The 568,223-nt window shown below is 41.6% G+C and overlaps 14 protein-coding genes and 5 long non-coding RNA genes across 37 annotated transcripts; 6 read left to right on the top strand and 13 right to left on the bottom strand.

Annotated features, from left to right (window-relative positions):
* Positions 1-21,739: 21,739 nt before the first annotated feature.
* Positions 21,740-267,147, bottom strand: LOC146498675 (uncharacterized). The gene is made up of 2 exons (XR_014870257.1): positions 267,028-267,147; positions 21,740-35,030 (listed from the first exon to the last, which is right to left on the bottom strand). It is a non-coding gene; the product is annotated as an uncharacterized LOC146498675 (long non-coding RNA).
* Positions 48,816-59,352, bottom strand: LOC146498676 (uncharacterized). The gene is made up of 2 exons (XR_014870258.1): positions 58,148-59,352; positions 48,816-58,098 (listed from the first exon to the last, which is right to left on the bottom strand). It is a non-coding gene; the product is annotated as an uncharacterized LOC146498676 (long non-coding RNA).
* On the bottom strand, positions 127,061-130,798 carry LOC146498677 (PAN2-PAN3 deadenylation complex catalytic subunit PAN2-like). Its single transcript, XM_085138245.1, has 2 exons — positions 130,490-130,798; positions 127,061-130,396 (listed from the first exon to the last, which is right to left on the bottom strand). Exons 1-2 carry the CDS (start codon positions 130,736-130,738, stop codon positions 127,322-127,324), a joined length of 3,324 nt encoding a protein of 1,107 aa, XP_084994371.1. The 5' UTR covers positions 130,739-130,798; the 3' UTR covers positions 127,061-127,321.
* Positions 210,799-214,852, bottom strand: LOC146498678 (serine/threonine-protein kinase pim-2-like). Its single transcript, XM_085136944.1, has 9 exons — positions 214,305-214,852; positions 214,024-214,203; positions 213,589-213,777; positions 213,229-213,323; positions 213,096-213,143; positions 212,242-212,463; positions 211,980-212,160; positions 211,714-211,890; positions 210,799-211,624 (listed from the first exon to the last, which is right to left on the bottom strand). The coding sequence occupies exons 1-9, from the start codon at positions 214,375-214,377 to the stop codon at positions 211,533-211,535; spliced, it is 1,257 nt and encodes a 418-aa protein (XP_084993070.1). The 5' UTR covers positions 214,378-214,852; the 3' UTR covers positions 210,799-211,532.
* On the bottom strand, positions 238,487-244,287 carry LOC146498679 (fish-egg lectin-like). Its single transcript, XM_085138241.1, has 5 exons — positions 244,155-244,287; positions 243,781-244,017; positions 243,477-243,694; positions 243,269-243,393; positions 238,487-238,841 (listed from the first exon to the last, which is right to left on the bottom strand). The coding sequence occupies exons 1-5, from the start codon at positions 244,207-244,209 to the stop codon at positions 238,700-238,702; spliced, it is 777 nt and encodes a 258-aa protein (XP_084994367.1). The 5' UTR covers positions 244,210-244,287; the 3' UTR covers positions 238,487-238,699.
* On the top strand, positions 239,305-369,050 carry LOC146498680 (uncharacterized). The gene is made up of 2 exons (XR_014870259.1): positions 239,305-240,508; positions 368,840-369,050. It is a non-coding gene; the product is annotated as an uncharacterized LOC146498680 (long non-coding RNA).
* LOC146498681 (uncharacterized) lies at positions 244,991-247,947 on the bottom strand. Its single transcript, XR_014870090.1, has 2 exons — positions 246,760-247,947; positions 244,991-245,665 (listed from the first exon to the last, which is right to left on the bottom strand). It is a non-coding gene; the product is annotated as an uncharacterized LOC146498681 (long non-coding RNA).
* Positions 253,631-256,003, bottom strand: LOC146498682 (fish-egg lectin-like). Its single transcript, XM_085138239.1, has 5 exons — positions 255,870-256,003; positions 255,496-255,732; positions 255,194-255,411; positions 254,986-255,110; positions 253,631-253,991 (listed from the first exon to the last, which is right to left on the bottom strand). The coding sequence occupies exons 1-5, from the start codon at positions 255,922-255,924 to the stop codon at positions 253,850-253,852; spliced, it is 777 nt and encodes a 258-aa protein (XP_084994365.1). The 5' UTR covers positions 255,925-256,003; the 3' UTR covers positions 253,631-253,849.
* On the bottom strand, positions 264,458-266,683 carry LOC146498683 (fish-egg lectin-like). Its single transcript, XM_085137305.1, has 4 exons — positions 266,497-266,683; positions 266,186-266,410; positions 266,037-266,103; positions 264,458-264,818 (listed from the first exon to the last, which is right to left on the bottom strand). The coding sequence occupies exons 1-4, from the start codon at positions 266,666-266,668 to the stop codon at positions 264,677-264,679; spliced, it is 606 nt and encodes a 201-aa protein (XP_084993431.1). The 5' UTR covers positions 266,669-266,683; the 3' UTR covers positions 264,458-264,676.
* On the top strand, positions 273,910-276,525 carry LOC146498684 (fish-egg lectin-like). The gene is made up of 5 exons (XM_085138240.1): positions 273,910-274,050; positions 274,185-274,421; positions 274,508-274,725; positions 274,809-274,933; positions 276,171-276,525. The coding sequence occupies exons 1-5, from the start codon at positions 273,996-273,998 to the stop codon at positions 276,310-276,312; spliced, it is 777 nt and encodes a 258-aa protein (XP_084994366.1). The 5' UTR covers positions 273,910-273,995; the 3' UTR covers positions 276,313-276,525.
* Positions 290,964-293,189, top strand: LOC146498685 (uncharacterized). Its single transcript, XM_085138244.1, has 4 exons — positions 290,964-291,484; positions 291,623-291,874; positions 292,469-292,558; positions 292,732-293,189. Exons 1-4 carry the CDS (start codon positions 291,355-291,357, stop codon positions 292,989-292,991), a joined length of 732 nt encoding a protein of 243 aa, XP_084994370.1. The 5' UTR covers positions 290,964-291,354; the 3' UTR covers positions 292,992-293,189.
* On the bottom strand, positions 311,240-313,827 carry LOC146498686 (fish-egg lectin-like). Its single transcript, XM_085138238.1, has 5 exons — positions 313,702-313,827; positions 313,322-313,558; positions 313,018-313,235; positions 312,810-312,934; positions 311,240-311,600 (listed from the first exon to the last, which is right to left on the bottom strand). The coding sequence occupies exons 1-5, from the start codon at positions 313,754-313,756 to the stop codon at positions 311,459-311,461; spliced, it is 777 nt and encodes a 258-aa protein (XP_084994364.1). The 5' UTR covers positions 313,757-313,827; the 3' UTR covers positions 311,240-311,458.
* A 2,631-nt stretch (positions 369,051-371,681) lies between the features above and the next one.
* Positions 371,682-381,040, top strand: e2f7 (E2F transcription factor 7). Its single transcript, XM_085138228.1, is given in 14 exon segments — positions 371,682-372,113; positions 372,592-372,690; positions 373,153-373,461; positions 373,650-373,809; positions 373,988-374,227; positions 374,844-374,999; positions 375,098-375,241; positions 375,354-375,530; positions 375,698-375,782; positions 378,263-378,596; positions 379,072-379,246; positions 379,523-379,749; positions 379,751-379,891; positions 380,468-381,040. Coding segments are annotated over 14 exon segments (2,595 nt in total). The 5' UTR covers positions 371,682-371,921; the 3' UTR covers positions 380,624-381,040.
* An 8,220-nt stretch (positions 381,041-389,260) lies between these two features.
* Positions 389,261-406,177, top strand: csrp2 (cysteine and glycine-rich protein 2). 2 transcript variants are annotated; one of them, XM_085138937.1, is made up of 6 exons: positions 389,261-389,409; positions 391,332-391,450; positions 394,070-394,238; positions 396,794-396,923; positions 398,457-398,550; positions 402,967-406,177. In XM_085138937.1, the coding sequence occupies exons 2-6, from the start codon at positions 391,339-391,341 to the stop codon at positions 403,041-403,043; spliced, it is 582 nt and encodes a 193-aa protein (XP_084995063.1). In that variant the 5' UTR covers positions 389,261-389,409; positions 391,332-391,338; the 3' UTR covers positions 403,044-406,177. The 2 variants fall into 2 exon arrangements, with proteins under 2 accessions (XP_084995063.1, XP_084995062.1); XM_085138936.1 differs by lacking the exon at positions 389,261-389,409 and adding an exon at positions 390,090-390,354.
* On the bottom strand, positions 403,157-447,497 carry zdhhc17 (zDHHC palmitoyltransferase 17). Its single transcript, XM_085138934.1, has 18 exons — positions 447,479-447,497; positions 445,692-445,771; positions 428,144-428,247; positions 427,518-427,640; positions 426,237-426,314; positions 425,185-425,329; positions 424,825-424,889; positions 423,443-423,605; positions 423,167-423,292; positions 420,905-421,047; positions 419,142-419,244; positions 410,766-410,888; positions 410,091-410,153; positions 409,898-409,991; positions 407,918-408,001; positions 407,659-407,816; positions 407,421-407,515; positions 403,157-406,022 (listed from the first exon to the last, which is right to left on the bottom strand). The coding sequence occupies exons 2-18, from the start codon at positions 445,752-445,754 to the stop codon at positions 405,884-405,886; spliced, it is 1,869 nt and encodes a 622-aa protein (XP_084995060.1). The 5' UTR covers positions 445,755-445,771; positions 447,479-447,497; the 3' UTR covers positions 403,157-405,883.
* LOC146498690 (uncharacterized) lies at positions 438,651-440,303 on the bottom strand. Its single transcript, XM_085138935.1, has one exon. It carries the CDS (start codon positions 440,181-440,183, stop codon positions 438,651-438,653), a length of 1,533 nt encoding a protein of 510 aa, XP_084995061.1. The 5' UTR covers positions 440,184-440,303.
* An 892-nt stretch (positions 447,498-448,389) lies between the features above and the next one.
* Positions 448,390-556,932, top strand: osbpl8 (oxysterol binding protein-like 8). Of its 18 annotated transcripts, none has more exons than XM_085138917.1 (24): positions 448,390-448,745; positions 480,689-480,786; positions 508,328-508,364; positions 509,519-509,719; positions 537,045-537,118; positions 539,296-539,376; positions 540,854-540,955; positions 541,164-541,367; positions 542,719-542,803; positions 544,604-544,769; positions 544,870-545,095; positions 546,242-546,426; positions 546,635-546,716; positions 546,809-546,907; positions 547,044-547,140; positions 548,154-548,252; positions 548,773-548,870; positions 549,521-549,610; positions 549,938-550,074; positions 550,347-550,532; positions 551,092-551,245; positions 553,214-553,316; positions 554,686-554,791; positions 554,878-556,932. In XM_085138917.1, the coding sequence occupies exons 2-24, from the start codon at positions 480,742-480,744 to the stop codon at positions 555,005-555,007; spliced, it is 2,787 nt and encodes a 928-aa protein (XP_084995043.1). In that variant the 5' UTR covers positions 448,390-448,745; positions 480,689-480,741; the 3' UTR covers positions 555,008-556,932. The 18 variants fall into 18 exon arrangements, with proteins under 18 accessions (XP_084995043.1, XP_084995045.1, XP_084995054.1 ...); XM_085138919.1 differs by having other exon boundaries at positions 508,331-508,364; XM_085138918.1 differs by lacking the exon at positions 448,390-448,745 and adding an exon at positions 469,939-470,394.
* On the bottom strand, positions 542,378-546,246 carry LOC146498692 (uncharacterized). Its single transcript, XR_014870402.1, has 2 exons — positions 546,003-546,246; positions 542,378-545,730 (listed from the first exon to the last, which is right to left on the bottom strand). It is a non-coding gene; the product is annotated as an uncharacterized LOC146498692 (long non-coding RNA).
* Positions 556,933-562,233: 5,301 nt separating the features above from the next.
* LOC146498693 (E3 ubiquitin-protein ligase TRIM39-like) lies at positions 562,234-567,230 on the bottom strand. The gene is made up of 2 exons (XM_085136936.1): positions 565,973-567,230; positions 562,234-564,550 (listed from the first exon to the last, which is right to left on the bottom strand). The coding sequence occupies exon 2, from the start codon at positions 564,539-564,541 to the stop codon at positions 562,910-562,912; it is 1,632 nt and encodes a 543-aa protein (XP_084993062.1). The 5' UTR covers positions 564,542-564,550; positions 565,973-567,230; the 3' UTR covers positions 562,234-562,909.
* Between the last annotated feature and the right edge of the window lie 993 nt (positions 567,231-568,223).

Genomic DNA, 568,223 nt, shown 5'->3' on the forward strand with positions numbered 1-568,223 from the left:
AACCTTGGAGGGCCTGAGATGTTCCCAGAGAGGTGGCGTCTGATACCCAACCTGACATATAGACACAGACAAACAGGCACACACAGATACAAACATCCATTCCCACCCTCATGCTCTCATATGCAATTACTCAACACTCACCCAACGTGGAGACAGACATAGAGAGACACTGTACACACAATCACACTCGCCAAGCGTACTCTAGGTACCCTTGCCCCTGCAGGGGGAAACTGCACCCAGACCCAGGTAGCGTGTCCCTTCGTCAGCATTTACAAAAGACGCAGAGGATACTGTCGGCTGTGTGCTCACATGTGGAGATGCAGAAACTCAGAAAGAATCAACAGAGAGCAATGACGTGCCAAACCTCAGACGTACAACACTACTACATTGTTTCGCTGCCAAATGGACCAGAGCCACGTGTCTGTTTACCACTCCTAATGCTTTGACAGTAAATCCCCACTGATTGTGAAGACAATATCTTGTCAAACAAGTCTGTCTTCTTGTTGTATTGCAGAAACTGCAACAGATGCATTGTGAATGAAACTCGTGTGGAATCTGACACTACGTAAAGATATGAAACTGCTTCCTCCGTGATAAGAGTGGGAAAGTTAAGGTTAAAAGTTCACATCACTTATCTGAAGATCAATGTTAGGTGCTAACATTGATCTTAGTGATATAAACTATTTTGCTGCTCCTGTAAATATGTTTCTGTTCCTCTGGTGTAATGGCTCAATCACATTAAAGACAAACAAGAGGGACAAGCTCTTACAACCTCAGCTTCACACACACAGCAGTAATTTATGAGAGAACAGGGCAATGACAGAGTCACCACGTTTGTTACTGTGTGTGCATGTGTGCACACATTTTTGTTTTTTAAAACAAAGATTTAATCAAGTCAGCGTTCCTAAATCTGTCGCTGACGCTTTCTGCTGTTGATATCACCACAACATCAGAGTTATATTATTCTTACTCAAAAACATCCTTTCTGTTTCCATTGCCGACATGAGGAACAAAATCCTTGCCACTTAATTAGAGGGGTGAGCCTACACTCACGCATCGTGTCTCTGAAACGTTCGGGCAGCTCGGAGCGCCGCGTGGCTGCCAATCAGTAATGAAGAACAAAAGCAGCACATCTGCTGTGGCTTTGGCAGGAGAGCACCGAGAAAGGCCTCAAAGCAAGCTCCAAACTTTTATAGTGACTGTAAAATGACTGAACTCGATGCTGGGATAAAAAAAACAAGACAAAAGAAAAATCATAATAATAATCTGGGTAAACAAAATCTGCTGGCTGTACAGAAACCGGTGGAAAGTCGAGGCAGCTTGAGGACAACTATCAATAGGACTAATTGACGCAACCTAGAGCTCTTAACTCTTCCCACTGGGGCAACTGGACGCTGTCATTATAGCTGCAGTTCTGGAGAGGAGGAAAACAGGCAAAGTAGACAAAAGTCTTGGCTTTTTTAAACCCCAACGTTTCAAGCAGATATCAAAAGATGAGCCAGTCCAAAGAATTACAAATACTAAAAACTTTACTCGAATATGGAATTCTCTTGAAGATAATCTCAAGAGTTGTACAAACATGCACCGTTTTAAAATGTGTTACACACTTAAAAGGATAAATCAGTATGAAGAACATGAAAGTAATTAGGGCTAAATGTGGAAGAAAAATTTTTTCATTGCCATTTAATGCTGTATATTGCTGATTATATTGATTTGTTGTTTAGTTTTGCATTGTTACATAAAGATACATGTTAGAGGGTTTTTTTTAGGGGGGGGGGGGGTATTGGTGCCCTCTTGTAAGAATATTTGGATTGCAGATAGGGGGCAGGTGCTAACAAGAATTTATTCTTCTTCCTGCTCCTTTTCACCCATGGGTGCAGTGTCATATTAATGGGAAGGAGGTTCTGTATGTAGGAAAAGAAACACTGTTGAACCATGTGTGAAATAAATAAAGAAATGAAATGAAATGAAATGAAATGTGGGTTTGGGAAGAAGAGTTGAAAACCCAACTATACCGTCATAGTGAAACTATAAACTTGAGCCATCAGGGTGCAATAACTGAGAGATCTGCAGTCATAAGCTCAACAGACATGAACAACATCTCTCAAAAACACTGTTGTAGTCTCTTTTCCAACATTTTACTTTTTCTAGTGACACAATGTCAAATTTTAATTGCAGAGCGCAGCATCGAAGTCAAACTCTGATTTCTGGTATCCTAGCACTGCTGGGGAAGCCTTCCAACTGTGGGCGGCAGGCGTCAACTCAACGCTGTAGTTTAGCTGCTGATTGGAACACGATTAAAGTACAATTTGCAGGGCCACGTCTGGGAAACAGAAAAGCTCCATCCATCACAACCCGATGAAGACATTCAGAGGAAACACGTGGCCAGTGTGCACTTTTCACATAATATGCAACACACGCCTTCAGCTGTCCATATTTTGCTCTATGATGTGGTGGCAAAGCTTAGAGCGTCATCCTTTGAAAATTAAAAAAGAAAAAAAGGAAATTTGCTCACGTGTTATGGGCTTATTTATGAGTATGATGTATCCTCAGTGTTATCAAGGCCACAAAGTATGCAGTGATTTCCTTTGTTATCGTGTATTGATTATAAATTACAAGAAAAACTAGAAAAGTATCAATTATTGCGTATTGTGGGATTTATCGTCACAGATGGAACTAATCTGTGACCGTTTGGTTCAGAATAACTAGTGTATAAAAAAGGTTAGTGCACGCCACAGCCAGTAGGTTTAAGCAGTTATGTGTGACCAAAGAATTTGTTGCATCATATTAAAGTTAGGTTTTAGTAATTTGCCAAACAACAATGTTTGGCAGTCGAAAGGCACACGCAGCCTCGCTGGGAAAGCTACCGCCACCCAAAAAGCTCTTCTTGCTAAGACGGGGCACGAGGTGAAGGGTTTTGGTTTGGCTATGGCAAAACAGAGAACTGCAAAGCAGAAATGAATCGCGACACACAGCTGCCTCCATGCTCATGCTGCATTAAGAGAACAACAGGCCTATCCTAGCCCTAAGCAGTGACATGTCTCCTCTCATCCCTCCTTAAAACAGCATAGTGAAGTCCATTCTTCCTCAGAATGACATGCTAATGCTGCATCCGGCTGAGCTGTTTATGTTATCAGGTGTCACTAACACCAGGTTATATGCTTCTGCAAGCTATGCACAAAGCTCCAAAACAGGATCTTGGGAATCTGAGAGGACTGTGGAGACTTTTAACCATGACCATTACCATGACAATAGTCAAGACGCAATTCCTAGAAAACAAAAGAAAGTGAAAAAGAAAATGCTTAGCACTGTTGTCTCACTGTAAGAAGGTCCCGAGTTTGAATCAGAGTTTGCACGTTCTTCCCACGTGTGGATGAGTTCTCTCTAAGTACTTTAGCTTCCTCCCACAGTGCAAAGACATGCATGAGGTTAGGTTTATTCTTGACTCTAAATAGGTGTGGCCATAGGTGTGAATATGAGTATCATGTCTCTATGTGTTAGCCCTGCAACAGATTGGTAACCTGTCCAAGGTGTCACTTGCTCCTCACCTAATGAAAGCTGGGATAGGCACTCCTGTTGAGTAAGTGGATGGGAGGCAAATTTAGGAATTATGAGACATTATTACAGTGAAAATGAAACAAAAACAGTCTTAAAGATGGTCAAAGGAGCTTGCAAAGAAAAGCGTCTGGACTTCTTTAAGTTACTTGAAGACGTTTCACCTTCATCCGAGAGGCTTCTTCAGTTCTAAGGTCAAATGGTGGAGAGTCCCAGATATAAACCCAGTGGGAGTATAGTATAGTATAGTGTGAGTGGGCGTTAAGGCGTCTGGGAAGGGATCTCAAAACTGGATTATAGATGGCAGAGAGTTGGTGTCGTAAACCACCGCCTCTGTTCAAAGATGGTCGCTCACAGTGGACATAGATGGCTTCTTTCACTCCTCTTTTCCAGTTTTGAGATCCCTTCCCAGACGCCTTAACGCCCACTCACATCCTGGGCCATCTGACCTCAGGAATTCGCATGATAAGGTGGAGCCAGGTTTCACAATGAACTCACCCGAAACTCTGGCTGATTGGGACCCACACCCAGTTTCACACCTTGGCTCAGGTGATTAGAGGATCATCAGGGGGTCCTTTTGTCCCTCTGTGGGGGGAAACTCCCACTAGGTTTATATCTGGGACTCTCCACCATTTGACCTTAGAACTGAAGAAGCTTCTCGGATGAGAGGTGAAACGTCTTCAAGTAACTTAAAGAAGTCCAGACGCTTTTCTTTGCAAGCTCCTTTGACTACAGTGACCTGGATGACTGAGAACCTTCACAGACATAAGTCTTAAAGATGTCTAACAACAAAGTGGAGAGAATGGATTGGGATTTAATTTCATTTTTGCAAACATATATTTCAGATGTATTTAAAGACGACATGGATGCTTGGAAGGTTTCTTCAAAGAACAGTGATATCGTTAGAAAAGGCAACTATTTGGCTTCTTGTGAATTTTCTGATGGCGCTATGATGCAATGACAACCAGTCATGTTTACCCAGTTTTGTGTTTTAAGTCAAATAATGAATGAATGAATCAATAAAAAAATTGCAAATTTTAGCAGAGTAAAAAGTGGTCTTAGATAGGACTAGGTACTTCATCCTGTCCTCCAGCCTTGACATCCAACCTTCAGCATATGATTCATAAATTAATAGATTCTCATATTCAGTCTCAAAAAAATCTACACAACAGCTTTTGTCTGTACCTGAGAGGCAGCTTACCTAATTAGGTAAGCTGCAACTTACTTTCCTCCAACTTTCCTCCTCTTAAACTCTTTCTAATAAGTACAGTAAACAAGTTTAATAATTAAGTAGTTATAGCTGCTATCCCAAGAAGAAAACATTCTCGCTGGGCTGTGGAGCAGGAAGAAGGAATAAGTCAATGAGTCATTGATGCTGTGATATTGGCAGGAATCACCTGAGCTGAGGAGATTTTCTAATATTCATCTCAGGATTTTCTTTTAAAAACACCTTCTTGTCTGAAAGGGCTGAAATAATTATCTATGTTTTATTTAGTATTTACATATAAATATGCAAACTGAGGATTGACAAATTGAATTGCCCTGAAAAATCCCTTGTTAATGCCAGAGATCAGATAGGCAGACTTGAGCCAGACTGCACTGTATTGCGAAGAGTTGTTTCTGAACGTGCAGCGCTTCAAACCTTGAAGTAGATGGCATACAGCAGCAGAAGACCGCACTGGGTGTCACACGTGTCAGATAAGAACATGAAAATGAGGTTCAAATTTTCAAGCTTGGACAACTGAAGAAAAAAGCTTGTCTCGTCTACATAATATAGAACAGGCTAATAAAAACACACCTAAGCACAGCCCTGGACGGCAGATAAGACACTGAACGGATCAGCTGGCCTTTTCTCTGGAATGTTCTACAGTGCCAAGAAATCGACAACCAATTTGCCAGATCCATCCAGTGTCATGGTTCTGGGTCATCTTGACCCAGCATTTTGAGTTTCTAGTATGTTGATTTCATTTTGTATTATGGTTTATTATTTAACGTTCATTTTGTCAGCCTGAGTCTGTTCTATGTTAGTTTCTTGTACATTGTGCATGTGTCTTTGTCCTCTGTGTGTCTGTTTATGTGTGTTTGTGTGAGTCCTTGTGTCGTGTTCTGTTCCCATGTTCCCCTCTGTTGATCACGTTTATCTACGTTTCCCCAAACTGTCATGTCTCTCGTCTCACTCTCTTGTGCTCTCTCAGTTCGTTGCTCTCTCGCTCTCTCCCCCTTGTTATCTCATCCTGTTATCTTCTGAATCCATCTCGTTTTCCTGAGTGTTCTTTCCTCTTCTGCTATGTTGTGAGTTAGTCTGTCTTAGTGTTTCCTGTTTTATTTTGACAGTCTTACGTTACATGTTCAACGTGTTTAGTTTCGCTTCTTTTGTCTCGTTGTGTCTAATTTGCCTCAGCTGTGTTCCCCATGTGTTTCCTGTTCCCTCGTCATTTCTGGTGTATTTAAGCCCTCTGTTTCCATCTGTCCATTGTTACCATCTTCCTCAATCCCTCATGGCTGTGTGTCTCCCTGTGTATTTAGTAATTTTAGTTTGTGTTATCTCTGGTCCAGCAATAAAGCTGATTTCCGAGTTAATTCTCGCCTCTGTGAGTCTGGATCCTATTCCTGCCTGCATCACATGGCTATTCATGATATTCAGTGTTTATAGCACAACCCAACTGCTGGAATAATGATCAAAGGCCACCTGATGGACAGATTCAGGTTGAGGTGCTTGCCAGGGTTCCTGCCTTACCCACTCCTTTTTCAATATTAATAGATAGTATGTATAGCAAGGGTATATATGTCCAATAGTTTTGACTAATGATTGTAAAAAGGACACAATGAGGACTGATCATCCAAAGACATTTCAGTGACTGGATTTAGCAGAAGAAATACACTCCATGGAAAAACTGACTGCTCCTTTAAAGACTGCTGGTGGCACTCATGGTAAACGGTAAATGGACTTCTCCAAAAGTTGATTCTGTTCATCTGGATGTAGCGTTTTGTGGGAGAAACGTTTCATCACTCAGCCAAGTGACTTCTTCAGTCTCAGCTGACTGCAGGTTTCGATGGAATTTGCATAATTAAGATTAAGGAACTGACCTCCCAGCCCATTGTTCCTTCAGTGGGCTGGTTTCAGTCATTATGCAAATGTACTGTTTATAAGACTGAAACCTGCAGTCAGCTGAGACTGAAGAAGTCACGAAATGTTTCTCCCACAAAACGCTACGTCCAGATGAACAGAATCAACTTTTGGAGATTTACCTTCCTGGATGATTGAGAATGCATCAAGACGGTAAATGGACTTCTTCTTGTATAGCCCTTTTGTATGGTGGCCCTGGAAGGTCAAATTTTTGTGCTTTAATGGGCACAAAATTCTTTGTGTTTTAATCGCCATCTGTTGTATTTTGTCTACTTTTGCAGCGTTTTTCTGGTGTTTTCTGAAGTTGAGGTGTGTTTAACCTTTTAAGGCCACTGTACTTCCTACCCAAAGTGCTTTATACACCATGCCTCGTTTACCCATTCACACCCATTAAAACACCTTTTCTATATAACGTTCACACTGGTGAGCACATCAGGAGCATCTTGAGTTCCAGTATCTTGCCCAAGGATACTTAGACATGCAGACTGGAGCACTCTGGGATTAAACCTAAAACCGACTGATTAGTAGATGACCTGCTCTACCTCCTGAACTACAGCTACTCCCAAAAACCGTGGAAAACAATGGGCCAAATACCAAAACATGACTGAAAGCATTATGTTACTACTGTGTTTGTTTACTGTGTTGTAAATGCTATTTTCTATTTTTGTTATTCTCTGCACTTCCTTCTTCTGCTGCCTGTTCTCTTGTCAAAGGAAAAATGTGTCTGTGTGTTTAGATGTGACTGAGTATAGCGAATTTGTCCTCACCACCCCTTGCAGCACTAACCCATCTGAGTGGGACTTAAGAATTTGCTACCGCTTGCTACTTACTGAGATTCAGTGTTTGCTTTTTGGTTTGTATTACCATCTGCTCAGTTTGTTTTACCCAGCTGCCCACATGTTTCAACATCCACACAGTTATTTATTAAGACACACACAAATACTTATCCTCCACACCCAAACAGTACCTCAGCAACACACAAACAAAGATGGAAAAGCCATCTGGGAGCCTAAATGTTTACAATTCTCTTTTGGCTGCTGGCTGTCTGACACAAGGCGAGAGGCCTCCGCTCCGTCCGGTGAAGAACAATTTACATCTGCCCGCTTCCCCTCTGGCTTCTGCCGCTTCTTTTGTCAGTGCCTTGCCTTGAGAAGCCTTGCAGTTTTTATCTGCGGTTTGTCACTAGCTCATTTTGCAGCTGCAGGTCAGTGGGCTGCTTTGCTAATCAGCTGTTTGGACGCAGCTGGCTACAGTCTTAATGAAGGGCTGTAAAAATGTCAACAAAACCCTGACCAGAGTGCTTCCTGTTGTAGGAAAAGGCTGACCTGAAAAAAAAAAAACAAGAATTGCCCTATGAGTAATGAACCCCAAAAAATTCTTTTCAGTTTTCCCTGAATTCAAGATTCAGGTTGCTTTCTTGGTGAAAAACAAAAAACAAAACACTTAACTGAACTACTAAATAGAACTACATAGAAGTCAAAGAGAGCTATTTCACTAAAAAGCAAACTGTGTGAGTTGCTCATTCTCTAAAACATGCCAGTGCATGTCTATGTTACGTAACAATATTTCCAAGTAATTATTTTTAAGTGTTGAATGGCGTATTGGGAGTGACAAGAAAAAGGATCCTACACCTTATCATTCAACCAATTATTAAAGTGTTTTTTTGGAAGAAAAATAAATCACAGTGAAAAGAAAAATAAAAGAAATTTGAGGGAGTGAGAACAGAAATTAGTGCAAAAACAATGGAACATAGTCATTTTTCATCAATAGCCTTTCTTTTGTTTTCTCTCGTTAACCAATCTGACTGCATATGTTCAATCAGAGTAAATTAGCTGCCAAGTGGAATAGCTTACAGAGTAGTTTACATGAAAAGCTGACTTCTATATGCCTTCAGCTATAGACTTTATATGTTTTGAACATAAAGGGTACAACAAGGAATGATAAAAACATGTACGTAAAGAGGCCTAACAACGATAAACTGCATCATGCTTGCAGAACTTGCAGGAATCTGTGTTTCTTTTCTGTTTTTTAATGGGCCCAGGTTGGGATCACAGAGAGTCCCAGCGAGGCAAAAATGCATAAATAAGCTAATCTCGTAAAACAAGCTGCCAAAAAGGCTTTGAGCAATTAAATGTGTTATGGTGGCAGGTAGGGTGATTTTACCGTTTAATTGATTCTGGTGTGGCTGGTTTTTAATAAGGGTTGATCAGAGTTTGCTGATGGCAGGTCACTGATGATGTCCAGCAGGTCTCTGACCATGTGAAGGGCTGTGAAGCCTGTGATCCTGAGCTCAGAGTCAAACTGTCACATGAATGGATAAGGGAGATGAAGGAGAACCAGGAGCTGGCGGCCTCAGCCAGAGCTCAGATTGGTTTAAAGAAGAGCTGACAGACAACTGGAGATGACCACTAACTAAAATAATTAAACAATGATGTTCAATTTCAATTCAATTCAATTGTATTTATACAAGACCAAATCACAACAAGGTGCTTTATATTATAAGGTAGACCCTACAATAATGCATACAGACAAAACCCAACAATCATATGACCCCTATGAGCAGCACTTTGGTGACAGTGGGAAGGAAAAACTCCCTTTTAACAGGAAGAAACCTCCGGAAGAACCAGGCAATGTCAATTCTTTTTTCTGGTACTCTGTACGTCTACACATTCAAGTGGTGAATTTTTGCTATTAAAAAACTCGATTGGCTTGTGAAGAACAAAATCAAGGCTTGGCTTCAGATTTTCCACAGAGTGGGTGTAAAGTTGATTTGACTGTGGTTTTAAACAGAGCTTAAGAGTATTTCTTTCTGTTTATTTAGGCTCAAATATACAAACAAATAAGGTGATTTACTTAGCCTGAAAACTTTGATCCACCCATTTTTCTCAGAGTATGAAGGTACACTCTACACAATTTCATTAAAGCGTTTGTAAAAACTCAAAAATGAAATAAAGTGAAAAAGAATAACAAAATCAGCTGAATCTGAGGGGGTCAGGTGGGAAACTGGAAATTATGTGACAGATTTTATATCTATATATGCATTATATATTTTCTGCTGATTATCTGGGTTCAGGTCAGCAGTCTGGGGGCAGCAGTCCAAGCAGAGAAGCCCAGACTTTCCTCACCTCTTCAGAGCCACTTCTTCCAGCTCATCTGGGGGGACACCAGGGGTTGCTCCCAAGCCATCCAAGAGATATAATCTCTCAAGCAGAGAGTCTCTGCATCTTTCAAGCTGGAGAGATGACATTATGTGAAAACCCTATTTTCATAACATCTGTTTTTTGTTTTTTTTTAAAGAGGATGCGTTTGCTTGCATCTGAAACAACACAGCTACCCATAAGCCTCCCCAAACTGAGGCTGAGATTCTTGACACAGAATCGCTTAAAGCTAAAGGCTGTTACCCAAGCTGCATCAGTCTTAAAGGAAAACAAATCAGACTTATAAGGCATTGGTTTTAGGGGCCACAAACACTTTGAATGCATATTAACAGATATCTGACTTACACAAAAAAAAACAAGTTTGATATATTCAAACAGGCCGATTACAGACATGTACAAAACCTGTAAAATAAACGTATCGTTTACTGTAGACAGGCAAACAAAGGTATGCAGCACTTCTTCTTCTTGTCCCTGACAAGAAGTGTTTTCCTTTGACAAACACGAGCATACACCACAGTGTTTAGCATTCAGGGATGAACCAGTTGTTTGCACTGAGCTTTGTGTAAGTGAACCAGAGCCAGGCTGCCACATGCTTGCAGTATAATAACGGCTGCCAGCCTGGGGGTCGTGGCGGGAGCCCCTTTACACCAGCCTGGAGCTGGCCTAAGGGCCTCTGTCATTATGTAATAAACCTGCATTAAGGTCCACATGTCCATTTATTGATAGCAAAGAGCCCTGAAGAACCTACATTGTGTCAGAAAAATTATTGAGAGAATAACATGCGTGGCACCGTGTCCTCGGGCATCATTACACGAAAGGAGAGCTTGTTCCATTATCATACTAACACGTTTGCAGTGGCTCTTAAACAATGCAGCGGCTATTCTCTGTATCTGAAGTCAGTAAGGGATGAGCATAAGCGTACTCGAGGAAGATTCATGGAAACAGCTCAGTTTCCTTTAAGTAAGGTCTCTAATTGTTTGGATGGTGAGAAAAAATGTTAACTTCAAAAATGCTTGGGTTGATTCCAAGGATATTTTAGGTTCTTTGTTTTCTGTAAAATCAACCTTGCTCCATCCAGCCCCTTCACTAACAACACTGGAAGGCTCTTTGCCCCTCAGAATATACCAGACTATTTCGTCTTGGATTTGAGCACCCACAACAGTCCTTATACTTTGTTTACAGCAACAGGTTCTAAATCTAAATACCATGTTCAGATTCACCTCCAGACCTTTTACCTGCTTAACACCTGAAGAAATAAAGCCCACCTGTCTATAAGTCACTCCTTAAAGATTTTTTTCCTAAACCCAGCAGTTATTATTACACTAATCAAAATGAGTTAGAGGAAAATTAGAAGATAGAACAGGAGATGTTTGATATTTTCATATCAAGAGTTAATAATTAGGGATGCAACGATACCAATTTTTTCAAACCGATACGATACCGATACTTGGATCTGAGTACTTGGCGATACTGAGTACAAAAACCGATACTTCTACCACACACACACACTGCCCGTGGATTTTCTCTTGACATTTTTCATCGCTTTTCCAAAACCTGAGTTAAAGTTGGCTGTTCCACACTGCTGACATTTTGTTTAGCCTAGCTACAGCAGCCTCCAGTTTCTCTTTTTTATCTGGAGCTGCCAGTCTCACTCGCCTAACCCTGTGCCTGTTTAGCGCGGGATGTCCCCCTAGTGGCCAATCTAAAAAACTACAACGGAAATGACAAGCCACCCTCTGATTAATGAAATAAGTTGGTATCGGTTAACTTTTACGAGTATGAGTACACACACATTTTACAGTATTGGCCCCGATACCCGATACCAGTATCGGTATCGGTGCATCCCTTTTAATAATAATAATGGGGAGAGGAATCAAACCCACCAACAACCCACTACTAAAGAATCCAAACCTTCTTTAAAATAAACAACAAAATAGACGCGTATGCTGTGAATTTGTAATAACATAAGAGTCAACTCATGCCAGTCATTGTTTTTGTTTGCTCAAGTAAAAGAGAAAAAAGCAAACCTCATTCAGTGTGCTGTTTATTTGATCCTTCTGATCTTACATGCTTACATACATAACAAGATTTTTATCAGCCACACATGACTAATCATAAGCACACACTCGTCTTGATCCAAATGAACACTTCCTGTTATTCTGGAATGACGTCCAGAAATGCAGCTGTGACTTGTGTCACATGTGGACCAAATGGAAGAAACCTGCAATGCATTTATTTCCACAACACTTTCATTCGTTTGCATATTTTTTTCCACTGATTGCATCAGAGGAAGAACTCTAAATGGGTATAAATAACATAAACAAGTATTTATACAGACAATTAAATGCATTCTGTCAAATATGTTATATTGTGAATGTTATAGTCAGGAGGGTTATGAGAGAATCTGAACCAACAGTACAGACAACCTTAGAATTAGAAGTTATTTTTAATGAAGTGATCTAAGAGCAGCTCACCTTTGACCTGCACACAGAAAACAACTCTTCATACTTAACAATGTACCTTTAATCGACTGTAGGCACTCAATTTGATTGCTTGATGCAAACGTTTAATTTGATTAAATTCACCAAGATAAAAAAAGAAAAAAAGTAAGGCAAGACTGACCATTGTGCCTCTCTACATCCCCCTCTTGTGGTTACATGATGCTTGAGGTCATGGTGTCAGTGTCGGCTGGTTAGTGATAACCCGCTTTCAGGGTTATACGTTTAATCCCCCACCCACCCCCCCTACCCCAACACACACTTGTCTTATATGGCAGATAATCCTTTTGCCTTTCATTTAAAATAGGGACAATGAAAATTAAGTTACTAAATTGAAAGAATTTTTAAGAATTATGAACATCATAATATTTGAACAGACAAAAAACCCAATAATTTTATTACAAGCAAAAGGAAAAAGCAAAGAGAGTAAAAATGAAACATATTATGTAAATGACACCATTCTAAATCATTTAAAGGCTCTAGTTAGCTCTGCCCCTGATGACATAACTTCTAGGTGGCTGTCTGATCCATCCCATCATCCTCATAACAAAAAGTTTGCACCCCAAATTGCAGGAGTCAAGACAGAGAGGAACAGTCAGATAAATTAACCCTTTAAAGCCGGTCGGAGCGGCACGCTTTGTTTTGCGTAACTATTTTTAAATCCCGGTAGCTCTGCAACCACTTAAGCTAGCGCAATAATTTTTTTTGCATATGAAACCAGAGGAGTTGTACTTACATCTTATGCCATCAGCTTGTCCTCGGTCACAGTTTCCTTCCACATATAGCTTTGCAAAAACTGCATAAAAAGCACTTGCAGCAACAGAAACATAATATTCCAGAAACACACTTTGCCGATCCGATCAGCTGTTCATAACACTTCCTACGTCCATCAGCACGAACTATCGCATGTCCGCCATGCCCGAAACCGGAAGTGACGTCATTTTCGCGGAAATGTAGTTTTTTTACCATCAAGGCCTCATGAGCCTATACTGGTGTTTTTAAAAGTTATCTTTGACTTTATGACTTTCTGTGTGGTTTCTGGGATGCTTAGGACTCATATTGCACTGCTGGAAATAGTTTATTTTGATGCACTATGCTGCTTTTTTGCAAATTTGCATCATAATATTTATTTTCGTTTTTCCTGCAGTGTATAAAAATTGGTGTATTTCAAAAATAAAACTATGAAGACACTCAAAATAAATTTCCTGTGGTGGGAAACTATTTTGTGCAACTTTTTTGTATTTACAGTTTTGAGGGATAAGCCTCTTAAATTTCTCTAACTAGAAATATATGTTAAAAAAACAAAAACAATTTTAAATTTTTTTGTAGTTTATTGCATTTTTTGCAATTTTGTGTAATTACTATGCACTTAATGCATACATATTATTAAAATTTGGGCTGTAATGGTTGTATTGATGTATAGCAACTTGAAATGCTCCCAAAAATGGCTCCACAGCATGTAAACATATAATATAAACTCTGGCGAACTTGGTTCTATTCTAGGTCTTAAAGGGTCAAGGATTAAGTGCCGTAGAAAATTAACGTTGCAGCTTAGAGCTTTAAGGAGAGCTGTCAGGAGTTACAAACCAGACTCAAAGTTTTTAAACTTTATACAGGTAAAAAAAAAAAAAAAAAAAAAACAAGAAGCTGAGGGACTGACGGAGAGTTAATTGACAGGTCAACAGGAAGTGAGTAGAGCTTTGTCAACAATTAAACTCCCCTTTCTTCATTTTCTCAATAGGCTAAATCCAGGATCATCTGGATTGGCCTTTAAAAATCTATTAAAAATCTGTTAAACACACTAGCAGTGTAAGCTGGGAGGAGATAATCCATTCTCCAAGGTCCCTGGCATGCCGACACCACCGAGGACACGGATCGCCAGTCACTGACATGACATGAGAGAGAGTTAATCTGATGGAGGGAGCACGGTGACCCATGCTAGGCTTACACACACACACACACACACACACACACACACATATAAAGTGTGTAAATAGTTGTTGAGGCTTTATCTCCTAGTGGCTTCAGTCTGCCACATATCACTGCATGAGCTTGCAATTCGAGGCTCATCCCATCCCGCTGGAGATAATGAACCCTGAATTTCAAATTTAATTTCCTATCTTTGATTTTTCTCCTGTTGTCTCGCTCTTTCCTGCTATCAATTCAATTAGCCATCTCAGAGTTCAAGCAGTAAATGCTGATGAATGGCACTAAAAGAAGGACTAATTGAATTTCGATCAAACACAAACAGGTTTCCGTTTGGAACAAGGAACAAGCTCACCGTTTTTCACCGTTCATTCCAAGCAGATCAGAGTTCAAAGTGGGGAAGAGGACTCAGAGGAATGTGTCCACGGCGTAGATCACGTTATCTCATCGGCTCAAACTGGATGAGCACAAACCAGCGTTTCATTTCAACACGACGCTGATAAAAATCAGCGCAGCGGTGGCATGCCACATTTCCCCAGTCTGACCGCCGACTCATTCCCAAGCGTTCGCTCATGAACCACGAGCACACATACACACCCTGAGGCGGCAGCATTTGACAGCAGGCACCTTCAACACAATGAGTCACTGTCAAAACAGAAAGACAAACAGCTCATAAATTACAATTATGCAAGTGTCAGTACAGTAGCACCTGCCCTCTAATTCTATGTTTCACTCCACTAATGCATGTGTTTAGCAGCACAACAGATTGACCTTAACTCAAAATTCCAAAAAGGTAGTAATTACGGAAGAAAAACAGAAGCAAAGGCCTCCCTTCCAAGTCGCTCTGATTAATAGCGTCCCTGTCTGGCGTAGTTCAGCGGTGATCGGATTTACAACGGCGTAATTGATGGGTGAACTCCTACTGTGACAAACATCAAGACAGGATTTCCTTCCAAGCTGCAAGCGTGAAGATTCCTAGTGTGTGAGGAAGGAGTCGAATGGAATGAGAGCCAAACCATCTGCTGGTAAAATGAGCAGAAGATTTGTGGAGATTTGTAAGAGGTGAAGCTCAGGTCCTGTTTCCTCAGAGAGTGGAATACAGACCGAAGACTGAGCAGAGTGAGAGAAGAGTGAAGTGAGCGCGTTTAATAGAGTACAATGACTCCACAGAGTGGGAACAAAGAGTCTTTCACACACCTGGATGTGTGTGTGGGGTTGAGATGAGATCATAAATTAGTAGATAGAGAACAGATAGGAACGTAGGTGAGGACTGAGGAGTGAGAGGAAGAGGGTCTTATAGGGGCAGAAGAAGTGAATGAAGGAAGGCTGTGTTTGCCTTCAGGGTTTTGTTTACGCCTACTGACAACAGCATGCTGGGTAACTTGCATGGACAGGAAACAGGGTCATGTGTTCCTGCTGAGACACGGCACACAGGTGGAACGACACGAGGAAAAAGAATGAAGATGCACAGATCTTATTGAATGCATTGGGTCATCGTTGGAAGGTGTTTGCCACATGCGAACTGTGTGCGGGTCTGAAATATAATTCCTGTGCTGCAGTTCTGACTTATAATGCTATTTTGATGTTTTGGGACTCACTTTTTCACCCTTTCAAGTCATCATTGCAGTCTCTTACTATGGAGTTTGAACTGTGGTCCCCACTAATGGGCACTAAGAGAGGTCAGTTCTTCCAAACACAAGCTTGCATGCAAATAATGGTTGATGTATACTGCAAAACAATCGATGTGTCACTTTTCTGTACCGACAACACCCACTGCATGTGTCCTAGCACGCTGAACAGTTGTTCTGAGGTTTCCTCCTTAAGACAGACAGCGTTTAGCTTCAGGCTCAAATGAACACGTAACCATGACCTAAGATCTCTTACCGCTATAGCTTCATTGTTGGCACGAGTGGGAACAAAGGCAGGTTAAGTGTCAGATTTAAACCACAGCTGATGACAGATAAACACTTGAATGACATTAAATGACAAAGTGAGGTATAAACAAGAGAAATTCCTGAAGGGGGACTTGTTAAACTGCTACAACTTTATGAATGCAGCTTCCTTGGACATATTCCCCATTCAGGGAATACCTGTCAGGATATGTTTCTAGGAGAGCTGTTTTTTATTTTGTTGCAAGCAGCAGACAGACTGTTTCCGACAGGTTCTGGTCCACTGGGACGTCTCTCTCCAACCAGCCAATTTAGGCCTAGCTACAGCTGTTTGTAGAAGGGTTACCAATGGTTACAAGTTTCCACTCGTTGAAAGGGTGACCAGAATTGGGCACTTTGATTCATTTTCTTCTTCCTTTTGTTCATGTGCCCGGATAGATTTTTCAAATTATGCTGTGGGAAAAGATCAAAAGTGTCTGTAGTATAACTAGGGGAGACCGGGGATAGTTGTAACATTTTTCACATTTCTGTCTGTAAATTGGAGCTCTTTTAAGGTAGTGGATTCAAAATGTAATGCAAAGTATTTACATGTCTCGGCTATTAAATAGTGCAGCTATTTTCTCTGCAGCACAATTACCCATTGCATGGTATGGCCTCAAACACAAAGAGTGAAATGTTACAATTAACCCCATAGTCTGGGTTAGTTGTAACATATCCTGGGGTGAAATGTAACACAATGAAAAAAGGGTACTAACAAAACATTAACATGTAATCTTTGTTTGTTCAACACATGAATGCACTTAGAGCCATTTATGAAGCTATGTGTGTGTGTGTGTGTGTGTGTGACAGAATGCAGAAATCTAGCTTTTGAACATATTCCAACCCCCCAAAAAAGACAAGTTATGGAATTTTCTGCAAATTAATATTTCATTAATTTTGGTTGGTCTTCCTTGAGTTTGGCCTCATTGGCTCAGTGGGCATTATAACCTACAACTCTTGCACCAATTTTGAACATAACAATGAAGCTGAAAAAATGTAGTTGTTCACCAGCATCGCAATTCCATTACTTTTTTATCATGGTTTACCTTGGTGTGGTTTGCAAAGTGCTTCAGAAAGATGAGGAAATCTGTTTCTTGCACCCATCCTGATTTATTTCCACTACCAGTACTTCCTACTGGTCCATCTCTGACACAGAGTATGTGTGGGAACACAAACAGTGGAGGAATTGTGTTGCCAATGGCATTAACCGCATATACCAAAGCGACCAGTGAACCTCTCTCTGCTGATGTCGTTGCCCCAACTTGTTTAATATAAGTTAAAGTAATAGTGTGGTAAGTTGTAACATCTGCATTATTGTTACAACTGACCCAGACTCCTATAGCTATGAACTAGCTAACATTACAGCCAACAGCTAAAACATTAGCACTAAAGACCTACACAGAATATATCCCCATAGACATACAAATAACATAATTTAAGTTTGATGAGTTTAACTGCAAAGCAGATAATGCTATTAGAAATTGAAAAAAAAAAAAACAACTTACTTTTTGGCATACAAATTACTTTTTTTCGTGTTAAATTGTCTGTGTTTGACAAAATGTGCTGATTTTTCACATGTGATAGCAGAACTGAATTGGGCATGCACAGGACGAGTCACATCATTTGAAACTTAGCCCTGATTGGAGAAATTGGAAGTGTTACAACTGACCCACGTTACAACTATCCCCGGTCTCCCCTACAGTTAAAACTCTGCACTTTCAATTAGGCATTTATCCCATATTTTATCAGATATCAATCCTAATCCTGACTCAGAAAGCTGTAATAATTGGGACAATGTGCTAATCCATAGAGTAGACCTATTCAGATCTGAAGAGTTAACACAGCAAGCAAAAAGCTCAACACAAAGCCACAGGAATATGAAGATGTTTCACACTTGAGCAAAAGTTTCTGGCTTAACTGGGCAGCTTTTGTTACATGTCGAGTTACTGACCTGCCATGCCATAAAAGCTCTCACACCAGTAACTCATAATAATAATAAATATGTCACAGGGGCCACTTTGGTCATAAGAAGTTTGTCCAATCTGAATTTGACCCTGTGCAGCCCAAAAGACTTCCAGCAGTTTTTTTCCAAGTCTGGTTTTCCTGAATGAAAAATGTAATGCTCTTTGTGAAATTACATAAAAGTAAGCTAGTAAAAGCCAGTGTGACTGAAATAAAAATATTTAAGGGGTGATGGAAAAATATGATGACAAAATAGGACGTTACCCGATCAGCCTACGACTGAGGGGTAAAAGGTCTAGGAAGGAGATTGAGTGGGAAGAGATTTCTAGATCATATGTGTCTTTTAAATCCAAGAAAAATTAAATCCAAAACTTCCTTACTACTGCTCAGAGAGCAAATATAAAGGTGAAAAAACAAACAAACAAACAGTCTTTTGATGCCTTTAGCTAACTGAAGTAGCCTAAAAAACTCTGACAGTATACTCTGGTGCAGTTCCTGCCTAATTGACTGAGGGAAACCTAAACCACACCGTACATATCAGGGGCAGCGTGGGGTCAACAGGGCAGAGTAAGAAGTAAGCCAGGGGAGACCAAAGAGGTTAAGAAAGAACTGACAGCCAGATCCAGCAAAAGTGAAGTGAACCAGTGCAGAACAAGTGTAGGTCACATCTATACAGGAAAGCAAATCCTGGAAATACAGCACTTTACACATTGAACTGCAGGCAGTTTGAGGGCTAAAATACACACAAACCCACAAGCGGGAGGTCAGGGCTATGAAATAAAAATACCAGAATCTATGCCACTGTTGGCACTGGGAGTAGAATAATAAAACTTGTGAGTTAAGCCGTCTAGAGCATAATTCCACTACTCATGGCATGAGAAACAGCCCGGGTGCTTCTGCTGCGGTGGAGGAACAGTGAAACTGGATCATGAGCTGAAGCAGCAGCTCAGCGGGGGGACGACGTGTGGGTTCAGAAGCCTGGGACTCTAACGAGGTGTGAAACTGATCGGCTCGGCACAGGCCAAACTGATACACCCACCCACCCGACAGTAGCGTGGCCCGAGCAGCATCCAGGACAAATCAGCAGAGACTTTCAAACAAAGAAAGCAACCGTGCCAAAGCTGATCGCGCTCCATTATCAGTACACTCATCCCCTGCCAAAGTTTTAATAGCAACAGCCCGCGTTTCATGTGAAACGATTTCGGTACGACGCTTATTCACAGCAAGACTGAGATTACTAATTAGTAAGAATTTAAATAGTCATGAGTCAACATCCCTAAAAACACATACAATACATTTGTATGTTTGTTTAGGGAAGAATTGTTGCAACTTTTATTTATTTACTGAGACTATAATAAATACTGCTCTGAACTGGTTGATTCATGACATTTCAGGAGAACTCTAAACCACCACCAAGATTATTTACATCTTGGAAAGTTACCAGAACTACAAGAGGCATAAAAAACTTAAATTGGATGTTTTTCAGAGATTCAACAGAAGAAGAAACAGAATCTGTGATACTGTTTGTCAATAAGAACATTATGAGCTCCGCCTCCCCCATTCTTATAGCTACTTCAGTTGGAATGGGAACATAACAGATCACAGGGGTGGGAGAAGATTCACAACTAATATTAGCAACTAGTAGTAACAGAAAAAATGTTGCTTTAAATTGGAGTAAAATGGCATTTCAGGCACAGTCCCAAGCTCTTTTATAAACGCATCTTTCTGCCTCATTCCTTCAGAAGAAATAAAACTTGGAGGTTTACCCGCAAAGAGCCCCTCACATGCAATCATCCCACCCATCAACAGATGGCAGTGTTCTGTCTGTGATGGTGAGGGGAAAGAGGCAGGAGGAGCAGAGCAGATGCGAGCACAGGGAAAGGCTTGTGTAATGATGGATCTAACCTTGGGAGACAATTGTTAGGCTGCAAATGAGCCGCTGTTGATGGCAGGAGGCAAAGACCGGGCGGAGCTGAGCTTCCTCCCTTCAGAACTAAAGATTAACATCATTTTACATTTATATTACAGGCATTTAGCTGTAAGCTTCAAGCTGCTAGTTAACTAAGTAAAAACAGCAATGCTATAGTTAACGTTTGGTTGATGAGTAGATGGTACCATGTACCTGTTTAATGATTTGTTAGTTTTTTATATTAAAATTTTTCATAATCAAAGGCATGAAACAAATTACCTGGTAAACATCGCTGCATGCTGCCAGGGGGGAGGAAACATAAAAGACAGAAGATGAGAAAATAAGTGGGAGGATAAAGAGGTAGGGGTCAGGGGGAAAAGAGGGCACAAGGAGGAAATGGGAACAGAAGGAGAGGACAGAAAAACGGGGCGAGAAGGAGGATGCTGCAGACAAGGAAAAGGTCAGCTGCCTCTTTAGCATTTCTTCTTGATAAACTGAGGAAAACAGTGGCCTGGAAAAATCTTTGTTTCTCTGAGATGTTGAACATGTCATCGCTATGTCTATAAATGGGCTCCTGTGGGGCAGAAACAGCCAACCTGAAATGTAGATGGCCAAGAAACGCAGCAGAGAGAACCGATGCACACAAGTGTGCAGGGAGCCGGCGCTTTTGGTTCTTAAAGAATAAGTGGTTATCCTTAGGCGGCACTAAACGAACTGACGACATTTAAAAAATGTTCTAAATGTCTCTCTGTGTTTTATTTTAACAGTCACTAAAAGCAATGACATAAAGTCTGTAAAATGTTGGCTACTTTGGAACTCTTTGATTTGTTGGAGAGACACAGGATGGCAGTGTGCCTCGGTATTCACTCTAAAATGTCCAACACAGATATATGAAGAATAGGAACACTGGAATAGAAGTGACATGGGAGGGAAATGGAGACCTTGTCCTGTGGAGGTGGTTACCTGTCGAATGTAACGCGCTAACACTTGCATGTGGCCCCACTCTTTTAGGCTCATGATAGCTTGTGAAAATATTACATCCCAGCAGTACTAGCTAGCTATAGTTTGCAGTAAGCTAATGTGGTATTCTCAAATAAAGCACTGTTAGATTTATATACAGTATTAAAGCAATAACTGCAAACTACAGCCTGCACAGTAGTAATTAAAATGACGCAGTCCCTTCAGTCCAGATGTTACCACGAACTTACTGATACTTAAAAGTTAAAAGAATTGAGACAGGGTGAGGATAGCTGTTAGTTCTGTCATTCATTGTATTACTGCAATCTGCTAAGCCAGGGGTGTCGAACTCCAAGCCTCGAGGGCCGGTGTCCTGCAGGTTTTAGATATCACCGTGGGTCAACACACCTGAATGAAATGATTAGTTCATTACCAGGCTTCTGGAGAACTTCAAGACATGTTGAGGAGGTCATTTAGTCATTTAAATCAGCTGTGTTGGATCAAGGACACATCTAAAACCTGCAGAATACCGGCCCTCGAGGCCTGGAGTTCAACACCTGTGTGCTAAGCCAAAGACTAGAGATGATCCAATAGATCAGCGGCCCCCAACCCCCGGGCCTCGGACCGGTACCAGTCCGTGAGTCGTTTGGTACCGGGCCGCGAGAGTTGAGGCTCAGGTGTGAAATGTATGGTTTTCAGGGTTTTTATCGGTTTTCAGCGTTATTTTGTTATCGTTTTTATCGTTAACTCGGTTTTCCTGGGTCTTTTCACGTGTGTTATGAATAAATCTTCTTTTTTTTGGTACCGGTACTAGTTTTATTTTGTTGTATTTATCCGCAACACCTTAAAGGCCGGTATGTGTAAATATTGTCGGGCATAAACTGGCCTGTAGCGCAAAAAAGGTTGGAGACCGCTGCAATAGATGATCCATAGATTTTTTTTTAAATGTTACAGATCTGCACCAATTTGTGTTCATTATACCTCTTCTTTTGTAGGACATTTCAATTACTGCAGAGATGTCAGTTCTTTATCTTCCTTTACAAGTCGCTAGCTCACCTCCTGCAGCTCAAGCTAACATTGCCTCCCACTCTGAACGGCACCCACTCACCACAGACCGAAAGCGGATAGTAAATATTCAGGTTATTCCAACAGTAACCACAGTCGAATCCCCTCCAGTAAGATAACATAATGTTGAAAAATGCTTATGATAGGGTCTCCCAGTGGTTCAACCAGCCTGTGCCAAAACCACATACTCTAATCTTGGCACAAAAAATAGCTTAAACTAAGTTTTTCAAGAGCTTTTCTGCTGACTTCAACTATCCACTGTTATAAAAGGTGAAAAGAGGGCTGAGAAGGAGACATGACAAATTGCTGTTGCATGTTACTAAGGACATGACTTAACTTAGTAAAAACACAGTAAAAACACTTTGCCTGAACTTCTTAACCTGTGTTTACTTCATCACAGAGTTACTGCTGCTTTGCAAGTTATTAAAAGTATAAGAGTACATATCGCAACTTTACACAAAAACATCATAACCAAATAAAAAGCTTCTTATAGGCACTCATAATTTCATTTAAGAAAAAAAAGGTTTTATTTTAACCCGAGTATAATAACTATTCATGCTCTCTCTCTTTCCTAGCGTGTTCCCAGCACAGGGTCCGCTGCGTGGCTCTGTCTTCTCCACATGGATCGGTTTTGGGTGTTTTCTGGGGCGAGATGCACTGCGCGCATGTCTTTGGTGATTGCGTCCACCGACCGCCTCTTTGGTCTTCCTCGCAGTTGGCCTTAAGGGTCGAGTCGGAGGGCTGTTCTTGACACCAAATTCTCCTCGCTGCGCATGTCCATACCACTGTAGGCACGCTTCCCACATCTTCTTTTCGATCGGGGCAACTCCGAGCCATTTTCGAACATCTTCGTTTATCACACGATCCCGGCGGGTTAAGCCCACCGTCCACCTGAGGATCTTCATCTCCATGGCGCTTAGGATCTGCTCGTGTTTCCTGGTGGTTGGCCAGCAGTCACATAGGGCCACCGGCCATATGACTCTCTTGTAGATCTATTCTTTCTCATCTAAAATAATTCCTCAAAACATTTGTAAGTTTCTGTTTTCAGACAAATAAGAGCAAGTGCTTCTCTTAGGTACTCATTAGTTCGGGACACTTAAGGCTAGGTAACTTGATTCAATTCCCACCTATTATGACAGTATGAGAAAGAAAAAACTTGATTACAGTTAGTCTTTTGGTTTTAGGTTTTATGCAAAAAGAGTAAAAACAAATAAATAGGTGAGAGAATGACTGGGACAACAAAATGTCTACTGTGCTGATAAAACCTCCTACTGCCAGTCTATATGAAGTGAAACTTGAGGGATAACTGCTTAAAATCTCCCCAAAGTTTCATTCCAGAATCTAGTAACAGTGTACACATGTGTGAAGACACAGAGAGCTACAAAAGGCATCATATATATACCAGCGGTCCCCAACCCCCGGGCCTCGGACTGGTACCGGTCCGTGAGAGTTGAGGCTCAGGTGTGAAATGTATGGTTTTCAGGGTTATTTTGTTATCGTTTTGATCGTTAACACAGTTTTCCTGGTCTTTTCACGTGTGTTATGAATAAATCTTCTTTTTTTCGGTACCAGTACTAGTTTTATTTTGTTGCATTTATCCGCGACACCTTAAAGGCCGGTCCGTGAAAATATTGTTGGGCATAAACCATCCATGGAGCAAAAAAAAAGGTTGGGGACCGCTGATCTATACAATACATACACACTGCAGATGAAACACCAAGGAAGGGATTAAAAGTGAAGCTTTTATGCAATTAACTGACTTCTTTATCAAAATTATGAGTGAATGCTTAAAACCTGCTGCCAGATACTCAGCCTTACAAATAGCAACAGCACACTTCCACTCCACTCCTGCGGGGGAAGTAACTCTCATCAGGAGTCAGGGGTCACAGGATATAAGAGCAAAGGAATTGATTCAGAAGTGATTGACTGCTGTATCCTGGCACTATACATACTTAAAGGTCTCAAAGAGCAGGAGAGAAAAAGGAAAGAACAGATAAACTTACAAGCAACGGAGTTTTCCAGTCCGGTCATATGTGAGCCTGTGGCTACACCACTGCTGTTCCTCCTCTGGCTACTGTGGTCAAACGCTATTAAGGACCCATAAGAGAGACGGATTGCTGCTGACAGGCTGAAGAAAGACCCAAGCATATTTATCTGGGCTTCTTTGACGTCTTGGTGTTTAGGAAGGTGGTGCTGTGTGTGTGTGTGTGTGTGTGGGTGGGTAGGTGGGGGGGTTCGTGGGTAGAATTTACGCCGGATTCCTAGTTCATGACCTCCCTCCCTTCTCAAAGCGGGTCCGTGTGTCATCTCTAATTTGACAGGCCTAGTTTTTCCCCCCACTGCTCTCTGGTTGAGCTCGGAGCTTTTCTTTTGCTTGTTATTTCAGTAGTACTATTACAACACAGAACCGACAAAACATATACTTAACTTGTCACAATTATGAGGCTTTCACAGCCACCATCAAGAAAAAAAAAGCCTGAAAATTGTGAAAAGTGGAGTTTGATTAAGTTTGCAGAGAGCTGCCTGGTAAAGACGAGGAGAAACTCAGTATGTATAATTTATAGCAGCTCCATGCCATTGGGGAAAAACTCAAATGGCATACCAATTAAGTCATTTTCTCTGGTTTTTGGAGGACTGGTGATTATTTGGGATAGAGGAGGTGCAGGGAGGCCTTTTTTGGTTTGGCTCACATCATGCCTGAGGTATGGGGATCCTCTCTTTTGGTCCTTGTGACCACTGACATCTAGGGTTACATTCAGTACAGCTGCCTCACTTCCTGCATTGCTCATTCGAGGACTAGCTTTACCTTCTGTTTGTTTGTGTTTCTGGGTGTGTGTGTGTGTAATATATACTTTGCTTGTGTGCTTTCCTTACACAATTTTCTGTCCAGAAGCAGATTTGCAACAAATGGCAGTTATTTGCAACTCCAGCTGACAGTGACAGACAGTTCCAGCCTTTGTACCCGACACATGTAGACGAGCCAGATGTTGTGAAATCCATACATACGGGACCCCAAGAAAATCAAAGGCTCATCAACACTGTTCAACAAAATCATCCTTCACATTTTAGTGATCTCTGCTTTAGATCAGTGTTATGAAGTCTTGGCTATTTGACCTAGAAATAGAATGTAAGAAAGCTGCACAAAGCCAAGGAGTGAAATGGTGACAGTGTAACAACTAGGCATAAATTCAACAGGAAGCATAGATTTTCTTTTCATCTCCTTTTGCCAACTCGCTTGCTTCCGTTTTCCTAGATGAAGACTGCCTCAGGGGAAAGCGACAGACTGCCGCCCCACGTGATGCACAGCAACATTTGGTGGCTGGCACTGCCAATCTGGGACCCGTCACAGGACCCACCTTGAGAAAGAAGTCACCCACAGTGTGCCACAGATGGGATGCCATCAAGTTGGCGGACTCCTTTAGTTCATTGATTCATGTTGACCTCACGATAATTTTACAGCATAAGGGGAGTTAAAGTACAATTCATTCATAAGGATTCTCTCATACTCACACTACAGACTGCTATGAATGTGCTGTATCATTTAGACACAGATATATCTAAAGAAGCTACTCTGCTGCAGTAAGGAGGACCAATTCCAGAACAGTGTTATATCCTCCACAGGATGGAGGTTGTTTATTCAACTCCAAAACAGTCATTTTTGGGACGTGGAAGTTTCTCGCATAAGGGGCCTGAGTTCATTTTGCACAAAGCTGCTGGGAGCAAAAACAGGATGAAGCTTCTTCTTTTGCTCAAAACAGATGCCAAAACAGAAACAGATGACAGGAGCAATATAGGGCATGCATTCTGACTGCTGCAGAGGTCAGCTCTATAAATCAGGCATGGACTTGGCCTGAAATTGAAAAAAACAAACTGGGACATGTGGAGGAGGAGGTGCAAATGAGCCTGTTCAATATCACAATGCCACGGCATTTAGACACAATATAGCATCAATACTGCTGTTATCATTACTACCAAAACCACCACCATCATCATTTCAACTACTATAACTGTAAAGAACTGCTACTATTACTACCCATCTATGAATGGAGTGGTAGCATTCAAAATACATTCAGATCCCCTATGCTTCCTGGCTCACCTCACTTAAGCTAAACAGGCACTAATTCAGTGACTACGATGGGAAGCAAGGTTGGTCTAATGCCATGCTCGTAGAGAAAATGTGCAGCATTCAGCTGCTCACCACTTCAGTATGTCTACTTTGACATATTTGCGAGACAGAGAGAGGAACAACTAATCATTTTCCACTGTGTTCCTGAGGGGGAAAGGGGGCAAACAGAGGTGGGAGGTTAGAATGAGCGAGCTGCAGGAATGGCCTATCTTACCTTATTTATCCACTCCTCTCCTTGCTGTTAGGGATAAGACACTATTTTCCATTTTGTTTTATTAAACACTATGTGGCCTTATTTATTAGTGTCACCCCAGACAACTATAGCAGCAGTGCAGCACCAGTTTGCACCCCTGACTGGACTGAAAAGGTCCATTGAAGCTCTGTACATAACTGTGTGAGTGTTAGGAGACATAATGCACAACTAGGAATCACATCTTTTTTGCATTAGTGCATTACTTATTCCACCACTATGATAACTATGATGTGTTAACTAAGATGTGGCTCATGCTCACGTGGCCCTAATGCGTCCATGTGTGTAAATTAACCGTGAAACTAGTCTGTGGTTTGATGCTCCCACCGGCAGCTTTGTTCAGATGGTTCCAACCACTGCAGAATTTACAGGGTGCCAATGGTTTCCTGCATGTCTGAGCATCAATCAGGCATGTCGGTTTGAATCTCGTGCTGCCTCTGGAGAATAACATAAATACACAAATTAGCATCCTAATATGCCATAAGTAAATCAGTCTCAACATATCTGCTAGCTGATGGGTATGCAACTTTCTGTGTCATGTTAAAGTTAATCTGACTGTGGAGGTTAAGGGGGAGCACAAACCGATTAAGAGATTCACTGATTGGCAAAGTATGCCCAATCAGAGCTGCTTGTCAGATGGTTGATTAGCATCAGAACATCACTCTTGCTACCCCTTTACATCATCTGACTGTGGATTTCAGTGACATTTAAATGTTGAGGTAACCAAATGATCACGCTAAAAGTTGTGTGAGGGTAAGAGGAAATCCTGGATTTGGATTCGGAGTCAGTACTGGCAGACACCTTAGTACTGAGAGGGGAAAGACCAATCAGTGTCTTCCTATTAACATAAGGGTGAAAAAACTGAACGAGAAACTGCGAATTATCCATCACTGAAGACAAACTAACATCAAAATCAAATCAAGAATGAAGTGATGGCAGTGTAGTAGAGATTGATTATATTCTATAATTATATTTTAAAGGGAAGAAAAGGCATAAAAATTCCTTTACAAAAGCGCCCTCATTTGGTGTTTAGATGATGGATGTGGGGAAACCTGTTAGGATCTGGGCTGGTTGGGAGTTTTTGGTTTCTTTTTGTAGTCCTTTTCTTTAGGAACAGCTGGGCGTGGCACACCTGAGGATTGTTTGGCTCCATCAAGCAGAGAATTTAAGGAGCAGTGTGGCAACTACTCTTCACCTGATCATTGGCTCTGCTTCAGTGTTCTCCACTCATCAGCTGTGTTGGGATCTTTGGGAGGACACCTGCCAAGACGTCACCACTCTTCCTCCAGCGTGCCTGCAATTTGCACTACTTCCCTGGACTCTTTCACGAATTTGGTGAAATGTTTGCACTCATTTCCCAGTTCAGTGTGTATCTGTTTCCCTCTCCTGAAATTGCCTGAGATCCTCCGCTAGATTTCCTCCTTTGAATGTTAATTTCTATAGTGGCTCAGGATATAATTATTTTCAGTGCTGTGTGAGACTGAGTTGATCTGCCTCTGTGACACATGACAAAACCCATCTAACACATAAAGAAGTATTCGTATGGCCTCTGTTCCTAAATCCTCACAAAAAGAAACTGAGTTTCTCTCATACTGACACAAAGACTGTTTTTTTGTTTTGTTTTTTTGGAACAAAATTACAACCCATAAACACGTGATATCGCATAGCAGTCATCTGGTTTGGAATCATATGTGAATGACTAATAATGAAAAAGTAAAGTCCTCCATTGCGGGTTGAAATACCACGAGGATGCACATTAGAAACATGTGTGGTCCCAGTGTGAGAAAACACCACTCGGTGGGTTTTATAGAGGAAAAGAAACAATTCCACCAGCTTTTAATACAACTTGCATGAGAGTGAAAGTGAATATCACGTGGTGAATATCACTGTGTGAAAAAACTTGTATCTGTCAGCAAGCTGAATAAACAGGCGTATTACAACACTGTTGTTCTGCTTGGAGTCAAGGGAGAGGTAGGAAAAAATGTGTGTCACAAGTAGCAGATCTACCAATCACAGCCGCAACGTGAGAGGCTTTAGAGAGCTCACATCAGATCAAAGAACAAAGAGTCACTAGAGATTGTTGATACTTACTTATTAAACAGTGAGAGAGGAGGAGATGAAAAGCGGGTGGGGGTGTGAATAGAGGAGGAGCCTAAAGGAGACAATACTGGACAGACCTGAAAATCTGCATGCATGTGTATGCATCTTATTGGAAAAAGCAATTCTCCCTAAATATAAGGATTTATATTAATTATTAGCTTTTCATCAACAGTGAAAGCATATATTTGCCCATACAGACCAAGATAAAACAATACATCTAAAGTGCTTCCACTACGCCTTGGCTGCACAGACATTAATGACAGTACACATCGCATGCACACAACTCTGCAACTACTTGTAAATCTTTAACATAAATGTCTTCTGTGACATTTTGTACAAGACATATTAGGTGTGATGTGACAGTAAAGGCTGGAGGGACAAAAAGGGTAAGAAACTAGGAAAAAGTGAAACGAGTTGAGTTGGAGAAGGAACTGGAAAGCTTGTCTCAGTTTGGCCTTGTCTCTACAGATCAAGGAATGCTGACAGGAGAGCAACCAGGGGAAGCAACAACCCTGTCAAAACCACTAACTGTCATCTCATCTAAGGGTGGTGAAAGAGGAAAAAATGTATTTGGGACAATAAAATCTGCTGTGACACCGTGTATCTTACTTTCAGAGCCTCGATGAAGCTGAAGGAATTAAGGCAAATTGAACAATCAAAAATATTTAACTCATTTTGGAAAAGAGCAGGTAGCTCAAGTTGTAAATGAAAGTTGAAAAGAGCAACAAGTAAAGTCCTGAAAGTTGTGAACATGTATATTAGGGGTGGGGGAAAAAATGGATACTGTGTAGCATGGTGATATTTTGTTTGCTAATAATGTATGGATACAGAGACAGCAGAAATCGATATTTTGTTACAAAAAGGTTTTTGTGCTCTGACTTCAGAGCATGTTGATCCTTTTTCTGAGCAAGAATCCTGACATTCCTTCACTGTCCAAATGTGTTTAACTTGTTTTATGGCAGCAATAAACATGACAGTTTACTTATTTTAATTTAAGACATGTTTTATTTTAATTAAGTTTAAAACTTTTTTATTTAATGTAAAATTATATTTTGTTTTAATTTACTTTCAAATTCTTCAGTTGCTGAAGGGGCTGCATAGTTTTCATAAACTGCATAGTTCAGAATAGCTATAATTGTACCAGATGGTTGATTCAGTTAAGTTGGACTAGACTGTAATACAAACCGTTCAGTTTGTCAACAATCAAACTGAAATGAGAGAAAGACTGAGTGTGAGACTTTGATATTAGAGAAAATGAATATTGATAAAGTTTACCTTTATGTACAGAATCTGAATATCGCAAAATATTTTAAAAAATTGCAATAATATCGTATCGTGCGTTAAGTATTGTGATAATATCGTATCGTGGGATGTATGGTGATTCCCACCTCTAATGTATATTAGAACATATGTTCTAAAAACAGGACACCATGCAGTCCTGTGGAAACCTGAACACACCCTCAGTGCTTCCATAGGAATTAAGAGAGCAAGTAGTAGTCAGGTTCTGCTCCTTAAACAGACTTCATTATCATTATCAAGAGCAGAAGCAGTACCTTAAGAAAGCGTTGCATTAACAAATGCCTGCAAACCTCTTCTGTAAAGAGAAGTTTGCCAAAATGATCATACAGAAATAATTATTTCTGCTAAATGTGGTTCTACAAGCTAATATGCTAAGTTTTCATTAGTTTTCATTCTTTCTCACACGACTGTATGTGCTGAGCGATGGAGTAAGGAATCTTATGGCTTTATGTAGATTCATTGCACTGAAAGGTTTTTAGGCTTGGTTGGCAGGTAGGAAAATAAGAACTGCTCCCACCTGCTCGCCTCTGTGTCCGATTCTACCCATCCATCTAACTTTTCTGTCTTCTCTTCATGTGCCTTTTCGACCACTTTAACACACATCATTTCCAGGCACACAACTACACATTCACAAAAATAAATGTCAAGGTGGCTCACCTTCGTGCAGCCCACAGGTGACGTGTACGGCATTTTGTAAAAAATGACAGTAGAAGAAAGTCATCAGGAACTCTTTCTGACAGAGGCAGCCACTATTCGATACACTAGGCTGAATCACATGGCAGCTTTTTATGCTCGTGTCAGTCAGGACCAGCGCTGCGCTGTGACTGCAGCAAAGAGTGAAAAGTGCTGGTTGTCAGTTGACATGTTACTTGCATTACTGGCAAATTATGCAGGTTTATGTACGGTATGGATGTTGTCTGGAAACGTGTCACTCACAAGGACGTGCAAGCATCATCACTCTCAGATTTGCAAGTTTAATTTTATTCTAATATGCTGAGGCAGCTCTTTTTTTGCCATTTCATTGGATTTAAAATTGCAATTCCTTTGCTTAGGGTATCAACCCACTGTAAGCACAAGCTAAAACCCAAATGGCTACAAATACATATTTACTTTACCTTGAGCGCAAACCCAACCATCTACTAAAAGTCTCACAGCACGGATTCCTTTTCATCCCAAATATGTAGCAAACAATTAGAGGTTTAATCTTTGGATGGTGAAGGGCTGAAAACAAAAAATTGTAAGGTGGTAATACCATAAGGACAGGAATCAAAAGAGTAGATGCAGTAGGACATTTGATGTTTTGTGACTTAATTTCATCATCAGGTTATCAATAGTCAGCGCACAACACTCACCTGGATGATTCCGACTCTTCAGCTCTGCTTTTATGATAGAAATTCAATTAGAATATATAAAGCCAGAGATGTTTGCTCCAAAAACAAAGTCACTGCTTCACTGTGTTTAATAAAAAAAACGGTTCAGTCACATCATTTCCCAAACTTCTTAATGACTGATAGTGATGACAAACAATCTAAATGAACTATGTTGGTGGTGTTGTAGTTGATGATGATTAAATTAGCCCTATGATTTATTATATTCCTTTAATTATTCTCATAGTAGTCATTCACTGGCTGTTTGACCTCCATAAAACATCTCTAATACAACAGATTTACTAATAGATGTTGGATAGTAATTAAGTACAGCAAGACAATTCATGTCACAGCCCACTGTAATCTCGACGAGCTCTGTTGGTGATGAATTTCACTGAGGAAAAGACTAATGACTTTTTACTGACAATATTAAAGTCAGTCCAAAAATTCACATTTAAACTTTCTAATTTGAGATTGTGGGGTTTTCACACACTTGGAAGTGAGGGTTAAAAAAGGAGAGGAATTCTTAACAGGGCCGGTTGTACCAAGGATCATCCCAGGAAATTAATGAGATTAAACTTGCATGAGATGATTTCAGGGCTTGTGAAGATGGGACAGATAGTCAAGCCAGCAGAGGGATTTATCTGTATTGATTGGGTGCGAGGTTCAGCTACAGGTTAGCTTTCAGCACCTAGGGAAAATCTGATAAAGGGAAGGCAGGATATAAGTACATGCCCCTCTGAGGCCCTGCACTTGAAACAGTGCACATGTAAACTGCAAAACCGCAGAGGTGTTTCATCATTGTAACTTTAGAATAAAGGTAGATGGAGAACAAATACATTCTCATAGCTGAGCTACAAAGTGAACATCACCGAGCGGTTTGACAGTCAAGCAAGTTCTTTGATGCTTCTATAAGAACCCTGACAAAAAATTACATTTGCTGCAACTCAGAGAAAGACACATCAGATAATTGGCTGATTATTCTAAAGCTATATAACCATGTGTGCTTGTGTAAAACAACCTAAAAGAAACATCTTTAGTTAAAATAAAATGGAAATTTCAGATTTTTGTTTCATTTAATATGGTAGTTAACTTAGTGGTGTCAGCACTTCTGCTAATCTTATATACGCAAAACTACATTAATGCACAAAATTCTAGGTTTGTTAATTGGTTTTGATTAAAAGCTTAAGAATTTTCCATTTGTAGGAAACTGAATTGAACTAATATCAAATTGCAAGTGAGCATTTAAATACAAGTGCAACAGATTAAATTTCATGTTTTCTAGAAACAGACCTGAAACAAACACAAGCAATTTAGTAAACCTGTGATTTCCTTTAGCTTTAAGATTTTTATTCTCTTTCCTAATGACAGTAAATAAATAAAAGAAATCCCAAATATTGAATAAAATAACCTTCACAAATCTGTTACACTTTATAATGCCAGGCTACTGTTCTGTTATTATTGTGCCAACCTCTGATACAAGTGAAATCAAACAGTCATTAAACTTGCCACAGGACTGAGTGCACATCAATAGGAACGTAATTTTCCTTTAAGAGCCGATGTAGGACTATTTTCCAGGTGAGCCCCCCTGAACAACATGAAAGATCTCCAGATTACACACATGGGTAACCTGCTACCTCCAGCATGCTACTGTGACCCTTTCACCTTTCATTCGGCATATTTCACAAGTCAACTCTGCTTATAGCCAGAAACCTCTCGTCTGCAGTAGAAGAAAGGAAATCAAAACAGATTGGCCAGACACATGTCTGACCCCCACATATCACTTTTTTCCATTCCCCCAACAACATGCCAACTCACAGATTTCATCTGTCTTTTCATCGTGAATTTTAATTACCTTGCTAGCGTGACATTAACCTTTTCATACAGCAACCAGCTGTCATATCCCCTCATGTGTGATCTGTTATCTGTCTCGCAAGTAGTTAATTTGGGTTGGCAGTGGGTGGTTCCCTGCTGAGAAGAGGGGAGGAATAAATAGGTTGGTCGTTTGGTGCATAACTGGAGATTAAACGCTGCATTAAAACAGAGATGAAAAAAACCCTGAATGTTAGGCCTGACATGTGTGCAATAACATGACTTGTGACCAGAGATGGGCAGTAATCGATTACTTTTTTCAAGTAACGAGTAAAGTAAGGGATTACTATTGCAAAAACGGTAATTAGATTACCGTTACTCTCCCGTAGGAACGCTGCGTTACTGCGTTACTAAAACCGTGATTTTTGCGAGAATGTCTCATGACAGTGACGTAAGCGAGTGCCACGTTTTGTGACAACAGCTGTGTGCAGATCAACAATGGATCATATATCGAGTGCAGAGAGAGTATGAGCGTGCAGCGTTTAAAGCGTGGAAGTACTGACCTTACTTTGAGTTTGATTCCATAAAAAGTGACAAAAACATTAGTGTCCGTTGTGCGTGGGAAGAAAACTTCTTTTTACAGCGAAAAAAACCCTAAACTTCCAAACAAGCACCGAGTAGCTACGACGTAATGGGAAACTCACAGAGAAACTCGCGGATTCTTCCACTGACCGCTGCACACCTGCACCAGGGTAACCCTCCGCCTACCCCACTCCTGCTTTACAGGTGAAAATAGAGCAACAGGACCGCTAGTCTTTGACTTTATTTATTTTCTGCTGTGTTTTACTTGCATCTATTTGAAAGACTGAGTGTAAACACACACACAAAAAATATATACACACATAAAAACTTTTTGGGGAAGTAATCAGTAATTAGTTACTGATTACTTTTTTCATGTAACTTAACCAACACTGCTTGTGACCCTCCTGATATCTCTGTGTAATGGACCGCATCACAGGTAGCATGCCTACAGCAAACACATTCACTCTGGCACAGTCACATGGATTGACTGAGCATGCGTAAGTTCCTTCACATTAAATAAATTTGTCAAAGAACCTTAATTTGAGCGAGGCGATTCCAACATTATAGTCGCAACGTGGAGCACAAAGGTTTAAATGTATGATACTGACATAGAGCAAAATCAGGTAAGGAAAACTGCATGTGAAGTAAACAGGACAGCAATCCAGCTAAGATCATATTAACAACTTCTTCAGAGTTTTTGATGAAAAGCTCAGAGTCAAGGTCACTTCCTTCAGAGTATAACCGATCAAATACCCAGAGAAATCAAAGCTGTGAAGCCGATTTATTGCCTCTGTAATATTCAAAACTTCTCTTCCTTCATGGTAGAGGTCAGAAATAACTCCTGCCCAGTAAGCCCACAAGATACAAATACTGACTGATCGGCAATGGGCCCCACTGAATGCAGATTATACTAATTGCACTGCAGTAGGGTGGATAAATAACTGAAAAATGAGTAAAAAGGTGAAAGATGAAGACTTTGCAGGTGATATTGAGCTCAGTGGGAAGTGCTTTGCCATTCTAGTTTATCTGAGTAATAATAACTGCATTTGACAGTGCTTGTAATAAATGAACAGGAGCTCGAATCAGTAACACTAATGCAACAGCGTGCATATGGAGCGAGACACAATAATAATAATAATGGATTGCATTTGTAAAGCGCTTTTCAAGGCACTCAAAGCGCTTTACAATGCCACTATTCATTCACTCTCACATTCATACACTGGTGGAGGCAGCTACAGATGTAGCTACAGCTGCCCTGGGGCAGACTGACAGAGGCGAGGCTGCCATATCGCGCCATCGGCCCCTCTGGCCAACACCAGTAGGCGGTAGGTGAAGTGTCTTGCCCAAGGACACAACGACCAGGACAGAGAGCCCGGGGATCGAACCGGCGACCTTCCGGTTACAGATAGCTGTGACCGTGAAGCGTTGGGTTGGGAAGTCATTAAACAATGACTGTTTTTGGTTTTTCAGATCACTTGAAATGAAAATTCTGAAAATTCTCATTTTTTCCCCCTTTTTTCTTTAATTCTGATTCTTAAGATACAAGATTCAATTGATTGAATGATGTGATTGAATGATGAAAGATGATTTCTTGCTTGGGAAAACCATCACTGAAACTTGGAATTCTGATGACGGACATCCATAAGTAGAATTCAGAGACAGGTAAATCTGCGTGGACTAAAGTGACCCCTCCTCAAATTCTAGCCTATTTTTTAGGCTGAAAAGCGAGAGCCAAGTTCTCTTCTGTAATTTACCCCTCTTACATCAATCTAATGCAACAGTTCAGACTGAAAAGAGAACGCCGAAAATCCAATTTGCCTGGGTATACTGGTAATGGTAATTGGACTAGATCTTATCTAGTGCTTTTCTACTTTACCTGAGCACACAAAGTGCTTTATGAAACAGGCTCCATTCATCCATTTACATTTTGTAAGCTTTTTCTAAGTGTTTTCTACCTAGCATTCACACACATTCATACTCCAATGAATGCATCACAGAGCAACTTGGTGTTAGTGTCTTGCCAAAGGATATTTGGCATGTTGACTGGATAAATTGCTGTACTTCCTGAGCTACAGCAAAGAAATTGATTTGCAGTTTATTATATTATGGACGCAAAGCTCCCAAGATATTGCCAAACAAATGAAGTACTTAAGCTTACTTACAGTACTTAAGTTCTGTGGTGCCAACTAAATTCCAGCCTCTCGCATGTTGCATGTGGTGGCGAAATGTATCTTTAGAGATAAAGGTGCATAAGCTACAGCCTAATGGAAAGTGTTTCTCGAATGGTTGCATCAAGATAAGATGATCATTTCCAAGGTTGATGCATGAACGTACTGCAATTATTTCTACAGACCTTGCAAGCATAATTCAGCGACTTGATAAAAGTGACAAAGTATTAAAGTCAGCAGAGACTAAAGGAAATGGCTGCAATATATCACTGGCTGTCATGCCTATGAAGCATTTTATGAGATACAAATGAGTCCTGTTACATCCTCAAGCAGAGAACATATCACTGTTTCCACTTTGTAAGGTCACTTACCTACAGGTAACGCAGCATGTGAATCATTCGTTGCAGTTGCCTGAAAATGCATAAGTAGGCACTATCATGCATTATTAAACCACAGACCCGATAATCTCCCTCGTCCGATATTTACTGTACAGTAAGATAGGAGGCTGAGGGTGGATTTTCCTCTCTTTTTATCTCAAGGATTGGCATGGCAACACTAGCTTCACAGAAACCACTGTGAGCATTATCAGGAGACAAGATGTGTGATCTAAACACATAACGCTTAGAAGCCTGAGTCACGTCCCAGAGTGACAAAAACCTGCCTGTTCAAACTGTGTTTGAAACGTGAAGTCAATTCATGATGAGCTTGAGCTTTCTCAAAAGATATCTAACGCATATGGAAACCATCCAAAGTGGTCCACTGTTCGTGTTTGGAGTGCACTGATGTAGTATAGCCACAGGTAAGGGGTTGTATTACGGAAGCAGAGTTTTGTCCTATAGACAAAACAGTTGGAGAGTATTAGCAGTGGAAGGCAGGTATATGTTTATCATAGTCTTATATGGTCTAATCTTAGCTACATGATGACTAACTATTTTTTTGCCAAGGCAAAAAAAATCCTGGCGGCTGCCAGCGGTACCCCTCAGCCTCCTAGTAGATATACTGGTATCTAGTATACTGGTATTAGTTTCAAGGTTTCAGAAAACTTGACCTGTGAACTCGAACTTGTGTGAGATTTTCAGTAGACACACCTATGTATCAATTTGAGACTCTTACACAAACGTCACAAACTTGACTGTCCATGTTGGCCGACCGCCCAGCAGCCTGATGACAATATCTCATCAGCCTTTTACAGCCGAGTGGGAAAAGGGGAAAGAGAAAACCTAAAACAAGCCAATATACAACTAAGTATTCTTCTGTATCCAATGAATTTTATTTTTAATACCATGAAAGACATTCACCTTCATTATACAGGGTGGGCCATTTATATGGATACACCGTAATAAAATGGGAATCTTTTATCTTTGGGGTCATCTGAAGGCAATTGTCTATGATGTGAAGATACAAGATGTGCAGCACCTGAAACTACGGATACTGGATGCCTGTGTTGGCATTTCTCCTGCGGTGTTGCTATCAGTGTGTGAAGAGTGGGAGAAGAGGGTTGCATTGACAATCCAACAAAATGGGCAGCACATTGAACACATTTTATGAGTGGTCGGAAACTTAAATAAATAACGTAAATAACTCATGACAGAATAAAGTTACGTTGAAACCAAACACACCATTATTTTTCTTGTGGCATTACCAATAAGTTTGATGTGTCACATGGCCCTCTTCCTATTGAAAAAACAAAAGTTGTATCCAAGATGGCCGACTTGTAAATGGTCACCATGGTCACCACCCATCTTGAGGAGTTTGCCCCCTCACATATACTAATGTGCCACAAACAGGACTTTAATATCACCAACCATTCCCATGTTGTTACGGTGTATCCATATAAATGGCCCACCCTGTAGTTTTGAGTAAGTGGATACAGATATGTGGTAAAACAGCTTTGGAAATGTCATTAGTTTACCTAATCTCTATGGGTCTACAGAGATTAGCTAAACTGGGAAAGGAGAGAAAAAACCATCAGCACCGTGGAAAATCACTTCCACTTTTGGAGTAAATGTGACATCAATGTTCATGGAACCAATGTCTTTTTTTCATTGGTGCCATGTTGTCATGATGATTGCAATTTGCAAATACAGCATATTCTTGGCAGTGAAGATTGCACACGTGTCACATTAAAATCCATTTCTATCAGATATGGAAAACAAAACTGTTACACTGAAAGGCAAACTGTGTGGACCTACTTCTTCTCCCATACAAAATGACACTGATAGTAAAGCCTCATCAATATACACGCCCAACTCAAACACTTTGGGGGGTTTGTTATTTCTCAAATTTGCGATCGAAAAGTGACCATTTCTGCTTTCCATCCCGCCATTAGTAACACAATGCCTTGCTGCATTAATGGAAAATAGATTTTGTCATATTCAATACAACATGGCATTCATTTTCTAAATTATAGTCCCCATTAGCGTCATAATGGAGGATAAAGCAGGGCCTAGATTATGATTCATGACTGACATCATGTAGTGTTCCTGAGGTCTGAGACAAATCCACCCCACACTTGACTTGTGCAATTTAAATAGTGAAGATGGCAAACGAACGTTTGAGTTTTCATGGCAGGACCTAAATAACCAATGGGTTATACTGTGATGCTCATTTCCATCTTTATATTAGGATTTTGGTAAAAATATTTCAAACTTAGGATACATGGGTACTCTATCCAACTGTGACACCGTATTGATCAATGGATTGCTACCTGGTATCTGGGATGATCTGGGACAGATCATACTACTCAAAGTTAATTAAAATACTTGAAATACAAACTAAGTTAACTAAAATTTTTGCATATTCTTCCTCATTTCCAATCTTCATACATGTCACAGGTGGTTTTACTACAAATCTTCTTAAAAAGCAAGACAATTTATTACTGCTTGAATTTGAGGATTCTGTGTCAGGAGACTAACTGCAAACAAAACTGAAAAGGTCATTGCCCAGTGACATTAGGAAACAGATTGCAAGAATCACCAAATGCCCTTTCTGTCATGTGTGAGTGTGTGGCTAGCAGTTAGCAGACCCAAATACAGACTCAGAGACAGATTCGGAAGTTACACAGCTTTGTGCAGTCTGACTGGAAACCAGAACTTACATGACTAAGCTAAGAGGGTGTGCGTGCACACACAAGGAGGGACCAATGAGGACATGACAAGGAACTGAGACAAACTGAAGACTGAAATACACAGGATAACGAGAGGACGGATGACAGGCAACAGAGCTGGAACAAAGTAGACATAATGAGACAAGGGAAGCAAAGCTGAACACAAGGCACAGAAACAAAGACTATCAAAATAAACAGGAAACAGACAGAGACCGCACAAGGAAGACAGAGAACGCGGGCAAAAGAGCAGAGAAACCAGATGGACACACAGAGACATGGTGCAAATAAACACAGAGACAAGACAGATTTCACAGGGAGACAGAAATAACTCAGGAAGCTAGACGTTAGAGGACAGGGAAGACTGAGACAGACTAGGCATGAAAGGGAACTAAAACTAAACAAGGAGCAGAGAACTCAGCAAACTCAGGAAATAAAAAACTCTCTTAGATCTCATTCCAGAAATACAGAACAATTCCAGGCCAACACAAACTACTGGGTCAGGAACCAAACAACACACAGCAGAAACAAGTGGACGGATATTAACTCAATCATATGAACAGGAAGAATAAGAATGGAGGGAGTGTATGTTTGTGGACAAAAAGCACAAATATAAGTGATGGTGGAAATGACAGCAGGGGCGGACAACATACTAGACTGTATAAACAGAAATTTGCATGGCAAAACAGAGAAATGTCATTGTGAGTTGTACAGAACACCCGTTTCAAATATGGAAACATTCTGGGACTTGGTGGATAAAACATTTACAAAATCAAACCAAAACATGTTTATTTGTGGAGATTTCACAATAGACTTATTAAATCCAAACACAGAATGACCAAAGAGTCGTCTAGATTTATGCCAGATTTCCGTGGCCCTCTGTTAAAGACCATTTCATGCCAGTCAGTTCAGCATTAGATATTTTCCCTGATTAATATGAAAGCCAGTTAGGCAGGTGTGTGTGTATAATGGAAGAAAAAAGGCTTGTTCTCATTTCCCCAACGCTAGAAAAGCAATGACTTACAAGGATTGACTATTTGCCTCTCTACAAATCAGCACTCATTATGCAAAGTGAGTGAGCCCTTCGGTGTGGCCAGAAGAATGTAGCGGAGAGCAAACTCAACAGGATGTTGATTCACAAGCGTAGGGGACACAGCGGTGCACCAGCTACCAGCACTGGATGGTAACTGGACTGAACAAGTGTCAAGTGTGATTTAAGGGCAAGACGAGGATAAGCACAGTGAAACCCTACTCCAGGGCCCCAGACTGTGGAAATAACCTGATTGACAACCTATCCACAAATTCATTTGCCTGGCTGACTGCCCATGAATTAGGCACAGTGCCACCTCAGCACCTCTGTGAGCCACACTGTCAGGGCTCATTCACTGATTTCCATGTTGGAGCCACCCTTACTATACACCCAACATCTAAGGGATGGAAAGGGAAATAAAACTTTTACTTCAAAGATCTGTTACTTTCAAAGAACTTCATATTTATTACTTTGATTCCCCAGTTATTGACTTACTGACCATCCCCAGTGCTTTGTCCAGTGCTCATTTCATTTTTCTATTCATACTCCATGTTTCCCTTTTATTTACCATACATGCTTGTAGAATGATTGTAGAACCAGCTTCCAGTTTGGATTCGGGAGACAGACACTATCTCTACTTTTAAGATTAGGCTTAAAACTTTCCTTTTTGCTAAAGCATATAGTTAGGGCTGGACCAGGTGACCCTGAATCCTCCCTTAGTTATGCTGCAATAGATGTAGGCTGCCGGGGGATTCCCATAATGCATTGAGTTTTTCCTTTCCAGTCACCTTTCTCACTCACTATGTGTTAACAGACCTCTCTGCATTGACTCATATCTGTTATTAACCTCAGTCTCTCTTCCACAGCATGTCTTTATCCTGTTTTCCTTCTCTCACCCCAACCAATCACAGCAGATGGCCCCGCCCCTCCCTGAGCCTGGTTCTGCTGGAGGTTTCTTCCTGTTAAAAGGGAGTTTTTCCTTCCCACTGTCGCCAAAGTGCTTGCTTATAGGGGGTCATATGATTGTTGGGTTTTTCTCTGTATCTATGAAGCGCCTTGAGGCGACTTTTGTTGTGATTTGGCGCTATATAAATAAAATTGAATTGAATTGAATTGAATAGAAGTAAGAATTATTTTGATCCAACACTGTTTTCCACACATGCCAAATACACAAATGGCAGAAACGTCTGTGAGAAACAACTTTACTTCCAAACTTTCATTCTTCTAAACAGATTATAGAGCTGTAGAGCTCAGCACTGCATACATCAGCGTCAGTCACCACCAACTTTGACAGTGACAATGGTAAACTTTGCGTTTTTTTGTTGTTTGCACTGCACATTTTAAAGTACAATTAATTACCTGTGTTAAGTGGGAAAGTACAAGCAGAGCGAAAACAGTTTCCCTCATTTATCAGTGAAATCATTCACGACAAAGCCTCACAGCCTCTCTCAAGTGTTTGTTCCCACTTGGAATCTTAAAGTGTCACCCAAATAATTAGGAGGAAAGTCACACTTAAAGCTCATTGTCCGCTGTTCATCTTGATGTTTCTTGTTTTGTTTTTTCATTAATCAGATTGACTAACAAGGCGACTAAAATATTTATTTAGGCTTTATAAAGTGTTTGCATTATTGATTTTGTTGTATTTTTAATGAAAAAAGGCCAAAGAGTCAAAGAAAGAGAACTTATTGCAATAAAAGAGTGTGATTATGAAGAAAATTCACATATTATCATGAAACAGACTTTTTCCCTTGCATTCACATTTTAGAGCCATTTTAAACATTTACTGTCACCTCTCTTGGTGCTAGCTGTTGCAACTGCTATGCAATTTTCTCCACTTGGGCTGCACAATATGGAAAAAACTCTTTCACAGTCATTTTTTTCATATCAGTTCAAATCAATATGTTTCACAATATAAATAAAGTCACTATTTTTTTAAAGCTTAAAGATTCCTTTTTACTCCAGAGTCTGATATACAGATATAAAGTTAATTTTGGTTAATTCTGTAATAATGTAAATATAATTTAATTTAATCTAATGTATCATAAACAGTTGCAAAATACTCGGCGCCTGTGATTAACCCGTTACATGCCGCTCAAACATAGACAGGTCTCAGACCGTGGTATCGGTCCCCGGTATCGGGGGACTTTTAACGAGTACAAGTACTTTAGAAAATGTGGTATCGAGGCCGATTCCCGATACCGGTATCGGTGCATCCCTACTTGGACATGAATTCAGCTGCGGTTTAGGGAAGGCCTCGAAGGGCACTGGCGACGGTTCCCGGGCTGGCAGATCCCGGTGTACTAAACAGGAGTGAAGAAGTTAAAGAATTGAGAACAAGGAGGGAGGGAGGGGCACGTAAACGAGAATGAACACCTTGCAGAACTGGGGGAACCTATATAGATGACAACCAGAAGGAGTGTGTTTGGAGGCGTGGTCCTGCTCTTGAAATTCCGATACATAATCTCCAATAATTTTTGTACAGTTCAAATAATAAATATTTGGGTCCTCCATGGACAACAGCCCTCCACGAGTATCATTTTAAAAGGACCCTTATTGAACTATATACTGCATTTTATGTGTGCACAGTGGTAGCACAGCTGAAGTTGTGTTGGGAAAGGTGGTTGTGCAATATAATAATTCTCAGCTCTTACAAATGTGTTAGCTACAGCTTTCCTCCCACTTCTCTGGCAAACGAGCACATTCACAGCAGCAAAGATCAGCCGATCAATAGAAGCATACGGCAGCTTCATCTTCGATGAACTTTCTTTTTCTGTCTTTGTTTGCACCGTAGCACATCTTCACGTGGGAGGCAGAGATTTTCAAACTTTCAGTTCCTCTATTAGTCACGGCGTAAAATTGATTATGAACGGAGAGGAATTAAGAGACGTTTAAATTACATAATTATGACACTTAACTGCGAGGCATTTCTAACGCTGAGGAATTTAAAGGGAACTGTTCATTTTGTGAGACTTCCAAGATTCAGAATTAGCAGCTACATCAGGACACGCAGAGGAAATGTGATTGTGAAGCACCGATGTGATTAGAAGGCTGTTTTTTTAGTGTTTTCTTTGATAAATTTTATATCTGGAAAGGACAGTTTTCCAAAATATTAACAATAATAACACATGTCCTCATCTTTGTGTATACATGCCTGCAGACTAGAAGAGGTAAGACAATCAGTTCTGTCTACCCATCTGTTTGCAACACAGACCTACACATCATTCTGTTCGTGTGCTTGTCCCATGCATGTCCATCTCACATTATTATAAAAGTAACTATATACACTAGAACCTGGGCAATTATATTTCTATTACTGCCATGCTTAAATGTGCTGAGGCTGAGTTCTGTTTTTCTTTCCTCCTTTTCCCCCTTTTCTCTGTTCTTCAACCTGTTTGGCACAAAGCAATCAATCAACTGTGGCGTGGTGCCACAGTTCAGACAGTTAGGGTTTGCCTCATCTCCACTCTGCAGTCTGCCTGGTTCCCTGACTGGAAACCTCTTTGTTCGAGTCGCTACTCACCTCTGGGCTGTGGACACTATCAGCACCGCTAAAGAAGGAACTCACCTTCTCACAGTCTGTCCGCTCTTCACCTGCGTGGCCGTGCAACCTCTGGATACCCACCTGGCACCCGTGTTGTCCTCCTGAGCTCTCACTCACCTCCACAAAAAGTCACACAACCCAGAATACTGAAAAGACTCAGCGCTGTTCCTACTGCCCTGGAATCAGCATTAACTCTCTAACTCTCCCCTTGCCTAAGACCACTTATTCACTCCGCACTGCAGTCATCAAATCCAACACTCTCACAACTCAACAAAACTTGCTAGCAGTCATCTGAGACTGTTCACTGAATCCGGCTTATATTTAACTATTAGCTATTCTCATCAGGATTAATGGCGTGTGAAATATTGGAAGGAATCTTACAAACAGGACAAAAATATGACCCTTTTGTTCCAGGTTATATAGAATTTGCTTTTTTGTAAGCTAAAAGAAAAGGTCAACTTTTCCAGATTAAAGATCTCAGAGTTAAGTTTACACCCACTACTGATCTGTGACTGCCTTCCCATTATTAAAATTCAATATGGACAATTTAAGAATACATGAATGAATGAAAATAATGTGTATCCACTCAGTCGCAGTATCTCAAAAAGGCTAAAGGTGTAATTTTTTATGTTTATGTACCTTTTTTTCCTTTGGGGTCTTGAAATGTCAGTCCACCAAATAGGGATGGGCCATCATGGCACCGGTTCTGACATAAACGGTAGTAACCAGACCGAAAAGCAGCGCACATTTCGGTGCTTTATTTCGGTGCTTTTTTTTCCTGAGCTGTGATACACTTTCTTCTTCCTTACATTTGTATTGGCGGTTGGCAAACAACTGAAAGGTGCATTACCGCCACCAACTGGTATGGAATGATACACTTTAGATTCTAGCCAATCATTTTACGTTTCCGAGGATAGTAGGCGGGTCCAGGTACGTACGTTCTTTTAGAGCAGAGCTACAGATTAAAAATGCCCAAGGCGAAGCGGTCAAAAGTCTGGCTGTACTTCACAGCAAAAGATGCAAACTCAGCAGCTGCAACAAGTGCTTTAAGCTGATACTGTGATACTGTCAAAGGAGGTAACACCTCAAATCTGATGAAACACCTGGCGACGCATAGCGTTTTTTTAAAAGCCGAGAAATGCACCGTATTTGATAGCTTGCTGCGAGACCTCACACCGAGCACATCTACTGCAGTGAGTTGCCTGTTATTGGACCCGGAGTTAGCAACATCCCCCAAAAACCCGAAGAGGAGAGTCCTGGCCCCTAGCCCTGCCAGTGTAGCAGAAATGATGAGGATGATGATGCAGCAGCAGCCGTTCTTCTCTGCGTGAGTAGCTTAATGTTGTTCGTGTGTAATTTACGTTGAGTAGGCTAACCACGTTATTACATTAATGCATGTAAGGTGAACTAGCAAACATCATCATAGCTACATGCGGCTGTCTTCTTGTTTGATGGCAGATACTCCCTTCACCCTGGACAAAAAGGCTAAAATGACCAAAGAAAAAGTGGAAAACAGTTAAACATGAGAGGTTTTTGGACAAAGTTTGTGTTTTTTCCATTGTTTAAGCACCGGCACCATTTCAATAGCACCGGTTTGGCACTGGTATTGGATAAAACCTAAACGATACCCATCCCTACCACCAAGTCAGTTAGGTGACTTAGAGTAATCATTCAAAAGCTCTTTCTTTTATATAGAGCACACTGAAATTATATCCTAGGTATCCAAGAAATACTCCTGTACATATTACACGTCAATCAAACCAAAAGCAGGAGGCCAGTACTGCTGGAAACACCACGTTACTTATCCCAGCATGAAAACTACTTTCTGTGACCTTTAAGCTTTACTTTAGCAGTTTATTGACTTTCTGTCTCAGCATACATCTCTGATAATACAAAGCAGCATTTTAGAGACATTTTTGTGGACAGAAGCTGCTTCACTGAAGCCTTCCAGTCATCCTATAAACAGCAGGAAACAAGAGTGGTGGGGGGGGATTTTTGCTGAATATATGAGAAAATAATAAAAAATAAAACTGCAAGATTACAGAAAAGGGATCAAGAATGACTTTTTAGATGGTGAAAAGTTAAAGTTAAAGATTAAAGATGCAGGAACAGTGGGGCACTCCTCATGACTTTTTGCTACGCCAACTTTCAGAGTCTCCACAATTTCATTGGTGATAAAATAGAAACCAACTACAGTGATTAAAAAAATAAGAACGACAGAAAGTTGTCGACAGTTTCTTTGACAGACGGTAACTCCAGAAAGTGATAAACTGGAACTCAACATACACATACTCATAACTCTCCACTATTTGTTTTGTTTAAATAAGTCTTATTTCACCTGTCGCTGGATGTTCTAGTCGAGGGCATCTAATCAGTCACCCTGATTCTGATTTTAATCATTTGAGAGCATCACCAAATTAGAGCAAACATTTGCTTCAGTAAATACCAAACAATTTACAATGTCTACTTCATTTTTTACATGACAGTTGCAGTTCTTCTCGTGGCTTTACATACGTGGTAGCTTGTACTGCAAACTGAGGAGAACTTTATATGAGTTAAAGTAAAGCTGGTAGCTATGAAAAGATTGTTGTCGAACTGCGTACAAAGAAGAGGAAGAAATGCTTGCTGAGGCTGCTGCACAAATAATACTGTGCTCTGCTGCCAAGGTGACACCGCATCTCTCACCAGCTCTTTGTCCGCAGACTCTAACCTGTTGACAGGATGCCACATCGCATAGTTGAGCTCACTCTTCACACTGATGGATGTTCGAGACAAGCACAACACATCAAATCCCCCATTTTTTGATCTGTTATTTCCTTGCCCTAACAGTCAGAGAGGCAGAGGCTGACAGAACGGTTTAATGCCAGCACTTGTCATCATTTTTCTTACCAACCAATCCCAAAAGCAAACAACGGCTGCAATTTGTTCTTGCAAAGAGAATCAAATCCAAATCAACACTTGTCATACTTGCCTAATGCAATAAAAACGTACCTGTAGGATGGGATACAGTTAACGATGAATCACAGGGTTGGTAATCTACGGGTGTCTGAAACTTCCTAACTCCTTGAAACAACTGAAATTTTCAGTATTTTTCTTCTACGATGATAAAGAATTCATATAGCGCAAAGAAAAAGCAAGGGAAAAGGGAAAAGGCTACATCCCCAGTTATTACAGCAGAACAAACCCGCGGAGAAAGATCGATGGTAATTCTTGGTGAAGCATTTGTTCTGACAAAGCCTCAGAAAAGTTTGAGATAAAACCATAAATGAGTGATAATAAAGTTTTACTTCCCACCACTTAGGTTTAGTACACCCCCCAAAATCAAAGTTTTTTTCCAATTCATATTTTCTAAAAAATTCATCAGCTGGCACAGTGTGAGTAGCTGGATGGGGTCAGGGTCCATGAAATAAAAAATGTTAAAAATACTTGCCAAGAGTTTCGTAATGCAATTGTTTGTTTCAACAAGCCCGTCTGTACACAAATGCCATTTGCAAACATTAGGATAGACGGCATGCCTGGAAATGTATCTGGTGCATGGGACAGACAACCCCAGGACTTAATTTATGAACACAGATGACAGCTTCTAACCTGGAATATATTAAGTGGTCACTATGAAAGTCTACACACTCACATTATGACATGAAAGTCAGGTGGAACATTCAATGAACTTGAGCATGACCGACTTGTATTAATAGTCTGAACACACAGTCCCTGTGCACCTTGGTGGCCTTTTTAAATGTAATTAAGCTCCAAATCTCATCACCGAGTTTAAGTATGGAGAAATGCAAAGGACACAGAAGGTTGAATGTGTAAAGTAAGAACAAGCGCAGAGGAGAGAGTCGGTAATTTTCAACAGGTTATGAGAGTGACCGAACGAGCTGAAACAGAGACATTGGTACGTGTGTGTGTCTGGGTGTGAGTGTGTCTCTCCACTAGAAGAGTGAGGAGTGCAGCCTCGGATTACACAGAGAGAGGATTAACATCTCTACAGTCGAGGGATCTGTGTGAAATTGCAAAGGTGTGCCACTGCAATTTTCACTGCTGTCAGGCTGCCTCCTCTAGGGTGTGAAATTTTCACCAGATACCAGACAAAGATTTCTGCTGTGGTTGGCCAGTTTGTCTACTTGGCTTTCTGGAAACTTCTGGTCTATATGGGACACTAACCTTACATTTAGATCTTAGTTCTGATTAAGGTTTCATGATTAAGGAAGGATGCAAAAGCCTCAAATCAATTAAATTAATCAGAGGTTGAATGAAACTGTCCAAGGATTATGAGGAGACAAGAAAGAAAGTGGAAAAAAAAAACAAGTCTACATGTATAAAGATGCAGTTAAGAACTGACAGAGAATAAAAAATGCAAGACCAGGATTCCTCTTCTTTTTCATTTCAGAACCACTTTAAATCAAAGCACTTCTTTGATTTCTTGCAGTCTGGGTTCTGTTAGTATTGTTGTTCTGCTTCTTCACTCGTGATCTGGTCTAGTCTACTTAGTGTTTCCTTGTTGTCTAGTCCCTGTTGCTGGGTTTAATGTGGTTTCCTGTTTTATTTTCTCATGTGCTTTGTATTTACTTTTACTTTCTTGCCTTATTGTTGTGATTCTTTTCAGCTGTCTTGCCAGCTTTATCTGTCCACTTTCATGATGATTTCATGTGGGAGTTTTTAAACCATCTTTCTTTCCATCTAGTTGTTGTCAGAATGTCTGTAAATCCTCTTTGTGTGTTTCTTATTGTTTATTCATTCAAATCACATCAAACATTTTGAAAATGTCCCAGGCCCCTTGAAAGCTAACACAAACTCCTTTGCTAAAATTAAACCAAATCTCTCAAGATTGGATCTGGAAATAGTCTATACTCTTGATCAACTGCTGTGCTCCTTCACTGAACTCTAGAGTAAAGTGTTACCAGCGAGAAATGTACCCAAAACAAAGACAGGAAATTATCCCCATAAACAAGATTCGTGTAGAGACAGATGTTGGAATAGCAGCTGCTACTCATGATCAACAAAAGCAAACAATGTGTCTAGATTCAGAATTGTTTGTTCCTAACGGCTACAGTATGAACACCAGAAAATCACAATAGGTTTTGGCAAAAGAACAAGTCCATCGCATGGACACACACATTCTTTAGTTCTCAGATGACAGTTTTTGTTTAGAGAAGGTGGTTTAATTCTAATTCGACAGACTTAGAAGGAAAAGGTTACACAATCAGCTTTTCTGTTCTCTGTTCTCAGGCAAATAACTATTTTCATCCCCTACATGTATTTACTAAACTTGAAAAATTAAAAACTGAGCAAATCAGATCGAATTTTGCGACTCAAGCTGCTGCTTTTCAAGGTTTGTTTACTTATCTAGTGTGTATTTTTTGTATTTTTTCCTTCACTTCCCTTTCTTTTCTCTTTTTCTCTTTGTGTTTGTCCTTGCAGAGAAGTCAAGTGTCTCTCTGTGTCTCTGCCAAAGCTCAGGTGACACGCCGGACACCTGGAGGAGAAGGCTAATGAGGTGCCCTGCCACTCCAAATCTTGGCTTCTCATCTGGACTTTTAGCTGGACTGCAGAGGGGAAAAAGATCACTGCAGCCGTGACCAACTACTGACATCTAAACACGCATCAGTGTGTGGAAACTTTTCAGGAAATCATTACAGTTGAACTCTAACTCGTGATAGTGTTATGATATGTTGTCTGCATCAATACATCAGTGTCTGTTTAGCTGAAGTGAAAAAATAAACTACCGAAAAAGTCAAAAAGCATGCGTTATAAACCAAGTCGTGATCAAAGAAAGAAGTCAAATATACCTTTGAAAACATGAACAGTCAAACATGCAACACTTCCTGCTTCTTTTAAACGAGCAAAAGATACTTGTTATTCATTAAGGAATAGTTCTTTGCATTCTCCTCTCTGGTGCTACAGAGTACACGATGCATGGTCACATTTTCACAGTTTAGACATGAACGAAAGAAGACAGAATATCTGAGGATTTAAAAATGCATCAGCTGTGAGTAATCGTCTGGTTATCAAAGGATAACCAGACGATTTGAAAAAGAAAACGTTGTCTGTATTACAAATAATCTTTGTATCTCCAGCAGTTACCAAACATGTTCTAAATGAATTCAATGAAACGCAATTGTTGCGTGATGTTAAACAGCAGTTCTGCCATTCCTAACCCAAAGAACCACCTTCAAGAAAAAGGGTGCTCAGTGCAGCATTTTACAGATTTACCTCGCTGATGTTGTTCCTCCAAAAGGAGCTCTTGGTTCTCCATGACTTCTGTAAATTGTACATGACTGTGCCCTACTGTATCATGAGATGATGGGAAAATTAACCTCATGCTCTGTCTTTTATATTGTACAAACTGTCAGGGTCCCTGTGCCTACCCGGTCGGCTCAGTATGGCTACATATGTTTTTATATTCTTTTTTTGTTCCTGCTCTCTCCCTTCCCCTCTTTCCCTCCTCCCTCTGCCTGGGCGGAGCTCACCTGTGGGCTCCTGCCCTTTACCCACGCACCTGGTCGCAATCACGCACCTGTGGCTCATCACGAGTGTTCCAGCTCCTTTATAGGATGGCAGCTCTGTGTTTCTCGTCGCCGTTGCCAACCCTCGTCAGTGTAACCCCAGCTCAGTTACTTCTAGAGTGTTTTCACAGCGATTTGCCTTATAATCCCTTCGTGTCTCTGTGTACAGATTCCCTGGACCAACCCCTGTGTTACCTGAGTGATTGGAGTGTGAAGAGGAACGTGAGGAGTGGACGGAGTGTGTGTGTGTGTGACTTTCGACGTCTTTCCCGTTCGTGTATGGACCCCCGGAGCCCGGCTTTCCCCTCACTTTTGTAAATAATCACCTGGTGTATCGTAATAAAGACTCTTGTGCTTTCAAGACCTAGAGCCTGTGCGTGAGTCCGTTTAGTCCTGCTGTGACACAAACTCTAAGACAAAAAGTCATATCAGATTTAAACCAGGCTTTGGCACAAACTGTAGGTGTTTTTTTTTTTACCTCCAGATCACTGAATAATGTAATGTGCATGTCCCCATAGGGAGATTAGCTCTCTGCATTTAACCCATTCACCCAGTGAAGCAGTGGGCAGCCACCAATGCAGCGTCCGGGGAGCAGTGTGCAGGGACGGTAGCTTGATCAGGGGTACCTCAGGGTAGCCGTTCTGTGGATTCAAAGCCCCGACCTTCCAATCATAGGGCAACAACTCTACCTACTGAGCTAGCCCTGACCCAATAGGTGCTGATAACTGAGAAAAAATACATTTGTACAGAAAAAGTTACACACACGTTTCTCTAAAATGCACCAAAACCATCTGTGCTAGCCTGGCAAGTGTCAGTCACCAGTCTCTCTGGCAACAGGTAAGCTCTATTCACTCTTCCAACTGACTGCAGGTCTGTTACTGACAACAGGAGAGCATGCCGGAAAGTGGGTCACTGTCAACACCGTCTGTCTCCCACCCATATGCTTCACCAGCACCTCAGCTAACCTCAGGATATGCATGACAAAGAACTAAAGAGACGGCGTCAAGTGTGTAACCTTACCTCAAAAATTTAATAAATAAAAATCACTGCAGTCAGACTTTTCTACTATCGACCGAAAACAATTTTCAGCGATGCAGAAGCTGGTGAGTGAAGCCACACGGAGGTTCGTGGAGGGGACACAAAACCCTGTGTGCTCTCTGCTAGGAGGACTGATTTACCTTCAGTGCTGCAGAGTAAAAGTGCTAGATTAAAAGTGACAGTGCGCTCTCTTTGAGCAAAGGGTCAGTAAATCAATGATAATCAGCAACCTGGTAACATTTCTGAGAACTTGTGTGCAAGATGCTGCTGGTTTTTGACCTCGTTCCTTCGGGTAATAACATGTACCTCCTGGGCACCTGGCTGACACTTTCACAAACCAACAAGGGGTTCAATATCCTGCTATAGGGTACGCAGCCTTTTGTGAAGACGTAACTTGTGTTCTTTCAGTGAACATCAGCTCTATGCAAGCATAAGGACACCCTGGAGTCTATCTCATTGTAGAAGTACGAGCTCTGCCTCTAACGGTGGTCATTTCATGGCCTATTTGCTCACTTTTGTTTCTTCTGGCAAACAGGAACACGAACTCTTTACATATCTAATATAACCCAACAACACACTGCAGTAATGATACAGCGAATGAAACTCATTTGTGCGCATCCTCGTTATCTGTGAGGCAGATTTTACATTTCCTCAGAGCCATTATCTTTACATTACTGTCAAAGACGCCTACACCGTAACAGATATTTGCCACTGGAAATTGGAAAGGCAAATTTTTCTGGAAAGACTACTTTGTACGTTTCTTAAACAGACTGGATAAATGAACTGTTGTGTTTAATGAAAGGCTGTCAAGTTTGGATTGTGGTGAATTTGACAATTCAGCTCACATTTAGCTCTGAAGCTGATGAATAATGCAGTGCTGTGGTTGTTGAGCAGAGATTATTTTGTTATTGTCACCACATGTGGTTGGTTTGTAACACTCCCAAGCATTGTGTTTTTCAGATGTTGCTGCTGAGAAAGCAGTTGAAATAGGTCACGAAGAACTTAACTGTTTCGTTAAGGGAAGCAAGAGAAGACTGACAACATTTTGTGTTATTGTGTAAGAGTTGTGACACAGTGCAGGCTTAATGCGTCTTGATTCATTAGAACTGGCCCTCCTTCAGTGCCGTGAAAGGTGTACATCTGTTAAATTAAAGCGGACAATCTCAATTCTGTTAAACTCATTCCCCGCTGTGCTCCCTCTGATGCGGTTAACAATCAGTGTTCCACCTTTATCGGAAAGGTAATCCATTAAATCCCATCAAACAAGGCTTCAAAAAATTGAAACCATTCCCACAATGATCCTCGCAGCAGGGCGCCCACAGTGTGGATCCACAGGACCTCAGAAGTCACTGTTGGAAAGCTCCAAAAATACGCTCTTCCTCCTGTGTTTCTCGTTTTACAGTCTGTGAAGCACTGCGGTCTGGTATCTGCATAGAAGTTACTGACCTGGGAACAGCACAAAGAAACCTGACAGAGGATCTGTTTCCCATATGGCAGCTGCCTGTTATCAGTTCAAAAACGGATCGTTTGGATGCCATAAAGCACATCTGTTGCGGAAACAATTTGATAATAAAGATAAAGCTGAGTTCAAACCTAACATCTCCCCATTTCTGATTTCATACATTTTCCCATCTCCGCTGTCTCCTACTTTATCACAAAGATTTGTTTCCAGTTTTCCCTCATTTCAAAAATACACTTCTAGAAGTGTCCGCCTTTAAGAAAGAGTGATAAGCAAGAAACCAGGGAAATGACATTTAATCATGCTCAGGTTTAAAATTCCACCCTACCTGTGCTGTCAGCATTATGTAGCAGCGGTTTCTTTTCGAGCTTCAACCCTCTTACTTCTTGTGAAATGCGTGAGCACTAAAATAAAGCCAGATGTTCTAATGTCTGAGGGACCATTCTCACTGGATTGAGGCACAACATCAAGCCAACTGGCACGCTGTGTTAGAGTGAAGTGGTTCAACTTAGGCTGAATAACTACGTGTAATCTCTGGGACTGAGCAGTTACCACACACACACCAAACTATTGCCGTTGGCTACCTGTCAGACTAGTGGAAGTGAGAACCAGCAGTCTTTGATTATGGTCTTCAGTGCACAGATCTGGGATTTACTCGTTTCCATTGTAGCAGATTCCCTTCATCATTTGCAGCTATAAATGACCTGCAGAAGGCTGTCATCATAACATCAGAAAAGGAAAACAGAGACTAGAAAAAAGAAACTTCAGTTTAGTCCAGTATCAGACCAAAATGCTCTGCAGTGTGAAACGAGGTATTTTAAACAAATTCTCTAAAACTGTAACATCCCAAAGGGTTTGGGTTTTTTCTCTGGTGATGAATCACCTTCGAACAGGCTTTGGTAGCATACAGGTAAACAGGCGTGAAGAGAGAAATTAGTGAAATGCAATGTTGAAACCACTGACCATAACTTTTAGTTTTTGAAAATGTGCCTGACTGAACAGCAAGTCTTGCCCTAGATATCCACTCGTTATGAAACATCTGTAATTGTCTCCAGTCACCAACTGAAAAATAACAGCTAATGGCTTCCAAACAGCAGCTGTATATGAATAACACAAAGAAAAAAATTGGTGCCGCACACTTGTTTAATCTCTACTGATAACTTTGTCTTAAATAGTTCTTAAATCTGTTACAATTAAAAAATATCAGCAAGTTGCCATTACAGAGAAAGTTACCCCTTAAATTGATAGGTTATCTGTATTCCAACAGCTCTGTTTTCAGTAAAAACAATGAAACTTGAAAGCATCATTCATATTTATTTAGATGTGTACTTTTCCATCAGAAAAATACTACAAAGGAGAGCTGTTTTCTTGTGCAATTTTGTCTAATCAAACATATCTTAAGTGGCACTTTTCTTGCCTTTGGGTAAGTTACACTGCATTCATTTGCAGTCAGTTTAAAACAGTTTAGCCATCAGCTTCTGAAGTTGCAACACACTGCTTTATCCGCACTTTGCATAACAGAGGAAATCCAAAAGCAGGTTTTGGCTCGTTAGTATGGGTATTCAAAGAAAATTTATTTTTAATGACAGTGCATAGTTGTGGCTTTCTTTGTCTGTTTTACTTTACCTGCTGGAGTTTGCACTGGATCACATTTCATTCATTCTTCTCAATGATTTCCACATAGAAATCATAACAGCTGTACTATTACTTGGTGTTGTGTTTTCACTTATTACAGTAGTATCTAATCTATGCTTTACCAGTGCAATGCACTGGGGTGGGTGTAGCTCAGGAGGTAGAGCAGGTCATCTACTGATTGGCAGGTTGGTGGTTCAATCCCTGACTCCCCGTAGGCATACCAAATATCCTTAGGCAAGAAACTACCCCCAAATTGCTCTAATAGTATATTAATAATAATAATAATAGTAATTGAAAACAGTGCTGGTGAATGTGAAAGCCCTTTGAGAACTCCAGGAGAGTAGAAAAGCTCTATATAGGAATCAGTCTGTTTACCATCCTGTCAGGAGACAGAAAAAGTGACTTAAACTATTTGACTTTTTTATATACTGTAAAGCAGGGGTGTCAAACTCACATACACAGTGGGCCAACATTCAAATCTGGAACAAAGTTGCAGGCTAATGTGAATATTTATTGAAAAAAAATCTTCCTCCAAATATGAGAATGAATCTTTTCTTATGGACTCAAACAAGTTTTGCTGAAAAACTGAATATGGAACAAGCAAAGTTTAATACTAAACAATTAATATATTAGCTGTATAATACCAGTAGGCCAGCTCTAATAGTAATTTAATATGGCTTCGCGGGCCAGAGTTTGACACCTATGCTGTAAAGAGTCCAAAACCTTTTACAACTTCAACATGGCAGAAAGTGAAGCACATAAAACAAGAATAACCACTTATTTTTAAAATTACAATTAATTGAAGTAAGCCTATTCAATTTAAATGATTGAAAATTTGGAGGAAGGACATGTGAGTGTGTAAGCAAAGGTACATCTCTAACATCACATCAGACATAGCAACTGTGTGGTGTAAACTAGTTTTAACTATTGTTTTAAATATTAAAAACAACAACTGCATACATTAAATAAAAAGATTTATTCTGTATAATATTTCAATAAGTAGTTTTCCATAATATAATATATAGGCTAAATCTACTTTGGAGTTACCACAGCCGCAAAATGTTGCAATGCTGTTGCAAGAGCCAAACATATTTCTCGCAAAACAGGCTTTCTGAAATTGTGTCCTAAATAAACATGTATAGAAATGCAGACGCGCAAATAAAATTGCAAACTGTAAAAAAGGTTTTTCACTACATTCATAGCAAGTTTTTTTTTTCCACTGCCGACTTTTTCTATCTCAATCCACACTGAAATTAAATCTAAATACCAGTATACACTATGTTCTTAAAGTCACCACTTTAGGTGGCCAATACACAAATGACATTTAAAATGCTTCACAATAGTTTTTTAAAAAAGTAAAAGAGTAATTTTAATTTTAAAAAATGCGTTAACGTTAGATAGCTAATAGGCAATCGATGACCAATATGATTTGAACCAGGGTTTTAATAGTTTTGAAATTTTCATTAGTTTTTATTTTTATTTAGTTTTGACTTCAGATTTTCAATTTTATATCAGTTTTAATTAGTTTTTACCAATTGTTTGCTAGTTTAGTTTAGTTTTTATTTTTTGAAAATCCTTAGTTTCAGTTTAGTTTTGATTAGTTTCAGTTATAGTTTTAGTTGTGTTTGCAATAATTAAGTGTAACAAAATCCCAGTTTCATCATATCAGTCATTCTGCTCATCCTTGGGTATGTTGCTATTCCAGCTACCATACTGCACCCTGGACAGGTCGCCTGTCTGTCGCAGGGCTAACACGCAGAGACAGACAACTCACATTCCCACCTATGGGTTCTTTAAATAAATAAATAAAGGCAGATGAACAACCATTGATACCAGGCAACTATAAAATGTATATCTTGGCCCCAATGAGACTATTAACTCTCGCAGCACCGGGTGTTCGTAATTTTGGTTCAAGTGAATTGATAAACTTTTTGAAGGTAATTGACTCACACAGTTGTGTAGATATCCCCGTCCTGTTGTCTCGGGATGCATCACGCTGCCTTGCCTGGGGTTAGCTTCTGTTTTCTGGGGATGAGGGTTGAGTGTGCTCCCTTACCTTCTCAAGCTAAGCTAGGTTAGCCTTCTTGTGTGAGCTTTTCAAGTGCACTTTAAGGTTTGTGGGATTTTTTCCCTTTAGAAATGTCCCTCATAATTTGTCTGTTTCCACTACAAGACACTTGCTTTATCCAAAACACAGTCATATTCAAAGTAATCCCAAATTGGACTCTGGCGCTTTCTCCCGACTTTTCCTGACATGATTCTGCGCGTGGACGGAGCAGCAACACAGACGACTCGACTAACGTGCTGCCACCTGCTGGCATAATGAGACACAGCAAGAAAAAAATCTGGAAACTAAACTTCATTTTCACCCTTGACTCTTGTATGACACGCACACATCAATGAAAACTAAACACATTTTTACTATAAATTCAGTTAATTTTAGTTAGTTTAGTGAACACTCATTATAGTTTTAGTTAGTTTTCCTTTTTTTGTTTTTATTTTTATTTCCGTTAACGAAAATGTTTTTTCACTTCTAGTTTTCGTTATTTCGTTAGTTTTCGTTAACGATAATAACCTTGATCTGAACCCAAAACACAGGAGCCCAAGGAAGCCTGAATAATGCTCAGTACAGGTCAAACAGAATAAATCAAATGCAATCCTTTACCAACGTATCCTGAACCACATGTTAAAAAAATGTAATCTAATATACAAATGTTAAAACTACTCTTGATCACATGTTTATCTCAATATCTCCTCCACCTAAAAATGTTTCACTGGACTCTTAAGCTTGCCATTTTTGAAATAGATCTTTTTATTTGATATTATTAACTCAAGTGTAATACTGGCACTGATACCTTTTAAAATCTGGATGGACCTCAGCTCGTTGTGTTTTATAGCCACAGAGAAACGGACAGATTTCTGTCAAACAATACAGACTCACTGTGGGCTGCATAGTCACCCACTGAATGCCCATTCTGGTCTGTATCTCTCAACCTTAACTAAAAATAAGAACAGAATCAGACAAATGAAACATTTGCTTTCTTTATTCAGCAAATCCCTCAGACTGTTCTCAGCTGACATTTCTTGGATTTTTATTTATTAATACACTTTTGTAGTACTTAATTCTCCTCTTTGGTGCTGTCCTGTGCAGAAACAATCCACAGAATCATCTTGTCAGATTGACTGGAACAAAACCACACTAGCCCTCAGCCAAGACGCCCATAAATAACGCCAGAATTAGAGATGAAAAACATCGCTTTCTTCCAGACACCATGTTTTTCTGAAGGGCCAAAGAGGGTGTTTTCATCCAAGGCCAAGTTCTGGTCTCTGTGATCAATCGGCCATGTTGTGGAGAAAATGCTTATTATGTGGTTGTATGCGGGCCTTGTTTGTTGTGACCTTGAGGCCTCATCCAATAACGCAATGGGGCCCTCCAAAATGAGAGGAGTGACCACAGGAACCGCCCTAGGGAAGAGAAAAAAGTGACCAAAAGCTGTCAAACTGAGAATTCGCTCCCATCTTTTGGTCTAGCCTGTACAAACACTTTTCCACTGTTGAAGGATTTTGACATATTACAATGTCTCAGTCTTTCTGGCTACATCTTAATCCTCCTTCCTTTTATCCCTTTGTGCACATCTCAATTCAGCTCTTCATCCTGGTAAAGCACAATATTCTCCTTTGCTTTTTTATGCAAGCATCGCAAAATCCTGCAAACTGTACTATCAACAGTTTACTCGCACATACTGCATGTATAATTACCTTTGCTATACATGAAACCAAGACAAAGCCATATATTTCCGTCTAGTAAACAAGCACTTAAGGTTTGAAATAGAGCAGAAACTAATGGTATACCACAAATACTCCATCGATATGTTGACACACAGCTCCCGCCACACGGATCCGATGCATTTCTTAATGTTTCCATCCATTTTTAACACGTTATATTTTTGTGTAGGGATTCAGCAACTTTCAGGAAGTCTCATACATGTAATCATTCCTCATTAGTTATGATGTCACCTTATTCTGGCTGATTTTATGAGTCACACTACCCACCTTCATCCCAGGAACGACCACTGAAAACATGTTTGTGCAAAGACCACTTCTTGTTGCATCTCACTTGCAACTGCAAAAAGCACTTCTATTAATAATAATAATGTATACTTTATGCCCAGGGGGAAATTCCTCTCTGCATTTAACCCATTCACTCAGTGAGGCAGTGGGCAGCCACTGGGCACTCGGGGAGCAGTGTGTAGGGACAGTATTTTGCTCAGGTGTACCTCAGAGTAACCGTTCAGTGGATTCGAACCCTTGACCTTCCGATCATGGGGCATCGATCATTTTAAAGTAACCCTTATCAGCACTTTCTGCTTAACCCAAGTTAATAATGAGTATGTGCCATGGATGTTAGAGTTAAATGTTTAGCTGGACACTTGGCAAACCAGACAAAATAAAGCAATACTACTGCTTTGGTGAGTAGGACTAAGAAATGCAAGTGATCATCCATGAGTACTACTGCTCATCTCTCAGTTCGGCCCTTATGAACACATCTCATTCCCACTTTAATGGAATTCTGTCAGGATGATCACATTTACAAGACAAGCTACTGCTTCAGTTAATTCACTTCGCTTCACAAGTTATTGTTGGATATCGTCAAATAACACATCACACAGACAAATGGTGTTTAATAAGAGGAGAGCTTGATGCAGACTACAAATCTGTTTGACAACTCCACGTTCCATGTGTAAATTAAATAAGCTGACCACAGTGGGAATAACTCTGTCTCTGTTTTTTTTTTCTCTTCTCATGAATTTTACCACTTACCAGCAGCACCCAGAGGATATAACTTGCACGATTTAACACACGAGGCTTAGACAGAATAAATGCAACACTGAGCTCATATTCCATCATGTGCTAGCACAAGCCTCCACCAGTCATGAGTGAGCACCCGTATCTGAAACCCCACCCGCGGCACCGTGGCCCCTCTTAGGAATCCAGCTGTTGTGCTAATCCTGTTATCTGCCATTAGATGTGCAGGAATCTGTCAATCAGCCTGAATGCACTGGGATAATACAGTCCACCTCACCTACAACAAGTGTCAGGTTAACCCTCACAGCTACAAACTAGATCTAAGTAAATCCCTTTGGATGCAGTCCCGACACAATGACACACAGGTGCACTCACGCAGTCATTGTTAATGCTGACAGCTTGCTTCTTCACAAGATCCGGCCCCGCACTCAGGGGATACCCTCATCACATGCCAACATACTGTGCATTGAGCATACATAATGCATGAAACAGCTATCAGCAACATACGCATGTTAAATTCACCCATGCGAGAACAAAATCAGTGCCACAGAAAATACTGTGAAACTGCTGAGACACATCCACTGTGATGTCAAGTGCTTCCCTCTGTAGTTCAAGCCCTGTCACTGTTAAGGATTCAGTGCCACAACTACTGAACACAAATATATCAAGGATTATTTTACAGTCTTTCTCCATTGGTTTGGCTCATTTCTTTAAACAGAAATTACATTCTCAAAACTTTAAGATCATTTGGCAAAACACTCTTACAGTTTAGCACAACACTATAGCTCACCTGCAAAAGCTCATATCTCTTCCAAAACTGTTCACTCAGGCTTCAATCTAAATCTCTTTCTCATTTAAACAGTCAGTGTCTCCAAAATAGCAAAGATCCTTCTCAATAGCTTTGGCTCATTTCTCGACACAGATCGGACATTCTCATCATTCTTGGTGCTTTTGTCAAAATAAACCTGGATGGTTGATCACAACAACATGGTCCACCTGCAAAAGCTCATATCTCCCCTAAAACAGTTCACTCATGTGTCAAAACTACATTTCTTTCTAATCTGAATAGTCAGTGCCCCCAAAATGCATCATCCCTTTGGCATTGTGTGAGTACTGCCATACAAAATGTTTAGATGTTTTGTCACTATGGCAGAGGACCAACAATATACCACAGAAAAGAGTAGCCTCCAAGGTTTGACATCACAGACTGCACTCACACTACCAAGGAAATGATAACCATTTTTTATTCACATGCAAAAGAAAGTTTCATACATATGTAAAAAGAAAATGTACATTACAGTAGTAAATTGTATGAACACAAAATCAAAAAACAAGGACTTATTCAGTGGTCGCTGTACTCATTCTCCCGCTGCACAGTGACTGGAATACTACTCTAAACTGTATAAATTATGTAATTCCATAGTTTACAGTAATTTGTACAATATACTTCTTGTCATATTTAGTATCAAAACATTCCACTAGTCCTCTCCACCTGCTAGTATAGACCTACCACTGTAGGAAGGTGCACACAAAATCTCTACAGTAAGTTATACATTTTTTGCCTCACGCACAGTGCCCTGTCCTATACAACATATAATTCCATCATAGATTACATAGAGTACATACCTGTTTTCCCTGCGAAAGGTTTGGATGATGGAGGAGACTGTAGAGCGAGGCACATTAGGCTGAACTCGACGACCTGCCTCTGCCATTGTGGGGCCATGGTTTATAACATGGTCTATAATCGTGGCCCGAATTTCATTCGGGACAGCACAGTGTCTTCGCGCTCCTCTTCCCCCTATTCCTCCACCACGCATTCTCAGTCCTCCTCTTCTTCTTCTTCTTCCTCCTCTTCCTTGAGGAAGAACTTCCCCTTGTCCGTTTGCTTGGCCTTGTCTATCCATGTTCAGAGATCGGACTGGCTCTGGTCAAGCTCTATATATCTGTGTTTGGCAGCACACAATCATGGAACACACCTGTGTGTGACACCTAGTTTCACCTGACTGTCAATGACTGTCATCAATTTATCAAATATTCAAAGAAATTCATATTTGGTATTCATGGTATTATGTTCTTGACCAATTTTGACAATTGAACAGACGGTTGTGCATGCGAGTACTTATACAATGAAATCATGCTGACATGTTTTGGAGAGAATGATCATTAGACTGAGAATCAACTAATCAGTTTAGATCTACAAGATCTATTCATTTGGAAAATGTGCTAAATGTGGGCTAACTGTGTAACTGTAGGCTACTTGTACTTAATCATTTGCAAAGATGCACTGAGACAATTGAGACATGTACTAAGGCATTTGCCATTTGATAAAATGAATGAGAAATGCCATTCTGTTGTGAACATTTGCCAAGAGGTTTGGAGGTTTGTCCATGTTATTTTGAGAATGTAATTTCTGTTTCAAGAAATGAGCCAAACCAATGGAGAAAAACTGTAAGTCATGTTTCAAATAACAACATGTTGTTACAGTTTCTTTTTAATTATTGAAACTTTTAAATGCTTGCACCTCCTGACTGCTCTATGACTTCTTTCTGTGCAGAGACCATCCTGAACTTGGTCCACAGTAAAAGATACAGCACAGACTCAGAGGCCTACAATAATCAACATTCATTATGTAGCTCACTTTGTCAGTTATAGAGCATATCCCTTACTGCTCATGCAGAGATAACAGGATTGCACCCCATTTCTGGTCTTGCTGCTTTTTATGATGACGTGAACTTTCTGCTGAAATCTGAATGACTTTACATCATTTACATATGTGCACATGTAGATATGTTGCACATTAGTGAAAACAATCCATTTGACAATTACTAAACACAAAAGAAATAAACAAATTATATTTCAGTTCTAAATCCAATTTGTGCTGCATTCAGTGGTTGATAATAATGCAATATTATGAGTTTGGAAGTCGTTTCAGGGCTCGCAAAATCGCTAGCCCCGGGACGTCGGGCTAGCGATCTTTCCAGTCGGGCTACCAAAATCTAACTCACCCCTGCCCGTCGGGCTATCATAGGAAGGAAAATATATGTCTATGCTTTTGTATTCTTTCGCCAATGTAGCTGAGTAATTATGTCATTGGCATCAGTGAGCCACTGTCAATATGTGACATATTGAAATCGCGTTTGAATTTGCGCTTGCTTTTTGCTTTCACTTTCATTTTGCGATCGCGCGAACGGTGTGTAGAGAGCAGCAGCACTGATTGGTGAGTGACGATTAATTGCGCACCAATTCCTCTGACATCGTCTTATCACTCATTAGCTTACTATTCAAACGTGACAAGTGAAATCTCTGGCAGCAAGCTTAAACATGTGAGAGGTTGAGTGCGCAAATAATCGCTGACCGTTATGTAAGTACGTGTGTAAAAGCAGCAGGATTTACGCTGGTATTTTAGTTCTGCTGAGCCAAATAAGACAGGTCAGGGTGAAGAAGGAGCAGCCAAAGAAAAGCCGATCACAAAACGGAAAAGATATGACAAATCGAGCCCGTTCTCACTCCCGAGGCGTAACATGGCGACGTTTTGTCACGTCCCGCGGCGTTCCTGAGGAACGCGAAAGGAGACTTTCGGCGTTCTTATGGTACGCGGCGGGTTATGGCTGAAATCCAGTGCAATGACGCTCCCACGGTAATCAACGTTCCAGCCCTGTATTCCAGCTCTAAACCTAACCTTATCCCTAGCCCTAACCATAACCTTTTTCCTCACCTTAAACAGGACTTAAATTATGTTAAATAGCGTGTTTCTAAGCTATTTGAAGGAAAAGAGCGAACATGTGTAGATTGAGTCCATACGGTTCTCATATTTCCTCATTTTTCCGAGGTCGTCATTTAGGAATGTGGTGGGTAGCCGAAAACGTAATATGTTGACGATTTGTCACCTAGCCTAAAGACTATGAGGCAAAAAGAAAGCGCAGCTTTTTTGGTTTCATGGACAAAAGAATTCCTGTGGCTGGAATATGATGAGCTAAATAACATGATGTTCTGCCAGGTGTGTTGTGAGTTTCATTTGATTTCTGAGTCCATAAGCGCCTTTGTTACTGGGACCAGTAATTTTAAGAAAGGCCCCCATTAGAACCCATGAGAAATGCAAGAAATGCATTATTGCCCAGTCTGCAGTATCTTTCCCAGAACAAACAGCAATTGCAAAAAACATACTAAAAATAAACCAAGCACAACAAGAACTCCTGAAAAAGCTGTTTAGAACAGCGTGCTATATTGCAAAGAGTGAACTACCACTGGCAAAATTTAGCAGTCTTTGCAAACTTCAAAAAGCAAATGGCCTAGATCTTGGTTCCACTTACTTCTTACCCGTGACTTCAGTGGAAATTTCAAATTCAGGATCTGACACAGACTGATTCATGTCCTACACAGTTCTTACAAATTCATAGAAATTTCTGTTCAATTTGAACCAAGTATTTGAGTTGATGTTTGTAATTTTTATACAGTTGTTGTGATTTGTATTTTAACAATTTTTTTTTATTAATTTTGGAGGTGAGAGATTAATTTTGTTTCTCTTGTAACAATATTAAAGTATAATATTGTAACGGAAACAAAACATAAAAAAAATGCTTGCTTTTTTTATTCGGGCTACTTAAATTTATTTTGGGCTACCAAAAATGGAAGAATGCCTGCCCGAAGGGCTACCAGAGATTTTGAAATTTTGCGAGCCCTGCGTTTCACTTTGATGGTCAACATTGTTCAACAAGTAGAGCTAAAGGAGATCAATTAAGTGGTTTTGGTCAGTATTTACATGCTACAGTGCTGCACCTCTCAGCTCTGTGTACCAAAAGAAAAGCATTAGAGGAGAAACTTGTCCCAGATGTGGAGCTTTGTGGAGACACAATGGCTGTGTCAAAGCATGGACAGACCCAGTGTATGTTAATATACTGTACAACAACAACAACACAAAAGCACAAGAAAACATGTATCAGTAATACAATTTCAATTATTAATTAGTAATTTGTGTATTACAAAAAAGGCAAATCAATTGACCCGAGTTTTCAGATTTGAGTCTGGATGTAGTTTCTCAGGAGTGATGGAAAATTGTACTACATGTCTGGCAGCTAACAGACTCTTTAATTATACCCCACAATGCCAGCCATATGATGGGAACTCTTTAAGAATGAACAACAGTTTGTTCATTTCTATAAATGAATCTTACATATGCAATTTAAAATGCATGTAAAATTATAACTGAATAACAGCTACGCCCTGCAAACTCAAAGTAAAGACTGTTCGTTTCTTTTCAGCTGTAACAATAATGAAAAACAACACATTAACATTTGCAGAAAAGTAACTGAACATACAGCTGCCATGCAAACTAAAAGCTAAAGAAATTATTTAATGTCTAAAATCCCTGCAGAAAAAACCATATGAGCCCAAAACTATACATTCTGTTATGAATAATATACATATGTCTCAATCATCCAGGGAAGTAAAACGTTTCTCACAGTGAAAATGGACGTCCAGATGAACAGGATCAACCTTTTGGGAATAATATGTATAATACTGATAATATGTTTTGAAACTCTATTTCCATATTTTCACGTTTTGTCGGTAGAAGGAATACGAGGAACTCTGTAACCTCCACAACGCTGTCAGACTTTTTTACAGCTGGCTGTAAGAGCAAATTAAGACAGGCGGTGACCCCGCCCAGTTTTGCTTCTGTGTGACGAGAGCATCACCCTGTGCACAGACTGCATAAATGTCAATGCAGGGTGCAGATGGAAGGCCCCATGACGCTTCCTAGCAGTGTCATGGGGTTCATTTCCCACTCAGACCCTTATCCTCCTCCCCGAGTCAGTTTTTCCACTCTTGCACATCCCTTTCATTTGGTGTCATTTTGTTCTCCTCTCCCTCAAACTCTCTCTGGCAACTCTTTCCCTCTTTATTGTTCTCTATCATTCTGTCTGACCTGGACATCACTGCTCTCATCACTCTCCCTCTGAGGCTTGTTTTTGTGAAAGCCACAGTTATGATGGCTGCTCTGTTTTGACATATTTTCACTCTGAACTTTTCAGTGGTCTAAACCCACTAATCCTTCATGAATGAACTACTGATATACCATGCCCAACAAAGTGGCTTTGTGTATATTTTAGGGTTAGGGTGGGTTCTCTTAGGATGTCACCACACTATTACATGCAGTAGAGTCTTAAAAATGTATCAAGTTTGAAACTCAGCCATTAGTCAGTAGTTTCATTGTTGCACTATTTCAATAAAAGGGAAAATATTCTTTGGTCGTCTGTAACGGGAACGAGGTCCTTACCTGTTCTGAGCAAGAATAGATACAATATAATAACGTGAAATGAACAAAGAAATCCACTCAACTTCACAATAACATTCTTGCCTAAAAGTGGCAAAAGGTGTTGAAACAGTTCACCTTTCATGTTAGATTTGAACTGCATTATTTCTACTGCAGCAGCAGTCAAGCAGTCAAATATACAAATACTTATACAAATATAAGTTTATAATAACATAAAGTAGCAGAGGGTTTTTTTTAGTCAGCTTCAGCTGCTTTGGTGTTAATGACATTAACAACAGGGGCACCAGAGGGTCAACAATGAGACAAACCCCAAAACACAGATGCTTTAAAGGTGGAGGACTCTGATATTTTTCCCTCCTCATTTTTTCTGATTATTTTTGCATTAGTTTTGATTCAGTTCAATTCAGCATGAGGCGATACCTGGGACCCTACAGAGGTTGTACAGGTAGTCCAACTCCTCCAGGACTGAACATCAATTTGTGCCATTCCCTGAAGGTTTGTTGTCTCCCCCACCACAGTCTCAAGACTGGGAGACAGGCAGTGAGTTCAGGAGAGCTGGACAGGGCTGTAGAAGGTCCTTAACATCTCAACAGGACCGGTGTCTGATCTTTTGTGCAAGGAGGAACATGATAAGCACTCCCACGGTTAGAAAATATCTCTGAATAACCAGAAAACAAAGAAACAGAAAAAGACTCCATGAGGGTGGCATGAGCGCCTGATGTCCTCTAGTGGGCCCTCTAGTTCCACTATCAGACCCTACACTGGCACAGTGGGTCTAGGGTTCCTCCTGTTACACAACAATGCCCAACCTCATGTGGCATGAGTCCCTAAAAGTTTCAGGGGGATGGAGGAACTGATGTCACTGACTTCCCCACATTCGCCTGACTTAAATCTAACTTGCTTATTTATATATTTAATTTGTGGTTCAAGTGCTCTGACTGACTTTATAATGTAAAAATGTTTCATTTTAAATCCAAGCAGTGCAACGTGAAGCTGAAGACCTCGATGGCTCAGGCCAGTAGGAGGAAGGAATTTCATTTGGATAGAAACTGAAAACATGAAATGTTGAATTTTCAGTCTCTTTAAGCAAAAGTCAAAAGTCTAAAACAAAAGTCACAGCAAACAAAACCACTTACAGTTCTGCACAGTATCCAGCACATCTCAGTATGAACATGCCAGGTTTAACCATCATAACCAATCTCCTATTACATGCTATGTTCAGATTAGACTTATGGCACACTGGCATGCATTAATTAGATTAGAAACTAAATATATACAAACTCAGTCAGGGTTAAGACCAGTCTGTCACACAGAGGACAAACCAGTTCATTCAGTGACAGCTCATTGCCACTATCATTGATTGAAAAAAGGTGCACATGCAAAACAGCTTTAATAGGATCTAACAGTAGATACGACTCTAACAGCGAATGGAAAAATCTCACAGGTAATTGGCTGATGACAACTTTCCCATGAGATGCCTCAGTGACATAGCTGCCGCCCCTGCCTGACCATTCACAACCAATTACTATGAGCTTATTTTCCCTAGTAAGCATTACGGTCGTAATTACTGCTTCAAGATGGATGAATGTGAAAATACCATCCATCTGGGAAAAAGACAGCGAGTAATGGAGGAGGAAAAGTGTAAAGTGTGGGAGGAAGGGAACAAACACTCCCAGGGTGATGAAATAAGAAGTGCTGGCAAAACACAGCTTTCTAGATTTCACACAAAGATCCTCAACATGTTTATCTGCTGGGTATTCACAGGAGTATATTACAAATAAAAACTCCATACACATCTTAATGCATGCAGAACTTATTTAAAGCTCATCAAGTAAGGTTGGACTCAACATCTTTGCAAATGAACTGTTATCAGCCCTGACAATGCAGTCGGCAGTGAGGCGAAAAGTCTGTCCTGCTAAAAGTGGACAACAAATCTAATCCTAATAGTCCACTTGAACAGCTTGAAAACTGTAGGCAGAGCCTTTAAAAGAATGCATCAAAATAAATGAGAAGATTGATAATACTTTGCATTCTTGTACAGTAAATGTGAACCAGAAGCTAGTTGCCTTAGCTGATAATAATATAAAATGTTCCATTTTACTACTAGCTTGGCTCTGGCTTTATTCCAGGTAACATAATCTGATTACCAGCACATTTAAAGCTCATTAGATAACAGATTATATCTTATTTGTCTAATATGTAAGTGTAAAAATGACAAATTGTAGTGTCATGTTAGGTTAAGCATTAGACTGGCTGGCTGGAAGCAATAACTTCCTAAAGTCATGATGCCAGTAGTGCTTTAGCTAAGCTAATGAGCTCAGTCGTACTGGTTTTCTTATCTAACGCTGAGCAAGAAAGAAAATGACTGAAAATCAATTCAATGCTTAAATTAAATGTAACATTTGTCCCTGACATTTTTCTGCACCTCAAGTTTAGCTTATTCCTCCCCACACAAAGTGAAAGAAAAACCTCGGGTCACATTATAGAAGATAAGGAAACTGAATGTATTTGCTCCATCTTTTCACACAGCATTTCTTTAAGTACAACATTTATTTTGTGCTGAGTTCAACTACCACAGATGACACATCCACGTGAGACTAACTTACTAGGAATATTTAAAACCTTATAAGAAGCTCTTTTGCTCTAAACCATTTGTTGCCTAGCTCAAGGCAACAATCACAACAAAGAGGGAGAGCTTATCTTTTTGCAGGACGCACATCTAACGGAAACGAGAGCCAAACGCTTTCAGTCAAATTCCCCTGATAGATGAATATTTGATGTCACACTCTGTTCATTCACTCTGCTCCAAACCGAGCTCAATGCTAAAACCCCTTTACCTACAATGCAGAGGTTGGAAAATAGAAAGACACTACATATGTTTAATACAGTACATGACCTTTAATGCAAAAGGAAGTGGAGACAGAGTGACCGGCATTATTGACATTATTAGAACAGCATCCGATTTCAATTCATGTCACGTGACAGGACATATGCAACATGGGCATGTTGTGCACAAATACAGGTTCTTGCTCACAACTTTTCTCTTAAAAATCAATGTGCTTGTGGAAAGCTACATCGATCCATTATTATCAATTATTAGTAGTTTGTCTGTCTTCTCTAACAGGGTATAAAAAATTGGCTAATAGCAGTAACAGCAAAACATCATTATATTCTGTTAAAGAGAAAAAAAACTACTATAGCACTCAGGTCTACTCAGAACAATCATCCTTTTTATTGAGACCCTAACAGTGCTGCAAAAGTCTAACTTGAACTCATATGTTCCCTGGACTTCACGTTGAAATTCATTATGCTTATCAAATGCACTTCATTAGAAGAATGAGGTCAGAGGAAGAGGGAGGAAGAGAAGTCTCTCGCTAACAGGCTTTGTTTGCATCTTAGTACGTGTACTCTTTAAGTCCATATAAAAGTGAACTTACGCTGCACAAACTCAGCTCTCCAGACAAAGGGGGAAAACAAAATACAAAGTATTTTATAAAATAATAATCTTCTAAAAGTGTAGAAAAATTCTCACTAGATCTTTAAACAAGTACAAAGTTAACAGGAGTAAAACCATACCAGAAATACATTTTGCTAGACTCACACTGCACATTACGGTCTGTACTAACAGAGGTTCCATAATCAGCCCAGTAATTCACTGAACTCAGTGTCACTCCTTCATATTCCTATATGAATATTCTTATTTTTAACAGGCTATTTCAATGAAAACGTGCAATTTTATTAACAAAAACAACACTGGCTTCCAGATGATTTAGATGATTATGTAATGGCAGTGTTACTTTTCAAAATGAGCTGTGCACAGCGCTTAGGCAAATGTCAAAGCCTACATATAGCCCAAAACTAACAAGATGAGCAGATAAAGTTAGTCTCACCGTGTCAGTGACATTAAACATTTGAAAATTCTGTGGCTCAGGTTAGTTGACCTCGCTGCGTTATTTTAATATTTTGCTCTTCCTCTGTATGTATGGCCAAAATAGCATCTAGTATATGTTTGTCATTGACACATTATACAGAAAAATGTAAGGCAGCACTTGAATTAGATCATGAGATCTAATGTTCACTGGAAGCATTTACAGCTAAATAAATACAAGCCACTGTTTTTTATTGATCAGACAGGCAAAGGCCAGTGCCACTGTCCTCGAATCCACGTTCTGCAGACAGCGTGAACTTGCCTGACGCCTGAGCTCTCGCCATCGATCCAGCCACCGCTGTTACAGATGAATCTGATCCAGCTGAGGTCCAATGTGCAGCATTTAGAGCGCGACTCAAAACCATCTTCTTCTAATCGCACCATTATGTAGAGACCATTGGAGCACATGATATAACTTCACCAAAACAACAAAAACAAAAAAGGAAAATCGTATTCATCTTTTTGTTAAAATTATAATTCGCTTTCCCATTCCCAGAGACGGGAACATAAAAAGCATCTCAAACAGAGAGTAAATATGTATTCTCAGAGGGAGGCTGGGATGCACCCTGCCCACTGTGACACCACATGAGCAGAGATAAAAGAGTGAAAGCAAAGAGGGGGAAGAAACTCCACCTTTCCCCTTATCTTCTTTATAAATAGCTATTAGCAGATATGGAGCAAAAAAGCTACTGGGAATTCACACAACAGCAGCAATTGGACCAACATGTTCTCCTTTTTGTAAAGAGAACAAGATTCCAGGTGATAAACAAACTTTTATCCCTTGGCTTCTGTATACAGCTGATTCTTTGAAAATGCGGCGCACCCACATGCACAGAGAGGCTAGGGAAAAGACAGGAGCAAAGTTAAAAGGACAGAAACCTGTCACCTACCTTTTTCTGGTCCTCCAGCTTTTGACTTGTCGACTTCTTGCCATGCTTGCTGGCTTCTGGTACATCCATCCCTGATCCAAATAAATAACTCCAGAAAATAATCACATGAAGTAAGTTGAACACAATCCACTTTGGTCCAGAATCCAGGCTACAGTTTGACAACAAAAGCCTGTGTCCGGCTAACGCCTTCGCCCGGACACAGGCGATCCATCCCAGAGGTTGGTATGTATGGTCAAAGTAAAATGAGAATGCTCTGTTAGCTGAGAAAAAAGCAAGGTTCAAGCAGAAGGCTACCAAGAGAGGCTCATTATGATAACTGCAACAAAGAGTAGATTGATGGCGACGTCCAGTCTGCAGGTTGTGTACTTTTACATGAAGACAACAGTTAGGCTCGTTTCTCCCTCAGTGCAGTCCCTGGTACAACACAATGTCTCGCATCCACATCTGTGAAAAAACAGACACACAATGAATTCTATGATTTACATGGAGAAAATACCCCCCCCCCTCCCCAAAACAAAACAAAACAACAAAAAAAACAACACAATTAATGCAAAAACTCTCTGCCTCACCAAAAAGTCAATATTCCCCTTGGTGCTGCACTGTACAAATGGCGGGGGTTTCTGCATATCAAAGTGAATGTTGCCATGGTGCTGAGAGCGAGAGCGAGGAGAATCTTCGTGCCATTTGTTCTACATTGAGCAATTGTTTTTGTTGTCTCAGTATCGAAACCCATTTTCGAGCAAAAAGAAGAATGGAAAGAGCTACGGCGTGCTGACATTGGGTGAACTGCAATGAGTCCATATGTATAGGGCTGAGGCTGCCTCTGTGCAAAAGGCATATACTTGGTTTACTGACATCCATTTACAAGGCCTTACGCTGCACAGTTATCGCATGGGTTATGAATGAAACCCCAGATTTAGCATACTAATTCTATAAATATGGATGTAGGATTGTATTTCACAATGTCATTATCTAAAGCCTTGAATAGGCTAGGAAACTGTTGACTCTTAAACAGGAGCATGAGCTATAATGCCCTTCCCACTGTCTTGAAAGCTCACAGACATCACAGAAATCAGTCTCCCCAGCCAAACACCGCTCGACCATTAGGGGGCCTGTATAGCTCCTGTTCACTTTCATCTCCTCTCTTAACACAGCAGGATCTTAACAGTTCTTACTTGCCACTAAACACTTACCCAGCTGCAGAGTGCACTGTAACACCGCAACCGTGTCAGTTACTTAAGGGCAATCATGTCAAGTGCTGCCAACTCAGAGCTGGTTCTTGGGGACACGATGACTTGAGCGCTGGAACCCAGCAAGCTGAAACTAGAGTGTTACCTGCAAGCAAAAAGCTGAAAAGCACTTCTTTTAAGTGCCACTGGGATCTTGTTACATTACATTATCTGATAGCCTCAAAAAATAAGCACAATAATATGCACAGGGGATATTTGCTGCAACAGCTTGTGGAAAAAAATTACACCAATGCTCTTCCACAACTAGAAACACACAGCAAACTATAAATGCTAAACCTGCTAAAAACACAGCTATATTGCTTCTGGACTTCCCCATTTCCCTCAGCAATAGAATTATATGAGGGGCTTTCTAAAGTCATGCATACTGCATGAGTGCTAATTTTTCTCCATTTTTCTCCTTGAATATTACAAAAGAAACAATGGGACCTCACGGGGAACAGCATGGCACACTTTTTATTTTGCGGCAAGGAAAAGGTTAGCCGGTACCACCAATCAGAATGACAGGAAGGCCTTGTATCTAGGCCACTGGGGTCAGAGGTCATTCTTCATCTGCTTTGTGTGACATGCAACAGAATGCACAAAGCACCTTTGCAAAAGAAGGAAGCAAGACTTAAATAGGAAAAAATAGTTTACCTGACAAGCTGTACATGTTGCTCCATATATTGCAAGATATAACCAGTGCTCAGAATAATGCTACAGTGTGTTATATATAACCAGCTACTGTGGTCATTACTTAGTCTACCAAAAATAAATAAATAAGTAAAAGTGTCATTTTCCACAGCACATATTTTGACTTGTGGTAGTAGTCACAGCACAAGTGTTCTTAATAACATTAATGATGGTTCACTTCCAGTTTCCAGAGCTTATGGAAGTGAGCCAGCCAGACCCCTGAAAACAAATCAGCTAACAGAATTCCATCCTTATTAATTTACTTATACTTTTCCTATGGTGACATTTTAAAATGTCTGCCATAAAAAAGATGCATTAGTTTCCACAAATTAATCTTCAGGCTTATTATTTTAATATATTTACACAGCACATGATTATAAGTTTTGTTACTCTGTGAACAGAACGTCAGAATGAAGTTGCTTCATTATACAACCCACTCAGTTAAGTTTTATTTTATTATTTTAATTTTGCAAAATCATATTTTACAATGTCCAGATTTAATTATAACAGTTAAATTTGTGTTTGATTTAATGCTATAAGGGTAATTTATGTTTAAAATGTTATCATGTCAAGCTTAGCTTAATGCTACTAACTGCAAACTGGTTAACTTTTTAGAGCACTGGAAGGCTTTGGACCCCAATAAAAGTGACAGACCAGATACTTATTACATAGTTTCTAATGAAATTCAGACAACTTTGCTCACAAACTGTCTTATGTTTGCTTGAAATCTAAACAATAACTCAACTGTCAGTTTGCTAACAAACAAAAGAAACTCTGTGCTCTCATGGTCATTTAGAAGAAAATGACTAAAAGACACAAACGATTATTTTGATAGTCGACTAGTCACCGATTATTTTTGCGATTAGTCAACTAATCAGATCATCATCCATTGGACGTAAAACATACAGCTTTTTGCACCAGCAGCATCTGCTCTTATATAACTAACATTAGCTTACAGCTTTAAGTGTTTAAGGTATGTGCTAACTAAAAATAAAGACAAGATGATAGTTTATTAAATTTTAATGACATTTGCAGATTGTTTCGGTGGAGTTTAATAAACTCCTTGCTATCTAAAATGTAACAGGACACCGGAGTATATTCTTGAGCATCTCACACTTCTGATAATCAGCTGTCTGCTTGACGTTTATTCAGCTGTGTAAAAACTATAACTTTAATCTCAGCCAAACCGATTTACTCAGGAACAAATAAAATACTGAAAAAAGCCAAACAATAACATTTTTAAGTTATCTAAGTGACTTATATATGTTTAACCTGAGTAGCGAAAGACCGTGGTAGGTTTGAAAACGATTTGCCGGGAGTCCGGTGTTCTCACGGGCTCTAGTGAGCCTAGCCCCCGGCTAGCTATCGAGCTAGTGGGTAACAGACGTCTCCGAAAACGTCGGAGCGCTTTTGAAAATATGTGTCTTGATAAACTGAGCAGATATTTGAAGTTTACACAGCTACATTCTCGCCTGAAAATATGTTAAACGTTTATTTTGTGACCCAGAAAAAATAAGTAATATTAAAACTAACTAGCTGCCGCCATTGTTGGAAACTGAGCAGGGCTGCGATGGGCTGCGCTATGAATTCTGGGACACAGCTTCTTCTTCTTCGGGGTTTAACGGCAGCTGGCATCCTTGTACATGCAGTGCTGCCATCTTCTGTTTCAGTCCGTTATTACACTCTTAAATCCTACTACTTATTCCTGCGTCTTTTGGGATCTTACAAAGCTTCAAACGACATGTCGACTATTAAATTAATCGTGACTAGTCGACTAATCGTGGCAGCCCTATTGTCAAGTGTCATTTAAAACTAAACACAGTTCTGTTTCTTCCTCACTGCATACTGCAAATACAAGTAGTTCAGGCAACAAAGTAAAGCCAGCAAGGATTTATTAGCATTAATAAGCAACAGCCAAATAAATGTGGAAGTGACACAGCTACTCTCAGTTAACACTGTTAACCTCAAAGTTAAATCTCACACAGCCTGTTCAAAAGTGCTTTTATTATTAGGCTATAGCTGAAATAAAACACAGAGAACTGAGAATAAAGGTTTCCATACAATGAAATTTACACCGTCAAATGACCATTTGTGCCTTTCCCCTGGCCCTTTCAATAGTTTGTATAAATATCAAGGGCAAATAGTGAGAAGAGTGAAATAAATTTTTTATATGTCAGTATGTTTTTACAGATGAACGCTTTTCTCTTTTAAGTAAATGTCATAAATTATGTTTGCATCTTTTGTATTAGCAAATAACAAACTGAAACTAGCATGTTTCACACCATGGCTTATCTAAAAAAAAAGATACATCACATAATGTACATGCAGACTTGACAAACTTGAAGGTTTTTTGTTTTTTAATTAAAAAGAGATTTGAAAAGAATCACAAGTAAAAGAAAAACTTGATATCGCGCGCTTTTATGTTAAACACATTAATTGTATGCTAAATCTCCTTCAGTTATAAGGAATCCTATTGGAAGTGAAATCTCCATATTTATGAGCAGGAGCCGCTGCAGTTTTATAACAGCCTGCCGTATACTGCTGGTAATCCCAGTTTCAGCTCCACAGCTGGTACGCATTTCTCTCACCCAGTGGCCTTTCACTAGCACTTGGTATTCAAAAGGTGTCTGTTACTCTCCAAGTGGTCAATAAAGTTTGATTCATAAGGCCTGGGGCATTAACTACACATTGCTGCTTCAATTCGAATAGATGTAAATGATAGCCATAGAGCCGGCCTGATTTCCTCGGGGAGAGCATGTGGGTTGAGGCAGCGTGTGTTATAAATTATCACCTCAGTAGGTCAGAGGTCAAACATAAAGAACACCTTGCCATCACATTAAAATGCTATAACATCCTAATGGCATTCCTTCAACATAAATGTCATTTGGGCAGCATGTGTACTGGACCAGCTACTATGGTCTCTTAAACAAGTGCATAATGCAAAATCTATTTTTAAATATTTGCACAGATCTTCATTTCACTTTATTTGGTTTAAATGTAGCCGGTAATATTATATGATTAGCATATTCTTTTAGTAGTACAAGATTTCATTTTGTCAGTTACTAATATAAAAGATATCCAGATACTCAGATACATTTAGTTCATTTTTGCAGTACTGAATGTGAGAAACAATATTCTTATACACTCTATGTCTGCTTATGAGCCAGTGTTAACTGGACAGAAAAAAGACTAATGGGAATATACTTAGCAATTAGGACATCTGTAATAGCCTTGCCATACTTCACTAGGCTCCACAGTGGGCCATTAATATTACTGATAAATCTAATAAATGCAGTAGGGATCTATTGCTGCACATTATAGCACTTAGGGGACCTCACTGACCATTGCGCAGCTCACTAGAAGATTCCTTAGCACAGTTACAGCAACATCGTTTTATATTCATAATGTGCTTATTATTGTTGACTGCGAACCATTTAACACTATGCAGTTGTATTATTATATCAAAACATATGCAAAAGAGCAATGAATGAGCAAAAAGCAGCAATACAAAGTCAATGTAATAATGTATATAGTGATGAATTTTTTGTAAAGTTTGTAAAATAATGCACAACAATGCAAAAAATAATGCAAATAATACACTGATAACTTGCATTGGCTTCCTGTTAAATCCAGAATTGAATTCAAAATCCTGCTCCTCACATACAAGGTCTTAAATAATCAGGCCCCATCTTATCTTAATGACCTTGTAGTACCATATCACCCTATTAGAGCACTTCGCTCTCGCTCTGCAGGCCTACTTGTTGTTCCTAGAGTATTTAAAAGTAGAATGGGAGGGAGAGCCTTCAGTTTTCAGACCCCTCTTCTGTGGAACCAGCTTCCAGTTTGGATTCGGGAGACAGACACTATCTCTACTTTTAAGATTAGGCTTTAAACTTTCCTTTTTGCTAAAGCATATAGTTAGGGCTGGACCAGGTGACCCTGAATCCTCCCTTAGTTATGCTGCAATAGATGTAGGCTGCCGGGGATTCCCATGATGCATTGAGTTTTTCCTTTCCAGTCACGTTTCTCGCTCACTATGTATTAACAGACCTCTCTGTATTGAATCGTATCTGTTATTAATCTCTGTCTCTCTTCCACAGCATGTCTTTATCCTGTCTTCCTTCTCTCACCCCAACCGGTCGCAGCAGATGGCCCCGCCCCTCCCTGAGCCTGGTTCTGCCGGAGGTTTCTTCCTGTTAAAAGGGAGTTTTTCCTTCCCACTGTCGCCAAAGTGCTTGCTCATAGGGGGTCATATGATTGTTGGGTTTTTCTCTGTATCTATGAAGCGCCTTGAGGCGACTTTTGTTGTGATTTGGCGCTATATAAATAAAATTGAATTGAATTGAAAATGTGCATTGTCATATTAGCATAAAGAAGTGTGTAGAGCCCATTGAAAAGTGTGTAGCTCTGTATGACAAATACAGACATTGTTGGGAAGGTTACTTTTAAAATGTATTCCACTACAGATTACAGATTACATGCCCCAAAATGTATTCTGTAACGTATTCCGTTACGTTACTCAATGAGAATAACGTATTCTGAATACTTTGGATTACTTAATATATTATCATGCTGTTTACAACTACATGAATGTACTATTGCTGTGATTTATTACTGTTACTGAAGGTCCGCGGCTCCGAACCGTAGTAAAGGGACCTCTGACTAATACGGTGGGTTCTGTGTCGGCTCGTAGCCGAAAACTAGCTTTACTTTGTTGTCTGGGTCAACTTTGCTAGCAGAGACAGAGAGAGGCGTTGAAAGGCTGCTCCAACGGAACTTATTGTTTTTGGAGGAAAACACGAACATGGTGTACAGTCGAGTCTTAATAGCTTACTTACAACTGGGCTCGTCAGGCTCTCTTCTTGGCTGCAGTGGTTATTATTATATTTACATGCTTCCAGCTCCCGTTTCTGCTCGATGACAGCTCGTACTTTTCCTTTTTCTCCCTCCCTCGCTCACAGACACATAACGTGTATGGCAGTCCATTCTCCCTGCAGCATGGACTACACTGCCCATGATGCTACATTCTTCAGAGCATGTAGCATTCTGCCTATTAGCTTAGCACAACAACAACAGGCGCTCTCTCACCCAGGAAACACGCAGAGAGAGAGCGTCACCCTGTAACCATGGCAACCGTAAAGCTGCCGCCTGGAACAACAGAACGTAGCTGTCAAACAAAACCCAAACAGTCCTGACCCGCCACAATATGAAACAGGGAAGTACCGCCGTGTAATCCATTTATTTCAACAAAGTAACTGTATTCTAAATACCACCTTTTTAAACGGTAACTGTAACGGAATACAGTTACTCATATTTTGTATTTTAAATACGTAACAGCGGTACATGTATTCCGTTACTCCCCAACACTGAATACAGATCACTGAATATGTGAATCTACTGACAGGCCCCACTTAATAGCATTTAGTTTACATACTTTGTTTTTAAGGCCAACAAAGTAAAGCATGTTATATCAGCGTTAAATCACAATAAGTGAGTTTTTAGCATATAAACATTTAAGTTCAAATCTTTTCCAGATGACTAAAAGAAATCTAATGTAGAAGAAGAAGTCTCAAAACTCCCTACGGAGCCAATTTGGCAAATAAGGTGCAAAAAGCCTGCAGCTAGAGTTCCAGAGGTTGACTTTGTCGTGGTTTTAGGCAAGGATTCAAGCGACACCTTGTAGAGCACACAAACTCCGACCTTTATTAATCACTTCCTGTTTCCGAACCCCTTTCACAATAAAACAGGTTATACACAGATTACACCACATCCTCCTTTCGCTGAAAACATCAAACTTACAAGAACATTCTGCATATATGAAAACTGTACTTTTCTTTTTCTTAGAACCTTTCATAGAAACTTTTCTTTCTCTTCAACCTTTTTTTCTTTACTTTTAAACCCATGTTTTTCTTTTTTTGTTTTGTTTATTTTCACAAGTCCAGTCTTTGTGGTTTTTTGACAATCCTGCCAGCCCTAGTTCTGACAGGACCTGGGTCTTCTGTCTTAGGAGTCAGAGTTGTAGCCGCCGATAGGTTTGAAGCAGGCAGGGCGTTCTCTGTTGGACTGACAGGCATAATTGGGGTTTGTAACTTTGGAGTGGCATCTGGCAATGGCTGGAGGTGATGCCTATTTCTCCTGATGGCTCCTGAAGGGGTCTCTACAATGTATGAGCGGGGTGTGGAGTGAGAGGAGATGACAGTCCCTTCACGCCTAGTGTCTGTAATCCACACAGGTTGTCCCGGTGAGAGTGGAGGAAGTTCTGTCACACGATGTCTCCTGTTGTACGCAACACTGTCCTTCATCACTCTCTCTCTCGCTTTTGTCAACACTGTAGCCTTGTTGGGCAGGCTGGGATTGAGCAAAGAAGGAAGTTGGGGAACTGATGTGCGCAGTCTTCGTCCCATTAGTAGTTGCGCAGGGCTATATCCATTAGCCAATGGGGTTGCTCTGTAAGCTAGAAGTGCAAGATATGGGTCTTTTGCTTTCTTTAGCAGACTTTTCACAGTTTGGACATGACGCTCAGCCTCACCATTGCTTTGTGCAAATCTTGGACTGCTTGTTACATGCCTGAACCCATAGGCTGCTGCAAAGTCTTTGAACTGTTGGCTTGAAAACTGAGGTCCATTGTCACTGTAGAGAAACTCTGGAATCCCATGTCTGGAAAAGATTGATTTTAGATGCACTATAACATCCTCCGATCTTGTGGGAGTAAGTTTGGCTATTTCCACAAATTTAGAGTAGTAGTCCACCAGAAGCACGTAGTTGCCGTTGTTAAACGTAAAAAGGTCTGCTCCAACTTTTTGCCATGGTCTCTCAGGGAGTTGGCTTGGCATTAAAGGTTGTACTGGGTTGGTACGCTCTTTGATGCATATGGTGCAGTTTTTCACAAGTTCATTTATTTGCCCACTCAGACCAGGCCACCATACTGTCTCCCTGGCTCTCTCTCTGCATCTAGACATTCCCTGATGTCCCTCGTGTAGGGCAATGAGGACAGAGTGGCGCATAGCAGTAGGGATCACTAGTCTGGTGCCTTTCAGTAGCAGATTGTCGTGTACTGTTAAGGTGTCTCTGTGTGGCCAATATGCTTTAATTGGGCCTGTGAGATGGCTGTATTCTGGCCAGCTGCTCTGACAAAAAGCCATGACATCTGAGCATATGCTGTCGGTTTTTAGCTGTTCCTTTAACTGTGTGATGTATGTCAAGGTAGCAGGCATGCATTTGACTATTTCATCCACATATATATTTGTGTCATCCAGAAGTTCAGCTGTAGCCTTAGAATCAGGGTCTTGGTTAACGGGTGCACGTGACAGTGCATCTGCTGTGAGGAGTGCTTTGCCTGGAGTGTGTGAGATGGTGTAACTGTACCTCATGAGCCTTAGGCGGAACCGTTGGATTCTGGGTGGAAGCTCGGTTAGAGCTTGCTGTCCTAGCAGGCTGACGAGTGGCTTGTGGTCAGTCTCTAAGGAGAAGTGTCTCCCGATGAGAAAATCTTTGAATCTTTCACAACCCCATGTTAGTCCAAGCGCCTCTTTCTCCACCTGTGCATACCTCTGTTCTGTTTCCGTTAAAGAACGAGACGCATATGCAACAGGTCTCCATTGCTCTCCCTCTTTTTGAAATAGGACTGCTCCCAGTCCATAGGAGGAAGCATCTGCAGACAGTTTTAACTCTTTGTTTGGGTCATAGAGTGCAAGAATGGGAGTTGACGTCAGATCGCCTTTCAGCTGATTGAATGCTTTTTGCTGTGCGCAGCTCCAAACCCACTGATTTTTCTTCGAGAGCAGGTCTCTTAGAGGCTTGTCTTTTTCGGCCAGTCCTGGGATGAATTTGCCTAATTGGTTAACCATCCCGAGAAAGCTGCGCACTTCACTGACGTTTGATGGCTCTTTCATTTCTGTGATCGCTCTAATTTTGTCTGGGTCTGGCTGTACTCCCTCCGCAGACAAAACGTGTCCGAGGAACTTCACTTCCAGTTTGCTCAGGTCACATTTCTCCAGGTTTAGTGTGACACCGGCCTCTTGCAGTTTATTGAGCACTGTGTGCAGCCTGGCATTGTGCTCCTGCTGATCCTGTCCCCAAATGAGGATGTCATCCATGTGACAAACCACACCTGGCAGCCCATTAAGGATCACTGACATTCTACGCTGAAAATGTTCTGGGGCTGACGCTATTCCAAAGGGAAGTCTGTTAAAGTGGAAGCGCCCAAAGGGTGTAATGAATGTTGTGTAGTGTGCTGACTCTGGTGACAATGGAACCTGCCAGAAGCCTCTGTTTGCGTCTAACTTACTGAAGACTTTTGCTCCCGCCAGGGATCCAAGTGTCTGTTCAACCGAAGGCAGGATGTACTTTTCTCTGCACACTGCTTCATTGAGGTGAGTGAGGTCAACACAAATACGCACAGAGTCGTTTTTTGTTGGCACTGGGACCATACCTGCACACCATTCTGTTGGTTCTTCAACTCTGCTGATTACTCCCATGGACTCCATTCTTTCCAGTTCCCGTTTCACCTTTCCTAACAAAGGGATGGGGACCCGTCTTGGTGTGGCCAGGGAAAAAGGCACAGCATTGGGTTTCAACCTAATCGTATAAGGTTGTTGCATTAAACCTAATCCCTGACACAGCTTTGGGTAGTTCTCATTCAACACATTCATGTCAATACTGTCAGCTCTACACACAAGGTTCAGCTTGACACTAGCTGGCCTGCTTAACAGTGCTATGTGCAAATCTTTGATAATGTACACATTTTCCTGTATTTCCTGTTCACCTTTGCAAATTGTTTCTCTGCTCATACCCAACACATCAAGTGGAGTACCACCTGGACCAAACAGTGGTCTATCTGGTTTACTTAACTCTGTCTCATTTTGGTTTATGCAGTAATACATCTGGGCTGGGATAACAGAGACGTCAGCTCCTGTGTCTATCTTAAATCTAACTTTGTGGTTTCTGATAGTAAGGTCTGCATACCAAGGATCTGAACCTGCGTCTACAGAACCAAGGAACACGGGTGTATCATCACTTTTGTCTGTTTCTATCACATGCACAGATTTAACAGATTTACACACTTTACTGAAGTGTCCTCTTTTACCACATGAGTGACATGTTGCATCTTTTGCTGGGCATTGTCCTTTACCATGCGCAGGGGTTTTCCCACACCTGTAGCATGATCTCCCATTTGGTGTTTTGTCCTTTGTTGTGCATTTACGTTCTCTTCGGGGTTTGAATGTTGAATGCTTTTGTTCCCTGTGCTTCGCTGTCACAGCATCTATTTCCATCTTATTTTCCCCTCTGATGTCTGTCTGTTGTTTTTTGACGACTTCAGACTGCCGGGCCTGATTAACCGCTTTCTCCAATGTCAAATCTTTGTCCATTTGAAGTCTCTCCGCTAAGCTGATGTCCTTCAGACCCACGACGAGGCGATCTCTTATTAACTCATCGTGCAGTGCACCATAACTGCAGTTTTCAGCTAAAGCATAAAGTGCGGTGACAAACGAGTCAACAGTCTCATTAGCTTGCTGTGTTCTTTGATTAAAGCGGGCTCTCTCATAGATAATGTTTTTCCTGGGAACAAAGTACGTATCCAGAGTGTCTCTTACTGCTTGGTACTGCTGCCTTTGTATGTCCGATAAAGCTTGCCCTCGGAGGATATCATCTGCTTCATCCCCCATGCAGTAGATGAGTGTGTTTACCTGGTTAGCCTCTGAGCTAAGGTGCAGGTTGCTTGCAAGTCGAAATCTTTCAAACCTCCTTATCCACTTTTCCCATTGCTGTGGCCTTGAGAAATCAAACAGCTCGGGAGGCTGGATGGTGAATGTGGCATTCGGGGGTAAGTTGGCGTTAGCATTATAGCCGCCGTTAGCTTGCTGGTGGGGCGGTGACGTGCGAGGCTGTGTAGCTGTTGCGCTAGCTCCCGCTTCTTCGTCCGACATCTTATCGTCTGGAGAAAAACTCTTTACCGCTCCCAAAGCCGCTTGCTGTCACTCCCCGATGACAAGGCTTTTACTGCAATCCCACTTCTGACACCATGTCGTGGTTTTAGGCAAGGATTCAAGCGACACCTTGTAGAGCACACAAACTCCGACCTTTATTAATCACTTCCTGTTTCCGAACCCCTTTCACAATAAAACAGGTTATACACAGATTACACCACAGACTTAATGTAAAAATACACCCACCCAGGTAAACATCCACACAACTCACTGCTTTGATCCCTCAGTCTTGATCCATCAGACTCGCAGCTCACTGTGCACAGCTACACTTAAGAGAAGATGCAACAAGAGGCAAAAAAGAGGACGGAGGAGACAGAGAAAGTAATGCAAGTGATAAAATGTGTAAGCCAGAGGAGCTCGCCTGCCAACCTGAATGAGAAGAGCACATGAGCATGTGCACAAACATCAGGAAACCTTGTTATAGATAAGGCACACTACAGATAAAATACTGACTAGTCCCGTGTAATTCTTCACCAAATTTACACCCCAAGCTTTACTTGGGTGATGAACCGCAGCTAAAGAGAAAACCCCCAAAAACTGCAACAATCTGCCAGATCTGTGGCATTTTTCCTGTTGTCACGGTAACTGTTGAGAGCAGACAGCATGCTTGGGCGTGTGTATATTTGTGCATTCATGTTTGTGTGGCTACAGGTATCCTGGCTTTCTTTAATGGGGTAATAATACCGTGAAGGTGAAGACTGACAGAAGAAGTGGCAGCTCATTAGCTGTGTTGTGGTGTCAATATTATCTCGGTTATTTTGTTTCACAAGCTTGCCCGAGTCTGACATTTTCCTGGCACCTTGCTGTTTATTGTTCTCAGAGACCACAGACTTTTTTGTAGTGACAAGGAAATCATTCACGAATGGCATCTGACCCTCACAGCTAAAGCACTACCTGCCAAAACATCCCTGTTAGCTTGGGATTTTAAATCTCATGCTGGCAAGATTACTCACATCGACCAAACTAAATACTAAGGAAAAAATGCACTGGCAGTAAAAATGCAAAGCTATTAGGATACTGGCACCTGCAGGGAAGCAGCTAATCATCTGGTGTATGAATAAAATTAATGAATAACGGAGGTAAGAGTGGAAAAGCCTTTTATGTCTTTTTTTAACCCATTTTGTTATTTTTTAGATTATAGTAACATCTAGAAAGAGAAAAATGTCCCCACAAAAACCAATAATACTATCAGCTGCGCAGAGTAAAATATAGCCTCACAAATCATTTGCATTAACTTTAAATTCAGTGCCCTGAATTTGCACAAATCACCAGATTTGTTTCTATTTTCTTTTACTTTTCTTTGCCTGCATATAAAACAACTGTTGCACTGCTATGGAATAAACTAATGACCATTCAAGCAGGTTGGTTTGCTCTAAGCCAGCTAGCTTATAGAACTAGAGCCATGACTGGAAGTCTGGCTGGCTAACTTAGGAATTAGCTTGCCAGCTGCAGAAGTGGCAAATGACTAGTTAGCCATCTGCGCCACCATTATCAGCAAGCTTAGCTGTTGTGCAATGGTTTCCCATTTTGTGGTGTGAGCAGGCCTTTGGTTAGTGTGGACATACACTGTTGTCAGTCTGCTGCATGTTATTCGTTGATAAGTGCTTCTGGTGAGTGCCTTTTACGTTGTCAATCTCCTGTCAAAGAGCTTTTTTCCCCCTCGAAGCCTTTATGGTATAGGTTAGATCCTCCTGATCTTTTAATGAGAAGGTCACTTGTGCTTTTAATACACCAACACTCAACAATTATAGTTATATGCTGGAATGGGCAAGTCACTAATATCCAGACTGCAGATGGTTCGAAACAGGGCTCGACTCCTGATTGGTACATGTAAACATCACCATATTTCCACGATTCTGGCACTATTACATTCACTACCTGCTCAGTAAAGAACCGAGTTTATTTATTATTATTTTCTTATAAGTGCTGGAGTAGACCTGTCTGAGGCTCCCTTACCTGGTATGCTTTTATACCCCTTGCCTTCAAACCTAGTTGAACAGCAGCATTTACCAGTCCCACACATCAGACTGGAAATCAAACTGAATACCTTGTGTGAATATTAATAACCTATGGAGCCGGGTCAAATCAGGTCAAATCAGGTCAAAAACTTAAGTTTTTGTTGCTTTCAATTAATGTGGTTTGTTTTGGGGTTTTTTTGTGTCTAATGTTGTCCATCATACTGGGCAACCTCTATAGTTGTTTATATATATTTATAAACTCCTGGCGAATCAAAATTAAATATGATGACTCAAAAATCTCAATATCTTTCAAAGTGTATCCCGCCTCCACCAGTGGTCCATTTATACATGTATGTGTCTCGTTTATCTCGTGCATGCATCTTGAGAATTTCATTTACTTGGAAGACTAAACTAAAGACAAGCAACGGGATAAGATGTTAGCAGGGCAAGCAGAACATTTTTGTGTCTACACCATTGCAAAATAAACACCCCTGTGGCCCTCTGTGTTTTCAACTTAAGAGGTCATAAAATACCTATGTTCTTTACAGAAGCCTCCCGACTACATTCAGAAGCTTGTTCATGATTTTATTTATAGCTCGCATTCCCTAATCACTGTGGTCTCTGAGGCTGTTTCCAGTTACTTTATATATAGTACATTGATTAGTCATATCATTTGAAAATACCAGTAAAACACAACATGTAAGATATCCAAGAGAACACTGCACCAAGCTTTTCACCAAGCAAGTCAAATTTATGATTCAAATGGCTGAGGCTTAAATATTAATGCAGGAAATACAGCACTTCAAAAAATACAGTTTAATTAAATCCATTTTAATGTCATATAAATTCACATGTAATCCAATGAAATCTAAAAAAACCCAGCTTTTTTTCTCTGTTAACTGTTAAAAAAATCCAAAATAAACTTTGCCCAGTTTCCCTTTATTGACTCACTGCATTCATTAACTCCATTCTCTGAAAAATCCACTCTCACCACAAGAATCTGACATCAGTTTATAGATAAATAATCTGTGTCACACCGTCTCCAGGCAGTCTTTGACCAGTCTTTCAACCCACAGCACCACTGGCATCATGTTGTTCCTGCTCTCCCTGCCTGGGCTCGTCTGACAGAGAGGATGACATGCAAGGAAAAAAATAGCGTTTCCACTCCTCCTTGCATCTACATACAAGCTGCATTACCACCCAATTACACTTAGATTACATTAATGTGCTTTCACCCAGCCAAGCTTCCTCTGCGTGCGCCAAACCCATTCTCCACCCTCTGCGATGCCTGCGCAGAGCATTGTGGTGGCGCGTAATCTTGTGCTATTGTGTCGGGATTAACGTCAAATCTCATTATGGCGGTGGTGGATCATGGAAGACAGAAGGAGCGAGGAGAGGAGGGGTCGTCTTTTTTCATTTTAAGTATAAAAGAAGAAGAGAGATTCTAGCAGGACTATTAACAATTAGGCACTGTGGTATTTTAGATGTTGATTCATAATAGACAAGAATTTGTCATCAAACACAAACACACACACAGAGTCAACTCAACAGATATCAAGAGGTCAAAATGAAGCACCGTGCCACAACACAACTAAATGCACCATAAATCAAACAACTGAAGCATCCTCGTTCAGCTTGCCACACCCTGCCCCCCGTCCCCTTCAGCTTTGCATGCTTGCAGTTCATAAACTTCTCTTTTATAACCAATAGATTTGTGAAGGTTGTAATTGTGTAAGTGATATACAACAGCTCAGTTTAAAAGACCACCTTCCAAAGTGATGTTGACTGGAGAGCCTGTCCCTATTAAATAAAACAGATTGTCAGGCTAATTTACATACGTGCGTATGCTTTCAAATTGCATTTCAATGCATACGCACCATTTTTAAGAGGGTAGAGTATTTCCTTGCAGATACACAATTTTAATTCCCTCGTGTCACATGCCAAACATTCTAAACACACACACAGAGTGTGAAAAGAATCCCATATTCTCATGCACACATGCTCACGCACATTCCCCCTCCCCCAGCAGTGCACCATGCTGGTTGTGAGCCTCAGGAGCCCCAATAAATCACACGGAGGCCCCAGAAGAAATGAGGGATAACAGCACAACAGTGTTACAAACATTGATTGCCAAATGCCTCATCTTTTTATATTCACAGCAAGGCAGGGGTGCTGGAGGGGAAGGACAGCTCAAGAAAGCTTGTGGGGCAGAGGGGTGTCAATACTCGCTATATGCGCCGACGGTCTGTAATGGCAACGAGATTCTGTTATCAACCTAGGGGGGGTTTTCAGAAAGAACAGTTAAAGATGGAAATTAATAAGTCAAATGAACATGCTGAGATACTCTGGGTCGTCATAGGGCAGCATCAATATTTCCAGGATCTCACATGAAAGAAGCCCCATCTTTGTGAATGTGTTGCACGAAAGATCAAAACCCTCCCACAGCTCAAGTGTCGCCATATAGATTTCAAAGTCACACATGAACGTCGCATAGAGTGGGGGCACGTTTGATCACTTACAAAGAAATGAACAGCCTCTAATCTTTATGGTAGTTTCTTTTTCATGAAGAGAGGAAACATGTCAACCAAAAATCCAGAAAAAAGTTCTATATTTGATTTGCATGTCGCTGAATGAACTAAGTATTTGATCCCCAAGCAAACCATCGCCGAGCACAAAAACCTTTCTTGTAGTTGGACACCAGGTTTGCACACATCTCAGGAGGGATTCTGGCCCACTCCTCTTTAAATCCTTTAGGTTTCTTGGCAGCTGCAGCTTTAGCTCCCTCCACTCAGTGGAGAGTCATTGATCTCTGAACAACAGAATAAAATTCTGGTCTGTTTAGATTCATTTCTGTCCCTAAAACATAAAAATGCAAAATGTTTCCGCATAAACAGGCTATCAGGAAAGACCTTCCTGGGGAAAGAGAAGGCATCAGACAACAGAATGAGATGTCAACACTCCAACTAGAGGACTTCTTGATCAAGCTTGCAAATAGTAATGAATAACAAGGTATGCAGAAAGGGCTAAAAAGAGCTGAGAGAAAAACTGCCAGGGATGAAAACATATTCCTGAATAACCAAGTGCAGGACGTGAAGATTCAATTTGAGGCTCAAATAGCTTAGGAGGAAAAACTTAGGTCTGCACAAAAAGAAAAACAAGACTTTATAAAAAACAATCAGATTCTTCAGGAAGATCTTGGGGCCTTAAATATGAAGCTTAAAGATGCAAAAGAACCTGAGGATGAATATATAAGAAAGTTAGAACAGACAAGAAAACCTTGAATCAGCAAAGCAGTGTGTTGCAACAGAAGTCTCCAAGCAAAATCAGCTGGCGGATAAATGTAAAACAAAACAGGAAGACAACCAAACCTTAAACCAATGCAGCATGAATCTCCAGAAGGAAGTCCAGCAGCTGACAGAAGAACCGCACGGACGATGAGGGTGTGGATCTAGTTCACAGAACTGAAAGCCGAAAACAGGCCAGGCTGGAGCAAAATGTGAAAGAACAATATAAAAATGCAAAACGGTGGCTCCTCAACACATTCTAGGAAATTAAAGATCAGGTGGAAAACGTTTACTGAGAATCTGAAGAGGTCCATGATGACCTTGGGCGACTCACAGATTTAGGCAGCAAATATGAAGAAATCAAATCAGTTAACGAGACCCTTAACCACAAGAGTTGTGCTCTTCATGAAAACATCGAGGGGCTCCAAAATGAGGACAGAGATACAAACAATCAAGAAAAACCCCCCACAAAGGTGGCATGTAGATTATTTTTTATTGTTATTCCTTTAATGTGCATTCAGTTCTTGTAGTAGAAATGTGTGTTTGAGTTACAGTGACTGGTACTGCTTAGCTAAAATGAATCCAAGATTTTGAGGGGGGGGTTTGTGCTTGGGTTTGCTGATTTTTCAGTCGTGGTTCAGCTGTCGTTAAGAGCTTCTTCACCTCAAACTACTTTACAAATTAGAAAGTGAGGAAAGCTACCAGAAAATAGACTACAGGTGAAAATAGATCGATTTACAACAGCAACGTGTTAGCAGTGTGTTACACTCTACGGGACTAAAATCATAAAGATGATAATTAGGCGATAGAAATATTTATCCAGGTAGCTCCTCAACCAGTTTCTTCCCTGACAAGGGTGGAGCACAGAAGTCTACACATAAGCCACGGCTTGTCGCTTGGTGTGTCACACTCTGCCCACAATCCTGTGTGGAGGGAGGGGTGAGGCGTGGTGATGGAGGGGAAATGGGAGAGGACCCTTCAAGTCTCCAGCATTCCATTAGCCATTCTGTGATGTACTGCTCCACTACCTAGATGCTTTCTCTCTCCCACACACACACACACACACGCGCACACACACACACGCGTGCACACACACACACACACACACACACACACACACACACACGCGCACACACACACACGCGCGCACACACACACACACACACACACACACACACACACACACACACACACACACACAAATGGGAGACAGGTTTCTCTGCCTCCTCTCTACACCCTCCCCCATCCTACTGCCTCTCCTCTTCATCCTCCTCCTTCACACACCTCACACCCTCCGTCAGTCACCATCCATCACACAAGACCTCCACAGATGTGCTTGCAAATAGCACGCACACACACACACACACACACACACACACACACACACACACACACAGAGCTCACACTCAGTCCTATGGCCACATACACACACAACAACAAGCACCCTACCAAAAGACTCACTCTTCCACTCCTCACAGGCTGGTCCAGACACACACTCCTGCAACAGCTCTCAGCGTAACACTCTCCCTCGTTTTCACTCAAACATAATCTCGACCCTACTCTCGCACATGTACGCACACGCCGAGCCACCATCTCTCTCGTCTGTGGCAGTAAGAGGCTCGCAAACCAAAAACCTCCACGGCCGGAGGGAAACAAACCCAATTAGGACACAATTAGCATCATCAGATCTACCTGTGAGACCGAGCCTCACGCTCACGCTGGCACAACAAAGCGGCATACGGGATGGGGCGGAGGAGGTGGGTGTGAGGGGTTTGTGGAGGAAGGAAAAAAACCCAATGCTCACTCACTCCCTGCTGCCTTTAAAGGCTGCTGCTAATTTCCCCTGCCTTTCTGATCGCTGCAGAAAAAGAGCAACACTAATGAGCCTCACTCCTTTCAATGAGTCAGTAGTGCAGCACACCAGATAACACTACTCCAAGAAAAAAAAAGGTGAAAATGCCAAAACTCTGAAAAGTTGTGTACATAGAAAAGGACATGACGTGTTGTCTAAGTCACGCTGATCAACAAGTTTGAAGCCAAAGACAGAATCAAATGAACGTCTCACCTTTAAATCTCCTGCCATGAACTACTTTAAAGGAGGACTCAACTCTATAAATATTCCCCTGCAGGATCTTGCTCCACGTGTTACATATCCAAACCTGCCTGCAGCAACAAGAATAAGAAAATCCTTTCTCTAGATTCCAAGTACACCTTGTTAACCCTTCTATCCAGGATGCTAACTCCTCTCCAGTGTGAGTGCGGGGCAGAGAGAGGACAGAGTGGTACTGTAATAGTAGTAGAATGAGGCAGGAGGACGAAGCGAGTGAGGCAGGAGGGATGCTGGTGGCTCACGTCATGATAGAAGTAGTAATCTGGCGTGCTCCCGATCAGCCAGGGAATCCAGCCACCGGAGGAGAAGAAGACGATGAAGAAGAAAAGGAGGAGGAGGAGAGGGGAATGAAGGCAGGCAGCAGTGAACGAGTGGAGGGTGCGAGCTCCCTCCCCTCACACTACTGAGTATCTCTCTCTCTCCTACACACACTCCTACCCCCCGCCCTGCTACAGATTGCATTGCACTGATGAAATTTTAATGGTTCTTTTAGGAAGAATAATGAACATGCTAGTCCCTGGAGTTGTGTGTATGTGTGTGTAAAGGGGGGGGCTTACTACACACACCTACAGAGGCATGCAACAAACGTGCACATGTGCAAAGACACAGTGTGCTTTTCCTCCTTCTTCTTCTTCTCTCTTTTTATGCACTCTTTTTCTCTGTCTCTCTCACACAGAGCAATCCTGCACAGATTCACTTACCCTCTTCATTCTTTTACACACCACATTCAGAAATACACACACACACACACACACACACACGCACATGCCATCCAGACTTATATTCAACAACATCAAATACTGCTACTGACAGGAAGACACACACACACTCACTTACATAGCAAAGAGAACATTGGGATGGGGGAGTAGACAGTGAGAGATCCAACCCATCCTTAAAATGCTCTCTTGGTATACACTGTCATCCACACACACACACACACACACACACATATTCACACACAGGCACACACCCCAATGAAGTGGAACAAAGAGCACAGAGGCAGCATGCGGAGGCACCGGGAACTCCACGTCGTGAAGAAAGTGAATCTTTAAAGTGTACTCAGTTTACTGCTGCTGGAGTGTATGTTAGAGCACAGTTAATAAGTCACTAATAAAAAAAAATACCTAAATTGTTAATCAAAAGATTAACAATTACCACAAGAAAATTACGCATGACACATCCATATAAAGGAAGTGCTTCATTTAATTGCTGAAAACTCTACTTTGAAAGCTCAATCGCTCTCTGGACTATATAAATCTTCACAAACTCATTAATTACGACGGCATTAATAGAATTATCAAAAATGCAGAGCTATGGTTAACTTTTTGACTCTCAGGCCAAAGGGACTGGATTAAAATAAGCCAGAATAAATGCTAAATGGCATGCTCTGATGGATGCATTGCGGGCCAATTGGATTTGAGTATGTTGCTCATGGATGCTTTTAATATAAACAAAGAAGTTACATACTGACCGGCCTTCTGAGACTTAAATGCCAAAAATGAAGCCACATGCTGATTTCAGACAGAAGCTGCGGTTTAATGGTAATGACTTACGTGTTAAACAGTTGGAAAAAAGGTTTCCCTAAAGAGTAAAGTTCAGGGGGAAATGCAGCTATTGTTGTCATCGTGACCGTATGGGAGTGGTGTGCTTGTCTCACAGTGGCAGCACAAAGCAGCCCGCTACTTGTCACAGTCAGCAGGTCTTTTTAAAACATTTTTTTCTTAAAATTTGGTTGGTGCCTGGAGGGATGTTTTTGAGCTGCATCCCATCTGGTTCAAACTAGAGATGGACCGATCCGATATTACGTATCGGTATCGGTCCGATACTGACCCAAATTACTGGATCGGATATCGGCGAGAAATAAAAAATGTAATCCGATCCATTAAATATCAAAAAAGCACCTCACAAAACTTGCTACGCGGGGTAACTCGGCTCATAACCGTAGCACGTAGCAGCAGTGTGCATCACGTGATAGAGCAGCTGTGTGTATTTGTAGCCTTGCTAGCAAACCAGCATTTCATCTATGAGGACGTTTTCCCAGAGAGAAGTAAAGCAAGTGTGTAAGTTCATCTCTGAATGTCTGTAAAGCGTTCCCACGTTAAGCTTAACAACCATACCTGGAGCGACTGCCTCTCTCTCTCTCTCTCTCTCTCTCCTGCTGCTTCAATCGTGAAACTGCTTAATGATCAGCTGATCGGCTTTTCTGTCGCGAGTCCGTCTCTCTTCTTAGTTTTTGGCCCACTTCTCACCAGAAAGAGGAAACCAGCGGCTGAACAACAGCAGCAGGTTTAAGCTTGATAATCTGTTGTTAGAATTTATTTAATATTACTTTCTACACCAGGATCTTTTTCTACGTAGCTGACGGCTGGTAATTGTGCAGGGGCGGATCTAGCAAAGTTTAGCCAGGGGGGCCGATAGGGCATGAACAGGGAAAAGGGGGCACAAAGACATACTTTTCTTTCTTATTCTCATTTAAAATGTCGAGCTTTTAATAAATAATTATCTGATTCTTACACCCAAAGTTTTAATCTTGTGTAAAATATATAGAAGCCCATTACTGTATATAGTAACTGTTAAGTCTAATATACCCTAGTAAGCTATACCACTTTTTCCTTTGGGAAGATACCATCTGTGCAGTCTGCAATTCTGTTGAAGAAAGATGTTGAATCTATTTAATTATTCTTGAAAAATAATTTATTTTTGTGCATTTTCCCCCTGCATCAAATTAAATTTGATTACATCGATTAAGCATCATGAGGTGGAGGGTGGTTCCCTATTTTTTATTTTTTTTGCTGGGAGTTTGCAACCCTATTAGTTAGGTTGCTTAAAATTTCTTCTAAGTACTCTTTAAAATACCAGAATAGGGAGGATGGAGCAGGTTTAACTTTATTAGATTGATCAGTGTTGCTGAACTATGACATATTTTGGACGCAGTGTATTTTTTACATACAGGTATAACAGAATAGCTTTAGTGTTGTTATTTATTTAAACTTGAGTATAAACTTATACAAAATGCAGCAAGATATTAAAAAAACGTTTTGTTGATTAAAAAACACACTATATCGGATTCATATCGGTATCGGCAGATATCCAAATTTATGATATCGGTATCGGTATCGGACATAAAAAAGTGGTATCGTGCCATCTCTAGTTCAAACCAACAGGACAAAAAGAAAGAAAGAACCCAAACCAACACACGTCTCTGTGATACGGTAATATTTGTTCTTCTGACGAGCACAAAGGCTGAAGACTGAGAAAAAAAATGAAACTGAATTTATTAGGTGTCATTTTCTCTCCCACACTCGTTCTCTGGAAACCACTTGTGCTGAATTAAACAGGATCAACTGGTGGACTTGCCATATAATCTGATCTGTACATCTACAGTCAAGATCACAGAGATACTCTGGCCAAAACGCTAATTACTTCTAGACCTCCGTGTCTATGCCATTCTTCGTCACCTGACTTCCAGAGTAAGATCACCATATCATTCAGAGCCTTCCTGCCACTGCTGTGTTCGTCAGGTCCGACCCATTTACTCCCTCCTGAATAAACGGGTCGGACCTCCTCTCTTCTTGAAGCAGAGAGAGAGAGAGCATGCAATGTGTAAAAAGAAAAGAAGAAGAAGAAATAAGTAATGCTGGGTGTTATTTAATGGATGTAATAATGTTTTCATTACTTTAGCATGAGCCTCGTAGACTCCTAGGGTAAAAGAAAGGGAGATAAAGCTTAACAGATGCTTGCTAGCACAGGCTTACTCAGTTTATTTGTCTTAAAGTTTGCTAACATCTTAATAGTTTAAGTGAAATTTTCCTCTTTTCTTTTCTAAGAATTTTTACTAAGATTAACTCGTATATACCATAAGAAGAAGCACTAATGCCGGGCTCACACTGTGTGATTTTTGGCCCATTTTGAGCCGATTTTTGAGTCGTGCGACCGTTTTGGCGATCGGCCCGATTTTGGCCTTCATCGTGCGTCGTGCATCGTGTAGTATACGTGGGGTAACGAGAAGCGATTAACACCTCACGACCAGCTCCCGATCATCAATCGCTTGGTCGGGAGGATTTCAAACCTGTTTGAGATCCTCGCGACCGTTGTGAAGGTGTCACCGCAGTTTCTCACACTGCGCACGCGCAAACACAAATGTCAGCGAAAAAGACGGCGCAGCACGGCAGTGCAGCGTGTGATCTGGACACAGTGTTGCCAACTTAGCGACTTTGTCGCTATATTTAGCGAGTTTTCAGACCCCCTAGCGACTTTTTTCTATAAAAAGTCGCTAAAAAAAGACGTGAAAGACATTACAAAAAACAATAATTGGTAAAAGAAATTTAATTTGTAGTTCTAAATAAATTCTAAATGCATTTACGACGTTTTTTGCTCACTTTATGTCTCGTCCACGATGTTATTTCTCTCTCCAGCAGCGTAGGTTACAATTACGTTAGCATGACCAATTATGCAAATTAGGTGATGACGTCATTTAGCGACTTCTAGCGACTTTTAGGACAACCAATAGCGATTTTCCTTACTGAGGAGTTGGCAACAGTGACTGGACACAAGCGATGGAGGCACAACTTGTAGAACTTTGGAAAGCTCACCCGAGCCTTTTTGATGTGGCCTCACAAAATGATCACGACCACAACAACCGTGAAAATAGTTGGATAGACATTGCTGCTCAATCACAGCTGCCTGATCAATGTTTTTCATTAGCAATTTAGCAAAGTTGATGGCGGTGGTGTGCGTGTCTGTGTGAGTGAAAGACAGAGAGGGAGAGCGAGCGACAGAATTTCTGTTATAACCTTCATGTTATGCACAGTGTGAGCACTCAGGTCGCATCAGAGCATCGGGTCGTATAGTGTGAGACCTGCATCGTGACCTATGAACTTCTAACCCCTGCGAGTCAATCGTACAGTTTGAGCAGGAGCTGAATCGCGCGACTGAAAAAATCGCACAGTGTGAGCCCGGCATAAGAGAGCAAAAACTTCTGCCAAGGCAGCACACTCTCGGGCCAGTATTAGCATTGCATTTTGGGGTTTTTTGCTCTTTTAAGATTTGCTTAAAGAAGTTTGTAGCGCAGTAAAAATAAAATACATTTTATGAAAGTTTGACTTTATTTGATCTTGAAGAGGTCAGAGGTCAGAGTAATGTGATATTTAGAATCCATATGTATCACATATGCCTACATGCTGTCAATAGAAACAATCACAACACAGTTTTCAAAATATCTCTATATAGCGTTATTGTCACTTTGACCATCAGATCAATCCATTGACTTTGAAAGAGAGGTCAGAGGTCAAATGTGACATGATGTTTTAAATCTTTACACCGTATATGTTGACAACACACACCACACTTTTAAGAATCACACTTTCTAGGTTATAAAGCTTTTTGTCTATTTTCAACCATCCACTCATTGAGCTGACCTCACTGACCTCAGTGGGTGTAAGCCACATTTGAATGGATTATTACCACGACCCCACTCTACACTCCTACAAAGCTTTATTAGAGTTCATTCAAAACATTATGAGCAACTGTGTTCACAGAATGAATCATACGCACGCACAGAAACAAAAACACAACTTCCTAGGCGGAGGTAATGAGCTGTTTAAAGAATACTACAGCTCAGCTTTATTCTCCTTGTAGTGCTCAACACAGCTGCTGTAGCACAAGAGTAAATCATTGGACATTTAAAAACATGATGTGTACATGAAAGAACATAAGAAATCCACACAATCCATAAAAAATAACAACCATGAGTCAGGTTGGTATATACACCAGTCTAAAATGCCAGTCCTAGATTTACACAACAGCCCTCCTGTGCTGTAATCCAACAGGTTACAAGAGCTCAGTTAAGACAGGAGACAGATTAGTGCAACACTACAAAGTGTTGGCCCTACTATGAATCCTGTGGCTCCTTCAGTTTTGCCCCTTTGCACCACAGATCACCATTCATCACAGGGAGCAGCAGTGCAATAAAAAGAGCTTAAAAATAACAAGAAACTAAATGGAATTTGTCACAATTTATCCATTGAGCTCAAAAACACATAAGCAATTACCATTTCAGCTTAAACACAGTTTTCTTTGCACATAGAATACAAGAATAAAAAGACTGGAAAGCTAGCAGTCTACCACAGTACCAATTCCTCATAATACATGATGTACTGCAGATCCCAGGTGTGGCTTTTTCAGCCATATCTACTTTCCTGCAGACTGCTACCTTTTGCACTTCCCTGCGCAAACCCCCTCCAAATCCCATCAGGATTGTAACGCGACTTGACCGCAAGTTTACCTGATGCAGCAAGACGTAAGACAATGCTGAGCACAAATAGATTTCAACAATGTTTCTGGAGAAAAACAAGCAATAAACTTTGAATCAACTCTCTTTAGCTGTGGAAACTGTCCTCAATCTACATATTCCTCATCAACCTGCTGCATCCTACCTCTGCACTCCATTCCTGGAAAAATCCAATTACCTTTGAGGATTATAACCATCTACGCCCCAAAAACAGAGCTGAAAAAGCAACCCTAATTTAAATGCCCAGCTCTGATGCCATTTTTGTTCCCCTCCAACGCGACAATCCCCCGGAGACCAAGTTTTCCCTCAGTGTCACCGAATGGAATGTGCTTCTCAGTCTCACAGACCCGCAAAGCCACTTGAAAGTATTTCTTTTGTTTTTTTCTGAAATGACACGATGCTTGAGAACCGGAGAGACAACAAGTCTGTTGAGTCTTAGAGGATGTTTGAGGTCTGTCAATAATGATGGGAATACCAGTGGGAGACAGCTTGAAAAGCACTTTAGCAGCCCAGCAGGGGGTTTGATGAGAACAGTCGTTATGTGTGACGTGTGAATTGTTCTCTATCCTGGGATACAAAAACAGCAGCTCACAAGGTTAAAGCAGTCTGGAGACTAGGTAGCTTCACTGCAGCTGAAAGATTTACAATAGTGACACCTGAGCAATAGGCCGACGTCATATGTTAACGTTTGGAGGAAAGCAAAGAATAGGGAGCACAGGGGTGTCAAACATAAGGCCTGTGGACCAAGAACCAGCCCACAATGTAAAGAAGAGCCTACATTTAGGACTTTAAGTGTATTTTCACAAGTTGTGGCTATTCATACTAAATCAAAGTCATTCAGTAATAGATCAACAATTAAACCACAGAAAAAAACTTCCTGTTTTTTTAATTACTAGTTCAAATCATTACTATATTTTGTGGGTTTTCTGTTTGTTTTTTATTTATTAATTTTTTAATTCAATTCAATTCAATTTTATTTATATAGCGCCAAATCACAACAAAAGTCGCCTCAAGGCGCTTCATAGATACAGAGAAAAACCCAACAATCATAAGACCCCCTATGAGCAGCACTTTGGCGACAGTGGGAAGGAAAAACTCCCTTTTAACAGGAAGAAACCTCCAGCAGAACCAGGCTCAGGGAGGGGCGGGGCCATCTGCTGTGATTGGTTGGGGTGAGAGAAGGAAGACAGGATAAAAGACATGCTGTGGAAGAGAGACAGAGATTAATAACAGATATGATTCAATACAGAGAGGTCTGTTAATACATAGTGAGTGAGAAAGGTGACTGGAAAGGAAAAACCCAATGCATCATGGGAATCCCCCGGCAGCCTACGTCTATTGCAGCATAACTAAGGGAGGATTCAGGGTCACCTGGTCCAGCCCTAACTATATGCTTTAGCAAAAAGGAAAGTTTTAAGCCTAATCTTAAAAGTAGAGATAGTGTCTGTCTCCCGAATCTAAACTGGAAGCTGGTTCCACAGAAGAGGGGCCTGAAAACTGAAGGCTCTCCCTCCCATTCTACTTTTAAATACTCTAGGAACAACAAGTAGGCCTGCAGAGCGGGAGCGAAGTGCTCTAATAGGGTGATATGGTAATGTGTCCACAATAATCACGATTTCAGAAAATAGACATTTACTTTGAAATAACCAAAGTTTTCTGTTCCATAATTGCATTTTCTGTAATTTTACACGTTTATTTCTTGCAGTTTATACCTGTAGAATCATGTTTTTTCATTTACTAGAGCAGCAATTTTCTGTAAGTGGAAGTGCTGTTGAATTTGCACTTCTTTTTCTAAAACAAAGATATTTAATTGATTAAATGTAGGTAAACGTCTTTACACTGATAGAAAAGGGAGTTTCACCGATCATACTGGGCATACAGGCTCCAGTGTTCCTTGTTGTTCCTGTTCCTCTAAGACTGAAAAAAAAAATAGACGTTTGTATGACGATCACAATAAATGTCCATTTTAAATTACAGAAGAACAAAGTCAAATATTTACTCGGAAAAATCCCCTCTCACTCACCTTCATAGCATATGAATGGATGCCTAGAAGGTGGGAAATAAGTATAAAAAGTTAATGGGATGCTTTAAAGAGTGATGTAAAGGTTAGGCAGGTTTTAAATGAACTTTAAAATTCAAAACCCCAGATACAGTTCAAAAATATAAATAAATAAATCTTCACTGCAGACCAGACGGACAGCATACCTGGTGAGCAGGGTATGATCGATGTGAAAAAAAAAAAAAGAAGAAGCCCAAATCCAATTAACAGGTTGTTACCGAAGTGACCTTTCCCTTCATTATCACTTTCAGGCATCCCCCGGCTTCCCAGTTTAGTGGCCATAATGGAAGACATTTAAAGAGTCGCCAAACTGAAATTGGTTATGGCTGAGCTGAGGTGTGTGTGTTCAAAGATAAGGGTTTCCATAACTAAGAGAAATATATGAGGGTTTTCCTGAAGGAAAATTAACGACATTAGCGTCACAGCACTTCCGCCTCCCTTTTGCTCCCTCTCCGGGTGCCCAGGTGCAGTTTGGTTTTATGCTATCTCATTTACGAGGGATCGTAATGGGTGGGCGAGGCTCAAAACAAACAGGAGGCCAATTAAATGTAAGGGCTTCCTGGGCGAGTCGCCAGTAACAGGGCCAACAACTCGTTTCACGTATTCTCAGAGGGGGAACGTTGGATCTGATGTCCTCAATGTTTAGTTAAAAAGATTTTCATATATTTTGAGTTGTGGTGGATAATATGGATATGACACTTTATTACGGTACACTCAGACATTTATATAAATCATATTATAATAAGTTTACTTGCAAATCAATTTAGAAGTTATTCATGACTATGGTTGTTAGTTTCAAACTGTACATGACCAGAGCATTCTCATTCCCAATGCATAACATGCCGACGATTTGTCACGGCCCGAGGCGCGTCATCCTAGCGCGAAAGGTACCCTTCCACGTCCTTATGAAACGCTCCGGATTCTTAAAGCGAATGGAAAGGCTTTCTATGCGCTTTCCTTTTTTGTTGCTTTGCAGCTTTCTATTGCAGCTCTAACATTAAACTTAACCATAACCTTACATTTATAGATTCATTCCAACCCGCTCTCGTGCCTCGCAATGCGTAACATACAGACGGGTTGGGCGCCCAAAAGCATAACATAGATTTGTCGCATAGCGTCGGTATGTTACGTTTGGGATAAAAACGTGTTGACATGACAGAAACAAATACTGAAAAAATCCAATGAATTGGTGTAAAGAAAACATTACATCTATTATCCTACAACTATACTGATATGAAATCTGCTTGAACCTGACAAGGTAGCTGCATTGGCTACCTTGTCAGGCTCGAGCAGATTTTAAGGTCCTGCTGCTCACCTACAAGGCTTTAAACGGACTGGCACCTTCATACCTCTCCGACCTTTTACATCTTTACGTTCCATCCCGTGCTCTCCGATCTCAGGACTCTGGCCTTCTAAAGGTTCCTAGAGCCAGAAAAAAGACTATTGGAGAGCGTGCTTTTTCTTTTCGTGCCCCGTTTCTGTATTGTGTCTTTTACCTGTATTGCTATGTATTGCTTTTATTTCTTTTTTATCTTTTTAATTTCAAATAGTTGTACAGCACTTTGTTTGAAAGCGCTTTATAAATAAAGTTATTATTATTATTATTATTATTATTATTATTATTATTATTATTATTATATTAAATTAATCATCCACAATCTCTAAAGCTTGAGCAAAATGGTCATAAATCGAAGACCTATTGTAATATATACTATCCACTCTGCAATTCTTCTCTACTATTTATTTGCTCAATTTATCACATTGTTTGGTTATGCCTGGTGCAAAATGCCTTCAGAAACTATTCAAAAACTTTGCACACATTAGCTCGTTCTAACTACTGTAGCTTAGCTACAAATACCTGCCTTTAAAGGGTTAGCTGAGACCACAATAATGCCAAAAGGAGAGCCAATATCAGGCTTAAAATAAAATCAGTGTGTAAAACTACAGTAAAAAAATAAGGGAACTTTGCATATGTATATATATATTTTTACCATTTTTTTAACCACACATTGAATTTTACCGTTTACTATTTATGGAAACCTTTGTTAAAATAATGTGCTGGCAGAAAATTATTGGAACATTTTCCATTTTATCACAGAACGTTTTCATAAAATACTAGGGTTGGGATTTTCTTTTCTAATTAATTTATTTCAGATTTCTCACTGTTTAAGGGGAACTGCTAATTCCCAGTGGGGTCCAAATGGTCGGCCCTCTCAAAACTTTGAGGTTAAAGGCTAGAAAAGCAATGTTGACCCCAATATCAGTCAAGGGATGCCAATTCAATGGCAATTAATTCTTATGGAAATCTGAAATAGATCGATATACACAAATAGGTTGTCTTTGTGAAATTTTAATTTGCCTTGGAAAAGGGTCAAACAACAATACAGAGCGCAGCAGCAGCAGGCTTTTGACAAAAAAGATAAGAATAATGAATAGAAACACATTATCTATCCACCATGGTCTAGTGATGTGTCGGTTGCGAACGAAATGGCTCTTAGAGCCGAATCTTTGACGTGAACGAGGCGAGCCGGCTCCTTATCGCGAGCCGTGGTTTTTTGTTTTTTTCTTTCTCTCACCCTCTCTCTCGCACTTTTTTTTGCTTCACTCCGCACGCGAGCCTTGTGCTTTGCGCTGGGAAGAGGGGGGAGGGGCGGTAGTTACACTCGCAGTAGCACAGGAACAGAGCGGGAGGGAGAGAGAGAGAAAGAGACAACAACGTCACATTAGAAAGGTATAGTAATCATCCACAACTATTTTCAGTTGCAGATGATAAAGGATTCAGAAAGTTTATTCATGCAGGTCCATATGACAGAGAATATGCATCTTTTTGTTTTCATATTTTAATTTATATTTAATTGTGTTGTGGTTTTCAGTGTTTTGTGTTGTTTCACTTTAAATTTGTAAAAGGAAAAAGCTGAAAATTTAAATAGTTAAAAGTTGAAATGTAAATAGTTGGTTTTTGTATTATATGATTTATTTATTATATTTTATGTGGAGTGAATAAATAATAGTATATTTACGGTGACCCCTACAGACAAAGCACATACAAACTTCAAAACACGTAAAAACTCAGAAACACATAAAAACTCAAAACACGTACAAGTCTTTTGTACGTGTTTTGAGTTTTTATGTGCTTCTGAGTTTTTCAAAAGTGCTCCAGGATGCTAGGGGGCAGTGTTGAGCTTTTGTTACCTAGTGGCTACACAAGCCAGCAAGTACCAACGACCGGATTTGGTGTGTGGTAATAACAGGTAAATGAACTTTTTTTTAAAATTATTTGAATATATATGAGTGCTTGTGTATAAATACACAAACAATACACATATGCTTTCAATTGTGTAATTTAAGTGATCTAGGTAGCTCTGTTTTGGAAGTTCAGTTAATGCTAGAAATGTGCTTTGAAGTTTATACGTGTTTTGTCTCTAGGGGCCACCGCACATATTTATATATAAACATATATAAATAAAACAATTTTTTTACATTAGTAATTCCTTTTGTGCATTATTTTATATTATTGTTAATAATAAATTAATTACAGCAACAAAACAACCTGAACAACCTGAAGAGCCGGTTCGGAGCCGAAAGAGCCGGCTCACTAAAAAGAGCCAGAAATCCCATCACCACCATGGTCGCAGAATACAGTCAGAACATTCTATGCTAAAGATAAGCTTAACACAGACAACAGCCGAATATTACAATTTTCCATCACAACATATAACTCCAAATGAACCAAAGTTGTTCGTGTTGACTAGATGACAGGTGTCCAGCTAAACTCATCAAGCAGCATTAGAAACATGGTTATCGCATTGCCTCCAAATCTCCTCCTTGGCTAAATGACAGTATTCGTTGTCTAAAACGTGATCGTCGTAAAGCGGAGCGCAGGTGGAGGAAAACTCATCTAAATGTTCACCTCCTCTATCTTAATGACCTTTTAGCTTCTTTTAATAATGCGATCAGAGATGCGAGGGCTGCCCATTTCTCACACTTGGTTACAAAGAGCAGAGACAATCCTAAGGTGCTCTTCAACACCATTAGTGACATTGTTACTCCTGCTTTGCCTGCGGCCCCTATTTTTTCTAACGAGGACTGTGAAAATTTTCTCTCTTTTCTGCTTGCAAAAATTCATAACGTGAGAATGAATTTTACACACTCAGCACCTGTTATCTCGATCTCTACCCCATCTCGGCCCATTATCTTGGATAATTTCTCTCCTGTTTCACTACCTGAGCTGGTGAAATTAGTGAATTCAGTAAAAGCATCCTCCTGTTCACTTGACATTGTACCTGCATCATTATTCAAAAATGTCTTCCAGTCTATTGGCCCATGTGTGCTCACTTTAATCAACTCTTCACTGGCATCTGGTATAGTTCCGGTTTATTTTAAAAACGCTGCTATTCTCCCACTTTTAAAAAAACCTCAGCTAGATCCCTCTCTTTGGAGCAGCTACAGACCAATCTCTAAGTTACCGTTAATTGCTAAGCTTCTAGAAAAGGTTGTGGCTCAGCAACTTATGGCAGCTCTAGATAAACATGGCATTTACGATAAGTTTCAGTCCGGTTTTTGTCGATTTCACTCCACGGAGACAGCTCTTCTTAGGGTCTCAAGTGATATCTTGATGAATAATGATGCAGGAAAATGCTCTGTTCTACTCATGTTGGACCTCACATCTGCTTTCGACACAGTTGACCATCACATCCTCATTGAAAGGCTGAAAAATTGGGTTGGTGCATCTGGAACTGCATTAGAGTGGTTCTCCTCTTATCTCCATCACCGATCCTTTTCTGTGGCAGTCTCCGATTTTAGGTCATCCTCTACCTCCCTTTTGTGCCTGAGGATTTATCTAAGCTTCAGCGTCTGAATGATTGCTTAGATTTGATCAAACGTTGGATGGCTGCAAATTTCCTCCAACTCAACGAGGGGAAAACCGAAGTCCTCGTATGCGCCCCTGATAGATTTTTATTGCAGATAGTGAAAGCCCTTGGTCCTCTCTCACTCTATGTTAAATCCTCTATCAGGAATTTAGGTGTCACCTTTGACTCGAGTCTCACATTGGATGGGCATGTGAAATCTCTGGTTCGGTCTTGTTTTTATCATTTAAGAAATGTGGCTAAGCTAAGCCCAATGTTATCTCGCTCTGAACTGGAGACTGCTATACATGCATTTATTTCGTCACGCTTGGATTATTGTAATTTGCTGTTTATGTGTCTAAGCAAAGGTTCTCTGGATCGTCTGCAGGTTGTGCAAAACGCTGCAGCAAGGCTTTTGACAAAATCCTCCAAGTACTCACATATGACACCGTTGTTATCTCAGTTACACTGGCTTCCTGTTAAATTTAGAGTCAATTTTAAGATCCTGGTCTTGACCTACAAAGCTGTGCACGGACTGGCACCAGCCTTTGCTTTTTTTAAAGCAAGGGCTTACTTGCTTTAAAAAATACTAAGAGGAGGACTAAGGGTGACAGAGCTTTTGCCACTGTGGCCCCGAGACTGTGGAACTCTCTCCCCCAAATATTAAGAACTGCGGACTCAGTCGCTGTTTTTTAAAAAACAACTCAAAACTCACCTTTTTAAAACTGCTTTTGGTTCATTTTTGGCCCATTTTATTTTCTCTTTTTAAATCTTTTTATGACTTGTAATCTTATGTGCAGCACTTTGTGATTCTGTCTCGAAAGGTGCTATATAAATAAATATATTTTTTTAAATGACTCACCTTGATTTACTCTTGTTCATTCCACCCTTTTTCTTTCTGACATACATGTATCTAACTCACCCCACAACATGCACCGAGTTACAGGCTTGCTTTACCATCAAGCTTCTTAGCCAGCCTTTCAGTGTGTATTCTTTCTGTTTCTAATTGGACTTTTCACCTGTTTTATGGCTCTTGCTTTGCCCTTCCCATTGTGGGCTGACTCTGTCTAACGAGGCCTGTCACACGCCCTGTACTATATAACACTATTTATGAAAGGAAGAGGAATTACAACTTTCCTTTGCTAAAATTTTGGAAAGGAGCTTTTCAACAAACAAAAGGCAACTAATTCACAGTGACTTTTTCTGTGATTATCAATGAAACTGCAAATGTGGAGGAGAGAAAAAAAGCATCTTTATTAGAAAAATAAAACCTTTACAACAAGCACAAAATGGCTTAATAGCTTGCTGGATATATTATTCAGGTCTCTGCACATTTTTGCTCGGGTGGAGTCAAGATGCCCCATATGGCTTTGGCATAAAACAGGTAGCATCATAACTCCGGGGCAATTTAGCACAGTACTGTAGATAAACAGAGAACGGTATACTGCCTGGAAAACGACAGGCACTGGCATCTTCATAGCCTTCCATTAAGACTCATCTGGGTGGAAAAGCCGCCGAGGACAGATTTCATCCTCCAACAGTCTCCAGGTTAACGTCGATATTAGATTTCATGGATGAAGCAGATGCCACGCAAACCCAAATGTGTGTGCCAGTGTGTGTGCACTCATGTCATTTGGTATTCAGAACGCAGTACACCCACCACAGGCTTGTCACGGAGATCCCTCTGGAATAGGCAACTGAAAGTAGAGCATCTTGAGACATCAAAATTCTTTGAAATTCCACTTTAATCTATCCAGTCTTGACATGAAATTACACCTGCAATTTTATGCACAGCATGGATTTCCTCCTTTAAAGGAGGCATGCTATGCTATGTTTCTTTAACCCCAACTATTGACAATAAGCAGTGTACAACAATGTACTCAGTAGTTTTGAAGCTCCTCCTTCTGATTAGCCTCATACTGTAGAGATGTGTCGGTCGTGAACGAAATGGCTCTTAGAGCCGGGTCTGCCGTGAGTTTTTTTTTCTTTCTCTCACCCTCTCTCTCGCACTTTTTTCCCGCTTCACTCCGCACGCGAGCCTTGTGCTTTGTGCTGGGTAGAGGGGGGAGGGGTGGTAGTTACACTCTCAGTAGCACAGAAACAGAGCGGGAGGGAGAGAAAGAGAGCCAGGGACAACAAGGTCACATTAGAAAGGTATAGTAATCATCCACAACTATTTTCAGTTGCAGATGATAAAGGATTCAGAAAGTTTATTCATGCAGGTCCATATGACAGAGAACGTGCATCTTCTTTTTGTTTTCATATTTTAATTTATATTTAATTGTGTTGTGGTTTGCAGTGTTTTGTGTTGTTTCACTTTAAATTTGTTTAAAAGGAAAAAGCTGAAAATTTAAATAGTTAAAAGTTGAAATGTGAATAGTTGGTTTTTGTATTATATGATTTATTTATTACATTTTATGTGGAGTGAATAAATAAAAGTATATTTAAGGTGGCCCCTAGAGACAAAGCACGTACAAAACACAACAGAAGTGCTCCAGGATGCTAGGGGCAGTGTTGAACTTTTGTTACCTAGTGGCTACGACCAATTTTGGTGTGTGGTAGTAACAGGTAAATGAACTTTTTTTTAAAATTATTTGAATATATATGAGTGCTTGTGTATAAATACACAAACCATACACATGTGCTTTCAATTGTGTCATTTAAATCAGCGGTGCCCAACCCCCGGGCCTCGGACCGGTACCGGTCCGTGAGTCGTTTGGTACCGGGCCGTGAGAGTTGAGGCTCAGGTGTGAAATGTATAGTTTTCAGGGTTTTTATCGGTTTTCAGCATTATTTTGTTATCGTTTTTATCGTTAACTCGGTTTTCCTGGGTCTTTTCACGTGTGTTATGAATAAATTTTCTTTTTTCAGTACCGGTACTAGTTTTATTTTGTTGTATTTATCCTCACCTAAAGGCCGGTCCGTGAAAATATTGTTGGGCATAAACCGGCCCGTGGCGCAAAAAAGGTTGGAGACCGCTGCTTTAAGTGATCTAGGTAGCTCTGTTTTGGAAGTTCAGTTAACGCTAGAAATGTGTTTTGGAGTTTGTACGTGTTTTGTCTCTAGGGGCCACCGTAAATATTTATATATAAACATATATAAATAAAATCACTTTTTTTTACATTAGTAATTCCTTTTGTGCATAATTTTATATTATTGTTAATAAAAAATTAATTAAAGCAACAAAACAACCTGAAGAGCCGGTTCGGAGCCGAAAGAGCCGGTTCTCTAAAAAGAGCCGGAAATCCCATCACTGTCATACTGACAGTACAAAATGCTGTCCTGGGAATGATTTTTGCAGACTGTGCAACCAGAGAGCGCCATCGCCCCCCTGAAGCTGTCCATCCTTGAGAACATGGCAGGGATATGACTAACCTCTAGTGTTAACCACCATTAACATGCTTTGCCAAGGCCCCAGCTGTTTTCTGGGCAAGCATGAACATCCAGAAGGGCTCTCTGGGGGCACTAAGGCTGAGAGTGACATCCTGTCTGAACATCCTGTCTGGTCGAGTGGATGTTCCCTGTATCACGTGGGGAATTCAGGACACTTTTTAATTTACTGCTGAACAAAATTTGTAAATATAATTAGTGTTTTATTTAATTTAATAAGAGAACAGCTTAACTTTGTAGAGCAACATTGTCTCCAACTGCAAACTTTAAAAAACATTTTTTATTCATTACTATATCCTGATGTTCCCAGACCTGTGCAGGGTTCGGAGCCACTTTGCTACTGTGATGAAGACAGGCCACAGATGGGCAGGAGAGAGCGCTAACCAAGCACATTAATAACTGCATCATGGCTCACACGATGAAGGTCAGTCATCCTGAGCAGAGCTAGGCGGGCAAGACTGACAGATGTGCTCAAAGCTGCCCATCACTCCCACCTAATTCTCAGCCCTGCCTCCCAGTTGTGCTGTTACATTTCATCTTCTCCCTGTCCTTGGTGACACTTGTGAGCACACACTGAGGTCGAGACCAGGGGTGTGTGATGAAATTAGCCTCTTGAGGACGATGGATTACTCCTTTTACTGTCACCAGTGTGGGGCTAAGGGTTGGCAGCAGGTTAGGGAATTACATAAAGGTGAATCCTATTACGTAAATCAAGTAAATCAAAATTTCCAGCTCAAAGAGGCACGCCGTCATAAAGTGGTGCAAGAAAAAGTTTAACGTCAAAATTAATATGAAAAAACTAACAGACCAGAAACAAATAACCAAGCAAGTGGAGGACAAGGATCACCTGATCCCCCTCCCCCCCCAACAGGAAAAACTCAATTTACTTTCCTCACTTCAGTTATTACAATAACATTCATATCATCCCACATTCGTGAGATAGTGCAAAGAAATTCACCAAGCAAGGAAGTCATTTTAATGAATGATAAATTCCATTCAGCTAATATAAGATTCACTTTATTCATCCTCAGGGACTGGCAAATTCTTGAATGTGCAAACATCTAAAAATGTTGTGTGTATTTGTGCAGGCTCAAGGACAGATTCATCTCTAATGCCTCACATGTTTCGAAGGCAACAGGAACAAGATTATTGTTCTCGTTGGCTGCTGGACAAAGTGGCAACGTTTTTGTGCCGACACATATTTGACACCAAAGGCGTTGTTCCGAAATCAAGCCTCTTCACTGAGATTGTTCATCCTATGCTTTTTCACATCTCTTTTGGCATCAGATGTGTTCTTCCACGGCATCAGCAAGTACATCATCTGAAGAGGAGACAGCTTGGCAAGACAAGCGTTAATGATGTGAGAAGTTGATCTTGTAAGTTCTGCTATGTATAGGTTTTGCGTTTCTTAACCCCTTAAGCCCCTTTTCCTTATTCGCTAATTATTATTATTGTTATTATTAGTAGTATTTTTAAAAATGGAGACGGACTGAGACTTTAACTGTTAAGTGAGAAGTTTAAAAGTCGTAAATATAGTTTATTTTTTCAGACTTTTGTCACATTAGCGATATGTGGTGTCATGGTTTTACTGTATGCAATGAGTCTGTCACGGTCCTCCAATCCTCACTGGTCAAGCTGCCATTTTGTGTTGTTTTGGTCCTGTTGTCCGCTTCCTGTTCCTCCCGTGTGCGTGTGTATCCCATAGTGATGTGTCAGTCGCAAACGAAATGGCTCTTAGAGCCGGGTCTTTGATGTGAACGACGCGAGCCGGATCCTTGTTTTTCTTTCTCTCACCCTCTCTCTCGCACTTTTTTTCCGCTTCACTCCGCATGCGAGCCTTGTGCTTTGCGCTGGGAAGAGGGGGGAGGGGCATGGCGTTATTTTTGTGCCACTATTCTGAGCACACGTAAAAAAAGTTTGCAGGTGCAAGTGTTGTATTTTGAGGAGAAATTTATTTTGAGTGAAGAAAAGCTAAATTTGAGTGAACAAAATTCATTGCTGCGTGCAGAAAATGTATTTCAGTGTTTGCTATTATCCACACACACACACACACACACAGCAGCCCCTCTCGCTCAGTTTTTGCATTTGCGCTCGCTCGCAATGTGTTGCTCGCGCTCTCAACATTTCTGCCCGTGCGCGCTCAACTCTTTCTCTACACCGTTATATTTGTGCCACAAAACCAGCCAATCACAGACTTGGATGCAAAAAATCTGATTGGCTGTTCTGGTCTCCAATCAGCTCGAAATGACGAAATGCAATATCTCAGAATCCATTTGGTCCAAAACTCAAACGAGGCAGTGGCGGAGGAACACAGAGTGGTGGAGTTTGAAATATTACTCTTTCTGGGTCACAAAATAAACTTTTAAGATATTTTCATGCGAGAACGGTGCTGTGTAAACTTCAAATACCTGCTTGATTTATCAAGACATCACATAAGTGCTCTACCGTTTTCGGAGTGCACACACTTGCACCTGCAAACCTTTTTTACGTGTGCTCAAACAGTGTTGAGCTTTTGTTACCTAGTGGCTACACAAGCCATGAAATACCAACGACCGGATTTGGTGTGTGGTAGTAACAGGTAAATGAACACTTTTAAAAATCATTTGAATATATATGAGTGCTTGTGTATAAATACACAAACAATACACATATGCTTTCAATTGTGTAATTTAAGTGATCTAGGTAGCTCTGTTTTGAAGTTCAGTTAATGCTAGAAATGTGCTTTGAAGTTTATACGTGTTTTGTCTCTAGGGGCCACCGCACATATTTATATATAAACATATATAAATAAAACCACTTTTTTTACATTAGTAATTCCTTTTGTGCATAATTTTATATTATTGTTAATAATAAATTAATTAAAGCAACAAAACAACCTGAACAACCTGAAGAGCCGGTTTGAAGCCGAAAGAGCCCTAGATTGATTCCAAACGGTCCTCATGTTTCTGAACACGTAACATACCGACAATTTGTCACATGGCGTCATATGTTACACTTTGGGATGATGAGCACCATGGATGAAGGGAGAAAGTCACTGCACGGGGGTTGGGAAATCATCACGGAGGAGATCACATTAATTGGAACTGTTTGCACATCGAAGATTGTTTCACTCGCTGGGCCCACGTCCTCATTTGAGGTTTGACAGCGTTTTAGTAGATAACGGTGAATGGCTTAAACATGACTTGAGCTGCGGTTTGGGGAAGGCCTCGAAGGGGACTGGCGGCGGCTCCCAGGCCTGGCAGATCCCCGTGTACTATATAGGAGTGAAGAAGTGAAGGAACTGAAAAGGGGAGGGAAGGTGGGGCAAGTAACAGCTTGTAGAACTGGGGGATCATATATAAATAAGAGCCGGAAGGAGCGTTTTTGAAGGCGCTCCTGAAATTCAGATATGTTATCTCCAACTTTCCTCACTGTCGCTTCTCAGGAAATCCTGCATTTGGATCCTGTTATTCTCTCAAACTTGACAGAACTAGTTTAACAGGCGATCAATGCTACCGTTTGTTGTAGAAGAGAAAGAAAGAAAAAGAGAAAAGGAGAGTAAAAAATTGTCCAAAGATAAGGTTTGCCATCATAAACACATCACAGCTTTAACTTGACTGGCGTTTCACAGAGCTGCAGTCCATTCAATCTGACCAATTTTACCTCAGACAAAGAAACTATTCTCACTTGTATTTTAGTTGAAGAAATAATGTTATTGCTTTCTAAAAAATAATTAGTTTTGCATTAGATTCACTGTATGTCTAATAATGAAAGCACAGACGCTGCACAATGCGAGGCCCACAGTGCACATTTATACCTGAGCCTCGCAGCTAAGCGACTGCACAGAGGATTTCTGCTGGCTGTTTGTGGATGCGTTGTGAGCTCGAGCTGCTAGGCAACAGTGCTGGAATGGTTACTTTTTTATGCCTTTTTCATGAGAGTAAATGCTACACTAGTAGATGAAATACATTAAACTGGCTTATATGGCAGTGAATACTGTCCTGTTTTACTCACTGCCAGTACAACTCAGCTAGGTTTCAATGAAAGCGACGACAGTAAGCATTACAGGAATCAATTGCATGGTGTGCTAATGCAAGCAAAGATAGGATTAAAGAAAGAAGAATGAGATGAAAGAGGTACAAAAATGCAAAGAAATAGGATTAAGGGGCATTTTGCAAGCAGGTAAAAGGGGTGATTTGTCTTCTTGTACTCAGCGCAATAGTACACAGCGTTAGGACATTTGATTCATGAGTAAAGGGGGATGTCGGGTCGCTACAGTAACATCAACTCCCATTGCAACCTCCTACTCATCCTCTCTAATGACCTTGATGCCACCATTATGTATGGAGAATACAACTATTCTTTTGTATAAATATATACACATGCAGTATATTGGCTCTCTTGGTGAGCAATTGTTCAGTGGAAAGTAAAGTTAACTTAATGTGACACTGAAGTAGTGGAAGTCATAGTACTCGTGTTAATTCCCTCAGTGACAGTGTAAAACATTAGCAAAGACGTTAAATTACGGCCCAGATTATGCACTCCTTTTAGTTAATGAGGAGGAAAATGGAAAACTGCCTGTGCTATAAAGAGATTGTTTTTACAGTTAAGTGATAATGAAAGCTGGGTTGGGTTACACAGCAGAGTTACTTTGCTGAATGCAACCGAACGCAATGGGGGGAAAAAAGCAAGCAATTTGCTCTAAGACCAAATTAAGTCATGATCTGAAAACTTGCCATTAACGACAGGGGGGATGAAACTGCTGGTTAATTAACCTGGTGTCGGAACACAAGGTAAAAATCACAAAAAAAGGGGACACAACTAATTACACACAAACTATCATTTACGTAATACAGGGAGGTTTTTTTTTAGTTTTCCCCCAGAGCCACATGGAAACAACAATAAATAAAGAGAGCTAATAAAAGCTACATTAAGAGGATTAGAGCCATTATGAATAATTTAAGACGCCGCTTAAATACCTTCTGGTGAAAGAGATCTTTCAGGCCTTTCTTTGAGCCACTGAGGAACATGCTGCTCCCAGCATCGCTGAACCTTGCTTGTGTGTATTTGCAAAGTCATCAAATCTCTGCACCTTCTTCACACTGGATTTGACCTCTGGCCTCAGACCACATGTGCAAATATTCAATTAATGTCTATTTAGACGTGACTTACACTCAGACTGCTCCTGTGCTTGCAGTGGAAGCAATAACTGGTGACATTCCTTATGAGCCGTGTTATTGGCATGCTGCAATTTACACGTTGTTGTGTAATAAAACAATTTTAAATCAATGTTTCCTATCAAATGCAGAATGTATTCGGTGTGTGATAGACCACATAATGCAAAGTGAGATTGCTGTAATTGCAAAATGAGCTGTTTCAGAACAATCAATCACCCCCCAGGTTTATTTTGTTACAGCGATCGCAGTATAATGAGAGTTTAGCTACTGTTAAAATCCTCCCTTTAGTATTTAATCTGTCTGCACACGATGACATTACAGCCCAGTCTTTCCTTTAATGCAACAATAAGATCATCTTATCCACTACGAGTGCATTTGGCTTGCCTCAAATCAACCACAAGCATTAACTCCAAAGTCACATCAATTGCATTAGGCTGACATACACGACGCGTGGATCCATTTCAATTTGGGCCCCAAGGCCCTTTGACATCTTTTATCGTCAACACAGTGAGCCGCTTGTCGTGAGAGATTGTGAAGCATTATCACATTGGATGTCAATCAAGACACAACAGCCAGTCAACAGAGGAGAGGCTGTGTGGAAGGCCGGCTGGACTGAGGAAAATTAGATGAGCAGCTTGTTGTCCCTCCTTCAAAGATGAAATGAGAAAACTGCATAAGTCTATGCCAGATTTCTATTTCGTCTTTGAGACGTTTTTTTCTAGGATCTCAAATGTCATAATATTGAGGATAATGGTCAGAGTGCTGTAATGTAGCCCTAGCCCTACTGAAAGAGGATATCTTGCACAGATATCCATGGTCTCTAGAGACGAGTTCTAATGTCTCTGATGAAAACCTGGCTTTTTATCTACTATCAGTAGGCCAAGTGTAAAATACCTTAACATCAACCCAGTGCAAAGGTCTTCTTTGGTGCTTTTCTGACATCTTGCAATGGAAATAAGACCTGTCCACAACAGAGATACTGCCTTAAAATCACCACAAACAGAGCAATGCAAAAACATCTGTAAAACCTATCCTCAAGTTAAAAATAGAGGTTTATGATGACATATTTGCACAACCCATTCTCAACCCCATCAGCACACTCTGATACACTGAATAAAATCGTGAGTTTGGTAAACATAACATTCTGAATGTTTTTTAAAGGATGTGAACTGCTAACATTAGCCGTAGTGTAACTCTGCTGTGAATTTCACTGCAGACTTTGACCATAGAGTCAGATGACTGGCTTTCACGGAACCAAATCCTTTAACTATTAATTTAGAAACCCAGAAGCCCAATTCTGCTGACATGACGCAAGACAGATTCTGATGTTTTCCACGTGCTATTATCCCCCACTAATAAAGCAGCAGCAGCAGGAGCTGGAGCACAACCTAGCACAGAGAAATCAATATTCCGAAGTGAAAACATATTTGGGTCAAATGGGAGAGTGGGACCCAAAAATAATTTAGGTGAAACAAAACGGGCAGCTCTTGTATACAAAGACTGCTTTACCTTAATCTAAAATAAAATACAAAGTGAGCATCCATAAAAGCCTTCCCTTGGCAGTGTAAACAACCAATAATAGCAGCAACAAGGAAAAATGTTCCCTTGTTTTGCTTATTTTTAATGCTGACATTAAAAATAAGCAAAAGACGTGCATCCCAGTGTCACATGGAGCAGCACCTAATGTGTGTCAGTCTTACTGTCACACAAAATGAGCAGCCAGAGGGTTGTTTGGTGCAAATTAAATTCCAATGAAGGGTGAATTCACATTCTAAAAAAGAAATCTAATTAAATTGCCATGCATGGTCATGTATCTTAAATTACACGCCAGCACCATGCAAATGTGGAAAAACTAACACCAGATGCAGACTTAGAGCGCGTGGCTGATGGGGTTTCTGAAGGAGGCAGAAACGCAAACACACACATGCTTATGTGGGACGACATTAAAGCAAAGAAAAAAAAATCCTGAAACATAATTTTATTATCATGCCTGTGCCTTTGATTGCAACAAGTTCATGTTTTTTTGTGCAAATTACTGTAATCCCCAAACCCTACACCTGCCTAGATGAAAACAACTCTGCTAAATCGAATCTGTGTGGCATTTGACAACAACATGGACTATTTCACCACAAAGCAAGTGATTCAATTCTCCCTGACCCCAGTATGGAAGAGGATCAAGGCAACAAGAAGAGGAGCGTTTCAAGAGGTAAACCCGTGTCATTCAGAACCTGCGAACTCATTGATGTGCGGGATCGTGGCTAATACTGAATCGAATTACAGAGGTCCCCTGCACACACAGCTTTGATGTTGAGGTCAGCAGCAGGGTGAAGGTAAGAAGGGACAAAGAAAGGTGGAGGATCACTAAGAAGGGGGAGGATGGGTGTTTAAGTCAGACATAGGTGCTGAGCCTTTACATCTGATTCACAGAGATGTGTACAGACACCTAAAATTAATGTTTGTAGACACGAGTTTTCAACAAGAGGGAGACATGGTTGGGAAAAGAGGACAATCGCTCTGGCAAAGCAAAATGTAATAGCAGACATCACTACATGACACTATTCCACCCGTCTTTTTTTCCCTCTGAGCCACTGGAGAGACTTGACATTTCACTCCTAATTGACTTATATTCACACTTAATCACACTTACAAATTAATCAGAAGCTGAAAGATATGTCATATTTGCTGCAGTTTCCATCCCTCTTGGTTGAACCAAGAAAGGAAAAAAGTGTCATGGTTCTGAGTCTGAGGACTCGGTGTTTTGTGTTTCTTTATATTCTTGTTTGTTCTGCCTTGTCTTTTGTTTAGGTTTGCTATGTGTTAGTGTGTTTGTTTCATGCCTGCCTGTGTTCCCTCTGTCTGCCCATGGTGTCACTGTGTTACTCCGTGTCAGTCTGCGTTATTCTGTGTTCCTCGGTGTCCTGCTCTTCGTCTGCCTCTCCGCCCTTTGTCGTATGCTCCCAGGTCTGTTATTTTAGTTCTCCCAGTTTAGGTGTCTTTAGTCATTTTGTCATGCCCCACTGCTCGTTTGCCACTACACCACCTTGTTAATAAACTTCACTAGCATTTTCATCCACTGCTTGCATCTTGGGTCCTCCTCCTCCACTCGCCTCCTCAGCCGTGACAAAAAGTCATCCACAGTTTGATAACCTGTTTCAAACTCCAACCTTTATTTCATATTCAGATAATGAATCTGGGTAAAGGAATATACATATAGGGTGCAAATCCACAGAACATTTTTAGATAATAATGAAATTGGATAAGCCAGACCACATATCAGCCAGGTCCCACTGTCGCCAAAGTGCTTGATCGTAGGGGGTCATATGATTGTTTCATTGTATGTATTGTGTATTGTAGGGTCGACCTTACAATATAAAGCACCTTCATTTAATAATAATAATGTGTCTGTGTTAATCCCCGTAGGGAAATTGCTCCTCTGCATTTAACCCATTCCCCCAGTGAAGCAGTGGGCAGCCACCAATGCAGCGCCCGGGGAGCAGTGTAGGGACGGTACCTTGCTCAGGGGTACCTCAGGGTAGCCGTTCAGTGGATTCAAACCCCTAACCTCCCGATCATGGGGCAACAACTCTACCTACTGAGCTGTCCCTGCCCTAAGGCAGTTGTTGTTGTGATTTGGTGCTGTATAAATAAAATTGAACTGGATTGAATTGAATCAATCAATTGATCAGAACTCGTTACATGTTGTATAAAGCACATCTGAACAGAGAATATATTACTTTCATTCCAGCTTCTCTCCCATGGACAAGACCAAAGACCAAAGAGCTGTGAAAGAATGCAGGGGACAATGTAGACCTGCACAAGGCTTGACTCTTGCTGATGGATCATGCTGATCTTGCTAATGGCTGCAAGACCAAGAGAAGTTGGTGAAATTGGTGACTTAGTTTAGTGAGAAGGTGACAGATGTTGGTATCATTATTATTATTATTATCAGGAAGTCCAAAAAACTCACATACAATCCTGCTCCTCACATACAAGGTCTTAAATAATCAGGCCCCATCTTATCTTAATGACCTTGTAGTACCATATCACCCTATTAGAGCACTTCGCTCTCACACTGCAGGCCTACTTGTTGTTCCTAGAGTATTTAAAAGTAGAATGGGAGGGAGAGCCTTCAGTTTTCAGGCCCCTCTTCTGTGGAACCAGCTTCCAGTTTGGATTCAGGAGACAGACACTATCTCTACTTTTAAGATTAGGCTTAAAACTTTCCTTTTTGCTAAAGCATATAGTTAGGGCTGGACCAGGTGACCCTGAATCCTCCCTGCAATAGACGTAGGCTGCCGGGGGATTCCCATGATGCATTGAGTTTTTCCTTTCCAGTCACCTTTCTCACTCACTATGTATTAACAGACCTCTCTGTGTTGAATCATATCTGTTATTAATCTCTGTCTCTCTTCCACAGCATGTCTTTATCCTGTCTTCCTTCTCTCACCCCAACCAATCACAGCAGATGGCCCCGCCCCTCCCTGAGCCTGGTTCTGCCGGAGGTTTCTTCCTGTTAAAAGGGAGTTTTTCCTTCCCACTGTCGCCAAAGTGCTGCTCATAGGGGGTCATATGATTGTTGGGCTTTTCTCTGTATCTATGAAGCGCCTTGAGGCGACTTTTGTTGTGATTTGGCGCTATATAAATAAAATTGAATTGAATTGAATTGAATTTGAAAATAGAAAAAAATATGATATGGACCATCACTCAGCCTGCCTCTTAAGATCCACACAAAATCTTCTCATGATCATGAGAAAGCTGGTGGATCAGCCCAAAACTACTCAAGAGGAGTTTGTTAATGATCTGAAGGCAGTTACAGTCACCAAGAGAAAAATGGTAACACACTACGGGACTGAAGTCTTGCAGCTAATGCTTGGACATTTGCTGTCTGGGAAGCAACCATTTCAAAGGCAACAAATCGGACGTTCATCGCACATGGTCACAAAAAACTTGCTTGTGCCACCATTTCCCTAGTTTGACTCTAGCACCAGGTTCAACAATTCTTTTAAATGAATAACCAAATGTTCTTCTAAATACATGATATATACACCTTTTTGCACATCAGATCATCCACCCTTCAAATTTCTTGTGGTTCATAAATCATCTGGTTTCAGAAAGAAAGGTGACCTACTTTGCCAAAAATGTCAGTAAGCTGAACTTCATGAATGTCTCTCAGCTGGTCACTGGGAACTAAAAAAAGAAGTTTTATGCAAGCTTCCCATCTGCTTCAAGATTATAACAGTTAGTAACAGCCAGTGTGTCGTGGGTATTTGTGAGGCAATACTGCACCTGTGAACGAGGTCGGTCAGGTCTGTTAGATGGGTAAGTGAGAAAGGACGGGGGTCCAGGGTTGTGAATTAATAAGGTCCAGTGAGAAACAGAGGTGTGACGCCTGGCAAGGTGTGTTTTCAGTGCCAGGGTTCACTCATAAAACCAGCCTGGCTCCCAGGGCATCATAAAGCTCATACACCCCTGCTGGAGAGAGAATAGTGTGTGTGTGTGTGTGTGTGTGTGTGTGTGTGTGTGTGTGTGTTTGAATCAGTGCTGCAGAGGGAATTTTACACTAGGTGATTTTACAATGTGTGCTTCAGGAATTTCATGTATTCTGTTCCAGCTTTGATTAAATCGATTCAAGTGTAAATTACGTTACATGACCAAATAAATGAAAAAAAAAAAAAAACTGCTTCCAAAGAATATCCAGGCCTTTCTTTTTAATACCTACAAAAAGTCCACACAGCTCGGTTACAAAGAATCTCAAAGCCAACACAGATCTCCCCAGGAGATGCAACTGAAAGAATTAGGTAGTAACAAAAGCAAATAGCAGCTCTGAGCTGAACAACAGGCTCGACAGACACAGCATGGATCAGCTGCTTTAACAGAAACAACCCTTGATTTTGTAATAAAGCCAAGCTAATGCAGAACTATGAGGCACATTGACTGCTTTGTAGACTCAATTCTCTATTTTTCCCAGTTGCAAATCTCCGAAATAAAACACAATATTTCCCAAATCTTTGCTAAAGCATGAAGTTCAAAGGAAAGGATTAATGATTGGGCTTCACGAACATTCATTTTCTATACTTTTAAAGCTTAATAACATAAAATAATTTACTATAATTATTTCCCAAGTTTGTAATAGACATCTTTAATGTTTTCTCAAATACTTCTTTTAGGTATACACCAGCCGGCTTGCCAGCTATTTGTCATGCTTTCTACCACAAGATGCAACTTCTAGATTGTCATCAGTCCCAAATAATAAGATTTGGTGATATAAAATTAAATTTGAATTGAAAAAGAAATATCAAAGGTGAACGACAGTCCCAGCAGAAAACAGATTGTAAAACCTAACCAGTAGATCCTCGTGTAGGTTAGTTGTTAGATCATTTTTAACGGTTGGTAATCCCATCGCCGATGCCCCAATGAAATAGCAAAGACATAAATAAATCACATTATGTTAAATGATGGACATCATATTTCAGCTTCTTGCCACAAAACAACATGACATAACTATCACAATGCGAATCCTAAATCTGAGCAGTAAATATAGAGCTACAAGTACAAGTTCATTAGCCAGCTTGGTACCAACGTTAACTGATCACTGTCTGTTCATTATATAAACAAAATGACAAGCTACAGTTTTATGAGGGATTAACTGCTCAAATTATTATTCTTACTGTCAGTCTCTATCTTTAAGCTAACTAACACCATGTTGTACCTCTGAAATCAGTGACTTCTGAACATCCTCTTAAATCTCTTTAGCTTTTAGTCATGCTAAAAGCTAAAGAGATTTAGCTTTTAGCTAAATCTCTTTAGCTAAAAGCTAAATCTCTTTAGCTAAAAGCTAAATTTAGCTTTTAGCTAAAGTGTGCTAGACTGTGCTAGATTAATGTAATAATAAAATAATATTAGCACACAGGAATACAAACTTTACTTCAGTTTAAATAATAACCTTCTGATAAAGGTAAGTCGGCTTGAATCAGTTAAGTAGAACATGAGCAGAAGCTCTATTTTCTATTGCCTGCATTGTAGAGAGTGACTTTGCCTCTAAACAGGAAAATGTGTACAGTCAGGGGTTAAAGTGGAATCAGCAGGTGAGGAACCCTAAAATCAGTTGCAGCGGCTCAGCGGGAGGAAAAGAATCACAGTTCAGAATCATTTCTATTGAGAGCTCCGTTTGATTTTCTTACTGTACAGGCTGTGTTCAGTTAGTCACAGTCACAAAACACAGTTACTCTACCTCAGGCTATTTTGCACCAAATATGTTTCAAAATATGAGAAAACACAATACCACATGTACTGCATAATACCGCTTCAAATTTCCAGTTCCTCAAATACCACTGACCAGTCCTTACCTCTAAATCAAACCTTAAATCAAAACTCTTCTTCCTCTCCTGTCTTTCTTATCTTTCTCCATCTCTGAGTGAAGTTAGCTCTCTTTCTTTTCTCACAGCTGCAACTTATGGACGCCTGCAATCGTTCCAGTATTGTGCCAAAAACATATACATATTTTAATAATACAAATTATGATACTAATAAATAAAAACACCGGCCCGCTTTAACCCCTGACTAAGGCACATGGTTATGCTACATCCCCTGGTGATTAATACATGAACATGTTGCTGTTTAAGATCAAATTAGTCTCGCAGTGACGTGAAATAATTACTCCTCTAAATGCGTTAAACCAAAAGTAACAAGCCTGTTTTGAAAATGTAAGAAGTACAAACTACATATATATGTGTAAAAATGAAGGGAGTAAAAGTAAAAAGTTGTCAGAAAAAAAAAAACTTAAGTAAAACACAGATACCTGAAAATTCTACTTAAGAAGTATTTGTACTTTGTTACTTCCCACCTCTGCATTTCAGGACTGTATGACTACCAAGCAAAAAAACACTTGCTGAGAGCAAATGAATTAAAACTTTATCAAATTTATACCTACATAAAAAACACCAGTTTATCTGTTTATCACTGAACAAGCCTGTTAGTTGGAGCAGTTTTCAATGCTGCATGTCATAAAGACAGGGGGCTTTTGAGACTGGAAGTGAGAGCAGGAAAAGGCAGGAGGCCACTATCAAACCACACAAAACAAACAGAATGGTGCTTGTTTGCTTGCTCTTTAGCAAACCGCAGCAAAAGTTTATTTGCATTAGCTGGTGTTCACCTTTTAATCCTGGATTTCAGACCCGAATCATTGCATTAGCTGCCCTCTGTGCACTCATCCTGCAAATAAGGAAGCCAAATAAGCATCACTTATTAGACTTTCTTTTAATATTCATCATCATGAAACAAGAGCTAATTACAAGTATTTCTGAATATTTTGGTTTGTGGGTTAAGCAAATAACAAGTCAAGTAGGCTTGCCTTAATAATAAAGATGCATTAATTCTTGGGCTAAAGCAACACCACATAAGGAGGGCAAAGCCTGGGACTCTTTCACTTTTGCAACTGTTTTACATTCATTCACAGAATTCTTTAACAAAACAACTCATTGGATTCTCACTCCACATACAAATACATGACACGCTCAGTCATGCCTTTCTGTGTGCTACACATGGAACAGTAACTCATTTCCTTTTCACACCGTATAATGTTATGAGCATCTTATAGATTTTGCAGTTTAAGCAGCCAGTCAGGTGTATGTTGTCATGTTAACTGCTCTACCAACAGAAGGAATGCCATTCCTCACTCTCCTCTCAATCTCTACACAAACCCAGCAACACGCACACTGAATGTTAAAAACCCTTTTGAATATTCATGGCGAGTTGGTTTTCCAGTGCGAGCAGAATCAGACTCCCTGCTGAGTTTAGCAGGGTGGGGCTGGGATTCACAACACCGGCGACTGAGAAGCGGGGTCGCGTGCGCTTGAGCAATCCCGATGACGGCATGGTTAAAAATAGTGGCGTGCCATCATGCGGAGCAGTCTCTGGATGATCTGAGGGGGTGAATTGAGCGGTGTGTGGCATTCTCTCTTCACTCTATTGTGATGTGGAACAAGGTGCCAGTACTCCCAGTAAGGAATAAGATCAATCTGACTGGAGGGAGGCTGTCAAAGCTCCTCATCGTCTTCATCTGACATGTCTTCACTCCTTTGGTGGTCTGTCTGGAGCATGAATGTAAGGTGTTAAAGCAAATTTCTGTTGAGCTTTATGATTCTGTCCAGTCATCCTGATTTAAGGTGGTTTGTATGGTAACAGAAAAAAAAAATTATCATACATCTTACCTTTCAAAGATAAGAATCCCAGTATCTACTGTCAGCCTAAGAATAAGGGAAGTGTCTCTTTTTCCCTCTATAAGAGTCCCTTTCAACACAAATGTGGGGTACTTTTAAGAACTTGATTGGAATTATTATGGCCGCTTAAACGGTAACTTTCTGTCAGTCTTAATTAGGGATGGGTACCGGTATCCGGTGCCATGATGGCACCGGTTCTGACATAAATGGTAGTAACCAGACCGAAAAGCAGCGAACATTTCGGTGCTTTATTTCGGTGCTTTTTTTTCCTGAGCTGTGATACACTTTCTTCTTCCTTACATTTGTATTGGCGGTTGGCAAACAACTGAAAGGTGCATTACCGCCACCAACTGGTATGGAATGATACACTTTAGATTCTAGCCAATCATTTTACGTTTCCGAGGATAGTAGGCGGGTCCAGGTACGTACGTTCTTTTAGAGCAGAGCTACAGATTAAAAATGCCCAAGGCGAAGCGGTTAAAAGTCTGGCTGTACTTCACAGCAAAAGATGCAAACTCAGCAGCCTGCAACAAGTGCTTTAAGCTGATACTGTGATACTGTCAAAGGAGGTAACACCTCAAATCTGATGAAACACCTGGCGACGCATAGCGGGTCTTTTTAAAGCCAAGAAATGCGCCGTATTTGATAGCTTGCTGCGAGACCTCACACCGTGCACATCTACTGCTTGTGGGTTGCCTGTTATCGGACCCGAAGTTAGCAACATCCCCCAAAAACCCGAAGAGGAGAGTCCTGGCCCCTAGCCCTGCCAGTGTAGCAGAAATGATGAGGATGATGATGCAGCAGCAGCCGTTCTTCTCTGCGTGAGTAGCTTAATGTTGTTCGTGTATAATTTACGTTGAGTAGGCTAACCACGTTATTACATTAATGCATGTAAGGTGAACTAGCAAACAACGTCATAGCTACATGCGGCTGTCTTCTTGTTTGATGGCAGATACTCCCTTCACCCTGGACAAAAAGGCTAAAATGACCAAAGAAAAAGTGGAAAACAGTTAAACATGAGAGGTTTTTGGACAAAGTTTGTTTTTTCCATTGATTAAGCACTGCTTCCAGCCCAGAGTGATACCATATATGCCCCATAGCTGCAGAAAAGGCTAACATTGTTATCTTTTTACAAAAAAACAGCTGAACATGAGAGGTTTTTGGACAAAGTTTGTGTTCTCCATTCTTTAAGCACCGTTTAAGCACCGGCACCATTTCAAAAGTACCGGTTTGGCACCAGTATCGGATAAAACCTAAACGATACCCATCCCTAGTCTTAATCAAAGATCCGTCTACAAACAGCCTTGCAAGTCTCACTGACTGGAAATACTGTAATTAATATTGTTAGGCTCATTCAAAAGAAGATCAATTTCTTTTACATTTTTGGATATGTTAAAACCTTTCTTCAGAATATCTACAAATTCCAAGGAAAGCTTTGTTTTTCTTTATATATTGAGCAGAAATAAGATCTCTGTCCAAAAGGATACATTGCATTTTGGCAGTAAACCTTTCATTTGTTAATACACAACAGTGTGGAACTGAGAACAGTGCCAATGGGAGTGGGTGGTCTGAAAGCTCAGGCCAGGGGCCTTGTCAGCTGCGCTCCTGCAAACAGTAATAACTCTCTACAATCACACCGTAACGATATGCTAGGGGTACTGTTAACTCTGTGTGTAATAATGGTCTTGCTTCTCCCCATGCCTGCTAACAGAAAAGATGGTAGCAGTGTTAGTGATGTGCAGTGGTGTGTGGTGGGGCCCTACGGTGGCGACAAGGTTTGCACTGGATCATTATCCTCTCCATTAACATCTCGATTACACACCTTGGCTCACATTAAAAAGAAGCAGATATGTGCTCTGACCTTTGTGGCATTACTATAGCTGCTGTCCAGCTACTCCTTTCCAGAACCACAACGCTCTACTCGCCACCTCCCACTTCCCCTCCTCCTCTCTCTTCCTCATTCTTCACTACCTCTGTACTCCTAACAGTAAGAACTAAATTACTGTAACTGAATATCCTGCATCAGTTCATATCCTAAAGCCCAAGCACACTCTTTGGTTATGTAGCAGGACCATTAATGATCCGAAACACACCAGCAAGTCCACCTCTGAATGACAAAACCCCCCCAAACAAATAGAAAAACAAAATGAAGATTCTGGAGCGATCTACTTAAAATCCAGACTAGGATCCGAATCAGATGCTTGGCATGACTTTAAACACGCTGTTCATGCTAGAAAACACCCCAATGGAACTGAATTAAGACAGTACTGTAAGGAACGGATGATCTGATATCGTCGTGTGGGTGTTGTTCCCAGATCATCATGAAAATGTTGTTCCAGGTTCAACGTTGAGGGTGACCAATCACATTATTGTGACGTTATTCTTTTGCGCACCAACCCATTCATGCATTTATGAAATCCCAATGTTGCAAGGACAATATCAATTCTGCTTAGCGTTTATTAAATGGTTAGGGTTAGGGTCCGTTGATCGGCGGACAGAGGCGGTTTCTCGCAGCTTAAGTACAGTTTTTTGTTTTACGCCGGTTTTTCCCGAAGTCACAAAAGTATGACATCACAACATTCTGATTGGTCACTTGCAATGTTGATCCTGGAACAACCTTTAGTATGATGATCTGGGAACAACACCAACACGAGGATATCAGTAAGGAACAGTGGGCTAAAATTTCTCTTTCAGTGATGCGAAAGACTCATTGCCAGTTATTGCAAACAGTCGACTGCAGTTCTTGCTACCAAGGGTGACACAACCAGTTATTAGGTTTAGTGATCAATTACTTTTTCACTAAGCCCAGGTAGGTTTTTATTCCCTTAATAAATAAAATAATGACTTAAAAATGCTTTTTAATTTACACTGGTTATCTTTGTGTAATATTAAAATTTGTTTGATTATCTGAAACATTTAAGTGTGACAGATACACACTGTGTATTTGTATTTTTCTCTTGAAGAAAAAGAAAAATGATAAGATAAAAGACAAAAACGGTTCAACGGTTCAAACCTAGTGCCCCAGTCTACATTTAGTAGCCTGAATTCATTCCAGCCCCAGAAACAAGCCTCATAAATCCCCCCCAGCACGAGTAAACAGTTAACACTACCTGCTTTTTGACAGAAACATTACTGGTAGAATCTGGACATTACAGGACTTCCTGCCTTAATTACTGCAGGGTGTCCCTATGCAAAGCCCCCCCAGCGAGCTGCTCAGTGGCCAAAACGGTACCCAGATATAAATGGGTGAAAATGGGAACACAAAGCAGGAGTCTGCAGAGAAAACGCACGTGCATTCAGTCATCATTCTCTGAAAAAATAAAGATGAATGAAAACAATCTTTCCATTTCCCTACGCTCTTCCAGCACCCCTAACCAATCCACTCATCTTCCCTTCAGTTTCTCCTGCTTTCTGTCCCCCTCTCCATCAAAAAGCTGCTTTACATGTATGAGGTGCACACAGTGGAGCTGTGATGAAAGAGGCAGAAATATATGACAGAGGGACATGAGCCTTGAGCACACCTATGGTACCAGCAGGATCATTCCCATAATTCAACACCACACCCTATTCTCCACTTCCCCCCTCCCCACCCGCCCTTTATGCTCTGCAACATGGTGCTTCAGCTATAATGCGAGGACAATGGAAGGAGATGGTTTATTTCATGTGCCGTTTCCATTGGCACAGCAGTAATGAGAAACAACATTAACATTTTGCTGACATGTGTTTCTTCCCCCTCCCTTGTTGGGCATCAGACTCCAGTCTGCAGTGTTGGTGTGCTGTATTTCAGTATATGTCAAGCATTACACACCTAACATGATGCATTACAAATGTCAGGAGATTGTCCTGAAATAATAGAATTAGTGCAGAACGTACAGGCAGATCATTTCCATTCAAGGCCACGCCTCATTTTAATATCTTTATCTCACATAATTGCTTAATCATCTGTTGAGAAAGTCTTGAATTTGACAGCCAAGAATACTGAAGAGATGCTTTGACAAGCCAGCTCGAATAAAAACCCTGTCTTAAAAAGCCAACAGATTGCAAATCCTTGAATTTTAGATTCTGGAGCAGGATTATTGGAAATCCTATGTGCTAGATCCATTCAGCATCATGCAGATTTCCATGTTAGGCAGTTTAGCAGATATGCTTGACTACCAGCAGAAAGAAAAAAAGAGATAGTAGAGCAGAGGATACTAAGATAAGTCAGTGCTCTGTTCTGGAATACCACAGCGCTCCTGTTATTATTACAAGCGCCATGAAAAGTGGCACTCTTGGTACTGAGCAGGGCTGCCTCTGAATGGATGGTCTGGGAGAATGTGTGGGGGTTTCGGCATGCGGAAGCCTCTCCATGCCATACCTCCCATAAAAAATAGATGAAACCACTCAATCCTTGTAAAAGTAATTGGTTCCCTGGTGACTGTCTTCCAAAGCTTCACATTATACCAAAAAGAAGGTTTGTAGAAAGGATGGAGAGCACAGCTCGGTATTTGGAAAATGACACTGATTCAGCGGCAGGGATGAAATAGCCTCTTTTAGGTGGTGGTTAGTGGCTGTAGCGTTCTTGTGCGTTTGGTGCTTTCACACGTTTGAGCAGATTTTCTTTGTGTGAGATTTCAACAGTCCATCAGCTCACGACAAGCTAATGGTTTGAGTGTGACAGCCTCCTGGCTGATTCGACAGTGGCTGGTGTGTGTGTGTGTGTGTGTGTGTGTGTGTTGACTGCTTGTGTACTGATGTCACAGTGAATTCGATTTGAGCAATTTTCTACACAAAAGCAGTTTAAGAAATCAATCAGGTGCTCCACCTCTTGTTTGTGGTTTAATTACCCAAAGCGACAGCGGTGCAAATCAGCAGTGTGCTCGCTGAAATGCACACGCCTGCAATCTGACAAATGGCATCAAGCATAATTGCCTCCAAATAAGCAAATTAATGGACATGAGCATCAGTACTGGCGCTGGAGAAATGTCACAGCTCACAGGCAAAATATGGACTGAGTGTTGAGTGCTGTTTCAAAAAACCAGGCGGTGTATGAGATGGTGAGCTAATACTGACAAGAAAAGTGCCTGTTAATTAGAGCATTTCAAGAGCACTGGTGATCAGCAAAATGTCACTGCAGGGGTAGTTAAGTGAAAATTAAGTGAAAAGCATATTATTTTTAAACATCCATCCTTTCTTTTCCACATAGTGACATTTTGGGCTTCTTGATGCTTACGATTCCCAAGCAGGCCCATTAAGATCTCCAGTGGCCAAGGTAACTTTGTCCTTGTGGATACTGCCCTCAGGCTATGCTATTCAAAAATCTTAAACCACATATCCTGCAGGAAAAACTCAAAAACTGTAAAGGACAAAGCAAAAGCCTTCAGAAATCTGGCATCCCCTAACACCTACTGTACAGTACTATCTTTGGCAACAACTGAACTGAACATACACTTCCTGTGCCAGCACTCCGATACAATTGAGGTCAGTGGAATTATGCCCACAGCAACCGAGCAATACACACTGGTCTGTCTACCCTGTGTTGGGACTAACGCGTTATTAAGTAACGCGTTACAGTAACTACGTTATTATTGTGGTAACGAGCACGGTAACTAGTTATTATTATTATATTTTATTATTTAAAAGTAGAATGGGAGGGAGAGCCTTCAGTTTTCAGGCCCCTCTTCTGTGGAACCAGCTTCCAGTTTGGATTCGGGAGACAGACACTATCTCTACTTTTAAGATTAGGCTTAAAACTTTCCTTTTTGCTAAAGCATATAGTTAGGGCTGGACCAGGTGACCCTGAATCCTCCCTTAGTTATGCTGCAATAGATGTAGGCTGCCGGGGGATTCCCATGATGCATTGAGTTTTTCCTTTCCAGTCACCTTTCTCACTCACTATGTGTTAACAGACCTCTCTGCATTGAATCATATCTGTTATTAACCTCTGTCTCTCTTCCACAGCATGTCTTTATCCTGTCTTCCTTCTCTCACCCCAACCGGTCGCAGCAGATGGCCCCGCCCCTCCCTGAGCCTGGTTCTGCCGGAGGTTTCTTCCTGTTAAAAGGGAGTTTTTCCTTCCCACTGTCGCCAAAGTGCTGCTCATAGGGGGTCATATGATTGTTGGGTTTTTCTCTGTATCTATGAAGCGCCTTGAGGCGACTTTTGTTGTGATTTGGCGCTATATAAATAAAATTGAATTGAATTGAATTGAATTGAATTGAATTGAATTGAATTGAATTATTATGCCAAAATCAGGAACGCGTTAGTCGTTACTGGGATTTAGATAGGGTCGTTACTCGTTACTTCGTGTGGTGGCATCGCGGAGCTTCCACAGATTCAGTAACATTAGCAAGTGGTGGAGGCCAGTAGGTGGATGAGAAAAAGGAGAGGCAGGAGGAGGAGCAGAGACCAAGGCGGCCACCGGTCCGAGCGTCAGGTGAACTGAACTTCAGGTAAGAAGTCTGGGTCAGATATAAACCAAGTTTAGGTGGAGTTTATTTTCGTTATTCTGACTTTTTCCGTAATGCGTACTAGCTAGCATGACAGAGTTTCTATACAGCTGGGTGGGTGCTATGATGATGTTGAACTTTATTTTGTTCATAAGGTTAATTATTAGAGTTGCCAACCGTCCCGTAAAAAACAGAATCGTCTCGTATTCAGAGAAAATATCGCACGTTTCGTATTAAGCTGAAAAGGAACAGTTTGTCCCGTAATTCAGCTAGAATGAAAAAGGCACAAAGCTGGAGTTTTTTTATGGTTTCAATCTATTTTAATCAAGGTTTTCACGGATTCATGCACATTCTCCACTTCCTGGTATCAAACAACAAACATTTTACAGTGCTCAGGATGACGTCATTTACATGCAACAATTTTGACAAAAACAAATCCTTCAAATTCATATTTTGAATGATCACTTTCCCCCCTGTAAACCTCTCTGATATAAAAAGCTTACATTTAGATATGATAAAAACAACTGAGTCACTGACTCAAAGCAAATAACTATAAAATATGATACAAAATAAGCAGCCCGAGCATCTTCAGGTCATGGTGTTGCTCACAGTCCCATCACAGAGGGAAGCACAGCAGCACCTGTGGATGGAAGGAGAATGCATTCAGTCCACTCAGACGGACTATCTCATGTCCGAATCCGGGACTTTCCAGTTCAGCTCGAAGCCTTTGTCGTAGACTTCGTAGAGCACCTTCGTCACGTAATGATTCCCTCCTTCCTGATACAGCTCCAGGTACTTCCTGTAAAGCTTCAGGGCCGTGCATGAGTCCTCTGTGCTGTCGTGGGTTTCTCCTTGGATGTTGAGGCCAAGAAAATACCAAGCAAGGAATTTCAGAGAAAGCATCCTCTTGTAGGGCAATCGGAAGAGGTGGACGGTATCGATAACTTGATCTTTGGGAACCACTAAATTAATGACACGAAAGTCATTCTGCAGGCCGTGGCCGACGAAGCGAACTCCTGCATCGATGAGGAAGCGTAGCTTCAGGTAGGTCGACTTCAGCGTGGTCACGTGCTTAGAGGATACTGTGGCATCCAGGTCTCCAGGTTCGATTCCAGAGTATTTTGTCAAATAGTCGACCACCTGCTCCTGAGTGGAGATGTAGTCATCGACGAAGGGGACCCCCTCGTTGGGTCCCTGACCCCTCACACAGGTGATCCTGGCCACAGACATCTGACTGGGCGTGATGGTCGATTTGGTGCCGTCGCTATGCAGCACTGCTTCCTCCTCGCTGAGCTTTACAAACTCAGCGTCCAGCCCCACCAGGTCACCAGCCTGCGGCATCTCACTGGCTGCGAGTGGGATGAAAGTGGCGTCTGTCTTGCTCTGCCTCTCAGTCCGATATAAGTCAGATTTGACTTCAGACTGAATGTGCTGACACTCACTGCGGAGGTCGTGTTTGGTGTGGTAGTTTCTCTTGGCGTAACACAGGATGGCTGGCACTTTCCAGCTCACATCAAACTGTGCAGCCTCGGTCTTCTCAATCGGCTCAATGAGGAAGTCATTGAAGAGGTACCACTGCTGGCGAGAGACTCCCTCTTTTCTTTGATGGTAGGTCTCACCCACTTTGATGTGTGCGACCAGATTACCACCCGTGCCAGCATCCAGGATGTGTGGCACCGTGACCACCAAGTCATACAGAGAAGCTCCCTCCGCCTGTTCAGCAGCACTTAACTCCTCGCCCTCAGGCCAGCTGCTGATCTCCAGTCTCTGACTTTTGCTGAGCGACATCTTGAGAGTGGCGGGGATCCACATGTGACACTGATCCTGATCTGTCTTCTGCGTGGATTTGTTGAAGGCGTACTCGGCCTGAACCTTCCAGAATTTGGCCTCTTTGCTGCTGTTCACCTCACAGTTTATCACCAAAACATCTGGGAGACGTCGAATGTTGCGTGTCTGCACTGTGGGCTGATACTTGTCACAGTTTCCACACCATGTGTGAGATCTCTGCTGCAGGCAGATGCTTTTCTTCAGGATCTCAGCAAAGTCGTGCTCCTTTATTCTTTTTCCTTGAGAGTCGGGGTAATGCATGTTGAACAGCGACACGAGGGAGGAGTGGACTGTTTCTAGGCCACAGAGACACAGGCTGCGGTTCTCAACTTCAGAACAAAACAGCTGTCTAATGACAGAGTCGCTCCTGGTCGTCCTGTAGGCCCGTGGATCCTCCTGCTCCTGTGTCTCCTGGAAGAGCTGGTAGAGGACGAAGTGATCCCACCTCTGGATTAAGCGACCTAGCTCGACTGTTCCTGTCGTCTCCTCACAGTTTGAAAGGATCAGGCCCATCTCTTTGGCTTCAGGGATGTTTCGAAGTGCTCTGAGGAAGTTGCTGGCCTGACATGGATCTCCTTGTGACAAATCCAACATGTGGAAGAGGAAGCCGAGTTCACAAGCCAAACAAAACTCCTTGTGGCACAAATGATTCTGAACAAGGCAGCGAACTGGCTCCAGGAAGTATAACACCTGGATCATGCAGTTACAGTAGGCGTTGGGAATCTGCGGCTCCAGGCCAGCAAACATGGTCCTGTTGTAATGTTTGAAGTCAAAATCTTCCCGTCCACGTTTAGAGTATTTAATTGTCACCTTTCTGTACTTTTCTGGAACAGTGTGAAGGAGCGGCTCTTCATCACTCTCTGTTGGAGATTCAGGGACGTGGTTGTAATAACCAGGTGTCCCTTCTTTATTTGCAGGGACCTGGTTACAGGCGCAGGCGTAAGGATTTTCCACATAACTGTTCAAGCCAACAGTTTCCATAGTTTGTGGGATTTCTGGGTCCATCCCAGGAGCCCATCTTGAGCTGGGTGTAGCCTGGGCAGTGGGGATGGGAGAGCAGGGCTGCAGGTTATGATTCCAGGTCAGCTGAGGCTGTGCATCCACAACGCAGGGCTCTCTGGAGTAGACGTTAAAAATAACGTCCCGAGTATCGGACCAGAGACGCACACATCCCCCCGAATCTCCAAAGGCTAAGGCTTGTTTGCTGGATGAGACCTCAAAACTTGTGAGAAAGTGGCCGTTTGTGTTGACGTGGAAAATATCCGCCATGTTGGCGAGGCCAGTGGGCTCACAGAACTGACACTCACCTGTCTGTGAGATGATCGCGAGCCGTGACGTGTAGGTAGGAATGAAGCGCACGAAGAAGGGATCCACATGCACCCAAAGAGGGGTTGCAGCTCGCATCATGCGGAGGTCATACACCATGAGGAAACGTTCATTCAGCCCTCGGCTGGAGAACCCACTCACAGCCAAAAGGTTTCCGTGAACATCAAAGTCTGACAGGCCGCCAGGAAATGCGTCAAACTTTTGTGTCCTAAATGTGCGCAAGTCTCGAAGGGTCACTTTGCCAGAAGGGTGCCCAAAGAAGAAGAAACGATTGGTCTGACGCATTATTGTCACTCCAGGTGCCTCCACTGTGAATTTTTGAGTTTCTTGAAGTGTATTCATGTCAACTTCAACCACATAGTTTTGTAATCCCCCCATGAGCAGCATGTTATCAGTCATGAGGAGACTGTGCATATCAGCTCCTTCTTCCATCCAATAATCAAACATGTGAAGGCCTCCATGAGTGTAACCTCTGAGGTTGCATTCAGAAAGGAACAGCATGCCTGTGTCCAAACTCTGCATGTGTCTGATGGCATCAGTTGCATGCACTTGGAAAGAAGAGTAGCGTGCCATCGTAGATCCAAGGAAGGATATTACATGACCCTAAGAGAAGAGCACAAATATTATTACAGAGTGCAACGTTTGAGGTGAATGTAGAAGAAACAAACTCTGCTGAAGCATCATTTTGGCTCTTACCGTGTAGTTTCCCATCCAGAGCATTTCCCGCTCCAGGTCAAAATGTGTTGCAGTGACGGGGATGCCAGCTTCTGAAACTTTACTGTGCAACTCAGAAAAAATCCCCTTTCTTACAGGCTTAGGAACGGTCACAGGCAGCTCCTGTGTGTACATTCCCACGTCTTGGTGGAGGTTTGGATTCAGATATGAGTTCATGGAGGGTTCCAGTCCCCCAGCAGTCCACTGAGGAGTCCAGTGAGGAGAGTTCATAGTACTGTGATGGTTGGCCCAGTATTCACCTAATCTTGTGTTGAGAGCTTCAAAAATCTTCTTCAGCTAAATCAGCCTGCAGAGGAACTGGAACTTCTGTAAATAGTAGTACTTGCAGGTTTAATCCTGATCTCTTGGAATGAAGAACACTGGAGTCCAGATCTAAAGTCTGATGGAGAGTGCCGGGTATTTAACCTCCACTGGGATTCAAGGCGGTCCTAAGGGTCGTTGACTGTCCCTGTATTCAACGTTAGGCTCACAGGTTTCAGGGTCTGAATCAAGGTGGGTGTGGCTGAGTTTACATGAATACAGGTGTGAAGTCTTTGGGAGACATGGGCATTGTGTCATCACTAAGCCCACATTAAGGTGTCAGAGAGGGGTTGACCCAGTTTTTGCCTGAGCGTGTTTCTGAATTGCACCCAGATAATGACTTTGATCAGACTGGGAGGACCTTGTTTAGCACGCTTAATCCACACCTTGATTAACAGCCGTCGTCAACAGGTCGTCAAAAGCACCAAATTCCTTGGTGTCCGAGATGCAAAATACAACTTTTGGTTTAGACCTAGCTGAAACCAGCTAATCCAAATTTGATGCCCTCATTGGTTGAGTCAGATCAATTGAAGCTGATAGTTGACTGTTGATTAAAGATAGTTTCAGCTATTGTCTGTTATCTGTTTCAGTGGTATTGATTAACCTTAACATGGTGATTGTTTGGTTTTAATTAACAAAAGACCATTAGCACATGTCCAGACTGCATTTGTGTGAATAAAATAAATGACAACCAACATTCAAAAACACAAAAAATGAGCTTTTATTGATTTCATCATGTTCCTGTTTCCATCAGTGGTTTATTCAACAAACTAGCTATAACAAGTTTACAAGTTTATATTACTTCTTCAATTATGAAAGATGTCATTAATGCACTAGTATTATCTCATCTAGAGTACTGCTCAATCATTTGGTCAGCAGCTAATAAGACAGATCTGAACAGTTAGTCCAAAATAGGGCGGCCAGATTAGTGTTAAGGTGTTCATATTATACAAATATTGATAAAATGCACAATAAACTTTCTTGGCTTTCTGTACAAGCTAAATTATACTGTGGCTTACTTGTATTTTTAAAGAAAGCGATACTGGTAAACACACCACACTTTTTTTATGCTCAGTTGCAGTATCCAGATGAAATACATAATCATGCTACACGATTCTCAACTAACCACAATTTAGTAACTCCTCGAGTTAAAAGTAACTTTTTGAAAAACTCTGTTATATTTAGAGCATCTTTTCAGTGGAATAAGTTGCCTCATGCAATTAGAGAATTGGCTTCTATTCATAATTTAAAAAATCACCTAAAAGCCTATTTAGGCAGTTTTTAATTTATTTGTAAATATGAGGGTAATGTCACTTGCAATGGAAATTGTGTATTTTGTTTGAGTGTTTTTTAGATGCTTATATTTTCAGAATTGTAAAACCTTATTGTGGAAGTAAGAGCCAAATTATGTGGATATTTTGCATCCAACTCATTGTGTAACATTTTATTCGATGGTTTGGGCCCCAGGAAGACTAGCAACCACTGCTGTGGAAGCTAATGGGGTTCCTTATAAATAAACAAAATAAACAAACACTATTGCTTTAATATTATCAAGACCAGTGGCGGTCCTTGCCTGTTTGGTGCCCCAGGCGAACACTTCCTCTGGCGCGCTTTTTGCAGTATATAAAATGCATTTGTCTTTGCCTTACTTGTTCTAAAGCTTACTGAAACTAAAAAGCATCTAATTATTCTACAGTTAGGTCACACTACATTTTACAGCTTAATGCGTTAACATTTTGCAAACTAAATGTTCTGAATAAGCCAATATGCAATGCATTTGCATCAATGTGAGCTTCTTTGCATGAACTTGCAACCTTGCAGAATGCACTCTTAGCGAGGGCTCTGCAAGTCAGAAATTTTCTCTGAAACAGGGACAGTTTGTATTCCTGCTGACGGAGCAAAAATAATCATTAGAGGACAGACTGACAGCCACAGATATCAGCGCAAGTTGGGAAGTGGCAGTTGGGGGGGTTCATTTAATCTTGTCCTTGAGGGAATAGCAGGTACAACCAGAAATGTGTGAGACGTATTGTATTGCAATGTAATGATTCTGTCTATTCCCGTATACATCAGTGCAGCTATGCACCAACATCGCACCAACTGGGGACCCTGCAACCCTCAATTGAGATCAGTTGGACTGTGTCTGAAGTGGTTTACAAGGTAACTTGAACTGAGTAAAGCAGACTGGTTTTGGAGTCACAAGCACTGACCGTCATGTAGAGGTCAGTGGTGCTCCGACTCCGACTTTTCCTACCTTCGTCCAGGGGGAGGTGGGATTAAGGGAGACAACAAAGCATGTTCAGCACGGAGGTCTGCAGAGTAAGCTAAAGCAAACGACAGCTGTGCTACTTACTGGCTGCAGCTGACAAACATGTCAGGTCATTAGGGCAGTTTCATGCCCAATCAGGAATCATACCAGAAGCACAACACCAGTACTGAAACACTGTGCCTTTAGCTTTTTAAATGAGTAGTTTTGTTGGACATAATCATGAAAGTGAATATTAATCATTACGTTTTTACATTGCTTATTGCACTTTGAATTTGACCCCAGACTTTTCATAGCACAATCCACAGATCTGTTGTTGTTTTGCTAAGCTTGTACAAATATAGAGCACATGCACGTTAACAGCAGTGTTGGGGAGTATTCAACTAAATGCATTTTATAACCAAGTGTTTAACTACATTTTACAGAAGCATGCTAGTGGTTTAACTAATTGCATACTTGCACAGTGATTCAAGTAATCCAGTAACACAATGATGTGATGTTACATAGTTAGAGGCATTACATGTCTGCTTTATGTTTCATTACATATGACAGATAACTTACTTTTATTATACAGCAGATTTCTGGTTGTTCTTAATGGCGTCTGCATGTATAAACATGTCATTCATCAGCTATAAATCTTTATGTTCTCTATGATCGTTCCCCCTACAGCATACACAGCATAACACATCACGCATCCTTCTCATTTCTGCACTCGCACGTAACTTTGGAGCCTTTGAACCTTGTCAGTCTCTTGTAAGCGTAATTACCATCGCTGCTATATTTACTTAAAGATAGAACACCTGCTGTTAAGCTATAATACTCCTTCACACCTGAAATATTTCAAATTTCCTCCATAGAAAAAAAGCCACCAAACCTCCACACACTGTGTGATTGACAGGAGACACAGGAGGGAAAGTGCAGACGAGCCGAGTAAAAAGAAAACCTTTTTTTTTTAGCTTTTACAGAGTATAAGTTGCTTCATGCAGCTCAAGTCACTAAAGTATATTACATCTGCATAATTTCCCCCATAATCCACGATTCAATCAATGGTACCTAATAATAATGTCTAAGACAAGAAATCCTAGATTGGAGTTTAATGTCAGAGTTTTATCTCTGGGCGCCTTTCTGCTGAGTCTTCTGTTGACTGACTGGTGATTAGATTATGTGTGGTACCATTACATATTCAAGTGCTGCCATACTGCAGTCTGGAAGTATTTTAGGCTGCCTGCTCTCTGGGCGATCGGAAAGATCGAACAAAGGAACTGTAGGGGAACAAGAAAAGCGTCCCTTTCACCTATTTGAACGACGTTCCCGCAGAATTCTGGACTTAATCTGCAGACTAATCCGTTTTGACTCGACTTGAAAAGATCAATAACAGCAGCAAAATGGGAAAATAATTGTCCCGCTCAGCGTTGGTTATGATCAATGCACCTTGACACAACATGACTTGTTGGCAGAGACGAGAGCGGGTTGGCCAAGAGAAAATAATCTAGTGAAGAATGAAAGTGACGTCTGTCTCAGGAGTAACTACTGCAACACAACCATCTGACTCTCTGCACTTGGCTATTTATGTGACAAGAGAAACAGGAAGCAGCTTTTTTTAAAACCACAATCTTAATGAGAAGAATTTAAAAAAACTAAACACAAAAGAAAAGCAATCAAACTGAGATTGACACTTCCACTTAGTGGCATAATGTTCTATACTTCCACACAACTGCGTATTCTAACGTCTGCATCCTCACATGCTTACGATGACAGTGTTATCATGCTGATTCTTACACATAACATGCTTACCATGGAACCACGGTTTACTTGGTTGAGCTCAGAAACTGTAACTGTATGTTGGTATCAGTTTCCTATGCTAGGCGACACATGTTGCTTTTTGTTTCTCCCACAGAAAAAATACAGTGTGGGCAGAATTCTGTCACAGTTTGTAAGTGATTAGCTTTTTAACACAACTTGTCAAACTGATGAGTGTAAGTTAGTGCTGATAAGTCTACATCCTGGCGCAATGCTGTCAAGTCAAAAATACAGTTCTTCAAATAATTGTTAAGAGAAAATATGAATTCAGTCTCAGTTCTGGTAACTCTAACCTAACTTGGAGGTTATTATACTGCACATTGCTGCTGGGCAATATTGACTGTTTACTCTAATGTCAGTCACAGAACTTTTTTTTTTTTCAATCAAGATCAGTACTGAGAGATATTTTCAAAAACTTAAAGGGCTTTTCACAAATAGAGGGTCAGGATGAGGAGAAGGAACAAAACCATGCAGTATGCTGCTGTGGAGAGAAGCCTAGTATGACGGACTGAATATAATTAACATGTATCAAGTCTATATGTTGCATCCATTTATCCTTGTTACACATAGACGACCATTTGCACTCAGATTTACTTTCACAGTCACGCCTATGGAGAAGTTTTAGAGTTTCAGTTAACCTATCCCCACTAACTGCATGTCTTTGGAATGTGAGAGGAAGCTGGAGTACCCGGAGAGAACCTGGGCAAACACGGGGAGAACATTCAAACTCCACACAGAAAGACACCGGCCTGAAGGTGGAATTGAACTCAGGACCTTTTTGATGTCAGGCAACAGTGCTAACCACCGTGCTGTCTATATGTTACAGTAACCATGTCATTGTTAGTGTGCCTACGATAAAAGAAATCATAAGATCACTCTAGCCTCCGAGCTACCCTGGATTGGAGGAGCGGTTAATAAAATGGATGGACGGATACATACCATTCATTAGATATTCTGATGTTTTGGAGATTAATGGTCCTTATTCAAATCAAATGATAATGATCAGTGTAGCTCGCAATGAGAACACCACAATTCATGGAAATCAGTTCAACACTTGCACGTCAAAACAAAAATGCCTAAATGTAGTAGCTCACTAACAACTGACAGCATAGTGTGTTACCCCATTATAGCAAATCCTCATTCATCACAATGAAAACACATTTTGAGTCATTCCTTTAAACAGTGTTGTGGTATTACTAATAAAGCAAATGTGTACGAACCAGGAGCTCACAAATTCACCGTGTACTCATGCTTAAATAATGTTAGGAGAAAGTCTTCCTTTCATTTAAATCACATATAAGGTTGCTGTTTTCAAAGAAATTCATTTCATAAGCGTGAACTATTTCATTATTTTCTCACAGTATTTCTCAAAAATATCTTTTTTATTTTCCATTAAATAAATTTAGTCTCATGAGTCACCGAAACGTATCTCATTATGTTCAACAATCTACTCATTACCCAGAAAACATTAATGGGATCCTTTTTAATTTGAATTTTAACTGTACAATAATAATCTCTAACCATAAAGTAATTATAATGTAATTTACCTCTAATGTCGAGACAAATACATGTGGAGATGTACATATAGTGTTTTTGTCAGCAGTCACCTCAGCCCAACACTTTCTGTATATTTTTTTCTTTTGGACTAAACTGGTTGAGACAACATCTGGCAAACATCTGCAGCAGAATAGCAAGTTTCTGATAAAACAAACTGATTTCACTCAGCACGTCTTCTCCTCCACATGTCAAAGTCGAAACTGTGGCTGCAGAGGAAGAAGAGTGCAACACAATCTGTACTTCAATATGATGAGGAGAAATGCTTTCAGTGCAGCTTGACTAGAATGTGATGGGTTTGCTCTGCTGTTTGCATGGCTACAGAGCAATAACAAGCCATGAAGCAACGCATAACTGAAGAGAAAATTAAACACTCTCACCAAAATACATAAAAGAGGCGATGAGCAGGTAATATAAGCATTAACTGATAAGCTGAGTGCTATGAGATGCATCTCAAGGTGCTATGCAAGGTGAGAAGGAACTGATTCTTGTTGGACACAGTTCAGTGAAGATGATTTGGCTGACAGCGCTCACGATGTACAGCTGTCCATGCATTTTGTTTCCTACCCTAGAATTGTTTCTTTTTCTTTTTTTGAGAAGAAGGAATCAAGTTGCTTGCACTTGTTTCCAAACTTCTTCTTGCTTTGTCTCAGCTGCAAAGGATTCTGCATTTATCTTTTATTTAGCTTATGGCATTACTAATACAAAGGAATGTGATTGACAGCAGCTGCTACACTGTTGCCTGGAGACAGCAATGGGATGCTTCTGCTGTCACAAGCTGCATGTGAATCTGTTGCTTTTAAAACAACAAACTAGCAAAGCTTAGTGCTTTAAATCACTTAGTCCAGCTAGAAAAATATGGATGCTAAATTTCAGGGAAGAAAAGAGCGTGGATACCTTGGATACAGTGGTTGTACCAACATTATACTGAGCAGCATTCAAGTAAAGAAATGCACTGATTTAAGAAAAAAAACTACAGTGAAAAAGTATTTGCCCACTTACTTCTTTTCATGTATATTTTTTTGCATTTAAACTAGGTTTACTAACCTGCGCAAATTTGCGTAACTTCCCTAAATCCCCTAGAATTACTGGCTTTTTTATTTTCTGGTGCAAGTCCCGAGGTGTTAATCACCCCTGCTGAGATTTTCACAGGTCGTCAGCTTGTTTCTCCTCCAGCTTTTGCCTGGCACATTTGCATTTGCTCACTCCAAGTCAGGCCAAACCTCTGTGTTACAACTTTCAGAAATGCCTGCCGTACCTATACAAAATATCCCACACACTGACTGACCTGCAAATATAAAAGACGCACATTCACACCTCACATATGATATTTATATAAACCCATTTAGAGTGAGGTTCATGTAAATTTACCATTCTCTATTTGTTTATCTTCTGACAACGTAAGATTCCAAGTGTGCTCCAAAGCTTCCTTTGCCTGTTAGACGTGGGAATGCTGCAGACCATCAGAGAGCGCACGGTACATCAAGCCCGCAGAACAGAGCCGCACTGGAATTTGTCAGTTCATGAACTGATGGCATTCATTTCAATCCTGTTTGTAAGAGCAATCATGTGTCCCGTTGGTGCCATTGTGGATTGCTGGTCAGAAGGATTTCTGGTGCCATCAAAGACACAATGCCCCGAGATAGATTCATTTCAATTATGCAACACCTTCGATTTGATGACAGGGACACGCGGGCAGAACGGGTGAAAACAGACAAATTTGCGGCGATCTACGACATCTGCACACGCTTCAACGAGAACTGTGCTAAAAGGTTCACTCCAGGAGAACACATGACCATAGATGAACAGCTGTTCCCTACCAAGGTTTGTTGTCCATTCACACAGTATATTGCAACCAAGCCAGACAAATTTGGGATCAAGTTCTGGATGGCCACGGATTTGGACACCAAATATGTCTGCAGTGCATCTCCTTACTTGGGAAAGGACCCCAGTCGTCAGAAGGGAGAGAGGCTGGCAGAGAACGTGGTCATGAAACTGATGGAGCCGTTTTTGGATGATGGGAGAAACGTCACAACGGACAATTTCTTTACTTCACTGTCACTGTCGCACAGACTGCTGCAGCGCAAAACAACATTACTGGGCACGGTGAATAAAGTCCGGCGTGAACTTCCTCTAATTGCAAGAAACTGGCAATTGGCAGAAAGAGGAAACCCAACACGATAACAGACTATAACCACATGAAGGTATGTGAATGTGTGTACAATTTTACACCAGTGCTACAATGTTTTCTGATGTGTGCTATACAGGCCTATAGAAAAAAACATATACTCATGACTCTCTCTCTCTGCTTTTACAGTGTGGTGGAGACGTGTTGGACCAAATGGCGCGGATGTAAGATCCGTAAGTATCCGTAAGAGCAGCAACACGCAGGTGGCCAGTAGCGGTTTTCTACAATATGCTGGACCTGGCGGAGGTGAATGCCTACATTTTGTACAAGGCATGAACAGGGTGGACAGGCAAAAGAAGATTCATGCAGCTCAAGGAAATATTAGCACATTTATTTGTCCCACAAGTGGGAAATCTGCATTGTCATTGCAAAAAAGTGGACAGTGCAAGACAAAAGCAGCTAAATAAAAACTGTACAAAGAGCACGGTATAGAAAGTGCACTATACAAACAATCTGGAAACATAAATATGGACACATGTATTCAAAAATATTGGTGTGTGTATGCACACACACATATATAAATATAAATATATATAAATATATATATATATATATATATATATATATATATATATATATATATATATAGGTGCGGTGACTCCCAAGCTAGGCGAGTGGCTCCAGCAGATCCCGGGAATAACATCGGAGATCTCTGTCCAGAAGAGCGCAGTCCTGGGAACAGCTAAGATACTGCGCAGGACCCTCAAGCTCCCAGGCCTCTGGTAGAGGACCCGAGCTTGAAGGATAAACCGCCCGCAGGGGCGTGCTGGGTGTTTTATATATATATATATATATATATATATATATACACACATATATACACACACATATATCTATATCTATATATATATATATAGATATAGATAGATATAGATGTGTGTGTGTGTGTATAACTAGACTTTATGCATATTTTGTAAGGTGTGGTTATATAAATATATGTACAACTCTGTGTATATGCGTTTATGGACAGGCATGCAATGTAGTGACAAGGATTGACAAGAACTACCATGGTGTATTGTACGCTGCAGGTAAGGAAGGAAAGTAGCCTTGCAGGGAAGGAAAGACCTGAATCTCTCATGGTTGGCGGTTGGGGGAGGGTGTGTTTGCACAACAAAAGCAGGAGAACAATGGAGCTGAAGACCTGTGAAAATCTCAGCGGGGTGCCAAGAGGTGTTAGGGTCGGGGGGAATTACGCAAATTTGCGCAGGCTAGTAAATCTAGTAGTAGGGACTGCACCAGGGAAAAAAGGCTCAGTAATTCTAGTTTAAACATGATTCAGATGCTGAGTTGCTGATTGCATTTATTAAGCTATCCAATCCTATCAGGCCCTAGATCTAAAAGCGCCCACTCACCATTAACCATGAATTCAAATTAATTAATCACATTTTTGGGGGGATCATGATGAGAGGAATCATCAACAAATGGAGAAAACTTGGAACTGTGGTGTATGATTCCAGGAGTGGTCAGCCTACCAAAATTACTCCAGGAGTGCACTGATGACTGATCCAGCAGGTCACAGAAGAGCCCAGAACAACATCTAGATAACTGAAGGCCTTACTTGCCTCAGTTAAGATACGTTTATCATGACTTAATGTTAAGAAAGAGACTGAGGTGAAAACCACTGCTGACCAAAAAGAACACAAACGGTCGCCTCACATTTACCAATAAACATCTCGATGATCTACTTAATAAATTAAAATTTTAATAAACCATTCTGTGGATGGAAAACACAACACTTGTGGCATAAAACTTTTATACAGAGAAACTCAAACACGGTGATGGTAGCGTGATGTTCTGGAGCTGCGTTGCTGATTCAGGAGTTGGACAATCTTGAATGAGTTTGCGTCCCTGAAGCTCAAGGGCACTTGGGTTCTGCAGAACAACAATGATCTAAAGCACACCAACAAATCTGCCTTTGAATGTCTCAGAAAAAAAAAAAATAAAGGTTTTGGAGTGGCCTAGTCAAAGTCTGGACTAAGATGGGAGTGAGAACCTTTAATATGACCCTGAGGAAGCCATTCATACTTGAAAACCCTCCGTTGTGGTTGAACCAAAACAAATCTGCAAAGATGAGTGAGCCCAAATTCCTCCACAGGGTGAAAATAACAAATATGTATAAGCTACTAATTAGAGTCAAATCTATAATGGTAGCCTAACTAGACTAAGCTTATTTCTGATACATTGTGATTTAACTCAGAATGTTGCTTAATGAGACACAGACCATCTCTGTCCCCGTCCCTCACTCTCACACACACTCACACTCACGCACGATTTCCTCTCCCTGCCCTCTGTCTGCTTCTCTCCCTCTGTTCTCCAGGGTAATCAGCCCATAAACACTCATCCGTCCGCAGCCACACACCTGCTGCAATCTGTTGACTTTGAGCAAGATCTTTCACCTGTCGCTCGCAGTGAAGAAAAAAAGGCGTGAGCTGCTCGCTTTGGAAGTATACCAGTTCTGCCTGGTTAGGTTTCACAATGTGAGCCACCAGGATTTGCTGACAGCTTTAGGAGCCCTCGCAGCCCTGGTGATAAATGTTTTGATGTAGCCAAGGTTGTAAGTGTCATTAGTTTTCTCTGAAATGTTACTGAATCTCCGGTGCAACCGATATGACCCCTGCTCACTCCGATATCTTTTTACGGAATTGTTGGGAGACGTAATTGCACACTAATCAATGTATATATTTTTTCCAATAAGTAATCTTTAAAAAAAAGCTGCACAACTGTAGCACAGATATATGGTAAACCAAAAAGAAAGATTTGGACCTGGGGAAACATGGCCTGTGATTACTAGGGGTGGGGGAAAAATCGATACTGTGTAGTATGGTGATATTTTGTTTGCTAATAATGTATGGATACAGGGACAGCAGAAATCGATATTTTGTTACAAAAAAGGTTTTTGTGCTCTGACTTCAGAGCATGTTGATCCTTTTTCTGAGCAAGAATCCTGACATTCCTTCACTGTCCAAATGTGTTTAACTGTTTTTTGGCAGCAATAAACATGACAGTTTACTTATTTTAATTTAAGACATGTTTTATTTTAATTAAGTTTAAAACTTTTTTATTTAATGTAAAATTATATTTTGTTTTAATTTACTTTCAAATTCTTCAGTTGCTGAAGGGGCTGCATAGTTTTCATAAACTGCATAGTTCAGAATAGCTATAATTGTACCAGATGGTTGATTCAGTTAAGTTGGACTAGACTGTAATACAAACCGTTCAGTTTGTCAACAATCAAACTGAAATGAGAGAAAGACTGAGTGTGAGACTTTGATATTAGAGAAAATGAATATTGATAAAGTTTACCTTTATGTACAGAATCTGAATATCGCAAAATATTTTTAAAAATTGCAATAATATCGTATCGTGCGTTAAGTATTGTGATAATATCGTATCGTGGGATGTATGGTGATTCCCACCTCTAGTGATTACACAGTCTATTTCTATAAAACAACAAATCACTGCACATCAATACGTTCAACTGCTGGATGAGTGCATTATCTAGGCGCAGCTGCAGCAGCTACTGAAATCAGTAGCAATGTTCTTGTAATGTTATCATTTTTCCTCCATAATTGGCAATTCCCGCAAACAGAGGCAATCCTGTGAACAAACACCATTAGATACCAGGGACACAGTACAGCATTCCATTGATAATCAGGGGAGGCTTAGAGGCGTCTACTGATCAGCATGCAGATGTCCTCATCGCACAGTGATGATAATCTCGAGCCTGTAGACATGCAAACGCAACAGTGTTCAATAGCGCTCGTCAAGCAACATGGGGGGGTCAGTGTGATCAATAGCATGTTTCCGTGCACCTCGTCTCCAGCGAGGAAGCGAATTAAGGTATCTTTGGATACTTTGATAAAACTGCAAATCTGCTGTTTCCATTGGTAACAACTGATCAACGACTGCTGGTTATTTGCTTTCTTTGTTGTGATTGCTTGCTACCCCCTTTACTGTAAAGTTACAGCAGTGCATACTGTAATTGCATTTTCATGGGAATTTGCAGACACTCCATTTGCAGTGCAGGAAATATATGAATGTTTTTAAACTTGATCCTAATTTACTGCTAAATTCATCGTTGCATTTAATAGAACCTAGATTAGAAAATTGATCTGTTACATTTGTAGGCTATTTATCACCAAGAATACCAATTTAATCAATAAAATTAATTTAGTTTTGGCAACAAAATGAATCTATTTCCACATCTCGTATTAATCTTAAACACAACATGTAACCTATAATGTTTCAATGCATGCAGTCTTATAGTTTTAGAGCTCAAATGTGCAGCCGTCACATTCGAAACAATCTGCAGCACGGGGAGTGTAAAGTAATACATTACCTTGTTTTAATATATATTTTACTGCTATGTTCAAATCACAAGGTAACAATTTTCTGCAGCTTAACATTTAGTGCTGATGATGGTCTTGGTTTCATGGATAAAAAGGTGTGCTTTGACTTAAACATTTAGCAAAACACCACCACTGAGTCTCTACTCTTTCATCCCTCAGCTAGTTCAGACTCTATATAAAAATGTACACTTTGAAGTTACACATTTTTTTGTGAAGCTCTGCTGAAAAACCCTAAGCTGACTGTTTTTGCTTCGCCATCTCGTTCTCACAAGGCCACACAGGCCCGGTTTGGATAGCTTTTCCTCCTGAATAAATGAAGTCATCATTTAAAAACTGCATGTTGTATTCACTCAGGCTACGTTTGTCTAATATTAACTTTTGTTTGATGATCTGAAACATGTAAATGTGACAAATAAGAGGGCAAATACTTTTTCATAGCACTGGAAAAGGTCTCTCACTCCATTCACAGTACCTGCATCATGTTGACAAATAAAACTCGTAGGAAGGTACTCGACAGCTGTGAGATCCCTCTCTATTTCCCCTGTGTGCTTTTGCATACAGTGCAGGTATTGCCACTTTAGAAAAATAATTGCACAAGGGGATATCATCTTTTCACCGGTACGCTGACCATTTTTCTGAAGGCTTCACCACTCAGTGTGTTCATAGATAGATGTGCTGCACAGCCTTGCTGCAGCAGATATTTGAATTTAGTATTAGTAATACTATGAGAATTACTCATTGCAACTGTTCCAGGAAACTTCAAGCAGCTAACCAAGGTGGTGTTCAGGTGGTGATTTAGGGAGCGCTTGATTGGCCTTTCTGTTGGCACTTTCAATATTGAGTGATTGTTCTCATTTAATTGTAGGAAGTTAAAATCCTCCTTTGTCCCACACGCCATCAGACTGTTTAACTCCTCTCTGGAGGGGAGAGGGAGGGGAAACAGGAGGACAAAGGAGGGGGGAACAACTAAGCTGTAGTGCCTCTTCACTTCACTGTGCAATTACCTTTTGTGCAATACTTTTTGTTAATAATCAGCGGTGCAATAGACTCCATACTTGAAATGTGCAATTCACTTGTATTTTTATTTTTATTTTTATTCCTATTTATTCTATTTATCCCCTTTGTATATTTTATCTATATATGTTTTTGTATTTATATATATATATATATATATATATATATATATATATATATATATATATATATATATATATATATATATATATATATAATATTCTGTAACTCTGTAACTTCTGTCGGTGCTGTGCTTTTTTGGAAACCAAATTTCCCAGAGGAACCCACCCGAGGGATTAATAAAGTTTTATCTTATCTTATCTTAAATCATGATCAAGATCCAAATTCCATTAATTGTGCAAACCTAATGAGATGGTGGTTCAGTGCAGTCTGATCTGCAGGCTTGGTGAGGCTATAGCAGGTGCATCGGGATGTGAATGAGCAGCAGGGAGCTAAGAACTTTGAATAATAATGAATGTTTTCACTAAGCAGATTACAAGGTTTTTCATGTTTTCATATATTGGGGGTATTGTGTAATGTCAAATATTTCTCCGTTTTTGCTGCTTTGTAAGTATCTATACTAATACTAACTTACTTGTACTCTGGACATAAACCCAAACAGCACACCCTACAACATGCATGTGCTGGATGCTATAGGATGCTTTATAGATACTGTGATGCTATAGATGGCATACAAAGCATTTATGCTGTAGGAGGGATGCAGTGCAAAACTATTAAAAGAAAAATAGGTAGTATAATTTCTTATTTAAAAATACAAATAGTGATTTATAATCAGGCTATAATAATCAAAATTAAGTGGTAAGCATGTCCTCTCCACTAGAACATCATCTCAATCCAATTCCAGGTCAAACGTAAGAGCGGGAGCACTTCACAGGAACAAACAGGACTTGAGCTCGGCGGGTGTGCTCAGATGTCGCCACCAACTCTGAGAGATGTGAGGGAAAAGTGATGGACGAGACAGATGTGAGGACCCTTCAGGAGTGCAGTGTTCCATTAGTCAGGCTGTGATCTACTGCTGGTCCTCTTCAATACGCCCTCTCTCACACATACACTCTCTATTCAGGCCTGTAGAGGAGCATGCTGTCCCTCTTCATTCGGTTTCAGTGTACGTGCTCATTGGGAAAAGCAACAATACCAAACAAGTGCATCTTGGCTACAAGTCGGACTCTGCCCTGGCTCTCTCTGGGCACATTTGATTTTTCTTTAAACTTGCAAAGGTTTTTGCAGGATTTTGTGATGTGATTTTGAAATGTTTAATTCAGGTGCAACAACGACTGCAGCTTTTAGCTTTCATTTCCACGCAACTGTGTTCACAGCTGTGCCACCGGATCTGAACAGTGGCGTCCTTGAGCATGCCTGGCAGCAAATCACATAGAAGTATCTCTGGCTCAACAGCTCGCCATACAGGAGAGAAAAAACATCCCCCAGGTAAAACATAAACGTCTATTCATTCGCTCTCCAAGGACAGCCAAAGAAGCAGATAAGAATTGTTGGTGCTAGGTGGCTGTTGGCCGCAGCTGGAGAAGCAGAGCACGCTTTTGTTTCCATGCTGAAACACGGTTTTGGGCATGAGGGAGAGAGTTACAAAATGAAAAAGAGGAGAGGAGAAGAAAAAAAAGAGAGCGTGTCAAAGGATAGAGATGATGTAAGCGTGACAAAAGAGATGGATGCTAACTTGGAGGCATGGTGAGAATAAGTGATGTTGGATGAATAACAACAAGACTAAGGAAGAGAAACAGCATAGAAGCCATCATTGTTACCACACCTCATCAACTTGTGATGACAGATAAAAGTGTTACACTTCGGCGAGTAAGTGAGTCATAAGAGCAGCACTTTGGAGGAACGGCGGCGAAATTCGCTGAATAAATCAACAGCTTTGCTTAGCAGGCGAGCACAGACATAGCAGAACAGCAGCGAGGTTTTGTTTACTATTCACCAACACGAGCCGCTGCCGAAACGAATCAAGAGCAGACTGCGAAAAGCAGATCAGACCCGTCTGCTTGGTCAGAGTTCATTCAGCCAATAATCAGCCAAACACGTATGCTCTCTTTCACCAGCCTGCTTTGTATTCACAGTTACTCCCATTTACAGCCGCTGCTTGATACAATACAACTCTGGTTACACAGGGCTTTTATGCCTTGCTAAAGAGCACCTGAACAATAGCTTCAAAGGGTGTTCAGTTTTTTTCTAGCTCAGTGATGTTCCAGTCACAGAAAGCCACACACACCTCAAAGAATGTAGGCTGAGTGAGCTGAAATTAACCAAAGATGCTGGCGAGTTGAGGCAGGGGTTGCACATTTTGCATTTTAATGCACACCATCTTTGCCTCTGCCACAGTAGGCACCAACACTTGGGCCAGCCTCATTTGTTGAAGGAGGGCTTGAAGCACAGTGAAAAGCTACTTATGACGCATTAGAATATTACAAAAAGCTAATAAGGGTCTTTAGTAAGAGTTTCATAAAGCTGGCTTTTATGGTCTCTAAGAGTCCAGTCTTCCAATGACAATGAGCCACAGCTTTATAATATTAACAATGTCTTAACAAGCTATGAAAACAGGTTTAATGACAGTGTAGTCTGCTATCATTGGCTTTGCTGGTTAATATAAAAACCATCATGAATTCTTGAGCTCGCACTGGAATGGTTCACAGCTGAGTGTGAAGCGGTGGGAACGAGAATCAGCACCTCCAAATCTGAGGCCATGGTCCTCAGCCGGTAAAGGGTCAGGAACAAGCTCCTGCCCCAAGTGGAGAAGTTTGTCTTGGGGAAAAGGGAGCGGGAGATCGACAGACGGATTGGTGCTGCGGCTGCAGTGATGCGGACGCTGCACCAGTCCATCGTGGTGAAGAGAAAGCTGAGTGTAAAAGCAAAGCTCTCAATTTACTGGTCGATTAACTCCCCTACCCTACCCTACCCGAGCTGTGGGTAGTGACCAAAAGGACAAGATAAGCAGATACAAGCGGTGGAAATGAGCTTCCTCCAAAGGGTGGCTGGCCTCTGCCTTAGAGATAGGGTGAGAAGTTCAGCCATCCGGGAGGGGCTCAGAGTAGAGCTGCTGCTGACAAGGATGCCTCCTGGGTGCCTCTTGGGTGAGGTGTTCTGGGCATGTCCGACTGGGAGGAGGCCCAGGGGCAGATCCAGGACACGCTGAGACCTCTCGGCTGGCCTGGGAACACCTTGGTGTTCCCCCGGACAAGCTGGAGGAGGTGACTGGGGAGAGGGAGGTCTGGGCTTCTCTGCTTAGGCCGCTGCCCCCATGGCCCGGCCCCGGATAAGCTGAAGAAGATGGGTGGATGGAATTGTTGAACTCTAAAACAAATCATTAGTAGGCTCTCTGTTTGTTGGTGAGTTAGCATTAGCCATGACAGTACTGGACCCCAAAAGGTAATAGATCTGTCAATATGATGCCAAGTGCTGTTCAAAGCTTTGAGAAAGCTGGAAAAGAGACCCTTTCACCATTGCCATGGGACCAACGCCATGGCCCTGCAGCACAAAATTAGAAAACACTTTGGGAGACTTCACAGTGATTCAAAAACAAATAAGAAAAAGAAAAGAAAGACTATAGGGCAAATCAAAAGATGCCATGTACACTGAGGCCTTCAAAGAAAATCTAAAGTATAAAGGTAAAATGTTTGCATTGTTCCATTAGAAACACTACTTGAATATAAAAACAAATGATGCTGAGGGGTCGGGTATGACACACACAGTAAATAACAGGTTGATGATTTCATATCACTGATTAAATTTAGTATCTATGATTTGCAGGAACAAAAAAGGAGCCTTTGCAGCCAAACAGGCAGCGTGCCTTTTCTTTGTCTGCATGATGCTACAGTAATGTTTGGCCTTGCCAGAGGTACCTAGTTTATTCATTTACATGTAAAAAGCTCTGACGCTGTTAAATACAGTTCTGAGTAAATAATTATATTTGTAACATTATCAGGATTTGGAAGCTGAGATGCAGTTTGACTTTATTATTTAAAGCTTTTTTCTTTTAAAGAATATTAAAGTAATGAAGAAAATTTTTACTGTAGATTTTACCACAATACAATCTAACTACATGTTTGTTTGGGCTAATTTGACCAACTTGAATTGAATGCACTTACCTTAATAACAGAATCTTTTTTTATCTTCGGGGTCATAAAAATGTATCTGCAGATTCATTTTTTGTGATTCACAATTTAAATCACAGCATAAATAAGAAAGTTTGGACCTGGGTATTTTCCTCAAAGCTTTTAGCATGGTCAAACCACAGTCCTGTCACAATCACTTTAAAGCTCTTTATTGTCCTGGATTTTAATGATTCAATGATGTGGTCCCGGATCAAGGGAAACGGAAAGAGCTTTCTTATTCGAGTCCTAGTAGACGGCCGGGATATTAGTACAGAAGGGACGGCTAATATGGTTTAAAATGAGGTATCTGATTCTGCCTGGCAGCGAGGGAGAAGGACTGAAGCAAAGAGAAAAACCCAGACAGAGAAAGCCAGACGACGCAAAAGAAAAACAAGGCCAATTAAAATGAAGGTTTTACAGACAAAAGACGTGGAGGGAGGGCAGATGAGAGGATTAAAGAAACTGACAGAAAGAGAAAGGGAAATGGGGACCTAGAGGAACAGCCTTCTGAAGATAGACATATGTGATGTGAGGCAGAAAAAGGGTGATAAGACAACTCACATGGATCGGGTAAAGTGAATGAGAGAAAGGTACTACAAGGGCAGCAGTGGCCTTATAGCTAGCTGGCCTTTAACTGGTCTCTACTTGGCAGCTCCCAGTGGCCAGCAATAAAAGAAGGTGATTGTACTGGGCAGCTCCCAGTGTTAAAGTGTAATATGATGAGAATGTGACGTTAGGCAATGCTGTAAAAAGAAAAACAGTGGTGTACTCAGTTGGCCTTCCTAAGTCTATAGAACGAACATGGAACTGTGAAACAAGTTGTTTACATAAAAGATTATGGCAATACGAAAGATAAATACGATGAGGAGTGCAGGAGATGTGATAAAGCAGGAAGCCAGTGTAAAGCAGATGCAGCTGGAGAAAATACAGCTGAGTGTTTCCAGCTCGGATCCAAACAAACCAAGCCCGTTCCAGTTAGGAAGCGATCCAAGAGGAAGCTGAGGTGATAATGAGACAGTCCTCATCTTCTCTGTCCAGACTGACCAGGCAGAGGATGGTGGGACAAGAAGGAGAGAGAAGGAAGGAAGGCCGCAGGGTCAAAATTGTCTAGCCAACATTCAAACAAGCAGGAGGGGAAGCATCTGAGCAACCAGCTGTGATTGAAAATGCCTGCAGCAAGGATACCGAGGAGCACAGTGACATATTGTATTATCTACAGCGAAATGAACATCCAGGCATCCGGGAGGGAGTTTAAGCCTTTGGCTGTTTCACCACTTTCCGTCTTGTAATATTCATACTTAGACAGCCAGCTCTGGTAATTAACAGCTTCAGTTTAAGGTATTGCAATGTATTAATTCTGCATTGAGAGAAAAGGGTGTTCAAAAGTGGGGTGTCTTTCTATAGTGTGATGTATTGTATGAGTAAAATCAAAGAAAAACATAATAAAAAACAATAACAAAGAGCTGCCATTAAACAAGTTATGATTTTATCCTGTTAGATCCAAAAAGTTGTTAGCAAAACAAAAATTAGAGCGAATGTACGCTCATCAGTGTTGTCAGCCAGTGGTGACCGATGTTAGCACTACAGAGGAAAACTTGGGCAGTCACCATGACGTCCTTTTTATTTAAAAAAAGATGGTTTTGCTGGTCAAGCATACCCATCATTTCTGCAGAGCCTGCCCCCTGCAGCAAAGACTTGTTTTGAGTTTTATATCTGAATCAAACACTCCAAAACCTCGCCAGTCTGAAAGCAAGCCAAGTGTGTAATACTCAATCCCTGATGCATTAAAGGCAAACATAAAGTGAAATGAGCTACTTTCAGTGCATCGGCTATGTTCTGAGCACATTACTGGCATCATTAAACAGGACAGGAGGAACCGGAGAAGCCAATCAACATTTATCCACAATAAACTAAAGCAAATCTCTTGAACCAGTAAAAATGTCTACTTTGTGTGCTATATTGTACTCTATCGCAGAAAAACTTGCAATTAATGCATGAGTAAATATTTTAAAAAGAATTTACTGGATGATATAGATGAGAAAACAATAATCTCAGAAAGCCAATAATGTGCTGATTGCCATTCTACGTGCATACTAATGTTGAAAATACTGAATGTGGGGAAACAGAATAAAGCGTGCAGGAGAGAATCTGGGTTATTTGTCATCCTGGTCACTGTGATCAGACACTTCTGTCGTAGAGGAGGAGAGGGGAGAATGAGGTGGGGTCTCAGTTGATGCACTGCATCTGCAGGCAAGCAGCGTTCATGCTTGAGTTCACCACGTCCGCACGTTTTCTCCACAAGGTGCACTCACACGCAAGCAGGCACACGAATGCGGGAATGCATCTATTGTACCTCATCTTCCAAGTAGGGAAGATGACTTCACTTTTACACCAGGTAGTATGACTTCATTTCTGCCCGTCTCTGCCATGTTTCGCTCTCTATTTAGGATGAACAATAACAGCACTCGCTTTTGATTTAAAAGCTCTACTCACTGCTTGGATCCACACATGTTAGAATCACTGCCAAGAATCATGCACAGAAACAAACTGTGACTAAATCACTTGAGTGCAGGACGTTACGGTGATTTAGGAAGTCACCGTCACCCAGAAAAGACCACTGGCTGTAGTTCTCTTGCAGTTTAAAGAGTACAGTCCTATGAAAGAGTCTCAAGCAACTCCTGAATTCTTTTTATTTTGCCTTCAAGGAGCCAGACTTTCATGAAATTGGTTTTTTAATAGAAATAGAGCAACAGTTCTCCAGACATTCTGAAAGTCTTTCAAAGTTTTTCTTTGTACATTGGCTGTTTTTTCACTCATCGTCACACCAGTCCTTGTACCTGATCATTTAGAGAGCGATGTTTTCTTTGTTGGTTTAATGAATCCACTTAACAGCAGAGATGGGCAGTAACGCGTTACTGTAATCTGATTACTTTTTTCAAGTAACGAGTAAAGTAAGGGATTACTATCGCAAAAACGGTAATTAGATTACCGTTACTTTCCCGTAGGAACGCTGCGTTACTGCGTTACTAAAACCGTGATTTTTTTGCGAGAATGTCTCATGACAGTGACGTAAGAAAGTGCGACGTTCGTGACAACAGCTGTGTGCAGATCAACAATGGATCATATATCGAGTGCGGGAGAGAGTATGAGCGTGCAGCGTTTAAAGCGTGGAAGTACTGACCTTACTTTGAGTTTGATTCCATAAAAAGTGACAAAAACATTAGTGTCCGTTGTGCGTGGGAAGAAAACTTTTTTTTACAGCGAAAAAAACCCCTAAACTTCCAAACAAGCACCGAGTAGCTACGACGTAATGGGAAACTCACAGAGAAACTCGCGGATTCTTCCACTGACCGCTGCGGCTCACCTGCACCAGGGTAAACCTCCGCCTACCCCACTCCTGCTTTACAGGTGAAAATAGAGCAACAGGACCGCTAGTCTTTGACTTTATTTATTTTCTGCTGTGTTTTACTTGCATCTAAAGACTGAGTGTAAACACAAAAAATATTTTATTTTATGTGCTGGAATGTGCAGAAAATAGGTTTAAATGTTAAACAAATTTCTTCCAGTCAGAGAATGTTGCAGATAATTACATTTTTACTTGATGCATAAAGTTAAAAGATTAAAACTGATAAAACAAGTTTAAAAAAAGAGACTTTTCCATTTGATTACATTTTGTATGATGGATTATGCAGAAAAAGTAGAATTGGGCTGAAAGATCTATCACTTTATCACCTATTCAGGTTGTAAATCGTGTTTTTAAAAAGTAACTAAGTAACTAAGTAATTAATTACTTTTGAAAATAAGTAATCAGCAAAGTAATGGGATTACTTTTTTGGGGAAGTAATCAGTAATTAGTTACTGATTACTTTTTTCAAGTAACTTGACCAACACTGCTTAACAGTGACCCATGAATGACTGAACAACAAAAAAGGGACCTACAAGGAAAGAGTCAGTGTTGTATCTACACATAACATAACACTTAACAGAGCCAATATGAAATTGTATCTTTAGGCACTGTGTAGCTAGCAGCCTCTTTGTTCCCACTTCTTTGGTTAAATCTACAAAAAATGCCAGCGATAACAAAAGCTTACAGGCATAAAATATTTTTGCACTAACAAGGTGATTCTCAAATACAAGTGGGTGATTTAGCTTCAATATTATGCCACAATATTTCAACCAAATTTGAAATAACAATATTCCTGATGATAAAGAAAAAATACTCAACGCTTTATTGGTGCTTGCAGTTTGCAGGCAGCACTTGCACGTCTAAGTAAATGAAGCACATTTTTCCATCCTTCTTTTCCAATGAGCTTCTGTCATTGATGATATACTACCTAATTTAAAGTGTGAATCAACTGAAACTAGGAGCCAGCAGCAGCAGCAGCAGCAGCCTTATAGTGCAACAGTTATAGCAATAGCATAATACCCAATGGCACAGTCAAATGTAATGTACCAAAGTTGCCAAATGTTTTCCCTGGAAAATTTTAGTACATACATAACTGTTTAATAATTTAATTAAACATTTTAGTTGCACTGCACAACATTGTCACATTATGTTTTCTACCTGCGTCTTTTTGCCTCAACTGGGAAAACAAGTTTGTTGTTTCCAGCTTTAGCCTGGACAATGTCCTTATACATTTTACAAAGTGGTGAGCTTCGCTGCAGATCACTGAAGTAGCTCAATTTTTAGGGACTAAGTCCTCATCGGATGCTGATGCACAGCTCTTGCCCTCAGACATGGCTGGACTAATTTTATATCACATAAGAAGTAGAAATAACAACATTCCTGATATTCATACAGGTGTTAATAAGTTTCAGTTTCAGTCCAATCCCCAAAGAGCTTAGCTATTATGTTAGCATGTTATCCTTAAAAACATATGAGGAAACTGAACAAGTGGAAGAGAAAAAAGAAAGTGTCAGGCCTAAAAATCTATATACAGCAGATAATGTTTTTAAGAAAAATGAAAGAGAAAACCCCAATCGGTCTCTTACCCCAACCGGTTGCAGCAGATGGCCCCGCCCCTCCCTGAGCCTGGTTCAGACAGAGGTTTCTTCCTGTTAAAAGTTTTTCCTTCCCACTGTCGCCAAAGGGCTTGCTCATAGGGGTCATATGATTGTTGGGTTTTTCTCTGTATGTATTATTGTAGGGTCTGCCTTACAATATAAAGTGCCTTGAGGCGACTGTTGTTGTTATTTGGAGCTGTGTAAATAAAACTGAATTGAAATTGAATTGAAATTCAACACCTAACACAAGACGTGAGTGATACTATATCTGGCTCTTCAGTTAATCCATCCACTGTTTACCAAAGGCTCATCAGAAATGGTCTCAGCACTAGTGTGTCTGTCAAGAAGCCAATTTTCAGGAAGGGAAACAGGAGGAAAAGGAGGTTGCACACAAACTGGACTGAAAATCAGTGGCAACAGAACTTATGAAGAAATTCATTCAAATCTGAAATTTATTTTTAAATCACTGTCAATATGCAAGGAAGAGATTAGGAGAGCAATGCAACAATCAGTGTCTCCCCTAATCTTTCTTACTCTTTTCCTGAAAGCAGTATTTAAATGTCAAATGTCTACACTGCACAGAAAAAAAACATATTACTTTGATTCCCTTACTCCCAGAGATCAGAGGTCACGGTTAGTTTCCATAACCTCCCACTGGTTACTTCTCAACTCTATACACCCCTTTGTAGCTTCTCCTACAGTATTTTCCACATTACTTCCAGCTTTCAATGTTCAGTGGTTGTTGCTAGGGCACTTTTTTATGCAGTCATGCTTTTTGAGGATTTTCTACTTACCAGAAGAGCTCCACAATTTATGGCCAAATCCAAGGACAGTGCAAGATGTAGAGAATCATATTAGGTCAAGTATCATTAAAGTAGTCTGTATTATTTATGTAGGACCAAAGCAACAAAGACCCTGATAAATTCTAAATGTGTTATTGACACTTATTTTGGTCTCCTCAAGTTCTAATAAATATGCAGTGTGATATATAAAATATATAAATGCCTGTAGGTGGTAAGAGAGAGCACATTAAAAACTTGGTGTGTCATTGTTCGGAGCATTTGCAGCTTCTAAAATAGCCCAGTCCTCATGAGGATTAAGACAATAGTGGACAGTGCTGAGAGAGAATTGGCCACTGAGTCATTAAGTCACAGCTCAGATAAGCACAGATCACTACTGCAGCTGCCAGCAGTGCCGAAAGGCTGCTCACCAACACCTTGCCCACAAGATAAGGGAATTAGAGTGGACAAAGGCAACAGTTTTTGTCCAGATTGCCAACACGACCATATTGGAGTTGTGTATGTCCCATTCACCCTGTACTGCACCCCCGAGTGCACCACCATCTAGAACAATGGACAAAGACAGACAACAAGGAATAAGTGCAGGAGGAAGCAAGGATGAGAGGAAAGCAGCAGGAGGCAGGTGATGAAGCCCTTTTTGCATGCCAGCCTCTTCAATAAAACTCATCTGTTTCTTAAGGCTGCTATTTCAGTCAGCAGCCAAATCTCCAACTCACACAGCATTTCAGCATTAGCATCACTGGATTATGTTCACATTGCCGTCCAGGAGTAAACAGCAGACTGTTTAAAAATGGACGTATCGCCACAGGTAACGGGCACACAGTGCTTTTAACTTTTTGGACTCCATAATGGTTGGGTTCCTAGGGGAAGGTTGAATTTAGGTTTGAATTTAATAAGAGAGATATATCCCTGTCATCAGTCTACATGTATTCTGGAGTGGGAGAAGTTATTGACTATATAGGCAGAAGTTGCAGATCCTCTTGAAAGGCACTCTGTCATGGTGGTGAGCAGTAAACAATGGCTGTGGTGCCAGGGGCCCTACTGACCTGTTTGTTTTAGTCATGTTTAAGATGGAAATATTAAAAAAGATGGAGATAACAAAGTGATCCCTCTTCTCTCTAGTCAAAAGGATGGTGTCTATGTCTTCCACAAAGAATTTTAAGTTTCAGTTCAACTGACCACACAACAGTTTTCCCCTTTGGCTCAGTTTATTTTAACTGAGCTTTGGACCTGAGAGGATGGCTACGTTTGTGGGGTACGATTACATAAAGTTTCTTTTCATGATAGAGCATTTGTGGATGGCATAACGAACTTTGCCTGGGCTCAGTAACACTCCCAGAAATCACTGTCTTTGAACAGTGTTTTTTATGACAAAATCATCCCGATCTAACATATTGATGTTAGATCGGGACAAGGACTGTGTGCAAGGGACAAGGTACTGGCCTTGTCCCTTGCACACAGAGATTTCTCTTTTCATGACATTGTGCACTGCAAATGATGAGGTGATCAACGTATTCACAACCTTACACTGAGGAACATCATTCTGAACCTGTTCCACAATCTATAGATACATTTTTTTGCAGATTGGTGAACCTCTGCTCATCTGTGATTCTAAGAAACTCTGCCCCTCTAAGATGCTCTTTTTATACCTAGTTATGTTACTGCCTGTTGCCTGTTGCTAATGCTAATTAGTTGTAAAATGCCCCTCAATCATTTAGTTTATAGTACCATTTAGTACCAATTAAGTACCGCTAAGTGTCTCAGTTTAAACGTTTGATGTTTTCTATGTTTTACTGTGAATCATATATGGGTTTATGAGATTTTCAAAATATTCTCTATTTACATTTTTCCCAACTTTTTCAGATTTTTTTTTCTAAAATGAATGAATTTTTGTACCACTTGGGGTTTGCATAGTGATACTGCTAATGATTGTAATTCAGTTAAAAAGTTAAAGTTAGCTTTAATGGATTTGCTGGAGCTAGTTTACAAAGATTGCTAGCCTGGTTTAGCACTGGCTGCTAGGTACCGTTTAAATCAGCGGTCTCCAACCTTTTTTGCACCACGGACCGGTTTATGACCGGCAATATTTTCACGGACCGGCCTTTAAGGTGTCGCGGATAAATACAACAAAACTAGTACCAGTACCAAAAAAAAGAATTTATTCATAACACACGTGAAAAGACCCAGGAAAACCGAGTAAACGATAAAAACGATAACAAAATAACTCTGAAAACCGATAAAACCCTGAAAACCACACATTTCACACCTGAGCCTCAACTCTCGCGGCCCGGTACCAAACGACTCACGGACCGGTACCGGTCCGAGGCCCGGGGGTTGGGGACCGCTGGTTTAAATAGAAAGAAAAAACCATCAGAAGCAGCTAACGAGGATACATTATTTAAAAGGAACAGGTTAGTTTTATTTTATAGTTTTATTTTTCATATTTTGAACTTATTTATATTGTCAATTTTGATCTTACATTTTTTTTTTTTTTGCTCCATGCTCACCAGCCCTACCTCACCATTTGTTGCTAACGACACAGCTCACCCTGAGGAATCAAACTTCATCTTACTCTCATCGTGTGAAATTTCTCATCACACAAGTATTGCTATACAATGTTGAATACCTTCAGGCATCTCAGCAGACATTATCACAGCCTCAATGTGCTTAGTGTCCCTCCACCTCCTTCATAACCAGCACCAGGCTCTGCATTGTTTGACCTCTGCACCTGCCTTGAGGGGAGACGCTTGCTTGATTTGTTGGTGAGGGTGAGACAGCCAAGAATTGTCCAAGCAGACAAAGCAATAAATTGTTTTAGTGAGGATAGTGGCTGCAATGGGTGGTGGTACAGAGGATGGATGAGAGCATTAAAAAAAAGAGGAAAAGAAGAGAGTGTCCTTCAGGGAAATCGAGATCAGACTGGAAGAATGGAGGCACCACGTTAACAGAAATAAATCTTTACAACCTTTTTCTAAAAATGCACACTCACAGACACTCCAATACATACTACGTGTCTCTCGCTGGTGCCTTTTGCTTTTGGGTCACATTGCCCTGTCTGGGTGATACTCACTTCACACTCAGCTTGCATGCCTGATGTCCAATTAAATCATACAGTGAAGCAGTAAGCAAGATGCTACTGAGGGGAAAAAACATTTGTCAGATGACAGAAGGAGAGAAAAAAACCCAGTTGCTTCATTCCACAGAGAACCAGTGAGCAGACTGGGAGAATGCACCTAGTGGCTGTTTTTGTGAAGACACACAAACACAGCCACATCACCGACTGTAATATGTACAGACATGCACACTTTTGTGGCTATTCTCCTATCATCTCTAAGAGGCTCTAGATGCAATGCAAAGCTGTGTGTTACAGCCCTTTAGTGCCTGTGGACTCTCACAGATGAAGACATGGATGTGGCTTTGATATGATATGAAGCTGAGAGGTCAAGAGCGATGCCCTACATGGAGAAACATTGAAACAGGAACACTGGCTAATTAAAAGGAGTCTCCTGACCCACATCGCTGTCTAAATACAGTATCACACTGCTTTTAGTCAACTGACAGGAACAGGCTGCAATATTCACTGTCATGGTATTTATTTGGAATTAGGGAAATCATCAATTGGATACAGGTATTCTGATGTATCTGTATAGCAAAACAAATATATACAGGCCCAGAGGATGCTAAAGGAGCACCAACTTTACAGGTATCATCACCAATTTAATCGTTACTCAGTAAATTATGTCACCAATTCATATACATAGGGATAAGTAGGCAGTAGTTTTTATAAGAATGTGCAGACTTTCAGGAGCAATACTACAGTTACCATATATTTTGAGAAAACAGCGACCCAACTCCATTAGACAGCCTAAACTCTGTTACTCAGTGACCTTCTGTCACTAAGCATGATCTTTATTAGCAAATGTCTTTCGCCCATTTATCAAAATACACAGTATTGCTTCAGATTGAGCAAGAAATCCCCAAGACTGTCAGCTGTTTAGAATATGATCAGTCTTCCTATTTAAAGCATAACTTATTCAGATTCAGCAAAGAGGAGAAAAGTTTAACATCATTTCTATCACACACTGATACAACATCGATGAGAAGAGGATGGATTTCAGTATCAAACGTTATGGCTTGATATCCACTGCTAGATACAACTAGATGTCCTTTATATGCCAAAACCAGGCTTTTGGAAGTGCTGGATTATATTTCAGAAAAGTAGGTTTTAGTGAATACTTGGAGCTTGTTAACTCCTGGCTGTGAACTTGACCTGCTAAGTGGATCCTCTATCTGGTTCCAGGAGTGGATAAAAGTGGATCCAGGGAGTGGAGCTTTTGGAAATGGTTGTCATTTCATTATGTGTCCAATCAAACCTGAAGCCGAATTAATTTGTGTAACCTTACACTGGAAACAGGTGTGTAAAACCCTGATGTAGTGCAGCAGATCATGTCTACTGCTGTTTTTTAAGGATTTGTTTGTTACATTCATCAGTAGCAGTGTAGTCCAGTCTTACATCTGTATTATTGCATGTAGCTCCTCTCAGATTAGAGAAAATTCAGAACTGATATCCAATATTTATCTACTGAGCAGGATATTCAACAGGAGGATAATTATGCGTGTTAAAACAGCATTCTGTTGGGAGTCACGCTGAGATACCCAGTAAATAATAACTTGGTTAATAGGTCAAAAATTATTAATCAAACGCAGTGAGAAATAATCATGGGCCTAGAAGCATAATACACCTTTTTGAAGATTTCCTTTTCAATTCTAGCCAGAGTATTTTCTGTCAGTTGGATTGCAGCTAAATTAAAATAACTTCAAATAAAAAAATTAATAACAATTCTGTGTCAACTGTAATATTAAAAACAAGTAATTTCATAAATAGAACTACCAAATTATCCATTCATTTTCATAATTCCATCAAGGGTGCTGGACCCTGCATCCCAACACTCATAGTGTCACAGGTACCCACAACTACAGTTAAACACTGACTCGTGCAGAAATTTTCTCTTTTCTTTTGCTGTAATTATATTTTTTCATTTATTTGGATCACAGTTGCAATAAGCATATATTAGAACTTTTAAGTCCAGTGGGATGAAGCAGGAGGCCCCCTTTGTCCTTGACGGTCTCCATTGTAAATTGCGGTATTGGAGGACCTTTGATGGCTTGTCACACATCTGTGAGCAATTGTACGCAGAGATGATTGAAGCAAGTCACATCGGCTGTTCTGGTACTAAGCCCTCATTTCTTAAAGCTTGCCTAAGAGAGTTCCCATCTCGGGGGTTCATCAACCTTTTGTTCTATTAGTAAATTTATAAATTAATGATTAAACGAATACACCACGTTCCTACCACCATCCACAGACAAACAATGCTATTATTATTAATAATTATATTTAATGTCAGAAAGTGCTTGTATTGGACCTCTAATTGCTAATTTTAAGACACATGCAGCACCTTCAACTTATTAAGGGTCCTCCAGTAATGGAAATTACTCCTTTAAAAGGCCCAGGCTTCCATCCTAGTTAGTTATCTGCTGTTAGCTGGTGCTCCTCATCATTTTGTCCAATCAGCTGGTCACTGGGTAATACCTTCAATAGCCTTGGGTGGTCTGCTAAGTGTCCTGCATCCAGCAAACCTTACTCTAAGCATTTGTATTCAAAATGCACCGCTCACTTCCTCCTTCGTTGTCCGACAGTTCCATGCATATTGCATGTGCCGGCGTCAGCCCTTTGCTGCAAGGGGGCTGATCTTCAGCCAACAACAAAAAGCCCATCAGAAGCATCCAGAGAGCGACATCCTCGTACAGTACACCAAAATCATTGATTTCAACACAGTTCTGCACTCAAGAGGAAAACGTATCAATTTGTAAACACGCAGCTTAAAAAAAAAAAAGGGGGGGGGGGAGCTGAAGGAGAGCTGACCCGAGAACACTGAAGGAAATCAAACTGTCAGAAATGACAGTTTGACAGAAAATAAAAACCTGGTTATTTTTCTGCATTTAAGGTTGACATGAATGTGTGCTCTGTTTATGAAGTAATTACCATTTATTATTTTATATTTATCTATAATGAAGTAAACCAGTACTCGCATTTCATCACATTTCAGACTCAGTCTTCTAAGCATCTGTAACTAGGTTTAGCTTGAGAAGAGCAGAGCTTGACTGTATATTGGACACCAAAGACAGATTAAAGTCACTAAAAACATTTTATATTCCTTCAGTAAACTAGTAACAATCGTTATTAGTAGTTCATTACATCTGCAACCCTAGTGTTACATGTTAGTGTTTTGCCTGCATGTTGTAATATTTTGTCCAATCTATTTTGCATCTGACCTGTAATGAAACTGTAGATGAAATCTTAGTCCAACAACCTATTTTTTAGATGTGATCATTACTAACACTAACATTAATGGCAGAGGTTTGATGTTGCTGAAATGCAAGATGCAAGCTCAAGACTTTTACTGTACACAAGTCTTGAACTAACCCTCATGTCTTTATATTTGAATTCCAAGGAGACAGAATCACTTGGTCTTGAGCAATGAAGAAAAAGTAAAGACCTGACAAGAATATAGAAAAAGAGCAATGGGATGATAGCAATCCAGCAAGCACTCGGTGACAGTGGGAAGGAAAACTCCCTTTTTACAGGAAAAAACCTCCAGCAGAAGCAGGCTCGGGCAGGGGCAGCTATTTGACTGGTTAGGGGTGAGGGGAGAAAAACAAGCCTGTGGAAGACCGACAGAGATTAACTAACTAATGATTTTATGCAGAGTGATGTGTATGCATATGCGGAGAAGACAATCCAGAGACGAGATCTGGAATGTCCTTCAAGAAGCTATAAGAACTATTTCACTCTATGCAGTGTGTGATTCCTCTTCACGTTTAGTACCAAATACACTGAACTCATACATCTCAATATATCATCTCTATGAAAATGCCACAGTAGTGATATGGCTTATAAAATGCTTCCTAACTAGTGTTCATTATGTTTCAGTTGTTAAAATTATTGATGAAATCAACATTTATTTGACTGGTGTAAAACATACCTCATGTACCTCATGTATGTATACAAATTATAATTTAATTTCATGCAATAATAGCCCAACATTTGTTAGTAAATCAGAACACAATTCCCATATTAGTAAGTCTGCCAAGCTTCTCAGGTTTACAACCTGAATATTATGATAAACATCTGCTCCCCATAACTCCAAGCAGAGCAGTAAAACAAAGGTCCCAAACAGAGTTTTTACTGCACGCAAAACTTAAACGGTAGCCTCCCATATCCAAATAACACCTTGTAATCAGTGAAGGAGAAGTTGGCAACGACATGAAACAATTCCTTCCTGACAATCCTGGCCTAAAATCAGGAAAAATGGCAGGAAACATTCATTTCCAGCTTCCTCTCTTATGTCTTTGTTCCAAGCTAAAAGGCACAGGGGAAAAAACAAACAGACAAATCAGGTGCTGTCTCCTGAACTAGCTTACAGTACCTGAAAAAATTACTCATACTAAATTACACAATCTTGAACTATACTTTACACACATAACCAGTCTTTTTGGCACTTGAGCATTTCCAATATCTCTGTTTGAAAAGTAGAGGAGAAAGCAAATCAAAGTTTTTATGTAAGTGCGATGAAGCAAAAAAACGCAAAAAACCCTTAAACATCAAAGTTGCAGAGATGTGGTCCGTGTCCGACCTGACCACAAGAGGAACATGAGAAGTCACATCCAAGCGTGCCAAATGATGAAGTCAACCATTCCAGGATACTGGCGGAAGGAAGGCTAATTGGAATTGGAAGGCAAGGAGCTGTCGTCACTCTGCCTGACAGTGAATCAGACAGAGGAAGAGAGCAGCTTTGACGGGCAGGTGATGAGAGACTGCTGCTGTTACTGGTCAGGACGCCAAGCTAGTGGATGCACATCAGGCACAACGTGAACTCTCGACACTGAAAACCCCGACAGCCCCAGATAGAGAAACAACTCGTCTGAAGAGCATCTCAAAAGTAGGTAGTAGCATTTCTACCATAACTGTTACCCAATCAGACTATGACACCACACTACAGTAAATGTATCTGTGATGGCATGCCACACATGGTAAGCTCCACACCTCACCACCAGTTGATTCACCTTAGTTTAATTTACAGTCACTACTTTAAAATATTCTACTTATTGTTCAATATTGTTTCTTTATTAAATGTATTTATTTTTCAATCACACCTTCCAATGTTTATATGGCGTGCACACATATTAACCTTGCAAGGTCAAAGTTCTGTTTTATGTTATATTAATACATCTTTCTTTGTTTGAGTTACCTGGGAGTTGGCTTCTCTGGCAAAGGGCTGGGAGACCTGAAGTACCACTGACAGCCTAATTGGATTGCACCACATGCTTCATGGCCTGGGGGGTGTTTCATGTTTGTTTAATTGTTTTGTATTAGTTGGTTATATGGCAGCCATTTTGTTTTCCCCCGTGTGTGTTATTTGGTTTAGCTAAACCAGTATTTAAGTTCCCCCTGTGTCATTTCAGCAGGTCAGTTTATCTTATGTTTGTTTGAGGTTTTGTTAATTATTATCTTGAGTTTAGTCTATTGAGTTGACCTCTTTTATTGGTCTGCCTGTTTGAGTTTTGGCTTTGTTAAATATATTTTAACAAACACCAGTGTCCTTTATGCTTTACTGCTTGGTCCCTGACAGTATCCTTCTGATGAAAAACACTGAAACCTCAGTTTGTGCTGTTATCTCTTGTTCCTATAATCTTAAATTCTCTTTCCAACAATAGAGATTGAAACAATAAAAACAAGTATCGTGGCAGGGTTAGTTATAACACTAGTACTACCAAGTATCCTTTGGTTCAAATGGAAATGAACACAAACAGCCAGCCCATCAGTTACACAGAAGACTGACCTACTTCAGACAGCCCAAAATATTCAAAGTAATCAATTCTGGATCACACTGTGCAAAACTTTCAACTCCTACAACAACAACCCTGTTAACCATTTCCAAGATCTTCACTCCCTTCATTTCCCTAATTCCACTGTGTCACCCAGACACAGTGAGGCACAAAAGTGGACAAAGACGAATGAATCTGCGGTGCAGACAGAGTGAAAGCAGCCAGGCTTCCTCATACAGGATGCAGAGAGCCATAAGAACAAACAGGGAACAATAGACATGGCCGACATGATGGATGGATATTCATGAGCAGAATATCTCAGTAGCTCTTAAAGGCATATTTAAATACATCGCCCTGGAGCTTACTGTTAGCAGCACATACAGATGTACTCGCTGTATGAGCCCTTATACAGTCTGCCTACCTTCTGAACCTTTGTCATCCTTGTGAGGAATAGTTGGGAAAAATCCAACCTAGCCCTATTTTCAGCCGTCAGACAGTCTAAAGGAAAGTCTGAAAAGAAGCTGAGTAAGGGAGACTTCATGCATTTTGATTCACTATGTATATTTATATAACTTGACTGAGCTGTGTTTAAGAATGAATCGTCTCCAGGAGTAATGTAAGACAAACAAAAAATAAATGGACGGATCACTTTGTGCAGCAGTAAGCTGCTGAGTCAGCTGAATCTCAAATGGAAATTTCGATTGATTGCTGGTTTTGGCCGATAGGGGGTAAGCTAAATAATAAGAGCATCTTATGACAAAATGATAGCCCTGCAATGCTGTTCATTCTTAACCTTGGAAAAGAAGTTTGACAAAATAGTCTTGGCTTTTCTGTGAGATATTCTTACATAGCTGGGGGGGAGTAGAACAATTAGTCAGGTCCTCGAGGAGTCAGCACAGGCCACAAATCTCTCAGTGAGAGCTCTGCTGTAGAAGCATGGGATAGTACGTGCTTCCAATGCTACTGATTAAAAAAGAAACTAGTGGGACACATGGTGTAGTCTCACTTTCTTTGTTTAAAAAGATTATTATCTGATGCTAAAGACCACTTTCAACAGAGGGGTGACAACCCTAATATACTGAATGACGATAAAATTCCAACTCTCGGATCTGTGTGGTAGCAACTATGTCCACTGAGCAAGAGATCTAGTTTTGGGGAAGCCGAACTGACCCTGTTCAAACTATTCTGGTGCAAACTTTATCAAAATAATACCTGACGTAGTGTGTCTGTATCTCAGGAGGTAGAGCGGGACATGTACTAATCAGAAGGCTGGTGATTTGAACCCCGGCTGCCCCAGTGTGCATCCCAAATATCCTTGGGCAAGACACTAACCCCAAGTTGCTTTCCGATGCCTTCCAAGTATGAATGTGTGTGAATACATTTTTGCATTATGCATAGAAAATAAGTGCTTGTACAAATGGGTGAATGAGGTTAGTCATATAAACTGTTTTGAGTGCTCAGGTAGAGCAGAAAAGTGCTATACAAACCCAATCCATTTACCTAATGTGATCATTTTTATCCTCAGTATAGGTTCTACAGATGGCAACGTCACTCAGTTTGTTATCAGACAAATTCCGGAGGCAGGCAAGTCAAGATCGACTGAAATGTTTTCTTTTACTTTTGGTACCATGGTACACGTGTTACCATTAAACCACAGGTGTCGAACTCCAGGCCCTAAGGGCCGGTGTCCTGCAGGTTTTAGATGTGTCCTTGATGCAACACAGCTGATTTAAATGTCTAAATTACCTCCTCAACATGTCTTGCAGTTCTCCAGAGGCCTGGTAATGAACTAATCATTTGATTCAGGTGTGTTGCCCCACGGTGAGAGCTAAAACCTGCAGGACACCGGCCCTCGAGGACTGGAGTTCGACACCCCTGCATTAAACCAACCATGTAGCTCTTTTAAAGTAGCTGTAAAGTTAATATTTACATGTTAGAATACAAAAAAGTAAAAGAACATTTAAGCAACACCCAGAAACCTCTAGACTCTACTGAAAAAATCTGCACGCTGATTGGCTGGAGTCCATATGTGAGAGGCCTGAGTGAACCAGAAAGGTATACCTTTTGCCTTCAAAGTAAAGGTTGGGCCTTTACTTTGAAGGCAACACATATAAAACAGCACAACTTTTCCCTCTTTGTGATACCCACTTGCCAGCTGGGAAAAAAATATTTCTCTAGCAACTGGTGGTTACTAGTGGGTCACTGATCAGTCTCTAGGCCTTACCAGCGGTTCCATAGTAAATGCCAGTAACATCCAACAACCAGTCACAACCAGTTGAGGAATACGAATTTTTCCGATGGCCATACCACATCACATTGACCATGATAATACCATTTAAAATTTTTAAGTGATATAAAAGTGTCCTATGTAGATATCAATTATATAGCAATTTCTTTTTTATGTTGGTAACGTTAACAACAAAATTAGCTCAGGCTTGTCTGAGAGTGAGAATTGCTTGTCATCTTTCAATGATGATTAAGTAAAAAGAGGGCAACTTCAGCAACCTCCAACAAAACAAAATATGCAAGAAAACCGAAAACCCTCTTCCACTACCTGCGGCATAAACACACTGTCAAGTACAACCAGGATACCAAGAAGGAGATGCTACTGGCTGATTATGTTCAACCCAAAAGTAATGAAATTACTCAACGGAGTATAGCTGGCACACTCACAAGTTTCACTCCATGTTACAGATAGAGCCAACTGTGGATGGAAAAGAAATGAAATACAGATGAAGTTGCATGGATGAAAAGCAGAGCTTTAAGCATCCTGTTTAGAAAGTTTAACCAAGAAACAACATCTCAGGTAGAAAACATCTTTCAGTTTCAGATTTATTATGTGACAATGCTGTGCAGGCTGCTGAGGAGTAGCAAGGTTTTGTTACTTTTTTGTGAAACTACAATGATAAGCAGTTATGTGAGAAATTTGTGCTTATGCTGTGTCACTGGATATTATGCTACTGCGATAACTATTGCACTATAATGCTATTGCTGCTGGCACCTTTAGGCAATAGAGTCACACTTTAAATAGGTTAGTCTGTCATTAATGACGGTAATTGACTGGGAAAAAAAGAAGGAAAATGCTCATTTTGCACTAACATTTGCTGCTGCCTGCAAGCTGCAATTAAAATACTGAACAATAAAGAGTTTAGTGTGTGTACATTATACCCCCCCAATCATTGAATTCACCTGTTCCAGTCACTTCCATAACCACAAGTTTATAAAATCAAGTAATCAAGTGCACACTGGTTCTACAAACACTTTTCAAAAAATGGGTCACTCTTTTAGGAGCTCAGTGTGGTACTGTGATAGGATGTGCAACAAGTCCAGTTGTGAAATTTCCTCGCTAACAAAGTGGAAGCGACTAGGAATGACAGCAATTCAGACATAGAGGATGAGGATGCTGATGTGCATAGTGCACAGAGGTCGCCAACTTTCTGCCTTCAGATCACCCTAAAAACAATGTGAGAGCTTCATGTAATCTGTTTCCATGGCCAAGCAGCTGCATCCAAGCTTTATAGCTTTTGTTCCACCATGACTGTGCACTAGTGCACAAAGCAAGGTTCCATAAAGATATGTATGAGTGAGTTTGGTGTGGGAGAAGTTGACTGGCCTGCACAGAGTCCTGACCTCAACCCATCAGAACACCTATGGGGTGAATTATGGTAAATGGACTGATTCTTATATAGCGCTTTGCTACTCTCCCAAAGTACTCAAAGCACTGTATACAGCATGCCACATTTACCCAATCACACCCATTCTCATAAGCACTGACACTAAACTGCTTTTCTAACGATGTTCACACTCCAATGGCTGCATCGGAGAGCAACTTGGGGTTAGTATCTTGCCCAAGGATACTTGGCATGCAGACTGGAGGAGCCAGGGATTGAACCACCAACCTTCCAATCAGTAGATGACCTGCTCTACCTCCTGAGATATAGCCACCCCAATTAGAGCGGAGACTGCAAACCAGGCATATTACTTGGCCATCTCAATCACCACTCCAACTTTAATTTCTCTTTATCCATACCCTGGTTAACTCTTCCTGATTGGAAATCATGTAAGCGCTGTTAGGATCTCCAGAGTTGAAATAACACCTGTTTACCTGGTTTTTCACCTTTTTTTCTTTAAAAAATGGCTGTTTTAGTCTCAACAAGCTTACCATTTTATTATTAGTCATGCAAATTTTTGTTTGGACACTTTATGACAGTTTCTAGTAGTTTATGTTGTTGTCATGGAGAGCTTTATTAAATTGTGTTGTTAGTTGTTTAATACATGTATGCAATTTAGCCAGGAAAATCTGCATTAATACATAATGAATAATGGCCAGAGAAGATAATGCTGAAATGCGCACAAAATATTGTTTCTTTTGCTAAAACATAGATTTACCAGGTGGAAATCCAATCCTCAAATCACCTTGTGTATGGTATATTTAACAGCATAGGTTGTTGCTCATATTCCTGTTTGGATTAAAACCAGAGGGCCGCGATGTCCAAGATGGATGTGCATTCACTCCTGCTGGCAATCCCACTGGCCTGCAATCAGAGACTGGGCCAAGCTACACTGCTGTTTACAAGAAACAAAAGCCAACATCTCTGCTGTTCCTGACAGCCATTGGCAATCTAAAAACTCCACACTGTGTGGATTATTTCAGGTGTCTTGTACCTTCTTCCAATCAAGACCAAATCTGGTCCTCTAAACATCCTTGTTTGTGAGTAACTTATCTGCTGTGGCTTTGAGCCAAAGTCTAATGAATTCACTAATCCACAGACACACTTCCTCCGACTATCAAATCGATAAATACAAAGGAGTTGTCCCAGTGGTTTAGGTAAAGGTGAATTCCATCTACACCTCAGTTTACTGATGCCGGAACCGCCTCCGATCACTCAACATGATTGATTTTGAAACTTTAAAAAAACAAACTAGGACTGCAAAAAACAAAATCGTCAAGATGCCGGCATGAATAAAGCTCTATGAGTCTAACCTGCATGTGGATGTTAAAATACGATGTCCCTTATGTCTAATTTTCATGTTTAATTACTTTTCTAGCTGTGTGTTGCTTTCTTATTGGCTAAGCTTTATTTACTTCATGTGTATAAGCATTGCCTTTATTGCTCTGAGTAAATGAGAGTTGCAAATACTCACTGGACCCTCCTGCATACACAAAGGTTAATGGAAGAATGAATGACTACAGACAACCTCAACCTGTTCCTCAACCTTCCCCCCACCACAGGTAGGCCACGGCTGGGTGGACCGCCACACAATAATCACCTGCAGTGAGAGGAAATCACTGTTGCTATGGAAACACCATTTAGGAATCTCGTGATCCCAAGTGCACATGCTGCCTACAGCCTAATTTGTCCAAATTCATAACTTCGTGCTGGTCTATCCTCTAGCTGGAGTACACAGGAACATTACCACACACTAATAAACACTTTAGAGTAGAATTAGAGTTATTATGCTGAGGTGGGCAGCACTAACGCGTCTCTTGACCTGCACGGAGATCTGAGTGTGTGTAAATATTCACAAATCTCTAAAAGGATATGGAAATAAAAAGTCAAGATTAAAAATTACAATCATCTCCTTTTCATTCAGTCGTATTTTCATTATTTGTTCTTTTTATTTCTGTAAATGTACACTAAGCAACATAAAAGTGTTTCTATTAACAGCAGATGAAATGATCATGTCTCATGTAAAATAAGCTGTTCGCAGGAAATTGTCAACAAAAACTCTAGTTGCTGATTGCTTTGTGGAGCTTTTTATAGTTTTTATTGCACTGCTTGATCTTGTTGCCAACCATGGCATCAAATTATAGCCTATATCACTCAGTAGTGAAGACTTCTCTTTCGCATTGTTTAAAACAAATATAAAATGTTCAATTACAATTTATATGTGATATGCTGGACTTTTCCTACAACATCAAATGGGAGCAACACCTGGTAACACGTTATTTCAGGGCAATCTGGTGTTTCAAATACCAACTTAAGATGCCAGGAATCCTCTCACCCTTCAAATGTTCAGTTTGGAAACAGTCCTTGTCTGAGCTTTGTTTGGGCTCATTATCCTGCTGCAGTATGAATCCATCTCCACAAAGACACAAATCAGAGGGTGGAGCATGTCTCTAAAGAATAAAGTTCTACTTCTTCTTGGTCACGTTGGACACAATTTGGTGCAAGTATCTAACTCCAGAATAGAAAAACACCCCCAGGCTTGAATAATTCTACCATCATGTTTCAGTGAGGGTTTGATCTGCTGTGGTATCGTATTTTCTCCTGTTGGTCTCCTTACATACACCCTTCTGTTACAGCCAGTAATCCCTAAAAGGGATTTATCACTGAACAGGGTTGTTCTCTATTATGAAATGCTGGCACATGTTTATCCACTCAAAGCATTTGATCATAGAGCAGGGTGATATGGTCAAAAATATTTATCACGATATATATTTGAAAATTTGCGATAACGATATAACTGACGATATAATTGATGCGAGACAAAATACAACTCTACAACTTTATTAGTGCAAAAAAATAAAAAAGGTCCATTTATTTTCACTTAAACAAGCAGCTGTTTTTTATGTGCATTAAAGCTATATAAAAATTTAACAGTGCAAATGCAAATTCCTTGCTGAAAGTTTAACCACAAGGCATTTCCAGTAGAAATGGGCTGACATATCCTGAGCATAACCATGTATAATATCCACTAAAGTTAAAAAGAGGTGCTCTGCAACATTAAATTGCAGTGTGCCAAATAAAAAAGTCAAACACGTATTTTTCGGACAATAAGGTGCACGGGATTATAAGGCAAATTAAGCTAAACAAAGCAGTCAGATAAATCAAACTTTATTCAACTCATTCTTCTTGCTTCCTCCACTTCTGTACCATTGATTCATTAATGCTGTATTCTATCACAGCTGCTCTATTCCCATGTTGTTGCAGTATATTAATGACTAACCTCGTTTTGTGGATGCATTATCTCAGTTGTTCTTCTGACTACCAGCATCCTCCCATGAGATTGCATTTGTCTCTAACCATCAGGAACCCTCATGTTAACTGTTATCGAGTGGAAAAGTGTTAGCGTTCATCCTCCAGCTTCACTGTTTATGTTATGCTAACATAGCTGTGTCGCTAGCGATCACGTAGCACATTATATACCAGCTAGCCCAACTTCAGTAACCCTACAAACGCCACTGTTGTTTAGTTTTCGGTCTTCATTTATGTTGGAAGTGATAGCAGAGCTGTACGTTTGAATTTTTTCATAAATCTCTCAGTCAGAACATGGCATATCACGCTTAGGTAACTAGCGAAACTAGCGAGCTAACTTCCGCTAACTTCTAACTCTGTTAAATGTAATCCGTTTCACTCAATGATCCGCTTTTCCCTTTCTCATTCTCCCATGCCACCCTGCTTTTTCGGCCATGTGCGCATGTGCGTTTTACCCATATTCTATCGCGATATTTTATTTTCTTATCCTTGCCTATACCGGTATTACTGTGAACAGTATAATATGGCCCAGCCCTATTTGATCACCACTCAGGGTCTGTCTGATTTGATGACAATGATCCAGTTCCACAAATGCTTCCATCATGCCATGATTTGGCACCAAGAAAGGCCCCTCTTTGCTCTACAGTCTCACTTTAGACACATTCACTTATGTCTGATGGCACATCAAGACTCCCAGTCAATTTCTTAAAAGTGGATCAAATCACACCATCATTGTAAACAGTTCAAAAGCTGACCCTTTTTGGTGTAAACAAAGTCAAAGCCACTAATCAGAATTAGCAATATTGCTTTAAATTTACATGTCAGAATATTTTGTTTTTTGAAATGAAGCTTAGTCTTTAAATTTCCTGTGTTTTCAGTGTAGGTCCAGGTATTTGAACCCTCTGGATTGTAGGTAATGCACATTTTAGCACCTGTACTAGAAACCTGACATTCAAGACGATGCCCATTACACAAAGAGAGAAACGTTGTGCTGTGCTGGTGCTTCATTCAAAAAACAAACCTTGTAACTTTGCCTTTGTAGTCTGTAGCTGCCACTCTTACACAAAGCCAGAGCAGAGAGGAAGAGAGAGAGTGAGAGATCACATGCTGTAGTCATTAATGTATCATCCATCATCAATCCAATAAGCTGTGCAGCCCCATGAACTCTTTGCTCTCCTTTAAGGTCGCCTGAGGACTTGGCTTCTGCGAGAAAATGACTTTTTCCCTCTGTGACACGGGCTCCAAGCTCTGCTCTGTTGTCAGTTCTTGTGTCCTGCAGTATGTAAACAATTATCGCGCTCTACAATTTTTGCAGCGCTAGCAGTGACGTGTAAATGTAGATTACAGAGCGAGGGAAAAAAAGCACACAGGCAAACCTAATGAACGGCTGGCATTGCTGACTAGTCAAGAGTTACGTGGGGTTAAACAATTAGCCTGCTGGATAAACAATGCGGTTGCATGTGTTTATTCAGGGAAGATGTTCAGAGGCGAAGACTTTTTATAGCAGCATGCTTACGATGTGCTGAGTCAATGTTGACTCTGTTTGCAGCAATGCTAAAACAAGTGCAGCAGCTGGAAAACGGCACCAACGCTGAGTGTCAAAACAGCCAACGGAGCTTGTTTCTAGGAACTGAACAAAGTGGTCCGCAGTTATATCGTGCAAGGACAGCCTGGGAAGATGCAGACACTGCTTTGAACACAGACTGCTCTTGCACCGAGCACGACATGACCGTTCCCATGTCTCGAGGGAAGAAAAATTACAATCACTACCAAAAGTATGATGATCGTATATAAAAAACTAGGCCTCGCCACATGAGGAAGGGACGGAGAAGGCAGCGCCATTCATTTACATCCAAACTCATGCAATATGGAGGATGTAATCATTACTGTGGCACATTCAAAGTGAGAGTTTTTCTGAAGAGCGGGGAGGAGCGCATTAGCTGTACATTAGCTGGCAGACAGGGAGCCATGAGCGCATTGATTAGGTCTGCGTGTAGCGCCAGGACCGATATCTGTGGGCTGTGGACATTACACAACCGCTGTCTCTCTTACAGTGTACTTCCTATACAGCATGTTCACCTGATTCATCCCTGAGGAGGCACGATCTGTATTCAAAGAATGGATTATAGGTATTACCAAAGACCAGTGGTAGCTCGAGGAACTGCACTGGTGACTGCAATTTGGAAGTTACACATTGCATAAAAGTAAGTCAGAGGATATTTCTACTGTGGTTCAACCAGCATTTGCCTGGCACAAAATTTAAAAGAAAAAGCAGTGGGTGCCCTAAATCTAGGACTCCATATCTTGCTAACACTGGTATTATATGAGACCAGTGTCTCATATAATACCACTTCTACTACTAACAATAACAATAATCTACACATAAACAGACACATAATCAGAAGAAAGTAAAGATTAACGGCTTAGTTTAAGATTAAGCAGTGAAAAAAGTGAATTTTCACTGCTTGTTTAAAACAAATAACAGCTTCAGCTGACCTGACTGACTGAGGAGCTGGTCCAAAGATTTTGGTGCTACAACCTCAAAAGCACAATCGCCTCTGTTTTTAAAATCAGAGCGTGGAACAGTTAGGAGACCCCTGGTTAGAAGAAGTCTCAGTAGCTCTGATATATACGCAAATGCCTGTCAATGTAGAGCTTTTTTGTTAAGTTGCACGAATTGGCTGTTTCTTAAGGAAAGGACATAAGCAGCATTCTTTAATATTGCTCTTGAAAGGTCAGAGGTCATGGCAAAAAGAACATTGGATGTTGTGCTGAGGGACGAGCAGCTGGGAAGATTTCTCCTGCTCCTGGCAGAGCTTCTTCCTGTGTCTACACTTGAAGCCATGTTCCTCTCTGATAACTCTTGTGAACTGATAGGCATATCACCCCTACCATAACCCGCACTCCAGACCTCATAATCGCTCCTTTCTTGTACGCCCACCCCCCATGAACCTCCTCTGGCAGCCACTGTCAGTTCAGGCTTATCCAGACACCTTCCGCTGACATAGTATGAGATTGAAGCCCAGTTATCTTCCCTGTAATGCTGCATCCTCCCACCACACTCCCACCTGCAGTGCTGCTGCTGCTGAGAGGGGAAACATGATAATCCTCAAAAGGTAAAAGCACAATATGTGGCAAGGACTCTCTCAATGAGAAGCAATGTAACCTCAGAGCTGCTCTCTGCCCACTCCACATGTTGGTCACCCTCCTCCCACTCCACATCAGTTGAGGTGTGTACCCACTTGCCCTCATAGCATATCCAACCAATGACAGTTAACTTTTACCTACAGACTAATATCACAACAGTGATTGTCCAGGTCCCAGAGGAGTCTGGTGTTTGTTACCATGGCAGTTCCCCACACCCCCACTCCCTCCTCCAATGTGTCTTTTGCTCCTGCTTTGCTGACCTGACCTTCCATTGTCCATTTATCTATGTGTGTGTGTGAGAAGGGCAGAGGCGGGGATTATATGGTCCTCCAGGCAGCTGTAAAATATGACTTATGGCACCACGGTGTTCTAGATGCTACAGCAGCTTCTCTTGAGAAAGGAGGCAACAGAGACGGGGGTTGGTGTTAGCAGATAGGGAGAGAATGGAGAATTGATCTGTTACAAATCAGTGGGGAAGAAAACCAAAGGAGCAATAGCGGATTTCTTTTCATGTACTCCAGAGAAGATTAGGGCTTAAGCGCCGGCTAGTCGCGTGGAAAAAAAATCTCATTGGGCAAAGAAGAGGATTGAGGAGGAGAAAAAAAGGAGTCAAACAAGGCCACTGCATGACGCCTTTTTCTCTCTCACTTGTATTCCCCCGTGTTAAAATATGACAATCCAATTAGTGCTCCGTTTCAGAAAATCCACAGTTGCTCACTCGGGTTCAAACCTGAGAGAGGAAACAGAAAAGGGGCAAGGATAGAGCCTTGGTATTGCCATTCTAGGAAAAGACGGATTTTATGATGCTTATGAAGCCGCCTCTTTTTGTGTGCGCCTTTAAGGAAAGATAACAGGTACATACAAACCCAATAAAAGTTACAAATCAGCAGATCTTTGAGGAACAATGACAATGAATGTCCTTAGCAATAAATTTCATGTTCCTACAGTTTGGCTCATTCCTACAGTGATATTTCCCCATTTGGATGGCTGCATGCTCTATGTGTACACCATTACAACATAGTCATTAAGCCAAACATATTGAAGTATTGAAATTGGGAGGTAGCTTTGACAAGCTAAGAAAATAAGAAAATTCATTACCAACTTTATGTGTGTCTTTTGTCCTGTCTTCCTCCCATCAGCCCCAACTGATCGCACCACCAGGAAACTGCCTTTCCCTAAGCCTGGTCCTGCCAGAGGGTTCTTCCTGTTAAAAGGGAGTTCTTCCTTCCTACTGTTGCCAAGTGCTTGCTCATAGGGGCCATCTGATTGTTGGGGCTTTCTCTCTATTATTGGAGGGTCCACCTTACAATATAAAGCACATTGAATTTATTTGAATGGAACTGAATGTGCAAAGGCTTACGTTCATATAACGTTGTGGAGAACAAGAGCTTTTTTATATACTTTAAATACTGAAACCCAGCTGCGAAACACCATCGCAACTCAGAGAAGTGGCGCACAAACCTGAGGAAGGTTGGAGTACAGCAGAAAGGGTTGCACTACCTTGTTACGCCTGGATATCATGGGCAGTTCATTATCTCATATCTCATTATCTCATCAAATCTTAACAGTACAGGAGTCAGCTCATGTTTGCATTTAGTTAAGTTGGACTAGACTGTAAAACAAAATAGTTCAGTTTGTCAGGGGAGAGGTGAACTGAAGTGAGAGGAACAAACCTTTTATTATTTTTAAATGCCTAGTTTCTGCTTTATCACTGCAATTAAACTGACACAAAACTGAGGCTAGACAAAGATTTCCTTATGTTATAGATAAAAGAATGCTTCAAAGAGGTGTCAAGAGCTTTTTCTAGTAGAGTAAAGCACTGAGTTTTATTCTACCCTGTCTGGGTTGTACCTTCCATTCAACATCCCACAGACACACCGAACAGCTCTGTGGGATGTACATGAATAAGTCTGGAATCATTAAAGGATGCCGATTTAATGTCCATAAAAGCCTGTGTTTGTTCCCCTAAAGCCATGTGTCCTTGAGAGAGATACCAAACAGTCATCATTCAAAACAGCACAGCGAGTATAAGCCACAGCTTCATGCATAATATGTAAATGTAATCTCCAAAAAGTCTGTACTCATCCACAAACACTTTGTCTCGCCCTGGGCTCTAGCATAATCTCTTTAAACCAACAGAGAAATGAGCCAAACTTAGAGAGCCTATTTGACATTATTTACCCTCTTTTGCCTCTGCTCCCACTATTTTTTACATTTTGATAGTCATCGTTGCAGTTACAGCTGCGTGGCAGCAGCAGAACTACTGTAATCAATGCTTTTCCACAGAGCGCCATTCCAATGAAGCCAATCTATGAAAGCACCAGTGTAGGTATTGATGTTTCTTGGCAAAACTCCAGCCTTTACTCTCAGTGATGTGAAAGAAACTACTACTACTAAAATTTGTGTGGGCTACAAGCAAACCTCAACAGCACAGGCAGAGCTCGGGAAGCAAAGAAAGGATTTAACAATCAACGGTTCTGTATGCATTTAATTTAATTTAACAGTAATTTGGTTTTCTTGCCCCAACAGATTTTTGTTGGTTACAATCAGCAACAAACAGCACATCTATATTTGCTCAATGAGAATCTAACAGATTCACACTATTTTACAACGCACTATTGTCATTTTACCATGTTTTTTTAACCGTGGCAAAACTGACCTGTCCACTCAAGGAAAGCATTTCCAGGCCTCTGCCTTATCTGAGGTGGATGTTTGTAGAGGATTCCAATCTAAACCTAAGCTAGCAGGACATCGGGTTCAGCACTGGGATGATTTTTGCAGCAGCAAGGCACTAAGCAGGTTAAATCCCCCAACAGTGCAAGTATAGGGCTCTGTCCTCCAACACATTTATCCCACCTTCATTTTCACATTTAACTCTTTATGGCCTATTTTTGTATCTGTATACTGTGTAATGAGCCACCCATGAAAGGCAGTTTACAACAATTCCACAGCCAGACATTCACCACAACCCTAAAGCCACAACTAAACAAAGGAAACACATGTAGTGAGTTGTCTTAGACAAACTCTTGCACCGTAAAAAAAAACAAATCCTAAAAAAACAGTAATATTCCAGCAGCTGGGGCGCCAAAATAATACCAGAAAATAACTTTCCCATGAAAATACAGTTATTTTCAGTAATGGCAATACAGTTTGTTGCCCTAATTTTACATGGGATTTTGCCTTTTTCAAGTGCTTTTAAACATTAAATTAGGAACAATTTAATGTGATTAAACAATGAAATTACCTATAAACAAGGTCAATGAATGTGCCAATATGAATAATAATACTTAAATGTACAGAAATATACAGTTAACAGTTGGTTTAAATTAGGGCTGGGCGATATGGCCTAAAATCCATATCGCAATATAATTTGAAGCATGTGCGGTAACGATATATATCACGATATATTATTTTCTTCTGTATAACGTATTTTCCACACTTAAAATCCTTTAATTTTCTCAAAAATCCAGAGTGTGCCTTATGTATGAATTCTGGTTGTGCTTACTGACCTCGAACCGATTTCTGCGTGCAGAAATCTGTTAAAAAATGTTCTAGTACAACTTTGGTAAGCCGCACTGCTTGATTGATTGTCAGAGCATTACGGCTGCCGTAGTGAGGAGCTTCGCGGAGTAATCTGGGTCCTAAACTCCGTCCACTTCAGGTCCCAAAGTCAAACAAACACTAAGAGTTAAAAACGATCTAAATTATTTCATCTTTAATAAAATCATCAGCGTTGCTGCTTTACCAGGTGTAACAATTAAGTTTTAAATCCATGAAAACAGAATTTATTAAATTTAACGGAGTTAGAAGTTAACAGGAAGTTAGCTCGCTAGTTTACACCTAAACATTTCATACCATGTTCTGACTGAGAGATTTTTGAAACTAATTCAAACGTACAGCTCTGCTACCACTTCCAACATAAATGAAGACAGAAAACTAAACAGCAGTGGCGTTTGCAGGGTTACTGAAGTTGGACTACCTGGTATATAATGTTGTGCTACGTGATTGCTAGCGACACAGCTATGTTAGCATAACATTTGCACAGTGAAGCTGGAGGATGAACGCCAACTTTTTTTCCACTCGATAAAAGTTAACATGAGGGATTCTGGTGGTCAGGGACAAATGCAGTCGCATAGCAGGATGCTGTACACGGGCCAAACTTCAGTCAGGAGAACAACTGAGATTATTCATCCACAATACGAGGTTAGTTATTAATATATTGCAACAACATGGGAATCGAGCAGCTGCAAGAGAATTCAGCATTAATGAATCAATGTTACGGAAGTGGAAGAAACGCAGTTTTCGGCTCTCCCCATATTTCAAAAGTGCTTCATCTCTTTGCTATGACTGTCGGCATAATTTGCAGATGATAATGGTTTTAGCCGCTGCGATGCTTTTGACCGAAACAGGCGCAGCTTGATGACATCATCAACATGCACTATCGCGATAGAGCGGTATAGTCAAAATCTCTATCGTTGGCCAAATTTATATAGTTTCTATCACCCACCCCTATTTAAATAATAATGGATTGCATTCATGTAGTGCTTTATGAGACCCTCAAAGCGCTTTACAATTTCACTTTATAATTCCCCTCTTGCCATCACCAGTAGGTGAAGTGTCTTGCCCAAGGACACAACGACCAAGAGTGTCCGAGCCGGGGCTCGAACCGGCAACCTTCTGATTACAAGGCAAACTGCCAACTCTTGAGCCACGATCGCCCTAAATAACAATAATAATAATTATTATTATTTGATGTAAAAAAAAAAGTTTATACGAATCATTTTATATATTTTTCCATAGCATTACATTTGAATTTAACCGTTCAATCTTTCAAATAACAGACAAATATTTGTGAAATTATGATGCATTTGTGAATGTATTTTAACAATCTACATATGCATATGTACAGACAGATACATTTAAAAAACAAGAAAATTATGTTTTATTACATTTACAGTCATTTTATGTTAATTTACATTTGAAATGTAAATCACAGTCTATTTATGTGAATTTAATGATATTCTAGAAGAACAGTACAAAACTGTAAAATACACAGAAAAATACTTTTATATTACAATTTTTTTTTTCAAGTGTGGGCTGCTTGCCAGTGTGCAACATGTTGTATGTAGTCTGCCATGTTTTGTGATTTACTCACACACTAGCTTTAGGCAGTCCTTAAAAATATGAGTAAAAATGTCTTGAAGCATGCTCAATCATCCAGGTAAGGAAATCCCAGGAAGTTGATACTGTTCATCTGGATGTTGTGTTTTCAGTGTTCCATCTTCTTCAGTCATGAAACACAGATTTCCTCCCACAATATGTGTTCACACCCAGAGATCCTTTATTATTTGTCTATGATGTTGTGCTAAGTCTAATATAAACCATAATCATGTCCATAAATACATGCCAGCAAGTGATCAATGTTATCCCCAGCCAGGAGTAGATTTTATGATGCTGCACTTTGGGGGCTGGGCCTTTTACCCTCCAACTTCACATGTGATTAATGACCTCTAACCTTGCAAGCCATGACCCCAGAGACAAATATGTGTGATAGGAGCTGCATGTCAGAGGTCAAAGGTCAATACAGGCAACACAGGAGTTGCCTGCAGTCAGTCATGGTGTCCCAGTCCCAATTAATACCCTTCAGGTGAAAGTGCAGGTTCATGCCCCAAGAAGGGGACACCTTTCTGTTGTGTAGCTAAACTAAATGTCTCTGTGGAGAAGGCTAGCAAGAAAATTCTAATTCTGCACACAGTAATCAATGACATTCATTTCCTAAAAACAGCAGTTTTCAGCTGTGGTAATTTGCATTTGAGTTATTCATTTTAATGACCTTCTTGGGATAAACACTCACAAATTAGCATAGTGTTGTGATCCAGTGCAAGACACTGTTTCTGATTCAGTTTGTGAACATTTTGGCTGTGATATAATTTCCTAAAGCCAAACAAGAATGGAGTTGCTCTCAATTTCTTTTCGTTGCACAGAAGAAATCTCCATACTTTAATTCTATAGCTGCAAGAAATACGTATTCTTCTTATAGCAAATGTAGATGAATCATTTAAAGAAGTCACTTCTTGGGGGAAACTCTGGTGATGTGAACTGTCTGCAACAAGAAGTGGATACGAGCAGAACAACATGCTCCGATGACCTCAAACAGATTCTGCCCACCTGTGGTGAGACATCTCCCCTGCTGTTTTTAAATCTAATCACTGATATTAAAATGCCTTACCAGAGCTGTAAAAGAGATGACAGGTGCCTTTCTCAATTTAGCCTCTATTTTTGTTGTACCCCATCTGCAGATACAACTTCGAACCACACCAAGATTTTTAACCAGCCACGGTAAAAGACAACTCCCTGTCTCCACGTCCGTGCCCTATCCATTAACTGACACCACTACTGTTCATCTTGCATGACACATCTGGCAGTAATGCAGCTATCCATCAGTGGAAGCATGTCGTGGTGTAAATCATCGGCGATGCTTCATGAGCTACAGACATCAAACCCACCAAGCGTAGAAGGGAAGAAAGAGTCAGACGTAAGGACAAGGATAGAAAAAGACAGAGAATTGTAGGTAGAAACCAACAGATCGTGGATATTACCAGTAACCATGGCAATTCTGCTGGTTTATTCCAGTCCAAACTCAGCCCCTTCCGCCTTTGTCAAACTTCCCACAGCAAAAAATCAGGCACAGAGTGTATAAAAAATAGATACAGATAAACAACACTAGTTCACCTAGGCCGCACTTGTAACACAAGTGTATTGTACCAGGAATATCTTTTAAACTTTGTTGATCTGGCCTTTCGGTTACAACCTTTTTTAATAAATCATAGAGGGGTTTCCAAAACTTCATTTCAAGTGCTGACATTTATCAGTGAACCCCCACAGCCTTGGCGATTGGTGCAGAAGCATGCATAATAAAGGGCAAAACCATGAAGAGTATGAGAGTCTAGTGAAGGGCTTTCAACTTGCACACATCAATCTCCAGAGGGAGATCAGGGAAGGTTCTGAGCTTCAGCCAGTTGATTTTATAATCTCTTCCTTCTGTGAGGACTGGAAAACATGGAGGACCAGACACAGGGCAAAGGAGAACACTGGCAAGTTGAAGTAATCTGTCACTTTTCTGCAGCAAATCTTCAGTTCACTGTTTATGCTTGACTGGTTTGATTTAATGGCTTCTTTGGAAAAGCAAAGTTGCTTCCTTTTCCAAATGCAATGTGTTTTCTTCAGCTTGCTTAAAAAAAATTTATGTTGCCACTTTGCCCCAACATCAAATTGGTCCCAAAACGACAAAAACAACAGCTCATAATACACTGAACAACATCATGGCAGCGTCCGGCCTAATTCTCCAGTCAGCTGTCCTCATGTTGAGTGGATGAATGTGTGCCATTTTAAGGACAGCTCTCCAGTAGGGGCCAGTAGCTCTGGGACAACACGCACACGACAGACTCACAAACAGGCAGATACACTGACGGTGGGCACGGCAAACTTCTGTCTGCATCTCCCTGCCTGCCTGTCTGTCTGCTGTTATAAAGCATGTGTGATGATGAATGAGCTTCCTTCAGTCGAGAGGAAAGCGCCCTTGTTCAAAGTCACAGCCTTGAGCGAGTTATCACACTTTGGAGAGCTGCCCTCTTATCCTTCCAGGAGGGCAGGGCACACCTGTCCATGCACCTTCACATATCCTCACACTCTCACATGTACATTTACTGATAAGCCACCAGAAAGCTTAGATCCCAGCCACCCTATACTCACTCAAACATTTACGGACACAAATGTTTTCACATAGAATGCAGGCTGACATTATTAGTAGGAAATGGGCAACCTTCAGGGGCTTTGGCTGAAAGACAGCAAACAGATCTGTGTGTGTGCATGTGCATGTGTTTTGTAGCTCCAGACTGCCACAGGCACAAAGCATTTATGGATTTTAAGTGGCAATGTGAGCATGGGCAGTAGAGAAAACATTAAGTATATGTAGGAAATCCAGGGATGAATCAATTAAAAGCTCATTTTCCCAGCCTCAGGAGCCACACACAGAAACTCTGCAGGTTATAGCTTAAAGATGATGCATTGAAAGTGCATCAATAAATGTTCTGCGTTAATCAGTGCATTAAAATTTCAGTATTACCAATGACACACACGCCTCCGCTTTCAACAGAGACGTGCCGAGAAACCCATTAAAAGCTCCTCTGTGGTGACGAACATTAATACTATGTTTAGCAGAAAGCCCACCAAGGACTGTAAATGTCCTTGGGAACAACAGTCAGAATATATCTAAGAATGCCTGAATTATATTTGCTTCTCATGTGTCGCACTTTTTGGCTGGTGTCATTTTATTGCACGTCGTAGTTGTTATATGGCTGAAATCTGAAAACCAATTGATGCTGATCAGCCAAAGGCAGATGATTTGGGAATAACGGGATTGAAACAGTCTGTGGATTTGTCAAATCTGGGAAGTGTGGACAGTACTAATTAGGTTTTAGACTTTTAAAAAAGTGTCCCAGAAATTCCTCTGAGAACAGAGGAAAAGTCTGAGAGTGAAAGGCAAACAATAACACTGCTGACTTCTTTAAATCAATCCCCAAACACTTGACACAAATTATTACAGTACGCTTGAACAAGGATGTTATTGTTAACATGTGTAAAAAATGTGCATAGTTTCATCCTAAGTGATGATATAATAATTGCTCTTGGTAAATTTCCCATGGGGCTGCACAAGAAGAAACTAGGTGATAATGCTAATACTATGAAGTCTGAAAAATAGAACTGAAAATAATTGTACAGGATAATGAATGTTAATAAAATAGGCCGTAAAGAAATGTATCATTTCAAAATGAATCCATTCTGTTTTTGGTATGCAAATTACACTTAATGAAATTATAGGGCATTAATGCTTTGCTGCTGGAGCACTGGCTCACAATATCTTTGCAAAGTGATTCACATTTCTCATAATCCCATGACATGTCTGAGGCATGACGGCGTAACGAGCTCTGCTGCAGAGCTGTGATGTCATCCACACTGTTCAGCATTTGTTTCCACCAGGGACACCCACTACAGCGAGACCGAAGCTAAAATAATAACCATCATTATGAAAGTTGAAAATGCACAGTAGCACTGATTAATCACAGTGATTAATAGGGAACGATCATTTTTCCACATCTCAACAGTTCTTGATTGTGAAAATTAAAATTCAATTATTTTTTTGTTATATAGCAGCAATGTGCTCTCCTAGATTGATAGAGTGCCTCAACATGGGTGAGAGGTAAATGTGCAATGCTGATGTTTTCAATTTGCCATGAAATGAAGTAAACACAATCACTAAACAAAGGAAGTGTTCTCACCTAGCGATGGAGTGACATCATAGTTTGGAAGAGCATCTTAACACCAGATGAGCACATGTTGACCGTGTGTCATGTGTGCATATATCAAAGACTTCTCAGGCAAGACAAAACTCCAGGTTATGATACCATAGCAGATAATATCTCACCAGTGGTTGGGCAGTTTAATATTTCTCCCATCAGAATTTTAAGGACTTTTAAAGGCCTTCGTTCATTTCAGGACTTAAGGACACTTTTTTCTCTTCCTGCATCTTCTTACTTTGTGTATCTGCAGCTCAGATCAGCTTTAAAAGCATATGGTGTCCCCTGGGACTCTCCTCTTCCCTCTCATCCCATGCTGGAATGGATCTTGCCTAACTCTGGCAGTCCCTCTGTTTCCAAAATCTACAACAAATTAGCCGAACATGGTATAAAGCCCCTGCCCATTGAATCTATTTGGGTCAGGGAACTGGGAGAAGTACAAGTTAATATAGACTGGGATACAGTGTGGTCTAATCTGAGTTTGACTTCTAAGAACCTGGCACATCAATTAATTCATTTCAAAACCATACACAGAACATCCATTACACCCTGTAGGAGGTTCCAGATGAAACTATAGGTTACGTATCACTGTCGGATCTGCAATGATTCGTGACCAGGCACATTTTTGCACATGTTTTGGGACAGTCCTGTTCTATCCAATTTTTGGGTCTTTGTGAACTCTGTGTTATCTGAGGTGCTTGCTGAGTTTTTTATATTCCTAATCCTGGTCTTTGTCTCCTTAATGATACCTCTGAAATCTCCTTAAAACAAATACAATGCAAACTGTTGTTCGCTGGATTCACATCCGCAAAGAAGATGTATAGAATCATTCTGGATACGATGTCTTATCCGTGTTATTAATTTTGAACATACCACAGCAAAATTAAATAAAGCTCGACCCACGACTGTTGAAGCTTGGAAAATCTTCTCATCCAAAGTTATCTCCTGGAAGAGGCAATAACTGGTTTTGACTTTGTGTTTTTGTGTTTTTTCTTTGCTGTCCCTGTGCCTGCAGTTTACAGTGTAGTGCTGTATATGTCTGTACGTATGTTTGTGAAGATTCTCAGTCATCCAGGTCATCGTACTCTAAGAAGCTTGGAAAGAAATCCCAGTGTACTTCAGACCCAGCCATAAACTCAGACAAAAACTGGTTCATCCCAAAGACAAACTTATCAACAAAGTATATGCTGTACAGTACAGCGAGGAATGCTCAGACCTCTACATTGGAGAGACCAAACAGCCACTTCATAAACGCATGGCACAACATAGAAGAGCCACCTCAACTGGACAAGACTCGGCTGTCCATCTGCATCTAAAGGTCAAAGGTCACTCTTTCGAGGATGCCAATGTTCACATTTTGGACAGAGAGGACAGATGGTTTGAAAGAGGAGTGAAAGAAGCATCTATGTCCACTGTGAGCGACCATCTTTGAACAGAGGCGGTGGTTTACGACACCTCTGCCATCTATAATACAGTTTTGAGAACCCTTCCCACACGCCTTAACACCCACTCACATCTTGGTTCATTTGATCTCAGTAAGTCACATGAGTGAGTGACCAAGGTCTCACAGTGGGTTCACCCGAAACCTTGGCTGATTGTGACCCACACCCGTTTTTACACCTTGACTCGTGTGATTAGGTAGAGGATCAATTGGTGGGTCCACAACCCTCTTAGGGACACTCCCAGTAGGGCTTAAAATTTGGGACTCTCCACCAATTGCTCTTAGAACTGAAGAAGTTTCTCGGATGAGAGGTGAAACGTCTTCAACAAACTTAAAGAAGTCTAGATGGGTTTTTTCCCAAGCTCCTTAGACTAGATCAGAAAAGTACTTTATAGTTTATTATTATGCCACAGTGAAGTTAACTTTTAAACTTCTGGATGTAAAAATGTCATCACTTCATGCCGTCATTTGGTCCTACAAACCATTTCTTTGATTTGTTTGGATTTTTTTGGGTTATTTTGGGTTTTTTTTACAAATTGCCATAATAAAAGGTTAGTTCAAGGTCATCTTGATTCTAACTTGCTTTAAGTTCATACAATTAACCTGAAAAAAAATGATGCCTCTGGCCAAGGCTCTGAGACATTCTCTAAAACTTCTCTCTCTCAAACCATGAAGTCAACACACTAGAAGTTCACATCATTTGTTTAGCAGTTTGGTTTCCTCAGTCAGTCACCAGCACCATACTTATTATTGCCATTCGTCTGTTATCAGCAAACTATATCATAAAATCAGGTGGAATATTTAAGGAAAAATCTGTTACATTTTGGTGTAGATCCAAATTACTGTCCTCAGCCAGTGATTTTGCAGAGTGGGCTTCTGGTTCAGGTGATCAAGTCATATATTATTTTCTTATTTAGAAAATTTAATCTGATTGGAATCTCCCCCTAAACCTCTTTTCTAACTGCCAGACTAACATCAATTTCTTGACTGTACAGACACATCAAATGACAGACCTTTTTTGGCAGTTGCTGTATCCGCAGCAGTGTTTTTCTCTCTGTGCCATCAGAAGTACCGGCTAACATAGCTAACAGACTTGTAGTCCCATCCAAAAACCAGAGACGAAGTCATTGAGATTGCAAATTGCTCCGATGTAGCAATTACATCACTGAGTCTCACAATAACCTTCAGAGTTACAGAAAGATTAGCTTGGGGAAATGGAGCATTAGGTTCCATCTCAAATACAGAGTTGCTACTCCTCATTACCGTTTCATGACTCAGAGTAAATCAGAGACTTTCTCCTCTGCAGGGTTTGCTAAACCTGACGTATTCCACATGGATCTCAAAGTTAGAGCTAGCACGTTGGAGACTGAACGTCTGAGCAAGGGGACTGAACATGGATAATAAATCCGGTTTGAAGATAATGCCTTGCGTGTGGCCCCAGATGTCACTGATGGACATATCTCTTCTGTCAACAGTCATGTGTCAATGAACTGCTAAATAATAATAGAGACTGGCTGCATATAGCCAGTCTCTATATAGTCTCTATTGGTACAGTCAGAGCCGCCTGTCATGATTGCATCTTTTTCTTTCCTTATGGCCACGATGGAAAAACTAATTGAGCTAGTCCACCCACTGAGTGGTACAAGGCATGGAAATCGGCAGCCCTACAGCACCACAATTACCTACATGCAGCTTCTGACAAAAATTCCACTCAAAATATTTAAAATACACATTCAAAACACATATTAGACTTCTCCTTATTTGCTCTTCCCCAGACAGATAGCTCTGGCTTTGAACACAGAGCTCCACTTACCTGAAAGTGTACTTAAAGGGAGGAGTAAGTGACTTCTTTCAGACAGTAGATTAACTGATGGCCTACATCAAGGACATTGTCTAGACAAGAACAAAAGTTTTCTATGAAATATTGAAAAGAAGTCTGGATGTGTTGATCATTTTCTCACAGAGATCTTGGTATTATCTAGCAATGGTCTGGGTTATTTCTAATGACAGAAACTGAAAGTGGACAGAAACTGTCCACTTTTTGCTTTACTTGGTGGACATGCATGGGATGGGTTCGATATTGGACACTGACACAAGATCCTGTGAGTGAAAAAGAAGTACAGAATGATCTGTAGGAGCCAGGACATTGGATCAAACTATCAGTCCTGCAACTAGTGGACTACACAACCTATCACCTAACTGCTGCTAATGTGTGCTCACCACTGGACTGTTCAGATGCATGTAATACTGACAAGTTTTCTCTTATGCAGTTAAGGAAGACCTATATCCCTAAAACAGCTGAAGAACTATGTCAGAGTAGTTAAGCCACTAAGGTAAACTTTGACTTTAAACTTTCATTTTTGATAAAGCTTACAGTTAAGACTTGATCAGATGACCCTGAACTCTCTCTTAATTATGCTGCAATACGGCCAGGCTTCTGGAAGCTTCCCATGATCCACTGCATGTTTCTTCTTCACTCACCTCTTTTCACACTCCATCTGTTTACACACCACTCTGCATTTAATCATTAGTTATTATTCATCTCTGTGGCGGGGTGTGGTTGGTGGCTCGGCTGCAGGGGAGGAGTGGAGCAGCGGGTTCAGGGTGTGAACAACATCTAATCACGCCTTCCCTATTTCAGTAGCGGCCAGGCCGGAAAGGAGGACGGAGCTGCAGCAGAGAGCAGCAGGCAGCGAGCGAGCACTGCAAAGTGTCCGCCAAAAGTGTGAAATGGAAAACTGACAACACATTTTATTGTGAATAAAATAAAAAAGCTGAAAGTGAGCATTCTGAGTCGGGTCCTTCAGGGTTACAAACTCTGACTTTCTTCCACCGTGTGTCTTTGAGATCATGTCCCAGTATCTTGGTATATATCTTATCTGGTAAAAGTCTTTCAAAATCCATGCCTCTGACGAGTGTGGACTTACTGCTAAGAAAGTCTCTAAGCTGAGATAAACCTGATGACATCATAAGGGTTGTATTTTTCCAAAACCTAAAGTCTTAGAAAGCTCTCTACAGTATATCTTTAAAATGCCCTTTGCTGATCAAAAGTTTCAACTTACAAATTCACTCATATAAACCACATGCTTTATGTGTTTTTAAATACTTTTTTGGCAAGCCTTCATCCCAACAACTCACGAGTAAATGGAAAAAATACACTTGATGTGGCAGGTGTTTCCAGCACTAGAAAAATATGAGAACTTCAATTATTCCATAATACACTGAAGCTGTGAAAACCTCAGTATGAGCCACCGTCTCACTGTGACTGACAGGTGAAAACGACATCTTTACTCGTGTTTCACTGGAAAATCATTGTGCATTAGCTGCGGAAGCTTAATGGCATTTATAGCTGTGACGCACTTCAGGGGCACAGACCACATATTGAACCAGTCAGCTTCAATACTCTAGGGGGCTGCATTTAAGCAGCAAAAACACATGTAGCCAAGCTACCCAAGCTCTCTGAGGTGCATTAGGTTTGAACACAAAGCCTCCACACTACCATTTTAATCTCACTTTAGCACTGCAACGATTCCCCAAGAGGGGAGTGAACTTGGACATGGAAGTCAAGCAAAGCTGCCACATTGGACCGCACTGGACCTTAGTTTGGACCGGAAGACAAAAAAGAAGTGGCTGCTGTCCATGTTTTTCCAGTGTGGAAAAAAACCTGAGTGGGATGAGTAAACGGAAACCAAGGCAAACTGCTCTCATCCTTCCACCCCCTTGATCCCAGTGATCGCCGGCATTATTTAATGACAGAGTTGCCTTATAAAAAATATGGTTCATAGATGGCTCATGAGTTCTTTGCAGCCACCGGTACAATCATCCTGTCACATATGCTGCTCAGCCGATGCCAACACTTACTGTGGCTGGGCAATCACGACTGGGTCATGACAAATCGCCTTGTTGGGTGTCTCTGCCAGATGAGAGCCGTTCAGTAATGTGGGTGGAGTCTGGGAATAACAGCATCCACTCTGGTGCTTTTCAACATGGACAAACGAGAGAAATGAAGGCACGTGTCACTGCTAGATGATAAAATGATAAAACTTTCATGTCTTCTCAGTTTCCACAACACAAATATATCTCCTGTTGTCCCGTCCTACACTGTATCAGCTCTAAAAATACCCAACACTGCTATGTTTGCACATCACTGTAGTGCAACCACCCTGCTAAAGCCAAAATTGAGTGTACACTGAGCACTAAAGTAGTGGTAGTAGAAACATAGAGTAAGATGTTATGTGCAATTATGCAACGTTGCACATTGAAGTGCTACAATACACCTAGTAACTCATTCTGAATTTAAAAACTCCAAGCAGCAGCAGAATCTCAAAATTAAGATTAGTTATTTTTTGTCACTTTGTCTGGTTACAGACTTCTGAATCCCCACCTGCAACTGTTATGCAGTTCAAACAGGTTTGTCGCTGTGTTCATTATTAGACATTTTCCCTGCTTAGCAAAATCAATGAGTAAGCCCCTTTGTGGGCTGATGGGGATGCCTACTTCCTCATTCAGCAACGGCTGTGGCAAAAATCAGTTTTTCTTCAAAAGAAAGACACTGAAAGTCATTTTTTAAGTACAGCTTGTGATTTAATTTGAATCTACTCTCAAATCCATTTAAAATATCTGACAAATGCCACACCGAATAATCTTTCTTTGTTTTCTTTCACGATATTTGTCATGATTTGTTAAAAAACTGTATTGGTACATGGGTGTATTAATTACTTTTTGCATAACTCAGGTAATTTGGTTCATTTTGAGGGGAAATTAATGAACTTTCCCACATCTAATGAAATCTACAGCTGTTTATAATCGTCATTTAACTGCAAAAAATCCTCAGCTTTCTAAAAGATGCATACATCACTTTAGACCAGGCTGTACAGTCACATAAAATTTAAAGAAAGCCTCCTTAAGTTGTATATCACTTCCTCAAATTAACTGTCCAAATTAGCATCAGGATATCATAAAGGGAACATCTGACAACCCAAAGGTCAGAGATTAAATCGCTTCAACAGCCTGTATCCACAAACTGCCTTATTAATTAACAAGAACCCATTAATTTCACTCAGGCTTCGCAGATAAAAACATTAAAAAACATCTATGGAAAATTAAAAAATGCATTAAAGGCAGATACGAAGGCTTCTGTTAATCTGACTTCTGGCTTCTACCATGTTCAATAAGAAGTTCAAGAACAAGCGATGCCCCTGACAACCTGCAAGGTAATGATCAGTCTTTACAATGTGTTCAGGAACAACAGCTTGACCTGCCTCATTATTAATTCACAGTTTTCCAAAATAGCTTGAGCTCTTAGGGTGCCCATACAAATCAATACTCATGAATGTAATATCCAGCACAGCTGAAGGCTTAATAACAGTAGGAGAGTGCAAAGCGAGACAAATCAAGGACAACTGAAGGTGAAAGTAGAAAATTGAATCAGGGGTTGGTTTTAAAGAACATTACTGACAACAGAGGACACCAGTAACAATGAGTGATGAAGAGCAGGGGATGAGGGGAGGATGATGAACATGCAAATGTTTGGTTAAACATTCTGCACGTCACACCTAAAGGCCATAGCTACTATGATTACATGGCTCCTCAAGTGCACTTCTCAAGGATAACCCATCCTCATTTTCAAAATGAGGGGTTTTCGTAAATGATCAGAATTTACAGTAGAACAAAATCAAATATTTTCCACCATTCAATAATTCACTGTAATTCCCAGCTTTGGGTAAAGATTAAGTACCTGAAGCTACTGCATAAGAAATGTACTCTAATACAAAGAGCACTGTATGTGCTTTAAGCATCACTGCACCAGAAATACGTGCACAAAGTAAACTGTAGCCTAACATCTTACATAGCAATGACCCCTTTTAAAACAACAATATGAAGCATTATGTAAATGTTGAGTTTTTTAGAAATACAAATTCCAAATGATAACAAATTGTCACTACAGCTGACAGTGTGCTGATCCTATGACGGCCATGACTGTGGGAGCTGTCCAGGGTACTTCTGAAAAACTATACATTGCAGATAAAGCAATCTTGCATAAGAAACTTAACACATGCTGCACAGTTCACCCTCACCTGACACTAAAGCTGCAGGGATGCACCTTTTCATCTGATGCTAACTGTCTAAACTATAGCAACCATCAAACCTACCTGCTAACCCTGACAGACTGCACCAGCAAGGATGACAGAATTTCCTGTTCCAGATAGCGTCCAAAGTTTAGCCGAAAACTTTTTAGACTTTTAACAATTGGTGATGTCACTGAGTTATACTGATTTAATTTATTTTTGTTTATTTATTTATTTTACCACTCTGTACTTTACAGCCAGGAGAAAGTCTGTGAAAAGTCTTTGGGTCCTAAACTATGATAATATTTAATGATTTAAAACTTTGATCCTGCTACATAATGTTGCATATGCAGAACTTGCACAAGCAAGTTAAAAAAAACATTAAGAGGAGTCATTTTTGTATGGCCTAAATGAATTATGGGGCAGGCCAAAGATTCCACTTCCACTCAACAAATACAAATCCCTTGGGACCACATTTTCAAGCAGCATTTGCCTAATCTTTCAACAGAGTTGATTTTCACGTTTCAGTTCTTTCCGTAAAGCTAACCACACTTAAACCAGACAGAAAATCAAGCTAAACAGTCAGTAAAAGCAAAATGCCACAAAGCAAAACACAACGCTCCCATGAAACAAGTCTTTGTGTTCTTTTTGGTCAGCAATGGTTTCGTTTCAGAACTCTCCCATGGATGCTTTTTTTGCTCAGTTTCTTTCTTATTGTTTAATCGTGAAGACTTACCTTAACTGAGGCAACGCATGGACACGATCAGCAACAATCCTCGGTAGTCTGTGGCACTTAAATGATGCTGAGCTATTACTAACAGGGCTCAAAGTGTGCCAAGAAAATGCCATCTATACACCAATGTTGTTTAAATCAATTTCGGATCCTACCATCTGAATGACATAACTTAAATCATCAGATCTGGCAACTAATCTTTCCAGTTTGGGAATCATAAATTGTAGCCTCAGTGTCCTGTTCTTAGCTGACAGGAGAGGCACCCAGTGCGGTCTTCTGCTGCTGTAACCCATCTGCTTCAAGGTCTGATGTGCTGTACACTCAGAGATGCTCTTCTGCATATCTGAGTTGTTACAAGTGGTTGTTTCAGTTACTCTCACTCTACTATTAGCTTAAATTAGTCTGGCCTTTCTTCAGTGACATCTGGGATCAACAAGGCATCTTCTCCCAGGAAACTGCCGCTGTCTGGATATTGTTTGCTTCTTGGACTTCTCTATAGAGACGTTTGTGTGGTAAAATCCCAGGAGATCAGCAGTTCCCAAAATAAAGAAAAATTCACACCTGATACACTTGTCTGGAAACAACAACCACAAAATATTCAAAGTCACTTACATCACCTTTCTGACGCCTGGTGTGAAACTCAGCAGTTTGTCATGACCTTGTCTACATGCCTAAAAGCATTGGGTTGCTGCGTGTGATCGTCTGATTAATTATTTGTGTATAACAAGTGATTAAACAGCCATTCCGAGTAAAATGACTGTTGACTGTTGTTGTACATCAAACCACTATCTGCTTTTTAAATAAAATGCCATACCCTGCCAATTGGATAAAATCAATGCTAAACATTTTCCATGACCATCTGTGTGATCTGTATAAAACAGATATTATAGATATTAAATTACGGTCCTCAGACACCAACAAACAGAAAAATGTTGTTATGCAATGGCCTTTAGGAGGAATTGAAACCATATGTAAGAAAAGAATGAAGGTTATTCTTGACCAATTTATTACTGATCAAAGGCTTTCTCTGGTCGTAGCTTTTCACTGTAGGTGAGAGGTTATGTTTTCTTTCATGTAAGTTGAGGAAATACATTGGAGCTTTGAATGCTTGGTTTAAAAAAAGGCACTTTGAAATGGTCAGTACTTTCTATGAAAACTCAAAGAGACATTCTGCATGCCACCAAACACATCTATTACTACAATACTGACTCCAGATAGTCTCTTATTAGTCTCCTGCTTTCCCTTCTGTGTTTATCCGACGTATCTCCAAACACACTTGCACAGTTGGCTGACGTTATTGACAGCACAGATCGTTCCATGGCACGCACTGGTTAGACATGGTGACTGGAACCTAATTTTTGATATTTTAACATTGACATTTTATGCACGTAACTGATAGGCATTTGACTGACAGTCAGGTGACTAGTGAATCGTCCCAAGGTGCGAGCCATCCCAAGCATGTAAACTGAAAAATGCAAATGCAACATGGAAAGCCCTTCACTGTTGATTTCTGATGTCATTTAGCTGCTCTCGCCTCTGCAGACTGCTGTGGTTCTGTCTTTAGTGGGTTTTGGAAATCATTCACTTGCCTCTTAGTTGTCCCATTAAGTCCCAGTTGGTCAGTGAGATGCTTTCGATTGCCGTATGCTGTCACCACACAGCAGTTGCTCCACTTGCTGTAACATGCAAATACTATAGGTTTTCTTGTATGTCCTTATATTAGAATGCGTAAACTGTTGCTCTCTTAAAGACGATACTCTACATATTGTGAATTTCTGCTGGGAAGTGTAGTTTCCATGTTTAAAAGCATCCCTCTTTGCACTTGGTCTGCAGACTAACCCATGCTTCATGATGTATGAACACATCCCAGTAATAAAACAGTACACATAAACTAGGTCTGATTCCAATCTTTGAACCCACTGCACAAAGATCAATGTTGGACCACCAGTCCATTAGGTCACAACTGAAAACCTCAACCCCCTCCAGGCTGCCATTGAACGGAAAACCTGCTTATTCTGGATCCAAAGTGATTGCACATACGTTCTGTCAATCCAATAGCCAACTAAGCAGAGGATCCTAGTTCCAGTGAGTATCTCCTAATGAGCACTGTCTGAGAAAATAATTGATACTGAATCAGTCATTGGAATTGTTGTGTGATATGTGCGAGTGAGCTTGCATGTGTGCGTTGGCATCAATCAGTGATTAAAGGGTTTGCAGTGTCATCCAGGCCCAGAGGGCATAAGCAGCAACATCAGTGAAATGAGAGGGGAAATGATAAACAAACGGGAGTTCATTGTGTATTCATGAACCGCTGCCCATGGGCATCATAGACGTGCTGCATTTGTGTCATATCCCAATCCTTTGAGCAAATAAAGCCACACTAAATCGATGGTAAGTCATAACAGAGCTTTTGATAGACACAGCAATATGGAGCGTTCCAAAAACAAATGATGAACAGATCTTTTGTGACCATCATAGCTAATGTTGGGGTTGTTATATACACAAGCACAAAAGTAATGCATTAAGTTTCTTATTGACTCACTGGAGAAAGACGTTTGTATCACTACTCGCTGCATTAGTCTGCAACATGACCTACGATATACTGCACCGTAACTGACGAAGCATGCATTAGCTAGCTTTGTGTTAGCATGCTCTGTTTGTAGAGTCGATGTCGTGTTAGCACTTTTTCCATCATGTTTTTGGCCATTCGTGCATTAGCAATGAAAGTTTTGTTTACCACATTAACCAAAAATAAACATTTATATCTGTATTAATAAATTACATAATTTATAAATACAGCAATTACTAATACCTAACTAAAGCTTAATAGTGCATCACTGTAGTAATTATAGTACTGCAGTACTTTGGACTGCATTACATCAGACACTGGTCACAGCATACTGGAAATCCCAGGAATGGAGGACGTGGCTTAGCCAATGTGGTTAGTAAGAATACAGACAGCTGTTCACTGGATAATTCATTAATTGCTTGCTTGTTTCAAAAAATGCTAGATTGGTGTACATGGCTTCAAGCAACCTTCCAAAATTAGGAACCAGTTAGACTTAACTTTAGCTAATATAATATAACCCCTATTGGATTTTTAGGATAAAAATCGATATGTATATTTACTTATTTAAAAATATGACATATCTGCTAAAACCGGCAATACAAACAAGTTTTCCTATGTTTGTTATTTATTTATTCATTCAAATTCATTTTCTGTTTCGCAAAAAGTGGCTTTCTTCACCTCGCTAAATTACTGTGGAAACTTAATGCTGAACACGTACCCTGGTTGGGAGCAAATTATTTTCCAGATTTCAGTTTCAAATCAGTCAGAAGTGCCACGTTACCACTGACTGTTGTATTTACAGTGCACTTTAAAGAAATTATAGAGAATGTATAATGCCCATATAAAGTTATTAAGCCGTACCTTACTAAAACCAGTGAGTGAACTGGGCATTGTCATAGGAATGTGCATCTATTAATTTGTTGACGCAGAAAATGTATAAATGTTGTTGTACTTGATTCTTACACGACTAAAACACAGAACACACATTTATGCGATGTAACATTTAAGAATACCTGTTATAGCACTAAAATGTATTTCACATTGATCTGCCAACAAATTAAAGCAATTGCAGCATCTGCTTTATTAGGCTGAGTAACATTTTCACAGTTTCAGAGCTGTAATACATACCCACACTCAAATCTGTCTTCTCTGCAGCTCTAACCTTTGTTTTATCTGCAACAGTGTTGCATTTTAATGTTTTCACACATGGATATAGCACTAATTCCTTTCCTATACACAACCTTCCTTTCAATTAAAGTAACACTGTTTCCATGCATGAAAAGGAGCAGGAAGAAGAATAAATTCTTATTGACACCTGCCCCCTATCTGTGATAGTACAAGTAGGCACTTACAACCAAAAATACACTCTGACACTATGTTAATGTTAATATTCTTCTTTGTGTATTTTTAATCAGCCATTTTATTATCATCCTCTCATAATGCGTCTGGAGCAGGCAGGATTCATGGGGATCATTTCATGTGGAACAGTGGTTACATGACAGAATGCTCATTTTTATGTCTGAAATAGGAAACCCTGCTTAAGGGAAAAACTTAATAACCGCTGTCCTGACACTTGCTATCTGCAACCTGGGTTTTAGGTTTTGTCAAGCCAGCTAACTGTCACAGTACTCGGTCTGCAACCCAGTATTTGTGTTTCAAACTCAGTAATTATATTATTTGATTATTGTTGTTCATAGTTTTGGTTTTCTTTAGCTCTTAGTGATTATAGTCCTTTCCCTCTTAGTAGTTATCTCAGCATGTGTGTAAGTTTCCCCGTGTTACTGCTTTCAGTGTTCCACGTTTCCAGTTTCTTAGTTTTAGTTCTCACTTTTGTTCTCGTTCTCGTTTAGTTATCAGATGAGCGGGGCAACTTTGGGTTCAGTGCCTTGCCCAAGGATTCTTGTGCAACCTTCCAATTAGTAGAGTTGCTCAACCTCCTGAGCTACAGCCACCAGTCAGCTGTTAGAAATGCCAATACCAATAGATTGTCAAATAATACAGTCCACCAATTCATTCTCTTTCACTTATACTTATCAGGGTGAAGGAGCGTCTGGGTTGCCAAATTATCGCAGGGCTAATACAGAAAACCATTCGCACTCACATTCACCGGGCAATTTAGAATCACCAATTATCTAACCCCACTAACTGCATGTCTTTGGACTGTGTGAGGAAGCCAGAGTGGCCAGGAGATCCCACGCAAACACGGGGGGAACGTGCAAACTCCACACAGGAAGGCCCCGGCCAATAGCACCCGGCCAGATGGTGGAATCCAACTCAGGATCTTCTTGTGGTGAGGCAGTGCTAACCACTGCGCCGCCTTGCTTCCAAAACTAGTAAATCCTGCAAATAAAATAGGTTTATAATCTACAACTGGTAGCACAACTGGTGCGCACATTTCCACTGGAAAAAAAAGGCAAAAAACAATAACATTAGCATGACTCATGAATATTGCTGGACCCAAAGTTGGAAACACTGTCTCACGCTACTGCAAGAAATTCACTAATGACTGGCAGATGACTGGCTTTAATTTTTTTATTCACCGCCATTGTTTTTTACATTTTACACTAAGGGGTCACGAAATGTGGTCTGGTTCTTAGAAAGCACAACTACGACCAGCAGGGACACACCGGCAGCACCGGCATTACATCAGTGGAAAAGAGATATTTAGGTGGATGCACTGGCTAGCAGGAATAGAGCACACCCACCCATAAGAACACAATAACACATAGAGACAGCTACTCGTTGAGATTATTTTTTCCCTCCAAATACCATAAAGTATTAGGGACAGATCTATAATTGTGGCATTAAGGTAGCCAAGACTGACTCGAGTCTTTCCATGTCAGTTCCTATTTACACCAGTTATTTTTTCTGCAACCACACAACTGCGTTGTGCTACTCTGATTAGTGACTTCAAAGTAAATGTATACTGTAATGAATCTGAAAGGTATACTCACCATAATTTTAAATAAAGACAAACCAACCTTATTTTTTACTGGAGCCGGATAGGACAACCACTGCAAAAGAGAGAAGGTTCTGTCCAGCTCAAACCAACAATGGCTTGGAAACAAATCAGTTTATTGCATCTGGAGAATGCATTATTATATTATTGGAGAATTTGCAGCCAATACATATGGAATCCTTCACGGGGCACATCACTTTCCCATCAGTCTTTTCCAATGAGTGACAGAATACATTTCCTTTAGCCTTTACTACAATTGCATAAAATACAATATTACAGACTTGATGTGTATTCACATTCAGCAGTAAGATCCTGTTACATGCAGTGGGATCAGTCATTTTCTATGTAGCCTGCAGCTACTAATGTATTCATGGAGACTGAGTGGTTTGCATCTTTTGGCAAATACAGAGCAGCTCACGCTTTGAAATGTGCACTGAAACACTGACATGTGGCGTAAGATGTGATGAACTCACATAACCTTGCAAAAAACTCACGATTCATGCGAGCCTTCTTCAGTTTACCCGCAGATAAGCCCTAGTGCTAACCCACCACCGCTTTGATGGTATGATTGATGCCATGCTGATTTATTATACAGGAAGTGGTGGTCGTCCCGTTCGTGTCGGCAACATTCCCTGGCTGTAGCTGTGGCTAAACCATCCAAGACACACATGCACATGTATGCCACTTCTAGTTAAGCAAGTAGGATAATACACACACTTTGAGATGACCAGAAGTGAATCCAATTACTTATCCGACAAAAAAAAAACTTGCAAAAAACAATCCTGAAAGTGATGCCTGTGCTCTGCAGACTCCTAAGGTGCATGTATTGGATTTAATTCTCTCATAGTGGCATGTTGTATCGTGCAACAGACTAATGCACCGAGGGCAGATTAGTGTTTGACCAAGCTCTGATACCTTTACATACAAAAACGAGAGATGGCACAACAATGCAGCTAGGGTAAAAAATGGCAAAGAGAGTGGCAAGTGTGAGATCGAAATGGAGATGTAATTGTAATTGGTACTGAACCTCCCAGCTGACACGAGCCTGTGATGTGGGGTAGCTGTGCCTAGAGAGAACATCATTGTGGCTTATTTTGAAGATATGGGCCTCGCAGAAACAAAAGGAGCCCTGTTAAATGCAAATTACCCCCTTAATTTCCTCGAAAGTCTACAGATCTATATGTGCGCTCGAGAGCATGCTCGGTGTGATAAATCCTGAGGGCATCGCAGTGAATGTGGTGAATTCTGGAGCTGGTGCATATTCATAATAAGAAAAAGAGAGGAAAGATGTTTTGTATGTGGATGTAGAAAGAGTCCAATAAGTATGACCTTTATCATTGCCTTTTACTCCACAGATCATTCCTTTAATTGACGAAGAGGCTTTTTATGTGACTGCTACACACTTCTGGCAAAAGTCTATCTTCATCTCACTGCAGTTAGCGTGTAATGCGCCTGCTTCAGCACTTGCCTTGCCACTACAAGATCATTAAACTGCCATGCCATTCATCATTTCTGATTCACTCCTTGGGTGGAGCAAAAAAAAAGAAAAAAAACGGTATGATACATACCAAAGTCTCCCCTCTCTGTGCTTAATACACACCCGTTTCAATGTCAAGCTCAGCTTAAAATGAGAGGGGAGATGAATGGGCCTGATGTAAATAAGAACCAAGTGTGGATATTTCTCCTTACCTTGTGCTCAGCCTGCCACGCTCAGACTAATGGGTTATCAATCTTATAGCAAATGACATAAAAATGCAGATTCACACCATTTGTGTGGTGTGCAGTGGCGGCGTTTGATATTAACGCATTAGCATGAGTCAGGGCTGAAAAAGGCCCATTTGGCCCACTGTTACACTTATATCAAGAGGAGAAGTAGATGTGGACTCTGTTATCTCGCCCTTTCCAGCTTCAATCTTCAAGCCCCATTTTCATTTTTTTCTTTCATTGCAATCATTGAACTGAAGCCTGTTTTTGCCACATTGCTGCTGTTTTAGGCATCAACATTAAGAGTTGATGCCTAATCCCTTCTGATTGGCAGTGCTTTCAGCCCTGCCAATCAGAAGAAATGTGAGGCAACAGTCACGCCTGTTGTCAGGACTCTTTAACAGAAGTAATATACAGTCCCGATTAAAAGTTTAAGACAACTTGAAAAATAGCAAAAAAAAATCATAGTTTCTTAACAAGTTTCCAAGTAAAGCTTCAACAAGAAGAAATGGGAGTCAGACAAAACATTTTTGAGCATGCAGTTTATTGAAAACAACACTTAAACTGAAACTTTTGATCGAGACTGTATTAACATCTAACTCAGTCTCAGCTCAGCTGGTTTCATTTTCTGGATATTTGCCAGAAAAATGATGGCAACAGCTTTTAATAGCAGCAAAAAGTACATCATATAGCAAGGACAAGTAGTTTACAAGTTTTAGGACACTAGAGCAGTGTTTCCCAACCACTGTGCCGCTGCTCAGGTGTGCCGTGAGAAATAATCAGGTGTGCCGTGGAAGATTATCAGGTTCCACCTGATTAGTATTCTAAGCGGTCGGCATGAGAAACGGGCAGAAAAATTACATTCTCTTCCACTTTTTCTGTATTCTTGTGTGTTCAACAGGAAAGTATTGATTGCTGCATCCAATCACACAGCACAAAAGTAGTGATACTTTTTATGTATATTACATATAAGTGATTGAACATGATCACTACCGCTCATCACGTCCAATATGGCGGAGAGCAACGAGCACATGACGTCACAAGCAAAACCTCTATAGTGGCAGTAGCTGACTCACAAAGGAGTGAGGTACACTAGTGTCGGCCTAAAGTCAAACAACATGTTTGTACTCAACTGCTCCATGTTGACAATGTGTAGCATTGTGAGAGACTCAAATGGAAACGCACACTGTGCTGACTTTCTCTGAACCTCCAAAAGTCAAAATAGAGACATACTGAATGAGTCAATAAAAGATCAATCAAGTGCCAACAAGGTACCTGTGTACTTGTACAAATGTGGGTTACTGGATCAGCTGTGAGACAGGTTGGTATTATCGAACAGACAGACTAGACACTCGACTAGAGGCTCTATCTATTAGGCAATCCATTCTTCAAAGTTTCTTACTGTGTGAATCCAAGGTCACTTCAGGGTAAATTCAGCCAATCCTGTCATTTTATCCATTATACTTTCATAATAGGACTGATGAAAAATTGGATTCTTGATCATTTTCATATAAGAACCATGTCTGCGCTCTACTTCACCTCAAGCATTCATATTACATGTTCTAACTGGCCAGAAGCTTTAAATTAGGAATCAGCTCCCCAAAAATTCCACTAGTTTTAATCCAGTTAGAAGGGCTGGCAGTGTCCTTTCTGTTTTTATCTGCCTGCTTTTAACATTCTTTCTTACAATGCCAATTGTAGGAGCATTTAAAGCTCTTCTTGATGCAAAAATGTTGCACAATATAATGTATGTTAAATAAGCTCCTATAAAACAGAACATTTTTTTCCAGCACCCACAAACATCACAGATTGAACCTTCAGGTGATGTCCCACACACACAGTTCTGCAGTTTCCCGTCTATTATAAGCTGAAATGTCTGCAAATTGCCCTTACTTCTACAATACTAACACCGTTCTGCACACAGATTAGTCCCCGCCCCTCCAATCTAAATTTCTAACCTGTGTTCTGACCACTGCACCAAATTATTACATATAAGTGATTGAACATGATCACTATCGCTTATCACGTCCACTATGGCGGAGAGCAACGAGCACATGACGTCACTTTTCAAAAATTTCGTCACACCAGATCTCCCATAAAATTAGCCAACGGGCTAAAGACAAACCATTGGATTCTAGATAAGGCCTTCGGTTCCTTTATTCCTTTATATATAAAAGTATAATATTGATGACCATTACTGTGGACATATACACACAACAACCTTCCAATCCTTCACTGGAGATTTTATCCACAGCTCATAGCTGCAGAGACACAAACCTACATCTCTCACGACAAGTTCATCCAGTATCCTCAGAGAGCAGCTCCACAGGCCGTCGGTGCCACGAGGCTCTCTGCCTTGAACAGTCAGTGGTGACCTACCTCTGCTTTTTGTCTCTTATTATTCCCTATTCCCCATGCCTTCCTCCTCTCTAGAAAACAGTAAAAGCAGCAGTTTGTTTTTTGCTCTTTCTCACCTCAGTGTTTTGATTACACGCCGCTTTAGTCTTTTCTCCTCTTTTCAACAGTCTTTAATTCTTGAGTCTTTGCTATTGTCAAATGTGCTTTGCGGTAGATTTACTTTGAGCATCCGCGAGTAGTTTCTACACAGAAAAGACTCACGAGTTAACCCAGATTCACTGTAACTCAGATAACAACTGCATGATCGGGAAGAAGGAAACTTGGAAACTGATTAGTCAGTTTTCAAGAAGAAAAAAAATCTCAATCCCAAAGTAAAATCTGATGACATACCTTCAGGTACTTCTTAAGGTCCAATTAATCACATGAGTCTCCATCCAAAAATGACAATGGAGCTAATCGATGCTGATGGGAGAGCATGTCCCTGCTCTCTATCAGGGGCCTTTAAACCCCCATCTGCCGCGGTTAGACCTAATTTAATCTGACACTTTAAATGAAATATCTTAAGCCGTCATTGATCTTGGTGAAACGCTACCCTCGTGCTCCCACACAGACACAACCCAAGGGCACAAAAAAGAAGTTGTAAAATGAAAGCTTTGACATGAAAGAGAAGGAAGAGATGAGGGAAGGGAAATAAGGAAAGATCGAAGGACACGGGAGAAGGGAAGGAAAGCTATTACTTCTATGCGGCAGGAAGCATACTTAGAGAAAGAAAGCTAAAAAAAGAGTGAAGAAGAAAAGATTAAAATATGATGAAAGTCGTGCAGGAAGCTGGAATTAGCTGATGATAAGAGTGACAGTCATAATGGAGAGCTGAACAGAAGGACCAACGCAGGAGACAGGGGTTGAGTCCCCAGGGTTCACCGCTAACACACAGCATCAATGAACCAAACCAGCCCGACATGTTCCTGTTCCACATGTCAGCACCTCAAACCACCCTGGTGCTCATCTCCTTCTCATTTTAAACATGCACTTAAAATGCAGACACAGATGTAAAATGCATGGCTTCATTCCACCAGAGAACATATAAAATTATTATTACTTTTTTTGTGGTCCCAGCACCATGTGAGCTTCAAACCTTTTTCTCTTTTAACTCGTTTTACAGAAACCATTTTTCCAAATATTAAAAGTTCTCTAAACAGGAATGATGTACACTAAATTTCCAGATTCTGAATCTGGCCAGATATCTAAACTTGGTTTTCAGTACTCCGACCAACTGGATGGAAACATTTCAGTCATCAAAAAATGGTCTTGAGGTTCAATATCCATCCTTATTACTTGGACAGAAACACCTGGAAGTGGTTTGGTTAGAGAGTGGATTCATTGCAACAGAAAGCAGAAAACTAACCAAAAATGTCAGAGACGAAAAGACAAAAGGCAGAGCGAGAGAGAAGACGATCTTAGGCAAACACCACTCGGTTCAACGAGCAGCTCCAGTGATGTTTATAGCCAAGACCACATCTAAATGGGGTTGAATCAAAGACAGAAACCAGAGCAAATAAAATCTGATACAAAACCAACAAAGCCACTAAAAAGAGTTTGTGTCTTTCCAAATGTAAAAACATGGTATTGCTGTGTTGTGTTATTGTGTTCCAACAAGGAGAAATTTACCAAACACGGTTAAATAATCAAATGGAGTCATGTTAGTTACTTGGATAAAAGTTTGGATCCAGCGTGAATGAATGGAGTAATGCCCATCAGCGGTTTTCAGAATCATTCAAAAGGAAATGATACCCCGTTTCTAGGTGTAAGCTTCCACTGCATGACAGCACACGACCGATAGCGATGAGTGCATAAACTGAGTTTCAGCAGTTATCTCATTACCTCATTAAACAAGCTGTGTTCCAGTTATTTATTTGCTGGTTTAAACTTCCTCCCTTCTCTTTTTTGCTGTTTTCAGCTGCTCCCTTATTCACAGAGATCACCACAGGAGGTGCATGTTTGATTTGGCAGATCTCTTACACCAGATGCCCTTCTTGATACAACCCCAAATGGATTGGTGGCTCCTCCTGGCATCAAACCAGAGATCTTTTACATGTCAGGCAAATGTGTAGACCACTAACTATATGCTGCTTTTCTTTCTCATACAAAGCAAAAAGGCTAAAAAAGAGTGGTACAGTGGTTAGTACTGCTGCCTCGCAGCAAGCAAGTGCCTGGGTTCAAATCCCCCATGTGAACAGTGTAGCGTTATGGTGTTGTGACTGTGAGGATTCTCTCTGGGTACTTCTTGACAGACTGGTGACCCGTCCAGGGTGTACCCTGCATCTTGCCCTATGGCATCTGGTATAGGGACCAGCCCCCATCCTGTATTATAGGGGAGTGGTGCTGTCCATTGTCTAAATGGATAACAATGCTTGTAGTGACCATTCCAAATAACCAAAAGGACAGATATTCCCAAACACCACTGGCCTTTGGCAACCAGAGTCTGTGGGCTCTTCTTTAAAGCAGGATTCACCAGAGTTAAGGATTTCTCTTGGGCTAATAAAAACGCTTACTTATGCAGCCCCATTCACCCTACCAGACTCTATCTAGCCCCAACATGACTGCAGCGTCCTGACACGACCTCACACCTACTGAGTTGATAGTGAACAAGATGCAGACAAATCAGTCTGCTAAGGTTATTAGTATTCCCAAGGGAAGAAATCCTTACCCCTCTCAATTCTGCAGCTTCTGGTTGAACGAGGGGGGCGGTTAAGGCCATCAGCGGGCTCACAGCCAGTTCAGGCCTCACACCGCTCCTGTGGGATGGGGATACCAGATGCCGCAGCATCTCACTTGTTACACAATCAAGGAAATAATTGGTGCGTCTGACTTGGGTGTGTAATTCAATTAGGGCAATAAAGAAGCTGTTATTATTCGCTGGAACAAACACAGAGTCTCGTATGGCAAGAGGTGCGGTTTATGGTAACACATGAAATGTAGATGATTAGGGAGTTCATCCATGGACAGCTTTTAGGAAAAACTGGACTTAACAAAGATTAAACAATGATAATAAATCAGTTTTAGTTTACTGTCACTTTGTGAACACTTTAGTGTCTGTGTCATTGTCTTTGTCTGTGTCGTCACTCTGCTGCTATACAAGTATCTTGGAATTTTCAATATTTATATACTATCCACTTTAGGATTTACTATGATTACTATAGATTTTCTTCATAAGAGAAAAAAAATGCCCCAATTGGTTCTTATCAGGCGACTCTTTACAGCCGTGCACAGACAAAAATCAATGCTGCAACCTAGTGAATCTGTTCAGCCATCTATTATTAAAAATGTTCCAGGAATTCATGAGTCCAGGCTGTGAGGGATACTAAACAGATTAGGATGAGTCCAAATTCCCGTCTCATGAAAGCAAACATCATATGATGGTTCCTCCTAAAGTGAGGTTTCCATAACGTGAACGACAAAACCTAGAGCATCTTGAGCTGACAGACATCTTGCAGACATCATAAAAGGAAAAGGACAAAAGTCCAAGAGTGCATGTCTGCAGCTGCTTCACATAAAGTTTGTCACTGCCCCCCCACCCCCGCGAAAAAAAAACCCCTGAATGATTCCTTGTGGAAGATAAAGATCCCGTGGCTCAGCTGGCACCAGCTCTTCAGCAGCTCTTTGATGGTGATGAAATTGATTTGAATGCCAGCGGATGACATGAATCCGAGGAATACTGTTCAAATCGAAAGTTATATTAAGCTAACCAAAGGAAAATAGGCTCTCCATGCTTGCCTCGTGATCATCGCCAACTGCAGGCAGTTTGAGTAACATCTGCTCCGTCTGTCATGATGCTTTCAACCATCGCTGCTTGATCATTACTCCCCGAACTGCTACATCAACCTCGCCTTGTTGATCTTACAGCACCTTGCAAAAGTGTTTCATGCATTTACACCCATGGCAGACACACTCATTTAGAAGCAGGTGCAGTCAGGAACGATCCACACTGAGCATCATCTTTTGTTCATTCCCACAAGCCACACATTCCCACGCCCAACAACCCAGCAACACATCACCAAGTCGTAAAATGAGGCGTTTCTCTTTCAAACTGATTGCAAATTGTCTTACCTGATGCAGCTACTAAAGAACGGAGGTTTCCTTCTTTTTTTTTTAAATCGCAGCTCTTCAATCACACGAGAAAACCAAGATGGCTTTTAAGAAGAGGAAACTGCTGATTTGGATCTCCTAGAGGATGTTTCTGGAGAGGACAGATCGGTTCCCAGCTCGGGTGTCTGCGGGAGAAAAAAATGCTCTGTTCAGACTGAGAGAAGGCAGCAGGCTGCACACCTCTGAGCGCCAAGCCCGTTTAAGCGCTCAATGGGTGGGTGTAGCTGCTAAGAGGGACACGAGGTGGCGGTGTTGCACCCCAAATGGCAGACTGTAATCGCCTGTGGAGGTGACTCTTTCTGCAACCTACTGTGGCATCTGTGAACCAGCAACAAGGGCTATGAAATGTAGTCTGCCATGCAAAAAGGACTTTTATTGCAGAATCCACAGGTTGCATGTTGCTTATATGAAGTGATGCAAATCTCATGCACAACTAACCTTATTAAATTTGTGTTTTACTTTCTATTTTGATCACTAAAGACCTAAGGAGGGAGATGCTTGTGTTACAAATGTCTCTCAGAGTCTCTCAGTATTTTATTTTACCCTCATTATTTCTTAAACCTTCATTTTCTTCAGTTTGAGAGAAGGCGTTAACTAAAATTCCATTTTTAGAGAGAGTCGTGTGTGAGTTGTAGGTAAGGTTCAAATGTTGATACAGGTAACCATGGCTATAATCACAGCCACACAAAAGGTATTTGTGGTGATATTCTTGTCAACAAATCATTGAGTTGATAGCTCACTGTCACTGTTATTATTTCTCCTTAGAGCCTTCCCTACCTTACTTTCCTTCCTCAGTGAAATTGTTGTTGCTTTTTACACCAGCACATATATTTATCATTAATAATGCATTTTCCTTGTTAGTCAGCCACTTATCCAGACTACTGGAAACATTTGGTCTTGTCCATTCCCCCAGTCTGTCCCACAGAACTCTCTCCAGTATGACCATCCTAACCACTGTCTATGGTTTAGGATTTCTTGTACTGCTGTACCTGCTGTAAATGAAGGCTTCCTTTAACTCATTTAAAACATTTATCTCTACTTTCTAACTGCTTGTTTGCAGCTTTCATTACTCAGAACTGGATATGGTCACTTCCTTTCTGATGTGTCCACAGCACACAGAGCCTCCTTCATTCATACCCTCTAATTCTTGATCGCCACTCATCACACATTCACATTGTGAAAGATTTCATACAGTGGCATTGGCAGTTTACATTGTAAGCCACAGACAAATATTTAAATAAATGAATAAATATTTGTTTCTATCTTGTAATACACACTCAAAACACTGCTTTGCTGCAGCAGACCTTTCTGTGTTTATGATTCCTCTTGGTGCTAATTATCTCTCCCTTGTACGTGAACTTGGTCATGGTTTGACTGGGAAACACTGGGTTGGCTAATGGAGCCGATAACCAGCGTCATGTGGTTAAGATTAGGGGAGAGATAAGATGAATGAATCCAGGTATTGTAAAGATAACCTGGATTTGCTGAACTTGGTTCATTGTACAAGTGTCCCAGGTGTTCCTCAGGAACAGGAGGGTGATGAGACAACTGAAAAACAAGGGAAAAAGACACGTTACACACCCTGGGGGGAGAGATACTAAAACATAGCAGCAGAACGCATACTGCAACACAAAATGCTATTGTGTGTGCTGACTTGAATTCCCAGATTACTCTTAGAGGAGGGAACTGCTGAACAGTGGCAGATTTGTAGATTAGAGAGCATCGAGGGAGGGAAGCAGAAAGACTTGGGCGAGTAATATTTGCAGGTATATGTTTACAGGAGGTTATGAATTATGCAATGATTAAAGTTACAGCAGTAGAAGCAGAGTGGAGGCTTTTAAGGAATTATTAACTTGTAATTTATAGTCTCCCATAGAAGCTAAAAATAAGCAAACCGTGGTTTGAAAGACTATTTAAGAAGTTCTTCATTTTTAAACATTTATGATTTCTGTAACAATGTTGGTGTCACGGTCCAGGACTGGTCAGGCTTTTTCTCTCCTATCTCCTCTGCTCTCAAGTGGAGTTGGGCAGTTCCTACCTTTGACTCCGTCCACTGACAGGTTCCCGCTCCACAACACGCCTCTTCATCACCAGTTCATTGCCCTCCTGTATGCAAGCACCAGCTCGAGCTCTCACTCATTGTAATGCATGTGTTATTGAGGCTCTCTGATGCCTATTGATAACCCCAGTCAAAGCTCTCAGCTCTCTCTCAGCTTCTCAGCAACTCTCCAACTGAGCTCACAACCAAACCCGAGCTGATCTGTTCCCATGGAAAGCAGAATTGTGTTTTCACTTATCTAAAATTCACCTGCCTTTCATACGTCTTGGGAAAACTCTTGCCTGTCACCCACTGCCCCATGAAATCTGGTACAGAAAGAAACTCAAGTAGGAATCAGAGTTAAGATCATAACACACATTTCTTCACTGCAACAATGACGTCCACCAAAATGTGCTTCTCCTCTTTGGCAGAAGACGATTCCTGCTCAGTGAGCTGATTCTTCCCACTGCAGATACATCTTCATTAACCCGTTTTTCTACACAATAAACCTTTAAGGGAGTGCAGGCTGTGTTCTCGACCCTCCTTTAGAGTCCACTAAAAGACTGACCTTCATTTATTATGGTAAATTGATAATGACATACTGCTTATGAGCAGCATACAGTGACTTTTTTTACATTCAAAGATTTTAAAAAGAGTGGATACGTTAAAAAAAAATTCCAAATGCCTTGTTTTCAGTTTAGAGGAAGGGTAGGTTTATTGCTAAGAACAATATTGGGATAATTAACTGCCAAATTTTGAGTCACTTAGTAATGGATTTAGTGAATAAGTATTTTCAGTTTCAGAGGCTTAGCAAACTGTATTAACAAGGGATTCCATATTCATTATTACAGAGAGAAAAACAAAATCATTCTTATCGTCCTTGGTGACAGAGGAGAAAAAACAAGTTCCCTTTTAACAGAAACCTCCAGCAGTACCAGGCTCAGCGACGGAAGGCATCTGCTGTGACTAGTTAAGGGAAAGTAAAGAGAGAAAGGACTGTCAGAATATAAAGTAATATCTTATTTAGTAAAGACTCTGATGTATGTCTGTGAAGGTTCTCAGTCATCCAGGTCACTGTAGTCAAAGGAGCTTGCAAAGAAAAGTGTCTGGACTTCTTTAAGTTGCTTGAAGACGTTTCACCTCTCATCCGAGAAGCTTCTTCAGTTCTAAGGTCAAATGGTGGAGAGTCCCAGATATAAACCTAGTGGGAGTTTCCCCCCACAGAGGGACAAAAGGACCCCCTGATGATCCTCTAATCGCCTGAGCCAAGGTGTGAAACTGGGTGTGGGTCACAATGAGCCAGAGTTTCAGGTGAGCTCATTGTGAAACCTGGCCCCACCTTATCATGTGATTTCCTGAGGTCAGATGGCCCAGGATGTGAGTGGGTGTTAAGGCGTCTGGGGAGGGAACTCAAAACTGGATTATAGATGGCAGACAGTTGGTGTCGTAAACCACCGCCTCTGTTCAAAGATGGTCGCTCACAGTGGACATAGATGCTTCTTTCACTCCTCTTTCAAACCATCTGTCCTCTCTGTCCAAAATGTGAACATTGGCATCCTCGAAAGAGTGACCTGTGACCTTTAGATGCAGATGGACTGCTGAGTCTTGTCCTGTGGAGGTGGCTCTTCTATGTTGTGCCATCCGCTTGTGAAGTGGGTGTTTGGTCTCTCCAATGTAGAGGTCTGGGCATTCCTCACTGCACTGTACGGCATACACCACAAGCTCTTTGCAAGCTCCTTTGACTCTGACGTATGAACATTTTGGCAGAACTGCTTTTCATTTTTGGGCACAAACTTTCCAAAAAGTCTCGGCATTTCTTCTGGAGAGAAAACACTTGCATTTAAGTTTTGATGAGATCAAACCTGACCTGGCTTCTAGCTAAAAACATTTCCATTGATCATATCAATGGAAATGTTTTTTGAGCTGGATTAAGGTGCACATGTGCTTACACAAATACAAAATACATTACTAAAGTAAGATATTTTCTATCATTTGAATTTCTGATTTGATGTAATCTACTATCCAACCCTGTGAATAACTCCAATTCCATATTTGAAACAATTATGCCATTGCTATTGATTGAATAAATATTTTACCAGTGATTTCTGGTTTTCCCCAAAGAAACAGAGAGAGACCCATGTAGACTCACAGAACAGCTTTGTTTGTGATTTCAATTTACCATCCACAATCCCAATTTGATAAGACGTTCGTCTGTTGATAGCGTCAATAGTTGGCTTTGTTTGTCTTTTGTCATTTTCATGCTTTTACTGCAAAAAATAGATTATTTTTTAGGATTTTATTATATGTCTTTAGCTTTACTTCCTGTCACTAACACAATCAGTTATGCCTGCTTGATCTGTTTCCTTCAAAAGAGGGGAAATATCCCAGAGAAGCGAATGAACAAAGGAGCAAAGGAGCAAACAGCTAAATTTATATAACAATGGAAGTCAAAAGTAGGTGGCCATGGTGGGTAGGGCTTTGATAGTGGCACAGACAGTGGAGGCAGGCAGCAGTTTTCCACTCCAGTGGCAGTGGCAGCCTACAGAAGCTGGGCGACATCAGCAGAAAAAGAAGACTAGTCAGTTGGCTCTATGGCACCACCTGTTGTCATCTTCTCTCTGCTCTGATTCCCAAATGTGGTCAAACATTAATATATAGTTTTTTATACACAAGTACTTGGACAAACAAAGGTTTCTGGGGCAATGTGCTCATTTAAAGGCACATAGGGCTAAGGGCTCAGTTCATTCTGGTAAAAAAACCAAAACAACTTTGATTCAAAACCAAAGCTTTTGTCTAATGATATTGGTCTGTTGAAGGCTCACACAAAAAATGCTTCCCAGTTAAGAACTCAGTTGCACAGACCTAGAGACCAGTTGGCCTGGCAACCCATTGTTTCCATGGAAGATGCTGTCTTCTTGCCAAGTCATCCATGCACCGGTGGTGGAGCCTTGCTGCGGCAATACTGGACACCGGCCGTTAAGAATCCTTGTTTATAGAGCAACAAAGTCCACATTTTAGGAGGTGAGAGCAGAAGGGGGTGGCAGAGCAGGGCAGCCACTAACCAGAAGGTTGGTGGTTTCGATCCTAGGCTCCTTCAGTCTGCATGCCAAATATCCTTGGGCAAGATACTAACCCCATGTTGCTCTCCGATGCATCCATTGGAGTGTGAATGTTAGAAAGAGCACTTAAGCTTGGGTGAATGAATTAGTTGTATAAAGCACTTTGAGTGCTCAGACAGAGAAGAAAAGTGCTATATAAGAACCAGTCCATTTACCAGAAGTATTAGAGAACTTCATACATTTTTAGAGAGACTGCTGCGTTTTTTTAACTTTCAGTTTTACCCTCTGTTAAAAGGTGTTTTGTAAAATCTGCAAACTGACAAGAACTGTTTGCGTGAACTGAGCAAGACCATCTTCCATGTATCAAAGAGGCATGCCACACATCTATTCACCACTGTATGTGGAGAAATCTCCAAAAGCCTACCCATTTCTCACTACTCCTTTAACATTTTTATTTACACGTTCTCTCACCAACATAGCTGCTTGCTGTGTTTCTGATGAAGGAGTGTCTTAATCATTCCTGAATCATTTACAAGAATGTCGCAATTAATCTACTGTAAAAGTCAGTGATGTGTTGAAGACTTGATTTTCTCTGCTGGCAAAATATGTAGCAGAAAAAAAACATTATGGGAAATAAATGGTTGCCCCAGTGTTAAACCCACATAAAACATTTCTGATTTTGAGCACTGAAAAATCAAAGGACGGGGTGATCTGTAAATGTAAATCTATATACAAATGAAGACACCACTTCATTAGAGGCTACGTTCACAAATATTAAGTCTTCGATGACTCATTGGATTTGAGACATCAGTCTGAGGGTCATTGTATGCTACCATTGTATATAGTGTATTATCTTACTTTTTTTCATTGATTGTACTTATTTGTATTTTTGTATTTCCTTCTGATATCTGTACCTGAGCTGAGGTGATGCAAAAATTTCCCCGTTGTGGGATCAATAAAGTCTTAGGATCTTAGTGATGAATTTCAACCTCTTAAGCCCCAACGCCCCCTGATACGGGGGCAAAAGGCAGGAGATCAGTTAGGCTTGGGGCTTAAGAGGTTAAAGATGGATTTATGCTGACACACACAGAAACTATCAAATATTTATAATGCAGTGACCTCTAGCTATGACCGTACAATGACTGTAGCATATGTTTAAATGTTCCATATATTCCTCAAGACGGTCAAACAAATCTTGATAAAACGTATAAATATTGCCTGGGTGCCGACATCTATAAAATTCCCCAGTTGTATATATTTGTGCACTTGACAGTTTGAACACTTGAGAAGTTAAGACTCATGTTTTATGTTTAGTATTCAGTTTGAGGGGGGTTTCAGTTGAACGACCCTTTTTCAGATGAATGATAAAATCACACAAAATATGATTTTTTTTTTTTTTTTTTTTAACAGTTGTTAACTTAAAATTGCACCAAATAGTATAACCCCAAAGCAAACCTTTCGGTATGCCAACAATTCTTCAGCTATTTTCAGCGCAGGGTCGAATGATGATGAGCTACAATAAAATGCATCATGGCATCATACACTACATTTTCATCAATGACATTTTTCATAAAGCAAGCCTACAAAAGATGTGTTTTGATTTATTCTCATTTATTTGTTAATAATCTGACTGAAAACTTGATTTTGATGTTACTAACCAATCGGTAAATTGTCATGTTTTCTGCCAGATAGTGGTGCTTTTAATTATTAAATTTACATACAATCGTTGCTGTTGCTAATGTGACTGATAATTTGCTTTATATTGAGCTCTGGAACTTTCTTTGTCTCTTTTAAGCCGATCTAGAGACTGACTTTTATACATATTTATATCCCAGGCTCATATAAACAACAGCATCCAACCCAGCCCAAGCTCTCTAAGAAGACAAGGAAAAACCCTCTAAAGAGAGAAGAAACCTCGGGAAAGGCAATTCTAAGAGAGATCCCCTCTCCACAGACGGCTGGGTATAGAGGGGGATTGTGTCTAATATTTAGATAAAGGTCAGATGGAGGTCTCAGACTGCTTGCTGCTGGATTGGAAAAGAAAACACCAAAAAAGAGCCACGTGACAGCAACCGCAACATTGCTACTAAATTTGAAAAGTGACTTTTGTGTTGGAGCTTTTGCTCCGTAACCCTTTTTGATTCATGGGGCGTAGAAATCATTTGAGCCACATGTGATTCCAAAGATCCTCCAGGGTGAAGCAGTCCTTATAGTGCTTCCTCAGACACCCCGTCAAAAAATCCCTGCATTCTTTACAGAAATGAAATACTCTTGTTAAAGTTATCCACAAAGTTATTTCACGTTTCTCATATCAACAGCCCTTTTGGCAGAAATCTTACTGTTTGAAATGTCAGCTAAAATTGGCGGGTTTTGGTTGATGATCTTGTAGTCGCAGTCAAATGGTAAATTGTTGTGTAACAGCTGGTACATCACAACACCCAGCTGCCAGGCTGTAGTATATTCTGCAGAGCAGAAGCCATACATGAACCACTCTGGACTACTGTAGTTCCTGGTTCCTAAAACACAAAGATAAGAAGAATTAATGGGGAGGGAACATGATGTAGAGACAGTTTATGACAGCACAACGCTGTGGCTGAAAACATACCTGCTTTCCTCCTGAACCTTTGTCCCAGAGTAAACGTGACTCCACAGCCAAAATCGATGTATCGCACTCGGGGTTCCTCGGAAGATGTTTCAATTAGAATGTTGTGTGGTTTAATATCTCGGTGGAAAACACCCTTGTAATCCATCGTAATGGCTGCGTCAACTAATTGTTTCATTATGACCTAAAAGAAAGGAAGCCATATTTGGAGCACAGGACATTCTCTATGAAAAACTGCTGTAAGCTCCAAATGCTCGTCACTTACCTTAACATGTGTCTCTGACAGAGGTTTATCTGTAGTTTCGAGGTATTTGTTTAAGTCCATGCAATTTTCTGGTTTCTCAAAAACCATAATAAGCTCATCTTCCAGATCAAACCAGTCAAGTAGAAGTGGGGTTATACTGCTTTCCCTATCATGTGGTCCAGCCCCAACTTGTATCAGTAGCGCCACCTCCAGGGGAACATCAGTACTTTCCCCGTTCCAATCCTTCAGAAGGAAAGTTACTTCAGGTCAATATTCAGACTTTCAACAAAAGTAGCTATCAGCGTACAGACAGTTTTGAAATAGTCACAAAATGACCTGATTTTTAAAAAGCATTCTTTCCACTGAAATATGTCAGTTTAAACCATAGGTGTCAAACTCTGGCCCGCGGGCCAAATTTGGCCCGCAGCCTAATTACATTTGGCCCGCGAAGCCATACCAAATTACTATTAGAGCTGGCCTACTGGTATTATACAGCTAATATATATATATATATTGTTTAGTATTAAGTTTTGCTTGTTCCATATTCAGTTTTTCAGCAAAACTTGTTTGAGTCCATAAGAAAAGATTCATTCTTATATCTGGAGGAATAAATATATTTCAATAAATATTAACATTAGCCCGCGACTTTGTTCCAGTTTTGAATTTTGGCCCACTGTGTATTTGAGTTTGACACCCCTGGTTTAAACAATAAGGTGACCCACTGCTCATAGAATTCGACCGTATTTCCTGACGATTTCACACACAACTGTGAGACCAGTCTGGTTCATGCACGGAGGAAATGCGTGCCTTATGCTTGATGCCTGAGAAGGCCTGAAATAATATAAATACCTGCTGGAATAAGAAAAGACGCTTACCATTGTTGTGCGCACAACTCTGCGCTGGTGAACATGTTTGATTGCCACCTGCATTAAAGACATTTTCTGGGTTAGAGAAGTACAAACAGGAATAAACAGAAGATCTGTGAGATGCACGTGTAAGAAGCCATACTGGAAAACCATCTTTTATGCGTATTCCAGAAAACACGGTGGCAAAGCCTCCTTGACCCAGCACCTCCAGCTGTTGATATTTTTCCAGGAAGTCTTCTGCAGACACACAGGAAAAACATACAGGTTATGACTTGTTACACAGAAACCAGCTGGCACAGTCCTATAGAGCTTTCTTATAACGTTTCTATTAATTGGTAAATAGCAGCTACATTTTAGGAGATTAGTAGGTAGGTAACGTCATTACTGCCCAGAGTGTCTCTTATTGTCGATTGGTTCCACAGGAATCAAACCCGATCTCAAACCCCAGGTCAAGTTCTAAAGGATCTTGTGATCCAGCTCAGAAATATTGCCATTATCTTACCTTTTCTGTCAGCGCCGGATATCCTCGGTGAGTCACATGTTTCAGAGGGTTCCTGGGTGGGACTCTCCTCTGGGCTCGTTGTCCGCCTTTTTTTGCTGGATGGTCCCTCAGACTCGTCACTAGTGCTCTTCCGTTTGTTGCTCATCTTAAATATACTAGAGTCGCTTGAAGGGACTATGAGAAGGCCAACTAAAATGGAAAAAGTAGTTTGACTTTAAGCATTTTCAGTCCAACTCTGTGTGTCAACTGCTTTCTACTGACTTTCTAAGGTCTGGCAATCGTGCCTTAAAGCAATAACTGCACACTGAAAATCAACACAAAGAAGGCTAAATGAACCAACTACAAAGTTAAAGACCGTTAAGTACACAGTTAAAGTCACAAAATAAACTACATAGCCAAGATAATGTCACAGCTAAAACAGGTCTTATCACTAACATTTCCAACTGGATTCCCCAGAAACAATGTGGCTGGGACCCGGTTTTGGACCTCCACCGCTTTTGCTTTTTTTGGGGGATTTGTCCAGTCTTTCAGTTAAGTCCCTTCTCTTTCTTCCCTCTATTCTTCCATCTGGAGTCATCTTCACCAGTGTGGAGATGCAAGGCTCTGTTTGGTGTCCTGAAATCAACAAAAGATGATTTCGTTTAAGTCAAATTCAGTTGCCTCAAATAAAAACCCAGAAACATGGATAATTACCATATGAATCCCATTTGACTTACCTAGAGGGTTATTCAGATCCACAGGACGTGGTGCAGTATAAGTGGGCCAAGACTTTGACATTGTGTGATTCATTTAGGTTAATTTAGTTTCAGGATTTCACTATTCAAAGATGCAATGAGCTGTGTGTTATAACTATGATCTTTAGATTTCTTATAACAATGAGGTGATGACGTCACAAGATTTTTGGATTTCTTGGTTTCCATGGCTACAGAACATCAGCCTGGGCTAGGCAGTAGTTTCTGGTGAAGGCAAAGATTTATTTAGGGGTACAATGTTGCAAAAATTGTAGCGCAGCTGCATAAATGCATGTTTATAGAGGGCTGCTTCAAGGTGGGAACTGTGCTTCTAAAACATAAAACTAGTTAGGAACAAGCAATGGATATTATAGATAATATTGTAGCTATTATACCAACAAGGCGGACTCTTTGGGCAGCATTTACTTGTAAGGCAGTAGTGAAGGCTAATGGATAGCTTTGCAGGCTAAAAGCTAACAGCACAGGTTGAGTCAAAATTGATTTCAGTTTTATTTACAGCACCAAATCACAAAAACAGTTGCCTAAAGGTGCTGAAATGTGTTGACTGATCTATAAATCGTATCTCTGAGCATTATTGTGACTAGCTACTCACTAAATGTATGAGCAGTATTGGGTGTAATGCATAATAAAATTATGCGTTACTGTGATGAGGTTATATGTTTCAAGGGTCAAAAGCTATAGAAAGATATATATATATATATGTATATATATTGGTGCGTGGGTGTCGGGCAGGCACCAATGATGTTTTTAAAACAGCATTTTTTAGTATTCAGTTGTTCTTATTAATATTGTTTGTTTTATGTTCAAGTTAACCATGTGATAGACCTGCTTCGGCCAATGCTCTTTATTCGACTTTTATTTGTCTTTATGCACCTGCGAAGGTTACTGCTGCAGCAGCAGTGTAATATGTGATTAGAGTCCAGTAGCTGAATAAAGAGTGTTATCCAAATTGTTACCATTGTTTCAGAGGTTGACTAAAAGAGATAAAAAATATAGTTTTATATATGAAAAACATTATTCTAATGTCGCAGGGCCTGTGTGTTGGCCCTGCGACAGACTGGCGACCTGTCCAGGGTGTACCTCGCCTCTCGCCCTATGACAGCTGGGATAGGCTCCAGCGCCCCCGCGACCCTGAAAAGGATAAGCGGAAGCGAATGGATGGATTATTCTAATGATAATTGCTGATTAACACTTATTGTAAGGTGAGTTGAAGTTGTTTCAGAAAAACTTGATCATTATCTCCCATATGGAAAAGATATATATAAATCTTATAAAGTTTATATCTGTCTTGTGTGAAACTTGTATGAAAAGCATACAAGAGTGAGAACAGATATAAGATCCCTTGAAATATTATATAATGAAACTTGTATGTTTTGGATACTTACTAAAACAATATATGAAAGTAATGAGAAAGTGGCCACTTTCATGAGTAAATCATATAAGTTTTTACTATTTCTTTTCCATATGGGCTGGTCAAAGATGATCAGACTTCATAAGCAAAGGTTAAAACTTAATGAATTCTTTCATTTTCATTTTGGAAAAGAAAATTCCTCTGTTATTGCTCTCTAATTTCCTTCGGGATTAATAAAGTATTCTGATTCTGATTTTCAATGCAGACTTGCACTGTTTTATTAGTTTAATAGTGTGTTTGCATTTTGCACAAGGATTGAAATAATGCCATGTTCATATGTTAAACATAATTGAATACACCTGTGTGTGTGTGTTGTAAGGGTTCTTTTGATTTGGAAGGAAAAGTAAGCGCAGACAGAGTCCTAGGGAGTGTCCAAAAAGTGATTTATTAAACACACACGTATTACACAGTGTGGGAGGCCGGTCTCCCCTTTCTGTTCGCTACAACAAGCTTTATAGCCTTTATGACGTCAGAACAATTCCTGGGAGTCATCTTATCAGAACAACAACAACCCTTTCCCAGACTTGAAACCAGATGTTTCCAATCATCAGCGTCTGGGAACATAACAATTGTGTAAGACGAGTGTGCTGTTGTGTAAGATTGTTGGTCTCGGCCATCGAAAGTTCAGCGTCCTCATCTGACTTACTGTGGACCCATCACTATGCTGCATGATGAAGCATAGCATCTAGAATGTGTCATTCTGCGTGCTGTGGCCAATATACTGAGTGGTAAATGATACATGATAATAAGGATGGTAACCGGATAATGATAATGATAAGTGATGCAGACTAATGTAGTAATGATAAAATAATGATTGTGCATGTGAATAATAACATAGTGACAGAAAAATAACATTCCTTTACGTGACAGTGTGTGTGTGTGAGCTAAATTCTAAAGCTGTATGCAATAAGGGTTTATATTGTCATGCAGGCTGGGTTTTTCCCCTTTACCCCATTGGTGGTTATTCATGGACTTTTGATGACATCTGTGAGGAGATGGCGAGCCGTCCAAGACCCTTTGAAGATTCACGGTTTGGTAGGACCCCCCGGACCACATAACAGCGCAGACAGTAGAAAAAGAACTAAGGGTGCATCCAGTAGATCTTCTTTTCATTTTGTTTTTTGTGTTCTTCTCCAAGAAGCTTGACTTGACTTACTCTTCTGACTCTTGACTTGAGACTTTGGATCACTGACACCATACCCGTGTGGTGACTCAGAGACACTTAGCACAGATTATATGTGTGAGATTGTTTCGGTTATAAATTGTTTTGCCAGCTATAGTTGTGTCTATGTTGCAGTGTTATTGCCTGTGTCACAATACAGTATTGTTCTCACCTGTCTCCTGCAAATCATTCTCCCTCTAACACAACCACAAGGATCTAGAACTGATCCACACACTTGAGCTTCATCCAGCTGATTTCATTTCATGAGCGGGAGGAGAAAAATGATTATGAGCCAATTTTTTTGTCATAAAAATACATTCAGCAGTCCTTGGAGGAAAAGGTAGATCTTGAAGGTGCATTTCTTCTATGAATGTTTTTTTAAAACTCAACTGTCTCTTGTTAGCTTTTAGTAAGATGTTTTAATAGGTAGCCTGTGTTTTCTCTTATGATGAAGTAGCTTAAACATGTTGGCTTTGAAATAAAGATCTTTAAAGCTAGACATCCTGTAATGTGTGTTCCTTTTATCGTCTGTAGACCAGTGAAGTCTTGATCTTTGCATAAACATTACACACTGTGAGTCCTGACATGTTTATGACATATACAGATATTTGTGTAATATATTATGTTGTACAATTAAACACAATTGTGCATATTTCTACAACTGACTATTCATCTAGGCACTGAAGGGAGTGTCATATTAGTATGATAAGCTACAATAGAATGCATCATGGCATCATACACTACATTTTCATCAATGACATTTTTCATAAAGCAAGCCTACAAAAGATGTGTTTTGATTTATTCTCATTTATTTGTTAATAATCTGACTGAAAACTTTGCTTATTCTTCCAGTTGATTTTGATGTTACTAACCAATCGGTAAATTGTCATGTTTTCTGCCACATAGTGGAGCTTTTAATTATTAAATTAGTATACAATCCCCCCTGGTTAACGTTGCTGTTGCTAATGTGACTGATAATTTGCTTTATATTGAGCTCTGGAACTTTCTTTGTCTCGTTCACCCAATCTAGAGACTGATTTTTATACATATGTGCACATATTTGCATGGCTACTAAATTTGAAAAGTGACTTATGTGTTGGAGCTTTTGCTCCGTAACCCTTTTGATTCATGCTGCGCAGAAGTCTTTTTTTTTTTATAAACTCAAGTTTTATTAGAATTTTCAACCTTGCAACTTATACTTGTCAATGTTCAAAAGTTGAACAGCTACAGGGACAGCAATGTAGAAGCACAAGTTAAAATAAAAAATTTAAAAAACTACAAAAAGGAAACACAAAACAGTACTAGAAAACAAGACAAAAAAACTTCACATAATATTAAATAAGATTTGGCAATCTTAGTAACAATAAATGAACAAGCAAACCTATGCTAGATTATTGAAAGAATAAAGCATGTACAGGTCGCCATCGTTCACTGAGCAATTCTCTCTGAATCCGCAGAACATATGTTATTTCCTCCATGAGAAATCTTTCTTACTTTATCAATCCACATATTATATGAAGGTGGGTCATGATTTAACCATTTAATGGTGATACACTTTAGTGCTGCTGTAAGCAAGATTCTTAAGAGATACTTTTTATTGTTTCCTGTAAAACCTTTTGGAAGTACTCCTACAATGGCTAACTGATTGTCCTTTGTTAATGGTTGTTGGAAAACTGTATTGAGAGTTTTAAATATGTCATGTCCAAAATGAGCAAATTTTTGAACATGACCATAATATGTGTGAATGGGTTCCTAAGTGAGTACCACAATTTCGCCAACAAGTGTCAGGAGTTGTTGGGTTCGATTAAGCAGTTATCTCGGGGGTTCTAAAATATCTTATGACCACCTTCCATTTAAATTCTCTTCACAGCCCAGAATTAGCCAGAATTAGTCATCTTAAATTGCCCTTAATTTTTTTCATTTATTAAACTATTAATATCACTATGATCGGAAAGCAAATTGGCTGTTTGTGCTTTTTTGTGTTGCTGTAGGTGCCTGATTCTGGCCTCCAATTCACACCGCCTGGCCTCCCTTTTTTTCCTGGCACTTGCAAATGATATTATGCAACCTCTAATGTATGCCTTAGCGCAATCCCAGAGAGTTAAGGGCGATATGTCCGGAGTTGTATTCAATTCTAAGTATTTAATTTGGTGTGTATGAACTCACAAAACTGGCTATCATTTAGGAATGAGGCATTTAATCGCCAAAGTTTTAGTTTTGGTGTCAATCCTAAGTCCCATGAGAGTGAATTAGTGTAATTGGTAAAATTTCAATATTGTTAATTCTATGTTCTTCTGTTTTGGAGGTAAAAAAAGAAATCGATCCTATAGATCCATCCTATAGAAACCGTGCTTCTGTAAGAACCTGTGCATTTGCTAGTTTTTAGTGTAGTTTTAAATATTTTGTATGTTTGCATGTTACTTGTTTGTTTGTTTTTGTTGGTATATTTATGTTAATTTGAATTTCTTTTATGTGTAAGCTAATTTCCCCACAGGGAGAAATAAATCTATCTAAAAGACATTTTGTGAAAGTTTTACCATTGATAGTCTCCTTCTAGACAAATGAACCAGTCTTGAGACTTAAATACTGTCTTGAGCACTGTTAGTGACAACATATATAAATGGCAAAATAAAATAAAAATACTTCATAAATATCTCATAATTGTATATATTTGTGCATTTGAGCTGAGCATTGAGTGGGGACTTTTCACCATCGATCGATTATGATCGATGACAGTGAACCTGAGCACCTCCCCTACCTTCGGTGTGCGCTCACGCAGCTTGTAAAAAAAGTTTAGTGTGGAAGAAGTGGAGAAGGTGGAGCTGAAAAGCTGACATAAAACAATTAAAACTAAAAATGGGTGCAGCAAAATGTGTCAGTTTAACCGCCATGTTAGCTGTCAGTGCTGCTGCACCAGCAGCAAGCGGTAACAACTAGTGACAACGAGTGAGAACCAGCAACAACCGGTAACCAAGCCTCACAGTCAAATATTGTTTGAAACAGATACTTGGATTTCAAATAATTTAGAACTGATACTACCATTTATGTGATGCTCCTCTTCTATCCAAATCACCTGAAAGGCAACAAAAAAGATTCTCTATCCCTGGTGATTGCTGCAACCTGCAGCACAACAGTGAAAAAAAAGCAGCGATCATTTTGTATGTCACATCCAATATGGCAACAGCTCTTGAGCAATGTGTGCATGACATGACAAACGTTAATAAGAGGCCTAACATTGTAGAGGGAAGCCGAAGTGTTTGAAGAGAACTCGGAAAGACACAGGCCATCACCATGGACTCAACCAAAAAGGATGAATGCATGTTGTGTGCATGCTGCATACCTATGTGTTCAAAGTAAAACGTGTGTACTGAACGGAGCATTTGCCATCCAGAAGCATTTATTGTATTTGTAATCATGCTTTTGTATCATATTTTATGAAGTCTTGTAATATGTCTGCTTGTCAACTTAATCTCAGAAGGAAGAAAGAATAATAATAGCTGAGTAAAGATGTGAAACTAAATTGTCAAAAGGAAGCTGGCAGCTGAGGAAGAAAGCAACCTGGAGAAACTCTGAAATATAACTTTGACACGTCTTCCAGTTTCTGTGTGAGGAGGATTAACACTGACAGGTTTGAAACACCAACATCATTGTTTATGTTAATATAAAAATGTCACCAACCAGTCATTTACAGCTGATTACACTGTGAGACTGACACAAAAACCTCTGAATCAGTAAGAATTCCCTTAAAATCTGAGCTCTTTGTTATTACTATTGAAACAGGAATCCATAAGTCCATTTTAGTATAGTATAAGTCCACTGGGGCAATTGTGGCTCAAGAGGTGGCAGTTTGTCTTGTAATCAGAAGGTTCCCGGTTTGAGCCCCGGCTCGGACAGTCTCAGTTGTTGTGTCCTTGGGCAAGACACTTCACCCTTCACCCGTTGACTACTGGTGATGGTCAGAGGCCCTGGTAGCGCCAGTGTCCAGCAGCCTTGCCTCTGTCAGTGCGTTATTATAGCCACAGCCGCTCTGGGGAAGTGTGTGAATGACTGAATGTAGTGTAAAGCACTTTGGGGTCCTTAGGGACTAAGTAAAGCACTATACAAATACAGGCCATTTACCATTTTAAAGCTGCTGGACAATAAAATCAAGTTATTAATCCATGTGTTAATTTAGACCCAACATGCTGAAATTGTGTGCTTTCAGTTTATTTCATTTCAATTTATATAGCCCCAGTTCACAAGTACAGTCTTCCCAGTTTGAACGACAATATGTGGTGCTGGAGATGCCTTTTACATCTATTACAGAAAACAGATGCATAGCAGAGGGATAAACAGGCCCAGCAATGGAAACAGACTCACAGCACAGCATCTGTTTAGCAAATCTTTTTTTGTATATGTTTTGATACTAGACAATTATGAGGTAATTATTCATTTAAATACCTATTTTGCACAAAGGATGTTTAGTAATAAAATGTAATTAAGGTTCAGTGTGTAGGAGTCTGTTTATTGTGAAGTTGACATTAAAACACATCTAAAAGGTTAGAGGGGAAAAGAGGGTAGAGGTGTGGCTTACATTCTCCTCAGGAGTTCCTCCTCATTCATCCTGCCATGTATCAACAGTTGAGGCTGGTGGCAGAGTGATGGAGGGAATATTTTCTTGGCACACGTTGGGCCACTTACTAAGAGCTGTGAATCATTTAAATGCAACAGCCTACCTGAAAACTAAACTCCATGCATTTATCAACCATCTCCTAACGATAGTTAACATCACAGTTTAATTAGCCCCTCTGTTATAAAGCATGCATACACTACTGTTGTTAAAGTTGGACAGATTCCAGGTTAACTGGGTCTACCTTGTGATCCAAAGCCTAACTTTATTTATACAGTACACATTTTCCTTATAAAGTGAATTGAAGTTGCAAATATTCATTCAATCAGTTGACACTCCATCAATTAAAAATAAGGGCATTTGCAGAAAAGTTATGATCGCGAGGAAGTAGATTACTTTTACTTTACGTCTTGTGGAAAATGTGTCTGAGCCTCAGCTGTGCAACAATTTGTTTGTTGGCAAGTGTCTTGTAAATTAGTGCAGTGATGGAATGGCAATATAAATTATGTTTAGGAAGCCAAAGTAAAAAAGTGGTGGTCAAAGAAAGAATGGGGGGAAGAGAGCAGAATGAGAGATCAACCAGGGCTTTAGATTTGAGCAGTGATGGCAATGACCTGCTGAGTGCATGACCTAAAAGATGAAGCTCTGACGAGCAGTGTTGGTCAAGTTACTTGAAAAAAGTAATCAGTAACTAATTACTGATTACTTCCCCCAAAAAGTAATCCCGTTACTTTACTGATTACTTATTTTCAAAAGTAATTAATTACTTAGTTACTTAGTTACTTTTTAAAAACACGATTTACAACCTGAATAGGTGATAAAGTGATAGATCTTTCAGCCCAATTCTACTTTTTCTGCATAATCATCATACAAAATGTAAACAAATGGAAAAGTCTCTTTTTTTAAAACTTGTTTTATTAGTTTTAATCTTTTAACTTTATGCATCAAGCAAACATTTAATTATATGCAACATTCTCTGACTGGAAGAAATTTGTTTAATATTTAAACCTATTTTCTGCACATTCCAGCACATAAAATAAAATATTTTGTGTGTTTACACTCACTCTTTCAAATAGATGCAAGTAAAACACAGCAGAAAATAAATAAAGTCAAAGACTAGCGGTCCTGTTGCTCTATTTTCACCTGTAAAGCAGGAGTAGGGTAGGCGGAGGTTTACCCTGGTGCAGGTGTGCAGCGGTCAGTGGAAGAATCCGCGAGTTTCTCTGTGAGTTTCCCATTACATCGTAGCTACTCGCTGCTTGCTCGGAAGTTTAGGGGTTTTTTTTCGCTGTAAAAAGAAGTTTTCTTCCCACGCACAACGGACACTAATGTTTTTGTCACTTTTTATGGAATCGAACTCAAAGTAAGGTCAGTACTTCCACGCTTTAAACGCTGCACGCTCATACTCTCTCTGCACTCGATATATGATCCATTGTTGATCTGCACACAGCTGTTGTCACGAACGTCGCACTCGCTTACGTCACTGTCATGAGACGTTCTCGCAAACAAATCACGGTTTTAGTAATGCAGTAACGCAGCGTTCCTACGGGAAAGTAACGGTAATCTAATTACCGTTTTTGCAATAGTAATCCCTTACTTTACTCATTACTTGAAAAAAGTAATCGGCCCATCTCTGCTGACGAGTGAGTAGTTTGTCTGCATTTTTGTAAAGGACTGAAACATTTTAAATGTTTGTATATTGAAAACATGTACACTCACCGTAATCTGTGTAATATATCTATAAGCTGATTCCTTGGAAATGAATACTGAATGTTGAATTATATTGTTTTTGAAAGGATTTATCCTGGATGTGCAGCTGACAAATCTGCAGGAACTGTGTGATACCAGCTTGTCTCTGTTCTACAACCAGCTCTACAGAAAAACACATTATTTTTACAGACACAGTCATCTGATGCTTGGTCGTGATCTCATTTTGGAATATTTTTTCCAATGTGCATCTCAATACATATAATGATATGATTTATATCAAGCAAATTATGCCATCATATATGAGAAGACTCTAAAATTATGTTTGATTTTGACTCACTTGACTCATATATAATAAAATGGTAAATTGTTGAAAATCAGCAGCATTGGTCTATAATTGCAGCATAAATGCAGCAGGCAAAAGACAATCTTGGCATTAGGCTGAGAGGAGGCTTGTTAAAAGTAGGGATGGGTACCGGTATCCGGTGCCATGATGGCACCGGTTCTGACATAAACGGTAGTAACCAGACCGAAAAGCAGCGCACATTTCGGTGCTTTGTTTCGGTGCTTTATTTTCCTGAGCTGTCAGACACTTTAGATTCTAGCCAATCATTTTACGTTTCTGAGGATAGTAGGCGGGTCCAGGTACGTACGTTCTTTTAGAGCAGAGCTACAGATTTAAAAACGCCCAAGGCGAAGCGGTCAAAAGTCTGGCTGTACTTCACAGCAAAAGATGCAAACTCAGCAGCCTGCAACAAGTGCTTTAAGCTGATACTGTGATACTGTCAAAGGAGGTAACACCTCAAATCTGATGAAACACCTGGCGACGCATAGCGTTTTTTTTAAAAGCTGAGAAATGCGCCGTATTTGATAGCTTGCTGCGAGACTTCACACCGAGCACATCTACTGCGGTGGGTTGCCTGTTATTGGACCCGGAGTTAGCAACATCCCCCAAAAACCCGAAGAGGAGAGTCCTGGCCCCTAGCCCTGCCAGTGTAGCAGAAATGATGAGGATGATGATGCAGCAGCAGCCGTTCTTCTCTGCGTGACCACGTTATTACATTAATGCATGTAAGGTGAACTAGCAAACACCATCATAGCTACATGCGGCTGTCTTCTTGTTTGATGGCAGATACTCCCTTCACCCTGGCCAAAAAGGCTAAAATGACCAAAGAAAAAGTGGAAAACAGTTAAACATGAGAGGTTTTTGGACAAAGTTTGTGTTTTTTCCATTGTTTAAGCACTGCTTCCAGCCAAGAATGATACCATATATGCCCCATAGCTGCAGAAAAGGCTAACATTGTTATCTTTTTACAAAAAAACAGCTGAACATGAGAGGTTTTTGGACCAATTTTGTGTTCTCCATTCTTTAAGCACCGGCACCGTTTCAAAAGTACCAGTTTGGCACCGGTATCGGATAAAACCTAAACGATACCCATCCCTAGTTAAAAGATTTAAAATATTAAAGAAATAGAGTCATGTTTGTGGTAAATGAGCAGTTTCCCCATCTGTAAAGCATATGTCCTCACAGCAACGCTAAATGTCGAAGTAATGGACTGAGACAAGCCCATTTTAAAAAACGCATTGAAAGGAAAGTAACTTGAAAGTAATCACACTTTACAAAAGTGGTATATTTATTTAATGCAATACAGTACAGTGCCTCTGTACTGCCAGCACACATTTATCATCATAGTACAGACACAGAAAGAAAGCATGGAAAAGCAGGCACACATTTACATAGAAAACAAAACAACAAATTCATCAAGTGAACACCAAGTTTTGTCATATTCTCCTGCATTTATACAGAAGTATTGAGTCCACGGTCACTGAGCTCCACATGCCAACCCTGGGGATGGCAGAACTTTGTTTTGGAGTTTGACAGAAGTGTGTGAGTCGGTGCAGGTGTCCTGGACTTGCTTTGGCTTTTTAATTTTTAATTTGGGCTCTTGCTGGCTTACTAGAGAGACCGCAGTCCTTCACCTCCTCCTCCTCCTCATCCTTTTCCATCTACACATCTCTGCTGGCACTGCCAGACCTAAACATTTCTCTTTTATGGTAGATGTATGTATGTGCACACGCATCTTATAAGGGTCAAATGAGTTCAGTAATGTAAAGGTCATTAAACCTCAGTTCTTCAAGGATAAAAAACTTCTCTTATCATATTTCTGCAGTTCCACACATCTAATTTATTCACCTTCTGTCTCCTTCGTAGAGGGTAATAAGGTGATATATGTTTTTCTTTACCTTGATTCTGTATTACACAAACACAGCTACATACTCTGAGTAAACGGCCTTATTTTTAATGGGCACCGCAGCAGTTATAAGGTGTCAGGTATAAACTCATAAATCGTCCAGGATGCACTGCACCATTTTGGCGTTTGAACCGTGCTGCAAGTCACATTCTTATTAGCTTTGTCTTTTTCTTCTTCTCCATTTATAATGCAGTAGTTAGTTTAATTTGGTACCTTTAGAAGTTTTAACAGGCTCTTATTCAATTCAATTCAATTCAATTCAATTTTATTTATATAGCGCCAAATCACAACAAATGTCGCCTCAAGGCGCTTCATAGATACAGAGAAAAGCCCAACAATCATATGACCCCCTATGAGCAAGCACTTTGGCGACAGTGGGAAGGAAAAACTCCCTTTTAACAGGAAGAAACCTCCAGCAGAACCAGGCTCAGGGAGGGGCGGCCATCTGCTGTGATTGGTTGGGGTGAGAGAAGGAAGACAGGATAAAGACATGCTGTGGAAGAGAGACAGAGATTAATAACAGATACGATTCAATACAGAGAGGTCTGTTAATACATAGTGAGTGAGAAAGGTGACTGGAAAGGAAAAACTCAATGCATCATGGGAATCCCCCGGCAGCCTACATCTATTGCAGCATAACTAAGGGAGGATTCAGGGTCACCTGGTCCAGCCCTAACTATATGCTTTAGCAAAAAGGAAGGTTTTAAGCCTAATCTTAAAAGTAGAGATAGTGTCTGTCTCCTGAATCCAAACTGGAAGCTGGTTCCACAGAAGAGGGGCCTGAAAACTGAAGGCTCTGCCTCCCATTCTACTTTTAAATACTCTAGGAACAACAAGTAGGCCTGCAGAGCGAGAGCGAAGTGCTCTAATAGGGTGATATGGTACTACAAGGTCATTAAGATAAGATGGGGCCTGATTATTTAAGACCTTTCATGTATCTTGAAAAACATGTCAGGAAGTTTATATGCGCAATGTCCTTTCACTTTTCACATCCACAGACTGATAGTTGAAGTCAGCTTTAATGGGAACCTCCAATTCCAATGAGGCCGAATGACTTCACATATCTGAGGGAAGAGCACAGATGTAATTTGAGGCTTACCTCACAGACAGACAGTGAGGGTTATTAGAATGATGACTATCTCTGATTTAGACTATTCATCACAGGACCAGAGTTTTAGCTGTGAAGAGGTCAGTGCATCAGTCAGGAGGGTGTGCTGTCCTTATTACTGCATCTAAACTTATTCCCACAAACTCTTCATGTCTAACATAACATCTACAGTGAAAAGAATTAATTGCAGAATTGCAGACAATATTATACTGCCAGACACTTTCTCACAAAGATGCTGGGAGAGGAGATTCCAATCTGCAGCTTTCTACTGGGAGAAATGGTTTCCGTATGTGTTGATCGTACTTTATTTATTTAATTGGTCATCCTCAAAACTATTGAAAGAATTTAAATAAGGATATATCATTTAGAGAAAGTGACTGGTGATTAGACTCTAATGACCCATATGACAGAACAGGATCCTCCTTACTGAACTTACACATATGCTTCATAACTGGCGTTACTGAGCTAATGACTACTGCTGGGTTCCAGTGGCAGAGTGAGGAAGTCTGAGCCAGAGGTGGAGCCCAGCAATCAGAGAGTAAATTCAGAAGGGGGGGGGGGGGGGGGTTGCAGAGGGTGATGTGACACAGAAGTAGAGATTGTGATCATATCTTACTCCTCAAACAAATTAAAGAAACACATTGTGAATGTTAGAAATCATAGAGAAAATCTGTATTGATATGGATTGATATGTGTGAAGAACAAAAGGATCTCTCATTGTTTGATGGAAATTAAAATTATCAACAGAGATTGACAGACAACGTAACTTTCACGCATTGCATGCCGGGTACTAGTGGCAAAACAATCAAAGCAATGCATCAAACGCAAGCATTTGCAGCACCGCAAAACGTTCATTCTCCGGTTCCAATACCTTCTTGCTTTTTCTTTGCCCCCCAAAAAAGGTATCTACAAAACAAAGGAGAACAATGCTGGTCCGTACAAAGACAGACTTGATGAAAAGTCAAAGAAAAGATACGAGGAAAAAATCAAAAGAGTTAAAGGGTTAGACCCGTGCGAGCACACAGAGTGGACAAAATACGTTAGCGTGCTGCCCAACTTTCACCACGCTCATATTTATAATGATACGGTTCTTGGAGTGAGTGCATACACTCATGAAGTTTAGTAACTTCAGGTCACTGCAACAAGCCCAGGTACAGTTTACCGACGGATGGGTACAGGACCATGAAAGCACCGTGTAGAACGAAAGACCATCGTACGTATCATAAGTTTACCAGTCTCACAAATCGTCTTCATAAATACACAGTCGTTAACTGTTTATTAATAGGACCTTTGAGCTCAACGGTAATTAATTAGTAGTGGAAATAATTTCTGGTTCGCATTACAGAAATGTAGCAGTGACAATAATGTTGTATGCTGTAATCGTACTGGGCAATTAGTGATACAAAAAACTGTTTTATCCTGCGAATAAAAGTATATGTTTTTGTCAATGTACCATGGTAATAACAAGCGAAACGCAATATTGTGTCAGGACAATTCACTATTTATGCACAATAAACAAAGGAGCATAGCGCCACAATTTCTGTTCAGCGCCAGACTTGCTTGTAACCTATATCACCAATTATGTTATGAAAAATGACGTATTAACTACAACAGAAGACTGACCTTTGTGGAAATGTTTGGAGCAGACTAACCTGTGAGCTGGAGTGTTCTGGGACGTTATATTTGGTCTTCGAGTGGCTGCAATCCAGGCCATCCGTCACCTCTTTGTTACTTCGGAAACATGACTTGAACAATTTCTCTTCAACGACGTAATCCGATAACAACCGATCTCTTTAGCCGTCGGCTTCCCGTGGCTGTCATGCGACCGGCTATTGCAGTTAATAATACAACAGCTTCTTGCCATTTTTTGTGTTTCTTTTTATCGCTATGTAACTGATTTTAATTGAAAGCCTGCATGTGCTAGTACCGCTTGCCACACGTTCCCAGAATCCTTTGCGGTTTTTACCCCTGAATGACATCACATTTTCAATCCCTACTGAAAGAGGGATGAATTCAAAGACACACAGGAAATCAAAGTAGAAAAATAATGAGACAGGCTTGTTCATTTTGCCAAAATTTCATTACAGCATCTCAAAATAGTACTCAGTGTGGCCCCCACATGCATGTATGCCGGTGCAGATGGTCTGGTCAAAGGCATTTACACCGATGGCCTTTTGGAGGTAATTTTGTTTAATTTTATATTTTATATGTATATATGATTTTATATACTATATACTTTCAATTCAATTCAATTTAATTTTATTTATATAGCGCCAAATCACAACAAATGTCGCCTCAAGGCGCTTCATAGATACAGAGAAAAGCCCAACAATCATATGACCCCCTATGAGCAAGCACTTTGGCGAGTAATTTAGTACTTCAATGTACTAAATTATAATCATACTATACTGTGATTTAAAAAGTGTTTATTAATTTTATGAGCAGTATTTTTGGTGTCTGCCTGCTATATGAACCCAGACAGATGAGTATATAAAGTGTAACCCTACTGGTTGGCAGCCATACAGCTACTTTGGCAATAACTAGTTCAAGCATTAGATAAGGAGAACAAAGGGCAAATTTGCTTCTTTACTATATAGGCATGCCTAGTGTTTTTTGTGCAGCTTTGCCTCATTAGGCAAAGCATTTAGAAAGCATTTACTTTTAAAGTGTGCAAGGTTTGCAGTTTGACTCTGCACCAGACTTCTCAAGAAAACCTTTTCTAAGCTTTTTGATACGTTCAATGTTTGATAAACCCAGGAGTTCCCTGACCTTCAGCCCATAATACATATATGTGTCCATAGAACTGATGTGAACATTTCAACAAACTTTACAACAACCAACAAAAGACTCAAAAATGTCTGTTACTGGAAATGCTCATGGATGTGGAGCTCTAGATTGACTGACTAGACTGACATGCCTTGCTACCTTAATTAACACTGTCAGCTAAAGCACCAATGACTAAAAGTAAAAAGTATCAGGAAAGCATCTTTATTCACATACCCATTCAAATTCTTTTTTTAGCAACACTACAAAATGCTAATATTTTCTTACAGTACTATTTCCCTTAAGTGGTATATCTCCTTTTGGGAAAGTCTCTGTAGGCTTCTCTGTAGAAGAAACTCCTGCTTCCTCTGAGCATTTTAATGCAAGAGACAAACTGAGATAATTGTTTTTAGACTTGCAAATTCCACAGATGTATCCATTATCATTTAATAGACTGTTCCCAAACTGTTTCTTCGAGGCTTTCAGTTATCTTATCAGCTCACTCAAAAATAAAGGGCAGAATCACAGAGCCCCGCTTTGGTGTACCTATGGACAGTGTTGGGGAGTAACGGAATACATGTTACGTATTTAAAATACAAAATATGAGTAACTGTATTCCGTTACAGTAACCGTTTAAAAAGGTGGTATTTAGAATACAGTTACTTTGTTGAAATAAATGGATTACACGGCGGTACTTCCCTGTTTCATATTGTCGCGGGTCAGGACTGTTTGGGTTTTGTTTGACAGCTACGTTCTGTTGTTCCAGGTGGCAGCGTTACGGTTGCCATGGTTACATGGTGACCCTCTCTCTGCGTGTTTCCTGGGTGAGAGAGGACTTTTTGTTGTTGTTGTGCTAAGCTAATAGGCAGAATGCTACAGGTATAGCTCTAAAGAATGTAGCATCATGGGCAGTGTAGTCCGTGCTGCAGGGAGAATGGACTGCCATACACGTTATGTGTCTGTGAGCGAGGGAGGGAGAAAAAGGAAAAGTACGAGCTGTCATCGAGCAGAAACGGGAGCTGGAAGCATGTAAATATAATAATAACTACTGCAGCCAAGAAGAGAGCCTGACGAGCCCAGCTGTAAGTAAGCTATTAAAACTCGACTGTACACCGTGTTCGTGTTTTCCTCTGAAACAATAAGTTCCGTTGGAGCAGCCTTTCAACGCCTCTCTCTGTCTCTGGCTAGCAAAGTTGACCCAGACAACAAAGTAAAGCTAGTTTTCGGCTACGAGCCGACACAGAACCCACCGTATTAGCCAGAGGTCCCTTTACTACGGTTCGGAGCCGCGGACCTTCAGTAACAGTAATAAATCACAGCAATAGTACATTCATGTAGTTGTAAACAGCATGATGATATATTAAGTAATCCAAAGTATTCAGAATACGTTACTCTCATTGAGTAACGTAACGGAATACGTTACAGAATACATTTCGGGGCATGTATTCTGTAATCTGTAGTGGAATACATTTTAAAAGTAACCTTCCCAACACTGATTATTTGTTTCTCCAACAAAGAATTGACAGACTTACACAGGAAAAACTGTTTATATGCATTAACCGTTTTTAGGTGTCTGATTAGGTACTGTACATTCTTCAATTCATATATTTGGGTTCCCTATAAAAAGTGAGAAAACTGCCATAAACAACAGAAAGAGAAAATCCAAGAACCCACCAGCTGTTTACAACTCATGTGAGGTTGCAGAGGTAGCAGAACAAGTGGTGCGTCCATGCAAACCACATTGGACTTTGACATATGTGACTGTCAGCTTATAAACATATTCAACTTTCATTCCCAGTGCATTTCATAACTAGTGAGACAGTAAAGGCCTGGTATATGCAAAGAAACATACCCCAGTTATATAACACCATGCTGGAAAAATAAATATTTTGGATTTACAAAGTAAGGCTCATTGGGCTACTGCCCATTACTCTTTTCTTCCAAGAATACTTAAAACAGTTGACAATTAACAATAAAAAGAATCTGACCTGATGCTGACATGGATACTTTTGCAGGTTTTATTAGTCTGTCATGAAGCTCATTTATCTACCATGTTACTAAAATGAGTCGGGTTTGTCCAGGAATTTAGGGAAAGGTTCATTCAAACCACAAACAAATAACCATGTGGTGAAAAGGGCATTACAAAGACGTCAAAAACAAACCAGCCAGAGGGAATGTGCTTGTGCTTAAAAAAACATGGCAAAATATACTACGGGTAAACTTGAATCAAAACTGACTTCATAGTATTTGCATCATGAGAGAACAGCTATTAAAGAGGATATCTGAGCTTGATTCTGCCAAGAGAAAGGTCAAGGTTTAGCTGCGGCGACTGTACAAAATCATTTTGTCCTGCATTGCTGTGGACTCCTCACTCAATACTTCCCCTTTCTCAGGTCCATGTGCCTCTGCTGAAGTTCCTGATTTTCTTCCTCCTGTGCCACCACCACATCTTCACCAGCGTACACCCATCCAGGAAAAACATTCAGACCACCGTTTCACCACGATGTCTGGATCACCTTGGTGTTGTCACATAAGGTACAATCAGTGTCACTCCTGCCTCTGTGTCACACCCACACATACAGCCTGTATGCCATCTTGCTTCAGTTTAGTTTGTCCACCCTCAGTTTAAAACTGGATTTGTGTCAACTCGATTTACAGATTTTCTGATTTTACAAAGCAACTTTATCCTCATTGACAGAAAACATTCTGGGCAGAATACAGTCAAAAATCTCAACACACTGCACATTTCTCCCGCTGTCATTCAATTTTGCCACACTTTAGGACACTCACAGAAAATGCAGAATACTGTACACTACAGACAGATTAAGAATGAAATAATGAAAGTTTTTAATTCAATTCAATTCAATTTTATTTATATAGCGCCAAATCACAACAATAGTCGTCTCAAGGTGCTTCATAGATACAGAGAAAAACCCAACAATCATATGACCCCCTATGAGCAAGCACTTTGGCGACAGTGGGAAGGAAAAACTCCTTTTTAACAGGAAGAAACCTCCAGCAGAACCAGGCTCAGGGAGGGGCGGGGCCATCTGCTGTGATTGGTTGGGGTGAGAGAAGGAAGACAGGATAAAGACATGCTGTGGAAGAGAGACAGAGGTTAATAACAGATATGATTCAATACAGAGAGGTCTGTTAACACATACTGAGTGAGAAAGGTGACTGGAAAGGAAAAACTCAATGCATCATGGGAATTCCCGGCAGCCTATGTCTATTGCAGCATAACTAAGGGAGGATTCAGGGTCACCTGGTCCAGCCCTAACTATATGCTTTAGCAAAAAGGAAAGTTTGAAGCCTAATCTTAAAAGTAGAGATAGTGTCTGTCTCCTGAATCCAAACTGGAAGCTGGTTCCACAGAAGAGGGGCCTGAAAACTGAAGGCTCTCCCTCCCATTCTACTTTTAAATACTCTAGGAACAACAAGATTGGCAGGCCAAGATTAGCAGGCCAAGATTGGCAGGCCACGATGGGTGGACCTCCAGGGCAACGGAAAGCCACGTGACCGTGACCACTCGTTGCAGAGTGGTAGATACAAAGCCCTGCACTGATTACATTAGATTAGATGAAACTTTATTTATCCCTCAGGTGGGTTCCTCCGGGAAATTCATATCTTGATTTGGGATCAATTTTTGCTGATCCCAAAATTGATCCGATCCGTGACTTAAAACCATGATCCGATCCGAACCGTGAGATTTTTCATCCGTTGCGCCACTAACAAACATCCAGCATGCATACAAGGCTTCACCCCTCCCCCACATCAGACTATCAGACCACATCTCCATACTTCTCACCCCAGTCTATAGACCCATCAACAAACGGATCAGACCAACCTTCAGAGAGGTGAGAACATGGCCAGAGGGGGCCATACCTGTTTTGCAAGACTGCTTTGAATGCTCAGACTGGGATATATTTAGAGAAGCTGCTACATACTCAGACATCGTGGACCTGGAGGAGTACACAACTTCAGTGACCAGCTACATCAGCAAATGCATTGAGGATGTCACTGCCTCCAAGACCGTCATCACCTATGCAAACCATAAACCCTGGTTCTCTGCAAAGCTACGCAATCTGATGAAAATCAGAGACTCCGCCTTTAAGTCCAAAAATAGAGAAGCTTACACTACAGCCACAGCAGATCTATCACGGGCCATCAAAGACGCAAAGCGGCAGTATGCAGATAAGACCAACACACATTTCACAAGTACAAAGGACACTCGGCGCATGTGGCGGAGCATCCAAACAATCAGGGGCTACAAGCCAACACCTCCAGCATGCAGCAGTGATCCCTCTCTGCCAGACCAACTAAATGACTTCTTTGCACGTTTTGAGACAGAGAACAAAGAGCCAGCAAGGAAGATGCCCCCCTCCCCCAATGACCAAGTACTTTGTCTGTCCACAGCAGATGTCAGGATGACACTTCGCAGAGTAAACCCGTGAAGGGCTGCAGGACCTGACAACATACCTGGCCGGGTGCTTCGGGAGTGTGCTGACCAGCTCGCAGGCATCCTCACAGACATCCTAAACACATTACTGAGCCCAGCTGTGGTACCTGCATGCCTCAAAACCACAAAAATCATCCCAGTGCCAAAGAAGTCCACTGTGTCCTGCCTCAGTGACTACCGGCCAGTGGCACTTACGCCCATCATCACTAAGTGCTTTGAGAGGCTGGTATTGAGGCACATAAAAACTCAGCTTCCACTGAATCTGGACCCGCTACAGTTTGCTGATCACCAAAACCGCTCCACAGATGATGCCATCTCATCTGCTCTTCACCTTTCTCTCTCCCATCTTGACAAAAGGACACTTATGTCAGAATGCTGTTTATTGACTTCAGCTCAGCATTCAACACAGTCATTCCCCAGGAGCTGGTAAAGAAGTTGGACTCACTAGGAATAAACACCTCCCTCTGCAATTGGATCTTGGACTTCCTAACTGACAGGCCATAGTCTGTCTTCATAGGAAATAAAACCTCCAAAGTCGTCAGACTGAGCACAGGATCGCCGCAGGGCTGTGTGCTTGGCCCACTGCTGTTCACCCTGCTAACACATGACTGTACTGCACAGTACAGCTCATTTTTACCGAAGCATAGCATGTTATTTATTTGTAATTCCTAGTTATATATCTCTTGTAGATATATCCTTTGTATATTTATAAATGCACCATGGGGGGCTTAGGGTGAAACAGCATTTCGGTACACTGTATACTGTGTATACTACTGTATTGACAATAAAGCTCTTGAATCTTGAATCTGAAGTAAGCCTGCAGTGTGAGAGCGAAGTGCTCTAATAGGGTGATATGGTACTACAAGGTCATTAAGATAAGATGGGGCCTGATTATTTAAGACCTTGTATGTGAGGAGCAGGATTTTGAATTCAATTCTGGATTTAACAGGAAGCCAATGAAGGGAAGCCAAAACAGGAGAAATCTGCTCTCTCTTTCTAGTCCCTGTCAGTACTCTTGCTGCAGCATTTTGGATTAGCTGAAGGCTTTTCAGGGAGTCTTTAGGACTTCCTGATAATAATGAATTACAGTCGTCCAGCCTAGAAGTAATAAATGCATGAACTAGTTTTTCAGCGTCACTCTGAGACAGGATATTTCTAACTTTAGAGATGTTGCACAAATGGAAGAACGCAGTCTTACATATTTGTTTAATATGTGCATTGAAGGACATATCCTGGTCAAAAATGACTCCAAGTTTCCTCACAGCGTTACTGGAGGCCAAGGTAATGCCATCCAGAGTAAGAATCTGCTTAGATACCATATTTCTAAGATTTTCAAGGCCGAGTACAATGACCTCAGTTTGATCTGAATCAAGAAGCAGAAAGTTAGCGGCCATCCAGGTCTTTATGTCTTTAAGACATTCCTGCAGTTTAACTAATTGGTGTGTGTTATCTGGCTTCATGGACAGATAGAGCTGGGTGTCGTCTGCATAGCAGTGTAAATGTATGCTATGTCTTCTAATGATGCTGCCTAAGGGAAGCATGTATAGTGTAAACAGAATTGGTCCTAGCACTGAACCCTGTGGAACTCCATAATTAACCTCAGTGTGTGAAGAGGACTCTCCATTTACATGCACAAATTGGAGTCTATTAGATAGATATGATACAAACCACTGCAGTGCAATACCTGTAATACCTACTGCATGTTCTAATCGCTCTAATAGGATATTATGGTCGACAGTATCGAACGCTGCACTGAGGTCTAGCAGGACAAGCACAGAGATGAGTCCACTGTCAGAGGCCATAAGAAGATCATTTGTAACCTTCACTAAAGCTGTTTCTGTGCTGTGATGAGCTCTGAAACCTGACTGAAACTCTTCAAATAAACCATTCCTCTGCAGATGATCTGTTAGCTGTTTGACAACTACTCTTTCAAGGATTTTTGATATGAAAGGAAGGTTGGAGATTGGCCTATAATTAGCTAAGACTGCTGGGTCTAGAGATGCTTTTTGAGTAAAGGTTTAACTACAGCCAGCTTGAAGGCCTGTGGTACATAGCCGATTATTAGAGATAGGTTGATCATATATAAGATCGAAGAATTAATCAATGGCAGGACTTCTTTGAGCAGTTTTGTAGGAATGGGGTCTAAAAGACACGTTGATGGTTTGGAGGAAGTAATTATTGAAGTTAACTCAGAAAGATCAATTGGAGAAAAAGAGTCTAACTTAACATCAATGGTACTAAGAGTAGCTGTAGATAATATTACATCTGTGGGATGATTATTGGTAATTTTTTCCATCCATTCACTTCCGCTTATCCTTTTCAGGGTCGCGGGGGGCGCTGGAGCCTATCCCAGCTGTCATAGGGCGAGAGGCGGGGTACACCCTGGACAGGTCGCCAGTCTGTCGCAGGGCTAACACAATGGGACAGACAACCATTCGCACTCACATTCACTTGCACATTCATGCCTATGGGCAATTTGGATTATCCAATTAACCTATCCCCACAAGCTGCATGTCTTTGGACTGTGGGAGGAAGCCAGAGTACCCGGAGAGAACCCACGCAAACACGGGGAGAACATGCAAACTCCACACAGAAAGACCCCGGCCTGATGGTGGAATTGAACTCAGGACCTTCTTGCTGTGCGGCAACAGTGCTAACCACCTTGCCACCGTGCTGCCTGGTAATTTTTTCTCTAATGATAAAAATGTTATTTGTGAAGAAGTTCATGAAGTCATTACTAGTTAACATTAAAGGGATGGTTGGCTCAACAGAGCTCTGACTTTTTGTCAGCCTGGCTACAGTGCTGAAGAGAAACCTGAGGTTGTTCTTATTTTCTTCAATCAGTGACGAATAGTAAGATGTTCTGGCTTTGTGGAGGGCTTTCTTATAAAGCAGCAAACTATTTCTCCAGGCTAAATGATGATCTTGTTATGGTCCTGAGTCGTGTGACCCAGTGTTTGAGTTTTTTATGTATCTTTGGTATTCATTTGTGCCCTAGTTTAGTTCATCTAGTTAATTTCTAGGTTGCAGTTTAGTCCTTTGTTTCTTAGTTGTTTATGTCATCTCCTCCTGTACTCTGTCTCCCTGGTTCGTGCGTCTACCTGTCATGAGTCATGTCTGTGTGGTTATGTTAAGTTCATGTCAAGTCTAATCTCCATGTTTCCTGTTTTACTTTGAAAGTCTGTGTCCAATGTCAGTGTATTTAGTTTCACTTCTCCTGTCCTGTCTTTAGGTTCATGTGTGTCAGCTGTGATCCCATGTGTGGCCAATTCACTTGATCATCCCTCATGTGTATTTAGTCTCTGTGTTTCATTCAGTCTGTGTCGTGTCGTCTGTGTTCCCACCCTCCATGTTTTCACAGCCAGTCTTTGCATTCATAGTCATAGTTTTATGAGTCTTCGTAGTTTATCACAGTATCAGTTTCCCAGTTTAGTTATAGTTTAGTTCAGTCACTGTGCTTCTGCCTTGTTTGAACTCTATGTCATCAGCCATAATAAAGGCTCGCTTTCAGTTTAAGTTCAGCCCCGTCTCCTCACCTGTGTTAACACCTGGGTCCACCACGCACACCACCGCACGGTCTGTCTCCACAGACCGTGACAGATCTTCTAAATTTGTGACACGCCAATTCCTCTCCAGCTTGCATTAAAGATCTCTCTGAAAATATATACCATTGGCCCATAAATAAAACAAATTCTCAATATTCAAGAGGATAAGGCATTGCTTGAAACTTTTTAAGAAAACTGGACAGGTAAAAATGCAGCCAAAAGAATGAACTGATTCATTCGAAAGGAATCTTCAGTCAATGAAGAAGTCATTTGAGTTACAAAATGTTTCTCCCACTCAAAATGCAATGCCCAGATGAACAGAATCAACTCTCTGCATTTCCTTACCTGGATGACTGAGCATGCATCAAGACACCACATTAGATAGTTGTCAGTTTATTTAGAGGAGTGTGGCAAAGCTTGTAGAAACTGATGTCAAATCACATCAGCATCAGGTGTCAAATGGTAGAACTGACACACCAAATCAACCATTCTGACAGCCTGCAGTGTGTGAATGAGGAAATTTGATCTTGAACTAAAGATAACATTAGTTCAAGATCAGGTTGAACTAAGGTTCTCAGGTTTATACCGTTACCACGGAGGATATACAATAACAGAACTTTTTACATGTTGCAGAACAGATGTAGCCTCATGTCATTGTGATGTAAAACATGAATAGGAAACATGAGGACATCAGCTTGTAAGCTATAAGTACATGAACAAACTGTAAATGACTTATGGTTCAAACTAGCCTACCATCTTTTACTATTAGTTCATCTATAGATTCAGCATCAAAAGTAACAAATTCTTGACTTTGACATAATTATGACATTTACGGGTCAATGTGAAGCACTTCTGTTTGAACTGAGGTGGAAAATGGGTGCAGCTACTCTGCTGTACAGGAGGAGGTGTTGTTGCATTGTGCATCTCCCAGAGTGGGATTTATAATAAAAGAACACCAGAGGTCTGGACCCTGTTAAAGTGATGAGTATATAACACCATCATAATCTCATGTAAGCTTGTCTACTATGTGCAATGATCACAAAGCAAAGAGCCAAAACAGTGACAGGAAAGCCAGTAGCTGTGCTGAATACAACTTGCAAAAATAAAAAACTGAATCCAAACAGTCTCAGCGAATCAAGAGTTTATGAAAGGATGGCAGGTGAATGATACAGAAGTAAATATCTGACAGCATTCTAGTAGTTATGCATGTTGTTGCTGAATCACTTAAGTTGTAATCACAATAAATCAATCAATTATTTTCCCACGTGAATTTTTCATTGTTGACATAATGCTGATCAGTTTTTACATTATTTTATGCGATAGAAGAGAAAAGACTACAACCACTAGTATGAACATTTCAGGATGGTCCCATAGTCAGTCACGACCCACAGATTGCCACGATCATAGCTCACATGGTTGATGCGAGAGGGCATTGGTAATTTGGTCCAGCCCGTGCCTTGTGGAGTGCTGCTGTCGATGCCTTGTCTGTAGAGAGAAGACATTGATACTTAAATCATTGGATCTGTTTTATTTGTGCAATTGAGGTTTTGGCCTCAGCTCCTCGCCATATTATCTGTCCTGAGTTAAGAGTTGTAAGTCTCATGGTTGCTCGGTCTGGTGACCCAAATATAATGTCTCGTGTGTCAGATTAGTTCAGCTGTGTCTCTCTTCTGTATTTATTGTGTGTTTTCCTTTGTTCTTTGTCGGGTCGTCTGCATTTCCTCTGCTCTTCTTCACTCCACATTTTCAGGTTTCAGGTTTTCTAGTTCAATGTTTCAAGTTTCATGTTCACCTTTTCCCAGTTTAGGTTTTGTTAGTTTCCTTTGTGCCATTTGTTTTGTAATATTTGTTGCAGCCCTAAATAAAGGCTTGCTTTCTGTTAACATCCACCTCCCTCTCCATTTGTCTGCATTTGGGTCCGCATTCTAACTTAACTTCTAACTTATATGTTTTTATTGATTAGCATTCAAATATCTCAGTGAAGACAGAACAAAGATTTACCACAAAGCAAGAAAGCATGAGACAAGGCTAATCAAAAGGTATTGGCTGAAGCATTTGCTTATTACGCCAACCCTTTTAACAACAGATCTTTTAGCATGCAGCTCCTGTACACAGGGCTCGAAGCAAATAATAAAACAAAGCAAAAACAAAACAAACAAACAAACAAACAAGAAAAAAACAAAAAAACAAAAAACTTTCCACCTTAGATAAGTAACTACATCAAAGCAAAAGAATCAAGAGGTTTTTTTGTTTTTTGTTTTTGTTTTTTTTGCTCTTTTCATTCTTGATAAATATATTTTTCTAATACTCTATTTTTAAACATGTTTTTAAACAAGGAAAATGAACTACACCTTTTTAAATCACTGTCATAACTATTCCACAGGTTAACTCCTCTAACAGAAACACATCTCTGCTTTATATTTGTCCTTATCTTGTTTTTTTTTAAAGAAATCTGTTCCCCTTAAGTCATATTGACTCTCTCTGACTTTGAACAGCTTCTGAGTACTGGGGCAAAGCAAGTTGTTTTGTGCTTTATACATTATCTGTGCCATTTTATATTCAACTAAATCATAAAATTTCAGGGTATTCAGATTAATAAACAAAATGTTAGTTGGTTCTATATAGTTTGATTGGTTTATAATTCTTATAGCTCTTTTTTGCAACTTGAAAATAGGAAGAGTGTTCGTTTTATATGCATTACCCCATATCTCCAGACAGTAAGTCATATATGGAAGCAACAGAGTACAATAGAGTGTGTATAATGATTTTTTGTTCAGGACATGCTTTGTTTTATAGAGAATAGCAATGGTTTTTGACATTTTTGTTTTCACATGGTTTATATGAGACTTCCAACTCAGCTTATCATCAATTATCACTCCAAGAAATTTATTTTCGTACACTCTTTCAATTTCAATTCCATTAACCCTGATTTTAGATACATTTTTCATTTGTCTAGTGCCAAAAATAATCAATTTTGTTTTCTTTATATTTAATGATAACTTATTTACATCAAACCAGTTTTTTAATATATTTAACTCCTTTTCCGCTGTAGTCAGAAGCTGTTCCAGGTTTTTACCTGAGCAATACAGAGTGGTGTCATCAGCAAACAATACACATTTTAACAGTTTGGAAATGCTACATATGTCATTTATGTATAATATAAATAATTTAGGGCCCAGCACAGAGCCCTGAGGAACACCACAAGTTACCTTCAACTGCTTAGATTTTACATTATTGAATTCGACATATTGATATCTGTCATCCAGGTAACTTTTCATCCACTTGTATGCTAACCCTCTTATGCCATATCTCTCTAGTTTATTCATTAATATAGAATGATCAATCGTATCAAACGCCTTTTTTAAGTCTATAAAAACACCAACAGTATATTCCTTATTATCTATAGCATTAGATATCCCTTCTACAAGTTCCATCACTGCCATCGAAGTGGACCTTTTCACTCTAAAGCCATATTGGTTATCACTTAGGAGATTATGCTTCTCAATATATTTATCAAGTCTATTAACAAATAACTTTTCTAAAATTTTTGAGAACTGTGGGAGCAGTGATATTGGCCTATAATTGGTAAACTGACTTCTCTCTCCGTTTTTATGGATTGGAATAACTTTTGCTATTTTCATTTGTGAGGGAAATACACCAGTTTGAAAGGACAGATTACAAATGTATGCGAAAGGTTGCACTATATATTCTATAATACTTTTAACTAATATCATGTCAATACCAAAACAGTCAGTGGACTTTTTATTTTTAAATGTCTTCACAATGTTAATTATTTCTCTATGAGTTACAGCACCAATAAACATGGAGGACACATTCTGAGTAATATGTTTATTTAGGTCGTTATTATTTCTTGACTCTGGAATTTCTTTTGCTAAATTAAAGCCAACATTTACAAAGAAATCATTAAATTCATTTGCAATGTCTTTAGTTTTATCAAGCACAATATCTTTATCTTTTTAAAAATAATCTGGATAATTCTTATTTTTTGAGCCCTTTTTGATTATACTATTTAATATCCTCCATGTTTCTTGTGTGTTACTTCTACTTTGCTCCAATAATTTGTGGTAATATTCTTTCTTACTTGTTCTTATAATATTTACTAATCTATTTTTATATAACTTGTACTTTATTTCAGCATCTTTTGTCCTCTGTTTTATGAATCTCTTATATAGATTATTTTTCTTTTTACATGCATCTTCTATCCCCTTTGTGATCCATGGCTTATTTGATCTGTGATGCTTTCTAGTGATTTTCATTAAAGGACAATGTTTTTCATATAGTGAAATTACAGTTGATAAGAATGCATCATATGCACTATTTGAATCTTCATTTGCAAAAACCTCATTCCAATTGTGTTCCTTTAAGTCCACCTGGAGGGCAGCAATGGCTCTTGTTGTTCTAAGTCGTATCATATCAAATATTTGATTCTTTTGTTTAGTTTTAATCCCAAAATAATTTTGAAAAATTGCAAAAACAGGAAGATGATCGCTTATATCAGTTATAAGAAGTCCACCTACTATTTCATGGTCAATTTTATTTGTGAATATATTATCTATCAATGTAGCTGTATCAATTGTTATTCTACTTGGTTTTATAATTACAGGGAAAAGGGAGTTACTATACATTGTATTTATGAAATCTGTTGTTTTCTGATGTCCATTTGGGTTTAGCAAATCTATATTAAAATCACCACAAATTATTTGCACTTTTTTATCATTTAGGTTGCTAAACATAGCAGCAAGTTTTTCATTGAATGTCTCAAGGCATGAACCTGGTGTCCTATAGATGCAACTTATAATTATATTGTTAGCTTTTTCAACATGGATTTCAATAGTGACACATTCCAATACGTTATCTATGGTGCTTGACATACATTCAATCAGACTACATTTCAAAACTTTATCTACATATAAGGCAACACCGCCTCCTTTTTTATTCACCCTGTTCATTGTAAATAATTCGTATCCTTCCAGTCCCATTTCACTAATTTTCTCATTATCGAGCCATGTTTCTGATATTGCAATTATATTAAACTTTTTTAACTTACTTAAACATTCTGTAATTTTAGAAAATTTTTTATACAGGCTTCTACTATTGAAATGTATGACCGACAATGCATTTGCCATTTTAATATTCATATTGAATTGGTCATCTGTATAGTACTCACAAGTATTATTGGTGTTATTGTAGAAGTGGGTATCTGGGTCAATGTTACTTTCAGGGTCATGCATGTTGTGCTCTGCATAGTTAAACGTTTTGAAGTTTGTTTTCTCAGCGTGTGTGGCAAAATAACCACCTTGACAGTCCTTTTCATAATCAATTCTCTTCTCTCCACGCCGTCTGCCTTAGCAGGCGTGACAGGAAGAGGTAAATATGTTTAACAGATGTGAAAAATGAGATTTCTATGATTTCTTTTAAGTGAACACCTAAATGTATTATAGAGGAGAGACAGATCATTCAAAGAATCCACAACTGAAATCTGAAAATTCTGTAAAGTCAAAGATAACCAGAGGAGCATAATTTCTGAGTTACAGAAACTATGATGATTATAAGTAAACATTACTAGTTTTCTTTTTTAGCATTTGACTGGTGATTCTACACATGAACATTTTATGGCTCAGTGATCATTACAATGAAAGTTGCTTCTAGAAAGATTTAAGCACAAATTGCCTTTGTGAGCAATTTGTTATTCATTTGTGGAGAGGTCATTCTAAGGTTGAAGAGCAAAATAGTGGTTGATCCATTGCATGGATAACAACAGAGGAGTCAAAAACATAATAACCTGATTCAAACAGAGACTGAAAGAGTCAAAGCAAAAAGAAAGAAAGAAGAAAGAAGAGAAATACTGCCAGGGCTAGTTAAAATGCTATCAGACTAGATTAAGTGTTTACCTTTGGAAGACATCTCCTTCTTTAGTTACAACAAAGACGCTTCCATCAGTCCCAATTTCAACCATTACTGCAAGACCATCCACTTGTATCCAGCCACTGATGCCACAGGTGCTCGGTGTTACTTTCTGTCATGAAAAGCAATAATGGTGAGATGTCTTGATCATACAAATAACAACACAAATGATCATTAAAATAAAAAATAATTTACTGTGAAGTAGATGTTTTGACCCAAGTTCACTCCCCAGCATCCATATTTTGAGCTGCAACTGACATACATTAAAAGCCCAGGCAGGGTTGTCCAGCTCAGGGGGCTCTGTTCCCTGTAGGCTGAGGCAATGGTGCTTTTCAGACAGTGGATGGTGGAGATGTCGGTAACTCCCACCACCTGACCATCACCTCCAGCATCCACCTGCTGTAAACTCTCACCTGAAGACACACAGAGGTACAGATCATTCATTCTAACAGCTGCTACTGTGCACACTCTACTGTGTTAAGTCTGTGATAAAGCTCACCATTCGCAAAAACAAAGCTGCCAGCTACGTATTTGTAGACCCTGTCGTCGAGGTCAACACCCCAGATTCCTGCAGGTCCCACTGAGACATGCTTCAGGTTGAGTGAGCCCATTTTGTACCACTGTGATCCAAGCAGAAAGTATGCATAATTGTTGCTGTCTGTCATCACAACGTTCCCCTGTCCAGCATCAATCTGTACAGCAGGAAACTGTTGTGGACCCTCCGTGCAAGTGCAGCCTGTGATTAAAAAAGCACAAGTTAACTCAATGCATGATGTATCACTTTTAAAGGGAACTTTTTGTTTTGCTCTATTTATTTTACCTTCATAGGCTTCAAGAAATATTGCATTGTCACTTTTTAAAATCAGGACTTACCATGACTGACAAACGGGTAACTAAGGACCAACAAGAAGGCTGCAAAAAATTTCATATTGTGTCTGAGTCTGTGTGTTAAAGGAATGAATCTCTGTATCTTTGCTGAGCTACTGCCCTATGACAGGTGTGTTTGTGTTACTTTTATAGCACACTGAAACATTAGAACTGTGAGTCTGACCTGGTTTTCCAGGCAGTTTTCCAGAGCTAATAAAAGAAGAAATGTTTTAGCATTTACTAGAAACTAAGAGTAAGAACTGATAAGTGATATCTTCCTGGAGATTATTTAATAGAATCTACAATGGATTTAAATCGGCCCATGATGTAGTGATCTGTGCTAAACAGATTATTTTCTTCTTCTATTGTTGCGATATAATCACATCGTGCTGACAATGACCGTATGAAATGTTATCATTCAACAGTTCCATTCAAGTGGGTAAAAAAAATATCTAATAGAGATCTCTTCTCTGAGATATAAATGTTTTTGTTCGTTCATTTGTCTTTTCAGCCAAACTAACCACGAGGATCCATATTGGGAAATACAGTGGCTTGCAAAAGTATCAGTCCCCTTGAACTTTTCCACATTTTGTCACATTACAGCCACAAACATGAATCAATTTTAGATTTTCAGATTAGATGGACAGCGTTTGTGAACAGCAGTTTTCAGATCTTGCCACAGATTCTCGATTGGATTTAGATCTGGACTTTGACTGGGCCAGTCTAACACATGGATATGTTTTGTTTTAAACCGTTCCATTGTTGCCCTGGCTTTATGTTTAGAGTCGTTGTCCTGCTGGAAGGTGAACCTCCGCCCCAGTCTCAAGTCTTTGGCAGACTCCAAGAGGTTTTCTTCCAAGATTGCCCTGTATTTGGCTCTATCCATCTTCCCATCAACTCTGACCAGCTTCCCTGTCCCTGCTGAAGAGAAGCACCCCCAGAGCATGATGCTGCCTCCACCATATTTGACAGTGGGGATGGTGTGTTCAGAGTGATGTGCAGTGTTAGTTTTCTGCCACACATAGCGTTTTGCATTTTGGCCAAAAAGTTCCATTTTGGTCTCATCTGACCAGAGCAGCTTCTTCCACGTTTGCTGTGTCCCCCACATGGCTTGTGGCAAACTGCAAACGGGACTTCTGTTAACAATGGCTTTCTTCTTGCCACTCTTCCATAAAGGCCAACTTTGTGCAGTGCACGACTAATAGTTGCCCTATGGACAGATTCCCCCACCTGAGCTGTAGATCTATGCAGCTCGTCCAGAGTCACCGTGGGACTCTTGGCTGCATTTCTGATCAGCGTTCTCCTTGTTCGGCCTTTGAGTTTAGGTTTATAGTTGTGCCATACTCCTTCCATTTCTGAATGATTGCTTGAACAGTGCTCCGTGGAATGTTCAAGGCTTGAGAAATCTTTTTGTAGCCTAAGCCTGCTTTAAATTTCTCAATAACTTTATCCCTGACCTGTCTGGTGTGTTCTTTGGACTTCATGGTGTTGTTGCTCCCAATATTCTCTTAGACAACCTCTGAGGCCTTCTTCTTCTTCTTCTGTCAAGTTTAACGGCAGCTTGCATCCAAAACTGTTGCATTACTGTCACCTCCTGGCTGTTAATCGTCCGTCATTCCTGAATCCTCAGATCCTCTTGATGAGACCAGTATTTCTCAAAAAACGAAAAACCACCACTTTCCCTTCACCATGACTTAACTCTTTAACCACTCGTTCAAACGTAAGTTCCCTTCCACCACTCATTTCACCCCACATCACCCTCCTGTGACTTGCATACTTCCTGCAACTAAGGAGTACATGCTCAACCGTCTCCATAGCAGTGCACCCATCACACAACCCAGTCGGATGTTTTCCTATCCTAAAAAGAGTACCATTTAAAAAGCAGTGGCCTGTTTGTATTCTACTGACAACAACCTCCTCCTGTCTCTTTAATCCGCTACTCCTCTTAGCTTCTATTGTGTTTTGCACCCTATACAAATGTCTCCCTTTTGTTTCATTATCCCATGCCATTTGCCAGAAGTTCCTACTTTCTGTCCAAACTACACTTTTCCCTTCAGATTTTGACAGTGGTATCTGTGCATCTATATCGACTCTTTTAACAGCTGCTTTGGCCAACCTATCTGCACTTTCATTACCCAAAATACCCACATGAGCCGGAGTCCACATTATTACTACATGTTTATTTTTGTCAGACAGTCTATGATGAGCAAAAAGAATGTCATACAGAATTTGCTGATGGGTAGTTGTGTATCCTTGTTCAATACTTAATAATGCCGACAATGAATCACTGCATATCAGTACTTTTGAGACTCTGCTGTCTTCCACCCATTCTAGAGCCAGCAGTATGGCATACAATTCAACTGCATATACACCCAGATGAGTTGATGTTCTTTTCGCAATCTTTAAATTTAACTCTGGAATTACCACTGCTACACTAGTTGCTTCAGTCTTAGGATCTTTTGACCCATCTGTATAAACCTGTAAAAATTCACTGTATTTGCTCTCCAATCTGTTATAAAATCTTTGACAAATATCTGTGATAAATTTCTGCTTCTTAGTGTCCGTTAATTATCGGTCTATGTCAACATTTCTCAATGTCCATATGGGTAACCTCTGAGGCCGTCACAGAGCAGCTGTATTTGTACTGACATTAGATTACACACAGGTGCACTCTATTTAGTCATTAGCACTCATCAGGCAATGTCTATGGGCAACTGACTGCACTCAGACCAAAGGGGGCTGAATAATTATGCACACCCCACTTTGCAGTTATTTATTTGTAAAAAATGTTTGGAATCATGTATGATTTTCGTTCCACTTCTCACGTGTACACCACTTTGTGTTTGTCTTTCACGTGGAATTCCAATAAAACTGATTCATGTTTGTGGCTGTAATGTGACAAAATGTGGAAAAGTTCAAGGGGGCCGAATACTTTTGCAAGTCGCTGTATATCACCTCCCAGGAGAGCTACCTCTGGACTCTGATATTTTTATTTTCAAGGAGAAAAATGGATTTCAAAAATGCATCCAATGGCTATGTGGTAATAATGTTAGCATGTTGACTGTGTGTCATACTTCCTTATAGTACAGGGTGGGCCATTTATATTGATACACCGTAATAAAATGGGAATGGTTGGTGATATTAAAGTCCTGTTTGTGGCACATTAGTATATCTGAGGGGGCAAACTTCTCAAGATCGGTGGTGACCATGGTGGCCATTTAGAAGTCGGCCATCTTGGATACAACTTTTGTTTTTTCAATAGGAAGAGGGTCATGTGACACATCAAACTTATTGGTAATGTCACAAGAAAAACAATGGTGTGCTTGGTTCCAACGTAACAACGTGCAACAGATCAGCAACAAATTTAGTGGGATTCCCTTGTTCGGCTCCCTCCGGCACTCCTAATATACACAAATTGCATCGTCTTCCCCGATTCTCCAAGTCGTCCGTTTTCAGCAGCAACTTCTTGTATTGGTTACTCAGATCTGCGAAACATGTCTCCATAACTTCTAGCCGCTTGTCCAGATTATTCAAGCCTTCTTCGTGTTCGCCCAACTTCTCAGTACATTCGTCAAGAGCGGTTTGGATGGGCGAAATGGCTCGTTTAATTTCGTCCCGTAGGTTGTCATTTTCCTCTTGAATCACTTCTTTGACAATGTCGCGGAAAGCTAGCAGTGTCGCTGGATCAACGGTAGTTTTGCTAGCGGTCTCTGAGCAGCTAGCTTGCGCTCCTTTAGCAGACTGCTTGGGAGGCATTTCACTTCGAGATAAGCCAAAAAGATGGAAAGAAAAACAGCTAAAACAATGCTGGCTTTTTTAATAGAGCTTAAGAAATCTCTGAATTGAGCCACAATAGGTGAACCATAAAGTAATTTAACAGATAAATGGGACCTCGTGGTTTGCACGTCTACTCCATAACACGCCCCCTCTTTTTTTTTCTTTTTTTCCTTTCTTTATCTGAAAACAAACACAAGTAAAAACCTAATATGTATGCGAGGCTTCAGGAAACCCCAACAGTGTGGAAGGATAAGGAATAGGTTGGAAATAAAAGTGCAGATGACATCATGATGGATGAGGATGACTGTGCTTACTTCAAGTCCCATAATGTCAGGTTTATACCGTTACCACGGAGGATATACAATAACAGAACTTTTTACATGTTGCAGAACAGATGTAGCCTCATGTCATTGTGATGTAAAACATGAATAGGAAACATGAGAACATCAGCTTGTAAGCTATAAGTACATGAACAAACTGTAAATGACTTATGGTTCAAACTAGCCTACCATCTTTTACTATTAGTTCAGATTCAGCATCAAAAGTAACAAATTCTTGACTTTGACATAATTATGACATTTACGGGTCAATGTGAAGCACTTCTGTTTGAACTGAGGTGGGAAATGGGTGCAGCTACTCTGCTGTACAGGAGGAGGTGTTGTTGCATTGTGCATCTCCCATAGTGGGATTTATAATAAAAGAACACCAGAGGTCTGGACCCTGTTAAAGTGATGAGTATATAACACCATCATAATCTCATGTAAGCTTGTTGAGTATTGCAGCATCGACAGCGATCAACTCGAAGGAAAATGACGACGGAGGCAAAAATGTCCTTAACATTTTGGGAACTTTATTCCACATCAACACGCGGCAAAACTTTCCACATGGGTGCCATTTTCGTTATAGTACTTTTTTCTTTTCTTAGGGGCGTGATGACGCAGCATCCGTGCTCTTACAATGAAACAGTGCCTCCTTGTGGTGACAACTAAAATACTGTCTCTGTTAAACCACAGTAACCATAATGCAGTTAAACACTGTACAACATGAGTACACACAATGAATATCTTAACACCCCCTCTTGTACTCAGGTTGCTGGAATCTAAAGAAAAGTTGTACAATAAACAGTTGTACAATCTCTACCACACTTCCCTTTTTTTTTCCCTTTCTTTTTCTCTCTCTTTTTTCTTCTTTTAAGCACCAAACATAACGTCAGCAAACTTAGCAAGTTTTAGCTTAGAAACAGGTTTGGTCATAACATCTGCAACCATTTCTTCAGTGGTGCAATATAACAGACACATTTTCTCTTCATTTACAATGGACCTTACAAAATGATATTTAATGTCCACATGTTTGCACCTCTGTCGACTCACAGGGTTTTTAGCCAGGGCAATTGTTCCCTGGTTGTCCTCGTACACTATTGTTTGAGTGTATCTGTAGTCATCTATACCTTTCAAAAGCTGTTCTAAATATATACACTCTTGCATTGTGGAAGCCAGAGCCATATACTCTGCTTCACAGGTAGAGAGCGCCACCGTGGGCTGTTTCTTGGTCTTCCATGAAACTAAAGAACTGTTGTTACATGATGCCCAGTCAGCATCACTGTAGGCCACTAGACCCAAATTTTCATCCGTGTTTCTCCTAAAACACAACTTCTTATCTTTGGACCCTTTGAGATATCTCAACACATGTTTCACAGTTCCCCATTGTTCTTCTGTAGGCTCATGGAAATGTTGTGATAACTTGCTTACCACAAAACTCAGGTCAGGACGGGTACCTGATGCGAGCTATATAAGACTGCCCACCGCCTCTCTATACATCCTCACACCTCTCATCTTAGTAGCATCTTCTGTGTAACACAACTTCTGATCACAGGGAGTTTCTCTGGGTTTACAGTTCTGCATGTTAAACCTCATCAGTATCTTGTTGACATATGTTTCTTGTGACATTGTTACACATCCATCAGACTGAGTGAAATCAATACCCAGAAAATGCTTAACTCTGCCCAAGTCTTTCATCTTAAATTTGACTGAAAGCATTTCTTTCGCATCCTTCATTACCTTTTCATTGCCAGCAGCAATTATCAGGTCGTCCACCCAGATTATCATAATCACCATGCCATTTTTTGTCTCTTTGGTATAAACACAGTGGTCTGCTGGGTTTTGCCTGAAACTGTTCGCTGTTAGGTATTCATGCAAGATCCTATTCCAGTTACGACCAGATTGTTTTAACCCATACAAGGATTTTTGTAATCTACAGACTAGCCCTTCTCCTTCTTCATAACCTTCTGGCTGATCAATGTAGATTTCATAATCAATGGGAGCGTGTAAATACGCTGTCTTCACATCCATTTGATGGAGTAACAGGTTCTCCTGCGCTGCTTTCTGTAACAAAACTCTTATGCTGGTTAAGTTGGCTGTTGGTGAGAATGTCTCTCCATAATCTATCCCCGACTGTTGGCTGTAACCCTTGGCTACGAACCTTGCCTTGTATCTGTCGTTTCCCTCAATGTCACTCTTAACGGAATAAACCCACTTCCCCCCCACAGTTTTCTTTCCCTTTGGCAAAGTGGTTAGGGTGAAAGTGTCATTTTCCCGTAACGAGTGAATTTCTTCATCCATGGCTTTGATCCAGTTCTTTGAGTTAGCTGATTCTATGGCTTCCTTAAATGTGTTTGGGACACCACACACTGCTCTGTAGCAGTAGTCTATGGTAGTGTGGATCCCATTGCTGCCACTGTTGGCAGCTACAAAGTCATTTAAATGTCCCGGTTTTCTTCTCTCCCTAATAGGATACCTTTTGTTGTCAGATCCATCACTTGCCACACTTGACTCTTTTTGTTCACGCTCATCAGGTATACCATTTTGTGGACTTTTGTCTGTCACAATAGGTTCTGGAACCTCCTCATTGTCCTTGTCACCTTTCTCTGAAGGTCTGTTAGCCATAGGCTGTCTTACTCTGCTACAGTCACCATTTAGTTCCCCCTCATCTGTCTGTGTTTGTCTTTCTACATTTACTTTGCTCACAAACTTAACAAGTCTATGTTTCTGAACTTTCTCAGTTTCTGGGTGGTAAACTAAGTAGGCGGGACTGTTCTTATCATAACCTACAAAGAAACCTTGGTCACATTTTGAATCAAGTTTCCCCTTGTCCTGTTTGTATGCATAGCACACAGACCCAAATTTCTGCATCTTTGACAAGTCTGGCTTTTTACCAGTCAGCATTTGGTAGGGTGTTTTCCCTGTTCGCTTATTAAAGCATCTGTTCCGTGTTACAGCAGCAGTTTGAATGGCATAGTTCCATAGGCATTTTGGTAGCTGACTCTCAATTAGCATGCACTTGCCCATCTCGAAAAGAGTACGCCACCCCCTCTCGGCTGTACCGTTCTGTTGGGGTGAGTACGGGGCTGATGTCTCATGCTTGATGCCATTTTTTCTTAACAGGGTTTGGAAATCTCTACATGTGAACTCTGTCCCATTGTCTGATCTGATGCATTTTACTTTGCCATATGGTGCAACATCCGCTAGAAATTTCTCTGTTGCCTGCACTGTATCAGTTTTCGTCTTCAGGAAATATACAAACACTGAGTTTGAATAATCATCAGTGAATGACTGCACATATTTGTACCCATCAATAGATTCAGTGGCTATCGGACCTGCTAAATCTGTGTGTACCATTTGTAAAGGAGCCTTTGCTCTTGTATCAGGATCTCTGTTTCGGGTTTGTGCAAACTTTCCCTGGATACACACTTCACATTCCTGGTCAGGTCTGTCGGTTCTCCCCTTAATCTGCATACCGTTAACCACACCTTGCAATCTTACTACATCTTCATAGTTGCAATGACCTAATATGTCATGCCATGCCTGTATGTCATGACAGGTGTTACACTTATTACTCTCAACTTCAGTCTGCAAATAGTACAACTTGCCATACACATGAATGTTAAAGTTAGTACCGTCTTTGTGGGTCAACATGTCTTGCCCTTGTTTAAAGGTGACTGTTGCTCCTAATGCGGTGGCTGACTTTACAGAGAATATGTTCTGGGGGTATGATGGAATAAACAGCGCATCTTTCAGCGTTGCTTTGCGTCGCTGGCCTGTATTGTCAATCAGGAACACCTCTGCGTCCCCCCTCTGTTGGGCAATGCCTCTGCACTGGGTACCGTCTGCCAGTTCCACGCTGTGTGACTCCGGTCTGAACGCGTTGTCGAAGCTCTTGAACTTGGCGATGTTGTTAATGATGTGTGAGGTAGCCCCAGTGTCTACCAACAGGCCTTTCTCCTCAATGCTGTATGCTGACTGCTGGACTTTGATGTCTACACCCTCAATCCTGAAGGCATAATCCGGCGTTTCTGCTTTGGATCCGTTGCCGCTCTCATCTGCGACCTTCCGCGCGCCATCTTGTTTGTATTTATATCTACATGTGGTATCACTGTGTGTGCTGCTTTTGCAATGACTGCACCACGTCCTCCGTCTGCACACTTTTGCTCGGTGGCCTTTTAGTCCGCACTTGAAACACACAATGTCCACATCGCTCTTGTATCTGCATTGTGCGCTGGATCTCGTGTGCTCACGCCCGGTTCTTCCTCCTGTTTTCATTACGTTGTCGCTACACTCCGATGCGCTTGACTTTTCGGTGTCTTCGAAACTACGTAGCTTTGTTTTGAACTCAGCAAACGTCATATCGTCTTTATCGTGAGTAACGTGTATTGCAAATGGCTTAAAACTTTCAGGTAGTCCTTTTAAAACCATAGCAATCAATAATCCATCACCTAAAGTCTCACCCGCATTGCGCAGTGCTGTAATGGCGGCCTCTGCTCTGATGACATAGTCTGTGACAGTCTCTTCCCTCTTTTTCTGAAGCGATGTCAGCGTGGTGTACAGGTTGATAATTCGGGGCTTCCCCTTTCCAGCGTAGTAGTCCCTCAATATTTTTAATGCTCTTCTCCCATTATCAGGGGCATCTCTCATAATCAGTGAGAGGCTTTTATCGTCCAAAAATTGGATTAACTCGGCGTAAGCGTCAGCGTTCTTCTTACCGTCTGCTGCTACTTCAGCCTCACTGTTCGGTTCCTTCAGAACAGTGTCTTTTAATCCCAACAAGTGCAAATATCCTAGCACCTTACTTTCCCAAAGTTCATATCTGGTCTCATCTCCGTCAAACATGAGTCGAGGCAGCCTGCTTGCTCCTCGTTGATCCATGTTGCTATTTAGCCGTTAGCCTGCTATCCGTTGTGGCTCCGGATCTTCATGAGAAAAAACTCTTCTTCGAGTCGGCCCTGGGCCCATAACCTGTTGAGTATTGCAGCATCGACAGCGATCAACTCGAAGGAAAATGACGACGGAGGCAAAAATGTCCTTAACATTTTGGGAACTTTATTCCACATCAACACGCGGCAAAACTTTCCACATGGGTGGCATTTTCGTTATAGTACTTTTTTCTTTTCTTAGGGGCGTGATGACGCAGCATCCGTGCTCTTACAATGAAACAGTGCCTCCTTGTGGTGACAACTAAAATACTGTCTCTGTTAAACCACAGTAACCATAATGCAGTTAAACACTGTACAACATGAGTACACACAATGAATATCTTAACAAAGCTTGTCTACTATGTGCAATGATCACAAAGCAAAGAGCCAAAACAGTGACAGGAAAGCCAGTAGCTGTGCTGAATACAACTTGCAAAAATAAAAAACTGAATCCAAACAGTCTCAGCGAATCAAGAGTTTATGAAAGGATGGCAGGTGAATGATACAGAAGTAAATATCTGACAGCATTCTAGTAGTTATGCATGTTGTTGCTGAATCACTTAAGTTGTAATCACAATAAATCAATCAATTATTTTCCCACGTGAATTTTTTATTGTTGACATAATGCTGATCAGTTTTTACATTGTTTTATGCGACAGAAGAGAAAACACTACAACCACTAGTATGAACATTTCAGGATGGTCCCATAGTCAGTCACGACCCACAGATTGCCACGATCATAGCTCACGTGGTTGATGCGAGAGGGCATTGGTAATTTGGTCCAGCCCGTGCCTTGTGGAGTGCTGCTGTCGATGCCTTGTCTGTAGAGAGAAGACATTGATACTTAAATCATTGGATCTGTTTTATTTGTGCAATTGAGGTTTTGGCCTCAGCTCCTCGCCATATTATCTGTCCTGAGTTAAGAGTTGTAAGTCTCATGGTTGCTCGGTCTGGTGACCCAAATATAATGTCTCGTGTGTCAGATTAGTTCAGCTGTGTCTCTCTTCTGTATTTATTGTGTGTTTTCCTTTGTTCTTTGTCGGGTCGTCTGCATTTCCTCTGCTCTTCTTCACTCCACATTTTCAGATTTCAGGTTTTCTAGTTCAATGTTTCAAGTTTCATGTTCACCTTTTCCCAGTTTAGGTTTTGTTAGTTTCCTTTGTGCCATTTGTTTTGTAATATTTGTTGCAGCCCTAAATAAAGGCTTGCTTTCTGTTAACATCCACCTCCCTCTCCATTTGTCTGCATTTGGTTCCGCATTCTCTTCTCTCCACGCCGTCTGCCTTAGCAGGCGTGACAGGAAGAGGTAAATATGTTTAACAGATGTGAAAAATGAGATTTCTATGATTTATTTTAAGTGAACACCTAAATGTATTATAGAGGAGAGACAGATCATTCAAAGAATCCACAACTGAAATCTGAAAATTCTTAGTTACTGAGTTTCTGAGTTACAGAAACTATGATGATTATAAGTAAACATTACTAGTTTTCTTTTTTAGCATTTGACTGGTGATTCTACACATGAACATTTTATGGCTCAGTGATCATTACAATGAAAGTCGCTTCTAGAAAGATTTAAGCACAAACTGCCTTTGTGAGCAATTTGTTATTCATTTGTGGAGAGGTCATTCTAAGGTTGAAGAGCAAAATAGTGGTTGATCCATTGCATGGATAACAACAGAGGAGTCAAAAACATAATAACCTGATTCAAACAGAGACTGAAAGAGTCAAAGCAAAAAGAAAGAAAGAAGAAAGAAAGAACAGAAATACTGCCAGGGCTAGTTAAAATGCTATCAGACTAGATTAAGTGTTTACCTTTGGAAGACATCTCCTCCTCTATTTACAACAAAGACGCTTCCATCAGTCCCAATTTCAACCATTACTGCAAGACCTTCCACTTGTATCCAGCCACTGATGCCACAGGTGCTCGGTGTTACTTTCTGTCATGAAAAGCAAATATGGTGAGATGTCTTGATCATACAAATAACAACACAAATGATCATTAAAATAAAAAATAATTTACTGTGAAGTAGATGTTTTGACCCGAGTTCACTCCCCAGCATCCATATTTTGAGCTGCAACTGACATACATTAAAAGCCCAGGCAGGGTTGTCCAGCTCAGGGGGCTCTGTTCCCTGTAGGCTGAGGCAATGGTGCTTTTCAGACAGTGGATGGTGGAGATGTCGGTAACTCCCACCACCTGACCATCACCTCCAGCATCCACCTGCTGTAAACTCTCACCTGAAGACACAGAGGTACAGATCATTCATTCTAACAGCTGCTACTGTGCACACTCTACTGTGTTAAGTCTGTGATAAAGCTCACCATTCGCAAAAACAAAGCTGCCAGCTACGTATTTGTAGACCCTGTCGTCGAGGTCAACACCCCAGATTCCTGCAGGTCCCACTGAGACATGCTTCAGGTTGAGTGAGCCCATTTTGTACCACTGTGATCCAAGCAGAAAGTATGCATAATTGTTGCTGTCTGTCATCACAACGTTCCCCTGTCCAGCATCAATCTGTACAGCAGGAAACTGTTGTGGACCCTCCGTGCAAGTGCAGCCTGTGATTAAAAAAGCACAAGTTAACTCAATGCATGATGTATCACTTTTAAAGGGAACTTTTTGTTTTGCTCTATTTATTTTACCTTCATTGGCTTCAAGAAATATTGCATTGTCACTTTTTAAAATCAGGACTTACCATGACTGACAAACGGGTAACTAAGGACCAACAAGAAGGCTGCAAAAAATTTCATATTGTGTCTGAGTCTGTGTGTTAAAGGAATGAATCTCTGTATCTTTGCTGAGCAACTCCCCTATGACAGGTGTGTTTGTGTTACTTTTATAGCACGCTGAAACATTAGAACTGTGAGTCTGACCTGGTTTTCCAGGCAGTTTTCCAGAGCTAATAAAGGAGGAAATGTTTTAGCATTTACTAGAAACTAAGAGTAAGAACTGATAAGTGATATCTTCCTGGAGATTATTTACTAGAATCTACAATGGATTTAAATCGGCCCATGATATAGTGATCTGTGCTAAACAGATTATTTTCTTCTTCTATTGTTGCGATATAATCACATCGTGCTGACAATGACCGTATGAAATGTTATCATTCAACAGTTCCATTCAAGTGGGTAAAAAAATATCTAATAGAGATCTCTTCTCTGAGATATAAATGTTTTTGTTCGTTCATTTGTCTTTTCAGCCAAACTAACCACGAGGATTCATATTGGGAAATACAGTGGCTTGCAAAAGTATCAGTCCCCTTGAACTTTTCCACATTTTGTCACATTACAGCCACAAACATGAATCAATTTTAGATTTTCAGATTAGATGGACAGTGTTTGTGAACAGCAGTTTTCAGATCTTGCCACAGATTCTCGATTGGATTTAGATCTGGACTTTGACTGGGCCAGTCTAACACATGGATATGTTTTGTTTTAAACCATTCCATTGTTGCCCTGGCTTTATGTTTAGGGTCGTTGTCCTGCTGGAAGGTGAACCTCCGCCCCAGTCTCAAGTCTTTTGCAGACTCCAAGAGGTTTTCTTCCAAGATTGTCCTGTATTTGGCTCCATCCATCTTCCCATCAACTCTGACCAGCTTCCCTGTCCCTGCTGAAGAGAAGCACCCCCAGAGCATGATGCTGCCACACCATATTTGACAGTGGGGATGGTGTGTTCAGAGTGATGTGCAGTGTTAGTTTTCTGCCACACATAGCATTTTGCATTTTGGCCAAAAAGTTCCATTTTGGTCTCATCTGACCAGAGCAGCTTCTTCCACGTTTGCTGTGTCCCCCACATGGCTTGTGGCAAACTGCAAACGGGACTTCTGTTAACAATGGCTTTCTTCTTGCCACTCTTCCATAAAGGCCAACTTTGTGCAGTGCACGACTAATAGTTGCCCTATGGACAGATTCCCCCACCTGAGCTGTAGATCTCTGCAGCTCGTCCAGAGTCACCGTGGGACTCTTGGCTGCATTTCTGATCAGCGTTCTCCTTGTTCGGCCTTTGAGTTTAGGTTTATAGTTGTGCCATACTCCTTCCATTTCTGAATGATCGCTTGAACAGTGCTCCGTGGGATGTTCAAGGCTTGAGAAATCTTTTTGTAGCCTAAGCCTGCTTTAAATTTCTCAATAACTTTATCCCTGACCTGTCTGGTGTGTTCTTTGGACTTCATGGTGTTGTTGCTCCCAATATTCTCTTAGACAACCTCTGAGGCCTTCTTCTTCTTCTTCTGTCAAGTTTAACGGCAGCTTGCATCCAAAACTGTTGCATTACTGTCACCTCCTGGCTGTTAATCGTCCGTCATTCCTGAATCCTCAGATCCTCTTGATGAGACCAGTATTTCTCAAAAAACGAAAAACCACCACTTTCCCTTCACCATGACTTAACTCTTTAACCACTCGTTCAAACATAAGTTCCCTTCCACCACTCATTTCACCCCACATCACCCTCCTGTGACTTGCATACTTCCTGCAACTAAGGAGTACATGCTCAACCGTCTCCATAGCAGTGCACCCATCACACAACCCAGTCGGATGTTTTCCTATCCTAAAAAGAGTACCATTTAAAAAGCAGTGGCCTGTTCGTATTCTACTGACAACAACCTCCTCCTGTCTCTTTAATCCGCTACTCCTCTTAGCTTCTATTGTGTTTTGCACCCTATACAAATGTCTCCCTTTTGTTTCATTATCCCATGCCATTTGCCAGAAGTTCCTACTTTCTGTCCAAACTACACTTTTCCCTTCAGATTTTGACAGTGGTATCTGTGCATCTATATCGACTCTTTTAACAGCTGCTTTGGCCAACCTATCTGCACTTTCATTACCCAAAATACCCACATGAGCCGGAGTCCACATTATTACTACATGTTTATTTTTGTCAGACAGTCTATGATGAGCAAAAAGAATGTCATACAGAATTTGCTGATGGGTAGTTGTGTATCCTTGTTCAATACTTAATAATGCCGACAATGAATCACTGCATATCAGTACTTTTGAGACTCTGCTGTCTTCCACCCATTCTAGAGCCAGCAGTATGGCATACAATTCAACTGCATATACACCCAGATGAGTTGATGTTCTTTTCGCAATCTTTAAATTTAACTCTGGAATTACCACTGCTACACTAGTTGCTTCAGTCTTAGGATCTTTTGACCCATCTGTATAAACCTGTAAAAATTCACTGTATTTGCTCTCCAATCTGTTATAAAATCTTTGACAAATATCTGTGATAAATTTCTGCTTCTTAGTGTCCGTTAATTATCGGTCTATGTCAACATTTCTCAATGTCCATATGGGTAACCTCTGAGGCCGTCACAGAGCATCTGTATTTGTACTGACATTAGATTACACACAGGTGCACTCTATTTAGTCATTAGCACTCATCAGGCAATGTCTATGGGCAACTGACTGCACTCAGACCAAAGGGGGCTGAATAATTATGCACACCCCACTTTGCAGTTATTTATTTGTAAAAAATGTTTGGAATCATGTATGATTTTCGTTCCACTTCTCACGTGTTCACCACTTTGTGTTGGTCTTTCACGTGGAATTCCTTTTTTTTTTTTTTTTTTTTTCTTTTTTTTTCTCGCCTGTCCCATTTGGTTCTTTAGCCGTCAGAATTGTTGTCTGAAGACCAACAAGGATACCCAATGGATTTATTTTGCCAAATGGATCATCATGGCATTGCCGTATTGGTCCATTTGATCGACCTTTGTTTTTATTATTTATTTTATTTTCAGTTGTTACAGATGGGACAGACATGAGTGAGGGATAGGAAAGGGAGAAAGAAAGAGGAAGGAAAAGAAAAACAGAAGGGGAGAGGGACAGTGAGAAAGGGGGGAAGAAAAAATATCTCCGGGATCACCTGTTGAGAGAAAAAGAATAGAAAACAAGCAAAAAAAAACAAAACAAAGCAACATACTATACACAACACCATCGCATTAATCTAGCTAAGTGTAAACAGCAGTAAATACTAAATATTGAATGTTGTTGTGCAGCACGCAGGACAGACAGCGCACAATGTGCTTTGAAGTAGCAGCCAAGAAAGGTGTGATTTAAGTCTACGAACAGTGAACACCCATGTGCACACCTGTGTGGATCGGCGCGCTTGTATTCAAATGGTTTCCCCATGTAATGGTCTGCTAGAGGATGTAGAGAGCCATAGCCCCGTCCCCCAGGGCATGAAGCAGGCATGGAGGAGATCCAGGCCCCAGACATCCAGAGGCCCCAGAGTGCAAGAGCCCAAGGAGGACCACCGGAGGGGCATCCGTGCCACCTTCATGGGAAGGGCTGAGGATCCCCAGACGAGGGGTCACCCAGTAGCCACCGGGCAGAAGCTAGAGGGGGCTGCACCGGCGTGCCCGCCGGCTCCGCCGGCAGCCAGCTGTGCCAGAGTGAACCGAGCCGCAGGCACAGAGGGCGGAGGCCCGAGGGCCCCCCGCGCCCCGGAAGAGGCCTGACCGAGCAGCAGGCGCCAGGCCCCGCCAAGTAGCCACCGGGAGTGAGCTGGCACATGACCTGAGCGCCCAGCCCCGGACACCAAGAACCAACAATGCACCGACCCCTGAGGGCATCAGTCACCGGCAGGGAGTGTGGTGAGGGGAGATAGGCCTCCACACTTTGGAGGGCCTTGGAGTTCCCAGAGAGGTGGAGTCTAAGACCCGACCTGACATATAGACACAGACAAACAGGCACACACAGACACAGACATGCATTCCCACCCTCATGCACACATATACAAACACTCAGCACTCACCCAACGTAGGAATAAACGTAAATGGACATGTACACACAATCACACTCCCCAAACATACTCTATACCCCGGGTCCGGGTATCTTCACCCCCAGAGATGGAAACGGCACCCAGACCCAAGAGATGTTACCCTTCCCTCCGGGGTGGAGGCAAGCAGACCGCCCCAGGCTCCGCAGCAGCAGGGAGGCCAATCGGACAGCCAGCATCTCTTCCCAGCCCCCCCGCCCCGATGGCTAGCAGAGAACGGGGGTGTGTTAAGACCCCATACCTCCCTCCTCCTGCTCAAGTGTAGTGTTGCTGCGTGTTGCTCTAAAGTGTATTTAAAACAAGGGAGAGCATGGTGCTGCTGCCAGAGAGCAGCAGGTGTTAGCACGGCCCCTCCCGAGAACCCTCAATGTCTACATGGATTTAAAATTGAGAGGTGGGCACCGGCGCCAGAGGTAGGTTTGAATACACAGACCGTCTACTGGACGCCGTTAACGTGCCCACCCTCAAGGCCCTATATATATATATATGTGTGTGTGTTATGAGAGTGTAAGTAATGTGGATGTCTAAGTTGTAAGATAAAATTGAGGCACAGGTGGCCAGAAGAGGACAGAGGGGGGGGGAATGTCTCCCCTGCACCCTGGTGACACACCCGCACCCCAAAGCCCTACCTGTGTGGGTGGGTGTGGTGGAGCGGGAAGAGGGAGGCAGCCGGGGATGGGGAGGAAAAGAAGGGAGGGGAGGGTGTCCCTCCCTAGGGCCAGCTCCCCCGCTGACCCCAATATGCACCCCCGTCCTCTGGTATCCACCAAGGCAAGGGAGCCCAGGCCCATCCAGACCGGGGCCTACGGCAGCAGCACCGCCAAGCCCCACAGGACCCGGGGCAGCCCACCCCCCCCCACCGCAGAGGAAACTGTACCCACCCCAACATTCAATCATCTCCCAGACTACACAAGACACAGACACCCAGGTTAAGTTTATTCTCCACCTCTCCTATGTCTCTCCCCCACCTGCAGAGTGGACTCCTGCAAAGATGGAACAACCTCCCTGCCAGTTGAAGAGCCCCCCGGTTAGGCCGATGCACAAGAGGCCCCCTGCGCCAGGGCTGAGCCCCTGTGCACCCACCCGCCCACAACCTCGGCGACACACCGACGAGGACCGAAGCCCCCAAGGCCCAGCCAGAGCCCCAGCACGGAGGCGAAGCACCCCCGAACCCCAAACCCCCACGCCCGCCCCGGATCCACTCAGGGGCAGCCAGGCCACCAGGCCAGTAACCTACGTCCGCCAGCACAGACCATCCTCCAGCCCCGCTGCACGCGGCCACGAGGAGAACAACCTCTGAGAGCGACCAGAGCCACTAACCAGGTTATGAACACAACCCCTGGGTTAAGCCCTCCAGGGATAACGTCTCTAGGGGTCCTCCAGATGCCCTAAGCCCATCCCAACCTCCACATCAACCACAATAGCCAAGGCGGGACCAAACCACGACCCCCTACCCCCGCTAGGTGATGGAGCCGATCAAAGGAGCCCAGAGGGATTGATCTAATGTGGTGGCAGAGGCTATATCGAGACTAATGTGATCTATTAGATAGTTTCTATATTGGCTAGAATTAAGATTATTTTTATTTTTCCAGTTCATGAGGACCGTTTTCTTGGCGATGCATAGGGCAATAAAAACCATGTGGACTGTATTAATTTCTGTAGTGACATCATCCAAATTTCCCAACAAGCATACTAAAGGGGAGGTTGGAATTTTACATTTCAGACACTTTGATAAGTCCTCACATATCTCGTGCCAAAACTTCTGCACTGGTGGACAGAACCAAAGAGCGTGGATGTAACTGTCTGGTGTATTGCCTTGACAGTGTGAGCAGTTGTTGGCGGATGTAAAGCCCATCTTAAACATTCGATGACCTGTATAGTGCACTCTATGCAGTATTTTGTATTGTATTAATTGCAGATTGGGATTTTTAATCAATTTAAAGGTTTTTAAGCAAATCTGAGACCAGACGTTTTGGTCTAAGCTGACTGATAAATCTGCTTCCCACTTTGCAATAGGAAGGGATATTGATTCATCTATTTTAGAAAGTGTTCTGTATATTTTAGATAATAGTTTGGGGGATTTAAGAGTAAGAAATTGAACCACACTTGGTGGTGTTTGTAATTCAACTTGACTGAGGTTAAATTTCTTTTTTACTATGGATTTAATTTGTTGATATTCTAAAAATCTTTTCTTGTTGATCCCATATTGTGTAACTAGTCTGTCAAATGGAATAAATTCTGTTCCCTCTAATATATGTTCTAAGTATTTAATTCCTTTACAACTCCATTCTGGGAAATTAATCATATTTTTGTTTTGTAATATGTCAGGGTTATTCCAGATAGGTGTACGTTTGCATGGGATTAATGAAGACTCCGTTATTTTTAGAAACTCCCACCATGCTGTCAGAGAAAAGCTGATGTTGATGCTTTTAAAGCATTCATGTCTTTTGATGTTTGAGCTAATAAATGGTAGGTCTGAAATCTCTAGATCATTGCATAGTGCCTGTTCAACATCTAGCCAGGGCTCATCTAAGAGGGTACATTTTAACCATTCTGAGATGAACTGAAGCCTGTTGGCTAAGAAGTATTGGTGAAAATTAGGCAGATCTAATCCTCCTCTATCCTTGGTTCTTTGTAGCGTTTTTAAGCTGATGCGCGGGGGTTTATCTTTCCAAAGGAATTTAGAAATATGTGAATCCAGAGATCTGAACCAATCTTGTTTCACGTGGAATTCCAATAAAACTGATTCATGTTTGTGGCTGTAATGTGACAAAATGTGGAAAAGTTCAAGGGGGCCGAATACTTTTGCAAGTCGCTGTATATCACCTCCCAGGAGAGCTACCTCTGGACTCTGATATTTTTATTTTCAAGGAGAAAAATGGATTTCAAAAATGCATCCAATGGCTATGTGGTAATAATGTTAGCATGTTGACTGTGTGTCATACTTCCTTATAGTACAGGGTGGGCCATTTATATTGATACACCGTAATAAAATGGGAATGGTTGGTGATATTAAAATCCTGTTTGTGGCACATTAGTATATCTGAGGGGGCAAACTCCTCAAGATCGGTGGTGACCATGGTGGCCAATTAGAAGTCGGCCATCTTGGATACAACTTTTGTTTTTTCAATAGGAAGAGGGTCATGTGACACATCAAACTTATTGGTAATGTCACAAGAAAAACAATGGTGTGCTTGGTTCCAACGTAACAACGTGCAACAGATCAGCAACAAATTTAGTGGGATTTAGTGGCACTCCTAATATACGCAAATTGCATCGTCTTCCCCAATTCTCCAAGTCGTCCGTTTTCAGCAGCAACTTCTTGTATTGGTTACTCAGATCTGTGAAACATGTCTCCATAACTTCTAGCCGCTTGTCCAGATTATTCAAGCCTTCTTCGTGTTCGCCCAACTTCTCAGTACATTCGTCAAGAGCGGTTTGGATGGGCGAAATGGCTCGTTTAATTTCGTCCCGTAGCTTGTCATTTTCCTCTTGAATCACTTCTTTGACAATGTCGCGGAAAGCTAGCAGTGTCGCTGGATCAACGGTAGTTTTGCTAGCGGTCTCTGAGCAGCTAGCTTGCGCTCCTTTAGCAGACTGCTTGGGAGGCATTTCACTTCGAGATAAGCCAAAAAGATGGAAAGAAAAACAGCTAAAACAATGCTGACTTTCTTAATAGAGCTTAAGAAATCTCTGAATTGGGCCACAATAGGTGAACCATAAAGTAATTTAACAGATAAATGGGACCTCGTGGTTTGCACGTCTACTCCATAACACGCCCCCTCTTTTTTTTCTTTTTTTCCTTTCTTTATCTGAAAACAAACACAAGTAAAAACCTAATATGTATGCGAGGCTTCAGGAAACCCCAACAGTGTGGAAGGATAAGGAATAGGTTGGAAATAAAAGTGCAGATGACAGCATGATGGATGAGGATGACTGTGCTTACTTCAAGTCCCATAATGTCAGGTTTATACCGTTACCACGGAGGATATACAATAACAGAACTTTTTACATGTTGCAGAACAGATGTAGCCTCATGTCATTGTGATGTAAAACATGAATAGGAAACATGAGGACATCAGCTTGTAAGCTATAAGTACATGAACAAACTGTAAATGACTTATGGTTCAAACTAGCCTACCATCTTTTACTATTAGTTCAGATTCAGCATCAAAAGTAACAAATTCTTGACTTTGACATAATTATGACATTTACGGGTCAATGTGAAGCACTTCTGTTTGAACTGAGGTGGGAAATGGGTGCAGCTACTCTGCTGTACAGGAGGAGGTGTTGTTGCATTGTGCATCTCCCATAGTGGGATTTATAATAAAAGAACACCAGAGGTCTGGACCCTGTTAAAGTGATGAGTATATAACACCATCATAATCTCATGTAAGCTTGTCTACTATGTGCAATGATCACAAAGCAAAGAGCCAAAACAGTGACAGGAAAGCCAGTAGCTGTGCTGAATACAACTTGCAAAAATAAAAAACTGAATCCAAACAGTCTCAGCGAATCAAGAGTTTATGAAAGGATGGCAGGTGAATGATACAGAAGTAAATATCTGACAGCATTCTAGTAGTTATGCATGTTGTTGCTGAATCACTTAAGTTGTAATCACAATAAAACAATCAATTATTTTCCCACGTGAATTTTTCATTGTTGACATAATGCTGATCAGTTTTTATATTGTTTTATGCGACAGAAGAGAAAAGACTACAACCACTAGCAAACACATTTCAGGATGGTCCCATAGTCAGTCACGGCCCACAGATTGCCATGAACATAGCTCACATGGTTGATGCGAGAGGGCATTGGTATGTGGGTCCAGCTCGTGCCATATGGAGTGCTGCTGTCGATGCCTTCTCTGTAGAGAGAAGACATTGATACTTAAATCATTGGATCTGTTTTATTTGTGCAATTGAGGTTTTGGCCTCAGCTCCTCGCCATATTGTCTATTCTGAGTTAAGAGTTGTAAGTCTCATGGTTGCTCGGTCTGGTGATCCAGTGATAATGTTTTTGATTACTTCATGTTCTGTGATTTGGGGGTTTCTCATGGTCTAGTCTGTTGCATTTCTAGCTCCTTTGGTTATTCCTTAGTATTGTTGGTGATTTCTAGTCTTTAGATTTTGTTAAAGTTCTGTGTTACATCTAGTTATCTAGGTTTCTATGTTCGTGTATTTCCTGTTTTACTTTGGTAGTCTCATGTCCTGTGTTAGAGTTTTCTATTTTGCTTCCTTCCTGTCTCGTGTGTCAGATTAGTTCAGCTGTGTCTCTCTTCTGTATTTATTGTGTGTTTTTCTTTGTTCTTTGTCGGGTCGTCTGCATTTCCTCTGCTCTTCTTCACTCCACATTTTCAGGTTTCAGGTTTTCTAGTTCAATGTTTCAAGTTTCATGTTCAACTTTTCCCAGTTTAGGTTTTGTTAGTTTCCTTTCTGCCATTTGTTTTGTAATATTTGTTGCAGCCCTAAATAAAGGCTTGCTTTCTCTTAACATCCACCTCCCTCTCCATTTGTCTGCATTTGGGTCCGCATTCTCTTCTCTCCACGCCGTCTGCCTTAGCAGGCGTGACAGGAAGAGGTAAATATGTTTAACAGATGTGAAAAATGAGATTTCTATGATTTCTTTTAAGTGAACACCTAAATGTATTATAGAGGAGAGACAGATCATTCAAAGAATCCACAAATGAAATCTGAAAATTCTTAGTTACTGAGTTTCTGAGTTACAGAAACTATGATGATTATAAGTAAACATTACTAGTTTTCTTTTTTAGCATTTGACTGGTGATTCTACACATGAACATTTTATGGCTCAGTGATCATTACAATGAAAGTCGCTTCTAGAAAGATTTAAGCACAAACTGCCTTTGTGAGCAATTTGTTATTCATTTGTGGAGAGGTCATTCTAAGGTTGAAGAGCAAAATAGTGGTTGATCCATTGCATGGATAACAACAGAGGAGTCAAAAACATAATAACCTGATTCAAACAGAGACTGAAAGAGTCAAAGCAAAAAGAAAGAAAGAAGAAAGAAGAGAAATACTGCCAGGGCTAGTTAAAATGCTATCAGACTAGATTAAGTGTTTACCTTTGGAAGACATCTCCATCTTTAGTTACAACAAAGACGCTTCCATCAGTCTCAATTTCAACCTTTACTGCATCTCACCATCTCAGCAAATATGGTGAGATGTCTTGATCATACAAATAACAACACAAATGATCATTAAAATAAAAAATAATTTACTGTGAAGTAGATGTTTTGACCCGAGTTCACTCCCCAGCATCCATATTTTGAGCTGCAACTGACATACATTAAAAGCCCAGGCAGGGTTGTCCAGCTCAGGGGGCTCTGTTCCCTGTAGGCTGAGGCAATGGTGCTTTTCAGACAGTGGATGGTGGAGGTGTCAGTAACTCCCACCACCTGACCATCACCTCCAGCATCCACCTGCTGTAAACTCTCACCTGAAGACACACAGAGGTACAGATCATTCATTCTAACAGCTGCTACTGTGCACACTCTACTGTGTTAAGTCTGTGATAAAGCTCACCATTCGCAAAAACAAAGCTGCCAGCTACGTATTTGTAGACCCTGTTGTTGAGGTCAACACCCCTTTTTCTTTTTTTTACACAATTTAGGCAAAGGAGGAAGTTGTGAAAGAGAGAAAATAAAGAAAGAGGCAAATCTCTGTTAGCGGAATTATCGCGGATCGCCCCGTGCATGAAAACGCGTTGACACCATGCAGCCCCACGCATATATATATATATATGCATATATATATATATATATATATATACAGTGGAACCCCGACTTACAAAATAAATTCGTTCCAGAGGGTCTTTCGTAAGTCAAAATTTTTGTACGTCGAAGCACCTTTTTCCATCACCTTTTGAGTGAGGCGATGCTGGCTGAAGATGAAGTTCGTGGTGGAGGAGGACCTCGCTCATATTTATCAATAATTCCTCTTTTTGTTTCCATCGAGAGCACTTTATGCTTCTTCTTTTCACTCGAATTACTTGCAGAAAGTTTTTTTGGCCCCATTATGAATGAACGATAGGCTAATTGCAAACAAAAAGCACACAAAATAGCGCACTGCAACAACAATACGTCTTTCACGTGGAACAGCGAAACGCAAGTACGAAAGCCAAGGGGTTATCACATGATTCGGAAGGTATTGTGGGCATTCTGGACTAAGCCAGCGGATTTCGAACGCGGGCATTTTGCCTTTGTAACTTGAATTTTTCGTTAAATGGGGTCTTCGTAAGTCAGGGTTACACTATGTATATATATATATATAGTAGGGGTGCAACGATACACAAAATTCACGGTTCGGCTCGGTTCGATACTTTGGTGTCACGGTTTGATATTTTTCCGATACAAAAACAAATGTTCATGCCTTTTTAATTTGTCATTTATTAAAATTATAAATATATATTTTAACTCAAAAGTACAGTTTTTAAATGTAATGTTGCTGAAACAACAAAGTAATAAAAAATAAATCTATCTGATCGAGGAATCACTCATCTGTGGAAAAGAGAGTTTATTACAGAGAAATGTCTCTTTCCAAAATAAAAGCTATACTATACGCTTCTTCTGGGCTATATTCTCAGCAGCATATTAAACATATCAGGTCCCCATAAGGAGAATCATGTGCTAACGGCTGTCTAAATGACTCGGGTAAAGTTTGTAGCATGCGTGCTTGTTGTTTTTGTCTGCTTCCACTTGTCTTTGCACTAGGATGATGTCGGAGTAAATGTGCAGTCATATTGGTTGTGTTCCCACTAGTGCTGTCAGCGTTAATCTGAAGTGACGTTAACGCCACAACACGGCAAATCTCCGTTAACGAGCTACCGCGGATCGCCCCGTGCGTGGAGCTGGACGGCGTCAACACGTAAACGAGCTAACTGCGCTAACACACTAGTTCCCACCAATGTAATTGAGCATTGCTGGCACATCCGAAATACTGTTTTACTTTTGTCCATGACACGCTTACCTTCAGGGTCATACGTCACATGAAAACCAAAATAGTTCCAAACGCCAGATCTGAATGAGGGTGGGGGAGGTTCAATTTGCCATGTTGCAAGGAGAGCTTAACTTCTGTCTTGCTAGCTTGCCCTGCACTCAGTGAATCTGCGTTCGACTACTCCGCCTAGGCTGCACTGTCGAGCCCAGATCCACTGAGCGCTCAACACAGACAGCATCGTCAGAAGGAAAGTTGATAAAATAAATTACAAATTTTGTATTGTTCGATACATATGCGTACCGAACCGAAAGCACTGTATCGAACGGTTCAATATCGATACGAGTATTGTTGCACCCCTAATATATATGTGTGTGTGTGTGTGTGTGTGTGTGTGTGTGTGTAGGACTGAAACTGAAGGAAATGAAGAAGTAGGGTTGCCAACTCCCTGAAAAATAAATAAGGGACACCTCGTGGCCAGGGCCGGGCGACCCAGTTGTCTTCACCCTTCCCAGTGTGGTGAATTTTTTAGCTCTTTTTTTGTGTGTGAAATTATTTTTTTTAACCATTTGACTTGAATTTGATTTAAGTAGATGCGTATTCTTTGTGATATCAACACATGGGAAACAAAAATCATTTAGCCATTTATTTTTAGCTCAAAATGACAACATTAACACAATAAAACAGGTCTCTTTCTTAAACAGAAGCCTGTCATGCTTAACTTTTGATAATAAAAGTAAATCTTTCTTTAAAAGAACTCTGTCCTGCTTAACTTAAAATTATATAAATTAATAGAAAACAATAGAAAGAAAAATATTCTTGTAACAGTGCACATTTAGTGCATTTAGTGCAATTGGCTTCAGCAGAGGCATTATTTCAGCTTTTGCTCCCGTTTGTAAACCCACTTGTTCCCATGATTACGCGTCATAACTCATCATCATTATTCATCTATGTATTACTTTTATGTATTACTCATCTATTTGTTGTAATCATCTATCCTTGCAGTTGTTTATTACACAAAATAAATTATATTATCACACTTCTGGCCACATAGCGCTGATATTCACTGCACATGCCCATTTTAACCTTAACCAGAGGGTTTAAAAACAAACAAACCAGTGTTTACCATATCTGGTTCTGCCGTGGCCTGGTAGACAAAAATTGGTTAAGGGTTCCCCGAGCTTTCACGCCCCTCATGTTCTTCATGTGCCCACCATTAGAAGCACGCCTATGGAAAAAGTGCGCCGGCACACAGTGCAGTGCGCTTTATAGATGTTATCGTGCACTTTTCCAGCCAGGTGTTTTCCTTTTCCCATTCTTCCCTGCACTTTTGCAGCCTTTTTTTCTTTCTCTGAGAGGAACAAACATTGCTGGTCTAATGCCTGGCTCACACTGTGCGATTTTTGGCCCATTTTGAGCCGATTTTTGAGTCGTGCGACCAATTTGGTGATCGGCCCGATTTTGACCTTCATCGTGCATCGTGTAGTATACGTGGGGTAACGAGAAGCGATTAACACCTCACGACCAGCTCCCGATCATCAATCGCTCGTGAGGGTGTCACCGCAGCCGCTCACACTGCTCACGCGCAAACACGTAAACGTCGGTGAAAAAGACGGAGCAGCACGGCTGTGCAGCGTGTGATCTGGACTCAAGCGATGGAGGCACAACTTGTAGAACTTTGGAAAGCTCATCCGAGCCTTTTCGATGTGGCATCACCAAATTATCACGACCACAACAACCGTGAAAATAGTTGGATTTACATTGCTGCTCAATCACAGCTGCCTGATCATGTTTGTCATTAGTAATTTAGCAATGTTGATGGCGGTGTGTGTCTGTGTGAGTGAAAGACAAAGAGGGAGAGCGAGCGACAGATTTTCTGTTATAACCTTCATTTTATGGAGGCACAGTGTGACTCAGGTCGCATCAGAGCATCGGGCGGTATAGTGTGAGACCCTGCATCGTGACCTACGAACTTATAACCCCTGCGAGTCAATCGTGCAGTTTGAAAATCGCACAGTGTTTGCCCAGCTTCAGGTGTACTGTCGTCTGAGACTTGCACCGCAGTGTCGGCGTTTGTTTCCCTGTTGGCCATGCTTTTTGTTGTGGTCATCTGTTGTCTTCCGGTATTTTCTCCGCAAGCGACCTTTCCTCAACCAATGAGATGAGCGGTAATCTGAATTGTCATACTCGAATTGTCATAAGTGTGCTGTCAGCTCATTGGTCACAAAGCAGGGGCGGGGCTGGGAATTATGTTTTCAAACAAAGCGTTAATTACATTAAAACTTATAGACTACTTTTGATTCTCACTGTATTACGGGACAAAGTGCGTCCCTTATTAGCTCAATACGGGACGTGTACTTTTGTTTCTAAATACGGGACGATTCCGTTTTTTAAGGGACGGTTGGCAACCCTATGAAGAAGTGAAAATGTTGTGAAAGCTAACAAAGCCCAAGAAATATCTGACTCATACATTGAGCGATGTGTTTGTGCCAGTTCTGCTTTTGTGCAGAGTATATTTTGTCCTTTTTTTTCCTTCAGTGTTTTCATAAATTGGTGTTCTGTAAAGATTTTGCTATGAATGTTAACAGCTATCTCGCTTGGAAAGATGGCTGAACAAGGTTACTATCATATTTTGGTTTTGGTTATATTTAGGTCCAGGCTGTTGCTGTCATACTGCCACAGATGCCAGACGTCCTCTTTGTAGTTCCTACAATAATGGTGTCATCTGCAGATTTGACAGTGCTGTTACCAGTGTTGGGTAAGTTACTTTAAAATAGTAACTTAGTTACATTACTAGTTACTTCTATCAAAAGTAACTCAGTTACTTCAAGTTACTCGTTACTTTCAAAGTAACTAGTTACTAGGGAAAGTAACTTTGGTTTTACTCTTACTACAATTACAATTCTCTTGTTAATGTGTTGCTTCCATAACTTTGCCAGTCTTCTAGCTTGCTTACTTGCCACAAGTGCACTGTGCCACCTACCAATAGAAAGGAAAAGATAATGTGCATATTTCCACGAGAGAAATCCCACGCCTGGACCGTCATTGACTGCTGCCATGATTCTAGCCTACGTCACAGCGTCATGTGCGCCTTTTACATCCAACACAAAAACTGCAGTCGTGGTGCTTTGATTGTACTCAGAACTTGGAAATTCTGCCTTCTGAATAGGAAGATGTAGGTAACACCAGACTGCAGATGAGCTGCATACAGGGCTGGACGGGGACAAAAAATCGGCCCGGGCATTTTGACTAGAGACTGGCCCACCATTATAGGAAAAATCATAAAGCCTTTGAATGAAAACAAACGCTGTTGTGACAGTGATGTTCACTGTTTTGATGGTATATATGCATCAATCTATCAATCCTTTGTTGTAAGATTCAGATAATTATTTTTTAAAAGTTAGACATTTTAAATGAGAATAAGAAAGAAAAGTATTTCTTTGTGCCCACCTCTCCCTGTTAATGCCCCACCTGGCCTCCCTGGCAAAACTTTGCTAGACCCGCCCCTGCACAGTTACCAGCTGTCAGCTACCTAAAAAAGGATTCTGGGGTTATTTGTCTCTCAGAAACAGTTCATAACTTCCCTTCAACTCATTCATGTCACCTAAAAGGTAAACCTGTTTCTCCATCAAAGCTCTGATGATTCAGTAAGGACATCTCCTGGTTTCATCTTCATGTTTCCCTCTCACCACATAACCAAACCGATATCATGAACAGCAGCTTTTTTGCAGCTGTGGCTCCAGCAAACATCAGCTGATGTTAGAAATTAATATTAAATAAATTCTAACAACAGCTGATCAAGCTTAAACGTGCTGCTGTTGTTTAACGCGACATCGGCTGGTTTCCTCTTCTTTTCTAAAGTAAACCATGAAATGAACAGAGTTTAGGGTATCTACTCAAACGATGAGACAATATAGACAAATAAGTTGTAATGAACAAAGGCTTTGTCCTGAAGAGAACATACAGCTTACACATTGTTGTGCTACATCTTTGAGCTAATATTAAACTGAAAACAGTCCAATTTGTAGCCAGAGGACTGAGAAGTAATGCAGACTCTGTTGGCCAAAGGAACAGGCTTGGTACACAGGCAAAAAAACCTTGGAATTAGCTAAATAATGTAGTTATAGTTAAAGACGTATACTGCTACACATACATAGACATATAAATCACAGTCTATGTGCTTCCACTTGCTATTATTAAACAATAAACATTAATAGTGACTGTAATGCTATTAATGCTACAGACTAAACCTAAAGTCTGTCCTGCCTCAACTATGTGATGGTTACCATATTAAATTCATTTTAGGTTTTTTAAATGCTTGGATGTATTATTTTTAAAATCATTACATTACAATCAATCATTACTCAATCATTACAACCTTGTTCAGCCATCTTTCCAAGCGAGATAGCTGTTAACATTCATAGCAAAATCCTTACAGAACACCAATTTATGAAAACACTGAAGGAAAAAAAAGGACAAAATATACTCTGCACAAAAGCAGAACTGGAACAAACACATCGCTCAATGTCCTGAGTCAGATATTTCTTGGGCTTTGTTAGCTTTCACAACATTTTCACTTCTTCATTTCCTTCAGTTTCAGTCCTACACACACACACACACACACACACACACACACACACATATATACATACATATATATATATATATATATATATATATATATATATATATATATATATATTAGGGGTGCAACAATACTCGTATCAATATTGAACCGTTCGATACAGTGCTTTCGGTTCGGTACGCATATGTATCGAACAATACAACATTTTTTAATTTATTTTATCAACTTTCCTTCTGATGATGCTGTCTGTGTTGAGCGCTCAGTGGATCTGCGCTCGACAGTGCAGCCTAGGTGGAGTAGTGGAACGCAGATTCACTGAGCGCAGGGCAAGCTAGCGAGACAGAAGTTAAGCTCGTTGCAACATGGCAAATTGAACCTCCCCCACCCTCATTCAGATCTGGCGTTTGGAACTATTTTGGTTTTCATGTAACGTATGACCCTGAAGGTAAGCGCGTCATGGACAAAAGTAAAACAGTATGTTGGATGTGCCAGCAATGCTCAATTACATTGGTGGGAACTAGTGCGTTAGCGCAGTTAGCTCGTTAACGTGTTGGCCGTCCAGCCCCATGCACAGGGCGATCCGCGGTAGCTCGTTAACGGAGATTTACCACGTTGTGGCGTTATCATCATTTCAGATTAACGCTGACAGCACTAGTGGGAACACAACAAATATGACTGCACATTTACTCCGACATCATCCTAGTGCAAAGACAAGTGGAAGCAGACAAAAACAACAAGCACGCATGCTACAAACTTTACCCGAGTCATTTAGACAGCCGTTAGCACATGATTCTCCTTATGGGGACCTGATATGTTTAATATGCTGCTGAGAATATAGCCCAGAAGAAGCGTATAGTATAGCTTTTATTTTGGAAAGAGCCATTTCTCTGTAATAAACTCTCTTTTCCAAAGATGAGTGATTCCTCAATCAGATTTATTTTTTTTATTACTTTTTTGTTTCAGCAACATTAAATTTAAAAGCTGTACTTTTGAGTTAAAATATATATTTATAATTTTAATAAATGACAAATTAAAAAGGCATGAACATTTTTTTTTGTATCGAAAAAATATCAAACCGTGACACCAAAGTATCGAACCGAACCGAACCGTGAATTTTGTGTATCGTTGCACCCCTAATATATATATATATATATATATATATATATATATATATATATATATATATATACATAGTTTAACCCTGGCTTACGAAGTTAGCGGGGTGATGGAAGGTTTGTATGTTTCATGGAAATCATTTTATCTTGGAAGAATCTTCAGAGTCTTTGCTTTGTGGTTGTACTTGAAAAAAATCCCTCTTTCACAACTTCCTCCTTTGCCTAAATTGTATAAAAAAAAGAAAAACAGACAGAAAATCTGTTTCATGTTTCACAATAATTGGTAAATTATAAAATGCACACTCACGCAAACAGTGCAGTGCAGTAGCTCAGCAAACATCCAGTAACACACCCAGAAGAGTCCTGCAGCAGACAGACTCAGAAACAAGATGAAAGCTATCGCAGCCTTGCTGCTAATGCTAAACTACCTGTCAGTCAGTCATGGTAAGTCCAGTTTTTCAAAATAAAACTACACTATCGTTTACTATATTTGTTTAAACCAACCAAGAAGCAAATTTTTTTTATCCTTAAAATAAATAAAGGTTCCATTCATATGACTGATGGTTTTCTCTTCAAAGGCGGCACTTGCACGGAGGGTCCACAACAGTTTCCTGCTGTACAGATTGATGCTGGACAGGGGAACGTTGTGATGACAGACAGCAACAATTATGCATACTTCCTGCTTGGATCACAGTGGTACAAAATGGGCTCACTCAACCTGAAGCATGTCTCAGTGGGACCTGCAGGAATCTGGGGTGTTGACCTCAACAACAGGGTCTACAAATACGTAGCTGGCAGCTTTGTTTTTGCGAATGGTGAGCTTTATCACAGACTTAACACAGTAGAGTGTGCACAGTAGCAGCTGTTAGAATGAATGATCTGAACCTCTGTGTGTCTTCAGGTGAGAGTTTACAGCAGGTGGATGCTGGAGGTGATGGTCAGGTGGTGGGAGTTACCAACACCTCCACCATCCACTGTCTCAAAAGCACCATTGCCTCAGCCTACAGGGAACAGAGCCCCCTGAGCTGGACAACCCTGCCTGGGCTTTTAATGTATGTCAGTTGCAGCTCAAAATATGGATGCTGGGGAGTGAACTCAGCTCAAAACATCTTCTTCACAGTAAATTATTTTTTATTTTAATGATCATTTGTGTTGTTATTTGTATGATCAAGACATCTCACCATATTTGCTTTTCATGACAGAAAGTAACACCAAGCACCTGTGGCATCAGTGGCTGGATACAAGTGGAAGGTCTTGCAGTAATGGTTGAAATTGGGACTGATGGAAGCGTCTTTGTTGTAAATAGAGATGGAGATGTCTTCCAAAGGTAAACACTTAATCTAGTCTGATAGCATTTTAACTAGCCCTGGCAGTATTTCTGTTCTTTCTTCTTTCTTTCTTTTTGCTTTGACTCTTTCAGTCTCTGTTTGAATCAGGTTATTATGTTTTTGACTCCTCTGTTGTTATCCATGCAATGGATCAACCACTATTTTGCTCTTCAACCTTAGAATGACCTCTCCACAAATGAATAACAAATTGCTCACAAAGGCAATTTGTGCTTAAATCTTTCTAGAAGCGACTTTCATTGTAATGATCACTGAGCCATAAAATGTTCATGTGTAGAATCACCAGTCAAATGCTAAAAAAGAAAACTAGTAATGTTTACTTATAATCATCATAGTTTCTGTAACTCAGAAATTATGCTCCTCTGGTTATCTTTGTCGTTACAGAATTTTCAGATTTCATTTGTGGATTCTTTGAATGATCTGTCTCTCCTCTATAATACATTTAGGTGTTCACTTAAAAGAAATCATAGAAATCTCATTTTTCACATCTGTTAAACATATTTACCTCTTCCTGTCACGCCTGCTAAGGCAGACGGCGTGGAGAGATGAGAATGCGGACCCAAATGCAGACAAATGGAGAGGGAGGTGGATGTTAACAGAAAGCAAGCCTTTATTTAGGGCTGCAACAAATATTACAAAACAAATGGCAGAAAGGAAACTAACAAAACCTAAACTGGGAAAAGTTGAACATGAAACTTGAAACATTGAACTAGAAAACCTGAAACCTGAAAATGTGGAGTGAAGAAGAGCAGAGGAAATGCAGACGACCCGACAAAGAACAAAGGAAAACACACAATAAATACAGAAGAGAGACACAGCTGAACTAATCTGACACACGAGACAGGAAGGAAGCAAAATAGAAAACTCTAACACAGGACATGAGACTACCAAAGTAAAACAGGAAATACACGAACATAGAAACCCAGATAACTAGATGTAACACAGAACTTTAACAAAATCTAAAGACTAGAAATCACCAACAATACTAAGGAATAACCAAAGGAGCTAGAAATGCAACAGACTAGACCATGAGAAACCCCCAAATCACAGAACATGAAGTAATCAAAAACATTATCACTGGATCACCAGACCGAGCAACCATGAGACTTACAACTCTTAACTCAGGACAGATAATATGGCGAGGAGCTGAGGCCAAAACCTCAATTGCACAAATAAAACAGATCCAATGATTTAAGTATCAATGTCTTCTCTCTACAGACAAGGCATCGACAGCAGCACTCCACAAGGCACGGGCTGGACCAAATTACCAATGCCCTCTCGCATCAGCCACGTGAGCTATGATCGTGGCAATCTGTGGGTCGTGACTGACTATGGGACCATCCTGAAATGTTCATACTAGTGGTTGTAGTGTTTTCTCTTCTGTCGCATAAAACAATGTAAAAACTGATCAGCATTATGTCAACAATAAAAAATTCACGTGGGAAAATAATTGATTGATTTATTGTGATTACATCTTAAGTGATTCAGCAACAACATGCATAACTACTAGAATGCTGTCAGATATTTACTTCTGTATCATTCACCTGCCATCCTTTCATAAACTCTTGATTCGCTGAGACTGTTTGGATTCAGTTTTTTATTTTTGCAAGTTGTATTCAGCACAGCTACTGGCTTTCCTGTCACTGTTTTGGCTCTTTGCTTTGTGATCATTGCACATAGTAGACAAGCTTACATGAGATTATGATGGTGTTATATACTCATCACTTTAACAGGGTCCAGACCTCTGGTGTTCTTTTATTATAAATCCCACTATGGGAGATGCACAATGCAACAACACCTCCTCCTGTACAGCAGAGTAGCTGCACCCATTTCCCACCTCAGTTCAAACAGAAGTGCTTCACATTGACCCGTAAATGTCATAATTATGTCAAAGTCAAGAATTTGTTACTTTTGATGCTGAATCTATAGATGAACTAATAGTAAAAGATGGTAGGCTAGTTTGAACCGTAAGTCATTTACAGTTTGTTCATGTACTTATAGCTTACAAGCTGATGTCCTCATGTTTCCTATTCATGTTTTACATCACAATGACATGAGGCTACATCTGTTCTGCAACATGTAAAAAGTTCTGTTATTGTATATCCTCCGTGGTAACGGTATAAACCTGAGAACCTTAGTTCAACCTGATCTTGAACTAATGTTATCTTTAGTTCAAGATCAAATTTCCTCATTCACACACTGCAGGCTGTCAGAATGGTTGATTTGGTGTGTCAGTTCTACCATTTGACACCTGATGCTGATGTGATTTGACATCAGTTTCTACAAGCTTTGCCACACTCCTCTAAATAAACTGACAACTATCTAATGTGGTGTCTTGATGCATGCTCAGTCATCCAGGTAAGGAAATGCAGAGAGTTGATTTGATATTAAACAAATATGTAAGACTGCGTTCTTTCATTTGTGCAACATCTCTAAAGTTAGAAATATCCTGTCTCAGAGTGACGCTGAAAAACTAGTTCATGCATTTATTACTTCCAGGCTGGACGACTGTAATTCATTATTATCAGGAAGTCCTAAAAACTCCCTGAAAAGCCTTCAGCTAATCCAAAATGCTGCAGCAAGAGTCCTGACAGGGACTAGAAAGAGAGAGCAGATTTCTCCTGTTTTGGCTTCCTGTTAAATCCAGAATTCAAAATCCTGCTCCTCACATACAAGGTCTTAAATAATCAGGCCCCATCTTATCTTAATGACCTTGTAGTACCATATCACCCTATTAGAGCACTTCGCTCTCACACTGCAGGCTTACTTCAGATTCAAGATTCAAGAGCTTTATTGTCAATACAGTAGTATACACAGTATACAGTGTACCGAAATGCTGTTTCACCCTAAGCCCCCCATGGTGCATTTATTCAATTCAATTCAATTCAATTTTATTTATATAGCGCCAAATCACAACAAATGTCGCCTCAAGGCGCTTCATAGATACAGAGAAAAGCCCAACAGTCATATGACCCCCTATGAGCAAGCACTTTGGCGACAGTGGGAAGGAAAAACTCCCTTTTAACAGGAAGAAACCTCCGGCAGAACCAGGCTCAGGGAGGGGCGGCCATCTGCTGCGACCGGTTGGGGTGAGAGAAGGAAGACAGGATAAAGACATGCTGTGGAAGAGAGACAAAGATTAATAACAGATACGATTCAATACAGAGAGGTCTGTTAATACATAGTGAGTGAGAAAGGTGACTGGAAAGGAAAGACTCAATGCATCATGGGAATCCCCCGGCAGCCTACATCTATTGCAGCATAACTAAGGGAGGATTCAGGGTCAAAACATAATAAGAAAAATCAAACTGAATACATCATTTCCTAAACACACATGGACACTTTTCCACAATTTCTGTGAACATGATTTTGTTTCTTGGATAATCCGCTGTATGTTATAAATGGCCGGTAGTCATTTATAAATATACAAAGGATATATCTCCAAGAGATATATAACTAGGATTTACAAATAAATAACATGCTATGCTTCGGTAAAAATGAGCTGTGCTGTGCAGTACAGTCATGTGTTAGCAGGGTGAACAGCAGTGGGCCAAGCACACAGCCCTGCGGCGATCCTGTGCTCAGTCTGACGACTTTGGAGGTTTTATTTCCTATGAAGACAGACTATGGCCTGTCAGTTAGGAAGTCCAAGATCCAATTGCAGAGGGAGGTGTTTATTCCTAGTGAGTCCAACTTCTTTACCAGCTCCTGGGGAATGACTGTGTTGAATGCTGAGCTGAAGTCAATAAACAGCATTCTGACATAAGTGTCCTTTTGTCAAGATGGGAGAGAGAAAGGTGAAGAGCAGATGAGATGGCATCATCTGTGGAGCGGTTTTGGTGATCAGCAAACTGTAGCGGGTCCAGATTCAGTGGAAGCTGAGTTTTCATGTGCCTCAATACCAGCCTCTCAAAGCACTTAGTGATGATGGGCGTAAGTGCCACTGGCCGGTAGTCACTGAGGCAGGACACAGTGGACTTCTTTGGCACTGGGATGATTTTTGTGGTTTTGAGGCATGCAGGTACCACAGCTGGGCTCAGTAATGTGTTTAGGATGTCTGTGAGGATGCCTGCGAGCTGGTCAGCACACTCCCAAAACACCCGGCCAGGTATGTTGTCAGGTCCTGCAGCCCTTCGTGGGTTTACTCCGCGAAGTGTCATCCTGACATCTGCTGTGGACAGACAAAGTACTTGGTCATTGGGGGAGGGGGGCATCTTCCTTGCTGGCTCTTTGTTCTCTGTCTCAAAACGTGCAAAGAAGTCATTTAGTTGGTCTGGCAGAGAGGGATCACTGCTGCATGCTGGAGGTGTTGGCTTGTAGCCCGTGATTGTTTGGATGCTCCGCCACATGCGCCGAGTGTCCTTTGTACTTGTGAAATGTGTGTTGATCTTATCTGCATACTGCCGCTTTGCGTCTTTGATGGCCCGTGATAGATCTGCTCTGGCTGTAGTGTAAGCTTCTCTATTTTTGGAATGAAGCCTTGTATGCATGCTGGATGTTTGTTAGTGGTGCAACGGATCAAAAATCTCACGGTTCGGATCGGATCACGGTTTTAAGTCACAGATCGGATAAATTTTCGGATCAGCAAAAATGGAAAAAAAAAAGACAAAAATTCGACTCGCCATTTACTTATTTAAGTATTTTTTGCCTATTAAAACATTCAATTGAAGACTCATTCCAGGGAAACGGGGACAAAGGAGGGGGGAACAAGTAAGCTGTAGTGCCTTTTCACTGTGCAATAGTTTTTGTTAATATCCAACGGTGTAATAGACTCACTTGAAATGTGCCGTTCCCTTGTATTCTTATTCCTATTTATTCTATTTATCCCTTTTGTATTCTCTGTATTTATACATGTGAATATGTGGTATATTTCTGCTCACATTCTGCAACTTCTGTCAGCCCACCCGAGGGATAAATAAAGTTTCATCTAATCTAATGTAATCAGTGCAGGGCTTTGTATCTACCACTCCGCAACGAGCGGTCACGGTCACGTGGCTTTCCGTTGCCCTGGAGGTCCACCCATTTGTAGTTAGAGCAACAGAAGATACCTGGGACAGTTCAGCCATAACTTTAAACTTTTCCTGCTCATACATGCTCGGAACGATCTTGTCACACTGAAGTGGACGCGCAACGAGATATCATAGCGTGGCTCAAGCACGTTCATCACAGTTTAAACCCCTTGTTTAAACTGAATACAGCCTCTGCAGCTTAACACCCCAATATGTTAGTAATAGCTTTAGCCCGGTCGGATTGGGCAACAAAGTGCTGCTTAAATGCCACAAACTCCTCTGCTCTACCACTAGGACCGCTAGCGCTGACCATAACTATCGCTTGACAGACCCACCACGCACACCATACACATACTTTTTTTTTTCTTTTTCGAATCTTTGGATCTCGTGCGTACCGAACCGTGGAGTGGGATCGGTTCGGATTTCGGATCAACCGTGATCCATTGCACCACTAATGTCCCTATAAACAAGGTCCAACATATTGTCTCGTCTTGTTGCAAAGTTAATGTTCTGGTGAAATTTGGGTAGAACTGATTTAAGTGTGGCGTTGTTAAAATCCCCAGCGACAATGATGAAGCCATCAGGGTGGGCTGTTTGCAGATCACTGATAATCCTCTAGAGTTCATTGAGTGCTCCACTAGCTTTAGCATTAGTGTTAGCACTAGGTGGGATGTAAACAGCAACGATGATCATCACAGTAAACTCTCTTGGGATGTAAGACGGCCTGCATCTGACTGCCAAGACCTCCACAAGTTCTGAACAGTGCACAGATACAGTCGCTGCATTCTTTTAAGAGTGTCAGCCTTGAATGGGAAATTACTTGCCGAAGTGACTCACTGTACTCAGGAGATCCAATTGCTACTCTCCGGCAACCATGTTGAGAAGATCAGTCTGTTTTTATTCAAAGCCCCTGAAACACCTCTGGTATTAGGTTATCCGTGGCTACAGCAGCACAACCCCCAAATAGACTGGTCTCACAGCTGCGTGACAGGATGGAGTGTTAAATGCCACTAGCGATGTTTAAAGTCGGCAGTACCTAACATCACAGATAATATCCCAGCAGAGGTTTCCACGACCCCTGACCTCTCTAAAGTTCCCAGTGATTATCACGACCTTGCCCCAGTGTTTTGTAAGGACCGAACACTGTCGCTCCCACCCCACCGCCCCTATGACTGCTGTATTGATCTTCTTCCTGGAGCGTCCCTGCCTACCAGCCGTTTGTACAGTATTTCTAAGCCTGAACGCGAGGCCATGGAGCGTTACATCACAGATTCCCTAGCATCAGGTATTATTCGGCCCTCCACGTCTCCCCTCGGGGAGGGATTCTTCTTTGTTGAGAAGAAAGATAAGACCCTGCGCTCCTGCATTGACTTTCGGGGGTTAAATAACATAACTGTCAAGGACAAGTACCCCCTCCCACTGCTGGCGTCCGCGTTTGAGCTCCTGCAGGGTGCCGTTATTTTTTCTAAACTCAACCTCCGCAACGCCTACCATCTGGTCCGCATTCGGGAGGGGGATGAGTGGAAGACTGCGTTTAACACTCACCTGGGGCATTTCGAGTATCTCGTCATGCCATTTGGCCTCACCAACGCTCCAGTGGTTTTTCAGGCCATGGTGAATGATGTCCTTCGGGACTTCATTAATCATTTTGCTTTTGTCTATCTGGATGACATCCTCATTTTCTCCAAATCCCGTGCTGAACACATTAAACACGTGCGTCTGGTGCTGCAGCGGCTACTAGCAAATCAATTGTTTGTGAAGGGCGAGAAGTGTGTGCAGTCTGTCTCTTTTTTGGGCTTTATTGTGGAACAGGGGCAACTGAGGGCGGATCCTGCGAAGGTTAAGGCGGTGGTGGAGTGGCTGGAACCCAAGAACCGGAAAGCGGTCCAGAAGTTCCTGGGGTTTGCCAACTTTTACCGACGGTTTATCTGCAACTTCAGTAAAGTGGTGTCCCCTTTAACCCACCTCACCTCTCCCAAACAGCAGTTCCTGTGGTCACCGGCGGCGCAGCAGGCCTTCGACCAGCTGAAACACCTGTTTAATTTTCTGCGCCTGTTCTCATCCAGGCGCACCTTAATCAACCATTCGTAGTGGAGGTGGATGCGTCGGACTCTGGTGTGGGGGCAGTGCTCTCGCAGCGATTGGAAGGTAAATTACATCCGTGTGCCTTCTTCTCCCGTCGTCTGTCTCAGGCTGAGCGCAACTATGACGTAGGGGACAGAGAGCTGCTTGCTATCAAACTGGCCCTTGAGAAGTGGCGTCACTGGCTGGAGGGGAGTGAGCACCCCGTTCTCGTTTGGACAGATCACAAGAACCTGGCCTACCTTCAAGCGGCTAAACACCTCAACGCCAGACAAGCCAGATGGGCCTTGTTTTTCACCTGTTTCGACCTTGTCATCACTTACAGGCCAGGCTTGCGCAACACTAAACCCGACGCCCTCTCACGTCAATTCTCACCGGTGGGGGATGCAGAGGACAGAGACAAACCCATCCTCCCTGCTTCCTGTATCGTCGGGGCAGTCACCTGGGAAATTGAGAGGCTGATCAGAAACGCCCTGCAGCAGGACCCTGACCCTGGGTCTGGTCCAGCGGGCTGACAGTATGTCCCTGTGGCCGTTTGGGGCAAGGTGATCCATTGGGCACATACACTAAAATTCTCCTGCCATCCGGGTCGACATCGCACCCTTAGCTTCCTCCAGCGTCTGTTTTGGTGGCCCTCCCTCGCCAAGGACGTCCGGGAATATGTGGCTGCCTGCCCTATTTGTGCTCAAAACAAGGTGCCAAGCTTCCCACCGTCGGTCCACCTGCGACCGCTCCCCGTCCCTGGATTGAACCGGCGACCTTCCGGTCCTTCCCAACCCCCTGAGCCACGGTCGCCCCAACTAAATCTAAATCTAACGATTTAGATTTAGTTGGGGCGACTAAATCTAACTAAACTAACTAACTAAATCGTTAGTAGTGTCTTGATCGTGTGCTCTTTCCAACTCGCTTTCGGATTACTATTTACTCCTTTCCAGGAGGTGGAGAGGAGAACATGGGAGCTGGGTGAATGGACCGCGGAGGCCACGGCCAAGGGATTTCACTGGACTGAAATTGTTTCACTCTGTAAATAAATTCACTGTCTCGTTGCAAGGAGATCTGCGCTCGAGTCCACTTCTTCCACACACCACGACAGTTATGCTGCAACAGGTGTAGGCTGCTGGGGGGTTCCCATGATGCATAGAGTTTTTCCTTTCCAGTCACCTTTCTCACTCAGTATGTGTTAACAGACCTCTCTGCATTGAATCATATCTGTTATTAATCTCTTTCTCTCTTCCACAGCATGTCTTTATCCTGTCTTCCTTCTCTCACCCCAACCAGTCACAGCAGATGGCCCCGCCCCTCCCTGAGCCTGGTTCTGCCGGAGGTTTCTGTCACGGCTTGTGAAGCGGACTCAGGCGCAGACCACTAGTTCCTTCAAACAAAAGTGAATTTATTTACAGTGATTCCCACAGGTGCAATATATATACAAAGGTGTGCGGGAAAAGGGTCGGGGTTCGGGGTCCAGGAGTGACAGGGGAAGGAGTCCAGGGTGGGGGCTTTCCATACACAGACGACCGCTCCTCTCTTCACCACCACTCGTCTAGCACACACTCAGTCGCAGTTGCTCAGGGTCCAGGGGAGATCTACACACATAAAGGGAGACAGTCAGCTTCCAGGTTCACAAGTACTCACGAGTTCAAAATAACAGGTTTGCAGGGTGACTGACGCTGATGGCTCAACGATCCAGCGACGAGTAGAGCAGACTCGCCATCTTAAGTAGTACTCTGATTCGTAATCAGCAGCAGGTGTGCTGATCACCCCCAGGTGCGTGGGCCAGGGGCGGGAGCCCATACTGAGCTCCGCCCTGGCAGGAGAAAGAGAGTGGGAGAGGACGAGAGAGAAAGAGAGCAGAGGCAAGAGAGGAGAACAAACAACACAAAACATAGCGCCTGACTGCTGTCAGCTGGAGAGGTGCGGGGACCATGACAGTTTCTTCCTGTTAAAAGGGAGTTTTTCCTTCCCACTGTCGCCAAAGTGCTTGCTCATAGGGGGTCATATGATTGTTGGGTTTTTCTCTGTATCTATGAAGCGCCTTGAAGCGACTTTTGTTGTGATTTGGCGCTATATAAATAAAATTGAATTGAATTGAATTGAATTCCATCCAAAGAAATCATTAAAAGCCCCAAATTACCATGACATTCATGCCCATGATCAGGCTGAGCAGGCTGAGCAGAGAAAAGGAGTGTCACAACTAGGGATGGGTATCGTTTAGGTTTTATCCGATACCGGTGCCGAACCGGTACTTTTGAAACGGTGCCGGTGCTTAAACGGTGCTCAAACCGGTGCTTAAAGAATGAAGAACACAAAATTGGTCCAAAAACCTCTCATGTTCAGCTGGGTTTTTTTTGTAAAAAGATAACATGTTAGCCTTTTCTGCAGCTATGGGATATGGCATCATTCTTGGCTGGAAGCAGTGCTTAAACAATGGAAAAAACACAAACGTTGTCCAAAAACCTCTCATGTTTAACTGTTTTCCACTTTTTCTTTGGTCATTTTAGCCTTTTTGGCCAGGGTGAAGGGAGTATCTGCCATCAAACAAGAAGACAGCCGCATGTAACTACGACGGTGTTTGCTAGTTCACCTTACATGCATTAATGTAATAACGTGGTTAGCCTACTCAACGTAAATTACACACAAACAACATTAAGCTACTCACACAGAGAAGAACGGCTGCTGCTGCATCATCATCCTCATCATTTCTGCTACACTGGCAGGGCTAGGGGCCAGGACTCTCCTCTTTGGGTTTTTGGGGGATGTTGCTAACTCCGGGTCCGATAACAGGCACCACACCCGCAGTAGATGCGCTCGGTGTGAGGTCTCGCAGCAAGCTATGAAATACAACGCATTTTTCGGCTTTAAAAAAAAACGCAATGCGTCGCCAGGTGTTTCATCGGATTTGAGGTGTTACTTCCTTTGACAGTATCATAGTATCAGCTTAAAGCACTTGTTGCAGGCTGCTGAGTTTGCATCTTTTGCTGTGAAGTACAGCCAGACTTTTGACCGCTTCACCTTGGGCGTTTTTAATCTGTAGCTCTGCTCTAAAAGAACGTACGTACCTGGACCCGCCTACTATCCTCGGAAACGTAAAATGATTGGCTAGAATTCAAAGTGTATCACAGCTCAGGAAAAAAAAAGCACCGAAATAAAGCACTGAAATGTGCGCTGCTTTTCGGTCTGGTTACTACCGTTTATGTCAGAACCGGTGCCATCATTGCACCGGATACCGGTACCCATCCCTATTCACAACGTTGATTATTGTTCTCTGTGTTCAGACGTGTTTCAGACATCAGTCCGTTCTGGTGTGACACTGTGCCATAGCCTATAACCTTATATAATATAATATATAAGGGGTCGGCAACCCTAGGCACGCGTGCCACATTTGGCACGCGAAGGGTTAACTGATGGCTCGACCATAGCTGGACTGGCCATTGGACATACCAGGCATTTGCTCGGTGGGCCGATGATTTTTATTTTTTTTTTGAAACGGTATAAACAATGAAAGGTGGTGCATTGGCCAGATGCTGGCCAGTGTGTAAAAATAACTCAGTTGTTTGTTGGTGGCATCGCAGAGCTTCCACAGATTCAGTAAAATTAACAAGTGGTGGAGGCCAGCAGGTGGATGAGGGTAAGGGGAGGCAGGAGGAGCAGAGACCCGAGGCGGCCGACGGTCTGAGCATCAGGTGAACTGAACTTCAGGTAAGAAGTTATGACCTGCAGTCTATCTGGGTCAGATATAAACCAAGTTTAGGTGGAGTTTATTTTCGTTGTGCTGACTTTTTACAGTCAGTTACAATAACTCGTACTGCGTACTAGCTAGCATGACGGAGTTTCTATTCAGCTGGGTGGTGCTGTGATGTTACTGATAGTGAACTTTATTTTATTCATAAGGTTAGTTCGTAGAGTTGCCAACCGTCCCACACAAACGGAATCGTCCCGCATTCAGAGAAATTATTACGCGTTTCGTGTTCAGCTGAGAGGGGACGCAGTTTGTCTAGGATGGAAAAGGAAAAAGACACAAAGGTGGATTTATTCTATCATTACGCTGCACAGCTGCCTCTTCTTCTCTCATTCTCTCCCCTCCCTCTCCTGTTGCTACTTTAATCATGAAACTGATCAATGATCAGCTGATCGGCTTTTCTCTCGTTTTTGTTTATCGCCCACTTTGCGCCAGAAAGAGGAAACCAGCCGATGTTGCACTAAACAACAGCAGCACGTTTAAGCTTGATCAGCTGTTGTTAGTATTTATTTAATATTAATTTCTAGTATCAGCTGATGTTTGCTGGAGCCACAGCTGTAAAGCTGCTGGTCATGATATCGGTTTGGTTATCTGGTGAGAGGGAAACATGAAGATGAAACCAGGAGATGTTTTTACTGCATCATCAGAGCTGAACAGGTGATGGAGAAACAGGTTTACCTTTTAGGTGACATGGATGAGTTGAAGGGAAGTTATGAACTGTTTCTGAGAGACAAATAACACCAGGATCCTGACAGCTGGTAACTGTGCAGGGGTGGATCTAGCAAAGTTTTGCCAGGGGGTCCAGGTGGGGCATTAACAGGGAAAGGGGGGGCACAAAGAAATACTTTTCTTTCATTTAAAATGTCTGGCTGTTATTAAATAATTATCTGAAGCTTACAACCAAAGTTTTTATCTGATGTAAAATGTATAGAAATCATACATATACCAGCAAGACTGTACATCACTGTCACAACAGCATTTGTTTTTATTCAAAGGCTTTATGGCTTTAATACCTGGGGGACCGGTCTCTAGTCAAAATGATTTTTTGTCCCAGTCCAGCCCTGGGCATGACACGCAGTGAATTAATCTGAGAAGGTGCATCAAAAAATAAATGGCTGGGCCAGCGGTGCACATCGCAAATCAGCTCGCATACACACATTAGTTGTGCCTCTTCTTAATGACGGTATCTTAGCTGACAACCCCAACTACCAGATTCAACTTGTAATTGGCTAAAAATAACTTAGAGGGACATTGTTGGCTTTCCATATTCCGACACTTCAAAAGCTTCAGGAGCTGTCCGCTCAGCGCAGCATCAGCACCATGGAGATACACGGATACATCCATAGACTCGAGACACAATGCATTTTTGGGACTTTCAGGTGTTTGGACCAATGTTTTATTTTCTGATCAAACCAGAAATCTTTAATGAGCAGCTGGATTTGTCTCACATTAACTGGCTGAGTTAATGCCAGTTAATGCAACATAGAAGCAGCTGGAATCCACAGCTGTGCGTGTTCATGGAGCTGCATGTTCACCTGCTGGACATCACTACCTGACAAGTTTAACTGTCTTCAGAACATTGCAGAGGCCTTATTGACAGTATTTAGAATAGATAGAAGAATAGAATAGAATAATCCTTTAATTGTCCCACAAGGGGAAATTTGGTTGTAACAGCAGCCAGAAAGACACATATACAAACAAACAGTACACAGGACACAGAACAGAAACATACACATTTTTTTTTACATATTTACATTAAGGACAATGGTTACTATAAACAGAGAGCAATGTACAGTTATTAAATGAAATAAAAATAACTACAGATAAGAGGCAAACCAGGTTGTAGTGCGAATCGGTTAATTAAATTATTGCAGTTACAGCGTTGATGTAAACATCTATGTTTGTTGGGAACAGTTCTGATTGTACAGTCTGACAGCTGCAGGGAGGAAGGACCTGCGGAAACGCTCCTTCATGCATCTAGGATGCAGCAGTCTGTCACTGAAGGAGCTCTGCAGTTCAGCAACATTTACATGCATGGGCTGGGAGACTCTGTCCACCAGAGATATTATTTTGGCCAGAGTCCTTCTGTCTCCCACCACCTGCACTGGGTCCAGGGTGCATCCCAGAACAGAGCTGGCTTTCCTGATGAGTTTATCCAACCTCTTCCTCTCAGCTGCCGATAAACTGCTGCTCCAACATACCACACTGTAAAAAATGACAGATGCCACCACAGAGTCATAGAAGGTCTTTAAAAGCGCTCCCTGACCTCAGCCGGCTCAGCAGGTAGAGTCTGCTCTGACCCTTCCTGTAAAGAGCATCAGTGTTGTGGCTCCAGTCCAGTTTATTATTCAGGTGAACACCCAGGTACCTATAAGAGTCCACTATCTCAATGTCCACTCCCTGGATGTTCACCGGTGTCAGTGTGGTGGGTCTGCGTCTCCGGAAGTCCACCACCAACTCCTTCGTTTTCCCGGCGTTGATCAGCAGGTGGTTCTGCTGACACCAGTCAAGTCCAGAGTCCACTGTCTGTACTCTGAGTCGTCCTCACCTGTGATGAGGCCGACTATGGCAGAGTCGTCAGGGAACTTCTGTAGGTGGCAGCGTGGGGAGTTGATGGAGAAGTCTGCAGTGTAGAGGGTGAAGAGGAACGTGCCAGCACAGTTCCCTGTGGGGCCCCCGTACTGCAGACCAGTGTATCAGAGACACAGCCCTGTGACCTCACATACTGTGGACGTTCTGTGAGGTAGTCCAGTATCCACTGGGACATGTGGTGGTCCACTCCCGATAGCTCCAGCTTATCTCTCAGAAGTCATGGCTGGATGGTGTTGAAAGCACTGGAGAAATCAAAGAACATGATCCTCACAGTGCTTCCAGGCTTCTCCAGGTGAGTCAGAGCTCGGTGCAGGAGGTAGATGATGGCGTCCTCCACCCCGATGCCAGGCTGGTAAGCAAACTGCAGCGGATCCAATGAAGACCTCACCAGGGGGCGCAGATGGTTTAGAACCAACCTCTTGAGGGTCTTCATCAGATGCGATGTCAGGGCTACCGGCCTGTAGCTGCTGAGGTCCTTGGGATGGGAGGTCTTTGGTACCGGTACCACACAGGAGGTCTTCCACAGCTGTGGTACTTTCCCCAGTGACAGGCTCAGGTTGAACAGAAAACCTAGGATGCCACACAGTTCATCTGCGCAGCATCTCAGGAGCCTGGAGCTGACGCCATCTGGACCTGCAGCCTTCCGCACCTTGATCTTGCGAAGCTCGTTCCTCACTTGAAGTGCTGAGATAGAAAAAGTGGATTTTGGGGGAGTGGTGTGTATGTTGGAGTCCACAGAAGCCAGGGGTGGGTGTGATGACTGGGAGCTGGGAGGTGTGAAGCTGAGAGGTGTGAAGTCCTGAGATGAAGGACAGGCAGGCCCTGAAGATGAAGGAAATTGCAGCAGGGGGGACGATGCTGTGGGAGGGGTGGGTGTTTGATCAAACCTATTAAAATATTTATTTAGGTCATTCACCCACCCCAAGTCTCCTGCAGCCTGGGGGGTTGGTTTTTATCCTGAGATTGTCTTCAGGCTGTTCCAAACCCCTCTGATGTTGTCCTGTTGCAGCTGCTCTTCCATCTTCCTCCTGTAGTTTTCCTTTCCTTGCCTTATCTTCCATTTCAGCTTCTTCTGAACAACTCTCAGCTCCTGTTTGTCTCCAGATCTAAAGACTCTCTTCTTCTCCTTGAGGAGAGCCTTAATTTCAGGATGTATCCATGGCTTGTTGTTAGAAAAACAACGTACCTTTTTGATGGATACGGTGTTGTCCACACAGAAGTTCATGTAATCCGTAATGCAGTCTGTGATGCTGTTGAGGTCATCCTCCAGGGGCTGCAGAGGTTGTCCCACACAGTAGAACGGAAACAGTCCCTCAGGGCCTCTTGTCACGGACCCGCTCTGGAGGACTCGGGGGTCCGTGAGCAGTTTTGACTGTGGTTGTTGTTGTTATTATTATTATTTGGGGATGTGTGTTTTTCTGCACTATGCTTCTGTGTTCCACTCATATGTATAGGCAGGGTGTGGGTGTGTACGTGTGTGGCTGGAGGACAGCCACATGCAGGCCTGATGGGTGTGGCCCTGCAGGAGGACTGGCCACACCTGAAGTTCCTTCCACACACCTGTTGGTGATCAGGGCTCGTCGGGGGAGCTACTTAGGAGAATGTTGGAGCTCCCACCGACGCGGGATCATTGAGTTGTCTTCCCAAGTTAGTGTGTGTCAGCGTACGACGGTGCAGTTCGTGTATGCCCGCCAGGGTTGGTGTTGATGGCTGTTTTTGTGGTTTTCCCCCCAGGTGGAAGAGTGGACCAGAACGGCAGCACACACAGGGTGTGCGAGAACACAACAGCGGGGAGCACGAGCACAGACGTTGGAGGGGAGCACACACACACAGGATTCAAGGGAGCAACGGGGAGTTATTGTGTTTACAGCCTTCACTGTAAATAAAGTGCACTGTTTGCATCGCAGAACCATGCGTTTTGGGTCCTCATTCCCCCATATCCCCACGGTCTGCCAGCCAGACCGTGACACCTCTTCAGTCTCTGCCAACCATTTCCTTACTGTGCGTTTTACTACTGGTTCTCTGTGTACTAGAGGTTTATACACAGGCTGGAGATGAACCAGATTGTGATCTGAGCCCCCCAAGGGAGGGAGAGGTGATGGAGCTGTATGCCTCCTTGGAAAATATTTTCCTTCATCGCCCTTAGAGCAAACTGAAAATGAAAAAGATCTGTGAACATGTGGTGCTTAAACTGAAACCCTGCCCCAGAGTTACTGGTGACACTAACATGAAACTGTAATTTTATTGATTTTGACAGTAAAACACACGGCTCACAATCTTACCTTTGGTACACATGACCAGACGTACTCACTGCAAAGACACTCCCATCTGTTACAATGTCAACCATTAAAATGGTGAAATGTCACAATTAGTGAAAAAGATACACAATCGTGAATTCAGTCACAGAGACTGCAAAATATCATTAAAGTTCAATAAAAATGAAATTAAAACTAAAATGGGAAACATTTTAGTTTGCAAGGGAAAAAAATGCTGATATGCTTTGCACTTTTTAAATGATCAAACTGGTCAGATTTGCCTGTAAAATAAGTACGAAGAAGCATCAAATGTTTGTGTTTGCATATGAAATAAATAATTAAATGTCTTACGGTGTGTTCACACCGAACGCGATGGACGCGAATAGAGCGTCAGGTTTACATGTAAAGTCAATGGAAAAGCGCGATGACGCGCGATTGCGGGTCCCGCGAAAATTCGGAAGCAGATTTGCGTCGCGAAAACGCCAAAACTCGTGAAACGCGCGTCAGTGTAGCGCGTCTGGCGCGTTTGACTCGCGAATAAAACCACGCGCGTGAGTTTTTGTGTTGCATTTTGTGCATACGCGCGTTTCGCGTCTACCGCTCGAGTTGGAAAAATCTGAACTCCAGCGTCAAATCGCGCCGCGACAACCAATCAGGGGCCTGGTGACGTGGCTCTGACCTAGGTCAAAGGGGCAGATCCAGCCAAAGCCGTTCATTCTTCATTCAGTATGGAGGAAAAGCTCATCAGTGCCGTGGCTAATCACCCGGAGCTGTACGATGCTAGCTACTACTTTTACCGAGACAGGAATAAAAAGGACCTAGCTTGGAGACACATAAGTGAGGAGATCGGGCAACCTGGTAAGTTCATTCCTTCTTTTTAATTTTCAGACTGACCCGATGAACCCGCGCAAAAGCTAGCAAGCCCGCCTACTGTCCCGCTATTTTCCCACTGATGTACAAATACCTTTCCGCTAACAAGATAATGCGTTTATTCAGAGGACATCTGCAGGAGAAAGTGGAAGAGCCTCAGGGACACTTATAATAAGGAGAAGAAGGCAGAGAAGGAGAAGAGGAGTGGGTCTGCAGCAGGATCGGGGAGAAGATGGAAGTTCTTCGCGGTCATGGGGTTTCTGGACCCCTTCCTCACCCCGCGGGAGACAAGCGGTAATATGGTGCGGACCGTGGAGAACTTCTCCCCCGAGGACCAGGGACAGCCCGGAGAGGCAGCAGGGGAGTGTCAGTCAGAAGGTATGTTTACATTGAGTTAATGTAGGCAGTTAATTTATGCGTGTTGTCATACAGGAACATATTTTGTTTATTAATAAACAGTATACAGTAGTCCCGCTGTTCATCCGTCACTGCCTCGCCTTTTCGCTGATTTTTTTTATGGCACCGTACAGCTTTCAACGATGTGCATTGCATTCTGCAGCCCAAATGACAAATCTCCTCCGTGTCGTGTCTCCTGCGCTTGCCAAACTTATCATGTTTGGTTTTGATAACCATCATGTCCAATAGAAAAAAACAGCACAAAAACACTCATAACTATGACCCTCATTCGGAAATACACACCTGCACCGGGAGCAAAAAAGGCGCACAAAAGTGGCGCCGCAGACGGAGAAAAAGCGCGGCATAATACTTTTACGTTTTAAAATCGACAAAGGTTTTCACTTTGAGAATCAACTTGTGAGAACTGTGACTACTGTTCATGTGCTGCAATAAATGAGACCACTGTATATAATAATAAGTATATAAGTATATAATAATATAATATTCTCTATGACTGTTGTCTTCAACCTATATTAACATTAATAATAATATTAACATTTAATATTGTCTTCATAGAGTCAAGTAATCATGCAGCAGAGTCCTCAGCTGTCTCTTCTCCTGGCTCTCCAGTCCCTGGTCCCTCCACTCCTGCTGCTGCACCCACAGGTATGAACATCAAGCACTGACAGCTTTTTACTTGCTTGAATTCCCTTGTGATCACCTTTACTAAATATCTACAACCAATCAGTTTATATCCTGTTTTTTTTTTCAATTTTGAAAATGAAAATCTAGTAGCAGCCTTCTCATTACTTTGTGTTGTTTTGTGCTGTGTTTTACAGGCCCACAGAGGAGGACAGCTCGAAGGCGGGCGAGGGACGGGTCCCAGGACGGTCCATCGGCGGTGGAGCTGGCCATCCTGGAGTCCCTAAAGAGGCCACGCCCGTCTCCAACTGAACATTTCCTCCTCGGCCTTGTTCCTGCTCTGGAGAGCATGCCGCCTCAGACACGAGAATTCGTGAAATTTCAAATTTATAAATTAGTTTTTGAAAACAGCACAGCTGTGTTAAATTTGGAAACATTGGACCCTAATGATCAGTAGTTTTCTGATAAGGCAGCAGCTCTCCAGGGCAGAAACAATGTTCTTATTTTTCTCCTCCTTCTCCCTGAGGCTCTTCCACTCCAAGCTGGGTCCTTTTTATTCCTGTCTCTCTGTAAATAGTTAAATTTCATATATTTATGATAAATGTTTTTGTTAATGAATTTATATTTTTTCAAATAAACATTTATAATGACAAAATGTCTCTGTTCTACTACACAGCAAATATTGGCACCCGACTTGACACAAGTAGAATTTATTTCATATTATACTAATGACAAAACATACTAATACAGTGGGATGCAAAAGTTTGGGCAACATTGTGAAAAGTAATTATTTTCTTGTACAAATCATTGGTTGTCACAATAAAAATAGTCAGTTAAATATCATATAGGAGACACACACAGTGATATTTGAGAAGTGAAATGCAGTTTACAGAAAGTGTGCAATAAGTGTTTAAATCAAGCAGGTGCATAAATTGGCAACACAAAAAAAGAGAAATGAAATAAATATTTAGTGTATATCAATGTGTGTGTCTCCTATATGATATATGTAAGTGACATTTTTCATTGTAACAGCGATTCATACAGGAAAATAATGACTATTAATAAGGTTGCCCAAACTTGTGCACCACTGTATATAGGAACATAGTGAAGACAAGTTACTTAAGAGAGTAAAAATAGGTTCGTTTATTTTGGAGTAGAGCTCCATTTATTAAGAAAAAATGACAGGAACACTCTTTAGAGGTTTGTGGGTGGCTCTTAAAAGAGCCGTTGTGGGGAAGTCACTCGGACTTCAGACAGGCTACTCCTTTGGTTGCCAAGACACAGCTCCCTCCGCCGAGAAGTGAGCCATGAATTTCTCCCTCACCAGGACAGCCTCTCTGGAGGAGTTGTTTGCTGCCATACGACCCAGGCCTTGCAACGGCTCCACCACAGCAGGTGCCCCTCTCTCGTCCACACAGCGCAGAAAATTGTGGAGAACACAAGTTGCCTTCACACACTTCTCCGCTCCGTCTAAATAAAAAGGAGTGAGTATCACTACAAAGGTTAACTCAGTGGTCCTAATGCTCCAGTTTGATATCAGCAAACACCGAGCGCATACATTGATATGACACCACAGCTATGCTATCATTCAAACACTGATAACAGCATAAATCGAATTAAATCAGGACTTGATGAGACCTTCTGAGTATCACTAGAAATATTATAAACAGTCGTCTCCGTACCACAGTTTGCTTTCAGTAAACACAGAGAGCATTCACTGATAGCATAGCACATCCATGTTAGCAGTGTATAAATGGATAGTTTAGCATGTATTAGCACAGGTATCAATAAAGGACTACCGTATTAAATACTTTTACTAACCTCAGGCAGATGAACAGGCGCTCTGCAGGTGGGATTGAGCGCCTGTAATTGGTGTCTAGGCGGGCGATTCTGGGACCGACCCGGGGAAGCAGGTCCTCAAACTGGCCGAGTGAAAGACGGTGATATCGCTGAAACTTTTGCACCACACTGTATACAGGAACATAGTGAAGACAAGTTACTTAAGAGAGTAAAAAGAGGTTAGTTTATTTTGGAGTAGAGCTCCATTTATTAAGAAAAAATTAAAAGGACAGGAACACTCTTTAGAGGTTTGTGGGTGGCTCTTAAAAGAGCCGTTGTGGGGAAGTCACTCGGACTTCAAACAGGCTACTCCTTTGGCTGCCAAGACACAGCTCCCTCCGCCGAGAAGTGGGCCATGAATTTCTCCCTCACCAGGACAGCCTCTCTGGAGGAGTTGTTTGCTGCCATACGACCCAGGCCTTGCAACGGCTCCACCACAGCAGGTGCCACACCCCTCACAGCAGGTGCCCCTCTCTCGTCCACACAGCGCAGAAAATTGTGGAGAACACACGTCGCCTTCACACACTTCTCCGCAATTTCAGGACGGAGCTCCATGGAGCGCCGATACAACCTCCACTGTGAGGAGAGGATACCGAAGGCACCCTCCACTATCATCCTGGCCCTGGAAAGGCGATAGTTAAAGATCCTCTTCTCTAAAGGGAGGAGGCGTCCAGGGAAAGGCCTCATGAGCTCACGCCGCAGCGGGAACGCTTCATCAGCCACAAAGACATGGGGCTGGGCTCCACGGTGTTCTCCACCGGGTAGAGGCTGGTCAGGAGGCAGATGGAGAGTCCCAGCCCGAAGAGCCTGACCAAAGGTGGAGTTGGCCAGAATACCACCATCGCTGGTCCTCCCGTACCCCCCAACATCAATGACGCGGAAGCGATGCTCTGCATCCACAACCGCAAGGAGAACAATGGAAAAAGTTCCCTTGTAGTTGTGGAACATGGATCCTGAGTTGGGGGGTGCCTTCGTCTGGACGTGCTTCCCATCCAGAGCTCCACAGCAGAGAGGGAAGTTCCAGCGTTCCTGGAATCCCTCTGCGATGGACCGCCAGTCTTCAGTTGAAGGCACAGCCATGAAATCGTCCACTAGACAGTCCCAGATGGCCGTCGCTACCTGGGGGATGATCTGGCTCACAGTGGACACACCAACTCGAAAACTGAACGCAATGGTCCTGAAGGAGTCCCCAGTGGCAAGGAACCTGGACAAAATAGTTTAAAATGAGTATTATGTGTACTGCAGTTACAAAATACATTATTGAAATTACAAAATTACAAATTGCAAAACATAAAGCTTACATAAAACATTTTGTAATTATAAGAATAATTACATGATATATATTAGATATAATCTAAAACAGTCTGCGGTGATTATATACAAATATTCAACTATCCCAGAATTAAACCAGGTCTAAATAAAAAGGAGTGAGTATCACTACAAAGGTTAACTCAGTGGTCCTAATGCTACAGTTTGATATCAGCAAACACCGAGCGCATACATTGATATGACACCACAGCCATGCTATCATTGCAAACACTGATAACAGCATAAATCGAATTAAATCGGGACTTGATGAGACCTTCTGAGTATCACTAGAAATATTATAAACAGTCGTCTCCGTACCACAGTTTGCTTTCAGTAAAAACCGAGCATTCACTGTTAGCATAGCACATCCACGTTAGCAGTGTATAAATGGATAGTTTAGCATATATTAGCACAGGTATCAATAAAGGACTACCGTATTAAATACTTTTACTAACCTCAGGCAGATGGACAGGCGCTCTGCAGGTGGGATTGAGCGCCTGTAGTTGGTGTCTAGGCGGGCGATTCTGGGACCGACGCGGGAAAGCAGGTCCTCAAACTGGCCGAGTGAAAGACGGTGATATCGCTGAAATCGGCCGTCATCCAGGCGGAGCTCCTGGAGCAAATGGTGAAACTCACCAAACTGCTCACGCCTCTGGAGGACCTGATGGACCCAGGTACGGCGAGGGCGTCTTTTACGCCGCTGCTCTGCTCTCCACAGTACATACAGAAGGGAGACTCTCTCTTCAAGCGCTAACTCGACAGCTGCCATCTTGCAAAGATACCGGTCTGGCACAACTTCCTCCCACATCCCTCCCACATTTCCGGTTCACGCGCGTCAAAATATCATATTTTGAAGCGCGTTGGATTTTTCTTGGACACGCGTTGAGACGCGAATGTGCACGCGTCAAATTAGGGGCGTTTGGGGCGTTTTTGTTCGCGTCCATCGCGTTCGGTGTGAACACACCGTTAACCCTTAGATGCACACGTGGGGTCAAAAAGGACCCCACGTGTTGTTTTTCTTCAAAATCTTTAAAATGCAAAGTTGTAATATATTCATATTCCAGGTATTCCTCATAAAACATGTTTGTAACATGAGGCCATTTGCATTTTTATTTATTTTTTCATTAATTAGAAAAAAATGCAGTTTTTGTATCACTACCCCACTCTTCCACAAGTGGGGTCAAAAATGACCCCAAGCAGTTCCTATGGAATCTTATATGGAACTTTCATTCTTAGCAACTCTGACTGTCCAACTTACACTTCTGATGGATCAAGAATTAATTTTTACACAGTAACATACATGATTTATAGTCAGGGCTGCACATAAGTGGTCTGCGTGTGCGCATTCGCTGTCAAAAGAAAAGTATTCCCGGAAATTCAGAGAATACACATTTCTTTTGCGGTGGAGGAACACCTAAGTAATTGCTTACGGAGCTTGCTTCTTCAACATCTTTAAGAGTTCTGAACAAATGTCTGTCCTACTCCAAAACATCTAATGTACACAAACGAGCGTTCCAACTTCTTATATGGTACGCGTCTTTTATTTTGACAACAAATGCGCACCTGAGGACCATTTATGTGCAGCCCTGTTTATAGTTTCCTGTGCATTTCAAACATTGTCCTTTCTGATTTTTTTTTTTTAATATTTAACATGGTTGGTATGAGGCCAGCAAGGATCCCTGTGGCCCTACAAATGATCCAGGACGGATGGGATGAAGAGCCCATCGGAGGCACTGACTCAGAATCTGACATCTCAGATATAGAGGACCCAGACTATTGTCCCCCCCACTGAACAAGGCCAGTCAGACACAGAGGAGTCCTCTGAAGAGGAAATGGATATTGAGTCTAACAGAATGAGCCCCTCTTACTGCTCTAGCCACAATATTTTGAATTAGACGGCCAGGGCTTGCACCCGGGTTTAGTACTGTCTCCCCAATAGATGTATGGAAGATGTTCATGTCTGATAATATAATGGAAGAGGTGCTGACATGCACAAACATGGAGGCATGAAGAGTAGCCACAGACAGGGGAAAAGAGTGGGAAAATGTAATCAAACATAAGCTCCTGGCCTTCATTTGATTGACCATTCTTGCAGGAAGTGAGAAGAACTGGGATGTACCAGTTGGTGTGTTTTTGGGAGTCCTCTGCATAACCCATTGTACAAGGCCACTATGTCAATTCAAAGATTTAAAGATATTCACAGTTTCTTGCACTTTGAGGACAAGAGGACCAGAGCCTACCGACTGAAAACAAACCACATGGCAGCTTTCTGCTACATATGGGGCCTGTTCCTGGTCAACTGCAGGCAGAAATTCATCCTCAGTGATTGTGTTACAGTGGATGAACAACTTGTGCCTTTCAGAGGGAAGACCCAGCTTCTGCAGTACAGTGGGGCAAAAAAGTATTTAGTCAGCCACCGATTGTGCAAGTTCCCCCACTTAAAATGATGACAGAGGTCAGTAATTTGCACCAGAGGTACACTTCAACTGTGAGAGACAGAATGTGAAAAAAAAATCCATGAATTCACATGGTAGGATTTGTAAAGAATTTATTCGTAAATCAGGGTGGAAAATAAGTATTTGGTCACCTCAAACAAGGAAAATCCCTGGCTCTCACAGACCTGTAACGTCTTCTGTAAGAAGCTTTTCTGTCCCCCACTCGTTACCTGTATGAATGGCACCTGTTTGACCTCATCATCTGTATAAAAGACACCTGTCCACAGCCTCAACCAGTCAGACTCCAAACTCCGCCATGGCCAAGACCAAAGAGCTTTCGAAGGACACCAGGAAAAGAATTGTAGACCTGCACCAGACTGGGAAGAGTGAATCTACAATAGGCAAGCAGCTTGGTGTGAAAAAATCAACTGTGGGAGCAATCATCAGAAAATGGAAGACATACAAGACCACTGATAATCTCCCTCGATCTGGGGCTCCACGCAAGATCTCATCCCGTGGGGTCAAAATGATCATGAGAACGGTGAGCAAAGATCCCAGAACCACACGGGGGGACCTGGTGAATGACCTGCAGAGAGCTGGGACCAAAGTAACAAAGGTCACCATCAGTAACACACTACAACGGCAGGGAATCAAATCCCGCAGTGCCAGACGTGTTCAGCTGCTGAAGCCAGTGCATGTCCAGGCCCGTCTGAAGTTTGCCAGAGAGAAGATGGATGATACAGCAGAGGATTGGGACAATGTCATGTGGTCAGATGAAACCAAAGTAGAACTTTTTGGTATAAACTCAACTCGTTGTGTTTGGAGGAAGAAGAATACTGAGTTGCATCCCAAGAACACCATACCTACTGTGAAGCATGGGGGTGGAAACATCATGCTATGGGGCTGTTTTTCTGCCAAGGGGACAGGACGACTGATCCGTGTTAAGGACAGAATGAATGGGGCCAAGTATCGTGAGATTTTGAGCCAAAACCTCCTTCCATCAGTGAGAACTTTGAAGATGAAACGAGGCTGGGTCTTCCAACATGACAATGATCCAAAACACACCGCCCGGGCAACAAAGGAGTGGCTCCGTAAGAAGCATTTGAAAGTCCTGGAGTGGCCTAGCCAGTCTCCAGACCTCAACCCCATAGAAAATCTGTGGCGGGAGTTGAAAGTCCATGTTGCTCGGCGACAGCCCCAAAACATCACTACTCTTGAGAAGATCTGCATGGAGGAATGGGCCAAAATACCAGCTACTGTGTGTGCAAACCTGGTAAAGACCTATAGTAAACGTTTGACCTCTGTTATTGCCAACAAAGGTTATGTTACAAAGTATTGAGTTGTATTTTTGTTATTGACCAAATACTTATTTTCCACCCTGATTTACGAATAAATTCTTTACAAATCCTACCATGTGAATTCATGGATTTTTTTTTCACATTCTGTCTCTCACAGTTGAAGTGTACCTCTGGTGCAAATTACTGACCTCTGTCATCATTTTAAGTGGGGGAACTTGCACAATCGGTCGCTGACTAAATACTTTTTTGCCCCACTGTATATGCAGAGCAAGCATACAAAAGTGATACAAAAACGGCAATTTCCTAAAATTAATGAAAAAATAAATAAAAATGCAAAGGGCCATTTGCAGGCCTCATGTCACAAACATGTTTTATGAGGAATACCTCAAATATGAGAATGTTACAACTCTTAGTTTTAAAGATTTTGAAGAATAACAACCGAGTTTATAGCAAAATGCATTGTTTCTATTTGGGGTCATTTTTGACCCCACTCGTGGAAGAGTGTAGGTATTGGTAGGTTGTGCATCCAAGGGTTAAAATTGCCCCTGAAAAATACCACCGTACTATAAACATTCTAAAAAATCTCTGCATCTTTGCTGAACTACTGTACCAGGATGCATATGCCTACGTGCCACTTATAGCATGTCAAAGTATGTGTACCGTGAGACTGAACTGGTTTTTCAGGCAGTTCTGAATAGCTAGAAAAGGAGGAAGTTGTTGTTTTTTTTCATTTACCAGAAAGTAAGGATTAGAACTGGTAAACACGTGATCCTACCACTGATAAATACTAATGAATGCAAAACAATAAACTACCTCTACTAAAGATAGCTCTGTCTAGTCAACTGCATATCTATCTATCTATCTATCTATCTATCTATCTATCTATCTATCTAATCTATCTTGTCCATGACACTAGATATAAATAAAGATTGATTATGAACACAGTTGTTGATTATCCATTCATCTTCTTCAGCTTATCCAGGGCTGGGTCACTGGGCCAGCAGCCTAAGCAGAGAAGCCCATACCTCCCTCTCCCCAGCCACCTCTATCCAGATAGATAGAGAGATATAGTTATAGATATAGAAGATATAGAAGCTCTGTATTTTTCCAAGCAGTGAGAGAATATTTAGTAACAGGGAAGTCTGTGATTGTATTTATAAGAAACAGTAATACGTGCTTGTAACACACTCGAGTAGTTAGGTATCATACCTCACAGGCTCAAATGTCTGTCGTTCAACATTATTATCTTAAAAAAGTATAATTTTAATTAATTAAATTCATTTTATGAAATTATTTTTAAAATTGTTTTTCTATAACTAAAATGTACCAGATTGGTTCACATATACGACCTATATCACACATACTGACATACTGTACAACTACATGACAATATAAACCCAGAGGAAATTCAGACTTTTCATAACTCTGCATTGCTTTGATTTTGTTGATTTTGTTGAATTTGAAATTAAAACATAGGGAGAAATTGCCATACAAACGTTCTGGATTCTAGAGATGCTTTCAAATCGCATATTTTATTTAAAGGACTGTAATAAAGAAATACAGATGCAGTGTTAACTAAGTAATGGCTTTTTACAGTGAAATTCATCTGTGAAATAGTTAAAACAGAATGATGCTAGATGTGAAGTCCCTGTAAGGGCTGTATTCACTTTTGGTCAACATTCACAGGGCAACAACCCTGTGAACAGTGAAACTAACAAGCTGCTGCTTCTTCTTTCTTTCTTTTTCTTTTTTTGTGGAATTTGTGAAAACGTGCATGTGATCTTCCCCAGTATTTAAACTCCAATATCCATATCCCTCATCACAGCATCACAATGAAATCCAACAACCAAACAAACGAGGATAAAGAAACGAGCAGAAGAGAATCCAGGCAGTGTGATCATTTATTTTACCAAGACATCTCCGCTCCCATCAAAGTCACCCTTATTCAAACATCATAGCTCTGACACAGACTGACAAACTGCTTTTAGTGACTGACAAGTTTTTTTTTAATGAACTGAAGTCCCTGTAGGACTAGAACTTGTCCTACAAGTCTGACGACTTTCCCTAAATGTAGCTCGAGCTGAAGGGTTTGTATTTTCATACACGGAGGAAGGGGATCCAGCAGCACTGCAGGATCATAAGTACAAGTAGAACTTCAGGGGAGCAATCTAAAAATAGTATTTGAGGTTTTTTGTAGACATTTGAAATATAGTTTCCTGTGTAGTAATTGTGTAGTAATATTCCCCTTCACAGAGATTTTGAAGAAAATATGTGCTTTATCTGCTTCCTTCAATTCAATTTATTTATATAGCACCAAATCACAACAAAAGTCGCCTCAAGGCGCTCCGTCCTTCCTGTGTGTGAGAGAGAAAGCTGAGCTAAAAAGTCTGATTAGTCTTAATATCTTTCTTTTACTGTCATTGAGCACAGCACTGCTTTTTCTCAGGGAAGACTAGCTTCAGCTTCCTCACAATTTCTTGTAGTTTAAATGTTTTTGATACCTGCAGATCACTCTGTGACACTTTGGAGTTTTCACCCTTTTTGTCTTGTGTAGTATCTACTTTAGTGCTGCCTGATCTGAGGTTTGTAAGGACATATTGTCTTATTTGCTGCTTTAGATCATCATCATACTGCATTGGCCAGTTACACTCAAGCTCTAACACCTGACTTTCTACTCAAGGCAGCCTCACAGCTGCCACCTCTCTGCTGCACTCTGCCCTCTTTGATGAGGCTCATCAAGGTGTGTTTTAGCAAAACACTTAGATTTCCCCTTAGGGGCTCGTGCAGGGCGTCTACCCAATCCAAAAGGTCAGTGGTTTGCACGCTTTGTTGAAGTATCCTCAGGAAAAATACTGAACCCCGATTGCCCCTGTTGCATACATGTGAGCGCTGACGTGAATGTTAGACAGATTGGTTAGGTATAGAAAAAGGTGATTTTGTGTGAATGAGGCTTGTAGTAAAATAAAGCTTTGAGTGATCCGAGTGGAAAAGCATTATGTAAGTACCAGTCCTCGCTACTCTCTGAAGGACTGAGGTGAGGCCTGCAGTGTCTTGTTTTCTCCTTTTTCACCTGCTGATCAGACATGGGTGTGTGAGGTGCAGTTAATACCAGTGTCATTTATTAGGTTTTACTAAGTACATAGGCTAATATTTTATCACACAGTTGGAATAAACTTTTTGCTTCAGTACAAAAACACTTGCTTGGTGAGATGATGCTTCATTCTTTTCATTTTTTACTGGCAGTTGCGACTTTTGTGTTTATCTAGACTGAAGGGAGCGGTGCCACAAAGAATGCCGTTCAGCCACACAGAGCAGTCTATGGAAAACCCGGAGAGGTAGCCTGTTTAAAGCTAACTAGACACGATCCAAAAGAGAATCGACCCAATTAGACCCCAAATCAGGTCTCATTTTCCCTTCATAAAGGTCAAATAAATCGAGGTACAAATCCATTCTTTATCGGAAAGGAAATGAGACATATTTACAATTTATAAATGCATTGTACATAAAATACAATGTATATTTGCACTGTTTATAAATCTAAAAAACAAAAAAGCCATTTTCTTTTCTTTGTGCTTGTGTTTTAATTATGAAGCTGCAGATCTTTATAAATCTATGTCACTTAACCAACAATATACCACGTTTAGCCTTTCATGTAGTTCATAAAATAGAAAAATGGAAATGTGTGGAAAATAGTGTGATGCCAAGTGTCAGTTACTTGAAAAAGGTAATTAGTTACTAATTAAGGAATACTTCTCCAAGAAAATAATCCCATTACGTTCCTGATTACTTATTTTCAAAAGTAATTAATTACTTTATTACTTAGTTACTTTTAAAAAACATGATACACAACCTGAATACGTAATAAAGCAACAGACCTTTTTTTTTAATCTTTTAACTTTATGCACAATGCATCAAGCAAAAATTTAATTGTACGCAACAGTCTTTGACTTGAAGTTCGTTTAACTTATATTCTGCATATTCCAGCATATAAAATATGATAATCTTTGGTGTTTACACTCACTTTCAAATAGATGTAAAACACACTCCTGTGGCTGCCTGCTCGGTGCTTGCTCAGATTCAGAGTTTAATAGAAAGAAGTTTTCTTCCCACGTAGAGTGTACCAGTGGATGCTAATGTTTTTGTCACTTTTTACAGAATCAAACTCAAAGTAATATAAGTACTTCTACGCTGCATGATTGTACTCTCTCCCGCACTCCATATTATCCATTGTTGATCAACACACGTCTGTTGTTGCCACGGATGTTGCACGCTCGCACATCACTGTCATGAGACACTCTCACAAACAAAATCACGGTTTAGTAACTCAGTGCTACAGGAAAGTAACAGTAATCTAATTACTTTTTGCCAAAAGTAATCCCTTACTTTACTCATTACTTGAAAAAAGTAATCAGATTACGTGTTACTGCCCATCTCTGTATATGAGGTTTAAAACATGCATTGCCCAGTTGCACCATTGCCTGATGTTCTACTGTAAGAATTCTCAGAACAAAAGAAGAATCTTTTTCTTAACTGCAAAATCTCTGTGAAACTTTGTAACCAGTCAAGCATCCCTGCGACATGACACTGCCACCTTCCTCTTCACTCATACCAAAAGCTTTGTGGGTGGATTATCATCTGATGTGTTTTGATAAATCTAATATTTTAGTTCATGTTGGTTCAGTTTTATGGTCTGATTCACATTTGTACAAGTTATAGATCATAAGCGCAGTGAGAAAAAAGGCACAGAAACTGCAACAACATCAGATGCTATTAGTTCCTCTTTCAAATGCTTCCACAGTGTTGACCTCTCAGGTTTTTGGTTTTTTTTTTACTTCTTTACCACTGCATAATGGCCATGCTTGTAATAGGTAGGTTTTGGGACATCAACAGCTCCTTTTCGTCTTGCAAACGTATTACAGAAATATGTTAAAGCATGTAATATTTCATAAGATTATACTTGAATTGAATATATACATTCCACAGAAACACTCATTAAACAGTCTTTTATGACCTTTGGTTATGACATGATATTTCTGTGTATACAAGGAAGAGGTTTACGTGTGACTTACAAAGAGAAAGAATTCTGTTCAGACGGTGACAATAGCATGAGAGACAAAAGCCAAGGAGCGAAACCAGGTTGAGAAAAAAAGAAAGGAGGAGCAGAGAAAATGGGACAGAGACTCCTGTTGTCTAGTCCCCTCTCTGTTACTGTGATGGCCAAACCCACGGCCACACTCTAAAGTCGGTAACTCCTGTGTATTTTTCATTTGAACACAATAACACACTTGAGTTTGGTGACCAGTGCTTAAAGCTGTTAAATACAAAGAGAGATAATTGGAACGCACCACCACTTCCTGCTGAAGCGGGAGAATGTGTATTTTCTTTAATTAAAAAAAGCTTTTGTAATTAAATTAAATATTGGAGTTCAGGGTTTAGTGGTTTTTGATTTTCTTCTTCGGTGTTTAGTTTATTTAAAAAACCAGACTGTACTGCATCATTTTTGTGGTTTATGATTGTGTTTTGTTTAGTTAGCCCTCGTGTGTCATAGTGGTCTGATCAGCCATTATAAAACCCTTGTGTGTAATTAGGTCAGTTATGTTTGTTGGGGCAGTCATTTGGTTTGCTAAGTTCACAGTTCTTCGCCTGAGTCCAGTTTTGTTTCTTTGACCTCTTTTATGAGTTCAACATTTATTACTGTATTGTAAATATAATCTTTAGGTTAAATAGAGTAGAATAGAATAATAGAATTAAATAAATAGAAATAGAATAGAATTAAATAAATGGAAACCCTATTTTTCTAATAATTCCTGAGATGACTCAGTCCATCACAGTTACCCAACCCTTCTCCCCTCACCTCCCACCCCCACTTCTCCTGCCAACATACAAAGTGTGTGAATGAAGCACAGAAGAGTGAGGAGAAAGTAACTTGGACTCCAACCTTCATCTACCTTACCCACTCCTTCTTTAATCTGCACCGGCCCCTTAACTACCATCGCTAAGCTCTTATGCTCTTTTTATGCCAGCTGTTGCCATGGAAGTTGCCACACCAGATCTCTGGCTCCACCTATACTTGGCATCTTCTTCTGTCACACAAACCCATAGTTTTGTCGGATTATAATATTATTTTATGCCATGTTAGACCCCTAATTAAAGATTGTGAATTACTATGTAGTTTTAGGTTGCATTATTCTCCTGAATTAGAAGAAGGTGATAACTATTACATTTGTTAAACTGATTTGCATTACATTAGACTGCTGATTTATTGTGAATGAATGATATTGTTTTATGATGCATTATACTGCTGAGTTATAAGAAATACTGTTCGCAGAAAGTCATCGCCTTATTTGTCTGGTTAGAAGAGAACAGAGCATACTGCCCCATCTCATCAGGAACAGATAAACAGGGAGCCAAGGTCGTAGCTTAGGCGCTGTGTGAGAGAAAGAATGTGAATGTTTAGGCTTTTATGATTAGGTGGGGGCCACTAGAGGCTATAAGAGTTTGATCAAGGCTCCACCATTTTGAGATCTGATGCTGTCTGCTGTATGGTGTCCATCTCCCACGCGTGTGTTCATTAAATCATCGTTTGACTCAACCCGGCCGAACCAGTGTGGTTATTTTTGGTTTTCCTCTTGTATCCATCCCCAATATTTGAATCCGTAACACCAGACACTAGTCAGAATGTCTCTCAGGGTTTTGTCTCCACACCACCAGAACAGGTCAGCACGAGCAACATTAAGACTACTCATATTTGCCCATTCGGTAACATCTATAACTTTATCACACCATGAATCACTCGGAATACACTCGGAATACCCATGGTGGTAACACTACACCCGTTTAACCCTCATTAAACAGGTGTAGTTTCCAGCTCTTGGAGAAAACACAGGGGGAGTGACACCCTTCTTAACTACAGGAAAAAGGGTACCCAATGTGACACAATCATGATCCACCCTTTCCTTCATGTGTAGCTGTTACATGCAATCAAACCCCTGCCTGTCCTCCCAGAACAGTAAAGGGGCCGGCACTGTGAACGGTGTAGGGTGTGCTGTGCAGCAGGCTACACACTCTGTCATGCCATTGCACTTGGCTGTGTAAGTTATCCAATCCAGCCAAATGTTTTTATCTATATACCCTGTCTCTACCTCTATCACATCCTCAGGTGAGGATATGTTTACATACCTCACAAGTGGGTCCCTTGACCCTTATCTACCTGTTCTTCCTCTGTTGCAGGTGGTTTCGCTGTGAACAGCTTACAATGGCTGACGTGTATCCACGTGGCTCTCTCCGCAACTTTCACCGCCGTTTGTGTGGTCAGCAGGACTTGGAACAGGCCCAGCCAGCGTCTTGCCTTTCAGTGCTTCCTCCTGAAGTTTTCTTTTTACCAGCAACCAGTCTCCTGGCTTAAAGGGGTGCAGGGGTCCCTCTGCTGGCTTGGGCAGGGTTGCCTCCACTGTCCGGTGTATCTGTGAGAGAGTCTTGGAAAGATTTTGACAATAAACAATCATTTCACTGCTACACAATTCTGTGGACATGCCTGCCCACTTTGGAGGTTCTGCCCCCATTCTCGCCGGGCGCCCATACAGCACCTCCTAAGGGCTGAGATGTGTTGGAGGTCTGGCCCGCATGCGGATGTGCGTTTTGGCCATGAGAGGCCAGTCTCTTCACAGCACTTTGCCAGTTTTGTTTTCAAAGAGCCATTCACTCTTTCCACAGCACCTCCAGATTGTGGGTGATATGCACAATGTGTTTGCAACCTAAACCCCAATCGCTTGCTAATTTCTTTTAGCGCCTGGTTTACAAAAGGAGTGCCATCGTCACTAGTGATTATCCCTGGGATACCCCATCTGGGAATAATTTCTGACAAGAGAGCTTTTGCCACAGCACTACCATCTGCATGCTTGGTGGGGAACACTTCCACCCACTTGGAAAACATGTACAGTGTGGAGGTAAACACAGACGCCGAAACGGCCCGGACCTTGTCTGGCAACGGAACCACACCGTCAGCGGAAATGCGGTGGCCCAAGAAATCCAGAACCGGCAAGCCGAACTGGCACTTGGAGGGGTTGACGATCAGGCCGTGTGCTGCCAAGCGCTGGAAAACCTGATGCAGATGGGATGCGTGCTGACTCTCAGAGCAGCTGCCCACCAATATATCGTCAAGGTACACGAAGACGAAGGGCAGCCCACGCAAAACAGAGTCCATCAACCGCTGAAAAGTCTGGGCGGCACCTTTCAGGCCGAACGGCATGCGCAAAACTTCAAACAGGCCGAAAGGGGTAATAACGGCAGTTTTGGGGACGTCTTCGGCGCGCACGGGAACCTGGTGATACCCCCGCACCAAGTCAATTTTAGAAAAAATCGAGGTGCCAGCGAGGTGGGCGGAAAAATCCTGGATGTGGGGAATGGGGTAACGGTCGTTCTCCGTGACATTATTCAAATGGCGAAAATCCCCACACGGCCGCCACCGACCGTCTGACTTGGGCACCATGTGTAGCGGAGAAGCCCAGGCACTATTCGAGCACTGCACTATGCCTAGGCGCTCCATTGCGGCAAACTCTTCCTGAGCGACGGAGAGTTTCGCTGGGTCGAGGCGACGCGCGCGTGCGAACACCGGCGGACCGACCGTCGGGATATAATGTTCAACCCCGTGCTTCGTTGCCGTGTTCGAGAAATTAGGAACAGTCAGTGAAGGGAACTCCAAGAGCAAACACTGAAAAACATTCCCTGAAGTCACTAAATTAGCCCGATTCAGGGGCTCGATGGCGCGAGTGAAACAGGGTATTGAAGAAAAAGACAGGGCATCAATTAAGCGTCTGTTAGCGACATCGACCAGCAGTCCGTGGGCACAAAGAAAATCGGCGCCCAAAATAGGTACAGAGCTAGCGGCAACAACAAAGTTCCATTGGAAATCCCGACCATGAAAACAAACAGTCACGAACCTTTCCTCGAACGTTGCGATGGGAGAGCCATTAGCCGCAATAAGCTGCGGTCCGCAGCCCGCTGCTAAACTGTCGGCTCCGGACGGGGGAAGGAGGCTCTTCTGGGAGCCGGAGTCGACCAGGAAACGTCTCCCAGAGCGCGAGTCTTCTATGAAGAGCAGTTTTTCTTTGTCGCCAGCGGTCGCGGCCGCTACAGCGCGCTGGCGGGGTCCATGTCCCAGGGTCGGAAAAGCACAAGGCAGCAGGCAGCGGCGCGCTCTGGCGCCAAAACGCTGATGGTAGAGACAGAGGTCCCGTCCGTGGTGTCGCTGTGCCGCGATCTTTGCCGTCAGCGAAGGATCGGAGACGTCGGGGCAGGTCAGTGGGGAAGTGGAAGGCGCTGTCGGCGAAACTGGAACTAGGTCGTGATCGTGGAAAGTGCGGGTAGCCAGGAGAATACGATCCGCGTCCTCAGCCAGGGAGCGATAATCCTTCGTGCCCAGAAGCGGAGAGTTGGCGAGGCCGGCTCTCACGGCCGCCGGCAGCTGTCGGAGGAAGATGTGGGCGAAGAGGAATCCCCCGTCGTCCGGTCCGAGAAAGGATAGCATGTGCTCCATCAGTTCGAGAGCCGTACCGCCACCCAGGCCTGAGAGGGAGAGGAGCTTCTCGGCTCGCTCTGCGTCGGAGAGGGCATAGCGCCGAAGAAGCAGCTCCTTAAGGGCGGCGTACTTCCCTCGGGTGGGTGGGTCCCGGAGGAGAGTCAACGCACGACGGGTGGCTAGCGGGTCGAGAGAAGCCACTACATGGTGATATTTCGTGTCGTCAGCCGAGATGCCACTGTGATGGCATCAGCCACACAGGGGTAAATTAGTCCATTTTTCACTTTATTAGTTTGCTTTGCAGTTTTCTTCATTAACATAATTCATTAATCATTTGGTTAAACCTAACACTGATATTGTGAGGCGCGCACATAATGACATTGTGTGGTTTTTCTAAAATGTTTTGTTATATTAATTATGTTTCTCTTTCTTTGAGTTACCTGGGTTTGGGCGGTGGCTGTTTCCTGTCTGGGCAAAAGGCGTGGCTGAGGACTCTGTGAACAAAATGCCTGCTCAGCAGGACCAACCATGGGCTTACCAGGAGCAGGGGTGTTTTAGGTTTAGTTAGGTTATTCTGTGCTTAGTTAATATTAGTGTGTTTTTGTTTTCCCCCCTATTGTGTTCAAATGGTTTGGCCAAATCATTATAAAAGCTACCCTCATGTGTCTTTGTAATTAGGTCAGTTTATGAGTTAAGTTGTGTCTCACTTTGTTTTGTTTAAGTTTCTGGAAATTACTTTTTGTGGAGTTATATTTAGTTGACCTCTTTTATGGGCCTGCTAAGTATGTTTTTGAATTTTGTTAATTTTGAACTTTTTGAGGGTTAAAATAAAGAAAACCCTTTTTGAAGATATTTTTTGCCTGTGTCCTCTTTGCTTTGGCTGCTTGGTCCCTCACAGCCACGAAGGGCGAACTGAGCCTCCACGTGCACGAACCACGACGGGGGATCGTGAAGCCAAAAGTCCGGCAGCTCGAGCGCCGCAGCAAACGTAGCTGCAGCCGGAGGCAGAGGGCTGGCGGCTGCTGATGCATCCAGAGCAGAGTCGGTGCCACCATCGGACTGCAACATGTTCAAGTCAGGGGTCACCAATGTGGAGGTAAACACAGACGACACGAGAGCTCTCGATGGACACTGCTCGTTTATTACTTATCACCACACAACTGAACACTTTTCCCTCCAAAACACAGCAACAACACTTCCTGAGAACTGGGTGTGAGTGGAGCCCTCCAGTGGTCCACCACAACACTACCATTAAACAATACCTTTTCCCCTCTGCTTGTGTCAATTCAATGAAATCCATCATAAGATGGTCAAAAGTCATGTCAGGTGGAGGGTGTGCTGCAGTGTCTACATGTGCTGGGCGTCCCACATTATTGGTTGCACAAATTAGACACTTTTTGCAATACCTTTCATGTCATGGTTCTGGGTTGGTTCGACCCAGCTTTTGGAGTTGTTATGTTTTGGTTTTGAATGATGGATTTTTCCTGTATACTGGTGGTGGTGATGATTATGATGGTGATAGATTATTATTTTGAGTTCCATGTTTGTTTATTTGTGTTTAGGATTTGTGTTCTCATGTTTTGTGTGGGTTTAGTTCCATGTGTCATTTTCTGTCTGTCTCTCAGTGTCAGTAAAAACCTAATATGTATGCGAGGCTTCAGGAAACCCCAACAGTGTGGAAGGATAAGGAATAGGTTGGAAATAAAAGTGCAGATGACAGCATGATGGATGAGGATGACTGTGCTTACTTCAAGTCCCATAATGTCAGGTTTATACCGTTACCACGGAGGATATACAATAACAGAACTTTTTACATGTTGCAGAACAGATGTAGCCTCATGTCATTGTGATGTAAAACATGAATAGGAAACATGAGGACATCAGCTTGTAAGCTATAAGTACATGAACAAACTGTAAATGACTTATGGTTCAAACTAGCCTACCATCTTTTACTATTAGTTCAGATTCAGCATCAAAAGTAACAAATTCTTGACTTTGACATAATTATGACATTTACGGGTCAATGTGAAGCACTTCTGTTTGAACTGAGGTGGGAAATGGGTGCAGCTACTCTGCTGTACAGGAGGAGGTGTTGTTGCATTGTGCATCTCCCATAGTGGGATTTATAATAAAAGAACACCAGAGGTCTGGACCCTGTTAAAGTGATGAGTATATAACACCATCATAATCTCATGTAAGCTTGTCTACTATGTGCAATGATCACAAAGCAAAGAGCCAAAACAGTGACAGGAAAGCCAGTAGCTGTGCTGAATACAACTTGCAAAAATAAAAAACTGAATCCAAACAGTCTCAGCGAATCAAGAGTTTATGAAAGGATGGCAGGTGAATGATACAGAAGTAAATATCTGACAGCATTCTAGTAGTTATGCATGTTGTTGCTGAATCACTTAAGTTGTAATCACAATAAAACAATCAATTATTTTCCCACGTGAATTTTTCATTGTTGACATAATGCTGATCAGTTTTTATATTGTTTTATGCGACAGAAGAGAAAAGACTACAACCACTAGCAAACACATTTCAGGATGGTCCCATAGTCAGTCACGGCCCACAGATTGCCATGATCATAGCTCACATGGTTGATGCGAGAGGGCATTGGTATGTGGGTCCAGCTCGTGCCATATGGAGTGCTGCTGTCGATGCCTTCTCTGTAGAGAGAAGACATTGATACTTAAATCATTGGATCTGTTTTATTTGTGCAATTGAGGTTTTGGCCTCAGCTCCTCGCCATATTGTCTATTCTGAGTTAAGAGTTGTAAGTCTCATGGTTGCTCGGTCTGGTGATCCAGTGATAATGTTTTTGATTACTTCATGTTCTGTGATTTGGGGGTTTCTCATGGTCTAGTCTGTTGCATTTCTAGCTCCTTTGGTTATTCCTTAGTATTGTTGGTGATTTCTAGTCTTTAGATTTTGTTAATGTTCTGTGTTACATCTAGTTATCTAGGTTTCTATGTTCGTGTATTTCCTGTTTTACTTTGGTAGTCTCATGTCCTGTATTAGAGTTTTCTGTTTTGCTTCCTTCCTGTCTCGTGTGTCAGATTAGTTCAGCTGTGTCTCTCTTCTGTATTTATTGTGTGTTTTCCTTTGTTCTTTGTCGGGTCGTCTGCATTTCCTCTGCTCTTCTTCACTCCACATTTTCAGGTTTCAGGTTTTCTAGTTCAATGTTTCAAGTTTCATGTTCACCTTTCCCCAGTTTAGGTTTTGTTAGTTTCCTTTGTGCCATTTGTTTTGTAATATTTGTTGCAGCCCTAAATAAAGGCTTGCTTTCTGTTAACATCCACCTCCCTCTCCATTTGTCTGCATTTGGTTCCGCATTCTCTTCTCTCCACGCCGTCTGCCTTAGCAAGCGTGACAGGAAGAGGTAAATATGTTTAACAGATGTGAAAAATGAGATTTCTTTTAAGTGAACACCTAAATGTATTATAGAGGAGAGACAGATCATTCAAAGAATCCACAACTGAAATCTGAAAATTCTTAGTTACTGAGTTTCTGAGTTACAGAAACTATGATGATTATAAGTAAACATTACTAGTTTTCTTTTTTAGCATTTGACTGGTGATTCTACACATGAACATTTTATGGCTCCGTGATCATTACAATGAAAGTCGCTTCTAGAAAGATTTAAGCACAAATTGCCTTTGTGAGCAATTTGTTATTCATTTGTGGAGAGGTCATTCTAAGGTTGAAGAGCAAAATAGTGGTTGATCCATTGCATGGATAACAACAGAGGAGTCAAAAACATAATAACCTGATTCAAACAGAGACTGAAAGAGTCAAAGCAAAAAGAAAGAAAGAAGAAAGAACAGAAATACTGCCAGGGCTAGTTAAAATGCTATCAGACTAGATTAAGTGTTTACCTTTGGAAGACATCTCCTTCTTTAGTTACAACAAAGACGCTTCCATCAGTCTCAATTTCAACCTTTACTGCAGCACCTTCCACTTGTCTCCAGCCACTGATGTCACAGGTGCTCGGTGTTACTTCCTGTCATGAAAAGCAAATATGGTGAGATGTCTTGATCATACAAATAACAACACAAATGATCATTAAAATAAAAAAGAATTTACTGTGAAGAAGATGTTTTGACCCGAGTTCACTCCCCAGCATCCATAATTTGTGCTGCAACTAAAATACATTAAAAGCCCAGGCAGGGTTGTCCAGCTCAGGGGGCTCTGTTTCCTGTAGGCTGAGGCAATGGTGCTTTTCAGACAGTGGATGGTGAAGGTGTTGGTAACTCCCACCACCTGACCATCACCTCCAGCATCCACCTGCTGTAAAGTCCTACCTGAAGACACACAGAGGTACAGATCATTCATTCTAACAGCTGCTACTGTGCACACTCTACTGTGTTAAGTCTGTGATAAAGCTCACCATTCGCAAAAACAAAGCTGCCAGCTACGTATTTGTAGACCCTGTTGTTGAGGTCAACACCCCAGATTCCTGCAGGTCCCACTGAGACATGCTTCAGGTTGAGTGAGCCCATTTTGTACCACTGTGATCCAAGCAGAAAGTATGCATAATTGTTGCTGTCTGTCATCACAACGTTCCCCTGTCCAGCATCAATCTGTACAGCAGGAAACTGTTGTGGACCCTCCGTGCAAGTGCAGCCTGTGATTAAAAAAGCACAAGTTAACTCAATGCATGATGTATCACTTTTAAAGGGAACTTTTTGTTTTGCTCTATTTATTTTACCTTCATTGGCTTCAATGAAGGTAAAATGTGCAGTGTCACATTTTAAAATCAGGACTTACCATGACTGACAGACAGGTACCTCAGCACCAACAAGAACACTGCAAAAGATTTCATATTGTCTCTGAGTCTGTTTGCTAAAGGAATGAATCTCTGTATCTTTGTTGAGCTACTTCCCTATGATACGTGTGTTACTTTTATAGCACGCTGACACATTCGAACTATGAGACTGAACTGGTTTTTCAGAAAGTTCCACAGAACTAATAAAGGAGGAAATGTTTTAGCATTTACTGGAAACTAAAGACAAGAACTGATAACTTCCTGGAGTTAATTTACTGAAATCTACAGTAGATTTAAATACCCACGAACCCTTTAAGTCTAATAGATTGCTGTTTTGTTAATAACAGTAAAACAACAGCATATGTTGTTTATATCTGATGCAGCCAAACAATCTACTAAGTACATCCTAACTATCTGCAGTGCTTAATCTGCAGTACCATGATACTGTAACGGACTGGGTTACAAGTTAGTTGACTGTTGTGTTATCAGTGTTTTGTGTTCAGAATTGCCAGTTACTTATGGCATAGTTGGACCACACCCGCAGCATGGTGATTTACTGAGTGTCCTTGAATGTGCAGTAGTCTAGAGGCCGGTTGGCCTGTCAATCCGATCAGCTACCAATGACAGGCCCTTTCTCAGGGGGGATTGAAAACGATGTGCCGGGAGTCCGCTGTTCTCGCCGGCTCTAATAATCCTCGACCTCGCTGTCTTCTATGGAGCTGGCGGGTCACAGACGTCTCCGAAAACGTCGGAGCGTGTTTGGAAATATATGATATCTTGATAAATCGAGCAGATATTTGAAGTTTACACAGCTACATTCTCGCTTGAAAATAACTTAAAAGTTTATTTTGTGACCCAGAAAGAGTAATATTTAAAAGTTTTTAGCCGTGCTTGTCCGCCATTGCCGCGTTTGAGTTTTGGACGAAAGGCATTCTGGGATATTTAGCTGTACCAAGTCCACACAAGTCACCACCAATGCATGCTCGATAAAACGGGCGGAGCGAGAACACATCCGGGACTTTTTTGCGTTCTCGGCTTGATGCGTACTTCGAATTGGAACAGTACTGGTCTCCAACTGATGACGTATCACGAGTACACGAGAACGCAAGTACGCACAAGTACGCATATTGAGAAAGGGCCACAGAGAGTCTGGAGGAGAGCATGTGTGTGGTTGGCTGAGAGTGTTCGGGGGACGGGGTTAGAGAATGGGGGTGTGTGTGTGGCAGAAGAGAGGAAAGAGTCGGGGGTTGTTTTTGTCACTGGAGAGCCCGCTTTTTCCCTGTTGTTTTGGCGTTGGCTACAGCCCACAGTAGCCCGTGTTACTATTCTGAATAAACACTGGTAACCGGAACGCTGATTGTCTGTGTCTTCTGTCGGAGGGACGCTACACTGGTGTCAGAAGTGAAAGTGAAGCTTTCGCCTCCGGAGTTATCTGCGCTCGTGTCGCCCCGACTCACGGCATCGGCTGTGGACGCTGGAGATTTTTGCGGGACTTTGCGGAATGCTTCCGATGAATTACTCCAAGATCAAGCGACAACCTACAGCAGAAGCTCACGGACACGACTACTCCACCAGGTACCGGGGACAAACGACCGCGGATATGGCGAGAGAAGCCGGCTTTGCATCCTCTCACCGTTCGGGTGACCGACAGAGCTCTTTGGGGACTTCTACAGCAGCTGGGGGTGGAGAAAGACATGCTGACGTATAGAGGCACTTTCCACGCTTCCATGAAGACCCCCAGGTATAATGGCAAGGCTGACTGGGAAGCTTTTCATACACAATTTGAACTGTTGGCCAGGGCTGGTGGGTGGTCTGCTGAAGAGAAATCCCTGCAGCTAGCTATGTGCCTTACTGGCGATGCCCTGTCTAGCTTGCTGCTTTTGAGCCCAGAGGGCAGGGGGGATTAGGGGGTCACCTAGCCCGAGACTGTCCCCACGCCCGCCGGGATCAGGGAAACGAAATGGGGACTTGGGTTGGCAGCTGCTGGTATGCTCCATTAGTTGTGAATGGACTATGCTGCTCAGCCCTGGTGGATACCGGGTCTTCAGCGACAGTTTTAAGACCTGATGTGGTGGGAAGGGGGGATCACATCCTCCCTACCATGGTGAAGCTGCAGATTGTGACGGGAGAGCAGGTCCCCATGCTAGGGGAAGCACTGCTCACCCTGAGTGTGGGGAGGAAGTCAGTCCACTCGTTCCCTGACGGTGGTGTTGTTCGGATGTTGAGGCGGCCACCCCAACCTGATCACCCTGCAGCCCACGCCCTTTCTGAGCTGGCAGCTGACTCCTCCCCGGACCTGACTGGTAGTCTGGCCGCCCCCAAGGACCCACTTACACTGACCTCAACTGCACCCCATGCTGCTTCATGCCCTCCCCTTCTCCCTAAGGAACCGCCGGACAAGGGTAGGAGAGTTTCAGCTGTGAGGGGGGTGTGGGAGGAGAACTGCGATGGACTGACTGCTAGCAAGCAGGGCCTGCTCTGGCAGCTGCTGCTGGACTTCAAGGACTGCTTCTCTTTCTCAGAGGATGATATGGGCCACACTGACCTCATTCAACATGACATCGATACTGGAGATGCACAGCCCATTCGGATGAGGCCTAGACGCCTCCCCCTGGCCACACAGGCTGCAGCGGAGAGGGCTCTGCGAGAGATGCAGCGTGCTGGACTCATTGAACCATCCACCAGCCCCTGGGCCTCCCCAGTTGTTATGGTTCCAAAGAAAGTGAAGGATGACTGGCGGTTCTGCGTAGATTTCCAGCCTTTGAATAAGGTGACAAAGAAGGACCCATATCCTCTACCGCGTATAGATGAGACCCTTGACACTGTGGCGGGATCCTCATGGTTCTCCTCCCTAGACTTACGCAGCGGGTACTGGCAGGTACCCCTCGCATCAGATGCCAGACCAAAGACTGCGTTTATTATCAGCGGAGGCTTATGGCAATTTAAAGTTCTTCCTTTCGGCTTCTGCAATGCCCCTGCCACGTTTGAGAGACTCATGGATAAGGTGCTCACATTTAGTCTGTGCTCACAGACTAAATACACACAGGAGGCTAATGAGAGAAGTGGGAACACATGGGGGAACAGCTGACACACATGAACATAACGACGTCACAGTTGAAGAGTAAAACTAAACACAATGAACACAGGAACACAAGACCTCTTCAAAATTAAACAGGAAACATAAGACGCAGCCATGACAATGTAAGACACAGACATGAAACACATGAAGGGCAAGGGAGACTTAACAGGGGTGGAAGACACAAGGGGAATCTAATGTCAAAGAATTATAACAACCTAGGCATGATAAAAATGAACTTAGAAAACCTGAAGAACAAACCATAAACTAAAACTCAAAACGCTGGGTCAAAAGACCCAGGATCGTGACAATCTGAGACTTTTTCTGGGGAAATGTGCGGGATTTTTAACACTATGCAGTTCCAACAGTTGCCAAATATGTTCGCTAGCGACAGGGTCAAAAATGCCTTCCTGACCCAGTTGCTTCATAATCGAGCTTTGACCTGGGGTCAGGCTCTGCTGCAGGCCAGCCCTGGAATCTCTTATAATGACTTCCTGGCTCGTTTCAAGGCAGTGTTTGATAAGGGCTTGAGTGCAAAGGCAGCCGGCCACCGTTTAATCAACCTAAAACAAGGTAGGCTTTTCAATTGGTTTTTGTGGGGCTCTGAGGTTCTAAGAACCACTCTGTTAAATAATGTCAATAAGGAGCTTAAAGCTGAAATAATGATGCGTGAAATCCCTTCCTCTCTGGAGGCGCTTATGTCACTATGCATCCAGGTGGGCTACTGCCTACGAGTGCGCCGGGCCTCACGGAAACAGTCGTTTCGGGAACTTCAAACATCGAAGGAGGGCCAGCCTGAGTCACAGGAAGCCCCAAGTGTCAGGTACGAGGAGGGGGAACAGCCAATGCAGCTAGGTCGCTCGCGGCTCTGGCCTGCGGAACGACAGCTCCGCTTTGCGGCGGGTGAGTGTTTATATTGTGGCTGTAAAGGTCATTTACAGCCACAATACAGCAGGCCCACTAGTAATTGAGAGGGTACTGGTGGGTGACCTGTCTGGCAAACACCCTCTTCCACGTTTGTTACTGGACGCTAGACTCACTTTTCGGACTGAGTCATAGTCACTCTCTGCTCTGGTAGATTCAGGAGCGGAACAAAACTTTATTGATCCCTCACTAGTTGCTAAGCTCCACATTCACACCAAGCCTCTGCCTCATCCTCTCCGGGTGTCAGCCTTATCTGGTCAACGTTTGCCAGACATAACTCTTGTCACCTTACCTATCGCCCTCACCCTCTCCGGCAGTCACACAGAACATTAGCTTTTGTGTTTTCAAGGCTCCTGTCACCCCCCCCCCCCCCCCTCGTGTTATGCTACCCATGGTTAATGCAATACAACCCACACGTTGATCGGCAAAAGAAGCAGGTAACGGGATGGAGCACTGGATGCCATATGAACTGCCTAACTGAATAGCCTCACCCAGCCTTGGAAAAATCTATTTTTCCTGTTGTCATCTCCTGTGGGGGCAGGTTTGTTTTTTGTTGAAAAGAAAGACAAGACTCTCCGACCATGCATAGATTTCCGTGGGCTTAACAAAATCACTTTAAAAAACAAATACCCCCTACCGCTTCTGAATTCGGCCTTTAAACTGCTTCAGGGGGCCACCGTGTTTAGCAAGCTTGACCTCCGTAATGCCTACCACTTGGTGAGAATTCGTGAGGGAGATGAATGGAAGACGGCGTTCAACACACCCCTTGGGCATTTTGAATATCTGGTGATGCCCTTCGGATTGACCAATGCCCCAGCAGTATTCCAAGTTCTCGTTAATGATGTGCTAAGAGATTTTATTAATCGATGTGCCTTTGTTTATCTGGATGATATTCTGATTTTCTCCAAGTCCCAGGCGGAACACGAGGTCCATGTCCAACAGATCCTTCAGTGCCTCCTGGAGAACAGACTGTTCGTGAAGGGTGAGAAGTGTGAATTCCATGTGGACACTGTGGCTTTCCTAGGTTACAATATCGCTCGGGGAGATCTGAAGCCTGACCCAGAGAAGGTTCGGGTCGTTGTGGACTGGCCTCAGCCCCCAACCGTCTCCGGCTCCAGCACTTCCTTTGATTTGCCAATTTCTATTGGCGCTTCATTAGAGACTTCAGTAAGATCGCTTTACCACTCACCAAACTCATCTCTCCAAAAAAAACCTTTCAGTGGGGCTCGCCTGCTCAGGAAGCCTTCGACCTACTGAAAAAGAAGTTTGCCACTGCTCCTATCCTCCATCAGCCTAACATCCAGCAGCAGTTCGTGGTAGAGGTGGATGCGTCTGACACCGGGGCTGAGGCAGTTCTTTCCCAAATGTTTGAAGGTAGACTTCACCCTTGTGTTTTCTTTTCACATCGCTTCTCATCCGCAGAACACAATTACGACATTGGGGACCAGGAGTTGGTGGCAGTCAAGCTTGCCCTGGAGGAGTGGCGGGACTGGCTGAAGGGCGCTGAACACCCTTTCATCGTATGGACAGACCATAAAAATCTGGAATACATCCAATCGGCCAAGCACCTCAACTCATGCTAGGTGGGCACCTAGCGTGAGTTGAGGTAAATTTCAAAATTTGAGTTCAATTTCTCTATCACCTACAGGCCCGGATCCCGCAATGTAAAGCCAGATGCGCTCTCCCAGCTGTTCACCAACATTGTGGAGTGCACTGAACCTGAGCCCATCCTTCATGCTCCCTGTGTGGACGGAGCAGTCACATGGGAGATCAAAACTCTAGCTCGACAGGCTCAGGACACTGATCCAGGTACAGGGCCCCCTGGCCGGCTGTTCGTTCCTACTGCTGTCCGTGCCCAGTTTCTTCAGTGGGATCACACTGCTCGAATCACCTGCCACCCAGGGGTTCAGCGTACCATCACCTTTCTTCAGCGTTATTTTTGGTGGCCTACGTTAGAGAAAGATGCTAGAGAATATGTCACCGCCTGCACCACATGCGCCCGGGGCAAACGCCCCAATCGCCCACCATCTGTACTGCTTCAACCTCTGCCCATGCCCGGCCGACCTTGGTCACACCATGCCCTGGATTTCATTACTGGCCTCCCGCCTTCCTTGGGTAATTCCACTATTCTAACCATTGTTGATCGTTTTTCAAAAGCTGTTCATTTTGTCACCCTCCTGTGAGATTATTGTACTATTTTATGCCATCTTATACCTCTAATTAAAGATTGTGGAATCATTATATAGTTTTAGGTTGCATCATTCTCCTGACTTAGAAGGTGATAATTCAATTCAATTCAATTCAATTTTATTTATATAGCGCCAAATCACAACAAATGTCGCCTCAAGGCGCTTCATAGATACAGAGAAAAGCCCAACAATCATATGACCCCCTATGAGCAAGCACTTTGGCGACAGTGGGAAGGAAAAACTCCCTTTTAACAGGAAGAAACCTCCGGCAGAACCAGGCTCAGGGAGGGGCGGCCATCTGCTGCGACCGGTTGGGGTGAGAGAAGGAAGACAGGATAAAGACATGCTGTGGAAGAGAGACAGAGATTAATAACAGATACGATTCAATACAGAGAGGTCTGTTAATACATAGTGAGTGAGAAAGGTGACTGGAAAGGAAAAACTCAATGCATCATGGGAATCCCCCGGCAGCCTACATCTATTGCAGCATAACTAAGGGAGGATTCAGGGTCACCTGGTCCAGCCCTAACTATATGCTTTAGCAAAAAGGAAGGTTTTAAGCCTAATCTTAAAAGTAGAGATAGTGTCTGTCTCCTGAATCCAAACTGGAAGCTGGTTCCACAGAAGAGGGGCCTGAAAACTGAAGGCTCTCCCTCCCATTCTACTTTTAAATACTCTAGGAACAACAAGTAGGCCTGCAGAGCGGGAGCGAAGTGCTCTAATAGGGTGATATGGTACTACAAGGTCATTAAGATAAGATGGGGCCTGATTATTTAAGACCTTGTATGTGAGGAGCAGGATTTTGAATTCAATTCTGGATTTAACAGGAAGCCAATGAAGGGAAGCCAAAACAGGAGAAATATGCTCTCTCCTTCTAGTCCCTGTCAGTACTCTTGCTGCAGCATTTTGGATTAACTGAAGGCTTTTCAGTGAGTTTTTTGGACATCCTGATAATAATGAATTGCAGTAGTCCAGCCTGGAAGTAATAAATGCATGAACTAGTTTTTCAGCGTCACTCTGAGACAGGATATTTCTAATTTTAGAGATGTTGCGCAAATGGAAGAACGCAGTCTTACATATTTGTTTAATATGTGCGTTGAAGGACATATCCTGGTCAAAAATGACTCCAAGGTTCCTCACAGTGTTACTGGAGGCCAAGGTAATGCCATCCAGAGTAAGAATCTGGTTAGATACCATATTTCTAAGCTTTTCAGCGCCGAGTACAATGACCTCAGTTTTATCTGAGTTAAGAAGCAGAAAGTTAGTGGCCATCCAAGTCTTTATGTCTTTAAGACATTCCTGCAGTTTAACTAATTGGTGTGTGTTATCTGGCTTCATGGACAGATAGAGCTGGGTGTCATCTGCATAGCAGTGAAAATGTATGCTATGTCTTCTAATGATGCTGCCTAGGGGAAGCATGTATAATGTAAACAGAATTGGTCCTAGCACCGAACCCTGTGGAACTCCATAATTAACCTCAGTGTGTGAAGAGGACTCTCCATTTACATGCACAAATTGGAGTCTATTAGATAGATATGATACAAACCACTGCAGTGCAATACCTGTAATACCTACAGCATGTTCTAATCGCTCTAATAGAATATTATGGTCAACAGTATCGAATGCTGCACTAAGGTCAAGAAGGACAAGCACAGAGATGAGTCCACTGTCAGAGGCCATAAGCCTCTGACAGTGGACTCCTGTCCTATCAGAGGTGATAGTTATTACATTTATTAGACTGATTTGTATTACATCAGACTGCTGATTTATTGTGAATGAATTACATCGTTTATGATGCATTATACTGCTGATTCATAAGAAATACTGTTTTCAGAGAATCATGGCCTTATTTGTCTGATTAGGAAGAACAGAACATACTGCACAGGAAGCCAAGGTCATAACGTAGGCTCACTGAGAGAGAGAAAGAATGTGGATGTTTAGGCTTTATGACTGTGTAAGGGTGGCCAAAGCTATAAGAATGTGAGAGATGTTTAGATACTTTCAGATCTGGTGGACACCCTCCTGTCCACATCTCCCGTCTAGATGTTTTTAAAGCTCAAAGTATTGTATGGAATATGGAATAAAGAGATTGTTGATTGAGCATTTATACAACAAGTGTTGTTCTTCCTTCAGCCCAAAGATTAAAGAATTGGGATATTTAACTCTCCCAAAGCTTCCGCCCACCTTGGAAACGGCTCAGTTACTTACCACCCACGTCTTCAGGCTCCATGGTATCCCAGCAGACATCGACTCTGACAGAAGACCACAGTTCACCTCCAGAGTGTGGAAGGAATTCGGCACACGGCTTGGCGCAAAGGTTAAACCAAACAACCAAACCACCTGGAGCGAGCAGTTACCTTGGATTGAGTATGCCCACAACAGTCTTACCTCATCTGCTACAGGACTGTCCCCATTCAAGGCCTCCATGGGTTATCAACCACCTTTGTTCCCAGCTGTTGAAGGTGAGCACACTGTTCCTTCTGTGCAACATCATCTCTGCAGGTGCCGCCAGGCCTGGCGGGCGGCTCGGGCAGCCCTGCTACGGACTAAGGAACCCAAAAAAGCTCTTGCTAACCGCCGCCGGTCCCTGGCCCCAGGGTTTGCGGTTGGACAGAAGGTTAGGCTCTCTACTCGTTTTGTGCCCGTTTGTGCTGAATCCAAGCAAATCTCACCTGCCTTCATTGGTCCATTCGAGATCGAAGCATTGATGAATCCTGTGTCTGTCCAGTTAAAGCTACCACGCAACATGCGTATTCATAACGTATGCCATGTCTCGCAGATCAAACCTGTGCTCTCCAGCCCGTTGTGCCCTCCTTCAAGCCCCCCTCCGCCCACCCGGCTCGTGGATGGGCAGGAGGTGTTTAACATCACGCGCATTATGGACTCTTGGCGGCGGGGGAGGGGTGTTCAGTACCTGGTGGACTGGGAGGGCTACAGGCCAGAGGAACGTTCCTGGGTGCCCCGGTCAGCTATTATGGCGGCAGGCTTGGTCTGCCATCTTAAGTAGGGCTCGGGATTACGAAGGTAGGCAGCAGGTGTGAGGATGGCAGGTGCGTGGGCCAGGGGCAGGAGCCCATAATGAGCACCTCCCCGGCAGGAGAGCGAGAGAGAAAGAGCTAAAACAACAAAAACACATGTTGCCCAATACGGGATCAGCTGGTGAGGCACTGGGACCATGACAGTACCCTCCCCCCCCTCAACGGGATCCTCCCGGCGACCTACCAGACTTACCCGGATGCAGGCGATGGAACTCGCACAGCATGTGCTTGTCCAGAACGGCCGCCGAGCGATCCAAGACCGTTCCTCTAAGCCGTAGCCTTCCCAATCCACCAGGTATTGGTATCCAGGCCCCCCGCACCGGGAATCCATGATACGGGTGATAGAGTAGGCCGGCAGACCATCCATGAGCCGGGCGGGAGGAGGGGGCCTGGAAGGGCTGGACTGGACAGGTTTAATCTGAGACACATGGAGAATGTTTTGTAATTTCATGTTGCGAGGTGGTTTGAGCTTTACTGAAACAGGGTTAACCAATGCTGAGATCTCGAACGGGCCGATAAAGTTGGGTGGGCTTCTTGGATTCCACCCTGACAGGAACGGAGCGGGAAAAGCCATACCTTTTGCCCAACAGCGTAGTTGGGGGTAGAGGTCTGGTGGCGGTCAGCAATGCGTTTATTACGGTCCTTGGTGCGCAATAACGTAGTCCGGGTGGCCTTACATACCCGGCGACACCTACACAGATGCGCCTGGACTGATGGCACAGAGTGTTTGCCTTCAATGGAGGGGAGAAAAGGTGGCTGGAATCCAAGGGAAGCTTCAAAAGGCGGCCTGTGGCGGAGGAGGTCATGCTGTTGTGGGCGTATTCGATCCATGGCAGCTCCTCACTCCAGATGGCCTGGTTGGAAGAGGTGACACAGTGCAGGGCCGCCTCCAACTCCTGGTTTGCTTGTTCGGATTGGCCGTTGCTCTGAGGATGATATCCAGAGACAGACTGATCTTAGGGCCCAAAGAGGTGCAGAACTCTTTCCACACACGGGATGTAAATTGGGGTCCCCGGTCGGACACGATGTCATCAGGGATGCATGCAGGCGAAAGATGTGGTTGGTGAGCAGCCGTGCAGTCTCTAAAGCTGTGAGCAGCTTGGGCAGAGCAACAAAGAGAGCTTCTTGGGCGTCCCGGCTCAGGGTGGGCCACCAGAAGTAGCACTGCAGGAAGGTAATGGTGCGGTGTATTCCAGGGTGACAGGAGAAACAAGTTGTGTGTGCCCACTGCAATACCTGAGATCTGTCGGATTGGGAAACAAACAGTTGTCTAGCTGGCTCCTGGATCCGGTTCCATTCTTTGAGCCTCTCGAATGGCTGACTCAATCTCCCAGGAGATAGCTCCCACCATGCAGGTGGCCGGGAGGATGGGCGCAGGGTCCGCCTGGTCCTCAGAGGTGGAAAACTGTCAGAACAGGGCATCCGGTTTGACGTTGCGGGACCCTGGCCTGTAAGTGATTGAAAAGTGGAATCGTATAAAAAACAAAGCCCACCTTGCTTGCCTGGCGTTAAGTCTCCTTGGGGATTGAAATATGCTAGATTTTTATGGTCTGTCCAGACAATGAACAGTTTAGCTGTGCTCTCCAACCAGTGCCTCCCCTCCTCCAAGGAGAGTTTGATTGCCAGAAGTTCCCGATCACCGACGTCTTAGTTCCATTCTGCGGGGGTGAGACAATGAGAGAAAAAAGTGCAAGGGTGAAGCTTACCATCCTTCTGTTGTGAGAGGACAGCTCCCACTCCCGTGTCAGATGCGTCCACCTCTACCACAAACTGCAGTGTTAGATCAGGCTGGACCAAATGGGAGCTGAGACAAACTACTTCTTCAGCTCCTGGAAGGCTGATTGGGCAGCCTCATCCCACTGGAAAGGAATCTTGGGTGAGGTTAGTTGTGTTAGAGGCAGAGCTGCCTTGCTATAGTCCCGGAAGAATCTCCAATAGAAGTTAGCGAAGCCGAGGAACCGTTGTAGCTGCCGTCAGTTAGCTGGTTCAGGCCAGTCCACCACAGCTTTTACCTTAGCCGGGTCAGGGCGTAGGTCTCCTCGCTCGATGATGTAACCTAAGAAGGCAACTGTGGGCATGTGAAACTCACACTTCTCGCTCTTATCAAACAACCGGCTCTCCAGCAGGCGTTGCAGGACCTTTTCATGCTCAGACAGAGATTTGGAGAAGATCAGGATGCCGTCGAGGTAGACAAAGACGAACCAGTTGATAAAATCCCTCAAAACATCATTCACGAGTGCCTGAAAAACTTAGTGAGGCCGAATGGCATAACTAAGTACTCAAAGTGCCCAAGGTGAGTATTGAAAGCGGTCTTCCACTCATCGCCCTCCCAGATCTGAACCAAGTGATAAGCGTTCCTCAAGTCCAATTTGCTGAAAACAGTTGGCCCCTGGAGCAGCTCAAAAGCGGAGGTAAAAAGGGGGAGTGGATATTTGTTTTTGATTGTTATGTTGTTTAACCCACATTAGTGCAAGGATGGAGAGTCTTGTCTTTCTTCTCAACGAAGAAAAACCCTGCTGCTACGGGCGATGAGGAAGCACGGATTATCCCGGCGATGAGAGACTCAGTTATGTATTTCTCCATCGCATCTCATTCAAGTAGAGAGAGGCTGTAGAGACGGCTCGTGGGCAACACCGCGCCGGGGAGCAGGTCAATAGCGCCGTCGTATGGCCGATGTGGAGGTAACGACAGAGCCTGATCCTTATGAAAAACCTTGGCGAGATCACGATAAACAGGGGGCACTTTGGACAAGTTGGAGGACGTGGGTGATTCGTTGGAGGAGGCAAGTGTGTGTGGCAGTGAGGAAGACTTAAGGCAGGTCATGTGACATTCCTCCCCCCACCCCGTAATGCATACCTTATACCAATTAAGGCTCGGATTGTGTTGTTGAAGCCAAGGGTGCCCGAAAACTAGCAGCGTCTGAGTGGCTTTAAACACAAAAAAACAAATGTCCTCTGAGTGGTTGCCAGACAGAGTGAGAACGACAGGCTCGGTGACGTGAGTAATGTCAGATAGGTGCTGTCCGGATAAAGCGGTCACATGCAAAGCGTGGGGAAGAGGTTCCTGGGCTAGTTGGAGGCGGTGAGCTAACTCAGAGTCTATGAAATTCTGTTCCGCCCCCGAATCAATCAAAACCGAGAGGGAGTGACATTTAGTGTTGACTGAGACCTTAGCTGGTAACATTAAACGTGGAAGAGATTTGTGACCTTTTGCTCGTGAGGGGCAGGTAGCAACTACATGTCCCTTGTGACTGCAATAGAGGCACTCACCAGCTGTGATGCGATGCTGGTGTTCCACAGCTAAAAGATGAGAGCCTCCTATCTGCATTGGTTGCTCTCCCCCATCAGCGGCCTCTGGGGACCGGGAAGGACTGTGCTCCGACGAGGAGCCAGCCACTAGCTGCCCCATGGTCTCCTGGGAACTGTAGTGCCGCGGCAAATGACGAGCTTGCAGTTGGTCATCCACCTTAATAAAGTCGTAAGCTCGTTAAGAGAGTCAGGGAGATCATGCATAATGAGCTGATCTTTCACTTCTTCACAAACATTGTTAAGTAATGCACGTCCTCCTGTCCCCAGCCTGTCTCTTCAGCCAAAATCCAAAAATCTATGGAATAGTCTGACATGTTCCGCTTACCTTGCTTGAAGTTACACAGACAAAGTGCAGCAGCTTCAGTGCCAGAGCCCTTATTAAACACAGTCTTGAATTTTGACAGGAAATCAGCATATGAAATCCCAGGATCAGAGCTAAGCACGACTTGAGCCCATTTTAATAAGCGGTCCCGTAGCAATTCCACAAAGAACGTTATCTTGGCCCCGTCATTATTATGGAAGTGCTGCTGCTCGCGGAAAACAAGAGAACTTTGAGCCAGAAAACCAGCACATTTGTCCGAGTCACCCGCAAAAGGTTCCAGCGTAGGCAGGGGTCCGTCTGAAGGTGGAGAAGGTGCCGGTGATGCGCTCGCAGCGGCTGCGGCAGCAGCAGATAAAGGCTCCTGGGGGGCAGGGACTGTCGGTTGAAGATTGCCTTCCAGTGGGGTTAAACGAGCGACCGCCTGCGTGAGTGTCGCTATCTCGTTGCGAAGCTGCTCCAGCATTTGCTCATGTCGAGTCAAAGCGGTTCCCTGCGCAATGAGAGCCTGAGCGACGGGGTCCTGAGCGTCTGGATTCTGACCCGCTCAGTCCATGCTGGCTGGATCATTCTGTCACGGGTTGTAAACGGACTCATGCGCAGACCAGGGATACTTGCCAGGAAGACAGTGAATTCACAGGGTCCGTGAGGGAAAAGGAGGGGGATTAAACAGACTCCAAACGTTTCCAAATGTCTCTCCTCTCTCCACCACAAGGTCGTACACGCCACACACTCGCTCACAGGCGGGGCTGGGTCCGGGAAAGATCTGTTCACAGAAACTCTGGTTAGCAACAGACTGACAGAAAGCAACTCACAGATTCTAATTTCTCTGACTGCAGGGGGACTGACGCTGATAGCTCAACGATCCAGCGACTAGCACAGTGCTGCCATCTTAAGTAGGGCTCGGGATTACGAAGATAGGTAGCAGGCATGGAGATGGCAGGTGCGTGGGCCAGGAGCCCATAATGACCACCGCCCCAGGCAGGAGAGAGAGAGAGAAAGAGCAAAAACAACAAAAACACATGTTGCCTAATTCGGGATCGGCTGGTGAGGCACTGGGACCATGACAATAAGGCCCCTCTGTAGTGAACATGCATACAACTAAGTGAGAAAGTGAAATTACTATAACTAATGCGATATGATTAAATATGTGATTAATACATCATGAAGAAAGAAATCTTCTAGTACAATCCCACCCTTTTGTGATTAACAACCCCATAAAATCACATAAAAAAAACACATGGAGATTTCTTTCCCAGCCCCCGTACATATCATCAGCATCAGTGCACACTCAAAGATGTTTCACAATGTGCATCATCCCACAGAGTCAGGAAAAGGGAAAAAAAAACATCCCCAAACAAAACAAAACAAAAACACAGAACACCTTCACACTTTAATTTTCATCCCCACCCTCACTGTCCTCATCACTGTCCCTGTCTTCAACCTGCAACAGGGGCAACTGATATTTAACCTCCTAAGACCCGAAGCCTTTCATGGCATGCATTTTTAATTTCTCTTTGCTATTTGGGCTGATTAGGACCTGATGAATGTGAAGAATTGCCAGATTTTTTTTTTTTACCTGATTTTTTATTTCTGAGAAAAAATAATACCACATTAGAGGACATTCACTTTAAATTTCGATAGAACAGTGGCAGTGTAATGTCCTCGTGAGTGGATATCAGGTCCTTGTAGAGCAAAATTTAGTTCTGGTCTACACAACCCAAAATGTGATGTCCTCATATGTGGATGCCGGGTCCTAGGAGGTTAAGGGACTCTTCTTCTCTTGTCAGCGCAGTTACAATCAACCTGTTCACTAGGGTGCAGAGGCACAGGATGAAACAACAGCCACAACATGTAAGTATGGCAACAAATGTGGCTATGGACATCAACAAAGACACCATTATAGCTTTATACTTACCAAAATGGTTACTGAACCAGTCATCCAAGGGATTATTTATGCCAGAATCCTCTGCCGTTTGGGTGGACAGCTTTCTCAACCCATCCAGTGCCCTGGTTACAGAGCCATCTGGAGCTGTGTTATTAGGGATAAAAGTACAACACAGAGGACCCACCATGGCACAAACACCCACCCCCCCTTCTCAGCCAAAAGCATGTCCAGGGCCACCCTATTCTACCAGGTGTTGTGGAAAATTTAACAATAACCTGCAACACACCCAGTGAGCCTGATTTGAAGTGGGTTTAATAAACACATTGCAATGTGGAGAGAGCATCCCAGTGTTACACTAGGACCGTCTCTGAATTGTGGCCACCACCCTTACATCTTATATATGCAGACACAGACGCTCTTAAACAAAGAACATTCCACAGCAGATCAATTATTGGCAGATCCTTAACTGTTCAATCTAAGAAAATCTCCGACCAACCGTCACCTCATCTGCAACAGGATGTCCAGAGCCCTCAAGAGGAAAATGAGTCCGCTGTGAAGGTGCAATAAAACGGCCCCACTTGTGATCACATTTCACATGCATACAAACTGGTGACAGGAGTGATCTTACTATACTAAGGTGATATGGTTAAAAAATGTGATTAATACATGAGAAAAGAAATCTGCCACCACATTCCACCCTTTGGAAAGAAAAATTGATTCAAACCCTCCTGCAACCTGGTTGGCCAATTTATACCCACCATCAACAACCTATATAAGTTGGGGAGTTTCTAGTTAAATCAAAATCTTTTGTCCTGGCTCTACGGGTCCTCCCCTCATGGATCTCTGCAGTAGCATGAGATCCTGCTAACACTATAGGGAGGGCCAATCTTACAACAGTACAAGTTCCTGACCAGCCACTAGTCAGAATGTCTCTCAGGGTTTTGTCTCCACACCACCAGAACAGGTCAGCACGAGCAACATTAAGACTACTCATATTTGCCCATTCGGTAACATCTATAACTTTATCACACCATGAATCACTCGGAATACACTCAGAATACCCATGGTGGTAAGACTACACCCGTTTAACCCTCATTAAACAGGTGTAGTTTCCAGCTCTTGGAGAAAACACAGGGGGAGTGACACCCTTCTTAACTATAGGAAAAAGGGTACCCAATGTGACACAATCATGATCCACCCTTTCCTTCATGTGTAGCTGTTACATGCAATCAAACCCCTGCCTGTCCTCCCAGAACAGTAAAGGGGCCGGCACTGTGAATGGTGTAGGGCATGCTGTGCAGCAGGCTACACACTCTGTCATGCCATTGCACTTGGCTGTGTAAGTTATCCAATCCAGCCAAATGTTTTTATCTATATACCCTGTCTCTACCTCTATCACATCCTCAGGTGAGGATATGTTTACATACCTCACAACTGGGTCCCTTGACCCTTATCTACCTGTTCTTCCTCTGTTGCAGGTGGTTTCGCTGTGAACAGCTTACAATGGCTGACGTGTATCCACGTGGCTCTCTCCGCAACTTTCACCGCCGTTTGTGTGGTCAGCAGGACTTGGAACGGGCCCAGCCAGCGTCTTGCCTTTCAGTGCTTCCTCCTGAAGTTTTTTTTTTTTTACCAGCAACCAGTCTCCTGGCTTAAAGGGGTGCAGGGGTCCCTCTGCTGGCTTGGGCAAGGTTGCCTTCACTGTCCGGTGTATCTGTGAGAGAGTCTTGGAAAGATTTTGACAATAAACAATCATTTCACTGCTACACAATTCTGTGGACATGCCTGCCCACTTTGGAGGTTCTGCCCCCATTCTCTCAGGGCGTCCATACAGCACCTCATAAGAGGCAAACCAGGTTGTAGTGCGAATCGGTTAATTAACTTATTGCAGTTACAGCGCAGATGTAAACATCTATGTTTGTTGGGAGCAATTCTGATTGTACAGTCTGACAGCTGCAGGGAGGAAGGACCTGCGGAAACACTCCTTCATGCATCTAGGATGCAGCAGTCTGTCATTGAAGGAGCTCTGCAGTTCAGCAACATTTACATGCATGGGGTGGGAGACTCTGTCCACCAGAGATATTATTTTGGCCAGAGTCCTTCTGTCTCCCACCACCTGCACTGGGTCCAGGGTGCATCCCAGAACAGAGCTGGCCTTCCTGATGAGTTTGTCCAACCTCTTCCTCTCAGCTGCCGATAAACTGCTGCTCCAACATACAACAATGTAAAAAATGACAGATGCCACCACAGAGTCATAAAAGGTCTTTAACCTCTTAAGCCCCAACGCCCCCTGATACGGGGGCAAAAGGCAGGAAATCAGGTAGGCTTGGTGCTTAAGAGGTTAAAAGCGCTCCCTGTACTCCAAATGACCTCAGCCGCCTCAGCAGGTAGAGTCTGCTCTAACCCTTCATGTAAAGAGCATCAGTGTTGTGGCTGCAGTCCAGTTTATTATTTAGGTGAACACCCAGGTACCTATAAGAGTCCACTATCTCAATGTCCACTCCCTGGATGTTCACCGGTGTCAGTGTGGTGGGTCTGCGTCTCCGGAAGTCCACCACCAACTCCTTGGTTTTCCTGGCATTGATCAGCAGGTGGTTCTGCTGACACCAGTCTACAAAGTCCAGAGTCCACTGTCTGTACTCTGAGTCGTCCTCACCTGTGATGAGGCCGACTATGGCAGAGTTGTCAGAGAACTTCTGTAGGTGGCAGCGTGGGGAGTTGATGGAGAAGTCTGCAGTGTAGAGGGTGAAGAGGAACGGTGCCAGCACAGTTCCCTGTGGGGCCCCCGTACTGCAGACCAGCGTGTCAGAGACACAGCCCTGTGACCTCACATACTGTGGACGTTCTGTGAGGTAGTCCAGTATCCACTGGGACATGTGGTGGTCCACTCCCGATAGCTCCAGCTTATCTCTCAGAAGTCGTGGCTGGATGGTGTTGAAAGCACTGGAGAAATCAAAGAACATGATCCTCACAGTGCTTCCAGGCTTCTCCAGGTGAGTCAGAGCTCAGTGCAGGAGGTAGATGATGGCGTCCTCCACCCCAATGCCAGGCTTGTAAGCAAACTGTAGCGGATCCAATGAAGACCTCACCAGGGGGCGCAGATGGTTTAGAACCAACCTCTTGAGGGTCTTCATCAGATGCGATGTCAGGGCTACCGGCCTGTAGCTGCTGAGGTCCTTGGGATGGGAGGTCTTTGGTACCGGTACCACACAGGAGGTCTTCCACAGCTGTGGTACTTTCCCCAGTGACAGGCTCAGGTTGAACAGATATCCTAGGATGCCACACAGTTCATCTGCGCAGCATCTCAGGAGCCTGGAGCTGACGCCATCTGGACCTGCAGCCTTCCGCACCTTGATCTTGCGAAGCTCACTTGAAGTGCTGAGATAGAAAGAGTGGATTTTGGGGGAGTAGTGTGTATGTTGGAGTCCACAGAAGCCGGGGGTGGGTGTAATGACTGGGAGCTGGGAGGTGTGAAGCTGAGAGGTGTGAAGTCCTGAGATGAAGGACAGGCAGGCCCTGAAGATGAAGGAGATTGCAGCACGGGGGACGATGCTGTGGGAGGGGTGGGTGTTTGATCAAACCTATTAAAATATTTATTTAGGTCATTCACCCACCCCAAGTCTCCTGCAGCCTGGGGGGTTGGTTTTTATCCTGAGATTGTCTTCAGGCTGTTCCAAACCCCTCTGATGTTGTCCTGTTGCAGCTGCTCTTCCATCTTCCTCCTGTAGTTTTCCTTTCCTTGCCTTATCTTCCATTTCAGCTTCTTCTGAACAACTCTCAGCTCCTGTTTGTCTCCAGATCTAAAGACTCTCTTCTTTTCCTTGAGGAGAGCCTTAATTTCAGGATGTATCCATGGCTTGTTGTTAGAAAAACAACGTACCTTTTTGATGGGTACGGTGTTGTCCACACAGAAGTTCATGTAATCCGTAATGCAGTCTGTGATGCTGTTGAGGTCATCCTCCAGGGGGCTGCAGAGTTTGTCCCACACAGTAGAACGGAAACAGTCCCTCAGGGCCTCTTCAGTCTCTGCCAACCATTTCCTTACTGTGCGTTTCACTACTGGTTCTCTGTGTACTAGAGGTTTATACACAGGCTGGAGATGAACCAAATTGTGATCTGAGCCCCCCAGGGGAGGAAGAGGTGATGAGCTGTATGCCTCCTTGGTGTTTGCATACAATAAGTCCAATGTTTTATTGTCTCTGGTGTGGCAGGTAACGTACTGGGTGAAGGTGGGGAGAGTGGAGGACAGGGAGATGTAATTAAAGTCCCCAGAGATCAGGAAAAGGGCCTGAGGGTGCTGTGTTTGGAGTCTGCTGGTTACAGTGTGCAGGACCTCACAGGCTGCTGCAGCGTATTTGTATTTGGCTCTACATATCTGTGTGAGCAGATTTTCTCTCACATGAGTGTCCTCAGGTAGCCTCTGAATGCTGGACACTCGCAGACCTGTGTCTCTGAGTGGGAGACCAGAGATCACATTAACATGTGTATCTGTATTAACAGACATGCCATATTGGCTTAGTTTATTTTTCTTATCATTGTTATGAGGAGACCATAAATAGCATTTGTATTTTCTGTTGTACAGTTCATTTGCTGTTATGGATTAAAAAGTGTCTTTTTTTGTTTTGAAATAGCTGATAACTATTCGCTGATAGCTGCCAACATCTGCAAACAAATATAATTCTATAAAGTGGTTCTAGTTATAGTGTGTAACTGTTCATATAGAGTGTTATTAAATTTATCGCTAATGCAATCATATGGCACACTGACTTCTGAGGAAATTGTAAATGACACTCGCCATCAGAAAGGTTGCCGACCCCTGGCCTATAAGAACATGGCAAAATAACTGATTTTGCCAGATTAAGTTGTAAATTATTTCTACAGATTTAATATTATGGGATAAATGACCTGCATAATGACAGATTAGTTTATATGTGTATTTTTAGAGTCTGCAAAATAACAGATCAATTTCCTAATCTGTGTATTATTTGCAGCAAAACAGGGCCAAACATGAAAAGAGTTGCATTTTTGCTATCACTAGCTAAACACAGATCCAGTGACAATGTAATGTAATGCACGGTTTGCACAGTTTCCTTCTTAAGTGTTTGTGTGGACAGCTAAAAGAAAATATTTTCCTTCATCACCCTTAGAGCAAACTGAAAATGAAAAGGATCTGTGAACATGTGGTGCTTAAACTGAAACCCTGCCCCAGAGTTACTGGTGACACTAACATGAAACTGTAATTTTATTGATTTTGACAGTAAAACACACGGCTCACAATCTTACCTTTGGTACACATGACCAGACGTACTCACTGCAAAGACACTCCCATCTGTTACAACTTCAACCATTTTTGCACGGATCCCAGACACATGAGTCCAGCTACTGGCGTAACAGCTGGTTGGTGAGAGACTCTGGTATTAAAATGGTGAAATGTCACTGTGGTGGGGCGTGGTCTGCAGTGCCGTGCGGACGCACCTGCACGGCATCCGCAATCACGCCCGCCGTGTTAAAACACGGGGACTCAGGGGTTGGTGTTGGGTGGTGGTGAGATGTAAATAAAAATGGCTCTGAACGATACTCCGTGGTCCCGCCGTGCCTTATTCTCGCCACAGTCACAATTAATGAAAAAGATACACAATCATGAATTCAGTTACAGAGACTGCAAAATATCATTAAAGTTCAATAAAAACTAAATTAAAACTAAAACGGGAAACATTTTAGTTTGCAAGGGAAAAAAATGCTGATATGCTTTTGCACTTTTTAAATGATCAAACTGGTCAGATTTGCCTGTAAAATAAGTACGAAGAAGCGTCAAATGTTTGTGTTTGCATATGAAATAAATAATTAAATGTCTTAAAACTGCCCCTGAAAAATATCACCGTACTGTAAACATTCTAAAAAAATCTCTGCATCTTTGCTGAACTACTGTACCAGGATGCATATGCCTACGTGCATGTCAAAGTATGTGAACCGTGAGACTGAACTGGTTTTTCAGGCAGTTCCGAATAGCTAGAAAAGGAGGAAGTTGTTTTGTTTTGTTTTTCATTTACCAGAAAGTAAGGATTAGAACTGGTAAACACGTGATCCTACCACTGATAAATACTAATGAATGCAAAACAATAAACTACCTCTACTAAAGATAGCTCTGTCCAGTCGACTGCATATCTATCTATCTATCTAATCTATCTTGTTGATGACACTAGATATAAATAAAGATTGATTATGAACACAGTTGTTGATTATCCATTCATCTTCTTCAGCTTATCCGGGGCTGGGTCACTGGGCCAGCAGCCTAAGCAGAGAAGCCCAGACCTCCCTCTCCCCAGCCACCTCTATCCAGATAGATAGAGAGATATAGTTATAGATATAGAAGATATAGAAGCTCTGTATTTTTCCAAGCAGTGAGAGAATATTTAGTAACAGGGAAGTCTCTGATTGTATTTATAAGAAACAGTAATACGTGCTTGTAACACACTTGAGTAGTTAGGTATCATACCTCACAGGCTCAAATGTCTGTCGTTCAACATTATTATCTTAAAAAAGTATAGTTTTAATTAATTAAATTCATTTTATGAATTTTTTTTAAAATTATTTTTCTTTAACTAAAATATAACTAAAATGTACCAGATTTGTTCACATATACAACCTATATCACATAATGGAAGTTTTTGAGACACTTGCCATTAAGATCCCAAATGCGGTTTTAATTGACGGAGTAACTGAGCACTCGGTTGATGAAGTTATACATTTCCTTGAACAGTATGGTGACATAGGCCACAAGGTTACTATAGATTCACCAGAATCTGAATTTAATAACATGCTTGTCGCCGAGTACGCTTCGGGTTTATCTTTAACGCGTTTGTCTCAGTTGTTATCTGAAATTTATGCATCAAAAGTTAGTGGTTCCAAGACAAATACTTACTTGGCAGACTTAAAAAGAATAGCCAAAATATCTGGGAGGTATTATGCAGAAGTCCTCAGTGAGGGGATGACCCAGATGACCCAGACACCGGTCCCTTGCAGAGCTCAACCCAGAGACTCCAGTGGTTGCAAAACCAGAACCAGAAGATTCAAAACCTTCCGATTCAGTCTTTCCTCCTTCACTACCAGCCTCTCTTCCATCTAAGTCCCCTTCTGTTGCCAGTGGTGCTGAAGTACAAGGTGGAGAGAGGCATTCTGCCTCCAGTCCAGTGGCTGATCTCAACCCTCCTGAAGTACAACGCTATGTTGTGGAACATGTTGTTCGGAGTGGGGACAGCTCGCTGCATGCATTCCATCGACTGAGATCATTTTCTGGTAAAGTGCCCAGGAGTCTCTCAAGAGACAGATTATGATACATGGCGATCAGGTGTTGAATTAGCCCTGAAAAATCCATCTATATCTGATCTGCAGCGCACCAGACTGATTCGTGACAGTCTACTGCCTCCTGCCTGTAATATGGTAAAACATCTCAGCATTGACACACCACCAGAAGTCTATATGAAACAACTTTACTCAGCCTATGGCACTGTGCAAGATGGGGAAGAGTTATATGCCAAGTTCATGGACACCTTCCAGGACAGTGGAGAAAAGCCTTTGACCTATTTGCAACGTCTGCAGGTGGCATTACAGCATGCAGCAAAAAGATGAGGTGTTTTAGAGAAAGACATGGACAACCGACTGTTGAATCAATTCTGCAGGGGATGTTGGGATAACAATTTAATATCGGAACTCCAACTTAAAAAAAAGAAACACAACCCCCCCAAATTTACTGAACTTCTATTACTCCTTCGAACTGAAGAGGACAGAGAGGCAGCAAAGACATTAAGGATGAAACAGCATTTGGGACCGACAAAACAGAAAGCCACCACTAATGCCCAGTTTGCCAATACTGGGGAAGAAACTAACCTCTGTACTGTGCTAACCACTCTGACTAAACAGCTCTCACAACAGATGGCAGCTATACAACAGCAGCTTGCAGCTTTGACAGCACAGCAGTGTAATGTCAAACCACCGGTTGCTGCCTGCCCAGCTCCAAAGCCCTATGGGCCGAAGAAGGTTGGTAAGAATCCAAAACCTAGCGTCTCTAGCTCTAAACCAGGGTTTTGCTTCCGCTGTGGAGAAGATGGTCACATTAAGCCACAATGTGAAAATGCACCCAATTCAGCATTGGTAAGTGCTAAGCGGAAACAATTTGACAACAAACAAAAGTGGCAGAAGCAAAAGTCCTCTACTTCTGAGGATTTAAACTAGTTCCAGTTCCTGTTGAGGGGCAAACAGGAGCTGAGCTGGACCAACCTTGTCCCGCTGAGAACAAAAAGCATGCCAAGTGTGCAAAATTGCAGACAAAGACAAAGATCCACACTAGATTACCACCAGGATTAGTTGGATCCAGATGTACAGCAGAAGTCAACATTGCAGGTTGCAACTGCCCGTATCTACTGGATACTGGTTCCCAGGTTACCACAATTCCAGTTTCATTCTATAATGAGCATCTCTCCGATCAGCCATTCCACCCATTGAATGAGCTTCTTCATGCGGAGGGGGCTGCTGGTCAGTGTGTTCCATACCTTGGGTATGTTGAAGTTGCCATGACATTTCCAAAAGACTTTCTTGGGAGTGACTTCCCAGTTCAAACGCTTGCACTTGTTGTTCCTGATGTGAGACCTGATTTTCCAAACTCAGTACTCATTGGCATGAATACACTTGAAATTCTTTATGAACAATTCTCTTCTAGTAACTGTTCATCATTCCAGCCTACCTCTTACGGGTACAGAGCAGTTCTGCAAACTCTCCAAGTGACGTGCCAACAGAATTGTAATGATCATCTTGGTGTTGTGACCACCAGTGTTGGGTAAGTTACTTTAAAATAGTAACTTAGTTACATTACTAGTTACTTCTATCAAAAGTAACTCAGTTACTTCAAGTTACTCGTTACTTTCAAAGTAACTAGTTACTAGGGAAAGTAACTTTGGTTTTACTCAGAATTCTCTTGTTAATGTGTTGCTTCCATAACTTTGCCAGTCTTCTAGCTTGCTTACTTGCCACAAGTGCACTGTGCCACCTACCAATAGAAAGGAAAAGATAATGTGCATATTTCCACGAGAGAAATCCCACACCTGGACCGTCATTGACTGCTGCCATGATTCTAGCCTACATCACAGCGTCATGTGCGCCTTTTACATCCAACACAAAAACTGCAGTCATGGTGCTTTTGATTGTACTCAGAACTCGGAAATTCTGCCTTCTGAATAGGAAGATGTAGGTAACACCAGACTGCAGATGAGCTGCATACAGGGCTGGACTGGGACAAAAAATCGGCCCGGGCATTTTGACTAGAGACTGGCCCGCCATTATAGGAAAAATCATAAAGCCTTTGAATGAAAACAAACGCTGTTGTGACAGTGATGTACACTGTTTTGATGGTATATATGCATCAATCTATCAATCGTTTGTTGTAAGATTCAGATAATTATTTTTTAAAAGCCAGACATTTTAAATGAGAATAAGAAAGAAAAGTATTTCCTTGTGCCCCCCCCCCCTTCCTGTTAATGCCCTACCTGGCCCCCCTGGCAAAACTTTGCTAGAACCGCACCTGCACAGTTACCAGCTGTCAACTACCTAAAAAAGGATCCTGGTGTTATTTGTCTCTCAGAAACAGTTCATAACTTCCCTTCAACTCCTTCATGTCACCTAAAAGGTAAACCTGTTTCTCCATCACCTGTTCAGCTCTGATGATTCAGTAAGGACGTCTCCAGGTTTCATCTTCATGTTTCCCTCTCTCCACATATCCAAATCGACATCATGACCAGCAGCTTTTTTGCAGCTGGCTCCAGAAAACATCAGCTGATATTAGAAATTAATATTAAATAAATTCTAACAACAGCTGATCAAACGTGCTACTGTTGTTTAACGTGACATCCGCTGGTTTCCTCTTTCTGGCGCAAAGTGGGCGATAAACAAACAAGAGAGCCGATCAGCTGATCATTGATCAGTTTTCATGATTGAAGTAGAAACGGGAGAGGGAGGGGGGAGAATGAAAGAAGAAGAGGCAGCTGTGCAGCGTAATGACAGAATAAATCCAGCTTTGTGTCTTTTTCATTGTAGCTGAATTACGGGACAAACTGTTCCTTTTCACCTCAATAAGAAACGCGTAATATTTTCTCTGAATACCAGATGGGACGGTTGGCAACTCTATTAACTTATGAACAAAATAAAGTTCAACATCATTAACTTCATAGCACCCACCCAGCTGTATAGAAACTCCATCATGCTATCTAGTACGCAGTACGGAAAAAGTCAGAATAACGAAAATAAACTCCACCTAAACTTGGTTTATATCTGACCCAGATAGACTGCAGGTCATAAGTTCTTACCTGAAGTTCAGTTCACACTTGGACCGGCGGCCACCTCGGGTCTCTTTTCCTTCTGCGTCCCTTTTCTCTCATCCACCTGCTGCCTCCACCACTTGCTAATGTTACAGAATCTGTGGAAGCTCCGCGATAGCCACCACACGAAGTAACGAGTAATGACCGTATCTAAATCCCAGTAACGACTAACGCGTTCCTGATTTTGGCATAATAACTAGTTACCGTGCTCGTTACCCCAATAATAACGTAATTACTGTAACGCGTTACTTAATAACGTGCTAATTTCAGCTGGCTGCACAGTTGTGGTCGAGGATTCTGCCAAGCTTCTCAGCCCAGCTAGTCAATGTGTTGTCATTCAGCACCCGGGTTTAGGCCTGCTGGGTGGTTTGTGTGTCAGTAATTGTCTAGTCGCACTTAAAGCTGGTACACACACTCAGGTTCCAGTTGTTGTATCAAACGGAACAGAGCAAGACATCTACATACCAGCTTTGAGTATCATTGCAGAGCTGGGAGCCTATGACTGCATAGTCTCTGAGCACAGTGTGACCAACCCCCCAGATCAGGAGATGTTGTCAACACCCCTCACTTTCAATTTTGGTGAGTCACCAATACCAGCAGAATGGAGAGAACGGATCACAACAAAACTGAATGCCATGTCTGAAGTTTTTTCACATCATGACTTGGATTTTGGTTGCACTAAAGAAGTGAAGCATCACATCAAGCTCCATGACAATACCCCTTTTAAACACAAAGCAAGACCTATTCATCCCCAGGACATAGAAGCTGTTCGTAAACATCTTCGAGAGCTTCTAGATGCTTATCAGGGAGTCGGAGTCATCATTTTCATCACCAATAGTGGTTGTCAAGAAGAAAAATGGAGACATTCGACTGTGTATTGACTACCGCAAACTCAACCTGCAAACGATTAAGGATGCATATGCATTGCCCAACTTGGAGGAATCGTTTACAACACTCACTGGATCGAAATGGTTCTCAGTGCTTGATCTCAAATCTGGTTATTATCAGATAGAGATGGATGAAGCTGATAAAGCCAAAACCGCTTTTGTAACGCCAAGTGGGTTTTGGGAGTTCAACCGAATGCCTCAAGGAGTTACTAATGCACCTTCAACGTTCCAAAGACTCATGGAGAAGTGCATGGGAGACTTGCACTTGGGCCACCTGGGAGTGGAACGGACCCTTGACCTTGCCAGGACTCGGTTCTATTGGCCAAGAATGGCAGTGGATGTGGAAAATAAAATAAAAACCTGTGGCCAGTGTATTCGCCGGAAAAGCTTGCCGGAGAGAGCTGCTCCTCTTGTTAACATTCAGACATCACGTCCACTTGAACTCATTTGTATGGATTTCCTCAGTCTCGAGCCCGATACCAGCAACACCAAAGACATCCTGGTACTGACAGATCATTTCACCAAATATGCCCTTGCCATTCCAACACCAAACCAAAAGGCAAAAACTGTGGCTAAATGTCTTTGGGAAAACTTCATCGTTTATTATGGAATTCCAGAAAGACTCCATACAGATCAATGGCCAGACTTTGAGTAGAAATTGATAAAGGAGTTATGTGCCCTGTTGGGAGTCCAAAAGTGTCACACAACACCGGACCATCCAAGAGGAAACCCAGTAGAGATGTTTAATCACACTCTACTGGCCATGTTGGGAACTCTTGAACCCAAACAGAAATCCAAATGGAAACAGTTTGTAACACCACTCGTCCATGCATACAACTGTACCAAAAATGAAGTCACTGGCTACACCCCATACGAACTAATGTTTGGACGTTGTCCTCGTCTCCCCATTGACCTCGCTTTTAATCTTCCTGTACGTGAGAAAGAACATCAGACACATTCACAGTATGTACAAGACTTAAAAGCTAGGTTGAAAGAAAGTTATCTGCTATCTTCAAAGAATGCTGCAAAGAACGCTGAGAGGAACAAGACTCGATTTGACCAATGTATTATACCATCCAAGCTGGAAGTTGGAAGCAGTGTTTTGGTGCAGAACATGAGGCTGAGAGGTAAACATAAACTTGCTGACAACTGGGAACCAGATGTCTTTGTAGTGCTGCAATGTGCCAAAGATCTCCCCGTCTACACCGTAGAACCAGAATGCAAAGACGGCCCAATTCGCACATTGCACAGAGATCTCCTCCTTCCGTGTGGGTTTCTTCCTGCAACAGAGTCAGGAACATCAGGTGAGACTATTCCAATTACACCCTCTTTAACTCGTCAACAGACCAAGAAACAACAGGAAGCTCCTGAGTACTTTGTTGAAGAGAACGAATTGGAACTAACCTTTGTCCATCTTGCCCCACTCCCAATGGAGTTTAGGGTGGAGAGACTTCTCCACCCTAAACTCAACCCCCTACAGTCCTTTCCCAGTGGTGAGGAGGAAAAACTTACTCCAACACCTACACCTGAAATGGAATCAGCTGGGGAAGCTCTGTTAGGATCTCAGAGGGAAAAATCATTGGAGTTTGATGCTGATGAGACATCTCATCTCAGGAAGATTTGCTTGAGATCTTACCCGAATCCTTTCTTGAAACCGTATCTACAGACTTGTCAGATCCTGAAGTCTCTGACAGCTTAACGGGCGAGCCTAGTCCTGTGACATTACCAACTCTTGATAGCTCAGATTCGGTTATTGACCCCCCCTCTGAGGCGCGCGTCACAGATCGCCACCTAGGCGACTTCAGTATGCCCACTTAGGCAATCCAGTTACAGTCTCTGTTACATAGTCTGTCAGATGCTTTAACCACCACAACCACCAATTCTAACTCTTCAGTCGTACGTATTGTGTAGTGTTATCATGCGACGGGACGTGCATGTATTCAAGGGGGGAGGGTGTAACCCAGAGTAAAATCTGTTTCTTGCACTTATTTCCTGCCATTGAATGCATCACAAGTACATGACTCCAACCACATGACTTTGCTCAGCCAATCGGATGGCATGTGGGTCATAGTAAGCCTGTCCAGGCTTCCTCCTGTCAGATGCGTGGAGGCAAGCCAGGTGACAGAGCTGTTGCAGGTTTTAATGCTTTTTTTTTTTTTAACACCAACTAACTTACGCAACTTAGACACTGATTACTGTGAGCCAGAGCCATAGTGTTGTTGTGCACTGAACAGAACGGAATTGGTGAGTTTGAACTTTTAATTGACTGTTTGTATTGCTACCACCTGACGCTAATTCGCTGCTGCTGGTCCAAACAATGTGATTTTGATTTGACCGATATTTGTTGAATAAAAAATGTTGTGAAGCTATATAGTATGTATAGCAGTTGAAATGTTTCTGTTAAATCCTTATTGGTTAAATATACTGTTTGTTTATTTATTTATAAATTGTGTACACAGGAACAAGAATAACTTAATGTTTTTAGCTTAATTGGCTGACATTTTTGTATTATTCTTGTGATTTCTTATTGGCCTTGTTTATTTAATGCAGGCCAGGTGAACCCTTTTCGGGTATGAAAAAGGATGGCGAGCCAATGAACGGCTAGGAGCAGGACTCATTCTGCATTGAAGCTTCCACTGGTTGGGTAGGAAGCTATCAAAGACGACGTCCCCATCTCTGTCCCCATTTTCCAAATACACTGATTTCCACAATCATACACACCATTTCCCCCATTTATGGACAATAGCGCTTGGACATCTCTCATGGACATTCAGATAAAACTCATGGACTTCAGTGTGGATCAGTGGTTTTGAAGTTAACATGTGTTATTTATGGGGAACAGTTTTTTTTGAGAATCTATATTGCTTGGTATAATCCATAAGCCAGATGAATTTGCTTAGTTGTCTTTGTGCACCCCCACTGGGTTTTTGATTAATTGAATAGCTGCAGCAGGAGTGATTATTTAAGTTTTCCTTTTCTTTTCTTTTTTTTTGTTATTTTTCTTTGGGGTTTGGTTAAATACTTTTTTACATACCTGCAAAAGCATTTTGTGTTGTGTGTATTTATTAATTACTGCCCATCAGCTCCAGTAGCATTCCTAAATCTTAATTAATAATAACCATAATATTTAACTCAATACCTAGCCTGTATTAATTCATTAGCGCTTCATCAGTGTTACACACACATACTGACATACTGTACAACTACATGACAATATAAACCCAGAGGAAATTCAGACTTTTCATAACTCTGCATTGCTTTGATTTTGTTGATCTTGTTGAATTTGAAATTAAAACATAGGGAGAAATTGCCATACAAACGTTCTGGATTCTAGAGATGCTTTCAAATCGCATATTTTATTTAAAGGACTGTAATAAAGAAATACAGATGCAGTGTTAACTAAGTAATGGCTTTTTACAGTGAAATTCATCTGTGAAATAGTTAAAACAGAATGACGCTAGATGTGAAGTCCCTGTAAGGGCTGTGTTCACTTTTGGTCAACATTCACAGGGCAACAACCCTGTGAACAGTGAAACTAACAAGCTGCTGCTTCTTCTTTCTTTCTTTTTCTTTTTTTGTGGAATTTGTGAAAACGTGCATGCGATCTTCCCCAGTATTTAAACTCCAATATCCATATCCCTCATCACAGCATCACAATGAAATCCAACAACCAAACAAACGAGGATAAAGAAATGAGCAGAAGAGAATCCAGGCCCCAAGACACCTCCGCTCCCATCAAAGTCACCCTTATTCAAACATCATAACTCTGACACACTCACTGACAAACTGCTTTTAGTGACTGACAAGGTTTTTTTTTTTAATGAACTGAACTGTGGTGCCGCCAGCATGCCAGCATGCTCCCTGTAGGACTAGAACTTGTCCTACAAGTCTGACGATTTTCCCTAAATGTAGCTCGAGCTGAAGGGTTTGTATTTTGATACACGGAGGAAGGGGATCCAGCAGCACTGCAGGATCATAAGTACAAGTAGAACTTCAGGGGAGCAATCTAAAAATAGTATTTGAGGTTTTTTGTAGACATTTGAAATATAGTTTCCTGTGTAGTAATTGTGTAGTAATATTCCCCTTCACAGAGATTTTGAAGAAAATATGTGCTTTATCTGCTTCCTTCAATTCAATTTATTTATATAGCACCAAATCACAACAAAAGTCGCCTCAAGGCGCTCCGTCCTTCCTGTGTGTGAGAGAGAAAGCTGAGCTAAAAAGTCTGATTAGTGTTAATATCTTTATTTCACTGTCATTGAGCACAGCACTGCTTTTTCTCAGGGAAGACTAGCTTCAGCTTCCTCACAATTTCTTGTAGTTTAAATGTTTTTGATACCTGCAGATCACTCTGTGACACTTTGGAGTTTTCACCCTTTTTGTCTTGTGTAGTATCTACTTTAGTGCTGCCTGATCTGAGGTTTGTAAGGACATATTGTCTTATTTGCTGCTTTAGATCATCATCATACTGCATTGGCCAGTTACACTCAAGCTCTAACACCTGACTTTCTACTCAAGGCAGCCTTACAGCTGCCACCTCTCTGCTGCACTCTGCCCTCTTTGATGAGGCTCATCAAGGTGTGTTTTAGCAAAACAAAGCTTTTAGATTTCCCCTTAGGGGCTCGTGCAGGGCGTCTACCCAATCCAAAAGGTCAGTGGTTTGCACGCTTTGTTGAAGTATCCTCAGGAAAAATACTGAACCCCGATTGCCCCTGTTGCATACATGTGAGCGCTGACGTGAATGTTAGACAGATTGGTTAGGTATAGAAGGGTGATTTTGTGTGAATGAGGCTTGTAGTAAAATAGAGCTTTGAGTGATCCGAGTGGAAAAGCATTATGTAAGTACCAGTCCTCGCTACTCTCTGAAGGACTGAGGTGAGGCATGGGTCAGATGGGTCTGATCAGACATGGGTGTGTGAGGTGCAGTTAATACTAGAGATGGACCGATCCGATATTACGTATCGGTATCTGTCCGATACAGACCCAAATTACTGGATCGGATATCGGCGAGAAATAAAAAATGTAAACTGATCCATTAAATATCAAAAAAGCACCTCACAAAACTTGCGACAGGCGTAACTCGGCTCATAACTGTAGCACGTTGCAGCAGTGTGCATCACGTGATAGAGCTGCTGTGTGTATTTGGAGCCTCGCTACCAAACCAGCATTTCATCTCCGAGAAAGTTATCCCAGAGAGAAGTAAAGCAAGTGTGTAAGTTCATCTCTGAATGTCTGTAAAGCATTCCCACGTTAAGCTTAACAACCGATATATGGAGCAACTGCTTCTCTCCCCCTCCCTCTCCTGCTGCTACTTCAATCATGAAACTGATCAATGATCAGCTGATCGGCTTTTCTGTCGTTAGTCCTTCTCTCTTCTTTGTTTTTGGCCCACTTTGCACCAGAAAGAGGAAACCAGCGGCTGAACAACAGCAGCACGTTTAAGCTTGATAATCTGTTGTTAGAATTTATTTAATATTACTTTCTACACCAGGATCTTTTTCTACGCAGCTGACGGCTGGTAACTGTGCAGGGGCGGATCTAGCAAAGTTTAGCCAGGGGGGCCGATAGGGCATGAACAGGGAAAAGGGGCACAAAGACATACTTTTCTTTCTTATTCTCATTTAAAATGTCTAGCTTTTAATAAATAATTATCTGAATCTTACACCCAAACTTTTAATCTGATGTAAAATGTATAGAAGTCCATTACTGTATATAGTAACTGTTAAGTCTAACATACCCTAGTAAGCTATACTACTCTTTCCTTTGGGAAAGTACCATCTGTGCAGTCTGCAGTTCTGTTGAAGAAAGATGTTGAATCTATTTAATTATTCTTGAAAAATAATTTATTTCTGTGCATTTTTCCCCCTGCATCAAATTAAATTTGATTACGTCGATTAAGCATCACAAGGGTGGTTCCCTATTTTTTTTTTTTTGCTGGGAGTTTGCAACCCTATTAGTTTGGTTGCTTAATATTTCTGCTAAGTACTCTTTAAAATACCAGAAAAGGGAGGATTGAGCAGGTTTAAGTTTATTAGATTGATCAGTGTTGCTGAACTATGAAATATTTTGGGCGCAGTGTATTTTTTACATACAGGTATAACAGAATAGCATTAGTGTTGTTATTTATTTAAATTTGAGTATAAACTTATACAAAATGCAGCAAGATATTAAAAAAACGTTTTATTGATTAAAAAATACACTATATCGGATTCATATCGGTATCGGCAGATATCCAAATTTATGATATCGGTATCGGACATAAAAAAGTGGTATCGTGCCATCTCTAGTTAATACCAGTGTCATTTATTAGGTTTTACTAAGTACATAGGCTAATATTTTATCACACAGTTGGAATAAACTTTTTGCTTCAGTACAAAAACACTTGCTTGGTGAGATGATGCTTCATTCTTTTCATGTTTTACTGGCAGTTGCGACTTTTGTGTTTATCTAGACTGAAGGGAGCGGTGCCACAAAGAATGCCGTTCAGCCACACAGAGCAATCTATGGAAAACCCGGAGAGGTAGCCTGTTTAAAGCTAACTAGACACAATCCAAAAGAGAATCGACCCAATTAGACCCCAAATCAGGTCTCATTTTCCCTTCATAAAGGTCAAATAAATCGAGGTACAAATCCATTCTTTATCGGAAAGGAAATGAGACATATTTACAATTCATAAATGCATTGTACATAAAATACAACGTATATTTGCACTGTTTATTAATCTAAAAAACAAAAAAGCCATTTTCTTTTCTTTGTGCTTCTGTTTAAATTATGAAGCTGCAGATCTTTATAAATCTATGTCACTTAACCAACAATATACCACGTTTAGCCTTTCATGTATTTCATAAAATAGAAAAATGGAAATGTGTGGAAAATAGTGTGATGCCAAGTGTCAGTTACTTGAAAAAGGTAATTAGTTACTAATTAAGGAATACTTCTCCAAGAAAATAATCCCATTACTTTCCTGATTACTTATTTTCAAAAGTAATTAATTACTTTATTACTTAGTTACTTTTAAAAAACATGATACACAACCTGAATACGTAATAAAGCAACAGACCTTTTCTTTTCTTTTAATCTTTTAACTTTATGCACAATGCATCAAGCAAAAATTTAATTGTACGCAACAGTCTTTGACTTGAAGTTCGTTTAACTTCTTTTCTGCATATTCCAGCATATAAAATATGATAATCTTTGGTGTTTACACTCACTTTCAAATAGATGTAAAACACACTCCCGTGGCTGCCTGCTCGCTGCTTGCTCAGATTCAGAGTTTAATAGAAAGAAGTTTTCTTCCCACGCAGAGTGTACCAGTGGATGCTACTGTTTTTGTCACTTTTTACAGAATCAAACTCAAAGTAATATAAGTACTTCTACGCTGCATGATTGTACTCTCTCCCGCACTCCATATTATCCATTGTTGATCAACACACGTTTGTTGTTGCCACGGATGTTGCACGCTCGCACGTCACTGTCATGAGACACTCTCACAAACAAAATCACGGTTTAGTAACTCAGTGCTACGGGAAAGTAACAGTAATCTAATTACTTTTTGCCAAAAGTAATCCCTTACTTTACTCATTACTTGACAAAAGTAATCGGATTACGTGTTACTGCCCATCTCTGTATATGAGGTTTAAAACATGCATTGCCCAGTTGCACCATTGCCTGATGTTCTACTGTAAGAATTCTCAGAACAAAAAAAGAATCTTTTTCTTAACTGCAAAATCTCTGTGAAATTTTGTAACCAGTCAAGCATCCCTGCAACATGACACTGCCACCTTCCTCTTCACTCATAACAAAAGCTTTGTGGGTGGATTATCATCTGATGTGTTTTGATAAATCTAATATTTTAGTTCATGTTAGGTTCAGTTTTATGATCTGATTCACATTTGTACAAGTTATAGATCATAAGCGCAGTGAGAAAAAAGGCACAGAAACTGCAACAACATGAGACGCTAGAACCGTGACAGTACCCCCCCCTCCAAGGGCTGACTCCCGACAGCCCTAAACAAAAAAGCACAAAGCACCAGGCCAGGGTGGGCGGAGAGTCCAGGATGGAGGGACAGAGACCAAACAAAAAACAAGGAGCACCAGAGTCCAAAAACGCAGGAAAGCACATCAAAAACAAAACGAAACCACAGCTCAAGAGTCCATGAAAAGTTCAGGGGGCCGACCGTGCACACGGCAACGGCGGCGACGGGCAAACAGTTCCGGAGGCCGACCGTGCATACGGCAACGGCGGCGACGGGCAATCAGTTCTGGGGCCGACCGTGCATACGGCAACGACGGGCAAATAGTTCTGGAGACCGACCGTGCACACGGCAATGGCGGCGGCGCAGGCAAAACCAATCAGGAGGCCGAGCACTTGGAAGGCAGTGGCGGCCACTGAGAAGGTCCGGAGGTCGGCCGCGATGCCAGCGGCGCCGACAAACTCTTTCTGGGGGCCAACTTAGAGGCCCGGAAAACGGCTGGCAGAGGCGAGGCGGAACAGACCGAGCTGGCTCTGACGGCGGTGTGGCAACCGCAGGACCAGACGAGGCAGGACCAGACGAGGCAGGACCAGACGAGGCAGGACCAGGCGTGGATGAAGGCACGGAGGCTGGACCAGGCGTGGATGAAGGCACGGAGGCTGGACCTGAAGGCAGCGGGACGGCTGCGGGACCTGACGGCATGCTGCAGGCGGCGTGGATGTTGAGGTTGCAGGCGGTGGAGCCGGTGGAGCCGGTGGTGGCTGAACGGTCTCACCAGAACTGTCAGCAGACATGTGGATGTGCTGGCTGGGTCCTCCTGGACCCCCAGCTGAAGAGGCAGGAGGCTGGACGGGCCCCTCGGACCCTCCAGCGGAGACAGATGGCTGAACGGGCCCCTCGGACCCTCCAGCGGAGAAAGGTGGCTGAACGGGCTCCTCGGACCCTCCAGCGGAGACAGGTGGCTGGATGGGCCCCTCGGACCCTCCAGCGGAGAAAGGTGGCTGAACGGGCTCCTCGGACCCTCCAGCGGAGACAGGTGGCTGAACGGGCCCCTCGGACCCTCCAGCGGAGACAGGAGGCTTGATGGGCGACTCGGGCCCCCCAGCTGACGACACTTGAGGCTGGACGGGCTCCTCGAGCCCTCCAGCTGGAGCAGATGCAGGGCCAGAGGCAACAGGGGCCCCCGACTGAGGGTGAAGATGAGTGGCTGACTGAGCAGATGACAAAGCTAATGATTCCTCTACTAACTGCGCTACTGACTGGGCTATGGACTGTAACAAGGTTTGCAGTAAGTCTGGTTGTGGTAGTGACAGATCTATGGGTAGCGGGGGTGAAGACTGAGCTAAGGGTGACTGAATTTGAGACTAAAGTGGTGGTGGAGTTGGTGACTGGGCGGCTAACTGGGCTACAGGCGGCTGCTGAGCAGGGGACACTGGACACTGTGCTACAGGTGGCTGCTGAGCAGGGGACACTGGAAACTGTGCTACAGGTGGCTGCTGAGCAGGTGACTGAGCTGAAAGTGGATGGGCAGCTGACTGAATAAACATAGCCCCAGAATAAACAGTTCCAGACGAAACAGTCTTAACTCCTGGGTCTGAAGGAACATCAGGAGCACAGTCTTTTGAACTAATGGGAAAATAATCGTTCTCAAAACGAAAACTTTTATTTTCCCGAACCGGAGAAACACGAGCTGTAGTGTTCATGAAGCTGGCGTTCGCAGCTTTGGGGGAAACAGTCTGTCTATCCCTTGACAAGAAAGGCGAATGAAGGGAGACTCTGTCACTCACCCTAGGCGGTTGTTTGAGCTGAATCCCAGGCTCCTGCTGGAGCTGTGAGTGCTGGCGCGTGCTCGTTGCCTCCCTGTTGAAGAGGGAGCGGCGCTGGCGGAATGTGACGAGGGAAGACTCTGCTGTGGCTGCTCCTGCGGTGATGTGGAAACGCTGGGTGAGTCGGGTGGCACGATAATCATCCCTAACATCTTATAGATTGCCTGAGCAGGCGTAAGCTGGTTGCTGGCAGGCTCGTAGTAATCCTCCCGGGACCGGCTGGAGCGTTTTCTGCGAGACCGGGGCGTCCGCGGGGAGGAAGCAGACGAGTGGGCCAAAGGGTAGGCTGCTAGCGAGGAACGGCAGCACGGAGGCCCTCCAAGCGCTAGCCGGGTCCCGTCAAAACGGGAGCTGCGCTTCCACAGTGAGTCCGCTGGATCCATTACTGGTCGCGTCGTTCTGTCAGGGCTCTGTGTGCGGGCAGGCGGAGAGGAGGATCCAAACGCAGGACTCAGACACTGAACTGTAACTCAAACCTCAACTTTATTGCTGGCATAAAACAAAAGACGAAACTGAGCAATGGTACTGAACATAAACTGACAGGAAAACACACAGGCATGATCTGATGGTACGACGCGACACCTAGCACGGGAAAACACAGGGCTTATATACACAGGGTAGTAATCAGGGAATGGGCAACAGGAGGGAGACACAGCTGGGAGAGATCAGGGCTAACGAGACGGGGGGGAACAAAGCTGCACACACTAACCTAAGACAAAGACTTTCACAATAAAACAGGAAACATGAAACACTACTCAAAGACACAGACTCGACACAGAGGGGTGGACAGAAAATAATACATGAAACTCAAACAATACATGAAACCACAATTCCTAAAACACGGATAAACAGAAACATGAAACTCTAATAATAAACATCATCATCATCACAACAAGAGAATGAGAAAACAATCCAAAACACCAAGATAACTGAAACACAAAGTACCAGAGAAAGATAAAGAATAATCCATGATGCAAGAGTAAACCAAAACATAATAAACTCAAATTACTGGGTCCAACGGACCCAGAACTGTGACAAATAGAGCTTTGAGTGATCCGAGTGGAAAAGCATTATGTAAGTACCAGTCCTCGCTACTCTCTGAAGGACTGAGGTGAGGCCTGCAGTGTCTTGTTTTCTCCTTTTTCACCTGCTGATCAGACATGGGTGTGTGAGGTGCAGTTAATACCAGTGTCATTTATTAGGTTTTGATAAGTACATAGGCTAATATTTTATCACACAGTTGGAATAAACTTTTTGCTTCAGTACAAAAACACTTGCTTGGTGAGATGATGCTTCATTCTTTTAATTTTTTACTGGCAGTTGCGACTTTTGTGTTTATCTACACTGAAGGGAGCGGTGCCACAAAGAATGCTGTTCAGCCACACAGAGCAATCTATGGAAAACCCGGAGAGGTAGCCTGTTTAAAGCTAACTAGACACGATCCAAAAGAGAATCGACCCAATTAGACACCAAATCAGGTCTCATTTTCCTTTCATAAAGGTCAAATAAATCAAGGTACAAATCCATTCTTTATCGGAAAGGAAATTAGACATATTTACAATTTATAAATGCATTGTACATAAAATACAACGTATATTTGCACTGTTTATAAATCTAAAAAACAAAAAAGCCATTTTCTTTTCTTTGTGCTTGTGTTTTAATTATGAAGCTGCAGATCTTTATAAATCTATGTCACTTAACCAACAATATACCACGTTTAGCCTTTCATGTATTTCATAAAATGGAAATGTGTGGAAAATAGTGTGATGCCAAGTGTCAGTTACTTGAAAAAGGTAATTAGTTACTAATTACGGAATACTTCTCCAAGAAAATAATCCCATTACGTTCCTGATTACTTATGTTCAAAAGTAATTAATTACTTTATTACTTAGTTACTTTTAAAAAACATGATACACAACCTGAATACGTAATAAAGCAACAGACCTTTTCTTTTATACTTTTAACTTTATGCACAATGCATCAAGCAAAAATTTAATTGTACGCAACAGTCTTTGACTTGAAGTTCGTTTAACTTCTTTTCTGCATATTCCAGCATATAAAATATGATAATCTTTGGTGTTTACACTCACTTTCAAATAGATGCACGTAAAACACACTCCTGTGGCTGCCTGCTCGGTGCTTGCTCAGATTCAGAGTTTAATAGAAAGAAGTTTTCTTCCCAAGCAGAGTGTACCAGTGGATGCTAATGTTTTTGTCACTTTTTACAGAATCAAACTCAAAGTAATATAAGTACTTCTACGCTGCATGATTGTACTCTCTCCCGCACTCCATATTATCCATTGTTGATCAACACACGTCTGTTGTTGCCACGGATGTTGCACGCTCGCACGTCACTGTCATGAGACACTCTCACAAACAAAATCACGGTTTAGTAACTCAGTGCTACGGGAAAGTAACAGTAATCTAATTACTTTTTGCCAAAAGTAATCCCTTACTTTACTCATTACTTGAAAAAATTAATCAGATTACGTGTTACTGCCCATCTCTGTATATGAGGTTTAAAACATGCATTGCCCAGTTGCACCATTGCCTGATGTTCTACTGTAAGAATTCTCAGAACAAAAGAAGAATCTTTTTCTTAACTGCAAAATCTCTGTGAAACTTTGTAACCAGTCAAGCATCCCTGCAACATGACACTGCCACCTTCCTCTTCACTCATACCAAAAGCTTTGTGGGTGGATTATTATCTGATGTGTTTTGATAAATCTAATATTTTAGTTCATGTTGGTTCAGTTTTATGATCTGATTCACATTTGTACAAGTTAGAGATCATAAGCGCAGTGAGAAAAAAGGCACAGAAACTGCAACAACATCAGACGCTATTAGTTCCTCTTTCAAATGCTTCCACGGTGTTGACCTCTCAGGTTTTTGGTTTTTTTTTACTTCTTTACCACTGCATAATGGCCATGCTTGTCATAGGTAGGTTTTGGGACATCAACAGCACCTTTTCATCTTGCAAACGTATTACAGAAATATGTTAAAGCATGTAATATTTCATAAGATTATACTTGAATTGAATATATATATTCCACAGGAACACTCATTAAACAGTCTTTTATGACCTTTGGTTATGACTTGTGTGTTTCTGTGTATACAAGGAAGAGGTTTACGTGTGACTTACAAAGAGAAAGAATTCTGTTCAGACGGTGACAATAGCATGAGAGACAAAAGCCAAGGAGCGAAACCAGGTTGAGAAAAAAAGAAAGGAGGAGCAGAGAAAATGGGACAGAGACTCCTGTTGTCTAGTCCCCTCTCTGTTACTGTGATGGCCAAACCCACGGCCACACTCTAAAGTCGGTAACTCCTGTGTATTTTTCATTTGAACACAATAACACACTTGAGTTTGGTGGCCAGGGCTTAAAGCTGTTAAATACAAAGAGAGATAATTGGAACGCACCACCACTTCCTGCTGAAGCGGGAGAATGTGTATTTTCTTTAATTAAAAAAAGCTTTTGTAATTAAATTAAATATTGGAGTTCAGGGTTTAGTGGTTTTTGATTTTCTTCTTCGGTGTTTAGTTTATTTAAAAAACTAGACTGTACTGCATAATTTTTGTGGTTTATGATTGTGTTTTGTTTAGTTAGCCCTCGTGTGTCATAGTGGTCTGATCAGCCATTATAAAACCCTTGTGTGTAATTAGGTCAGTTATGTTTGTTGGGGCAGTCATTTGGTTTGCTAAGTTCACAGTTCTTCGCCTGAGTCCAGTTTTGTTTCTTTGACCTCTTTTATGAGTTCAACATTTATTACTTTTGTAAATATAATTTTTAGGTTAAATAGAGTAGAATATAATAGAATTAAATAAATAGAAATAGAATAGAATTAAATAAATGGAAACCCTATTTTTCTAATAATTCCTGAGATGACTCGGTCCATCACAGTTACCCAACCCTTCTCCCCTCACCTCCCACCCCCACTTCTCCTGCCAACATACAAAGTGTGTGAATGAAGCACAGAAGAGTGAGGAGAAAGTAACTTGGACTCCAACCCTCATCTACCTTACCCACTCCTTCTTTAATCTGCACCGGCCCCTTAACTACCATCGCTAAGCTCTTATGCTCTTTTTATGCCAGCTGTTGCCATGGAAGTTGCCACACCAGATCTCTGGCTCCACCTATACTTGGCATCTTCTTCTGTCACACAAACCCATAGTTTTGTCGGATTATAATATTATTTTATGCCATGTTAGACCCCTAATTAAAGATTGTGAATTACTATGTAGTTTTAGGTTGCATTATTCTCCTGAATTAGAAGAAGGTGATAACTATTACATTTGTTAAACTGATTTGCATTACATTAGACTGCTGATTTATTGTGAATGAATGATATTGTTTTATGATGCATTATACTGCTGAGTTATAAGAAATACTGTTTGCAGAAAGTCATCGCCTTATTTGTCTGGTTAGAAGAGAACAGAGCATACTGCCCCATCTCAGCAGGAGCAGATAAACAGGGAGCCAAGGTCGTAGCTTAGGCGCTGTGTGAGAGAAAGAATGTGAATGTTTAGGCTTTTATGATTAGGTGGGTGCTACTAGAGGCTATAAGAGTTTGATCAAGGCTCCACCATTTTGAGATCTGATGCTGTCTGCTGTATGGTGTCCATCTCCCACGCGTGTGTTCATTAAATCATCGTTTGACTCAACCCGGCCGAACCAGTGTTGTTATTTTGGTTTTCCTCTTGTATCCATCCCCAATATTTGAATCCGCAACAGTTTTGGGGGCTTCTCCTGTGGTATTGGGGTGGAAGTTTTGGAGGCTTGGATGGTCCGAGGTGATCAGACATTATCCGGCAATCGAACTGAGTGGACAGGCACCTTTATAAAAGAGGTAGGCACAGGCCTGTTGATTTTATCCGAAGTGTGCTGAATTGGACGATAAAATTAAATGTCTATTCAGTAAAAGTTGCCGGTGAGTGTCTGTTTTGATTTTGATGAAAAATCTCATGAGTTTTGAAAGATGAAGTAAGCTTATAAGTTACAGTACTGGGTTAGAGGCCCAAGATCAAGGAAAATAATACTGAGTTAGAGGCTCAAGGTAAAGAAAACAGTGAAATTGGGTTAGAGGCCCAGGTAGGGCCTCTAACCCAATTGATAGGGAATTGGTCATTTTGTGAGTTAGAGGCTCCATTGGTCTAAAGATTGCATCTGTGTTGGTCATGTTGTGAGTTAGAGGCTCCATTGTCCATAACGTTGCGACGAGGGACGACTCTGCTGTGGCTGCTCCTGCGGTGATGTGGAAACGCTGGGTGAGTCGGGTGGCACGATAATAATCCCTAACATCTTATAGAATGCCTGAGCAGGCGTAAGCTGGTTGCTGGCAGGCTCGTAGTAATCCTCCCGGGACCGGCTGGAGCATTTTCTGCGAGACCGGGGCATCCGCGGGGAGGAAGCAGACGAGTGGGCCGAAGGGTAGGCTGCTAGCGAGGAACGGCAGCACGGAGGCCCTCCAAGCGCTAGCCGGGTCCCGTCAAAACGGGAGCTGCGCTTCCTCAGTGAGTCCGCTGGATCCATTACTGGTCTCGTCGTTCCGTCAGGGCTCTGTGTGCGGGCAGGCGGAGAGGAGGATCCAAACGCAGGACTCAGACACTGAACTGTAACTCAAACCTCAACTTTATTGCTGGCATAAAACAAAAGACGAAACTGAGCAATGGTACTGAACATAAACTGACAGGAAACCACACAGGCATGATCTGATGGTACGACGCGACACCTAGCATGGGAAAACACAGGGCTTATATACACAGGGTAGTAATGAGGGAATGGGCAACAGGAGGGAGACACAGCTGGGAAAGATCAGGGCTAACGAGATAGGGGGAACAAAGCTGCACACACTAACCCAAGACAAAGACTTTCACAATAAAACAGGAAACATGAAACACTAGTCAAAGACACAGACTCGACACAGAGGGGCGGACAGAAAATAATACATGAAACTCAAACAATACATGAAACCACAATTCCTAAAACATGGATAAACAGAAACATGAAACTCTAATAATAAACATCATCATCATCACAACAAGAGAATGAGAAAACAATCCAAAACACCAAGATAACTGAAACACAAAGTACCAGAGAAAGATAAAGAATAATCCATGATGCAAAAGTAAACCAAAACATAATAAACTCAAATTACTGGGTCCAACGGACCCAGAACCGTGACAAATAGAGCTTTGAGTGATCCGAGTGGAAAAGCATTATGTAAGTACCAGTCCTCGCTACTCTCTGAAGGACTGAGGTGAGGCCTACAGTGTCTTGTTTTCTCCTTTTTCACCTGCTGATCAGACATGGGTGTGTGAGGTGCAGTTAATACCAGTGTCATTTATTAGGTTTTACTAAGTACATAGGCTAATATTTTATCACACAGTTGGAATAAACTTTTTGCTTCAGTACAAAAACACTTGCTTGGTGAGATGATGCTTCATTCTTTTCATTTTTTACTGGCAGTTGCGACTTTTGTGTTTATCTAGACTGAAGGGAGCGGTGCCACAAAGAATGCCGTTCAGCCACACAGAGCAATCTATGGAAAACCCGGAGAGGTAGCCTGTTTAAAGCTAACTAGACACGATCCAAAAGAGAATCGACCCAATTAGACCCCAAATCAGGTCTCATTTTCCCTTCATAAAGGTCAAATAAATCAAGGTACAAATCCATTCTTTATCGGAAAGGAAATGAGACATATTTACAATTTATAAATGCATTGTACATAAAATACAATGTATATTTGCACTGTTTATAAATCTAAAAAACAAAAAAGCCATTTTCTTTTCTTTGTGCTTGTGTTTTAATTATGAAGCTGCAGATCTTTATAAATCTATGTCACTTAACCAACAATATACCACGTTTAGCCTTTCATGTATTTCATAAAATAGAAAAATGGAAATGTGTGAAAAATAGTGTGATGCCAAGTGTCAGTTACTTGAAAAAGGTAATTAGTTACTAATTAAGGAATACTTCTCCAAGAAAATAATCCCATTACGTTCCTGATTACTTATTTTCAAAAGTAATTAATTACTTTATTACTTAGTTACTTTTAAAAAACATGATACACAACCTAAATACGTAATAAAGCAACAGACCTTTTCTTTTAATCTTTTAACTTTATGCACAATGCATCAAGCAAAAATTTAATTGTACGCAACAGTCTTTGACTTGAAGTTCGTTTAACTTATATTCTGCATATTCCAGCATATAAAATATGATAATCTTTTGTGTTTACACTCACTTTCAAATAGATGTAAAACACACTCCTGTGGCTGCCTGCTCGGTGCTTGCTCAGATTCAGAGTTTAATAGAAAGAAGTTTTCTTCCCACGTAGAGTGTACCAGTGGATGCTACTGTTTTTGTCACTTTTTACAGAATCAAACTCAAAGTAATATAAGTACTTCTACGCTGCATGATTGTACTCTCTCCCACACTCCATATTATCCATTGTTGATCAACACACGTTTGTTGTTGCCACGGATGTTGCACGCTCGCACGTCACTGTCATGAGACACTCTCACAAACAAAATCACGGTTTAGTAACACTGCTACAGGAAAGTAACAGTAATCTAATTACTTTTTGCCAAAAGTAATCCCTTACTTTACTCATTACTTGAAAAAAGTAATCAGATTACGTGTTACTGCCCATCTCTGTATATGAGGTTTAAAACATGCATTGCCCAGTTGCACCATTGCCTGATGTTCTACTGTAAGAATTCTCAGAACAAAAAAAGAATCTTTTTCTTAACTGCAAAATCTCTGTGAAACTTTGTAAACAGTCAAGCATCCCTGCGACATGACACTGCCACCTTCCTCTTCACTCATACCAAAAGCTTTGTGGGTGGATTATCATCTGATGTGTTTTGATAAATCTAATATTTTAGTTCATGTTGGTTCAGTTTTATGGTCTGATTCACATTTGTACAAGTTATAGATCATAAGCGCAGTGAGAAAAAAGGCACAGAAACTGCAACAACATCAGACGCTATTAGTTCCTCTTTCAAATGCTTCCACGGTGTTAACCTCTCAGGTTTTTGGTTTTTTTTTACTTAATACAATTTACATAAAGGCCATGCTTGTCATAGGTAGGTTTTGGGACATCAACAGCTCCTTTTCATCTTGCAAACGTATTACAGAAATATGTTAAAGCATGTAATATTTCATAAGATTATACTTGAATTGAATATATACATTCCACAGGAACACTCATTAAACAGTCTTTTATGACCTTTGGTTATGACTTGTGTGTTTCTGTGTATACAAGGAAGAGGTTTACGTGTGACTTACAAAGAGAAAGAATTCTGTTCAGACGGTGACAATAGCATGAGAGACAAAAGCCAAGGAGCGAAACCAGGTTGAGAAAAAAAGAAAGGAGGAGCAGAGAAAATGGGACAGAGACTCCTGTTGTCTAGTCCCCTCTCTGTTACTGTGATGGCCAAACCCACGGCCACACTCTAAAGTCGGTAACTCCTGTGTATTTTTCATTTGAACACAATAACACACTTGAGTTTGGTGACCAGGGCTTAAAGCTGTTAAATACAAAGAGAGATAATTGGAACGCACCACCACTTCCTGCTGAAGGGGGAGAATGTGTATTTTCTTTTGTAATTAAATTAAATATTGGAGTTCAGGGTTTAGTGGTTTTTGATTTTCTTCTTCGGTGTTTAGTTTATTTAAAAAACTAGACTGTACTGCATAATTTTTGTGGTTTATGATTGTGTTTTGTTTAGTTAGCCCTCGTGTGTCATAGTGGTCTGATCAGCCATTATAAAACCCTTGTGTGTAATTAGGTCAGTTATGTTTGTTGGGCAGTCATTTGGTTTGCTAAGTTCACAGTTCTTTGCCTGAGTCCAGTTTTGTTTCTTTGACCTCTTTTATGAGTTCAACATTTATTACTTTTGTAAATATAATTTTTAGGTTAAATAGAGTAGAATAGAATAATAGAATAAATAAATAGAAATAGAATTAAATAAATGGAAACCCTATTTTTCTAATAATTCCTGAGATGACTCAGTCCATCACAGTTACCCAACCCTTCTCCCCTCACCTCCCACCCCCACTTCTCCTGCCAACATACAAAGTGTGTGAATGAAGTACAGAAGAGTGAGGAGAAAGTAACCTGGACTCCAACCTTCATCTACCTTACCCACTCCTTCTTTAATCTGCACCGGCCCCTTAACTACCATCGCTAAGCTCCAATGCTCTTTTTATGCCAGCTGTTGCCATGGAAGTTGCCACACCAGATCTCTGGCTCCACCTATACTTGGCATCTTCTTCTGTCACACAAACCCATAGTTTCCATTGGCACCATGCTGACCAATGGCACTTTTGGGAATTAATCAAAAATAAGGCAGTACTTCCTATTTTAACACTCCTTATAATAAACTATTGAAAAAAAAAACTCCATATGTTGTTAATGCTGCAACATTCATATATTTTAGATAAAAGAAGTTACTGTATATGTGAAAGAATTTGACTGAGCTGTCTAGATGAGTAGAGCAAGACTTAGGTGGCTCTTCAGAAGAACAAAATAACAAGGAATACCAACAATTGGCGTCTCCTTTTTCAGCTACAGAATGGTCCAGTTGCTCCACAGTTGCTTTAGAGATTTTAATTAAAAAAATATCAAAAGTGATGTTAAAAAATATTTTTATTTTAAACTCAGCATCTTTTGAATTTATTTTTGGTTTGGCCAAAACAAAACACATAAACAAAGTTGTCTTATTTATTTCATTTAGACACAAACTTTCTCCAGGTTGTAACTGCTGGCAGTGGCAGTAAACCCCCAGCACCACCCCCAGATACCCATACACACACACACACACATGCACATAAGCACCCAGTGCTTTAAAAGCCTGACAGCATATGCTAGGAGTACAAATTACTTTAAATTACTTAGATAATATAAATAATGTAAAACATAGGCAGTGAAGACAGATCACTTTTCAGCATCTGCTAACATTTGGAGTTCAGTGGTGGCCCTGCTGAGGCAATGTGTTGAGAAATCGAGCCCTCGTGCGACGATCTGTTTCGCTGCAGAGTTGTGCTGAATCCACTGAGCTCAGCCCCCTGCAGACATCCGACGTTCTCCATTACCCATACATCACACTTACATATGAACCCTAACGAGCATCTGGCCAGTCGACACTACATCAAACTGCAGCAGATTGTTTTCCTCTAATGCTGCTTTTGTCCTGCTTGCCACGTAGAATCGGATCACGTCCCTCTGCAGATGTGAGCATCAAACACTACCATTTACACTAAAGGCGCTCATGATAGAGAATACCTCTCTCAGATGTGGCTTATTTTCTATCCACGCCATTCATCTATTATTATTCATGTTGTGTGATGTATCATCTGTCTGTAAACCGGCCTCTGGCCTCCTCGTGTTTTCTTTTTTACAGACAGTTGAGATGGATCTAATGCAATAAAGACTGTAACATCTGTGGCCTCTGATGACTTGTGTTCCCATTATTTTTGTATAACTGCATGTCTACTCTAAGATTTGGGGATGCAACAGTCATCCCAATGCCCCAACTGGTTAATTCAAATGTCCAGTGTGTCTGGAGATATCTGTTTAATTTTTCTTTCAGATGCATTAAACATAAGCAGATTTCCATAGAATTTGTTATGCGTAGTTATTTATGAGTCCTTGTTAAGACAATACGACAATGTCAATGTCGAGTCTTGGATTACTCCTTTATGCTGTGCCAAACTCTGCTCGGATCAGCTGTTTGTTGTGTTTGTAGTCCAAACAGGTGCGTTGCCAACAGGGAAGCTGCAGAGTGCCCTCTGGTGGACAAACTACTTTAAACTCTCAAACTTGAACTTTAAACAAAAGAGGGGGGGGGGGGGTATGTCAGCCGTTTTAACTATAATATAGAAACAATGATATCCGAATAATCATGAAAAGGGAAACTAAAACCCCTGACCTCAAATCAAAATTTCCCAGTTCCGTTTTGGAGAAATTCAGCATGGTAAACTGCACTGTGAGCCTTATCATAGAGATCGGCGAAGGCAAATGGAGAGAGAAACGCTGGGCCGCTACAGACCCAACAAACTCAACTGACGCCCTGACGACAGCCTAATATGGACGAATCACAGCCTGCTCAGCTGAAAACACAAACACAGAAGGATCCAACTCCTTAAACACACATTTTCTCAGTATATTGTAACAATAGCACTGAAATGTTGAAACGAAGAAATTGCAAAGTTTCTTTGTATCTTTGTTCTAAATTTGATGCTATCAAGTGTTTCAAAAAAAGTTAGCGTTGCCATGACAATTTGTAAGGATAAATCCAGTGTACTACTGCATTTTATGTTCTTTGAGTTTATTCCTAATTCCATATTCTTATTTAACATTTTGGGTATTTTTGTTGGTATCTTAGAAAAATGTAAGCAGTGAATGAAATATACATATACATATACATTTTTATATAAATATACATTTTTTTAAAATGTTTAAAAATGCGGTTTCCATTTTCTAAGACATCGGGGCTTTCAACCTTTGCATGCACTGTGTGGAGTAAAGCACTTCTTAATTTGTTTGCATTGTTCTTGAATTCAGCTAACCAAATACTGATGAATGCCAGATTTGTGTGTGTGAGGAACAATTTGTGAGAATTCGACATAAAGGTTTGAGAAACATCACTTTCTGGCTAAAGACCAGTTTTTCCTTCCCACTGTGCTTGCTCATAGGGGGTCATGTGATTGTTGGGTTTTTCTCTGTATGTATTATTGTGAGGCGACTGTTGTGATTTGGTGCTGTATAAATTGAACTGAATTGAATTGAATTGAATTGAATTGAAATAAAATGTGCTCTTTGTTGGGGTCCATGGGTGAAATGTTCTTCAATTCAATTCAATTCAATTCAATTTTATTTATATAGCGCCAAATCACAACAAATGTCGCCTCAAGGCGCTTCATAGATACAGAGAAAAGCCCAACAATCATATGACCCCCTATGAGCAAGCACTTTGGCGACAGTGGGAAGGAAAAACTCCCTTTTAACAGGAAGAAACCTCCGGCAGAACCAGGCTCAGGGAGGGGCGGCCATCTGCTGCGACCGGTTGGGGTGAGAGAAGGAAGACAGGATAAAGACATGCTGTGGAAGAGAGACAGAGATTAATAACAGATACGATTCAATACAGAGAGGTCTGTTAATACATAGTGAGTGAGAAAGGTGACTGGAAAGGAAAAACTCAATGCATCATGGGAATCCCCCGGCAGCCTACATCTATTGCAGCATAACTAAGGGAGGATTCAGGGTCACCTGGTCCAGCCCTAACTATATGCTTTAGCAAAAAGGAAGGTTTTAAGCCTAATCTTAAAAGTAGAGATAGTGTCTGTCTCCTGAATCCAAACTGGAAGCTGGTTCCACAGAAGAGGGGCCTGAAAACTGAAGGCTCTCCCTCCCATTCTACTTTTAAATACTCTAGGAACAACAAGTAGGCCTGCAGAGCGAGAGCGAAGTGCTCTAATAGGGTGATATGGTACTACAAGGTCATTAAGATAAGATGGGGCCTGATTATTTAAGACCTTGTATGTGAGGAGCAGGATTTTGAATTCAATTCAATTCTGGATTTAACAGGAAGCCAATGAAGGGAAGCCAAAACAGGAGAAATATGCTCTCTCTTTCTAGTCCCTGTCAGTACTCTTGCTGCAGCATTTTGGATTAACTGAAGGCTTTTCAGTGAGTCTTTTGGACATCCTGATAATAATGAATTGCAGTAGTCTAGCCTGGAAGTAATAAATGCATGAACTAGTTTTTCAGCGTCACTCTGAGACAGGATATTTCTAATTTTAGAGATGTTGCGCAAATGGAAGAACGCAGTCTTACATATTTGTTTAATATGTGCGTTGAAGGACATATCCTGGTCAAAAATGACTCCAAGGTTCCTCACAGTGTTACTGGAGGCCAAGGTAATGCCATCCAGAGTAAGAATCTGGTTAGATACCATATTTCTAAGCTTTTCAGCGCCGAGTACAATGACCTCAGTTTTATCTGAGTTAAGAAGCAGAAAGTTAGTGGCCATCCAAGTCTTTATGTCTTTAAGACATTCCTGCAGTTTAACTAATTGGTGTGTGTTATCTGGCTTCATGGACAGATAGAGCTGGGTGTCATCTGCATAGCAGTGAAAATGTATGCTATGTCTTCTAATGATGCTGCCTAGGGGGAAGCATGTATAATGTAAACAGAATTGGTCCTAGCACCGAACCCTGTGGAACTCCATAATTAACCTCAGTGTGTGAAGAGGACTCTCCATTTACATGCACAAATTGGAGTCTATTAGATAGATATGATACAAACCACTGCAGTGCAATACCTGTAATACCTACAGCATGTTCTAATCGCTCTAATAGAATATTATGGTCAACAGTATCGAATGCTGCACTAAGGTCAAGAAGGACAAGCACAGAGATGAGTCCACTGTCAGAGGCCATAAGAAGATCATTTGTAACCTTCAATAAAGCTGTTTCTGTGCTGTGATGAACTCTGAAACCTGACTGAAACTCTTCAAATAAACCATTCCTCTGCAGATGATCTGTTAGCTGTTTGACAACTACTCTTTCAAGGATTTTTGATATGAAAGGAAGGTTGGAGATTGGCCTATAATTAGCTAAGACTGCTGGGTCTAGAGATGGCTTTTTGAGTAAAGGTTTAACTGCAGCCACCTTGAAGGCCTGTGGTACATAGCCGATTATTAGAGATAGGTTGATCATATATAAGATCGATCATATAATGTAAAGAATACATCTTAGCAGTATCTCATTCTCAGGGGTACCTATTAATGATTTATCTAGTCACAGTCATCAGCTAATGAGAGTGTCAGAAAATAATGTGTTACATGGGTGTTGTGGTTCGTTTTAGTTTGCAGGCTGCTTTTAAAAAGCTCGCTGCCAACACAACACACAACAGTGTTTCTCTCTTATTGTATTTAACAAATAAATGTTTGATATTTCCTAAAGAAACATCAGCAACCAAAAATTGTTGTTTTTCTGCTTTAGTCCAACTAAAAATTGTATTAATTGTAGTTGATAAACAGTCTTTTAGCCAAGTGAAGTATACATGAAAAGTGAGAATATGCCCCGACTGCATATACAGTGGGATGCAAAAGTTTGGGCCACCTTGTTAATAGTCATTATTTTCCTGTATAAATCATTGGTTGTTACAATAAAAATTGTCGGTTAAATATATCATATAGGAGACACACACAGTGGTATTTGAGAAGTGAAATGAAGTTTATTGGATTTACAGAAAGTGTGCAAGAATTGTTTAAACAAAATCAGGCAGGTGCATAAATTTGGGCACTGTTGTCATTTTATTGATTCCAAAACCTTTAGAACTAATTATTGGAACTTAAATTGTCTTGGTAACCTCGGTGACCCCTGACCTACATACACAGGTGAACCCAATAATGAGAAAGAGTATTTAAGGGGGTCGATTAAAGTTTCCCTCCTCTTTTAATTTTCTCTGAAGAGTAGCAACGTGGGGGTCTCAAAACAACTCTCAAATGACCTGAAGACTAGTGATGGGCAGATGAAGCTTCATGAAGCACTGAAGCTTTTCATCCAATTGGTTCACCCCAGTGCAAAGCTTCTTGAAGCTTCATTTGCTCTAGTAGGACACCTACTGGACAGCCTATAAATGTCAACAACAAAAGGAGTGTGTAAAACATGTATATTGTAGTGATGCAGTATACTGTGTATATTTATACTGGCAGTATGGAAAATGATCATTTGGAAATGCTTAAAATGGAAATGATCATTTACTGTGAGGTGAGGTGTGGTTCAACCATTCGGCGCACTTTACACAAGGAGATGCGGTATGCAAGAGTGATGCAGAGGAAGCCTTTTCTCTGCCCACAGCTGCAGTTCCAAGAAAAACACCTGCTGCCTCCAGTAAAATGTGGTGGTGGCTCCATCACGCTGTGGGGCTGTGTGACCAGTGCAGGGACTGGGAATCTTGTCAAAGTTGAGGGACACATGGATTCCACTCAGTATCAGCAGATTCTGGAGACCAATGTCCAGGAATCAGTGACAAAGCTGAAGCTGCGCCGGGGCTGGATCTTTCAACAAGACAACGACCTGAAACACTGCTCAAAATCCACTGATGCTTTCATGCAGAGGAACAAGTACAACGTTCTGGAACGGCCATCTCAGTCCAGACCTGAATATTATTGAAAATCTGTGGTGTGAGTTAAAGAGAGCTGCCCATGCTCGGAAGCCATCAAACCTGAATAAACTAGAGATGTTCTGTAAAGAGGAATGGTCCAAAATACCTTCAACCACAATCCAGACTATCATTGGAGCCAACAGGAAGCGTTTAGAGGCTGGAATTTCTGCAAAAGGCGGATCTACTAAATATTGATTTCATTTCTTTCTTTGTGGAGCCAAATTTATGCACCTCCCTGATTTTGTTTAAACAATTCTTGCACACTTTCTGTAAATCCAATAAACTTCATTTCACTCCTCAAATATCACTGTGTGTGTCTCCTATATGATATATTTAACTGACATTTTTTATTGTAACAACCAACCATTTATACAGGAAAATAATGACTATTAACAAGGTGGCCCAAACTTTTGCATCCCACTGTATATCTGACTCCAGGACCATGGATACTGAACCTTCTGTTTTTAACCAATGGGGTGTTTTTATCATGAGAAAAAATTGCCTGTGGAACTGAAAAATCTGACTTCAAAGATCTTAAAGGATACTGACAGATTAGTGACTAACTTAAAAACAATATGAAATGTATAAGGAAATCCTTCTGTAAGGCTTAAATTCCTGTAGTGAATAGAAACCTATCTTGAAAAAAAGTTTTGCCCAGATGTAATTCATTCAATTTACTGTAAATATTTGTACATCAGCATACAGCAGTTCATCCTCAGCAGACATGCAGGTGCACAAAAGCTGACTTTTGACATGTGACTAGTGTTTTGGGCTTTTACGGTTTACATACAGTTCCAATATTATATTATATTATATTATCCATCCATCCATTCGCTTCCGCTTATCCTTTTCAGGGTCGCGGGGGGCGCTGGAGCCTATCCCAGCTGTCATAGGGCGAGAGGCGGGTTACACCCTAGACAGGTCGCCAGTCTGTCGCAGGGCCAACACACAGGGACAGACAACTATTCGCACTCACATTCACTCGCACATTCACACCTAGTGGCAATTTGGATTATCAATTAACCTGTCCCCACTGATCAAATTCCCCAACAGACAAGGCCTGCCCAGACCTAATGCCCAGGAGGCATTGAAAACATTAGCACTAAACCTTCCTCAACATAATGCTCCCACTTCAGCTGCAGCATTGCCTCAGTTATCAAGACCGCATGCACCTTTAACACCAATCCCAGGCATGCCAGACACACTGGCCTCTATTCAGCTACTTCCTGCAAGGTACCGCAGGAGACCGTTAACAGCAGATGAGATGGATTACATCCAGCGCGGTGGACCAGAGTGACATGAAGTGACGCCATCACTGCAGCCAAAGTCCTTATATGTTGAAGATCAGTATGTCTTTAATCCTGTTCCTCAGCACAAGAGAACCTGATGCCACATGTAGAATAAAGTATTACATGGATCCTGTTAAAATGTATATATGTTGATTGTTAGTTGTTTAAGTGTATATGAACTCCATACAAACAGATGTTCACTGTAAAACACGCTGCAAAGGCACACTAAAAAGCAGCACGGTGGCACGGTGGTTAGCACTGTTGCCGCACAGCAAGAAGGTCCTGAGTTCAATTCCACCATCAGGCCGGGGTCTTTCTGTGTGGAGTTTGCATGTTCTCCCCGTGTTTGCGTGGGTTCCCTCCAGGTACTCCGGCTTCCTCCCACTGTCCAAAGACATGCAGCTTGTGGGGACAGGCAGTGGTGGTCCTAGCCAGTTTGGCGCCCTGGGCGAAGACTCCCTCTGGCAACATATTATGGATTGTACATTAATATAAAACTGTTGTACACACACACACACACACACATATGAAGAGAGAGAGTATGCATAGTATGCAAACGGCTACCAAACAGCCATCATAATTCGTCATACAATGAGAACAGGACAAATCAACAACTGACAATGACTAATTAATATTAAAATCTGTAACATAATGTATTGTTTGGAGTTTAGTCTGTTACTGTTGCTATTTTTACCATTTCGTCTTGGAGCAACTGTAACCCACATAATTTCCTTAGGGATTAATAAAGTATTCTGATTCTGATTGTTTCAGGATGACCCGCCATTATCCAGTGACACATCTGTATCTTTTGCTCGTTTCTCCTCCTCTTCTTTTCTCTTTTTTCTAAACTGAGGACCTGATGGCTTTGAACTTTTCTTGTCCATCTTCCATTGGTTTTAATTTTGCACTCCAGTATGAACACCCATCCCTCAACCCAAGGATCACCACAACATAACCTAACAGACCTACGCCTTAGTTCACAGATTCACTTTGTCTAAGGGGCATTTCTGAGATTTCACACAACCCTGGATTCAAATCATGAATACATAATGGGCTTGGAGTTACAACATTATGAATGAAATGTGCTCTATTTGGAAGCAGCCGGCCCCCCTCCCCTTTCGACGGCTTGTGTGTGAGACTTTAAATCATCAAACTTTAAATTTTAAATTGTTATTGATCCTTTACCCCGAGTCCTAAAGTGTATATTTATTTTCTTACTCTTCTTATATATATATATATATATTGTTTGTTTACTTGCGCTGCTGTAACTGGAGCCTCGTCATCTCGTCTCTCTATATACTGGACTGTATGTAGCGGAAATGACAATAAAGTTTACTTTGACTTCAGCAGCGAGCAGGTGCACCGAGGGCTCTCGCGCTCACTTTTCGTGTATAGAATTTCGAAAAAACATCGGTGCAAATTATAAGTCTGTATTATAATGTCTGGTGTTTTCGTGTTTGTTGGTTTGTTTTTATTTTGTTTTACTTTGCGAGTTGGTTATTAGATGCTGCTCCAGCCACCAGAGTATCCCCCGCCGCCCCGCCCTCTCCTGTCTGCGCCGCAAGCAGCAGGCGCACCTCGCAAACGAAGGGCGTCCTTACTCCCAGCAAATGGGCGATAGAAAACCGATTGGTGCCTGTGCCATTCCCAATATGCGCTGGCTGACGTCGGGGCAGCATGAGTACGAGCATTTTTTTTTTTTTGCCGATGCTCATGATGCCGCCCCCCACCACAATGCCGCCCCGGGCAACCGCCCGTGTCGCCCGTATCTAAAACCACTACTGGGGACAGGTATATTATATTATATTATATTATAGTTTGCTGGTCTGGAGCATTCAAGTGTGTTAATACATTGTCATAAACTTCTCAGGAGACAACCCAGCAAGTTCAGTCCATGGTCAGACTACGCTATCCTCAGAGAAATTCCAAAATAAAAATCCAAGCACTACATTTGAGACTCTACTACCACTCTACTCAGTTAGCATATTCAATGTTAGAGTTATGACAGTACAATTAGAAAAAGACTGGTTTGTATATAGCACTTTTTTCTATGCCTAAGTGCTTTCTATCTAACATTAACACCCTGTTAGATTGCAACACACTGGAGAGCAACTTGGGTTTGCTCAAGATTAATTTGGTATACATACTGGAGCAACCAACGATCAAATCACCAACTTTCAATTAAATTTTATTTATATAGCACAAATCACAACAACTGTTACCTCAACGCACCTTATATTGTGAGGTATAGACACTACCATAATACAGAGAAAATAGAGAAAACCCCAATCATCTGATGGGCAAGCACTGGTGAGAGTGGGAAGAAAAAACTCCCTTATAAAAAGAAGAAACCTCTGGGAGAACCAGGCTCAGGGAGGGGCGGCCATCTGCCACAACCAGTTGGGGTTGAGGTGAGAAAGACAGGAAAGAGACGTGCTGTGGAAGACAGCCAGAGATTAATAATAACTAATGAATGAATGCAGAGTGGTGTATAAAAACAGTGTGTGAAAAAAGGTGAGTGAAGAAGAAACACTCGTCATGCATCATGGGAACAGCAGCTTAGACCTATAGTAGCATAACTAAGGGGGGATTCAGGGTTATCTGAAATCTCTCTCTAAGCAGGACATGGCTGTACAGCTTAGGTTTGTGAGGTTGAATATGTACAACGAGGGTTGTACAGATAAGACCAAAGTGGACATGTTTAGCCATAATGCACAGACTGGCAAAAAACATGTCACACCAACACGGCACACATCATGCCAATGATCAAGCACAGTGGTGAGGGGTCAGGATTTAGGCTTGTTTTACAGCCACAGGAACAGGACACAGTGAAGTCATTACATCAATCGCAAGCTGCTCTTTATTAAAAAGTATTCTAGAGCAGCGGTCCCCAACCCCCGGGTCTCGGTCCGGTACCGGTCCGTGAGTCGTTTGGTACCGTGCCGCGAGACTTGAGGCTCAGGTGTGAAATGTATAGTTTTCAGGGTTTTTATCGGTTTTCAGCGTTATTTTGTTATCGTTTTTATCATTAACTCTGTTTTCCTGGGTCTTTTCACGTGTGTTATGAATAAATCTTCTTTTTTTCGGTACCGGTACTAGTTTTATTTTGTTGTATTTATACACCTTAAAGGCCGGTCCGTGAAAATATTGTCAGGCATAAACCGGTCCGTGGCACAAAAAAGGTTGGAGACCGCTGTTCTAGAGTCAAATGTGAAGCCAAAGCTTGGCTGAAACTGGGTCGTGCAGCAGGACAATGACTCCAAGCATAGCAGCAAATCTAAAACAGAATGTCAGAAAAAGAAAAGAATTAAGGGGAAGCAATAGTCCAGTCAAAGTCTAAGAGAGTTGAACACAATACCTACAAACCTCGTTGAAGAGACCGACAGAGTCATACAGAAAACAGTTACTTCAAGTTATTGCTGCTAAATGTGGTTCTACAAGCTATTAAATAACAACTGTACTTAGTTTATCACAGGACTGCAGAATGCTGTGAAAACATTTTTTCACATGACTGTATGTTGTTCCTGTCATGTGCAGCAGGTTGGGATTCCCTCCATTATTAGTAACATTCTCCAAAATTATTTCTTGTGTGTTTACTGGTGATGCTTTTTTAGGATTATGTCTGAAACCTTTCCTAAATGCCAGTGTCAGATGTCAAATGTCTTTACTGAGATCAGTGCGAACTGTAACAAGTTTTCCAGGGGAGTAGTTTAATAAAAGGTCAGAGCAGCAAAGCTAGGACAAGAAAAAAAAGTCTGTCAGAGTGACAACAAGTCAGAGGAAGATAACAAAGGGCAGAAACAGATAGAAGTGGAGGGAGTCCGACGGAACTCACAGAAACAGATTTTACCTTTGAGCTTTAAAGGAAATCTCCACCACTAGCCTGTTGTTTACTCTCAGTCTAATGGTTACTGTGTTCCCATAGTAAATGTATATGCTGTCCTGAGTGGGGCTGTTTCGTTTAGTGAATTTAAACAATTCTCTGACTATATTGCATTAACAACCACCACAGAACATGCCTGAACTTGCTGACGTCAAATCAAGCCAAACACCAACAGAACAAAAGGCTTGAATGCAACTGGATCAGTTAGAAACACTGGTTGCTTTTTTACTGTTGGCCTTCAGTTCAGTGCTACAGTCAAAATGAGGGAATATCAGAGTAGCACCAGGATAAATAAAGGAAATCCTCGTTGTGTCATTTTGCAAAGAAAATGATTAACAGAGTGTGCAGTAGTCATTTTGTCACAAGTAACTATCCATCCGTCCATTATCTGAAGTTTACCCAGGTCCCTGTGATAGGAGTTAGCAGTCTAAGCAGAAACACCCAGACCTCCCTCTCCCCAGCCACTACATCCAGCTTTTTAGGGGGAACACCAGTGTGTCAACAAGCCAACCCAAGAGATATAATCTCTCCAATGTGTCCTGTGTCTGCCCTAGAGCCTCTCGGGGGAGGAAAAGCGAGTTTTTATGCATGAATTTTAATGACAGCAAGATTTTCTTCTTTGTTTTTTGGTGACAGCATGCTGTCTGTGAGTGCCAGTGAAAGTAGTAACTAACAACTATTTGAGAAACCACAGAATGCCTGAGATCGATATGTTACGTTCATTTGAATTGTTACCTGGTTTATGTTTTCCCTTAAAAAGCGAGAAAACAAATTGTAAATTGATGCATGAAAAGCACAAATTCTTGCACTGCACTAGAAATTCAGCAAACTATTGGACACCGACATTTTTGTCCCCAAATGTACCATGTAGTTTAGTAATTAAATTATTTGTTTTATCTCGTCAAACTTGAGAAAAGCAGTCTGCTACAGTCATTATTTGCAAGCCAACCTTTTCTGTGAGACATAACTCAAATTTAGCAACCCTACAATCTTGAAATACAGGCACGTTTCCTGCGCTTTGAGATAAACACCTTTGAGGTTACACGTTTTCGTTATTGTCTGCTGTATCTCGCATCTGACTGGGAGCTGGCGGCATGCTGTGTGTACTGGGGGCTATTATGCAAGCATTTGGGGTTCGTGACTGAGAGCTCGTCCTCTGCCGCGAGATACCAGTTTGCATACAGGGCGGGATCCCGGCTGCTAGAAAGTGAGCCCACTTTCCCACCGCCGCTTTTCCCGCTATGGCCGAGGTACAGTTAGCGCCACTCGCGCTCCTCCCCCTTCCGCCGCTTCCCATCTGTCTGCTTCAGCAGCTAATCAGCTAATTACAGCCGTCCGCAGAGACTAGCGCCGGAGCGATTAAGCTGAACATATTAAAAGCGCCTTTGTAGGCGCAAAAAAAGTTCTACTTGCCGCTGCTAGGACCGTGGGAGAAGACGCAGGCAAGCCAAACTTCTCAGCTGAGAAACAAAGATCGTCTATAGAAGTAACTCCTTGACCTCTCAAGTGTCGGCTACTCACAGTATGCCTAAAAGGAACAGGCTCTGAAATAAATGTCAGAGTTTTTATTTTAAATAAATTTTAGGTATTACCAAATACTTACTAAAGAAATCGCAAACCATGAGCACAGGGTACCCACGAATTTTCGCACTGTAGTGAAAAGGCCGGGCTTTGTATTATTATTGTTGTTGTTGTTCTGTTGTACTTTCTCCATCAAATTTACTCGCTGTCTAAGCGTGTAAATTATTTTAATTAAAAATCTAACAAAAACTTTTGTAATAAATTAAACACCTTCAAATTTAATCAGCCAGAACTTCAGGTTCCATGTAGGAAAATAAAATCACTAGAGTGAGACATCTTCTTATCACCATCTTCGTGAACATAAACGCGCCGGTTGCCCCGCCAACACAGATCTGGAGGCGTGGACGTCCGGTCCCTCATTGGTATTATCTGAGGCGCGCACCCGAGTACAATAGCACTGAGTGGCTGGAGCCGTATGACGGAGTCAGTCAGCTGACCGCTGATTGGCTGAGTGACCCAGCTGTAGGAGAGCGCCAGAAAACAAGCTTGAGCGGGTGATGTTGGATTCTCCAAGGAGTAGTATAGCTGAACAGGAGTCTGAGGAAAGGCCTGGAAAGGATTTGAGGAGGACTGCCTGCTTCTTTCTGAAGAGGGAAATAAACTGCTATGTCGGTCTGAAGGAGCGGCGCCCTGACAAGTGTGTAAAACGGGGAGCCACACTTGACGATTTCATTCATTCAACAGCGAAGGTAAAGAGTGGTGATTTCCCTCCAGAGGGTTTCTGATTTCTGCAACACAGCTATAATAGTGTCCCTGGCTAGGTCACTAATTAATGCTAAGTCTTACTGACTAATAATATCCATCAGAAACGCATTTACCTCTATTCACAGGCTCAGCAACGGCTAAAGCTGTGTTCCCATTTGCATAAAATAATTTACGGCCGCAACTCGTGTTGCAGCTTAGAAATAACATTCTAGTAACGTGGTATATTAATACCTGTAGCTGTAAACTTATTACTGTCAGCTAAAAAGTTAATGCGGCACTTCAGCTGTAAAGTTACAGAGTTTAGGGTTGAGGAAGAGCAGCGCAGTTAGCTTTATGAAGGCTAGTTAGCCGATGCTCTTTGCGCCAAATTCAGATGACCACGGATCTGGGTTTACTTTTAAGTGTAACTTTACAATTCCCATTCTCAATATTTGTCTTTACTTTGGAACGCATTTTTCCCAGATGGAGGTTCAATGCCTCGCACTGAAAGACCTCTCAAGTCCAAGGAAGAGTTCAACGGTGGGGCCGGATGAGGAGGATGGGGCTCGCGGGGAACAAAAGGTAGGCTAAGGTGGCACCCTGCTTTAAATCAGGTGAGGCAGGTTTCATAAGATTCATCTGAAAGAAAGCTTTGAAATCAGAGCGCTGTGTTCAGTCACGTGAGAGCTTCTGAAGAGCTTAAGTCCGCTTATTGCTTTTGGCTTTCAGCAGCAAGGGCTGTGGGCTACAGTGCTAAATTACATCTTGAGGGTTGTACAAATCAGTGTGAGTTGCTTGATTCCTCCAGATTCAGGAGCAGGCCTCCGGTCTCAGCATATGGGTGGCTTATTCGGATCTTTGGAGATGTGTGTTTATATAGTGGATGAGTTGGTATGAATAAATTCAACCAGGATTACATGTTTTTCTTTCATCATTCTTTGCTATAAAATGACCCCTTTGCAATTCATTCTGTATGAGAGGATATTTGAGCCTTTATTAAGGCAAACCTGCACTAATTCGATCACATAACTGTCTCCATCACAGGAGAACATGTGTGCAGAGAAGAGAAAATCAACACCGCTAAAATCTGCAGAGTCCACCCTTCCTACTTTGCTGATCAACAGAAAAGGTGCTCCCTCTGAGCTCGCCCACATTACCCCCATCAAACACACGTCTCTGACCGAACCCTGGACGCCAACGGCTAACCTGAAGATGCTGATCAGCGCGGCAAGCCCAGACATCCGGGACAGAGAGATGAAAAAGGTGCTGTTTAGACCAATAGAGAATGATAAAGACCAGCCAGCGAGCCCAGATAATGTGGTGGAGGATCCAGAGGTGGAAGATTCTTGTCAGGTGTGGTGTTTTTGTTTGTTTGTTTGTTGTTTTAAAAAGGACATTTTAACACAGATTGGATTTATTGTGTTGTAGTTTAAATTAATATTCTCCGAAAAATATATTTTATTGAAGTCCTGTTTAAAGACTAGTCATTTAAGCTGTGGATTGTTGGATTGGTTGACCAAACGGCATTGATCTCTGTCCAGTTTGAAGCTGCTGATGAAGAGGATGATGCAGAGAAAAAGCCGAGCAGAAAGCAGAAAAGTCTGGGTCTGCTTTGCCAGAAGTTCCTTGCCCTTTATCCTGATTACCCACCACTTCACAGCCCCATCTGGATCTCGCTGGATGAAGTGGCAGCCAATCTGGGTAAGAACCAGTAATTTGAGAGCAGCAGCAGCAGTTGGACACAGGGGAAGGAGATGACTACAATTAGTCTCACTGTAAACTCTTCATGGGGCCAGGAAAACACTGCTATTGAATTTGGGAATGACTGCTGCTAAAATCGTGCACACGTTTTAGAGAAATGTTCCTGTAATCCTGTCAGGGGTGGAGCGGCGGCGGATCTACGACATCGTGAATGTGTTGGAGTCCCTGACGATTGTGGGGCGGATCGCCAAAAACAGCTACACCTGGTACGGTCGTCAGCAGCTGGAAGCCACCCTGGAGGAGCTGCAGCGTAAGGGCCGACAGCAGGGCTACCACCTCCAGATGGAGCAGGCCAACGAGGCCAGGGAGACCGGACCGGGCCGAGAGGATGACGGGGGGGAAGGAGATGCTGGAAGCGGTAATAAACTGACAAATAAAGACCGGAGATGAAGAGTTTTGAGTGTTTAAAATGAACACTATAAGGAGAGTGCGCCTTTTCTTCCATATTGGCTCCAAATAAAGATTAGACGTTAACCGTAGTCTTCATTAGACAATATAAGGATCACTTCAGTTGCCTGCATGTAACAGTTTAGGTGTAGGCTTATTTTCACGGGCAAATGCTTAACACTAAAGCTGAATAAGGCCTTAAACCCACAGGGATGGATTCAAGCCTGGTTACCGTAGCGACGCTTGTCTGCTCACAGCTTGTCATTAAGAGGTTGTACGTTTGCAGACTTATAATGTGGCTGGGTTCTAATAAAGATCTAGTTTGTAAAAGTTGTCCTGAGGTTTCAGGTTTGATTTCACGTCTCTGAAATGTTTTCATTCAGACTGAGGTTGTAGAAAAAGAAAGAAAGAAACAAGTTTATGTTGACAAGTACTTTGAATTTCTGTATGGAGTTTTGGTGCCTGTTATTAATGAATAAAATGTAATTAAACATACGAGTCACTGGTTTTCAGTGGGCTGATTTTCACTGCTAATTAAGAAAGCAGTAGCTTTTTACACTGTCCGTTTCTTCTGCTTGTCTTTGCAGCCGGTAGCAACAGGAAAGACAAATCTCTGCGCATCATGAGCCAGAAGTTTGTCATGCTTTTCCTGGTCTCCAAAACTCAGACTGTTACCCTGGATGCAGCAGCAAAGGTCCTCATCGAGGAGAGTCAGGACTCATCAAGTCACAGCAAGTACAAAAGTAAGAAATCCAGAAGTGCTGCATGTGTATAGTGACGTTTATAGATTCCAGGAAACAGTATTTCACCGAACTAAACACTGGGTCTGTGTGATCTCCAGCGAAGGTGCGGCGTCTGTATGATATCGCCAACGTGCTGACCAGCCTCAGCCTCATAAAGAAGGTTCATGTCAGAGAGGAGAGGGGCAGAAAGCCGGCCTTCAAGTGGCTCGGCCCGGTTGAATTCAGCAGCTGTGTGAATGCTGGTGAGAGTTAAAGATGACTTTAGTGAACTCTGCTAGAGTAACTTGAAAATAGAAGACTGCGTTTGTCATCATTGCTCTTACCCTAAGTCAGTTGTCATCCATCTACCTGTAGGAAACACTTTGAATGTAGCAGCCATCGCTTCATCTGAGTCTGCACAGCCACCAGCAGGACAGGAGCTCAGAAAAGCAAAAATGGCACGTCATGCCTCCTTCAGCATCACGCCAACATCTGTTGCAGTCCAGCGGCAGGTCAGCTCCGCACCCAGCAGCCCGAGATGTGAAGTAACCGGTAAGAGATTTTATTTTTGGGGGAGTTGTTTGTTTTCAATCGGGTGGCGGGAGACGGCCAAGCGTCTCCGAGCCTTTTTTTTAAATCTGCAAGTCGTGCGCTTTGACTCTGCGGAGCAGCATAGAGCTTTTTCAATATCTCGTCTGTTTGTTGTCTCTATGCTGCAGCCCTGCAAAACCAGCCTGTGGATTATTCCAGAAGGACTACAAGCAGCAGTGCAGCGTGTCAGCTGCAGTTTGGAAGTAATGCTGAGTGAGTGAACGCTAACACACAGATACCTGCATGCACTTGGTTTAGATTTATCGGCAGTCTCCCAGCACAGATTTACTGCCAAAGAATTTACAGCACACATAGCTCTTTTTTTTCTTAACCTTTGCCAGCACAGACTATCAGTAATGTTTATGAAGGATTTTAAACTGGAACTGGGGGGTTGGGTCATCTCAAAGATCAGCTTTCTCCATCTAAAGTGTTACTATTAAACCAAAAGTTTTTTGTTTGAGTTTTTTATACATGACACATTCAGTTGTCTCTGTCAGGTAAAAAGATGCTGCGCCCTCTCCTTTACTGAGTCTATTTTGCAACCTTCTCTTATTCGTTATATTTTACATTCAGTGCCCGTGTTTGATTTGGCTGATTTCGCTCAAGGCTGCATGTAACAGGAGCCGACTAGTTTTTGTCTCTATGAGTGTATAAGTTGGCGGCATACGTGGAGTACACAGTAGTTCATGTTGTTTCCTATTATTAACTAAACTACTCGTGGCCAAACCACGGCTGCCTCAAGGCTGTGGCTGTTAAGTGTTTTGTGAGTAAGATAATAAGACATGGAAGTGTGTGTTGAAAAGGAATATTTAAAAAATGAAGTTAGGCAAAAGTGCACCGGGGGCAGTGGTAGCCCACAGGATGAGAGCTAGAAGTTTATGCCTGTGGCCAGTTTCAAGTCTGCATTTCAGCTGAGATATTGCAGGGGCACACAGACCCAGCTCCAACACAGTGACCTTTGGATGAGGTCAGGAATTTTTTACCTGCATTTCAAACCATGGAAAGCAGGATTCAGGACCATAAAGCTTGTGCTAAAAAAAACTGCAGTTTGTACAGTTTGCTGAAACCTGCTTATTGTCATTTACTCACTCGTTGCCACTGGAGGCTTTGTTATGGCCAGGACCCAGTAATGTTATGCTATTTAACAAAAAAAAAGTGTTCTGATGCTAGAGGCAAAGTTTTAAGAAAAGAAACTTATTTATTTCATCTTGTTATGTCATGCATCCTGCACACTTATTTTAACTTCAAATATCTAGCCATGTGCATAAAGCTCACGCTCCCATTACAAATATGCCTTCACCTTCAATTTAAGTTACTTTTATATATATAGCGTCAAATCAGAACAGTTGCCTCAAGGCGCTTAATATCGGTAAAGACCTCACAATAATGGAGAGAAACCCCAATAGTCAGACAGCCCACTTTGAGCAAGCTCGTGGTGACTAGGGGTGGGGGGGGGAATCGATACTGTGTAGTATGGTGATATTTTGTTTGCTAATAATGTATCGATACAGGGACAGCAGAAATCGATATTTTGTTACAAAAAAGGTTTTGTGCTCTGACTTCAGAGCATGTTGATCCTTTTTCTGAGCAAGAATCCTGACATTCCTTCACTGTCCAAATGTGTTTAACTTTTTTATGGCAGCAATAAACATGACAGTTTACTTATTTTAATTTAAGACATGTTTTATTTTAATTAAGTTTAAAACTTTTTTATTTAATGTAAAATTATATTTTGTTTTAATTTACTTTCAAATTCTTCAGTTGCTGAAGGGGCTGCATAGTTTTCATAAACTGCATAGTTCAGAATAGCTATAATTGTACCAGATGGTTGATTCAGTTAAGTTGGACTAGACTGTAATACAAACCGTTCAGTTTGTCAACAATCAAACTGAAATGAGAGAAAGACTGAGTGTGAGACTTTGATATTAGATAAAATGAATATTGATAAAGTTTACCTTTATGTACAGAATCTGAATATCGCAAAATATTTTTAAAAAATTCCAATAATATCGTATCGTGCGTTAAGTATTGTGATAATATCGTATGGTGAGTTGTATGGTGATTCCCACCTCTAGTGGTGACAGTGGGAAGGAAAAACTCCCTTTTAACAAGAAGAAACCAGCAGAACCAGCGAGGGGCAGCCAACCGCTGTGAGCACTTGAGGGTGATGGCAGGAAGATGGGACAAAACAAAACAAAACACATTGATCATAACTAACACATCTTCCCATGGGCTTCCCATAACGCACAGTGCATCATGGGAAGCCCACAGCAGCCTAGGCCTATTGCAGGGTCACTAAGGGAGGATTCGGGGTTACCTGATCCAGCCCTAACTATATGCTTTATCTAAAAGGAAAGTTTGAAGCCTAATCTTAAAAGGAGAGCCGTGTCTGCCTCACTGATTCAAGAGAAGGAGCCATTCTACTTTTAAATATCCTTGGAAGCACATGTAAGCCTGCTATCTGAGAGCAAAGTGCTCTCTTGGGGGCTACTGACGTGTACAAGAGACTTTCTGTGGTTCCTCTGTATCAGGAACAATTTGGTCAAAATGTTTAGAAGCTCAGGCTTGAGAAGCGGTGTTCTGTAGTATCTAATGCTTGTAGTCATAAACAAATGTTTCTCAATCAGCTTCTTGGCAAAAACTCTACAAGTAGCAGGAGAAATATAGCTTACTTTTCTTTCCCCCCCTTTCAGCAACCGACCCGGCACACCACCGCAGACTCAGCTCATGCACAACAGCACTACTGTCCTTTCCCCCTCCTCCACCCATTCCACCCTTCTGGCACCACACCCCCACCCGGAGCACCTCTTTGCTGCTTCCCCGTCTTCCCATTGCTTGGCCTACCTGCCCAGCCTGTCCCAACCCTCCGTGGTCATGCTGTACAGACCGCCAGAAACGCCCAACCAGATGCTCGAAGGTCACACCTCACCCAGGTTGGAGGCAACGAAGAGGAAGAAGGAAGAAAGAGAGGAGGAGGAGATGGTGCTTAAAAAGAAGGGGAATTCTGCGTTAGAGAAATGTGAAAAGGTGAGATGGTGTTCTGTGGCGACGTGGATTTTAATTTCTGCTGCTAATTGCTATTCTTGTTCCACTCCGAGCTAATTATTCGGTTCGGTGCCGTAATTCTGACAGTCAGAAAATCCTGTTAGTAATTCACCACGGCAGACAGTTAAACTGAAAATGGAAAATGTGCCGTGCTCACTGATCAGGGTAAGTCTTGTGTGGTGTAATTAAAGACTTCTCATCTCAGTAGAGTATAAGATAATTGATCATTTGAAAACCTGGTGCAGTTAATCAGGATACGTAAAATCAAAGTAACTGGATGGTTTGGTGTCACATGCTAGGTTGGTCTCTTTAAAAGGTTGACTGAGAAAATAAACCATAAGCCAGGAACATGACTTGACTTTGTTACTAGAAGGGGAGACGTGTTATAGTCTGCGTTTTAACAAACAAATGCAGATCATGAGGCTGTAACATCAGATGTCATTCCTGCTCTTTGCAGACTCGAGCTGAAGCTTGCAGGGAAACAGCAGCGTGCTCGCAAGCTGGTACCAGGGCTTCTCCCAGTCGAGCAGCAGGCCTCTGCAGAGAGCAGGTGATCGGCGAGAGTGGAGGTGGCAACAGCAACAGTGAGCACGCTCAGCCGTCGCACTACCTTTACGTCCCCAACAATGCAGGTAATGCACTGTTTTAGGAAACTGGGTTGAATTAAGCAGCACACAGAGCGAGATGTTAACTGTATGATTTGCTGTGATAGTAGAGGGCTTGTAAGAGAGCGACACTATGATTTTCACTCTTTTACTGAGAATATTCCCTGCAGCAGGTCCTCTCAGTGCTGGAAATCCAGAGCACTTTATTCCCAGGATTTGGGAACTGAATTTTATTTATTTATCTTTGCTTTGTAAAAAAAAATCCTTCAAACCTTTTAATCGGTCTCCTGTCCTCTTTTCTAGGATTAAATGGCCTCAACTTCCTGCTCTCAGCTGGACAACCAGCAGCCAGTCTAGCACTTCCTCCCAGCAGTGTTCCCACCTTGGCACTGCCCTATGTCCTGGTACCATCTGCTGCCCTCTCCCATTACCCCCTGGTGGCCGGCGGTCTACAGCAGCAAGGCTCTGATGCTCACACAAAACTGAGCTTCGGTCTGCCTGCCATGATGTCACCTGCCCACTTCATGGTGGGGGGGGGCGCCGTATAGTGTGGTGCCGGTTCCACCGCCGTCCACTCCAGAACAGAGCGGGCTTTACAGGTCGTCAGTTGGCACGCCACATTCTCCCTCGAGACCACGACAGACCATCAGCATCAACACGCCAGAACCACTGGTAAGAACTGACTGCACTGCTGTAACCCTGCTCTCTCTCTCACACACACACAGCTGTCTGCCCTAAAATACATCAATGTAATTAGCCTTCATAATGAAACATGACCTTTCTCGTATCAGGCACTTGCAAAATGTCACAACACAGCTTGACACGAGAGCAAGTGCAGCATCTGTTTTGTGGAAGGTTTACCCTCATTTACTCATCTGGACACTTTGTGTCACAGCAGTTAAGACTGATTAATCTCCAGCTTGTTAAATGGGGATGAATTTTACTGCCTGCAAAGACCAGTGTAGCGATGCTGGTTTAGCTCTCATAGAGAGAGTTACTGGGCAGCAAATTCACGCGACCTTATAAACAATAGGACAAGTCAATGACCACGTTGTAATGATGCATTAATCCCACTCTCACTTTCAGTGTGTAGAGTTACGTCTACCCACCCATTTTCTTAGATAATATTCAGTCTACTGACTTCCACTGACCTTTCAGCAAGTGAGATTGTATCTACTGCTGGCAGTGGCTGCTGTTTATGCGTTGGGTTGTCTGAATGTTCCCTAAATGCATTGTTTCTCTTTACAGACTCCACATACGCCCAAGGAAACCCCAGCATCTTCTTCAAAGGCTTTCTTTCAGACCCCGGGCACTCTGGGAAGTGTAGTCAGTGCTGCGCCAGCTGTCCGAAAAAGGGGATCGGCACAGAGGAGACTGGACATTGGCCACCATCCAACCAGCTGAAGAGACGGGAGCTTGTGTTGAACGTGCCGTCTTAAAAATTGAGGGTGGTGAACCGAAAATGAAACAAAGAATATGGTTTTAAACCTTTGGTGCTATGTTTCTAAAGATAAATTAAGAACTTTCCAAGAGTATCGAATGTTTTCTTGTAAATCCTGGAAAGTCTCATATTTTGCTAATTAACTGGGTTTTATTAAAGGGGTGTCACACTGTGAAATAAGACACTCAAAACTATCGAGATGTCCTCAAGGTTAGGTTTAAGAGTAAGGCAGTATTACCAATGCAACAGTGCCCTCCTGTGATGGGAGCCGGTCACAGCTGCGTTTCATGTTTCCTCCTAGAATGATCAAGCTACCTATTTACAAGGGCTGTAACAATTATCCTAAAGCACATTTCATGCTATGCTTTAACAAAAATAAATTATTAATAATAATAATAATAATAAAAATTATTAAAAAATAATTTTTATTTATTTTATTTTATATATATATATATATATATATATATATATATATATATATATATATATATATATATATATATATATATATAAATAAATCTTTATTATAAAGAAATTAAAAATATTATTTTTTAATAATTTTTTATTATTGTTATTTTTTATTATTTATTTTTTTTTATTTTATTTAATTTCTTTTAAAGGGGACAAATAACCAGAAACAATCTTTTAATGTTACAGCTTTCACCAAACTGGCACACTTCAGGCATTAACTTCTCTGCATGGGTATCACAGCACAGGAAAATGGGCATGCAACACGGCATCGCCGATGATTCGATCACAGTTTCGAGTTTTGTTTTGTTGTTACACCCCTGCTAATTCTTCATCCTTTGTTGTAGCCCAGTTGCTATTTATACCTTAGTGAAAATATGTCGATTACAGGGTCTGTAATGAAACATTAAGTTTTTAGTAGTAAGTATTTGAAGAATGTACACAATTTTGTAGTAATCGGCCCATTCAGATTTAGATACATGAAAACAGGTGTAATAGGACACGTGCGAGCTGCTGAACGTCGGTTTACAATGACGGTGGTTGGACAATCCTTCCATTTTAGACATTAAATGATCACTAAAGCCTTAAACGTTTACAGCCAGACAAGTATCTGAAGGAACAGTTGTTATATTTCTCGATGCTTACGGGTGGTTTCGTGTTCTCGTCAGGAAGACGTGCCCGGCTGGTGCTATGTGCATTCTTATGTGTGACCACTGTTACTGAGTGCTGAAAGACAATGTGACAATTCTCTCAGGTACTTGAATACTAGTGACTGTGCTAGAGTTGGATTGGGAAAAGTATCAGAGTACTGTAAAGTGTTTTTCCTCCTTTGTTTATACAGGGAAACTAGTGCCTTAGTTAACGGGGCACGTTGCTAAGAGAACATCGTTGTTGCCTCAAAACAGATTTTCTCAGGTTGTCAGTGAACGAGGCCCAGACAACCCAATAATAGGAGTTATTCAGGAGAGCTTAGCTATGTCACGCCAAAGGCTGTACAGATAATCCACTCTAACCAGTGGGTGTGTAGTTTATGTCAATATTTTTAATGACTTATCCATAGTGTCATTTACAGTGTTTATTGTCTCTGTCCTGATTTTAACAATAATGGTTATTGCACGGTTCGTTTAGTAGCTGCAACAGCTGGAAACTCATTGCTGTTCTTTCATTGTAACTCTGCACACACGATGTAGTTCAGAGCCAAACATTTCTGTGTGACTTGGAAAAAAATAAAAGATTCAGACCAGCTTTACAGTCTTTGTCTGTATTTCCAGCAGCTCCATTTTATCGTGAGGATGTCGAAGAAGAAAAAAACGATTTAACCGCTTTGTTTTTCTAATCTACAATCAAAAGGGGCGAGAAATAAACGAACACAAGAATCCCAATGTTAATACAATTACAGATGGCTTCAGTTTACCAATTTGGGAATGTGCAGATGCCACTAATAATTCAAATTCATAATGACCCAGCAGATGGAAACAAGTGATGCTAGTGCAGACAGATGACGCTTCATCTGTAACACAACTCCTGTTGGTGCAAACTGTACTGATTTGTGTATTAAACAGTCACGTATGATCCATGTGATCATCAGTATGATAAAGCCAAATATATGTAATGATTCACATGTCTAGCAGAGGCAGTACAGACTATTAACATTCAGGCTGCACATGTAGGGAAAAAAATTGGCGTTTCGATTCTTATCTGCGATGAATTGGAGTTTCAATGCTGGACAACACATTTAACACATCAAGTGTGATCTCAGGGTCAGATCGGGCTGAGTGCGTAGCAATTAGAAAACATACCATCTGTGGATACAAACATGTAGCTATCAAAGCCTTTTTATATCAGCAGTAAAAGCGAGCCGAGGGAGCGCTCGATGGATCTCTTTGGCCCCTGTGAGGCATTTATGACACTAAAGCTCAGCAGATGGAACAATTAACTTTATATAGACACAGTTTAGCCAAGTGTCTGCTTTGACCAAAAACACCAGAAACAGAGGGGAAAGCAAGAAATTGGCATTTAAATATGCATTACTGTTAGTACCACCCCGACCATTACTACTACAAAAAAGAGAAATTATTACTTCCACTCAAAGAGGTAATATTGTTACACTCACATGACTCTTTATTCAGTACACCTGCTCAACTGCTCATTAACACAAATATCCAGCAGCTAATCACACAGCAGCAACTTACTGCATTTATCTACAACTTCAATGTAGGATCAATGTAGAATCAGGATGGGGCAGAAAGATCTGGAAGACTCTGAATGTAGCATGGTTATTGGAGTATTTCAGAAACTGCTGAGCTACTGGGATTGTCCCGCACAACCATCCCCAGGGTTTATTACATAGACTGGTCTGGAAAAGGGAAAATATCTAATGAGTGGTGGTCGTCAAGATAAAAAATGCCTTGTTGATAGCAGAAATCAGGAGAATAGCCAGATTACTTCAACCTGATCAGAAGGCAACAGTCAATCGGTGATGTCAAAGTGTCACGGGGTGGAAAGGGACACGTTATCTAGGGTTTTTTGCTATGCATATTTTGCTGTGTTTTACCTTTTTAATATTTTAATATTGTACACTGGTTTATTTTTATGAGTTTTATTGCATGTTTTTATGGTATTTATTGGTGACTTGTCCTGGAAAGACTCCGCCCCTACCTGATTATGAACCTGATCACACTGGTGGAACTTGGCGTCAGCAGTGAGGAAGATACAGCGCCAGCGACCAGGGACGCGAAGCGAGCGGTTCGACTGCTGCAGCAACAGGAGGCCAAATTAGAGGCGGCGGACGGGCTGGTGCCGATTGTCAGTTACAAGAAACGGCGGGCAGAGTTGAGAGCTCTGCCCACCCGGGGTAAGTCTTTTGACTTGTCCCCTTTTAATGAATGATAGCTGCCTAAAAGAGTAGTGACTGCCGCTGCCTCCTTTTCTTTAGCGCACCGGGGCGCAGAACGCGGAGAGGAAGGCGAGGACGCCGCCGGGTTTCCCTTCTGCACCGCTTCACTGGATTTTTAATTCTTAGTGACTCTTATACCGTGGCGGACGCCACTGGACTTTTAATGTTGTGTTTTATTGATTTTTATTGTGTTGTCCCCTGGCCAGGGTTGTTTTAATTCATTTTAAATTTTTAACTGTTTTAAATATGATAAATTATATTTTAGTCATATAGTTTTTAATTCAGTGCATTCCCTTGGCTGCTCCACTGCTCTGTCCGTTTGGAGGAAGGTTTCCCTCCTTTAAAAACACTGTGGAAATAAAATCTCCTTCACCTCGGTTACAAAAGCTTGCAGCAGCTTGGGTGCCATTTCTGTCAGCTAAGAACAGGAAACTGAGGCTTCAGCTCTCACAGGCTGACCAAAATTAGATGATGCAAGACTGAAATGACATTTCCTGCTTTGATGAGTCTTAATGAGTCCAGACTGCTTTGAAGTTGTAGCAAGACACTAGTAACTAAAATAACTACTTGCTAAGTCTTGGGATGCAGAAGAGCATCTATGAATGAACAACAGGTCAAAGCTTGCAGCAGATGGGCTGCAGCAGCAGAAGACCACACCAGGTGCCCCTCATAAGAACTGAATATCGAGGCTACAATCATACCCACTGTGAAATATCCCAATTCTTTGATCTTTGGGCTGAAGGAAGAACAACACTCAATGCTCAATCAACAACCTCTTTAATCAATACAATTCTCTTTATTCCATACAACACTGAGCATTACCAACGTCTGGACAGGAGATGTGAACGGGAGGGTGTCCGGCAAAATCTTGAAGTGTCTGACTGTTTCTCACATTCTTATAGCTTCAGCCCCCTCCAAACTAAGCATTCACATTCTCTCTCTCTCTCAGTGAGCCTAAGTTACGGCCTTGGCTTCTTGTGCAGTATGTTTTGTTCTTTCTACAATCAGAAAAGCAAGGCCATGATTCTCTGCAAACAGTATTCTCTTTATAAATCACCAGTATGAAGTACCATAGAACAGTGTGATTCATTCACAGTAAATCAGCAGTTTAATGTAATACAAATCAGTCTAATCAATCTAACAATTTCACCTTCTAACTCAGGAGTTTAATGCAACCTAAAACTACATAATGATTCATAAGCTTAAATCAGAGGTATAATGTAACATAAGACAGTGTCATAATCTCACATGGGCCGGACATTAAAAGATTGGAATCTGCCTGGATGACTTGGATGGTGGGGGTCAGAATTTGGGGTAAGCAACAACGGTTCAAGTTGCTGGTGGTGGGATGGTTAGGGGGATTTTTTTTTTTTTTACACTTTATGCCCCTTGGTACTAAATGAGCATTACTTAAAGACCAAAACCTACCTGAGTACTCTTGCTGACCATCTCCCTAAAGCACAGTGTTACCCATCTTCTGATGGCTGATCACCTGAGAACTTCTCGCAGGATCCCCCACAGAACATAGTCAAAAAATACACGTAGACTAGTTGGGTAATCTCCCACACCCCTCCTATTCTTACTTTTGTTCTTCTTGTGAGCTTAGAAGCCTCCGAGGTGAGGTACCCCACAGCACTGCACCCAGTAACTCCAAGAAGGCACCCTGAACTGTCATTTGGCACATATGTGTAAACATCAGGACTCAATCCACAATGTGAAGGTACAAGGAAGCAACGTTCTTGTCTACTGGGAAAAAACAACATACAGGCAGCAAGATGATACAAGCATACCCGCTCTGCCCACCGCCCACTGCTACCTGACACACATTGCAGCCAACCACTTCACCACCTCCTGCGGGTGGTGGACCCAAACAAAGGCAGGCCCATGTTGCCAGGTTGGGGCACTCAAGCTCGCTCCCCAGGCTGGCTTCAGGGTGGGGCCCAGGCAGGGGACACTGGACCCTTGATTTCTTTTTTTCTTTTTCAAAGAGGTCGTCTGAATTGCTCTTTGTCTGGATGCTATCAGGGGGCAAAATCTAAGAAGAATGTACCCCCTGGATCCCATCTTAATGCCAGGTTCCATTCACAGTACACGAGCACATTAAATATTAAAAGATGAAACCAGACAGTTTAATGCTTCTTGAACATTTTTAACAGGAAATTGCTACACAGTAACATCAGCATTGTTTTTATTGATTTATATTTATGGATGGATATGAACTCTTGCATTTTTCTTAAAATCAGAAACATATAGTTTTATTCCTAAACCTGTTTTATTCTGTCTCTGGAAGTATAGCCACCAAAAAAGTGTAGTAATACATTACTATAGTATTGACTTTAAAGTACTTGTCCAGCTTAAGCTTAATGACCAGTTATTTGTTTTTCCCACTTTAGAGAGGGTTAGAGGGTTATGGTTAGTTTCTCTGTTTCTTCTCTGCATGCTCAACATTTAATGCTGTGAAAAACACATTTCATTTCCGTTTATGAGGACATGGCTTTTCTCCTCTCAAATACTTGTGACCATATTAGCAGCAGCTCTACCTGCCTAAATCTGTTCTTTATTATTGCGCCTTAGTTTCTGCTTTTAGAAATTCTTTGTGAACACGAGGCTTATTAAACCCAGGTGTGCTGCCACATTCCTAAAACTGTCACAAAACAACAGAGAGCTCTTTATTGAATTCGTTTATTTAAACTAACGTTGCTACTTTTTGTAGTTTTACATCAGGTGTTTACATCATTCATCCTTCATGTACACTTTCCTCCAGTTCACTAAATTTGTTGTTGTTGTTTTTTAACAATATAGTCTATAATATCAATGCATTTCTTTCTTTTGTGTATATTCTGGGTCTTGATTTTTCTCCTATCACTATATGCAATCATGGAAAATTGTCCCAGAAGCCTCGGGGAGCACATCGTGTTAGTTCCTTTGGTTACTCATAGTTCCAGCCTTCCTCTTTCTAACTCATTTTATTTTTACCCAGAATGTTTCTTATAGTGGAGCAAGGTACCTTATAGCTAAAGCTTGAGATTCCTGAATACTTTCTGAAAATTCAATTAGTTATTACAGCATGCCCCGAGTAGTTCTGTCCAGCTTCCAGAAATGCCTTTTTAATGAGATACAACAGTTTTTCCCATTTACTTTAAATTTTAATGGAGGGATTTTTTTTATTTGTAGCAAATTTGTGGTGGGCTAATGGTAAGGTATAGCTGGAAGCAATCAAGCTGGAATTTATCTCGTTGGTTTGTAAGCTTTTCTGCATTATCTGCAGGCTCAACCAGAATGTTCTCTTTACTGTTGCAGTAGTGATGTTTCATTAAAGACACAGGGAAATGTCACAGAATAGCGGTTAGCTAACATTCATGTCAAACTCTTCACTTTGCTCAGTGCTCAGCTGTTTGTTAGCCAGTTGTAACCAAGTTTCCCAAAAACTGCTCAGTGCCTAAAGGGCAACATCAGCAGTAAAATGTATTTTTGTGTTTAAACTGTAGCTTCGACTATACCTTTTTATTTTCACACAATCGACAGTATAACTTGGAACATAAATGAAATGTAAAAATAGCAACTTTCTAATTATAGCTGATTTCTGTTTTCAGGTGTCCCAGTACGCACTTCATTTATAACACGCTATAAAAAAATTCCAGATCCCTGCTTTGTTTCAGATGCTGGATGTGAGCACAGCAGTCCCGCTTACCTGCAGTTCAAATCTTCGGTTTGCATGAGGCAGCCAATCACAAGGATGCTATAAGGACACATCATGTCTTTATCCTGTCTTCCTTCTCTCACCCCAATCGGTCGCAGCAGATGGCCCCGCCCCTCCCTGAGCCTGGTTCTGCCGGAGGTTTCTTCCTGTTAAAAGGGAGTTTTTCCTTCCCACTGTCGCCAAAGTGCTGCTCATAGGGGGTCATATGATTGTTGGGTTTTTCTCTGTATCTATGAAGCGTCTTGAGGCGACTTTTGTTGTGATTTGGCGCTATATAAATAAAATTGAATTGAATTGAATTGAATTGAATTGAATAAGGGAATGGGGGCGGGAGCTAAAATGGCAGATAAGACTGCATCAAGATAAATGAGGATTATTTTGAACTGAGTCATGCAAAGCCACTGTATTAGGATGAAAAAACTACAGAACAGGAAACGATAACAGGTCCTCTTTGAAGGGCATAATTCAAGTCCACTCATTTCAAGAGTGATTCTTTCTGTGATTTGACTTTTTAATTAATTACTGTTGTGTGTCTTACTGAACTGTGCTGAAGTCAATCTTTCACTTAGAATACGGCTTTGTATCAGTTTAAGTTTTCATATATAGTTTTGGTATCTATTTATAAGAACCGTCGGTCCTTTATGTTTGAAGTTTATGATGTAGTCATTGGAGAGTGTTGTACTGGTGAGTGCCGCATCACTGCCATTGTCTCCAGAGCTGTAGTGTCTGATACAACTGATTTCTTTCTTTATCTTGCCTGAGTGATACAAAACAACAACAACAACAACAACAATTTTCTGGTAGTGGTTTTTACATTCTGTGTCCAGCAGGGTGCAAGATTACAGCAAATTTTACAGCAGTGGTTTAAGCCCTGACTAATTTTCTGGGATACTGCAAATGATTTCCCTGTAATGCGCAAATGCAAAGATATAATGTTGTCTATTGTATTAAAGTCTATTGTTTCTGTCTCCTTTCCTGTAATCCTAACAGGAAGACCAGCTTCCTTTTTCCTGCACAAATCCATGAGTTTTAAGACAGACTGCACTCCGGCACACAGCTGGTGCTTCTGCATGCTAGCTGTAGTAATATATTCAACCACATGATCCAGTATAAATGGATAAGACAATAATTCTATATTTGAAATCCGAGCCACTGGTACGTGGCATGACATAAAATAAAACAATAAGTCTTTTGGGGTTTTGTTATAGGAATAATCCACCATCATTATACAATCCTACTGCCACCATAATTATCCCACACAAAAGACAAATTAAACACTTTTCACAACCTCACAACTTGGTTACTCGAAGGGAAACTATTATCAGCTGGCTTGTGGTCTTAACTGATATGTCGCATTGCTTCATAAGCACTTCATGATCAGTAAAGCTGTCATTGAACCCACGTTTTGTTTGTTTGTTTGTTTGTTTTAATCAGTCTACCTTCAGTGTCAACATAAATGTTTACTCTTCCGACCGCACGGGAAAGCAGCAGTGCTGAGTTCACGCCCCTGGGTGAAACCCCGCCTTTCTCTGTAAATGTGCGGAGCGGAGCGTCGTGTGGCAGTACGGTGTGTGTGTGCTGGAGGTACCGCAGAGGTTTCTGGATACACCATTCACACTCTGAGGTGGAGCTCAACCACTTTTGGATATTGGCTGTTTTTTCTTCTTTTTAAAAAATATTTTAAGGTAATTTTTTTTTTGTTTAACCGGTTTGGGTTCGCGGTGTGAATTAATCACTGTTCCAGTGACAAGATAAGACAAAAAGATTACTTTTGAATTACAGAAATTATTGAATTAATCTTGTTGGTGCAAAATGTTTGTAGACTAGTTATCGGGCAACGTTTGCGCTGTTTTGTGCGTTTCACTGATAACTTAGATGTACTTAAGAAACGAGGTTCAATGTCAGAAAACAGCAGTGAGCTAACGTTAATACAAAACTCTTTGCTCGGTGTTCAGCTGTTCATTAGCCAGTTATAATCAAGTATCGCACAAACTGGTCAAACTGTGCCTAAAGAGCAAAGTCAGCAGACAAATGCATCTTTGTGATATCAACTTTAACTTTAGCTGCAGCTTTTTTATAGGGTGACAATATTATTAATAATATAAATTCACTGTAAAAATGAAAACAAAAAAGTTACAGCTCGTGCCTGACAGAATAAGAATTTAACTCCTGTCTTTTTTCAATATGTTCATATTCCAGAATAATATAAAATAAGGTCGTCAAAGGAGCTTGCAAAGAAAAGCGTCTGGACTTCTTTAGGTTAGTTGAAGACGTTTCACCTTCATCCGAGAAGCTTCTTCAAGGTCAAATGGTGGAGAGTCCCAGATTTAAACCTAGTGGGAGTTTCCCCCCACAGAGGGACAAAAGGACCCCCTGATGATCCTCTAATCGCCTGAGCCAAGGTGTGAAACTGGGTGTGGGTCCCAATCAGCCAGAGGTTGTGGGAGGGGGAAACTCCCACTAGGTTTATATCTGGGACTCCCCACCATTTGACCTTAGAACTGAAGAAGCTTCTCGGATGAAGGTGAAACGTCTTCAAGCAACTTAAAGAAGTCCAGACGCTTTTCTTTGCAAGCTCCTTTGACTACGATGACCTGGATGACTGAGAACCTTCACAGACATAAAATAAGGTCATTACCATTCACTGATATGTTATGGAGTCGCCTTATTGTTTCAATTGTCCCAGTGCAGTCTGTAGTCTATGCGAGAAATGGCAGGAAAAAACACTTAATTTCTTATTTTATAATAAGTTTCAGATTTCCTCTCTTGAAAAGGGTTCAGTGAATCTTTCTTGAGAAGCTCCGTGCAGCTTCATTAGTCTTGCTTCACTGGAAGATTTCGTGTCCAGCCATGATCTCAAAGCTCAGACTCTTTCTCAGATAGACTGGAATACACTCCCACAGCCAGCACCAGCAGACTTGTTGGCCTGTGCACGTCCACACCGACTTTCTCATCAGCTGCTGAAGTGTAGCATTAGTGAGCTTTGATCCCTTCTCATGGGGGCCTGTGCTGTAGTCTCTAATCCAACAGGGAGGAGACCTGTGACAGAAAAGATTAATAGTCTCGAGTGTTCTGCTGTCTTTAGTTTTCCCTCCTCAAGTAATGAACAATCACAATTTAATTTCCAAACTATGATATCATAGCAGGTTTGTTTTGTGCTGACATGTGAGGGAAAACTTAAAATGTTGCATTTGTATTTAGTGGGATTTAATCTGTAATTACAGGCAAATGGACAAACGTTAGGGAGACGCACGGTGTGACAAGACACTGTTTATTTCTCACTTCTTCTGTGCAGTTAATGTTTGCATCCTTCAGCCTCAGCTCATCAGGAAACAAAAGCTCTGAGGCATGGCGCCCGCAAGCATTCCTCTGGGTATTAGTCTGCCCTTTTGTCAGGGCTGACTTTGTTTATGCAGTCGGGATAGATGTTGTGGCCTGTGGCTGTAATTTTCAGTTAAATCATTGCTATTGTGATATAAATCCTGCAGTGCTTTAATATGACAGAAAACACAGCTGTCCTTTTTTTTTACTCACTCGTGTTTGGAAGTTCAGAGGAGGAACAGACGAGATGTTTAACCTTTCTCATCATCTCTGTGTCTCTTGTCAGAAACACCATGCCAAACTGGGGCGGAGGCAACAAGTGCGCAGCATGCCACGGGACGGTTTACCACGCGGAGGAAGTGCAGTGTGATGGCAAGAGCTTCCATAAATGCTGTTTTCTCTGCAGTAAGTACATGTTGCATCAAAATGCAAATATAACTTTATCTGGAATAAGATTGAGCAACGTTCCTGTCATCAGCGTAGACCCCGCCGAAGCTTGAACTCTGTTTCACCTCCTCGGGTCACCTCAGAAAGCTTCCTCTGACATTTCCCTCACTAATCCTCACCCCAAACCAGCCTCAAAATGTCAGTGAAAATGTTCCAGTGAAGACCTCGCGAAGACATCAGGATGTTTCTCCATAGAGCTGCTGTCAAGAAAAGAGCAAAACAGTGTGAGCCACAAAAGGCGGGTTTCTTCTTTTTGAGCAGCTCTATTACAAAGACAGCTTTGTCTGACCCAGGAGGTGATGAGCAGGGGCACTCGCTGTTCCTTTTTTGTCCAAATTCTCTGTTTTCTGACATTCACTGATTTATAAGAAAGATAGCTTTATGCTGACAGAGAAGTCACACAGCCTCATATGACTCTGTGTACACTATCTGTGTCTTTGTCTCACCTATTGAGACAAAGTCAGTGCCTGTGCCAACACATGGGGAATACTAGTGTACATGTAGTTGAAGCAAAGAGGAAGTGCTGTCAAAAAACCTAAAAGTGCATCACAAACTGAGGAGGGCAAGTCAGGATTTAGGTGCCATTCAACGGGACATGCAAGTCTTGTTTTGACAGTGTTGGCTGGGAGACGTGCAGACGTGAATGGAGACATTTTTCCTGCCAGTTGTGTGAAATCTGAAACCAGATTCAGACAGTCTCGTAGCGAAGGCCATTGTGTAAAGAATTCAGCTAATCCCAGCAGCCAGCGTGGGCACAAGCGTGCAGCCTAAAGCGCCCGTGGAGCCTTTGTTTTTACAGACGCTGCTTTCTCTGCTAAGACAAACCTGCCAAGATGCTGTCAGTTTTTCCAACACCTTTGGTATACAGCCAACCTCAAGCTGGAATTGATTTTCTTTAACCTCTTACTTTATGTTCTTTAAATACCTACAGTTGCAATCAAAGTGGTGTTAAAGTTATAAGAGAAAACTCAGGAATTTGAAGAATCTGTTCTTGTTTTGTTGATTATTGTAGATGTGAGAGGTCTTTGAACCTCTCATTCTTAGCAGCTGACCAACTAGTTTTCACATTCTTGAACTGGCTCTTCAGACCTTTGTGGCTATCAGATATTTTACTTTCCCCCCTTGGACACCTACTAGGAGTAACCCTTGTTTCTGTCATGTTGTTCATCTGGACGTAGCGTTTTCAGTGGGAGAGATATTCTAATGTTCGTCAAGCCGCGTCTTTATCGATGTATACTGAGGTGTCAAAACTGGTCATTAAATTTACACGGGAGGATAAAACAGAAACTACAAACAATCTAATAACAAAGTTATTGTTGACAGAAAGTGGACTGCTGTCAGCTGACACTGTAAATTTCCTTTCCAGGTACATTATGTCATTAAGTTAGTTACGAGGGGAGCTGGAGGGCCATGTTTCAGACACTGGGTGGAGAATTTTGAGCCCTGCATGGCTAATTTAGGAAATCCCAAAGAATACAGAGTTAGAAGTTAGCATAATAGGTGACCACAGACACACAGCTCACCTGCTCTTTGTGTGCTGCTTGTGAGAGGGACCTTTTTATCTTTTTTATCATCTACGGATTTTAGCTAAAGTCAAGTCCTACCTGTGCAGGAACGATCTAGAAAGGGTGGTCCATGCTTTTATTACATCACGGCTGGACTACTGTAACTCCCTTTATGCTGGTTTAGATCGTTCCTGTCTGCATCGCCTCCAACTGGTGCAGAACGCTGCTGCTCGCATGCTGACCGGTTCCAAAAAGAGAGACCACATCACTCCGGTCCTCTGCTCTCTCCACTGGCTCCCAGTTGCTTTTAGGATTGATTTTAAAATTTTACTGCTGGTTTTTAAGGTTCTTAACGGTACTGCACCTCCTTACCTGGCAGAGCTTCTTAGCATTTACCGCCCCAGGAGATCTTTGAGGTCAGCAGACCTGATGCTTTTAGATGTTCCCAGGTACAGATTAAAGACTAGGGGAGAGAGGGCTTTTGCTGTGGCTGCACCCAGACTGTGGAACAGTTTACCTCCTCACATCAGATTCTCCACAAGCCTAGGAACTTTTAAAACTGCTCTTAAAACTCACCTCTTCTCATTGGCTTTTAGCAAGGTTTAACTTACTGTTTTAACTTATTGTTTTATCAGTGAGGTGTTTTATGTACTTGTGTTTTATTGTATTTTATATTTGTATTTTATTGTACAGCACTTTGGTCAGCCTTGGTTGTTTTTAAATGTGCTTTATAAATAAACTTGACTTGACTTGACTTGACTTGACGCAGTTTTTAGAACACCGACTTTAAGGGGAGAACGACTGTAAAGGGAAAGAAACAAGGAGGAGGACCTGAGGGGCTGCACTAAAACCCAGTAAAAGATTGAATATGGATGGATCTGTGCTACTCTAAAGGAGTCTAATAATAAATATTAGAATTTCATCTAATACTTTAGAATACTTTAGTATCTTTATAGTATTTCAGACATGTCATGTGCTACATTTAGGCAGTAAATACATGTAAATGTAACCAAGTGAAAAGAATTTTAGAAGACCTTTCCTCTCACATAACTGCTGCTGTGTGTGTCCACAGTGGTCTGCAGGAAGGGTTTGGACAGCACCACTCTGGCCAGTCATGACCAGGAGATCTACTGCAAATCGTGCTACGGGAAAAAATACGGTCCTAAAGGCTATGGCTATGGACAGGGAGCAGGAACACTCAACATGGATCGAGGAGAACGGCTGGGAATCAAGCCTGAAGAGTAAGCTGGTCTTCAATGAATGTTTCATTCATAGAGCGCCAAATCACAGCAACAGTCGCCTCAAGGTGCTTTATATTGTAAGGTAGACCCTACAGAGAAAAACCCAACAATCACATGACCCCTATGAGCAGCACTTTGGCAACAGTCAGAAGGAAACACTCGCTTTACATAATGATTAAAGCGTAACTCTGACTAACTGTGATCACAATGGTTATTTCAGTTAACATGTCCACATGGTATTTCATGACATCACTACTGTATGCAGTGATGTAACTTTGCTGTATCCTGGCTCCCGTCTGAGTTCTGGTGATGTTTATTGTTTCTGTGTGGGAGTTTAAAAAGTGTTAACTTTGTGTTGCCATTCATCAGTTATGATTACACAGATGTAATGCTGCGGTGTGGTCGTCGAGGCCACTGTTTAGTGTTGCATTATTTGTAATGATCTTTATAAGCTGTGGCTGCTGACTGTCACAGTGCCATTGTCAGCACGTACTTACTGAGGTTGAAGCTGATCCCAAATACACAAACTACTTCACACAAAAACCAGAAATAGAGGTTATTATGTAGCTATGTAGGTGAGCGCTGTCCTGTAATATGAATCTTTGCCTGATTTGAAAATATCACCAGATGCAATTTAAATGCGTACAAATGGCAATAACAAGACAATCTGTATGTTTGCATACAGATCAGCTTGTCCGAGTAGTGTCGTTCAGAGTAAAGATTTCATAACCATGAACAAGCCTCTGCTCTTCACAGTCCCCGCCCACCACAGCGCTTTGAGAGAGGAAAGAAACCTTACAGGAATATTGGCTAAACTCCACTTCTTTATCAATCCAGCTTGGCTAAGTCAATTCCCAGATGTAGATCCACAAGATTCCTACACAGTATGGAAGGAGTAGTATAGAATTTGGATTTGGATAAAGAGACAAAAAAAGAGTATGGAAACATATTTTTGTTTTTACACTAATGCGAATATTCAATTCAATTCAATTCAATTCAATTTTATTTATATAGCGCCAAATCACAACAAAAGTCGCCTCAAGGCGCTTCATAGATACAGAGAAAAACCCAACAATCATATGACCCCCTATGAGCAGCACTTTGGCGACAGTGGGAAGGAAAAACTCCCTTTTAACAGGAAGAAACCTCCGGCAGAACCAGGCTCAGGGAGGGGCGGGGCCATCTGCTGTGATTGGTTGGGGTGAGAGAAGGAAGACAGGATAAAGACATGCTGTGGAAGAGAGACAGAGATTAATAACAGATATGATTCAATACAGAGAGGTCTGTTAACACATAGTGAGTGAGAAAGGTGACTGGAAAGGAAAAACTCAATGCATCATGGGAATCCCCGGCAGCCTACATCTATTGCAGCATAACTAAGGGAGGATTCAGGGTCACCTGGTCCAGCCCTAACTATATGCTTTAGCAAAAAGGAAAGTTTGAAGCCTAATCTTAAAAGTAGAGATAGTGTCTGTCTCCTGAATCCAAACTGGAAGCTGGTTCCACAGAAGAGGGGCCTGAAAACTGAAGGCTCTGCCTCCCATTCTACTTTTAAATACTCTAGGAACAACTAGGAATATTGCCTTTAAAAACGAGAATTTCTGGAAATAGATTCTATAACCAGTGTTTACCTCCAATAATAATCATTTGATTCAACAGCTTTTGGTGCAGAGCTGCGTTGCTTTAAACTGTGAGATAGGACACTGGGGCCTGTCTTTGAAGAGGATACAGGCTTCTCACTGTTGACCATTAGCTACAGTAAAATGCCATGCACTAACCTTTTTGGGTTATAATGTTAGTACAGTAACTCACAGCACAGTACATTGTAACAGTGGGTTTAAATCCATTCCTTTACATGAGAAACATGTTTGTCCTTTGAGGTCTGATAAGATCTGATTCATCTGCCATGAAGTCTGCAGATATGAATCTTGGAAATGGTGTCATTTTAAAAGGGACCCAGAGTACAAGATGAGGCAAGTCTGAAATTCAAAGTAAAGATCTAAGAGTGAAAAACATCATCTAACCGAACAGGATCGTTGCTTTCCATCGAGCTTCCAGCCTGTAGCCCGGGAATGGGTTGGGTATATTTTCTGGACACTCTTAAGGCAAAATTGCATCCAAGGTTTTGTTGCACTGCATAATTATTGCCCTGCCTCAGACGTCAGGTGATTCGATTATGAAAGAGTTATTATGTAACCAGAAGGATCTTGCTCAGCCTGCTGTATCCTCCATCACAAAGACCTTCATTCAGGGGCCACTGAGGCTGGCAGTCACCCTTCGATAAGCATTGCTCCGGGCCCCATGGTGCCCTGCTCATTTTCCCACCATTGGCAGAGAACAGACAGCAGAGCAGTCGGGTTTTTTTCTGGATCTTAATGTTTTGGGTCCTACTTCGTTCAATACTAGCACCACAAATAGTCTGATATGTTGATTTTAGGACTCTTTGAATTTACAGGCCAATGTCAGTCTGACTAAAATGAGAGTTGAATATGTGAACGATAAACTTTTCCTCTGAAATAATTTGTCGCATATTTATTTGCCCTTTCCCACCCGAGGACCCAGACTCACAGACCCACGACCAACCCCAACCCATCCAAATTTGCTCAGAAGTTTGGCGGTTCGGAGAAATGCGCCCGGTGTGGAGACTCGGTTTACGCAGCCGAGAAGATCATGGGGGCAGGCAAGGTGAGAGTTTTACCTGAAGTATGTTTAAAGGTCACACCACAGATCTCACCACAGTGTCCACTTTGTAGGGCTTCACCAAAATCACACAAAGGCTTCATGTCAAGATCACGTTTGTCGTTCTCAGTTGTGACGAGAACTAACGTTTTGTGTGGTTTGATGGATCGTGACCCCCATGAGCTGGTACGTCACTGAAAGCTGATCTATCCAGTCTTGGACATAATAAACAGCAGGGACGTGCTACTTTGCATCATTTATAGCTGGTTGCTCAAGGTTCACAATACTGAAGTCACAAGCAATCCAGTGAATCTTCGGCTTCAGCTGACATTGGATATGCCTAATATGGTCGTGTCAGGCACTAAACTCTGGTTTGTGATAGGCAGCCAATCAGAGAGTGCTTACGGCAGATCTGCAACAAGGACTAACAAACAACAACAAAACAACAGAGTTGAAATCAGCATATTAGGTGCCCTTTAAACGAGAGAGATGCATCTCTGAATATGAATCCAATATGAACTCTGAATTGAGGCATCTGCTCAAGACATTGTCCAAGTCAGCTATTTAACTTTCACTGGTTCAGCCAGTTTCAAAAATGATTACCCTTGGCACAAAATGTTATGAATGTATTATTACGTTAATGTGGACTTGCTTTAAGAACACACAACTGCACCTTTGTGCTGTTTTTGTTCTGTTTGCACTATAAACACCTTTAAATCAGTCGATGGCAATCTGCAGTGTGATTTAATGTTATTCAGAAAACACTTTTCTCGTGTGCAGACTCCACTCAGCGCTACACAACTCTCATCAAACACAGCTTTAGCACGAACAGTCCCAGAACAAATGAGGTCCTTGAACTCCACTGGATCACAGTCTGCAAACCACAGGGGTGAGACTGGTTTGACTGGATTGACTGGATTGAACACACATGGTCTTGCCTGTGCTGAACCACACGCTGGAGGTTTGCTGCGGTTTCTCCTAATGAGAGAACGCAAATGCTGTTTTTCTGATTGAAGCCGTTCCACAGAGTCTGGATGGGAGCTTCCGGACAGCTGGTGTTAATCGGACTAAGCCTGCTATTGTCAGTGCTCTGATTTACGTCTAGGGACGTATCGGCAGGATGTTTTCAGAAATCAATAACTCTCAGAGCAGTTGCTCATATGAAAAGCTGTCCATGGAGGACAAACGATTTGTGTGCTGGATTTCTGTTGCCTCTCAAAGTGGGAGGAGTGGATCATTTCCTGTCAGTGATCACTTGTGGCTTCATGCATGAGCTGAGTAACAGCTGGTGACGTTATCAGAGCTGTTAATGTGTTTCCTAATGGGAGGAGAGGCGCTTCTCATTGGCTAAGACATGACCTGTAATTTTCTGTGTAATGAAAACGCCCCAGGCCGTGGGAAAGCCAAGTTGCTTTAATTGGATTTAATAAAAGCACTGATGATACATGATCCAAGAAGCCTGTGCAGTTTAATCTAGATGTGGCATAAAAGCATAATAGCTGATCAAATGAGATCAAATCTTCCTGCTTTTCGTTGCAGCCATGGCATAAGAACTGTTTCCGCTGTGCAAAATGTGGCAAGAGCCTGGAGTCGACCACCCAGACTGAGAAAGATGGAGAAATCTACTGCAAAGGTGAGATAAATCTAAATCATTTCCAATGCTTCATTCCAGCATTACAACAGAGTGCTTCAGACACAATTTAGATTTCCTGAAAAGGTTTCCAGAAACGTCTCCGCTACCATAATAACTCCACCCAGGAATTAAGAGAGATTACTTACAGCTTCTACAAAGCAATCCCAGCACCAGCGCATTTTCCCACTGGATAGATCGACACGCCACTAATGAGTTCATGAATAATATTCAATTCAATTTTAACTGAGTTCAGTTTTAATTCAGTAATTCAGTTAAGTTGGCCAGACCTTACAATGATACAGAGAAAGCCCCACCAATCAGACGACCCTCTATGAACAAGTGCTTTGGCGACAGTGGGAAGGAAAAACTCCCTTTTAACAGGAAGAAACCTCCAGCAGAACCAGGCTCAGGGAGGGGCGGGGCCATCTGCCACGACCGGTTGGGGTGAGGAAATGTGTGGCATACCTCACTTCATGGCTCGAAAGTCAGATTGCAAATGTATGTTGGAGAACACTGCTGTTCAAACCTGTTTGTGTGGGGGAACCGGTCAGATTAAAGTTTGCTTAAAGGACCTCCTTGTAATCCATAAGGAGGAGAACTAAAACTGTTTTTATTTTCCACACAGCTGCACCAAGGCTCTGTGTTAAGTAAATAACACAGAGTAAACTTGAGTAAAGTCCAGGAATAACAATAAAAATATGGAGCTGGAAATGATTGTGGTAGATTTGCTTTAATGCAGAAACTGGAGTCAGGTTTGTTTGGACTCCCCACGTCCTCAAATATCTAACCAGGAAGACTGACAAGTGGTATTGCAATGACATGGTACAGGGTTTCAGAGCCTCTAAATGTGTGTGTTCCTTTAACTTTCTGCTGCCATCAGCATTATTGAAACAGTTGAGTTTGTGACCAAATACCTGCAAAGCAGATAACATCTGTCTCTGATGTGCATTTGGTTAAAAGCTTTTTAGCATGCTAGTATGTTAGCATGTTCATTGTTAGCATGCTAATGCCATTGCATTTGCATACATCAGTCTCAGGACTGAGCCAGGGGAACATTTAAAGCTGCTCACTTTTAAGATTGTGCTGTGTGTCCTGTTAGTCTTGTGACTTGCACAAGGGATGAAGCCTTCACATAAAAGAGACAGAACGGTTAACTTCAGCTAATTGTTTATTAGATCAACGGCATTATGCAAATTATTCTCTGCTCCTGTGCCAGTGAATGTGACCGTATCAGCAAAAAGTCAAATGGGATGGACTTTCTGAAGTGAAACATGCTGTAGCTGGTGTTGTCGCATGTTTGACTCTGTCATATTAACAGAGCCTCACCAATTTGACCTCCACAACAAGCTCTCTCTCTCTCCTCTCAGCACAATGGGATGCTTTGCTTGAACAGAAGAGTGATACACACCGGCAGAAACAGTCGTAAACACAACTGTCAGCAGATCTTGTTTGCTGTACGTCACAAGGAAAGCGTGCACTGATGGGCAGGAATGTTGCAACTCGGCTCTAAAGACAAACACCCTCAGCTCTGCTGCCGCTATCAATCAATCTGACAGCTCGCTGTCCTCTCACAGACACGTCCGCTCTCTGCTTCAGCAACATCTGGATGTTGTTACGGTGCCCCGCCTGAGTGTTTCAAAGACAGATGTGGACAGCAGATCCGATGTTTGCAGACAGAGCTCAAGGAAACGCTGCGGTTTACTGAATGAAATCTAGGAATGCTACACAGAGAATGGAAATTCTGCAGGTCTTTGTTTTACCACAATCCAAAGAGCGGGGGTATTGAACCTTAACACGTGCGTGTTAAATAAACAGCTAAAGCTGGGAAAGCAGGCGCTGCTGCTACTGAAAGGACTGGAAACACAGGAGGTTTCTGTTGCAGTGATTAGATCTGCTCAGTCACTGGGTCATAGAGGTCAAAACTGTAAGTGCAAGCGACAGGAAAACAAACTGCTTTCACAGCAGACATCTTGACACAGTTGTGTTAATGGTTAAACCCACCTACGGAGGTCCTGTTGGTTCATGTTGTTGGTTGGTTTATGGACCAAACGAATGGTGAAGAAAGGTGATTTTAAGTGAGTTTGAACGTTGCATTGTTGTTGGTGCCAGACAGGCTGGTCTGAGCATTTCAGAAACTGCTGATCTGCTTGGGTTTTCCCCACACAGCCATCTCACGAGTTCATCAGAGAAGGGTCCAAAAAGAGGAGAATAGCCCGACTGCTTTAAGCTGATAGGAAGGCAACAGCAACTCAAATAACAACTCATTACAACCAAGGTATGCAGAAGCATCATGTACCACTCCTGTCAGCTCACAACAGGAATCTGAGGCTACAGTTTCGTTTTGATGCATTCTCAATCATCCAGGAAGGTAAATCTCCAAAAGTTGATTCTGTTCATCTGGACGTAGCGTTTTCAGTGGGAGAAATGTTTCGTCATCATCCAGGTGACTTCTTCAGTCTCAGCTGACTGCAGGTTTCAATCAACAGTACATTTGCATAATGACTGAAACCAGCCCACTGAAGGAACAATGGGCTGTGAGGTCAGTTCCTTCATCATGATTATGCAAATGTAACAGAGTCATAAATCACATTGTTATAATTACACAAAATGTGTCCTAAACCCCCAAACTGTTCCTTTTATACCTGACTTTTAGGACCTCCAAGCCTGTAGTTATGTTCATTATCAGTTAGAGCCCCTCCTCATTCTTTTCTTCTTCTTCTTTGGTGCAACCCTATAAATACAGTGTACCCCATTTGCCTCTCCCCTTTTCTACAATTCCCCTGTGGGAGAGGTTGGTATAATTTCTTTCCCAACACTGTAAAACGCTCATATAATACATATTTAGCCACCTGGATGTTTCTGATTGTGATTTTAGTTCAATTATTGTCATTATTAAGCCTTTTTTTTGTTAGATGTTACAAGTGTGTAGTATGTATGTATCATAAATGGGTTTTAGGCGCCATAAATGCTAGCATGAATATATACTCCTTGCTAGCTTGGAAGTTGTGGTGGGTTGAGCTAACCCTCTTCCCCACTGTTTGTATTTGGTCGTAGGAGCTGGAGTGGGCAAATTATTTACTTGGAGGTCTTTCTTTCTTTTACCTTTTTTTATCAGGTATGTCGGATTTCATGTTGTTGTTTTTGTTTTATCTTATGTCAAATATGTTACGTCTAAATGCATACTTTATGTTTAATGTAAAAATAAATGCCAGCCCCTTTTCTACAATTCCCCTGTGGGAGAGGAGCTGGAGTGGGCAAATTATTTACTTGGAGGTCTTTCTTTCTTTTACCTTTTTTATCAGACACAACGCAGAATCACACCGGTTACACAAATTCTCATGACCATTGATCAACAACCACTGATCAAAGGCCATGAGTACCATTCACAGAGAGCTGGGGAACGGCTGCAATCACAGCATTGTAAGATGGTGACAGATGTACCCTTAGGCCCCCTCCTCAATTCAGAGATGGCCTCCTTGACTCAGCGCTCAAACCAGCAATCCTCCCTGTCCAGGATGTGAACATCCTCATAACTGATCAATGGTCATGAGAATTTGCATAATCATGATGAAGGAACTGACCTCCCACCGGTTTGTTCCTTCAGTGGGCTGGTTTCAGTCATTATGCAAATGTCCTGTTTATAAGATTGAAACCTGCAGTCAGCTGAGACTGAAGAAGTCACCTGATGATGATGAAATGTTTCTCCCACAAAACGCTACGTCCAGATGACCAGACACAACTTTTGGAGATGAGGCTACGGTTGTCATGAGCTCACCAAAATTGAGCAATGGAAGCGTGGAAAAACATTCCCTGGTCTGATAATCTTGATTTCTGCACAGTAGGCTCTGCGCTTGGCATAAGCACCATGAAAACATGGATCCAGCCTGCTTTTTATCCCCGCTTCATGCTGGTCATAGTGGGGTAACAGTTTGGATTTTCTTGGCACATTAGTATCAAATGAGCTTTGTTCACCGCGACCCTGCCTATGTGAACACAGTGCACTTCTGATGGCTGCTTCCAGCAGGATGACACTCCATCTCAAAATAGTTTATTGAATATGACAATTTCATTGTATGTCACTAGATCTCAATCCAGTAGAGCACCTCTGAGATGTAGTGCAATGGGAGATTCACAACCTGGATGTGCAACCAAGCAAACTGTGTGATGCTGTGAAACAATATGGATCAACGTTTGGAGAAAATCCAGCACTTTGTTGAACCTGTGCCACCAAGAATCAAGTTGTGCAAGAAAAAGCAGCTCCAACCTAACATGACGCAGTGTTGTTAGCTTGTGTTGTGTGTCATTTCAGGTTTACACAATAAATAATTTACTGGTAGCAGTGATTTAAGAAGCTTTCAAATAGAACGACAATTGGAAGTAGAGAGGTTTGTTGATGTTTCTTCTTTCCCTCCACAGCATGTTATGCCAAGAACTTTGGCCCCAAAGGGTTCGGTTATGGCCAAGGAGCCGGCGCTCTGGTTCACGCTCAGTGATGGGACCACAGTCACTCGTCTACATTCCTCTGCCCAACATGAACATATTTCATCCTCTATGCTTTGATGCTGTTGATACAAATGATTAAAAAAAACATGAACAAACCAACAGGTCACATTTGACTGTATTTTATTATTAAAGCCATTAAAACTGAACCATGCCCATATGTTTACATCTGAAGCGGAGTAACAGTGATGTCTGGAGGTGGGCAGAGAGGCACTGGATATGATTATGTGCTTTCTTTTTTTCTGCTTTTACTATCCCACATGGTGAAGGTGAGAGAGGCGGGGGAGGGGGGGGGAGACAGGAGAGACTTTTTAGGCTGCTGGAAGAACTAGTGAGGACTGAGATGGCTTTGAATTCATGTCCTGTGTGAGCCTGAAGTGGTGAACTGCCCTAAAGAAGAACAAAACTAGCCTGCATATATCTATGTTCACTTAAAAGGCATTATTAGAACACAAGAGGCTAGTTACTGATATGAAATGTACAGCTGGGTCAGGGCCTTCTGACCATTAAAGCACACAAAACAAAGCTGCTGTGTGTCATGTTCTTAGGGCAGCAGTGACATCAGTGGTTAGTAAAGATGGAGGCTTGAAACGTGTAATGATGACATAACCGTCCCCTTCTGATGATGCAAACACTAGGCTCAAAAGTTTCGGAGGCCTTTTATATAATATAACCTCCCTCTATCCTTAAAACTATTGCATGATCACATTTCAGCTTTTAAAAAACAGAACCAAAATAAAACAAAAATGGCATCTGCCTTAGTTCTCTAGTGTCTTTGCTTTACAATTTGTACATCCAGTGGTTATAACAAACCCAGCGGTATATAAGGTAGAAATAAAACAAACAAAAAATGGAACATTCAAATATATTACACGCTTGCACAGGGAGGGTCCCACTGGAAAGCCGGCGACCTGAAGGACAACTTTCACTAAATACACTGGATTTGAGAGAAAGAAACCTAAAAAAGGACAAATGAACAAAATGCAGAAAAGTACTTGCAAATACTTAACATTCACTATATACAGATACAGGGCTCGCTTGGCTGTCACCATGAAGAAGACGACGACGACAGGGGCGGCGACAGCCCGGCTGTCCCAAGCATCATACATGCAGTGGAGCTTCTTAAGAGTTAAAACGCCTATAGACAGCAGTGACGGACATCACTAAAAGCTACAGTCATACACTTGGAGTATAGTCACTCGAGTTTCTCCTTTCGGCTTGTTTGGAAGAAATCCCCCAAACGCGAGAAAAGAAAAGAAAAAGGTCCGGGAGCACTGTTGGGCTAACACTGATGAAAAGAAAAAGCAGAGGGAGGTGATGTTTATGTACAGATGCACATTCTTGACATCTCAGGTCATCCTGCTGCTGTGGAGCAGGCTGCGTGTGCGGGGGTCCGAACAGAAAGCGACGCGAGGCGGCCCGTCCTTTTCCTTCTGTGTAAACAATGGAAGCGTCGGCGTGAAGCTCTGCTTCTGTTCAGTAATGGCCAAAATTTAAAAAAGAAAAATTCAAACTTGAAAAAAAAGATATATCAGTGCAATAATGTAGGCAGACAAATGACACGACAAACAAATAAGACTGTACAGCTTCTGAAGAAAAACACGGAATGAAACCCTCGTAAACTCATCTGTCCTCCCGCTGCCTTCTCTTAAACTCTGCAGCTAATAAATACACTCGCTGTAGCCGCCTACAGGCAAACTTCTCTGCCCTCCGTCTTCTACAGCTACACGTGTGCACGCCTCATAAAACCTACTCAGCTAAGTTGATCTGAAATGTAAAGATGATGGTGCTAGAACATAGTTACTTTCTCTATAAATAGCTTGAAAATAAATATACCTCACATAGTATCACATTGTCTGTAGGATCGTTTCTGTCACGTTTCTAGAGCGGTCGCCGCTGAAGGAGTCGTTCTCCGTGCGCTCCCAAGCCTGCGTTCTTACTGCACAGCAACTACTCCGGGGTTAAACCCCTCCTGTTTGCACTAAGCCTGCGTCTCGAGAGGAAAGCAGCTTTAACTGGAGCAGGTGAGGAGTGGGACTTCTGCAGCGGCTCCCTTTAACCAAACTCTCTCCTATGACAAGTTCAGCACTGGTTGGCAAATGATCAGCTCCGCTGCAAACTCATCACGGTGCAGAATAAAAACAAAAAACAAGACCTTAAAAGACATTCCCTTATTTCTATCATACTTTAAAACGATTTCTTGCTTTTTTTCATATACACGTATATATTTAAAAAAAAAACAACTTTCTTTTATCTTTCACCACAGTTAGTCGTGACGGGAACGGCAGAGCGCCCGAACCAATCAGAAACAGACATGTACGGGGCACACGGACAGGGACACCATAAATAAGATATCGAGTGGGGGACGGGGAAAGAACAGCGTCGCCTCTTCGTGGCTCTACTTTTTCTGCAGTGTCGAGTCTCCGGATAGAAGAGCTTTTAAGTTTTGTAATTCCTCTCTCCTCGTCATTTGTGCCTGGCAGCAACGCACCGTCCAGAGAGCTCAGGAGAAGAGAGGAAGAGAGCTGGTCAGCGGCAAAGGTAGAGTAATAGTAGTAGTAATAGTAGTAAAGGTGGTGGTGGTGAAGGCCAGGAGGAGGGGGTGGGTGTGGTGTTGCCCCGTAACAGCATGCTAGTCCTGGCTGATTCTTTTTGTTGTTGTTGTTTGATCGGTGAGGGAGAGATGGTCCAAAAAGCAGGTGCTCACAAGAACGCCATCACTCAGATATGCTCGCCAGAGGAGGGGTGGAGAGGGAGAGTGAGGGTCGTCCATTTATCCATCCACGCTCTGCTCACGCTCCCCTCCCCTCTTCATCCTCGTACTCCTCCTCCTCTACACCAGCTGGTAGCCCGAGCCAGACGTCTGGTCGTATTCTATTGTGTACTGTGTGGTCCAGTCCACCGTGACGGGCCGGATCAGGCCGCAGCAGCGGATTTCAAAGAAATCTATGAGGTTTCTGATGCAGCCGTGACTGCAGAGAGACATGAGAGGGGAATTAATGCTGCAAGCTTAAGCATTTTATACATACACATATAGCAGCCTGTTATCTGCCCTCTATTCATTTATTCATTTATTCAAACGTCTTTGCACCATTGCACGTATAAAAATGCTTTACTGCTGTGTTAAGTACACTGAGTTTAAAGACAAAAACAGAGCCGAATTCTTTCTCTGTGTACAAATACAGGCCAATGATACAGCTGAGTGAAATTACCTGCACTATCTAGTAGTAATATCTAGTGTTCGACTATATGCCAGTACTAATATTAGAGGACTTCGCTCTCGCTCTGCAGGCCTACTTGTTGTTCCTAGAGTATTTAAAAGTAGAATGGGAGGCAGAGCCTTCAGTTTTCAGGCCCCTCTTCTGTGGAACCAGCTTCCAGTTTGGATTCAGGAGACAGACACTATCTCTACTTTCAAGATTAGGCTTCAAACTTTCCTTTTTGCTAAAGCATATAGTTAGGGCTGGACCAGGTGACCCTGAATCCTCCCTTAGTTATGCTGCAATAGATGTAGGCTGCCGGGGGATTCCCATGATGCATTGAGTTTTTCCTTTCCAGTCACCTTTCTCACTCACTATGTGTTAACAGACCTCTCTGTATTGAATCATATCTGTTATTAATCTCTGTCTCTCTTCCACAGCATGTCTTTATCCTGTCTTCCTTCTCTCACCCCAACCAATCACAGCAGATGGCCCCGCCCCTCCCTGAGCCTGCCGGAGGTTTCTTCCTGTTAAAAGGGAGTTTTTCCTTCCCACTGTCGCCAAAGTGCTTGCTCATAGGGGGTCATATGATTGTTGGGTTTTTCTCTGTATCTATGAAGCGCCTTGAGGCAACTTTTGTTGTGATTTGGCGCTATATAAATAAAATTAAATTGAAATTGAAAATACTGTTTAGAAATGTTTTTCCCCCTAAACTTAATCAGTTCAGTAAAGGTCCTGAATCTATTTTGCCTTATTTCAAATTGATGCATTTTCCTGTTATGGTACCAACTAACAACCAAAAATCTTTCACTTTTTTGAGGAAATTCAAAGCCGAGAAACTGACCTGAACAGCTGCTAATTGTCCATTTTAGAAAGAAATCACTAAATAGAAAAAACCTGCTTCTGTTTTCTTGTTTTTCACTTTTTGACTTAAAAAATTTTCTGTTTCTTTGGAAATAATATTTAAAATGATGCTTACACTGAAGTGAGTTTAAAAAAGACAACACTGCTGGGAGAAGTTGGTGTCGTTAAACTTTTAAGAATGTAAGAAAACCACAAACTCCTTTTCCCCTCACTGTGCAGAAGCATCCTCTGCTCCAAAGCTGGATGACACAATGGTTTAACCTGAGCTGCAGCTTCAGTGAGCTGGTGAGAATGAAGGTCGCTTACTTAAAGGGGCTCTCGATGGAGGTGGCTGTAACTTTAAAGTGCTTGTATCTCCGAGCGTTCATCCTCTCGTTGGTGGTGATTCCGAGAGCGGCGATCTACAAGATGTCAGAGCAAAGAGGTGAGCTGCAACGTAGCACGTAGCTCGCTACTCAGAGACAAAGCGATTACAGCTGTTCTCACTTATATCACAACACCACCTCTCTGCTTTTCCCGACGTGAACGTGACGTAAACTCGTACCTGATAGAGTTGACACATGATGAGCACGGCCACCCACATGAAGTGGAAGACACTGTTGAGGAACATCCAGAACATCCAAGGGGAGCAGGAGGCGATCTGTGTCAGATAGAGCCAGAAACCATCCTTGGCGTAACTGGTGGCGCAGTGGATCCTCCAGTCTGATTGGGGGAGGAGCGAGGGAGAAGCAAAGGCGTTAGCAGAGAAACAGGAGCGGCGTGAGAAATGAGCAACGTTTTTAAAAGTGGTATGTTCTGCTTACAGGAGATACAGCCGTACATCATCCAGCAGATCATGCAGAGCAGGAAGAAGAGGTAACCCATGAAGTAGCGGTGATTCCCACTTCCTGTACACAAGAAACAAGTGTCCTAATGTCACAGCGATACACGTCCAGCTCTCAGTTTAATTGTTTGAACAGAACTGAAGGTTAGACAACAGAGAAATGCAGAAGTAATCATTCATTAATGCAAGTTAAGAACACGATTACTTGATTTGAGCTTCTCCCTTAAAACTCTGCCCTGTCACTCGAATAATCGCTGCTCACGCACACGTGGCTCTGTTCTTCCCCAACACTGCACCTTTACTTTCACCCACACTTCCTGTGCTCCAGGTTAAGCTCTCTTTCTTCTCCGAGCATCAATCTGGTTGGACTCGTGCTGTGCTGGACAATAAAGAGCAGTCGGATCCACTTGACTCTCTCTGAAATGAACTGGACTGTATCTCTGTAGATAACAGTCTTGACATCGACTCTAACCCAGACTTTTGCCAAATACTGGACTCTGACTCTCGACAGAGATCAAGGAAACTTTGGCATGTGCTAAAATATCAGCTGTTCATCCTTTTCTCTTGAAGTTCAGCTACATTTTTACTGAAGGTTTTGCACACATATCTGCAGGTTTTAACTAGTTAAATGTTGTTAAAATCCTTCTTAACAACTTTAAAATGCGGATGGACCAGCAGAGACACGGTGCATCATCTGATTGCTTTTATACATTTTCAACCTACATGTATAACGTCCTAAGTGCATGAAATGTCCATGAGAATATTTGAGTAGGACAGGCTTTAAAATAACCTTAAACAACCTATTCCAGTGTTCAGAGACACTTTACAATGGGCCAAAAGTAGAGCTTGCACACGATATGACACATTAGCTTGGCCCAGCTAACATTACTGGTTACATTTGTTTAACCAAAAAATTGAATTCTTTTACTTCAGGATTTAAGGTTTTATTGTGCAGGAAAACATTCATTAACTTGGGGGTGTGCAGGCATGTTGTATGATTTGTTTTTGGGTAAAAATACAATATTTTAATATTAGTAATATTCAATTCAGTGTATATAATTGTACTGACTGGGTTTATGAGCTCTGTGGTGGCAGCAGGCTGAGAGGACTGTCAGGAGGAGGGACCTGCTGTTTGTTCAGACTGTTTCCTCACTTTCAAAGCTCCATTCTGACCGCATGCTTTCAAAGTGTTACAAGCCCTCTGCCACGCCTTCCTTCCCCTGCACACTGCTTTTCACACCACAATCCTCAGCACACATACTTTCCATTAGCACTTCATTTTAAGGCTGGTTTGCTTTGTGCTCCTCTTCATTTCCTGCACCCCGTCATTAAACCATTCGTCATTGTTGCCTCGACTCTTTGTTTTTACAGGTTCTTTACTTTCTATGACAAATTATTACCTGCTTGTTTATTTGTCCTAGTGCCTGTGCATTAACTCGAACCTTAAGGTGATCTACACCAGCGGTCTCCAACCTTTTTTGCGCCACGGACCGGTTTATGCCCGACAATATTTTCACGGACCGGCCTTTAAGGTGTCGCGGATAAATACAACAAAATAAAACTAGTACCGGTACCGAAAAAAGAAGATTTATTCATAACACACATGAAAAGACCCAGGAAAACCGAGTTAATGATAAAAACGATAACAAAATAACGCTGAAAACCGATAAAAACCCTGAAAACCATACATTTCACACCTGAGCCTCAACTCACGGGCCCGGTACCGGTACCGGGTTGGGGACCGCTGATCTACACTACGGCCCTGCTAGTGTTCCACGACGGGGCATAAAAACCTATATACACTTATTCGTCTCTCTGTTGTGCGGCAGCAGAGTAAATTGAAAGCAGAGCCTTCAGTCAGCTTAGCTGTAGCTTTTATAAAACATGAGGAAAAACATGAGCTCTTTGTGCATGTGCTGTTGTGATCCTCGTAAATCTGCAGTGCTGTTTCTTAACGTACCCACACAGTTCCCCACCCAGGGACAGTGGTGGTCAAACTTGGCAATGCAGCGGTTGCACACGGCGCAGTGTTTGGACCGAATGGGCTTCCGTATCTGCGGGGAAAAACAAATGATACGTCTTTAGCGTTATCTGTTCTGCTGGAAGTTACAGTTTGCTTGGGGGCAAAAAACAAACAAACAAAAGAGTTTTACCAAACAGGTGCTGCAGAATATGCTCAGATCCAGGCTGCCCGTCTCTGCAAGCTCCACAATTGTCTGGGGAGGGTAAAAAAAAAGAGAAAGACAAAAGAGAATGAAAACCCTGGAAATTCATCTTTGGCATTGCAACACAAGACAAGCTGAGGCTGAATGCTCACACTGGAAGCTTGGCTGACTCACAGTGAATTGGGACAAAGGCTTATATGAATTTAAGATCTCAATTCAATTTCAATGCCTTTCTTTTTACGGCTCAGTTCCTGCGTTAGCTAATGTTGTTCCTCTTGTGTTTTATCAGCTTGCTTTAACAACAAATCTCAAACAAAAGTAAATAAATCCAAAGTTCGGCATCAAAGGACAGCAAGAGCTGGACGGGGATCCTCCACAGGGAACAGAGGGCTCTGTCGCCTTGTTCTGAGGTGACTGCCCAGCCGCTGCACTGTGCTAACAATGCAGGGTAAATTTAGCTCTCATCAATCACAGGATGGGGATGTGGGGCCCGATAACAAGAAGAGCCTCTGTTGTCTCCTATTAGTGTGTGATAATGAGAGGAAGAGAGAGACATTAGCCCTCGTGCCAGCATACACCAACACGTCAAAACAAATGCTACGCTCAGTCCACAAGAACAGCCTCTCTGTGAAATACACCCCCCAAAAAATTAACAGGTTTTACCTTTTTCTTCTGCTCCTCGGATGCTTTGATGATTCCTGGATCAGACTTCCAGGATTTACCAAAGTTGTAGAACAGAGCCAGGGTGTTGATGAGGAAGGGCACGTGGACGGTGGCAAAGGGGAGATGTGCATGAGGTCAAGGAAGAAGACAGGTTTCCATTTGTTACTTTAACGGTGAGCTCCTCGGTTTAAACCAGTGTAGCAGCCCCGGTGGCCGATGTAAGGCGATAAGAAACAGCCACGTCTAGACACATTTATCTTGGAGATGTAACACTTTATCAGCAAACTGTTTGAAACCCATTCTAAGCTGGGAATGTTTCACATTCCTGAGTTATAAGAGAAGCAGCGTGGAATTTACTTTCCCTGGAAACTACTGCATTATTGTGCAAGAGAATAGAAACACCCGGCCCGATCTGTTGCTTCAGGAAGTGTTACTACACTGACGGCAGCTTGAGTTAGACTTTCTCTCGTCATAGCAGCCTGACTACGAGGTGAACTGTGACGCCGGGAGCAGCTGTCTCATCTCCACCCAAGCTAAAGAGGGAGCGTCAGCCTGTCAAAGCAGCTCATGGCAGCTTCTGATTTAAACAGTTAATGTATTTCACAGAGAATCAGAGTTATTACATAACTGAGTTAACACATCCATCTAAGAGCATGTAAGGCCAGTTCATCATAACAGAGATGCTCTATTCCTCAGCGAATACGCAAATCAGCAGCCTGTTTCACGGTCCTGTGTTTACCCGTAGACAGTGTGCGCTGTGCCAGCTTTTGGCTGCAGTCTAAATCAGCTTTGCAGGTGTGCATGACTCAGCTGAATCCCAGAGAAAACAGCAGAGTCACACTGTGAAGTCCAAACTGCCAAATACTCACCTCTGTCTGAGAAAACCCTGGAGTGACATGCAGATGTGAAAAAGTAGCAGAGAATTCAGACCAACACTAAAGCATGAAGCAGAAAGTGATTCAACAAACTACAGCCACATGATTTTCAGTCTATAGATAAACACTCTTTCATAGCAGCTGGTTTAATTGGTGTAACTGGCCTCACACTAGTAACTGTGCTCAACATCACGGTGATCCTTCTAAAAGGTGGCAAATGTGTTGCATTTATGTGCTGAGATCATATTCGGGAAATTGAAACATCTGAACTGATTCTAACTCAAGTGTACTATAAGCCAAACGTACAGGGATCCTAGATCATCTTCTTCATCTGTCACCACCCAGGACCAAACACAGGATCGTTTGGTTGTTGGGTTAAGGTGTAAGGTGTATACTACTATATGATGGCGCCGCTAATATCTGGTGAAATTAGTTAACTTCATGACCACAGCTGCACTGAGGCTGATGGGAACACTTGGAGTTGTGCAGGTATGTAGCCATCTACCAAGATCTGAACCTGAAAATAAGCAGAGAGGAGCCTAAACGCCTGAAGCATATTTAATATGTATCAAGGATTTCATGTGAGCCTCACACTGATGCCCGGAAAAGTCAAAGCATCAGCAAAGTCGCCAGGATACATCACAGAACTGTTGCACTTTGAAAAGTGCCTACATTCTTTCTAGAGGCCTGCAGGGGGCGTCTCTTCTGGCTGTAAAAAGATGCTTAAGTGCAGAGAAGCCTATGAAAAAACGACTCTCTTTTTTCCCTTATGACCTTAATAAAGATTTTCCTAAATAGTTTATGGTCCAAATCATTTTCTGTTTACACTAAAACAACCAATAAAGTAGTGGTGAATTTTCAGCTGACATGCTGTGGCTGAAAATTCCCCGCTGTGCGAGCATTGCTCAGTTTCTCAGTCAGAACTACCCCTGGCTTGGTCACAATCCCCTATTTCAAAATCTCAAACTTGACTGAAAAACAATAATTTAATTTGCAATTGATCCAAAAGTTGGTACATGAAATATGGACCGAACAGAGAACAGGCAGCTCTAGCCACAAGCTAGGCCTTTTAACCAGAAGAGAGAGCCTTGGCCTTTTTACTGGCCTTCAAAAAAAGCTTTATTGTAACCATCTAAGCTGTATCATCTTCTGACTCAAATATTGGCTACAGTTGCACAACCTGAACCTTTTTTTTAAATTAAGTGTTGGACACGGAGGATGCACACCAAACATTTCATGCTGAACTCTGGAATCTTCTGTCAAAAAATGCTGCATGTAAATAAGAGACGTGACAGGTTACACCAAACCTCCTAACTGACAACACTGAAGCGGCAATAAGGGTTCAGGATAACAGAGATCAGCAGCAAATCACTATTGTAAGCAGCTATGAAGAAACACTATGACCACTGTGGTTTTTGTTGGTGAGAAAAACCCTCCAGCACCTCCATGACTGCACTGACTAAGTGATAGAGGCCTATACATCCCTTAGAGCGCATTGATCTTCATAAGTATCTCTGTAAGGACCTGGGTGCTGATACTGCGCCCTCTGAGATGACCCGCTAAGTTAAACACTCTCTGAACCACATAATTGGTCTACTAACTCAATGAGTAGTGGAGATGCTGAAGAGGGGCCGGTGATCAATGCCAATCCTCAGACAAATGGGTCTCAATGCTTCCTTGGGGAGTGATGGTCAGCATGTCCCCACAGCAGCCATTTTTCTTTAGAAGGCCTCGGCGGTGGAAAGGCAGCTGACACAGGCTGAGAAAGAGGTTTCCCAGAGTCATACGTGTCACTAATGACAGCATGCAGAGGATGTATAATTAAGCAAGTGCAGGATAAATGGTGCATAGTCCTACTGATTAAACAAAAAGCTGCATGATTGCCACAAGTCTCTATACTCTCCTTCCATTTCAATGCCATATTTGAACCATTTTCAGACATTCACCTGCTCGAAACCCACTTAGGAGAAACCTCTTCCCTTCTTTTCCTTCTTAGTACTGAGGAAAATATGATCCAAGTCTGGAAAAGACTTAAACGTACTTACAGAGCTCCACCCACGTCACTTGATCCCATTTCAACAGCAGGCCTGAGAACAATAATGGACTCACAATGGCAGAAAGTGGGTCAGAACTCTCAGTTTAAACCTGGGAGGAAGAAGAAAGGTGTGCAACGTGTCTGTCAAACTCTTTCTGTCAAATTCTGTGCATTAATATTTTGTCTGTGTGAATCTGTGGATTTCCCCACAGCATCAGGTGGGTGGGGGTGGGGGGACGTCAAAGTTCAAAACAAGTTCATCTGAGCTGCAGGCATGCATGAAGCTGGGGAGTCGTCCAACCTCCAGTGCAGGGCCTCAATTCAATTCAAATTCAATTCAATTTTATTTATATAGCGCCAAATCACAACAAAAGTCGCCTCAAGGCGCTTCATAGATACAGAGAAAAGCCCAACAATCATATGACCCCCTATGAGCAGCACTTTGGCGACAGTGGGAAGGAAAAACTCCCTTTTAACAGGAAGAAACCTCCGGCAGAACCAGGCTCAGGGAGGGGCGGGGCCATCTGCTGTGATTGGTTGGGGTGAGAGAAGGAAGACAGGATAAAGACATGCTGTAGAAGAGAGACAGAGATTAATAACAGATATGATTCAATACAGAGAGGTCTGTTAACACATAGTGAGTGAGAAAGGTGACTGGAAAGGAAAAACTCAATGCATCATGGGAATCCCCCGGCAGCCTACATCTATTGCAGCATAACTAAGGGAGGATTCAGGGTCACCTGGTCCAGCCCTAACTATATGCTTTAGCAAAAAGGAAGGTTTTAAGCCTAATCTTGAAAGTAGAGATAGTGTCTGTCTCCTGAATCCAAACTGGAAGCTGGTTCCACAGAAGAGGGGCCTGAAAACTGAAGGCTCTCCCTCCCATTCTACTTTTAAATACTCTAGGATTTGCGCAATTTGTTTAACAGGGTCAGAGAGGGTAAGCCAATGCCTCCCCTGACAGCACAGTCTGGAGAATACAAAGAGGACATTCGAGTGCGCCTTAAACAAAGTGCTAGATAGAGCTGGAACAACTTTCTGACAAGCATATGGGCGAGGGACGAGAGGAGTTACCCATCGATGTTAAACTCATTTTTTGGAACATCTGAATTGATCTCCGTCCACCACGGTTGCATAAATAACAGGAATAAGAGCTGGTGAAGCAAGACATACAGTCAGTGGAGTGAAGACATGATGGAAATATGACATGTTGGTTTCACATTGATATACTGTATATCAGCTGCTATTTTCTGCCTCTAGTAATGCAAACATGTCACACTAAACGGACTTTATGGTTGATCTGGTTTATTTTGAAGCCTGCTTTCATTAATCTTTCTTCCTCAAATATGGAGATGAATGTCTACTTGTAACCTTTTTGTGCATTAAAAAGACTGAAAACGATGAAATTGTTAGAAAGTCCAGGAAAGAGTGGCTAAAACTGTGGCTGTTAGTCTCTTATAGCAGCAAGCGCTTATGGCAAGCTTTAGAGAAAACATTCGAGAGATGCTTTGAGTAGCTTTAAACACTTTCACACATGTGGGCAAACAATACATCCAGCTCATCCTTAATCTGAATTTTCTTTTAGTTAACAGCATCAGAGAAATGCTTACTTAAAACCTTTCTGTGTCTCCTGCTGTTGCTATGCAGGAGTGTAAACAGTGACGTTAAATTTATCATCATCTAGTTATAAATGATGGTAAATGGACTTGTTCTTATATAGCGCTTTTCTACTCTGAGCACTCGAAGCGCTTCATACAACTTTATACAATTCATTCACACAATCACTTTTTCTAAACTGTTAAGTGCTTACTGTCTAACATTCATACACAGTCACACGGATGCATCGGAGAGCAACATGGGGTTAGTATCTTGCCCAAGGATATTTGGGATCGAACCACCAGCCTTCCGGTTAGTAGCTGATCTACCACCTGAGCTACAGCCACCCCATGATCCAGTGTTGTCGAGAGCACGCCACTTCATTTCCATAAATGAGATTAGAAACATTCTGAGTATAAAACAAGCAGTCGACTTGACAACTGGGTGACCGGCTGACCGGTTTCCAGCAGACATGCCACACTCTGCAGCGCTGCACGAGAAACGCTGACCTGCCTACACACTCTGGGACATGAATCAGCATGCCCTTCAACTGAATAAGCAGAAGAGACCTCTCACTGCATACATGGTTAAATCTGAAATCTTTCAAAGGGCTTATTTTGGTAAATGATTCATGTGCAAACACAATGTATCACCAGCGAACCTTTGCTCTTTTTCAAGATGAATGCACACATGCTGGGCTGGCAGCTCAAGAGCTTGTCTGCTGCTGTAATAGAGCTGTGTCAGCAATATATGGTCAACGTAATCAAAGTGCACCAAACATGCGTGAGAAATCTGCCGAGGACACCAGCTGCATTTAAATAAAATAACCAAAACGATCTTCAGAGCAGCGTTATCGTTTTCAACAAACTCAGTCCAAAGGTATCCTGCTCTCCCTTCCCATTAGGGGAGCAACGAGGCAGAAAATTAAACGCTGTCCACAAACGAGACCTCTGCTTTCATTTCCTGTAATTAGCAGCGTCGGAACAGAAAGCCAATTCTTTCACTGATTTAAAAAAAAAAAAAGTGAAAGCAGCAGTGCTGAGAGCAACAGGCACTCTCTCTGTTAGCCTTCACCTACCAGCTGCTACACTACACGCTCTCACAAATATTAACACAGAGCTGCAGAAAACTGAGGAGCTCCTTCATTTAGACACGCTCGAGCTTTATGATTCCACTTGTTTCACGTATTTTCAATCAGCTCCTTCTGCTCTTTGCATAAACGTCTCTCCTCTGACCTTTATTCCAACTTACTGCTCTGTAACCTGCTCACACAAGTAATTTTCCTGCTAATCTTTAGTTTAGCTTCTGCCAAAAGTATAAGCTTTATTCTACAGGGTGAGCCATTTATATGGATACTCCGTAATAACATGGGAATGGTTGGTGATATTAAAGTCCTGTTTGTGGCACATTAGTATATGTGAGGGGGAAACTCCTCAAGATGGGTGGTGACCATGGTGACCATTTAGAAGTCGGCCATCTTGGATACATCTTTTGTTTTTCCAATAGGAAGAGGGCCATGTGACACATCAAACTTATTGGTAATGTCACAAGAAAAACAATGGTGTGCTTGGTTTCAACATAACTTTATTCTTTCATGAGTTATTTACAAGTTTCTCTTTGTTCACAGCCATTGACATGTCGAAGAGGTTAACACGTGAGGAGCAGATCGAAATTGTGTTGATATCTGGTGAACGCAGTAACCGGGTCATTGCAGCAGATTTCAGTGCAAGACACCCTACGAGACCACCCATCTCCCATGCTACAGTCAGCAAACTGCTTGCTAAGTTTCGTGAAACTGGTTCAGTGCTGGATTTGCCAAAATGTGGACGCAAGAAAGCCCACAGCGTAGCACTCACCGCATGTCACTGGAGAGTGGCATTAGTCGAACATCCCTTCGGCGGATATTAGCTACTCACAAATGGCACCCTTACAAACTCCAGCTACTGCAGCATCTCAACGAGGATGATCCAGATCGGCGCACAGAATTTGCAGAATGGGCAAAACAAAAATTGGAACAGGACCCTCAGTTCACGCAGAAGATTTTGTTCAGTGATGAGGCAAACTTTTATGTGAATGGTGTTAACAAACAAAACCACCGCTATTGGTCTGACAGTAACCCACATTGGATGGATCCCTCCAAGACTGTTGGAACAACAAAAGTGATGGTTTGGTGTGGTATATGGGGAACAACGATAGTGGGTCCATTCTTCATCAATGGAAACCTCAAGGCCACTGGATATTTGAAATTGCTACATGATGATGTGTTTCCCTCTTTATGCACTGAAGCTGGCACGTTCCCTGAGTTTTTCCAGCAAGATGGTGCACCACCACATTATGGGTGCCAGGTCCGAGCATTCCTAGAAGAACAGTTTCCTGGAAAGTGGATTGGTCGTCGTGGGCCAGTTGAATGGCCCCCAAAGTCTCCCGATCTGACCCCCTTAGACTTTTATCTTTGGGGTCATCTGAAGGCAATTGTCTATGGTGTGAAGATGCGAGATGTGCAGCACCTGAAACTACAGATACTGGATGCCTGTGCTGGCATTTCTCCTGCGGTGTTGCTATCAGTGTGTGAAGAGTGGGAGAAGAGGGTTGCATTGACAATCCAACACAATGGGCAGCACATTGAACACATTTTATAAGTGGTTAGAAACTTGTAAATAACTCATGAAAGAATAAAGTTACATTGAAACCAAGCACACCATTGTTTTTCTTGTGACATTACCAATAAGTTTGATGTGTCACATGACCCTCTTCCTATTGAAAAAACAAAAGTTGTATCCAAGATGGCCGACTTCTAAATGGTCACCATGGTCACCACCCATCTTGAGGAGTTTGCCCCCTCACATATACTAATGTGCCACAAACAGGACTTTAATATCACCAACCATCCCCATGTTGTTACGGTGTATCCATATAAATGGCTCACCCTGTACAAGATTCTCCACACCCAGCAATCACATTTACAAAACATGTACTCGTATTTATGACTGATTCATGAAAGGGTCTTTGTAGCATGACTTATCCATAAATCAAGATTAAAGATACTGCTTTAACATATAAGTGAACTAACCCCAAAAATGTGGACAATCGTTTTTACAGTTGTGTCACACACACAAGTCCAAGAAAAATATGACAGCGGCAGCTGAAAAGAGCTTCACAAGAAGCTAACTGATCGCCTTTTTTAACAAATAGATCAGCAGTGGATGCTGAGGAATTCGTCAAGCTGAATCCTCAGAGACAGTTTTTTAAATCTTTTAGTGCTTGTTCAAAGCAGCAGCCACAGTGCTGATAATAAAGCAGTGTCGAACACTGAATCCCCACATTGCAAGTCTCTCTGTCTGCAAAGGACTCTTAAATCAGCTAAAGTCCAAAACTACACACGAGTTAATTCAACATGTTCATGGAAAGTTTTCTGTTTGAGACCTCCAAATAATATCACTGCTTTCTGCTCCGAAAACAGTTTTTACACTTTTTTGCATGGATATTGTGAGTGACACTAAATTTTCCTCAGAGAGAGTAAAGACTGATGTCCTCGCAAACGCGGCTCATCACAGAAAGTGTTTCTAGAAGTGTTTTTAACTCATCTACATTATTTTATTACATTTCTATTTTTTTGGCTTTAGACAGCTGTTTGAATCACTCCCATTTACTCTCGTTTGTCACTGTCAACAATGTCACAGTGATGACCTATCAGGTTTCCAGTTTTACTGAGCTTTGTTTTTACCCTTCTTACAAAAACTGCTAATTTCATCTTCCTGAATCTTCTCAGTGAGCATGACCTGTAAAGGTAGGCTGTCTTGGTGCTCTAATTTCAGTTCCTTTGATATTTTGTGCATTGGGTGGTGTGGAGTCCACGAAAAACAAAAGGATATCATTCCAGAACCAATAAAACCAGGTGGTGTACATCCAAAACTTGGTCGCCAGGTAGATTCCCAGAGGGAGAGCGCTGTGCATGGAGTGGTCAAAAAAAGCCCTACAGAGAGAGAAGAGAAGCTGTTTAGCAGTAGGCGGCAGTACCTCACTACACTTTCCATGAATGCTATTTGTGCAAACTTTGAACACATCGGCGTGATGCATTCACTGTTGCTAGACTGGATTGTCCCACATAGGCTACGTTCACACTGCAGGCGAAAGCTCATCAAATCCAATTTTTTTGACCCTATGCGACCCATATCCGATCATGGTATGACAGTGTGAACGACACAAATCCGACCTGGGTCACTTTCGTATGTGGTACTGAATCCGATACATATCCAATGTTTCAAAAAGCGACTGCTGTGTGAATGGTCAAGTCGCATTAAATTAGTCTTTTACGTCACTGACACGAGACAGACGCCAATTATCAGCGCCCGAGAAGACATCCCAAACGCTTCCTGGCCATCCGGTGAAACTGCTGGGAAGACAACGTTGGAGAAACGTGAACATTTTATTTGTACTGTATAATCTGCAGATTCTGACAGAAATCTGCAACTATCCTTTGAAGCTCCGCTCCTCTAAAACAGCAATAAGGATCATTATTAGGTTATCTACATTATTATGTAAATAACAAAATAACAGAATAGCAAAAATTGGGAAACGTGAAGTCCGAAGTCTTTATATTAACGGCCATCAGTCAAACAATACTGTTGGTCTGGGTCTAAACAGAGCGCGTTGTGTGTGACGTCTTCTTTTGCGCATGCGGCCGCTTTGAGCATTCACACTAGAGCGCGTTTGCTGTCGCATTTTATTTGTAGTGTGAACGAGCAGACAAAAAAATCGGATTTGATCAAAAAATCGGAATTGAGCATCAAGACCTGCAGAGTGAACGCAGCCTTAGTCACAACTTTGGCCCTGAATGACACATTTAACCCTGCTCTTTTGACCACATGTGGACTCAAGGAAGTATGACGCTTCCTCTCTCTGTGCTGCAGTCAGACAGCTGCAAAAATACACGAAGCCATTAGCGGATGACAAACTGCAGCTTGACTCAACAGCATTTACTTGCACAACTATTTGTTAAACCAAGTAAGAATTCCAAGATTGTCAGTAAATATGAAGCTGACACCGTGGATGATGAATGTTATTGTAGCCAGAGAGCTAACTGCAAGGCACAGTGAACCCTACCAACAGGCCCAGATGGTGGTGGTTAAACAATGAGTAACATAGTGTCTGTATGTGTGCGTGGAGAAGGGGCCGAGCGTTTGAAAAAGGATGAGACAATGAATCTGTGTCAAGTTGTGATTCTGTTCATGTGCAGTGTGAGGACACTTAGGTGTGCGCGATGGTCACACTAAACTCTACGGACAGATTTTTCCTCATCCTAGTGCAACACACATTTCTGTCTGATTATTAAAAATGACACATCCTTGTCAGGTGTTTGACTGAGTGCGAATCTTTTGGCAGCTAACAATGTTTCCTGTGGGGTGAAAAACTAAAAGCAGAACAGAAACATTTATGAGCAAAAACAAATCCAGTTAAGCTTTTTCTCTTAAGTCCACCTCATGTGAACTCCAGTTCAACCGCTACAGTTGACGCCACTTGAGATCTAATCAACCAACATTTAAATGCACAAAATGACCTAATGATAACAAATGTGCTAAATATGATGTAATAATCTCTTTAGTAATCTCTGTACTGTTGCGAATGAGACATACTTGGACAGGAACTGCACTGCGACCCAGACACCGGCGTACATGACGCCCTTTATCAGCCAGGAGTCGATGTCCAGGTCAGCGATGAAACCAACTAACCAGATGACCACGAAGGGCGTTCCCAGCATCACCTTCTGCCTGAACTCCTGGAGGAGCAGAGACACGTGGACAGGACAATGAGGGGGAGGGAGAAATGGTAAGTTTGACTGTTCTGACAGATGCCATGATTTCAAAGTATATTTTTCAATTAACTGTCTGTTTATACCACTCAGAGCTGTCCTTCGACCCTCTCCTTCATAGTTGATGTTGACAAAAATGCATCAGACCTTTTGATCCTGGGTTGCGTAATGAATCCATATTGATAGCCTGACCAGATTTTTTAATTTTAAATTTTTTAATCTCCATTGATATTTTCCATAACTTTAAAGCTTTTTAGACCAGAAGGTAGGGATGGGTATCGAAAACCACTGTTTCAATTCCTTGGAATTGTTTGCCATTTTTGCAAACGATTCCCTTATCGATTCCAGTCGCCCCGAATGACGTCACCACGTTGCGGAGCGTTTTTTTACCTGGCAGGAAACATGGCGCCTCAAACGCTAAAAAGTTTGGTTATAACTTTACGAGAACGGATGACAACAGGGCAACTTGCAATACTTGCAAAGTAGATATTTCATTTAAGGGAGGAAACACTACGAATATGCAAAAGCATTTGCTCACAAAACACACGATGACCTTAAATGAATGTCGTGTTTTTAATTCCGCTCCGGACTCGTGAATCTCAACCCAGCAGCAGCGGTAACGTTTGCACGTCCTCTCCCGTTAATGCGGCAGGTAAATAATCAACAGTGCATATTATGTTAGTGTGATCTGCCTTATTACAAACCTGCCATTACTGTGCATTTAGGTGACCATGATGAGAGAGACAGAGTCTGGCTCAGATGCTGGCAGTTCTCGCTGCAGTCTACCGTAGCGTCTCCTTTCAGACCAGGATAGACGAATGTCACCGAGCAGAGACTCAGTTTGTGGTCAAAGGCTTGAACCCATTTGCCACAGCAGATGATTTTCAGTAAGTGGATGTGTTTAATTGTAGGCAGGGACATTACTGGATATTCTTGTGTAATTGCTACAGAATCATTTATGTTATACTTTGTTATCGCTACAGAAGAATATTTATTTTATTATTTTACATTTACAATTTTTTTCCCCGGGGACCCTGTGACACCCCATTGAAGAGCCGTAGGCTGTGGATCTCTTAAGATCTCACTGTTGGGTTTGTAAGGCCATGTTAATCCTAAATTTCTATCTTGTTCACAGAGAAGATATAAAACAAAGTTCTAAGCTAATCGACCTTAGTGTTCTCCTTTTAAAAAAAAAAAAAAAAAAGAATCGATAAAGAATCGAATCGTGAAAATCTTATCAATACCCATCCCTACCAGAAGGTAAAAAAAATGGTTTCCATGGCAAATATCTCAATTTCAAGCAGCAATTTAATCAAGTTAGCTGCATTCTACAACTAAACCTACAACTAAAGCTCACTACAGCACACAGCCTGAAACTAAAGGCTGGACTAATGTGGACACCCCAAAATGGGATGGTGAGTTTATCTTCTACTTCTCAAATCTATAAACATATTCACAGTTTGTTTGTGTTCTAGATTTCTGTCTAATTTACCTTAATGAGCTAAGAGTATCCAGGGAGACAGACAGAAAGATGGAAACAGAAAAATGAAAGCAGAGTTCAAACAGAATTTTAAGCACTGTTAATAACTACTGTTCTAAAAAATCGAGAAAAATTTGAGAGAAAGGGGGAAAAAAGTCTGTATCTTCTATGAGAGTGGGAATTATTAAGCACAGACATAGGTTACTCTGGCTTTAACGCCCACTTAACACATCCCACATTCAAGCATTCAGGCTCAGTCAAGCTCAGGCTTTGATCAGAAAAAGGTTCTTTATCAGGATGGAAGTGAATGACCATGATGACGCATCATAACAGATCTGACTCTCTGACAACTGCAGACATGCTGTGGCAGTGCAGAAAGAGGCTAAGCCTGAGCAGGCTGGTCTGAGCATGTCTGCTGGAAATGAAAAGATGAAAGAGCTTTAATGGCAAAGTTTAGACAGCTGGACCTGATTTTATTCTTCAAATGCGACCTGGACTGCTACAATGATAATCGTTTTTTGTGTAGCATTGATGTTGTGCCTTTCACTTATTTACAAAGCCTCTGCGCTTGGTTTCTGGCTAGTGTAACCATGTCTGTGTTTCTACCTTGTCCATCTTCAGTCTCTTCAGGTAGGACGGGCTGTCGTAGCCTTTGGCCTGCCGTGCTTCCTGTAAGTGATTGATCATCCAAACGTTCTTCCTTTGCTTGGCGAGATCCAGTGGTGTTTCGCCCTGAAAAATAATAAAAAGAACAGCTGCTGCGTACATTTAAAAGACATATTTTAGCTGTGTGCGCACTGAAAGAAGATCCAGAAGAGGCTGCCATCCTGGCTGACAGCCTGGCACGGTTACAGGGAGACGCTGATTCACAGCGTGGCTTACCTTGATGTTCTGTGCATCGACGTTAGCGTTGGCGTCCAGCAGCAGGCTGATGACGGTGGTGTTGCCGGCCAGCACGGCCCAGTGCAGCGCCGTGTTCTTGTGATATTTGTCACCCAGGTTGACAGACACGTTGAAGGTGAGCAGCAGCCGGGTGGGATCCACACTGTCACACAGAGGAGGAGATCCAGGCAAGATGAGTCAAACTAAAGTAAAGGGCATCTTACAAACAGGCTCTTCATAAAAAAATGGTTTTATTTACACACTTCCTCATCGTGAAACCTTCGCGCTGCTACATTGTGACCATTTCCTTCTATATGAACCACGAAGTTAAATTGCAAAATCCCAGAAAAACAGCTGATTAGGGAATATTCATATGAAGCTGAGGAGCAACATGAAGAACCCGCCTTTGTGTGACCAGTCTGTATATATTTATTAAATACTATAACTAACTCTAAGTTCTACTATAGGATTAACATATCTTGTCAGTGGTAAATTACAGCGGTAAGGGAAAGTGTGGAAAGTTTGTATAGCGCTTTTCTAGTCCTTAAGGACCCCAAAGCGCTTTACACTACATTCAGTCATTCACCCATTCACACTCACATTCACACACTGGTGATGGCAGCTACATTGTAGCCACAGCTGCCCTGGGGCGCACTGACAGAGGCGAGGCTGCCGGACACTGGCGCCACCGGGTCCTCTGACCACCACCAGTAGGCAAACATGGGGTTAGTATCTTGCCCAAGGATATTTGGCATGCAGCCAGGAGGCAGCCTGGGATTGAACCACCGACCTTCTGATTAGTGGCTGACCTGCTCTGCCACCTGAGCTACAGCCACCCATTGCAATATGCAGTATGCAATCCCACTGGAATTTCCTGTTTTTTTCCTCAATTGATTGGTTGTAAAACGGGACCTGATCTTAATATAAGCCACAAGTACACAAGAAAACACAGAAACAATTAGAATCTTCTGTGGTTTTACTGAACTTTATTGCATTGCTGGTGGAAAGTCTTGGATTTAATAACTGTGCAGACCTCCTTCAGCAGCAATAACAGCACACTAGCATCTCTGGGAGCGAATTCTAAGGACATCTGATGTCAACAGCTCTCCGAGATGACTCTCTTCCTAATGGGGCCCTCTCCAAAAGACACATTTTCTCAGTCTGGATTCATTCTGTGGTGGATTTAGTTTGATGTTTAGGGCCATTGTCCTGCTACAGAGCTTCCCTGACATCATCTTGTAAAAGACCTCAATAAATTTGGGAATACAAACCAGTGAAGTGTTGCCAGTTCAAATAAACTGTTTGGACATAATTGTGGATTAAAGAACGATGGGACAAATTTAAAGATGCAAAGTAAAAACAGACATTTAAAACAAACACACCTGTGTGTCCTGTAAGCCGCCCACATTAGTGGAGTCATGCCATTCTGATCCATCATGTCCACATCCTGTTACAGAGGAAAGACAAATGACCACATCTGAAGAAGCTGAAAAAGCCACGGCGAGGCTAAAGAGAGGCAATAAGGCTCCCCCTGATGGAGAGAACTGGCATTATTAAAATACAGACTACTCTCAGAGTGGCTTTAAAAACAAACAAACAACCGGAAAGCAAACCAGCGGAGGGATATATGTTACTGCATCTCACTCTGGCAGCAACAAGACTTTTAAACATATGCCAGAAAAATCCACAAAAGCACATTCTCTCTTGTGAAGATACTGAGCTGCAGCGTTTGTGTTCTCTACCTGTCCTTTGGCAATGAGGTAGGCCACGATGGAAGTGTGGCCGAACTGGGCGGCCAAATGGACGCAGCTGCAGCCCTCGCCATCGATCAAAGACGGGTCAGCGCCATATTTCATGAGCTGCACCACCATAGATAGATGGCCTTGTCTAGAAAAGATAAACACACAATAAAGGGATCATTTAAAGGATGCACAAACTGATCTTGAAGTTTTACTGCACAGCTAGCACAAGATAAAACGATGTGTCTGTTAGAGGCCCAGGCTTCCTTAATTGCTTTGAGTTGGTGACCAAGGTAAACATCTACAGTCTCAAATGGCCCTCACATGATTGATGAAGCCTTGAGGCTGACTGCCCGTCTCTTCTTATCATTTTATTTCTATGGTGGCTGCATGCTTTTACTGCATACACTATATTGGATCTTAAAACTGGCTTTTTACGACCAACACTGTCTACGATATAAACGTCCCAGAAAGGGCAATAAAGATTTGAGAAACTACAGGTGAAAATGACAGAAATTCACAGATTCAGTTTAACTTTATTGCCTGAGAGAGTTAAAGTGTGTATCGTTTTCCCTGCACAAAAGCGTGACTGTTATTTGCTTATTATTCTGAGGTCATCCAGATTGAGGAGGCTGGGGGCTTTTTTTAAGGTTACCGGGCGCTGGAGAGGAGGCTATGGGGGTCAAAGCAGAGGGTGACACACGACTCCTTGGTGTCAGTGTATCAGTGACGGTGCAGATGCCTGTCGTTAAATGTATCAATAATTCATGAGGAGACAGCTTCAGAGGTGTGGATGTCATGTGAGCTCTTCCTTGTTATTAGTGGTCATTACAAAGAAAATCGATATTTAACTCTGTCAAACACCGAGGTTTAAAAAGAAAAAAGAATAAACAATAGATTTGGCTCAAGTTCACAAATGTTTGTTCGAGTGAAGCTCTAGCATTGTTGAACGTAGCACAGAGAAACTAAAATGTGTCTGTCAGATTAAAAAACATAATGACGAAACATAAAAACACTGATCTGTGGACTGTGAGTGGCATATATCAGCGTGTCACCTGGTAGCCCAGTGCAGAGGTGTGGAGTTGAGGTCTCCTCCCAGTTGGTCAACTATAGCTCCCTTTGATATGTAGTACCTGCACACACAAACACAATCACCAGGTGAAGCATTACACTTTGTATACCTGTCATATGGACCTCCTATCAATAGGTGTGGCTGTATAACAAATATAAATCCCCTCTTCAGTCTTTTATGGTTGCTCAACACAGTTCTTTCACTATTTTATTTACAACCTGGCACTCGAAATGCTCGCGTTAAGACCAACTTGGCAAGATTTGGCATCTTGACAATCTCTCCATTATTAAGAATCAAGTTGAAACATGTTTTGTGAGGGTTTAAACTGAACTTAAACTTAAATTGTGTCACTTAAATGAAAAGATTGAAAAAGAAACAATTTTTATAAGAAACAAGCTCATTTATAAGGCTGTTCAACCACATTTTAAAGCTTTAAAAAAATAAAATCAGATTTTAATATCAGATTTATATTCATTTAGGAAAAGGTCATTCTTTAAAAAAGTCTATAAGCTACATAGCCTGCTAGATATGCAGCTATTTCACATTGTTGTAAGCAGAAATACTGCATTTAATCTGATTACACTGTAAGTTTGTCAGTGTAGTATAATCAAAAAGATTTTTCTTCATTGAAAGTTTGGTTACTGGTGTAACATGGGTTCTCTGAAAACCATGTGAGCCAAGTTTGAAAGAGACCTGCTGTTCACAACCACAAACAGCCACCTAGTCAAGAGCAGCTACATTAAACCCAACATCTGTGCCTCATCTGTCAATGGAAGTGCACCAGTACAATTCCCCATCATTTTAATGCCAGTTTACCTAAAAAGGAAGACTCATAAAGCAGCTGACAAATAAGCGTAGAAGTATATTACAGAGGTCAATGGCAATGTGATGGGATATACATTTCACTGTACTGTGAAAGGCTGCCTCCATGCCTGAAAATAATTATAGTTGTAGTTTATAATCCTGTAAATGGCACCGCAGGTAATGAATATCCACATATTTTACTGCATCAACATAAACTATTAAAAAGGAAGTGGAAGTCAATAACATGAAAAGCAAGATGAAAACGTAAATGAATGAATGGAGATCAACACAAATAGAAACAATTGTTTGACTCACTGGGTGGGAAGTGTAAGACTAACTTGGTTTGTTTCTTCAATTCAGTTCTTTATATGAAACCAGAAGACGTCTTGTACATTTTGTTGAGTTGACCAAAGAGCTCTAACTACCTGACAACCTCAACACATGATGTGAATTAACTCACTTGACCAAGTCTATCCTGTTGTTGATGGCGGCCCAGTGAAGGAGCGTTACGTTTTCTTTGTCTGGCTGCCGAACATCGAAACCTGCCTCCACCAACTCCCTGCAGCGCTCGAAGATGCCGTACCTAAGGCAGAGGGGGGAGGATTAAAGTATGTACAAATGCACAAACATAAACAAACACAGCGTGAAATACATAAAACTAAGAGATGCTAAGAAAATCTACACACAAAACTGGAAAATAAAAAAAAGCAAACACCCAAACAAGACACCCACACTGTGGCATAAGATGGCAAGTGAATAATCTCAACCTCCAATCAAAATAACATAAATCTAGCCTCCAGTGTTACAGCCACTTTTTCATCAGGAACATATTTTCAAGCTTCGTCTCTTCCCAACAATAAGTCATCTCATGTCCTGACCTTCTTTAGCAGACAGTGAATCAGAAAACCACCGATGAAAACATTCAGATTTAAAACCTGCGGTATGTTGACAACACAAAAACACAGAAATAAACACGCAAAGATGCGGGCTCCTATTAGACCAGCTGGTAACTAGACAACAATGCTAAAGAAAGTCATTTGCACCTTCACACTGGTGTGATAACAATAACACACACAATCCACTTACTGTGTGGCTTTGACAATGTCCCAGGTGCTGTAGTCATCCACGTGGTTTTTACGGCTGACATTCTCGCTGTAGCCATGATTGTAATGACTCTGGGGTTTGATTTCCTACAAGTAAACAGGGAGGACAAAAGACAGTTAAGTTCCTGCCTATGTTTGAGGTGACATCACAGGATTTTTGTACTAAAATTGTAAATTTCCAATTAATAAAAAAAAGCAAGTCCAGGGATCAGAGCTCACATCACAATACTGACATTTTTATGGCAAAAAGCTGAAGAGTTTAGAATCTCTGGGAGTAAAACAATGCTGTTAAACAAGGCTGCAGAATAACATGTGACTCTTCTTATCATGCTGAAAAGGAGCTAAAGACCGTAAGCACCGTCAATATAGTAGCAATAAAAAAAATCTGACAAAAATCAATGACTACAGACAGATTTTCTTGAACTTGTTTGCTCAAACTGGTAAATGGACTGATTCTTACATAATAATGGATTAATAATAATAATGGATTGCATTTATATAGCGCTTTTCAGGACCCTCAAAGCGCTTTACAATACCACTATTCATTCACTCTCACATTCACACACTGGTGAAGGCTACAGTTGTAGCCACAGCTGTCCTGGAGCAGACTGACAGAAGCGAGGCTGCCATATCGCACCATCGGCCCCTCTGGCCAACACCAGTAGGCGGTAGGTGAAGTGTCTTGCCCAAGGACACAACGACCGAGACTGTCCGAGCGCTTTTCTTATCTCCCGGAGTGCTCAAAGCACTCATACCACCCATCATCTACTCACACAAGCACTGTCTTCTATGCTTTTAAGTTTTACTAACTACCATTCAGACATATTCATACTTCGATGGATGCACTGGACAGCAACTTGAGGTTAATACTTTGCCCAAGGATATTTGGCATGCAGACTAGGGGGAGCCAGGGATCGAACCACCAACCTTCCGAACAGTAGACGACCTGCTCTCCAGAGCTACAGCCACCCGTTTCTCAATCTCGTGGGGCTGAGCGCCATTTGTCCCTCTAAGAAGTTGGACTTGGACAGCATGGAGTCGAGTAACTAGGTAGCATGATGGTATTTGTAAAGGTGAAAAAGCCTCATTAATATCAGAAATCAGAGGACCAGAGCCAATAGGACGGCAACAGTAACTCAAAAAACCACTTGTTAAAATGGAGAAGTGCATCTCTGAATGAACAACAGGCTGAACCTTGAAGCAGATGAAGACACATCAGGTGCTACTCCTAAGATCAGTAAACTGAGACAACATTCAGAGAAGAACATTTGGAGAGCAGGAGCAGAATTAGCTGTAACGAGTATGAAAGCATGGATTCATTTTGCCTCATGTTATTGTTTGTGCACAGACTTGTTTGACGAAAGTTGACAACAAACTGAGTCAAATTCAAAACTGTCAAAAGATGAGAGGACACAGGCCATCAAGTGTACTGCAACCCTGACAATATGATCTAGAATTACTACCAGACTTGCCTTTTTTGGAAATAAAATGACATTCACTGTATTTTCTTTGGACATTTGTTTGAAATGTGGTCATAACGACCAAAGAAATGTTCGAGTTAAGACCAAAAAGGTGATCTGCCAGTCACACCAAACTTCTGTTCATGTGTGAGTCCAAGTAAGTCCAGATATTACCACCAACAACGTAAAGGCAAAAAAAGAAGAAGAAAATATCCCCACTGGGTTGGAATACTGGGAAAACGTTCAAGACACCACACCACACATAAACAGTTGTTTACTGATCCTTAGATGCAGTTTTGGTTTGGCTTGGTTCAAGCTGCAAAAACATAAACAGATGGTCATTATCCGACAACAGCAGGGTCAACAAGGGCACATGTGACAAAATACATATGGAACAAAACTCGCAGTGGAGTAAAAACTTGGACGGGAAATTAGATGACTATAACCAAATGCTATGAAGCAAGCGTGTAAGATCAGCGAGGACAACAACTGTTCTGTAGACATTTGCAACAGAACTACATGATAAAGACGTCAGTCAAGATTCATTTCATGAGATGAAAACAGATGACTTAAGGAGAAAATGTGTCTGCATGGGCCTTCATTTGAACACATTTTCTAAACTTACTTGCACCCTCAGCACTGACACTGAGGAGCTGCAGCAAAGTCACTGATTGCATGCACCGTCACAGCAAGCATATCTGGCCCATAAAGGCCAAAAAGGCTTTGAAAAGACCAATGTGACAGAAACAAGTTTAGGACGCAGTGCACTGCAGGAGACAGGCTCCTGGAAATGCAGACACGGTGTAGTGCTCCAGAACACTTCAGCTTTTATATAACTAGCTAATCACAGTATTCAATTATAAAAAGAGAATAAAAGCAGCAGGAGACCAGCTTGTTGTGTCCTGCAGCTGCTGAGGATCTCTTCTGTCACATGGATGTGGTGACTGTGCTACTCACATTCAATTAGCCTCCATGGTAACGCCTCAGAAACCACAATTAGCCTCGATCACCCGGAAATGAGAGCTGCATCTGGTAAACACAGAGGCGTCCACTCTGCCTTTAGCCAGTGAGACTCGTAACTTTGAGAGTGGGCTCTGAGCCAAATGTAAAACTGGGCTAAGCTGCTTCTTCTTCATTGCTTTTTAAAACCTTTTAAAATGAAAAAGGACATACACACAAGGCAGAGAGAGAAACAAATTATGTATGAAATTTAGAGTCTAAACTGTGATCATGTCTCAGGAATAGATACCAACATTACAGTATTCCAGCAGCATTACCACCTTAAAATCTCATGGTTCGACTTTTACACAGCCTTTCATGTCTTTTTGGCTGTGCTGCTGCTGCCACGCACTTAAGATTGAGAAATAATGAGGCATCCTCTGGGGAGGTGGCTGAGGATACTACAGGCCTGTGTAGAGCTGCTAGGCAGCTTGAGGTGAGATCTCAGGGCCCACAGGGACTACAAGCTCACGATTATGTTCAGTGTTTAGCTTTAACTTCCCTTCAGAGTCACAGGGATCTAACTGTGGAACCCGTGTGTCTCCCACCTTCGGGAAAAGGAGAAAAGTCCAGAGGAAAAAGCAATACAGACAGGTTTGTTTAACAAGAATAGAACTTCACTAGTTTATAACAATTTAAAAAAGAATACACAGCTCAGTGAGATGCTTCTTTTCCCATAGAGCCATCTGTACAAACAGTAGCATGCTGAGCTACAAGACAAAAATCACAATTTACTTTATTTTGACTAGCCCACAGAGTTAGATGCATCAAAGCTGAGTAAATCTGCCAGTGACAGCTGTGACTGCAGCCTGCCAGCGGTCGCCCTAAACACTACTGAGCAGCGACGTATAATTAATACAAAAAATATGTACAACGTATCCACACGTGATCGTCTTTTGAACAGTATTCTCTGAATCGTTTTGTTGAACTGCATGAGCAATAAACATATTTTCCTGTGTTAGCACTCAGTGCTATCTATTTATTTATATCTTCCAGACATTTATGAAACATATGATGGGATACTCTTATAAAACCAATCAACCAGAGCACTTGGTTGAGTGATCACTGTGTCCATCCTTTAAAGCCCAAAGAGCTCAGATGACTCTGACAAAGTAGAGTTAATGGTAATGGCATTTTTATGAAGCGCACTACAACACATGACCTCAACATAGCATCTTCACATCTGTTTAATAAAATAAGAAGCACTTGTGTTTAGGGCTGCCACGATTAGTCGACTAGTCACGATTACGTCGACTATCAAAATCGTCGACGACTGATTTAATAGTCGACGTGTCGTTTGAAGCTTTGTAAAATGGTAAATGGACTGGTTCTTATATAGCGCTTTTCTACTCATCTGAGCACTCAAAGCGCTTTACACAACTTGTGCATTCACCCATTCAGACCCATTTGCACAAGCACATCTTTCTAAGTGCTTTCTAGATAACATTCACACACATTCATACTCCGATGGATGCATCGGAGAGCAATTTGGGGTTAGTATCTTGCCCAAGGATATTTGGCATGCAGACTAGGGGAAGCCAGGAATCGAACCACCAACCTTCCGATCAGTAGATGACCTGCTATACCACCTGAGCTACAGCCAGGTGGTATAGCATCCTAAAAGACGCAGGAATAAGTAGTAGGATTTAAGAGTGTAATAACGGACTGAAACAGAAGATGGCAGCACTGCATGTACAAGGATGCCAGCTGCCGTTAAACCCCGAAGAAGAAGAAGCTGTGTCCCAGAATTCATAGCGCAGCCCAGCTCAGTTTCCAACAATGGCGGCAGCTAGTTAGTTTTAATATTACTCTTATTATTCTTTCTGGGTCACAAAATAAACATTTAACATATTTTCAGGCGAGAATGTAGCTGTGTAAACCTCAAATATCTGCTCAGTTTATCAAGACACCACATATTTTCAAAAGCGCTCCGACGTTTTCGGAGACGTCTGTTACCCACTAGCTCGATAGCTAGCCGGGGGCAAGGCTCACTAGAGCCGTGAGCACACTGGACTCCCGGCAAATCGTCTTCAAACCCACCGCCGTCTTTCACTACTCAGGTTAAACATGATATATAAGTCACTTAGATAACTTAAAAATGTTATTGTTTGGTTTTTTTTTAGTATTTTATTTGTTCCTGAGTAAATCGGTTTGGCTGAGATTAAAGTTATAGTTTTTACAGAGCTGAATAAACGTCAAGCAGACAGCTGATTATCAGAAGTGTGAGATGCTCGAGAATTTACTCCGGTGTCCTGTTATATTTTAGATAGCAAGGAGTTTATTAAACTTCACCGAAACAATCTGCAAATGTCATTAACATTTAATAAACTATCATCTTGTCTTTATTTTTAGTTAGCACATACCTTAAACACTTAAAGCTGTAAGCTAATGATAGTTATATAAGAGCAGATGCTGCTGGTGCAAAAAGCTGTATGTTTTACGTCCAATGGATGATGATCTGATTAGTCGACTAATTGCAAAAATAATCGGTGACTAGTTGACTATCAAAATAATCGTTTGTGGCAGCCCTACTTGTGTTTTTTGATGGTATTAAAAACTTTACCATCAAGATTTCTAAATACCCTGGTATACCATAGTAGTATCCAAGCCTACTTATGGCTTTCAGAAAATAAAGCATAAATGCAACATCCAACCTCTTTGCTTTTTATCTAGTTCATGGTAGCAGGGGCGCCAGGAGTCTAGCCCAGCTGTCACAGGGTGAGAGGTGGGGTACACACTGGATAGGTCAACAGTCCATCACAGGGCTAACACAAAGAGGCAGATCATCATTCCCACTCACATTTGTAATCAGCAATTAACCAAACACATGTGCCTCTGGACTGTGGCAGGAAACTAGGACGAGTAAATGTAAACTCCAAACACTCGGAACCTTCTTCTTCTAGCCCTTTTACAGTAAATGGTATTATTTACTTTGTCTGGCTTAACATACAGCAATATGGCACTGTCTGCTTTTCGAACCAGGCCTCAAAAACCAGTATTAGCAAAATTAACATCAGCCATACGCATCAAGTGCAAAAAACGTAGCACTAAAAACAAATACAACTTAGTCTAGGGTTTCGGAAAGGAAATCACGTTGCTTTCTTTAGATTGAGGCAGTTCTCTATGGTTCCTAAATCTCAGCCACCATTCAAACAGTGATGAGGGAAGGAAAAACAAGCTACAACCTATAACTTTGTTTTACATGGTAAATCAGGTTGAGGGAGAGGATAGAAGACGAGGGTGGAGCAGAGATATGAAGGTGACTACTTCCTGCTTTTTTCTTTCTATTTTAGGAGCATCAAAGCTGCCAGAATTCATTTGCACGTTTACTGCCAAGGTTTAGTCATTTGACAAAACCACATAACCCCATGTGTTCCTCAGTTTAGTCCAACTGCCAAGGGGAGGAAATAAAAAAGTGGGTGTAAAGAGCTGCTGAAAATTATTTAAATATGATCATGACTGCACTGAACTTTTTTTCAATGTTTGGCTGACAAACAGAAGCCGGATACTAAATGTGAAACTCAAAGCCTGAATATTCAGTTGTGTGCAATTCTGTCAAGGAATCTGCTTTCCTGTTAGCGGGGAAGAGCGGGAAGAGCGGGCTCATCTATAGACTCACAGACACCAGATGTTACATCACTTTCTCCAGCACCATCTCTTTCTTTGTGAGTAACCTTTGACCCCTCGCATGTCTCTGTGGCCACCCCCACCATCTCGGTCTCTCCTGGCATCAGAAAAAAAAAAAGCCGAGGATGACATTTGTGACTCTAGTGATAATTGCAGCCTGTGCCTCTTTAAGCTTCCTCATTGTGTACCTGCTGACTTGTGATGAATACAACAGTTAAGTAGGAGGAAGGCGGGATAACATTACCAGTTAAACAGCATCTACTTCACTAATGTCATTGATTTAAGGTTGAAACCTTATCTTTTGAGGGCGTATACTTGGCTTCTGTTAGTGGAGCTGGTTGGTAGGACATATGGCAACAGTTCTACAGGGGGTGGTGGTGATCATGTGCCTTGGACAGTATCACTATTAAAATAAGCAGGTATTATGACAGTAGAATCAACAAAATCAGTTGACATAACTGTAGTAATACTTCAATAAAGGGAATCAAATCAAACTATGAGGCCAACAATTTGATTTTAATCTGAAGTGCATTAGGCAAAAATTGTATCGCATCTGCAACGCCTAGTTTGCCAAGACCGGAGTTCTGTCTGGCTATAGCCATAGATCACAATTGGGTTTCGTCTGAAATTAGAGCTATTTCAAGGAGTTAATTTAATATTCAAGACACAGTTTGAATGCATGGATCAGGAAGCGGGGCAGAGGAGAAACACCGTTTTTATGAGAGAAATAATAAGAAGGCTCCAAGCATTTTCCAAGTTACCACTGCAAGTAGCTGAGCATGTCATGTCATGTCATGGCGCTTTATGGACAAAACAACACTAATTTGAATTTCCAATGAATTTCCAAATAAGACAACCCTTTATTGTTTACATTCCTCAAGAGGGGAAATTTCCAAGTGGCAGGCTGAGCTGGTTCAAAGCAAACAAAAGGCAAAAATAGAGGCCTTTCTAAGTATACAACTGAACTTGATGCCTGATTTCAGGTGTCTCACACATTTAGACTTGCTCGGCTCTTCATGATCTACAGAATGACTCTGGTTGCGCTAAAGCAGGAGTGTCAAACTCAAATACACAGTGGGCCAAAATTCAAAACTGGAACAAAGTCGCAGGCTAACATTAATATTTATTGAAAAAAAAATCTTCCTCCAGATATAAGAATGAATCTTTTCTTATGGACTCAAATAAGTTTTGCTGAAAAAGTGAATATGGAACAAGCAAAGCTTAATACTAAACAATATATATATTAGCTGTATAATACCAGTAGGCCAGCTCTGATAGTAATTTGGTATGGCTTCGTGGGCCAAATGTAATTAGGCTGTGGGCCAAATTTGGCCCGCGGGCCAGAGTTTGACACCTATGCGCTAAAGAGAGGCGCAACTTCAAGCCAAGCCTACTTATGTATGCAGGAAAAACACAATTTATGATGAGTTACTACTGGTGACAGGTAGATGTGAAGCCAAAGGTCATTTTGTGACAGCTCCTGAGCAATGATGCAGCAGCAAACAACACAGAATTCATGGCACACAGAATTGAGAAAGACCACGTTTAGACAAAGAGAGACCCAGCTGTGTTCTTGCCGTTATTATTGAATGGAAAACTTTATCAGCTTTAATATATAAAAGTAATGAGCACATTTTTACCTATCGCAATCTCTTCTATTGGTTGGTTTGAACTTTAGCTGGCCTTCTCTTCCTGCATATAATAAAAGTGCTAGCTTACTTGCAGTGAGCACAGAATGATTATTCACTAAGTTAGTCTGAAAGTGGCAACTCCACACAAACACGCAGGAAGGACTGTGTTAGGGGAGAAAAGAAGATGAGGGTTCTCCTCATTTCATTTCCATTAATGAGGAGAGTCTTTAATTTTTTAAATCTCATCTTTACCAAGTATAATCTGCAATAATAGTAACAGCAAGCTCATTATGGCATTGTACAGCTCACTGCTACACCATCACAGAGAGGAAGCATTCAATCTATCACACAAGAAAGGAAAAGAGGAGAAAAGCAGTACTCTATTTATGTATTTAAATGGAGGAACCAGTGGGTGTGGATGCACATAATCCTGACAACAGAGAAAGACCACCTGCTTTGTGTGAGAAAACCACTTGCCCTTCACCTATTCAAGGGATGCTTTTGTCTATTATCACTTAAATGTCTATTAATTCAGTCTCCGGACTGCAAATTTTGAGTTGGAGGCTCATACTTGAGTCAGTTTAGCGAGTTTTAAAATAAACTCTCCAGTCCATACAGCTTTCATACACAATGAATGCATCTGATAGGGTCTGACAGAACACTGAAAGAACACTGAGATATTAAACATCCAGATGAGTTTCAGTACTGTCAAATATACATATGCTTTGCTTTGCTTCCAATTAAAGTCAAAATAATCTTTATTTATCTTATACTGGTCCTTTGTGCCACCACTCAAACCAAGCCAATTTAATTTCTCTTCCCCACCTGTGTGCCTGAGAGCGGTATATTAAAGATATCTGGACTTGATGGCAACATACAGATCCAGCGTTAACAAGCCGTCTGAAATGCAACATTTAGAGCATGGAAAGCATCCATGATTGGCCACTGTGACATCACCTATCAGTTCTGGGCTCAGCATTAATGTTGTTGGTTTTTTTAAGCCAAAAGTAACCATACTTGGACAAAAGAGATAAGATAAGATAAGATAAAACTTTATTAATCCCTCGGGTGGGTTCCTCTGGGAAATTTGTTTTCCAAAAAGCACAGCACCGACAGAAGTTACAGAGTTAAGAATATTATATATATATATATACACACACATATATAAATACAAAGACATATATAGATAAAATATACAAAGGGGATAAATAGAATAAATAGGAATAAAAATAAAAATACAAGTGAATTGCACATTTCAAGTATGGAGTCTATTGCACCGCTGATTATTAACAAAAAGTATTGCACAAAAGGTAATTGCACAGTGAAGTGGAGAGGCACTACAGCTTAGTTGTTCCCCCCTCCTTTGTCCTCCTGTTTCCCCTCCCTCTCCCCTCCAGAGAGGAGTTAAACAGTTTGATGGCGTGTGGGACAAAGGAGTTTTTAAGTCTGTTGGTTCTTGTCTTTGGGAGAAGCAACCTGTCACTGAACAGACTCTTCTGGTTGTTTATGGCCGTGTGCAGAGGATGCCCAGCATTGTCCATAATGTCCAGCAGCTTCTTTAGTGTCCTTTTCTCTGCCACTAACACCAGAGTGTCCAGCTTCATGCCGACCACAGAGCCAGCCTTCCTGATCAGTTTTTCCAGCCTGGATGAGTCCTTCTTTGCTGTGCTGCTCCCCCAGCACACCACAGCATAGAAAAGTACTCCAGCAACCACCGACTGGTAAAACATCCTCAGGAGCTTCCTGCAGATGTTAAAAGACCTCAGCCTCCTGAGGAAGTACAGTCGGCTTTGGGCTTTTTTGTACAGGTGCTCTGTGTTGCATGACCAGTCCAGTTTATTGTCCACCCACAGCCCGAGGTACTTGTACTTGTTGACCACCTCCACCTCCTCCCCCTCTATCTGAACCGGCAGTGGACCTGCTCTGGACCTCCCAAAGTCCACAACCAGTTCCTTAGTCTTTGAGGTGTTGAGTTGCAGGTGGTTTGTGTGACTCCATGCGACAAAGTTCCTCACCAGACTTCTGTACTCCTCTTCCTGGTCATCCCAGATACACCCCATGATGGCTGTGTCGTCTGCAAACTTCTGAATGTGGCATAATTCAGAGTTGTAGCAGAAGTCAGAGGTGTACAGGGTGAATAGAGGGGACAGCACAGTTCCCTGTGGTGCTCCTGTGCTGCTGACCACAGTGTCAGACGTGATGTCCTTCAGCCTGACGTACTGTGGCCTGTCGGTGAGGTAGTCGGAGATCCAAGCCACCAGGCAGGGGTCCACCTCCATCCTGTTCAGTTTCTCCTGGAGCAGACAGGGCCGGATGGTATTAAAGGCACTGGAAAAGTCCAGAAACAGGATCCTGACCGTGCCTTTTCCCCCATCGAGGTGTGAGTGGGCTCTATGCAGGAGGTACAGGATGGCATCCTCCACTCCGACACCCGCCTTGTAGGCGAACTGTAGTGGGTCCTGGGCATGTTGTACCTGTGGTCGGAGGAGGTTGAGGAAGAGCCGCTCTAGAGTCTTCATAAGATGTGATGTCAGTGCCACCGGTCGGAAGTCATTCAGCTCATTGGGCCGGTTCCTTTTGGGGACTGGGACGATGCAGGATGTCTTCCATAGGGTGGGCACTCTCCCCAGTCGCAGACTGAGATTGAAGACTCGTTGTAGCGGCTCCCCAAGTTCAGCAGCACACGCCTTTAGCATCCTCGGACACACCTTGTCCGGACCTGCTGCCTTTCTGGGGCGAAGCTTCCTCAGTTGTCTCCTGACCTGATCCACTGTTACACTGGGAGATGATTGGGAGGAGGGGGGGGGGAAGATGTCCTGCTGCTGAGAGAGGGATTGGAGGAGGGGGGTGTCATCATGGTGTCAGGAAGGGGGGGAAGCGAGGGAGGTAGGAGAGTGGGGGGAGGGCTCTGTAGTAAAGGTGAGGGTGGGGGGGTTGTGGGCTGGTCAAACCTGTTGAAGAAGTTGTTGAGTTCGTTTGCCTTCTCCACAGTCCCCCCCACTGTGCTGTTCTTGGTGTTGTGGCCTATGATGGTTTTCACACCATTCCAGACCTCCCTCATATTGTTCCTCTCCAACTTCTGCTCCACCTTCCTCCTGTAGGTGTCCTTTGCTTCCCTCAGGCAGCGTTTCACCTCCCGCTGTGCTGCTTTCATCTCCTCCTTCACTTTGCTCCTGAAAGCCTTCTTCTTCATGTTGAGGACAGCTTTGACTTCCTGTGTTACCCACGGTTTGTTATTAGGGTAACACCGTACCGTCTTAGCAGGGGCGACCATGTCCACACAAAAGTTGAGGTAGTCTGTAAGACAGTGTGTCGCCCCCTCTATGTCCTCACCATGTGGGCTCAGAAGCACGTCCCAGTCTGTGGTGTCATAACAGTCTCTCAGAGCATCCTCTTTTTCTGGGGTCCATCTCCTGATGGAGCGTGTTGTGACAGGCTGCCTTTGGACAAGGGGTGTGTATTGTGGCTGCAGGTAAACCAGGTTGTGGTCTGACTTCCCTAGTGGGGGAAGGGGGGTGGCTCTGTATGCATCTCTCACATTAGCATACAGTAGGTCAATTGTCCTGTTGCTCCTTGCGGGACAATTCACAAACTGGTGAAAAGCAGCCAGAGTAGAATCCAGTGTGGCATGATTAAAGTCTCCAGATATAATAATGAAAGCTTCGGGGTTTTGAGTCTGGAGTCTTGCTGTGACTGTGTGTATTTTCTCACAGGCAGCTGTTGCGTCGGCCTTCGGAGGGATGTAAACACACACACAGATCACATGACTGAACTCCCGAGGTAGATAATATGGCCGCAAGCTAACAGCTAGCAGCTCCAGGTCCGGACGGCATACCGAAACTTTAATGGAGACGTGTCCAGGGTTGCAGTATCTGTTGTTAACGTAGACAATGAGTCCCCCACCTCTGCTTTTTCCGCTGGCCTGCGTGTCCCTATCGGCTCTCACGGATGTGAAACCGCATAGGTCTACGTTAGCCTGTGGCGTTAGCTCGGTTAGCCACGTCTCCGTGAAGATAAACAAACTGCACTCACGGTATAGTCGGTGGTTGTTCAGAGCACACAGTTCGTCCATTTTATTCGGTAGCGAGTTCACGTTGCCCATTATCACTGTCGGGATTGATGGTTTGAATCGCCTCCGGTGATCCGCTTTCCTCGCTCCAGCCTTGCAGCCTCTGTAGCTCCTCTTTATCTCAGCCGGGATGTTGTGTCGCATGCCGGTCTGTCCCTTTGTTCTTAGAGCCAGCAGCTCCGCTCTCGAGTAGATGAAGGAGCTGGTTCCAGAAGTTTTAAAAAGTGCATTATCCATCTTGTATCGCTATATCTAAGAGGTAGAAGTACAGTAACTAGAGGAAGGTGAAATAAAGTTTGAAAGCCTAGTCTAAAAAAAGTTAAGAGTTAAGAAAAAGTGCGGTGTTGCAGAGCTACTTGGAAAGGCTGCCGTCACTCCAGCGCCATCTTGTCAGAGAAAAAGATGGAATGTTGACTTATGAGGAAATGCTAGCTTGGTTAGCAAGCTGTATCCATAAAGTGTAATGCACGGCTAATTACTGTTAATTATCAGACAAGTAAAACATGAGAATTTCACACACAAAAACACAGGGGTGAAGTCCAGCTCAGTGACTCACCCAAAGTCAAGCAGAGATAAAGCCTAGCAGAAAGTGATAGAGCTACCTGTGTCTGGGCAGCTGTCAGTCCAAACAGCTCAAAGAGGGGAACTATCCTTAAGGCAAAACCATTTTTGCAACAAGCAGTAAAGATGCTTTTTACTGCTCTAAAGTTGGGTATTTTAAATGACTTCCTTTTGGAGACAGTAGAAGAACTGCAGTTATTGCCACTTCTGCACTTGCTTTATTTCTCAGCTCCAGAGGTTCGGCTCCATGATTTTTCTTCATAAATCATTGGTTGTTTGGATCAGCAGTTTCAGTTAAATATATCGTATAGCCAACAAACACAATGATATTTGAGAAGTGAAATGAAATTTATAGGATTTACAGAAAGTGTGCAATAGTTACTTAAACAAAATTAGGCAGGTGCATAAATGTGGGCACCCCAACAGAAAAATTACATCAATATTTAGTAGATCCTCCTTTTGCAGAAATAACAGCCTCTGAACGCTTCCTATAGCTTCCAATGAGAGTCTTGATTCTGGTTGAAGGTATTTTGGACCATTTCTCTTTACAAAACATCTGCAGTTTAATCAGGTTTGATGGTTTCCGAGCATGGGCAGCCCGCTTTAAGTCACACCATAGATTTTTAGTTATACTCAGGTCTGGGGACTGAGATGGCCATTCCAGAACTTTGCACCTTAGATTTTAGGGCTGCCACGATTAGTCGACTAGTCACGATTACGTCGACTTTGATCGTCGACGACTAATTTAATAATCGACGCGTCGTTTGAAGCTTTGTAAGATCCCAAAAGACACAGGAATAAGTAGTAGGATTTAAGAGTGTAATAACAGACTGAAACACAAGATGGCAGCACTGCATGTACAAGGATGCCAGCTGCCGTTAAACCCCGAAGAAGAAGAAGCTGTGTCCCAGAATTCATAGCGCAGCCCAGCTCAGTTTCCAACAATGGCGGCAGCTAGTTAGTTTTAATATTACTCTTATTATTCTTTCTGGGTAACAAAATAAACGTTTAACATATTTTCAGGCGAGAATGTAGCTGTGTAAACCTCAAATATCTGCTCACTTTATCAAGACACCACATATTTTCAAAAGCGCTCCGACGTTTTCGGAGACGTCTGTTACCCACTAGCTCAATAGCTAGCCGGGGGCAAGGCTCACTAGAGCCGTGAGAACACCGGACTCCCGGCAAATCGTTTTCAAACCCACCGCCGTCTTTCACTACTCAGGTTAAACATGATATATAAGTCACTTAGATAACTTAAAAATGTTATTGTTTGGCTTTTTTCAGTATTTTATTTGTTCCTGAGTAAATCGGTTTGGCTGAGATTAAAGTTATAGTTTTTACACAGCTGAATAAACGTCAAGCAGACAGCTGATTATCAGAAGTGTGAGATGCTCGAGAATATACTCCGGTGTCCTGTTATATTTTAGATAGCAAGGAGTTTATTAAACTTCACCAAAACAATCTGCAAATTTCATTAAAATTTAACAAACTATCATCTTGTCTTTATTTTTAGTTAGCACATACCTTAAACACTTAAAGCTGTAAGATAACGATAGTTATATAAGAGCAGATGGTACAATAAGCTGTACGTCCAATGGATGATGATCTGATTAGTCGACTAATCGCAAAAATAATCGGTGACTAGTCGACAAAATAATCGTTTGTGGCAGCCCTAGTAGGTTTTGAGCAGTTTTTAGGGTTGTTGTCTTGGTAAAATATCCAGCCCCGGCACAATTTCAACTTTGTCACCAATTCTTGAACATTGTTTTCAAGAATCTGCTGGTATTGACTGGAATCCATGTGACCATCAACTTTAACAAGATTCCCAGTACTTGCACTGGACACAGAGCCCCACAACATGATGGACTGCCACCAAATTTTACTGTGGGTAGCAAGTGTTTCTCTTGGAATTCTGTGTTATGTTTCCACAATACACACCACCTCTTCTTATGTCCAAATAACTTGATTTTAGTTTCATCAGTCCACACAGCACCTTATTCCAAACTGAAGCTGGCTAGTCCAAATGTGCTCTAGCATACTTCAAACGACTGTGTTTGTGGCATGTGCGCAGTAAAGGCTTCTTCTGCATTACTCTCCCATACAGCATCTCCTTGTGCAAATTGCGCTGAATAGTTGAACGATGCACAGTGACAACATCTGCAGCAAGATGATGTTGTAGGTCTTTGGAGCTGGTCTGTGGGTTGACTATAACTGTTCTCACCATCCATCGCCTCTGCTTATCCAAGATTTTTCTTCGCCTGTCACTTCAGACCTTAACTAGAACTGTGCCTGTGGTCTTCCATTTCCTCACTATGTTCCTTACAGTGGAAAATCACAGCTGAAAATCACTGAGGTAGCTTTTTGTATCCCTCCCCTAAACCATGATGTTGGTCATTTGAGAGTTGTTTTGAGGCTCCCATGTTGCCACTCTTCAGAGAAGATTCAAAGAGGAGGAAAAGTTGCAATTGGTTACCTTAAATACCCTTTGACTGATCATGATTGGATTCAGCTGTGTATGTAGGTCGAGGGTCAAATGAGTTTACTAAACAAATGTTGTGTGCTACAAGCATTCAAATCAATAAAATGGCAGGGGTGCCCAAATTTATGCACCTGCCTAATTTTGTTTAAGTAACAATTGCACACTTTCTGTAAATCCTATAAACTTAATTTCACTTCTCAAATATCATTGTGTTTGTTGGCTATACGATATATATATATATATATATACATATATATATATATATATATATATATATATATATAAAACTGAAATTGCTGATCCAAACAATCAATGATTTATGAAGAAAAATCATGGAAATTATCAGGGGTGCCCAGACTTTTGCATACTACTGTATGATAGATGGCCCTTATAGGTCAATCTCTACTATTGAAACAGGCAGCACAGCTGAGGAAAGACAGCAACCGCAGTTGCTTGTGGACAATGTGATGGGACAGGTACACCAGAAACTGTCTCTGCCCCTGTTTGGGAGTATGTTCCAATGATAAAGGATGAACCAGGACCACTGTTGAACTCTTCAAGCTCCAAAAGCAGTTTATTAACCACATGGTTTTACTAAACTGCCATCTGCCATCATTCCTGCTCTTACTACTGAAAGTGGTATTACAGTTCACTGCTGGGTGTACGGCAAAATAGTCTTTAATATTGTAAAGAACCTAGGATCAGTCAAAAGACAACAGAACACTGACTCCTTCATGCAAACCCATTCAAAAGTGGCCACTTGCCTGTTCATGCAATATTACTATTTGAGCTCTTACTGGCCCAATATCTGAAGAAGATTCATAAAATTCAGAGCTTGAATTTTACTATTTGGATCACCAGCCCAAGTACATCAACTCATCCTGCCAGCATCTTGGAGACATTTAAGATATGAATTCTTTTCACTGCCAGCTTTAACAGTTACTGAGCATGGTTGAGGGTAAACAAGCCTGCTTGACCTGCTGGCCAGCAAAAAAAAAGAAAAAAAGAACTGTTTTTTTACCGTGAAAAGCAAGCCATCCGTCACTGAAGCATTACCAGACTGCATTACATTCAAACAAAACTCTCCCTGATGATTAGATTACCTGCCAAGCACAGATGGCAACTAATGACAAGCTGTGTTCAATAGCTAACCTAACAAAATATACCACTACCCTGAGGTATGAAATGTTAAATTGTTATATAGCACTCCTTAAAAGTGACTTTCTACAATGCTAAATAATGGTAAGCTGGTCACCTAGGCCTTGAATAGATTTGCAACTTAAAGATCTAGGTAAATGGACAAACTTTCTACCAATATGCTGCATTCAGGCTAGCTAATTAGTTAACACTTTAATACTTCTTCAGTTATTTTCCAGACATGTCACAAATTATTCTCTATTATTAATAAAAAAAAAAAAATAGTTCATCTTAATATATTACAAAAATACATAGGCGGATGAAGTATTCAGATTCTTTAAGTAAAAGGACAAATTTAATAGTTCTGTGCTTGTAAATGTAAGCATAAAGCAAAAAACAGCTTACAAAGAACAACAATTACTCAATGCAGACTATATATATATATCTTTTTATTCGTTTTAAGTGTGTTTTTAATTGCTTTCTGCATTAGCTGACTGTTCAGTTCAAAAACTGACATTCAATTACAACTTTTGAACATGACAGCTGGAACCAGCAAATGTTTGGAACCAGCTGTTTGACTAGTCAAATAATTGTTTTGGCTCTGGATGCAATAGCTCCTAATAACTAATCAATGCACAACTTATGTGACACAGCGGATAAACACTGACCAACAGGACAACACCAGTGTTTGCCTCACATATTAGGACATCTCTAGTTAATAAAACAACAAAGTCTTAATATGTTCTGTGTAAAGAAAACTCGTCCATTAGAAGAGCTGTCAGATAAATGTAGTGAAGTGAAACGTGCCATTTCCCTCTGAATTGTTGTGGAATATTAACAGAAAGGAAACACTGTAACTCCTCACATCTCTACTTATGTACAGTATTTACGGTAATATAGGGAGTTACAACCAGCCTAGTAATAACTTACCATGTCTAATGATATTAGGTGACAGAAAGCATTGAGACCCGGGTGGTCCGCTCCTACACAAACACCATTACTGACAACTGTTACCTCTGTGTTAGCTAACTGCTTGTATGCACAGACTGCAGTTTTTAAATCTCCATTTTTAGCTGTTCGCACTTTATTGATATTAATATTATTATTATAACGACCGACAGTACACAACAGCTTCATACCCACCTATACTACATATACATCACAGCAGCTAGCGTGAGTCCTGTCAGTTTAGCTACAAAGCTAACGTCGTACAAGATTAATCAGTAACCTTACTTCTTCCCACATGAACTGAAACGGGGACTACAGGCTTGTTTACTCGCTGTACGATCACTTCCAGGGAAAACACAACCTGGCTTAACGTTACCAATGACACGAACATCTGCCCAGCGTTAAAGGCTATGCAGCAGCGAGAGGGGGCTAGCGCTAGCACCTTTAGCATCGTTAGCTGGCTGCCACCCCCCCACCGGTGGTTTTGCAGGGGGCATCGGGTTTTCCAAAAAAATAAAGAAAGGGGAAAACACAGAGCCACCGGCACGCAGGGCGAGGTGACGCCTTTACTTTGCGTTCATGTGTTTGTCCGAAGGGGTGAACCCAAGTGACCATACCTCAGGATGGAGAATAGGGACGCAGCCAGCTTCTTTCTCATATTCCTCCATAGCGTCGGCCATCTTGGTGGTGATGCTCGCTGAGCATTGTGGGAAACAGGAGGCAGTGCAGGGGGGAACAGTCGAGGAGGAGGAGGAGGAAGAGAAGAGAGGATCTGTCAGAAACACTGGTGATGTACAGGTCACAGCACATAATAGAAAGGATGTCTAAAGTTGTACAGCAAAAATATATTTACTATGATTTATTATGTTTCCTATAAAATTATTCGGGGTTTTTTGTGTTAGTACCCCGTTCTGGGGGTATGAAGTATAAAGATGAGGGTTTGTTTTCCATCCATCCATCCTCTCATCTTTTTCAGGGTTGCTGGAAAAACCAGCAGCAGTACCTGCAGCAGAGTAGCACGTTATTGACTCTGCCACATTTATTTTGTATGTTTTAGTTACTATTTTTTCTGAGATAGATTTACAATGTAAAATATATATTTGTATAGCAGGATAAAAATTTATTAAATTGGATTTTTTTTTGTGGGCTACTAAAAATATACAAGCAGCCAGTAAAATGTCTAATGTACTGGTCTGGTGGCCCAACAGGGGGGGAAAGGATGTTAAACAGTGGTGACACTGCAGTCCTTTTACTTTTATGTGGTTTCTTTTTACATAACAGTAACATTTGACTTACTGTTAACTGTTGTCATCTGTACCCATCAACTGGCACAGGTCTTTGTGATCCCCAGGTTTCTGTAATGCTTGCAAATGACGGAGACATTTCCGTAGCATGTGGGACATCTGGTTGCCCTTCATTCTGATCAGCAGTGGAGCAGTGCATGGAGGAACATGATGAGCACTCCCAGAGTGACCTCTACAAAATGACCTCCAGCAAGTCTGGTGTGAATGTCTCTGAACAAACCATCAGAAACAGACTTCATGAGGGTGGCCTGAGGCCCAGTGACCTTTAGTGGGCTGTGTGCTCACCAGGCAGTCAGACTGGTGTTTGCTATAGGATACTGGCAGTCCAAGCCCAGTGCGCTGTTTTCAAAGAGTCACTTTCATTTTTTGAGCAGTGTATATTGAAGTAAAAGTTAGCTTTTCAAATTTGAAAACAGGTTTTAGGATATACAGTCTTTATTTTTGGCATTTGTAATTAGACACTAATGTAAATAAGCCATCCTCCGAAAAGGTGAGTTCAAATACAGGGAAGTCCTTGGGGGTTTCCTTCTAGGGCAAAATCTGATTTTGCAGACTCAGCTAATTAAATAGAAAACTCTTTCTAGTTCCACTTATTTGATTTGCAGTTTGAGTAGTTCAGGTTTTGCCATTACAATATTACCAACAATGTAACATCTTATTAGTTTTGAATCAGATCTAAAATCTGAGCAACTGTATGAGTTAAGTATATATATCCACCCAGCTGGTATACTCACAGTATCTCATGAGCATTGTAGTTTTCAGCATTTTTATAACATAACAGTCGTATAAAGAGAGAGAGATAGTTATTTATTAATTTAATTTTTTAATGAATCCTTTGCTTATCCTGGTAAAAATGTCACCGAGATTAAAAATCTAATTTCCAAGAGAGATCTGGCATCATGCCAGCAAAGGTGATTTATTAAGAATACATAATTCTTAATAAATTGAGATAAAAATACAGTTTTTCCCGGTTGTAAATGGTCCAGTACTATTTGGTTTAGGGGAAAAATCCATGATGACAAAACTGATTGATGGTCGAATTTTTATGTGAAAGCATCGACGACACTACCGTTATACCGCTTTGCGCCTGTAGACGTTACCTGTCACGTCACGTGCACCTTTACCGAACCCAAAACTCCAACCACCACTAGATGTCACCGCACACCCAGGCATGGATACTTGCGGCTCCTCAATTGCAACAGCTGCAATAATCATTGTAGTTATTACTGGGGGCAGAAAAATGATCAGCTACATTAAAAATAAGGTCGAGCAAAAACACACAGGGGTGCTCATGGTAGTTGTGACTCACGAAAACCCGGCAGAGGTAAAGTTTGAATTGATCACAATTAATTAATGTGCACGTCTCCTTAACAAATTTAATCTCAGCAAAAAAGCATTACTATATAATAATAACCTGATGAGTTATATATACGAATTCCAATAAGTAGTGTTACCAGAGGCACCTGTAACTGTCAGCTGTTTGAAAGTGCACCAAAGCGATTACACGTTTGACACGTTTGCGAGGGAAAATCAGACGTTACCCGAGCAGGGGGGAAATTTCGAGCTGACGGGTCAAGTTATCCAGTAACAACCCGTACACGGGATATTAGCTGTTGGCTTTTCAAAGTAAAGTCCCAAAGCGAGCCAGGGCAACCGTAAAACGATCAACTCTTGATGAAAATAAACTATACCTGTTTTATAAAAAAATATATATTTTATTCACATATAAAACATTATAGGAGAGGGTGATTTAGAAAGAAAAACTGGACAAATACGATAAAGACAAGACATAAACTTTTATTTGCCACGTGAAAGTTAAAAAATTGAAGCAAAGCGCACACAGAAGTAGTTTTCATGAATTAACTCAAACATATAGGAGACCCCAAACTGTCTTATTTGGATAATTTTGACTGAAATACGTAATACGTAAATACACAACGCGGACGTCTTAAATTTTTTAATACCTTTTAGTTTGAAATCAACGTCCGGAAGTCGTGCATTTTCCGGTTACATTACTTCATTGCCACAAAAACAGTCATGATAGAATCGTGCAGGCACGCTGGTGGCTAACAAATAGACCGCGGACTGTTGGTAAATAAATATTAGAAAGCGTGTTAGCATTGTCAAAGTTGATTTTAAACATTTCAGACATTAAAACAGGACCTACGTGAAGCCAGCGGGCTGAGGAAACCGCGAGTCATCACTCGCTGACGCTGCCCAAAGACGAGTACCACCCGTAAACATTAACACATCTAAAGCTAACTGTTAGCAGACCGACACACGCCCCGGAGGACTGCTTTTAAATATTTACAGACAGCCTTTTCCTTTCGTGGCACAGCATAACAGGAGACCTCCGGTGGAGCCAAGGTAAGCTCAAACAAGCAAAGAAAAACACCGAAATGAAAGCTAACCCCACTGCCTGCTGTTGATTACAGGCGGCTAGCATAATTGCTAATTGTGTTTGTGGTTGACTGACAGCCGTGACTACAGACGGTTTGTGCGTATTATTGTGTAATAAATCAGGATTAGAGGTAAGGACCGTAGCAGCTCCCGCATCTTCGTGCACTGCACTTGTGTCCCCGGCATCTGTCCCAAATAAAATTCCACATTTAGCCTGTTGGTGTTAGTTAATTCAACGCGAATGCACCCCAGGGCAACGCGCTGAGTGATGAGGCTGGCTAAATTTGGATTTCCTGCCGCCCGCTGTATCCGGGTGATGTATGGGAGAAGCTGTGGATTATAAACCACACCAGCCTTTGCCACTTCAGCGAGTCTAGTGCTGATAATGTTGTTGCTTTTCTAACCCCCACCCCACCCCACCCCACCCATGCTGCCTTTCAGTCATATCTCGCTGCAGTGTTGGATGTCTGCAGCTCTGTTTCCACTTTCACTTGACAGGAGACAACCGCTGAAACAGGAGAATCACAGGGTCGCAGCAGCTCTTGCTAACTGTGTCAGACAAGCAATGCATCCGGTGGATCCTGGCGTGGTGTCTGATATCTGATATTACCATGTCATGGTGTCCACTTGCGATTTAACAGTGTTTTCTATGCCATACTCCTTTTGAGTATGTATTTTTAATAGCTGCAAGCTAATTCCACATTTAAAGACTTTGTAGTCTTTTTTTTTCTTTCTTGCTACTCAAAATATGCAGTGAGATGGTGAAATTATGTTGAGAACTAAATCTTGGGACCAGACTTGGCATCTGGCACTCATAAATTTATATTTGCAATATTTCCATATTTCCATCCTGTGCCAGTGTGCATGTAAATAAGGGCAATCCCACAATTTCCATGGCAAACCTTTATTGAGGTGTGCAGTCTAAGGTCACGGGAGTAACCAGCTCATTTGCCAGTCAAAAGGAGTTTCCACTCAGACCTTATTTGAAGCACTGCTTGTTCCCTGCACACATATGGCTTTCAGTTTGAATGCTAGTTCTACTTTGAGAACGCAGGCATGATATTAATGCTGACATGTAGAGGAAAAAATAGAGAACTCATTTCACTTTTGTTTGTTTGTACGGTGATATAAGCGTCAGCAGTGCCTGGAAAAAAGGAAGCCGAGATGATTTCCCACAGGTGTATTTCCGTGCGTGAAAAAATAAATGGTTGTTTCTTCCTCAATAAGTCAGACATGTCAAAAATGAAGCCTAGAAGCCAGAATCGGCCAGGCAAGGATCCCGGCCCAGTGGACAGCCTTAGAAATTGTGAACAAGTACATAGATTTGTAACCATATTTTTACAGCTTTTTCTATTGATAAAGACCCCTTCGCCCCAACACACACACACACACACACACACACACACACACACACACACACACACACACCACTCCATTACCATTCACACTACACCAAAGTAATTAAGTAATAGATGAACATGACAAAAAGTTCCTGTTTTTCCATTATGATATAGATTTTTTTTTACAGGACATTATTGATATTATTGGACAGTTTGGGCATTAAACTACCAAAAGTGACTGCAATTTTACACATTTATCACATAGTTTCAGTGGTCTGGTGAACTTAAGAGCCAAGTGTAGGGCTGTATGTACCACGGTGTAAAAGGACTTTGACATCCCTGCAATAAGTCGACCTCACAGTTTGTTTTTTAACTTAAAAAGCGTATCTGTCAGTTATTGCAGCCTTCATTTATTTTAGATTTGACTCATTTATTAAATTTCAGTGTATATTTGTGGTCTCAAGTCAGAGCATGTAGTGTTTGTCTGGTGTGATTCTGACCCATGTTGTTCTGGGGTGGAGACCAGGAAGCAGGTTCAGCAAACTGTGTGAGTCTAATAACAAATGCTGGGTTGATTTTTCTTCTTCTGGAAAGACTGATCAGAGTTGTTTCAATCAGCTCTTGAGTTTGCTCACCTTGAGTTAAGTCTGTATGTAAAGTAGAGAAAACAAGCGATCTTCAGTGGAATCTGCAACCACGATTCACCATGGCAACGGGCAGATAAAGAACAGAATCTCCATTTTTTTTTTTTAAATCCAGCAGAGCGAGTAATATGAACACATGCCCGACCATGATATTTATCTCAAAAATTGGGTTGGGGGAGAGTTATTTTATTAGCTTTGTCCACACTGTCATCATCTGTGAGAGTATAAACATTTGATATAAAACATCTAATTTGTTATACTGGGATTTGGGGTCATTATTTACTCAACCTGAATTTCCATTAGATTAAGCTTCAATCTTGATTTGACATTTAATTTTCAAAGCTCCAGATCTGCCCCCAAGCCAGTTTTTTATTAAATAAAAAGTGTTTTTTTTTCCAGTAATTTAACTTTGTAAAATAAAAAAATGTCAGCGATTACCGGATAAAAATGAGTAATGACATTTACAGAAAAACCTTTGCTTTAATGTTCCTGACTTTAACCATGTGTAATTGCTAATATTAGACTTCACTGACTAATATTAGTCAGTGAAGTTACAGTAGAGATGTTTTACTGAGTTACTGTTAATACTAAGAGTTGAGCAATTGTAACTGTTTAACATCTAACTTAAAAAAAATAGAGGGCAGCTTTCCAAATCTAATGAAGGTAAAGTTTCATCCATAAAGGGAAAAAGTGTTATAGCTAAGCTTACATAAATTGAAATATTTCAGTGTTTGGAAGGGTTAGGCATTAAATTGTGTTTTAAAAGTGGGGAACATAACCTGTTCCTGACAGTTTTAGCTTTGGTTCTCTCACTGCAGACTCGGTGCTGTTTTTTTAACATAAACTTAGTTTAGGGTAGATGTTCTGTAGAGAATATACTCACGTCTGTTAATCTCTAATCTGGAACCTAAACATCTACGGCATAAGTTACCATGGCGATGTAATTTTAAATTGAATAGCTTTTTTTTTCTTTTTTTCTTTTTTTTTGGATGCGGGCTGTAGTTAAACTTTCACCTTGTGTTACTGAAGCTGGTTAATTATTTTGAGCTCTGCAATGAGAGCAGCTTTTTTGCATATTATTTACCAAGGTGGTTATCTGGTTGTATATTTATGCTCCACACAATTCAAATTCATAGGTAAATTAGCTATGCTTAAAAATCTAAGCAAACCAGCCTTTATTTGTGGGACAGGGCGCCTGTACAGCTGTTCTCTGTGGAGCTGTGAAGTGTAGGCTCATAATTTTGTCACCTATTGTTATTTCATTTCTACAGTCTCCATAGGAAACGCAGGAAACTGTCAGTGCTTCTGCTGTATATTTGACTTGATGCTGACATTGTCATTGTCACCCACAGAATAGTAGTACCAGTAGTCAGCTGCCAACTCTATGGATGCACTAATTTTTTTTTCCAGATGTTTCATCTGCTACAAACATTCTGTAGTTGTTATTAGTGTTTGCTGTTGAAGCACTTCTCTGAAAAGCATATTGCTTTCCAGTTAAATAATGACACTCATAGCATGTTTGCTTCGCACCCGTCATATCTCCTAAATTATACTGCTGTGCAGTGCTAACATTTTCTAGACAAATGCCCTGTGACAGACTGGTGACCTGTCCAGGGTGTACCCTGCCTCTCATGCTCTGATAGCAGGGATAGACATCAAGCCCCTGACCCTGAAGCGGATAAGCGGAAGGAAATCAGTGAACACATGAATGAGTGAAATGTACAGCTTGAAACTTTGAAATTGAAATAGTTAAAAATTGCTGCTATGTGTGTTTGTAATGTAGACCGAGAACAGGTGGCGCTTATCTCAGCTGATACCGGCTATAAGCCTAGAGCCTGGGGAAATAAAGTATGCTTTTATAGGCTCTAATCATATTTACTGTCTTTAAAGGGCATCACAGCAACAACATCAACGACAGCCTCCACTGCTCACAGGCACAGACTCACCTGAAAACAAGTAGGGATGCACTCATCTGACTTTCAGTCCTGATACAGATACCTTGGCTTTGGGTGAAGCCGGTACCAAAGACTCATTGGATACTAGTATTGAATTAATAAACGTGGTTCCACACTGTGCGGAAGAGACTGTGCAGTTTGTCTAGCTCAGAAAGCTCCTTTGGGAATGAATACACAAGTAACCACAATATGTATATGAAATCTAGATTTCCTTATTTCTGACCATTTGATAGACAAAAGTGTCTGTTATGTGTGAGCAAAGAAACCCAAAGAAACAAAAGTCAAAATAATTCAGCTAATAGTGATATTACTTTTCTTTAGATTTCATTTCAGTGCTTCGTTTCTCCTCTCTTCCTGTGCTCGTTGTTTCACCGTGTGAGCATACAGAGTGCGGCAGACAGAAGATGCAAATCAAAATAACAAAAACATTTAAATGCAATAAGAGTTTTCCAACAGTTTTGCAAACTAGCCAGCAAAATTAAAAAAGTGAGAATGTGGTCATGAAAAGCACCACCCATGGCAATTTTTTCATCCTCGGCCTATTTGACTGGTGTTTGTAATTAAATAGCTGTAATGTTACAAACTACTGACCTGATCAGTTTCATAAAAGAATTGAATAAGGTCACTGTGGCTATCAAAGGATGAATGTCTAATATAAATGTGTGATTGGTGCATCACTATTTGAACAGTGTTAGCAGCTCTAACTAATGATGCTTTGATTCTCAGGTTATTGAAATGCCAGGATGAGTGCATCAGAGCGGTGTAATCTCCCCAGCTGGGATGTCCGGGCAACTGGATGCAGTTTGGCTGATTCGATGCATTGGCTCTGACAAATACCAGATGTGCTCAGAGTGAGATAGTGGGCCCTCATTTTTTTGTCGTTGTGGATTTATCCATCAGCGGTACAAAAATAAGATTACATTCTGGCATACTTCTCCCTAGGGTGTAGCTCAGCAGCCTTTATTGCCATCTGTACGAAGGTTATCTGAGGCTCACCAACAAAAAAAACAAAGAAAAGAAAACATGAACAAACAGCTGTTTTAATTCCAGTGAAACCACATAACTGTGTGGACCTTTCATTGTTGCCTGACTGCCATTTGTCTCAGACATCAAACAGAAGTGAACAAACACACCTTCAGTTAGCTTAATTTGTGCTGTCTCTGGTAGGGCTGTTCGATATAACGATATATATCGGATGACGATATAAAAACGTCTATCGTTTCATTTTACGCTGTCGTTTGTTTCGTGGTGTCGCAAAATAAACTGTTTACGGCAATATTTTTTCATGGTTTTGATGGTCACTGTAGTGGTTATATTAATTTCTTAAAGTTCTCTCTTTCTCTTATACAGTGGGGCAAAAAAGTATTTAGTCAGCCACCGATTGTGCAAGTTCCCCCACTTAAAATGATGACAGAGGTCAGTAATTTGCACCAGAGGTACACTTCAACTGTGAGAGACAGAATGTGAAAAAAAAATCCATGAATTCACATGGTAGGATTTGTAAAGAATTTATTCGTAAATCAGGGTGGAAAATAAGTATTTGGTCACCTCAAACAAGGAAAATCCCTGGCTCTCACAGACCTGTAACGTCTTCTGTAAGAAGCTTTTCTGTCCCCCACTCGTTACCTGTATGAATGGCACCTGTTTGACCTCATCATCTGTATAAAAGACACCTGTCCACAGCCTCAACCAGTCAGACTCCAAACTCCGCCATGGCCAAGACCAAAGAGCTTTCGAAGGACACCAGGAAAAGAATTGTAGACCTGCACCAGACTGGGAAGAGTGAATCTACAATAGGCAAGCAGCTTGGTGTGAAAAAATCAACTGTGGGAGCAATCATCAGAAAATGGAAGACATACAAGACCACTGATAATCTCCCTTGATCTGGGGCTCCACGCAAGATCTCATCCCGTGGGGTCAAAATGATCATGAGAACGGTGAGCAAAGATCCCAGAACCACACGGGAGGACCTGGTGAATGACCTGCAGAGAGCTGGGACCAAAGTAACAAAGGTCACCATCAGTAACACACTACAACGGCAGGGAATCAAATCCCGCAGTGCCAGACGTGTTCCGCTGCTGAAGCCAGTGCATGTCCAGGCCCGTCTGAAGTTTGCCAGAGAGCACATGGATGATACAGCAGAGGATTGGGAGAATGTCATGTGGTCAGATGAAACCAAAGTAGAACTTTTTGGTATAAAGTCAACTCGTCGTGTTTGGAGGAAGAAGAATACTGAGTTGCATCCCAAGAACACCATACCTACTGTGAAGCATGGGGGTGGAAACATCATGCTATGGGGCTGTTTTTCTGCCAAGGGGACAGGACGACTGATCCGTGTTAAGGACAGAATGAATGGGGCCAAGTATCGTGAGATTTTGAGCCAAAACCTCCTTCCATCAGTGAGAACTTTGAAGATGAAACGAGGCTGGGTCTTCCAACATGACAATGATCCAAAACACACCGCCCGGGCAACAAAGGAGTGGCTCCGTAAGAAGCATTTGAAAGTCCTGGAGTGGCCTAGCCAGTCTCCAGACCTCAACCCCATAGAAAATCTGTGGCGGGAGTTGAAAGTCCGTGTTGCTCTGCGACAGCCCCAAAACATCACTGCTCTTGAGAAGATCTGCATGGAGGAATGGGCCAAAATACCAGCTACTGTGTGTGCAAACCTGGTAAAGACCTATAGTAAACGTTTGACCTCTGTTATTGCCAACAAAGGTTATGTTACAAAGTATTGAGTTGTATTTTTGTTATTGACCAAATACTTATTTTCCACCCTGATTTACGAATAAATTCTTTACAAATCCTACCATGTGAATTCATGGATTTTTTTTTTCACATTCTGTCTCTCACAGTTGAAGTGTACCTCTGGTGCAAATTACTGACCTCTGTCATCATTTTAAGTGGGGGAACTTGCACAATCGGTGGCTGACTAAATACTTTTTTGCCCCACTGTATTTAATATAACCACACTACGGACGGACAAGCACCTGTTTTTATGCGTTGTCGTTAGCAACAACGACGGTAACGCCATCGCGTGTCCGCTTCTTTATGTACCACATAAACCTTTCACAAAAAAGCTCAAGATCCTGTTGAGACTTTTCAAAATAAACTGAATCACGTGAAAGAGCAGATTATTTACGGCTGAGAAGTAAAAAAGAGCCGCCAGGTGCTAAAAAATAAACCTTAGACTCAAACGTTAGAACAGGCTTTTCCCCGCAGCACGCCTTGTAATAAATACTCAAAGAAAACGGCGGCCGTTACAACTTATGTCTAAAAATGTATAGCTTCATGCATCGGTTAAAACACTCGACTCCAGCTACATGACGTCCAGCTGGAAACACTTCACTCAAGTCGAACTGCCCGAGATTCACAGAAGTTACAGAAAATGTTACATTTTTGTGATTTATATCGTTATCAGGACGATAGATGTCTTATATCGGGAGATGAGATTTTGGTCATATTGCACAGCCCTAGTCTCTGGTGATGAAAGGATTCAGATCTGTGTGGTTTCTTGTATCAGCCTTGCTTCAAGTCCAATGCCAAGCCAGATTTGTCATTTGACCAAAAGAGAGCGGGACTGTGGAGATCTTTTTAAGTGTCCCAGCCAATTAAATTCAGTGTCCACCCTCACTGGGGCTTTGAGCAGAGCTTTGGAAGTAGGGAGACCTCATAAATGTCCACCTGATTGTGTTGCCTCCTCATGTATTGCTGGGGAGATCGTGGCTCAAGAGTTGAGAGTTCGCCTTGTAATCGGAAGGTTGCTGGTTCGAGTCCCCGGTTTGGACAGTCTCAGTTGTTGCCCACTCGTGGGGGTCAGAGGGCCCGGTGGCGCCAGTGTCCGGCAGCCTCGCCTCTGTCAGTGGCTGTGGCTATAATGTAGCTTATGTGAATGTGTGTGTGTGTGAATGGGTGGATGACTGGTTGTGTAAAGCGCTTTGGGGTCCTTAGGGACTAGTAAAGCGCTATACAAATGTATATGTATTTCATGTATATGTATATGTATTTATGGTAAATGTATTTCATTTACCATTTACCATAAAGATTTGCTTCTTGTTTTGTTAGACACGTGATGGGTGAAGCCAGTTTAAATTAAGTTGAGTTGAGAAACATCACTAAAAAGGGTACAGTTGGAACTTCCACGTAGGGGTGGGCGATATAAACGATATAAATTTGGCCAACGATAGAGATTTTGACTATACTGCTCTTTCGCGATAGCGCATGTTGATGATGTCATTAAGCTGCGCCTGTTTTGGTCGAAAGCATCGCAGCGGCTAAAACCATTATCATCTGCAAATTATGCCGGGCGACAGTCATAGCAAAGAGATGAAGCACTTTTGAAATATGGGGAAAGCCAAAAACTGCGCTTCCTCCACTTCCGTAACATTGATTCATTAATGCTGAATTCTCTCGCAGCTGCTCTATTCCCATGTTGTTGCAGTATATTAATAACTAACCTCGTATTGTGGATGAATAATCTCAGTTGTTCTCCTGACTGAAGTTTGGCCCGTGTATAGCATCCTGCTATGCGACTGCATTTGTCCCTGACCACCAGAATCCCTCACGTTAACTTTTATCGAGTGGAAAAAAAGTTGGCATTCATCCTCCAGCTTCACTGTGCTAATGTTATGCTAACATAGCTGTGCCGCTAGCAATCACGTAGCACAACATTATATACCAGGTAGTCCAACTTCAGTAACCCTGCAAACGCCACTGCTGTTTAGTTTTCTGTCTTCATTTATGTTGGAAGTGGTAGCAGAGCTGTACGTTTGAATTAGTTTCAAAAATCTCTCAGTCAGAACATGGTATGAAATGTTTAGGTGGAAACTAGCGAGCTAACTTCCTGTTAACTTCTAACTCCGTTAAATTTAATAAATTCTGTTTTCATGGATGTTAAACTTATTGTTACACCCGATAAAGCAGCAACGTTGATGATTTAATTAAAGATGAAAGAATTTAGACCGTTTTTAACTCTCAGTGTTCGTTTGACTTTGGGACCTGAAGCTGACGGAGTTTTGGACCCAGATTACTCCGCAAAGCTCCTCACTACGGCAGCCGTAATGCTCTGACAATCCATCAAGCAGTGCGGATTACCAAAGTTGTACTAAAACATTTTTTAACAGATTTCTGCCAAAATCGGTTTGAGGTCAGTAAGCACAACCAGAATTCATACATAAGGCACACTTTCAATTTGTGAGAAAATTAAAGGATTTTTAGTGTGGAAAATACGTTATACAGAAGAAAAGAATATATCGTGATATATATCGTTACCGCACATGCTTCAAATTATATTGCGATATGAATTTTAGGCCATATCGCCCAGCCCTACTTCCACGTGTTCGACAAGTGCAATAAAGCGTCATTTTCAAAACTGTTAGTTAAATTATTATAAAAGTGAGTGAGACTGTGATCACCGTGGAACCTTGATGTCCTTCAGAATTGTCACTACCAGCTTCTTGGCATCTACAAGTTAGTGCTTCAAATCTTCCTCCAAAAAACATGCCCTGTCTGAGCTCATAGGTTGACTCATGAATGGCATAAAGCTCGTCTTAGCACAGGGAGTGGAGCTGTAGGTGTGTGTAACCAGTGACCACACCTGACATTATACAGACAATGTTTTAGCTGTGTTACAAAAGGAAGTAAAAAAAAGAAAAGAAAAAAGTTCAGGATAAAACAGTTGACAGGAGGTACATGTGATTACCTGTAAATCCCGTTTTTAACATTCAGCTTGAATGACAGCGATCCTCTGGTAAAGCTGTAAGAAGGGATCTGTGTAATATGTCAGTAACATGTTATATAATTGACCTCTGCTACTGCTATGGGTGTATTGTTCTTATACTCTTTGGGCAAAATGTTTGGAACATTTTTCACGTGTAGTGGCTAACAAAGAGAAAAATGATTTCAGGGGGACGTTGGATCAGAAAAGGAAGTCCAACTATTTTCTTTTTGCCAACAAGTTGCTGGTTCCCAGTAGGGCTGCCATAAACGATTATTTTGATAGTCGACTAGTCACCGATTACTTTTGCGATTAGTCGACTAATCAGATCATCATCCATTGGACGTAAAACGTACAGCTTATTGCACCAGCAGCATCTGCTCTTATATAACTATCATTAGCTTACAGCTTTAAGTGTTTAAGGTATGTGCTAACTAAAAATAAAGACAAGATGATAGTTTATTAAATTTTAATGAAATTTGCAGATTGTTTCAGTGGAGTTTAATAAACTCCTTGCTATCTAAAATATAACAGGACACTGGAGTAAATTCTCGAGCATCTCACACTTCTGATAATCAGTTGTCTGCTTGACGTTTATTCAGCTGTGTAAAAACTATAACTTTAATCTCAGCCAAACCGATTTACTCAGGAACAAATAAAATACTAAAAAAAAGCCAAACAATAACATTTTTAAGTTATCTAAGTGACTTATATATCATGTTTAACCTGAGTAGTGAAAGACGGCGGTGGGTTTGACAACGATTTGCCGGGAGTCCGGTGTTCTCACGGCTCTAGTGAGCCTAGCCCCCGGCTAGCTATTGAGCTAGTGGGTAACAGACGTCTCCGAAAACGTCGGAGCGCTTTTGAAAATATGTGGTGTCTTGATAAACTGAGCAGATATTTGAGGTTTACACAGCTACATTCTCGCCTGAAAATATGTTAAACGTTTATGTTGTGACCCAGAAAAAATAATAAGAGTAACATTAAAACTAACTAGCTGCTGCCATTGTTGGAAACTGGGCTGGGCCGCGCTATGAATTCTGGGACACAGCTTCTTCTTCTTCTTCTTCGGGGTTTAACAGCAGCTGGTATCCTTGTGCATGCAGTGCTGCCATCTTCTGTTTCAGTCCGTTATTACACTCTTAAATCCTACTACTTATTCCTGCGTCTTTTGGGATCTTAGAAAGCTTCAAACGACGCGTCGACTATTAAACCAGTCATTGACGATTTTGATAGTCAACGTAATCGTGACTAGTCGACTAATTGTGGCAGCCCTAGTTTCCAGTGTTCTTCATGTTTTACTTACACCCCCACCGGGAAGCTAAATTTCATGTTGTTACTTCATATTTTATGGTGTTTCTTTTCCATTCTTCTATTTTAAAATGTGATGCAGCTATGATGCATTTTTAAAATATCAAGGCAAAAAAGAAGGCCAAAATTGCCTTGTTCTTATTGGCAAAAACAAAAGTCATGATTTTTCATCAAGGATCTGTTAGATGGATGCATATGAGCAGTCCTTGATGACGTTGAATTTTTCTGTCCTCAACTGAAAGCATGACATTTCATCTGTAGCATACACAGACATCCACACCTCCAGCGTCTCACAGCTCAGTTGCAAGCCTCTTCATCCAACTTAGCAGACACTAGTGTTAGACTGCTGGGATTTACCGGAATAGGAAAATTATAGCAAGAATTATGAAAAAAGATGCATATAGCTATTTTGATATGTTCTTATTGCCTTTACCACAATTTTTCATGATATAAAAAAAGAAAGAGAAACTGGTGCCGACCGAAGAGCTTCTGGTCTTTCAACAATTGAGAATCACCAGGACTGTGATTTCTTTATTTACTTATTGTAAGTAGGGTTTAATGTATTCAAGTTGGAAATGTTTTTTCCCTGTCAAATGTGTGAAAATATTATTGGCTTCTGTTATGTTATTGTTAACAGAGTCTTTGTCTTAATTATATGCAGATCAATCATGCATACGTAATCAGCCCAAAAGCTTATTTTGAACCAGGAAAACCCTGCAATTGGTACACACTGATATTACAAATAGTACTTAGAAATATAGTGATTCATAATCAGCGTTCATTTTTACAGCAGTCACAGTCTTTTGACCAAAACGTCAGTTACTTTTAGTCATAATTTAGGCAGCTAAGCTTTCAGTTTTAGCTGAGAAAGTATCATAAGATTATAACAGACTAATGATTCAGTTGAGTAAAATATAACGTGCACATTTTTTTTCGCATTTCTACCGATGAGAGTTACTCCACATGGTTTACAAAGTGTTTTATTTTCCTTGACATTAAACATGAAATATGTCCATACATCTTCTCTTCTCTTTCTTCCAAGTGTTGACACTGTGTCTCGTTTTCATGGGAAACAGAGAGCATGGAAGTTGGCGGTCCTGTTTCCAGGGTCAGATCAAACCTGTGTGACTGAGCTTACCCCACAAGGAGATTCTGTTCATCTGGACGTAGCGTTTTGTGGGAGAAACGTTTCGTCATCATCCAAGTGACTTCTTCAGTCTCAGCTGACTGCAGGTTTCAGTCTTATAAACAGTACATTTGCATAATGACTGAAACCAGCCCACTGAAGGGACAATGGGCTGGGAGGTCAGTTCCTTAATCATAATTATGCCTCCCAGCCCATTGTCCCTTCAGTGGGCTGGTTTCACAATTTACAACCCAGTCATGATTTATTGGTGCATACAGTTATAGTCTGCTCAATTGAATCTCTCTTACTGAGCTGAAGGAGTTACAGGTGTTGTGCATGCTCTGCTTTCCGGTGTCCTGCTTCACACATTCCGAACTCCTGAGTCCTGCAGACAGCTGCAGCTCTTTGAGGGATGCACAATGCATCGCTTTTGATGCTGCTGTTTGATGTTTGACGGGAAGGCATTGTTTTGCTGAGCTCATGTTCACAGAGAGTGTACAATGTTCACCAAATATCAAATTTTATATTACACCAGAATCCTGGGACCCATTATTGTAGTCAACAAAATCTTACCTATTTTAAGCTTTTGCCAAACATTTATATCAATCACTGAGTCCTCTGCATCTCCTTCGTGCTGTTGGCAGAAGCATTTCGGAAATCTCCACAAGTCCGGCTGCAGTAATCCCTCCGGGCTAAGCCGTGACCTGAGAGAAAAAGGTTGTGGCTGTGACGTAAACTCGCATACAAATACATCACATTTCATTCCCGCGGATTTTCCACTTGGAGTGTCACATCTATAAGCTTTTTCTTACTAATGTTTCGCAGCACCAGTGATCACAGCTATTCATGATAGGCCAGTGAGGAAGAAAGGAGCTAAATGACAGTATTAACTTAGCTGATACTGTCATCCAGAGCAACTTATTAAGAGGTCATTCATCTGCACTGGATCCCCAGTGTGTCATAATCATCATAATGTAGCTGTAATAAAGATGCACTGACTTCCCTGAAATGCAGTGATGACAAAAGAAAAACACAGGCCTTAACAAAGAAAGTTAATACAGTCAGTATTTTTACATGTCAAGTTTGTTATTTATTGTCAGTATTTTGTTGTGCTGCTTGTCTGTCTTCTCAACAGTCCTTTAACTGCTGCTTTGTGGGGACATCGTCCACCTTTGTTCCAGATTAGGCAGCCTTTACTGAGTCTCTTTTCAAGGCTTTGGGGGGACGATTGTAGTTATTTCTTCAACAATGAGAAGGTGAACTGAGGTATTGTTGGATGGTTAAGCCTTTGACTGTGCTCTGTTCTTGATTAGACTTTGGTTACAGTGTTCTAGCTGAGCTTAAAGGGAGGAAAACCGACTCTGCTTTATACATTTTTTGTTCTTTCTTAAAATGCCTGCATTCTTATTAATACCCTTCAAAGGCTTTCTATTACAGTGGTGTAATCTTCTTACATGGCTGTGACTTTTGCACCATCGACCAAGGTCAGATGTATTCAGATAGCCTCTCATTGCAAAGCTTATTTAGCAAAGATTTAGGGAAGTGTTGAGGGAGAACTTGACTGTAGTGGTCTTCTAATTAATGCAGTCAGGTCACTCTTGACAATGAGACCTACTTTTAATGGATGCCATGAGTAATAGATTATCAGGTTATAGGGGGGGCAGGAGCCCAAGCAGAGAAGCCCAGACCTCCATCTCCCCAGCCACCACCTCTAGCTTGTCTGGGGGAACACCAAGGCGTTCCCCGGCCAGCCGAGAGATATAATCTCTCCAGCACGTCCTGGGTCTGCCCCAGGGCCTCCTCCTAGTGGGACATGCCTGGAAAACCTCACCCAGGAGGCATCCTTGTCAGATGCCCAAACCACCTCAACTGGCTCCTTTCAATGTGGAGCAGCAGCGGCTCTACTCTGAGCCCCTCCCGAATGGCCGAACTTCTCACCCTATCTCTAAGGGAGAGGCCAGCCACCCTTCGGAGGAAGCCCATTTCCGCCGCTTGTATTCGTGCTATATAAATAAAATTGAATTGAATTCGCGATCTCATTCTTTCAGTTACTACCCACAGTGCGTGGCCATAGGTTAGGGTAGGGGCGTAGATCGACTGGTAAATTTAGAGCTTCGCTTTTACACTCAGCTCTCTCTTCACCACAACAGACCGGTGCAGCGTCTGCATCACTGCGGCCGCTGCACCAATCCGTCTGTCGATTTCCCGCTCTCTTCTCCCATCACTCGTGAACAAGACCCCAAGATTCTTAAACTCCTCCACTCGGGGCATGAACTTGTCCCTGACCTGGAGTGGGCACTCCACCCTTTTCCGGCTGAGGACCATGGCCTCAGATTTGGAGGTGCTGATTCTTATTCCCACCGCTTCACACCCAGCTGCGAACCGTTCCAAGCAAACTCCCATGCACCCTCAAGTATCCTCGAGAGGATAAAGAGCCGATCCAGTGCTCCATGACCAGGACAAAAACCGCATTGTTTCTCCTGCATCTGAGGTTCGACTAACGGCCAGACTCTACTCTCCAGCACCCTGACATAGACTTTCCCAGGGAGGCTGAGGAGTGTGATTTCCCTGTAGTTGGAACACTACAGGAGAACCCGGTCCCCTTTCGTAAAGATGGGGAGCACCACCCTGGTCTGCCAGTCCAGGGGTACTGCCCCTGATCTCCACGCAACATTGTAGAGACGTGTTAACCAAGACAGCCCTACAACAACCAGAGCCTTCAGGATCTCGGGGCAGACCTCATCAACCCCAGGGGCTCTGCCACCAAGGAGTTGTTTAACTGCCTCAGTGACTTCGCCCACAGAGATTGGCGGGTCATCCCCTTCGTCCCCAGACTCTGCTTCTGCCACAGAAGATGTGCCAGTGAGATTTGAGGTCCTCGAAGTATTCCTTCGACCGCCCGCCAATTTTCTCAGTCGAAGTTGGCAGCACTCCACCCGCACTATACACAGTGCAGGTAGAGCACCACTTTCCCCTCCTGAGTCGCCTCAAACTGTGGTTTGCACAGAAGTCCAATAACAAAACACCACTCGGGTTCAGATCTGGGAGGCTGTTCCTCCCAATCACGCCTTTCCAGGTCTCGCTGTCATTGCCCACGTGAGCACTGAAGTCTCCCAATAGGACAACAGAGTCCTCAGAAGGAGCACCCTCCAGTGCCCCCACCCAGAGACTCCAAGAAGGCTAGGTACTCTGAACTGCCGCTTGGCGCATAAGCGCAGACAACGGTCAGGACCCGTTCCTTGACCCGAAGGCGAAGGGAACAAACAGTCTCGTCCACTGGGAGAAACCCCAACATACCCTAGCCCACCGCCTTTCACCAGGGGCAACTCCAGACTGTTGCTCCTCTGCCGATACTTTTAAGAATCAAGTTTCTGAACTCTGACCCTCTAAAGAGGGGTTCATAGAAGGGCTGCAACGATTAGTCGACTAGTCACGATTACTTCGACTATCAAAATCGTCAACGACTAATTTAATAGTCGGGCGTCGTTTGAAGCTTTGTAAGATCCCAAAAGACGCAGGAATAAGTAGTAGGATTTAAGAGTGTAATAACGGACTGAAACAGAAGATGGCAGCACTGCATGTACAAGGATGCCAGCTGCCGTTAAACCCCGAAGAAGAAGAAGTAGCTCAGTCCCAGAATTCATAGCGCAGCCCAGCTCAGTTTCCAACAATGGCGGCAGCTACTTAGTTTTAATATTACTCTTATTATTCTTTCTGGGTCACAAAATAAACGTTTAACATATTTTCAGGCGAGAATGTAGCTGTGTAAACCTCGAATATCTGCTCACTTTATCAAGACACCACATATTTTCAAAAGCGCTCCGACGTTTTCGGAGACGTCTGTTACCCACCAGCTCGATAGCTAGCCGGGGGCTAGGCTCACTAGAGCCGCTGAGAACGCCGGACTCCCGGCAAATCGTCTTCAAACCCACCGCTGTCTTTCACTACTCAGGTTAAACATGATATATAAGTCACTTAGATAACTTAAAATGTTATTGTTTGGCTTTTTTCAGTATTTTATTTGTTCCTGAGTAAATCGGTTTGGCTGAGATTAAAGTTATAGTTTTTACACAGCTGAATAAACGTCAAGCAGACAGCTGATTATCAGAAGTGTGAGATGCTCAAGAATATACTCCGATGTCCCGTTACATTTTCGATAGCAAGGAGTTTATTAAACTCCACTGAAACAATCTGCACATTTAATTAAAATGTAATAAACTATCATCTTGTCTTTATTTTTAGTTAGCACATACCTTAAACACTTAAAGCTGTAAGCTAATGATAGTTATATAAGAGCAGATGCTGCTGGTGCAATAAGCTGTACGTTGTACATCCAATGGATGATGATCTGATTAGTCGACTAATCGCAACAATAATCTGTGACTAGTCGACTATCAAAATAATCGTTTGTGGCAGCCCTAGTTCATAGTAGTGTTTGTGTTTGTTTACACATGGTAGATTTTTGGTGTGAATTAAACACAAAGGGTGCAGATAGATTGCTGAATGATTGAAAGTGGACAGGAAAGAAAGCAATGGAAGCGGTTCAAGAATGGGAAGAAGTAAACATCAAAGATTTAAAAAAAAAAAAAAGCAGTATGAGAAGCAAACACAGTGGCTGTTTTGGACAGAGTATGACTTTTTACTGACACTCAGGTCTCCGTATGTTATAGCTTTGGTTGGAATAGCTCACTAAATGTGGTCCCACATATTTTGACACTTCACCCTGGTGAGCGTAACAGTTACAACATGTGAAAGACATTCTGCAAAACAGTGTGCAGCACGAGTGAACAACCATGCTGTTCCCTTTAGACTGGTTAACTCAGCAGATCTCACAGCCGACCTCTGGAGTAGACCAAGAACTGTAGCTGGAGTTTGATTTGGTTTGGCTGTGAAATAAAAAAAGACTCACTGATATCGAGGGCCCTTGCAACAGCGACCCGCCCACTGTGTCAATAGGGAAACACAAGACTGGAAAGGCTGGGTAAATGTGATTGGTAATGGCTAAGCTGTCAAGGTAGTGTTCATTTTCCTTTGTTCAGTCTCCTCCCCTCACCCCCAGTCAGTCGCAGAAGACGACTGCCACTCCCTGAACCTCCGCTGGAGGTCTTTTTCCTGTTAAAAGGTGTTTTTCTTTCCCACTATCGCCAAGTGGTTGGTCATATAGGGTTGTTTCAATATTGGGCTTTTCTCTTTTGTTATTGTAGGGTCCTTATAACATAAAGCGCATTGAGGGGACGTTGTAATTTGGCACCATATTAAAAAAATGAATTAAAACGAGTTGAGTGACCATTATCTGGACCCAGTGAAAGTGTCTATGTAGGAAAAAACATGATTGTCATGTGCTTTTATGTTTTTAATGTTTACATCCTTTCAGAATGAGAGTTAATTGTGTGTTAAGATTTTAATACATCAGGAAATTGTTCAGGTTAATTTCCTATTGAACTTTTGTGGAATATTTAGTTGTGAATCTGATAAAAGTATTTGTGCGTCAAATCAGGTCCTGAAGATTCCCTCGAATTTCTGTTACTGTTGCTCCACACAGTTGTGTAATTCAGCTCATTAATTCCTCCTATTTAAGGAGGTTTTAATTTTTTTTAATGTTGTAGAAGCCAGACTGTTTACCCCTTCAGGGAAACAACACTCAGACAAGCATAAGAACAATACAGGTCATGAAGTTGCTCCGACTTAATTATGTAAATTCACTGAAAAATGTGTCACAGGGCTACAGAGGTCAACAATGCTGAATGGCTCTGTTTGCTAAAAATAGCCGGTGCCCTCGGGATGCTCTCAGGATAAAATAATCAAATGTCCTCTTACACTTTACCATCTACATGTCTTCATCCAAATGCGCTTACAGGGCTGAGGTATGGTTTGTGTGTGCTCACTTTTTGCACATGTAGAATCGTCATGACCTCAGCTCTGACCTGACTGTTCTTCCCTCAGGAAGCACACAGCTGGGTGCTTTTGTGAGCAGCTTGTTCCCCCCACAGCTGGACCAGTACACACAAACACTCACTAATATAGGAACACACACACCCTGCATGCTGTGCATACACTTTTAGTACCCAGAGCACTGAGACGTTAATCTTAAAATATCCAAACCAACTGTGTTATCTCTCTGTGTCCACGAGATTCCCACAGAATTCTTCCAAAATTAGCAAACACCAGGGCAGAGCATGTGGGGTTCAGGCTGGTGTATAAACACAACATAAGGGCAAGACCGGGAAGATTTATTTTAATGCGATGAGACACAAGATTGTATTACCTGTGAGGGGCTTCTGGGTGAAAGCTGAATCCACTTAGCCAGGAAATTGGAAGAACAATTGTGAAGTCATTATAGCCAGCTCCGGTGATCCGTGTGGGTCTTTTGTAGTGTAGTTTTGCTCTGGAAATACGCAGTCAAATATGAATGAGTGTTTATTGTTAACCATAATGCTCTTTTTTATTTCCAAAGGGTGTTTTCGATTGCTAAAGACAAAAATGCATCTAGCACATGAGTACAACTAAAGAACATGAACACCAATGTTGTTTCTCCATTCGACACATGGCATGTTCAAAAATGACCTGACACCCAAAGTATCAACGTGAAGATGAGACTGGTGTCAAAATGCAGGTAAAAAGTAGCCACATCCCACATATAACACGGGGGGACAGGAGAAACCTGAACGTTTACCCAAAGTGTCGTTTTCTTTTAAAGTTTTCAATATTGAAATATCTGGTAACAAAAGAAAGATGTTAGATGTTGAATTAATGCATTTTTCCTATTATTGTTGTCACACATACACGCTATCAAAGCTGAACAATATCAGCTCAAAATAAATGCAACTGTGAATCTTTTCGTCTAAAGAGCAAGCTCAACTTGAATAGCTAATGGTGAATATTACTGACATCTTTATCACTATTTCACAGTGTTGTGGTAAAATGAAAGGATATTAGAAGGAAATTCTGGCTTGTGGACATCAGTCACTTGATATTACTAAGTTAATCACCCCTGTCGACATGTCCTTCATGGTGGCTGTTGGTAACATTAGATTACACAGTAGAGTTGTTGACTTACCTCAACACTGCTTACCCAAAGTGAAAGGCTTGGTAATAGGAGTATCACTTTACCGGAGGTTTGAGCTTCTCTTGTCACTCACACAGCAGATGTTGATGTGGATAACGAAAAATATTTTCAACCACTATGATTTGTTAGCTGCTGGGTTTCTTTTTATTCGTAAGTATAGAACTATGAAACCTTAGAACTATGTTCATCTTGGGGCATCTTCCCCAAGATGAACATTTTTTTAAAATGCTGCTGTCCAGGTCCTTTTCCTGTTTGTAGGTGATTTTCTTTTTTCAGAATTTGCTATTTTCAATAACACAGCTGTAATAACACCAATGCAAGTTATTATAAATAATTAGGGGTGGGGGAAAAAATGGATACTGTGTAGTATGGTGATATTTTGTTTGCTAATAATGTATCGATACAGGGACAGCAAAAATCGATATTTTGTTACAAAAAAGGTTTTTGTGCTCTGACTTCAGAGCATGTTGATCCTTTTTCTGAGCAAGAATCCTGACATTCCTTCACTGTCCAAATGTGTTTAACTTTTTTTATGGCAGCAATAAACATGACAGTTTACTTATTTCAATTTAAGACATGTTTTATTTTAATTAAGTTTAAAACTTTTTTATTTAATGTAAAATTATATTTTGTTTTAATTTACTTTCAAATTCTTCAGTTGCTGAAGGGGCTGCATAGTTTTCATAAACTGCATAGTTCAGAATAGCTATAATTGTACCAGATGGTTGATTCAGTTAAGTTGGACTAGACTGTAATACAAACCGTTCAGTTTGTCAACAATCAAACTGAAATGAGAGAAAGACTGAGTGTGAGACTTTGATATTAGAGAAAATGAATATTGATAAAGTTTACCTTTATGTACAGAATCTGAATATCGCAAAATATTTTTTAAAAATTGCAATAATATCGTATCGTGCGTTAAGTATTGTGATAATATCGTATCGTGGGATGTATGGTGATTCCCACCTCTATAAATAATGTCACTCGTGGCTTCAGGAACAGGGAGAACATACTAAACAATTTGAAGCTGCATCTTCTTCTAATTCTTTAGATAATTTCCTTAGTGATGAATAAAATATTCTGATTCTGTTGACTTTTTCACTTGGCAGCTTTACTGTAGGGGTACATGGTGCTATCTAATGTGTGTAGCAAGGTTTTTCATATGAAGAGCATATATAATAATAATAATAATAATAATAATGATAATGATAATAATGATGTTAATAATGATGATAATAATGATGATGATGATGATAATTAGGGCTGTACGATATGGCCAAAGTCTCATCTCCCGATATAAGACATCTATCGTCCCGATAACGATATAAATCACAAAAATGTAACATTTTCTGTAAATTCTGTGAATCTCGGGCAGCTCGACTTGCGGGAAGTGTTTCCTGCTGCGCGTCATGTAGCTGGAGTCGAGTGTTTTAACCGATGCATGAAACGATACATTTTTAGACACAAGTTGTAACGGCCGCCGTTTTCTTTGTGAGTATTTATTACACGGCGTGCTGCGGGGAAAAGGCTGTTCTAACGTTTGAGTCTAAGGTTTATTTTTTAGCACCTGACTGCTCTTTTTTGCTTCTCATCCATAAATAATCTGCTTTCACGTGATTCAGTTTATTTTGAAAAGTCTCAACAGGATCTTGAGCTTTATTGTGAAAGGTTTATGTGGAAAATAAACAAGCGGACAGGCGATGGTTTTACCGTCGTTGTTGCTAACGACAGCGCATAAAACAGGTTCTTGTCCGTCTGCTTAATATAGTGTGGTTCTATTAAATATAAGAGAAAGAGAGAACTTTAGGAAATTAATGTAGCCACTACAGTGACCATCAGAACCATGATTGCCGTAAACAGTTTATTTTGCGACACCACGAAACAAACGATAGCGTAAAATGAAACGATAGATGTTTTTATATCGTCATCCAATATATACCGTTATATCGAACAGCCATAATAATAATAATAATAATAATAATAATAATAATAATAATAATAAACGTAGCAGCCACCTGCTGGATAGTGACTGTTCATGAGTCAGACTGGGTGTACCTGTGATTTTGTGTATTTGCTTTTCAGTTGATTCAGATGCACTCGTTTCCACAGGAGCATATAATCACATGACAGTCTCATCTTACACAGGTATTTTTAATACTTTGGTATTAAGTATTGTGACCCTTGAGTATATTTAAGTCACATGCAGCAGTTGAAGCTTCCGTAGAGCGGACTCTTCTTCTCTGTCATTGCACAAGCACACACAGAGGGAGCTCTCACTGCTGCTCTGCTGCTGACACCGGCAGCCCTGCAGCAATAGCCTACATTTCAGAGCAAGAGGGAGAGAAATATGGTGATGTCACCTCTGTCTCTCTCTCTCTGCCTCTGTCTCTCCGTCTCTTTCCGTCTCTGTGAAGCTGTGTTGTGAATGCGATGGTGCTTTCTGCTGCGCGAGCCGCATGAGGTAGGTCCTCCATTCAGCTCCGCTGTTGTCGTGTAGCACACGTGCATACTGCATCGGTGTGGTTCCCTGTGTGCTTGTCCGTTTCAGTTTACCTGCATGTCACGAGGATAAATGTATTCTGTTATGTTCCTGCGTGTGTTGACCTCATCTCGTTATCTCTGTATATGTAGAATGGCTCTGTTAAAATCCGATTCTGATGTACTGAGGTCACATCTCACTACAGCTTGATGACGTGGTATGATACCAGGCTAGTTTCTCAGAATTTGTCCAGTTTCAGAATAGAGGTAGCTGATGATTTTCCACGTTTAGATGAAGCTGCTGATAGCAGCGATCATGCAGAAACAATGATTAGGATCTTCAGGTTGCACTTTTCTTTCTTCTTTAAAGGTTATTCTAGGGTCACAAGGTTATCACTCATCGTTGTAGCCTCTGCACTTCCCTAGTGATGTCTGTTCCCTACTGATCCTTCCATATATACTGTAGAATGATTGCAACCTTAAGCTGAATGTGCCAGCATCTCTGCCTCATATCATCTCTCCTGTTTCTGTTATGCAAGAGGTATCGCACACAAACAGACACACATTATTCGACTGAAGCTGCATGCGTCATACACATTTTTCGTGCAGCTCAGTAGTGGATTCGTGGCTCTGTTCTCTCTGTGATTTTTCTCCCTGTCTCTGTAGCAGGTTTATTCTGCCTATTATGAGCCAGACTGAGGCAGCCACAGTGTTTCTCCCATAATCACACTTAACGCTGTGAGGTCACCACAGTCTCCTTGACACTCTAGGAGCATTCTTTAGCATTCCCGTCCACATGCTGCTGTTACAGAGCAGATAAATCTATACTACTGATGCTGAGTCACCTTGTTGTATCCAGAAGCCTTTTATTCATGCAAGGACACACACTTGATGATGGTGCTCCATGTTTTTCTCCCACGAGTAATTGCGATGATTATAGAAAGAAAAAAAAGGACTGGAGTGAAGTTGCAGCTCTGGATGCTCTGAATACTAGCTGTGATGGAGTGGCTGGTATTTTCACCTCATGAGTCTGTGTGTGTGTGTCTGTGTGTGTGTGTGTGTGTGTGTGTGTGTGTGTGTGTGTGTGTGTGTGTGTGTGTGAGGCACTTTGGCATAAATCGGATTACGTCTGTTCATCTATTGAAAGATTCAGGTTGGCTTTAAAGATATTTATTTTAACAATCTAGAGAGCGTCCTCTCTTTGCACATTTGTCTGTCCTAACATGCAACCCACTGCACCCACGGTATCACAGACTGCTATCTTAACATAAAGGTAAAGCAAATGCAAATTAACTTAATGGACCTACTGCAAACTCAGAACTTGTCCTTTTGAGGACTTTAAGGGACAAACGTAGACTGTGTCAGACAAATGGGTATTAAAGTTGACATCGGTGACACCAAGGTTATTATCGTTAACGAAAACTAACGAAATAACGAAAACTAGAAGTGAAAAAACATTTTCGTTAACGGAAATAAAAATAAAAACAAAAAAAGGAAAACTAACTAAAACTGGAATGAGTGTTCACAAAACTAACTAAAATTAACTGAATTTATAGCAAAAATGTGTTTAGTTTTCATTGATGTGTGCGTGTCATACAAGAGTCAAGGGTGAAAATGAAGTTTAGTTTCCAGATATTTTTCTTGCTGTGTCTCATTATGCCAGCAGGTGGCAGCACGTTAGTCCAGTCGTCTGTGTCGCTGCTCCGTCCACGCGCAGCATCATGTCAGGAAAAGTCGGGAGCCAGAGTCCAATTTGGGATTACTTTGAATATGACTGTGTTTTGGATAAAGCAAGTGTCTTGTAGTGGAAACAGACAAATTATGAGGGACATTTCTAAAGGGAAAAAAATCCCACAAACCTTAAAGTGCACTTGAAAAGCTCACACAAGAAGGCTAACCTAGCTTAGCTTGAGAAGGTAAGGGAGCACACTCAACCCTCATCCCCAGAAAACAGAAGCTAACCCCAGGCAAGGCAGCGTGATGCATCCCGAGACAACAGGACGGGGATATCTACACAACTGTGTGAGTCAATTACCTTCAAAAAGTTTATCAATTCACTTGAACCAAAATTACGAACACCCGGTGCTGCGAGAGTTAATAGTCTCATTGGGGCCAAGATATACATTTTATAGTTGCCTGGTATCAATGGTTGTTCATCTGCCTTTATTTATTTATTTAAAGAACCCATAGGTAGGAATGTGAGTTGTCTGTCTCTGCGTGTTAGCCCTGCGACAGACAGGCGACCTGTCCAGGGTGCAGTATGGTAGCTGGAATAGCAACATACCCAAGGATGAGCAGAATGACTGATATGATGAAACTGGGATTTTGTTACACTTAATTATTGCAAACACAACTAAAACTATAACTGAAACTAATCAAAACTAAACTGAAACTAAGGATTTTCAAAAAAATAAAAACTAAACTAAACTAGCAAACAATTGGTAAAAACTAATTAAAACTGATATAAAATTGAAAATCTGAAGTCAAAACTAAATAAAAATAAAAACTAATGAAAATTGCAAAACTATTAAAACCCTGGGTGACACAAACTGTTTAACAGAAACTGAAAGTGCATACCGAGACTCTTTAAAGACAAGTAGTTACTCGACACGCATCATATTATGTTGAGCCTTTGGGGTTGTCTGTCTGAGGGGAGGGTGATCTAAAATCTGAAATAAACTGAAGAATATTTTTAGCCAGGTCTTCCTAGTGAGTCACCCTGAGGTGTAAACACCATTTTCCTGTCTTTTTCTTCGTTGTTAGATCTGCTTGCGCATCCTTTAGAGTCGAACCTTTAAAAGACTTTAGGCTACTCAAATGTGGACACAGACGTGCTATTTAAAGGCTTCTTATATTTCTAAGATTGGTTTTGTTTATGGATAAGATTTAATCTGTGCTACAGGAAAGGCTGACAGATATTTATTGGTGCAAAGTTACTATTAGTTTCATAACCCAATACAGATGCTGCTTTTTAGCTTTCATTCTCTGTATTTTCACAGGTTCACTGTCAGAATTTTAAGTATTTCTATTCTCACTAAGGTGAAGAACAATGACCGAGTGAAGTGCTGGATTCTCATTTGCCTGTGCCTACATGTTTAATGTTAGTCACTCTTTGGCCTACATGATTTTATTCTCTTTCAGTCCTTCTACTAGTGTGAAGTAGCAATTAGTGTGTAATATTGTAATAAAGGGTGCGTTCAAATTAATATAGTAATATAGTATAATATAATAATATAGGTTCACTGAGATTAAGACACTGGATCCAATAACAGTTGAGCAGCTGGATGACTTTTATGAGCAATTGCTGGTTGTTTGGATGCCTTAGCCAAATGATGTATATGGCACCTGTGGAGTCGGTGCAGGTGCCAGTAGTTTATTTAGAGGAATCGATGATTTCGGTGCATACACAGGATTCGTACAGGAAACATCTAAGCAATAAGAAATTGTACTTTACTCAAAGCTGCTAGCCTGCTAGAGGTTTCATTTCTTATCAACCTACGATACTAAGACTCACGCTATATTGCAGTCTAACTGATATAGGGTAGGGATGCACCGATACCACTTTATTGGAAACGAGTACGAGTACTTGCATTTCAGTACTCGCTGATACCGATACCGAGTACTTAATAAAAACATGATTTAAATTTGCAGGTAACAGCTTTAGTCCTATAATTTAACAAAAAACAAACAAACAAGGGACTAGTTTGGAATTAAGAACATTTATTTAAAATGAAAAGCATGTTGTATGCAACATATTACAGAATAAATAATTATTAAAAAAAACAAAATTTAATTTTAAATTTGTTCGTCTGTTTCTCTGTTTAGAAGCTGGGATGACATCAGAGGCTAGTGCGTCGTAGCTGCTCACTTTTTTAGTTAGTTCCTCAAAGGGAGCGAGGATGGCAACAGTCGTCTCCATAAGAGCCCATTGGTGAGCGGTGAGATAGTCAGGGAGTTCGTGCTCGGACACGCCCAGCACTCGCTTTTGCTCAATGAGGGACTGGAGCATGTAATACGTGCTGTTCCAGCGCGTCTGTACGTCCTGCTGCAGTCTCTTTATTGGCTGGTTGAGCTGTCCCTGAATGTCCTCGAGGTGGGAGTAGGCTAAGGCGGAGTGTTTAAAATGCCCAACTATTTTCCGTCCCACTGCTGTAGCATCAGCTATGCTCCTCTGTGCTAATAAGCGTGGGTAAATAAGCGTGGGTAAACTCTTTGTACTCGTAGTCGAGTTGGGATTTTGGTGCTTGATTAAATTACTTGTGTTAAATGCGCTACCTTTAGAGCCTCCTCTGGACAATTTCGCTGAGCACAATTTGCAGTCCGCCTTTGTTTTCGCGTCTTCGTTCACTTTGAAATAGTTCCACACGGCTGATATGTCTCGCCTCGCCTTCTCCCAGCTCTGAGCTGCAGCCGGGGCCTGGGGGCGGGCACTCGGCACCTGTGATTGACCCCTTACATGCCGCTCAAACATAGACAGGTCTCAGACCGTGGTATCGGTCCTCGGTACCGTGGTATCGGTCCTCGGTATCGGGGGACTTTTAACGAGTACGAGTACTTTAGAAAATGTGGTATCGAGGCCGATACCCGATACCGGTATCGGTATCGCTGCATCCCTAATATAGGGTTTTTAATCCCGATACTGATATTTGGTGGTTTAACAGTATATTTGCAGATATTTTTTTCCCTTCCATATTCAAGAAATGTAAACTCCCCTGACATTTATTGTGCGCCATTCTTTACTTACTTATTTAGTCTTTGCCCAACTCTGTTGTTGTGTTTGTAGAGTTTCGAGCATAGGTCTCGTCTACAGGAGAGTCACAGACCAAACTGTGTATCAACACTGTTTTTGCTGTCAGTAATGCCGTTTTCCAATTTTCATTTACTGGTTGATAAATTCCAATACCGACAGACTGGTTTAATATTGGTGGATTGTGCGGGTAAATTGGACTCTCCTAAATCATTGCCCCCCACCCTCTCCATTTCACAATTATACCATTTTGTTGGCAATAACAGTATTGTAGTAAAAGGTTTTAATTATTTACCCCTATTCGTAATGTTAGACTAATTTGTATTTTATTGTATTATTTTATTGTTGTATTTCTGCTAAATTAGGCTTTATTGTAAAGCTGAAATATGTTTTGCAGCTCGATATCGATTTGTTTGCTCAGTTATTGCTCAAAAATGTCTTTCTTAAAAATAAAGGTTGACCGCCTCCCCAGTCTGCTCCAGAAATACTATAACTGGTTTAATTATTCAGATTCATTATTGCGCAATATGAGTTAACAGCTGAGTCTACGATGTTACACAGGCCTCATCACTTTCTGGGATGGCAGATGACAATATTTGCCATCCCAGAAATGACATCTGCCATTTTTCTTATTTTCTTCTTCTTTTTTTTTCATGGATTAGTATTTTTCCTGTTTATATGCATTTTATATTCTGAATAATTTAATCTGTGAGAATTTAAACAATAAGGTTTTGATAAAGCATTACTATCATGAACAAACGGTGAATCCAATTTTATTTTTTTAAAATAATGGAGCGATTAAACCCATCATCAAAAAACTGAAAATGAAAACTTTTTGTTCTGTAGTTTGCTGTTTGAATTCTAAAATATCAGCACCCAACTTATGACATAGTCACATGGTTTCTCTCAGCTAGCATGGTAGACTTGTATGAGTCACTTAACCATTGGCATTCATTTTCCAAGTATCCACAGTGACAGCAGTGTAAATGAGCCTCACCAGATGTCAGAGAGCTGTCTCACCTTTGGACAGTGGACAGCAACATCAATACAACCAGCTTAGCATTGGGACATTGGGATTGGAAATTTACACCAAAGGTCACACGGTGCAATGTTTAGAAATTAAAGAAGCAAAAGAAGCGGTACTGAAAAATATGACTTGTTTGGAAGAACTGCTAGACGAAAGCCTCTGCTCTGTTTGCAAGGTTGAATCTGGACAACCAGACGAGATGAGTAGAGATGTTTTGCCACCACAGCAAAAACTGAACACAGCACATCAGCACAAATGTCTGATGCCAACTGCCTAGCATGGTGACCACGGGTAATGATTGGGATTTGTTTTGCAGCCACAGGACCAGGGCACCTTGCAGTTATTGAGTTGACCATGAACTCTAGTATTCTAGAGTCAAATGAGACTATCATGCAAACACAGCAGCAAATCTACAAGATAAGAACTAGGAAAGAAACGATTCAAGAACAGGACTGCATAGTCTTTTGGAAATGTTCTTTTTCCCATGACTGTACCGTCATATCCACTGTAAGAGGGACACATCCAACTATGAAGGACATCAGTGATATTTCATCCTAGTGATTTTCTTTAAGAACCTCATCATATTGGAAGTACCTTGTAAAACCAACAGTTAGCCTCTGTAGTGTTTGAAAATATGCAACACTATCATTTTTTGGGGGTCTGTGGGGAAAAAAACAACAACCCTGCTAGTATTTCTGGCTTTGTTTTGGGGCCCGCTGCCAAGCCACAGTTTTAGGATTCCCTCTGTGTTTGCCCTCTATCTTTGGCAATGATGCATAGCTCCTTGCTCACAGACTGCTGTGGTCCAACTGAAACAAGTGCCAGCAAAGGATATGACGAAGTCCAGAAAATAGAAGCAGAAGATTAAGTTCCAGTCATTGGCGTGGCTTCTGTTTTATTAATTGACTCTAATAAATCTGCAATTTGACATGCTGTTAACTGAAGATAATAATAATTATCAGGCAGTAAGTAATACTGTTAACAAGTATTGTTAGCAGAAAGAATACTAATGCAAAATTGAAATTGGATGGGGATTCTTTATAGTGCCAGCTTTTACATAGCCATGAGTAACCGTGCACTGAGTGCCACAGTGCAAATTCTCCCGTTGTCCATTTTCACCAGGTTACTCTAGGTACAGGGACTTGCTCATATTTAACAATATGGCTTCCTTATTCCAGCAAACTCACCATATAAAAAAACAAAACAAAAAGTAGTTAGTATAATGATGTATGAACAAATCTAAGGCAAATAAAAAGCTATTGTTTATTTAATCATCCCACGATGGGCTAGGCATATGTTGAATTGAGAATGTATCAACTGAAAATGTAAGTCAGTGTCAAAATGCCAACTGTATTTGACATTTTATGTACCCCAGAGGGAAATTCTGTCATCATTCCTGTTACTGCTTCAGACTGTGTAATAGCAGTAAGCGTTAGCAATCATCACAATAGAGAAAAAAGCCTCCTACACACTGCTATAAAACATTCTGATATTTCTAATAATTCTTCCTACCTCAGCTGCTGCTCCCAGCTGAGTCATGTGCTGATTTCTAAAGCCGACTTTGACAACGAGTGGAAAGCATCTGTCTCAGCTTGATGGGTCCTTGAGAATTGAGGCCACATGAAGTGTGTGTGCTGGCTGGAACTGAGGCTGTCGAAGCATTGGAGCGTCTCATTGGTTGAACGACTGGTGGTGGGATTTAATGACCGCGTTGTACTCTGGCTGTTTTCGTGTCCTCAGTCTGATATTGGCTACGTTTCCTTACCTCCTTCCTTCCTGGTACTTTTTTCATCTCTCCTCTTGGCACCTCCATAAGGAAACGTGGTTTAAAATTGGCAGCTGCTCACTTGACTTTGCCAAAATGTTAGTAGGAAAAACACTTTTTTTAAGTCTGTGACTATTTATCTAAAACTGCTGGCTTATGTGGGGAAGTGGTTAATTGGGTCAAATAAAATTGTATTCTATGCTTATGATATTACCTGTAATGAAGCAGTGCACCACCTTTTGAAAGCCTTTGGGATTTCCTGAACATTTCCTACACAATTCTGTTTCTCACTAATCTGGCTCACTAACGTTGGGCTTGAAACTGTCCTTTTATGTCCTCAGAAGGCATTTGTTCCACACTTTTGAGTTTGATTGTTCTTGATGAATGGTCTGATTACTGGTCTCAGGCAGGGACACATAAAATTGTAATCTTTAACCTTTATATATCCAGTTAAGAATGTGATCAGACAGTTATAAATCCACAATAGACCACCTTAAAGCACTCACAGACTGTATAACTGGTTGTAACTATGGATGATGTCACCCACTGGCTATTGGAACAATATAAAACCCAGAATTGTAAGAGATGGTTGGTGCTGTCTGTCCTGGGACATTCTGAATAGCGGGTGTGTGCGATGACATTTCATGTACTGCTGCTAAAAAACTGCAGTACATCCTGTACAAAATGGATTTGACTGCAGATGTCCACATATGGGGATTTAATTAAAAATGCTGTCATATGTCATTTTGGGGGGAAATTTTATGAATAAAATATATTTGAGTCTTTTCCCCCTATATTTTGATGACCTCTTCCCTATATACTGATACCTCAGTATATATCAATAAAATGTGGTTTGACAATCATTAAAATAGTTTTGGCATCTTTCCATAGGTTGCTGCATAGGCAGAGACCACCCTCACTAACTCCTGACACAAACTCAGTCATTTTGTTCTGTATTCTGGTCTAAAATATGCCAAAAAAGTAAACACATAATGAAGCAAACTTTGTGAACCCTATCAGTTCTTATTAATGAAGGAATAATTTCTAAAATGACCATCAGCCTATAAAGAGTGTGTCCCACTGGCCATAGTGTGTTCAGGTGTTCTTTCAGGCGGGGCCAACAGATTCATAACATTAACATATCAACATAAAACGGCAATCGGTGTAAGTGACTGATATTTATAAAAAAAAGAAAAAAAGCGTGGTGTAATTAACCAGATGGTGTCGCTTGTTCAGGAACTGATGTTCAGGATTTAACGAACAGTAGCATCACAGCTGAATACAAAGGAGCAAGACTTTATTTTATTATTATTGTTTTTCAATATTTTGCATGGATACAGTGACAACGTGGAAAGCAAACCGATATCAAGGTTTTCCATTTAGGGATGAATTGCAGATAAGAGTTAGACAAGTCCATATTAATTACATTTTTTTATTAATGTCATTAAAAATGTCAGTGTTGCATCTAGTCATGTGATCTACTACAACAATTTTTAAAAAATATTTCACTGCTACAGCAGTTGTTGACCTCATCAATCACATATTTATTTTGGGTGGATAAGTATAGATACTTATTGTTGATACTTTTTACCTCTAAATGAGTTAAATGCTAAAAAAAACAAACAAACAAAAAAAAACCACCCACACAAACACTTTAACCCACTCCCACCACTTTAAATATCAGGATTGGGTGTCATAGAAATCAATGATAACAATGTTGTCATGATACTACAATTCTGCAATGTGCAATACAAAGCAAGTCAGTCATGCACGATGCAGTACACTAATTGTGGAATGAACAAGAATAAATAACCCTACAAATAAACAACAGAATCATACATTATTCACACAGTTTGATATCAGTTTTTTTTATGTAAATAATGTCTGTGCAAGTTAGCCAACTTCTATTCACATCCTCATTAATTTCATAAGAAGGTTTGATGTAGAGACGTGGTCTAGAAATTTAGAAACACTCGTACGTTCCAGCAAATCTATTCAAATCATGTGCCGCTGTTATTTGTAACATTTCACAATATTTTGCCAAATCAATATTTTGCCCCACTCCTTGACAAATATATAAGCAGTAGCAAGTTTCTGTAAATCCAAAGAGTACATTACAACACTTACTCTACTGATGTACTCTTGAGTAAATCCCCATCTGGTCCAGTGGAGCAGCTAAGTGGTGACCAGCACAACCTTCCCCTGGATAGATTAAGGTTAAAAACAGTGCCACGCTCCAACACTTCTGTAGGGAAAACAAGCTCAAGGCAGACAGAAAAAGACGGATTGAAAGGATGAATTTTTCAGGGCTCTCTGGGGAAGGGAACTGAAAGAAAAGCTAATCCTCCATCCTCCCCCGCATGCGTTGGAAACAGGCTGTTTATTGAAGGCCTGGAGATATAGCACCCTTGTTTGGGTGGAAAGGGCAACGGGGGATGTTGAGGAGGTTTCTGATTCATTAGAATACAATGGCAAAAATAAGAGAGAGCCTTTGTTCTGCTTCTATATGGCCATCACAACCAGGTTTTTCCTCACTTGTAAAGAATGAGTAGGCATGATGCGGAAAATAAGTCCAATCTTGCAAACTAGGCTTCCCACATAAGGTGAAAGGGCACTTTGAGAAACATGCAAATGAAGGAAAGAAATAACTGCTTTCAAAATGAATTTTAGTCACATGTCCACATTAGTACACTTGCTGTAAAGTCCTCCTGTTTCTGATCTCTTCTTCTTCTTCACAGATATGCAGTCGTCAGAGCAGCACTGACAGGCCTAACTCTGGTTTGACACAACCATGGAGTCCTCCTCTGAGTCCCAGCAGGAACCTGAGAAAACTTTGGTAAGTCATAATGCATATGTGGGTACTTTTCTGGGTAGGCATGTGTTTTTAACAGTTTAAGCAAAATTTCTAATGTGATTTATTATCCGAAAATATAAATAAGGACAATAAAGTATGTAAAAGTGCTATATTTTCAAACATTGTGGCAAACAACTGACACACCCAAGATTACAAATCTGGCAAGTGACCTTAACTTTAAGCTTCACTGTTTTCTTGGCCTATGTGACAGAAAGTACAATTTACACTTAGCGTAAGGTGCTAATATTACCAGCCTGCCACAGACTTTTCAGGCTCAACAAAACTGACACTTGATTAAAGGTCACACAGATATGAGTCATTAAAATGTTTCCAACAAACAGAAATCATGATTTCAGCTACTGAGAAGGAAAAGGGTACGGTCATCTGCACTTCTTGTTCTTTGTTGTGTGCTGCAATGTAAAGCTGTTGCAACTTCCTGTTGGCTGTTCCTTGTTGAAAGTAGAAAAGTAAAAATCCAGCTTTAAAGTTGAGAAGAAAAGATGTTTATGTCTATAGTTTCATTTGTTTTACTCCTAACAGAGCACACATTCAGAAATGTAGTTAGTAAAATAAAAAAGCTGCAAAGCAGTGGCAGCATGTAACATATAAACTTCAAGTTAGATGATGAATGTTCTTTGCAGGAGAGATTTTAGGACATTAGAAAAGTACTACGAGCCACACATCAACAGGTTCATCTAAACATTAGATGTTAAAGTATAAATGCATCCAGGGAGACGTTAAGTTTACGTTCTTTGTTAAATGTGTGTGGTTCAAAGCAAATGAAAGCCAGCACTGTGTTTCATTGTCAAGTGCTGAAGGATTTAAGCTGATTGGTTGGCAAACAGCTGTTTTTTAGATATTTTTTTCCCCCAAAGATGTTGTGCACTAAGCAGTAATTCTATTATATTTTATATGTTACACAGTAATTGTGTTATTTATGGTGAGCTGCATGAAACTGAATCCAGTTCCAATAGTTTCTGAAATGTTTAAGATGAGGCGAGTTCTTTTGTACTGTGGGAAGCTGTGACAGCCACACTCTGTTATTGCAGCGTAAAACTCAATTCATATACAATCGTGTCAAAGGGGAACCCCAGTCTATTTGTTCTTGATGATTGGACTCAAATATGGCAAAGGTGACAAGGTATGGAGTGCTGACACGCTTCCATTATAAAAAAAACAACCTACAGGTGGTGTGCTGGGTGCAGATGTTGAAGATCAAACGTGCTCTCATCTGAGGATACAGTCATGAAGCGCTCAGAACATCATCTTCCACAATATTTTGTGTGTATATTAATGCATGTGTGCCTTGAAACTAGGGCTGCACGATTTTGCATAAAATGAGAATCACGATTCTCTCACGATTTTCTTTTCCAGTATAAATATTTATTGCACTTATTAACTGCACATCAACTTCGTAACAGTTGAGACTGAACATAAAAACAATAAATAAACATAAAAACAACAAATGTCTCACGTTTTGTCGTTGCCGCAAAATGTTGTACTGCTTGAAATTGCGTCTCCACCGTTGCTCGACGCTGCGTGTACAGAGCAGGTAGTGCAACAATAGAAAAATAGTTGCGGGACGGCACTGTGTAGCGTTTGTCTAGCGTGTTGATCATTTTCCTAAATCCCTCGTTTTGCACAGTGTTGATGGAGCCATATCTTTGGTCAGGTGATAAGTAATAGCCTCCGTAATTTCTTTGTGCCTGCGGGAGTTTGACGGGTATAGGGAAGCGCTGTATAAGGTTCCCGTTATTGATGTTTGGGTGGTTGACCGAGACGGATTTTCTCCTGTCACTTTCTCGTTATCCCTGACGTGCTCTCCGTTGTTTTCCCTGCTAATTTTAGCAGCCAGCTTCTGTATCACGTGGTATAAGGCTCCGCCCTTGTCATTTGTTGAGCAGGAAGAGTGAGCGCTTGTTTTCATGCAGATTACGTCCCGGATCAAAATGCGGTACAATCGTCGTCGTCTTTTTTCTTTTTTTTTTAAATCGTTGTCATTTGGAAATGAGATCGCACATAAGTATGAATTGAGATCGCGATTTTCTAACGATTAATCGTGCAGCTCTACTTGAAACATTATCATGCTATTTGCTGAGCCTTTTAAAACTGCAGCTTTAGTTAACGGACAGATGTTAGATCATCACAGTCCGGTAATCTAGTAACTTTCTAGTAACTATTTTGAAAGCAGGTTGAAATCCAGTCACAGCCTGAAGAAATATATGCATATACATTTGTGTCATATGCACAAACATATTTTTGTTAGGTGTATTAGGATAAGATTATTGTTGATAGAGACAGTAAAAATCAATGAAACTTCTCACTTAAAATTGTATCTCCATAATAGTCTCAGTTAACTAGCGTCCCCCCCCCTCTCATAAAACACCCCTTCTATCCTCTGTTCTCATTCTGCCCTTTCATTTCACCTTAGTCATAATCCTGAGCAGCCATTTTTGCAGCCAGTAGGAGGGCAATTATGATTGCAGATAACTGGGGTGATGAGAGCGGAGGCTATCTCTCCCACAGGCCTCCACATACAGTGAAACACAATGCCACTGAATGGGAGCGGAGCTAAAAGCCCTTCCTTACTTCTCTGATTCTTGCAAAGAGTGGGAGTGAGCTCTGATAACCTTCAGTCGCTGTTAGTAGCCCAAGCTAATTTCTCACAGCCTGTTTTAGGGACTGCATAATAAAACTGCTGATGCATAAATTAGTTTGAAAGCCATGTTTTAATATTGGCTTTGGACTGCTGTTCTTTAAAAAGTGGATTTGATTTAATGAATCTGTACTACTCTGGGATTTAGGCATAAACTTGCTTTGTTGAGCTTCTGGGGCTGCGTGTTATCACTTCATCACACATTATAAGTGACTACAGTGCCAGAATGGTGTGAGACTTAAACTGTGGGATGTACTTTGCTGCAGGCTCATCCCGCTGTTTCCTGAAAAGGGTGCCTCCCAACCCGAGATGAAAGGCTCTGGGAAGCATGCCAGGTGTCTGCCGCTTCTCCCTTAACTCTGACATCCTCACAGTCAGGAGACACTTCAGGAATGTTTATGGCAGCCCACCCCCTCCTGTTTCAAACTAGGGCTGCCACGATTAGTCGACTAGTCACGATTACGTCGACTATCAAAATTGTCGACGACTGATTTAATAGTCGACGCATCGTTTGAAGCTTTGTAAGATCCCAAAAGACGCAGGAATGAGTAGTAGGATTTAAGAGTGTAATAACGGACTGAAACAGAAGATGGCAGCACTGCATGTACAAGGATGCCAGCTGCCGTTAAACCCCAAAGAAGAAGAAACTGTGTCCCAGAATTCATAGCGCAGCCCAGCTCAGTTTCCAACAATGGCGGCAGCTAGTTAGTTTATTACTCTTATTATTCTTTCTGGGTCACAAAATAAACGTTTAACATATTTTCAGGCGAGAATGTAGCTGTGTAAACCTCAAATATCTGCTCAGTTTATCAAGACACCACATATTTTCAAAAGCGCTCCGATGTTTTCGGAGACGTCTGTTACCCACTAGCTCGATAGCTAGCCGGGGGCTAGGCTCACTAGAGCCGTGACAACACCGGACTCCCGGCTAATCGTTTTCAAACCCACCGCCGTCTTTCGCTACTCAGGTTAAACATGATATATAAGTCACTTAGAGAACTTAAAAATGTTATTGTTTGTTTTTTTTCGTATTTTATTTGTTCCTGAGTAAATCGGTTTGGCTGAGATTAAAGTTATAGTTTTTACACAGCTGAGTAAACATCAAGCAGACAGCTGATTATCAGAAGTGTGAGATGCTGGAGAATATACTCCGGTGTCCTGTTATATTTTAGATAGCAAGGAGTTTATTAAACTTCACCGAAACAATCTGCAAATTTCATTAATAAACTATCATCTTGTCTTTATTTTTAGTTAGCACATACCTTAAACACTTCAAGCTGTAAGCTAATGATAGTTATATAAGAGCAGATGCTGCTGGTGCAATAAGCTGTAGTTTTACGTCCAATGGATGATGATCTGATTAGTCGACTAATCGCAAAAATAATCGGTGACTAGTCGACTATCAAAATAATCGTTTGTGGCAGCCCTATTTCAAACATCCACCGTCATCCAGTCTGCTGTCATTTACATTGTACATACTGAAATGAAAGCACTGGTGACCTGCTGGTCATAATAGGCAGCATTGAAAAGGCACAAAGACAGCCATTATGCAGTTGAATAATGGGTTTGAGGTAGCTCAGAGGTAGAAGAAGAGAATCTGTGGCTCAGAGATCATCAGCTAAGGTATTTGAAATGAACGAGAAAAAGCTCATTTATTTCATGCCCTTTGCATGGCACCACTCCCCAATCCTCCCCCACAACTGAGCCTCTTAGTTGCCAATGAGAATGCACAATTTAGAAGTTTAGACCAACTCCAACATGAATGTTTAAAGAAAAAACCATCTCACCATTTTGTAAGGTAAAAAGCAAAGAGGTTTGAATTATGAACAATTAAATTTTGGAGACTCTCTTTAACTGACACTGGGTAAGGGGCAGTGTACCCCCCAGACTCACCATCAGTGGTTTACACGGGGGAGAGAGTAACATTAACCCTTTACAGCGCAGTTACAAAAGTGTCTGCTCCTCTTCTCTACATAAATAGTAAATTGCCTGTATCAATGTGAATATGTATGGATAGGGATGGGTACCGGTGTCCGGTGCCATGATGGCACCGGTTCTGACATAAACGGTAGTAACCAGACCGAAAAGCAGCGCACATTTCGGTGCTTTATTTCGGTGCTTTTTTTTCCTGAGCTGTGATACACTTTAGATTCTAGCCAATCATTTTACGTTTCCGAGGATAGTAGGCGGGGCCAGGTACGCAAGTTTTTTTAGAGCAGAGCTACAGATTAAAAATGCCCAAGGCGAAGCAGTCAAAAGTCTGGCTGTACTTCACAGCAAAATATGCAAACTCAGCAGCCTGCAACAAGTGCTTTAAGCTGATACTGTGACACTGTCAAAGGTAACACCTCGAATCCGATGAAACACCTGGCGACGCATAGCGCTTTTTTTTTTAAAGCCGAGAAATGCGCCGTATTTGATAGCTTGCTGCGAGACCTCACACCGTGCACATCTACTGCGGGTGTGGTGCCTGTTATCGGACCCGGAGCCCTGCTAGTGTAGCAGAAATGATGATGATGCAGCAGCAGCCGTTCTTCTCTGCGTGAGTAGCTTCATGTTGTTCATGTGTAATTTACGTTGAGTAGGCTAACCACGTTATTACATTAATGCATGTAAGGTGAACTAGCAAACACCGTCATAGTTACATGCGGCTGTCTTCTTGTTTGATGGCAGATACTCCCTTCACCCTGGCCAAAAAGGCTAAAATGACCAAAGAAAAAGTGGGAAACAGCTAAACATGAGAGCTTTTTGGACAAAGTTTGTGTTTTTTCCATTGTTTAAGCACTGCTTCCAGCCAAGAGTGATACCATATATGCCCCATAGCTGCAGAAAAGGCTAACATTGTTATCTTTTTACAAAAAAAACAGCTAAACATGAGAGGTTTTTGGACCAATTTTGTGTTCTCCATTCTTTAAGCACCGGTTTGAGCACCGTTTAAGCACCGGCACCGTTTCAAAAGTACCGGTTTGGCACCGGTATCGGATAAAACCTAAACGATACCCATCCCTATGTATGGATATAACTGAGGTCAAAATTGCTTCCACCCTGTTTCTTACTTTGATATTAAAAATCTGCAGATGCTGTAAGCCCTTAGTGAACTCTTCTCATGCATGTCAGGAAGCTCTGCACGGTCGCTCAACCACTTTGATCTACTTTTGAGGGAACAGGGTGTTCAGGGGAGAACTTGGTTAACATAGCACTAGCGCTGTCACATATACTGTGTGGTGCATTATGTTGCACCAGCAAGTCTCTTATCATGAACAGATAGTAACTGACTGCAATTAGTGAACATTAGTGTATCGATACCAGCTGCACAGTGGAAACACTTTCCAGCTGTTTCTATATGTATGAAAATGGTTGATTACGTTCAGACTCCATTAGTTCGAGGTTATCCTGAAGCTGTTTCAGTTGTTTAAACTTTCAGCTGTGACAGTTGCCTACCACAGTCCTGACTTCAAATGCAAGTTCAAAGTCAGATTATGCTTCATTCAGAACACTGTTCAGACTAACAGTCAGGAATATTTCTTTTGACCGAGGTATCGGCAAAATAAACAGAGCGGCTCCGATGAAAAGATTTCAACTAGCAGAGCTTATAGAGACTCTTTGTACTGAAATCCAAAATGCCACATAATGTCACAGGAGGAAGAAGCAACAGGAGGCTTCAAGGAACCAGAGATGAAAATTGGCTTCAGGCTCCTCTTGGGGAGTGATGAACTGAGGCTGCCTCACTTTGTAAGCATCACTGTGTAGATGAGGGTGGTGTTGACAGAGCAGAGGTGACAGCGTGGGCTGATTAAACACATTGTCACCACTAAAACAAACTGGTTAAAGTAAACAGGAAAAGCAAGCTCATCTTTCTCAGCGTTGACCTCAGAAACTGAAACTGAAAGCTAGAAAAAAACTGTAACTTTGAAAAGATGATGTGGCAGCTGTAGCTGATTTCTAAACTGATAAAGCGTCACTTTCCTCTTTGCTGGTGTGCACACTGACAAACAGGTGAACGCCACTGTTGGAGTATCGACTTCCTCAACTTGATCGTCTGCTCGTGAGCTGTAGTTATGATGCTAGAAGAGAGGCAGCTGTCCTCGCAGTCCTGTGCAGTGTCACATATAATACATGGCACTTTTACAGATCTATCCGTTGTTAAATCTGTTGTTATGACCACTGAAGTGCAAATTATAGCCTTTGTTTTCAACAGACGAAGAACAAGTGAAGTGGAAAAACAATCAGATCGTATAAGGGTTGATCGATCTGCCGACCTTCCCATTGGTAGACGACCCATGCAAGGAACAAATATCTCACTGTTGAGGATTCTAGATGCTGAATCAATGCTTGGGCTTAAACTTTGTTAGCAGTGGATTCACAGAGTTCATTAGAGTTAAATGAATACATTATAACCTTTTTTTCAGTTTCTTGTGTGTCATATCGGTGTTTGAAGACATTTTTTTTCGCATAGTTTTATGTGAAGCATTAACCAGTCTGTTTTTATACTGAGTTGAGTATTTTTCACTATGTCAGGCCTTCTTACGCAGTTAACAGAGCTTTACAGCAGAGTTTAGCAGTAAGTAGTAAGTTGTACTGAGGGCTGTTATTTCCTGTATAGTCATTTCCTGAGTTCTTTAGAGAGTGGTTTGTATGTGTGTTTGTCTAAGATCTGAATTTTGATAACACAGCTGAACATATACCACAGACTGCATGTAGTTTTGGAGCTACTATTACTCCTTAATCCTGTTCAAACTTTTTCTATTTTTGATGCAAACTGTCAGGTAAGAAGTAGCTTTGTTAGCATGAAGTAATGTAGTGTTCTGACAGGTTACAGAACCAAGTAAAAATTACAGGCTTGCTTGCATTTCATGTTAAGGAGTAGACTGAAACGGTAAAGCTAACTTCACAGTTTCACTGTAGGAAAAACCCAAACATTTAATATTTGAATTGTCACTACTGTCTGTGAAGGTTCTCAGTCATCCAGGTCATCGTAGTCAAAGGAGCTTGCAAAGAAAAGCGTCTGGACTTCTTTAAGTTGCTTGAAGACGTTTCACCTCTCATCTGAGAAGCTTCTTCAGTTCTAAGGTCAAATGGTGGGGAGTCCCAGACTAATCTGGGAGTCCCAGACTAATTGCCTGAGCCAAGGTGTGGAACTGGGTGTGGGTCACAATCAGCCAGAGTTTCAGGTGAGTTCATAGTGAAACCTGGCCCCACCTTATCTTGTGATTTCCTGAGGTCAGATGGCCCAGGATGTGAGTGGGCGTTAAGGCGTCTGGGGAGGGAACTCAAAACTGGATTATAGATGGCAGAGAGTTGGTGTCGTAAACCACCGCCTCTGTTCAAAGATGGTCGCTCACAGTGGACATAGATGCTTCTTTCACTCCTCTTTCAAACCATCTGTCCTCTCTGTCCAAAATGTGAACATTGGCATCCTCGAAAGAGTGACCTTTGACCTTTAGATGCAGATGGACTGCTGAGTCTTGTCCTGTGGAGGTGGCTCTTCTGTGTTGTGCCATGCGCTTGTGAAGTGGCTGTTTGGTCTCTCCGATGTAGAGGTCTGGGCATTCCTTGCTGCACTGTACGGCATACACCACATTGTTAAGTCTGTGTTTTGGCGTTTTGTCTTTCGGGTGAACCAGTTTCTGTCTGAGCGTGTTGCTGGGTCTGAAATGCACCGGGATGTCATGCTTGGAGAAAACCCTCACTACTATTTACATTAAAGGCTCCATAAAGAAGTTTCGCTAAGAGAAACGTTGAAATGTTAGATTTCTACAAGTGCCACATATAGAGTCGTCACCAATGGGAAACCTGATTTACATTCAAACCGATAACAATCGTGTCTTTACCCATAAAACTAATGTGTGAGTTTTTTAAAAAAAGCTCTGCTTCTTTTAAAAACGATCTCTGAACATTTCTTAAGAAAAAAAGAGTAAGAAAACCCCTGAAAAACCAGATTTCTTAAATGATATTAATGTGTTAACAGTGCAGCCCTTTGTCTCTAGTATAAATGAGTGCTTTGTTTCTTCTTTGAGTAAACGCTGTCTGCAGATGAACTTTTTGGTCTAATTTTAATGGCCAGTGCTGCACATGAGTTTTCCGTGTCTGAGTGTGTTCGATAGAGCCGGTTGACTTTGTTCATCTTTGTGTAAGACTCTGGTAGCTTCCACTATTTGAACTGCAAAGTGAGAGAAACGGGCGTTTTTTGTGAAGCTGAAAATAACTTTGAACCCTGACTTATGAATCAGTCATCTCTCCCAGCAGGCTACATGCTGACTGCCTCCTTAAGACTACCAACATATACAATCAGCTACCTCTGTTATGACAGAGCTTTTTTTATTTATTTTTTATTCATGTGCACCACTTTTCTTTGAAAGGTTATTTCCAGATTTCGGAGCAGATGTATTCTCACTTTAATTTAGTCTTTTTCAGTTCCTCACATCTTTGGGTTGATAAATTGCACGTCTCTCTCTCCTGGAAGACATTCACAGTGCGGCACCTGGTCTTTCACGTGTGAGCCCTAAATAGTGCCGTATCAAATGTGACAAGAGACAGAGACAAGTTCAGTCCTTGGTTGCTTTTCAGCTCCACGTAGGTGACCAATCACCGTATTGGGCTGGTGTTAATTCAGAAATGTTTAGACACAGACTCACTTATCTTCCCTCAGAGAGGTATGTGGAGGAATGGGGGGAATTTCAACCACCGATCCAACCAGTCTTTGACAGCTGGGTCCTGACAGGCTGGTAGTTATTGATACTATCTGAACACTAGTAAGCAATGCTGTCTTTTGTTCTAAAAGCACAAGAATGATGCTCTGCACACTGTGTTAACATGTGTATGTAGCATCCATGCATTAAGTTTGTAGAGGTACAGAAGGAGGAAGAAGCCATCTTTTTTTTTTTTTTATTGTACAGTGACCTCCATCGATTTGCGGTTCAGTATTCGTGAATTCACCGATTCCTGGATTTTTCTGTGGAACGTAACTCGGATAATTCGCCTATTTGCTGATTTAAAAAAAAAAAAAAATTCATAGAGCTAAAATGTTTGATAATTATTTTCATTAGGATGATCGTTTAAGATCTATTTGGTGTTTGAACTGTTAAAATAGAAAGTTATAAACGTTTTTAGAGGGGGGAGTGGACTGTACTGATGACTGTAGTAGTAGTAGTACCTGGGGTTGTAATACAAGTACTCTGAAGTCCTGTTAACTTCATTTGTAAAAAATTAATAATAAATTCAAGATATTCAAAAGTAATTCAATTTTATGTTATTTTTAATATATTTAAGTAAACAGAAATTAGGTTTATTCAGCATATTTTATGTATTATATGTAACAGATACATTGGTATATCTGTAAATAACTGTAAATAAAACTGTAAATAAACATGTGCCTGTGAGCACTGTGACTTGCCAAAGAGAAGAGAGGGGAAAACTGTTGACACGTTAAGTTTGTTTTTTCCCACGTTATATTGTCCTGTCACCAGTAAGGTTTGCATGCTAGCTAGCAACAGATTAGATGAGAACCACAGCAGGCTCTGTTCAGCAGCTACTGCTCACTGTACTTGCTCACTGTTTTTTTTTTCCCCCCCATCGCTCAACCTTTGAAACCTTCTTCTAGGCTACTTGCAAAGATGTTGAAGTATTTATAAAGTAAACGCTACAGACCTCATGAGACACTGGACAAGTCTAAATGTGTTTGGTGATGAGACTGGCGTGGAAGCTGTTTGGCTGAGTCTTGTTTTGCAGATTATTTGTGCTTACTGAAGATGCCAGTGCAATCAGACTAAAACTGGAGTGTGTGCGTGCGTGTGTGTGCGTGCGCGTGTGCGTCCTCCTCTGGGGTTATTTTCCACAATGGCTTCAGAAATCGGCACTTTGGTTCATTGGTGCAGAAGAGCCGTGTGGTTACAGTAGCCACGCTCGAGGGGACGCATGCCTTTCTGCAATAACTGCTTCAGCGCACTACGTTTTAATTGTGGCTGCCAGTTCAGTACTTTATAAACAGAAGACAGCCTACTTCCTTGTTTTTGCAGTTGTGCGGGTGCTTTGCTGCTTTGCGTGTCAGTCAGATGATGTCGGGCTGAAAAACACGTTTGCATTGTTGTAAAACGGAGAGTAAAAACATTGTTTCATGTTTTTTTGTGAAGATGGAAGGTGAGATATCAAGAGAGAAAGTCATGAGAGCTTTTGAGGGTAGATAAAAGCACTCATGACAGAGTGAATAAATGCCTGCGATGTAATGCTTGAGTGGGACAATAAGAATTTTACTGAAGGCTGTGAGCGATGAGAAGAGGAAGAAAAGGACTGGCCGAGAGAGGAAACGGCGTTCATCATAGAGAGGCTTAAATTCTCTTGCATGCTTGTGCTCGGTGCTGCCTTGTCTCCTCCCTTCAGTGTTTGCTTTGTGTGTGTGTGTGAGAGAGAGAGACGGGGCTGTGCTCAGTGGCTTGTTGTACCAGGTTTAGTCCGATCAAGACGTGGTAGCAGCGACAAGCTCACATCCCTCTGCTGACTGACACATGCTACGCATTTCCTTTCTGTAAGTGAACCTTAACACTGCATATGTGTCTGCTGGGTTGATTGCAGTTACAGTTGATCACAGTGTCGCTTTAGAAGAGCTTTGATCTAGAAGATGCTTTGTTTCTTTGAACTATTGCTGCAGTAAGAGTAATTTGAAGCTCTACATGTGACTGTTTGTGATAAGGTTTCACACAAAAACACCGAGCCGGCCTTGTTGTTTCCACTCTGTTTGTTTACTTAGTGTGTTGTCACTGAATGAAGGCCAACTCTCACTGGCGTGCTTTGCTCAAGGGCTATGGGTACAGCCAACTCAGATTGTATTGCTTCTGTTGGAGCTGTAATGAAGAGTCAGATGGCTCAGTGTGTGTCTTCACAGATTTCTTCTCAGGTGTAAGAATAAGGAAGGCTGCTGCAGCTGAAGCATGGATCCACTGAAGCCTAATGATGGGAGGGGGGGCTGACTCTAGTTGCTTGCAAGCAAGCCACAGGCAGGAATACAACTACATTATAACAGCATAATAGCTCCTTAATGCAACCCTCTCAAGTCCAATTAAAACCCTAATGAGGCCTACAATGAGATCACAATGAAGCATTTTTTTCTTTAAGTCACATCAATTAACAGCAGAAACGGCAGACCAGATTCTTAATTGTCTGACCATGTGTGTGTCTCATTTAAAGGCAAATTACCCAATTATGTATTGGTGCACTAGAGTTATGTAACAGCAGTGTTTTCCAGGAATGGTTGTGTTTCTGTTTAATTATATTCCCCTCCTGCGAAAGAAACCCTGCGGGAGTCTTGGAGCTATCCAAGGGCTGCAGGCAGCGAGGACTGGAGTGAGTGTAATCAGATTGACAGTACTGGCCAAGCCCTGTGCTTGTTCATTCTGAACTGCTGCTGGCGTCTGGAGCCAGATCTTAGAATAAAGAAACAGGATAAAGAATGAATTGTGAACGCGCATTTAGCGAGTATTACACAGAGGTCTTAAGTGACTTTCTAATCCCAAAATCACTCAGATTCTTGCGTTATCAGATAAATACACTGATCAAAAAAAATGAAAGAAACTCTTGGAAAACGCTGATTTTTTTCCCCCCCAATCTCAATGGGACAGTGTAATGTTTGAGGAACTAAAGGATGCCCCATCGTTTGATGGAAATGAAAATTCAGTGGGCCACAACAACAATTCGAAATAGTACTCACTAGTTTGTATGGCTCCCACGTGCTTGTATGCATGCCTGACAAAATTTGGGGATGCTCCTAATGAGTCGATGGATGGTGTCTGGTGGGGGATGATCTGATATCGTCGTGTTGGTGTTGTTCCCAGATCATCATGAAAATGTTGTTCCAGGTTCAACATTGCAAGTGACCAATCACATTATTGTGACGTTATTCTTTTGCGCACCAACCCATTCATGCATTTATGAAATTCCAATGTTGCAAGGACAATATCAATTCTGCTTAGCGTTTATTAAAGGGTCAGGGTTAGGGTCCGTTGATCGGCGGACAGAGGCGGTTTCTCGCAGCTTAAGTACAGTTTTTTTGTTTTACGCCGGTTTTTCCTGAAGTCGCAAAAGTATGACATCACAACATTCTGATTGGTCACTTGCAATGTTGATCCTGGAACAACCTTTAGTATGATGATCTGGGAACAACACCAACACGAGGATATCAGATCGTGCGTCTGGTGGGATCTCCTTCCAGATCTGGACCAGGGCTGAATTCCTGAACAGTCTGAGGTAGGGCTGTGCGACATGACCAAAATCTCATATCCCGATATAAGACATCTATCGTCCCGATAACGATATAAATCACAAAAATGTAACATTTTCTGTAAATTCTGTGAATCTCGGGCAGCTCGACTTGCGTGAAGTGTTTCCAGCTGGACGTCATGTAGCTGGAGTCGAGTGTTTTAACCGATGCATGAAACAATACATTTTTAGACATAAGTTGTAACGGCCGCCGTTTTCTTTGAGTATTTATTACACGGCGTGCTGCGGGGAAAAGCCTGTTCTAACGTTTGAGTCTAAAGTTTATTTTTTAGCACCTGGCGGCTCTTTTTTGCTTCTCATCCGTAAATAATCTGCTTTCACGTGATTCAGTTTATTTTGAAAAGTCTCAACAGGATCTTGAGCTTTATTGTGAAAGGTTTATGTGGAACATAAACAAGCGGACACGGGATGCTGTTACCGTCGTTGTTAGCAACAACGACGCATAAAAACAGGCGCTTGTCCGTCAGTAGTGTGGTTATATTAAATATAAGAGAAAGAGAGAACTTTAAGAAATTAATGTAGCCACTACAGTGACAAAATATTGCCGTAAACAGTTTATTTTGCGACACCACGAAACAAACGACAGTGTAAAATGAAACGATAGATGTTTTTATATCGTCATCCGATATATATCGTTATATCGAACAGCCCTAGTCTGAGGTGCAGCCTTGCAGCATCAGATGGACTGAAACACAACGTCCCGGTGTTCTGTTGGATTTAGGTCAGGCGATAATGGGGGCCAGTCAGAAGTATCAGTTCCATCATTCTCCAGGAACTGCCAGGAACTCTAGCCACATGAGGTCAGGCATTGTCCAGGAGTAACTCAGAACACACTGCCCAGTGTATTGTGTGACAGTGTGTTCAAGATTTCATCCCGATACCTGCAGTGCTGTCCCTCCATGGATATGCTTCCCCAGACAATCACTGACGGACCACCAAACTGGTCATGCCGAATGATGTTGCTCTCATCTGTGAAAAACACAGGACGCTACTGGTGGAGCTGCTAATGCTAGTATGATATGGCTAATGCCAGTTGGGCTCCATGGTGCCTGATACAGTAACATAAATATTGATATTGTAAGGCACTTTACCAAACTGTATTCACATTTTTGTCCTGGGGCGTTTTCATTTTACAAAGAAGCAGGTAGTGTTAGTGGTTGCTAGTAGAAATGTGCTGGACGTTTGTTGTGACGAAGGGGAACTGGGTCCACTTCAGAAATGCTGTTTACCTAAGTCAACTTTCAACAGGCCTATGAAGTTATGTCCGCCTCACCCTCCTTCAGGTTTATGGTGTGCTGGTTTTTTTTAATAACTTCAATAATTTACCCTGTGTCTGGAACAACTGACTGTTAAGATGCTGAGGTAGCGAAGAACTAGGTGTTCCATGACAGGACTTAACTAATCAATTGGTGCTGGTTATGTCGATCTATCATAAGAACGCCCTTTCACCTCCCTGCTGCTCTGGGTCCTGAGTCGTTTCTGCCTCAATCCACCCAGTCACCCCCACTTTCTCAGTTTTAAAGACTTGCGTGATGAAATGCTACAATTTCATGAAATGCTGTTGATCACCTGTATCAGGTTTCACATTTCTCCCTCCTCATCTCCCAACATGATTGTATAAACTCCTTTAAATTGTAAAACCGATATTTTTTTAATCTACTTACTTCTGCGACACCTATAAGGGGTTGTTATCATGTTATCAGGCTTCGAGTTAGGAATGGAGAGACAGGACGATGAACAGAAACGCACTGGGATTCTTCCTGTTTGCTCCAGTGTTTCTGCTTAGAATTATCTCTGTATGGATTTCCTGTCTGACCCTGCATTGCTTCCAATTTCCATTGTGTCACACACTACTTCAGTTTATCTCGAGTAGAAGTTAAAGCTTACATTTAATTGCAATTGAGCATCTTCCAAGGCGAATTTTGACCCTAAAAAAATGTTGAAAATCCAGTGGTGTTGAATATATTCAGCAGTCTACACTGTAAACTCTGCTTTATCATAAACAACATTTAGAGTGAAGCAGCACTTAAAGCTATGTTGATCAGCCAGTCTGCCCATCTGGAGATTACTGTCTATCAAGTAATATTTAAAGCCATTACCTGCTAAGTATCAATGTAAGTGTTTTAAATGGAATATTGAGAAAATGCTAAAAATGGCAAACATTTAAGACACTCGTTCTGCAACACTGTCACTACTTAAACTACGTAAAGCTGTCGGGTTTGCACTGATCCAAGCATTTGTTTGGCGTACAGTTGTTATTTTACATCACTGAGTTCATATAATATGAGGCAGTAACTGTAGCTTGTAAGTGGACGGAAAGATTTTTGCCAAAGTTGAGGCGAGGGGAAGACTGAGTCAAAAGTCAGACTCATTCTGAATCATAACACAGTCACATCTTAATAATAACTCAAGTCTCAAAATTAATTTTCAGTGTCCATCAGTTATAAATCTCCAAAATAACACAACCTCTGGAACTTCCTGCAGTAGTTCTCTATATTCATGGAGCCATTGCAAAGAGGAACTGCTAGTAGCTAATTTGAATACTTTCAGTAGCATCAATAGAAAATCAAAAAGTGAGTTCCAGTGTTCCTCGTTGTATCTATAGCAGCATTGTGCTTAATATTTACATTCCTCAAAGTGCCAAATGCAAAGAACTTTTATCCCCAGTTTTGTTTTTTGGGTCTCTTTTACACACCGTCTGCTGTAGTCCACAGTTTCAGACTTTAACAACCATTCTAAGCAGCTTCTGTTACATCTGTCTGAAGGCTCGGCTCCACTACATGATTAGCATCAGGCGAGGCATTAGAGGAGCATGTATTTCATTCTGAGCTATATCAGAATATCCAGGGCACAGAGTTGTACTTAAAGAGGGCATAATGACACGGCTTGGTTTCAGCAGGGTAATTAACAGGAGCAGACTTGGCCTCACTGTCAGGCAGCCCTGTGGGTCTCCACACCTGCTCCCTATCACAGGGGTGAAAAGCTACCGACTTAAACAGGTTTCAAACTGCATTGGTACTGTATCCCAGCACGCAGTGTTCATCATTTTGTCCACACCTTTCTTTCTAGTGTGTAAGCCTAACACCTACAGCTCTGCCAAAGCATTAAACAGAAGGTTTATACACCTGTGTTTGAGCATGTGCAAATCAAGTGCAGTAAACAAAAACGGACTAGTTTTAGCAGCGATGTTCCGATTACATCATTGACCAGGAAGGAATTTCTGCACGGTCATCATTCACTCTGCCCGATTGCTTTGGGTTATTCTGTGGAATTGACACAGATGAAACAATAAAACATTTGCCATTCACTTTGTAACAGACTTGCATGATGGTTGCTCCCTCTTTACTGATTAAATACCTTGGCTCACCCTGTAAATTCAGGTTACGGGCTTGGCTCTTGCCTTACTTTGGCAGTATCTTGGCCAGTGCATACAGACCTCTGTGAGCCCGTACCATTAGATGTTTCATTTCTGATGCCTGCTGTAGTTCCACTCCAGTCATAAATAAGCCACCCTTTGGTCAGCACCCATGAGCACCATCCCATACGGTAGCTCTCTACCTCTGAAGTCGGCCTTTAGCCAGGGACGTTCTGACGGATGTGCCAGACTTTGAAGACACTCTGACAGGACTGCATGCTGGCCTGCAGTGGTTTCACACTAACACTGCTGCAGAAGGGATATTTGAGTTTCATTAAATTGCAGCTTAGAATATTTTACATGATTATAAACCGTGTATTGCACAAATGAGTGAAGTACTCTGTTATGATGTAACATTTTATTGTACTGCTCCTCTTTATGCAGATATTTCTTCCATCAATCACTTGAGGCAGCACAGAAACCTCTTTATTGTAAACAAGGAGCAAACTAAGTGTAAGCAGATCTAATGAATGCACTTTCTAACTTTGTAACTATCCAGTGAAATTAACTTTGCATTCTGAAAAAAAAGTCACCTTTGAAATCATTTTATGAGACAAAACAAACCTGTTATTAGAATAAGTGCTTCTGTGTTGCTTTGATGTTTAACGTAACAGGACTCTTTCTACCGTCCATCAGTACGTCTACTAGAAAACCCTTGAACCTGTTAGGTTGTTCCCTTCAGGGAGTTTTACTTTAGAGCAGTTAATTAATTCATTAAAAAAAATATAATTTGCTAATCAACAAATTGGTCATTTGCTAAGCAAAATACAGTTGGAGTGTTTTTCTACTTTCCCAGAACCTGAAGTCTAAATGGCTCCTGTGCTGTTCCCAGCTGGAGCTGCTGTCCTCCAACGTCAGGAGGTTTCAGTTAGTGCTTATCACGTCAGGAAGTAGGTTTTAATTGAATTTACATTCTTTCATACAGCAGTCTATGATGGATAGAGCTTGGCATGAACCAGCTTGAGGTTAATCTTTTAAAAATGCACATCTTAATGTCATTATGTAAAAACTGGTTTGCATGCTGTCTGTGGAGAGCAGAAGAACTGAATTTACCTAAAAGAAATCTTGAAACCACTGCCTGTTGTCTGGTGATGACTTAGCATTTTATTGGTGAAGTTTATCTATGATGACTGGCACTTTACAACAAAATCTGAACTGTTCACTCTCCTGATATACTGCATCCATCCATCTTTACTTATAAAGCACATTAAAACAACCACAGGTGACACAAAGTGCTGTGACATTGGAATAAAAAACATAATGGGTTTTAAGGCTTGGTTTTTACTGGCTAAAGAAACTAACCAGTGAACTAAGAACCACTGGGTTCCCAGCCTGTTTAGTTTTGTTGAGTTGCAGTCTATAAATAAGAAATGTGATAACCATACAGCGGTTTTCCTGATAATAAATGATGAGTTTTATTTGCAGTTTATTGGCTGCGGGAGGGTTTTATAGACAGTACAGTTCTGGGAAAAGAGGGTGAGGTGTTTTTTATGAGGAACTCTTCAGTTAGTAAACTATTTGAAGTGCTGAAAGCAGATTAGCACATGCATTTCGAAACTCCTTTGCTGATATACATGATGCAATATGGGTAGTATAAGTGTGAACGCGACCATTAGTTTGATACACAGCTGGCAAAGCTTCTAATCTAACAGTAGTGATTAAGCCAGAGTCACAACAGCTGCTGTTCCATGTTAGCTGTGATGGCTAATATGAAAGGTTTTTCTTCACTTCATGTCTTAACCATGCAGTGGTTTTCCTGAAAATTAAATAATGAGTTTTGTTTGCAGCTCTTCAGGTTTGGCGTGCTTAGTAATTATTTAGTAATCAGCTGTTTTGATGTCTTTCAGCTTGTTGTCTTGCTTTTACAGCCCACAGCTTTACTGTTTGGGTTCGAGGATATGAGGCAGCTGGTGAGTGGACAGCAAAAAGGAGCTAAAAGGACCGTCTCTGCTCCGTCCTGCTATCGGAGCTAGAGAAATCCTATCTGTGTGGGAGTGTGTGCGTGTGTGCACTGCAATAGCATGCACAATGCTGTTGAAAAAAACAAAAGCATAACATTCAAATGGAGAAACTCACAGTTTCGATTGCTAAGCTCGTTCTTAATCGAATAAAACGTGCATGTATGCTAATGGTCCAATCGAATTTATGAAATGCTCAGAGACGTTTTAGTTTTAGTAATCTCCAGTACTTTTAAAATCTTAACAATATTATTCCTGCTGACACAATTACAAATCAGTGCTGTGCTGTTTAATTCTAAGCCTCTGTCTGATAACATATTAGCTGAATCAATTTTATGTTATTGAGCTAAACCAGCATATTTGTATAAAGAGGAATTGTTAAGTATAGTATGAACGGGACAAGTTTATGTAAATACCTGCCATGGCCTCATCACAACTATATCACAACACAGTGGAACATAAGAGATTTCAGAGCCACATGTTACGCTCTCCCTCACTGGCAGGATCTTGGTTAGGAGCAGTGAAGTGAGAGGGTTTATGCAATATAAAGGCTACACATCGACAGTTGTGCATGTGACATTTCTAAATATCAATTTATACAAAATAAACAAAAAGTTTCATACAGTAACAATGGCTATGTGGAGCTTTAAAAATAGCTGCCAGTGATGACTCAGCCATCCAGCAGCAGTCGAGCACCTGGAAACCTGCAGCTCTGTCTCTGTCTCCCTATTGAGGTTTTTAGCCTCTGTAATCGTGTCTTTCTTTGTGGCGTCTAACATACAGGCTGTGGATTTTTTCAGGATATTTATAGCTTGACTACACAGAAGAGTTTTAGGCTGTATTTTGATTCTAGTAGCTAAAGGTGCCTTTCAGATATAGGGGGAAAAACTGTTGGTGTTTTTTTTCCTTGCTGCTAAAAAGAAACTGGGTCAGAACTTGCTGCGAGTGATGTCTTAACATTATGTAATATGCCATGGCATTTTATCCTGAATTAGCACTCCATCCTTTCACAGGCAGAGACGGGTTTGAGGCCATGTTTCCTGTCTAGGTTTGGAAGGTTTGGTGCGTTCTGATTGGGTGGAATCTGTTTAGGTAGTTACATCATCACCTTTTATAGCCGTATGAATATGGATGAGCATTTGTTTCCCAGCGTTGTGTAGATAAGCCTGAGTGTTCTTATACACTGCCTCCGTTTATGTAGGAGTTGGGTTCGTTCTGAATAAATGTGGAAATGGATAAAATTAGGGTTGTCTCTAAGTTTGTTGGATATTTGGCTATACAGACTTTAACCACATACTGTTACTGTTATCTGAAGTTGATTTAATTTATTAAAGACTAATAATCTCAAAATCGTTTCTTGCAAAGTGTAAAAAGCCCAGATGCTTTGCTCTGTGTCTGTGGTTAAATGTATTTCAGTTTTCTCTCACAGCATCTGCTGCAGTGTCCTTGTTTGTCATGTCATCGGCACAGCAAGCTGCTGGCTTTGAAATGAAAACGAGATGAAAAGAGTCAGACAGTAAAATGTCACCTTGCTTTTCACCCCCTCTAAAAGGGAGCTGGACACCGTGAACGTTGCCCCCGTCTTTGTTTCCTTCATTAGTTCAAACAAGGTTGTCTGGTGTCATCCAGTTGTGTCGGCGGCTGGGGTTGAAGCACAGGCTTGACTTGCACATCTATTGTGTTCGAGCCTTCAGGTCTGAACAGACCACAGTGGGATCAAACTAGGCGAGCTGCCGTAGGGAGTTTACCTTTTTATTTGCCTTAATCAAACACAGTGAGCTGTTGCAGCAATAGCTGCCAGTGTTTTCTTTATTTTCAGACTGTGAGAACTCTTCAGATTCTTACAGTATTACACGTGCGTCTGCGATCGTGCACACAAAATCGTGATTGCTCAACTCACTGAGATCTGTTTTGATTAACATGTCAGTGGAAACTGAAACACTACCCGCATGAAAATATTATGATGATGATTTTTCTCTTGCAACATAAGGCTGATGGGTTCGAAATGTTTATTCTCTCTAATGATGGGAAATATTACTGACAGTAAAATGTACACATATCTATGTCCATGCTTTTAAGATCCATCTACTTTAGTGAAGGATTGTAGACATCTTATGATGCATACATTAATACACCAGCACTGGCTCATTGCAGATCTTGTTGTCAGTGGATATGCAGTAAGTTCCTCCTCAGTAGAGTCACTGCAGTGGAGGTGCAGCAGACATTGCTTGGTTTGCTCATCAGAGAGCTCTTACTGGAGCTCCTGTAAATGACAGTATGCATTGTTTTATTATATATATTTTTACATTAATGTAAGTTTATGTTGAGGAAATACTGCTGGCTACATATGATATGGTATGATATATATCCGGCATACAAATGTTGATATCTGTATGAGCTTCAAAAATCCAATGTGGATTAGAGCAGCGGTCCTCAACCCCCGGGCCACGGATCAGTACCGGTCCGTGAGTCGTTTGGTACCGGACCGCGAGAGTTGAGGCTCGGGTGTGAAATTTATGTTTTTATCGTTTTTTAACGTTATTTTTTAATCGTTAACTCCATTTCCCTGGGTCTTTTCCCATGTGTTATGAATAAATCTTCTTTTTTTGATACCGGTACTGGTTTTATTTTCTTGTATTAATCTGCAACTCCTTAAAGGCCGGTCTGTGAAAATATTGTCGGACACACGGTCCGTGGTTTAAAAAACAGGGTTGGGGGTCGCTGCATTAGAGCACAGTACGTGTACGAGACTGGGAGTGGAACTTAGTATCAAAAGTTTCCAAACCAAACATGGATGTCAGCTGCCAGCTTTCCCAAAGTCTAATATCAGTTGTGCATATGTGTGTGTGTGTGTTTCAGCAACTACAGTCACTCATAGCTTCACTGAAGGTGATTTTTAGGTTGCTAATATACACGGTCAAAAGAAAAAAAGCTGCTTTGTGGTGTTAAAGAAATGAACAGCAGGGGCACTAGAGGAGCAACAAGGAGATTACTCCCAAAGCACTAACGGTTTTACAGGTGGAGGTAGGGCTGCACGATTAATCGTTAGAAAATCGCGATCTCGATTCATACTTATGTGCGATCTCATTTCCAAATGACAACGATTTAAAAAAAAAAAACGACGACGATTGTACCGCATTTTGATCCGGGACGTAATCTGCATGAAAACAAGCGCTCACTCTTCCTGCTCAACAAATGACAAGGGCGGAGCCTTATACCACGTGATACAGAAGCTGGCTGATAAAATTGGCAGGGAAAAAACAACGGAGAGCACGTCAGGGATGACGAGAAAGTGACAGGAGAAAATCCGTCCCGGCCAACCACCCAAACATCAATAACGGGAACCTTATACAGCGCTTCCCTATACCCGTCAAACTCCCGCAGGCACAAAGAAATTACGGAGGCTATCACTTATCACCTGACCAAAGATATGGCTCCATCAACACTGTGCAAAACGAGGGATTTAGGAAAATGATCAACACGCTAGACAAACGCTACACAGTGCCGTCCCACAACTATTTTTCTATTGTTGCACTTCCTGCTCTATACACGCAGTGTCGAGCAACGGTGGAGACGGAATTACAAGCAGTACAACATTTTGCAGCAACGACAAAATGTGAGACATTTGTTGTTTTTATGTTTATTTATTGTTTTTATGTTCAGTCTCAACTGTTACGAAGTTGATGTGCAGTTAATAAGTGCAATAAATATTTATACTGGAAAAGAAAATCGTGAGAGAATCGTGATTCTCATTTTATGCAAAATCGTGCAGCCCTAGGTGGAGGACATTTTTCCCTCCTCGTCTTTTCTCATTAGTTTTGCATTTGGATCATATCAGTGTTACTACTGGCAGCATGAGGTGATACCTGGACTCCAGCACAGGTAGTCCAACTCCTCCAGGCACATCAGAATGTGCCATGACTGGAGGATTTGTTGTGTTTCTCACCGTAGTCTCAAGATTACTCACGTTACTCAGTCCAAATCAGTATTCAGCATGTCGCCATTGAGATCTGATGTGGTTTGAACGTGTCCCTTTAGTTTTGGGATGTTTTTTGAGCAGTGTAATAGTGTAATATTAATTATCATGATTGTGAGAATATTATTTTAGAGGATTAATAATTGCAGTGCTCTGCAAAATACAGACAAATGCTAAAAATCCTGCTGGCTTTAAAACTGTGAGTTTTCAGAATGGGCTCATGTGTGGTGAAATCCCCTCCATCCTTTATCTCCTTAAACCCCAAAAAGATGAACATGTTCGATTATTCATGACACTAGAAGTTCAGCTGTGAGGATGTGGGTTGATTCTCATTCTCCACACAAATGTTTGTGCTGGGAAAACAGCAGACGTACAAATCTCACAGACAACTTGACAACAGACATTAGTTTTGAGGATTTATAGAATATTAAAACCTGGTCACAAAAAGTTTGAGTTTGAATGATTCATACTTTAGGTCAGTTGTTAGCTTAGTGCAGACCTTCCCAAAGTGTGGGGCCCGCCCCCTAGGGGGGGCGCAGAGCCATTGCAGGGGGGGCGCAGAATGAAAAGGGGGGGAAAAAAACAAAACGCTTGGACACTGCTAGCACGGCGCCCACAGAAACGCAAAGCAGGAGATGAAGAATCGCTGAATATGTTTCCAAATCAACTTCATTCTAAGCCAAAGACTAGAAAATATGGTGAAGTATATCTGCCCTTTGGCTTCACCTGCACAAGTGCCGAGGTAGGTCTCCCTGCAGGATTGGTTTTCCCTTTGTCGGGAGCAGCACTGGGCTCTTCAAATCACAGAAAAACAGGATCCCACAACTGTTTATGTTTTTAAACCCATTTTGCACAGAGAGGCATTTTTTGAAAAATGTATTGATAGCAATGTTGAATATTATTACACATGAAAAAAAAAACTACATGTAAAATAATCTGCCTTTCTAAATGGAGGGACAGTAACTGCGTGTAAAACCTGCAGATAGTCAGATTAACAGTATTTTGTTTCTATCTGGCATTCTGCAATTCATCTCATGTAAAAAATAACGTGCGCACAGCATGACGTGAAAAAGACACATACCTTTGATGTTGTGTGACGAACTCTGTATTCCTCATTCACACATAAACGCAAAAGAGGAGTTTTAAAAATCTCATTTTTCGGTGATTCAAAACGCTGCGTTTTCAAAAATACCCGTGTAGGTGTGGCAGCGTAAGAGAGTTAGTAGTTTATTTTATTGCTACCTGTAATTTATTGCAGATTACTTGTATTTGCTTAATTGTTTACTAAATGTTTGAGGTGTGAAATAAACCGCAATGGAGCAAAATATGGGTGTGTGTGGCTGGAGGATGTGTTTGTGCACACGCGCGGGGGGGGGGGGCGAACATTTTTCTTGTAAAACAAGGGGGGCCCAGCAAAAAAAGTTTGGGAACTACTGGCTTAGTGCATGTAAACCTCCCACCACCCTTTTTTTGATGATCAATTTATAGTGACAAAAGCTTTTCAAATGCTAATGTGGCCTCGCCACTTGCTGTGGTCCAGCGAGTGCGCTTTCATTCAACTGTATTGTTAAAACTCTCTCTCGGGCTGCCTGTCGCAGTTTCTGTTTTCTATCAGTGGCACTTGGAGATTGTTGTTGGCCCTTCACTTTGTGTCTCTGTCAGCCTCTTCACCACCACCCACACTCTCATCTGCATAGTTAATCAGCACTAATCACCAGGTGAGGTTGTTATAAACAGCATTCACCCCGGGTTCACAAAGACCGTCAGTCACAGAAGCTGCTGACAGTTGCTGTGAGTTTATTGAACAGAGAGTTTGAGGAAAAGTGGTTTATTTTGGGATCAGACTGTGTGCTGTGTTTCGAGAAAACTACCAGCCTTCCAGGAACAAACTCCTCTGACCTCTTTGCCCCAATGACTGAGGGTCATCTGTTTGCAACTTGGAGGGAGTGGCCTCAGTGTAATGGCAAGACGGCACACTGAGCCAAGATTAAATGAGGAAAGCACTCTGTTGGTGCCTCTTCACAAAGCCTCGTTAATAGATCTCTGACGTTCAGTGACAGTTTGCTAATCCCTTATTGTTGCGAGCAGCTCTTAGTATCGTCTGCCCTCTCAGCCAGTAGGTCTCTGGGTTCTAACCAATCAGAACTTTGTGATTTGATTTCATCTGTAGGATTATCTGAGCAATAACCAATGAGTGGCCCTGTTTTCCCCGTCTTCCTTCTCACTGAGCTGCCTATGGTTGTTTTGTCTGACTAGAGATTATATAGGATCCTGCTTCACTCCGGCCATGACACCAGATCTATTCACTACAGCTGCCTGGACTAATGTGATGGGTTTCTGTAAACCTGAGCCAGACGGTATCTTGGAGGTAGTGAAATTAAGAATCCTCTGCAGTCGTGTTGATATTTGCTGTGTCGGAGTTATGACTGAACAGAAACAGCGCCCTTACTGTTGCAGAGGTGTTACTTTTAAGATAAAGATAAGATAAAGAGAGGTCATGGTGAGCAAACCTAATCAGAGCCTGTTTGTTGTTTTCGGTCAGCTGTTAAATGCTTCCACTCTCCGCTGTGCACAGATGGGTGAGTGTCTGTTGTTTGTGGTCAGAGCTGCTTACCAATTACACTGTAATGTTTACTGCTCTGCGGATAGGACTTAATAAGAAATATAAACCGATGGTTGAAATATTTAAGTTGATTGTAATGATTAACTTCCTGTTTATGAGACATTACATTAATAACTACCTGCAAAGTAAATGGTGTACTGTACTGAAAATATAAAACACTTTAGTAACAAAGTGGTTGTGCTGTTACATGGATATTTATTGTACCCAGAGGATGCATCCACAAAACATTAATATTTTTCTCCTGTGCTATTCTGAGGCTGATGCTGCAGCGATGACATGTCGTGCAACCAGTGAATAATCCCGAAAGTTTCATTTGGCCAAAGTCCTTTTAAAAGTGATTCTTGTCACTTGGCAGGAACCTTTAAAACTACTCCAGCACTTATTTAGACGTTCCTGCTTAATTAAATCATTTGTGGCTTTTAATGATTTCTTTGAAGATTTGGGTGCACAAGTTTGAATTAGTTTTGGAGTTTGTCCCTTAAAAGACATCGAAGAACCTTCAGCACCACTTATTAAAGTTGTATGGTGTTAAATCAATCATTCAACCCTGGAAAAAGAGCAGCTCAAAGCTCAAATTACCATAACATTTATGCTCATGATAAGTGTAAACATCTGAACACAGCTCTATACTTCTACTATGCATGCGCAATGTTTGCTAACGTAGCTTCTTTGGCTGTTGTTTGGCTCTTTGGGGAGCTTAGACATGACAGTTGTCTTCTTTGCCCCATCTCAGGAGTCAGGTCTCCTCCTTATATGATGTGTGGTTTAGTCATATAGCTAGCCAGCTAGCATATCCTAGCAATGACAGAAGCTGCTAACTATAATCTGTAAGCATAAGCTAGTGCATAATAGAGCAGGGCGATATGACCAAAAATATTTATCACGATATACATTTGAAATTTTGCGATAACGATATAACTGACGATATAATTGACACTAGACAAAATGCTTTACAACTCCACAACTTTATTAGTGCAAAAAACCCCATCAATGTATTTTCACTTAAACAAGCAGCTGTTTTTTATGTGCATTACAGTTACATAAAAATGTAACAGAGCAAATCCTTTGCTGACAGTTTAACCAAAAGATCACTCCGCGGGCGCCTAACTACGACAGTAGTTCCAACAATCCATCAAGCGGTGTGGGTTCGTAGCTTAGCAAAGTCGTACTAAAACATTTGACAGGTTTTCGAGCGCCGTGCACATAAAATCGTTTCGAGGTCAGTAAACACAGCCAGAGTTCATACATAAGGCACACGGGATTATAAGGGGCTCTGTCGACTTTCACAAAAATCAAAGGATTGATTTTAAGTGTGCCGTATTTTCCAAACAACACGGTAATAACGACGGCCCGCTAGCATGCTCTACAAAAAATAGTGCTTTGTTGTGTATCTGACGGACGAAAGCTAAACCAGTTCCACACCAGTGAAGTTGCAGCATTTTAACAAACCAGTTCTGGTTCATCGTTTCATTTAACGATCCACTTTCGCTTTTCTCATTCTGCGTCGCCGCCATGTACGTATGTAAACAAAGGCACTGCGCATGCGCGTTTTACCCATATTCTATCGTGATATTTCATTTTCCTATCGTTGCCCAACATTACACCGGTACGACCGTGAACGGTATGATATAGCCCAGCCCTAGTGCATAATATTTCTAAGAGCAGGTTAGCATGAGGACATTATCACATTGCACAAAGTAGCGTTTGATTTATTAATCCACAATAAAAATCATATTTTTTTTTATTTTACATTTGATTTTTAAGTTTTAAAAATAAATGTGCACTCACTCAGTTTCTAAACTCATCTTGTGAAACCAGTTTCATTCATCATTAATCAAAATCAGTTCCCACTGTCACGTTGCCTTGAGGTATATAGTCAATATCAGATGTGACGCTAACTAAAGCCCAGATGATCAATAAAACTGTCTTTTGAGTTTGACTAATTGGTGGACACGACCTCTGGGAAATGTTAAAGAGCTACAATCGTTCAGTGACATTTTAAATGCAAAGCAGTTGTTAGTTGCAGTATGGGATCAACCACTGAGATGGCCCTTAATTATTATTTTGGGATGCTCCGGCAGCTGTTGTAATTAACGGGCTGCTGATTGGTGGTCATTTGGAACGTGACCATTTATTCTCCATCACGTTTGTGTGTGCTCTGTAACTTTATCCATTGCTGTGTATCACCAAGTCTGCTGTCACCCCCTCCCACTGCCTCCATCACCCAACAGATTTATGTTAAGTTGTCTTCCATCCACATTTTGGTTAAACTAATGTCTGTTTTTTTCTGTCTCTTGTCTCCTCTGTTTTTTGTTGTGTGTCTGTGTGTGTGTGTGTGTGTTTGTCTGTTGTCGTCCTGTGCGGCTGCGGCTTCACCTGCTGTTGCTGCTGATGCTGCTGCTGCTGCTGCTGCTGCCCACTATACACCAACCCCACTGCCCGCAAACCCACCACTGCCAACATCTGGTGAACAACACATGGCGGACACCCCTTCGTCCCCTTTAATCTCTATCCAAAATCCTCTGACACGTTTTCCAATCCCTTTCATTTTCTGTCTTTTCCTCTGTTTTTATCTGCTATCACTGTCTTGCCCTCCCCCCTCATCTCCACCCTTTCCCCCTGCTAGCAGCACGCAGAGTTGAGAGAGCAGCATGCCACCTCCGGTAAGCCAGTGACCTTTCAGAGGAAGGGCTAAGGCCAGTGTACCCAGTCAGCAAACTGGCCAGGACTGATATTTAGGCTGAAATTGATTAGAAAAGAATGCATGTCTTCTTGCTTTTCCCAAGTGTTAAGTATTTAAAGTCAGTTTTAGTGGTTAGTTAATTATGTATTTTGGGAAAGTGTGTCACTGTCCACTTCATATATGGCTTCACAACAAAATGTATCTGCATTTGGAAAAGCAAACAAAGTCCATTCTTTTACACAGAGTGCAAAGATGAACTTTTTATATGTAGTATATAAACTGATATTAAGAACGCTCACCCTGAAGCAAAACGATGTGATTGTCTTTCCTTTGTCTAATATGTAAATTGCACTTTCAAATATAGCAGAGAGCCATAAGGACTGGTTCACATATAGTGCTTTTCTACTTGAGAAGTCGAAGAGCTTTATACAAAATGTCCCATAAAGCACTTTTGTCTACACCCAGGTGCTTCCTGTGTAACATTCCCACACCTTCCTACTCTGATGAATGAATTGTAGAGCCATTAGGTGTTTAATATCTTGCCCAAGACTGGCAACTGGAACCATTTTAACTAAAACAATAACTACTGCTGTTGCAAGATGTTGTGTGTAAAAATAAATGAGTAAACACTTTGTTTAAATAGAGATGGGATAACATGAGACATTTAGCTGCTGACCCCAGTACGACCAGAGCAGTTGTTGTTTTTTCTTGTTACAAATATTTTTAGAACCATAAACGGTAGAAGTGTTTTCATACTTATGCATGAGTCCTGTTTTGTTTTTTAATGCAATGTGATTGGTCACACTTCATCCGAGATGGGCTCCCATTGCTAAGCAATAACTTGCCTGCCTGCTTCATTAGGGCTCAGTAAACAAGGTGGAGTAATAGGGGAGAGGCTCACATCTCCAGGTTATCAGCTCTCATGAAAACCGTCATGATGATAATGTTGAAAACAAATATTATGTAAGTTATCAAAATAGGTTATGAAACAGAAGGCTGCAGCTATCAGATGCTCCACAAGAGGGTTGTGTGTGGATGTGCGCTGATTTCAAGAAAGGTGGCAACATGTCAGATTGTTCTTCTGATGTCTTCCCTTTTCATCTCTCACCGCTTCTTCCTTCTCCTTTTATGTAGCTGCCATAGTGTGCGGTGATGATACCGTCCTTCTGACACAGACCCCGAGCAGGATGAGCCAGCGCCAGGTGAAGGAGCGGGACAAGGAGAGGGAAAGGGAGAAGGAGAAGGAAAAGGAGAAGGAAGTAGGCCTCCAAACACCCAACAGGGAGCAGCTTGCCAGCCCCTCTACCCTCAGCCCAGGAATCAGCTACAGCCACGGTAAGATCTGCTTTCCAAAACACTGTGGTTTGTTATTATTGTCATTAGTTTGCACTTTGTTCTTGTTTGAGAGCTGAGTGCACAGTGAGCGAGAGAGAGAGAGGGTTATGGCACGCAGCTGAAATGAAATCATGTCCATCATGGTTATTATAGATCAGCACGTTCGGTCATGATTTTGCGTGTCTCCATTACTGTACGTTATGTCATAGTAGTAACGCATTCTCCCATTTAAAAAAAGGGCTTTATGACGTGCTCTCAGATCACATTCACACTAAAAGATTAGTCAGGATATTTCAGTTGGTTTAAATGTTGTAAAAGTGCAGAAACGTGAACTTTTCAAAGCCAAACCCTTCATGCTGCTCACTGTTTCTGCAAACGTGTGACCTCCAGTGTTGGTCAAGTTACTTGAAAAAAAGTAATCAGTAACTAATTACTGATTACTTCCCCAAAAAAGTAATCCCGTTACTTTACTGATTACTTATTTTCAAAAGTAATTAATTAGTTAGTTACTTAGTTACTTAGTTACTTTTTAAAAACACGATTTACAACCTGAATAGGTGATAAAGTGATAGATCTTTCAGCCCAATTCTACTTTTTCTGCATAATCATCATACAAAATGTAATCAAATGAAAAAGTATCTTTTTAAAACTTATTAGTTTTAATCTTTTAACTTTATGCATCAAGCAAAAATTTAATTATATGCACCATTCTCTGACTGGAAGAAATTAGTTTAATATTTAAACCTATTTTCTGCACATTCCAGCACATAAAATATATATACAGTGGGGCAAAAAAGTATTTAGTCAGCCACCGATTGTGCAAGTTCCCCCACTTAAAATGATGACAGAGGTCAGTAATTTGCACCAGAGGTACACTTCAACTGTGAGAGACAGAATGTGAAAAAAAAATCCATGAATTCACATGGTAGGATTTGTAAAGAATTTATTCGTAAATCAGGGTGGAAAATAAGTATTTGGTCAATAACAAAAATACAACTCAATACTTTGTAACATAACCTTTGTTGGCAATAACAGAGGTCAAACGTTTACTATAGGTCTTTACCAGGTTTGCACACACAGTAGCTGGTATTTTGGCCCATTCCTCCATGCAGATCTTCTCAAGAGCAGTGATGTTTTGGGGCTGTCGCAGAGCAACACGGACTTTCAACTCCCGCCACAGATTTTCTATGGGGTTGAGGTCTGGAGACTGGCTAGGCCACCCCAGGACTTTCAAATGCTTCTTACGGAGCCACTCCTTTGTTGCCCGGGCGGTGTGTTTTGGATCATTGTCATGTTGGAAGACCCAGCCTCGTTTCATCTTCAAAGTTCTCACTGATGGAAGGAGGTTTTGGCTCAAAATCTCACGATACTTTGCCCCATTCATTCTGTCCTTAACACGGATCAGTCGTCCTGTCCCCTTGGCAGAAAAACAGCCCCATAGCATGATGTTTCCACCCCCATGCTTCACAGTAGGTATGGTGTTCTTGGGATGCAACTCAGTATTCTTCTTCCTCCAAACACGACGAGTTGAGTTTATACCAAAAAGTTCTACTTTGGTTTCATCTGACCACATGACATTCTCCCAATCCTCTGCTGTATCATCCATGTGCTCTCTGGCAAACTTCAGACGGGCCTGGACATGCACTGGCTTCAGCAGCGGAACACGTCTGGCACTGCGGGATTTGATTCCCTGCCGTTGTAGTGTGTTACTGATGGTGACCTTTGTTACTTTGGTCCCAGCTCTCTGCAGGTCATTCACCAGGTCCCCCCGTGTGGTTCTGGGATCTTTGCTCACCGTTCTCATGATCATTTTGACCCCACGGGATGAGATCTTGCGTGGAGCCCCAGATCGAGGGAGATTATCAGTGGTCTTGTATGTCTTCCATTTTCTGATGATTGCTCCCACAGTTGATTTTTTCACACCAAGCTGCTTGCCTATTGTAGATTCACTCTTCCCAGTCTGGTGCAGGTCTACAATTCTTTTCCTGGTGTCCTTCGAAAGCTCTTTGGTCTTGGCCATGGCGGAGTTTGGAGTCTGACTGGTTGAGGCTGTGGACAGGTGTCTTTTATACAGATGATGAGGTCAAACAGGTGCCATTCATACAGGTAACGAGTGGGGGACAGAAAAGCTTCTTACAGAAGACGTTACAGGTCTGTGAGAGCCAGGGATTTTCCTTGTTTGAGGTGACCAAATACTTATTTTCCACCCTGATTTACGAATAAATTCTTTACAAATCCTACCATGTGAATTCATGGATTTTTTTTTCACATTCTGTCTCTCACAGTTGAAGTGTACCTCTGGTGCAAATTACTGACCTCTGTCATCATTTTAAGTGGGGGAACTTGCACAATCGGTGGCTGACTAAATACTTTTTTGCCCCACTGTATGTGTATATATATATATATTATATATATATATATATATATATATATATATATTTGTGTTTACACTCACTCTTTCAAATAGATGCAAGTAAAACACAGCAGAAAATAAATAAAGTCAAAGACTAGCGGTCCTGTTGCTCTAATTTCACCTGTAAAGCAGGAGTAGGGTAGGTCAGTGGAAGGATACAGCAGTTTCTCTGTGAGTTTCCCATTACGTCGTAGCTACTCGGTCCTTGCTTGGAAGTTTAGGGTTTTTTTCGCTGTAAAAAGAAGTTTTCTTCCCACGCACAACGGACACTAATGTTTTTGTCACTTTTTATGGACTCAAACTCAAAGTGAGGTCAGTACTTCCACGCTTTAAACGCTGCACGCTCATACTCTCTCTGCACTCGATATATGATCCATTGTTGATCTGCACACAGCTGTTGTCACGAACGTCGCACTCGCTTACGTCACTGTCATGAGACATTCTCGCAAACAAATCACGGTTTTAGTAACGCAGTAACGCAGCGTTCCTGCGGGAAAGTAACGGTAATCTAATTACCGTTTTTGCAATAGTAATCCCTTACTTTACTTGTTACTTGAAAAATGTAATCGGATTACAGTAAGCCCATCTCTGTTGACCTCCTCCTTATTTTTTGGCTGTTATGGTAATGACAGGATAAAGTAAATTGCTAACACCACCCCCACTCCACACCCCCTCACATCACTACGTCCTCAATCATAATAAAAGCAGCCTGTGCTGCCTATTCGAACAAGTCATGATTTTTTTCCCATTCAGCCTCTCAGAGTCATTATGCAGCACTTTCCTGATTATTGCTGTTGTACTTAACGTAGTGCAGTAAATATCTGTATAATACTGAATTTAAACTGTGAGCAGATTGGTGATGCATTGCTACATGTACTTTCTAAGCAGATGTATTATGCCAAGAAATTTGATAATGGCTGGCAGACAGTTAATGCTGCACAAACATGTTCAGCTTTGTGCTTCTAAATGTTTTTTTTAATATAAATTTGTTTTTCAGCCATCACAGGAATCCACAGTAACTTTACATCAGTTTCTAAAATCAGTGCTTCCTCCAGTCTTTGTGGGAATTTCTGTAATGAAATTCTGTCTTAGATCTCCTGTAGCCTGTAGCAGTGGTTCTCAAACCTTTCACAATGAGCACAACCTCATAAAATACATGGCTCTGGAAGTACCACCCTTATGACCGACATTAAAGTACAGTAGTACAGGCCTATTTAACACTACATACAGTTTACATGAGGCACTTTTATTTCTTATATGAATGTTATTGATTTTAACTGTCATAAACAGGCTGTGACGAGTGATAATAATAACAAGTGTTCTGCATTAAAACATTCACAGCAGGTGGGATATCCAATCTTTAACTGATTACATATGAAAAAACTACTCTGCATTTAATAAGGCTTTTGTGTTTTTAACATGTTTTGTATCTTCTCTCTGTTCATTTTAAAGCTCAGTTTTTAAACCCTTACGATGTAACTACAGCCCATGCAGCAGTATATTAATGACTAACCTCGTATTGTGGATGGATTATCTCAGTTGTTCTCCTGACTGAAGTTTGGTCCGTTTACAGCAGCGGTCTCCAACCTTTTTTGCGCCACGGACCGGTTTATGCCCGACAATATTTTCACGGACCGGCCTTTAAGGTGTCGCGGATAAATACAACAAAATAAAACTAGTACCGGTACTGAAAAAAAGAAGATTTATTCATAACACACGTGAAAAGACCCAGGAAAACCGAGTAAACGATAAAAACGATAACAAAATAACGCTGAAAACCGATAAAAACCCTGAAAACTATACATTTCACACCTGACCCTCAAGTCTTGCAGCCCGGTACCAAACGACTCACGGACCGGTACCAGTCCGAGGCCCGGGGGTTGGGAACCGCTGGTTTACAGCATCCTGCCATGTGATTGCATTTGTCCCTCACCATCGGGAACCCTCGCGTTAACTTTTATCGAGTGGAAAAAAGTTCATCCTGCAGCTTCACTGTGTTTATGTTATGCTAACATAGCTGTGTTGCTAGCAGTCATGTAGCACATCATTATATACCAGCTAGCCCAACTTCAGTAACCCTGCAAAAGTCACAGCTGTTTAGTTTCCTGTCTTCATTTATATTGGAAGTGACAGCAGAGCTGTACGTTTTAATTTTTCAGAAATCTCTCAGTCAGAATACGGTATATTATTTAATCTTAAAAACATTTTTGGAGACTCCCGCGGTCTCCAAGGGGGAGAACAGCCATCATAACAAATGCTGAACTGCACGCTCACCTGGAAAAAAGAAGCAAGCGAACTTACAAACTCGAAACTCACTAAAGACGGACTCAAACAGAAGATTCTTTACCCTCAATAATCACATTAAGCAACGGTTCTGAGAGAAATACACCTGAAATATATGAATTCAAAGGTGTGCGTTATATAAACTGAAACTATACCAATCAAGTCATTTTCATTTAAATAGATTACGTCAAATGTTACATCCACTGCCAAGTTAAAAACAGCAGTTATCTTAGTGCGCCTGTCTTTGGATTGTGGGAGGAAGCCAGAGTACCTGGAGCCACGCAGGCACAGGGAGAAAGTGTCCACAGAAACCAGTTTGGTGACTGTGCTAAGCACTGCGTCACTGTACCACCCTAATAAATACATTTTAAAGTCTGGTGTATGTGTTCAACTATTATCATTTTCCTACATGTGTTTTTACTGCAGGAAAGAACCAATAAGAGAAGTTTAATTCCAAAAATAAGAGCTCCATCACAGGAAAGATGGTAACTCCGACTAACTAACCAATATATTGAGCAGGTTTTTAGTCATATCTGTTCATAGCAGACCTTTTCATTTGTGTGTCTTTGGTTAAAGTTATTCAGATTTGTTTGGAAGTACATGTTTATAATTGGAAACATCAGCTCTCTGTTTCCTTTAAATGAAAAGTTATACTAATCAGACACATTCCTCTCTCTCCAGTATTTTTAGAAATCGTGTCTATAAGGGATAAAATATGCTCTTTAGTACAACCAGGACTTTTCTGCTCCTGACATCACATATTGCCTGTGATAATATTAGCAAACTAGCAAAGATTGTGTCGCGGTTTTGACTGTGCGGTGGCGCTCGTGATTGCCGTCTGATGCGCCCGTTTAACAGATGGAGCAAAGAATTTCTTTGAAAATCAACCAGCAAGTCAAAGAGAGGAGGTTTGTTTCTGGGCAGCATCACATGGCATGAAATGATAAGATTTCTCTCATGTGATTCCTCAAATCTGACCATTTTCTTCACTAACCAGCTCTGTGTAATGAGGCTGAATGCAGAACTGAGCTCCTCTGCAGCAGTTGCTCTGATAAAGCACATGACTATTCATTGTTTGTTGAATATCCAGAATGACTGTCCCAGACGGGAGCATTAAAATATCACCGGCTCAATCGCTACACAGCATGCTTGAAAAACACCATATACTTCATATACTGTACACTATAGGAAAGGTCTAAACACACACACACACACACACACACACTCTGACCATTACAATCACTGTAGTTGCTGTTGAGTACTAAATAGAGCTGCATACTGTGCACTCTGAGCCTCTTAACTCTTATAATCCTGCTTCCTTTGTCTTCTTTTATTCTGTTGCGTGTTATGTTGACACTTTAAGACATAGAAGCAATGGCCATTTGTAGCCTCAGGATAGCTATCAGGGTTTTGCTTAGTCCAGGGGTGGGCAATCTCAGTCCACGAGGGCCGGTGTCCCTGCAGGTTTTAGATCTCACCTTGGGTCAACACACCTGCATCACATTAGTTTGTTACCAGGCCTCTGGAGAACTTCAGGACATGTTGAGGAGCTAATTTAGCCATTTAAATTAGCTGTGTTGTTTCGAGGACACATCTAAAACCTGCAGGGACACCGGCCCTCGTGGACTGAGATTGCCCACCCCTGGCTTAGTCTCTCTCTCTTTTTTTCTCCAGCCAACTGCAGACCTTTTTAGGAGGTCCCAACTTCAAACCTGCTCATCTTGTTCCACTCGAGATTTGATTTCTTTCTGGAAACCATCTCATTCAGGACTGTTGATGGGCTCAGGGATGGACGTTCCCATGCAGCAGAATAGGAACAAATCAAAGAGGGGCTTCTATAGCTTTGAGGAAATTGGTCTTACATCATTGCTCATGCCTTATTCTTGTATTACAGCGCCCTCTTGTGGACACCTTACTGTGATTAGAAAATTACTAGAGTGTTGTTAGATTTCCTTGTTCTCAGTGTGTGTTCTTAGTATCAAATTTAGTTTGATTCCTCTTAAGATCACAGAGAGCATGAAGGACGAAGAAGCGTAGGCTGATAGTTTTGATTTTGAGACTGTAAACTGTGACAGATCCTTTGTTTTTATTGCTGTGAGTGAAAAATGTTCCAATGTTTGATTTTTGTTTTTAATTGAAAAATATTTTCTGGCATCTTGCTTATAGCATACAAGAAAAACTGAACCTCTGTGTCAGTGTTTCCTACATTATTCTAGGGTGGAACTCACTTTCTTACCACAAGAGAGAGCAAGCGGTACAGAATCGAATGACTGTGTTGTTATTGCAGAAACGCTCTCTGTGTCAGGCTCATCAGCCTAGGTGTATGCAGTGATCCAGAGTGTGATCTGTGGGTTGCTGTGTGGATATAGGCTCAACACATCAGCAGCCTTTTGGGATCGGTCCGTTAAAATCTTTGTCAGACGTTCAGTGAGATGCATGTTTTGTGTTTATGGTATAGCTGAAATGTATTAGTATACATACTGGAGTAAAAGGTGCTTAGTCAGCCCTTGGCTAATTCTCATTTCCTGGTGTAAGCGTACAGAATAAAATCAGTCAACTTACTTCACATTCTAGTCCTCACTGCTTCAGAGAAACAAGAGTCTGTAAGAATATTTACCCAATATGACCCTCGAGTCCCTGCAGTCCAGAATGGGTATCCATGGCAACCGATTTGACTTCAACGTCTAGCTGATGGTCTTGTGTCAAAGTGATGACGGTGTTTGCTTTGACGTGTTTTCTGCCTGATGTCCTTGGGTTAAAATAGGCAGTTTTTTAATATTGGAGCTCACGAATGAATCCACGCCGTACTCGAGGGCACGACTGCTGCTGTGGTACGGATCTTTCTGGAAACATATTCTGTAGGAGTTGTGAGAACATTTACATCTAAGGTGTGAAGATGTGAAGATGATTTTGAATTGCTGCATTGGTGTGTCGCTGCTGCAGAGCAGGATTTCTGGAGGATAATCACATTTGATTGTACCCCAGCTGGGATGTGCTGACTAACCCTCGTGATACATTTGCATACATAGTAATCATTTTAAAAGGCTAGAGCTTAAAGCTCCATGTTTACATGTTCATGATGGATGAAATCCCTCTTATCCTCCTCACAGCAGATTCTGACCTCATTAGCAACCATTTGATTGTTATTATATAGAAATGTGCACAAAAGCACCTCCTTGCATACTCCTGGACGTTTCAGTGTGGCCTCTAGTTTTTAGTTGATGTCCCCTCTGTTGTCGAAAGCTTATGTGCTTGATCTCCTGATGTGATGCACCACTTTCAGATCTCTCAAGCTTGAGGCTTGATCCTGAAAACAACTGGGTCAGTTTGACACTGAAGTTGATTTCCTTACTAAAACTTTAGACATGCAGCACTGAAAGCAGTCCATGCATATCCACATTATCTGAAAGCAGAGAATGTGTAGATTGAATTGGTCCTCATACGTTGCTTAGATGCTACAACCTAGTCAATAATCTTCTTCTACATCTTTGCTGTCTTCTGCTCCTCCTGCTCATTGCTTTTGTCAACCTTTCATCATTGAAGTTAATTAAGTGTATTGTATTGTAATTGATCACGCAGTTCTGCATGCTGGACACACTGGAGGGATTATATCTGGGAACATGATGGTGTCCCCATGGAGGTGTTGGAGCAGGTGGCTGGGGAGATCAGTGCTTAAACTGCTATCCCCACAATTAGTTGTAGATACATGAATTGATCCAAATATACAGTGGGGCAAAAAAGTATTTAGTCAGCCACCAATTGTGCAAGTTCCCCCACTTAAAATGATGACAGAGGTCAGTAATTTGCACCAGAGGTACACTTCAACTGTGAGAGACAGAATGTGAAAAAAAAATCCATGAATTCACATGGTAGGATTTGTAAAGAATTTATTCGTAAATCAGGGTGGAAAATAAGTATTTGGTCACCTCAAACAAGGAAAATCCCTGGCTCTCACAGACCTGTAACGTCTTCTGTAAGAAGCTTTTCTGTCCCCCACTCGTTACCTGTATGAATGGCACCTGTTTGACCTCATCATCTGTATAAAAGACACCTGTCCACAGCCTCAACCAGTCAGACTCCAAACTCCGCCATGGCCAAGACCAAAGAGCTTTCGAAGGACACCAGGAAAAGAATTGTAGACCTGCACCAGACTGGGAAGAGTGAATCTACAATAGGCAAGCAGCTTGGTGTGAAAAAATCAACTGTGGGAGCAATCATCAGAAAATGGAAGACATACAAGACCACTGATAATCTCCCTCGATCTGGGGCTCCACGCAAGATCTCATCCCGTGGGGTCAAAATGATCATGAGAATGGTGAGCAAAGATCCCAGAACCACACGGGGGGACCTGGTGAATGACCTGCAGAGAGCTGGGACCAAAGTAACAAAGGTCACCATCAGTAACACACTACAACGGCAGGGAATCAAATCCCGCAGTGCCAGACGTGTTCCGCTGCTGAAGCCAGTGCATGTCCAGGCCCGTCTGAAGTTTGCCAGAGAGCACATGGATGATACAGCAGAGGATTGGGAGAATGTCATGTGGTCAGATGAAACCAAAGTAGAACTTTTTGGTATAAACTCAACTCGTCGTGTTTGGAGGAAGAAGAATACTGAGTTGCATCCCAAGAACACCATACCTACTGTGAAGCATGGGGGTGGAAACATCATGCTATGGGGCTGTTTTTCTGCCAAGGGGACAGGACGACTGATCCGTGTTAAGGACAGAATGAATGGGGCCAAGTATCGTGAGATTTTGAGCCAAAACCTCCTTCCATCAGTGAGAACTTTGAAGATGAAACGAGGCTGGGTCTTCCAACATGACAATGATCCAAAACACACCGCCCGGGCAACAAAGGAGTGGCTCCGTAAGAAGGATTTGAAAGTCCTGGAGTGGCCTAGCCAGTCTCCAGACCTCAACCCCATAGAAAATCTGTGGCGGGAGTTGAAAGTCCGTGTTGCTCGGCGACAGCCCCAAAACATCACTGCTCTTGAGAAGATCTGCATGGAGGAATGGGCCAAAATACCAGCTACTGTGTGTGCAAACCTGGTAAAGACCTATAGTAAACGTTTGACCTCTGTTATTGCCAACAAAGGTTATGTTACAAAGTATTGAGTTGTATTTTTGTTATTGACCAAATACTTATTTTCCACCCTGATTTACGAATAAATTCTTTACAAATCCTACCATGTGAATTCATGGATTTTTTTTTTCACATTCTGTCTCTCACAGTTGAAGTGTACCTCTGGTGCAAATTACTGACCTCTGTCATCATTTTAAGTGGGGGAACTTGCACAATCGGTGGCTGACTAAATACTTTTTTGCCCCACTGTATGCGTGAGCATGTAGTGTATTTACATTTCTACACAAAGGGAATCCAGTTTGACTGCAAAATTGACTTTTTGGAAATCGAATTACTGCTAGAACGGTTGGAGGTAACCAGATTACTGCAGCATCTGCAGAAAAAGTGACTAGATGTTTGATTTACCACCTAGAGCAGGGGTCGGCAACCTGCGGCTCTGGAGCCGCATGCGGCTCTTTAGTCCTTATACTGCGGCTCCGGGTGGTTTGGGAAAATAAATTAGAAGTATTTAGCTGACGTGTATTTTATTTGTGTTTAGTTCTTTTTTAACTTGTATTTCTAAATTGGAAGATTATTGTGATTTTGAAATATAAAAATAAAACTCTATCTTATTATTTTTTCATCGCTCAAAATAAGAGTCACACTTGCGGAAGCCGGTGTACCCGCCGAAACGCCGTGCATTTATCGAGACTTTCGACCCCAGGTAGGCCAGTTATGGATCTTTGGATCCACATTATGTCAGCAGCTGTTCTCCACCGTGAACTATGTTAAAACAAACACCGCTCACGCCTCACAGACGACAGCTTACAGTCCTGCAGACGCTGTGCGCAGAGGTTCGGGACCATAAGTCTTATTGTAAACGGCAGACCCGACGATGTTTGCAGAACACGCTTTTCAGCATCTCTTTATTGACCACTTTTCACACACGGTTGCTGTACGCACACAGCCGACTGTAGATTTGCAGCTCACAGCCCGACACATGCCAACAACAGCAGAGAGAGCACAGACGTTGAGGCCGCGAGGCGTGATTGCGGGTGCCGCTCAGGTGCAAGCAGTGGCGCTGCAGGACCACACCCCGCCACACACATTAACCTGGTAAAATACATATTTAGGCAGAATTTTGCAAATATCTATTTTTCATTTTTCAGCAGCATAGTGCTTTTTTCCAATCACTTTTTAAAAGTCAGGTCAAGGCTCCAAAAGCCCAAAGGAGATATAAGGGTGGCAGCTCACAACAGTTTTTGTTTGCTGGGTCATTTTAGTTCAGCTTTCCTTTTGTTATATTTCTTTAAGAGTTCAAAATGTGTTAATTACATAAATAAAATGTAATTTTCTCTGTAGCACTTCATGGATTTCATAAGCAACACACTTTAGTTGCTCTGTGGATTCTTTTAAAAAGCAGTTAAAAACTTTTCTGTTCAAACAAGCTTTTTGTTGATCTACATTCTTTACATTATTTACATTTGATCTTTTACATTGTGTATAATGTCTATTGATTGTATTGTTTGTTTTAATATTTGTGTACAGCGCTTTGTGACTGCCTGTCTGTGAAAAGCGCTTAATAAATAAACTTTACTTACTTACTTTAGTTGTTCACACAAAGCATAAAAGTAAAAAACAATATATGCAGTGTTATCTTCATTTTAGATTTCAAAAAGTATTTGCGGCTCCCAGTGTTTTCTTTTGCGTGGAAACCGGGTCCAAGTGGCTCTTTGGGTGTTAAAGGTTGCAGACCCCTGACCTAGAGTATGTGTTTCGTATCACTGATTGGATAGTTTCAGCTCACTTTGAAAGTGGGATTTTCCCATAAACTATCATGTGTGCTCTCTAAATATTAATTCTAAAATTTTGAATTTTCAAAGGATGATTTTTGAGTTTATGGATCGTAATGTACTGTAATAATCTTTCAAGTCAGTTCAGTTCAATTTTATTTACACAGCACCAAATCACAACAACAATCGCCTTAAGACACTTTATATTGTGATGTAGACCCTACAACAATACAAATAGAGAAAAACCCAACAATCATATGACCCCCTATGAGCAGCACTTTGGCGACAGTGGGAAGGAAAAACTCCCTTTTAACAGGAAGAAACCTCCAGCAGAACCAGGCTCAGGGAGGGGCGGGGCCATCTGCTGTGATTGGTTGGGGTGCGAGAAGGAAGACAGGATAAAGACATGCTGTGGAAGAGAGACAGAGGTTAATAACAGATATGATTCAATGCAGAGAGGTCTGTTAACACATAGTGAGTGAGAAAGGTGACTGGAAAGGAAAAACTCAATGCATCATGGGAATCCCCCGGCAGCCTATTGCAGCATAACTAAGAGAGGATTCAGGGTCACCTCAACAATCTTGTTGATCGAAGAAAGATGGATAAAAAATACAACCATACCTGCAAGTTTTAATTTTGTGTTTAGTTCAGATTGCTTTCATGACTTTGTGTGCTATTTGGATTATTTAGTTTAATTAGTGAGAGACAGAGCATAAAAACAGGCGCACAAACTCGGTGTGTTCCCTAAAGAAACTCATCACTAAAGAAACTTCATCAGTCACATTTGAAGCCACTTTCACTTGCTCCTCTTGCCAGACTGCTGCTGGGAAAGTTTGAAAGAGATGCATGTGTGAATCACACGAGGGGGCGGATAATGAAGAGGATAAGACGGTGAGAGAATTTGATAAGGATTTGATAAAGAAATGAAGAGGAAAGGAAGGAAGTTAAGCTACAGTGCCAGAGCAGGTGGGGTCAGTGCGGATTTAAGCTCAGCCGCGGGGATTATGGCGTCAGACAGGGTTAACAGCCACTGCCAATCCAGTGTCCCTTCTTCCGCCTACGCTCTCATCCAATGAGTGCTTGACCCTGAAAGGCCAGAGCACTGAGCAGGTTTGACCAAGGTTTGCCTGTAGAGAGCTGCAGGACACGAAGACATGATGGAGAATATGTCTGCTCGCAGCCTGAGCTCTGCTCGGACAGCTGAAGGCTCGTCTGGACTGACATGACTTGGGTGTAAAGCATGATTTGGGATCTTAAACTGCCGGCAGTACTTAACGTTGGAACATTTTCTTTTAAGATTTAACCTTAAGGAGTCCAAGGTATAGTATTAAGTAGTACAAGCTGTCACAGCAGTTGAAGTAGTGCTTGGTGGAATTGGAGACGGTGAAGAGTAACCTAGTTTGAAGCCTGTTTAATGATTTGTGCTGTCTTGTGTGCTTTTGTGCTTATATACTCCATGTAAGGTTGCTCTCACGAGGACAGAAGGGAGCTCACACCAACATAAAACCACTTTTACTCATCAGAGTATGAATGTGGACTGAAACAAGAGAGATGTATGTTGTTTGATTTACTGTAGGAAGGAGGAGTGCAGCAGAAGAATGATTTAAAAAGCCTCCGTGCTCCACAGCTTATCTCAGGCTTACAGGGCCTAAGACTATAGACGTTTACTGCCTGTGACTCTTGAAGGTGTTTGAGTCGTACTATTCTATCAAAGGTTTTTGTTCACTTTTGTGATTGACTACAAAACATGATAATAACTTATTTTATTTTTTCAATAACTCAACAAACAGCTTTATTTGTTGCAAACATAGTGAAGAATAACAGGAGAGTTAATGAACTTGGCTCAGTTTTGAACCGTGACACCATGTAAAGCATCAACAGTGGTCAGATAAACTTAATGTAACAGCAACTCTGCTCTGGACAAATAAGACTAAGAGTCTTAGTGGCTCTTTGAGGCCGTATTTAGCCATAGGAACATCTCGAGCTGCTAACAGTGGTGTGCTATTGCTATCATCACAATGCAGAATATTCACCATCTTCAGCTTAAGTTCATGTGCAGCTAATAGAAACAGTATTGATCAAATGTAAAGTTGGGCCTCATCAAATCATCAAAAACATCCCAGAGCGTGACAAGAATATCTTTTCTGTTAAAGTAAATGTGACGTACATGGTTGTATTGGTTGCACTGGATCTCCAAATTAAAAGCAGCATTCAGTGGCTTTTAAGACGGTTTATGTTCAGTTCTCCTGATGACGAAACAGAACAAGGACATCATACTGATTTTACGTTGTGGGCCACGTACAGTGTCATGAACACTTTGATCTTCAATCAATTCAGTGTCACTTGTATAGCACTAAATCAAAAGCAGCTGTCATCTCAGTGCAAAAGTGTGAGTAGGCCAGTGAAACTCCTCTTTGTCAGTGTAAAGAAGTTTAAATACATTTAATCCGTTACATATTTAAAGACACAGAAGTGTAGTGTCAGGCTTAAATTATAAGAAACAAATGTGTAAAATTACTGAAAAGCTTCTGTTAGCTAATAGCCCAGGCGTTCATGTGATTATAAAACAGAAACATCTTGTTAATTAACGGTGGGGCTTTTGTTCTTTTCTTTTGGATGTATGAAGAGTCCGCCCTGGGCAGCCTGGATATAGCTGGGAAAATGACCCAGATGATGACTAAATTTAGAAAAAGACTATCATGTGACTCAGAATGCCTTTGGAGTAACCGAAATGGGCATTTCCCCCTCTGCAAGCAGGTTAATGAGGTCTGGGATGTGAATTATACACGCAGACCATCTAATTAGCTGTATTAATTAAAGCACATTTATTAGCTGTAGATTGATTAGCTACGTTGGGGACAGATGTTTTGGAAGGGATTACACTCACGAGTACTTCACAAGTTATCTCGGCTGAAATGTCCATGGACAGCTGGCAGGCAAGGCTTTGCGAGATGCCAGCAGATTTCTAGATTCCTTGGAAAGGTCTAGAAGGAAAGAAGGAATAGGACGGGTGAGATTAAAGGTGGCAGAGGACTGCAAGGAACAAGAGCTGATAATGTTCTTCAGTGTTGGGTTTCAAATCGAAGACACAGGCCAAATGTGTTCCTTCGCTCTTAGATAAATAAACGAGTTATCAGTGACTGTGTTTACATGAACCATACTGATGACACTTATCTTTCATTGGCCTTCAAAAAATCCTGAACACATTCACTGTGTGTAAGAGAACTAAATCTAAAATAATCCACATGTATCAGCTTCTGTCTGATTTCAGACGAGACCAAAGGTCAGCTAGATTCATGGTGCTGAGGTACCATTTATAGAAAGTGTGTCACAGGTGTGTGCCAACAAAGCACTTTACAGTCAGCGTCACCTACAGGCACAGACAATGCACCTGCTTTTAGCTCTATTTACTGCACCTGTGTCCAGGAGACGCACGTGTTTCAATGCGGCATTCAGTGGCCGCGCTGCAGCCCGGAGCCTTCTGTGCCTTTGAACACTAAAGCTTAACCCGGCAGTGCTGACAGACTTTATTTCCCTGTGTAACGTGGGAATAAAAGGGTGGTCTGAGCAGTGGTGTGACAACAAACTTCCTTCTGTCCTCAGAGCATCTGCTGTGTGTGTGTGTGTGTGTGTGTGTGTGTGTACATAAACACATCTGATGACTCGTTATAGCAGCTGTGGTTTACAAGCTGTAGTTGTTTGTGTTGTCAGACAGAATAGGGGATGAAAAAGGGACATTTCACTGCAAATGAATTTGGCCATTTAAAGCAGCAGCCAGCGAGGAAGCTTTTCTGCCTCAGTCATACTAAACGAATCCAGACAACACGGTGTACATCGACTGTACACACATTCTCTTATTAACCCTGCCTGCTTACTACTGTGAATGCTTCGAGTAATTTGAAGTCATTAGCTCGATGCTGGACTGAATTCTCACCGTTTCCATCTTCAGTCTAACACGGCCTCTTCTCTGATGGCTGTGGAGAAGGGAACTGAATATTCTTTTACTAATCTTTGAAGACCAGCATAGCGGAGCACTCGAAGAATGGTTCAGCATGTGTCTCCATCAAAACAACCAAGAACTGAGTGATTAAAGCATCACTGTTGTACCCTGAGTGACTTAGTAATCGTTAGCCCCCCCATGGATCGGGGGGGGGGACACAGCTAGGTCAGTTAGTGAACTAGAACATCTGAATAATGATTATTCAGCCTGAATAATCGCAGTATTAACAAAGATTGACATTTGTCCATCATATTAAATGTAAACAGAAAAGGGCAATGGTGAAAAAAAGTGACTCTGCAGCAGCTTCAGGAGAGTTTGATTAAGTAACGTGATCATCGTTTTTTTACTTTTCATTCTGAAGGTCATGAACAAACTCTAAACCTTTTACATTTGTGAACAAAACTTGCTTCAGTGCAAAAGGAAATGTCAAAAATTCAAACTTTGATAACTGGCTAATCTACATTTGCTGAAAAAATAACAGCTACTGATTGATTTCTTACTTTCTAACGTTCAGACTGAGATGTCTGCTGACCACATGGCAATCGTGTAATACGTTTATAATGGGCTGAAGCTGAATATGAGTCCTACGTTTATACCCTAATTTTCTATGTTTTAATGTAGCTTTGACCTCCTCAGAATTTGGCAAACATAAACACTCAACCCTGCCTCAGTGCTGGCAGAGTAGTTGAATCAAACTATTATCTGGCAATCCCACCTTTTCATTCGCAGTGGCTGTCATGCTGGCTAACAGCAGTGATGCCACAGCTGCTTCCACAGCAAGACTTTCTACTTTGCTGAGTTAGCCAGCAGCTGGGATGCAGGAGTATTGTTTGAGCTTATCATCTGGCATCTGTGCCTTATAAAAGTCTATTATTTGCCATGTTAACTACATTTATTTTTAATCCTTTTCATTTGTTTCTGCGTCTTCCTTAGTTGTTGTGAGGGCATGAAGGGATCCTTAATTTACCTTCATCTGCTGATGTCAAAGGATTGAACGACGACACTAAATTCAGCTGGAGAAATATTTTGACAATAATAAGTATGGTAGACGTCAGAGACGTGCCACCCCAGTGACTAACCCAGAGTAAGGTTGAAAAGCGGTGAAGTGTCCCTTTGAATCTGAAATAATGACTAAGAGACGCAGCAAGAGATTGAGCTGAAGTGAAAGACGAGATGCGGAACATAAGGGCTGTTTTCAAGCTAAGATGCGGCTCCCCTACCCATCCCGAGGAGAGGGAGTGGGAGGGGCTCAGCTTATTCGTTATTAAGTACTTACAGGCTGCTGCTTTCATACACACTCACAGGGCACAGATTGAGTGAGAGAGAGGGAGACAGAGAGAGAGAGGGAGGAAGAAAGCAGTCGGCTGAAGGAAGCGTAAAGCAAAGCAGCGACTGCACCGGTCCAATGCCTGCTGTCTGAACCGCTCTGTGTTTCTGTTTGTGTGTGTATGTGTTGCTGGTTGGGATATTCGCTTGCACACTAGCTGTGCGGGGAAGATCGGATTGTATCCCGATACCCTTCGACCTTCCACCTTTAAGTTTTCCTTACCCACCCCTCACTCCTTCCCTCCCGTTGGGGGAGCTCCTGCCGGCCCCATGATGAAGGAGGAAGGCCTGCTTAGTCGTCGCCGTTTCTCCACGTGCGGCGGGACAGCATCGCTTCGACCTCCACACCCGGACGGACGCAAACTCATCCGCAATGCCTCGTTCGGGGGCTATAACGAGCTGTCACCCATCTCGCTGCCAGGTGGGTGCACAATGGCGTGAAACGTCTCGCAAAGCTCAACGCTGGGAAGTGATGCGGGCGAGTAGGTTTGCAGATGATTGACCGCTGACCTCTGCTACTTTTTGGCCTTGTGTCCTAAATACAGTAGTTGTACTGTTGGTATTGGTTTACTATGGGCCTGAGAGTTTCGAGAAGCACCTTAAAATCTGTGCAATGGGATGTATTCATGAAAGGAACCGATTCTGTCGACTGCATCATAGAAGGATTTGTTTGGTGTTTCAAGGGGATACGTGTGAAGGCAGAGACAAACTTTTGGATGGGGTAAAACACCAGAGTTCTTAAAATGGGTTCATTATTTGATGCTTTTAGGTTTTCCTCAAAGGCATTTATAGTGTTGACTGCTTTTATTCTCACACCCAGACAACCACTCCATAAGTGTGTCAGATGACTCACTGAAAAAGTCATTTTTAACATTCAGCAAATACATGAATTGAAACGTATGAACCCTCAAATCATTCTGATTCATGTTCAAAGCAGGGAATTACAAAGTTGAAAGAAGGCCACTCACTTTGATTGGTTGTAACTTAAAGTTGCCTCAGCTCTGAGGCACATTGAATCAACCAGCAACGAGAGCAGAGGACACTGTTGCTGTCAACAACAGAGCTGTCAAAAGATTAGAGGCAACGCAACAGGCATTGTTTCTCTTTGAAGGCTGCAGCACTGGGCTTTATCCTACGTGTACATTTCTTTTTTGCTTGGTCATTGTTGAGAGATGATGCATGTCTTAGAGGACTTTTCCTGCTCTCCCCTCTTTCAGAGCCACATACACAACCATTTAAACAAGCTGATGCAGTTTTGCCGTTGCAGGAGATTGAGCCTTCCATTCAACTGGTTTAGCTTTACACGGGTTCCTGTGATACCTCTATTAGAGTGCAGTGATAATCCTTATTTTTGAAAGTACACTTAATCCCAGAGAACATTTAGGATTAAATCAGTTTTGTGTTCACTTCCTTTTGTTTATCCTGCTGAAAATGATGTAAACCTGGAGGCAGACAGCTGGCAGGCGCAAGAGCTTTCGGAGAGTGAACGTCCTCTGTTCCACTTTCACAAGTAACCGTTTTAACCTTTATGAATCCAGGAAAGCCTGACTGTGCACTAGAGCAGGGCGATATGACCAAAAATATTTATCACGATATACATGGGGTGGCTGTAGCTCAGGTGGTAGAGCAGGTCATCTACTGATCGGAAGGTGGTTCGATTCCTGGCTTCCCCTAGTCTGCATGCCAAATATCCTTGGGCAAGATACTAACCCCAAATTGCTCTCCGATGCATCCATCGGAGTTTGAATGTGTGTGAATGTTATCTAGAAAGCACCTAGAGAAATGTGCTTGTGCGAATGGGTGTGAATGGGTGAATGCACAAGTTGTGTAAAGCGCTTTGAGTGCTCAGAAGAGTAGAAAAGCGCTATATAAGAACCAGTCCATTTACCATTACCATTTACATTTGAAAATTTGCGATAACGATATAACTGACATATAATTGACACTAGACAAAATACTACAACTACAACTCCACAACTTTATTAGTGCAAAAAACCCCATCAATGTATTTTCACTTAAACAAGCAGCTGTTTTTATGAGCATTAAAGTTACATAAAAATGTAACAGTGCAAATGCAAATTCCTGTCTGACAGTTTAACCAAAAGGCATTTCCAGTGGAAACTGGCCAACATATCCTCAGCATAACCACAAAACTTAAAAAGAGGTTATACACACACAATACAGTAATATTATGTTGAAGCACAGTACGTATCACTCCGCGAGGCTCCGCCTACGACAGCCGTAATGCTCCGACAATCCATCAAGCGGTGCGGCTTCGTAGCTTAGCAAAGTCGTACTGAAACATTTGACAGATTTTCGAGCGCCGTGCACATAAAATCGTTTCGAGGTCAGTAAACACAACCAGAGTTCATACATAAGGCACACGGGATTATAAGGGGCTCTGTCGATTTTAAGAAAAATCAAAGGATTGATTTTAAGTGTGCCGTATTTTCCAAACAACACGGTAACAACGACGGCCCGCTAGCATGCTCTACCAAAAATAGTGCTTTGTTGTGTATCTGACGGACGAAAGCTAAACCAGTTCCACACCAGTGAAGTTGCAGCATTTTTACAAACCAGTTCTGGTTCATCGTTTCATTCAACAATCCGCTTTCGCTTTTCTCATTCTGCGTCGCCGCCATGTACGTATGTAAACAAAGGCACTGCGCATGCGCGCAATATTCCATTTTCCTATCATTGCCCAACATTACACCGGTATTACCGTGAACGGTATGATATAGCCCAGCCCTACTGTGCACAAACTCTTTTCAGCATCATACTGTGATTCAGACTTTCACAACGACCTCAGTCCTACTGTTGTTTTAGTGTGCAGCTCTCCCAGTTCAGCACTTTGAGCCATGTCAGTACCATGGTCACAGTGGTGGTCTTTCTGTGTCTGGGGACTTGGTCTGGCTATGCGTCTGCTTCTTTCCCCTTTAAAACAGCAGCTTCTGCAGCTACATGTATATTTGGAGCTACGAGACATCGTCTGAGTCATACTGTTCTCACAGTCAGCTCCCAGCCTTAGCGCCATTCATCTTTATTTTAGACGTTCTGCTGCAGCAGACATGTGGTGCAGACGGGTAGACTCATTCATTTTCTGTGTTTTTGACAATCTCTTAATATATCTACATGTTTTTTGGTTTTGTTTTTTAGACCCACATTCCTCCAATTGCCAGTTGACATGACCCTCTGAGACACTTGTTGTGTGTTATTCCTTGTACACTGAAATACATGCTTGCCAGCTGACTTGGTGTTTTTAGTCTTTTCACTTCCTTTTGAGGTTGGGGCTCTGTATTTTCATTACTAGGAGCAGCCGTACCACTTCAATGACAAACACTTTGTTTAACAAAACCGATAAGGGCGAAATTACTAATGAATATTCTTTCTTTTTTTTATTGTTTCAATCTGTCAAATAGAAGATTTTTCTTCTGTGCTTTGTCTTTACACTTGTGTTTGTGAGACACAACAGGTGCTAAAACAAATAGTTAGCTGCTGTCCCAAAACTCTGAAGGCAATCGGTGCTGATGAAGGCAGAGTCACCAAGCAGCAGTTATAAGTGGAGGTGTCCACAGTGCCTGAGGCGAGGAAGAAGATCCAGAGAATACTTGTAATTTTGTGTCCTCTTCCACTAATTGAAACAAAATGAAAGAGGCAGACTGGGAGGAACCCAGCATGCATGGCGAACATAAAAACACTCTGCAAGTTTCCTAGAAGCAGAAAAGAACACGACCTTAAAAAGGGGCGATAGATTCATTGGAACTGAAGGTAAACTCTCTGAACAGTGACTAAGAGAAAACCTTCAATTTTCTTATCTTTTTTAATGTATCTCTATTTGTACCCCCCCCCCCAAAAAAAAAATAAAATATATAAATAAATAAATAAATAAATAAAATAAATAAAATAAATTAAAGTAAAACTAGAAGTCACGACACCATCCTGAGTTCCACATTTGGATCTGCCTAAACCTTCCTCCCACTTTATCAGCTGACAAGCCAAAATGTCTTTACCTGCTGTACCAGTATCTGCCAGTGTACATGAGCTCAGGTGAAATATAAATAGACCAAGACAAAAAACAGCAGCTGTGGTAATACGACCAGCCTAATGCCCTCTCTGTCATCCATACACATCCTGTTTGAAATAAGAACCTTTTTAAAAAGATAATATGCTGTTGTCTCCTCACATCAGGATAAAAGTACAGCACTGTGGATCAGGCCGCTTCATCGCAGAGGTTTATGTGCCTGCTTTTGCAGTGGTAAGCTAAGGCTGCATAATAAGCAGGTTTGAAGGCCACCAACCAGGCCTGCAGATTTAAATGAGACCTGGGCTCAGCTGCACCTAATGCTCTGACCTTGTATTGTTCATCAGCCCATCACTAAGTGAGAGAGCATGCCCTTAGTTCCTCGGTAGTCAGAGATTGAGTGCAGCGGAAATTGATTTAGAGGTTGAAACCTGGCTTTGGCAAAACTAATAAGAGAGTGGAAAAAGCTGCATGCCTGCGGTCCATAATTAGATAGTCCCTGCTCATCTTCAGGTCAGCATGACCTAGCACATTGTATGGTGGATAGGATACTCGTTTTAGAGTAGAGGAAGTGGCACATTACAGTGTCTATGCATAGTTATGCTAATTTGTTTTAGTTTAAACGGGAGTTCCTTTCAAAACATGAAGGGATTAGTTCAGTTGTCATGGGAAAGATGACCTGTGGTCCAGTAACTGTGGGAATAAAACAGTTTCTGTCAACATCAAACACAAACTGAATGAATGCACGCAGCGAGTGAGTCAAATCCACGCTAGCTGGTTCTGCATGTCATCCTCACCTCTCCTCGTTGTGTTTTTGTCATTCTGAAAAGCAAAGCAATTGCAGCTACATGCAGCAAAAATATCTTTGTGGAGGAACAGAGAGCATTTGAAATTAAATTTGTAGTGGTTAACACATTTGCCTTCTCTAAGATCAGGAAAGAAATCCTCAAGAGGTCACAACCTTAGTGTGCTCTTAGTCCCAGTCCCGAGCTCGGACAAATGGGAGTGTTGCGTCAGGAAGTAAAATCTGTGCCAAAAGTTGTCTGCTGTGGTGACCCCGTGGGAAATAAGGGAGCAGCTGAAAGCACCTCATGCACCGCTTTGAGCTACTTTACAGATTTGTCCACGCATACTAAATTACACTGAAACAGTATCCATGACATTTTCCAGCTGGTGTTTCTTTCCCTTTCAGTGAACCAGACGTCTTTCAATTTTTTATGACGTGTCACCAGTACCATAGAGATGCTGTTGCTATGGCAGGTTTCCCACAGTAGCAAACACTCAGGCAGTTTGCTTCCCTAAAATTGAAAAGTCACTCTGCTCACAGGCTTTTTCCCCCCTCGATTTGTTGTTCTTAGCTCACCTGTTGCCATGGCAGCGTTCATATTTCCTACCAGAGCAGCATCATAGAAAGCTGCGCGTAAGCCGATTTTGAAGGAACCTAGAGACTGCATTGATTAACTCCCTGGATCAATCTGGTTTTATGAGCTTTAAATGAACTTGATTTAATGAATGTGACGTAGTAGGAATCCAAGTGCTTGCAATAAAAACATCTTCTGGTGGGAGAAGCAGCTTCGGGGTTGCATTAAACAGAGGTGTAGCTCCAAGTTGAGGTGCTGAATACCAACACTGCAGATGATTCTTAGAGGTGAAGGGACCTTTCAGGGTCAGACCTGCATCTCTATGGATGCAAGTTGAAAATGAGTGGTTTGCTTATGTCAAATTCCTAGTGAGTTTTTATATGTTTGAGGATATCAAAGAATGCTGACGTAACGCCTCATTTAAGCAGCAACCTACAAAACTAGGGAGGTTAAAGTACTGTGTTTTTGTCGTGCTCACCCTTTACTAATGCGCCTGCTGTCTGGCGTACACTGTGCTTCTAATGATGTAGTCTCATTTCATTCAGTGAGGGACTTTAGAAAAGTGTAAAGGCTTTGGATTTAGCAGGATGCGGCTCTTTCTGTCTCTTTGCTGTTTCATTCCCTTTTCTCTCACTCGCTCTGTCTCTTTATCTCTTCAGTCTATGATGTTTGATGCACACTGAGATCTTTGGAGCTCCTTTCAGTCTGCAGTGGTGTGTTACTCTCCAACACTCTCAGCCAGACACATAAACACACAGTCACTGATTTCCAGCCACATGCATAACAGGGATTCCCATGTTATTGTCTTTGCATCTCACTTCTGTAATCAATTCTACATGTTTCTCATTTGTAGTCGTTTTCTTTATGAGCTCTTTTGAAGCAATCTGCTTGAAAACGTTTTGACTATCATGAGGTTTTTCTTCTTGCAGTGTATTATATTGAAATAAAGCTCATCCGAGTTTATTTTAAAAAGGCTATTGTATGTTCCCTGCCTTCAAAAGGCTACAAAACCTTTCCCCCAAGGGTGAGTTTTGATTTCTGAGATTGTCTAGATTAAAAGCAGAGTCATGATATGACATTAACCCTTTAAAACCGGTCGGAGCGGGCACGCTCTGTTTTGCCTAACTATTTTTAAATCCCGGTAGCTCTGCAACCACGTGAGCTAGCACAATAATTTTTGCATATGAAACAGGAGGAGTTGTACTTACATCTTATGCCATCAGCTTGTCCTCGGTCACAGTTTCCTTCCACATATAGCTTTGCAAAAACTGCATAAAAAGCACTTGCAGCAACAAAAACATAATATTTCAGAAACAGGCTTTGCTGATCCGATCAGCTGTTTGTAACACTTCCTACGTCCATCAGCGCGAACTATCGCATGTCCGCCATGACCTGCTCGAAACCGGAAGTGACGTCATTTTCGCGGAAATGTAGTTTTTTTTACCATCAAGGCCTCATGAGCCTATACTGGTGTTTTTAAAAGTTATGTTTGACTTTATGACTTTCTGTGTCGTTTCTGGGATGCTTAGGACTCATATTGCACTGCTGGAAATAGTTTATTTTGATGCACATGCTGCTTTTTTGCAAATTTGCATTATAATATTTATTTTTGTTTTTCCTGCAGTGTATAAAAATTGGTGTATTTCAAAAATAAAACTATGAAGACACTCAAAATAAATTTCCTGTGGTGGGAAACTATTTTGTGCAACTTTTTTGTATTTACAGTTTTGAGGGATAAGCCTCTTAAATTTCTCTAACTAGAAATATATGTTAAAAAAACAAAAACAATTTTCAAATTTTTTTGTAGTTTATTGCACTTTTTTGCAATTTATGTAATTACTATGCACTTAATGCAGACATATTATTAAAATTTAGCCTGTAATGGTTGTATTGATGTATAGCAACTTGAAATGCTCCCAAAAATGGCTCCACAGCATGTAAAAATATAATATAAGCTCTGGCGGACTTGGTTCTATGGTAGGTGTTAAAGGGTTAATGAAGAAACACACAAACACTGGAATGTGTTGATTTTAAATGAGCTCATTAGCAGATGGGCAGTCTCTCAGGTCTCTGCCTGGAAGAGGAACTCTAACCTTAGTCATTAGACAGTGACTGTCAGCCGTGTCACTGTGACATGATAACAAGCATGTCAACTGTTTTCCGACTGATCTTTGCTTTTTTAACTCAAAGTGTCAAGTTTCAAAAATGAAACTCTGATTTTCAGGTAAAAATGGAGTAAACTTCCCACATTTCCCTCTAATATTTCATTTGTCTTTAGTCATAATCGTTAAATAAGCTGCCGTAACACAATGAAATCATCCTCTCTGCTTTCTGTTTGCTGCTGCTCCATGGTGACGCAGTTGTGTGAGTGGAGAAGTGGCACATTAAGGTGTCTTAAATTGAAATTAGGCACTTCATCCCAGTGGCCCACGGCGATTCTGTTCATCGGTGATTGCAAATTGAATGACTAACATCCTCATTCAAACTTCAATCTATTTGAATCACTTTTATCATTCTTTCATCATCTTCCACTTTCCTCTCAGCCGCATCTTCTGCTGATACTGCACCGATCGAAACAAATAAGCTAAAAGATTTATGTTCGTAGTTTAGTTTTCAGCTCATGTCCACAGGCTGAGAGAGAAGCCAAGTACAACCTGTCACGTTTGCAGGTTCTCAGCCTGGATGTCTAATGCAGGAGAAAACTGGAGATCAAGTTGAGTGGATATGATTTATGCAGGGAAACTTTGCTTGTGATTGCTGATTCTGTTGTGGAGGCGTCCATGAAAAATTAATGTTGACCAAGATATGCATGAGTGCGTCTGAATTAATCTTGGTTGTTGACCTGTGGATGTACCCTTTTCCGTACCCTGAATGTATTGTTTGAGAAAAAGAAAGTAGAAAGTACCCCCAAGACACAAAGGCACTCCTGCACGTTCCATCTCAAGGTACATGCTGGTTTGGAGTTTGGCTGCTGCTGCTGTCATGAGTATTTTATGTCCAGGTAAAAGCACCAGCAGCATGGAAGCAGCTGCTAAAAAGCTTTACTGGAAATGGAAGACGCAGAGCAAATAAAGCTGATAAAAAGTAGGTTTGACAAAAACCGTATGAGGCATGCAGTAAGAACGCAGTCCTGTTTCGCTGCAGCAAGACACGCGCCCACTTTTTTTTATTATTAAAGGGAATGGATGCTCAAATAGAATCTGACTTCTGTTCACATGATGAATGTCTCACTTAGAAATGAAGCTCTGCAGTTGTTCCTTCTTGCAGCTGAATACTGATGACCTGAAGATAGGAAAGCATAAAATATTTACAGGCTCACTGACACCTTGAGACCTCGTGTGCTTCACACTGCAGTGATCTTAGTGGGGAATCTGTTGATGAGGCTTATTGTTTAGAAGCTGGCTCGGTAATTAGGATTAGAAATGCTAAAGCAGAGCTGAAATAAAAAACAGAAAACTTCCTTCTGCTCAGGTTTAAGACACACTAGCTCTGTAGTGAACTCACATTCCTTTCAACAACTTACTACTGTCTCTGTGTCCACTTTTCAAAGCTACACTGTCTGAGACTGAAACGGGGAACCTCCTTTTAGCTCCTTTCAGCAACTAATTTATTGCAGATTTGAGCTCAGTTCAGATTAAGCTCTCGTCACCGGTGCTAGCTTGTTGCCATCCAGCTTCTCTGGCTTTCCTCCAGTGGCTTCAAAGGACAGTGTGCTCCTGTGACTGACATTATGTAATGGGATTCCAGTTAGGAAGGCAGACATTTGGACTTGAAATCGTCACCATGAGAGAAGTCACAACACTGGAAAAGAGCTGCAACTCATAATTAGTTAGGATTCCTAAAACAAGCAGTGTAACAAATACTTTAGACGTCTGTTTTTGAATAAGAAGCACATTCTGATAGAGGATAAAGATTAATGCCTCTTATTGTGATACGTCATTAACACACTCGATATCAGTACTTTGTCTGAACATACAGTCTCTAAATTGACTCGTCCAGCGGTTAGTTGAACCAAACTTATTTCTATCAGAGATTTGTGTTACTCACAGTGTTTTATGACAGCTTGTTTAGCTTATTTTCACTGTTAGCATTTTGTCTGCTGTCATGTTGTTTCTTTGGAGCCAGTAGTGACCATACTGGGATGAGAGGGCTGAGTGCCAGGTTATAATCATCTGTGAACTGTAGACATGTAGTGTGAGACACAAATAACTGTTCATTTGTACTAAGTAGAGTCCAACACATTTATCAGCGGGCTGATATTATAGACTTATTATTTTCTTATGCAGCTGGTAAATGAAGAGGATGGAGAATCAGCCTTCCATGTTATCAATGTTGACGTTGCATAGTTTGTCCACCAGAGTGCAGCTTGTCCTGTTGTCATGACATCTTTTGATAATAATCCACCAGCCGATCCGAGTCGGGCAGAACGTAAACGAGTAAATGGATAACTACACATAAACAGATTTCCAAAATTTTGGAATTTTAGGCAAATCGCGGTCAGTACTGTCAAACTCTAATATTATGCACATAAAACACTGAAACTGCACTCAGCAGAACTGAAGCACAGACTTATTGAACACACTGTTAGAATATTAACCACTAAGAAAGTGATGTTATTTGTTAGATAGCTGCACCAACAATGCTCTGAAAGAACCAGCATACATGACAGATTTGGAAAATGCCATACAGAGTGAAGCCCACTGGAACTGGACGTGTTGATGACTGACTGCAAGTCTGTGACAGAATTTCTGTATCACAACATAGCCAGCTTTAGCAAAGGGCAAACTATCATCATGGCTATAATTCTGACTTTGACATTTTGATATCATGTGTATGAAAGTGATTTGATAGGCATCGGTAGCATTTACTATTAGATTGGTTCTTTTTTGGGAATCAGAAGCCCCTTATAAGATTTGGAGAAGTTTTCAGTACACTATTCATATGACAGCAACCAAGCATACCTGCCCACGGCTCGTGCACCTGGATAGTGTTTTAAAAATAGCAGGATTAGAGAATAAGGAGGTGCTGCTGGAACCAGATGAACTTAGGACTTTCTTTATGGTTACAGGTTTTGAGAGAGGGAAGGAGGACCTCTTGCCACTGCCTTTGAAAGAGGACTCTCATTCCATATCTAAGAGCAAGGTAAGAAAACTCACTCCACTGAGCTGATGCACCGTAAAGGCTAAGAAGGAATGATGGGTTGCTTCAGTGTGTAATGAGACCAGAGAATAAGGGAATTACTGCACATCTCCTTTCCTTTTCCGAGTCTAGCCTAAGGCGTGAGAGAGCCTACATCGAGATGAATCATCAGTCTTTCAAGCGAGCTCAGCGTGGAGGCTCGTCGAGTTTATCTGTCGAGGTCATCATCAAATATGTCAGTGCGAACGTGGGTGTCTCGAGACTTCCTCTGAGTCACTGCACAGACACTATGAAATTGTTTTCATGAAGTATGAAGAGATGATGATCCATGCATGATGGTTATTTTAGAGATTAAAAGAATCTCTCACAGAGAGGCTTGAAGAAGGAAAACAAGAGTTAAAATAATGTGTGTGTGTGTGTGTGTGTGTGTGTGTGTGTGTATTAAAAACATCCAGATGACATCTTAGATGTAGAGCTGGGCGATAGAACGATAACGATATGTATTGCGAAATAACTTTTTCTCGATAGAAAAATTAAACTATTGCGATAGACCTCATCTCGCTTGTCCTCTTAAAAAAAAAAGAAGAACAGCCAATCCAAATTAAGTAGCGCAGAGCCGAACCAATCACAGCCACAGCGTCACGTCACAAGTGCCAAGCCGCACATGTGTATTTGTTTGGGAAGCAGCCAGCCGCCGTGCCGCCCGGGTAATGGAGGAAATGAGTGTGCCAACTAGAGAAAAATCAAAAAAAGCGTGAGCGAAGGTTACCGAAGAGAAAACAGATGATGGTTCCAATGCCGGAGAGATTGTCGAGCAGAAGAGCCACAGAAGTTCTGTAGTGTGAAGGTATTTCTGCTGTTTCAAGTCTGACAAAAACAGAGTAGTGCACACTGTAAATGTGCCGAAAGCAAATCTGGAAATACAATAACCCGGTGCATGCTCAGTCTCTGACTGGAAGCGCTAATTCGTCATTCGGCTTCTGTCAGACTAAACTGTTAAACTGTTTGAAAAGCTCAGCTATACAACAAGGAGAGATCGAGAATTTCCTTTTAGTTCTCAGTTTATTTGATATTGACAAAAGTTAGTCAATTTTGTCTGTTCTTCTGTAAAACAAACTAAGATTTATTTTTAGAATTAATATTTTGTTTCTAAGTGGAATTGACACTTTAGTAGTTTTGTTTGTTCTATTTTGAAACTTAAACGCTTTAGCGGCTGCCTTTTGTGTAGTTTGCAATATTTGCCTTTATTTATCTGAAAAAGTCTCATGTTCCTTAAGCACATCTACCCTGTTGAACTTATTATGGGAAATAAATATTTAAATCAAAACAAGCTGCTGATTATTTCACATTTTACTTACAAATGTAGTTATTTGGCTTATATTGTGATATATATCGTTATCGCCTGAAATGAAAAAAACATATCGTGATATGAAAAAATCTCATATCGCCCAGCTCTACTTAGATGACTAGTTCAGATGCAGAATCAAGCCCAAGCTGTGGTTTACAGCAGTCCTCACAGGAGTCGTACTCTCAGCAAAATAAATCTGAACGTTTGTGAAAAGTACAAAAGATTTGGAAGGAGGGTTTTAGCTTTGTTGCTTTACTATCATGTAACCTCCATCCTGTCACCTACACTGCTTGTGTGTGTGTGTGTTTACAGCTTTAAATAGCTCACACACACCTATGTGGCCACTATAGGTCGCTCCGGCTGGCATGTGACGGGACCTGGCAGACACACACCAGCAATTTTAAGCTTTATCCTGGTAGCAGAGCTAAGTTGGGTTCTACCATGGAAACGCATGAGCTTGGTTGGAAAAAGATCTGCTAATCTCAAATAATGTCCCCGTGTTTTAGTAGACTGTGTTGGTTGTGTGATTTCAGGTAACAATTTGTCATTAAGAGGCAAACCTTTGCTGACTTTACAGACTACATTAGACATTTTACCGATTTTTCTTTTAGTTGCCTGGAACAGAAATTCCCAGATTACCAGCATTACTATTACTAAGGGTCTTTAAGGTGACCCCACTGCAAGTCCTCCAACCTTTCAAGGGTGTGTTAACCGTTAGAATGAACAAACATGTGGCTTAAGAACAGATTTTTCTCATTTGAGTATAAAAATGAAGAATAAAGATCTTGATGTGACATCTCCAACATCTGCCTTTTCTCTCCTGTGTTCTCAGTCTGAAACAAAGCTGTACAATGGTTCAGACAAGGATGTGTCGGCGTCTGGGGGGAAGCTCACCAAAAAGGAGTCCCTCAAGGTAAGTGAGCTCAAAGCAGCTTAAGTCTTGCGTATCCAGACGCTTAATTCTGAGGGCAGGCATAACGAGTCTTAATGAGGCTCTTTCATGGAGAGTGTTACGTATAGCTCAATCACTGATGCTTGTCAACATGATGATTTACAGTGTTTGTATTCAAACTGCGTGTCATTAGAGGTCATGTTTTTTTGTTAAAATGTAACATGTAACAAATGTCAGAGTGAGTAGGACACAAAAAAACTCAGAGGTGATGATTTTGTCCTTCAAACTTTACTTCAGTCCACCTGCCGCAGGCACAGTCTTGCAGACCTCCGAATATAAATACATTTAGCTCCCACAGCTTGCATTAATTTGATGTGCGCTTTTTCCACACTTTAACCTCCTAAGACCCGAACTCTTCCACGGCAGCATTTTTAATTTCTCTTTGATATTTGGGCTGATTGGGACCTGATGAATGTAAAAATAAAGAATTATTTATTTATTTCTTTTACCTAATTTTTGATTCTAAGAAGAATGAGAGCCACATATGAGGATATTCGTTTGAAATTTCAATAGAACAGTAGCAGCATAATGTCCTCGTAAGTGGATATCAGGCCCTTGTAGAGCAAAACTCAGTATTTTGGTCTAAATAACCCAAAATGTGATGTCCACATATGTGGACGCAGGTCCTCGGAGGTTACAGCTGTACTCACAACAGGCCAATACGGTTGAGATTAGCTGACTGTTCTGGCACACAGAATATCAGTTATCCACAGGATTATAGCACAACACTGGAAAACGGAGTGGATGCAACTCAAACTCTACCTTTAAAGGCCTGTAGTAGCTTTCATTTCTTGAAACGGATTACTCTCCTGTAGGCTGAGCTGTAGACATTAGTCAGATGGATTGCTTCTTTAATCATAAAAACATTGCTTTTGCAAAAGTGCTTTAGGAATTATTGCCTGGAACTGAATTTTGTGAGAACATATTGCAAAGTATGCGTGCTTGGTCTTTTTTTCTTTACTCAGTAATGTACTACAGCACTAATTTAATTGGAAAAATACATTGTCTAATTAGAATCAGTCTTCTAAGATGATGCTTTAGACCCTAATAATTCATTTCTTTCCGACGAATATTTCTAATCGATTTCATTTTTGGGGGGTTTGTTTGTTTTAATCAAAATCCAGTCGGTACAGATGTTTTCTTTCGGTCAACAACATGAAGTTGTGTATGTTGGGCCACACTTTAACTGATGATGTATAGAAAACACAGATTTTTAAACCTGTGGTGCACTGGTGTCATGCACATGTGCAGGCTTAAAGGGAGCCATTAAATGTAAAAGAGTGTACTCGACAGTCAAACAGCACCCTGGTGTTAATGTGACAGGGACACAGAGGAGTGTGATTCCTCTCATAGTTTTTGTTGCCAAATGGAATTCAGTGAGAAGCCATGTCCACATAATGATGTCGTTGCATTGTCCCGCCCTCTGTGCTCCCTGTAGGTGCAGAAGAAGAACTACAGGGAAGAAAAGAAGAGGGCAACCAAGGAGCTGCTCAGCACCATCACTGATCCTTCTGTCATCGTCATGGCCGACTGGCTAAAGGTGGCGCATCCCACATTCAGTGTCTGCCTTGTGCTCTATATATTTGCATTGACAACTTGCCCTTAGGCCGGCATAAAATCTAACAGATTACTTTTGCATTAGGAAAAATATTGTTCCCAGCTGTAACAATAAGACAAAGAATAAAATAATCCCTTCAGGTTTTGGTAGCGTTTTTAAGTACCTGACTTTTTTCTGCAACTGTCTGCAGATCCGTGGCACTCTGAAAAGCTGGACCAAGCTGTGGTGTGTGCTGAAGCCAGGCGTCCTGCTCATCTACAAAACTCACAAAAACGGGCAGTGGGTGGGAACGGTGCTGCTCAATGCCTGCGAGCTCATCGAGAGGCCCTCCAAGAAGGACGGCTTCTGCTTCAAGCTCTTTCACCCCCTGGAGCAGTCCATCTGGGCTGTCAAGGTCAGAGTGGACCTTTAAAAAGCATTAAGTCAGTTATGTAAATGATCCTAATGTAGCATCTTTTTAATTCAATTCTGATTTTCAGACCTTTGTAGAAAACTAACAAATAACTAAGAGAGCAACATAATAAACACAACACCATCACAATAATCTAGCTAAGTGTAAATAATAGTAAACACTAAATATTGAACGTTATTGTGCAGCAGGCAGCATGTTCACTATTAAACACATTGTAACAATTTGTTTAAAGCAGCAAGTGCACAGTTAACAAAAACGCTACAAAACTGTTATTTGCTCAAAAATGGCTCCATTTGGAATCATCTGCATTCCACTTCCTGTGGAGGTTTACAGTGATTCGTGTGAAAATTGCTGTGATGTACTCAATGAAAAAATCATCATGAAAACAGTTGACATATAGCATTTGATTATGACATGATTTTCCTCAATATATATTTTTACATGTGTTTGTTTGCTAGTCATCAATCGCTGGTATTTTCAGGCATCTTGCGAGTTTATAAGCTACTTTTTATCATGTCAAACAGCAGGCGTGTGATCATTTACCTTAGAAAGTGGTACCATAGCAGCGCCACTACAGCACAGTGTCTGCTGGTTTTGGCTTAATTTTCTTAGAAATTAACAGTGTAATCATGAATGCAAAGCCAGACGGGTTTATTATGCAGACAGAGTTTTGCTTGCTGTCCATCGATGAGCAAAGCAGAATAAATACACATAATTAGGACTGAAAGGGCCCTTCAGTTAAAAACACTCATTTGTCCCCTGCAGTTACAATAGCGAAGCAGATGTGGATGTTAACTGTGTAATGAAAGCCATGTCTTTGTTTCATTTAGGACACACAGAGAAAATTATACATCCAGCCAGCCTATTTCAGCTTTGGCAGTTCTCATTTTCCATTGTCCCCGTTTTCAGCTCGCCCTGCTTTCGGTCCACTCCAGTAATTTAGTATTCATCGCTGACCTTGCATTTCAAGCCTCATTTTTCGTTCGTTTGTATTATAAAAATACAAAACGTTGAATCACAATTACCAGTTTGTTTTGCATTACAGCGTTCCTGCTCTCCACTATTGAAATAAGCACTTTACCGGCTCTGTCTCTGTGCCCTCTATGCTCTCTCATTTGCATAATTACATATCTGTAACGCTGGATTGTTTCTGTTTGCGCATGAAATGATTTAAAACGAAAAGAGAAAATATAAAAAACTTGAGATAAAATAAAGAAATCACAATGAAAGACTTTTTAAAAGAAGAAGCAAAACACAGATCAAGAAACTGAGTAACTATGTGAATGTTTGTAACGTGCATTCCCTTCCTTTCTTTGTGTCTTATTGTCATCAGGGTCCTAAAGGAGAAGCAGTTGGCTCCATCACGCAGCCGTTACCCAGCAGCCACCTCATTTTCCGCGCTGCCTCTGAGTCTGATGGTAGGAGACAGGCTGTCATTTAAAGCCATTTCTCTGACTTTTGTCAGCAGCCGCTTACTCTGACTGATAAACTATCAATTTGCATAATATTGGCATAAACAAAGCTGTATTAGTACCAGATGAATAGCAGATGATCTGACAGTGAGTGCCCTTCATTGGAAGAGTCACTGATCATCTTTGTTTTATAAACCATCTGCTGTGTTTTGTCTCCGGCACGCTGATAAAGGAGACCTGTTCTGCTCATTTCCAGCCTCATATTTATTTTTGTCTTAACTACAGTAGATGTGTATGACTCACAGTGCAAATGAATCATTATTTATCTTATATTGGGTTAAGGTGCGGGCCCTTACTCCATCTTCTGTCTGAAACAAGTGTCTGCAGCTGTTTGCCTTCAAGCCCTGTGATCTTTCTTCATTGTTTTGGTTCTTAAAATAGAACATTTGAACAAAAGGTGGGAAAGGCTTCTGTGCTGGTAGACAGAATTTTATTCCTTTTACTCTTTTCGGCTTACAGTGATTTCTTGTACATACCTTCACTTTGTTATTTAAAAAGTTTAACATAAAACAACATTTAAATGTGTGTACATGTGACAGAAAGGAAAAGCATAATGGGCCCACTTTAAACAGGAACCGGGCAATCGTGGCCTAACAATGTTAGCGTTTCTGGCCACAATCGAATCAAAGGTACATTAACCTTTATTATCTGAATCAGGCTGTTAGAATAATTTGTGATGTAGTTTCCAGGTAGTGATAAAGAAGCAAGGGTGGAATAAGAAATATGGTTAAATGCTCTGTTTGCTTTAATGCCAGCATAGGAGACTTTAACTGCGGGTTGAACGTTGAATAAGTTGTGGAAAGGCTGGAATGGCTGTTTGTTATGAGGGCGGATGTGTGTATATGTGAATCTCAGTTTATGTCTGTGTAAAGGTGAGAAAATGAAATAAAAGGAGACTTTGTGATAAATCGAAGGCTGTTCGGAGATACAGCAAGCGTGTCCTCTGTGTCGCTGTCCGTGGTGCTGAAACAGCCACGCCAGCCTCTCCATCATCCACTCGGTCCCTCTCCATGGTGCTGAAATAACTCTCCTGTTTTAGAAAACCCCAGGAATTCGCATGGTAAGGTGGGGCCAGGTTTTACAATGAACTCACCCGAAACTCTGGCTGATTGTGACCCACACCCAGTTTCACACCTTGGCTCAGGCGATTAGAGGATCATCAGGGGGTCCTTTTGTCCCTCTGTGGGGGGAAACTCCCACTAGGTTTATATCTGGGACTCTCCACCATTTGACCTTAGAACTGAAGAAGCTTCTCGGATGAAGGTGAAACGTCTTCAAGCAACTTAAAGAAGTCCAGACGCTTTTCTTTGCACGCTCCTTTGACCTGTTTTAGAAAGACTTCCAAAGTGAAAAAGCCTTTTAACTCATCCAGAGTTGATTGTGATGTGTGTATGTGTGAATTTCAGTTTATGTCTGTGTAAATGTGAGAAAATGAAACAAAAGGAGACTTTGTGATAAATAGAAGGCTGTTCGGAGATACAGCAAGCGTGTCCTCTGTGTCACTGTCCGTGGTGCTGAAACATCCACGCCAGCCTCTCCATCATCCACTCGGTCCCTCTCCATGGTGCTGAAATAACTCTCCTGTTTTAGAAAGACTTCCAAAGTGAAAAAGCTTTTTAACTCATCCAGAGTTGATTGTGATGTGTTTGAGGGGCTGTTGTGATTCACCATGAATAGACTTCATGAAAACAATAATTCACAAAATGGTTTCTGCGTCTTGTTTATCAGCTTAATTCCTGTTTCCAGGCCGATGCTGGATGGATGCCTTGGAGCTGGCCCTGAAGTGCTCCAGCCTGCTGAAGAGGACCATGATCCGTGAGGGGAAGGATGACATGAGCACTGTAGGCACTGGTGGGGAACACTCCATTAATTTCTACAGCCTCCTCAGAGCCCACAACATACACGGTTTCCAGTGAGTAGGAAATGTCATTTACATTCGATTGTAGAGCCCAGCTATTACTGATTTTATGGATTTAAAAATTCTTTCTCTGCTATTCCCCTGCTTCTCACAGGTTCAATGACAGCGACCATTTGAAAGACCCGGACCTGTACTCGGACAAGTCAGATCGGGAAGGAGAGCAGGACCACGAGGAGTCAGATCCAGAGGGGCTGGAGAAAAGTGAGGAGAGTGACAGCGACACATCAGAGCGTCAGGATGACTCGTACATTGACCTGGACCCCAATGAGCATCTGCGTGAAACCCCATACCTGGAACAGTCCCAGGAAGAGTTAGGAGAGGTATGGAACAGGGGGTGGGGGCGGGAGGCTGCAATTTGCTCTCCTTTGAACGTCAACAAGAAAAAGCATTGCAGATGAGATGTGATTGTACCACTAGGATACAATCTCCTAGGATTTGTAGCAGCAATTTTCATCTTTAAAACTTCATCTGAAGGCTTGTTTTTAATAAAGTTTCTCACATAATGAGGAGAAATTAGCATGTTCCTCTGCAGGGCTATTCAGCCTGTAACATGGACGAGCTTTGATCGCAGTGTGCGTGGGTGTCTGCTAGGGATGTGAGGATAAGTGTGAAAGTGAAAACACAGATTTCCGTCCTGATGAAATCTAAACGAGACAATAATTAAACACTGACTGAAGCAAAATGTTTACACTCAAGAGCTAATGAAAGCACCATTTGCACAAAAAGCCATGTGAACTTTAAAGCTTGTGGACATGCATAAAGATGTGAAAGTAGTGTTAACAAAAGTTTAAAAAAAAAAGTGACAAGTGTCAATTTGTCATATATGTTTATTCTGCACTCCCTGTACGTTGATGCCCAGTTTGGCAGATAGATAAACAGTTCTTCAAAAGGAGAGGCAAAGGCTTCCTGTCGCATTGCAGGGTTTATTTGTCTCCCTAATGAAGGCACTGTAAAACTACAAACATAGCATATTAAAACATACATTTGGAACATAATATATTTCTCACATTACAAGTACACACTGAAGACTTAACAACTTAAATTATAGCTGGTATAACCAAGAAAAATAAATGAAAACATGTTGCTAACACATAATGGAATTTCCTATTGACATGCTAACACAATTAGCATCGGCAGTGCAGCTAACATGCCGGCTTCAAATATAAGAGTCAGCAACCTATTTTACATCACATGCTTAACATGAACACAGAATATAATCGTACTTACAAGCATATATTTCTCATGCTCCAGTACAGCCAACTTCAGAGCTAATATTTTGTGTGCTGGTAGCAACTTAGCCAGACTCCGTGAACTTTTCCTATATTTACAAGAGAAAATTGAGTACACAAACCCGCTTCCTCCCCCTAGTGGGGTGGTGGAGCTACTGCACCCCAGCAGTGGCAGCACAATGTTACAACAGGACACATGCAATTACTTAACCTGTCTGCTGTTTTCTGTGTCCTCAGGCTGGTGAAGCTGCCCAGACAGAAACTGTATCAGAGGAGAACAAGTCTCTGATCTGGACCCTGTTGAAGCAGGTTCGACCTGGCATGGACCTGTCTAAGGTTGTGTTACCCACTTTTATCCTGGAGCCAAGATCCTTTCTGGACAAACTCTCTGATTACTACTTCCATGCAGACTTCCTGTCAGAGTAAGTCATTCCATTTACTTTGACCTTTGTGAAACAGGCTTATCAATTGGGAGTAATTTGATGTGAATCAATGGTAATCGGACTTCAGCCTGCAGATAGTGGCATTAGACTGTAAACAAGTTGGCCTGGCTTTGACTTTCGAAAGAGAGAAAAAAAGAGTGTTTGTGTGATGGAGGAACATCAGTCTAAGCTTTTGCTTCATTCTCAGGGCTGCAATTGAAGAGAATGCCTATAACCGGATGAAGAAGGTGGTAAAGTGGTACATCTCTGGATTTTACAAAAAGCCAAAGGTCAGCAAAGCTTTTCTGCGTCAGCTGTTGGTCACATGTTTTGTATGTACATGACCCTAAAATCATGTTTTATGGTGCTTTTGAATTCACAGGGGTTGAAGAAGCCCTACAATCCCATTATTGGAGAGACGTTCCGCTGCATGTGGCTCCATCAGAAGACCAATAGCAAGACCTTCTACATCGCAGAACAGGTAACAACAATACTGCTACCGAGAGCTGCCTGATAGGTTCATCTGTTACACTGAATTTGGCTATATGAGGAATACATATCAGATAATGTTGACAGGGTAAATCGATGACTGACAGTTTACATTATTTATTTTATAGGTATCTCATCACCCTCCAGTATCAGCCTTCTATGTCAGTAACAGGAAGGACGGATTCTGCCTCAGTGGAAGCATCCTCGCCAAGTCCAAGTTCTATGGTACAAACACGCACAGCACACTCACGGTTTAACCCTTTAAAACCGGTCGGAGCGGGCACGCTCTGTTTTGCCTAACTATTTTTAAATCCCGGTAGCTCTGCAACCACGTAAGCTAGCGCAATAAAATTTTTTGCATATGAAACCGGAGGAGTTGTACTTACATCTTATGCCATCAGCTTGTCCTCGGTCACAGTTTCCTTCCACATATAGCTTTGCAAAAACTGCATAAAAAGCACTTGCAGCAACAAAAACATAATATTTCAGATCCGATCAGCTGTTTGTAACTCTTCCTACGTCCATCAGCGTAAACTATCGCATGTCCTCCATGACCTGCCCGAAACCGGAAGTGACGTCATTTTGCAGAAATGTAGTTTTTTTACCATCAGGACCTCATGAGCCTATACTGGTGTTTTTAAAAGTTATCTTTGACTTTATGACTTTCTGTGTGGTTTCTGGGATGCTTAGGACTCATATTGCACTGCTGGAAATAGTTTATTTTGATGCACATGCTGCTTTTTTGCAAATTTGCATTATAATATTTATTTTCGTTTTTCCTGCAGTATATAAAAATTGGTGTATTTCAAAAATAAAACTATGAAGACACTCAAAATAAATTTCCTGTGGTGGGAAACTATTTTGTGCAACTTTTTTGTATTTACAGTTTTGAGATTTAAGCCTCTTAAATTTCTCTAACTAGAAATATATGTTAAAAAACAAAAACGATTTTCAATTTTTTTGTAGTTTATTGCACTTTTTTTGCAATTTATGTAATTACTATGCACTTAATGCAGACATATTATTAAAATTTGGGCTATAATGGTTGTATTGATGTATAGCAACTTGAAATGCTCCCAAAAATGGCTCCACAGCATGTAAAAATATAATATAAGCTCTGGCAGACTTGGTTCTATGGTAGGTCTTAAAGGGTTAATGCTGCTCTAATATTACTTTGACATTTTAGCTCTTTGGTCTGTTATCTACTTTTGACTATCAGTGCTGTTTCATTGTTTTAGGAAACTCGCTGTCGGCTATACTGGACGGGGAGGCTCGCCTCACTTTTCTCAACCGAGGGGAGGACTATGTGATGAACATGCCCTACGCTCACTGTAAAGGTTCGAGGGAATTTTTTTCCTTTCACACGTCACTCATACTGTGTGTGAACAGTGCTGTAACATCACTGTTCTGTTGGACATCCAAAGCACAGGGGTGGCTGTAGCTCAGGAGGTAGAGCAGGTCACCTACTGATCGGAAGGTTGGAGGTTCGATCCCAGGCTCCTCCAGCATGCCAAGTATCCTTGGGCAAGATACTAACTCCAAGTTGCTCTCCGATGCATCCATCAGAATATGAATGTGTGTGAGTGTAGTTAGAAAGCACTCAGTATAGAGGTCGTGCTTGTGAGAATGGGTGTGACTGGGTGAATGCCACATTCACCCAGTCACACACGCCACATGTTGTATAGAGCGCTTTGAGCACTCCGGGAGAGTAGAAAAGCGCTGTATAAGAATCAGTCCATTTACCACATTAGCTCGCAAAAACCTGCCAAATTAACTTTGCTTTGTAGGTGCTGATCTATTTTAGATATGTTTGAGTTTACCTGTAACCTGTGCTTTCTTTTAAAAACAATCTGCTAGGTATCCTATATGGAACCATGACTCTGGAGCTGGGTGGTCATGTCACCATTGCTTGTGAGAAAACAGGCTACAGTGCACAGCTGGAGTTCAAACTGAAGGTATGGCTTTGTTCTGTAGTTTAAAATACTTAACTAAAGTACTTATTTAATCGTAGTAAATAGTGTGTAAGGGGAGGCCTTTAGGCTTGTGAAGTCCTAGATTTTGTAGTAACTGTTTAAGACTTTGAAAAAAACTCAGACTCACATGATTTTTCTGAATATCTCCTCCACCCTGCCTGAAAAAAACATCCCACCCCCTCCAACCACGCCTCGCACCATCATCATTTACCAACTAGCGACAGGTACTTTGATGATAAAGCAAACAGGGCAGCAAATTTGTAAAGATAGTAAAAGTTTAAGAAATCCATTTATTTTGTAATTGCTGCCCCTCAGTTTTATATCCCTAAAGTGGGCAAACAGAACCTTGGGTTTTGTGTACCTTCTGGTACCTCAAACATGTAAGCGATTGGCAGTTTCTACAATGTTGTTTTCTTTTAATTGGTCTTCAATGAAAAGAGGTCGTATTAGTAAGTTCTCTATGAGTAATAGTAAGTCACAGGATCTTTTTCTCGTACAGTAACTGCAGCAAGTAAACTGCTTTATATCCTTTCCTATTTCTTCTCCTCTCTCCTCTCCCATCCCTTCCTCTCTGCCTCCTCTTCCTTCTCTTTCCTCCATTTCCCGCCCTGTTGTTTCCGTTTTTCCTGCAGCCTTTCCTGGGCAGCAGTGACTGTGTTAATCAAATCTCTGGAAAGATCAAGCTGGGAAAGGAGGTGTTAGCTACACTAGAAGGACACTGGGTAAGACGCGGTCTCTGTGTTCCTGTAATCACTGCCTGTTTCATAAACAACACAGATACAACATGTATCTGTGTATATTTTGTGTCTTTAAAATCATATTTGGATTGATGTGTTGACATTTTGCTAATATTAATTCCTTATAGAAATATAGAAATGAAATATAAAACCAGTAATACAAGTTGCTGTGTTTTCTTCTGGTTTAAGAAAAGCTGGCAGATTTTATCAAACTAGACACAACTTTATACCCACAGAAAAAATTAACTTTGTTAGTTGGGTAACGTTTCAAAACGACCATGTTAAAAGCTATTTTTGTACTTTCCAACTCAGGATAGTGAGATCTTCATTAATGATAAGAAGACTGGGATAGTGGACACTTTCTGGAACCCCACGACGGAGCTGAGGCAGAGCCGACTGACTCGTTGCACCGTCCCACTAGAGGAGCAGGGAGAGTCTGAGGCAGAAAGGTGAGCTTTGATTCGACTATGATCAGAGTATTGACTGTCAAATGTAACAGATTATCTGAAATGCACTTACTACATTGTGCAAAGGTTTGATGCTTCTGCAAACCACTTTGCAACCCCTTTCACCGGAGTATTGCTGCTGCTTCTGGATCAGAGCGATCAGCCAAATCCATGTTTCTGCACATGGAACTGTAGCTTTGTTTCAGCTGTACTGGTCCTGAGTCTTATCTTTTAGTCTTTCATTAATGCTTTGTTTTTCCTTCTCAATCCGGCAGACTATGGCAACACGTGACACGAGCCATCAACAACAAGGACCAGACCGAAGCCACCAATGAGAAGTTCATACTGGAGGAAGCTCAGAGGAAGTCGGCGCGTGAGCGGAAAGCCAAATGTGAGGAGTGGAGTCCTGCCCTGTTCGAGCAGGACCCCATCACCGGAGAGTGGCATTACAAATATGCCGAGTGAGTGACTCCTCTGTTGCTCGTAAGCGGGTGTGCTTTGAAACCCCCCACCCCCTGTGTGTTTAATGGAGATAAGAAAGCTCTGAGGTATGAGCTTCATTCACGTCTCTGCTGGGAGATACCGACAAAGCAGAGCTGGTGAAACTGTAGTAAAAATGACAAAAAACAGTTAAGCTTGTGTCCTGATGTGTTCACCTTCTGCTGGCGTCATTGGAAACAGAATTTGCATGCACTGGACGTCACCTCCGGAAGTGTTTTACAAGCGTATTTGCAGTCAGCTGGTTTTAAATAGATTTCCCTCTAAAGGTACATTTTATTGTTTGCCTCAGTCTCAGTGTGGCAGGGCGCCATCTAGTGGTGATCCCCTATATGCATAGGTGATGTCCAGCTTACAGTTATTTACTGTTATAATGAGAATTTTTTTGTGTGTAAGATACAGTATGCTAGATGAGAAAGAGGAAAACTGTGAGTGGTATTTATATCAGAAAAGTTATATTGATCCCTCTTCTTTTTCATCCTTATTGTGTTTCTTTGTCTCTATCATCCTTTTCTTCCTCAGCACAAGGCCTTGGGATCCACTCAACGACCTGATCCAGTTCGAGAAAGATGGCTGCATCCAGACCAAGGTCCGACACCGCACCCCTATGGTACGTTCTGGCAGTCTTATTAGTCTGAGTAACCAGGGGCCGCGGAGGGACAATTGCAAATGCCAGGTAGGTTGTCCAAATCGAAAACCGCCGTGAAGCAATGCATCTCGCCGTCTCAGCCATCTTCCATCCATGCATCTCAAAGCACCCTGCGCACCACCTTCATTGTGACTTCTCTGTGTTGTCTTCGCGGTGCTGCCACCACCATCGTCGCTTCTGCTCCACGTTATTGTGATGTTTTTTTTCTTTGTGCCACCACCTTTATTTTGACCTTTCTTGCTGTTCAATGCGACAGAAGGTCTTGTCAAACTGCATGCTGTAGTAACTGGATGACAAGGCATTCTTCCTTCGTTCACGCTGAAGAGACGAGCATTGTTCAGCTTGAAGGAGTACATGAGCAGTATTTGGAAACATTGTTTGGCTGCAGGCTCTTCCACACATTGTGAAATTTCAGAATAGTAGGGATGCAACGATACCAATTTTTTCAAACCGATACGATACGATACTTGGATCTGAGTACTTGCCGATACAGAGTACAAAAAACGATACTTCTACCACACACACACAAATACAATGAATTGGAAGACAGGTTTTATTATATTCTCTGCCGATACAAAATAAAATCTTAATGAAAATGACCACAAAAAAATATCAAGTGAAAAATAAGCACTTCTGTTAAATTATTACAGAGTCTCCACATTGTAATTTTACAAAATATCACTGAACTATTGGCACTGTCTCGAGCTTTCAGAATAATAAATAAACACTTCTGTTTGGAATAAAATAAGAGAATAAGATAAACTTTTAAATTGTTGCAGAGTGTCCATATTGTAAACAAACAAACAAAATAATTATTATTAAATAAATAAATAAAATATAAAAAATTATAAAATAAATAATAACTAAAATAATAATTGTCCCCCTAGTGGCCAATCTAAAAAACTACAACAGAAATGACAAGCCACCCTCTGATTAATGAAATAAGTTGGTATCGGTTCATGGTATCGGTTAACTTTTACGAGTATGAGTACACACACATTTTACAGTATCGGCCCCGATACCCGATACCAGTATCGGTATCGGTGCATCCCTACAGAATAGTATTAAAAAGTTCAACAGAAAGCAGCAAAATTCTTCCACATGAACAAAACATCACTGCTGGAGCTCAGACTGGAACTTTTACTGTTATTTAGCTCTTTGTTTTGTTTCAGTAAGTGGCTATTTCTCCTGATAGCTACGTTGTGCACAACCTATCAGCACCAAACAACACTCAAAAAGTTAGAATCTCATTTAACTTAATGTAATAATTTGTGGCTAATTATTTATTTTAGGATGTGGAGGAGACCAAAACAGAGATAAAAGGAGAAAAAACTGTTTTAGTTTTTTAAAATTTGCAAAACGTGAAAGTGGTCATTTCCTACATTACACGTCAGTCTAATCCTGATCGTCACGCCTTCCTCACCCAACGCCATTCTGTTTTTGTGCAGTGTTTGTTGGACTCTTAAATTTGCTAGTTAGTCGTAAGAGGCTAAAGGTTTCTGTGTCAGTCTGGCCTCTTTGCATCCATGTGTGTTCAGAGTAACCACCTGCCAGGAGCCAAAGCTGATCTGAAGTTTGTCCCTGGTGGATAAATCGGTCACCATCAGCGCTTTCAGGCTTTTGCTTAGCTGTTGCCAAATGTTGTCCAACAGGGCTGACGCTGTCCCCAGGTTGGAGTCCGTCACGCTTCTGTTAGGCAAACTTTGACTTGCTTTTCTACGGCCCAGATCTTTACCTGACAGAGTTAAACATCTGTGGAAGAAATGATTTGAATAAACAAGCTCGAGGCAGGTTTGTTCATTTGGGATGCTGAGTATGTGTTTTTTGTTGACCAGTTGAAATCAGCCTAACAGCATGCCTCGCACATCCGCCGTTTGCATCGACACTAAATAGCATGTTTGTCTGTGTGTGAGTTTTGGATTTGTCAGTCCAAGATGCTGAAATTTGCCTTCTTTTCTGACACGCTTGTGTATTTATCCACACATGTGCCAACAGGTAACGGTGCCAAAGAGGAAACACAAGAGTGACAAGCCCAAGAGCCCAGAGAGCGGCTGCTCCTCACCTGAACCCGACCACCAGGACTCATCCGGCAGCGAGCGTGAGCCACGCACACTAAAACTCACATCTAGATACGCACATACACACATACGCAGGCTGAACAGTCAATATAGTCAGTCAACAATGTTTATTGACCAAATTTATACCTACAGCTGTGAATTTATTCATCTAAATGTCTGTTGTTGCTCTTGTTAGATGAGGAGTTTGTGATACAGGTAATAAAGGGTCTTGATGACAACAGCTTTGCATATGTAGATGTTGCTACTGATGAGAAATGAGACTTTGTGACACACCCATGAATAGGGATGGGTACCGGTATCCGGTGCCATGATGGCACCGGTTCTGACATAAACGGTAGTAACCAGACCGAAAAGCAGCGCACATTTCGGTGTTTTTTTTTTTCCTGAGCTGTGATACACTTCAGATTCTAGCCAATCATTTTACGTTTCCGAGGATAGTAGGCGGGCCCAGGTACGTACGTTCTTTTAGAGCAGAGCTACAGATTAAAAATGCCCAAGGCGAATCGGTCAAAGTCTGGCTGTACTTCACAGCAAAAGATGCAAACTCAGCAGCTGCAACAAGTGCTTTAAGGTGATACTGTGATACTGTCAAAGGAGGTAACACCTCAAATCTGATGAAACACCTGGAGACGCATAGCGTTTTTTTAAGCCGAGAAATGCGCCGTATTTGATAGCTTGCTGCGAGACCTCACACCGAGCACATCTACTGTGGGTGTGGTGCCTGTTATCGGACCCAAAGCCCTGCTAGTGTAGCAGAAATGATGAGGATGATGATGCAGCAGCAGCCGTTCTTCTCTGCGTGAGTAGCTTAATGTTGTTCGTGTGTAATTTACGTTGAGTAGGCTAACCACGTTATTACATTAATGCAGTAAGGTGAACTAGCAAACATCATCATAGCTACATGCGGCTGTCTTCTTGTTTGATGGCAGATACTCCCTTCACCCTGGCCAAAAAGGCTAAAATGACCAAAGAAAAAGTGGAAAACAGTTAAACATGAGAGGTTTTTGGACAAAGTTTGTGTTTTTTCCATTGTTTAAGCACTGCTTCCAGCCCAGAGTGATACCATATATGCCCCATAGCTGCAGAAAAGGCTGACATTGTTATCTTTTTACAAAAAAACAGCTGAACATGAGAGGTTTTTGGACCAATTTTGTGTTCTCCATTCTTTAAGCACCAGTTTGAGCACCGTTTAAGCACCGGCACCATTTCAAAAGTACTGGTTTGGCACCGGTATCGGATAAAACTTAAACGATACCCATCCCTACCCATGAATCATATGACTCATGTGTACAAACGCTTAGAAGCAGTCTGACTTTAATACATGCATCTGCATTATTAAGTGCCCGTGCGTTTACGGTTTTAAACTTGTTTTGCTCTACTTTATCGCAGGACACAAAAGCAAGCATAACAATCGGCTGAGGAAAAAAGGAGCAGACCTCAGCGAACTTCAAAGTGCCATTGAATCCATAAAGCAGACGCAGGAGGACATTAACAGGTGGGAAGTATAAGTCACACTGTGAGGCGACTGCGGTAACACGCTGGACCTTTCAGCACTCACACGTAGCATCTGTGTGTTTGCAGGACCATCACCGTGCTGCGGAGTCGTGCAGCGAGCCGGGTGGAGGGCAGCTCCTTCCTCCAGCAGCGTGACTACATCATCATCATTTTTCTCATCTTCCTTCAGGTCCTGATCAACTACATCTTCAAGTAGCAGCCATACCCCCAGAGACAGTGATGTCCTCACACAAACACGCCCTCTGAGCTTCGTGGGGGCGGACTCAGACTTCAACAGTCCTCTCCAACTCTCTTCTCCTCTGTCTTTATTAGACTCACTTACATGTATCCAGAAAAGCAGACTCTTCAACACAAAGAGAGACTTTTTAAAAACATATTTATTTGGAACCAGTCTTTTGGAAAATCTGGAGAGATCCTCAGATTTCAAAGTGGAGAGGAGCAGCGGTAAGGAGGAGTTTGGTGTGAATAAATCTCGACTGCCACCTGGAGGCGTGTTGATTTGCCTTGATGTAAGAGGCAGAGACAGCAGCCATTTTTAACCTGTTGTTTGTTTGTTTGTTTTTGTGATGGAGTGAAATTACTCTGTCGGTTCACATTTCACCTCAAACAGGTAATCGTTTACCACACAATCAAGGACCACAACTCAGATCGTAACAGAGGACAAATAGATCTCTGATTTTAATGTTTTTGTTTTTATTCTTTTGCTTCTTCACTTCGCGTATCCTTTGTGAGTTGATGTCTGCTCAGAGCAGAAAACTAGCAATGAGGGAGGCGGGGCTGGGGGACGCAGTCCAGTCTGTGGGACTTTTTATTGTAACGGCTGGAGATTCCACAGGCGGACGTGGCAACAGGGACAGAAAACACAAGGGACGTCGTCGTATTAAAGCTATAATTTCTGCTGTATAATAAAACTCCACATTTGCATACAAAGTCAGTGTTTAAAAGAAAAGTCAGACATTTGACACAATGTCATTGTATACTGTAGGTAGCATGTACAGACAGGAGCAAGGTTAGGACACTATGTATTTTGTATTTTGTTTTAAGGCACAAATGCACTGGAAATGTCAGATGTTTGTATGATTTCTACACTTTTTATCTGTGGACATGAAAATGCTTTTACACGTCTTTCTCATCAACAGGAGGAAAATAAGATACATTTCTTTTGGCCGTTTCAGTGATCACTGCCCTAGATTTCAGGTAAAAGCAGGTGACGTGTTTTTATCTGAGAGCTCACTGTAAGAAGCTGGATTTAGCAGCTCTAACGAGTCAGTCGCTCCTCTCAGTGGAAGAGCGCAGGAATTAACTTGACTTTCTTTGCCGAGATAAGCGATGGGATTGGCCAGCAGCTGCTTGGTAAAAAGAGCTAGCGTGGGTAATGATCTGACCAGAAAAGCTCACTAGTCAACATGTTTTATCTTATTACTTCTGCACAAAAACCAAAGTGTATAAGAGTCCATAAAACCAGCAGGGGACCTGAGCGGTTCCCTTCTGTGGCTCAGAATTGGTAATAATCCACTGGTCAGCTCTTTAGAGCCCCCTTTGGTGGTATTTGATCTTCTTATCTAACATACAGCAATATTTCCCAAACTGAACGGGGACTACTCCTTCAGAGAAAATATTAAAATTGCATACGTGAGCCGGCCTAATGGTCTCTATATGTGAATACAGCCTCCACATCAGGCTACAGTTGAGCAAACCTGCCACTTCGTACAGCGCCTTCATGACGAGTCCAGTTGAGAACATCAGTCACCTCGTTCCAGTGCTTTTGAGCCCCAAATACTAACCAGGACAACTACGTTAGACTCTTTAGTAAGTTACTAGTAAGAGGAGGATGTAGACTCCTAAACCGTCTTCATAGTAAACCATTCCAAACGTACGCAAGTACCAGCCAAGCTCAGTGTGTAGCGTAGGAGTCGATCCTGTTCACTGTGTAAATATCTAACGGCATTTCAACACCGAGGTTTGCAACACAGACCCTCGCTCTGTGCACAAACCGTTGCTTTTAACCTTGTGTGTCAGTCTCTCCACTGCTCTGTAGATACACAGGGATGTAGGCGATACAAAAAAGAAGTTAATATTGGGATGCACAATTAGAATTCCCATTTAAAAAAAGAGAGAAAGGATCCCAGTGACCTCGATGTTCGAGGTGTAGACGTTACATTGCGGTTCTGGTCTGTTGCCTTTGTCTTTGGACGTGCGGATGCTGAAATTAGTCTCAGAAGATGGTTTGTAATGACCCCCGCACTCATCCAGCTTTACAGTTTAAAAGGTTACAGCCCTGTGAGGACTGCGTTTAGCATCACCGCTCATGAAAACGACTCCCAGCAATCTGCTAACAGTAGCAGTGGTGTGATTGATTCGAGGATGAAGGCAGCACATCAGAACCGCGCTACCTGACCATCTGACAAACAGCGTATCAGGTGCTAGTAAGTAAAACCAGTCTAGGTCATTCAGAAAGATCCAGACCGCTCTGTGGACCACAGCTGAACATTTTGTATATCTCTTCGCCTGTCATGATGTTAGCCTTGTTGAAGTTTACATATTTGATTGCCTCCGCCGTCAGCAGACTGTTAAGCGATTTAAACTTTGTAACTCCCACACAGGTATGAAGAAGGAAGGGTAGCATTGGCAAGAGCCAGCTATCTCCCCCCCCTCCCCCCCCCCTCGAGTTACCCGGCTGGCCCGTGTGCGTATCTGTGTTTTTGTGCATCGTCATTGCCTCAATCGCTCATCTTAAATCGAGAATCTAGATGTTAGAGTTTGGAGAAATAAGTATATACCAGTGCCTTTTAGAGTGGGACTGTGGAGGGGTATTAAGTGTAGGCAGTGGAGGTAAAAGAGGATAAGCAGTGGGGGGTTTTTGGGTGGAAGGGGCACAGATATAGCCAGGGTATTAAAGGGGACCTATTCTGGTATTTTATAGTTACATTTAGTGATTATTAATGGAATTATTTCATAATTCCTACTTAACTCTCCCTCACTTCCTGCTGTGTGTGTGAAACTGCTGGTTTTAGCTCTCGGGACTTTCCCTGAACATCCATTCTGATTGGCTACCCCTGTCTTCTACAGACTAACATGGTGTTTGTAAGCCCCACCTCCTCCTCAAGAAAACTTGGGAGTGTTCAGAGCAGTCTCAATGTTTACGTAGGTGTGGACTCACACCTACGTAAACATTGGTCGTGTTTAACATGAGCGTCTGTTATTGGGAGGAGGTGTAATAGGTCCCCTTTAAGGTGATGTAATAATCAAGGGAGCGGTCCAGTTGGGGTGAAATGGGACTCTGTTTGAGTGGATGTGCCATACAAAGCCTTAGGAATGAGTTCTGAGCTCCACAGGTCGCCACCCCACCTGGCTTCTCCTGCCTCCCCTCCTGAAGCGTTGCCATAGAAACGCACCCTTTCAGTTTCCGGATGCCGATTCCTGCCACAGGAGAGAGAGGGAGCGAGGGAGCGAGAGCCCTCCTCTTCACCGTCGTCCTCGTCTCTCTCGCTCTGTAACGCGGCAAATCCAGAGGGAAATAAACATCTGTGCTGTCAGTTGTTGTCGCCGTGTCTGTAAATTAATACATTTTATTTATTCCTCTTTTATATTTGGATTCATGTTTACTTTTTTTCTTGCTCATAGCTTTAGGTCACCGTTCCTCTTCCTTGTTCTATGATGTTTGTTTTTGACTGATTTTAAATTCACGCACAGTTTTACTCTTCGTTACGTCAACGTACACATGGTCAGCTCCCACTGTTCCTCACCCTGAATACTCACACACTATTTTTTTCATATCCGAGTACCTGAATATATTTACTGTGTCTCCATGGCAACTATAACTTCTTGGAAGTTTATGTTCACATGTAACATAACACAAAATAAAGACAAATGGACAAGTGACGTAAGGTCTGTGTTTGTATTTGCTGCAAAGACACATTATTATCCAAACCAAATGTTGTGACGTTTACGTGTTTATACTGAATTTAATGAGATCATCACATGTTGTGTGTGTTTTGGTTACTGCATAGAAGTTCACAATGGTAACAAGTAATTAGAAATATCCTGTCTCAGAGTGACGCCGAAAAACTAGTTCATGCATTTATTACTTCCAGGCTGGACGACTGCAATTCATTATTATCAGGATGTCCTAAAAACTCCCTGAAAAGCCTTCAGTTAATCCAAAATGCTGCAGCAAGAGTCCTGACAGGGACTAGAAAGAGAGAGCATATTTCTCCTGTTTTGGCTTCCCTTCATTGGCTTCCTGTTAAATCCAGAATTCAAAATCCTGCTCCTCACATACAAGGTCTTAAATAATCAGGCCCCATCTTATCTTAATGACCTTGTGGTACCATATCACCCTATTAGAGCACTTCGCTCTCGCTCTGCAGGCCTACTTGTTGTTCCTAGAGTATTTAAAAGTAGAATGGGAGGGAGAGCCTTCAGTTTTCAGGCACCTCTTCTGTGGAACCAGCTTCCAGTTTGGATTCAGGAGACAGACACTATCTCTACTTTCAAGATTAGGCTTAAAACCTTCCTTTTTGCTAAAGCATATAGTTAGGGCTGGACCAGGTGACCCTGAATCCTCCCTTAGTTATGCTGCAATAGATGTAGGCTGCCGGGGGATTCCCATGATGCATTGAGTTTTTCCTTTCCAGTCACCTTTCTCACTCACTATGTGTTAATAGACCTCTCTGCATTGAATCATATCTGTTATTAATCTCTGTCTCTCTTCCACAGCATGTCTTTATCCTGTCTTCCTTCTCTCACCCCAACCAATCACAGCAGATGGCCCCGCCCCTCCCTGAGCCTGGTTCTGCTGGAGGTTTCTTCCTGTTAAAAGGGAGTTTTTCCTTCCCACTGTCGCCAAAGTGCTGCTCATAGGGGGTCATATGATTGTTGGGTTTTTCTCTGTATCTATGAAGCGCCTTGAGGCGACTTTTGTTGTGATTTGGCGCTATATAAATAAAATTGAATTGAATTGAATGGGAATAATGTGTCATGTAGAACGCTCCGAAGTGAAGGTGTGGTCGAAGACATCCAAATGCAGGCCGAGATGCTGAGCGGCTAGCTTGGAGAAAATAATTGAAATAACATCAGCAAAGCAAAAAAACCCCAAAGAGGTTTACATGTATTTTTATATGGTCATGATGGACTGTGTGACTCCAGTCTGGACAAGCCCGATAAAGTCTGTCATTTCAGCTGTCATGCTCCTTTCATCCACACACCCGAGGACAACAATTTCCAAATATTACGAACAAATATGTGTGAATGCAGCCCTCATTCATTCTGTTTATTCCCATTTTTAAATCATCCCCTGGTTATTTGATTTGTTTGCACAGGTTTATATTTCAGCTGATAAAACTACCATGAGTGATTTGAAAGCATTTAGTTCAGTGTAAGTCAGCTGGACGTCCACTAGAGGGCAGTGTAAAGCCTTCCAGTAAGCCAACCACCCCACCTACCCAACAGTAGTTTTAAGGTATGAACCGACACCGGGCTGTTTCATTTCATCACAAAGAAGCCACGGCTATAACAAATGAATCATGATGATTACACTATTGCACATGTATCACAGGGCACATAAACATAACCGTCATTTCATTGCAGCGTTTTGGGTTTTTACTGTAGTGGTTTACACATTCGCCTAACAAGCGAAAGGTCCTCGGTTCATTTCTGAGAGATGAAGCGCATCATTGGGGTTTGCGTCAGGAAAAACAGCCGGCATAAAAGTCGGCCAAATCAGAAACGCAGATCTGCTTCCTGTGATGACAGCTCGTGAATAACGCAGCAGCTTTGTATTAAGCCTTTTGCAAGTTTCTGTAACGGTGTGTGAGATTGCTACTTGTTTCAGTTCATTAAAAAGATGCCTCATCTTTGAAAGTGACTTCCAAGTTGCACACTTCCATTGAGTAGTCATCCGTTCTATCATTTCCTCTTCCAAGGACGTTGGTGAGGGTTGACAGAGAAGGGCTGTCCTTCCTGTCCCTCTCAGATAACTGCAAAACATCTGATATCAATCCCCAACCTGTACCTGTGCTGCTCTGCTCTTTTGCATCATCACTGATCAGTCGATGAAGGGAAGGAGGGAGGTCGGAGTGAAGCCGGGAGTCACTAAGAAACCGGGACTAAAAGGAGTCCAGATTTTAAAAAGGAATTAAGATTTAAATCTCCTCACAAAGGTGAGAGGTAAACTGCCAAGATGTATCCTCTGGACAGAGGAAAGAAGGCAAGGAGACATGGTGGGGCAATGGGGAAGAACAGAAAAGCATTCAAAGAAAGAGGTTGCCGAAGGATAAGCAAAGAGATGGGAAAGGATAGAGGGGAGTACTGGAAGGCTAGGTATTCTGCAAAGAGAGAGGAGGCAAAGAAAAGCGAGTTATATGTGAGGCTGGACCATAAGGGAGGAGAACAGGACTTCAGGCTGGAAAGGATGTCCAGCAGGTTAGGATGCTCAAGGATGGAGATGGAAATGTACTAATGAGAGGAGAGTGTGTGCTGGGAAGGTGGGAGGAGCACTTTGAGAGGCTGGTAAAAGATGAAAATGAGAGGACAGATGGAGGATGGTGAATCAGGAAGTGCAGGAAATTAGAAGGAGGAAGTGAGAAGAGTTATATAGAGGATCTAGAGAAAAAAGGCATTTGGTCCACATAACATACCTGTGGAGGTATGAAGATGGATTTTGTTGTCAGTTCTAACATTTAACATGCTTCTCCACTTGTATCTTTGTCCCTGTAGAATGATGGACTTTAAATGATAAGGAAATGGCTTTAAAACCTTCCCAGACTGATCGACTAAGTTGCCGATAACTTTTCCTTCCAAGCGTCGCGTTAGAGACCTAAGTGAGAAAATGCTGGGAGGCAATGTCAAATGTAAATAAAAGAAGAATGCACTGATTTTATAAAACATTTGTTTTCAAAGTACAACATAGAAATCATATCAAAAGCTTCAACTGAGACATTCTCCTATTTTATGAAACATATTTTATGATTTGGGTAAGAAATGTAGGATGTCTTAACTGGGTCACAGTTCATTTAAAAATGGACTGAGGCAACGTGAAAAATCGTTCTGTGCTCAGAGTGATTCAAATGTAAAATCTTGGAAAACATGGATACTACACCCTCCAGGCTAAACACACCTCCCGGCTTATGAGTGCTAACTTAAAAGCCTGCGACGGGGGGGACGGGACGGGACATACTTTTGTGACATACGAATTTAAAATCGAGCAACATTTAAAATGGTGCATTTACTGGGTTTAAACATTTCAGTGATGGGGCGGAGAGGGAGTAAATCAGCTTGCAGGAGCGGTCACAGAAAAATTATCATAGAAAGAGGAGGGTGGTTATTGCATGGGTGAGAGGGAGGAGCTTGAGGTGAATGACTCTCCTTACTTTACAGGTCCAAGTTAGCAAGCACTGAGGAGGGGAAGCTTCTTTGGGGCAGGCAAAAAGGGAGGGAGACGGAAAATATCCAGGTGGGTTTGAACCAGGGAATGCAACACCTCTAAATACAGGGAAAACAGAGTTACACAAGGAAGAAGCAACTAGCAAACATCTCAGAGGGTCAGTCTAGTTACCGCCTTAGTGAGCATAATAAACTGGCGAGGAAAGGCAGGTTGCACAGGTTTAAATCGCTCTGCCGCTGATTGCTTGCAGATTGGATTGCAGGTGAGGCAGGGGAGGTCCCATCCAAAAGGGGAGGTCCCATCCAAAAGGGGAGGACCCGCAGCCACAGATGGAAAACCTCCAGACACTCCAACGGACCGTGACACTTTTCTTTTCTCGTGTCTTCAATTTTCTGATCTACGAGTTGATTTTTCTTTTCCCCATTTTGAGTTGAAGTACTGCATACTGACAAGGATAAGCAAATTGTATATTTTAATAATTTATTGAACAAAAATATATGAAAACAAATAAGTTAGTACAGAACTTAAGAGTTCAGCTTTAAAACAAATGGCCTCATCAAGCTCTTTGGTGGCACACAGAATGTAAAGTTGCCCACTCCACTGAAGCAAACACAACATTCCCACCACACACAGTCATTTCATTCACATAGACTTCTTTTGCCATACAAACATATTTTGACCAGTAGTTTGTCTAAGAAGGAATAAATACTGAGTCTAATGTTTAGGAAGAACAGAAGAGATAATCAGAGGGGCGGAGTTTGCACCGCCTTCATCAAAACAAGGACTGAATAATGGGTAGAGTTTCTCCGTGAAGTTACAGCCAGTAAAGGAGTAGATGAGAGCTGCTGCTCCTACATCATAAAAAGACACCAGACCCTCTTCGTAGTCCACAAACACCCCCACTTTCTGTGGTTCTGCTTTCAGACTGAGACGGACTGAGGGGCCAACAACAGCTTTGTACTGATTTCCATTTCTCAGCCGAATGGTCCAGTAGCCGTTCCTGGGGCACAGAGGCTTTTTCTCTTTCCTGTTTATTGACTCGTTGGCCACTCCCAAATCCCACTGAGTGTTTTCATTGACCTGAACTTCATAGTAAAATCTTCCTGAGGAAAACCCCTGCTTTCCCAGAACATTTGCATAATAAATGCATCTCTTGGGGGTCTCGGGGAAATTCTGCCTTTTGTTACAACTAGATACTTGTTTCCCATCGTCGGACAGGACGAGGTTAGGATGTGCTGTGTCGGGATCCAGAGTCACATCCACTGCGTACTGCTGAAGCCTCTTCAGCGCCACATCATCGTGCAGCTTCTTCATCTCTTTACTGAGTGTCTGCTCCAGCCGAGCGACAGCTTTCCCCACAGTCCCCTCGTATGACGAGTGAACCGTGACCTCGGTCCAGTCTTTGGTGGGTGGGACAGGGTTCGGGGATGGTAAACTCTGGAGAAACTGGAGGTGGTCTCCAGTGTGTGAGAGCTGCTCCAGCTCAGAGATGTTCATCCTCAGCTCAGACACTTCTTCCTCCAGCTCTTTGATGAAGCCTCGAGCCTGGCTCTCTGTTGTTTTCTGCATCCCTTCGATCACACCATCGAGCTGATTCCGACTTTCTTCTACACACTTGATCAGACTGTCAAATATTTGCTCACTTGCTGTTTTCTCTCTCTCTGCAGCTTCCTTGCTGCACGTTAACAATTCTCTGAAGTTGTTTATTTTCTTTTGTCTTTCTCTGATCATCTGATGGATTTTACCCTCTCTTGCTTCCACTTCGGCCTTCTTTTGCTCATATTCTGTTTTCAAAGGAATGATGAGATGTCCCTTGTGATTGGACTGTTTGCAAAATTCACACACTGGCATCCGGTCAGTCTTGCAGAAGAGCTCTAAAGGTCTGTTATGCTCCTTACACATCCTGTCTTCAAGGTTCTTTACAGGATCAATCAGCTGATGCCTTTTCAGGCCCGTGACTCTGTGATGAGGCTCCAGGTGAGTCTTACAGTAGGAAGTCAGACACTGCAGGCAGGACTTCACAGCCTTCCTCTTGCTTTCACTGCACACCTCACATGAAACGTCTCCTGATTCGGCTTGCTGTTCCTCTGCGCTGCCGTTTTTCTTTACGGTGGACTGTTTGAACATATCCACCATCTCAGATAAGCAGGTGTTGACGCACAGCTCTGGTCTGCTGTGGAAAACCTTAACACACAGTGGACACTGACAGCAGAGACTAATATTCCAGTTTTCTGTGATGCAGTTCTTGCAGAAGTTGTGTCCACACGGGATGGTGACCGGATCAGTGAAGACCTCCAGACAGACGGAGCACAGGAACTGATCTTCAGACAGACAGCTGGTTGCCATGGTGTCACACTGAGAGCAAAAGTGAAAGTGTGACTGGCAGCAGTAAATTTAAAACATTTTAAAGTATGCACCAACATTTTGTTGAATCATTTTCAAAGAATTCTATGAGTTGAAATCTTTGAATTAAGAATGAAAGCAAAACTCTTCAGGAGACAGATTCACATAATATGCTGAATATGTGTGAACGCTGGCTGTTTAAACAGCTCTTTGGATTAACTGTGGATTAACTGGACTGTGTTAGGCCCTATTCTTTTCTCACTGTATGTGCTCCCTCTAAGTGCAATCTTTGAGAAATACCGCACCGCTTTCCACTGCTATGCTGACGATATACAGATCTACTTTGAACTAAATGATGATCTTGCTTTGTCCTTGCACTGTTTCCAAGAGTGCATGCGTGAGGTCAAAGAATGGCTCCTAGCAAACTCTCTTATCCTAAATGATAAGAAAACTGAAATTGTGGTATTTGGCAGCAACGTTCCTCGTGGCCAACTTCGTGATGCCTTTGGTTCTCTTACCAGCTCCCTTTCTGACACTGTTAGCAATCTGGGCGTGTTGCTTGACAGCTCATTCAAACTCGATAAACAAGTGTCTGCTGTGGTTAGATCTAGTTTCTACCAACTCCGTCTCATCTCTAAGGCTAGGCAGTATGTTCCGCATAAGGACCTGGAAAAGCTCATCCACGCCTTTGTGACCTCAAGGCTGGATTACTGCAACTCACTTTATTTTGGTCTTCATTCTGCCCTCCTTCATAGACTGCAGACAGTCCAAAATGCTGCAGCACGCATTCTGACCAGAACTGGGAAGTTTGCCTGTATCACTCCTGTTCTAGCTGACCTGCATTGGCTACCCATAAAATACCGCATCCAATTTAAAATACTGCTGCTTACGTTTCAAATTACCAACAACACAGCACCGAGCTACCTTAAGGAACTCCTTAAATCGTATGTTCCTGCCAGAGCATTAAGATCATCTACTCAGTTACTCTTGGTGCAGCCTAGATCTCGGCTGAAGTCTAGAGGTGACCGGGCGTTTGCCCTGGCTGCACCAGAGTTGTGGAATAACCTTCCGATTGTGATCCAGGCGTCTGATTCCATCCAATCTTTTAAATCACGGTTAAAAACCTATTTGTTTAATCTCGCCTTCCCTGCTTGTTAATGCTCACACCTGACTTTTAGACATATTCTATCTTATACATATTTTTATGGCTTGTGCTTTTATTATGTTTCTATTTTGATATGCATTTTATATTACCCTTGTGTATTAGTGGCATTGACCTGTGAGGATATTTGATACTTTGCTAAGGCCTTATAATACTCGTGTTACTTCTCTGTCTCTTATGTTAAGCACTTTGGTATACCGCTGGTTTTTAAATGTGCTCTATAAATGAAGATTGTTGTTGTTGTTGTAAAAAAAATCTCTACTTGCGCGTACGTGTCGAAGATTTAGTCGTGTCAGCGACGCTTTACTGGAAGTTTTTCAGAGAGTTGTAAGGATCAGCCTCACCCTGGGCTCAGATGAGTCTTGTGTTTACTTTCATTTTTCCTTCAGTCATGTTCTCATGTTTCCTTCTTTCCAGTGTAGCTCCGCCTCTCACTGCAGGTAAACTGTCATCATTTTAAAGACGTAGTGCTCTTTGACACAATGTGAATAATACTATTTCAGATGAATTACATAACAGCCCTGCTACCAGCACCAGGAGTTTCTCACTCCTAGCTGTAGATTTTGAGTCTTCTTACCCAAAAGACAAGAATACAGAGAACGAGAAAATAAATGAAGCAACCAAACAATCAAATGTTTTTAGGTCAAAATCAGGCAATGAAACAAACAAAAAAAACTTGGTTGAGATAAGTTCTACTATATATATTATATATGAACCTATATTAAGCTGAAGATGGAATCTGTGCTGTTTCCCTGATCTTTAGCTCTTTCATCATTCATGGCTTTGGCATTTCAGTGTCTCAGCTCCTCCTCTTGCCTTCAATCTTCAGCTGTCCAGCAAATCTCCCTGTTAACATATGCAAAACAGACGCACCCTTTTAAAAACAGAGGCTTTAGTACAAGCTTTACTAGCATCATGCTAACTTCCTGTTGCTAATATCGATTGTGGAACAAAGCTACAGGCTTCTTGATATAATGATACAATACGACTTAAGATTAGACCACGACCAGTATCTTCACTTTTTACATAATAAGGCTCTCCTCTTGGTGTATTTGATCAAGTTATATTGAAAACTATCAAAGTTATTATTTCTGGCATCTTGATCTGTCCTTCAAGAGATCGACACATTACTATGTATTGTTATTGGCAGAGATAATTAGAGGAGTTATGTTTTTTACAAAACAAAACAGCCAGTGTCAGCCTGTTTTACCGTCTGACCCCGGTCAGTGGATTGAGTCTTCTAGCTGCATGCCATAGTATCCTTGGGCGAGACACTAAACCCAGAGTCGGAGTGTGAATCTGAGCACAAATGTTAGACAGGGGCTGAGAGGTAGAAACAAGCACCTGCATAAATGTGTGTGTGTGTTTGGTTGTATGAGGCTAGTGGGGAAAAGCACTTTGCATGCTCTGTTAGAGCAAAAAGGCATTATATAAGTAACAGTCCATTTACAAGTTACCCTAAAAATTTACCTTCTGCACACTGTGTTCATATAATCTAGGAAGTGGCTAAGCTCCAGGACACCCTCCTCTTCTCTCCTCTTCTCCTCTCTCCTCTCCTCTCCTCTCCTCTCCTCTTCTCCTCTCTCCTCTCCTCTCCTCTTCTCCTCTCTCCTCTCCTCTCCTCTCCTCTCCTCTCCTCTTCTCCTCTCTCCTCTCCTCTCCTCTCCTCTTCTCTTCTCTTCTCCTCTCATCTCATCTCCTCTTCTCTTCTCTTCTCCTCTTCTCCTCTCCTCTCTTCTCTTCTTCTCTTCTTCTCTCCTCTCCTCTCCTCTTCTCCTCTCTCCTCTCCTCTCTTCTTCTCTCCTCTTCTCTTCTCTTCTCTCCTCTCTTCTCCTCTCCTCTCATCTCCTCTTCTCTTCTCTTCTCTTCTCTTCTCTTCTCCTCTCCTCTCCTCTTCTCCTCTCTCCTCTCCTCTCTTCTTCTCTCCTCTTCTCTTCTCTTCTCTCCTCTCTTCTCCTCTCATCTCCTCTTCTCTTCTCTTCTCTTCTCTTCTCCTCTCCTCTCCTCTTCTCCTCTCTCCTCTCCTCACCTCTCCTCTCTTCTCTTCTCTTCTCTTCTCTTCTCCTCTCCTCTCCTCTCCTCTCCTCTTCTCTTCTCTTCTCCTCTCCTCTCCTCTCCTCTCCTCTTCTCCTCTCTCCTCTCCTCTCTTCTCTTCTTCTCTCCTCTTCTCTTCTCTTCTCTCCTCTCCTCTCTTCTCCTCTCCTCTCATCTCCTCTTCTCTTCTCTTCTCTTCTCCTCTCCTCTTCTCCTCTCTCCTCTCCTCTCCTCTTCTCCTCTCTCCTCTCCTCTCTCCTCTCCTCTCTTCTCTTCTTCTCTTCTCTTCTCTTCTCTTCTCTTCTCTTCTCCTCTTCTCCTCTCTCCTCTCTTCTCTCCTCTCTCCTCTCCTCTCTTCTCTTCTTCTCTTCTCTTCTCTCCTCTCCTCTCCTCTTCTCTTCTCCTCTCATCTCATCTCCTCTTCTCTTCTCTTCTCCTCTCTTCTCTTCTTCTCTTCTTCTCTCCTCTCCTCTCCTCTTCTCCTCTCTC

The sequence above is a fragment of the Neolamprologus multifasciatus genome, chromosome 17, assembly GCF_963576455.1.
Source record: "Neolamprologus multifasciatus chromosome 17, fNeoMul1.2, whole genome shotgun sequence".
Taxonomy (NCBI): Eukaryota; Metazoa; Chordata; class Actinopteri; order Cichliformes; family Cichlidae; genus Neolamprologus; species Neolamprologus multifasciatus.

Excerpts from the sequence above, each read along its gene's own strand:
- LOC146498677 (XM_085138245.1), bottom strand. The coding sequence starts at position 130,738 with ATGAACTCTCCTCACTGGACTCCTCAGTGGACTGCTGGGGGACTGGAA. Across the intron at positions 130,397-130,489 it reads TCTGGATGGGAAACTACACG|GGTCATGTAATATCCTTCCT; the intron begins GTAAGAGCCAAA and ends CTCTTCTCTTAG.
- LOC146498683 (XM_085137305.1), bottom strand. The coding sequence starts at position 266,668 with ATGCACGGGGCGATCCGCGATAATTCCGCTAACAGAGATTTGCCTCTT. Across the intron at positions 266,411-266,496 it reads CAGCTTTGTTTTTGCGAATG|GTGAGAGTTTACAGCAGGTG; the intron begins GTGAGCTTTATC and ends GTGTGTCTTCAG. Across the intron at positions 266,104-266,185 it reads CATCTACTTCACAGTAAATT|TAAAGGTTGAAATTGAGACT; the intron begins ATTTTTTATTTT and ends GGTGAGATGCAG.
- LOC146498679 (XM_085138241.1), bottom strand. The coding sequence starts at position 244,209 with ATGAAATTTTTTGCAGCCTTCTTGTTGGTCCTTAGTTACCCGTTTGTC. Across the intron at positions 244,018-244,154 it reads TTACCCGTTTGTCAGTCATG|GCTGCACTTGCACGGAGGGT; the intron begins GTAAGTCCTGAT and ends TTTTAATCACAG. Across the intron at positions 243,394-243,476 it reads GTCAAAACATCTACTTCACA|AAAGTAACACCGAGCACCTG; the intron begins GTAAATTATTTT and ends TTTTCATGACAG.
- csrp2 (XM_085138936.1), top strand. The coding sequence starts at position 390,314 with ATGACCTGGATGACTGAGAACCTTCACAGACATAAAATAAG. Across the intron at positions 391,451-394,069 it reads TAAATGCTGTTTTCTCTGCA|TGGTCTGCAGGAAGGGTTTG; the intron begins GTAAGTACATGT and ends GTGTGTCCACAG. Across the intron at positions 394,239-396,793 it reads CTGGGAATCAAGCCTGAAGA|GACCCAGACTCACAGACCCA; the intron begins GTAAGCTGGTCT and ends TTCCCACCCGAG.
- LOC146498685 (XM_085138244.1), top strand. The coding sequence starts at position 291,355 with ATGGAGGAAAAGCTCATCAGTGCCGTGGCTAATCACCCGGAGCTGTAC. Across the intron at positions 291,875-292,468 it reads AGGGGAGTGTCAGTCAGAAG|AGTCAAGTAATCATGCAGCA; the intron begins GTATGTTTACAT and ends TTGTCTTCATAG. Across the intron at positions 292,559-292,731 it reads TCCTGCTGCTGCACCCACAG|GCCCACAGAGGAGGACAGCT; the intron begins GTATGAACATCA and ends TGTGTTTTACAG.
- zdhhc17 (XM_085138934.1), bottom strand. The coding sequence starts at position 445,754 with ATGGCCGACGCTATGGAGGAATATGAGAAAGAAGCTGGCTGCGTCCCT. Across the intron at positions 424,890-425,184 it reads ACCTCATTGCCAAAGGACAG|GATGTGGACATGATGGATCA; the intron begins GTAGAGAACACA and ends CCTCTGTAACAG. Across the intron at positions 410,154-410,765 it reads CCGAGGAGCAGAAGAAAAAG|ACAATTGTGGAGCTTGCAGA; the intron begins GTAAAACCTGTT and ends TACCCTCCCCAG.
- LOC146498684 (XM_085138240.1), top strand. The coding sequence starts at position 273,996 with ATGAAAGCTATCGCAGCCTTGCTGCTAATGCTAAACTACCTGTCAGTC. Across the intron at positions 274,051-274,184 it reads CTACCTGTCAGTCAGTCATG|GCGGCACTTGCACGGAGGGT; the intron begins GTAAGTCCAGTT and ends TTCTCTTCAAAG. Across the intron at positions 274,422-274,507 it reads CAGCTTTGTTTTTGCGAATG|GTGAGAGTTTACAGCAGGTG; the intron begins GTGAGCTTTATC and ends GTGTGTCTTCAG.
- LOC146498678 (XM_085136944.1), bottom strand. The coding sequence starts at position 214,377 with ATGAATCACACAATGTCAAAGTCTTGGCCCACTTATACTGCACCACGT. Across the intron at positions 213,778-214,023 it reads TGGGGAATCCAGTTGGAAAT|TTGGCCTTCTCATAGTCCCT; the intron begins GTTAGTGATAAG and ends TTTCCATTTTAG. Across the intron at positions 212,161-212,241 it reads TGTCAGAGACACATGTTAAG|GTCATAATGAAACAATTAGT; the intron begins GTAAGTGACGAG and ends CCTTTCTTTTAG.
- LOC146498686 (XM_085138238.1), bottom strand. The coding sequence starts at position 313,756 with ATGAAATCTTTTGCAGTGTTCTTGTTGGTGCTGAGGTACCTGTCTGTC. Across the intron at positions 312,935-313,017 it reads GTCAAAACATCTTCTTCACA|GAAGTAACACCGAGCACCTG; the intron begins GTAAATTCTTTT and ends TTTTCATGACAG. Across the intron at positions 311,601-312,809 it reads GAAGGAGATGTCTTCCAAAG|AGAAGGCATCGACAGCAGCA; the intron begins GTAAACACTTAA and ends TTCTCTCTACAG.
- LOC146498690 (XM_085138935.1), bottom strand. The coding sequence starts at position 440,183 with ATGGATAATGCACTTTTTAAAACTTCTGGAACCAGCTCCTTCATCTAC.
- osbpl8 (XM_085138933.1), top strand. The coding sequence starts at position 505,576 with ATGGTGAGCAAACCTAATCAGAGCCTGTTTGTTGTTTTCGGTCAGCTG. Across the intron at positions 550,075-550,346 it reads GGAGAGTCTGAGGCAGAAAG|ACTATGGCAACACGTGACAC; the intron begins GTGAGCTTTGAT and ends TCAATCCGGCAG. Across the intron at positions 551,246-553,213 it reads GGGACAATTGCAAATGCCAG|GTAACGGTGCCAAAGAGGAA; the intron begins GTAGGTTGTCCA and ends ATGTGCCAACAG.
- LOC146498693 (XM_085136936.1), bottom strand. The coding sequence starts at position 564,541 with ATGGCAACCAGCTGTCTGTCTGAAGATCAGTTCCTGTGCTCCGTCTGT.
- LOC146498682 (XM_085138239.1), bottom strand. The coding sequence starts at position 255,924 with ATGAAATTTTTTGCAGCCTTCTTGTTGGTCCTTAGTTACCCGTTTGTC. Across the intron at positions 255,733-255,869 it reads TTACCCGTTTGTCAGTCATG|GCTGCACTTGCACGGAGGGT; the intron begins GTAAGTCCTGAT and ends TTTTAATCACAG. Across the intron at positions 255,111-255,193 it reads GTCAAAACATCTACTTCACA|AAAGTAACACCGAGCACCTG; the intron begins GTAAATTATTTT and ends TTTTCATGACAG.